At 41.1% G+C, this 501859-nt stretch overlaps 4 protein-coding genes and 1 long non-coding RNA gene across 7 annotated transcripts; 4 read left to right on the forward strand and 1 right to left on the reverse strand.

The window, feature by feature from the left end:
* Positions 1-40471: 40471 nt before the first annotated feature.
* On the reverse strand, positions 40472-44838 carry LOC123645882. Of its 2 annotated transcripts, none has more exons than XR_006737733.1 (3): positions 44797-44838; positions 44367-44445; positions 40472-40865 (listed from the first exon to the last, which is right to left on the reverse strand). It is a non-coding gene; the product is annotated as an uncharacterized LOC123645882 (long non-coding RNA). The 2 variants fall into 2 exon arrangements; XR_006737732.1 differs by lacking the exon at positions 44797-44838 and adding an exon at positions 44778-44792.
* An 83253-nt stretch (positions 44839-128091) lies between these two features.
* Positions 128092-393330, forward strand: PIP5K1B (phosphatidylinositol-4-phosphate 5-kinase type 1 beta). Of its 2 annotated transcripts, XM_045562400.1 has the most exons (15): positions 128092-128563; positions 235043-235127; positions 238697-238765; positions 277916-278046; positions 288142-288259; positions 296487-296639; positions 300910-301209; positions 322460-322671; positions 324049-324132; positions 324255-324303; positions 327200-327284; positions 332332-332487; positions 336944-337088; positions 380279-380396; positions 392549-393330. In XM_045562400.1, the coding sequence occupies exons 3-15, from the start codon at positions 238697-238699 to the stop codon at positions 392549-392551; spliced, it is 1623 nt and encodes a 540-aa protein (XP_045418356.1). In that variant the 5' UTR covers positions 128092-128563; positions 235043-235127; the 3' UTR covers positions 392552-393330. The 2 variants fall into 2 exon arrangements, with proteins under 2 accessions (XP_045418356.1, XP_045418357.1); XM_045562401.1 differs by lacking the exon at positions 277916-278046 and having other exon boundaries at positions 128446-128563.
* PABIR1 (PP2A Aalpha (PPP2R1A) and B55A (PPP2R2A) interacting phosphatase regulator 1) lies at positions 201086-202482 on the forward strand. Its single transcript, XM_045562402.1, has one exon. The coding sequence runs from the start codon at positions 201112-201114 to the stop codon at positions 202090-202092; it is 981 nt and encodes a 326-aa protein (XP_045418358.1). The 5' UTR covers positions 201086-201111; the 3' UTR covers positions 202093-202482.
* Positions 393331-414713: 21383 nt separating the features above from the next.
* Positions 414714-440848, forward strand: FXN (frataxin). Its single transcript, XM_045562403.1, has 5 exons — positions 414714-414886; positions 422956-423053; positions 427705-427825; positions 434761-434858; positions 438740-440848. Exons 1-5 carry the CDS (start codon positions 414719-414721, stop codon positions 438888-438890), a joined length of 636 nt encoding a protein of 211 aa, XP_045418359.1. The 5' UTR covers positions 414714-414718; the 3' UTR covers positions 438891-440848.
* A 25791-nt stretch (positions 440849-466639) lies between these two features.
* Positions 466640-490999, forward strand: LOC123645696. The gene is made up of 5 exons (XM_045562134.1): positions 466640-466690; positions 468984-469058; positions 469354-469591; positions 469708-469937; positions 490877-490999. Exons 1-5 carry the CDS (start codon positions 466640-466642, stop codon positions 490910-490912), a joined length of 630 nt encoding a protein of 209 aa, XP_045418090.1. The 3' UTR covers positions 490913-490999.
* Positions 491000-501859: the final 10860 nt, after the last annotated feature.

Genomic DNA, 501859 nt, shown 5'->3' on the forward strand with positions numbered 1-501859 from the left:
TGTTGCTATCCGACTCTCTCTGTTGCCCTCCTGGCTGGTGCCCTTTGAAGAAGGAGGCTGCTATACTGGGGCGGGGGGATGGGGCATGTGTCAAGGAACTGGGGGCAGGTTCTGGTCAACAGTCAGGGAAGAACTGAAGCCCTTAGTCCGTCAGCCCATAAGGAAACTGCATCCCACCAGTGACTGTGACCTTGGAATCAAATCCGTGCCTAGTTGAGCCTTGAACAACACCTTGAATGAGAGACCCTGAAGTGGAAGATCCAGTCAAGTCCTGCCCAGATTCCTGACCCACAGAAAGTGTGCTGTAAGAAATGCGCATTGCCTTAAGCTGCTAAATTTTGTGGCAATTTGTTAGGCAGCAATAGATAACTAAAACAGTTTTTCTAGGACTTGGAAATCAGAGGCGACCATCCATGTTAAGTGTTTATCACAGCACCTGGCACAGAGAGAGTGCCCTGTGAAAGCTAGTGGTAATCATTCTCTCCAATGTTGTTATTCCCGCAGTAATTCCAGGCAGCTGTGAAAGGCCCAGGATTCCGGGCTGAAAGGTCAGTACTAGGAGTTGGGTCCCAAGAACAGGTAGATGGTGGAGCCTCAGAGCCACCATTAAGAATCAGATTAAGGAGGGACAGCACCTTCAATGAGAACTGCCCATCCAGAGGGTTGGGCTTCTTTGTTTTAGACCAAACTTGGGGGATAAACTAGACTGGGGATTATGACAGATCAGGCCTCATTCCTGTGATCACATCGGCCTATGAGCAAATAAGTGTCTCTATGCTTTCCCTTCTCCATACCAATAAAGGACACTATAACCATTGCCTTATAGTTTGCAAGGCAGGTTCTTCCCCTCCAATACTCTTTGAGGAGACCCCTGTCATTCTGAAGTGGTGTTTTGTTGTTGGCATTGGTAATGCTGGTATTTTTGGAGGGGAGAAATTGGATAGGAAACAGCAAAATCCAGGAAATTGCAGAAGGATGGAAGAACACAATTCTTTTACATAAAATGTATATAAAATAAAAAACAAGTTCTTGGGATCAGGGTATTTGAGGGGCTTATCTGGGGCGAGATGTGGCATCAAGGGTAAAGGTACAGGAGAATCTGCAGTATATGAGGGAAGTAGATGGAAAAGGAAAAAAAAGTGGAAATATGAAGCATCACTGGGAGCCATATGTCTCCTCCATAATGGTTAAGAAATACTAGTGAAGTTGAGCTTGTTTTTGCAAGTTTGTGTTTATTGTTATTAAATCTGTGTTATTAAATAATTGTAATTTTTTAAAACCGTGACTCTGCTTCAGTTCTAAACCACATGAATCACTGCTCTATAAGTATTATTCCCCTTTGACGCCTCAAAAATGACCAAGGATCACTAAAATCAATGACTTGTAGTTTTAAAAAATTTTTATTACTTGTGATTTCCGTATTATTTGTGTTGTCATGTGTCCTCTTTTCCCACAATCGCTAGCAGTAAAAACATTTTTGGAAAAAAAAAAATGAAAGTGGACGTATGCTCGTTTCAATGATAGCCAAATATCACAAACATTGAGAGAAAGCATCTTGTTCTTCAGCCATCTTGAAGGGGTAGAAGAAACCCAAGCAGAAGAGCAGTTGTAATGACAGAAGAGAAAAGCAGGCTGCATTTTCAGGGCTAGAGAAAAATAAAAAGAACCCGATAAAGAAGCAAACACCAATAAGTTGCCTTAAAGAGTCATTTCAGGAGGTCTTTGGGCCCTCGGGCTGAGCTTTCCCTATCTTCTGGATCTGCCTTCTCTCCCAGGCCAACTTTCCTGCTCTTGCCCACCCTGCACTATTCAGCACTGATTAGGAGAGTAAGGGCCCATTCAAAGGTAGGGAAACTACGGGAGAGAGACTGATGATTCACCTAAGTTCAAACAGACATCATGGCACTGATGGGAAATTGACATCCAGAAAGGAATACAGCTCACCGTCTAAAAGAGAACAATGCTAGGATCCAGGGGATGCCAAGCCAAAGTCCTCCTATCGCTGTTCCCATCCCCTTCACGAGAGATCCATTGAGGAAATGATGCCTTACTTTCAAACCAGTCTATTAGTTTATTATTCTTCCTCCTAAGAATTTGCCAATTAGCAAAAGCGTCTGACTTGGCAGTAGGCAGTAACATATTATTTGGTTGACAGCCAACCTATCTTAAACCATAATCACTCTTTCAACACTCTGTTCCTTTGAGCCTGACAGACCCATGATGATTGCTCTGAACACCAAGTGCAGCTGAGTTGCAGGTACTGTTTTGCCTTCCCATTCACGTCAGAGCCCCCTGGAGCCTCACCCTTTTTTCATACTCTCCTGTGCAAGACGTTAATGCCTTGGAAACTCTCATAGTCCTATGTACTCCAGTTTCTGTTTACTGGGCACATGGGCCAGTACCCTTCTCTTGAAAACAGGAAAAGCGTATTGCTCTGAATGAGAAGTCAGTGGGACTTTGGAAAGAAGCTAATGGTGTGTGTAGAAGCTGTTGCATAGGAGGGGCACAGGGCCAAGAGCCAAGGCAGAGTGGCCAGACTTCAGAAGGTCACTTTGGTTCAGGAAGTGGAGCTTTGTGGGAGGTAGGGAGGGTGAGCATATGCGTAGCAAGAGATGTCACCCCTGTCTGATTTCATGGTGGTGATTACTGAGTGATTTCTGGATTAGCCTTTCACACTTGAGGGTTCATTGAGCACTGGCCACTTCCTCCTCCTCCTTCTTGTTTTCTTTGCTTTTGAAACCTTCTCCCACCTCCTCTTTTCCCTCACTCAGAGGAAGATTTGCATGAAGACATTTTTTAGGTTTGCAAAGGACAAATAGCTTCCCAGAAAACACACAGCACAGTCAGGTAAGTGGTATTAGAACAGCATGTGTGGCTCCTACTGACCCTGGGCTGAACCCAGTAAATCCCCAGGACAGGGGACTCAGTGCAAGACCAGAACTGGGTGGCCCACGGGATTCTCACCTGGCATGCAAAATTTGTTGGAGGGGAGGAAAAACTTAATAATCAAGACAAATCATATTTTCTAACAATGTTTGAAAACATCAAATTGGCAGGCTATGGCTCATAGACCGACTGCTTGTTTCTGTAAATAAAGTTTTGGTGAGGAAATTGGCTCGTGTCTGTGGGCCAAATAAGAAGACAAATTCTGTTCCAGAGAGTGCTCAGCTTCCAATTTAATCCACGAATAACCCAGAACAAATTTAATTTCTTTGGGGATCCTTGGAAAACTGAAAGAAGAACACACTTCTGTGGCCACTTTGGATCACAGTAGAAGTCTCAAGCGAGGCAGAATTTGACTACCTGAGTTTACACAAATCGGTGTGGTAGACGAGGACTTGTCAATACGAAGCAGGTTCTGTGCCTCTCTTCACAAAATTCTCTTAAGTATTTATCTTCCATTTCCCCCTTCCTGACTCCTAGCTTTTAATACTCTTGAATAGCTTAAATAATAGCAAAACTATGTGTTCCTCAAAGATTTAGTAGAACTCACTCATAAAACCACTGGGTCCAAGAACTTTTTTCCCTCACTCTTTTTTTTTTTTCTTGTAATTTTTTATTGAATGCCAAATACAGTGTGTAGGACAGCAGTTACTGAGATAAAGAGTATATATGCCAGACCCGGAAATGGGCACAACTCTTCTAGTGCTCACCTATCAGTGTTGGGGTTTGAGGGAATCTAATCAAGATTTGAGCTGAGTTTGGGTTTCGTTGTCATGATAGTTTTTTTCAGTGCACAACTGGCTTCAAATTCCTCTTGTGTTAACTGGTGCTTGGGGTGAGGGTTGGATTGCTGGAGGGTTTTTCTCGACGTTCCTTTTCTATGCTCAACTTTAGACCTTCAGTGAACACTTACACTTCACAAAGGGTCTTCACACTCTTGCCCATTCCGTCAGCAATAGACTGCCATTGCTTGTTAATTGGTGCTTGCAAGCTGGGTGGTAGGAGCAGGGGATTTCTGTCGTCTTGGTCCCCCTCAGCTTTAGGCAGGACGTCTGATCCTGGGTATTGGGGGTGGGGGCTTTCTTGGTGAGCCTACTCTTTTCCCAGCACTATTACCTCTAATGGTGATCTGACCTCAGAATGGTTTCCTAACCCTCCCCTACAAGCACTTTCCCCAGCTATGTGGGTTTTCACTTGTACCCTGGGAGAAAGGGGATTTACTGCCTCCCCACCCCAGCAGCTTAACAGAGTCCTGGGGGGCTTAGACACTTTCCTGCAGCACCTTGGTGGAAATTCATGGAGAAGAGCCTAGAAGTTGGTATAAACTCCCCTTGTGTCTACAGCTCCCAGAGGGTCTATACTTTCTCATTAGTTTACATTTGGCATCTAATAATTCAGTGAAAATTTCAGCTGAGTTCTTCTGGCCAGCTTATATGATATTCTTGTCTCTTCTTCCTGGGCCCTGCCATAGGTGAGCCAGAGTTTGTGTCCCACTTCACTTGAAGGCTCCTCTCTTTCCTTAGATTTCAGGCTATTCAGTTGCCCTGTAACTCCAGCTCTCTGATGGATTCAAGAAAAGTTATAATTTAGTAGATGACCAATAATTTTCTTGTTAGAATGAGACCAATGCTCTTTCTAGCTTTTTGTAGCCGAGCCAGAAGCAGAACATCCTTGGCACTATTTCTTTATGGGTAAACTTTTATTAGTTTCTCAAATTCTTCTAGGGATTTTAAAATTATCTCTTTTTCTTGAATCAATTTTTATAATTTACAATTTTTAAAAAATTCCATTTATTTACCTATTACCTATTAATTTTATTGATATATATGTGTAGCATTCACTTGTAATACTATATACAGTATTTACTTCTTTATTTTTAAGTCTCCTCTGACTCTCTGAGTATAGCACCTTTCCAATTCTTAACATTGCTTTTGTGTCTTTGCTCTGTTTTCCTTGATGAGACTAGCCAAAGCTATATCATTAGTTTTTTCAAAGTTCCTTGTTCATGTATTGATATTTTGCAAGAGTCAGCATTTGGTTTCATTATTAAGGTTTTTCTTTTTTTTTAAAAAAAGGACTTTATTTTGTAAGTTTACACTTTATAATTTTCTGCTTTTATCATTAGTAATTCCTTTGATCTAATTTGAAAGATTTTTTTGTCATTGTTGGTAGTATTTCCAGTAAATCAAGCCTTTGTTTTTTTTTGGTTCTATTAATTTTGTATTTCATCAATCTTTGCTTCTATCTTCAGTAAGTCCTTTAGTCTATCTACTTTTAATGATTGTTTTTGTCATGCATTTTGTAGTATATTCTGCAGAATGTCTTCATTTCTATTCAATCTTAGTTCCTAATAAATATAATTAGGGCTGCACATTTTCTTCTCTGTGTCAGTTTGATCCCAACCCCACAGTTTCTATATACCATGCTCTCACTGTCATTCATTCCAAATAAGTAATTTTACCTAATGTAAAAAGGAGCAAAATATATAAACATACAAGTGATTAAAGAAGAAATGAAAAAATGAAAAGATATTTAACCTTACTTATAATTAGGGAAACACTAAAATACAATTTCTCACCTATCAGGTTGGCAATCTCAAGTTTGACAACACACCTGCTTGGCAAGGCTACAGGGGAAAGGCACTTTTATATATTGCAGGTAGGAACACAACAGCTAGCAAAATTACATTTGCATTTTCTTTCTGACCCAGAAATCACACTTCTGGAAATACATTTTAAAGATACACCAGCAAAAATACAAAATTATAACTGGGCAGTTCTACTTATTATGGTAGCACTGTTTATAGTTACACAAGACTGGAAACCCTCAAATGGCCATGAATAACGGCCTAATTGAATAAACTAAGGTACATTCACATAACAGAATGCTATGCACTTGTAAAACAGAATGAGTAATATCTCTATGTTATTATAGGATGATCTCCAGGATATATTCAAAAGATACAGGAGAAAAGTCAATAACAGAGTTTATAGTGTAAAAAAGGAGGGGATACAAATGTATATGCATGTATGCCTACATTTCCAAAAAGAAACGATAAAAGTATCAAACAAAATTAATTTTTAAAATGACTACCCTTAGGAGGAGGGTGGGAATGGGTTAGGAGGGGTAAGGTTGGAACATAGACTTGTCTGAGTGTGCCTTTTAAAGATAGTTTTAACATTAAAACTATACACATGTTTTACATAATTAAAAACAAAATTAAATCAAACTAAAAAACAAAGCTATCCTTAAAATGTTTCTTTAAAAAGGGAAACAAATAAACTTCACCTCTTATCAGGTTGAGTAAATAAAATAATTATTCTAAGTAAAATTAAAATGCAGTATTTTTACTTAGTGGGGAAGACTCTAGTGTTAAATGAAACAAAAACAAAACCTACAAATAAGTCCTAATATGCATTCAGTAGTCTTATTGGTAGTAAGAATATAGGGTATTATTTTCAAATTTTGATATATATATATTATAGCATAAACCAAGTAGCTTAACATCAGTATGATTCAAGGTTTTCAGCATGAGAAAAAGGAGATGCAAATAAAAATCAAAGAAGTTAAGTAAAACCTGCATAATCTTAAATTTGAGCTTTAAAAACGCATTATGAATTCATGATTTATTTTGCTTTTCCTGAAAGATGCATACAATTTAGCATTAAAAAAGGCTTTTAGAAGCAATGGCAACCCCAGAGCAAGGAGCAACCATCGCACTCAGATTGTGGTCTCTATGTGCCATTTCCCTCCAAAAGAAACCACGCATCTTTGCAGAAATGGCTGATTCTAAGTCTCAGGCAGGAGACCTAGGAGATACACTGTTGAACCAGAAATCAAGGAAGCTAACAAAACCTCCAGGGGTTACGCCTAAGGGATATAGAAGCCAACCTGAAGAGGCCCCCTAGTTGCCCAGGGTTTCACAACCTCAGCACTATTGAAATTTTGAGTCATATAATCCTTTGTTTTGGGGGGCTTTTCTGTGCATTGCATGATGCTTAGTAGCAACCATGGCCTCTACCCACTAGATGCCCAGTTGTGGCAATCAAAAATGTCTGCAGACATTTTGCTAGGGATCAAAATTGCTAGGGAACCAAAAATTCTCTGGTTGAGAACCACTGCACTAGCCCAACATGGGACATCTAAGCACTAAAGTTTCCAAGACTGAAATGAATTGAAACAAATAAAATACATAAAATCTCAAGGGTTCGTATTTTTTCAGCGCTGAAAAGCAGTCATCTCTGGCTTTTTAAAATGTCTGTCATCTATTTTCTTTGTCCCCTTCCTTACAAACTCCTTAGTTTGATGTAGGAGCTTCTGAAATCTCTTTGCACTGTGTTCTAGAAGAGTTCAGCCCAACGTTACAGCTCATTAATTTAATATTCATCTGTGTCCATTTGGATATTCAGCCCAATTTTTAAGTGACAGTGATTGTATTTTCAATAATCCAGATGGCTGATTATTTCTTTACCATGGTTGCTTTCCTATTTTGTGGCTGTGATAGTCATCCTACTGAAGGAATATTCTGGTGATGGAAGCCAGTTTCCAGAGTGTGTAGGGTACAAGCATGTAGGTGTGTGGGTAGAACTTCTTGGTGTGGGGATTTCTTCTCCCTAACATAGGAGGTCTGGAACCTCTCATATCAGAAGTAGCTTTTGGTTTCTTTTTCTTCTAACCTCTTTTCACCCCAGAGCGATGAACATTCATAGCACTCAGACTGTGGTCTCTATATACCACTTCCCTCCAAAAGAAATTAAGTTGTTGTAGGTGTAGAGTTATTCACATTATGCTCTGCTTCTCTGTCCAGAGTCAGCCCTTCTGATAGGAGACTCCCCAGGGTCACTGTTTAAAGCAGTTACTGAGAGTTTAACACAGGAGTAAAAATCACTGTTGCCAGAACTTTAGCATATGAGGAAGATGCAAGGATCATGATTGGGCCAGCAGTTCATAATGCAATCTTTCAATCTATTGATCAGATAATTACCGACAAAGCCTCTTCCTACACTGTACTGGTTAACCCTAAGCTTGAAATTCCTCTAGAACATTGGTGCACAGAACAGCTCCTACTTTCACAGTAATCTCTTTCTGGCCTTTTTTGTCCCCCTGGTTTGATTGCTCTGTCAGTCCAATTCTATCTTTGGTCTGTATTCCTGGCAATCTTCAAAATGTCTTATCTTTGGTTGCCACTTTTCTTGTTTGGCATTTTAATGGAATTTGAGGAGAGAGGAAAAAGTAGACAGGTGTGCTCAGTCCGCCAATTAGATCCCCAATTTTTTTCTGAGTGTATGAGGATATGAGTGGGTATTGTTTACAAAATTAGGATCATGTTGTTTATGTAATTTTGTATTTTGCTTTTTCACTAAAAGAACATGTTTTTTGAAAACATTCTTTTTAATGGTTACATGTTTTGAATGAACCTTCATTGTTCATCATACTGGAGTATAATTACTAATTTCTTTTATTTCTTCCACATTAAATAATAAGCTTCTTGAGGGCAGAGATGTCAGCTTTGTAGATCCTTAAGAAAAAATGAAATGTCTGCCACGTAGTAGCTCTGTAAGTCTTCCTGATTCAATCTGATTCTTTTTTTTCAGTTGAACAAGTGAGAACCAAGGTAAAGACTTGGGGTGGAGGCAGAGAGGGGAAACGGAGCAAGGTTGATTTGGGAAGAGGAGAAGACTAAATGTGTTGAATTCTTGCTTGATTCAATTCCCTCTCTCCTAAATTTTTGCTGCCATTACAGAAGCAGAATGCTTAGTTGAATTGGAAATATGAATGTTGAGATTTTCCTTCCTCTTATTAGAGTCCTAGAAACAAGAACCTATCTTTTTTTTTTTTTTTTTTTGAGACAGAGTCTCACTTTGTTGCCCGGGCTAGAGTGAGTGCCATGGCATCAGCCTAGCTCACAGCAACCTCAGACACCTGGGCTTAAGCGATCCTACTGCCTCAGCCTCCCGAGTAGCTGGGACTACAGGCATGAGCCACCATGCCCGGCTAATTTTTTTGTATGTATATTTTTAGTTGGCCAGATAATTTCTTTCTATTTTTAGTAGAGACGGGGTCTCACTCTTGCTCAGGCTGATCTCGAACTCCTGACCTCGAGCGATCCACCCGCCTCGGCCTCCCAGAGCTAGGATTACAGGCGTGAGCCACCGCGCCCGGCCAAGAACCTATCTTTGAAACACAATGTTTTTTTCAACACATAGCACAATATGTATAAAATATTTCTGAGGGGATGTGCTTCTAAGTTAAAGGTGCATTAAGAAATATGAAGATGATGTTGATCTACCCCAGTTGCTATTTACTGCCTCAGAAGGATGAGTCATTCTCTGTTTATGTTGAGGGACTGAAGTTCCATCTCCTCACAGCCAGGAGAGTAATTATGTTGTGAATACACCATAACAGTAACTATAAACTACCCTGGGATTGTGACACTAGACTGTTAGAAACCTTTATTTAAATGTATTGGGATGAATAGCTCACTGCTCTTGAACAAGTGTTGGAAATCAAAATAAGAAGACAAAACACAACATTACACTCACATAGAAGATTTGTCATCAAGCCCATGAATTTTTTTAAAAATTATAAATATAATTGAGAGCCTCAAAAACAGATGATTCTCATTTTCTATCCACAAAAACAGAAAAATAAATCCTGGGTCTTATTTTATTTTTCTCGCTCTGTCTCTCTCTTTTCAATGTGTCTATTTAAAGTGAGTCACTGATGTCTAGCACAGGAAGAAATTAAATAATTCATTAAAAATATTTCTTTCTCTCAATGAGAAAATGAGATTTAGACATAAATTATTATCTCTTCATTATATATAAGGAGATATTTCATAGATTTTTTAAAAACATATATCAATAAGGGCCTAAATTTATTTTTTGAAAGATGAGCGAAAGAAGGAAGGAGGGGGGAAATTGCTGCTGCTCTATAGGAAAGAGTGGCAGTGAATACCTTGGTTTAAATCAAAACACGTGTGGTTTTTCATGTTTCTTACTTTTCATGAGGTCCTGTGTGAAAAATACATCTAAAACAATGGTAATAATAATTTATTGAGTATTACCGTGTGCCACGCAATTTTCATCTGCTATTTTTACTTTTATTTTTTTTTTATTTCAGCATATTACGGGGGTACAAATGTTTAGGTTACATATATTGCCTTTGTCCTACCCAAGTCAGAGCTTCAAGCGTGTCCATCCCCCAAACTGTGTGCATCGCACCCATTAGGTGTGAATATACCCATCCCCTCCTTCCCCTATTTTATATTCTTACAGTATTGTAAGGTAGATATTATAAGCTCCCATCAAGACTGGAGGATGCTGAGTCCTGAGAGGATCCTTAACCTCCCAAAGGCCATTTAGAGCCACTTTGCAAACCCACACCTAAATGGCTCTATATCCTACAGTCATCATATTATATCACAATGCCTCTCTGGACAGTTGAGTGTAAGGCTGGCAATTTTACTTAACGAATCTACAATGGATGATAAAATTATTAATTGCTGCTTCCTGTGGGTTTGTAAAAAAAAAAATACAGGCTCATAGTATTTATCTAACACCTATCATTTACAAATACATCAATTAGTATTGGCTAAGCTGGGCTTTGTAGTGAACAACCCCAGATCTCAGTGACTCTAAATGGACAAAAGTTTATTTTTTGTTCACTCACAGTGTCTGTCATAGGTCAGCTGAAATTCTGCCGTAAGTTGACATTGTCCTCACTGTAGGCTCTATCTGAGGGAGTAGCTAGTCTCCTGAACATTAATAGTCATGATAGCCAAGAGAAAAGATGACACCAAAGGGTCTTGCACTGGCAATTACAATTTTGGGGCAAAGTCACATGTCACTTTGTTATAACTCATTGGCAATAACTGGCCACATGGCCGGCCCCAACTAACCATAAGGGGCCAAGAAGTATAAACCTACTACAGGCCCAGAAGATTCAAAAAGCCAGAAATATTTGGTGAGCACCATGAACTCTACCTTACCATGCCTGCAGCTAAGTGCTGGGGGGGGAACACAAAGAATAAAACATGATCTTTGTCCTCTGAAAAGTTCCATGATTCGTGCAAACAAGCAACCCTAATGCAAAGCAGAATAAGTCTCAAACTGTAGTACAAGCAACATGTTAGAGGAACACAGAGGAAAGAATGATTAATTTTACATGGTGAGATTACAGAAGCCTTTGCAGAGAACGCTACACATGAGCTTTAAAGCTTGAGGTGTTTCAAAGCACTGAAGGGCATTTTAGGGAGAAATGTACTCAGACAAAGGGAACTGCGTAAAGGGGTTTGGTGTGTTCAAGGCAACAATGAGTAGACTGATGGGATGGGAGAGGCAGGTAAGTGAGACCAGAAATGAAGCGAGAGACTGGAAAAGTCATCTGGGGACAGACCATGGAAGTAGGAATGCCACATAAGGAAATGGTGCCTTTTATATTGAGGCGGTGACATTTTTATCAGAACTATATCAGAGATATTGTCTCAAATGAATTAGTGTTTCTATCTTGACATGTTTATGTTTCTTAGAAGAATATGTTCTCATGCCAATTAGAGTAAAATAACAAGATTGTCAGAACAGAATGCCTGACACACGACAGATAATCAACAAATACGAATGAATGAATAGCTACGAAGAAAGTCAAGGAAGGCATTATATGTTAATCCTTTCATCATTTATCAAGTTCTGAGTATGCATACTAATTGTTTTTAATAAATAAAGAACAAAAATTACTGAAGAGAACTGCTTGGGTGATGCTTCAGTAAAATGTCACCTGCTTCTACTAATTACTTCCCATTCTTCCTATCTTCAGCTTGAGATATATGAATTCTTCTAACATTTCCTCTTAGGTTTGCCCCCCACCCAATTATTTAATCAAATTCGTTCCTCTCTAAAATTTTTCTAGGCCCTCTGTATGTCTCTTAAAGTCTCAGAGCCTCAAACACTAGACAGAACTCATCAGGTGAGAGCTGACCCCAATACTTAACACTTTCTGGGCCCCGGGGGAGAGGGGTGCCTCTCAGTCCCCAGTGTGGAAGTTCTGGCCTGGAGTCTGTGGTCCTACGGACCGAGTAAAAGGGAGACTATACTCAGAAAATTGTTCCCTCCTATGAAAGGCCTTCCTTGGCTTCTGAATAAGATTAGGTCCTTCCAGAATAACGCACAGCACAATTGCAATTATTCATTTTCTCTAAGGTCTCTATTCCCTATGAGACTACAAGCTCCGTTGAGGCAAGGACTGCGTCTATCTCATGTCTTCACCTTGGTACTCACCACTCCAAGCCCAGGAATGGCACAACCATTCTTTCTTTAAGGAAGCTGTGTTAAAGACATTTCTTTAAATAATTATGGTGGCCAATTATGATTTTATATCTTTAAAAGGACACCTGATTGCCTGAAAGTGGACTATTGCCATTTGGAATATTCTGGGAGGTTTGGACCTATTCACCAGTCCAAATGACTGTCTTCCAGCTTACATGTCTAACAGAAGCATATATGTTCACTGGGAGTGTGATTTTGCCACGTATCTGACAGTTAATATCTTGGCAAATCAGATCCCTATGCTGGTTCATCCTTGATCTGACTTCTCTGTATCTCCATTAATTAGAATACTGAATAGGTGACTTAGTGACACCTAAATTAGCGAGATCCTTTCTTACACTTCTCTGTTATTTGTCTGTCTCTTCAGCTCCCGGGCCAATGCCAGGCCTACAGACAGACAGGGGACAGCAAGGCTGCTGGTTTCTGATAGCAGAGGCCTCACTTCTTTTATTTTCCATACCCTTTGGCACAGTGTACCTCAGTATGTCCCCAGGGCATAGACACTACAATGATCCCCTTGGCCTTGGCCTCTCTTTGAAGTTGAAAATTAAAATGAGTTTTCTCCAGTTGCTTTTAAGTAATATGGTTAAAGATTACAGTGTGGTTGACCCCTGCCTCCCCAGCCCCACCCTTTTGACGTGATTCTAACTTGTGCTGATCAGACAAACATGGGTGAGCTGCAGGAAAAGGCACATGTTACACTTTAATAAGAAAGCAGTTTCACATTCCCAAAAGAATTGTCTTGGAACAGGCGATGGAGGTGCACGTACTGCATCCTGCAGAAACGACAAAGGCCAAAGTTCACCCCGTGTCCGTCTTCCCTTCTGCACCAACCGCTGCAGCAGACAGTAGAAGTATGGGCTCCTTCTCGCCGCAGCGGGTCCTCTTTCCTAGCTAGGCTGGGTAGGTGTCAGAATGGGATGAAGTCGGCCTCCCTGCCATGAGCTGGGACTTCTGGCAGCATCTCTATCCCTTGTCACCCTAGCACGGCTCAACAGGGAGAGAGCAAAGACGTTTGGCTACTATCGCATGCCACTGACCAGATGCAGATGCAAAACACACTCTTTGCCCCCTTCAGCCGTGAGGCCTCTGCTGGTGGAGAAAGTTCAAGTTGCATTCAAATGAAGTCCCTGGCAGTGCTTCCCCTGCTCTGTCCATTCAAGCCTTTGGGTGCCAGAAAAGGCTGAGATGACGGCCGTGTCTTCTTGGCTTTGGGGAACGACACATGCGGAGGTTCATAGTAAAGCTTCAGGGCAGTCGTTATGCTCTTAAATGACCACTTTGCTCCTGAGTACTCTTTGCTTCACCTACATTTAATATTTCATACAAACTCCCCCGGTTATTTTCCCTTTCTCTCTACTTTGCCCCTACTTTTTCACCCTGATTCCTTTCCTCCCTCTTTCCAGTTAAATGTGCTTTGGTGAACTTAACATTGTTTCTATTCTTTATGTACTTCATGTATGACGGCAACGCTCTATCCATCAAAGTAGAGCAGGCTTGGCCTGGATCGGGTTCCCCGGCAGCAGGCTGCGGTGGAGTGCTGCGTGCGGGGTTTGTTGGGAGTGCACAAGGAGCTGCACCTGCAGGGAAGTGATGATGGCATAAAGGCGCAAGGGAAGTAGCTGAGTCACCATGGGGCTGCAACCCAGAGGCCTTAGCCAATCCTGCAGAGAGTTCTGGAGCTGGATGGTCCTCCAGAGGTGTTTCAAATGGAAGCTGGGGGCCAGGCCTTTGTTCCCCTGCATTGGCTGTCCCTTGGGAAGGGGCTTATTCTTGGACAAGGTCGTTGCCTTCAGTGGAGGGAAGTTCCTGTTGAAAATGTGGAGCTGGGATTCAGGTCTCTGGGGAGGAGGAGCCATCTGGCAGCTGCTGGTATTTTCAAAAGGACACGAAAAAGCTGGTTCTGGAAATGGGAAGGAAAGCAGGAAACTGAGGCCGGCTGTTGCCGCCAGGGAGAAAGAAATTGCTGGGTCATGCTGATGGGTCCAGCAAGCAAACAGGAAGGAGCAAGTCCCTTCTCTCCACCGCCTGCCATCCAGCCTCCTGCAGTGCCCACTCTTGGCAGAACCAAACAGGAAGGGCCCAGCACCGGGGAGCCAATGCAGTAGAGCCGGTAACAGCTTACAACCAGCCCATTGGCACTTCTGCAGCCGCGTTCCTGCATGGTGATACTTGGCAAGAGCAGCACATGAGCTGCCTTTTGAAAAAGGGACATGTGCCCTCAAGTTCACTCAGTCCCCACGCAGCTGCTCTCTCATTCACGGACCTACCCAGCCGGGTCCTTGTAGGCGTTTGTTTGCTAGCCCTGAACAAAAAATGGTTTCCCAGAAAAGAATCCAAATTCTTTTTAGGGGAGGGCTCCAGGAGTGAGTATAAGCATAGGATTTCATGTTCAAAACTAATCACAGCTAACACAACTTCGTGGTGTTGTTTCTACTGGGAGTAAATGACTCCTTGGGCAGCGTTCTTGAGCAATCCACAGGCACCGCACCCAGCCCCCTTGCTGAAGGAAGTCTGGGGCTTCCCATTTGGGATCTGGCCCTGCAGGGGCTGTTAGCCTGTCACTCAAGCTCCTGTGTTGTTTTCACCCTCATTACCTTTCCCCTGAGAGGCTGAGCTGCAAAAGCCAGGTCATTTTTCCACAGCATGCAGCTCGGCAAGTGCCTCTCTATTCCCTGGAGACAGACTAAAGCCCCAAGTACAACTATTTTCCCTTTGTATGGATTTGGGGTTTTTTTGGCTTTTTTTGTTTGTTTGTTTGTTTGAGTATTGATGTAGTCAGGGCTTGGCAAGAAAGTCACATTCTTCTGTTTTTCTAAGCAAGGCTACAAACATTTTAGCAAATTAGTAGATAACATTGAAGCCAATACTCATTTTGTAAATTACCATCCTGGGGCCCAGACCATGGAAGAAAATAGGGATTACAGGTCTCAAATGCCTTCCAACGTTCAGAGCCTGGAGCAGGCCGGTGCCGAAGGAGGCGATGGGAGGATCAGAGTGTGGCTGGAGGGGCCCAGGCCTGAAGGGAAGGCACGTGGGGCCTGGGGCTGGCTGCCCCTCACTGCTTATGGGCCACGGGCAGGGTCCTGCCACCCAGAGGCTCAGTGGCCTCCCTCATGCACTGAGAGGGACTGGGTTCTGTGGTCTCCCTTGTGTTCCTACAGTTGTAAGGTATTCAGATTTGAAGTCTCCCATGTCTTCTTGCCACCTGCCTACTCAGGACTCCCAGAAGATGCGCAGATTCTTTACATCAACAGTCCTGCAAGTATCTTTACCTTATCGCTGTTGTCACTGCTGAATGTGACTTGTCACCATCACCCCACCTCCACCACCTGTCCCTGCTCTGTCAGTCTTCTAGAATGAAACAAGAACATGTGAGAGTCCAGATATAAAACACAGGGCTGAGGTATCTGGCATAGCTTGTCTCTGCCTCCACAAAGTGATCCTTGATCATAATGACTTATTGAGTGCCATGCGCCCGGCTCCATGTAGATGTTACATCTAAACCTCTGAAGTTGTTCTCATTTTCAGATGGGAAACTAAAGTGAGGCTCAAGGCTGTGAGGTGACATACGGCAAGGAGGGAACAAAACCAGATTTGCAAACCAGATCACATAATAAGAAAATTTTTATGTTTAAAAATCTTTCATTTGTTATGACTGTATTAAGGAGAAAGTCTCACTCTGGTATTCATACATATTTTTGTTTTATTTTATTTTTGGATTCTTTGCTTTGTTCCATCTTTACATTTTGGTCTTGATATATTTTTAACACCCCGACAACACTCGCCTCTCTCTACTGCTTCCCTTCCTCTCAACAAAGAGGGAACAAATCTCAGACTTTAGCAGGCAAGAGAATCAAGCTGGAATTTAACATCATTGTTTTGCATTCCTCGTATCTACTTTCATAGCTACCCTCCTATTTAGGACAAGTGATACTGATTTTTCACCTACAGTAGAGACATGACATTTCCTTTTAAAATAAATGTAAGTTTAAAAAAAAAAAACTAAGTCAAGTTCAAAAAAAAAAAAAAAAAGGTACTTAATATCCAAGGTGGCACTTGACAAATATCATGAAGCTATGACCTTGCATAAGATTTCTAAACATCTCTGTGCCTCAATTTCCCCAGGATAAGGGCGGTACTTACCTCACAAGGTTGTTGTGAGGATTAAACATGTTGACCTATGACAAGGGCACAGAGCAGTAACAGGGACACAGTTCCCCCTGCATGAGTACTGGACAGTGTTGTTATTATGCAAATGCATGCCATTCAGTTCTTGCGTGGCCCCTGAGGAAAGGCAGGCTGGTAGAGCAACGACAGCCAGGGGCATTGAACTTATGAAGGTAGATTTATTAGTAAAGGCTATACCTAGTTTCATACTGTTCTGTAAAATTGCGGAGTTTGGGGGCAATTTTACTATGATTTATAGTTATTAACATACAATTTTTCTTTTTAAATAATCAAACTGTGTTTATTACTGTAAGGAACTTAAGGTCTTTGAAGCGGGCTATTTTAACCTGCCTCCCTGCCGCCTCCTCCTACACGCACACACAGGAAATCGAGAACAGTAGTCACATTGCGGAGACGGCTTCCATAATCATTTACTAAGTACAAAGCTTAATTTTTAAAAGTCCAAGGACTTTTAGATCATACATTTTACTCATCGGAATTATAATTATGGGGAGATAAAAGTTTGACGGAATTTCATGAAACACTTAAATGTCTGGAAATACAAAATGGAACCAATGTGTCCAAGTAAACCCTGAAAAGAGCTTGCAGGGTGTATTTTAGTGTGGTCGTGGGGTTCCCATGGGAATTACTTTTGAAACAGCCCACTGTGTAATTTTGGAGGGAAAAGCCTGGTATGGATGTTGATCATCAGAGACTGAAATGTCACTTTCCTGGGGTCTCAGGTATGAGCTATTTGGTGGTTAAGGCATCAGTAAAGTGCCCAGGATAGAAAGTAAAGGCATACACGCCCCGATGTGCAAGGTCCAAAAGGGCACGGAAGGAAAAGTATACAAAGTCGGTTGGGTCAGTGTGATTTATTTAGAGAACAATGGAAACAGTGCATGTATTAATATTTAGGACTCTGTAGTACCTTGACCAGCAGCGTCAGCATCACCTGGGAACTTATTAAAAAGGCAAATTCTCAGGCCCCATCCAGAACTACTGAGTCAGAAACTGTGGAAAGAGGGGCCCAGCCTTCTGTGTTTTTAACAAGCCTCCAGGGCATTCCATAATGTTGCAGGACCACCAGTTCAGGGGAAAGGCAGGCGCCACTTCACACTTTGCATCTCTCTAAAAATAATTCTGCCATATGATGATCACAGGCACGAGTAAATGAGAATGGTCATTAGCTCTTTGTCCCTTCTTCCCTTTGTATCCTGAAGAAAATAAATACAATAGCCTTCTAGGTCAAAGGAGGACAATTTCGCCCCTAGTGACTCCAACCACAGTTTCCTGGTGCCCAGGACTTCACTCACAGAGAGTAGACGCTAAGAACATTCTGATTCTTCTTTTTGCAACTCAAGACATAGACACTTAAGATGGAGGATCTGAGGCAGAGGGATGCCCTCTGACAAGACTGGTCATTTTATTGTGGTCCATGATAAAATGAATGTGGACGACTCAGAATGGGAAAGGGAAGGCACAGGTGGAAGATGAGCAAGGGGAGAGCGGGCCCCTTGCTTTGGCAAGGCTGCTGCAAAGAAGCTGGGCCGGGCGCCTCGTCAGCTTGGCCAGGGTTCTCGCTCTTCATGGCTCTGCAACCTATTCATGGGGTGACACTGGCTTCGTCTCTTCCCACCTCTGGGTCTTAATAAATTAAGAGAACAGATACCACAGTGATTATAGCCCACTCCCACACAGGCGAGGGGGCCTGCCTTTCTCCTTCACCATGTGTCTCAAGGGTTTAGCATATTGCCTGCTACATAGCTGATAAATGTTTGAAAAAGTTGGTCAGGCTGGTAGTAGAGTTTGTTCTCAAGATGAGAGGTAGGGCAGGGTTTCCTCTCTTAAGCAACCAGGAAGGAAAGAACCAGAGGCTGACATTCATCACAGAGTGCCTTGGTCAATCCATAGAAATCAGGATTAATTTGAAAGTCCAAAATAAAGTAGCAGGACTAAAAATTGGAGACAATCAGAAGTCAGGACTTGGGCAGAACTAAACTTATATGGAATCAAGCAAAGGAAATGAGGTAAGGGTAGCCCTGGTGTCCACAAAGTGCCTGGTGGATGAGTAGATTAAATTGGCTTAAAATTATGTTAACTAATACTTCACAAGTCCCTATTATGTGACAGGTATTCTAAGAGTCACTTGTGATTTTGCAGTAAATAAAACAAACAAAAATCTCTACAACCATGGAGTAGAGAGCAACTGGCCCCAAAGGGAATACTAATAATGGCTGTTTAACTACTTAACAGTAGTAATTAACAATTGCTTACCATGTGCCAGGCATTGTCGCCGTCTTACACAGACCTCACAATCAGCCAGTGAAGAAGTTCCGTGCTATGTCAGCTCTCACTTTTCCAAGGGCCATTCCGCTTCAGACCACCCCTGTGGGGTGCACAAACCTTAGGAGTATATAAGGTCAGAACTAATGGCCTGGGATGTTGCATTTCAGTTTGGTTACTAACATGTAGGCCACTTATCACTGGTAACTGAAAGATTGAATAACACTACTGCATTTAATAAAATAATATGAGGCTTTCAGTGGTGTGTTTATATGAATAATAAATAAAGAAAATGGTTTGAAAAGAATGAGCATCAAATGTCTCTATCTGAAATCCTTAGTGGCATGTTGTCAGAGGAACATTAATAATGAACTATTCCGTGAATCCTCTTGGTAATGCCTTCATAAAAAAATAATATCATTCAGCTGACATGAATTTGGTTAAAAATTCCAGCCAGATCATGATGACTTAAGAAAGAAAATCTTTATCGGTTAGACATGTATGCACACTCTTGAGTGTGTGTGAAAAATAGACACACACATAGAAACACCAGAGAGATATATAGAGATACATATTCCAGCCAAGAGTGCCTGTAGGACGACAGTACTCTTAAACATCAAATAAGTCCTTCAAAAATTTTCAACTTTAACAGGGAGTTTTCATTGTTTGTTCATGTACCTTATACACATACGGCTTGCTGTGTTACAAAGCCCTGCCTCACTACCTTCACTGATGTATTATTAACACCTTTCCATGTATTTCTGCGGCTGTCCCTGGTGAATGCTTCTGTGTGAAAGAGAATAAAACATTTGGTTAAGATCCCAGCCCGGGGGCCGGGCGCGGTGGCTCACGCCTGTAATCCTAGCCCTCTGGGAGTCCTAGGCGGGTGGATCGCTCAAGGTCAGGAGTTCGAGACCAGCCTGAGCGAGACCCCATCTCTACTAAAAATAGAAATAAAATTGTCTGGACAACTAAAAATATATATAGAAAAAAATTAGCCGGGCATGGTGGCACATGCCCGTAGTCCCAGCTACTCGGGAGGCTGAGGCAGTAGGATCACTTGAGCCCGGGAGTTTGAGGTTGCTGTGAGCTAGGCTGACGCCATGGCACTCACTCTAGCCGGGGCAACAAAGCGAGACTCTGTCTCAAAAAACAAACAAAAAAAAAAGATCCCAGCCCGGGGTGGCGAGCTGCCCGTGTTCAATTTCTGGCTCTGCCCCTTAACTGCTGTCTGACATTGAGCAATTTATTTAACTTCTCCATGCCCCATGTTTCCCATCTGTGAAAGAGAGTAATAATGGCGGGTCATATGGTGGTTAGGAGGTTTGATGTGCTCATAAGGTGCTTGGAATAGGCTCTGCCACATCGCAAGTGTTGCGTGAGCCACTGGTGTTACTCTGCATCTGCACACTTGCTCTCCCTTTGCCGCCTCAGTGGGCCTGGACTGCTGCTCTTCCCTCCTGAAGGCTGCCGGCATCCAGCCCCAGGTCACCTTCCTTCCAATGCCGCTAGTGTCCCTTACACCCATTCTCACTTCCCGTAACTCCCAGCAGCTCAGAAAAGCCGAGCTCCGCCGTGAGGCTTGGAGAGGAGGAGCAGAGACAGCACCAAAGGCAACTCCTCTCTCTGGCGCAGGCCCACGCCCTTAGGGTTCATTCCTGAGCTGGCTCCCGGCCTCTGCCACGTGACCAGAGACAGTTCTGCCCAACTCCAGGCCTCCCCATACGTCAAAATCAAGCTCCAGACAAAGGGCTATGTTTTCCCGTCACCCCAGCTGAGGCCCACACTGGAGGGCTTGTTTCCTGCCCCTGGACTGACCCCTTCCTAGGACGGCTTGGAATAAGAACACCCCTTCCCTTCAGTGGGACAGACCTAAGGCCCGACAAGACAATCCCATTAGGGTCTGACTTAGGGACTGCTGGGCAGTGCAGTCATACACATGGTGCTCAGCTCAGTTCGTACTCAACTCGCTTCTCCTTACCAAGGTTTCCAAAAATCTTAGAGTCCAGTCTCACTCAGGGTCACCCTGAGCCAGCGCAGCGGAGTTTGGGATTCTGAGAGTCCCAGGTGGTGTTCTAGAATTCAGAGTTCCCTGCTCTGTCAAGCACTATTTTAGCTATATCGGAGTTTAGAAAGAATTTGAGGGTCCCTATGGGAACTGAACTCTGTTTATAACATCGTTTCTATGGGAAAGAGTGTTCCAAGTGACAATCAGTTTAAAATGGAGTGCTTAGCGCACAGCCTTTTCATCGCTGGAGGATTGGGGATTGCTGGTGATCGTTTCTTCACATGTGGAGATTATATTGAGGGTGTTTTTTTTTAAAAATCTACTATAAACAAATAGAACAAGTTAAAAGTAGGTGTTGCTTCTTGCATTCTTAGGGGTAATTTTAAAAGTTGAGTGGTTTTTTTTTTTTTTTAAGAAAAGAGTTTATTTTAAAGGGTAACATTTATCGAGTACTTCCTGTTTACTAGCCACTAAATTAAAGGCCGTGTCTGTGTGATCTCATTTAAATCTCACAGCAACACTCTGAGCGGGTGTAATGAAGAATCTGCCTGCAGTTTTGCTGTTTAGCCACTGACAGCTTTCAAGCCCCACAACCGGGCAAGCTGATGAAAGAGCCCAGGTGGTCCCCCATTTGGTGCTGGTGGGAAGTTAAACCACGTAAACCCCAACTACAAGGGGGACCGCCCCCAGCACCATCCTGTCACTACCATAAAACCTGAAAGCCAGTCTCCTTTCTCCACACCCTTAAACAATTCTTGGACTTCTTGGGAGCCCATCTTACTGCCCCCAGAAAGCCTCACCATGTGAGTTATAAATCTCCTCACACCGTCTTGGCGTCTGAGTGGCATCATCAGTCTCAACACTCAAACTGCATTTGAGGGGAGGGGCTCATCTCTTCTCCATGAGGTGACCATAGCAGGTGGGTACGGTACTCTCTATTTTACAAATGAGGAAACTAAGGCTCAGAGAGGTTAAGTTGCTTGTCAGAGGTCACAGAGCTAGATCAATAGTATCATCGTGACCACTCTGCTCTTTCTCTACTTCAGGTCAGGTGAGTCTTGCCTTTTGAAAATCAGTGAACAAAGTTACATCGAGGGCTTATAGCTCGTGCTGATGCTTAGCGTGTATTGAACACCTACCCTGTTCCAAACCCTTTCCAGGCATTGACTCATGTTACCCTCTTAGCAACTGTATCAATCAAATACCATCGTTAGTCCCATTTTTATAGATGAGAAAACTGAGAAACAGCAGAGTTAAGTTTGTGCAGGGTCACCCTGCTAATAAAGCGCAGAACTGGGATTTGAAGATAGGCAGGCTGGCTCAGAACCCATACTCTTAGCCACGGGGCTATGATACTTCTTACATGGTATACAAATAAAAAAGCTATTAATTAACCCAGCTTATAAGGATTATATTTTTGCCACTACTTAACTGGACTGCAGTTAGATAAAGAAAGACCCTATATTGATGGCATGTTTACTGGTTTCATTATATTATATTATATGGCGTTCTTATGTTATTCATACAGATTTCACTCAATACAGTAAACTTTTATAAAGAAAAAGCAATGCTTTATTATCTTTGACATCTCTCCTCCCTCTGCCCAGTAAGTAGGAGATTGCTTTTTAGGCCATATGGGCTTAGCAAATGTCATTTGAGTAGTCTAAAATCAGTAGGTGCTGCAGAATGAAACCCCACAATTTTACCTTGGCCCTAGATGCTGCACTACACATCATCACAAATAGGCCAAGGCTCTCCAGCAATTGCCATGGAAACTCTCTAGAATTCTTATTCCCCATCTTGTTTCATCTGTTTGACTGAAGGTATAACAAGGAAAATAATAATCTATAATTTCTCATAGGAAGTACCCCAAATTCACAAGGACAGAATATGTTTTTTAACCATCTGCTTTCCCTTCAGGCTTTCCAGCAACTTCTGTGTAGCTCACAAATAAAACTGTGTAAAATTTATGATGGCTGGTTCATGATCCATGGTTCCTGGCTCTAGAAACGCAGTTACGTGGAAAGTTAGAATTAAGCAACATCAAAAACCCATGAATCAAATAAAATCTGCTTGAGTTACAGCACTAACAGTTGGAACAAATGCTGAAGCTAGTCTCCTCTTTCTGTCTGTGTACCAGAGGCAAGGCTTGCTGCTTTTAAATTTGGCCTTGACCTTGTCTATGTCAAAAGCCTTGGACAAATAGATTAAAATTTTGCCCATGAACGAAGTTAGCTTAATAATGGCTTCCATGCGGAGCTCTTTTATCTTTATCAGATGATAAAAGAGCCTACGATGGATTCTGAAAAATAAAACTTCATGGAATTTCACGTCAAATATGGCCATTCCTTTGAGGAAACAGATCAAAGCTAGAGGGTAAAGTGTTTGAGCGGGAAGGCATTTCCTTCAGCCCAGTGGTTTTCAATCTGTGTTTTGTGGATTCCTCGGAGTCCCTTGAATTTCCCTCTGCAGTGGCCAGAACTAAAAGTTTAGCACAGTGACCCTCAGGACTCACCAACCCAGCTTCCACAGAGCAACTCTGCATTGATTTGCTTTTCATCTAAAGAGTCTCATAAGATTGATCTTAACAAAGAACTCTACAGTTTAAAAATGTCTGATAAGCTTCTGATATGATCCAGCTCTCTCATTTTATAGGTGACGACATAGATCATGGGGTTTAAGTGACTCGCTAAGGTCTCAGAGATACTCAAAGGTGTAGCTGGGACTAGAAGGTTCCCCCACTTCCCAGTCTCTGATTCTCTCAGTGGTCTTTTGGTTGGAAATGTAATGCTAGCATACACCTGCCACTCAAGATAGAATTCTAAACAACCTCTTCTTCCCAAGCCTCTGAACTTCATTCTCTTGTTGATTAACTTCTTGCTTCTTTGATTTTATTTCCATCTAGCTGATGGGATTTGTTGCCTAGCATGGCTCTTCCCACAACAACCTGTTTGCTCCTTAGGTCAATAACTAGATAAATGTTTATTGCCTGAAAGTCCCCAGTGCAGTGTGTCCTGGAAGGAATAAAGACCGCAGAGGCATGGCAGCGAGGTTCTGGATCCTGATATCCCCAAGAAATGATACTACAAACGTGACCCACTTCAAAGAAAACAGGATTTTTATCTACGGAGTGGAAAAATCAGGAATGTAGCTCTTTGACAAAAGTTAAATAACTAACATTATTTAGTTATTAGTCATAACTTTCCATCACGGTTTCCCAGGAGAAAATAATAATACTAGTAACAGTAATATAAAGGAGAAAAGTTTATGTTGATTTTGTTAAATGGAACAGGTTCCAGATCACAGCATTGGAACTAGAAGGGACCATGGAGACCATTCCTCCTTCAAGAGAATTCGTGGTTTCCAATACTATCCAGTGCCTTCATCCTCAACACTGCTACCATTTCTCTTTCTTTCTTTCTTTCTTTCTTTCTTTGTTTCTTTCTTTCTTTCTTTCTTTCTTTCTTTCTTTCTTTCTTTCTTTCCTTTCCCTTTCTTTCTTTCTTTCTTTCTTTCCTTTCCTTCCTTCCTTCCTTCCTTCCTTCCTTCCTTCCTTCCTTCCTTTCTTTCTTTCTTTCTTTTCTTTCTTTCTTCCAGACAGAGTCTCACTCTGTTGCCCAGGCTAGAGTGCCGTGGCATCAGTCTAGCTCACAGCAACTCAGACTCCTGGGCTCAAGCGAGGCTCTTGCCTCAGCCTCCTGAGCAGCTGGGACTACAAGCATGTACCACCATGCCTGGCTAATTTTTTCTATCTTTAGTAGAGATGAGATCTTGCTATTTCTTAAGCTGGTCTTGAACTCCTGACCTCAAGTGATCCTCCTGCCTTGGCCTCCCAGTACTAGGATTACATGCATGAGCCACTGCACATAGCAAATTTCTTGAGCACTTACTACGCACTGGTGAGCTGTGCTAAGCTCTTTACAACCATTGCCATTTAATCCTCATAATCATTCTAGGCATTATTATTCTCCCCATTCTACAGACATGGAAACTGAGGTTCAGAAAGGTTAAATCAGTGCCATAACCTTGCCCAACCAGAGGGAGAATAACTTACTTTGTTTTCTACATAAATAGCACCTTATGGAGCACAATGTAGCATCCCTGGAATCACATCCAGGACTGTCTGAAGCCAAAAGCCATTCTAATCAGTATATAAGCAACTGCTTTAGAAATCCGTATGTGTGCTCAGACTCTGTGTGTCTTGTGTGGATAAAGATGAATCAAGAAGGAATTAGGTTAGCTGTTAAGACTAAACTCAAGACAAGTGCTCAAGGAGATTTTATTCATACTGGTTTTCTATTTTTTCAGATATCAAGTGTTAGTTTCATGGTATAATTTTTTAACTTTGGTTTTGAAATAATTTCAAACTTAGAGAAAAGTTGCACCAACAGTAAAGAACTCCCAAATACCTGTTACCCAGGTTTGACAATTATTAACATTTTGCTGCATTTGTGTGCGCTCTCTCTCTCTCTCTTTTTCTCTCTCTCTCTGCATGTGTGTACGTGTGTGTGTTCGGGAATCACATCCTGAATATGTACATACACACACACAGACACACACACATATATGGAAGTTTTAGTGATCCTTGAAGTGTGGTCCCTGGGAACAAGCACCACCTTGATACTTGTTAGAAATGCAAATTCCTGGGCCCCACCCCAGACCCACGGAATCAGAAACTTCGTGGGGGGTTGTTACCGAGCAATCTGTGTTTTAACACTCCTCCAGACGATTCTGATGCTCACCCGAGTTTGAGAAATCTCCTTTGGAAGAATACTTGCAGTAAAATTGTTCTAAGCACTTGCTATTTTTCTCATAAAAGGAGAGAAGTTGGGAAAAGTTGGGAAGTATAGCTGACTTTTTCTAGGGTTGACCATGACCTAAGAGAATCATTGTTAGATTTTTCACCATCCCTGAATGGATTCATATAAAGGGACTCTATAGGTTAAGGTAAGTTTTAGGGCTTAGTGTTCTAATTAAAGATTCAAATATGACTCTTTAAATTATTGCCAGGAATGAATTCATTTCTGTGAACTTAATCCCTCTGAAAGTGTTCTAAAGCTTACTGCTCACACGCAAACAAAAACATGTCACAGAAATACAAATACAGTCATTATAGAGAAGCTTAATGATTATATAAATTACCATGTTTACCAAAGTGGCTTAATATACTTCCCAGAGTACGAGAGCATGAACTAAATCTACCCTCTCAGGAAAGCAGTTTAACAAGGTTGTCAAACATTGAGGTAACTGATGAAATCATCAACCACGTAAAATTTCATCAGTCTTTACAATTGCAAAATCAGATTTCTCCCTTTAAATAAACGATTCAGGGTTTTACAACCTGCAAAGTGAAGACTCCCAGCTTCAAAGTGTGGGTGTGTGTATTTTCAAGTGGAGCCTGAGTCCCACAATACGTTGACATGGTTACCGATAATAGTTTATTTCTGTAGCCTGAGTCAGTTACCAGCCCTGTAACACAGGCTGATCACAATTGTGTATAGAGAGCAGGGAATAAACTTCTAAAGACAGAACACTGGAAAATATTTCTTTGGGCTATTAAAGTCTGGGTACCTCTCTGTGAAGTAGTCCTTTTTGGGAGGTTTCTTCTTAGTTATCATGACAATTAAGTCAAATTACAATAAATAAATGCTCCATTTATTTCAGACACAAGTCAAGTTTTTGGAAAATAAGAAGAAAGCAATTGGGAAAAGGGCAGTCCCTTGTAGCTTTTTGAAATGAAACTGACCTGTATTTAGACCTTGTGTGTGGGGAGAAGGGAAGGAGGTTTAACATTCATTTCCTGGGACCTAGAAGCTGTGGAATTTTGGCAGTCTTAATGTTTATTCTAAAATGTCAAAGAGCCCCGTCTCATAACATCTCAGACAACAAGGATGGGAGAACAAATGAACCAAGGACACAAGCTAATATATTCTGGGATTTTTATTCTCCCTACAGGCAACTCTATCTTTCGAAAACCACCTTTGATAATATCCTTGGTAATTTTTATACTATGTTTCTTCCTTCCATAGTCCTAGCCGTCATTTATATTTATAAGTCTTCAATTTCCTTCTCAGACTACTCCCTGCCCCACTTGGCTTTCTCTCTTTAGGGTTTATTTTTATATTTGTCAACTCTTTCTCCTCTCTCCCAACTGCAAGGCCAAGATCCAGCCTGTGAAGGAATGCTCCACATTGTATCACATTTCTGATAAATGAGCAATGAAAAATTTAACAATACAACTTGTATGACCATGTAACGGCAAGGGCCCTGAACTTGGAATCCAGAAACCCAAATTTGAGGTTGAGTTTGCTACTATTTAGTTTATAACTGTGGGTTTATTATCCTCATCTGTAAAATGAACTAATTAGACTAGAAGAAGTAGAAAATATCTTTGGCCACTCACCTTCTATGATACTTTTTTCACTTGATATTCAAAACCTGCAAATCTAAGTTTTAAAAAAGGAAATGAATAAGAATTGAAAAGGAAACCAACATTTCTGAAGCACAGTATACCACAAATGGTGCTGAGCATATGTCTATAGATCATCTTATGTAATCTTTACAACTGTGCAAGATGATTGGTTTTATCTCCATGGTATAGAGAAAAAATCTAATTTCTGAAAGGGAAATTAATTTCCTAAGATTACATGGTTAAAAAAATTCCAAATCTGCCATTTGAAGTAGCTAGGTTTTAGGTCAAAGAGTTCTGATTCTATAGTTATAATTTATTAACAGAAAAGGACTTGCACAAGTTACCTTGTGTGAATATTTTTTTTTGCATATTCTTGCCTATACACATATATTAGTACCTAAGGACAGCTTGGAAAGCAGGTTCAGGCATTTTTAGAGAGTGAGAAAGTTAACACAGAAAAAACAAGTAACTTGGCTAAGTATTAATTTTCTGCTAGTAGAATCAGGAAGAAAGGATTTTTCATAGGCTAGTCTGGAGTTTCAAAAGTCAAAGAATTCACAGTGGGTATTGCAGAAACTAGATAGCCATAACAGTATTCTGAGAAAAATGGCAAAATGTGTACTCCGAATTAAGCTTTTTAAAAATCAAGCAGTTATTTGATAAGCTGCAACTGTTTGGTGTCATGTGAGCTACCCACTGAGAGACGTACGGGTAGCATCCATTGCCTGAGAGCCTGTCAGCTGCAAGAGCCTTGCATATGCATTGGGATCATTTAAAGGAGAAAATCTTTTTCCTCAGAACAGCAGAAGTTGTGCAGATTCCACACCTGCCGACAGAAGGAGCCATCAAGAAAAGACAGTGTAGATGAAGATGCTCCTAATGGAAAAAGGCCAGCCAGGAAAACCCACCTCCCATTTCTCTTACACACTCCTCTTTGCTAGGAGGTGGAGGCTGCCAGCTGATCAATCAAGTATACAACTCCATGCAACTGAATCAACCAGTCAGTGTTCTATGCCTGTAGGTGAGAAGCATCCTGGATGAAATGCCCAAATCTAACGACTCATAGGTATTTAATATCTGATTATTGAATTATCACTTTTTTTAGAAATTTAAAAAATAATAGCTGCTAATGCCAATAGCTTTAGGGCTCTGCAGCAAACCCATGGAGGAGATATTTGGGGCATTTGGGACTTTTCTTTTTCAACTGTTCTCATGAGGGCTGATTCTATGTTAGTTCTACTGCCGGCATTCTGGAGGCTGTCTACATTAAATCACCAAGAAGTACCAAATAACATACTTTCAAAATTGATGTTCACTTTAGATTCTTTTAGTTCTTGTTTTTGGCATTAGCAGCAGGAAGAAACATCGTGTATTGAAAATGTTTCTTTTCTAATTGTGCTTTTATAGACAAAGTTGGACAAAATGTCTGGTTTCCTTTGAGAAAGAACCATCAACATAAACAAAGATGTTAAAACAGTTTCTTTCATTTTTGTCATTATTTCTGCTCATTGAAGAGAAAGGATAGTCGACATCAGAGGTTACATTCTGGTGGCCTGTGGTTAGAATTTAGACTGTAGATACATTTGTTTGGCCAGCACAATGTTAAAGCAAGCAAACAAACAAATGACGTTTAAAAACAAACTCTGATATTGAATGCCTTTTCAGGAGGCTTGACGCTCACCAGGCTTTTGTAATTTCTGTTACTTGCATGACTCTTGTAGGTATTTGATTACACGGCTCCTGGTCTGCTGAGAACAATGTACACACAGCCAATTGTTTTCCTCTCACAATGAAGAATACTGGCTGTGTGGTGGTAGCGGGTGGTTAAGGGGGTAATCAGAAACCTGCAGATAATCTACCTGAAATCGTGAGTTCCCACCCCCGACCACACTATTTTTGCAAAAGACTTTGGCTAGAGGGGGGCTCCAACCCCAACTACATGACAGGCTACCCCCAAGGAGGAGGAGCTCTCATAGGATGGGTCACTTGTAAGGACTTTAATTGGACCATGGTGCTAGGCGATGATGGATGGGGAGGAGCAAAGCTCTGAGCCCACACCAGCTATGTTTCTCTATGGACTCCTTGGCTGGTGCACCAAGTTGAGTCTGGGCAGGGCCTCCGAAAGGGTTGTTGCTGCAGGCTTCACCTAGCAGAGTTTGTTGGCAATGGGAAATATTCCCCAAGGTGCGGAAAATCAGTAGGGTAGGATGGACTCAAATGCTTGCAGCTTTCCTACCCACTTTGATATTTCTGAACATGTAGAAAATTTCTTTCTAGAAATCTACTAACACTTTTATCTCAAACTTTCCACATAAAAGATGGTTCTAATTCACCACTAGCCCATTGTTTCTACCACAGATGTTCACTGTTATCGCCTTTGAACCAGAGATTCTGTCATACATTTTTTAATCCCCGACCCCAGCCCACACACCACTCTCCCCAAAAGCAGAAAAAGGCACACCAACAAATGATTAATGGATTGAGTTCATTTTCAGTTCATTATTTCAGACTTACAGGTTGGGTTATAGAATCTCAGACTTCCTTTGGCACATTACTACTAGTGGTGAAAGCTCAGAAGTAATAATAGTCTGGATTAACTGTACATTTTCAAACCGTAGAAACAAGCCCAAGTTTGTGGTCAGGACTTCTATTTCTGCTTTCTTTAAAGGGTGTGACAAGAGTCAGATTGGTTCTTGTCTTAATCCTTTAAATCAATGTGCACCTGTCCACAGTGAGGACACATGAACCATAGAGACCCTCTGGATTCAAATATGGTGGAAAGGAAATGACCCAGATTCCCTTCTCAAACACCATGCACTGTAGCCTCTCACCCTTCCAGAGTTCCTTTGTCCTGTGCCCTCAACATTGGGAACATAGTTAAAAATAAGGAAGCACTATTTTGTTTTGTTTTCTTATTTGTTTTTAAGACCCTAAAACACAGAGATTTTGGTATTAATAACTTTACACCAAGATCTTATTTGGGGGTATAATTTTTATAACAATGTCTGCCCGATTGTCTAGACTGGACAACAGTGGAGCGATATGCAATCATCCCTCCGATTCACATGTATTTTTACTGCAATACCACCCACGTTGGGGGTCTTCTAACAGGTCTATAAGAAAGGAAAGTATCACTATTTGAACATAATCACTTCACTATAGGCAAGCTTACATATTTGAACTAAATAAACTTCACAAACGGAGGTCATTCTAGTTTTAGTCTTTACTGCTTCCCCTGGGATAGTGGGTAGTGATGTATCTCTCTGTTCATGGGTGACTAGGACAAAGCTGCCATCTTATTTTGAGTGTCAGGGTTTTCATTCGTACGTCCATACCTTCTCTTCACCATCATGCAAGAGATTTACTGCCATTAAAATTATTTTGTAGAATTTTTGCTGCTGATGTTTCTGCTTCTCACAGGCACATTCACGCTGATCTCTTCTTCCTCCCTCCCCCTTGTTGCATTCATGGTCACCTTCTCGAGTTGCCCTGTGTGTAGACTTCCAGGGCCCCATTCTCTCTTTGGTCATCTAATAATTGGTGCAGGCCTGGGGTCATCTTAGACCCCATCCTATCCATTTGTATGCTAGGTCCATAACCTTACTGGTGACGTCTTTCTCTCTCTTGGGTCACACTTGTCATGCACTGGTTATTCCATTTCTTTAGAAGGTCTGACTCCAGCAAGACTTACTCCTGCTGTCTCAGCCATGAGAAGGTCTGTTATTGCCTTAACCCCAGTGTGATGGTTAATTGTATGTGTCAGCATGACTGGGCTAAGGGATGCACAGATAGCTGGTAAAACATTATTTCTGAGTTTGTCTGTGAGGGTGCTTCTGGAAGAGATTAGCATTTGAATCAGTAGACTGAGCAGAAAAGAGCTACTTTCACCAGTGTGGGCAGCAGCATCCAAACTGTTGAGGGCCCGGATAGGACAAAAAGGTGCAGGAAGGGCAAATTTGCTCTCCTTTCTGAGGCTGGAACATCTATCATCTCCTGCCCTCGGGCATCAGAACTCCAGGTTCTCGGGCCTTCACACTCTGAGCCTTATAGCAGCAGTGCTTCAGGTTCCTGGGCCTTTGGACTCAGACTGAATTCCACCATGAGTGTGCCTGGTTCTCCAGTTTGCAGATGGAATATCATGGGACTCCCTGGATTCCATAATCACATTAGCCAATTCCCATAATAAATCTCCCCTTACATCTCTCTATATAGCCTACTGGGTCTGCTTTTATGCAGTATCCTAACACACCAGTATCCTGGATAAGGAAAATTTAGCTCTTTTAGCTCAGCAATTTTTTTTTTTTAACCATAGACTACTAGGTAATTGGGATGTAAACAAATGTAACATAAAACAAAAAAGATGCTCTGTGTGTTAGAATTAGATGTTTCTATATGGAGAACATTTGGGGGACCTTTACTTACTCATGTATTCACTTGTTTTTTTCTTTTTTTAACACATGTTTGATGGGAGCTCTAGAAGAAACCATTGATTCCCTTTCCAGATCCCGCATATCCCCTTGGTCCCACACCCAGCTTCTGTGCGCTTTGCTACCTACTCACTGCTCTGCCCTCCTTCCGAGCTTTGCCTGTGGCCACTGAAGCTGCTTGGTCCATTTAGAGAGTTGAAGTGCCAGGGGAGTTTACGACCCACCATCCCCTCACTGGCTTCTGCTACCAATGACAGACTGGTGTTGTGGAAGGGGACATTCAGAACACCAGCTTCCTTGCCTCAAGAAGAAACAAAGTCTACAGTGCAATTTATGCTTCAGCGCACACACAGGACCAGGCTGAGACTGCCACTGCGCTGCTGCTTGGCTTCTTCCTCTTCTCCACACTGCCTCCCCTCTCCCTTAGCAGTTTCTCCTGGAAGCACTTCCTTAATAAATCACACACACCCACATTTTTGGCTAAGGGCCTGCTTCTAAGAAAACCTCATCTAAGACAAGCACCTTCCACGTGCCAGGCACTGTGATTATGTTCTAGTGGAAGAGACCACGATGAACAAATTAACCAATATGATGACTACATTTTAAAATGCCATTAGGCATCATGGTTCTCTAATGATATAGATGGTTTGTCAATCAGGGTCTTGGAAGGAAATTGATGGCATGCTCAATGTGGATAAATCGAGTACAGTTTTATAAAAGGATTGTTTAGAAAGGCGTGGGCAGGATGTAGGGAAATCACAAGGAATGGTGCAATATCCCAGCGTTAGTACTAGTAGGTACCAGCATCCCTCCAGAGAGAGAAGTCTACAGACTGAAGTTGTGCCCTTTTGGTCAAGAGACAGAAATGGACCGATGTGACCTCACAGGGGTTCCAGGAAGAAGAGGGGCAGAGTGTGGGTCTGCAAAGGTTAGTAAGCTTTTTATCATATTCAGTATGTAATTGTCCAAAATTATTTGAATATAGAAAACCATCTTTATGGACCTGACAACTCATGGAGCACTGGTGTTTTTTGTGGGGTTCGGTTTGGGAAACACTGTTGGAGAGCACCTTTTGAAGATAACCCCCTTAAGAAACACAACATCTCTTTATCTATGGACATTTTCTGTTACAAATATCCCCCAGCCCACTGTCTCTGCCCAAATCATTGAGGTCATAAGGCCTATTACCATGCAACAAAACTAGCAGCACATTAAAATATGACCACTCTTGAGTCCACTTGTATGTGGGATCTAAAAAAGCCAAACTCATGGAAGCAGAGAGTAGAAGGGTGGTGGGCAGAGGTGAAGGTGGGTGAGGAGGGCAGATGGAAAGACGTTGGGGTACAAAGTTTCAGCAAGATACAAGGAACAAGTTGTGGAGCTCTACCATACAGCACAGCGACTGTAACTAATAACAGTACGTCGTATACTTGAAAATCGCTAAGAGAGTAGATTTTCAATGTTCTCACCACAAAAAAATAAGTGTGTGAAATAATGTATATGTTAATTAGCTTGATTTAATCATGCCACAATAGGCAGGTATACCAAAACATCGTGTCGTACACTCTAAATACATACAATTTTTTATTTGCCAAAAATAAATAAATAAATAAGGAGCTTATCAGGAAAGAAAAATAGGGACATTTTATCTAGCTGCTATCATCCACCGCCCTTGTCCTGGATCATCTTGCTTTTCCTCGCTGCAGTCTTTGTTCCCACCTTGACTCTGGCTCTGGTTCTCCTCCATTCGGGCTCCCTGGGCAAGATCCGCGTGTGGCCTTGTGCACCCCCACCTGCAGAACTGGTCTCTGAAACCGCAGTCCAGGCCTGTGCGTCACGCGGCTCTCCCCACCACTAGGGGGCAGCGCCTCCAGTCCACGGAGCAGAACCCATGCACCTACCCCCCCACCCAAGGAGGCAAGGATTAAATCAGCGCAGCTTCCAAAGCTCCCAGCTCACAAGACCAGCTGCCCACCCTCGAGAAAGTTGTTATAACAGCTTCATTCTTTCAGGTCTTTCCTGCTCCCTGGGTGTGGGTTCCCTAGGCACTAAAAGGCATACATGTAATTAGAGATTTGCAAAGAGGAGACGAGTTGTTTACTGGAGGCTAGTGAATCTGTTGATGAAGCTGAATTATAACAACCTGTGTTGCCTCACTTCTGATCCCACAGCAGGTTAGGAAGAAGGGAGGGGTGAGGAGACAGACAGCAAGGTAGCCAGGGAACAGGTGAAAATGGGAAAAGAAATGAGAACTCAGAAAAAACATTGCAGGCTGCAGGCAGTTCATATACAGGCCATCAGCTTTGTAGTGCAAGAAAGTAAGAGAACCATGCTCGGAGCTCAGCAGCTTCTCAGCACTTGGTTGTTCTTGTGTATGGGGCCCAGAGTTGATTTTTAAAAGGAAAAATCTGAGTCTTCCAAGACAATGGTTAATGTCAGTCGTTGTACTCTGTTTAGGAAGGCAGCAAAGAATGTGATGCATCTTTTTAAAATGTTTGTCTTCATGGTTAAATAGTAATAGTTAATATTTGCTGAGCGCAATGAGCTGAGCACTGTGCCAAACACACCTAATCGCCTTTAATCCTCACAATAACCTACAAGGCAGGAACTATGATGATCCTCATTCTATAGGACAAGAAGGCAAGGTTTGAGATGTTGAGTCAGGTGCCTGTCTGCCACACTTCTCGCATGTGACAGAACCATCTTTGGAACCAGGTATGGGGGGCAGAGCCCAAGCCTTGGTTCACTGTCTTTATCTGTAAAACCCAATAAACATTTTAGTGGTTCAAGGGTCACACCATCAGCTCTCGGGAGCTGTCCCTCCATCCACAGGCCATGTCTCACCAGTGAGGCGATACTGTACTTCTTAAACTAGCTAACTCTGAGAGGATGTTCCCACGTAACCTAATAAATAGAACAATAAGAAAAGGTATTTAATAATAAAAAAAAAAGACATACAATTCAATCATCCTAAAAGAATGAATGAGAATTGATTCGATTCTGCTTTTAGGAACTATTTGAGGGTGAAAAATAATCCACAGGTCCTGGTGGAGGTAATTCATGTTTAGCAACCCTTCAGGCAGGTCTCTGGTCTTTGCCAGTCTCCTGGCTTCCCTGCAGCCTGGCTGCCATCTCAGGAATGTAGAGGCCTCCACTCGCCCTCTGCAAGAAGGCACTGAAATTCCCGGGACAGGACCTAACCAGCCGTTGAGAGACCCGATTAAACATGTCATGGCCACTAGAGGGAGGCAGTGAGGTCCTTATGCTTCATTCTGTAGGATTCAAATTTGTTTGCTTACAAAGTCATCATTTTAAGGATGCTTCATCTAAGAGACATGCTTTATACTGCTTGGATGGTGCCAGTGAACAGCGTGCTCTGCAAACCGCAGGAGCACACTTCAGCTCAGCACTTCCGTCTCATCAGGGCTGGTCTGACGTCAGCAGTTAACTTTGTGGGATGCCTCACATGCAGCTTACCCGGTAAAAAAGGCATTTTCTTCTGCTCAGTCTACTCATAGGATTTTGGAGGATATATTAAACCCATTAAAGTTTGCTGTGTTTCAAGAGTGCATCTTGATCACAAACAACTGCTAAAGATCTGCTTCTTGTTATTTCTTTTTGAAGGACTTGGAGTTAATATAGAATAAATAGACAGACAACAAGAGGACCAAGTCCTGGTGGAAGTAGCCCACACACTCCCCTAACAAGTCATCCCTGTCCTGAAGGGACCATCTAACAGCACCACCTAAAGACTCTTCTGGAAGACTGCAGTACACTCTGCTCCATCAGTGTGCACTGAAGAGAGCTCTGTAGTTATTAACATAATGACAAGAATGATTACTCTGGGATTTATTTTTCAAGTACCCTCTTTTTGTGACTAAGAACATATCCCTTGAAGAGAAACACTTAATGTTTTTATGCAAACAGTAGTGGGGGATTGGAGAAGGCTCAAGATGTTCTTCAACATGGAATAATAAGCAGTCATTTAAAATGATGCTGAGGAGTATATTTATTGATGTGGAAGAATAGACACCATATATAAATTTTTTTAAAAATAGGTTCTACAGCAGTATGAGCCCATTTATGTCTTATATACTTATATGCGTACATTGAAAAGTCTGAAAGATGTATCCCCAAAATGGTTATTTCTGGATGGTAGAATTATAAGTGATATCTCTTTTTTTCTCCTTTTTGCTTATCTTCATTCTGACATTTTTCTGCCCAACCACATATTGCATGTGTAATTTTTTAAAAGTTTACTAAAATGTGCATTTTATATCTTTTGCATTTCAAGAGTTTGTTTAAGTAGAGCCTTCAGGTCCTTTGAAACAATATATTCCCCTAATGATACAATTTCTATCCATCTGTCCTTACCTTAGATCTACCAGGCTGAGTAAAGAACTGGCCAGGAAGAATTGCTGCTTTCACCTGATGTTGAACTTCTCTCCCTTGCTTTCAGCATGAAATGCCATGTCTCCAAACCGTCCCCATCTGGGCCCTGCCCACAACACCACTCTCATCACCTTATCTGTCCCATGTTACTCTATTTCCTATTCTTAACTCACCTAGATTTTCCCCCTCTCCAATCATCCTCTGCACCTGGCAGGCCCCAGGCCTCGACTCAGTTTACCCCACCACCTGGCATACCTTCTCCTTCTGGCCTGCCTGCCAACATCTTCTCCATCCTTTAAGGCCATTTCCAATGCTGCTTCACTCAGGGGGAGTAATGAAGCCAGAGGTGCCACTCGTGGTTCCCTGCTTTCCCCATGATGCCACTTGAGTCCTCCTCGGGAACGGCGACCACCTCTGCAAACCACCAGCAACCTCCACCCCTGCCCCACGGGTACAGTGAGCATTTCTAAGGCCAAGGGACATAGTTAAGGCATATATGTTCTCTCATGTTTTTGTATCTAAAACCATCGACGGTAGCTGACAGTCACTGTTGGCCGGGTGGCTGTCATGCTGCAGCCATGACAGCTGGACATTCTCCAACATCACAGGGCCCGGGAACAAACTTGCAGAACAGGTGTCAGAAGTGTGGGGGGCAATTCTGGAGACAATGGTGGAGACGCTTCTTACCCTCAGGAGCCAAATGGCTCTGAGGAAGGGGTGGGGGAGGTGGCGATGTTTAGCAACGTTCCAGAAGCAGGAACCTAATTCAAGGGCCCAGTGCCAATGGCTTTTCATTCTCTTATAGATTCTTTTTGGAAATGCTATATCACCAATACTCTAGTTGGATGGTGGATCGATCGTGTGGGAAAACATAGACATCAGAAAAGGATTTCAAGAAGTCAGATTGTAAATATGAAAAAGTTTGAGGAATACCTTAACTGATTTATGGTACTTATAATGTCATCTTTTATGTATGCACAAGAGTGATATGTGTTTTTAAAAAACTCTGTCAAACAGGTATAGAGTATCAAATTATAAGTGACAAGAAAGCATTTTGTCAGAGTTTAATTCTCAGCATTTTTTTGTCTTAGTGGCGCATAAAATACCGGTCTACATTATAAACTTAGGTAAATGGTGTCAAATTGTACCTGTATTTCTGTAAACCATGCTTGTTTACTCAATATTTCACTTCTGAGGTTTTTCAATGTGATACATCTAGGCCTGGTTTCCTTATCTTAACTACCATATATAATTCCGTTGTATAAATATATCAGTTTTATGTATCCATTCTCCTATCAATGGGCATTTAGATTGCTGCCAATTTTTTTTTTATTTCAAAGAGTGCAGTTATGAGCATCTTGTATGTAGGTCCTCGTGAATAGAGTTTCTGGATCACAGAGCACACACACATTCTTTCCTTTCCCAAGTTGTTCTCCAAAGGGTGTGTCTAATCTGCACTCCCACTTTCTGTGTATGGGAGGTCCCCACTGCAAGGGGCTCTTCCCTGGCCTCCCTACCTCCTCTCTCATGCCCTCCAACTCACTTTCTCATGTAGCCCAAGTGGCCACTAAAATGCAGAGCAGATAACTCGCATCTCAGCTTAAAACCCTCCAGAAGATTTCCATTGTGCTTTGTAACAAGCGTACCCGGTCCTCACTTAGTTCTAGAGCCTCAACTCTTGCTCTCCCGATGTCCTACCAGACTCACCCTCAACGTTACAATCCAACGTTATAAAATCTTCTCGGTTCCTTTAGTATGAGACATACTCCTCTCCCTGCAAATATGTATATGCCGTTTCCTCTCCTTGGAACGCTCTTTCCATTAAAACCACTCCTGCCCCACCCAATCCTAAATTTCCTTAACTAACTCTACTCATCATGTTTAAACTTAGTCATCCCTTCCCCCCAGGAACCTTCTGTGGCCCCCACTTTCCCCACCCCCACTGTCACCACTGGAGTAAGTGCCTCTCCCGTATACTACATAGCATATTTGACAAGCACTGTCCCATGGTAGTGGGGTGATTTCAGACAATGCTGAAATCACCTCTTTGCTTATTTGCTCTGTCACTAGTCTTTAAACTCCCCCAAATTGGGGAGGAGTGGAGCAGTGTTTTTCTTGTTCACTGTTCTATTCTCACCCAATATATAGTTTATGTGGCGCTCAATAAATACTGTGTTGGTGAATGAACAAGTGCATGAATTGAGTCTGCACTTGAACCCAGATCATTTGACTCCTGGTTCCTTGCATTTTCTACTACAGGTTCCCTCATCATTCAAAATAATTTCCCTTCTAATCTACAAATTACTAGTAGAGGGCCAGGTAGGGAAAATGCCACAGATGAAATTTGGAATTTAGATTTTATTGCAACTTCAAGCCTTTTAAGTGGACTCTTGGGTCTAAGCATGTCATATTTACAGCACAAAATCTGTACTGCATGAGAGAGAGGGAAGAAAGGAGTCAGCTGACATCATCTTGGGTAATGTCCAGCTTGGGTAATGGAATGATGGAAGGCACCTACAATGTCCAGCTTGGGTAATGGAACGATGGAAGGCACATCTGGAGATGTTTGAGAAACAATTAGCTATCCATAAACAGGATAGAAACAAAATGGAAGAGATTGATGTTAACATAGTGAGATTAAAAATAGTTTGGGATTGTTTTGAAAGGATGTGTTATAGTTTTTTGAGATACACACACACACACACACACACACACACACATATATATATATACTTAAGGTAAGAAATGAATTTTCCAGATCCTGACAGCCCTATCCTACATCAAGAAAAAGGAAAACATATTTTGCTTTTAAAATGCCTACCTCACCTGTGGTCTTTTAGCTGAATAAGAAAATCCTGAATTTAGGAACCCAACAACTTTCTTCTGAGTTAAACAGTATACACTGATATTCACTAAGTTAGTGGTTCTTAAACTCTAGCATGCATCGAATCTCCAAGAGGCTTATGAAAATACAAATTGCTGGGCTTCACCCACGTAGTTTCTTATTCACTAGGTTTAGGTGAGGAAGGAAATTTGCATTTCTGAGAAGTTAAAGAAATTAAGTACTAATACATGCTACAGCATGGATGAACCTCCAAAACATTATTCTAAGTGAAAGAAGCCAGACACAAAAGGTCATACATTGTATAATTCCATTTATTTGAAATATCTAAAATATGCAAATCTATAGAGGCAAAACGCAGACTAGTGGTTGCCAGAGCCTGGCGTGAGAGGAGAAGGGCAAGTGACTGCTTAATGAGTAGAAGTTTTCCTTTTGAAGTGATGAAAATGTTTGGAACTAAATAAAGGTAATAGTTGCATAATTTTGAGAAGGTACTAAATGCAAGTGGATTGTTCACTTTAATTTTATGTTATGTGGGTTTTACCTCAACTAAAAAAAAAAAAAAAATTCTAGATGATGCTGATATGGTCCAGAGACCACACGTTGAGAACCACTGACTTAAGTTACAGGCACAAAGAAGAGAAGAGACAGAAGGAAGCTGACTTCCAGAAAGGATGGAAGCTTCCATATGTAATCCACCAAGCTGGTGCATAGCTGAGAACTCAGGAAGTCTGAAACAGGTGGCTACATTGGAAATCTCTGTTCTCAGTTTGGGCTGAGGCCGACAGCTGGCAGCCACTTCCATATACCAAATGGAAGTCCTGGACCACCCAAGCAAAGGAAATGCAAATTAAAACTCTTTGAGGATACCATTTCCCCTAACTGATGGGCGAAAATCCAAATGTTTAGCAAAATATGCTATGGCAAGCCTATGGGGATACTGGCACTCTTATATATTGCTGGAGGAAAGGCAAAACATTACAAACATTATAGGAGTGATCTTGTAACATCTTGTGCATACCCCTTCACCCTTTGTCCTAGCAACCACACTTCTAGAAATCTATCCCCAAGTTGCCCTGCAAAAATACAAAGGCAAAAAACCGAGGCTTGTGTGTAAAAGTCTGTTCATTGCAGCTCTATTTAAACTGGCAAATAACTGGAAAGACCCAAATTCCAGGTAGAAGGAACTGGTTGATTAAGCTATGATATATACACACAATACAGTGTCATGCAGTTGTGAAAAAGAATAACAAATACCTCTCTATAATCTATGGTATCATCTCCAGGATATATTTTAGGTAAAATAAGCACGCGAGAGTAAAGTGAGTATAATAGCACTTAGCTTAGATAGGGATTAATGAATATACATTTGTATATATGTATATAATGTATAATTATTTATAGTTAATAAATATTAAAAGGATAAATAAAAAACTTTTCAGAAGAGGTTAACTATGGAGGTAGGAGAGAATAGAGTGGAAGAGACAGAGATAGAAGCTAGAATTCTCTATATGTACTTTTATATATATTAAACTTTGGAGCTCTATAAATATTTTATATATTAAAATAAACACTTAAATAAAAATAGGAAAAAAGCACTATAAGTCTAAGGCAAAATAAAACAAATGAACCTAACTATATATCAAGTAGGAGGCATAAATATATAAAAACAAATTATTTCAAGAGTTTTTAAACATGGTAGTTTGACTAAACATTCCTAGAATGAAAGACAAAAGAACTGGAAAAACAAACATTTTCAGTCATCATAGTTTCATTAATAATATAGATATCATTATTCTGGATCCATCAGAATTAGATCCTCTTTTTAATCAAGGACAATTTCAGGTGTCTTAGGCTAATGGTTCTGGGAACTTCTTGAAAGGCAAATTTGTTCTCTGCTTGAGCTGGGACATCCATCCCGTCCTGCATTTGGACGTCAGGGCTCCTGGCTCTCAGGCCTTCAGACACAGACTGAATTTACACTCCCATCTTTGCCAGTTCTCCAGCTTGCAAATGGCAGATCATAAGTCTTTTCAGCCTTCATAATTGTGTGAATCAATTCCTGTCATAAATAAATGCACACACACATACACACACTATTAGTTCTGTTTCTCTAGAGAATCCTAATATACCATTAAAGCATTAATATTAATTACCAGTGGAATGCTGTCATCTTAGAAATCCAAGTGGAATTTTATGAGAAAGTGGATGTGGGAGGTCTGCGTTTTGATGAATGAGTGCAAATAAGCAATGGGAGGCTGGCACATGGGGTGGCCGTATGACTGTCCCAGAGAGTGGGCTCTTAGAAGGAGAGTCTGAGTTGACTGGGGGACGCTTTAGAGCATGAGTCATTTGATAAGGCAGAGGAGGCTACTGATACAGGATAACGTAATCTGAAGGGGGAGGTAGGCAGCAAGAGAGGGGGCCTAATGTTTACCTTAATTGGACTGTTGTATAGTTTTACCTACCCCAGTGATTCTCAACCCTGGAGGTACGTTAGAATCAGCTGGGGAGCTTTTTAAACATATGTCTTTTAGCTGGGGACTCAGCGTCCAAACAAACTGTGGCATATCTACACAGTGGAATGTACACTCAATAATAAAAATAAATGAACTATTGACATACTGTATCAGCAAATTGATAAATCTCAAATGCATTATGCTAAGTGAAAAAGTCCAGATGAATAAAAAACTACATATTGCATGATTTCATTTATATAACATTCTGGAAAGGCAAAACTGTGGGAAGAGAAAACAGATCAATGGTTGCCAGGAGCCAGGGGTAGGGGGACAGGTTGACTACAAAGGGACATAGAAGAATTTGGAGAGGCATGAGCTGTTCTATATTGATTATAATAGTTACATGACTGTGTGCATGTGACAAAATTCACAAAACTACATACTAAAAAGGATGACTTTTATTGCATATACATTATATACTTTAATAAAAAATAAATATGATTCCCAAGGCCTTCTCCCAAATATTATAATTCATTTGGCCTTGGGTGGAGCCCAGAGATTATTTTTTAAAAGCTCCCCAGGTGGAAGATACCTGCTCTGGTGCAAGATAGAGTATGAGGGAGTAGATTTTCCCCCCACCTGAGACAAACAAAAAAAAACAAAAAAAAGAACCCCAAAATATATGAAACAATGGGTTTCAAGACACGAAACATCAGGCAACTAAGGATAGTGGGGCTTACAATTTGGAGGTGATGAATACGCTTATTATCTTAATTGCGGGGATGGTTTCATGGGTATATATATATGTTAAAACTTATCAAATTGTTCACTTTTGTATATGCAGTTTATTGTACATCAATTATGCCTCATTATATATTTTTTTTAAGTTCCTCGGGTGATTTCAAGTATGTAGCCAGAGTTGAGAACCATTAGCCCAAACATGACCTTACATGGCCCTGGGATGTAACATCGTAAGATTCTAATAATTTGAACTCCATGTAATATGATAGAAGCCCATAAAGTGCTAAAGTTTATTACAAGACATAACTTTATGTAAATGGAACTCATTTTGCAAAATAAGTCCTCACTTGCAGGAATAATACTTTTTAATAATGATTCTTCTAACAGCAATTGATAGATCACTGTAAAAAAAAAAGAGAGAGAGAGAGAGAAGCTAGACCTTATGTGAAGAATTTCTAAAGGTTAGTAAAAAACACATCAATAATGACTCCTAGGCAACTTGTAATGTATATGACAAGCCTTAAAATCGTTCACAACATTTAACCCAGAATTTAAACTAAGGAGGTAAGAAATGAGTGCAAGTGTGTGTGCCACTTCCCCAGTGCTGAAGAGCAAGAGCATGGGAATGCACTCAGTGTCCAAAAACAGGGAAGTGGTTGCACAAATCGTGGAATGAGTGTAAAATAAATAGTATAAGCCCATCTAGAAGAACGTTGCAGAAGGATATCTAATGACAAGAGAAATTTTGTTAGATAGGATGATTCTGGCGGCAAGTAACAGAAAATTTTAAACAACAGAAACAATAAAGCTATTTATGTTGTCACCTATCACGATGCCCAGTTTTGGAATGGTGGCAAGATTGGTTTATTCAGAAGCTTAACAAAGGAACAGTAGTCCTGGTTCTGACATTAGCTCATCCTCCCAAGCTGGCTCCTGCATCCCTCAAGTTTGCAAAATGGCTGCCATTGTTTCAGACACAGCCGACAACCATATCCAGACATTAAAAAGGGAACTTTCTTTCTGTAAGTCAGTTATTTTTTTTAAGAGCAAAGAAACTTTTCCCAGAAACTCCCTACAGACTTTCTTCATGTCTCTTTGCTTATTCCCAAAATAATGTCACATGCTTATTCCCGAGGTAATCACTGACAAGGCAAGAGGAATTATCAAGAATAGCCTAGACCAATGAAGTTTCATTCCCTCGGGCTGGAGAAGGTCCCAGCCTTCCCCACGGCACATGGCTGTCCTACATCTGAACAAAGTCAGGGTTGGCTGGCAAAGCAGAAGGGAGAGAAATGAATGTTAGCTGGCCAGTGTTGTGGGGAGACACAAACAGTAAATGCAATGTAATTCTGTTTTTACAAATAAAAGTGAATATAGACACATCTAGAAAAAAGAATGAGAGGCTATACATTTTTTAAAATGTTATTCAAGTTGGCGGGATTACAGGAAATATTTATTTTTCTTGTTTCTGCTTTTCTTTTTTTCTTAAATGTTCCAGAATGAATAGGTAATACATTTGAACTCCATCCTCCCGCCCCAAATAACCAAGAAAGATTATTTTAAAATAAAGCGTTTATAGTCCTCACTAGGGATTTTTTAAAAGTAAATAACAAGGAGCAATTATGTAAGAGCAAGCCCAGGGGATTCAGCGGAGGTTGGAATCTGTCTAATGCAGTCCCCAAAGACACGGAGCCTCCTGCACCTGCGGGAATCCCAGGACCCTGCGGCCTGCAGAGATTTCAGCAGCTCTCCCCGAGGGGCTCCTGCTGCCGCTGGGAAGATTGCGCCCCATCCGTTCCTCCCCCAAACCAGCCTGGACGGTACAGACCAGCTGCTAACCAGTCCTCCCTGACCCGGGCCAGGAAGATACCGCAGACCTGCTTGGGAAACAGGGTGATGCTGAGACCTTCGGCCCCACTGCAAGGAGGAAGACGAAGATGAGGAATGAAAAAGAAGACAATTAAAGAGCGGTGAGGTCACTCTCTGCCCCTAGCCCACGTGTCCAATAACTTGGCGCATAAGCACATACATTAGTTGCCAAGTCAGACTGGAATTCTAGCCTGTTGTATGCTAAGTGTCACCTACAGTCACTTCTCGCCCTGTACCTGGGATTCAAAAACATGAAGAAGACCAAGAATGAAGGAAGATATTCCTACAGCCAAAGCAGGGACAGTCCACGTTTGCTTACCAAATAAGCTCGAGCTTCCCTCAAACCTAGCCAAACCCAGCCCTCTGCACCAAACCGCAGTCTCCACCCGCACCCAGCCCAGTCTCCGTAGCACGGAGCAGACAGTGCCCTCGAGGAGAGGAGAGAAGCAGCCCAAGTGGAAAAGACTCGAGCTTTAGAGTAAGACAGACCGTACCTCCAATCCGATGTCCCCAACTCCTAGTTGTGCAAACTTGGGCAAGCCACTTCACCGCCCTGTGCCTCAGTTTCTTCACCTATAATATGGGAATAAGGGTGTTAAGGCATTACATGAGCTGGCTTATGCAAAGTGTGACAAATCGCAGCTCCACGTCACTGAGTGAAAAAGCTGCGAGAGTAGTCGTGGCCTGTAAATGCACCTCCAGCAGTTACCCAGGAACTCCCTTCCTCATCCCCACCTGGAGCTCTGAGCACAGAAATTATTAATAATCAAGAGCTCTGAGGCCAGGAGTCTGGGGCTGTCAGATTCACTTTTCTGAACTGAAGTTTTAATGGAGGTAGATCGCTGGGGCTTGCTCCTGCCAGAAAAATAAATGGCTCTTTGAAAATTACACCCAGCTAACTTCACCTGCTCACAGCCAGCCCACCTGGTGCTGGGGAAGTGAGCTCTGACTCCCGAGAAGAACAAATCATGCCTGAGGGGCCGAAAGGAAAAAGTAAGGTTAAGTCACGGGAACTGTGCGTCCCCGGTAACAGACTGAGTGGGTGGGGAGAGTGGAAAGAACAGAGCAGAAGCAAGAAAGAAAAAGCTGCAGGAGGCAGACACTGTCTGCAACTTTGATCTCTCTCTCTCTCTCTTTTTTTTCTTTTGGAAATGCTCTTTGCTGCTCCTTGTTTGGGGGTTTAGCACAACTAGGGAAGTGGCTCAGGGAGCTGGAGGTAAGGGGAGAATGAGTTCTCTCCACTGAAAAATCTCTGAACCATCAAAGTGCTTCATTAGTTCCACCCAAGATCTTTATACCTGCACTGGTTACTCAGGGGCCCCTTCAGCGGGAAGATCACTCCCTGGGGCTTATCTGGGTGCTGAGTTCTGGTAATAATGATTGAAACTGTCCCCAGGGGGAAAATGGGACATGTGAAAAATGAACTCAAGGTCATATTTACCCACAATGCCTAGAATGACAAGTGTATCTCACACAAAGCTTGCCTGGCTATTGAAACTGCTCTATTAAAAAAAAAAAAAAATGTGACCAATATGTCCGAGGCTTTGTATGTACTTCCTTTTTAGTAACCTAAAATTTTTGGTTCATTTTGGTATTTTATCTAAGAAAAAGAATATGCTTGTGAAAGTAGGGAGTAGTCTTTTAAAAGATATTTTATAAGTTTGCATTTTGATAATCGTGCATTGCTGCAATAGCGGATATAGTGCAATAGTGCAAATCGTGACAGCAGTGAGTTCAAGCCTTTTGCTTGCAGATGGAGAACCTGAGACCCAGACAGGTGAAAGAACTTACTCAAGGCCACAAAACTTGCCACTGGCTGACCCGGGACTGGAACCCAGGGCTCTGTGTAAATATTTATGGATTTAGATATGCATTTATTAATTTTTAAATAGTAACTAATCTTTATCTCAGAGTAATACATGTTCATCTTTTAAAGAGCCAAATAGCACTACATGGTTTATAACAGAAAACAATGGTCTCAAACCCTGAATGCAAACTCCTCAGAAGCAACTACTTTCAAATCTGTCACATGCCTCCTCTGGCATATGCCTCTGTATTTGTGAATAATCTGCTGAAACTAGATTTCCTATCTTACCAATTTCAGGCATTATCTATTGATTTCCTAATTTGAAAAACGAAGAGTTAGCAATTCCCTGACTTCACCTCCCCTGTTCTACCTATTTGGCAGTTCTTTTTAAATTTCTGATTAAACCAATAATTAGTAAATAAATTATTACAACCTTGTAAATAATCTTCTCTGCTGAGTCAAATAATATATTATGATTACATTTCCTGGAACTTTTTTTATTTTTTTTAATTTTTCTTGTTCCTGGAGTTGTGTAATTGCCATATATATATATATATATATATTTTTTTTTTTTTTTAGTTACCCATGTACTATCATTAATTCTTCTCAAATTTTCCAACAGAGTGTACTCTCCCTCTCAGCACTATTTTCCATACACATCAGGTTTCCTACCAGTTCCACATTGTCCCTGATCATGTCACCCTTGGAGCCCCATTCTCCTGCTTCAGACTGGCCAGTTGTTCAGTAGGTTCCACCCAGACATCAAGTTAGGAAAACTCTACACAGGAATTCCCTCTATCTTGGATTGGATTCTCCTGTTTCCTAGGCCACTTGTATCCTTCTTGGACAAATCATTCATTTGGTGAAGAACTACATGAGAAAAGGTGCACAGGATGAAAAATTGTCATGACAATGGCTACATTCTACCCTCATACTGAATCAGTTTGGCTTGTTATAGATTTTCCTACTTAATTGGTAGTTTAGCTGGTTAGGGACTTCTCCCTCAGCATTTCGAAGCCATTGCTCCTTGGACATCCAGCCTCTAATGTTGCATTTAGGAAGTCTGATGTCACTCTGACTCTTGATTTTTTAAAATATGGTTTGTTTCTAGCATGTTCTCTTTACCCCTTTGGAGGTGAAGGATAGTATTGAACATCTACTATGTATTAGATATATTCAAATCTTTATATGTACTTATCTTGATAGTCCTTACCAAAAAAACTGAAGTGGAAATTATTTTTTCTCTTTTCAGATGAGGGAATTGAAACTCAGGGAGGGTAAGAGATCCACCTGATACGTGGGGGCCTGTCACTGTAGGCTATGCTGCAGTGACAGCCTCAAAAGCTCACAAGGTCTTCTCACGCCTATTGCACGTGTTACGGGAATCGTCAGTGGGCTCGGCTTATCACAGTCACACAGGAACTCTAGCTCTGGAGGTTCCGACTCAACACGTGCTTCTGTGCTGAGTGCAGTGGGGGAGGGAACGTGGCAAATCTCATTCTGGTTGTCAAAGTTTCTGCCTGGACAGGTCACTCCTTTCCATGTCCAGTTGGCCAAAGTCTGTCACATCATCACGCCTCACTTTAAAGGCAGTGGTGGTATTTCCATAAGGGAATTCCTTCCTGGTAGTTTTCTGGAAATGTATATGTTTTTCCAAATCCCAAGTCCCAGTGAAATTTAGTCAACAAATTAGGAAAATTGGAAAAAGTATTATGATTCTTCCGTAAGAATTAAAGCCTAGGAATCAACATAGAGATACTGTTGGCTCAAAGGACTGACTCACTCATGTTAAGTCAAAAGCAAGACCAAGCAGCACTGGTTGCAGAATCAAAGGTTAAGGTCAACATTTCTAAGAACAGGGATAGGGAGGATGTACTAAAGAAGCGAGAGCCATCTAATCAGTCAGTCCTTCCTGTGGCTGTTGCTGTATTGTGTGTGTTCATGGCTTTGTCTGCTGCGTGAGTCATTTAGTAAGTCTGTACATGTAGTGTACTTCACACAAATTCTGTAAGTGAGGTTCTAAGAAACAAATTTTGGAAACAAAAGTTCTTACATTGGCAATTTCAACGTGTGATTCTATTTAGTGCTGTTAACTTTGCTAAAAGATCTGAATGTTATATCATTTGAATACAACCCGGTAATGTTCACTGATGTTTTCCAGTGTTTGAGTGTTCCTTCTACCCTACCGTTCTTTGTAAATATTTGAATAAAGAAATGCAAAGAGCAGATGACATGAATATTGTATAATATTCTGACAGGAAATCAGAGACTGACCAAAAATCTGAATTAGCAAAAGCAATATCAATTTCAATGGCAAAATCAACCAGATCTAGCAGCCAAGAAAAATAAATATTTTTATTTTCATTAAAAAAAGAAAGCACTTATATGAAGCAATAGGTACTCTAATGCTCAACTTGAAGATCCTTTTGAATGCCTTCCTAACAACTGAACAAATGTCAATGCAAAACAGGAAATTGGCTAGGCAAATAATGCTTTGTGTGTTCTAAATTTTCATTTTAATAATGGTAACTTATAAAAGTAGTTGTGATATATTTAATTTTTATAATTTCTACTTGGTATTTCTTATGTTATTGTCTCCATCTTTTAATATTTTCTAGTATCAAATGTCTACATAAGGAAGAGATTATTTTTACATGTTATTGAAATATATAATCTTGTCACAAACCAATTCACAATAATAATAAACCACACATTTATTATTATGTCATTTTTTTACAGAAAACCTCAGATAGTATAACCCTATCATAGAAAAATGATTCAGTGTTCGTTAGGGTTGCTCATTATTATATAAATATATATAAATAAAGTACCATGAAAAACAAACAATAATTTATGATTTCAAGATTCCTGAAAATTCCTGGGAATTCTGATTTCTTATTCCCAAATCTTGAAGACTGACGCCTCTTGGAAATTTGAAGACACTAAGTAGTGGGAAATATAGTACTACCAAATGCCTAAAATGACCACAGTCGGAAATATTTGGTGAATAGTGCTAAGTACAACCCAAATGATAGAGCCAGAATGCAAACCTAACTTCCTTATTCCAGAACTCATGTGCTGTCCTCTACCTCTATTGTCACTGATTGTGTATTAGTGTTTGTTCATTCATTCTTTCATTCATTGATTCATTCATTCATCCAACAAGGATCTAGTACACAGCACGTACGCAGGAATCACGTTAGTCCAGCACAGTGATGTTTGGTAAGTATTTATTGACTACCTAGCACTAAAGGGTACGCTAGCATGAAATCATCTTCCTAAAGGAATAAGTCACAGGATAGGCCACTTTTGATTGGGAATTGAAGGTAAACTCTAGAAAACAGTGGGGGCAATTTGGATCTAGACTGTTTTGGGTGGTTTCTGGAGTCACACCTAGCAATGCAAATATATTCATGGAAGGAAAGGAAGGAAGAGAAAAAATCCTAAAATGGAGGAGGTGGTCTTCTAAGGGAAAGATGAGAGAGTGCCAAGACACACCCTACACTGAGTAGGAACATAGGCTCTGACACCTATTAGTACTGCATTCAAATTTTGTGGTTTTAGTGAAGTTGCTGAAGCTCTCTGGGCCTTAGTTTTCTCATTTGCAAAATGTGAACAAAAATCCTTAACTTCAAAGCTTATTATGTGAGCTAAGGATATTTATATTTACGTATAATACAAATACAACTCTTAGTATAGTGCCTGGAAACATGATAAATGCACAGTAAGAAGTAGCTATTAATCATACTTTATCATTTTGCCTAAACCTCAATATTCTTGAGAATTTTCTAATATTTATACATACTGTGCCTTATAGATTCTTAAAAGTTTCTTCAATGAATCAAAAATTTTGGCCTAAGGAGAGACTATTTAAAATGTAGTTTGAATTTCTGGAGAAAAAAAAATAGCTGAGATTTCATATTTCCTTTTCCATTGAGAGATGGAAAAGGTTTTTCTTGGCAGGTTTGTCCTGAAACCATGAATATGGAATAAAAATAGATGAATTTGTTTTCTCTTGGATTTGGGATGCATGTGGTAATCATAAAGAGTAAACAAATATATTCAATATCTTTCCAATATCTCTTCTTTCAAGATACAGTATTACACATGTGGAACCCATTCTTCCCCCCGCCTGTTGCAGGGTCACGGTGCGCCCTCTGGTGGCCTGTCTTTTTAAATGGCTTCCCCTGCCCTGATAAGCAAACTGTTCGAGGTACTCACTTCTCTCTTCAACTAAGAAGAGGATCCACAGTTCAGGGGCAGCTTTCTGCAGTTAGAGCCCTGGAAACGACCAAGTCAAGGTTGCAACTAGGATTTCCTAAGGGGTGATTGCTTTGCATGTGCACATTGCCAAATGCATGTGCTTTTTCAAGAGCACATTTCAGACATATGTCACCCTGTGCCTGTCTTGATCTGTCTGGCCAGAAACGAGGCCAGTAAGGAAGAGGTGGTGTCATGATGGAAAACACTTCTGGGGAACTGGGCCAACTCTACGTTGTGGGGACCTCGTGTACCATGCTAGAGAGTTTAGACTAATCACCTTAACCAAATGGCCCTTAGAGCAATGGGGAGCTACCAAAGGGTTTAATGCAGGTGGGTTTGAGAGGACACGGTCAGATTTATGCTTTGGAGAGGTCACTCTGGCTGATGTGAAAAGAATGGATTGCAAGACAGAAAATCTTAGAGGCGGGAGGAGAGGCAAAAGGCTATTGCAGACCAGGTGAGAGATGATGATAGCCTGGACCAGGTGGTGGCGATAGAGACAGAGAGAAGGGGACAAATTCTCAGAGATGTTTGGAAGATCTCATCACACAGGACTTGGCTGCCGATTAGATGTGGAGTGTAAGGAAGAAGGAGTTGAGAGTGCTGCTCAGATTTTTGGCTTAAGAAACTGTGTAGATGGTGGTGAAATCATTGAAACAGGAACTCTGCAAGAGGCAAAGGTGTGAGGAGTTCGGCTTAGGACATGTTCATTTAGAGGAACCTGTGGAACCTCCGAGTGGAGGTGCCGGTTTATCAGCTCTCTGATGCTCAATCTGGGGCTCTCTCTGCTGCTCCACAGCTGCTCTGTCCCCCAGACATATCTTACACTTTGGGATGGTGGGGAGAAGGTGCTGTTGGGGACTTTGACTTGTAGCTGGTATACATGGGCCCACGTGGTTTGGCTGGGGTATCCCTTTTGGTGTTAGGGGAGAAATAATGTAGTGGGGGGCATTTGTAGGGAGGAAACCTCAATATTACAATATTCCCATTTCCAAAAGCATTTATCCACTCTAGTGACATCGTAATTGATTCAGGTAAGTGTCATCAATGGATGCTAAAGCCAGCCTGTTTGTTAACAAGCTATTAACCCAGTCTAAAAATATCTCTCCAAAGATTTGTATAACAAAGGATAGAAGTTTTAGAGTGAAGAAATCTGAGTGACACCACCAACATCTTCCCATAGACTATTTATTATGAAGTGAAAAGGTTCCCCTAAAGTGGAGGAATCATGTGGATACCACTTTAACCACATGATCAAGGTTAACTTCACCACTAATGGGGCAAAATGACATCAGGTGTCCCCTAATGTGATGCACTGAGAAGGATTCTGAGTGTGCATAATCTGCAGCTCATCTAAAGGAAACACCAGATGAGCCCAAATAAAGAGGCATGTTAGAAAATTACTTGCACTCTTCAAAAATATCAATGTCAGAAAAGACAAAGGTTGAGTGAATTTTTGGTTCTGAAATTAAAGAGACTCAAGAAACATGACAACTAAGTATACGTATGAAATCCTGGATTGGGAAAACATGTTATAAAAGATTGGCAAAATGATTATGCTCAGTAATCGATTCGTATCAGTGTGACATTTCCTGAATTTGATCACTGCTCTCTGTCTTTGTTTTTAGGAGACACCTGCTGATGTGTTTTAGGTGGGAAGGGTCATGATATCTGCAACTTACCTCAAATAGTTCCTAACAATAATAATATTAATAATATGTATATATTAATATATACAGAGAGATAAAGAAAATATGGTAAAATGTTAGTAATTGGTGAATGCAGGTAAGAGTATACACCTTAACTGTGTTCAATGTACTGCTTTTGTAACTTTTCTGGGGGTTATTTTTTTTTTCCAAATAAAAAGAAAAGAAATATATCTGTCTGACCCATACACAAGCAGAGGGGTTCTGAACACTGAAGACTTTAATCAGTGTTTCTTTTTTAAGGTCAAATATTTCAATATTATCTTTCCTAGCCACTAAATTCCATCTTGATGAAATGTCAAAATAGGAAACAGGTGAAGGAATAATCTCCTGCCATGCCAGGCTCTTACTATTTGCTGTCAATTTAAAACCTGCAGTGTTTAGAGAGGAATTTGTTTTCTTTTAAATCCAGGTACTAAAGTGGAAAGCTCCCAGTGTCTAAAGAGCACCTGGAACAAGAACTGCTGCCTGCAGGGCCTCCTGTCCCCCCAGCCACATGTCAGTGGGCGGCTCTGGAACTAGCCAGGCTGTGTGTGCACCGGCTGTTCCTGCGGTGGGGGTGGGAGCCATTTGGACGCTCCTGTTCGCAGGGCACCACCTGTGATCTTTCTCCCTGCCTAGGTGCGCACACAAGGAGCCAGGGAAGCAGAGCACTGAAATGGATCTTTTGAGGCACCCAGTCCAAGTCTCCCCGCCTTCCCATCTGTGGCTTTAGTCACCTCGACAACCTCCTAACCAACTGCTCCACCAACCTCTCCTTGAGCATAGCCACTGGCTAAAACTCCTAGGCAGCCCATTTTTGAACCTCTTAGATCATCTGAATATCCTTTCTCTTAAGTGTCGGAACAAAATGCCCACTTCCATTTTTTGAGGTACCTGGTAATTTTTTTGATGCAAAAATATCAAATCAGGTTAACTAAAAAGTGTGGAACACTTCAAATATTTCTAGTCAATAATTAAAAAGTCATGTATTTCAGACCCTTCAGCAGGGCATCTCTATATGATGTCATTCAGAAATCACAGAAATTTACATTTGAAGGGCCTTTCTTGTTCATCACCTACTGAGATATGTCCATTTTGTGACTGTATTTTTTAAAATGAACAAATGTGAAGCAAAATTACATGGACACACATAGTAGGCATATGTATATGTATGGATGGTGTATTTGCATGTGCATAGACAGGGCCATAGGAGGATAAATGTCAAGGGTATTTCTAGGGTGTGGGAGTGAGTAAGAGAAAACAGGAGGCATTTACTTTCCACTTATACATTTCATTATTGTTTGAATTTTCTTTTACAAACAGTTTGTGCTATTTTTATAATTTAAAATGTTTTTTCTCAAAAATTAAAAAAAAACAGAAAAAGAGAAATCATTTACATTGAGTCAAAATCTGATTGCCTGGAGTTTCCATTGGGTACTGCCCTCTGGACAACTTAAACCTACTCCTTCTTGCGTGTAGCACCGAGTCAGCTATCTGATGCCAGCCCTTGAGGCCCCCATGTTTCTCTTCTCCAAGCTAAATGTCCTCGTTTCCTTCAGCTGTCTCTCTGTTGGCAGGGTTTCAAGTCTCCTCGACTTCCTGTCACCCTCCACTGAACTGCAGCATATCAAGTGGGCTCAGAGAAAAACCCATTCGAAAATTCAGGTGGCAGCTGGTCATCTGTTGAGAATTAGCAGGTCAGTGGTTCTTTGTGTCCTTGCACTAACTTGGCCTAAATTCGGGGGGTCTCAGGTGCTCTATTAAAGGTGCTGTATTTCATGCATCAGTGATGGATGGAAGCAGGTCTGCAGGACACACAGACAGTTCCTATCAGGATACCACGGCGAGCTTTCCCAGCACTTATGAAAGCTGGCTGACTTACCGATGCCAACTCAGGACAAGAACAGCAAGGCAAATGTATAAAGGGAACAGCAGGAACATTTATTCCCCCAGTAATCAGGAGCATTAACAATGGTACAGCCAAGAGATGTTATATCAGCACATAACCAAAATGAAAGCACATGGCAAAGTGGTCAAGAGTATCAACTTCACATACTACCTGTGTGACTTGGGAAGATTTCTTAATAACTCTGTGCCTCAGTTTCTTCATCTGTAAAATGGGGACAATAATGGACCCTACCTCATACAGCTAAGAGGAGGCTTACATGAGTTATTATTTTAAAACAGTGCCTGGCACATAAGATGTGCTACATAAGTGTTTTATAAACAAAAAATGAATGAGGTAACTTGACCTTGATCCCATGGGTTCTGACTGCAGACGCTAGAGGAAAGAATATAAACAAGAGGTGTGTGAGTGGATCTGCTTGGCAAATTTGAGGATTGAACTGGGCTTTGTTTAGGAAACATAACCAGAGAACAGAGTTCTATCAGCTGAAAGCATGGAAATTGTCCTTTCAGAGATTAGTGCTCTGGACCCCTGCTTGCCTTCCATTTCTTCCTTGTTAATAAAGGCTAAAATGAACCAGTCTCATTAGCACCAGGAGGACATGAATAAATTAAATGGTGGCTACACCATTTACATTGTACATTGTTCAAATTACATTTGTACATTGTTCAAAAGTACAATGACTGAGAAGGAAATAATGACCATTCCTAGTTATTGATATTCTTTGTTTACATGAGGTCCCCAGTTGTTTATTTGGGGCACACAATTGGAGGACATTTCTCTATAGTTTTCTCTTACAATGTATCACCAATTTTTGTGCATGAGGCAGATTGGATGTTTGGAGGAACCAGAGTTCTTACTATACTGAACATACCAACAAAATACAAGTTATCCTTGAACTGAGAATTTTCTAATTCCAAGTTCTTCCTCCATTTTCTTTAGCTTTCCCTCTGATCTAATGCAAATCTCTGAGATGGTAATGACTTTCACCCAAAACTGTGTGGATCACTCAGAATGCTCAGTGTAGGATTTTGATCTTGACACAGTGAAAAGGACACTGGCTCTGCTAATTACTTGGGGGGAGATTCTGAAAAAACATCTTTCACTACTGAGTATGTTTCTTTATCAATCTTCGTAGCATTGATTAAAATCTACCATTTCTCCTATACACAGACATTATGAGCCTCAAATAATATTGGCAAAAGAACTTTCAAACATGCAACCTGGAGTTGCAAACTCAAATGCCTGCAGTGGCCAGGTAAGTAACATAGATGTGTGCTCGGAGGCAGGTGTACTGCAATAGAGAGTGGTAGTGACTGTGACAAAGTGGGAATTGTATATCCAGCCTAAAGACATTCAAATTCAAGGGTTTAAAAAAGTAGTACTGGGGTTTCGGGTCAGCTCCCAGTACTACTTTTTTAAACCCTCAAATTTGAATGTCTTTAGGCTGGATATGGGCACACTTATAGCTCTGACTCGGGCTGTGCAAAGGCAGTGTATGTAACCTAAATGTTTGTACCCCTGTAATGTTCTGAAAATTAAAAAAAAAGAAAAAAAGTAGTATTTGTTAAACAATATTGCCTCCTCCATGGGCTGGATTTGACCTACAAAACATCTACTGCAACCCTTGCAACTCTTAGAGATAAAAGGCAATATGGTATGGTAAAGTGGAAAAAAATAGATTTTGGAGTCAAACTGGCCAGTGTTTAAACTGGCTGTGTGACTTCAGGTAAATTTCTGAAGCTCTTTGAGGCTCAACTTCATTCACCTGTAAAAGGAAGATAATAGTACCTATCTCCAGGGTTGTTGTAAGGATTTTAGAACAATGAAAACCTATTACCAACAATTATTAATTAAGGAAGTTCAAACCTATCTTTACAAATAGTCTTCCCACTTTATCCTAGAGAGCTCACAGCGGCACTTCCCCCCCCCCCCCCCGCCCAGTTTATTCTTTTCCAGAGTGTGGAGGTGTCCAGGTGTGTGCTGAGTTATTACTAGAAAGGTAGATGAACCTGGGGGGAGACTGCCAGGATTCTGTGCTGCATTGGCTTCATCTTCATGTTATCTTGCACCCTGAAACCTGGCCCTCAGCCTTCCAGCCCAGCAGTGAACTTCATTACGACACTCAGGAATGAGAAGACACACAGTAATGAACTCACATGAAGTTCACGTGCAACTGATGCATGAAGCAGAATGTCTATGTATTTTTTTCTTAAGAGCAGGTGTCACTCTCCAGGTGGAACTATTTACACCCCTAAACCAAGGCAACCCACTCTCAATATTAGACCAAAACGCCGAGGACATCTCGCCGGACCTCCCTTGGACTGCCTATGGTTGATTATAGTTTTTACTTGCTTTAAAAAAATTTTTTTTAATGTGGTACTTTTATGAAGGCAAAAGTAACAATAAGAAAAAATAACTACTTTTTCTCTGAGTTTAGAACCAGACTTTAATTCCTGTTTCAGACTGTCATGACCACAAGGAAATGAGGAATGTCCTCCCATAAACAGCTTCCCTCATGATTTCTTTCAGATGCTTCAAAATGTTTAGAAGTTTTAAGAAGGTCTTTCTTTGGCTGAAGTCTGGTTTAGGTCATACATTTTCTCTGTGCCTGAGTCTGTGGTGGTGGAGGGAGAAGAAACAGTGATAGGAACCTAGTCCAACTGAGGTTGCCGGATTTAGCAGACAAAATTTGAATTTTAGATAAAAATGAATAAATTTTTAGTATAAGTATGCCCCATTCAAATCAGCAATATCTATAATTTATGGGACATACTTATACTAAAAAATTATTTGTTGTTTACCTGAAATTCAAATTTCACTCTTTTTATTTGGCTATCTTAATTCCAACCCACAAGGTATAAGTCCCTTGTCAGAGGCCCCCACAAATGCATAGGGAGAGAGAACCCTCTCTCTTGTTAGCGTCTGGGTGCGTGTAGGTTGAGGAGGGATATTTGACTGGGGACTGATTTCTGATAGGTAAAGCCTGAGTCTTGGGCCTTCCCCAGGGTTGGAGAAACATCCACTAGACCTCTATGTCCTTCCAGCCAGCTATCCTACCAGCATCTGGGATGGAGTTTTCAGAACAGGTACAAAGCGGTTGTAGAGATAAAATATAGTATTAATATATTGGGAAAATCAAAGAGACAGTGTCAAATGGGATATAGAAATGATTTATCTGGAAAATCAGAATTATGTGTGTAACCATTATACATGGATGGAAATGATTTGAGAGACAATCTCTCCTCCTCCTATCATTTGACAAAGGGGGAGACAGAGACTCACAGAAGTTTCCATTTTGGAATGAGATGGAAGGGGTGTGTGTACAGTAGTAATAGTACTAGTAGTAGTAGTGGGAGGAGGGGGGAACAAGAGGAGGAGGGGAACTGAGGCAAAAATACTGGAAATACAACTACCTTTCCACTACACCTATCTCACCACAAGATTGTGGGGTTCTAGAACTTTTCTTTTCTATAACTTTTCTAAAAGTTACATAAATAATACATATTCCTTGGTGAAATCTCAGGAATATATACAAACAAAAAGAAAAATCTCTTCCAGGAATCCAACTCACAGATATTATTACTGTTAACATTTTAGCGTGTGGAGAAAGTACTTTGGTATGGACAGCCAGTGTCTAGTCTGTCTTCTTCAAGGAGCCAAGCCCACAGTTTGCTCTGGGGACAGACCCTCAATTAATGGAAAATCTTTTCTGGTGGGACTGCCAATCCAGATGATTTCACATCCTCTGCTGGCAAAGCCGCAGGTAAGTGATCACGGAGTGATTTCAGTCTCCGGCTAAGTGAGCCTCAGGGACTAAGCGTTCTGGCATTTCTTCATCCTGAGAGTGGAAAATCCTTAATTAGATCGGCCATGAGCTCCCAGCACCCAGCCACTTGGAGCAGCTCCAGGGCCTGGGCCTTCTGAGAACTAATTCTCCAGATTTTCCTTCAATTTTAACATGGCAAAGTGATTGCATTGATGGTCCCAGTTAGTGGCCCCCACTTCCATGCTCTGTGCAAGAGGTGGCGTTCCATCAGGACCTGAGTCTGGTTCCCCACCTGTTGAATCCGGGATGCCTTGTGACTCGCTTTAACCAATAAAATGCAGGGGAAATCACGGTGTGTCGGCTCAGAGTTTCAGCTTCCAGAGAGCTGTGTGTTTCCGTTCTCTCTCCTGGAACTTTGACTCTGCTGTAAGAACAAGACTAGCTTAGGCTGCTGGAGGATGACAAACCATTTGGAGGACAGCCCAGGGACCTCAGCCAACTCTCAGAAGCAGAACCACCTGGTGGACACACAGCTGCCCTCAGACACATGAGGAAGACTAGCTTACATCATGGAGCTAAATAAAACGATTTTTTTTAAGCCACTAAGTTTGGAGTGGTTTGTTATGCAGCAATAACTAACTGACACTTCTATGAACTTCCATAGCCTTCCAATAAATTCCTTTTCTTGTGAATTTCTGTGGCTGCAAAGAAAGAACTTTGATCGACACTTTCTAACTAGTCTCTCATTCTTTTAACAGAATGTGATCATAGCATTCATCCTAATAAGTGACAATCTCCCAAATGCCATTTCTGAGCCTCTGCCCAAATCAGGTTCCATCATGACATTATGGTCAGTGGCCAAAATGCCTTTCTTATGTAGGCCTAGCGTAATCTGTTCTGTAAAGCAGGAAGCACCATTAGCCTGTTTCTCAAGAAGATTATTGGACAGAACAACACTTTTTCACAGCTTGATGACCAAGAGGACACAGTCATGCTTTAAAGGTGTTTGAGAATATTAACGTTTCCAGGTATTTCTTTCTCTTTGGAGAGAGAAGGCAATAATTTCATTCTGAATGTTCTTCTATTCTTTTCAAATGTATAAACATGTGGATGGAGAGGACAGAAAAAGAGATAGCTCTTCCCCATAATGATTTTATTTTCTGACCTAAAACTGAGTGACTGGAGTTCTCCACTCTCTTTTTTCCTGGTCATTCTATTTCTATCATCCCTTTTTTCCCCCTCAAAAATGGTGGCTTTAACTTGAGATATTATTTGTTTGGCACAGTAGGGAAAGGGGAGAGTGCAATGCTTGCCCAGTAACCCTAGTTTTTATGCTAATGCAAATACATTAATATTTTCCAAGAAAAATGACTATTTGTCAAAGGATCCCCTGCAAAAATCTGCCCATGTTTCTTTTGGGAGGAATTTTCTGAATGCATTATCTCCTTTGGTCCTTTCCAACAAGCTGCACAACTGGAAGTCTATTCTTATCTTTATTGCTTTTCCTTTGGATTTAATTTTTTGCTGATAATAATAATGTCTATGGCATTTATCGCATTTAATCCTCACAAAAACTCCATGAGGTTGGTATTGTTATTATTCCCCTTGGAATAAACTGAGGCTTAGAGAAGGCAATGGTGGAAGGTCCCATTTACTTTGCACAGAGCTGGTAAACTCTGTCAAACTCACAAACCTCAAAATGCTTTATGTTGGTGTTATAATGTCTCAATCTCTACAGAATATTAAATAAAATATAGACACCAAAAAAATTAAATCATGAAAGTATGGGTTAAATCCTTTTTTAAAGTGGGAAACAATAAGTGCTCTTAATGAATTTCCTTCCTGTCCTCAGAGGGTATGATGTTGAAATCCCTGTCTCCTTCCACCCTAAGCAATTTCCCCAGGCTTCCACACACGCCTGAAGGGGGCAGAAGAGCATGCAGTGTCTCGGTGAATTAGCCCACAGGGGACTCTGGTACAGAGCCTCATTCACAAAGTGGAGAAACATTAGCAATAGTACTGCAAGCAGTTGCCTGGGTACTTGACAGTGAGCAAGAATATGAGACATTTAGAACACACTGGCTCTCATTTTTAAAAAAGGATTTCAGCTGAAGGGGGTAAATACTCAAGAAAAACACAAAAGTATCTATAAGAAAACCAGAACTAAGAATTATAGTACATTCTATAGATCAGCACTGTCCAACAGAACTTTCTATAATTATGCAAATGTATTATATCTGTGCCATCCAATATATGGTATATCCAATATATTTTACAATATATGTGGCTGCCTGGCCACATATGGCTATGGAGTATTTGAAACGTGGCTAGTGCAATGGAGGAACTGATTTTTCAATTGTAATTAATCTTAATTAACTTAGTTAAATTTAGTTAACTGAAATTTAAATTTAAATAGCCACATGTGGCCCATTGGTTGTAGTACTGCACAGCACTACTCTAGACAACCACAGAAGTCTGGTGAAGGTGGTCAGGGAAGGTCTCATAAAAAAAAAATACATTTTCAGCAGCTTTTGAAATGGGGTAGGGAGGGAAGAGGATGAATTGGATTAAGAAAGAAAGGAGGAAAAAAAAAACCAGCTTTGTCCTAGTGGAAGGCCTGAGGTTATAGATTCAAATGCCTATGGCAAGGGCCACGAGGTACTGCAAACAAGGGAAATATGGTGGGGGCATGTGGTGGGGGCTTTGGAGAATTAGAGACCCTACGCCCATCTAAAGTGACAGTCACCAGTCAGCTTCTGTTATTCCCATACAGAAATGCAGACCCAATGTTGACTGTCTTCTTATTTTTTGAAAAAAGTCAGAAACTCAGATTGCTATGTTAATCAGTAGTTCCCAACCTTTTTGGCACCAGGGACCAGTTTCACAGAAGACAATTTTTCCACACAGTGGGTGGGGGGAGGGGAGGCGGAGCTCAGGTGGTGAGGTGAGCCATGGGGAGCGGCTGTAAATACAGATGAAGCTTTTCCATCGCCCACCGCTCACCTCCTGCTGTGCTGCCTGTTCCCGAACAGGCCACGGACAGGCCCAGGATTTGGGGACCGCAGTGTTAAGTCACCTAATTTTAAATCTTGGCAATGGTATTGGTCAGTGTGGACTAAATGTTTTCAGCAGACACCGTGGGTGCCTCAGATCCACTGGGCATTCAGTTCTGCAGGTGAAGCTGCCTACTGCGGCTGCCTTCCACTCTGCCAAAGACACTGCCCACAGGTGGACACACGCGGGGCAGGCCGGGAGTGCTGAAGAGTTAATGCCCTTGGAAGCAGCTCTCACCCAATGAGAGACATAGAGGTAGTAAATACACACCCTAGTCTCTCCACTCAGTCAGGGCGGCTCTGAGGTACACTCTGTATCGCCTCCCAAGTGCCTTGCATGGCCTGGTTCCTGCCACCCACAGCAGAAGTGGGTAGAAAGTGGTGCCATCCATTGGCTTCCCTCCCTTCCCCACTTACCTGCCTAATGCTATTTTCTGGGATGACCTCCAATCCATATCTCAGAACCTGGTTCTGGAGGAATGCAAACCAAGACACTGTTGTAGCAAACAAACTCAAAATCTCTGTGGTGAACACAATGATGTTCCAAGCTCACTCATGTCATGGTGCAACAAGGGTCATTGTGGAGACTTTGTTCCCTCACTCGGGGAGCCAGGCTCCCTTCATAGCGTGGCTCTGCATCCTCTAAGACGTGTTCCTTCTCTGCACTCAGTTGCAGATGGAGAAGGAGAACACAGAGGGTGGGAGGAGGATCTTTACTGGCAAGGCCTAGAGACAGTGACCAGCACCTCTGCCCAAACGCCATTGGCAGAGCTCTGCCCTGTGGTCCCTTCTACCTGCTGGGGGAGCTGGGAAGGTAGCACAGCTGTGCACCCGTTATAAAAGGAAATGTATTTGGTGAACACATCGCAGTTCCTGCCGCTGCAACTTATTTAGATTTTGGTAAAACACTGTCCAGGCCAAAGAAGCATGCCTGTGGACCAGAGTCAGTTTGTGGACCCCTAGTTTGGAACCTGTGGCCCAGATATTATTCTCCAGAACTGTGAAAAAAAATTGCTAGCAACTCAGCCAATGAGTTCTTAACTCTCACAGAAACAAGTGTGCCACATTTTACCCAATCGTGGCAAAATAAATGTATGGAAATTGAATCAGTTTTCCACTGAGTTTATAATTTCAGGGAGAACATAATAATTTCATTTCTGATAGGTTTTACATGAGCCATGGCTCCCTAACGAGATAGCCGTTACTCAGTTCATTCTCTGTGAAGTGACTATCTATTGGCAAATAAAGATTATGTAAATGTAGCCCCACTCCCACCTGCCTTCCACCTCTCTCCCCCACATTCCCTGCAGTCCAGCCATGCTGTTTGTTTCTCAAACTTGCCAAACTTCTTCCCACCTCAAGGTCTTTGCAAATGCCGTTCCCTATTCCAGGAATGTGTTCCCTCTCCTCTCTCCTCCTTGCCTCATTCTTTACCCACCTGGCCCCTGAGTATCTGTCAAGTCTTGCTAAAATGTTCTTTCCTCATAGAAGCTCCCACTGACCACCTAAAACCAAAGTGGCTTTCCTTCACACACCATTATTCTCGCTCCTTCCATCTGTTACAATTTGGAACCATGTGCAGGTTTCCCATCTGCCCAAGACTGATCACCACAGTACCAAGCACACAACACTCAGCTCAGTGTCTGGGATGTTGCAGGTGCTCAAAAGATATCTGTTGAGTAAATAAAGGAATACCAAGAAAAGTCCGTAGCTTTAAAGAAGTTTGTGGGGATACCTTTTATAATTAAAAGAACATCTCCCAATCTGTTTTGAAAGTTTAGTTAAACTTCATTGGAATTTAAGAAAGAGGAGTATTTATATATTGAATGCTACTTGAGGCAAAGAAATAAAATAAAAATCTTCTCTTTATCCCAGAAATCCCTGAATTTATTCTCTTCCAAAACGAACGTAGGTAAAACTCAATGTGATCATTTATGTTAACAAGGGTGAAGGGATGAAAGGTCTTTGAAAAAGTGAAAGTGATATTACAACGTAAAGTGTTCATTCCTAGAAGCATAATTGGCCTAAAAAATCTAACACGTTGCTCAGAGAGAAAAAAATAGGCGTCAACCTTGATTCTTCCCTTTTTCTCCACCCAGCCCCTCCAATCCGTCCTCCATCATTCTGAGTGGTACTCCCAGGTAGTGCACGTTCACCTCTTACCTGTTCCACTTTTGCCCAAGATGGTATCACTCCAAGCTGCTGGTGCATAATGAAGCTGTCTATCTAAGAAGCACAGTTACTTGTTTAGTTAGGGAAGTGATTTTTGGTTTTGGGGTTTTGTTTGGAAGGGATTTGTTGCCAACTGGTAGAATTTGAAAGTGTTTTCCCTGTGGGAGGCAGATTCGGAAATCTGGCCTGCTAAGACTCTTTTGGAAGCTGAAACTAATTAAAATATTTATTTTAGCCCCTGTAGCTAAGACGCGGCAGGGGAGAGAGCCCAGCATTCATTTTTATGAAGGTGTAATTATATCCACTAACCTCTTGTGTACCACGTTCAGCATCTGCCCCAAGGCTGCCACACCTGTTCAAGCACCTGCCCAGTATGTGAGTACTTGCTGGAACAGTATTTAATGCCTTACCTCAGAGCACGGAGGGTCACCCACCTTTACCTGAGGACAATAGAGCCTTGTTCCACTTTTCCTTACCTATAGACTCACCTCTGAGTGAAGTACTTTCCTAGTTTCACCTTTAATGAGATCTGCAAAGCTATGCAAAAGAGAAAAAAGAAGAGAGAGAAACTAAAAAGTAATTGAGAGTCATTTTTTTAATCACAGAGGTTGAGAAAGATACAAAAATATGTAAGAGTCCTGGGTACTTCCTGAGTGCTTACAAAATCCTTAAAGTGCAAAGCCACAATACAAGACAAAGCCAGTGTAAACATTCGCTGTTTTTGAATGGTGAAAACTAGTAATGATGCCCCTTCTGAATACCCACCATGACTAAGGATGGGCTAGGTGCCTTCCTCACATTGTCACATTACTTCTTGCTACCCTCCACCATAGAAGAGTGTATGAATATTTATGAATATTTTATTATATTTATTATTTAATATTTATTAAATATTTATGACTATTTTACAAATGGAAAAACTGGGGTTCCAAGAAGCTCAATGACTTGGGAAATAGTAATGAGCAGGCTAAGAGCAGACTTGGAGGTCACGAAGACATGGGCATGAGTCCCAGCTGTGCTACTGACCAGGAGGGAGGTTTTAGGCACATTACTTAATCTCTCTATGCCTTCGTGTGTCACCTATAAAAGGGAAGTGGTAATAGCTAATGAGCTACCTTACTTGTGAAGATGCAATGAGCCAACATGCACAAAATCACCTAGCAAACGAGACATGCTGAATCGGGGTTTGCCACCGTCCTCCTCAAAGACCACACACGGCTAGCAGGTGGTAGGGGCAGGCTGCCAACTCTGGCTGTTTTATTTTGCTCATAAAGCTTCTGTACATTCCATTTGCAAAAACTGAATTCAGAGGAAATAATTGGAAATAGAAAAGAATGACCCAGAGAGAACACAAGAACTGGAAAGAGACAGAGCCACCCCTCGGTCTCCAGAACCTACCCTATGTGGGTCCTTTGCCTCCCATCTCTGGCCCTGGAGGAAAATCTGTTGGGTGAACTCTGAAGTATTAAATATTTGGTTGTTTATCAAGAGAACAGAGCTTGTAAGCCTTCTAGGATTCCCAGCCTTGATTGTGAAAGAAATTACAATGTGTATATTGTTGCAGGCCGACTCCCCATTTTCCTCCCCCATGACTGCCTTTTCCCACATTGTCCCACTCTGACCCTCATTCTCGTCCTTCTCCACCTCTTGACATTGGCCTTGTTCTTCAACGGCCAGCTCAGACCCTACCACCTCCCCGTGCTTCTGGTCTCCCTGTTCTCTGGATGCTGAAACATTTATTTTTAGTTAAACATTTAATTGATTTCTCTGTTTCATATGGACTCCTATCTCCCCAAATAGACTATGTACTTCCTTTGTCTACTCCATAGGGATTGATTCTAAGTTGCAAACCTAGGAGGCTCTAAATAGATATGCGTTTTGTAAAAATTCTTGTTGAGAATTGGACTGATTGTAGCATTTGTGAAACACCCACCTGGTAGTGAGGACCCAACTAAGAACTTGGCACAGAAGTTTGAGGCTGGTCCCCACCCTCAAGGTGCTTTCCTCTCTAAGGAGAACAAAGCTCACAGCATTTATACCTGGGAGGCACTGTAGCAGAAGTTAGCATCATGGGCTCTAAAGCTAATCTCCCTTTATTTTCTTTCCTTTTCTTTTTTCTCCCCTAACTTTTCATTTTATAGATGATCCCTTGCTTTCCTTGACAGTATAATGATCTAACAGTGGTACCTACTTCATGGGGTCTTTGTCAGGTGTAAACGAGATAATGCAAGTAAATCTCAGTGCAGAGCCTGGCATCTAAGAGGACAAAGTTAGCTACAGGTAGATTTAGAAATGAGAAAAGCAATTGTTCAAATGCCAGGGTGGAACAACAAACATCTTAAACTTAAGAGGCTCACTTGGACACATACCAGGGACAGCTGAGCTGCTATCAAGCTATTTTTGACATTGGGCTCATTCTTATGAGGCATTTTATGCTAAATACATAGTTCACAGTAGAAATAGACACTTCTGCGCATGCCAGGTTCCATGCAGTGGGGCAGGGGAGAGGGCCTAAGAGCCGAAGAAAAGGAAAGGCACTCGCTTCTGGGCCTGGGAAGTTCCAGGTGGAAGGTGACTCTGAAAGTCACGGCCGTCTATTGCCCTCTCCTACCTGAATCACAGTAAATTGGAGACACATAAATTGGTAGAGTTCTAAGCAGTGAACCTGGAGGAGTTTTGTTGCTGTGTGTCCCGGGGTAAGGAGAGCGCAGGGCTGAGTATGCTGGCCTGCAGTGGAACCTCCCACAGAGGGCCCATTCCAACACAGGCAACATTCCCTTTCTCTGGGGCTGCTTGGAGGGCAACTAGCAAGCAGATTGGATATTACTAAGCCGAAATCCTTTGGCCTCAGAGGCATCTTGTGAGGCGGCAGTCTGGCTTAATGAGCAGTTGTGTTCAAGTTTGGCAAGGGGGGAGGGGATTAGCTCTTTGGGAAATGGCTTTGGTCCACGTAAACATGCTCTGCTAAAGAAGCTCAAGGAGTCCTTTGAACAGGTATTGACTTGGTTTCCAGCAGCTGCCGGTCCTGTTGGAAGTACCCATAACTTCCTGTTGGAAGTGCAGCTCCTCTGGCCACTGCGTTTAGAGGAAGGGTGCCACAAATAGCAACCAGGGGATCTGGTTCAAAGGCTCCTCTTCCAAATTTGGCCAGGTGTGGTGGCTTGTGCCTGTAATCCTAGCACTCTGGGAGGCTGAGGTGGGAGGATCACTTGAGCTCAGGAGTTCAAGACCAGCCTCAGCAAGAACAATACCGTCTCTACTAAAAATAGAAAAATTAGCCAGGCGTGGTGGCATGTGCCTGTAGTCCCAGCTACTTGGGAGGCTGAGGCAGGAGGATCAATCACTTGAACCCAGGAGTCTGAGGTTGCAGTGAGCTATGGTGACGACACTGCTCTCTACCCAGGGCAATTGAGTGAGACTCTGTCTCAAAAAAAAAAAAAAAAAAAAACTGTTCCAAATTCAACTAGTGTTTTTGGTGAACTTGGTTAAGGGTGGGGTTGACACCTGCCAAGAGGGTCTCAGGTTGGTCCTATTAATATGCATCCCTGCAACTGGGGAAGTTACAGTGCTAAGTTGCACTTGGTTGAACTATGCCTTTGAATGTGATCATCCTCCTCGCCTGAATGAACATAAAAGAGAAACACCTGCAATTACAGATTCAACAGAAGGATGTGTTGAAATACACTGAGGAAGCTTTGCAGGCTCAACAATGACGAGCTGAAACTCTATGAGGAAGGTGATAAGGTAGACATCCTAATAATAATAACTAGACAGTGAGCACTTCCTGCATACACACGTACTCTGTGCCAGGCACTGTACCCAAGCCCATAGCTGTATCACGTCCGAGTCCTTGCATCACTCTGTGAGATAGGCACTGTGATCTTCCTTTTACAGTCGAGGTGCCCGAGGCACTAAGAGGTCAGGTGCCTGCCTAGAGTCACACAACCAGAAAGTGCAGAGACAGGACTTGAACATAGATTGGCCTGGTTCCAACATTCTGGTTCTTTCTACCAAGCTGCCACTGTTAGTCATTAATGCAGGCTTCATTGACACAGGTAGAGCTGGGTGTAGGGAAATGTACAAAATCCCCAGGGGCACAGAAAGAAGTATAAAATGGACTGTGCTGGCAATATAGTTCCAAAAAAAATAAAAAACAATGAACCATTTGTGTGGTTACTAATTGAATTAGAATAAGGGCCATCTCCCAAAGAAAACAGTAATGCTTCTGAGGGTGGAGCCCACATCTGCTTTCCTATCCAGAGTGCTTTGCTCAAAGGCCTGTACCTAGAGGGCTCTGGACAAACGTCTCTTGATGGTGAAGGGAGTGACATGGTGTCATAGAACAATCAAACAAATTGGGTCTGAAGGCTGAAAGTCCCAAGTAATGGTCCCAGGCCTACTCCAAACTAGCTCAGTGCCTTTGGGAATTAACTCACCTCTTTGGCATTCAATTTCCTAGTATACAGAAAAGAAATAATAAAAATTAGGTTTAGTATGGCCTGGCCTACTTCCCAAGGTTCAGTGGAGATCAAATGAAGTAATAGTATAATAGCACTACAAAACACTGTAAAAAATTTCTTTAATGAGCTTTATTCTTCGGAAGTGCTGCAGAAAATCGGGGAAGTGGATGTCCCTGAGGGCTGAGTGCTTGGGGATGACTTCATGGATGAAGGGAAAAAGGAAGCAATAGAATCTCCTGGATTCCAGAGCCTTAAACTGGTTAATTTTCATTCTATTACAGATCATAATTATGTTTGAAAACCTGGGGCAGAGCATGAAGGATGAGATAGAGAATTCTCCCTAGCTTTGGGTTCAAGGGTCTCCTTTTCCAGTGAAAGTAGCATCCACTTTTCCTTCCTGTGAGCTTTGCTGTCTTCCTTCCCTTCTTGGCAATCCAGGCCTAAGAAGTGATGTTTCTTAGGAGCAAGGTAGCATAGCAGTGAAGAACAGCATCTGGATTGGGAGTCCTGTTATTGAGACAACTTTTCTTTTTTTGCTATTCTAAACCTCAATTTCCTCAGCAGAAAATAAGGCAATCATAAGAGTACCAGCCTTAGAGGGTTATTGTAATTTTTTACTTAAGATAATTCCTGTATGGAGCTTAGCCTAATGGCTGGAAAATATATGTAGGCCATTGTTAATTACATATATAGTTATAATTACTGTGTTGTTCCTGGTTTTCTTCTACCAACCTCATCCCCAGATACACTTCTTGTCAGTTAAAGTTCAATATCCTAGAAAGAGATTTTAAGGCCTTGGAACAGGTTAGTGAAATCAATAAACCAAAAGTTGCTAAAAAGTTATAAGGCAAGAAGCCAGAAGCATCACCCTCCCTGGATCCAGGTTTTTTTCCAATAATCTAAATTGAAAAACATAAATTAGGGCAGAGATAATATGCTTCATAAGATTATGAATAAATAACATGCAAAGGATTTTTAATTCTATAGCCCTGCTGAGAGCATTGGAGAAAGCACACCTTTTATGAGGCATTCACTATCATTTGCTCTTTTTTACCTTAAATTTCTAGCCTTGTGGAAGCTCAAAGTCAACCTCCAAGCATCCTTGGAGCCGAAGCACACTTTGAACAGTACAGTCTTCTAAACTTTCCTGATTCAAGCTGCAAAGGCCATGAATTTCTTCCAACAAAGAAGCTGAAGCAAAAGAAGAAGGAACTTTAACAAATGTGTCTATTTGTGTTATCTCTTTAAACACTTTCAGGGTTTATATTAATAGTTTCAGGGAAAGTTTTTCTTTTAGGGTAGAGTGGAAAGAAAGAAGATGGGAGGCTAAAAAGCATTCTTAGGTTTTCAGAAGCAGTGATGGAAAATCCCCACGCTAGGGGCTTCCTTTCCCTCTAGAAAAATAATGGTCCTGACGTTCCCAGGGAGAGCCCCGGCGGACGAGTGTCAATCATTCCACCCTCCATTTAGCTAGTCGAGTCACTGGAGCTTAAAGAAGGGGAAGTAAACTCAAGTACACATCCTGGTAACCTCTAGCCACAGGTCAAGTTCCACTAAAGTCAGTTAAAAATGACCAAAGATCTACTCCTTTGAAAAACCTCAGGGCAACCACTTTGTCCCAAGAAAACTGCCCAGATGCAATCTAAAGTAGTTCCAGATACCTCTTGATGTGTACGGCGTTTCCTTGAAACCAGCAACCCTCTGAAAAAGGTCACAGGACAGAAGAAAGTGGAGTATTCTGTGGTGAAGTTGAAGCAGACATCGCCTTTCTGTTCCACAAGAGACTCGCCCTCCGGCTGTACAGTGAAAGGTCGGAAATCCCAGGGCAGCAACTTGGAAGTCCCACCTGCCACGCATTTGCCTGAGCATTTTAAGGTCGTATAGGTACTTGTCCTTCTGAGTGTGTAGGTTAACCTTGTTCCCTTTTTGGGTGGCATTTCTTGTTTCATTTCTCTTGCTTATTTCCCTTTGTATTTCATAATTATTTTCATTCACTCTGTGACACTTTAAGAAGAGAAAACCTTTGACTAAGGGATGATGCTGGAATAACCTTCAAGCCACAAACACAGGATTTAATCTCACGTGGCAGGACACCTGCCTCCCTTCTCAGACTGCTTATTCTGAATTGATTTGTCTACCAGCATCTTTTCTGACGAGGCATGTAGCCCAGCATAGCTGTAAAGAATCTCGCAGCAGGCAGATCAAGCTTTCTTTTAATTTTTTAATGTTATTTTTAATTGACAAGTAATAATTTTATACACATATGTATGGGGTACACTGTGGTGTTTCAATACATATATACATTGTGGAATGATCAAATCAGGCTAATTAACATATCCATTACCTCACATACTTACTTCTTTGTGGGGAGAACTTTTAAATTAAATCTACTCATTTAGCTATTTTGAAATATAAATACATTACTGTTAATTATAGTCACTATGGTGTGTAATAGGTTACCATAACTTACCCCTCAGATAAAGCTTTGAATCCTATTGTTGCCACAGAATAGTGAGTGACCTCGGGCCAGTCACTTAACCCCTCAAACCTCAATTTCCACATCTCTAGAGTTGAGACTGTCATAGTATCCACCCCACAGGAATGCTGTGAGGATCACATGGTTCCATAAAGGCTCAGTAAATCCTAACTCCTACTATAGTATTTTATTGAGGGCTCATTGAACCAGACGCCTGAGAGAGAGAAGATGAAATGGAAGTGCTTAACATTTTATGACAACTTGAACATGATCTGCATATTTCCTAAAAATTATAACACTTGTGTGGCTTCAGTGTCCCCAAGATAATATATTTTGGAGAGGGTAAGATAAGAAATTATCATCCTGAAACACAATATCCTACCTTCTGGCCCCAAATTCTTAACTATCCTCCAGTTGTTACTTCAATCTCACCAGGGTGGCCCCATGGTCTCTGCTTTGGGTCCCATATTCTGTCACCTTCCGAGAAACGTGACATGTACCAGTTATCCCTTCTCTCCTCTCAACTAGGTCCATCATATCAGTAACTAAGCCCTAAGCCACTCCAGGCCTTTCCATATTAAAACATAATAAGAAAAGGGCCATTTCTCCTCTCCTGCTACTTCTCCACTGCCCTCTTTTCTTTCAGAGCCAGTCTCTTGACAAATTATGTACTCATTCATTGCTGCCATTTTTCCGCACCTGACTCACTCCTTAGCCCATTACGATCTGGTTTCTAGTCCAAAGATACTACCAGGAGCCCTCACTAAGATCTCCAGTGGTCTCCGTGTTGTTAAACCCAAAAGACTTTTTCAGTCTTCGTCTCACTGACCCCTCATCGACATCGAACTTGGTCCCTCTTGCTTGAACTCCCTTGGCTCTGGGATGTTACATCTTGGTTTCCCTGTCACCTCTCTGGCTTTTCTTCTTTTGTATCCATTTCTAGCTCTTTTTCTTCCTCCTTTCATTAAATAGTGGAGTTCCCCAAGTCTCAGTCCTAGACCCTCTTCTTACTCTGTGGACTCTCTCCAGGCAATCATTGTCAATCAGGATTTCAATTATGTGATACCAATTTATATCTCCAGCACAGACTGCTCCTCTGTGCTCCAGAGCCAGGTACCCAACTACTTGTTTACTACATCTCCATTTGGAGGGCATGGCTCTTCAACTTGTTCACAACCAACTTCATGATCCTCCTCAGCAACTTGGCCCCTTCCTTTATTCTCTGCCTCAATGAATGGCATCCGTATCATCCAGCCAGCAAGTATCATCCCAGATGCCTTCCTCTTCCTCCTTCCCCATCCTAATTCATCACCAAGGCATGCATATCTCTTACTTTTTAAATGTCTCTCAAAACAATCTTACTTCCAGTATTTCCATAGTCATCACCGTAATCTATGCTGCCATCACATCTTTTCTCTGTTCTTCTGGGCTTCCCAACCCCATTCCTTTCTCTGTATTGCAGCCGGTAATGTCCTGTCCTTCCCAAAACTTGCCAGTAGCTTCCTATTGATCACAGGAAAATGTCCAAAATCCTTAGTATGGTGTGACAAAGACTGCCTTTCCAAAATATCCATTTTCTCCTTCTTCCTCACAAAAAAAAAAAAAAAATCCCAAAAACTTCCATTATTGGGATGGCAATCTCTCTCACACACACAAAAAAAGACATTTTCTAACCCCTCTTACAGAGAGGGATAATCTATGAGATATAAGCAGAAATTATTAAACAGGGTAACTAGGAAAGTCCTTTCATCCTTGCCCTTTTAGTTCTTCATGCCTGGAATATGGATGTGATGACTGGATCTCCAGTCTCCATCTTGAGACCTTGAGGTTGGAGGCTGGAACTAGAGGTGGTAAGGCAGAAAGATGGAAGGATCCTAATGACTTGGGAGAACCACCATACACGACTTGATTTTTCTACTTCTGGGCTTCTTCTATGTGAAAGAACAAAATCCTTACACATTTAACCTCAGTACAGTTGGATTTCTGGCACTAGGAGTAGAACTCAGTTTCTAATTGACACACACACAATTTGCAAGGCCCTACATCGTGTGGTCTCTGCTCTACTTTCCAAGCTGTTTCTTACCTGACTCTCACCTGTATGTTCTTCAGTGTAGCAACGTTGGCCTGCTTTTAGTTGTTCAAATGCACCAGGCTGCCTTCCTGCACAGGGCTTTTCTGTCTGTAGGATTTTCCTGCCCAACCTACCTGACCATTACTCATCCGTCCGATTTCAGTTAGAGCAGTCCTCCTGGACTTCCTTCTTTTCCTCTTCACTCCTTCCTCCCTCCAATCTAGAATAGGTTCCTTTGTTATGTGCTGTCATGGAACTATATTCTTTTGCTTCATAATACTTTTCTTAGGTTTCGTAATTTGACATTCATTTATGTAATTACTTTATAAATATCTGCCTCCCCTATTAGATTTAAACTTCATGAAAGCAAGGGACATGTCTGGTTTTTTTCAACATTTTATTCCCAGCACCTGGCTGGGAATGGCAACTTGGTATATATTCTGTGTCTAATAAATAATAGTCAAGTGAATGAATGGAGACTTCCAGTCCCTTTTCTCATGATCTATATCAGGCCTTCTCATTCTCTCTTGCCAAAACTCTCAACAATCTTGCACTAACAAATTATCTCATTTTCTGTCTCTCCAACAGCTCTATAAGATATGTAAATAGTGACAATCTTTTTCAAACAAGAAGTTCAGCATTAAATTAGTCTCTACTAATCTGTTCAAATGGTCACTGGAATTTTTGACCTTACTCTCTCTCATTTAAATCTTGAGCCTCAGTAGTAAATTGCAATTTTGAGAATTATCCAACTGGTCTATGGTCATCCAAGATACATATTCAAACAAGCAAACCAAAAAGACCAGCTGTTGAAGACACTCTTAATGTTACCATTGCCTTCCAACATTGCTTTCTGTATCTAAATATTGCTTTCTGTATCCAATTCGATTCTCCTGATCTTAATCTCTCAGCAAAGTGGTTCTCACATTTAAGCATGCAGCAGAATCACCTGGAAGACTTGTTAAAGCACAGATTGCTGGTTGCAGGTTCAGGAGGTCTGGGGTAGGGCCCAAGGATTTGCATTTGTAACAAGATCCCAGGTTATGCCGATGATGTTGGTTCAGACACACTTTGAGAAACACTGTTTTAGTGGCTACTCAAGGAAAGAGGATCTATTTCTTTAAAGGAGCCCAGCAGTGGATAAATTTGCTTGTCTGCATTTTTAATAGCAGCCTGTAGAGCTTGTCAATTTAGGTAGAATCCCCAGTTCACCAAAGGCAAAACAGTAGAGTTATGACTATCCTGAGAACCTCAGAGCCATTGCATGTCACTCTGTGGGTAATGAGGAAGAGAAGCTGTCTAACACCAGTGTAAAGCGTTGAGTTGCTGTGTGGCTTGCTCAGACCTCTGAACCTGCCGTTCTCTTAAGCATTGAGTAGAGCAGAAGCAGCTGTGTGTGTTGATGGCAGCCGGCATTTCAGTTTCCATTCTAGCAGCTCAACTAGCCCAGGCCAGCAAGTGCTAGTCCTCAAAACACAAACAGCATGGAGAAAGCAGGATAGCATCTCTGACTTGACTTATACCTGCTGATGACTCATAAAGTGGGATCATTTGTTCTGTGATCCTAGCCATCCTCCTTGCTGTGATACCCTTGGCAATCTTAATATCTGCACATCTTACAGTTTTCTCCCAAGATGCTTGTGTTGTTTTACCTTTTCATCATCTATTTCCCTCCTAAAATGGTCTAGGGAAATTGGTTTGTTCCTAAAGTTTGGTTGTGTCTGCTTTCATACTTGATTTTAAAAACCTATTTTGAATGTAAGGTCCAGGTCCAAAATAACAACTGGTAAGATTTAATTATTCCTTTCATCCATTCAACAAATCTTTATTAAGTTCCAGGCTGTGGGAAGCATGAGGAAAGATGACAGAGACACAAAGAAAGAAAAAATGCCCTCATTGCTCTTAAGGAATCTTTCTGAAACTCAGTTTCCTCACCTCAAAAATGAGGGTAATAATAATAAGCCCTGTCTTTCACAGTTGTGGTAGTAGTTAAACAAGGTAATATGTGTTAAGCTTTTAGCAGAGTGTCTACTGCATTGTAAACAGTTAATACAAACAGGCTGTTATTAAGTTAGGTAGAAAGATGATAATACTAGTGTTTCAACTGATAGGCAAAAAGCATATTGTAGTTTTATCATGGTTTGAATAAAGAAGTTACAGAGGAAGGTGTAAAATTTTTTTACATCTTTCATTGCCAACATTACCATCCTAATACTTACATTATTGTCCTAGGCCTTTGCTTAATGTGGATTGCATATTGCCTATAAACCAGCGTAAGTCGTGTCTTTGCAGCATTACTGTCCACCACATGTTGGGTGGCTACTACTATTAATACCAAGCAATAATAACTACCGACACTTCTCCAGCCCTTACTACATACTATGTGCTATTATTCCTAAATGCTTTGCAAGCATGATCTCATTTAACCCTCAAGGCCACACTAAGAAATAAACACTATTTTTCATGGCCTTTTCACACATGAGGAAACTGATAGCCAGAGAGTTTTAAACAACACAGAAAACTTCCTATAGCTCTTACTATGAACATGAGTGTATACTTTTCAGTTACGTGCGCGTGTGTGCATCAGGCATGCGAGTGTTTCCAGGTCTTACACTGAAGAGGATTCTGGCCCTACCTGCCCCATTTCTTCTCCTCTTCCCATCTAAGGAAGGTCCCAGTTTGCCAGATGATCCACCATATCGAACTTTTGTGCTGCAAAATTGGTAAGAAAGATGGAGGGAGAAGAGAACAGAGAAACTTGACTCAGGGCGGTGGGAAGAGTTTGGGGAGTGTTGAGGAAAGAAGTGTGGGAGTTGCTGCTGTGTGTGTCCAACATGGATGAGGGATAGAAGAGGAAATTTTGAAAGGCATGTATTCTCATGTGTTCTCAAAAGACAAGCAAATATCTTGATTTACTTTTAAATGACTTTTTTGGCTGCCAGATTGGGTTTCTGTGATTGTGAGACTGCTTCTAAAGTGAACCATATGGATGGACAACTTTTCAATATTAAAGGTGCCTATTTAAACATTATGACTTATATCAAAATTCTTCCAATTTTATGTGTTTATTTGCAATATGATACACTCATGACAACAAATTTTGAAAAACTTTGCTCTGGGATGTTTCTTACATTTCTCATGGGTAAGAACACCTAGAAATGATAGTGTCCTTTGGAGAATGTCATGGAATATTGACATGTTTAATTCCCTTATAGAATAATTGTAACAAAGTTATCAGTGAGGTTTGAAAAAGATTAATGAAATCTAAGAGTAGAAAAATATCTTAAAGGTATGGAAACACTCAGGTTTGTAGAAAAGTTTACTTCTGAAAACAAAGAGCTTATTACAAAAACTCTGCAGGTTTCTGCATCTTCACATAGAAGATTATATACAAAATCCTTAACAAATCAAGTTTATGAGTTTTTCTGTTACTACATGTTTCCTACTAATTCATCCATTTTAAATAGTAGACGACAAGCAATTGTGGGTACACAAATGTTAGAAAAACATTATGCGGAAATTTTTTTCTCAGAATATTAAGGGGGTACGAACAATTTGGTTATATAAATTGCTTTTGTACCGTGCCCATCCCCCAGACAGTGTGCATTGTACCCGTTAGGTATGAATTTACCCATCCCTACCTCCGAAATTTTTTAAATTGAGAAAATTGATATTCATTAGCTAAGAGTTTTCTAAAAATCGGAGATAAGCTGCCATTAGTTTATATTAGTGGTAGAACATTGTGATTCTGATCACTGAAACTAGTGTTCTGTGGTAGCAAAATCTGAGAATCACTGTACTAAAAACAAAGGTAGTTACAGACAGATCAATTTGGGAGCTGTGTCTATTGCAGCCTGGTATTGATGTGCCATTAACAGTACAAGTGTATTGAGAGTGGACTTCTGATTGTGAAATGTAGTTAACCAACATTTTCACTCTCAAGAATCCCTTTAATTATTTTCCCCACAGGAATCATAATGCCTTATGGTGCTATCAACTGTCAGAATGACTGAGCCACATGCTGCACCAATATTTTTCCAATCAAAAGCTTGATGTTTTGACTAGTCCATATAGACTACTATGGATTTAGATTAGGTTTATAGAAAAAATGAAAACAGAGACTGGACTTCTGCATCTGGCAGTATGCCAAATTACATAGCCAGAAAACCTTTTTAATACAAGGAATATAGAAATTTCAGATTAACTACCAAAACATTCTTTTTAATGGATATTGCTTGCAAAAAAGAAAAAGCAAATAAATATAAACAAGAAAATTATCAATGGCCAGAAATGAAGAGGGAATTGACAACTAGAGTGATAAGCAAATTGGATCACCCTGTGGAAGCTTGGTGAGGGAGAGTCTCAGTCATTTAAGGTCTCGTGTTTTGATGACTTTGAACACCTGCGAAATAGAGAATTGAAAATAAAATCCCTGCACAAAGCTGAGACCCCTGAAATTTGCCTACCAGCACAGAGCAACAATCTAGACACTTCTTGGTTTCAATCTAGGTATTGGTTGGGGGAAAAATCTCTGCTAATAATTTGTAACCACAGGATTTGTGCTCACATAGGTTAGGGTTTCAAATTTACACAACTCACTTGACTTAGGAATTCCTGAGCTGGGAAATAAAAACCAAAGTGGCTTTGATAGGTCATACCCCATAGTGACTGGCAGATATATATATGCAAAGCCTCTCTAGAGGGACACATTGCAGGATGAGACCCCCAGAGTTTCAGATAATTGAATTTTCTGTTATAGAGTATAAATGCGTTTTCAAAATGAGTAAAACTTAGTGATAAATTATGTTAGCATGTATGACCAAGACCCAGAGCCAAACAGATCTACTGATACTCCCTGCCTACCCTCTATTTATAGAACTTGGAACCACATACTGGAGAGAAGCAGACACATATGCCCAGAATTGTTATCTTGCACTGGTCTAGGAGGTGGAAAGAAATCCAGTTGCCTGTGCTTAGAATTTTTGATGGTTTACATCAACCCAATCAAGAAATAAGGACCAATGGCTGCCATCTAACAATAGATACTCAAGTTCACCTTCATGAAGAGGATTAAAGAACGAAATCAGAATTATTTAGGGAAATTGAACCACAGGAGTGGGGAATAAGTTTTTCTCCCTATTACATACAATAGATATCAATGAAATCAAATATTTTGAGTTTAATAAAATAGAAACATTTTGGGGAAAATTGAAAAAAATTAAAGAGGAAAGAGAGCACAAGTAAATACATTAAGATGAAACAAGGAATATAAACAAGGATAAAACAGATATTAAAATAATAAAATAGGCCGGGCGCGGTGGCTCACACCTGTAATCCTAGCACTCTGGGAGGCCGAGGCGGGTGGATTGCTTGAGCTCAGGAGTTCGAGACCAGCCTGAGCAAGAGCAAGACCCCGTCTCTACTAAAAATAGAAAGAAATTATCTGGCCAACTAAAATACACATATAGAAAAAATTAGCCGAGCATAGTGGTGCATGCCTGTAGTCCCAGCTACTGGGAAGGCTGAGGCAGTAGGATCGCTTAAGCCCAGGAGTTTGAGGTTGCTGTGAGCTAGGCTGACGCCACGGCACTCACTCTAGCCTGGGCAACAAAGCGAGACTCTGTCTCAAAAAAAATAAAATAAAATAAAATAATAAAATAAAATAAAATAATAAAATAATAAAACAATAATGTGAACTTTATACAAATAAATGTGAAAATTTAAACAAAATGGACAATTTCTCAGGAGAATATAATTTTGCACAACTGAGTCAGGAATAAATAGAAAACCAAATGGGCCATAATCATTAAAGACATTGAATCTATAATTATCAAAAAAAATCTATCCTACCACCCCCAAAAAAAGAAAGAAGAAGAGAAAAAAAAAAAAGAAGTAGAAGATAAAGAACTACCACTAGGTCAAATGATGTTAGTGGTGAGTTCTACCAAATACTGGTATAGGTAAATCTAATCTTATGCAAATGCTTCTGGACAATTTAGACTACCCAAATTTTCCTCAAGAATGATTTGAATTTCTTCTCTGAGGAGGAAAAATTCTGTTGTTCCTTAATTTCTTGAATTGGCTTAGATAACTTTTACTTTATTTTCATAAAACATTCACAGGGAGGAGAATAGGCTGGAAAAATATTGTTCCTTCATTTAATAGAAGAATGACGAATACGAAATCTGAGTACACACACACACACACACACACACACACCCTCCATATTAAAAGGAGTAGTCAATATTGATCTTAAAAAAAAATAACTACTACACATCTAGAATGGCCAAAATCTAGACAGCACCAAGTGCTGACAAGGATGTGGAGCAGCAGGAATTCTCATTCATTGCTTGTGGGAATGTAAAATGATGCAGCCACATTGGAAGACAGTTTGGTAGCTTCTTACTAAACTAAACATATGATCTAGCAATTACATTCCTTGGTACTTACCCAAAGGATTGAAGACTTACATCCACACAAAATCCTGCACATGGATGTTTATAGTAGCTTTATTCATAATTGCTAAAACTTGAAACAACCAAGATGTCCTTCAGCAGGTGAATGGATAAATAAACTGTGGTATATCCAGACAGAGGAATATTATTCAGTGATAAAAAGGAATGAGCCATCAAGCCATGAAAAAACATGGAGGAAACTTAAACATGTTACTAAGTGTAAGAAGCCAATCTGCAAGGCTACATATTGTGTGATTTTAACCACATGATGTTCTGGAAAAGGCAAAGCTATGGAGTAATAACAACAGTGGTTGCCAGGGGCTGAGGGGAGGGAGGGATGAATGAGTGGCACACAGAGAACTTTTAGGGTGGTGAAATTACTCTGTATGATACGTGATGTTATACATTTGTCCAAACCCACAGAATGTACCACACCAAGAGTGACCCCCTAATGTAAACCATGGACTTTGGGTGATAATGATGTATGTGTCAATGTAGGTTTGTCAGTTGTAACCAATGTGCCACTCTGGTGGGTGTGTTGATAAGGAGAGGCTATACATGGCGGCAGGAAGGGAATGTGGGGGACTTCTCTGTACTTTCTATTCAATTTTGCTGTGAACCTAAAAGTGCTCTTAAAAATAAATATTAAATACTTTTTTTTGGAAAGGAAACAATGTACCCATAATTAAGGTCAATTTATTTGTGTACCTGCTTAAGGCAAGGTTCATGGGGGAAATGGGAAGAAAAGTTTGCTATCTCTTCAGCTGAGAAAAGCCAAGGAGTCCTAGTCTAAGCTCACTGCCATAAATGATACATTTTTGAAAGGAGAGAAGAAGATGATCTTTTACAGATGTTGTTCTCAATTGCCAGACTGTCTCCAGGTTTCTTTCTAGCCCCTACTATTGCCCAGAAATTTGCTGCTCTGATGGCCCTAAAGATTTCTAAAACAATGTCCATGGGCTTCTCTGCCCAGATCCATTCTATATACTATTGGCCTGATTTAGGGGTGTTGGAGTGTCATCGTGAATTCTCATCAGTGTCCGCTTCCCTTTAATTTCCCCAAGTCACGAACTATTGGGATAAAGGGTGGGTTGCAAGAAGTCACTGATCAAGGACAATGATCATGATCCTGTTCTTGGCTACCTGTTTTTTACTTCCATGTAGCATGTGGCCCATTCACCTCTGTGAGGTTGGCCAGCTGTCTAGGTTGCCCACTCTGGGCACCATCAAAGATGGGCTTTCTATGTGACTCTAAAGACCTCTTATCTATTCAATGGGATTTTTTACTGCTTTCTGTGTAGAATTCATCTTTGTAAAGAGTTCCATTTCTTTGGTTGAATGTCTCCTCCCCCATTAAATATCATCATTTCTGGGAGGAATAACACCAGAAGCCATATAGCCAAGAATGAGCTGAAGATGGTATAATATCTGCAAGGGGCAGAGGGCACTAAATCTTGTCTTGGACCAGTCACCTTCTCCTTCCCCACAAGGTCCTCAAACAAGATACATGCAAAGAGTAGGCAGAACTAGACAAAGTGATGCTTTTGATGAACTTCCTCAATAAGGAAGTGCAAGGCTGGGTGTCAAGGAAGGCTTCATCTGATACCCACCCAATATGTCTAAATATAAACCTCAGAATGTATCATTCCAATTAACAGCCACATACCTCCAAGGCCAGAGGGAAGAGAATTTAGGAATACTTAGAATTGTCTCCCTACTCCCCACCCTACCCTCTTCCCAACCCTCTCAGGCCTGGCTGCTGCAGTAGAAGAGAAAACATCTAAAGATTAAAAAAAAAAAAAAAAAGAAGTGGCTGATGCTGTCTCAAGCAGCCCCATGCGATTTTACCATTGCAGCCAGAAGGAAATCAGTGAAGAGAGACACACACCATTCCATGCACTGCCCTGAACCCCATCCAGGGCCCTGACCACCCCCTAAAATTTCACCCCATCATTACCAGGGAAGCTGATCAAAGCAGATTAGCACATCCTCTCCTTGGAGTGGAAAACAAGGATGGAGAGAAGAAGAGAATGAGAAGACTTTTTTCCCTAAGGGTCAAAATTTGCCTACTATGTCATGTGCACATTAATATAAATTAATCTATCACAAAAAGTTGGTAAAATAAGCATACACTGGATGAGAAGAAGGGGTCCACCCAGGCTGGAGAAAGGTGTGGAGGTTTTGCTGTGCTCACCTGCTCAAAGTCCCAAAGCTGGTAGGTGGCAGAGATTTCTATCAAGCCCCTCTAGATTTAAAGACAGCGCTCTTTATATCATCCTGTGTAGCAGAAAAGAGTGTCTGAGGAAGATCTGAATGTGTCTCTACTACCTAAGACATTATCACACTGAGAACTGCTTGAAAATAAATTTCTGTGTCTGGAGCTTGAGAATCAGCAGAAGAAAATGCATCGCTTTATTTGAAGTTAAAATAGACAGATTGGAAAATTTCTTGAGAGAGCTGTTTTCTAATCCTTCATGCATATTTTCTCTTAAAACACAGGATTAAAAGAGATGAAATGTATTATTACACATTACAATTTAGCACTGCATATTTCAAATGCCTCTTAACGATACAAGTTGTATTGTCGCCAGCTGAGAGATTTCCAATGGCTACACTGCCTTCTGAAGAAGTGGGTAACTGTTCTAGGTGTCTGTGAGTGTTTTTCTGAGCCTCTAAACAAGGCAAGCCACCACATTACCAAAAAAATGTTTCACTAGCTAGTATGTCATGTGATGCTGGCAGTGTGTAAGGATGCAATAAAATGGCACACTTTGTCACTTATTTGCAAGAGAAGGAAGGACTGGCATGGAGTTTATTGGAAGAGGCTCACCATGCTGCCCTATTGTCAACTGAGGAATATGTTCCCCAGAATCTGAATTAGAGTTGGCCAAGGGTGACATTGCCCAAGATTTGAGAGGTGAAAGTCAAGTGGCTGCCATTACTCTTTGAAGATCATTGCCAGCTAGAAGTGATGAAGGACGCCCTGAGAAGACCATATTTTAATCCCCTTGGAGACAAGTTTGCACCTCCTGTTCTGACAGGCACTCAAATTCCAAGAAGCCATTTCAAAGATAGGCATAGACTATTAGACATAATGCTGGTGTAAGACGCAAAAGCCTGTCCTGCTACAATTAATAACAATAACACATTTATCATTTTCTATGTGCCATTGTGCTCTGTGCTTTACATTAAGTATCTCATTTGGTCTTTGCAACAGCCCTATGAGGTAGGCACTGTAATTATCCTTATCTTACAGTTGAGGAAACTGATGTACTGAGAAGTTAAGCAACTTGTTCATGATTGTATAGTTTGTAAAGGGAAGTACCAGGATATTAAGTTTTACTACAACTAAATTTCTACTTGTGTGTTGGTCCCTTCAACACAATGAATCTCATTTTTCCCATCTGTCTAATGAAAGACTTGTCCTACATGGCCTCAAGTCCCCTCCAGGCCAGCTGTCCTATTATTCCACTTCCCTCATATTAGGGAATGATATTCTCCCCGGCAAGTATCTGATGCCACCCATTTAGAAGTCCTTCATCAAAAATTCCTTCTTAACTACCAGCCCAGAACTCATTCCAACTAAGTTAATCTTGCCTTCCCATCTGGCCTATGAGTACCCCAGGAAAGGGACTCTGCATTCATCTTCGTATCTTTACATATGGTACCAAATGCAATGGAAGTCAATGAGAAAGTGTAATTCTATATACAAGTGCTTGCTTATTTATATTTACACAGATCTTCTTAGAAAAGTACCCAAAGTGAGTGTCTGAATTGTCTTATGACCTTGGCATGTTATATTCTTCCACCTTCCAGCACGTAACAAAATTCATATATATCACCATTCCTTGTCACTTAGGACCTATTGTGTAACTTATTTTTAAAAGCCAAATGCTTCTAATATTCCTGATTTTCATTTTGTTGCAAAGAAGGAGTTGCAGAGCTGTGCTAAGAACAAGGAGATCAGCGGATATTGCACATCACCCTCAGAAATACTAACAAGGCACACAACTTGGGAAATATTTGGAGTCTTTCAAATTCGGCAGGTTTCACAACCCACTGTTTACATGGGCTCAAGGATGACAACTGCTGTAGTGAATGGTTTTCCACATCCTAACTGGTGAAGATCGTCAGGAGCCATTTGCTTTCAGCTGGCAGGCTCAGCAGTGCACCTTCACTGTCCACCTCCACTCTGTGAACGCTCCAGTCCTCTGTCAACATCCAGTATGGATTTTTTATTGCCTCTGCAATGCACAGAATATGACACCGATCTACTGCATTTATGATATCATGCTCTTTGGACCTGTGAAGTAGGAAGTAGCCATTACCCTACACAGCATGGCAAGACACCTTCATGCCAGAGAGTGGGATAAGGCTGGCCAAAGTTCGGAGCCTGCTACCTAGGTGAAATTTCCAGGAATCTAGTTGTCTGGTGCACATCAAGATACTCTTTCCAAAGTGAAGGACAAGTTGCTGTATCTGGGTTCCCCTACCACTAAGAAATAGGCATAATGGCTAGCAGGCCTCCTTGAATTTTGGAGGCTACATATACCTTTTTTGGAAGCACAACTTTAACCCATTTACCAGGTAATGCAAAGCCTGTCAGTTTTCACAGATGTCCAGGCTGCCATTCAAGCTTCTCTGCCACTTGGGCCATATGGCCCAGCAAAGCCACTGGTGTTTGAAATGTCTGTGGCAGATATGGGTGCTGGATGGAGCCTTTGGAAAGGCCCTCTTGGGGAGTCACAGTGCATACCTTCAGGATTTTGGAGCAAATCTATACCATGCTCTGTAAGCAACTATTCTCCATATGAGAAATAGTTGCTGGCTTGCAACTGAGCCCTAGTATAGACTGAACCTTTGATCATGAGCCACCAAGTTCACATGGGACATGAGTTACCCATCACTAATTGAGCACTGCCTGACCCATTATGTCATAAAATTAAGCATGCATAGTGGCATTTCATTGAGTGGAAGTGACTCAAGTACATCCTGAAGGCAGAAGTAAGTTGTCCAAATAAGTGGCTCAGAATAGCTCCTACTCTTGTTTCTTCTTTAGCAGCCTGCATCTGCATTCTCAAGGGGTGTTCCCTATGACTAAATGATCAAGAAAGAATTATTTAGGCCTGGTTTATAGATCATCAGGCCCAATACGCTAGCATCACCTGAAAGTGGACCACTAGCTAAGCACTACATCCTTTCACAAAGCCCTTAAGGGAAAGCCTCCCAGTGGCAGAACTTTGAGCAATGCATCTGGCTGTTTATTCTTTTCTGGAAGGGTTGATAATCAGTGATATGACTCATGATAACCAGTGGTATGACCTACTGATTCATAGCCAGTGGGTAAATGGCCAGAGACTTGAAGGGGCATGTTTGGAAAACTGGTGACAAAGAGGTCTAGAAAAGGGTTATATGAATAGACTTCTCTGAATGAACATAGTCTGAAAGCAGTTAAGTCCCCTGTGAATGTTCACCAAAGAGCAACCTCAGCAAAGGAAGACCTTAATAACCAGGTGAACAAGGCCACCTATTCTGTGTTATTTGGCTTTCTCCTCCAACTCCTATCTGCTCAATGGGCTCATCAGCAATGTGACCATGGTAGCAAGGATGGGCATTATTCATGTGCTCAGCAACATGGAGTTACACCCCCCAAAGCCAATACGGCCACAGCCAGTGCTGAGCACCAAACCTGCCAGCAGCAGAGACCAACACTGAGCCCTGATGCGGCACAATCCCCTGAGGGTCCAGCAATTCACCTGGTGGCAGGTGGATTACACCGGACTCTTTCCATCACAGAAGAGGTAGCACTTTTTCCTGCCTATGGATTTGCCTTCCCTATCCACGATTCTTCTGCCTCATTCATTGTCATAGTGCCCTGCACAGGATCGTCTCTGACCAAAGAACTCATTGTGCAGCAAATCAGGTGTGGTGATGGGACTGTGCTCACTGAAGTCACTTGTCTTACCAGGTTCCTAAAGCAGCTGGCTGGATAGAATGGTGAAATGGCCTTTTAAGACCCAGTTATCGTGTCAGCTACGTAACAACACTTTCCAGGGCCAGGGTAACATCCACCAGGATGAGATACGTACTCCAAATTACCAACCAGAGTACAGTTGTCTTTCTCCCATGGCCAGATCTTGTGTGTCCTGGAATCAAGGGATAAAAGTAGAAATGGCTCTTCTCTCTATTATCCCGAATGATCCATTTACCAAATTTTTGCTTTTTGTCTCCACAACTCTGGGCTCTGTTGGTTAAGAGGTCTTAAATCCCAAGGGAGAAATTGTTTCCACTGGGAGATAGAACAGTGGTTTTTTAAACTGAAATCTGAGCTGACCTGATCACTTCAGGCTTCTCACACCAAAAAATAAACAAACAAACAAACAAAAAAAGTTTCTGTACTTACTGGCTGGGGAGACTGATCCTGGCCGTCAAGGAGAAGTGGGGGCAGGGAGGAGTATGCCTGGAATGTGGGAGATCCTTTAGGCTACCTCCCAGCCCTCCTGTGTCCTGCGATAAAAGTTAATGGAAAACTACAACAATCCAGTACAGCCAGGATAGCGAATGGCCCAGACCCTTCCGAATGAAGGCTTAGGCCACCCCACCATGCAAGATTATGACCAGCTGCACTACTTGCTGAGAGAAAAGGAAATATGCAATGGCTGGTGAGAGAGAGAACTAATAAGTCCCAGCTGGGACCACATGACCAGTTATAGAAATGAGGATGGCAGTATTAATGACTGTTTGCTTTGATATGGACATATTTTTAACATATATTAACAAGTACATTTTTATTTTTCCATCTCCCTTTCTTCTACTGTCTAACAAAGGATGTGCTAACAGTGCTTAACCTTAAATCTCAGCACTTAGAGTGTAACTCAACTGGAAGAAGGTTGACTATCACCCAGTGATGGACAAGGTGGCACATGAACCTGTGCGTCTCCTCTTTTAGAGACAGGGTTTGCCTTTTTCCACTGTATGAGGGATAGCTGCAGCATGTTATATAGAGGCATTATGTTATTGTTGTCTTGATTTGAAAATTAAATGTAGTCTTTAATAAAAGAAAAAGACATGTATGGATGTCGGGGGGAAGAATGATGGATTGTGGTGGTTTGTGCTACACCAACTTGGTTACACTTGGAGCTACATTTCCCAGAATTACATTTCATGTATGGTTCCAGATTATAGTTGGCCAAAAGAGGGATTTTTATGAAATTTAGCAGGCAGAAGTGAGGCAGTGGCCATTCTTCTCTAACGGTGATTTTGTTCTGCAATATGGTGAAAGATGGATGTGGAGGTGTCCAGCAGGTTCCGCTGGAACGCTCTCTCCTCTGTGGCCTGTCCAGCTCTTCTTTCCAACTGACCAGCAGCAGCCACTGGGCCACTCTCAGACCCCTGGCTGATGACTCCAGAGGGACCAGCAGCTCCCTACAGACCTCTTCATAAGCTCCCCCTTCCAGCCCCCTGTCCACAGCTGGGTGCGCTTGGTTTTTCAAAATCACCAGTTGGTGATGCCTTCTCTGACCCTCCAGTTTTCCTCAGCTCCTCCCACACAGTATGAGGTCTATTTTTCCATAACAAACACTTTAAGCCATAATACTCATAATGACTCTGACTTTGAACTCATGCAACTTTATGGAAAGTATCTATAAAAAGAAAACTTTCCTTTCTTTACTCATTCCTTCTTCCTGCTGCCTGGAATGCAGAGGTGATGGCTGGGGCTCTAGCAGCAGCTCTTGGACCATGAGGGAATAGCAAGAGGAGGAGTCTAAGTTGATGATTCCCGAGCCATCCTATCACCCTGCTTATCTCTGGCTTTTGTTTACATAAAAAGAAATAAATTTTTGTTCAGGCTACTCTAATTTCAGGTTATGTATTTAGTCACAGACACTCTTTTAAAATTTGTATCACTCATACCCTAGTCTTAACTGAAACAATGCCTGAAGATCATCTTTGTTCTTTCTTATTTGCTGCACGGTATTCCACTGGGTTAATATGCCATACTTTAACCACTTCCCCATACATGGGTGCTAAGGTTTTCTCCAACTCTTTAACATTATAAATGATGATGCAGCAAACATCTTTGGGAATACATCTTTTGCTCTTCCTTGTTTACAAGTATTTGCCCCTACCAATTTGTAAAGCCCTTCAAGGAATTTTAGCCTCCTCATCTGTATATCCCTGGCACCTAGCTAAGTGCCTGGCACACTATGCACTCCAAGCATGCTTGTGCATGAATGGATGTGTGAAGGAGTGCTATGTGGCTTTAGTCGCAGCGTTGCATGCTCAACCAGCAACAAGACCTTCCCAACTGCTGGTTCTGCTGGCCAGTATCTTACCTAGGAAGCCACATCTGACAATCACTTCTAGCCCAGGGAATACATCAATATCTCCAAGATTCAAGCTAATTTTTGTCTTAATATCAAGTCCGTGCCTTTTATGCCTTCATTCATTCATTTCTTTAACAAACATTCATTGAGCCCATTCATGGAGTGAATGCTTCTCTGATTGCCCGCACCTGAACTTAACTTTCTTGACTCTTGTCCTTGATCCCTGGTGACTCGGAGATACCTACTGTGATGGTTCAGACTCCCAACATTACTTCTGCTGAGTGCTTCATGCTCCTCATCCTCACTCATGGCCTCGTCTCTCTCCCCAAGCTTGGACTTCAGTTTGTTTCCTTATTCAAAGCTCGAATTAGTTTCCCAGGGCTGCTGTAACAAAGTGCCGCAAATTGGGTGGCTTAAACAACAGAAATTTATTTTCGCACAGATCTGGAGGTTAGAAGTTCAAGATCAAATTGTCAGAAAGGTTTGTTCCTTCCAAGGGCTGCGAGGGGGAGTCTGTTCCCAGTCCTTCTCTCCCTGGTCTGTAGAGGGCCATCTTCCCTCCGTGTCTTCACATTGTCTTCCTTCTGTGTGTGTCTGTCTCCGTGTCTAAATTTCCTTTTTAGAAGGAAACAGGACACAGCTGTATTGGATTAAGGCCCCTCCTAATGACCTTATCTTAACTTGATCATCTAAAGTTTTGCACCCGTGGATTCAACTAACTGCAAATGGAAAATAATCAGGAAAAAAAGGATGGTTGTGTCTGTATTGAACATGTACAGATTTTTTTCCTTGTCATTATTTCCTAAACAATACAGCATAACAATTATTTGCATAGCATTTACATTGTATTAGGCATTGTAAGTAATCTAGAAATGATTTGAAGTATACAGGAGGATGCACGTAGGTAGGTTATATGCAAATACAGCCCCATTTTATATCAAGGACTTGAGCATCCATGGGTTTTGGTATCGGCAAGGAGTCCTGGAACCAATCCCCCATGGACACCAAGAGATGATCATATTTCTGAATGAAGTCATATTCAGAGGTCACAACATTTTGGGGGACACAATACAACCCCTAATAGAACCCAAGATCCCAGATCCTGTCTAAATATTCCTGCTCTGCTCCTACCTCCCCAATGTGACAATTACGAAAGCCACCACCAAGAAGTCCTGATGCTCATCCTTGGAATTTTTTTAAATTGCATTTTATCGTCAATGTCCCCATGTGGTTGCTGGCTTATTGCTTAATGGAATTGCCTCCTCTGTGGGCTTTAATTATAAAGCAGAAGAGTGAATAAAAGAGAATCCAATCTGAGGTGGGCAGCAAGGCCATTTCCATTTAACTTTCTGCTGATTGCCACTATGTGTTTCATTCTCATAAACCATGGAATTAAGCACATGAGCCCACCGGGCCAGGCCTTGCCACTCACTGCTGTCAGAATGAACATCTTGAGTAAATAAGGACAGCTGGATCAAACCCACAGGTGGGGCTGTGTTGAGCTGTGCAGCTGATACAATCTCAGCAAGGATATCTACTGCAGGCGGCTTGGGACAGGGCTCCCTTGAATATCTGCTCAGAGATTAGGCCTGAGAGTACAAGCAAGTTGTCCACTGCTTAAACAGCACAGGCTACCACAGCTGGAAAGATGTTAGTAAACCTATTCCAAAGGCTCTTAACCTGGGTGCATGGATGAGCTTCCTGGAATCTAAAGCAAATGGTGTTAATGCCCCAACAACATCCCCTCAGCCTACCCGGAGGTTACCTTCAGCTCTGGTGAGCAATTCTATAAACCTGGAAGCCTTCTTCTCAAGCACCTGTCTCCCTTCTGCCTTAAGGCTTTCTGTGGCTGCAGGGGCACATTTGCCCAAGGGCAGAGCAAGCTGGGACAGTCGGAGAGTTAACACCACAGCCCTCCACCAGTAACGGGCAGAGGTGATGGGTAAACACTTAGCTTCTTCACCACTTGGTGGGACAATTCTGAGGTATGTTCTGCACGTTGTCTCGGAGAGTCCCCAGAGAAACTGAGCCTCTATTGTCCACATCGGTACCCGTGGCCCAACACACCTTTCCTGGGTTTCCACCCTTCCCTGTCTTACTCCTCATCGTGGTCCCTGGGACTGCCTTTCATATAACTGACTTGCACCCAGATTTTCATCTCAGGGTCTGTTTTGAAGGAACTCAAATTAAATCAGGGTTTGTAAGCCCCTGAAACTATGTGCAAAAGTATGTGTGCTGTGCCGTTTTCTGAAAGAGGGCACAGGGCTTTCTTTAGATCCTCAGAAGTTCTTAGTCAAAATCAGAATAGCGTAAGAACCACTGCTCATTATTTCACAGTGAGAGCAGTTGTTTTTATTTATTTATTTATTTATTGTTTTTTCCAGGTCTAATTTACTCACTCTCAGCCTGGGAAGCCAAAAGGAATGGAGTGCACATTTCCAGTTGGTGACAAATGGGCACGATGGGAGCCGCTGGCAAAGAGAACAGCACTTGTCTGTGGGCATGCAGACCTGTACAGGCCTTTACATACAGCCCTTGGGTGCCGTTCCCAAGGCCGGCCGAGGTGAATGGCTAATCTGATGTGTGTGGGTATTTTTCGTCAGAGTAGAAGGCCAATCGCAAAAAGACAAACAACATTTGATTTCACTGACATAAGGTACCTAGAGTAGACCAATTCCTAAAGACAGAAAGCTGAGTGGTGGTTGTCAGGGACTGAGGGGAGGAGAACAGGAAGTTGTTTACTATCGTAGGTTCAGAGTTTTGGTTTTCCAAGACGAAAGAGTTCTGGAGATGGGTGGTGGTGAAGGTTGCACAACAGTGTCAATGTACTTAATGCCAACGAACTGCATACTTCAAAATGGTTAAAATGGTAAATTTTATGTCATGTTTACAATTGTAACACAAAGTGTTTACAAGCCACCGATGTCAATAAACAACAATAAAAATAAGTAGAAGGAACTGTGACCCACCACACTGGCACTCTTTTTTTTCAGGGACTGGTGCTCACACAGAGTGTAACAACCACTTCAGGGACCTGCCTACTACAGGAGGTGGGAGGGGTGGGCTTGATCCCCGGCCTGAGGAGTGAATTTAAGCAACTCCCTTGATGTCTTTGTGCCCACGTTTCTCTGCAGTTGAGGAAAACAGCTCCTGTTGTGAAGCCTCCCGGGTAAATGCCAAGAGAACCACCGCTCGTGAGGAAGAGGACTGCATTAGGCTGAGAAAGCTGCTCCCACAGAAAGCGCAGGAAGTGACTGAGAGAGAAGAGAAAAAGGTCAGTGTGTTTGTTGTGTGAAGAATAAGAGTTAGAGGTCAGCTCCAAGAAGCAGAAAAGCAACAAAATCTGGAGGTGGGAAATAGGAAGGAAATGAAAATATGTGAAGACCAGGCAGCAAATACCAGTGGCAAAAGCGTTTTTATAAACCCGCATAATATATTGTATATTTTGCATATGATAGCATTTGTGTATGCATAATTGCTAAGCAATTTCCTCAAGTTAGAGATTTTGGCTTCTGTTGACTTTTAGTGTCTGGGCACTGTTAGATACACATGCCCTAATGTCCAGTTGTCAGTAATGGTGCTGTGTCTGTCACTGTCCTCATATCAAAGTCCCGTGTGGTGATAATTTGCCACTGAAAAACCTTTTTCTAGAGTCATATTTTAGTCTCTCATGTTACTTAATAAACTGAGTCAGATCTGCCATCACGAAAATAACGGGAATTTGCAGGAACACACTGCTGTGACTGCTGCCAGTGGACGTAAAACCCGAGTGAGGTGCCGGAGCCCACAAAGCTCCAAAGGCATGGGACTCCTCTGCGTGAGCAAAGGTTTCACAGGAGTTTAAATATCCTGGGTTAAAGTCAAAGTAACTGTGATAGAAAGAAAACTTGACTGAAGATGAAATTTTTTTTTTAATTCTCTTTCTAACACGTATAGGATTGTGTCAACATTCTTAGCATTAACACTTTAATAAAACCAAAAATTTGTTTTTGACATCTGCAAGGGTGGAAAAAAATACCCAGATAGTATTTTCCTATAATGATACCACCAATAACTAAATTAGGAAAACACAGTACAGATTTGATAACTCAAACTAACAAAATTTAAGTGAATATCATTTTTCAAGAGTTTAAAAAGCAAGACAACATTAAAATTGCTTTTCAATTTTGGTTAAATATAAGGTATAATAACCTTAGATTACCACGCAAAACCTTATTGTTATTAATACTGCTTTATACAAAATACATTGTAAATAGACGTTATTCACATAGACGTTATTGAAATCAAAAAAACAAGAGCAGGATAAATGTAGATACAAACTTTTGAACTTTTCTTTTTAGTACGAAACCCCACATTAATAATTTAATTTCAGCCAAATACTTTCTATAACAATAACTTAATATGGTAAATAAGAAATTGATTTTTTTGTTTGTTTTAGTTTGCATTTAACTTACACTCTCCTCGCCCCTTTTCCTACTGTGCAAGGGCTATGAGCACAAGCAGAGTATACCTAGGCTTGCTTGCATTTAAATAACGTTACAATAGAAGTGCTTAAATGAACCCCAGGGGATCTATGAGAATTTGTTTTTTCAGAAGGGCTTTGCGCAACACTCAAGCTAGGGAAATATTGTCTTAGAAACTTGGAAAAAGACAATGTCAATGTAGCATGGATTATCAGTGTCAAGAGACCATTCTCCAGGGGACTCTCTTGTTTCTGCACATCTTGTGGGCAGAGGCACTGACTGCCTTGGCTCTGGGCTATCTTTTCAAGGATCTTTGTGTAGTGAGCACCTTGGGAGACAGAGATGATGTCTTCCTAGGAAGCAAAGCATAGGTTTGCCTATAGCATTAGAAGTTGGAGATAGTAAAAGGGGGGCATGGTTACTGTCCATTATAAAAGGTTCAGGTTCCCTAAGCTCTGTGTTCCTCTCCTCTAATGCAGCCTACTGTGTGTGCTGGTGTCACTTGGTCCTTTCCACATTAACCTGTGGGCATCGGAACTTGGTGTACCGGAACAAAAATGTGGATTCTCTAGCTACTACTATTGCTATGAGTTAAAAACTGTCCTTTATCTCTGACCCAGGAGTTTCATGCCTTCCACCAACATTCATGAAACTGTGACTGGCTAAATCGTTAGCTTGTCAGTAGGGTGAAATCTCTGTGAAATCTGAGACCCCCTCATAGTTCTTCTTTGTTTATTGGTTTGTTTGTTTTTTATTGATACATAATATTTGCATATAATTGTGGGATACATGTGGTATTTTGTTATGTGCATAGAATGTGTAATGATCAAGTCAGGGTATTTAGGATGTCCATCATCACAAGAATTTTTCATTTCTATGTACTGAGAAGTGATAAGTCCTTGCTTCTAGCTGTTTTGAAGTGTATAATACATTGTTGTCAACTATATCACCCTACTCTGCTATCAAACATTAGAACTTATTCCTTCTATCTAAATGTATGTTTATACCCATTAACAAATCTCCCACCCCCACACACACTTACATCCTTCCTAGCCCCTGATAACTATCATTCTACACTCTACCCACATGAAATCAATATTTTTAGTTTTTAGATATAAATGAGTACATGAGATATTTGTTTCTGTGTCTGCCTTATTTCACTTACCATAGTGTCCCCCAGTTCCATCCATATTGCTTCAAATGGCATGATTTCATTCTTTTTTGCGGCCAAATAGTATTCTATTATGTAAATATACCACACTTTCTTTATTTATTCATTCACTGATAGACACTTATGTTGATTCCATATCTTTGCTATTGTGAATAGTGCTGCAATAAATACGGGTGTGTGTGTAACCCTTTGATATACTGCTTTCTTTTCCTTTGAATAAATACCTAGTAGTAGGATCACTGGATCATATGGTAATTCTATTTTTAGTTTTTTGAGAAATCTCTATACTGTTTTCCATAATGGTTATACTAATTTACATTCCTACCAACGGTGTATGAGAGTTCCCTCTTCTCCACATCCTCACCAGCATCTGCTATTTTAGCCATGGAGTAAGTGACATTGGAGCTACAATCTGAGTATAATTTGGCTGGCTGGATGTGCAGCAGTGGTGAAGGGCATTCTAGCTGGGTGAATGTCACAAAGACCTGGAGGTAGAAATGGGCCGTGGTCCATGGTGGAGCAGTGAGTACATTAGCCTGACTAGAATAGAGAGTTTGGGCTGAGAAGTACCAAAGATTTCATTAGAAAATTAATTTAGGGCTAAATTTTCATGTGTTTAAATATCATATTGAAAGAAATCCTATATGTAATAGAAAACATTTGAAGGTTTCTAGCTCTTTTTCCCTGAAGTCATTGATTCATTTTCTTGTTTATTTATTTACTTAAATTTCTAAGCAGGGAGATGATTTATTAAATATTGAAGTACAATGTCATAGAAGAATGAAGTATGGTGTAATAAAAGATCACCAAGTTTCTTATCTTGACTCTGGTACTTACTAGCCGCATGACCTTGGACAAGTTACTTCTCTGAGGCCAGTGTCCTCATCTGTCTTGGAGAGGAGTAATAGTCATGTTAGCTAAGTGAGGTGTTGCAAACGTTATAGACTATATCTCTAAAATGCTTGGTGTAGTGCCCAGTACATAGGAGGTCAATAAATGGTGAGGGTTTTCTAGCCAGCTACATGCAGCGTGGATTGGTATAGAAGAGAGGGCATAGATCTCCTCTGTTTTGAAGATTACAGTTACATGGAGATAAGGCCAATAGGACCCAAGCTAAGATAGTGATGGTGGTAAGAAAAAAGACCCTAAATAAAAGAAAAATTACTAAAACTTAGAGACCAGTTGAACAAAATGATAGCTAACGTTTAAGTGCCTAGTGTGTACCAAGTGCTATTCTAAACACTTCAATACGTTAACCCAATTCTCCTAAAAGTGCTCCGAGGAGGTACTATTATTGCTGCCATCTCACAACTTAGGAAACTGAGGCTCAGTAAGATGAAATAATTTGCCTGAAGTCAAATAACTAAGAAACAGGGACTCAAACCCAGGCAGCACAGTACCAGAGCCCATGTGATAAGCTACCATGCAGCACTGTCCCGTACCATGGGAGGAGGCAAAGGAGCAATCAGTGAGGATTCTTGGGCCTTGGAACCCAGAAGGGTAGGAGGAGCAGATGCTGGGAAAATGACACTTTGGGAAAGGACTTGTGTCCTGACATGCTGAGCCTGAGCTGGAGAACATCAAAGTACAGGTGGCCTATAGGGAGTTTGAAGGTGGGCTTAGAGCTTGCCCATGTGAGAGACGGGTCTGAAGGCAGAGATGGGAGAGTCACCTGTTTACTGCACAGGAGATGGTGGAGCTGTTCCATCAGTGTTACCCTTCTAAGCGGTCAAAGGTGTAGTGACTCTGGGCAGAGACTGCCTGGTGTAGCTGACCAGGAATTGGAGAAGAGATAGACCCGGCACCTCTCAGACTGGGGTTTCAGGAACTTGTTGCTACGCTGGGCATTCTGTCTTCTCTGAAGGGTACTCAGGGGCCTGCTGCCCCTGATAACTGTTTCCCAAGAGCAAGAAGGCAAAGACCATGGCCTTTCCCTTTAACCCCATCATCGCTCTGTCTGCTCTGGTTGACTCTTCATTTCTTTATGACAGGCATCATGGTATAATGGAAAAAGCTCCAGAGTTGGAGTTAGACAGACCTGGGTTGAAATCACAACTCCATAACTCATTAGCTCAGTCACTTTATGTAAGTTAATTATACATCATTTCATCTTAAATGCATCTTTAAGCTGTAAGATGCAGATAATAATACTTTTCTCACAAGGTTGTGGTGAAGTAACCGTGAAAAGCCTTTTCGTATACGTTGGTTACCTGCCTCCAACTATTTCATCCTCTTTCCCCTTGGCTAGTGTGAAGCATGACCACAAATTCTTTGATTCTTTCTCTTTGAGAGCTGGAGTCTGTGTTCCCTCCTCTTGAATCTGAGCAGGCTCATGACTACTTCAACCAATAGATTAGGGCGAAGTGTCATCATGTGATTTCTGTAGTTAGATCATAAAAAATGGTGCAACTTTTACCTATTTGCTGAAACACTTACCCCTGGAGCCCTGAGCCTCCATGTAAGGAACTTGACCACCCTGAAGTGGGATAACTGCAGCTGAGCCCAGCCTTAGGGACACTCCCACCAAGGCACCAGGCCTAGAGTGAGGCTGAATTGGACCTTTAGGACCAGCCCATCTGCCAACTGAATGCCATCAAGTGGTCTCCATTGACACCACGTGGAACAGAAGGATCACCCAAACAAGCCCTATCCAAATGTCTAACCCACAAAATCATGAGATACAATAAAATGGTTGTTTTAAATCATTAAGTATAGGGGTAGTTTATGGCCCAGCAACATTCAAGTAGCACAACCCCTTTTATCACAATCCCTCCAACACCCCCATCCACCTGTCTCTTTACCTGAAATAGCCAATCCTGAGTGTATTCTGATTCAAATCCTGTTCTTATTTATATTCCATTATGTACAACATGATTTGGGGGCAATTCACCTTATCTCCCTGTGCCTCCTTCCTTCCTTCTCTTTTTTCTTCTTTCTTCTTTTCCTTCCTTGCTTCCTTCCATTCTTCTGTCCTTCCTTCAATAAGAACTTCCTGAGTGTCTTCCCTGTGTCAGATGCAGATTGGGTATGATCCTTTTTTTCTATATCAAGGATCAGCAAACTTGTTTAAAAGACCAGAAAGGACATAATTTAGATATGCAGACAAGTACCTAATCTGCTGCTGGAGCATGAAAGTAGTCATAGATGTAAACAAATAGGTGTGGTGATATTCCAATAAATATTAATTCATCCAAATGAATTTTATATTCACTTACAAAAATAGGCAGCAGGTTAAATCTGGCCTACAGGTCATAGCTTGCTGATCCGTGTTCTGGGTCCTTAAGAACTGGCTGGGAACATTAACTCTGCAGAAGTCTTCCCAGGCAATATCTGGCCACGCCAACTCAAAGAAGCCCTGGAATTTAAGCTAAGTCTCAGCTGACAGAGGAATGGATTTTCCCACTCAGAGATGGGGGTGCAAAGGCATGTAGTTGCAAAGCGCAAACAAGGGTGTCAAAGAGGCTCATTGATCTGGAGACGAGGATGGGCCTCAGAGAACAGTGAGAGATCAAGTGGAAATGCTAGGAGCCTCATTTTCTAAAATTGAAAGAATGCTTCTTCTGCTCATTCATTTTTCTCTCCAAGGAGTCATGAGAACAAATCAGATAAGGCAAAAATGACTGTGAGCTCTATAGATTCCCGCCAGGTATTATTGAGGCTATCATCTTTCCTTTTCAGAAAAATATCTCCTTAAAGTAAATGTCTTCAGAACATGTGTAAAACCTCTTTCTCTCCCTCCAACATAGCAAGCATTCGCTGGAGGGCACCAGAATAGCGTGTAACGTTCTAACAGCTCTTCCAGCAGTGAGACTAAATACACATAAACTAGTCTAAATTTGTATCTGCGGCGAACATGAACAATGACATAGTGTCATTCTGCTGTGAGGTTCATCTAGACAAATTATATGCAAAGAAGGACACACTCCATCACTTTCCTGACGTGTCCAACTTCAACATCAGACCTTCATGACCCAAAAATAGCTCTGGCTTCCGTTTTATTCCCCTTTAATTGATAGCACTGTCATGAAGATAATGAATCCAGATTGAGAAAGAAATAGAAAGTTTAGAGGAGATACAATGCAGGTTTTTCTGGCTATCTTAGCTTTGTATCTTCAAATCAGCTCAGTTTATCTCAGTGGAAGGGATTTATTGGCAGGTTACACACGGAAAGGTATCTCCTTGGAAGCTACAAAACCAGAGACTCTCATAAAGAACTAAGAAAGTGTCAGGGTATAGCAGTAGCTCTAACCCTGCATCCAAAGTCCTGAGAACCCAAGAGCAAGTGAGCTGTGTAGTTCTTCCATCCACCTGTCTCCTATCCTGACTCTTATCTCTGCTTCTTTTGCCTGGTGGGTTTGTCTTATTGTCTTCTTTCTTAGTGTCCTTTGGTTTCTGGCTCTACTGCCAACTGCTCACTCTCTCTTTCTATGTCTCTCATTTGAACTTCATATGAGAAAGGATGTGAGTAGGATAGTCAGTCCTATTAAGAGTAGAACACCCCTGTGAGAACAGTGCAGAACTACTGGGTGGCCTGTCAGTGATAGCTTAGGATCAGCTACTCATCCTTGGTTCCATCAGGTAAGGCTGGGGTGCAGGTCAAGACATATAAAGTCTGATGGTTTACACAGCTTCCTTCATAGACTCCTTGCCACCACACAGCTCAACACACTCAAGCCCCAGTGTCAAGCCATGGGCACCAAGAGGCAGTGGTCCGGGTCCTGCCTCTCCTTCCCCCACTCTCATCCTGTGCCCATCAGTTCCCTGACTCAGAACCCTCTCTTCATCATGATTCCATTCCTGGCCACTTGAGCATCTGCCTCTCTGGCTTATGACTCTGCAATACACATCAAAAGCTTTGACTCAAGCTTACTCTGCCCGCTCCGTCCATTTCACATTGCCTCTGAAGTAGATCCTGACCCAGTTACAGGATGAGCAAAAGACCTCAAAAGTACAGAGGCTTAAATAAACTTGAGCTCATATCCTTCCCAAGTAGCAGTCCAGAGGTAAGTGTTTTATGATTACCTGCTATAATTAATAGGGTTTCTCTCTCTGGGCCCAAAAGGGGGAATGAGAAAAATGGAGTGTACACTTTTAGAAAAGGGAAAACCCAGCAGTTGTGCATATTACCTCTACTCACATCTTACCGACAAAAATGTCTCAGTCACATGCCCTACCTAGCTTCTAAAGAGCCTGAGAAATGTAACCTCTAGATGAGCAGACATGCCCACCTAAAACTTGGAGTGGGGTGGGTGATTAGATCATTCAATGGATGAAGGAGAATAGATTCAAATAGATCCTATGAAGCAATGATTGGACTCTGCCACAAGACAAACTTTGGCTTAAGCCCAGGAGCCAATCAAGATTTGATGGGACCTAAAGTTTATGCAACTGTTGGGGGTCCTCCTTATGATACAGAATGCAAACTGATAACACAGAATTAGGAGTACAGGGCCTTTGAGGGGATCATGCCAGTGAGGGGCCAGAAAGCTTAAGCTCTAGAGGATGGATTTTGTCAAGTTTCAAGGTCAGTGCCAAATGTGGCAGCAATATTTTGCTAAAGAATAATAAAACAAAACAAAATAGATCTTAAATTTCTTCTTCCTGATGTTTTCACTGTAGTTCCTAACTATGCAATGGAGTTTGCTGGCGGGCTGTCCCTAGCAAGGGCTGAAAAATGCTCTGCCACTAATGGTGTAACTAGGTTATAGTCATAAAACCTGCTGCTGTGATTTCTCCTTGGGTGCAGCCTACTTCCCAGCCCCTGATTGGTGGTGAGACCTCCTTATTTATGGGCAATTGTTCTACACAGACAAGATACCACGAGGAGCCTGTTTGGCAGCTGTTCATGGAAACTCTTACTGCCTTCATTTTCATATCAGTAAGCACGCTGTAGGAGATGAAGAGCAGACTGAGGACTGTGGCATTATCCTGCATACAGTCAATCAAGACCAGGCTAATTAGATTTTCCAGGTGCTTAGACCCTGTGGGACTGCATATTACATAAATACGTAGATAAACATTCCTATCCACAAGGACCAAAGAATTGCTGCTGAAGGCTGCAAAATAAGTCTTTAAAAAAGGCTTTAATTCTCAGGCTTGTGCACTCACTCTCTCTCTTTTAGGAAACATAATGAACTTCAATACAATTGAAGTGCTTGGACTTGTGTATTATTAATGAGTCTCATGGGGTATAGTAGTGTTCCCCTAAAAATGAAAATCTGAAAATACACATGCCTGAGGTTAGATGAAATCAAATACATAAATACTAGCACATTTGGGAAAATATTTAAGAATAGTTTGCTGTGAGGGATAATGATTGCTATTCATATCTGCGCTCATGCCATTCCTCAACTACATTTAATTTCCCTGACCTTATTCAGAGATTTAACAATAAAATTATGTTCTCCATTCATTAAAGACATAGCCTGCTTGTGGCTACTGGGAACCCATTGGTCTATGGTGAGCATGTGGCTCCCATATAGGCGATTCTGCTTTCAGTGGCCTTAGCATAGCCCCTGAAGGCTAAGACCAATGGCCATGTATCTAGGAGCATTATGACTTCATGACTCTTTCTCTGTGAAGATGGGTACCTGGCACTTCACCAGCATTTCCTCTTGTGCCTTGCATGGCTATTGCTTGGGGGGCCCATCCTTAGTCCTTCCCCCTTTCTCTTTCATTTAACGTTCATATGTTGATAATGTCTCATACTTTATCTCCAACTCAGAACTCTTATTTTTCCCCCTCTATGAATTTTAAATAGATTCGATGGAATATCTCCACTAGCACACTAGCACTGCCATCTCAATCGTTTCCAAAAGTGAACTCAATTCCTCCCCACCCCTCTGGCCCTCTCATATTCCATATCTCTATGAATGGTTCTGTCATCCCACCAGTCTGGGAGCCATACTTAACTCTTCCTTCTTGTTTGTCCCACTTTCTATGTTCAGTCAGTCACTAGGCTGTGTGGATTCTAAGCTACTAATTTATCTCACATCCCCTAATTCTCATTCTCCACTGCAGATATCTTTGGCCAAAATTTTGTTATCTCTCACCTAGATTACTGAACAGCTGCCTTGTCTCTGCTTCTCACTGCCAGGGTGATTTCTAAAGACATATCAGTTATGTTAGTGTCTTGTCTAAAACCCTTCACAACTAGCCACAACTTTTAGGATGAACTCAAAGGTTCTTAGCACAGCAACAAAGACCTTCATCTTCTGTCTCTTGCTTACCTATTTGGCAAAATCAAGTTATATCAGAGTTCGGAAAAGTCAGTGGTTTCCTTGTTTTCTGGAATTGTAGGTGCATTGTCCTCCTGCAGTTGGAGGCACCAGCATGGCCAAGACTTCCTCTCACCCTACAACATAATCCATGGGTCTTCCTGTCCCATGGTTCCTGTCACAATGCATGGGTACTGCCTATTCTGATTTAAGTCCCCCACACTTAGACTAACCCCTAAACAGACTTGCTTTTATTAGAAATAGATGCTATGCCTTGTTCTTTGTGTTGCCCACATCTTAGCATGGTACTAATTCATAACAGGCACTCAAGAAATGTCTACTGAATGAGTGAATTTTGTAGAAGAGAATCACGTACAGATGCTCCTTGACTCATGATGGGGTTACAGCTCAGTAAACCCATCGTAAATTGAAAATACCATAAATTAAAAATGGGCACAATTTAGGATATTTTCAAATTATGATGAATTATCCAGATACAATCCCATCGTTAGTTGAGGAACGTATAGAATGCATATTGCTTTCATACCATTGTAAAACCAAAATATTTTAAGTAAAGGCATCACAAGTTGGTGACTGTCTGTATTAGATGGATGCTTAAACTTGAAGACTGGAAATTTCTAGAAATTATGCCTGTAAAATTCACTGGGAAGATCTTAGTCTACTGTTTAAGCTATCACTTTCCATACCCTCAGGTCCTAGTTCTTAACCCATAAACAATGTGTTTGATGAGCACCCTACAGCGAGTTGGGAACTAAACAGTATACCGAGAATGTCTAGGATGTAAAATTATCTATAGCATTCTCTATGCCCTCAAGAACCTCACAGTCCAGTTAGAGACACAGATAATAACAAAGAATTATATTACAATGAGACAAGAGCTATTTATATAGTACAGGTGACATGGGAAGCCAAAGAAGAAACACCTTATTTTTCAGAGAAGAAAATAAGGAGAAGGTGATATTTGAATATTGAAGGCTAGTCTGGTGTTCACCAAGATGATAAGGGGTTGGGGGCCCAGCTGGGGAGTGCATTACAAAGAGAAAAATCAACTCTCAGATTTGGAATATGACTCAAGTCCAGGACATGGGGGTTGGAGAGCTCAGCTGGGGCAAAATTCTGAAGGGCAATGCAGGGGGTGCCAGTAAGTGTGGACTTTGTCTTATAGGAGATGAGGAATCATTGAATGGCTTGAACACATTTAATCTAATCTGCATTACTGAGCAATTTTTTCAGTGGCTGGATGGAAGGTTTTAGAAGAAGAAATAAGAGGCAGCAAAAAGAGTGGGGAGACTGTTGGAATATTCCAGGCTACAGATTATAGAAGCCATGTAGCCTAGTGGTTACACATGTAGACTCCTGAATTTAAAACCACAGCTGTGTTGGTTAGTAGCTCGGACAAGTTACTCAGTTCCTCTGTGCCTCAATGTCCTCATCTGAAAACGAGGTTTACAATAATAACTGATGAGAGCGGCTGTGCAGGATTAAATGACAATTTATACAAAGTGCTTAGAAGAGTGCCACCTAAAAGTAAAAGTATTTACTCTTTTTATTCTATGAGGGGCTGAACCAAAGAAAAGGATGTAGCATGGTGGAGACAGGTTCAAGTAATATTTAGCAAATAAAATTGAAAGTATTTGGAGTATGATAGAATTTGGGAGTAAACAAGATGGATAAGTCCCAGATGATTCTCAGGGTAAGTGATGGGACCTTTCATGGGAAGAAGAGCAGGAATTTTCTTTAAAGATCAGGAGTTGTTAGTGAGTTTGATTTTGTAAGGGTTGAATCTGAGTTTTCTGTAGCACATTCAAAAGGACTTACTCAAAAGGCTTTGGGAGTAGAGATCTGTGGCTCTGAGGAGAGAGTCCCAGACAGAAGGAGATTTGAGTTCCGTCTGCATCCAGGTGCAGATGGAAGCCATGGAAGTGTGTGGCCAGATGGCTTAAGGAGACAGTGTGGACTGAGAAGGGGGCTGAGATCAGAGCTCTGAGGACACTAACACCAAAGCCGTAGCTGCAGGAAAAGGCCCCAAGAAGGAGGCTGAGCAACATAAATCAGGATCAAGAAGAGAATCACAGCAGAATAAATTAAAGAATGGTAAACACCACCTGTTGCTTAGCAATGGCATGAACAGTAGGTGCCTGATGTTATGCTATATCAGAGCAGTAGCTCTAAATTTCAAATTTTGTGAAAAATGCTTATTTGTCTGTAGTTTGTTTTGTTGAGTCCAGCCTCAACTCTTTCAGAGAGCAGATTTGTACTAATTTGCATGGATGGTTTGGATCCCAGAAGCAAAGCAAGTCTATGATATTGTAGCTGCAATACTTTAATTTTCCATTTCAGAAAGCAGGCTGTAGATAATTCAGTTGTTAACAAGTGCTCATTGTTTGTTAAATCAAGAGCTAAAACACCTACAAGGATTAAATCTTCCACAGTGCAATTGTACAAGTGATAGGGAAAGAGCCACGTGATCTTTGGTTTGACTTTTTGATAGTTCAGGAATTCAGAACAAATTCAGAACTAAAACCTAGTCTAACATATATGAAAAAATTATCGGTAGGCAATACTTGGTCACAAGGAAATCAGTGATCCCATAGAATTCTTATAATTAGAAATTACTCTACTTAGAGTCTAATAGAAGGCAGAATCAGAAATTCTCTGTATAGAAATGTATCCATCAAGAATTCTAAGATTTTCAGAAATCCCAATTCAATGTTGGAACATGCAGACTGAACCTATGTAATTTTGGCTCTCATTTACTCACCATATATGTATTGAACTACTACTTTTGCCAGGCACTACACAGAGTCCAGGGCAAATGGTGGCATTCAAGACAGATAACCCCATGCCTCCATGGAGTGCATACTGATGCAAGGACAACTCAAAAGAAATAGAAAATAAACAAAAAATTCTTTTAATTTGTAATAAAGGCTCTGATGGAAACAGGGGGATAAGCAAGGGGATTATAGAGAAAGCCTACTTTAGTTAGGATGGTCAAAATGGAGCCTCTCTCAGGAGGTGACATTCAAACATAAAGATAAAAAGGAGTTAACCCTGGAAAGAGTGAGGGGGAAAGATTCCAGGAAGTGGTAATAGCACATGCAAAAGCCTGCTTGGCAATTCAAGGAAGAGACCAATGTGGATGGAGTTTATCCAGTGGGGGTGTAGATAGGAGAAGACAGGTTGAGGAGGGGGCTTCAAGAAGGATCCTGGTATGGATTTGAATGTTTCCCTAAATGCACTGCAGAGCGTTGACATGGGGAAGGGCTATGGCTTAATGCTTAAGAGGTTTATAATTACCTCTCAGAGGAGAATGGTTGGAGGTAGGGCAGGAATGGAAGAAGGTAGGTCAATTAGGGGGCTACGGCAGGAGGCCAGGCAAGAGATCATGGTGGCCAAGAGTGAGGTGGTGACAGTGGGAATATAGAGAAGACTGTGGCTTAAATAGGTATGTTGGAGGTGGAATTGACAGGACTTGCTGCTGGAATAGATGTGGGGGATGGTGAAAGGGGAGAGTCAAGGAATGGAGAGGGACTCCCAGACTTCTGTCATGATTAATTAGGCAGATGGTGATGCCATTTACACAGACCACATGCCAAGAGACCCTCAGGGGCAACAGGTTGCTCAGGCTGTGTTTGTTGTGCCACGAGACAGCCGAGGGGAGGTGTGGAGAAGGCAGTTGGTGGCATGAATCTGGAGTTCACAGAGAAAGTAAATCTAGGGATGAGCATCCCAACTTATGTTTTTGGAAAAAATGAGTCTCTGATAAAAAAATTTTATTTTTAAATGTATTCTTTATGTGCCCCATTTGCAGAAGCAGTTTAGCTTTAAAAAGAACATTTCCCCTCAAAGTTTCAGAGCCACATGTAACCCCTTGGTTATGTTGACCATCTTGGGAAGGATGAGAGGTGTCACTCCATTACCAGAAACATGATGGCAGGCAGCTGTACATGGAGTCCAGGTGACGGTAACACTCTTTCTCTCAACACGTCACTCTGTCCACCTGCCCAGTGTGGACCCAGAGTAGGTGTCAGGACACCCTTTGCTCTCTCATCTAGTGCCACTTCCTTTCCCTCATCATCATCGCCTTTGCTTTTGTCTATCCCTCTCCTTGAACCTGGCCCCATCCTAGAGGCCCAAAGTTGGTTTCTTTAGGTGTCACGTAGGAGGGTCCTATGATGTCTTTCTACACCAGTGCCTGTCAACCTTCACCTGGGGGTTCTGTTAAAATGCAGATTCTGAGTCAGTAGGTCTGGGCTGGGGCCTGAGAGTCTACATTGCTAATAAACGCCCAGGTGGTGCTGAGGCTGCTGGTCCAGGGACTTCTACGAATAGCAGCCACCTCCTAGAGCATACTTTTCATGCCTTATGCTAACAAAGAGTTTGTTGCTTAGCTCTCGTGGGGGTGAGTAGGCGGATTAGGCTAGGAAAGAAGGAATTGAGAGGAGGGAGGAAAATCCCATGCTGACACCTATATTTAAGCCCCCTTTCTTTACATTTGGTCCTCAAAAAGGCATTAGAATGAAAAATAATCTTTTGAATCTGAACTCCAAAAGATCACATGCCCACTTAATAAATGTTTTTTATAACTTTAAAGGTTATTTGAGGCCGGGCATGGTGGCCCACACATGTAATCCTAGCACTCTGGGAGGCCGAGACAGGAGGATAGCTTGAGCTCAGGAGTTTGAGACCAGCCTGAGCAAGGGCGAGACCCTGTCTCTACTAAAAATAGAAAAATTAGCTGGGTGTTGTGGCATGTACCTGTAGTCCCAGCTACTCAGGAGGCTGAGGCAGGAGGATCACTTGAGCCCAGGAGTTTGAGGTTCTGTGAGCTAGGCTGACACCACTGTACTCTACCTGGGATAACAAAGCAAGACCCTATCTCAAAAAAAAAAAAAAAAAAAAAGCTATCTGAATGTGTCCCTGTGGGCCAGGACCTGGGTGAAATGTTACAGCTGTCCATACCCTGCAATGCATCGTGAGCCATAACAGCATGGCTGCCTTTAGAAGGGGCAAGATTCTTTCCTGGCATTTGCCCCCTGTTGGTGACAGGTGGTTACTAATCTAAATAGCAGCTAAGAGCACTAAGAACTCATTTGGAGCCGGGGAACATTTCATACCTTACATTGGTTAAACGGTTATGCCTGTTCTTGACTGGTTTGGGTGGCAGGCTTAACTGTGTGATGAGAACATCCCACACCTCTCTTGTGGACTGATGTTTAAGTCAGGGACGCTCAGCCTCCACCGACCCAATTAAGAGAGGCTCACATTCAAAAGTAGCTTTCATGAGCTGGAGTGGCTCTAGCAGTCTTATAAACAAAATTTTGAGAAAACAAATGGATTTTTAAAAGAATGTAGTTAGGGTTCTCTGCCATATCGTGACAAATATTGTTTTGTTTTCAGCATATAGTTCAATAGTAGGTGCTAGCTGGCTGGTTGGCTGAGTGAGCGAGTAAAGCTGGCATGAGTTTGGAGGCAGGCTGGTGTCACAGAAGGCAGCTGGACTTCAGAGGCAGACAGACCTTGCCACACTGGGACTCTGGGACCCTTTGCTTTTGCATGTGTAGTGCTGGAACAATGATACCTCCAGGAGGTTGTGATAAAGATTGGAGATAATGTATGGAAGCACCTGACTTACTAATGAGCATGGATAATATGGTTGCTATTTTTATTATAATCATCTAGGGCTCCTTACCTGGCTCCTTTGTCTCTCATCCATCTCCTAAATTACCCAGTTGGGGTTTCATCCTGCCCCCTCTTTTTGCCAGCTGGTTATTCATGTGCTGGGCTGGATAGTTTCACTCAACTCCACCAGTCCCTGCCCACCCTCCACCCCAGCCTGCAACCCCACTTCCATCCTTCAGATCTTCCGACTTCCCTGCCATTCTTCCAACTAAGCCAAATTGCCTGACAATTCCTTCCTGTCTAGAACCCTTTTTCTTTCTTTCTCTGTCTTTTTTTTTTCTTGAGACAAAGTCTTACCCAGTTGCCTGGGGCTAGAGTGCCATGGTGTCAGCCTAGCTCACTGCAACCTCAAACTCCTGGGCTCAAGCGATCCTCCTGCCTCAGCCTGCTGAGTAGCTGGGACTACAGGCACACACCATGATGCCTGGCTAATTTTTTCTATTTTTAGTAGAGACGGGGTGTCACTCTTGCTCAGGCTGGTCTCGAACTCCTGAGCTCAAGCGATCTTACCACCTTAACCTCCCAGAGTGCTAGGATGACAAGCATGAGCCACCATGCCCAGCCTTTCTCTGCCTTCTCATCTTTAAAGAGGGAATGATATTTTTAAGCCAGTAGTTTGAGGACCAACATCTGAGTCTTGGATGAAAACAAGGAACAAAACCCCAGCCTCATTTCCCATTCTATTTACCAAAGGTGGTGACTGGAGGTCTGTGGTTACCTAAGGTATTTTCATGCTTAGTACCTGCATGGAGTCTAACAGTTTGATTATTTTTCAGATCCTTCCTCATAAAGCCATGTTTCAGAGCCCAGAGTTACAGGGCAAAAATATTCTTCTGGGAAATATCAGGGTTTCCTAGTTCCTGTTGGGGAAATATGATTCTGTGAGTCTCCGCCTTGGTGAATCTGAGACACGCCAGGAGTACTTCGGTTTGGTGCATCACACCTGATCACAGCAAGCTTTAAGAACCTAAGAAATACACTCTAGTTAGGAAACAAGTGAAAAGCTTAGTCAAAGAAGAGACCCTGCCTTCGTCCGACTGTGTTGCTCTAGAGGAATATTTGAGGCTGGGAATGTTATAAAGAAAAGAGGTTTATTTGGCTCATAGTTTTGCAGACTGTCTAAGAAGCGCAGAGCCAGCATCTGCTTCTGGCGTGGCCTTCCGGCTGCTTCCACTCACCTGCGAGTGCAGAGATCACACAGTGACAGAGAGAGGGGATGGAGGAGGTGCCAGGCTCTTTTTAACAACCAGCCCTTGTGGGAACTGATAACAGCGTGAGAACTCACTCATCACCACGAGAGCACCAAGCCATTTATGAGGGATCCGCCCCCATGACCCAAAGGCCTCTCGCTCGGCCCCAGCTCCAACACTGGGGATCAAGTTGTAACATGAGGTTTGGAGGATCAAACATTCCAACTACAGCAGTGTCCTTACATCGGATCATTACGCTTACGGATAAATCCAGAGAGAGGGATCCAGGAACAGGGCCACGAGACAGCAGTGCGAGCAGGGAGTCCTCTTTCTTCTCTAAACATCCCTAGAGTTCTACAAAAATGGATCTATATGTTTTATCTCTTTTTGAAAAAGGATTTGTAACTCAATCAGTAAATAGTTTTTTAAAAATGGGAATGGGACCCACCCATGCCAATAACAGGGAAATTAAGTGACTGTAAGCATTTGGGATACTTAACAGAAACCTCGAGCCCTCTCCCCCCACTGGTCTTGCAGAACATCAATGTCCAGACATTCACCTGTAGGCAGGAGACTGTGAGCCTCTCCTGCGGGGGAAGAGGGGAATCTGGCCAGCCCAGAAGGAATGGCTCTAAGGAACTAGCATCAAAAGCACCCCAAAATCTCACCCAAGTCACCCTAGAGGGGTGCTCAGAGATAAGAAGTCCCACCTGAGCCCTCAGATTCCAATCCGCATTTTTGTTTCCCATTGTGAGCAGACAACCAAGATTATTTGACAATTTAGGAAAGCCTCCAAAAATCGAAACAAGCAAATCAAAACAGAACTAGGAAGAAACAGAGGCTACTCAGGGAGAAGAAAACGTCGGTATCTCCATGATAAACTATCAATATACACAGAGAAATTAGAAGACATTGCATGCAGGAAATCACAATAGCATGTTATTAAGAAAAATTTAGAGAACAAAAAGAGCTTTGGGAAATTATATGTATGATAGCAGAAATGAAAATAATTCAAAAAAGAGAAGTTAGAAGAGAAAGCTGAGAAAATCTCCCATACAGTGGAGCAAAGTGACAAAGAGAGAAAAAGATACGAAAACAGAGGAGCAGTCCAGAAACTTCAACATTTAAAGGATAAGATTTTGCTGATGAGAGAAGAGAAAAAACAGAGGGATAAAAATCACTGATGAAATAATTCAATAGAAATGTCCGGAACTGAAAGAGATGAGCTGCCGGACTCAAAGGACTCACAGCATAACGTGAGAATGGACTCATGCCAACGCACGTCGTAAGTTTCCCCAAACACTGGAGACTCATGAGATCCTAAAAGCATCCACAGAGGAGAAAAAAAGGTGAGTCACCCACAGAGGAGCAGTAATCAAAATAGGTTTCAACTTCTCAAAAGCAACACCGGAGTCAAGAAGACATGGAGCCCTACCTCCAAAATTCTGAAGAAAAATGATTTCACCCTGGAATTCTGTACTTGGCCAAACTGTCATTTGTGTATAAGGGTGGAATAAGGATGTTTTCTGGAATGGGGGGGTCTTAAGAAATGGATTTCTGGCCAGGTATGGTGGCTCACGCCTGTAATCCTAGCACTCTGGGAGGCCGAGGCAGGAGGATCGCTCAAGGTCAGGAGTTCGAGACCAGCCTGAGCAAGAGCGAGACCCTGTCTCTACTAAAAATAGAAAGAAATTAGCTGGACAGCTAAAAATATATATAGAAAAAATTAGCAGGCCATGGTGGCACATGCCTGTAGTCCCAGCTACTCGGGAGGCTGAGGCAGAAGGATTGCTTGAGGCCAGGAGTTTGAGGTTGCTGTGAGCTAGGCTGACGCCATGATACTCTAGCCTGGGCAACAGAGCTAGACTCTGTCACAAAAAAAAAAAGAAAGAAAAGAAAGAAATGGATTTCCCAGTCACGCCCCACCCAAAGGAGGGAGTACACCAAGAAAAAAGACGTAAGATACAGAAGACAGCAGGTCCAAGAGAGCACAGAGGGGAAAGTGTGGCAAAGGGGAGCTCGGGTGGCAACTTGCCATCAGATGTTCAGAACAGCCAGTCCAGACAGAGCAACGTGACAGAGGAGCTGTCACCATGACGCTTGCTGCCTCTGCCTTCCTCGTAACTAAAAGCAGCATGTCTGGGTGAAACCGGTCTAGAATCTTATCTGTCCTCTGGCTGCCCCACCCCCAAGCATGCCCTGCTCCCTGATCAGCAGGAATACCATGTCTCCCCAACAGATGTGACCCACTTTGCCCTATTTTTAAAAAATTTTCATAAAATACACAGAACATGAGATTTACCACTGTAATTATTTTGAAGTGTACAGTTCACTTACAGAGACATATGTGAGATCTTGTGTGAATGTGTCAAGCTCATTCACAGTGTTGTGCAAGCTCTAGAACTTTCTTCGTCTTTCAAAACAGAAACTCTATACCCGTTAAAAAAACAACTTCCCATTTCCCCCTTTCCCCAGCCCCTGGCAACTACCATTCTCCTTTCTGTCTATACGAATTTGTCTACTTTAGGTACCTCATATAAATGGAATCATACAGTACTTGTCTTTTTGTAACTGTAGTATTTAATTTAGCATAGTGTCCTCAGAATTCATCCATGATATAGCATGTGTCTGAATTTCCTTCCTCTATAAAGCTGAATAATATTCCTTTCTCTCTCTCTCTCTACACACACACACACACACACACACACACACATTTTGTTTCTCCATTCATCCATTGATGGACACTTGGGTTGCTTCCACCTTTTGACAATTGTGAATAATTCTGCTATGAACATGGGTATACAAGTATCTCTTTGAGACCTAGTTTTCAATTCTTTTAAGTATATACCGAGAAGTGGGATTGTTGAATCACATGATAATTCAATTTTAATTTTTTGAGGAATGCCACACTGTTTTTCCACAGCTCCTGCACCATTTTGTATTCCCACCAACAGTGCACGAGGGTTCCAATTGCTCCACAGCCTTGCCAACACTTGTTATTTCCCGGGGTTTCTTTGATAGCAGCCATCCTAATAGGTGTGAGGTTCTGTCTCATTGTGGTTTCCCCTATTGCTGAGAGATGGGGAATCCATGGTGACCCTGGAAGACATCGAGTGGAGAACGCCACTTCCTTAACCGCATTTCTGTTAGACAGCCAGTCTCCAGGCCATTCTACAGACACCCAGCTGTGGCTATCTGTACTGAGTTCACACGAAATGTCCATTTGTCAAGTGGGACTGTGTGAATCCTAGATCTTACTCAGCACCAAGCTTTGCTAATGATTCAAAGGATGCAGACAAGCACTGGGCACACACAGAACATTCCTTTCCTGGAGAGTCCCAAACAATAATCTTCCAAAAAGTATCTTTTTCTCCTGCATTAGGATACATTTTAGTGTCAGGTCAGCAGATGAGTTTTGAGCCATGTATGCGATTGCTCTCAAAGGAAGCTGTGTCTGTTTTGGAGCCTCTCAGTCGTTAATTATGCAGGTAGGAAATGCCTACCTCACTGCTCTGCCTCCCATCCTCCAGCCAGCTATGCTTTTTAATCCATAAATTTCATGGTTATTTACAGGGACCAATCCAAGCAGAGCAGGTTGAAAAGATTTTATAGGTAGACTCTCCCCGTATCTTTCTACTCCTAAATACCATTGCCTGGTTTACAGGAAGGTCTGGCCCAGGCATCTCCCAGCAAGGAAGGGGTGGCTTATAGGACTGTGCCAGCCCTTTTTCTTTCATTTCATTCTGATGATTTATTTATTACCTTGCCCACTGAATTCCTTAGAAAATTTCTTACACACTCCCAGGGAATCTGAATGCATACTTGGCTTGGGGACTCTGTTCAGCTTGTCTTTTCCTGGGAGTCTTTGTTTACTAGAGAGATCATCCCTTTCTTACATAGCTAGATTTGTGCTTGCTATTCAGTGTTTTAAAACCAGACATATTTTGTTTAGATACACATACACAGCCTTCTGTACCTGTGGATTCAACCCAACCACAGACAGAAAATATTCGGAAAAACAACAAAAATAACAATGCAATGATAGAAAATAATACAAGTGGGGTGTGGTGCCTCACACCTGTAACTCCAACATTTTGGGAGGCTGAGTGGGAGGATTGCTTGAGGCCAGGAGTTGGAGACCAGCCTGAGCAACATAACCTGTCTCTATAAAAATAAAAAAATTTTAAAAAATTAGTCAGGTGTGGTGGTGTGTGCCTGTCATCCTAGCTACTTGGGAGGCTGAGCCAGGAAGATCATTTGACCCCAGGAGTTCAAGGTCACAGTGAGCTAGGATGACACCATGGCATTCCAGCTTGGATGACAGAGTGAGACCCTGTCCCTAAAAATAATAATAATAATAATAATACAGACTTAAAAGCATAGTATAACAACTATTTATATATTATTTACATTGTATTAGATATTAGAAGTAACCTATAGATGAGTTAAAGCATGCAGGAGGATGTGGTAGGTTATATGCAAATACTATGCCATGTTATGTCAGGGACTTCAGCATCCGTGGACTTTGGTATCCATGGGGGACCTGGAACCAATCGCCTGTGGATACTGAAGGATGACTTTATAAGTAGGAAATCTGTAAAGAACAACAGGGGACTGATTAACCCAAAAGTAAGGAAAATGCTTACTTAGAGGTGGGAAGGAGAGGACGTGATTAGGGAGGGATACACAGGAAGCTTCTAAAGCAGTAGTCATGACCTACTTCTTAACCCAGATATTGTGACTGTTCTGAATGTATTATACATTTTAAAATTTAAAGTAATTGAATAAATTATAATATTCTGGTGATACTTTGTGGTTAGAATACATACAGGTGGATTACTGGAGAAGTGAGAGCATTGCCTTGACCTGCATATACTGTGGCATGTTCCCCCAAAGCAGCATGGGATAGGATAGCAAAGGACAAAACCTTAACCTAAGAAAAGGCAGGGCCCCTGGGATCATGAGGTCCTGCCCTATCACTCCCAGCTGCGCCTCATTGGACAAGTCACTGAGTCTTTCTGGTCATTAGTTTACTCATCTGTGAAATAGGATGCTAATACCTGTCCTTCCCATCTCCCAGGACTGTGGTGAGAAGCAAATCAGATCAAATATGTGTGCTTTTTAGTCTCTAAATCACTGCTCAGAGTCGTGTTCCCTTACACTGAGAATTTACTGAGCACAGAATGAATGTCCTGGGTCCTGGACCAGCACTGGGGATACAATGAGAAATAATGCTTGGCTGCCACCTTTGTGAAACTTAGAGATTAGTGGGACAAAAAAGCAAGTAAATACAGGCTCTACCGGGGCCAGGATGGGATGACAGAAGCAGGGAAAAGGGCTCTCTAAGACGGTACTGATGCACATACACCTACCTCCAGCCTCTCGCTGCCTCTCCAGGCTCTTCTTGCTCAGTGCACTCCCCGCACTCATGCCAAGTTCATCCTCACTCAGGGCCTTTGTACTTGCTCTTGACTCTTCCTGGAGTGCCCTTGCCTCAGTTGGCCCTTGTGACACAGGTCTCAGCTCAAATGTTGCTTCTGAGGAGAGGTCTTCAACAATCACTGTATCTAATGTCACTCTTTTTGTTGTCCTTTCTCCTATCTCCTCTGTCCTATCAACCTTGATTTATTTACTTATTTGTTGTCTCTCTCTCTCTCTCTCTCTCTCACCAGAATGTAAGTTCCATAAGGGCAGGGACCTTATGGTTACCTCTCCCTCTTCCCAACCCCTTCCCTCTCCCTCTCACTCTGTTTCTCTTTCTCTGCTGTATGTATCTCCAGTAGCTAGACTAGCGCCTGACACATAATAGATGCTCAATAAATTTATTGACTAAGTAAATTAGTGGACAGTTACTCTATAAGTATTTCTGTAATCGAAATGAGTAACTGCTTCCTGAAGAATTTTCCAATGAACAAAGTTGACTAAAGATTAGTATACAAAAATAGAACCTGGAACACAGCAGTTACTCAAATATTCATCAAAGGAATGAATATATAGAACATATATAGAACTCTTGCAAACCAATAAGAAAATACCATAAAGCAATACACAAATCAGCAAAGGAAAAACTTCCAGAACTAATGAATTTAGCAAGGTTGCAGGATTCAAAGTCAATATACAAAAATCAATTGTATTTCTATTAATTCTGCGAATGAACAACCGGAAAGCAATGCGTTTTAAAGTACCATTTAAATTTCACCCAAAAAAGAGAATACCTATGTATAAATCTAACAAAATATATGCAGGATCTGTACACTAAAAACCTGGAAAACACTGATAAAAAACAAAGAACTAAATACATGGAAAGACACATACTATGTGCATTCTTAAAATGCCAGTTTTTTTTCCAGATTGACCTACAGATTCAACACAATCCTAACCAAAATCTCAGTGGGGTTTTTTGGGAAGATATCAACAAGCCAATTCTACTATTGATATTCAAATGCAAATAAATTAGAATAGTCAATCACATTTAAAAAAGAGGGACAAATTTGAGGACTCATGCTATCTTACTAGAAGAATCACTGTCAAGCTACGGTAATCAAGACAGTGTGATATTGGCAAAAAGATAACATATAGATCAATAAAACAGAACAGAGAGCCCTGAAATTGACCCACACATATATAGTCACTTGATTTCTGACAAAGATGCAAAGGCAGTAGAGAAAAATAGTCTTTTCAACATATAATGCTGGAACAACTGAACATCCATCTGCAAAAAGTTAATTTTGATCTATATCCTATATTATTTACAAAAATTAACTAAAAATACACCATAGGGCTAAATGCAAGACTTAAAACTATAAAACTTTTAGAAGATAACATAGGAAAAAATCTTTGCAAAGATTTAAGCAAAGATTTCTTTGATATCTCACCAGAAACACGATTCATAAAAGAACAAACTGATAAATTTAGCTTTATAAAAATTAAAAACTTCTGCTCTGCAAAAGACACTTCAGAAAATGAAAAGACACACTGCAGACTGGCAGAAAATATTTTCAAATCACATATCCAACAAATGGCTTGTATCCATAATACATAAAGAACTCACAAAACTCAGTAATAAGAGAATCCAATTTTTTAAATGGTCAAAAGATTTGAAGAGACACTTTATCAAAGAGAATATATGTGTGGAAAATAAGCATATAAAAAGATGCTTCCCATCATTATTCATTAGGGGAATGTAAATTAAAACTATAATGAGATGCAATTTTGCAGCTACCAGATTGTAAACGTAAGTCTGGCAACTCTCCAAGTGTTATGGAAGATGTGGAGGAACTGGAACTCTCATGCACTACTGATAGCAGTGTAAATTAAAACAGTTTCCTTGTATGCAATTGGCACTATCTGGTTAGGATGAAGATTCACATATCCCAGACCCAGCAATTCCACTTATTCTTGCACATGTGCACAAAGAATGAATGTAAGAATGTTAGATACTGTATTTTGTGGCTATGGGGAAAAATGTAGAAAATATCCATCAACAGTAGAATAGATAAATTGTGGCTCATCCATACAATGGCATACTATATAGCAGGGGTTAGCAAATCATAGCCCTGTGAGTCAAATCCATCCTGGTGCTTATTTGTATAAATAAACCTTGCCTGAAACCCAGCCACACTCATTTGTTGACATATTGTCTATAACTGCTTTCATACAACAACATTGTTGAATAGTTGCAACAAAGACCACGTGGCCCACAGAACCTAAAATATTTACTGACTATCCCTTTGTATGAAAAGTTTGCCGACCCCTGCTACATAGCAATGCAAAAAGTGAATCAAAGACATACACATTGTATTCGTCAGAGTTTAACCAGAGAAACAGAACCAGTGAGAGATATATACCAAGAGGTTTATTGCAACAAATTGGTTTATGAGATTGTGGAGGCTGGCTGGGCATGTCTGAAATCCATGGGGCAGGCTGTCAGGAAGGGCAGGCTGGAACAGCCAGACATAAGCTGAAGCTCTTGTTCATAGGTGAAATTTCTTCTTCTCCAGGGAAGCCTTGGCTATTCCTTTCAACTGCCTTCCTAATGCCTTTGAACTGATTGAATCAGGTCCATTCAGATTATCTCAGATAATCCCCTTTATTTAAAACCAATTGATTACAGACTTTAATAATACCTACAAAATATCTTCACAGAAACACCTAGATTAGTGTTTAATTAAATAACTGGCATGGCCAAGTTGACACATAAAACTAACCATCGTACAAGATGTATGATGTATCTACAAAGGTAAATCTCATAAATATAATGCTGAACAACAAGTTGCAAAGTGATATGTGAGATATGGTTACATTTATATAAAGGTTTAAAATGGACAAAACAATGTAACATAAAGTTTCTGGAGACCTGGATATATAAAACCATGTAAAAGAATGATAAAGTTACTTTATGTCACTGGTTCCCACTGGGGAGGAAGGAAAGGAATGGAATTGGGAGTGGATAGACTGTATCTATATTATCTTGTTTGTTTGTTTTTTAAAAAGGCAGAAGACTCCAAAGCAAAGGAGGCATTGTAAAATCTTATAAAGCCTGGCTTTGGTATTGCAATTTCTTACTGTATTATTGTTAATACTTCTATGCATTTTTGCAATCTTTCACAATCATTATTTTTAAAAAATCATAATGATTGCCTCCGTTTGCACAAGGCTAAAAAAGGGTGTTTACACTGAGCAGTCAACTTCGAATCAGAACCACACTGGATAGGACCAGAGAGTTGAAGCTGCTGCTTCTTCCCACCCCACCCCCCACCCCAAACGCTAACGACCCCTTTGGTAGAGCTTTGGGTTTTCTTTCATAGACCAATGTTTCAGGGAATGAATCTCACCTCCTGGGAGTTGAGCCTGGAAAATCACAGCGTTCACCATGCTCCAGCCTGTGCCCAGTGGAAAGCACGGAGCAGGGTGTGAGTCATTCTTACTGGAGCCCTGACCTTGGCTGACCTCCACCGTGCCAAGGTCTGGAGCCAAACGGAACTCCTGACTTAAGGAGCTAGAGATAAAGAGGTGGGTGGCTGGTCATAGGGTAGTACACTGGCTACTGCTGATGGAATGTGACTTGTCAGACCCCCCCCCTCCCCGCCAGGGGGCTTTCACTGGGGCTTACATTTGTGTTCACACACCAAGGAACACAATGCTGACAGTTCTTCCTGAACAATGTCAGATGACTTCTGATTTAAGAAGTAGTGGTAAACAGATCCAAAGATTGCAATCTGCAGCATGCCTGCAAGAATTGATCAATTGACATTTCGTACAATCTGTTGACCTAAGTCTTTTTGTAAAAATTAAACTCTTCTATTATTAAAACGAACACATGATCTTTGTAAAAATTTGGAATATATAAAAAGCTAGAGAGAAGAAAAAAATTTTTCCAAGAAGCCCACTACTCAGAGTTTCCAGGGGGTATCTTTTGGTCTTCTTTTTTTCCTGTGTCATATTTTTTTTTTCTATAGTTAATTCATTCTTTCAACAATGGTTACTGCGCACCTACCAAGTGACAGGTTTTGTTCTAGGTGCTAGAGATATAAAAATACACAAAACACTCAAGGTCTCTGTACTTATGGAGCTAATAAGGAAGAAGGGGTGGACTAACGATTGAAAAGTCAATACATAAATATACAAGATAAATTTAGTAATAAATGATATAATGGAAAAATAATACCTAATAATACTGAAGACTTATGATGTGCTGTGCTAAGCCTTTCACCTCATATGTATTAATAAAGTGAGTAAAATTGGTGTTGTGTGTATGTCTTAGAGGGAAGGTTTGAACGGTAAATCTTTCAATATAATGATCAGGAAAGACCTCTTGGAGGAGATGACATAAGCCAAGGTTTACCTGCAGGGGACGAAGACCACCATGGAAGACCCAAGTCAAGAGCCTTCCTGGCAGAGGGAATAGCAAGTTTAAATGCACTGAGCATAAAATGGTTCAGCATGTTCATTAAACAGAAAGAAAAAAGAGAAGTATGGCTGGAAATTTAGGGAGTAAGGGGCAGAGTAGTCTGCAATGAAACTGAAGATTGTCATCCTTGGGGTCTCCAGGGAACTCCTGAGAGCAGCAAAAACAGATCATTTTTTTCCAGCTGTTTCATTCTTTTCTTAGCCCATCCCCTATTTTCACACTCTCATTTCTGTGCGTTTGTTGCAGCTGCTACTCATGGAACAATTGAGACCATGAACTGACACATCTCCTGTGCCTGACATGCCAACATCCTACAGACAGAATTGCAAGCTTGGGGCTCTCTTTGCTAAAATACTGCCCACCCTTGTGTCCATGCAAAGTTGAAGGCAGTTGCAGCTGACTTTCTTTTACCAATAGCTTTAGAGCTCACAGTATTGCTACAAAGCAGCAACGCCTCAGCACTTCCTCCTCACCTGAGAGCCTTCTCCCTACATAAAGGGTAATGATGCCAGATGTTTTTCTCCTCCCTTGCAGCCAGATCACCATGTCAGGGGAATGTGTTAGCCCTTAGATTTGCTCCCTAATGACCATGGGACGGCTGCCTCCGTTTCCTCACTAGAGTTTACTACACTCTGGATTTTACTGATTGAACCTTCGTGGTATAATTTAACACGACCCTCTGTTCTCTGTAATTCCTGTAAAATGGTAGTCATGAGCATCAATACATATAATCTGTACAGCAACTCAGTCAGGCAGAGCCCTTCATATCCCCACTTTGCAGAGTAATAAACTAAAGGCACAAAAAATTACATACTAGAGGTCATGTAGCTAGAAAGTTGAAGGGGCCAAGGTTTGAATCCACGCAGATGCTTCAAATCTCTATGCTGCACACAAAGAAACATATTAGAAAGACATTGTTAAAAATTATTTTTAATTGACACATAATAATTATACAAATTTATACAGTACAGTGTGATATTTTGATACCTGAATACAATGTAACGTAGAAAGATGTTTATACAACTCTCTTTGGTTGAACATTCTCCAGGAGCAGACGATTGGTTGGTTCCCAATCCTAGAGATCAATTAACTCAATTAGCAAATATTGAGTATCTACAATGTGTGCTGAGCTAAGCTGTGGGACACAGAGATGGGCTGAGAGCTCACTATGCACCAGGCCCTGTACCAGGTGCTATGGATATACTAGTGAGCATCATAGTCCAGGTAAATTTTATCATGGAACACTGTCTTGCAAGCAAGAAACAACCGTGCACCAAGTGCAATAATGGCACTGTTTAGAGCTGTGCAGTCCAATCCAGTAGTCACCAGCTACATGTGGCTATTTAAATTAATTAAAATTAAATACAATTTAAAAATCAGTCCATCAGTCACAGTAGCCACATTTCAAGTGCACACGTGGCTAGTGGCACTGGTTTAGAGTGTTTGAAAGCACAGAGGAGGTATTGATAGTTGAATACTAGATGAGATTACACCTCATCTAGACGTGGTGGTAAGGAAAGATGCCAGGAGAGGGATCCTGAACAAAGTAATATTTAAGGTGAGACCTGAAGAATGAGTAGTTTTAGTCCTGTATTTCTGGGAGATGTTTTATATCCCTATTGAATGCACAAGGAAATGGACTCCAAGAAGTTGAGAAACTTGCCTAAAGTCACAAGAAGCTTGTGAGAGGGAATATTTGCTCCCATATCCACCCATCTGTAGTACCATGCCGGAAACACTGCTACTGTAACTAAAGGAAGCTCGGGCAAAAGAGACTTCTTTTGAAAGAAACAGGTGGCAACGTCACAAATATTGCTTGAACACTTTGTGCTGTATTTTAAAGCACTCTGTTAAGCACTGATTTAATATGGATGGTTGACAAAATACCAGGGCCTCTTGCCACATGGAGTTTGCCATTTCGCTGAGCGATAAAGCAGGTGCCTGTGAAATGTTGGCAGAACAAGGGAGTGGATTCTAAGTGCTGTAGGAATTCCAAGAGGTGGCGATGTCTTCCTGTGAAGACTCCTTGGAAGGAGGAGGAGTTAAGGGGGTCTTGAAAAATATGTAGGATGTGAGGAGCAGGAGCATTCCAGGCAGGACAGACTTGAAGGAAGGCTTAGGGTGGGTGCTGCAATGCTGATGCTGAGAACGGGAATACCTCAGTCTTAGGTTGGTGATTTATTAAGATGAGATGACTCAGTCCTTTCTGCAAGCATGGACTTTCAATGCAAATTCTCCTTGAACAATATTTATGGGTATGTCTATAAACAGATTGCTTTAGGGGCAGGGTAAAGACATTACTGACCTTCCCCCTCATCTCAGGCAGTACCATCGATAGCATGTCAGAGTTTGCCTCTTCAACAGAAAAAAATCTTCAGGAACACACAGGAGAGATTCTCAGGGCAATGCTTCTTTGTTTTCAGAGTGTGTCAGATGGTTCTTTCCCTTTCTCTCACACCTCCCTTCAAACCCTCAAATGGATCTCAGTGCCAGGGAGTGCAGAATTAGTTCCGGGAATTTTAAATCAGTATACTATTATGCACTCAACTTCATGGGAAAATAATCCAATTAACATAAATGTGTTGATTTGTGAACAATGCAAATATGACATGTCAATACCGTACATGCTGTTTATATAGTTTGGTTCACTGTTTACATGTTATCTGTTGTGTTCCACTTTTTTGTCTTAACATTATCATACATACCTTTTTAGGCACATCATTATACTCCAAATAAGACTACTTTTGAGTAATAGTTTATAACAAAATCAGTCTTCAATTGTTGGCTGGTAGGTTTATTTCCTGTTAATATTAAAAAAAAATCAGTGCGATGAATAGTTTTGTACAATCAATTTTTTAAATTATGTGTTCTTATTTTTAGAGCATACTCCCCAAAATGGGATGACTGGGACATGGGTATTGCTAATTGTATACTTTGTGTTTGTTGTTCTCAAGAAAGATTATAGCAATATTTATCTAGTGTATCTGTCTCCCCAAAGCCCTGCCAACAGTGGGTTTTGAATTACTGCTTTGCTTTCGGTAATTTAAGGCATTTGGAGCCAAGGAGAATCTCAGCTCTTTCGAGTTTTGGACCTTACTGAACCTCTCTGCCTCAGTTGCTTCATCTGTGAATGTGATAATGACATTGGTTTTCAGGATTGAATGAGACAGTGGAGGCAAAGCACCTGGCATGGGACATGTCCATAGTATGCAGTACACAAGCAGCCAATGTCTACTCCCTCCGCCTGCAGGAGTACTGCACAGAAGTACCCTAGAGCTGTTTCTCTTTGGATTTCTCCCTTATTGCCACTGAGGTTAAGCATTTGCTTCAGGTTATTATTCCTGAAAAGCCTGGAGCATGTTTTAAAGCCTCTGTCAACTGCCACTCTTCTTCATCTCCTCTGCCCCACAGGATACCCCAATCCTGAACTACACTCTACCGTCTTCTATTCACCACCTGGTGTAAGATCCTTGCCATGGGAGCTAGACTCAAGGTACAGTGTTAACAGGACACAGCAGAGCATCCGCCTTACGCAGAGTTCCAGGGTCACAGACCCTCCAAGAGGAAAGGAAGCCCCCATTGTTGTCTGTCCAACTTTCCAGTGGGTACATGACAGTTTCCCATCAACAGAAGTGTTTTCTTCTTAAAATGTATTAATAACGCCTATTGAATAAATAGTATGAAGAACTTACACTAGAATCGGGCCTCTTAATTCTTGGCACCCAGGCAACTACAGTCCATGCTCAGATATCTGCACTATCACTCAGCCAAATTCTGAAACACCTTTGAGAAACACTGAATTAAGTCTTAAGGTCATAATTAAACAGAGTAGGCAGCAGTCTTCTGTCGATAGGACTCAGTATTTTATTTATTTGGACTTTTCCCATGTAGTTTATAGGTAGTTTATAGCCATGAAGCATCTAAAGTCTATTTTCTTCTAGATAATAGATGGTGTCTAAAATTGATAAATCAAGAAACTTGAGGATGCTATTTAAAATTACAGAAGTGAAAACTATTATAAAAATAAGAAAATGTGCACTATTCTGGTGATGGGCACACTAAAAGCCCTGACTTCAGCATTATACAATTCATCCACGTAACAAAAACACTTGTACCCCCTAATATTTTGAAATAAAAATTTTAAAAAAGGAACAAAAATCGGAAGGCAGAAAAGGGGAGATGATATGGGAAATAGTAAAACTGTGTCGACTGTCTTCTATTTCAGAGTAGAGTGTTAAAGAGAGTTTTTAAAATGATAGCTCAAGAGACATATAACTATATTATTTAATGTTAAAATGGGAACTACTAAGAGAAGAAGAAAACAGAAACTTCTAAAAGCGATCCTCTCTGGAGTCTAGAACTAGAGGTTGGAGGGTAGGTGAGAAGCAAAATCTTACATTTAATTTTAGACTCTTCTATAGGGTTTGCAATTTTTTGATCTGTGAACATTTTTTCCTTTTTAAAAAAATTGCTTTATTGAGATATAATTTACATACCATTTCAGTCACCTATTTACAATTTGATGGTGTTCAGTATATTCACAAAGTTGTGTATGCATCATTGTTATCAACTTTAGACCATTTTCATCACCCCTTGCAAATTCTGCACCCATGAGCAGTCCTCATTAAGCCTTCCTCTCCCCAGCTCCAGGAAACCACTTTCTGTCTCTATAGATTTGACTATTCTGGACATTTTACATAAATGGAATCAAATAATATATGATATTTTGTGTCTTGCTTATTTCAGTTAGCATAATCTTGTCCAGGTTCATTTGTGTTGTAGCACATACCAATACTTCTTCCCTTTTTATTGCTGAATAACATTGCATTGTGTGGATATACTACATTTTGTCTATCCATTCATCAGTTGATGGGCATTTGGGTTGTTTTTACTTTCTGGCTATTGTGAACAATGCTGCTATGAACATCTGTGCATAGGTTTTTGTGTGGATGTGTTTTTTCATTTCTCTTGAGTGTATATCTAGAAGTGAAATTGCTGATTCTAATGGTAACTCTATATTTAACCTTTTAAAGGACTATCAGACTGTTTTCAAAAGGGGTGGCACCCAGCACTTTGGGAGGCTGAGGCCAGAGGATCGCTTGAGGGTAGGAGTTTGATACCAGCCTGAGCAACATAGCAAGACCCTCATCTCTACAAAAAAATAATAAAAAAAAAAATTAGCCGGGTGTGGTGGCTCGTACCTGTAGTCCTAGCTGCTTTGCTCATCCCATCCTACTTTTCTTTTCTGCATTATAATTCTTATTCCTGAAATCACCTGTGCCATCAGGACAGGCTGACTGCAGGTAGAGCTACAACTTATGTTTCTTTTCATTTTTTTTTTCTTTCTCCCAAAGGCTCCAGAGTCTCCAGGGGAAGCAACTTCAAAAGCTGATTGCAGAGATTCCATTTTCTCCCATGGTGTGGAATTAATAGACTCTTCTCATGGCACGCACTCCAGAAGATACTTCCTTTTACACTAGCTTTAAGTGTTCAATTTTCTGTAATAATATAGGCTGTTGCATCTTTAAGTCATGCACATCCATAAACACTCCAAGACAGCAGTGCCATCCAAAACCACACACATACGATAGGCTGCTTCCTATCTAAAGATCCAGGGGAAAAACCAGGATACATGCACAGAGGAATAACTGACTACTGAAGACCTTCCTTCCTAAACTTAAGATAAATTGTTTGTCTTTAATTCAGTGCATGGGGCTGAGAATACAATGCTCTCCCATGCCCAGACTCTGCTCTTCTCCCAGGCACAGGGCTTGGACATAGTTTTCCAAACTCCTTGCAGGCAGGTGGGGCTGTGGGATTGAACTCTCACTAGTGGAATCTGAGTGGACATGATGTCTGCCACGTGCCCATCCCACATTCTAAATCTTTTGCTCTCTCTTCCATTCAGCAGGGATTTCAGAAGCCACTTGTTGAAGATAACGGTGCCACAAGACAGAAGGAAGCAGGGTCTCTGGTGGACTGTGTGAAGCCAGCCCCACCACCAAATCACCCTGCACAGTGACATGAATGAAAAACAAACCTTTTTTGTAAGAACCCACTGAGGCTCGAGTATTGTATGTTACAGTAGTTTGCGTACCCTGATTAACACAGTTCCTTTTGCCATCCACCCCCCCACAACCCCTGCTGAGAATTTTAGGTTGCTATGATGGCTTGTTGACAACATCCTTAAAGGGGTGTCAGAATAAGAAGCTCCATTTCACTAGCAAAGCATTCAAATTCAAATATTGCCAAGAGGAGAGAGGCTTTCTAGTGGGGCTCCACCTAAGTGGTTCCAAGTCTTGACAGTCACTACATTTTTTGAGAAATAAAAGCAAAAATCCATGTTGTCTTTTCAGTGTATTCACATGCCACAGTGTCACAGAGGGCTCAAGAAATCTGAATGGGGGCTTCCCTAGTTGGCTAACGTTAACAATCACTTCTGTTCAACAAGCATTTGTCTCATCAGCATCCTGCAAACCTCCCTTCAGAAACAAAGCTGAGAAAGTCCACGTCTTGGCCCTGGAAGCTGCTCCCCCATCCAGGGTGGGATGTGGCTTGCTCACTGTGAGCACCTGAGCCCTTCCTGAATTGGCTACTGGAAGCCATCAGCTACGTTTTGGATGGGCAGCTATTACCTCTACTTAGGAAGCTCGAGTGTCTTTGTCGAATTCATTACCCAGTTTCTTCTTTTTCAGCTACCCCGGTAGACTCCATTATTTCTTGGTATTCTTTCGAGACCCATCACTCTTTTATTCTGACCTACTTGATGTCAGATGTATTCACAATGGATGAGACTTTTAAAAGAATGTTTTAAGGAGGTAGTAAACAGATTATTTCACATGTTAGAACAGAGGAGGTTTGAGCATGAAAAGCTGTGCTTGAAACCTGGAGTCATGAAGACTCCAGGGCACATTCTGCTGATCACCTCCTGCTCTGGGGATAAAATGGCAGCCTGGACTTTGATTCCTGGTCCACAGCTGATTTTTATGACTTTAGGAAAATTGTTTCAACTCACTGCTCCTCAGGGTATAATGATTGCAATAGATTTTTTTAAGTGTCTTGAGGAACATTGCTGACTCATTCCTGCCTTCGTCTTCTACCTTAAGCTTTTCAACCAGCCTTTCCAGCCAAAAAGGGATTGCTTCTCCCTTAGCAAGGCCTTGAGTTTCAGGTTCCTGAAAAGTTCAGACTTGATACAGAAAATGTGAGTATACATTTTAAGCGCCTCTAAGATGTTCTGTAACATAGCTTGGCTCTCTGTGCTATCCTAGCAATTTCCTATTACTGTCCTTCTTTCTCTCCTCCGTTCTAATATTTTCATGCTTCTTGTTCATTCTTCAACCACCATTTGGTTTATGTTGTTTTTGTAACTTGTGGGCAAAGTGAAAATTCACCAAAAAAGGTCTACATGTGAGTCTGTAACAAGAAAAAAATGTTGAAAGGGAGTCACTGAATTCAATAGAAAATAGATTGTACAGACTAGTGGAAGTTAGCTTTGGAGTTTTAGTGACATACATGTTTTCCAAAATGTAAAAACAACATAACATCAATTTTTGTAAGCAATTTTAGAAGTCCCCACCCTTACATGAGAACTTTTTAGATTGTTCTCTTCCAGGTATTGTTCATGTGAGTATTTCTTCACATAATCATAATCCCCATGCATATAATTTTGTATTTTGGTATAAATTTGTTAGGGAAATCTTTCTGAGCTCTTGGTCATATTTCTTAGCTGAGTTACTCGGCATTTTGGAGAGCATTTTTAGTGGCAGACCGGTGTGCCTGCTAGCACTGGGCCTCTGGTTTTCTTATTGTCCCTGGCTAAAGAATGTAAACATCGGTGAGTTTTAAGGAGACTGGATAATACCAATCTCTGGGCACAGAACAGTAAGTTAAATAGGGCATAGAGCTAGTAGAGTTGCATGTTTTCTAGTTTAAAAAAAACTTAGGAAAATAAGTACTGAGAGTTATTGGAAATCACTCAAGCAGGATTAGGTACAGGTGCACCTCTTCTAAAGGATTGAGTCCTTAATATTCAAACCCCTCCAAGCCTTGGCACTGAACAGACTGCAGAAAGTGTCTAAGGACCACAGAATGTTAGGCATGCAAGGGACCTTTCAGAGCATCTCGTCTAACACCCTCATGAGACAGACCAGGAATGTGAAGCCAAGAGAGAATGCAGATTTCACTGTTGCAAGGACAGAGCTGGGGTGACAAAACAGGCCTTATGGCTCTCAATTCAATGCTCTTTTCAATCCCGAGTATTGGAAAGTAGACACAAACGGATAGCTATGATTAAAAAAGAGAAAACGGAGCAAAAAGAAAGAAAGAAAGCAAAGCTAGAAAAAAGGGAAGATGGTATGAGGGGAGAAAGAAGGGAAGGGAAGTGGGCATGAGGGTTTTAAGTCTTTACTAACCTTAAGAGCAAACTTGAAATTAGGTAATATAGGGTCCCCAGGGTAAACTGGCCCTCTGAAATTAGCACCCCAAGTTATATAAAGGCATCAGCTAGGCATTGAGCTTTTCTTGTCTGCTTAGAAATGAAATTTCTAGAAAGAGAAGGCAGTGTGGTAGAAGGATGGTCCCTCAGGAGTTGTGAAGAATGCAGGCTCTACTTTTCTATCTTTGACATCAATGGATGTAATGCATGCCTTTCATATGGATTTTTTTTTAATCTTTGGAGAATAAATGACAAATGAACAAGTGGAAATACCTGTAACTAACCAAATTCCCTCTTGTAGCTCCTTTCTGAATATTTATTGGACTTCAGTTGCTCTTGAGACATCACCAAAGAAAATGCTAAGTATGCATTAAGAACTTAGAGAAATGCAACCTCCTACATTTCATGGAAAGGCCCGGAAAGGATGTGTAACTAGCTAAGAAGAATGTATAGGTTATCTAATATGTAACAAAGCACTCGAACACTTAGGGGATGAAGTAGTCTCCCCCAAATGGCTGCCATCAAGCTCTTTTATTCCTATACATACAGGGCACCCCTAAAATCAGAAGGTAGAGTCTATTTCCCCTTCTCTTGAATCTGGTTGGTCTTGTGACTTGCTTTGACCAACAGAATGAAGCAAGGAGAAATAACATTCTAGAACTTCCAGGCTCAGGCCTTAAGATGACTGGAAGTTTCCATTTCTCCCTCTTAGAAACCAGATGCCATGGAAGATTTCTGACCACCCTGCTGGAAAGCAGCCAGCCACATGGAAGGAGAGAGGTTATGTGGAGGAGGACTGAGGTGCCTCAGTCCTGGTGTGTGAATGAAGGCTTCTTGGACCTTCCAGCTCAGCCCATCTGTCAGTGGCCAGCTGAGTGCGGTCAAGTGAGTGACATTAGCCAATGCTCAGCTGAGCTTAGTTGACCCATAGAGTCATGAGATACAGTAAATGCTTGATGTTTTTGGCTACTAAGTTTTGGGATGGTTTGTTATGCAGCAATTGATAAAGCAGTGGCTTAAAACAGCAACCATTTATATTTCCCATGAATCTGTGGGTTGAGTGGTTGGTTTTGGTGATCTAGACCAAGCTTGGCCAATCTGCTTTGGACGTGCTTATGCCTCTGCCACCAACTAAGGGCTGGCTGGCCATGGATGGCCCCAGCTGTGATGACTCAGCTCTGCCTCACAGGGTCTTCCATCTTCCAGCAGGCTCGTTCTCCTAGTGATGTCAGAATCCTGAGTGAAAGCAGAAAGGCATAAACATTTTACAAGCCTTCATTTACATCAAGTCTGCTATTATTCCATTGGCCAAAGTAAATCATATGGTTGAGCTCAGAGTGGAAGAGGACTACAAAGTTAGAGGCAAAGACCCTGGGTAAAGGGAGGTCATTTATTGGGGGCCATTAATACTATCAAATCTACTATAAGGAACCTATGCGTATTTCTCATAGGGAGGGGAGTATTAAATAGCATTATTAAGATTTTGGACTGAGATCTGAAATCAATTGGAAAAATTACATTTAAAGTTAAGTAAAATAATCAGATAAGCATTTTCTTATTTTTAAATAGGTTTCCAGATTTTCTGGCCAAGTCACTCTTGCTAGTGTTATTGATGTTGCTGTTTTATTTCCAATAGAGGATGACTTTCTTAAATTCCTGTTAATAGGGTTAGAGATAGAATTAGGAAGAAATATCAGGTCTCACACTGCATGGTCTCTCATTCCATTAATTAATTCACAGTAATGATGCAATCTTAAGGCTCTCAGTGGAGTTCCTTAGAATCCTGTTTCATAGAGTTAGCTCTCTAAATAGCTAGTGGGCAATCTGCTTGAGACTGCTCTCTGGAAACCTAATTCTGTTTGCATTTTTGATTTATGGAAGGGAGTTAATACTAGGCCCTTTAATGAGAAAAAAGAAAAAATACACATGTATTTGGGCATTTATATGTAAAGTGTATGACCACTTCTGATCCACTGTTATTTCACTGAAGTTTGGTTTTACCTATCCTCACCTCCCCTGCATCACTAGGAACTGACTTTGCATTTTCACTTACCACCACCTCGTTGGTGGGAAGCAAATTTATTTTCTGTTCTGGATTTCAGAGCTGAAGTCTGCGGAGCAGGAGAGACTGGGATGCCATTCCCAGGTCCCACACTTAACAGTGGTGTGATGCTGCCCCCTGTACAGTGATTCCCACCAGTCAGATGAATGATTCTTTGACTTGTTCCTCTGTCCTCCATCGCCCCCTCTATTGACCCCATCTAGAACTTTGTTAATACAGTGTTTCTTTTATTGTTCAGGAATCAGGAGTCAAGGAAACTGTGTTCTGATCCTTGGGTCACTCAGTGTCTTGTGCCCTTAGCTTTCTCATTTGTGAAGTGAGCGAGCTGGACTAGACATATGTTCCTGCTCCCAGCTTTGAAGATTCTAGGATGCCACAATAAAACCAGACACAGGTCACAGGGTCCTAAACACATGATGCCCTAAATCTCCCAGGAATGGGCAGACACATCTGGAGGAAGTAAGCTTGCAAAATAGCTGAAGAATAATAATTTGCCAATTATACCTCAGTAAAGTTGTAAAACAAGAATAATAGATATTTGCATTATAAAGGAATTATTGTACTTGATTCCAGGTTGATATTAAACCATAACAAACTCACCCAAAGCGGGTGTGGGGGTGGGGGTGGTGAGAGATACAAAAGGATTACAAAACTGAAAAGAGGTGTTCATTTGCAGAGAACTAAGGGAGTATCCTTTCAAACAGCAATTCACTTTGGCTCACCAAGCCAGGGATGTCTGAGGATAAGGATCGTGAACTGTTGGTCTTCCCCAGACACAGCGTATTCCACGTTTCCATCAGTGTTTTGTTAAAGAGGGGTAAGGTGGAAGGAAATGATGAGGCTGAGAAATACCACTTGCCTGGACTCAGCTGGGAGGGAGGGACCCGCTACATTTCGGTTCCCATTAAGTGAATTTAGCTTTAGCTTCCCTGACAGCGTTTCCCCAAAGGAGTCCTTCAGGTCTGGTCCCTACCCTCTTTGCAGCTAGACTGACATCCCTAGTGTCCCCGGCCCACCCAGCGCTATCAGTAGGGTTTGGCCCCCACCCCGATCACACTCCAGCCTTCTCTCTCCTAGGACCCCCTCATCAGCCTACCCCTACCTGTTGGGTAGGTGTTACTTCCAGGGAACACTTGCTGACCTTAGAAGGGGCAACCGTCGCCTTGGAATCCTGGCCTGTCCCTTCCTGGTTAACCCGGGGCGCTTAAGTGCGGGCTTCGCCGCAAGCAGAGTCCAGCGGGCAGGCGATCAGCGTAGCCAAGTTCAGTGGCCTGAGCAAGGGGACGCCCTATCCCAAACGCAGCCCTGTTTCGCGGGGCTTCAAGACGCTGTCAACAGCCGGGAACCCCCAGACTAGCCCCGCAGGAACCGGCCAATTCTAGGGGCCCGTCCCAACCCCGCTCTCTGTCCCTGGCGAGCGGCAGCGGGACAGCGCGCCCCGTCCCCACGCACCGATCGCGGGCTCCAGCCGCAGCTGCCGGTGCTGCAAACCGGTCTGGCTTCCCTGCAGGGCGTGCGGGGATGGAGCAAGGGGGTGGAGAGAAAAGGGGAAGAGCCTGGCGGCCGGCGGGCGGGGCCTGCAGCCTCCCCGAGCCGCGGCCGCAGCGGCGCAGCCCGCTCTCTCTGCGCCTCGCTCGGACTCCGAGGCGCACTGCCGAGCCCGGGGGGCGCCGCTGCTCCTCGGCCTCGGGTCCCCGGACGCGCCGCGGCCAGGCTGCGCCCGGCTGGGGCGCCGCTCCGAGTTGCGGGGGCTCGGGCTGCCGCTCGCCGCTCCGTCTGGCCGGAGGACTGCGGGGAAGGAAGGGGACAGCGGGGACACGCACACCCGCCGCGGCGCGCGCGCATTGCACACTCGCAGCCGCGCGCCCCCGCCGAGGCGCGTCCGGGGCGAGTTTGGCCCCGCGGCGCGGGCCCCGGCACCTGCCCGCCCCGGGGGCTGCCCCGCGGCCCCGGCCCCGCCCCGCCGCCCCTCCCGCCCCTCGCCTGCGCCGCTCTCGCATCGCCGGGGGGAAGCAACAACGTCCCGGTAACTTGCAGACTGTGGCGCAACTGGTCTCGACAGCGGTGGCACCCGAGTGCTGCCCGGGTGAGGTAAGTTTCCTGCGCGTCCCCGGCCCCTCCCCCCAGGCCCTCCGCAGGGGCTCGCGCTTGGGGGCTCTGTGCCTCTGATGAATCCTGGCAGTCCCTCTACCCTTCTACTTTGCGTGTCCGCGTTGTGCTAGGGTGGCGTGCAGGGGGCTCTCGTGGCTACCGAAGCGGGACCCTTCGTAGCGCTGTGCCACGGCTGCGCGCTCCCACCCGCTCATCACCCTGATTCCTCGGGCCGCAGTGACACTCGGAGATCACCCCGGCTTCACTTAAACGGGAGCCCCCTCCCCTTGTCAGGGGAACCTGCAGAGTTTGGCAGCAGAAGGGGAGGTCTCCCCACGGTGCTAAACAGCGGCGAACTTGTTAGGCGCCTCTGGGATCTCAAGAGGGGCTTGCGAGACGGTGTTCTGCTCCTTTCGGGCGCGGGAGCCGGGTTGAACAGGTGCGGTTCGGTTTCAGCCTAAACGCAGCAACAGACTTCGGCGTTTCCCAGGCTCTCTCCCCCCGCCCGGTCGACGTGACGCTTCAACATCTGGGGCGGGGGGTGGGAGTGTGGGGGCGTTGGGGAAGGAGAATGCCCAGGGTTGATTTGCCGTGCAGGTGCCAGCAGTCGCCAGAACAGAAAACAACAAATGTCTGCTTCTCTTTCATCTATGCAGATAAGCATGTTGTCGTTGCTTCTCCCCGCCCCCCCCACCTCTCTCGTCTCCGGTGCCCCGCATGGCTGGGTAGAAACCTGTTCCAGAGAAGTTGGTTGGGTAGGTTGATGAATTCTGTCATCTGATCTCCAGAAATCAGGACTCCGAACAAGGAAATGCTAGTTACTCTGATGCTTTTTAAAGGGAGTGTGTTGCAGACCAAAATAACACCCACCACCACTACTACTACCTCTCTATGACACCGTCAGGCTGCCGGAGCCCCTAGCTCCAAGGTGGATAACCCTTACAGGACCAGTGGCACGTCAGAATGTGTTAATCTGGTGCGAGGAAGAAGTGGTCTGTGCATGAGTACTTCTGAGTGTGGAACCCCTTTTGTCCCTCTGATGAAGCATCTACCCAGAGACTTCTCCCTTGTTTTGTGCAGAGGCTGAAGTGTTCTGCAGTTGTTGGAGTGGAGAAAAGCCAAAGGGTTGGTTTCATTAGGACTCTAATGTGATGAAATAGAATAGTGTTCATGGAAGCTTTTGCTAGAGCATTCCCAGCTGAAAGGAGACCCTGGAAAAAACCTTTCCCAGCCAAGTGCAAGCCAGCAGGAGGTGAAGTAAGCCTATGTATGATCTCTTAGCAGAGGGAGGTGGTGGGTTCCAGTACAGTACGGAGTGCAGGGACCTATGAGGGCTGATGGGAAAGGTGGTATGTCTGAGAATGTTGTATGATGACCTCGAGAAGGAAAACTGTAAAGCACTGAATGATACAATCACGTTACCTTTTTGTCCAAATTAAGATGACTAGAGAAATTTAATAATAATACCTTACATTTGCATCACTGTCTTGCAATCTGTAAATGTTTTTCAATATTCTGACTTAATTCCAACCATTTCTAAGGGAGGCAGGGAAAAATTATTTACCACATATTCACAGGAGGAACACGAGGCTCACAGATTCAGGGATTTAACAAGTGGCTGGTATTAGAGTCACAGCCAGGTTTTCTGTCATAACCCAGTGCCTGTTCTGTACTTGTATAATGTTTTTTTAAAAAAACTGCCAGAGTTCTTCTGCATTTATTGTGGTCTGCCCAGTCTCACCATGAATTACTGTTCACATTTTATGGATGAGGAAACTGAGGTTTAGACAAGTGATGAGAGTTTTCTATGGTATCACTTCTAGTTTAATGGTGTTTACAATACTAGAACTCAGATCTCCTGATGTCTAGTCCATTGCTTTGTGTATTCTACCATTGTTGCACTTCTGAGGGCATCGAGGACACATCAGGGATACTGCAATACACTAGGGACTGTCAAGCATGCGGACTGGCGATCTGGGTTCTAGTTCTGGCACTCCATTTGGCTAACTGACCTGGGCCAAATCATATCGCCTCCAAGTCTCAAGTCTCTTACATATCACACAAAAAGTTCATATTGAATTATGTTTCTTCTTTCCAGCTTTAGCATTCTACAATGCTTACGAATGTATTTGTAATCCAATGTTACCATTTCCTTTAGGGGAAGGAAAGCTTTTTACCCAATATCAACTAAGGGATTTAGCTAATTACCCACACGAACTTTAATTTACTCCTTCCCACTTTCACCACATATCACTTAATCAAGGGAAAGAAAATTACAAGTGCGCTTTAGCTTAGCATCTATAGTATATTGTTTAGTATTACTATTTGACTCGAAGATCTTGTGAGGGGCTGAAGTACTCTAAGGTATGATACATGTCAGGGTTTCTTTGAATATTCTGAAAGTAAACTTGGAACTTTTTTTTTTTTAGCTTTGTGGTTTGCATATAGTAAATACTCAATAAATAGCTGTTGAATTAATGAAGGAGGTGAATGAAATCATTCAGAAGGAAAACAGATGCTGTCAAACATAGTGTCTCACCATATAAATTCCCAACACATAAGATAATTTACCTATGGGGTGTACCTCCTGAAGCTGGCAGGTACAGGAGCCCATTGTCGCTCTCTTTCCTGAATGTGTCATATAAAGAAGAGTTTTTCTTTCTCCCTGTGGACAATAGTCTCATGTATGTCGTGCTCTTTTGCTCCCCACCCCCTTAGTTGTTAGTAAGTGTAGCTGGCTAAGAGATACATTCCTAGAAATTGACTTGTCCCGTTTTATGAAAGGGTATGTCTCACGATGGAGAAACCAACCACTCTTTTTTTTTTTTTAAATAGGTATTGAGTAAATTTCAGCAGATGCTAATACTGGCTCGTGGTTTCACAGGGGGAACCTAATTAACAAAACCAACCTAGTTTCTGTTCCCTTTAACAATATTCTTCTCTTTTCACCCCTCTTTCCTGTATACAGACAAGTAATGTTCTTATGTTTGAAAGAATGAAGACAAAGAATGCAATGGATCTTAACTATTATTAACAGATCTGCAATTTATATTGAGAATTGAGGTCTATTTCCTTCTGATAAAGAATTCAAATATTAACTCTAAACAGAGACTCACACCTTTTAAGGATAAGAAAACTGAAACTTAGAGAGGTGAGTTGATTTGCTTGTCATCACACAGATCATAGCAGAAGGACCAGGGTGAATGTGGAATTCTTAAGAAGGTTCATATTCAAGGAAGTACCAGGAGTTGAATGGTGAGGGTGCAGTTTTGACTTTTAGAAATGATAGAGGATTAATAGAAAACTTATGTTTACTATAATTATTATAGAGTCAGGACATTTTCAAATGGTTTAGTATTTATATTTTAAGATTTTCTTGTCCAAGCAGATACCATTAATGAGAAAATGTTTGACTGTTTTTATCTATTGACCATGATTGTCTGGGCTTATATACATCAGTAGACTCAGAATTAATACTTTGCTCCAACCAGTGCTTGGAGAGAGAAAACTATTTGAATAGAAACACCAATGTATGCTGGTTTTCTAAGCTTCTCTTCCTGGTAAATAAAACCAGAAGCCAAAGGTGGCCCTGCATACAACTGGTAAAGTCATAAACATGTATGCATTTAATTTGCATTTGTATTTTGCCTGTACGTCTGTTAAATAATGAGTCAGAACATTTAATATCCTGGAAAAATAATTTTTTTTCCTATGGTCAGAGAGCCTTCATTAGAGTTATTCTGTAAAACATCAAGTCCTAAATGTATTTGTTGTTGCAACATGTTCTCTTTGTATCAAGTGCATTAACTGAAGTTGGAAGGAATCCTTTTATTATTTTAGGAGCTGCCCAGTTAGAACTGTACATTATGTAGCTCCGTTGTTCATTTGTAGTCTTATCTATGGAGCAGGATGTGTTACTTTCTTCTGGATGCCAGGGAAATCAGGGAGGGAGGAAACCTAGACTTTTATTTAGTTTTTTATTTTCATTTTTAAAATTAATTTTAATCTATTGTTGAAATTTTTGAGGTACACTGTTGTAAACAATCAGCTACCATTGACAAAGAATTTGATTCAGTCAGGTTTCTTTCCATATCAAAGATTAGGCCAGGGAAAACAGGCTTGATTTAGTACATTGTATTCTCAATTGTATCTACTCCCATATAGCTTCAGCAAAGGTGTGTAAGGAAATGATCACACAGGAAAGCATAGGAATACTGCCTAAATTAGTTTACTCATGGGAAGATTTGAAACAGATAGTGATTGGGACAAGGCTGCATGTTCAGTCAGCTGACAGTACCTTGGTATAATCATTTTAAGTTAAAACAAACCTGCACTTGAATAAACAGCTGAATCAAGTGGGTGTTCTTGTAGCAAGTCTTCTGTATGTATTCTTTAGGGACTGAATGAACAATGGGTATGTATTTAATACTATGTTTTGGGTACTTTACATAATGGGTGAACAATAAGTTCTTGAGACTCTCTAATACTTTTAGAAAATCAGTTGTAATTGATTTATATACAATGAAAGTGCAATGAAATATAAAACATTGATTGGGTGTTCAGTATTGCTCCCAGTTTAAAAAATGCATGTATATGTCTTTCAGTGAAGGTTCAGGCAAGAGTTGGCGTTTTGCAGTGCTAAGGGCCTAGGGTGTATAATTGCCTTGAATTGGAACTAAAGTTCAGAGACAGGACTATAGAAAGCCCATTTATTTTATAAGAAGGAAAGTGATATTTAAAGTCTTCACTATCCGGTAATGCTGAGCAAGAGGTTTGGGGAGGAGGATAAAGTTATAGCTAGCCATAAAAATGTGTTTATTTGCTTCATAGACAGACTGGCCTAAGAAATGCAATGGATTCAACATGTTGTATAGTGGGTTTTTAACATACACAGTACACAATTCTTTTTCTTTTTCTTTTTTTAACCACGCCTACCATCATGCTCTCTGGATCCCTTGATCATACATTTGATAATAAAATAAGGAAACAACAATAGCAGCAGCAACTGAAAAGCAATACTATGAGCTCCTTGAGGAAACAGTGAGCACATCATAGGTGTTCAGCAAATATTTGTCAATGGAAAAGGTTAGGCATCACATTTTATTTATATTTGTATTCTTGGAACTTAGCACTGTGTCTGGCAAATGGTGAGGATTTAATAAATGTGTACTGAACAATTTATGCATCCAAATGAATATTACTCTTCAAAATCTTGGGATGTTCTATGATTATTCAAATGATTCTGTTATTTTCCAAACCATTTGTCTTTCAGGCAGGCTGGTAGACACTAATTTCAATAGTTCATAATGGTCCTTTTTTCTTAAATCATAAATGGTATTTGTTCACTAGACTCCAACCTTTTTTTTAACCAACACGCCTAGGAATAATTTTTTATTATTTCTCTTCTTTAGGAGAAAAATAAATATTAATTGTGTTCTATTTTTCTTTAAAAGTGTCCAATAAACATCTTTTTAAAGCTCCTACAGTGGCTTAATCGTTAGTTTGGCTCAGGGGACAGAGATAAGAATGGACTTTAAGCTTCTCTAAGTTAATGAGCTTAAATATCACCTCCTCCTGGGGCCTTGTGAGATCATCTAACCTAAAGGGGACCTTCCCATGTGCATTGTTCACTTATCACGATAGATACGTATACATTTATGTATTTCACTCTTCTGTCATCTATGCCCAAACTTGCACTCAACCCAAGATTATAAACTCCTTGAGGGCAGAAGTCATGTTTCTTTAAAAGTGTTTTTGTAGCATTTGGCACAAAGTAGGTGCCAGGCTTGATTTTGTACATTCTATATTTAAATGAATGTAAATATAGAAATGAATGAGTGAATCAGTAAGTCCTATCCATCCTGTCAAGATGAAATGGGCTACCATTGAGGTCACTCAAGCTAAATCAGTCCAGCTATGAAGATAGTGCTTACATGTTAGCTGTGACATCTCCATTAAAATGATGAAAAGCCCTTCAAGATGAGGAAACACTTGTTTAGCTGAGTAAATTCTGCCATGATTATGAATGAAGCATTGTCTTTATTTAAAGAGTGATTCCTTTTATTTAACTCAAAAGTCAATGGTAGCAAGCAAATTAGTGGAAATTATCAAGCACAAAATAAAATATTCCAAAATTGTTAAAATGGCCTCCCAAAGTACCTAAATCGTAAACATATTAATTCCTAATTAAGACACTGTCGTGTTAATAGACAAGGCAAATCCTATGATGCCTCACATAAAGTTTTCCAACCTCAGCTTGTTTTTCCTTAAACATTTGATATATCAATAGTCCAATGCCATGGAAGAAGCCAGGATAGTGGTTCTCAAAGTGTGATCTTTGGACCAATAGCATTACATGAGAATTTGTTAAAAATGCAAATTCTCATACTTCACCCTAGGCCAACTGAATTGAAAAAACTGTGGGGATGGAGTTTAGCAATCTGAGTGTCAATAGGCCTCCAGGTGATTCTAATCCACACTCAATACAGAGAATAAATGTTCCATCTGTTGATTGAAGTATAAGCCTCCTGAAGTGTTTAGTACTCCCAGATGAATCCAGGGGTGCATAGAGAAGGTGCCATCTGCCTGCTCCATCAGAAATATGAGGGGAGAAATGAAAAATTCTCCCTCGGCCAGTCTTGGCTTTTGTTAGAAACTGTGTAGATCACAAGAAAACAGATTCTTGCGACTGGATTGGGTATCTAGGATGTTACATAGAATATAAAAAAGCTTTTAATAGTTACAGGAAAGTGATGGGGACTCCCAGGACTGGGAGATGGTTTGGGGTTTGTGGGCAATGAGGGGTGTGATGGTAGCTCCACGCATGACTTCTGTTGGGTTTTGCTTCGACACCAGGTGGAAGAAAGATTCCAAGAGCTAGTGGTTGTCTAGGAAGAGGAACCAGTGGTTTTCTGACAATTCGCAGACTATTTCAAGTCAGTTCAGGGCACGAGATATTGATGGACCCCTTGGCCAAGGACAGTACCGCGTACTATGATGTATTAAAAAAAGTATAAACATGGTCCTAGCTGTCGAGGAGGCTGACTGTGCCAAGAACTTAGTCTATTCTAGTCCCTTCTCAAGTTCTGTTTCTTTTCATCACCATGTGTCTACAAGGTGGGCTGCAGCATCCTCGCTGTGAAAAAAGGAAGTGGGCCAGGCGCCACCCTGGTGGCTCACGCCTGTAATCCTAGCACTCTGGGAGGCCGAGGCAGGTGGATCGCTCGAGGTCAGGAGTTCAAGACCAGCCTGAGCAAGAGCGAGACCCTGTCTCTACTAAAAATAGAAAGAAATTATCTGGCCAACTAAAAATATATATACAAAAAATTAGCCGGGCATGGTGGCACATGCCTGTAGTCCCAGCTACTCGGGAGGCTGACACAAGAGGATCGCTTGAGCCCAGGAGTTTGAGGTTGCTGTGAGCTAGGCTGATGCCACGGCACTCACTCTAGCCGGGCAACACAGCAAGACTCTGTCTCAAAAAAAAAAAAGGAAGTGGAGACCTAGTCAGGTTAGTCGTAACTTGCCCATGGGCACAGAACGAGTAAGTGATGGTGTTAAGGTTCCAGCCCCTGCTTTTCTGATTTTAAAGCCCATACTCTATCTCTGTTTCACGCTGTAGCACCTCAGACTGTAATTTTGCAACAGGAGGTTTAGAAAGGAGAATCTAAAATTTATATTTCCAACCCAAGTCTCTCTCTGAACTCTAGATTGTATAATTAACATTGCACTTGGATATCGCAGAGCCACCTCAAATTCTACACATCCAAAAACTGAATCATGATCTGTTTTTTCTCCATACCTGATACTCTTGCAGGGTCCCCAGCTCTGTGGTGGACACTGCTAGCCATCAAGTAGCACAAGCAGAAACTTGGGAGCCATCCTTGGCTCCGTCCTTTCCACATACCGTATCTAATTCATCACCAGTGTCTATTGATTTTGCTCCCTGAATATGTCCCCCTTCCATCTCGTCCTCATCACTTCTGCTGATTCTATCCTAGCCCAGCTTATCTGGCTGCGGGACTGGTCTCCTTAGTCCACTCTGGCCCTCCTCTGATCCACTGCCCATACTGCAGCCAGAGTGCTTCAGAGGGCTGAGAGGATCGGAAACCCTCCTTGCTGGATCTTTCCTTTCTGCAACCCAGCCAAGCCCTCATGGAAGCAGACAAATTCTGGGCCCAGGGCTCTCCACCTCGGTGGTCCTTTGAGCTCCTGCAAACCTCTGAGGACTTGTTCTTCCAAGTAGCATTCTACTCTGATGCTTTGGCTCTCCTGGAGTACAGTCAGATCCAGATCATAACTATAGTTGACTGCCCTTAAAGGTACACGATGAAATCCCCAGAGTGGCTCTAGGGACTTGCTCAACCCCACCCCGAATACCAAGTTTTTACAGTGCTCCGGGAATCCCCGAGGTGCGCTCACTCATTCTAACACGGAACTCAAAACTGCCCCCCCACCACAATTACTTATACCCTGGGCCCGAGTGACCTCCCAACGTCACATCTGTAGCCACTGTAGTAGAGAAATGTTCCACCTGTGGGCTGGGGGGTAAAATTGAACCCTCTTTCGAAAGGTGCCTGTCTCTGACCCATGACTGTGGCTTATCCTGGAAGCTTTGGGGCAAGACCCAGGGGTTGCTTTGCATAACTGGGGTTATGAAGAAGCATGACTTGAAATCATTCTCTCTGTAGTTTCTTGTAACAGAAACCAGTTGAAATAGGTGGAGGAAAACTTCCTGACCTGGGGGTGAGAGTGGAGGGGTGCTGGAGAGAGAGAAACACAGGCATCGGCCTCAGTCTCTCCAGTGGCCCTTTGGGCCTGTGTCGCTGATGTGGCCCTGCACAGCCTGGGTGCTGCCTGCCCCTCCAGCCGCAGACCCGCCACTCTGCCCAGCCACCATAAGCACTGCCAGCTCCAGACCCTCTGTGCAGCACCCGTGTTGCTCCCTCTAGAGTGTTCTTCTCATCGACTGACCATGCTTCGGGTCAGCTCTAAGGTTACTTTTGAAAGGAGACCTTCAGCACCTACTACCCCTAGTCTAGGATAGAGCCAGCAGTTTGCTCTGCAGGGAGGGTTCAATGCTGTGATTATTTGATTCATTCCATCTTCCCCACCAGGCCCCAAGTATCAGGGCCCCCTGCATCCCCAGCAGTTAAATAGTGCTGGCACATGCAATATTTTCTTAAGTAAATAAGTATATGGATGTCAGTACCTTCACCTTTAAAAAAAAAATCCTTTTTGAAAATTTCCAGTGAAGAAAGGAAATGCACGGAGATGGTGAATGAACCACGTCCTGTGACTGATCCTGTCCGTGGACTTGCAGTGTTCTTTACCACTGCCTCCTTCCACAGCCGACACGATCAGCACTTCTGTAATGGTAGCTGCAGTTATTACCCAAGAAAGGTTTGTACCCCAAAATTATCATCTAAAATATTTCTGGAAGGATACCTGAGATACTGGTATCCTTGTTTGCTTCTGGGGAGGCAAATTGACTAGCTGGGAGGTGGGGATGGAAGGATTTTCATCACATGCCTTTTGTACTGCTGAATTTTGAACCAGATGTGTGGATTACTTATTTAAAAAATAAAAATGGTAAAAGTAAAAGGAGGGAAGGTATAAAAAGGGATGTGAAGGCATGGGAATGATCGTTTTTTTAGAGAAAAGAAGATGGAGGTGCAATTGAAGGGACTTTGTCCTAAAAAAAACTCTTGTCTTCAGGGATACAGCCAGTTCTCCTGAATTGCTGTGTACATCAACCGAGGATTATGTGGCTTCTACTTAAAAGGGATTCCATACAGTGTAACTTGAAGAAGTTTGCCTGACCTCTCTCATCACAAATTATTACATTTAATCCAAATATAAGGGCTAATATAGCTTAATTATTTAAGAGCAGAGGCCAGGCACAGTGGCTCACACCTGTAATCCCAGTGCTTTGGGAGGCTGAGGCAGGAGGATCACTGTAGGCCAGGAGTTTGAGACCAGCCTAGGCAATACAGTGAGACTCTGTCTCTACAAAAAATAAAAAATTAGCTGAGCATAGTGGTGTGTGCCTGTAGTGCCAGCTACTTGGAAGGCTGAGGCAGGAGGATTGCTTGAGCCCAAGAGTTCGAGGTTATAGTGAGCTGTGATTGCACCACTGCATTCCAGCTTGGTCAAAAGAGTGAGAGCAAGACCCTGTCTCTAAATAATAATAATAATAATAATAAAAGAGCAAAGCAGTTATTAAGGAAGGGGTTAGATAGAGGCTAAAGCATTCTCTTTGACAATCTAGATCTCTTTAGGATACAATAGGAGACAGGATGGTAGCATATAGAAACTGGTTAATATAAGTTGGACTAACTTAAGCTTGTATTTGATCTTTGCACATAGTTTTTTCAGTTAGTCACACCCGAACTATAAGTAAAAGAGAAATACCAACTTATCATAGTCAATTTAGGCTGCTATAACAAAATACCAAAGACTGGGTAGCTCATAAACAACAGAAATTTATTTCTCATAGTTCTGGGGGCCGGAAGTCTGAGATCAGGATGCCAGCATGGCCAGGTTCCGGTGAGAACCTGGTGAGGTTTCAGATGGCCAACTTGTCATTGTATTCTCATTACAGCTGAAAGGAGAAAGAGCCGTCTGGGGTCCCTTTTCTAAGGGCACTAATCCCATTCATGAGATCTCCAGCCCATGACCTAATCACCTCCTAAAAACCCCACCTCCTAATACCATCACCTTGGGAGTTAGAATTTCAACATGAATTTTTGGGGGAAAAAACATGTAGACCATTGCATATTTTATGGCCCAGTAAATGCCCTGTATGAAACACATTCTACACTGAAACCCAATATATACATAGACATATAAATAATAAATATAATGGAAACAAAGGTTTCATGAAACAATACTTAAACTATACTGTATGAAATGTGCTCTGTTATTTTCTATGTTCCTTCCCACCTCCAATCTCCACCGCACATTGGTCATGAGCCACAGACTTGATTTTCCTCCCCGTTAAAGGGCAGAAACCTGCAACTTAGAAAGCATGGATCTAATCTTCCATCCCCTCCAGTGCTGCCTGTGGTCTGTGCTCAACCCACAGGCCGAGGAGCTGCATGACTCCACATCCAGTGCTCTTCCCACTCCTATGGAACCACAGCGGGTTGTGAGTTAACAATGGCCTAAAGTCACCCTCTGCAAAGTTTTAATTTCTGTCAAGAAGACTGGGTGAAACTTGGAGGGTAGGCATGTGATAGAACTTGGAGTTGGAGAAAAGTGACTCATGCAGCTTCCTTGTCTATCATACAGGACAGATAAGCTTTAATAATAAAACATGGCCTTTAAACTGGGACATTTCTATATTTTTTCATATAGTGCTCACCCTAAAGTTCATACTGATTTATTTTAGCAAGAACCTAAATACTGTAAGGAAAAAAACCCTGACTTCACTGATCATCATCTAAGAGCACATTTGGTAATAACACTAATTGGGTGTTGGGCGAATGTGGGGGGGGAGGGGATGGGTGTATACCTACATAATGAGTGTGATGCGCACTGTCTGGGGGATGGACACGCTTGAAGCTCTGACTTCAGGAGGTGGGAAGGCAAGGGCAATATACATAACCTAAACTTTTGTACCCCTGTAATATGCTGGAAGAAAAAATATGTCAAGAACAACTTGGCAGTGTATTTTTTTTTTCTTCCTGAAAATTCATTCAGACCTCAAGCCTGCTCATTTTGATTGGCTGCTCAAGCACAAAATGAAAGGGGCTCAAAACAGGGAACTCTTGGCTACTCAGAACCTTTGGACAGGATGTTTTATCTCTAGAATAAATTTCCCGAATGCTTGCTCCTTTAAGTCTCAACATTTATTATGGCCAAGGTTTATATAGAAAAATTTCCCAAAGTTGTCAGATCTTTCCTTGATCCTATTAAAAATTATATAGAACAGAATGTATCTTTTATGCTGTAATAAAGTGATAGATTTAGGATTCATTCAAGGATGCAAGGCTCTTTACCTTTGCACCAACTAGCCCTGCTTTGCTATTTTCTAAAATCTTGTATGCTTTTTCTTGATTTTCTTTTTTTTTTAGGCCCTGTTTCTGTGGCTTTCAGCAGTGAGGCCTTTCACTCATTGTTTGCTACTGGGAATCTGCTGTGATCTTGGGAACCAGATAACCATATTGTCTGAATTGTGTTTCCCGAATAGACTCATATTATCCATGGAACTTAAATTTTTTTAAAAGGAAAAAAAAAGTAATTTTTGAGGGAGAACTTCAAGAGTTCTATTTATAAAGCAAGCAAGCTTTACTTCTTTCTTGTTCATTTAGTTCATAGGCCAATAAAGAGCATGTTTTTATTCCATCCTGTTTTGGGTTGTTCAAATAAAGTGCTATCTTTTTCAGACAGATAGGCATGGTTTCTTTTTCTTTATTTTTATAAATTATTTATAATGTGTTTACATTATGATCTACAGAAAGATATCATAGACTTTTTCATTTAACTTAAACATAGTGGTAATTTATGGGCATTTTGGAGACAGTTTCATTTGCAATGTTTTGCACCTTTAGAGGTTATAGATTACCAAAAGTATTTCTCTTTCCCTTGGAAAAATTGCATAGAAAATTTCCCAAATTTTCCTGATCTTCATCTTCCATTGGAAAGCAAACTTTAACACCTGCAATGAAACACATAAGGTGAATAATGAAAAATTAACCTAATTTTAAAGAATGATGTGAACCCAACTGTTCTTAGGGCTTGTGAATTCATTATATGGAAACAGAAAAACAATGGTGTCATTGCTTTGACAAGCTATATTTAAATGATGCCCTTTTGTTGTTTTTTCCCAAGACATGTCGTTTAGACAGAGCACTGACGATTATGGAAACTGGAACAAATGGGAAATAAGTCTCTCATTGCTAAAGGTTAAGAAAGAAACATGACTCTCGTTTATGTTTGTTTATAGAAGACAGAATGGAAATTTAGCTTTTAAGATTTTGTGTACAGTTGGGCTTCATTATTTAGTTTAGCAGTTTTGCAGAAACTCCCTCTCCTACGTGACAATTTATAATGTAAACATGATGCATCATTTCATTTTGTGCAAACTTTATACAAGGAATAGTCATTTCCACATATGTCAAAAGACTTCTGGAAGCATTTTAGAACTGAATCTTAAGTATCCTACACGTGCGCCTGGAAGCTTTCGAGGTAGACGATCAACCCATCTTGACATTACATTTTTATTTGTTTCTTCGTTTGTCTGCTTCCTCCCAGAAATGTAAAGTTTCACAAGGGCAAGAACTTTGTTCTGTTTACTCCCACATCCACAGCACCTAGAACAGTGCCCAGCACGAAGACAGCCTGCGATGACCATTTGTTGAATGGATGAATGAGTTCATTCTTAAGCTATATAAATGAATTTTTAAGCTGTAATTGTTTTTTCTTCAACTTCCTAGCTCCTCCTTCCTTTAAAAAGTTTCTACAGTCTAGCTTCTAGCCTTACCACTGCTTCAAGTTCCTTTCCCAAGGAGGAGCCTTGTTTGTTGTCAGATTTTAGTCTTCTTTCATTCTCTTGCTTTTTTGGCCTGTTCCATTTAGGACAATTTAATAACATCATGCCTCTCTGTCTATCAGCCACCCATCTGCCCTTGTGACACCAAACCCTTACCTCTGTGAAAAATACCTCTAGTGCAAAATCTATACTTGCAGCGGTGCTAGCACCTATTTAAAAGTGCAATCTCTCTCCCTTCCCAAATTCTAAGTTTTCATCGAAGATACCCTCATTCTTTTTACCTACCTTTGAAATTTTAGCAATCTTTTTACTTTGCTCATCTCTATGTCTGTGCAGCTCCCAGTTTTAAAAATATGTTCTCCTCTGTTCTCACCTCTGTTTCCTATATTGATGCCTCCTACCTGTTGTAGCAGTTTCCCAAATGGCTTCCATACTTCCCTTTCTGCCCCCTTTCATCAATTATAATAGCTGCTTTCAGACATTATAATTTTTTCACTGCCATGCTCAGACATCCTTAGAAGCTTCACTGTGTCTGAAATCTAAATGCTTTGGTTTGGTCCATAGGACCATTCACAGTCTGATCCTAGTTGCCATTGATCATCGTCATCATCATCATCATTGTCATCGTCATAGTTTTAGTAGTATAGCAGTGATAGCAGCTACCTTTTCTTAAACTCTTACTCTGTTGCAGGCACAGCACGTGAGAAGGCATGAACTCATAAAGCTTCCTAGGGTGTTTTGGAGCTGTATAATGCGATAATGGGCAGGGTGGGTGTGGGTGGAAGGGGATGGGGCTGGAGACGTGTGTTGGGGCCGGACCATGGACATCTTGTCAGCTGTGCTAAGGAGTTTGAACTTTTCTTCTATAGGCAATGAGGAAACAACTAGAAGAGTTTCATGGACAAGTGATGAGCTCGTATTTTATTTCATATCAGCAACATGAGCTGTAGTTTGGGAGATGCCTTAGAAGGGTAAGAGACTGGAGACAGGGAGACTAATTACCGGAGAGATGATGAGGGTCTGAATTAAGGTAGGGAGGACAGGGAAGAGTGAGCAGATTTGACATTTAGGAGGGAGAGTTTCTAGAACTTGGTGACCACCTAGATATGAATTTGGGGGAATAGTAGAAGAAGATGATTTTCTAGCTTTTGGCTTGAGTGGCTAGAGAGATTGGGGAGTAGTGCTCAGCAGAAGGAATACCAAGAAGAGGCAGCATCTGTGTGGTGGCAGAGACAGGGGACTGTGATGATGAGTCCTGTTTCGGACATGCATTTGAGATATCTGTGGGGTCTCTAGGCAGAGTGTGGCTATAAGGAGAGCAGTCCGCGATGGAGACACTGGCTGTGTTACGGTCATATGCTCTGGGCAGTGGTTCAAGCCATGGGAGTGGATGAGATTGAGACACCTGCAGGACACCCAGGTGGAGAGCCTAGAAGGAAGCTGTATGTGAGTGTGGATAGAGAAGAGAGGCCACGTTGCAGACACAGTACAATGAGCACTTGCTAGTGACTAGAGCCATGGGATCAAATGACGCTTCCCTGAAAGGGTTTGTATAAGAAGAGAGAACATCATCCCCAGATCTTCATTTGCAATTTTGTTTTTCCACACCTTGGCTTGTTCCCTTGTTTTCTTACTGAATCTTCATCCCTTTTTTTTCTCTGTTTAAGGAAATGGCATCAGATTTTCATGATAGCACATACATCCCACTGTTCTGGAGGGCCTCTCTGACCCCACTGATCCCCACAGCTGCTTCCCCAGAAGTGGTTTTTCCAGCACACGTTCTCTTTGGTGCCCTTGCTCTTGTGACTCTTTGGGAGTGCTCCCTCGAGGCTCATGTTTCGTTTGTTCTCAGCTTATCTCTCCAAGCAGACTCAGTCCCGCCAGCAGGGACCACCACTTGGTCTGCCTCATCTTCCCCGCCCCAGCCTAACGACTCCTTCTACGCACCAGCTGCTCCTATGACAGTGTTTTTTCTTTTGTCCTCTTTGGAGGTTCATTTTCTGACCATATTATGGTTATTTTTATTTCATTCATTTATTTATTTTATGTTATATAAAAGTTGTATATATGTTTGGGGTACATGTGGTATTTTGATGTCTGTATGCAATGTGTAATGATCAAATCAGGGTAATTGGGTTATCCATCACCTCAGACATTTTTCTTTGTGTTGGGAACATTACAGTTCTTCTCTTCTAGCTATTCTGAAACATACAATAAATTGTTAAATAAATAATTTCCCTACTGTACTATCAAATAATATTAATAGAACGTATTCCTTCTAACTGTATTTTTTTACCCCTTAACCAACTTCTATTCATCCCCTCCCACCTTGTTCCTTTCCCAGCCTCTGGTGACCACCACTCCACTCTCTACCTCCATGAAATCCACTTTTTAAGTTTCCATATGAGTGAGAACATGCAGTATTTGTCTTTCTGTACCTGACTTATTTCACTTAGCATAACGACCTCCAGTTCCATCTATGTTGCTGCAAATGACAAGATTTCATTCTTTTTTATGGCTGGATAGTATTCTATTGTACATATATGCCACATTTTCTTTCTCCACTTATCTGTTGATGGACACTTAGGTTGCTTCCCTATCTTGGCTGTTGTGAATAGTGCTGCAGTAAACATGGAGCACAGATATCTCTTTGATATACTGATTTCCTTTCTTTTGGATATATGTCCAGCAGTGGGATTGCTGGATCAAATGGTAGTTCTATGTTTAGTTTTGTTAGTAACTTCCATACTGTTTTCCATAATGGCTATACTACTTTACATTCCCAACAGCAGTGTACAGGGGTTCCCCTTTCTCTGCATTCTTGCCAGCATTTGTTTTTTTTTTTTTTTTTTTTGATAGTAGTCATTCTAACTGGGGTGAGATGATACCTCATTGTGGTTTTGATTTGCATTTTCTTGGCTAATAATGTTGACCATTTTTTCATGTACCTATTGGCCGTCTGTATGTCTTCATTTGAGAAATGGCTATTCAGGTCTTTTGCCCATTTTTTAATCAAATTATTTGGTTTTTTACTATTGAGTTCCTTGTATATTCTGACTATCACTTCCTTGTCAAATGGAGAGTTTGCAAATATTTTCTCCCATTCTGTAGGTTGTCTTTTCACTTTCTTGGTTGTTTCCGTTGCTGTGAAGAAGCTTTTTAGCTTGGTGCAATCCCATTTGTCTGTTTTTACTTTTGTTCGCTATGCTTTGGGTCTTACTCAAAAAGTCTTTACCCAGACCAAAGTCCTATAACATTTTCCCAATGTTTTCTTTTTATGTAGTTTCACAGTTTCAGGTCTTACATTAAGTCTTTAGTGAATTTTGAGTTGGTTTTTATATATGGTGAAAGATGGGGATCTAGTTTCATTCTGCACATGATTACCCATTTTTCCCAGCACCATTTATTAAAGAGACTGTCCTTTCCCCGGTGTATATTGTTGGCACCTTTGCCAAAAATGAGTTGGCTGCAAGGGCATGGATTTCTTTCTGGGTCCTCTGTTCTGTTCCATTTGACTATATGTCTATTTTTATGCCAATACCATATGCTGTTTTGATTACTATGGCTTTCTAGTATAATTTGAGGTCAGGTAGTGTGATGTCTCCTGCTTTGTTCTTTTTGCTTAAGATTGCTTTAGCTATTCAAGGTCTTTTGTGGTTTCATACAAATTTTGATGTTTTTATTTTTTTATTTTTTGTTTTTTTCTATTTCTGTGAAGAATGTCATTGATATTGTGATAGCAATTGCATTTAATCAATAGATTTCTTTAGGTAGTAAAGACATTCTAACAATAATAATTTTTCCAGTCCATGAGCATGGGATATCTTTCCATTTTTTTGTGTGTCCGCTTCAATTTTTTTCATCAGTGTTGTATAGCTTTCCTTATAGATATTTCACTTTGTTGTTTAAATTTATTCCTAGGTATTTATTTTTTGTAGCTATTGTAAATGGGATTGCTTTCTTGATTTCTTTTTCAGATTCATTGCTGTTGGCTTATAGAAAAACTATGGATTTTTGTATGTTGATTTTGTATACTGCAACTTTATTGAATTTATTTATTATTTCTAAGAGTTTTTTAGTGGATTCTAAGTTTTTCTAAATATAGGATTGTGTCATATGCAAACAAAGATAATTTGACTTCTTCCTTTCCAATTTAGATACCCGTTATTTCTTTCCATTGCCTAATTGCTGTGGCAAGGACTTCCAGTACTATGTTGAATAGAAGTGGTGAAAGTGGACCTCCTATCTTATTCCAGGTCTGAGTGGAAAGGCTTTTGACTTTTCCCCTGCTCCTTTTTATTGATTATTTTTATTTTCCTTTGGAAGTATGAAGAAACAAGGTGAACAACTCAAAGTTCTATAAGGGCTTATATCAATTGATGTACCTCAAATTAAATTAAAAATGCTTGTTTAAAATGTGTTTGTAGCTGGATGTTCTATTTCTCACTTAAAAAAATTAAATTAGCAAAAAAGCACATGAAACTCAGTGCAGAATTTTGGTCACTTGTCATTCTCACTATTTTTAAACTCTAAAGGAAGAAAATATATCTTTTGGCAGTTCCCCTATACCTACTATAGCTTCTGCAAGCAGTTTATCTCCTGGTTTCATTGGGTCAAACTTCCTGTGTTTTTAAGTAACATATTGCATACATTTGTTCAAGTTGAATTTGCGTGCAGTGAGAGCCTGGTTCGAGAAGCAGGGATTCTGACTCACCCCGCCTCTCTGATAACACTTTGGTGACCTCTGGTCAAATAGATTGACCCCTTTTGTGCCTTTTTTCTTTCCCTCATCTGTGAAATGAGAATCTATACATTGGCTCCTGACCTAGTTCAAAGGCACATTGTGAGGCCAAATGGAATGATGGCCTTTCAGGTCCTTAGAACAAAAGCATCACGCACATTAGAGAATTTATTTCATAGGAATTGCAGAAAGGGGTCAGGCTCAGGGCAGCTACCTTTATAGCCCATGAGTAAGCAGATCTGAGTCAAGGGTTCACCATAAAGAAGAATTCCCTTCTGTCCCTGAGGCCAAAGACATGTGTGGGACACTTTGCTAAAGTCTAATGAGAGTTACAGAATTTAAAGACACCCTCAACATGGATGAGAAGAGCAGCATGTTTTTATCTTTAAAAAGAGATGAATCCTGGATGTGGATGTTTATGGAAGAAAGCAAAACTCATGCTTACTTGTCAGAGAAAAAGAATGCTGGTGAACAGCAAATAATTCATATGATAGGGTCCAAACTAGGACGTGATGCTCCAGGTGTTAAATAAGTTCGTTGCTTATTCCATCTAGTCTGTATGGTATGCGGTTGTGAACTTATCACGTCCTCCTGAGTGCCTAATGCTCTATCTTGCATACAAAGATGATTAGTGCTTTATTTAGTGCTGCCTATTTAGATATGAGCAGCTCCTGGAAGTTATCTAGAAAGTGCTTTTAACACCTGTGGAATCTTTAAGTTTGTTTGAACTTAATTGGACATTCCTCAAATGCTAATGAAAACTTCAGTTACTAATAGAAATATTTTTAGTCTGATGACCTATACCAAGTGGCAGAGGGATCTGACTGGAGTCACTGACATGGCTAATACCTGATCAAAAATGAGGGAAACTCATAGATCTGCACAGCACTGGCATACCTGTCACAACATTAGATCTGCAGTCATGACGTTGGATTCATAGTAAGAGACTGAAATCTTAATGCTTCACTTAGCCTGGCAGTGAGCATAGTAGCATATCGTAACCATATAGATGCTGTTTTTGTTTTATTCCCTTAGAATCAGACTGTGGACTAAGCATGGCAGACTTGGTTATGATTGCAGGCTATATTGCAAATGTTGGCAGCTTTACCAAAGTAAAAGTGTAGTTGGCAGGAGCTGGGACGTGGAATCAGAGGAGAGGGTGAAGTGCTAATATTCTCGTCTCCTAAAATGGGGAAGTAAAATATAATCGTTAAAAGCTGGTGGCATTCCAGAATTGTTGTGCCATCTTGCATTCTCATCAGTGGCATATGAGAGTTCTAGTTGCTCCACATCTTTGTGAACAGTTGGTATGATCAGTCTTTTTCAATTTACACATTCTAATAGGTGGTCATGGTGACTCCCTGTAGTCTTAAATTGCATTTCTCAGATGGCTAATCATGTTGAGCATCCTTTTATGTGCCAATTTGCTGGCCTTATGTGCTTTTTGGTGAGGTGCTAAACTCTTGTGTTAATTCTAATAAGTTTTTTGTAGCATGTATGGAATTTTTTTTTACATAGACAATCATATTGTCTGTGAATAAAGACAGTCTTACTTCAGAACAGAAGTTGGCAAAAACACAAATGAAGACTTGAGTACTTAAAATTACAAAGGTGTTGAACAGAATGATTTATCAAACTTTGGGAGGAGGCCAGGGCAGTGTGAGAAGAGTCCTGGATATGAATCAAGACCTAGAGATTTAAGCATGTTATCAAGAGTTATGAAGATAACCATCAAGAGACCAAAACCGAAAATTTTAAGAACAGTTGTCATGGAAGTGGTGGCGGGGATAGGAACAGCAAGAGTTGGTTGCTCTTGTGAAGTCTTCTGTATCATTTGATATATTGCCTTGTACATGCATTTCCTTGATAAAAATAAATTATTGGTATATTGGTAATTAGAACATAAAGATAAAAGTGACATGAAGTGACTAACATGAGTAGAGGATAAGAAGTGAATATTATAAAATAAGAAATATTGGGGAAATAGTCAATGATTGGAGAGTTGTATAAAGGAAGGAAGGGCCCTAAAATGACAGTGCTGATGAGTCCCTAGCACTGAGTGGGCTCTTACTACATTCTGGATACTTTCTAAACCATAAACATGAATAACGTTTTTAATAATCACATCAACCCATGGGGTAGGTGTTATTATCACCATTTTATAAATGAGGAAACCAAGGAGCTGACATATTCGTGTTACTTGAGGTCACACAGTTGGTTATTATAGCCAGCTGGCCTGGCTCCAGAGCCATCTTTCTACCTTTGACACTATGTTGTGTCTCATGGAAGGACGATGGGTGTGACACTCTACAGTGCAAACTTGGGTGCTTCTTGATCCCAAGATGACTTGGCTTGTTCTCTGAGGCCATCTCCTAAAGAGGTACTTAACCTCAGTTCATTCATGATTCAACAGGTATTTGAGTGCCTATTAGCACAGTTCTAGGTCCTAGGATTATTCCTGTCTAGTGGGGGAGGCTAATGATAAAGGAAAATATTAACAAATATTTGACACAAGATGCGATGGGGACAGATAAAGCAGGATAAGGAATACAGTGACCATAGTGGTGGTGGGGTGTTATTTTAGAAAGGGAGGTGAGGGAAGTCCTCTCTGAAGAGGTGGCGCATGAACATTGTCTTGCTATAACAAAATACCATAGAGTGTGTGGCTTAGACAACAAACATTTATTTCTCACTGTTCTGAAGACTGGGAAGTGCAAGATCAAGGTGCTGAAAGATCCAGTGTTGAGTAAGGGCCCTCTTTATGGTTTGCAGAGAGTCATGGTCTTGTATCCTCACATGGCAGAGAGCAGAGAGAAAGGAAGCAAACTCTGTATGTCTCTTGTATGAGGGTAAGATTAGTAAATCTTATTCATGAGGGCTCCACCCTCATAACCTAATGACCTCCCAAAAATCCCACCTCTTAATACCATCACATTGGGGTAAGGATTCCAACATATGTATTTTGGGGAGGATACAAACATTCAGTTCATAACAAAAAAAAAAGACCTACATAAAGTAGAGCAGCAAACTGTGAAGATATGAGGAAAAGCATTTCTGGCAGAAGGAATAGTAAGTGCAAAGTCCTGAGGCAGAGCTCGTGTGGCCTATTTGAGGTACTGGGAGGAAGCCAGCATGGCCAAAGCTGGGGAAGGTGAGGGAGGGGGAGTGCTTGGCACCAAGGCAGGTAGAGCTTTATAAACCAGACGGTGACTGGATTTTATTCTTAATGTGATGAGAAGCCATTAGAGGGTTGAGTGAAGGGTAAGGATATCCAACAAGAACTTCCTGCCCCGTATCTCATGAAGGCACAGTATTTGAAGAAGAGTCTTAAAGCTGTCAGCTATTTTGCTAATCAGTGAAGGTTTGAATAAATGAACTGCTAGGGAAGTCAAGTCGTCTGTGAACAAGTGAAAGTGTTTGCCTCCATTGTACTAATATGTACTTTCCCAAAATGTGACTTATTGGCTGGGAATAAGTAGTTGAATTGTACTAGTTGAAATGAAGCAATTCATAGGATTGCTTCCTGTGTTTAATGATGTGATTATGTTCAACCATCATTTAAAAGTTGCCTTTCTCAGTTATAAGATAATAATCGCAAGAATACATTAGGGTACTGGTATATGGGGGGGGGCGGTGCATAAGGAGAGAGAAAGGAATTTTGAAGAAAGGGTTAACTTGAATTTAAAATATTTGGATAAATGGAGATACTAAATATCCAAATGTATTCATGTTCTTAGAATATTTTTCTTATAAGAACTTTTTTGACTCACGTATTTGAAGCATGTATTTTTTAAATCAATGATTATTGAAGGGTAAGAGTAAATTTTTAATTTTTGTTATCTAGGACAAAACATATCTTGGTTTATTTCTAGGAGATATAAAAAAATCTCTAGTCTAATTTACTTATCCAAAATATAAAAGGAAAATGATTTCTTAACATGTAAAACTGTATTAAAATTTATATTAGAATAAATATAACTAAGATTTTTAAAAATGTAATGAAATAGGGAACATATCTATATCTATACACACATAAAAGGTAGTATCCAGAATACATAAGGCACATACATAATTATATAACAACTAATCTTTATGTGGAGAAATGGCCAAAGGTTGGGTACTCTCATTTTTTTATGCATAAAAAGGGCCAACACATGCAAAAGTAATCATCCATAGTAATGGTAAAAGAAATGCAACCTGAAGTAGCTGAGGTTAAAGAAATAAATGAAAATGATGAATTACAATGTTGGTATCGCTGTGTAGAGCTGGATATTTGCAAATGATTGTTAGCATTTTAATTTGTGTATACTTCCTACCAACAATATTTGACAAAAGCCATTTCACTGAACGTACCCTTTGATCCAGTAGTTTTCTTAGGGGAAAAAAAATCTTGTTAGAACAATGTTAATTATAATAATGAAAGGCTAAAAATAACTCCAATATCTAACATTTGGAGAAATGATTAAGCAAACTATAATAGCTCATGACAATAGAATATCATTTGCAGATAAAATGCCGTGGAGTAGTCTATTTAAAATTAAATGAAAAAAAAAACATAGACACAATATTGTGAAAGATTTCCAATCAAGATAACGATGAGAAAGCATAGAGTGCCTAAGTATAATTTGTTTTGATGATTTTGTTTACCTTTTTATTATATATTTGGTTATATATGAATATGATATGAACAATATAAGAGAATATAATTAATTCATTTAAAGAAAGGATATCGAAAATAATACACAAGGTCAATAAGATTTGGATCACTTGATACCAACAGCCAGGAACTAGAGTGCCAGTGAGGCTCCATTCTATGTTTCCAGTAAAGGTGAGAATAAGGCAATTGAAGAAATATTCCTCAAAACTAATGGAAACTAACATAGAGTCTCCAAAAGTAAGCCATAGCAGCTGATGAGATTTATTTTTGGATTGAAAAAATTACTTTAAAGGAAGTTTTAGATCTGTTATCACAGCCTCCTATCCAATGACATTTTAAAAAATTTTCTATATAGGAACAAATTTCTGAATTCTTAACAGATATCACACTTTAGTATCGTATACAACTAAATTCCAGAGAAGCAGAGAATTTCAGTAAGCCCACAGGAGTGATTGTAATGGAATTTGACCTGGACTATGTTAAGAAATAAAACCCTTGAGCTTGTCACGCCAGGTTGTATTGTATCAGGACAATAAATTCCAAAGAATTCATTCAGTCTTTGAAATGGGTGGGTAGCCTTTAGGTAAATGCTAGGTACAAATACAAATCAACTAGTATGGAAACAGGGAAAGAATTAATGGATTTCACGATCATTTTGAACTTAGAATTTTGAATATAGTAGTCCAATATAACTCCTCTTTTCATGAGAAAGAATTACTCTGAAATGGGGCCAGACAGGTCACTGGTTTTCTCGAAGTCTTAGTTGAAATCTGCTCCTCCTTACGAATCTTTCAATCATTAACAAGTAAACAGATAGGACTTCCATAATCACCACTGTCCAGGACAGTTATGGATCCTTTTCAACATATGTGATAATTTGGTTTCGAAGGTCATGTGTCATGTTTGAGTGCTACTTTAAAATCTTAGAGGTTGTTCTAGAACTCTTGATGTCTAAAAGTTGCCGTATTTCACTTTAACATCGGTTTATGCATATCTCTTGCACAGTATGATTTCTGATCTCCCTGATGACTGGATAGGATGTGTATGTTTTGGGGGGAAAAATGAGAAGAGGTGAAGCTGACATTGCATTGTGTACACTGGAGAGGATCAAAGATGATCCAATCCCTTTGTCTTCCCAGCAGAGAGCAGCCTCTAAAATGAGGCTAATGTTGACCACTTCAGTGGATTATTGAGAGGGTTAACTGAGGAAAAGGAATGTGGTAGAAGGAGCTAAGTAAATGCTACTTCCTTTCATTTTTTATGTGCAAAGCATTTTTTAAGGTGGCAAGGGCAAAGGGGATAACATTTAGAGTAAGGGGGTGGGTGGGGAAGCAATTGCAAAAACAAATGCCTGGTTTTTGCCCTCAAGGACTTTGCAATAGACTGGAAAAGTCAGGCAAACACATTTAATTAGGGGAAGATAATGCAATTAAAAGAAAGGTGGCAAAAATGCTGAATGTGGCTGGAGTTAAGAGTAAAAGACAGCCTTAAGGTTCCAAATTAAGCCTCTGAGGTTGGAGAATGTGATGGTATCCAAATTTGAAGGCAGGTTAATGCACAGGGCAACTGCACGCTGTGAAATTACTCTGAGAGAGAGAGTTATACTTTAAAAGGGGATAAAATGTTAGAATTATGCTCTTTGTTTTTGAAAATTGCCTCTCGTTCACTGTATTTCAGGAAGTATTTCGTAACAAGCACACTGCAACCGTTTTTACAATGTGGGTGGAAGGAGGCGTAGAAAGGGATGGAGATGCTTCCAGCTCCTTCCGGCTGGTCTCTGTCTTCCAGGGAATCTTGGGCTCCTCGGCAACGCCTTTGGTGGGGCCACTGTGAAGTAGTCCCAAGCCAGACTTGCTTGCTAGCAGCTCCTGAAGTCCTTCCTGCGATGCTGGAATAAATAGGGACATGGAGGAGATAAGCCTTTTATTTATACCTCTTCTACTGGACTTATCACCTTTAATGTGTATTTTCAGTTAATTGCAGGCGTGTCTTATCTTCCCTGTTGGATTGTAAATTCTTTGAGGAAGGAAGGGCCTCCTGTTTATTTTTAGTAAATAAAACTTTGTCAAAAGAAATTCCCTTTACTCCAAAGTCTTGCTGACTTTGAATTACATGGATAGATTTTTTTTTGTTTCATTGTGCTGTTTGAGAGTAACTGAAACCATATACAGTATTCATTTGGGTTTTGGCATAGTTGGGATTCAAAGGAAATTCATTCCCTTACCATTCCTAACTTATACTCTGCCAGCATTAGGGATCAGCGACAGTGTACTTTAGAGTCTTCATCCATATCTCTTTGGAAACTCAGAACTATGACCACCTACTCTTTGTGAAAAGGAGGAGGCTCTGGTCTCATGTCTGATAGCTAAACCAGACACCTGGGTCTGGTAAATGGAAGATAGTGGGATGGGAAAGAAAACAAATTGATACATCTAACAGAAGTAGGAAGGCCAGTGTTTGTCTTGGGCATGGCTTTCTGGGAGAACTCAGAGTTAAGTAGCAGTTGGCGTGAGAGAAATGGCAAGAACACAGCAGAGTGGAAAGGTCTACCTGCTTGTTAGGCAAAGCCGGGTAATTCTTGGCTGGATAGAATGGGCATTACAAGTGATTACTGGCACCATGGTAGGCATCGTTTAACACATTAACTACCACACTAGAAAAAAGAGGTTTTTTTCCCTGGGACCACGTGTGTTTTATTATGAAAATAGAATAAAAACTTTGAAAACAAAATAGTCCTTTCTAATTTAATGAAAAATTTGTTATTTTTTATTGTTTTCTGTGCATGAGTTATATGCAACTTGAAAAATAGTTCTTGTGGGCTCCAAGGTGAAGAGACGTGTGAGTTACATATGCTTCACGAGGCCCCGGGCTCAAAACTGGTGTGAGTTAAACACAACTCACGTGGCAGTTATTGTGTTAAAAGCTCAACGTGTGGTAGTGGTGGTGTGTGGGGGGGGGTAGTGATGATGATGATGGTGACCACGTGGTGGGTGGATGGAGCCTGTACCAATTTTGATGCTTCACACCTTCTTCCTCATAATAGAAGAAAAAGTTATTTAGGTGTGGGCCACAGGGTGATTGTAAATACTTATGTGCTGTGTAATCAAATCAGTGGTAACTTATTTTTAGAAATTCTCTAAGAAGCAGACCATCCAACCACAAAATTTCCAGTGGGAGTTGAGGGCTGGAGGGAAGCGTGCTGCTTGCATGTACACATGCAGTATGGCGCCGGGTGCTGGTTACTCCTCCAGTGTGTTGGCTTATCTCTGCCCAGCTATTAATACATCAAAGCGTGTGAGCCAGCCTGGTGTTGTGATCCAAACTGTACCATCTTGCATATTCTGTTTTTCTCTGTTTGTTCATTCTGTGTCCACCAGTCCTCCTAACTGGTTGATGTGTGAAGCAGTGTGAAGAAAAATGGCTAACCACAGTGCTTCCTGCAGATTTTTTCAAATTGCTGTCTTCCTTGAGTCCTGTTGTCTATAACTGTACACAAACTCTGTGTGACTTTTAGGTTTGAGGGGGAACAATTGAATAAAAACTTTCTCATTCAGTTTGGGGTGACAGACCAAAGGTTTTTCACTTTCCTTCTGAGATCACCATTTATTGAAATACTTAGACTCTTTAAGAGATCATTTAACTCATAAGTAGTTATTAGGAAGCAGTGGAATGTACTGTTGTAATTAAGAGCTTGAATTTGGGTTCAAATTCTGGCTCTGCAACTTCCATGTAACCCCAGGAAAGTCACTTTATTCTTCAAAATTTTTGGCTGTAAAATGGGGGTAATTACGTTCCTACTTCGTTGCGTTGTTGTAAAATAAATACTCCATGGTAAGCACTCAAATATTTGCTAATGTTTATTGGACAACTTGATTGACCAAGTCACAAAGTATATACAGAAAAGTAGATGAAGTCCATCAAGGAGTTTACAGTGTAGTTGAGGAGATAGGCTCATGAGACACAACCAGCTTGGGTGCTGGGAATGCAAAGTGAGCGAGATGGGGTTTATTAGAGTTCAGAGAAGGGACAGGTCGTGCCTATGTGGGAGGCACACAGAATTAATGCATCTGGGAGAAACAACGTAAAGGGCAAGATGTATTTCAATGAGAGAGAAGGACACTAAAAACAAAGACTCAAAGCTACATCCAACCTATCTCTACTTTTTGGTTAAGTACTTGGCTAATGAGGACTGCTGGTACAGGCAGATGAGTCCAGAATATGTAAAATGGACTGGACATAGAAGGTCTTGCTCCTTTTCCTCTATACTTTTTTCCCCTTTGATGTGGTGACTGATACCTGCTCCCATGGCTTCCTGCTCAAATGGTCCTGAGACTCACAGGGATGAGGATGTCCCTCCAGTCTATGAAAGAGAAGGAGAGAACAGGATTGACAAAAAGGGAAGCACATGCCTATCTGTAAATCCACAGTCTAAAAAAAGAACTCTTCTGCAGAACATTTGGAGAGGTTAAAAGGAAAAAAAAAAAAAACAGTCCATCAGTTTGATTGTTGTGGGAACCTTCTGTCAGCCAAACAGATGGAAGCGAAGGCTGATGCCTTCTTGATACTGTACAGACTGCAGAACTGAAAAAGGCAATAGGAGGTGACCGTCTCCGCTTCTGCTGGCTGGGTAATCTGGCCCAAAATATCAATACCTTTTGACCTACTTTTGCCGCTTCTCAGAATACAACAAAGAAGTTGCTGTATTGGATTTAACGCTAACCATTAAAGAAGAATGACCCCATGATGTGGAAGATGGAAGAGGCAGTGGTCATGATCTCTTGGAACTTTTTTAACAAAATTTTTGAGAACATCTTTAGATGTAGAGAACTATTGAGGATGTCATACAGAGAGAACTCTTCTATACCTTATACCCCATTTCCCCTATCTTGATCTTACATCGGTATGGTACATTTGACCCAATTCATGAACTGATACTGATACATTATTGTTAATTAAAGTCCACACTTTGTTTAGATTTACTGTTTTCCCCTAATGTCCTTTTGTTTTTGTTGTAGGATCGTATCTGGAATACCACAGAAACTGGTTGTGACAGTTTCTCAGATATTTCTTGGTTTTGATGACCTTGACAATTTGGGGAGTTACTGTTAGGTGTTCTGTGGAAGGTACATCACTTGGGATTTGTTTGATATTTTTCTCATCATTAGGCTAGATTAATGTAGACTGGAGTGTTTGGGGGAGGTAAATGTCATCCTCATCACATCATAAATAGGGGAATACTATTAATTTGACTTATCATGGTTGATACTGATCTTGATTGCGTGGCTGAAGTAATGTTTGTCAGGTTCCTCTACTGTAAAGTTCTTTTTATTTCCTTCCCTTTCCATACTATAGTCTTTGGAAGGAAGTCACTATTTGCAGCCCACAGTTAAGGAGTGGGGAGTTAGTTCTCTTTCAGGGTGGAGTATCTATAAAAATTATGTGGAATCCTTCTGCAAGAAATTTGTCTGGTTTTTGTTTTTGTTTTTTTTTTGAGACAAAGTCTCCCTCTGTCGCCCTGGTTAGGTGCAGTGGTATCATCATAGTTCACTACAGCCTCAGACTCCTGGGCTCAAGGATCCTCCTGCCTCAGCTTTCTGAGTAGCTGGGTCTACAGGCGCATGCCACCACACCCAGCTAATTTTTTCTGTTTTTGGTAGAGACAGGGTCTTGCTCTTGCTCAGGCTGGTCTCAAACTCCTGACCTCAAGCGATCCTCCTGCCTTGGCTTCCCAGAGTGCTAGGATTACAGGCGTGAGCCATCATACCCGGCCAGAAATTTGTCCAGTCTCCCCAATTCATTTATTTATGCAATCGCTTGTTTATATTACTATGGACTCTTTTATTTTATACTTTAGTTATAATCCAATATTGCTTTATTTTCTTGCTCAGAGTGTTCCAGTTTTATTAATAACTCCTTTTTGGCTTCTTCGGTTGGCTCCTGTAGCCCTTGACATACCCTCGTCATTTTGGGGGTTTGTTTGTTTGCTTTTTTTTTTAGCAACTTCTTACTTTCTGGCACTACGAGGTACTCTTGGCTCATTTGATATAGTTCCTGTCTCAGATTTGTTGAAATTTGTAACTATGAAGAAAAAATTCTGGTCCTAAGACATGTTACCAGAGCTTTAAGAGTGCAGTTTTAAAAACATTTCAATGAAAATAAATCAGATCTCATAGCTTTTAAGGGATATGTGACCCAGAAGGGATGAGAGTTTCTGAAAAATGAATCCTGATTACACAAATGTGATGAAACTTCTCGAGAGAGATGGGGAGACAGAATCTAAAGGAACCCATGTGGCTTCAGATGACACTTTATGATTAATTTGGATTTTAAAAAGGCATGCACAGAAGATGAAGAAAGGATTTACCATCAAACTATCTAAAAATATCATCTTCCAAAGTTACTTAGCGACTGGTTTGTTAAAACAATTTCATTATTCTGCTAAATAATGTTATTTGGTTCACCTATAAACCAGATGTATTAAAATGAGCGTTCTTTTCGTTTCTCTAAAATCATCTCTGATCTTCATTCATTTACTCAACAAATTTTTGTTTGCCCACTATGTGAATTTTAATTCCCACTATGTGAATTCATTTAGGCTCTGAGGATGCATCAATGAACAAAGCTGCCAAGAATCTGTGCTCTGATGGAGTTTATATTCTAATTGAGGAAGATGGATAAAAAATAGATATTTTGAATATGACAGATACATGCTATCGAGAGAAGTCAAGCAGGGTAAGGGAGATGGGGAATTCTGGGGTAGGGTGATTGAATTGTTATTTATATAAGGGGATTGAAGGAAGCTCCAATGATAAGGTGACATTTGAGCAGAGACCAGAAGGAAGCAAGGGAATGAGCCGTGCATGTACCTCTAGAAAGAGTAGTATTCAAGCAGAGGAAACAGAGGATACTAAAAGCCAGAAGCAGGAGTGAGCTTGAAACATTTAAGGAATAGCAAATTGGTCAGTGGGGCTGGAGGAGGGTTAGCAAGGTAGAGAGGTGAGGTGAGCGAGGACAAACATGCACGCGTGGGCAGGTGGTATACTGCACACTTACAGGATGCCATTCATTTGAAGCACATATGTGTGGCTGTCCCTGGAGCTATGCACTGTGTGCACCTGGGCTATGTAGAGCTTGTCAGAACTTGGACTTTTTCTTTGAGGAGAAAGGAGCCGTTGGAGACTTTTGAGCAGAGGAATAAGGCAATCTGATTTTACATTTGAAAAGGACCACTCTGGCCACAGTGAATGTTGCAGAAACAGAGGGACCAGTTAAGAGGTCTTTTAATCTATTATTATATTTAAATCTTAATCTATTAATCTTGATTTACTTGTATGTTACATGGTAGTAATTGTGTACATACAATTTTGTCATCTGCATATTTTAACATTTTTCTTCTGTTGCAGTATAATCCTCAGGTTGATAATGTTTAGTGTCTACATAATTGTGCATGAGTTTCCTATGCTGCTGTAAAACATACCACAAATTTAGTGGCTTATAAGTATACAAATTTATTGTCCTATAGTTCTGGAGGTCAGAAATCCTAAAATCAAGATGTTGGCAGGGCTGTATTTCTTCTGGAAGCTCTAGGAGAGAATCCATATTCTTGCTGTTTCTAGCTCCTAGAGGCCACCCTCCTTCCGGGACTCATGGCCCCTTTCCCCATCTTTAAAGCCAGGAGGATCTTCAAATCTCACCCCCCTTCCCAGCTCAGCTTCTGTCATCGTATCTCCTCCTCTTACTCTGACCCTCCTGTTTCCTTATGCAGATCCCTGTGATTACATTGGGCTTACTTGGGCCCTGGGATAACTCAGGATAATCTCCCCATCTTGAGATCTTTAATTTAATCACATCTACAAAATTCCTTTTACCATGTAAAGTAGTATATTGACAGGTTCTGGGGATTAGGATGGTGGACATCTTTGGGGGGAACCATTAATCAGCCTACTACAGTTGGTATTTTACAGTTTAACCATTTCCATTGTGGGATATGTAGACTGCATCCAGTCTGGGACTACTATGATATTCCTGTACTTCCTATATTTGTATACTTTGACCTCCTTTTCTTTTAGAATGTGTCTCTTAAGATATATATTCAGGTGTAAGGTTCCTGGAACAGAGAACATGAACATCTTAAATGTATTTGTTTTCTGAATACATATTAATAGTTACACTATGGGCATATATATGAGTATGTCCATTTTCCTATGACCTCCCCAGCATGGCTTACTCTCACTTAAAGGTATGTTTCCGCAGTTTGTTATAAAATGATATTTCCTTTTTGTGTTCATTTAATTTCCTTAGTGGGTAGGTTGAACTTTTTGGAGTGTGAGTAATATTTGTGTTTTTAAGGACTTTTGTGTTTATTTTGCTGTTTAGTTGTATCTGGAGCTAGAAGAATGGAGGCAGACTGTTGCTTAAGAAAGCGGGTAAGGCTGGCATGAATAGATGACGTATACAGAACTATATTGCTTTTAATTCTCTATCAAAGAGAATGATCTTCAGAATGAAAAGGGTGCTATTAAAAGGGATTCAGACAACAGTGAAAGAGCATGCAGGTAATTTGAATGAGTTCACATCTCTAGGGCACATTAGATCGTATCTGAGGATGTTGACGGAGTTAGCAGATACCATCTCTGAGCCACTGCCAGTGATGGTTGAGTGAACGTGGAGAGCAGCAGAGGTTCCAGAAGACGAGAGACATACAAATGTTGTTCTGTATAGATGCTGAAAAAGTGGAATTCCTAAAACTTTCAATGTACGAAATATACCCTTGCAGTATTTCTAAATTATCATCATAGAAGTGACTAAGCAGTCCAGAGAAGAGATTGCATTGATCCCTAGGCACCAGCATACATTCACTAATGTGTAGGGACCAATTTGCCACATTTCCTTTTTTGCTAGGGGTTTCTGTATTGGAAGAGTCTGTCATAGACACCTAAGCATTTGACAAAAATCTCTCACAGGTCTCCTTACGCACACAACAGAGAGACACTGGAGGATGACAGAATAATTAAATAAATTCATAGCTGATTCTATTCATATGCCATGGCAGGGGTCATGACTGAGTATCAGCCTGGAAAGAAGTTTCCAGAGGTGGGTATGTAGGTTTTTTTCTTGGCCACAGCTTAAGAAATATCTTTAGGACTTGGACAGAAGTATTTAAAAATTCATATTTACGTGGCTGATGACACAAAGTTCAATAGGTTAGCTAAACCTGTGGAATAAATACCACAATATGAACTATGAAAATTGTTCTGTGAAAATAGGTCAACACCAACTACATAAATTTGACAGAATGAGAATTTTTTAAATTGTGGTTGTATGGAGAATTGAAACAGCAGTTGATTTTCCTTCTTTTGGGGGGCTTTCTTGAATTTCACCAATAAAAAGGAAAAGCAATAGTACTTATATAGTGAAAACAATTATCTTAAGGTTAATTCACGCATGAGTCCACCTACATATGGTTCATACCAGAACATGATATATTATAAAAATTACTGGACTGAGAGGAGAAGATCTGACTTAGCTCTGCCATAAGCTAGTTGTCCTCTTGAGCCAGCAGCTGGCGTCACCTTTCTGGCTGTGAGTATTCTTATCTACAAGCTGGGGATGGCGCGGGTGGGGTACAATTAATCACCTTGCTCCATTCCCGCTCTCATGTGCTATCAGTCAGTACAAGTTCATTCTCCTGTTCCTCAATGGGTTCGGCCAAATTTCTAGACTAAACGGATACTTCCAGATATTTCTAGATTAAACAAACCCTTTCAGGCCCTCTCTGAGAAGAGGGTCCCTTTTCTTTTAATCCTTCAGATCACCCTTCTTTGGGGTCATATTAAACCATCTGTATTTTCTACCCTTCAATCCAATCCAAGGCATAAGTACTGCACTTGAGTCCCCTTCGATCTCAGGAAGACCAACATTTTTTTCTTATTTAGGACTCACGTCCACCCCTTGGGATTTCTGGATGAGGCTAGAGCCTCTCCTTCACCAGCCCACAATGTTCTCCAAGGTTTTACCCAAGGGGACTGCCCTTCAGCATCCCCAGGGGCCATCAGCCCACCCTGGCCCATCCTGGCTACCCTTGGCCATCACTGACTGCTCCCCTGGCTTTCTCCCTAGCACCTCTGTTTTGATTTAGTTGTAATCACTGTGAACATTTAATCTGGAATTTTCAAACTTCATATTTTATTTTCCCACTTTGTATCTTCATTTTGTCATTTCTAAAGGAGTTAAAAATATTTCGTATGCCTTAATTTACTCTTGCTTAGTCTGACTTTTCCCCTGATGTCGGTCATCAAATAGGATCTCAAGTGTTTTTATTTTTGCTCTTATGGAACACACCTTTTGTATGTCTTCATAGAATCTAGCCTTTTGCATCTTTTATCTGACGTACTTAGATTAAGTGCTCCGAGTGGGAGGTCTCTGATGGAGGGGAACATTGGTATGGTTCTTGTTCCATTTTAGGTGCCTTTGTTTTGACCAACAAAATAAAGACAAGAGGTCACTTTAGCATGTTATATTCTTTCCTGAAAACATTAAAATATGTAAGAATTCAGCATTTATATTTCATCATATAAATTCCAGCCTCCTTCTGAGGACTTCCCTTAATACCAGCATAATTTTAGTTGGGGGAATATTTTGCAACCTGTGATATCCCCGACGGCAATGCTTTTCAGCCTGCTCTTTCCTACATTCCTCCTTTAGCTTCTTCTACTGTGAATTCTTCCCAGTCAGCATTTTCACACTTTGAATGTTCATTTCAGGACTGTCTGCTCTGCTGTGCCTATGCATGCTCCAGGCTTTGCCCTAAGTTCATGTGACGTGTGCAACTAATTTCAGGTTCTCAGTCTAGGTTTATTACTGCTGAATCCAGGAGACTGACGTATTGCTCAGACTTGTGCATGCTCTCTGCCTGCCACAAGTATATCTTGGGGTCATGTATTATGTTTCTGATTAGCACGTTGGGCAGGAAACAAGCTACCCATTGTGGCTGTGACCAGGCGTAGAGTCTCTTTGCTTATCTGAAAAGCAGTTCTTTGACTTCGCCACCTGTGGCCAGTCCTTCTCTGGCACTGTGTCCTTGGAGGCCAGCTCCCCACTCCTTACCTAGAAAGCTTTCCTGACCCCAGCCATCAGGATAAGTGGAGCAAATCAGGAAGCCACTTCTGTGTGGCCCACAGCTCCTCTGTCCATGTGTTTGCAGCGAATGTCTGAATTTTCTCCCTAAAGAAATGGAAGATCGTGGAACTGATCTTTTTGTCAGATTTAGATGTTACGTGTCTCCTAACGAGGCTTTATATTTATAAATCAGAAGTACTCACAGCCTTTAGGACATAGATGCTTTCAGAAAGGGTTTTTAGTCTGTCTGATTTCTAGACATGTTTTAGACTGACTAAATGTTTAGTTCTAACACAGTGTGACACAATGGAATGGAAGTTAAGTGGCTGCTATATGTGTAGTTGACAACAGTAGGAGATAGAAATAACCCATTTCTTCTCTATGGTCACAGAAATGCCTAGCGTGAGGACAAAGGTGCCTTTCGATATATTTTCATCATGAAGGTCTCTGAAAGTGGGTTTCTACGCAATGCAGGAGTACAAACTTTTTAACTAGGAGTCTGGTTCAGTAGCTCTGATGAAGTCACCAGAGCTCCTTTAGCAACCAAGTTGTTTGCATGTCATAAAACTATGATATGACTCTAGGCAAATATTTATCTAGTGAGAAATGTAGCTGTACACAGGAAGGCTTGCTCCTTCCTCATGGAGTATTTCCTTATGAAGTTTATTAGTCCCATACTCTGGGACAGTGTGGTATTCCGGGAGGGGCACAGACCATAAATGTCACAAGATGTGAGTTCAAGCCATGGTGTGGCTAGTTATCCACTTCAGGCTCAGAAGTCCCTTGATGGGCCAGCCGTGTTTTATCTACAAAACTGAGAGGGGTTGGGGCAGTGTTAGATCAGGTCATTTCTAAGGACTCTTTTAGCTTTAAAACCCCTAATTAGTGTTTCTCAGTGCTATTGTACTGAGCCTACTGACCTCCTGCCCACATCAGAAGTCCTCCATCCTACACCCCTCCTCGGAGGGGAACTTGGTGATCAACGCCCTCTTTGACATTCCTCTCCCCTCCCCGCCCACTCCCACCCCAGTTATCTCTCTCTTCTCCATGGGCCTGTTGCATTTTGCTCATGCTGCTGATAGACTTCTTATCGCATGTTAGTAACTGGAAGATTTGGATGGCAGTTGCTGGGGTGGAGGAGGGGCAGGGGAGGTTATTGTGGCCTGACCCATAACAAATTTATGTCTCCTCACCTCCACATCACTGAGTTTCAGAGTTGGAAGATAATCTTAGCGAAGGTTAGAAGAACATGTGAAGCTGAAATATTATTGAACATTTAAAAATTGCTTTCCACTGCTATTTTTTGTTTGCTTGCATGTGGTTTCAGTGACATTATGGGTTATATTGGTGTTGATGGGCTGGCTTGGAATTTAAACACCAGAGAGCCTACATGTAGGGGGAAGTTCTACTGCATCACTAGATGCATCATAAGGTCACTAGTAATTCTAAAATTCTATGCTTTATAGCATTGTTTCTATGGCAAAACGCATTCCAAATTCCAAATAGCTGAGGCTGACTTTTGGATCCCAACTCCTTTAAGCGTTGTAGACTACTCATACATTAAATCATCTTGAAATATGCAGGTAGGTGTATGTAATTTGCTTTCTGTGTAGATAACAGTAATAAAACTGCTATTTGAGCACTTATTATGTGTCAGGTATTATAATGAGAGCTTTCATACACGCACGTGTTCTCCTCTTCACAATAATTCTTTGAGGTAGGCTTTATTATCTCCATTTTACAGATGAGGAAGCTGATGCCCAGCAGAGCCAAGATGTGACTGCAGACCTGTCCAACCCCCAGTCTTGTGACCTTCCTTCTTTGAAGGCTTATGCCTCCCAAGCTCGTGCAGGCAAGCCTTTTCTCTTTCTGCTTTGCCCCCAGAGGTCCTGCCATGAGAGAGGTGAAAGTTAATTCTTTTAAAAGTAGCTATTTTAAAGCAGTAGTATTATTCCCTTCCAGGGACCTGAAATGACAATTCCCTTTGATGGGGTCAAATACCATTATGGATCTTTACTGTTTCTCAGTGACATGAACGGGGAGTTGACATGGCCCGTAGTAGAAAGAATAGCCTTGGAGGAACCTTTTACATAAAATAACACTACAGTATAGTTATAAGTTCAAATAAACATGCTAAAAACGGTCTGGAGAGAATGGAGGAGTAGTAGTCAACAATGATGGAGAGCAGGCCTTTTTAAAAAACATATTTAATTATAGTGTTCACATAAATCTAATTTAAAATGTGAGCCAGAATGTTTATTTATTCACTCACTCATCAGCTATCAGAGTTTTAATGAACGCTTTTAGATACAGGTTCTGTGCTGGGCCCCAGAGGATACAAAAGTAGATTAGACACAGTCCCTGCCTTCAAGGAGCTCAAAACCTAGTGGATGGCAGGCCCAGAAACCTTCCGATCCTCTACTTTGTATTTTTAAAACAGCCCAAATGCCAAAATGTCTTTTAAAATTATCTCACCGCTCTCATGGAGCAGTGCATATGTGTGAGGAGAAATCCCTTCCACATGGTATGGATTTGGTAAGCAAGATTTGCAATGGCACACAGACCCAGCCAGTGTGTGTGGATTTGCTAAAACCCACCGGCATATGATGCTGCGGAGACTGTTGACTTTGGCACATTTGCTTGACCTTAGTGCCAGCTTACTGAAGATGAGTTCCATTTCACGTTTCGCTGCCCTGTACTTTTAAGACTTGCTTTTCATGACGCATAAGACAAGGGGAGAATGCATGGGTGGCACTACAGAGACCCCCATCCTGTGACTGATACTTCTTGGGTTTACTACAGAGTATGGATTGATGCTCTGAGCTTCTCAGCTGGGTCCCAGATGAAAGTGCCAGGAATCCTGTTCTGGGTGACATCTGAGAAGGAGACTCACAAGGCTTGAAGTTGGGAACTCAGTCGAGCCCCTTTCAGGAGGACCAGAGCTGAGCTTGGCGGTGGTTCCTGGTGACAAGGATCCATCCCTTCCTGAGCCGTTTGTCTTCTGGAAGAGGAAGAGGGTGAGATAGGCAGGAGATCAGTAGCCTCAGCTGCTTCTGCTGCAGAAGGCTCTGCATGGGCTGGCGAAGGATGGACAGTGTTACAAGTGAACCTGGAAACCATAGTGATCTTAGTGTTCAAGCTGGGACACGCTGGATCTCATTTTTGGAAAGTACATTTTCCATGAGGGGTGCTGCCACAAAGAGGGCCTATGTGTAATCTGCCTCGGAAAAACAGATTTCCTGGGATGCCATCAAAAAACAACTTTAGTGGGGGAGTCTCCCACTCTGCCCTTAAAATTTATTCAGTGGAAAGCATTTCCCCTGTTTTTGGATGAAAACATATCACATGGCTATTCTGATTCCTCTTATGCAATAAAAAACCCAACTTTAATTTTCCAGATACTTAAAATGTCTAGTATCATAGAATAGTCAAAGCTTCCAACCTCATTCATATTTATAACTGCTCCCTTTCCTCTAGCTAGGGCCTGTTGCAAGGAGAAGGGGCGGTGGTTGGAGGCTTTCTCTCCCGCTTACTCAGTAGCTATTACTTCTGGGTTGGGGTTAGGGGATGAGGAAGGAGCAGGAAGGGCCACAGGAAAGGCAGCAGTATCAGAGGAGTGTTGTCTTTGTGTTGTGGATGTTTACAGTCGATTCTTTCTCTTGTGGGGCCCTTTTATGCCTTTTTCAGAGATACCCCTCACCCTGTCTCTGGGGTTCTCTTACTTCCAGTTTCCTTGGTGTGGCTGCTGCATTCTCTTCAGCCTCGTTGCAAACTCCCTTGTCAGGCTCTCGAAAGTTAGCGGGTCCATTTGTACTCCTGTCTGCTGGGTTCCATTGCTGCCCAGGTGGACCTTGTTGGGAAGAGCCTAACACAGCCCTGTACACATGCTCGCCGTGTAGTCTATGGGCATACACATCCTTTGCTTCCACAAACTGGGAGAGTGCAGGCTGCTCCCAGTGCAGCTGTGGTTTCCTCTGGCTCGTCCTCCAGCATCCAGCCAGCCCACTCCAGTCCTTCAGATTGCTCAGACAGAGGTCCCCAACAAGGGCACAGTGCCCTCCTACTGTAAGCCTCTCATGTTAATGTCCGGTTGCAATCCGCCCCCCAGGCTGGAAGTGGGAGGGGCAGGCAGGGGAAGGTTCTCTCCCTTAGCCTTTAGGTAGGACCAGACTACAGCCTACTTGCTTCAAACATTCTCTTCTCTTAGCCACCAACAGCCTGACCCATTTGCGAGCTCCCTGTGGGGTAAGAGGTTGAAGACTGGTGAAAAGGGTTTGGGGCTATGTCCTTTGAAATACTGCATCTAGGCCCTGCACCTCACCTTGGAATCTGGTATCTAGTCCATCTTAGTGGCTTGGTTGACATGTCCCATTTGAACATTCGTGAGACTTTTTTGGGAAGTGAGTGGTGCTTAATCACATCCTTCACTTCTGGAGATCTGTGAGTCACGCAGCGCAGAAAAGGCTCCCCGGCCTCCTGCTCATTTTGCTCCAGCCTCTCCCCTTCCTGCCACCCTTCCCACTCCGGGGCCTGGGTCTCCCGCCAGGAACACCCCCTCTCTCTGCCAAGTCCCCCCTTGCCTTGCTGGCTCCTTCTGTTCCTTCAGGATTCTTCAATGTTCCCTCCCCAGAAAAGACTTCTTTGCTTCCCTTACCCCAGTAGATCTCCCTCTAATTTTCTGTCACGGTATTCTCTTTACTTCCTGCACAGTTCATCTTACAGATGACAATGCTTCCAAATAAATGATACAGGCTATTTAGCATCTTTCCTTCCTATCAAATGGTAACCCTCATGAAGGAAAAGTCCATGTCTGTTTTGTTCGGGAACATATATGCCTAACCAGTGCTCACTACACATTTGTTGAATGAATGAATGAAAGCATGAGTAAAAAAGTTACCTTTCTTTAAGCCATTTCTTTCACAAATGTATCTCTTCTTTTGTGCTGACTTTTTTTTTTTTCTTTTTTTTTTTGAGACAGAGTCTCACTCTGTTGCCCGGGCTAGAGTGCCATGGCATCAGCCTAGCTCACAGCAACCTCAAACTCCTGGGATCAAGCGATCCTTCTGCCTCAGCCTCCCAGGTAGCTGGGACTACAGGCATGCGCCATCATGCCCGGCTAATTTTTCTATATATATTTTTTAGCTGTCCATATGATTTCTCTCTATTTTTTCAGTAGAGACAGGGTCTCGCTCTTGCTCGGGCTGGTCTTGAACTCCTGAGCTCAAACGATCTGCCCGCCTCAGCCTCCCGGAGTGCTAGGATTACAGGCGTGAGCCACTGCACCCGGCCTTGGGTTGACTCTTAACATCTGGAGTCTTGGTGATGTGGGATATACAGAAGTTAGGAAGTGCTGATAGAAGACTTAGCTATTGGTGTATTTTTCTGTTTATCATCACATCCCCCACCTTCCCTTCTCTCTTGGTCTCACTTTCCATCTCTCTGGCTCTGTCTCTATCTGTCTGTCTTTCTCACTCATTCACACTCTCTTCTAACAAGAAATTTGTTGGAGGCCAGTGGGGCAGAGCTGCAGCCCATTTTACAGATAACCACACCAAGGAAAAGTTAGGTGTGAGATCCCTTACAGGGCTAATGGCGCCATCTCTCTTCTGATCTTGTTCTCAATCCACCTCTGTTGCTGTCCCTCTTGTCCAGCTGTCCTCTGGCTTTGCAGTAAGGCCATGGCCTGGTTTACCGCTTTCAAATCACACCAAGGTGGCAGCAGCTTGACCTGGTCTAGAATGGAAAGACTAGTTCCCAGCCCAGAATCCATCTTGCATGGTGCAGACAGAGCAAGAGAATGTCTCTTCAAGATTCAGCCCCATAAAAGCAACACATTTACAGGTGGCAAATCCCATCAGTTTTCATACACCCCCCCCCCGCCCCGCATTATGTACCCGCCTGCTCTCGGCCCACACAGTTGTGGGTTCATGGGCCAAGGGAAGGTCTTCCTCCCTAGGGAAAAGCAAAAGCTGGATTCTGAAGGAAGGTGCTGGACTTGAACTAGGCTTGGCGATTGCCTCACCTCTCACTTGCTCCCTCTTGCTCAACAGACTGCCCTGACCCTGGCCATAAGTCAGAGAACTTCACATTTTTTCTTGGATAAGTTTTACTCCACATAAGGCCCCTTGGGGCAGTCTAGACTCCCGGGGGTGACAACCTGGGCAATTCCTTGCTTCAGGAGGACAAGGCTTATCTCGTATGTGCACATTCTACTGGTGTGTCCTATCTGGTTATTATCAAATCGAAACTGCAGCAGTTGACGTTTCTTGCTTAATTACTGCCTGTTGATTGTAAAATAACAGACTACCAATTTCGCTGGTTAGCTATTACCGCCATTTCATCTTCAAGCGTGTACTGTAACGTGGCAGTGTTTTACTTTGTGCTGTCTCTTTGATGAGTATTGTTATTTACACTAATAATAATGCCTTGCATTTGAAAGGTGCCTCAGAGTTAACGTAACACTTTCGTTTTATTATCTCATCTGGCTCTGTTATAAGAAAGTGCAAGTAGGCAACTAATTTTAGGAGAGTGGGAGGTAACGTTTTTATTCTAGGTATTACTCTACTACAAATTTTGGCACACTATAACTTTTTTCAGCAAGTATTTATTACCTTAGTTACAAAAATTAAAAGTGAATATTAAAATTGTATGATTTTCTGCTCTTTAAGCCTTTTGTCAAGATCCAAAAGGTAGAGTACTTAGAAGACATATTCCATCCAGGGTCATATAAAATAAATCATAATATCTTGGCTAGGAGCCACTACTCTAGAATTTGATCCAGAATATGTTTTAATACTAGATTGTAAAGAAATGAGTTGTCTACCCCAGAGTTTGCTTAGCATAGTGACCTCATTTATTTATTTACTTATGTGTATTGAGGTGAAATTCACAGATCGTAAAATTAACCATTAAAATGAGTACAGTGAAAAATAGAGGTAACCACCACCTCTATCTAGTTCCGAGACATTTTCACCACTCTAAAATAAAACCCCACAGTCACTAAACAGTCAGTCCCCATTCCCTACTCTCTGTGGCCCTAGGTAATCACTATCTGCTTTTGGTTTATGTTCATTTAACCATTCTGGATATTTCATATAAATGGAATCACACAATATGGGTCCTTTTGTGTCTGACTTCTTTCATGTCGCATAATGTTTTTGAGGCTCATCCACACTGTAGCATGTATCAGAACTTCATTCCTTTTTATGGCTGAAAATTCAATATTTTTAATGTCAAAACATTTGTGGAGTTATGAAAAATCCTTCATTCACCCACACATAGGTCCACTATACTCTTACCTCCACTGGCAATAACTTCCTGTCCACAGCAAGCATGGGATTTCCATCCATAGTAAAGTACAAATGCTAAATAAAGGAGCACATGCAGGCGAAGCTGCAATTTGTTGCATATTACTTATGACTCAGGGAAGAAGCCTGTAGGCACGTCTATGCAAGGACTGCAGGTGATTCTTTGTATAATAATAGGCATCTTCTAGGAGACAAGGAATGTTCACTAAATGATGTAAAGAAAATAACAAATTCACAAAAATATTGTTGAGACCCTTGCATCATAGGAGTTTGTGTTACGATTTTTACAGACAGTGCTTGGAACACATGCAGATTTGTAGTTCCCTTGCAGCAGGCCCTATTTGGCAGTTGGGTTTAATATCTTTTCTTCAGCCTTTGTAGGTGGCATGGTATTAAAAAAGAGAATGAGCTTCAGAGATGGACAGAACTAGGTTCACATCCTGCCTCCACCTCTTGTTAGCCATGTGTCCTTGGGCACATGACTTTAAGTTCCCTCATGGGTAAAATGGGAATAATAATCTCTACCTGTGGTCTCCAAAAGATATCCATGTCCTAATTCCTGGAACCTGTAAATGTTACCTTATTTGGAAAAAGGGTTTCTGTAGATGTGACTAAATTAAGGATTTTGAGATGAGGTGATTATCCTGGGTTATTCAGGTGGGCCCCAGATGGCATCATAAGCATCCTACTAAGACAGAGGCACAGACTGAAGTGACGTGGCCCCAAGCCAAGGAGTGCCAATGCTGGCAGCCATCAGAACCTGGGAGAGGTGAAGGACAGATTCTCCCCTAGAGCCCTGGAGAGAGCACAGTCCTGCCAACACCTTGATTTCTGTCCAGTGATACTGGTTTTGGACTCCTGGCCTCCAAAACTGTTAGAGAATAAATGTTTATAGTTTTAAGCCACCAAATTTACTGTGATTTGTTACAGCAGCTTCAGGAAACTAATACACTTCTTTTATTAGGTAGCATGACTACCTATAACTGGCATGTTAGTTTGTTTTCTTCCTTTTTGTCCTTGTGTCAAAGCTGGTGTTTCTCAGACTTTGAGTATAGTGGTCAAGAGTTTTACCTCTAGAGCAGGGTTTCTCAACCTTGGCACTAGTGACGTTTGGGGCCAGATAATTCTTTGCTGTGGGGCTGTTCCCTGCATTGTAGGATGTTTAGCACCATTCCTACCCTCTAGATGCCAATTGTACCTTCCCCCCAAGTTGGGACAACCAAAATGTCTTCGAACATTGCCAGTATCAACTGGGGGATAAAACTGCTCCTGTTGAGAACCACTAACCTAGAGTACAACTCCTGGACATGAGCCCAGCTCCATCACTAAGTAGCTGTGTGGTCATGGGCAGGTTAGACAACCTCTCTGAGCCTCAGTTTCCTTCTCTATAAAATAGTAATAGTACCTACATCACAGAGTTGTTGTAAGGATATTCAAATGATGTAATATACATAAAGGCCTCAGAACAGTGCCTGGTCCCTAGTAAAGTGTTTAATAAATGAACACTTATGAACCCATGCCCTGCCATGTTAGTTTGTCATGCTATTTTTTATAGTTTTCATTATAGAATTAATGGGCATTTAAAACATTTTCCAAATAGTAAACTCCCAGTATAAAGTTCAACATATGTTTTGAAGTTCAACATCCTTCCTCCATTGCCCTGTCCTCCCCCCAACCCCACAGCTTCCTGACGCTGAAAGTCATTAAGATACCATGACTGGATTTGTATACCTGGATCACCAGTCAGTCATGGAAACTCACTGAATTCTTTATATAATTCCTGGATAAGCTGTCACAACAAGAAAAACCCCTTCCATCTGTCAGGGATATTTCTATTATTCCATAATTACAGCTTTGTCCCCAGTGACGTAGCTCCTGAATTCACTTATAGATGCGGCAGTGTCTCCATCCAAATGTGCGAAATATTTAGCAGCATTTAGTGAAATGTTAGAAAGTGATTTGAATAGATACCATCGTGTACTTTTGTAAGGAAGAGGAATGCGCTCCAACTGTGGTCCAGGCCATTGTATTTCTAAACACTGGGGACACAGAAGTGAATAAAACAAAGATCCCTGTTCTCAATAAGCTTGTATTCTAGCACACTATAATAATGATAGGTACAATAAATTAGTAAATGTTATAGTGTGTTAGTGATAAGACTATGGGAAAACAAGCAGTCTAGGGTGAGGGGGTTGGGAGTGCTGAAGGTGGCACCAGGTGTGCTATTAAATTGGGTGGGAAATTTTTGAATATTTTCATAGGGATAAATGAAAATACCTTTGACGTGGATTGAAACCAGTGTTTGCTAATGCACCTCTGCTTATGACTAATGGTTGGAATCCCTGAGTCTTTCAAAGGTGGTAAACCTTTTGCCCCTTCTCCACAGTGCTGCCTGGGAATGCCTTTCAGATTTAAGCCATGTGGCTTTGGCTTATTCCACCTGTCGTGGGAATTCTTTATAGAAGTGGTTCAGGGATCAGTATTGGCAATGTGGTCTCAGGGAAGGAGTATGCTTAGCAGATAAAAAGAAGAGAGTTTTTTGGTCAAACAGACCTTATAATTCTGGTTCTCCACTTATAAAATGGATGACTTTAGGCAAGTCACTTACCCTCTCCAAGCCTTAGTATTGCTATAACCATTAAAAGGATTAAATGAAATAACATATTGAAAGCACACAGAGTTGTGTCAAAGGCATAATAAATCCTCAGAAAATGTTGGTAGTTGTAATTTTATGATTAGCATAAAAGAATATTTCTATGGTAATGTGTAAGTATTCATCAATCACCATCTCTTTGTAAAGCATACCTGTAATTACTAATTTCAAATATGCAAACATTTCTTGAATAAACCCTGCCTGCCAAAGAGGGGTCTACATAGAGAACCTATGAATTGATCTCTTGTGAGTTTGGGCCTTGGACACACTTTGAGTACTTTGTGCAGTTTCACAAAGGGAAATTGAGAGAGTAGAGGCAGTGATCAATTCAGGTAATAAAAGTCTAGTGATGAAAAATGTAATTTTGTAGTTAGCTCTCGAGAATGATTCCATAGATTGACTTTTCTAGGTAATTGTATGGCTCTTCACTTTGTTGATAGAGATTTACAGAGATGATTGTTAAATGATTCTGGAATAGGATGAGTTTCCCAGTTCTGCTGAATGAATTGAGAAATTCCTCCAAGAGTCATAGGCTTCATTGGGAAGTAGTCAAGATCAAGGTTGGAGCACACCTTGGAATGCACTGTTGTACTGCAAGGACAGCTTGGGAACTAGTGGAAGTAGTGGTTGCACAACTTTGTGGACATACTAAATGTTCACTTTAAAATGTTTAGTTTTCTGTTATGTGAATTTCACCTTCGTAATTTTTTTTTTTAAAGAATTTCTGACAGTGCTGGAACTGAAACCCAAATCCCACATTTTCCTATCTAATCTTTAAAAGAGTTATTAAAGAATATGATAGTCCTTTACATATTATATATATATGGAATAACTTTTTTAACTTTATAAATATATTTAAAGTTTAATATTTCAATATATCCAACACTCTCTGCCTATGTGCTCATTTATGAAATTTAATTCTTACAGCTCTAAAATTGTATGGTACTACCTTGGTTACACAAATAGAGGCCATAGCTATATCCCCACAGCACCTATCATGGCATCTTACCCATAGCAGGTACCCAATTAGTGTTCACTGAATTGAATATATGTTGTTTTCTGAGTTGCCCATAACTTTATAATGTAATACATTAATGGAAGTGTAGTTGAACTGCACTGTTAGAGAGCTGTCAAGTTTAACTTGCTTTAAAATGAGCAACCAAGGCCCAGAGAGATTAGGTCACCTATATAATTAGTGCAAGGGCAGGATATTGCTTTTTGACTTAACATTTATAAAAATGTACATAGGTAACTCATTCAGCTATAGCCATTCATTGGAATATTGTTTGGTTTCCATTTTTCTTTTTCTTCCTTCCTTCCTTCCTTCCTCCCTTCCTTTTTCTTTCTTTCCTTCCCTCTCTCCCTCCTTCTCGTCCTTCTTTTTTTTGTTTCTTCTTTTCTTTTTTTTTCAGATGCAGGCAATCTGGTACTGCAGAAAAGTCATGTTTCTAGGAATCACAAGACCCAGATTTCATCTCCTCTTCTCCCACTAGTTACCAATGTGTGTTTTAGCCACTTCTTCTCTGGGTTTCTCCTGCCTCATCCATCAGATGGGAAGGATAGAGCATTTCCTGCCAGGCCCCAGACCAGATGTTTTTTTGAGGCTCCTTTTGACTCCACATCCCAATTCAGTGATTACTTGGAGAGTTTGTTTTCAGCTGACTTAAAGGTGAGGGGTTATTGCCGGTTCTGTTTATAAATCTTAACTATTTTTTATTTGTTTTCATGACAGTGGTTGAGAAGGGATAGAGGAAGAATGGATATTGCTGTGAAAGGGTGGGAAAGGGTCATATTGGGAATGCAGACAAGGATTCTGTTGTATTGTAAATTGAGTGTAATAGAGTGTAGTTGAGACTAGAAAGTTGGAAGGGGGATTTTAAGAGGCAGGATCATTAGCAGTGGAACATAAAAATGAGAGTGACAACTGTGTCTGAAACAAACAAGGTAGGTTTTTTTTTTTTAAGTGAAAATAAAGGAGGAAATAGACATTTTAAAAAAGACAAATCATCCAGGGAGAGCAGAAAGAAGGAGAAAATATAGAAAAGGAAAAGGACAGTAAATATTTAGGAAAAATAAAGTACAGTACCTGATCTTACTGGCTAATTCTGCATGAATTCTGAAATCTGCTAGTTCCATTTCATCTCTTCATAAATCTTCCCCAGGAAAATCTGCTGCAAATCTACTCGGCCTAAAAATTATGTATTTATCAGCATGACATGAATACATTGCTCATTGTAGAAAATTTAGAAAATATGTGTGATAAAGATATTTCTAAAAATCTTTCATAACCCCCAAACTGACAATAATTAATTTTGATAATTTTGGTGTATATTTTTCAATCTTTTCTATTTATATTCACTTGCGGATTTTCCTAAAAACAGACTCATAGAGGACATACTCTTTTGGAATCTGCTTTTTATTGGGAGGCTAAGGCTGGAGGATTGCTTGAGGCCAAGAGTTTGAGACTACCCTGGGCAATATAGTGAGACCCCATCTCTAAAAAAAAAAAAAAATTAGCTGGGCATGGTGGCACATGCTTGTAGTCCTGGCTACTTGGGAGGCTGAGGTGGTAGGATTGGATCACTTGAGCCCAGGAGTTAGTTGGAGGTTATAGTAAGCTATGATCAGGCCACTGCACTCCATCCTGGGTAACAAAAATCTGGTTTTTAAAACCTAAGGTAGCATGAATTTTTGTGTCCCTAAATAGTCTTCTATAATATTTCAATGGTTGCATTTTTTAAACAATTAGTATAATTAAAAAAAATAATTAGTGTTAGAAATCTATTTTTAATCATTAAATATTATAAAGTTGCTTTAAACATCATGGTCATTTTCTTAGAATAAATTTCTGAAAATATAATTTTTGTATAGATCGGCAGAGTTGTAAATGTTGGAGTATTTGATGTGCATTGCCAAATTTCTCTCTAGAAAAAGAATGTAGATAGATAGATAGATAGATAGATAAATGGATAGATATGGATTTAGACCAGCTGTGGGACATTTATATGATTTCTTTTTGTAAACTGCCTCATGCCACTTGCCTGTATTTTCAATGGAGTGCTTTGTTCTTGAAGTTAATTCACAAAAACTTTTTATTGGTTAAAGTTATTAACTCCCTTTCTGTCGTATGTTGCAGATATTTCCTTCAATTTGCCTGCCTTTCAGTTTTGTGTTGGGTAGTTTTGTTTTTCTTAGAGATTTACATTTTTATGCTGTTAAATCTAATATTTTTCTGTATGATTTGGTCTATTGGCATGCTTAGACAGGTCTTTTCTATCACATTATTATATATACTATATTAATTTTCCTGTGCTACTTGTGTGGTTTCATTTTTCACATTTAAATCTTATTGCATCTGAAATTTTTTGTGTAAGGTGAGAGATGGGGATCTAACTTCATCTTTTCTGAAATGAATAGCCAGTTAACCAAACTTATTTAATAATCTATCCTTTTTGCATTAATTTGAAATGCCATATTAACTGTATACTGAATTCTAGACTGTTCTTTAACATTTTCTGGTAACAACAGGATAGGTTTCTATTCTTATAGCTTTATAGCACATTTTGATAATACATTTTGATATTCAGTTGTGCAGGCCCTATCTACTTATCCATTTTCCCCCCAATTTTCTTGAGTATTCTTGACGATGATTCTTCTAGAGGAACTTGAGTAACTTTGTCAAGTTCTAAAGAAAACTTCTAATGGGATATTAATGGTAACTCCATTGCATTTCTGAATTCATTTGGGGGTAAATTATCATCTTTATAATTAAGCTTTAACATTCAGCACAATGGTATAGCGTTTTATTAATGTGAATTGTCTTTTATTCTTTTCTCCAAATAATATATTTTTAATAACGTGTTATTTACATGTGAACTTCTTGACATATAGCACTTCAACTCTGTGAAAATGGCAACTATATTTACCTGGAGCTCTATGGCTACAAGGTAACACATCGATCTAATAAATAATACCTTTTATTATGCCTCTCTGTTTACCTGGCTGAACTTTGAAAGATCCATAAAAAGTAATTTGAAATATATCATACTCAAGTTAGAAAAGTAGACCAAAAATTTATATAATGCAAAGCCTTAATTTTTCATGCAGAATTATCAAGACCTTAGATATACAGAGTAATTGAATGGTTGATGTTTACACTCATATTTCAGAAAAGAAGTAAATTTTCATTTTAGTGTATTCTGTTCTGGAGACTATTTTCCTAAGGAATCCATTTTTGTTTTTAATACTGATCCTATTTATTGGATCTGTACCATGGCACTTTAAAAGCACATTTATGAATATACCTCTGCTTACTGATATCACAAGCTGTTTACAAAATGTATTACATGCCAATGTCAAAGAAGGATGCTAATTCAAAATATATCCATGTACTTTCATAAATATGGACCTTTTTTGTTTCTTAATGCTCCCCCATACAAAAAAATGGCGAGTTGTTTTGTACAAGTAATAAATACATGATACTTCCCCCTTAAAATGTGGGAAATATTAAAAGTATAAGGAATATAATCCTCTCACTAGAGATAACAACTCTGGGCCTTTACAGCTGTATTTCCTGTGTCTGAGTAATTGCTATCACACTGCATACAGTTTTGCATACCCTGTCCTTTTATGTAAATGTTATAATTACATGTGTTTCTCCTAGATGGTGAAGCATTTATAAGAAAGAAAACTAGACTGTCAGGCTGTGGGAACCTTGAGTAATAGGTGATCTCTGCAACCTTAGAAGTGGCTGGAGCCCAGAGGATGAATCCCAAGGTGAACTCAGCATAGTTCACCCACAGTCCTCAAACAATCACTGACCCAGGAGTTGTCCTCAGAAAGCCTGAAAAGCAAAACTGAGATTATCCTGCCTGACCTCTTGGAGGCTTAAGGTCACCTGAACAAAATACTCCTTTTCTCTCAGCAATTGGGTGGCCTCTGAAAGCTGGCCTCACTCTCTGAGCTGCAGTATAGACTTCACTTTGACATCTTCGATCAGTCCTTTGATACTGATTACAGTCTATTAAAGTTTAGACTCATTCCTGTTGTGCACAAAGAATAGCAAGACTAAGGAGGTTGGGCAAATTGTCTTGCTTTTAAGACCAAATTCCAGGGATTTTTTTAGGGCCTTTGGCCATGTGGTATTTCATGTTAATATTTTTTAAGACCCCATTTGACAGATCAGTATGTCTCCCTCCATCCTGTAATATTAGTTCTAGAAACTTATGGCTGATCCATTTCCATTTACCAAAGCCAAAAAAGGGAGAGCTTGAATTAGAATTTAATGCGAAGAGTTTGTAAATTGCTTATATTCTTATTTTGTCAGCTTGACACATTTGTGGAAAAAAATAGATGTCTAAAAATGTATGGTAGCTGCTATGCAGTCTGCAGTCTTTGTAGTCATTCTAAGTTTACCGTTTTTGTTTTATAAGGTCGTTTGTAAATTAAGAGCTGACCAACAAACAAGGAAGGTATAGAAAAGAGTAATTTTTAACATCTTTTTGTCCTAATCATCTTTGCATTCCAAGTGATTAAAAATAAAGACAATTAGAAAATAATTTTTTCACCTAGTTACACAATATGAAGATTCTGGTAATGTATACATATATTATTCTTCTGTCTACACGTTCCCTCTATAATTTCTTCTTTGAAACAAACAAATAACATATATTTTTATCTGTGTTTTCACTTTCTAGAAATCCAGGCAGAAATACACATGTATATTTCAATTTATTCCTTTAAAACAGCACTGTCTGATAGAAAGAAATATAATGAGAACCACATAGGTAATTTTAAATTTCATGGTATCCGTACTTAAAAAGCAAAGAGAAATAGGTAAAACTAATCTTGACATATTTTATTTAACCTAATATATCAAAGATATTATCATTTCAACATTTAATCAAGAAAAATAATAATGTATTTCATATTTTGAATTCAGACTAAATTTTCCAAATCCAGTGTATATTTTATATGTATAGCACATATCAATTTAGGCACTAAATTTTCATCAGAGATACTTGGTCTGGATTTAGATTTCATAACCTTTATAGTTGAAAAAATAGACACACATTCCCAAGTTGTTCCAACATACTTAAAAGTTTCCCAAGAACAGAAACAAGCATCCATTTCTTAAAACTTTTAATTATAATGAAATAAAATTAATAATTCACCTTGTCGGTTACAGACTTATTAAGTGCCAAATAGCCACATGTAGCTAGTAGCTAGTGGCTGTGGTATTTGGCAGCACATCTCTAGAATTTTGACTTCCCATCTAAAAAGACAAGATTAGAATTTCAACAAAAACATCACATTTGTGACATGGAAGGACAAGAGAAAGAGGTTGGCACTATTAGCCAAAGTAGCAAAACTCAGAAACGAGAAACTTTAGAGCTTCAGCTTCAGTAAATCCAGCTCTGGTTTATCCTGACTGAAGAGAACTAGGGAGCTTCATTATATAAAACAGGCCTTGAAACGTGAGTTTCTTCCCCTTTCTTTCTGAGAGAATCAGTAGTGGAGGATGGTTGTTCTAGACCTAGGGTTATACTCCTGCCCCCTCTTATATTAATAAATTCTTCAGTATGACGTTCTGCAACTGCTCTGTCCAGTGGAGTAACCTACATCCATGTGTGGCTACTAAGCCCTGTAAAGGGTAGCTGAATAAGTGATTATTAAGTTATTTTTAATTTAAATTTTAAAACTGGTACTCAGTTATTGAAAACATATAAGTGTGTTTGGAGCAACTGGGTACATGAGTCTACTTTTTCAACTGTGTATTTTATGAAATCTAAATATAGTAAAGAGATCTCAGTTCCACAGAAGATGAAGTATGCGTCCCTCACCTTGACCCTCCCACTGAATGCAGCTGTAAAACCTGGACAGAATGCATGCAGCAGCTATTTGAGGACCTTGAAAAGTAAATAGTGGCAGGAAGGTTAGGAGAAATGACCAGAATTTGAAGTTCCACCAAACTAGTAAAGGAAGGGTAAATCTGTTCCCTGTCACTTCATTGTAGCTAGAAGTGGAAGTCTCTACAAGACTTTGAAGACTGAACTGACATTGGAAACATAATTCACAGAAAGGAGTTTAGAACTCAAAGCCTGAATCTAACCAGGACAATTGCCTGCTAAAATAAAAATAGCAATCAGGATTTAAATAAGACCCAGAGTCTTGTAATATAGTGTTCCAAATGTCTAGAATACAACCCCAGATTACTTGGTTTATGAAGGACCATGAGAACTGTCAGTCTGTATGGGTAGAGACAATCAACAGAGGCCCACACTGAGAAGGCACAGATGTTGGAATTATATGACAGACTTTAAAGCAACTGTTATAAAAATGCTCAACAAGTAAAGGCAAATACTTCTGAAACAGATTGAAAGATAGAAGTCCTCAGCAAATGAATATAGGATATAAAGGAGAACCAGATTAAAATTTTAGAACTCAAAAATGCAATAGCCAGAGTTTTAAAACTCACTAAATAAGCTCGACTGCAGAATAAAGATGAAAGAGGGTTAAGTCAGTGAACTTAGAGATAGATTAACAGAAATTGTACAATCTGAACAACAGAGAGAGAAAAAATTGAGAAATAAAAAGGGGCAGAGCTTCACAGACATGTAGCATAATAGTGAAAGATCTCATGTTCATGGCACCAGAGTCCCAGCAGAAGAGAGAAAAGAGTATGGGACTGGAACAATATTTGAGTATATAATAACTGAAAAATCCCCAAATTTGGCATAAACCTAAAGAGTCAAGAAGTTCATAAAGCCCCAAACATAAACCCAAAGAAATCTGCATCCAGGCACATCATCATTATCAAATTACTGAAAACCAAAGACAAGAAAAAATCTTGAAAACAGAGGAAAATAATACATTACCTAGCGGAACAATGATTTGAATGACTGTGTTTTTTCTCATCGTAGAGGTCAAAAGCAAGTGACACAACATTTTAAGGTACTGAGAGAAACTAATTATCAACCCAGAGTTCTATATTCAGCAGAAATATCCTTTACGAATTTTCAGACATTCTCAGATGAAGGAAAACTAAAAGAATTCATTGCCAATAGTAGATCTGGTTTAGGAAAATTGCTAAAGAAAATTCTTCACATAAAAGGAAAATGGTGTTATAAAAGTACTTGGAACATTTGGAATAAAAGCAGAAAAATAGAAATGGTGAATACAATAGACTAATCTTCTTCCTCTTCAGAGGTAAATACAGTAGACTAATCTTTAGTTCTTTATATATGCAGTGGTTGAAAGAAAACAATAAAATATTGTCCAATGAAGTTTTCAGTGTATGCAGATGTAATATATGACAACTATAGCATAAAGCACAGAGAATAAAGGGAACTATATTGTGCTAAGATTTTTACATTCTAATTAAAGTGGTAAGATACTCTAAGTAGACTGTTAAAAGTTCAGTATGTATATTGTAATCTCTAGAGGAACCACTTAGAAAACTATACAAAGAAATATATGGTCAAAAAACCACAATAGATAAAAATGGAATACTAAAAAATGTACAAATAACCCAAAAGAGGGCAAGAAAGGGGAATCAGAGGAATGAAAAACAGAAGGAACAAATAGAAAAAAAATAATAAAGTGGTATCCTTAAATCCAAACATGTCAACAATTACACTAGATATAAATGTTCTAAACACACCAATTAAAAAACATTGTCAGAATGGATAAATACAATCAATATTTTTAATGAAAATTTAGCATCTAAAATGAGATGTACGTTAAGTACAAACTGTACACCGAATTTTGAAAACTTAATAGAAAAAATGTGAAATTTCTCATTAGTTTTTATGTTGACTACATTCTAAAATGATATTTTTAGATAATGAGTTTAAAATATATTATTAAAATTTCACCTATTTCTTTTTACTTTTAAAGACCTGACTACCAGAAAATTTAAAATTACTTCTGTGGCTTGCACTAAAATTTTTATTAGACAACAATATGTGATAAAAGGTATAGCTTTTGTAAAAAATGAAAAGGAGTATTTCAAGCAGCAAACAGAGTTGTTTAGAAGCTGCATTTTGTATTGTCTTAGTTAAGACATTAGGAGATCTGGAAGTCCTTTAAGAATTTGACTCTTTGGACTGGGACTAACTGTAGAAATATATAAAATAATTTTGGTGTGCAGAATTTCTATGGCTAACTACATTCTCAGCTCCATAGCACATGTATGCAGTGCCTTTTTGGGATGGGTCATCCATCCATTGCTTTACTTAGTATTTCTCCCAAATCATTAAAAATTACTTCTAGTTAATCAGGGCTAAAAATGTTATTGCCAAACTACTTTTTCTCTGAAAAGGCAACTTTAACCATATATTCTAGCTTGGAGTAAGTAAACAGAAGTCCTCAAAACAAAACAAAACAAAACAGCACCATCACAATGAAAGCAGTGGAGAAGACAGTGAAAGGTGGGAGCTAAGTTATCTATGACCAGCATCCAGTGGTGTTTCTCTTTAGCTGCTAAGGTTGGAGCTCTGTGAAAAGAATTCATACTCACATTTCTTGGAAAGGGTTGTTGGCTTATCTAGTTGGTAGGACTTTGGGATAATCCATGAGCCAGAGACAAATGGTAAAGGTCAGCTCACTCTGTTGGACTCTTCCTTTCAGTTGTAGTTTAACATATAGCTAACAAAGACCCCATTTGCTTATCTCTATGTCCTTACCTTGAAACTTGTAAGCTCCTTGAGCCCAAAAAGCCATAACTATTTTGTTTAAAGCTTTCCCCCTAGTGTTAGCATAATGCTTAGCACATAGGAGCTCATAAATATGCTAAAAATAAATGAACATATGCCAAAGTCTCATCTTAGCCAAGCCTTGCTGGCAGGAGGTGTAAAGGAATTTTTGGCTTCATGTAAACCATTCTAAAGTGTTCTATCCTAAAATTTTCTTACCTTTTACCTCATAGAAACACATACATGTTTCCCAACTCCAAGGTTTAATCCAGCAGATAATGATCATTTTAGATTTAGTACAGCATTTAATCCTAGTTACTAGTAGTATAAGGAATTAGAAGAGATTTGGGGGGAGTGGAGAGAGATCGAGATGGCTCTGCAATGAACTAGCTGTGAGAAGACCTAGAGTATGACACTACCCAAGGCCTTCCGGTACAGATGTTTTCGTATGTAAATTAATTACAGGAAGTGGACCAGATGTTCTTCTCTGAGGTCTCTCTGGCTCTCATAAAATGTTATGAATCTTGTATGCATGAAACCTCAAAATTCTACACCAATTTGAATGTATTTCAGACCATTTCTGTCAAATTGCTGTGAAGTGTCATGGTAGAGAAGGGAATAGCCATATCAGATATGGTAGTTGGCAGGAGCTCTTGGCTGTCCTTTGGGGGAATAAATATGGATGTGCTTTAGAGATTATAGAAATGATTTATTTCTTCTATGAGGTAAAATGGTCTGTATTCATTTCCTATTGCTGCTGTAACAAATTCCCACAGACTTAGTGGCTTAAAACAATACACATTTATTATCCTATAATTCTGGAAGTCAGAAGCCCAAAACTGATCTTACTGGACTAAAATTAAGATGTCTACAAGGTGGCCTTCGTTCTGGAGGCTTTGGGGAAGAATCCTTCTTGCCTTTTCCAGGTTCTAGAATCCTGCTACATTCCTTGGCTCATGGCCCCCTCCCATCTGCAAAGCCTCAATAGCTAGTTGAGTCCTTCCATATCATACCACTTGTACACCGATTCTTCTACCCCCCTCTTTCATTTGAAGGACCCCTGTGATAACCCTGGGCTCACCACATAATCCAGGATAATCTTATTTTAAGGTCATCTGATTAGCAATTTTAATTCCACCTGAAACCTTAATTACTTGCCATGTAATATCACATGTTCCAGGGATAAGAACGTGGTCATCTTTGGGGTCCATTATTCTGTCTGTCACATTGCCATGTCTCTGAGTTTTACAGTTTTAACCAATAATTTCAGGGCTAGCAATTTTTATTCCTCTGCCACCTTTTCCCACTCTGAGTTAGTTAACGCATGGCAGGAGTCAATCACTAAGTGATGTCCTAGAATAACTAAAGGGTGTCTCTTCAGTGCAGCCTGCCTCAATCTTTAGCTATTTCTTATAGCTGGTTATGTGTAGAAGGTTCTTTTACCAAGGAACATGTTCCTATCCATGGAAAGACAGAAACTGTGTCCTTCTAAAGGAAACAGGAATGTATTGTCTGACTTTAATTTTTTTTTATCTCTAATCAAAGATATCACAAATGTTTGCCAAAGTTCAGTGTGTAATTTTTTTCTCCCTGCTGAGCAGGTGGTTGAAAGTAGTGGAATGTTGTTTTTCTTAGTATAGAATCATGATGTCCTTGGGAACAGGCTCCTTAAAATAGAAAAATTGGACTATATTAATTTGCATTTCAGTCCACTCTTGGGTAGATTTTTATATCTGGTTCTCACTATAATTATTTGCATCTCTGGTGGAAATGCCATATCCATTTGCAGATTAATTATGCCATTATCAAAGGCTTAGAGGGAAATCTTCAAAATTCATTGTTAACATTTAAAGAAAATACACAGGAAGCTGATGTAGAAGAGATAAAGCAGAGATTGTTCTGAGTGTACTAATAGGGGGCAACAAAACTAGCACCTATCTTTAGGTTAGCGGTATTATTTAGACTTTCCTTTATGGAGTGTTGCTTTGGAGTGTAATAAATTGGTTGAGAGGGTTCAGTGGTTAAGCTCCATGTCACATTTATTGTGATCTCTGTCTCAGCACTCAGTCAGTTAGAAATGTTTATGAGTGCATACTGTGTGCTACGTCCTTTGGAAGGCAATGAGGATACTGTCCTTAGAGCTGCCATTCTGTGCAACTCTAGGAGTTGCCATGTACCTCGCGCTGTAGTCTATATGAATGGTGCCCTTTGGAGTTGTGCAGTTAAAGAATACGAGGCCTTATGCAGGGACCCTGGAATTCCCTATGAGAGGTTGCAGCCCAGCAGGGAACAGATTCACAAACAGACTCTTAATGATTCTCATGTTAAGTGGGAGTGGGTACCTACAGTAACAGCACAGAAGAAGGAGCATCTCACTTTTCTTAGGATGAACTGAGATATCTTGAAAGGTTCTTCAGAGGAAGCCCTGCCTAAACTGAGTCTCGAAGGATCAGTAGGAAATGGTCAGACAAGAAAAAGTTGAGTGGTTTTCTGGGCCAAGCCAATAGTCTGTGCAGAGGAATAGAGGTGTGTGAAAGCATGCTGCATTTGCAAGATTTGCAAATATTTCAGTATGACTGAAGTGTGAGATTCATGTGAGAATGAGATGAGGCAAAGCATTCGGCCTTTCTGTGCCTAGTTCTCCACTTAGTAAAACAAAGAAAACAACACTATTGACCTAGGACAGGGTGTGTCTGTGAGTTTTAAATGAGATATCATAAATAAAATGCTTAGGATACGGCCTGACATATAAAAGGCACTTAACAAATGTCAGCCACTATTGTTGACAATGATAACAGTCATATTACATGAGGTCAAAAAAGTAGGCAGAATCTGCATAACCTATGCTGAGGGGTTTTGACATAATACTGTTAGCTGGGGAAATGGCTGAAGGATTTTTTTAAAAAAATGTGATTTGCAGTTTTATAGATTTATAAACTCTGTGTCATTATTTTGCAAGACTGATTAGACCCCATGAATTGATGCATACTACTCAACATCATCCGAGAGACTGATGAAGAAAAATGCCATTTTATCAATTTACACTCAAAATAGAAACCACTCAACATGCTGTGATAATTATGGCAATGAGGTGGTGTATTTTCTTCCCATAAATTGGTAAACCTCTTTGAGCTCCTGTGTTAACATCAAATGGTTTCTTAAGTGAGGATGAGGAGGGTCAGAGCAAATGCAGATGGATGCTTTGAAGGGCTAGTTTCATTGGGTGTTGCTAACGCGGTGGGTCAGCCTTGCTCACTTATTAAATGTCTGCCAGACAGATCAGAATTCTCACAGCACCTGCTTCAAGGCACCATCTTCTCTGGAGCTGCTGGTGACACTCTGATTTTCTCCTGTCTGTCCTTTCACAGATATCTCTTTTTTTGACCCACTCTACCACCACTTAAAAAAAAAAATCATCCACGTTTTCAGGAGATGCCACGGTTTTCCAATTTATCTTGATTTTCTTTAAGGCTGGCTGCTCCTTGATGATATTTTGGGATTTATATTAATCTCAACAATAAATGGTCTCCATAGTATTAATTTATTCATTGCTTTCAGAATCTAAATAGTGGGTTATTTCTGGGAATATTTAGTCAGTTAAGCCCATCTACTGTGGGTGAATTGACAGTACTATTGATGATATAGAATGGTCTTTCCATTTTTAAATGTCATCTTATTTTTCTAACCTTTAATCATCTCTTACACTGGATTTTGAAATCCATCATGTTTGGGGACCTGTAGTTCAATGAATCAGTTGGGAGGATAAGATTTGTCTCATAAAGTTGCTATATTCGTATAATAATAAACATCTTTTATCAAGGTAGTACTGTAGGCCTTTAGAATTAGGTATCTTTCTACTGAATGTTCTGGGAATACAAACATTTATTTTACTGGATTTCATGCTACTGTTTAATGCTATAATGTTACCTTGTACATTCTACCAAGCATTGCAAGGTCAGACACATGAGGCAATAATTTACCAAAAAAAAAAAATAATAATGCTAGCAAAAACAAAGAGTTTATTCTAGTTATAGGTGATAAAGTAAATCTTTTCTTGTCCTCACCTTTATTCTGTGATCTCTTAACCATAAATGTCAATGTAGCCAAAAAATTTGATTTTATGTTTGAAATCATTACTACCTTGATTTCTTTAAGGACAGTTGTTTAAAACACTGAAGCATTTTATGCATGTTTGACGCCTGCATTTTTAAATAAAACTAGAGTTTAAAAAAAGTGGAGAAGGCTCATATGAATTCATTGCCTTTTGGAACATGCATTCTGAATATTGTTTTTAAGCATTTCAACAGAAATGCTTTGATGGAATACTACAATCACTACAATACTACAATCACTGCTCATTATCTTGAATTCACTTGCAGGTCATTTGTTCTTAACTGTTTTAAAAAAAAAGTGAGTGTTCACCATGTTTTTGCTCCAAAGGAAATCAGTTGCAATTGTTCATAATGGGTGCTTATTTAAAAATGAAAGCTCTGAGAAAAACTGCGCTTCTAATTTTTAATACTTGAAACATTACAGATGTTGGCATTGTGATAAAACAGAGCTTGCCTCTAATATCATTTTAATGGCCTGTTCCATAGAATAGTTCCATAGAGCAGTTATAATGAAATATTTATTAAAATGCCTATGCTGTACTGAAAATTTGGGTGTGTACCTATGCTATACTGAATTCTGTGCTCTAACAGGATATTTTATAATGATGCTTGGTACATATTTTTACTAATATAACATGAGAGTAAATAGTTATTCTCCCTTATCTGAGTTGGAATAAACTTAAAGCAAAATTACAAGCAAGAGCACCAGACCTATTTTTAAATGTACAAGGCATTTTTTCTTTTCTTAAAAAAAAAAATTCTCTAGCAAAACTGGACCTAAGATTTTAAGAAACAAATATAATTTATTGTGGCTATTTTATGTATAGATAAATACTAATAGATTACATAAAGTGATTTGCTAACTTATTGGGAAAGGCTAAAAAGCACATAAAAATATCAAACTTGGTAATAACTTTTAAAAATGCAAATTTAAACAAAAAAGTGCCACTTTTTGTTATCTAAGTTTAAGGAGAATGATTATACCAAGGTTAAAGTAGAGGTGGAGAACAAGCACTCTTGGATCTGCTGGGAATGTCGATTGATGTAGACTTTCTAAAGGGTGATGTGTTTATAAGAAGCCTTGAAGTACATATCCTCTGATCTAGCAGTTCTACCACTGGAAATTTAGCCTAAGGAAACAACTGGACAAGGGGGCAAAAAATAAAGACAGTGATATTCATTACAGCATTTATAATGTCAAATATTAGAAACAACCTTAAATTTCTATTAGTAGATAATCAAATTATGGCTCTTTTATCCATTGAATACTGTAGCTATATAGATGCAGGAAAAGATGGCATAATATGGTAGGTAAGTGACAAACTAGTATGCATAATATGGTCTCGTTTATGGTTAAAACAAGAGTGTGCACTAAGACTTGATGGATATCCATAATAAAACAGAGGCTATCACTGGATAATGGATTGCAAGAAATCTCTGCTTCTTTATATAAGAAATATGGACATTTCTTAAAAGCAAAAAAAAAACTTTAAAATATATCTATCTTTGAGCAGTTCTACTTTCAGTAATCTGTCCTACAAGATGAACATTCAAAAGTGTTAAATAACATTCAATGCAGCATTGTGAAAAATAGTTAAAAAAAAAAATTAACCTACCTACCTATCCCCTGTTGTCAGGTCAGGAATATAAGTAAGAAGGTCATGGTATAGTCATGCCTCACAGCCATTGAAATTGAAATCTGTATTTACTGATATGGAGAAAGTGCTCGCAACATGTAATGTGGAAAGGGCAAGTTAATAAACCTTGTGTACATGTAGATAGGTAGGTATGTAGAGAGATAAAAATGTGGAATATTTTTCATAATAGTGTCAGAAGTAATTATTTCTGGGTGATGGGATTATAGGTAATTTTCAACTTTTTCTATGTGTCTATGTTTTTAAAAATTTTGTAGAATGAATAAGCATCTCCTTTATTACCAAGAACAGAAAAATCAATAACAGATATCAATAAAGAGAAATAACCAAAAAATATTGTGAGGTACCACGTGAAACGCTATGGAGACAGATGAAGTGGGTGGTGGTATTTCCAGGAAAGTTTCCTTTCTCAGTGTGGCCCCCAGAAGAAACAGCCTAAATCAGTAACCATGAAAGAAATAAAAAAGTTATCAAAAGATGCTCTCTAAATTCAAAGTGCAAGCCCCAGATGGCCTCAGTAAATTCTTTGAACATTTGGGAATACTGATACTGTTAAATAGGGTAACCATATAACTTATTGAAACGAGTTTTAATTGAGAGAATCAGTATAAACCAGAATTTTCTCATGTAAACCTGACAAATGGGCACATTACTATTTCAACTTTTTCTAAGTATAGCGCAAAAGACAGACTTCCAAGGTTTTTTAAGATGATAAAATGATCTTAGAATGAAAACTTCACAAAGACAGTGTGCATGCATCCATACATACACACACTGCAAATCAGTCTTGCTTATGAATATTGACGCAAAACCTTTCAGTAAAGTATCATCAAATAAAATGCAGCATTGCATTAAATAAATACCATGATCACATAGGGTACATTGCAACAATGTAAGTTTGGTTCAATATTGTAGAACCTAGTCTGGCTATTAGATAGATCAAAAAAGAAAAATCTATATGGTCATCTTAATAGGTACCAAAAATGCTTTGCTAAAATTCAACATTCAGTGATACATTGATTGTGGCAATGATTACATGAAGATGTAAATTTGTCAAAACTCACTGAACTGTATTCTTTAAAAGAGTGAATTTTATTGCATGTAAATTATATGTCAATAAAATTAGTTTATGATAACAGAAAAAAAATCTGACACATTCCTGAATAAAAAGGAAAAAATTAAAACTTAGTAAAATAAGAATATATAGAATTTGTTACTTTAGTTTAAATATATAGTCTCATGCCAAACTAGCATATTTCATGAAACATGAGAAGCATTCCTATTTAAATCAAATACATGGTAAGAATGCAGACTTTCACTGAAATTATAAACTTTCCACAGAAAATACACATCAAGAGATAAGAGGAAGAAATAATAGAAATATTGGAGAGGAAATTGCAAACATATCATTATTCACAGATATTTAATTACATATCTAGAAAGTAGAGAATCAACTGAAAAATTATTCGAAAAGAAAAGAGAAGTCAGTAAGATGGGTGGGTAGTTATAACTAGTGCTTATGGGGATGGAGGTGGGAAGAAAAGGAAAAAAATAGATGCATATTTAATCCATTAGGAGAAGTTTCAAAGGCATCACCCACCAGCATGTGACATACTGCAGGCCCTATACCAGGCACTGCTGTAAGACATGGCTACTGCCCTCTCTTACAGAGTGCATGGGCAGAGAGAGGTGTTGGATATCAATAAAAATGACAGACCAGGTGCAGTGTCTCGCACCTGTAATCCCAGCACTTTGGGAGGCTGAGGTGGGAGGATCACTTCAGCCTAGGAGTTTGAGGTTGCAGTGAGCTATGATCACACCACTGCACTCCAGCCTGGGCAACAGAGTGAGATCCTGTCTCTAAAACAAAAAAAAAAAAAAAGAAGAAAGAAAAAGAAAAAATGGGTTTTCAGAGATCACGGCTTGTTTTGATTAGGTTATAATCATGTTAGCTTTTTAATTTATGTTTTAGTTTAACATATACAAGTTGTGAGAGTCCACATTTTTACAAATCTGGATTATTAACCTCTATTAAAAAATTAGGGGCGGGGGAAGGTGGAAAAAAAATTAGAAGCTTGAGCAAATATGACACCCTTTTCTGCCAGGGCAACAGTTGGCTAGAATTAGGCAGTGGTTGTCAGCCACCGTTAGGTGCCCCAGGCCTCTCCAGTCTGCAAAGTGCAAATGCTCTTTCAGCACTGTGGCCCCTTATCTGTCAGTCAGCCCTTGGAGGCATTTCAGTGGGGACCCCTGGTGTTGATAACAAAGTAGAGATACTGGGAAAACCTGCTGGGCTCTTACTCATAAAGCATTGCCTTTAGAAATTGGTTAGTCACCCTGTTGGGAAAAGTCATGGGAGCATTTGAACAAATTAGGAAATATTTGCTTTACTGAATGTACAGCTTGTTCATGCCTAATAATACATCCCCCATGTTATTTTTTAAATAGAAAAATTATCTTAAAAATTAAAAGAGAAAATTGAAGGGCCATCTTTTCTGGGAACTGGGTATTGTTTACATCTTCCTGAGTGCATTCTCCCCGTCTAAATTCTGCAGCATGTGCAGAACGCTTTTTAGCCAAGAGAAATCTTTCTGGTTTTTGAGACATCATTAAGACTAATTGAGCCTTTAGATTTTATATTTTCCAAAAGCAAATTAAGTAGGAAAAATGGGACAGGTTTTCACTGTTGTGCTTTTTTCTAGCTAATATTTTCTCTCTCACAGCCAGATCTGCTAGGTATTTTGGAAGCGATAGCATGATAATCACATTTTCTCTTCATTTTTGTTGAAAAAAGATGGAAGTTATGTTGTCAATGACAGAGCAGATTAAATATAAGCTGAAATATACTCTGAAAGTATAACTGTTATTCATGAAGAAAAGAACAATGTAATTTCTCCAGATTTGGCTAATCTAAAGCTAGGGTTTATTTTACGGACTTTAAATAAATACATATAACCTATTCCTTGTGCCCTCAGTTCCTTCTCAATTCATTCTAGGGCTTTTGGTCCCAATTGTCTTTTCTTTTGTACCACCACTATTTGTTTCACCACTAGTTACTTTTCAGGAAAGAAAATAAGTTTAGGAAAATCCGGTACTGAAGAACCCTTCCAAGACCTATCATGGTGACATTGCATCGTTTGCTTTTCTTCTCAGAAATGCCTAGCAGAGTGCCTGGCACCCAGTTGGAACTTGAAAATTTTTTTTCTCAGTTTGACTTAGCCCAATATTTGACAGCATAGCCTATTGTCACTGCCTCGGGTTTCCTACCATCTACTTACGGTGTAGCTCCTCCCATCTGGTTTTTCCACACCTTCTCTTCTCTTCTTTTCCTCTATTAGAGTTCTCTCTCAAGATCACCACTTCCTGCCCACATCCCCCCAAATCACAATTCTTATTTCTTCAGCATTTCTGCCACATGTGACAAGTGACCTCTGTCCCATAATTAAGAAGCAGCACTCATGGAATGCAATCAGAAATCCTCTTTATTTTTTCCTCTCCCGGGAAATTTATTCACTGGGGAAAGGTCTTCCCCTGCTTCTGAATGAAAACTCAGGCAGCTTTCTTTCTGCTCACTCTTAGGCAATGAAATGTCCTATCACGTCAAATCATTGTTTAAGCCGGTACCTCTAGTGACCAGTGCCATGCAACTGGCAAAATCTCCAACTTCGTTACAGCTGCTCTTCTCCCTCAGGAAGGCCCTGTGTAGGCAGAAAGTCTCGGGCCCCAAGAAAAGGCGTGGGGTCTCCCTCCTATCTGTTGTTCCTGCCTTTGCCACCAGTCCTCCTGAGCTTGCTGAGGTCTGACCTCTCAGGGTCAAGATAAGGATGAAGGAGAGAAAGGATCTAGACTAATTTGAGTTTTGACTTGGTTTTCTGGAGAGACTGTTGTGCATTTCATCCTCAAGAAGTACTCTAGTAGGTTTGGGGTAGGGGTACTGAGTTCATCCATAGATAAGTTTGGGGAATGTATGGAACATACAGTGGAAATGTGTGGTAGGTAACTACATGTGACAGTGTAGAGGTAAGTCAGGACTGTCTGGAGATAGGCATTTGAGAGCTGTCAGCATATTGATCATAGTTAAAACCACGGAAATGGTTGCTGTTACATGGAGAAAGAGTTTAAAGTGAAGAGGGCTCCAGGATGAGACATGGGGACACAATCCTGATGGCCTTCACAGAGCATCCTAGCTCTGTCCTGGATGCCCTTTTGACTTTGCAGCAATTATTGGCTCTCTCAGAACTTCAGTTTACCTGCTGATAAAGGTTAGTACAGGGGATTTCTAAAGTCCTTTTCAACTACGACATTCTGTAGTTCTATTCCTTTGTGTTAGTTTTCACAACTGCTTTGAGACAGATAGGGCATTTATTAATTGCTTAATTTTATAACCTCGCTAGTATCTGTAAGCCCATATGATTACCTGGATCCCTCATCTGTCTTTCCGATGAGCAGAATGATTTTCCTGTACAATCAACTCCATGAACATTCTTTGAAGAAAACCCGGAGCACCAATGACAATGGCAGGTTTGAAGAACACAAGTATATTTCACAAGATGCAATAGGGACTGGTGATTAAGAGCTCAGCCTCTGAAGCCAGAGCCCTGGACTCAAATTCCTCTTCTGCTAACTTGTTATGTTGCCCCAGGAAACTTAGTTAACCTCTCTGTATCTCATTTCCCTCATCTATAAAAGGAAGATATTAAAACTAGAGATGGTGTAGGGATTCAATGAGTTAATATACACAAAATACTAAGAAGGGTACCTGGCACATACCCCCTCACTAGATGTCAACTACCCTTATGTTATAATAATAACGAGACAGTATTTGGGTGAAAAATGTCTCAATTGTAAGAGCTGAAGAAATATATACCATCTTAGACTTTTGGTTTTTGAAAGGGGAGTATAGAAGAAAAATCTGTACCACTTCCTAATAAGTGGGAACTTTCAGATGGCTGAACTCTATGGGTGATAAACATTCATTTCCTACTAACAAATTGAGCTGCAGGTTTAAAAAAAAAAGTCATGTGGATACTGAAATATAGTTGTATTCTGTTTATAAATTAGTATGAGAGAGGAGGAATTAGAATGTCTCTGCCCTTAATATTTTTCCTTTTTGTTGCATTTATTCATCACATTCAGCTCAAAGTAAAGAAGAAATTGTGAACTGCCCTCTTTCTCAGTAATAGGCCTTGCTCTCTTAAATTGTCTTAGAGGTTAGGTTGTACAGTTGTTACTCTCTGAAGCCAAAAAATTTGCCTAAGGCATGTTGCATATGAATCTTCAGGTTTGAGGCAGCAGCTTCAAACTTCTTTGGAACATTTGCCCTGTTCCTCAAAACATACCTCCAGGTGTCAGTTACGTGGAGGGCAGGGCACACCTTAAGCCACTATTGAGACTTCTTGAATCTTTTTCCACTTTCTTCCCCTGTACTCCTCTTATTTTGTCTGAGAGAGGTTGGGTTGAACCTGGTTTTCAGACACAGCCAAATACGTGTCCCTGTGCAGTTTATTGTATGCCAAGAAGGACAGTGACATGACAGCAGGAATTCAAAACGGGGTTTCAAATGAATAAATAAGAATAAGCCTCTGGGATTAGTCCCAATTGAAAAGTTCAGCGCCACCAGGGAGGAGAGCTGCCGCTGTTGGGGATTAGCAGATGGCTTGCTGCGGGGAATGGCATTCACTGATCCCGCCGCATTGCGGTTATTGGTGGCCTCTAGCCCCGGGGGCGTCCGTCTCTTCTCAGACACACACGCTCAGATGGTAAAGATCTTAGAGATGTGGTTTTCCCCATTTACCCTTCTCAGAAACTCTCTACCCAATTGTACATGAACTTTTCAGTTCTTACCTCTTAAACCACAGAAAATGTGTGGCTCTAAAATTACTATAGTCTTAGGGAAAGGGATGAAGAATTTCCTTCCACAGAATCAAACTGAAAATAAGAAAACAGAGGAAGCCCTCTGGGGAGGGTAGTGGAACAGTGGGCAGGACCCTTTTGCGATTATGGCACTGAGTATGTGAACGGAGAAACCTGTTTGCTTAGGGCCTTTGCTGTTTGCAAAGCCTGCAATTATGGACATCATATTATCTGGTCTTTACAACAAAGAAGTTATGTCTCCACTTCGTAAGCGAGAAAAGTGAAGCCTAGAGAGGTTGACAGACTTGCCCAAAGTCACAATGCTGGAAGTAGGATAGTCTGACTCCAGCTTTGGTACTTTCTTTGCTATAGTCCTGCTGTGCACTAAGCTCTTATAGAGGTTTCCCAAACACCCATCCAGCTTGGGAATATAAATCCAACTAGATTTGCAGCCTTGGCATGTTTTCAAGTCAACTTTATTCATTATCCATACAGCTATCAGTTCTTTTATTTTCCTTCTTGGTAAATGGATTAATGTTTCAAGGGAAAGATAGCAGACAAGCAGAGAAAAGCATTTAGCCATAGAAAGGGATATCCATTGTAATCCTGGATTATGACCTAGGAGGATTTCAGTGTCAAAGAGAAGGCACCAAAAGATGAACACTGCCTAAAATGTTTGAAATCAGTGAGGAAGAAGGAGAGATATCAACCCTGTTTTCTATTCTATTAATAAGACTTAAGGGAGTAGAGACTGGGGGCTGGATGACTATTTTGATATTTTAATTTAATATCTTTCTTGATATTCCCTCTTGAAAAAAATTGAACAAAGTAACTACAATTGACATTTACTTGTTTCCTTGAATTCTGCTGAGGGCCTAGGCTGTAAACTTCTTCCATCGAGTCTTTAAGGCCCCTTTCTATCCTTTCACTTCCTATGTGTGAAGGATGTGTGTATGGCTTTTCACCATTATCAAAAATGAAAGTTGAGAGGAATCAGTATCCCCTTTGTAAAGTTCTGCCTTGATTTTCTACTCCTTGCTGTGGCTTTAAAGTTTTAAGAATTAGCTTAACCAACTTGAAGGTAAATACCATGGAGGATGTGTATATTTCATGGGCCCTCAATAATTATTTGTAGAGTAATTGATGAGTTTCTGAAATCATCTACTATTTTTCTTTCATCAGGATAATAAAATAAGTTCTCAGTGGCCAGAATTGTGTTTAAAAACAGCTGTGTTCTAACAGCCCCTTGCTGATTTCTTTTGATGCTACTTTAATTCTGTTCCATTTCATGAGTTATGCTAGGAGGATACCACTGAGAAGGCAACAGAGCCAACTTTGCTTGAACAGAATACACGAAGATGGCAGTTGAGAAAATAAAAGGCAATAAAATGGACTTCATGTTGTCCTTCATGCCTTCGTAGAAGTAGCTAATTTTGAGGGCACTATGGGAACAGGGCCAAGAAAAGCTAATGGTTTTCTTGGGAATCTGTAACTGGCCTCAGAGAAGTCTTCATGGTTTAGGTCCCTGGAGTCTTTTGGTATTTAGGGCTACAATGAAATGCAACTTGAGGGATGTGTGTGTTTCCATTTCCTTTCTCTCCACTGTCAAGGCCAGCTAGCTGCTCTTCCACTGATACAGCTATGTGTCAGAGATTTGGAAGCACAGCATTCCAGTTTAAACTCATGGGTAGTATTAGAACAAAATATCTTCCTTCCAGTTGAAGTGCATTCTTATTCTATGCTGTCTTTCTCCATTTATATTGCAAGTTCACATGCTGTTTTTCTCCATATCAATAACATTTTGAGGTCTAACCTTGCATGTAGCAAAGTGTATACATTTCAAATACTTAGTTTGATAATTTTTTTACATATGCATACACCCATGTAAATCAGGATACAGAACACTTTCTTGTGCCCACTCTCAGTCAGTCCTAAGGATAACCACTAGAGTAGTCCCCCTTTATCTGAAGGGAATATATTCTAAGACACCCAGTGGATATCTGAAACCACAGAAACCAAACCCTATATATGCATTGCCACAAAGTACTAGGGTTGATCTGTCTGTCCTTCCATGTTTTATGCCCTGGTGCCTTCTTAGCACTTTTATGAATGTAGGTTCTACTGGACATCTTCCAGAAGAGTCTGGTTTCATTGCAAATGAAGACTTGCTTTGGGAGGTATCCTTTCTCCTTAATCAACTTCTTCACCTCTGCTGGACATGTGGTAGTAGCTTCTTCATCAACAGATGCAACCCCTCCAGTAATTTTTATATTTGTCAGTCCAAACCTATTTCTGAATCTATGTAACCATCTTTTACTTGCAGTAAATGGCTTGGTGTCACTCATTTCAGGGGATCCCTTGCTAAAGTCTTCATATAGGCTCGATGCTTTCTGATGCAACACGTTGCTGTCAATAAGAACACATTTTCTGTTCATGTCTTCCACCCAATGTTTCTTCCATCTTAACTAAGCACTTATCACGCACTGTGGCCATATCTTTTGCAGTTTGAGATGTGACAGCATACCTAGCACTTATTGCTTTTTCCTTCTTCACCATTTCACTGGTAGAAGATTTGTTCTTACTGTAGATTTTAGCAACCTGGGCATACGATTTTTTTTTTCACCTTTTCACTTAAAGGAAGACTTTTATGGCTTCTCTTTGGCATGTCCAAATTGCCAGCAGCACTACTTTTGCACTTTGGGGCCATTATTAAGTAAAATAAGGGTTATTCGAACACAGTGCTGCAGATACCGTGACAGTGAAATGGATAACCAAGATGGGTACTAGGTGACTAATGGGCAGGGAGCATCTGCAGTGTGGATACGCTGGACAAAGGGGTGATCCACGTCCTGGGTGGGACAGAGCCAGACAGCCCGAGATTTCATTATGCTACTCAGAATGGCGTGCAATTTAAAACTTATGGATTGTTTATTTCTGGAATTTAACTTTTAATGTTTTCAGACTGAGCTTGATCATGGGTAAGTGAAACCAAGGAAAGTGAAATGGTGAGTAATTATATTTTGACTTCTACCTCCATAAATTGATTTTAGCTGTTCTTAAACTTCATAAAAATGAAATCATAGCATATGTACTCTTTTGTGTTTGATTTCTTTCATTCAAAATTATACTGTAACTTATATATGTCATTGAGTAAAGAATTTCACCCATTCAACTGGTTTATGGATATTTGGGCTGTTTCTCACTGGAGGCTGTTATAAATAATAATGCAAGGAACAATCTTGTGCATGTCTTTTAGTAGACACAAGTCCTCATTTCTCTTGGGTATGTACCCAGGCATGGGATTGCTTAGTCATAGGCTATTCATATATTTTCTTTTAATAAGTACTGCCAAACATTTTTCCTAAATGGTTGTACAAGTTAACACTCCTAAGTTCCTATGCTTTCAAGAGTACAATATTCCTCTGTAATATTTTTATTTTAGGTTGGTGATGCTAGATAATGTGAAATGTTGAGATATATGCCAGCCCACCTCTGATTATACATATACACCTTTATATTTTACATTCATTCAATATGGATTCAGAGGTGGAAATTTGCCTTGTCATATGCTTGGAGGTTTAATACTGAAAAATTGCCCTTAGGAATTAGAAAGAAACTGCTTGTTTTTAAAAATACAATATTAAGCACACTAAAGTTTAACTATTGAATAGATATCTGGTTTTATAGCTTAGGAGTGAGCATGAATCTCAACTAAGTATGGTATTTAATTCATAGAGTGAAACCAGAAGGGGGAATTGACTCAGGGAAGGTCCCTTGGATCCTGCCTTTGGCATCATTCATTTGCAACAAGCTGAATTGCATTTTATGGTTGCTATTTCCTCTTATACCTCCTTGATTCCTTTGAGAGGAAGTAGTAAGTCAATATATTAAATATTAAACACTGCTTAGAACCCTGAGCACTGAGCATTTTAATTGCATCAAGTGTTGATCAGCATATGGTCAAAAAAGAATGGAAACTTAGAGCTTCAGTTTCTTAGTTCACATAATAGTTCAAATAATCTATGCATGGGCTGGAGGGCAGTATAAGTATTAATAATAATAATATTCCTGATATAAGAAAAAGAACTGTCAAAGTGTAAGGATCTCTTAGAATCAGTCTAGAAAAGCCTGTTAGTCTGGATTTTCAAATAACAGAGTTCTCCTTTTGTACAAAGCTATATTGATCCATTCATTCATTCTTTATCATTCATTTGCACAATGATTCAACAAGTACTTATTGAGTACCATGTGCCAGGCCCTGTTCTAAATAACTAAGCATACAGCAGGGAACAAAGTAAGGGCCTTATTCTTATGAAGCTTACCTTCTCAGGAAGGAAAAAGGCAAGAAAATATATACATATGTCGTGTGGTACTCTGGAGGAAAATAAAAACGGAGCAAGGGGCAAGGGAATGTAGGCTTGGTGTTGGGAACTGCTATTGCTTTTTGTAAGGGAAGGTTAGGGAAAGCCCCTCAGTCAGTAATATTTGTGCAGGGACCTGAAGGGACTGAGTAGGGTGGATATCCACTGGAAGAAGAGCAATCCCACGTGGAGGGAGGTGCATGCCTGGTGGGCTGAAGGGAAGTAAGGAGGTCTCTGCAGTTGGAGGAGAGGTAGCGAGTAGGAGAGTAGCTAGAGGTTAAGTCAGAGGGATGGCAGGGTCTCAGATCAGATAGGGCTCTGTAGGCCATTGTAATGACCTGGGCTTTTTCTCTGAGTGGGAATCTACTGAAGGATTTTGAACAGAGAATTGATACAAATATTTTTTATGGATTATCTTAAATATTGGTTAGCTAATTTACTTGTATGGACAAGGGTAGAAACAAGGAAACCAGCTAAGATCTCTAATAGGTGTGTTCAGGCAAGAACCAAATAGCTTAGACATTTTATTTTGTGGACTTATCACCATCACTGTGCTTTATCAGTAAGAGTAATAACTGTGTTTATTCAGATGTGGATAAACAATGTCTGGCACATTTGAGCCACATTATTAATAATTTAGCAATATGCAAGTTAATATGTTATGGATGTTATAAAATAAGTTCTTTATTTAATGCTCTTTTCTATTTATCTAATATTAATGTTTTCTGGACACTCTTCCTCTTCTCTCCCCTGTTTTTATTTAGTAATTTGTGCCATTCTTTCAGCCAGTCACTCTTGAACATTAGTCATATGTGACCCCTCTTCATCCTGTGCACATCCAGTCAGGTTCTGTTGTTGCCTTGCTGTCTCCCAAATTCATCTCTTACTTCTGTCATTCCCAGCTTCTGTTTTAGACCCTCCTTTCATCCCAGAGGGAGCTGTCAAATTCTTCTTCTCTAATCCATGTGAAAATCAGCAAATAGAATATAGGCTTTTGAAGTGAGACCTTAATTATGTTTGGTTCAGATCTTTGTTCTTCTGTATGCTGGCTATAGGGCCTTTTGCAATTTTTGAACCTCAGTTGTCTCTCTATAAAATTAACCATAACAATATCTAATTTATAAGATTTCAGTGAGGATTACGTGGGACTATGGATTGTTTAAAGTGTCTGGCTGCAAGTTGGCACTTAGAAAATGTTGGTTCTTTCCACTTGCTGTTATTCTACTTCGGGCACTCTTAATTTCCATACTTCTAAATGTGCTCCTTCCCTATCTCAGTAAATGATACTTCATCCACCCAGTTTAAATAAAAAAATCTATGAGTCCTCTTTGAATAATCTATTTCCCTCATCATCTAAATTTAATCTATCTGCAAATCCTGTTGGTTCCACTTCTAAAACATATCCTGAATCCATATACTTCTCCCCATTGCAACTGCTACAACCATAGTCCAAGAATCTCTTGTCTGTACTGTTGCCACAGGTTTCTAATCCATCTTTCTGCCTCCACTCTTGTCCTCTTTCTGCCTATTTTCCACAGAGCCTAAGTGGTATTTAAAATATAAACCAGATAATTTCAGTCCCCTGCTTAAAACCCCCCAGTGGCTTTTCATCATACTCAGAATGAGATCCAAACATTTTTACTCCCTCAGAACACTCTCCCCTTTTTTTTTACTTCAGCTGCACTGCCTTTTTTTCTTTTCCTGCTAACTCATCAAACTCATAGCTACCTTGGGCCTTAGCACATGCTATTCTCTCTGCTTGGAATACTCATTCCCCAGATGTCCACATGACTTGCTTCTTCTTGTCACTTACATCTCAGCTCTAATTGCCTCCTGCCTTCTGTCAGTAGTGCTCCATCACACCATCCTATTTTATTTTTTCTAAGGCTTACCAAGATCTGAAAATAGCCCATTTATTTATTTCTTTTCCCCTAGTAAATATTAAACACCCTCATGTAGGGTCCATTTCCCAGCACGGTGTCTGACACACAGTAGGTATGCAGAAAAAAAAAAACCTTGAGTGACTGAATAAATATAAACCACTTTTAATGAGCTATCAAAGTTTTATATTAATTACATAAGCCAAGAATGGGGTTTTATTTTTAAAATGTAAGAACTTTATTGGTTTTCCTTTAATCCCTCACACCTCACACATATGCTTGTGCTGGAAATATGACTGTAAATAAAACAATAGTAATACAGTCTCAGGTTTTGGTTTTTTCCCCTAACCTTCTAAATAGTTCTCAAATTTACTCTTCTCTCCATCTCCTCTTCCACACTACCACTTTAGTGCAAATGACCATCCTCTCTGGCCTTTTTGCTGTAGGTTTTAATCTCCCAGTGCTCTCTACAGACAGCAGGCCAGTGAGCTTTTCAGTTGCTAATATACCCATGCTTGAAACCCTTTGTAGTTTTCATTGTTCTCAAGGTAAAGACCAGAATCTTCTCTGGTCCACCACCTCATGTCACGTCAGCCCTCACTCTCCACTTCAGGCCACACTTCCTCCTTCCCTCCTGGTTCCCGCCTGCCACCTCGCTGGGTAGCCCTAGCTTCCCGCTTCCTGCAAGGTATTACACCGCACCCATTTGCCCTGCTTCCTCGGATTTCAGTGTCTCTTCCTCGGGGAAGCCCTCCCTGATTAGCCCACACCCCACTGCCAATCATACAGCCCACTTCACCAAGGGGCTCTATTTTGGGGCTTGTATTTGTTTTATAATTACATACTCATCATTTAACTGCGTCGATGCGAACTTAGGCTGAAAAGCTATTTGCGGAAGGAATGTGTTGACTAGCGGCCCCACCACTCCTCGCCCCTCCCCGTAAGGCTCCGGCGCAGCTATTACGCCTTAAGCAGGCGCCGCGAGCGCAGACGTCGCAGGCGCCTGCGCGAAGGGGCACGCATGCGCAGAGAGGTGAACTCGCTGACAGATTCTAGGTGGCGGCGGAGGCCCTGGACTGCGGGGCATGGGAGTCCTAGGGCCCTGACTGAGCACCGCCCCCGCCTCCCTGTCCCCGACATGGCTCAGGAGAAGATGGAGCTGGACCTGGAGCTGCCTCCGGGTACGGGCGGGAGCTCGGCGGAGGGCAGCAGCGCTGGCGGCGGCGGGGGCCTTAGGAGGTCTAACAGCGCCCCCCTGATTCACGGCCTCAGTGACACTTCGCCGGTGTTCCAGGCCGAGGCGCCGAGCGCCAGGCGGAACAGCACAACGTTCCCGAGCCGCCACGGCCTGCTGCTACCGGCCTCCCCCGTCCGCATGCACAGCAGCCGCTTGCACCAGATCAAGCAGGAGGAGGGCATGGACTTGATCAACAGGGAGACGGTCCACGAGCGGGAGGTGCAGACCGCAATGCAGATAAGCCACTCCTGGGAGGAAAGTTTCAGCCTGAGTGACAACGATGTCGAGAAATCCGCCTCCCCGAAGCGCATCGACTTCATTCCTGTGTCACCAGCACCGTCACCCACTCGGGGAATTGGGAAGCAGTGTTTTTCACCATCCTTGCAAAGTTTTGTGAGTAGCAATGGATTGCCTCCAAGCCCTATTCCCAGCCCAACGACGCGATTTACCACCCGGAGAAGCCAGAGTCCCATCAATTGCATTAGACCAAGTGTTCTTGGACCATTAAAAAGAAAATGTGAAATGGAAACTGATTACCAGCCAAAGAGATTTTTCCAGGGCATCACCAACATGCTTTCTTCTGACGTTGCGCAGCTGTCAGATCCCGGTGTGTGTGTATCTTCGGATACCCTTGATGGAAACAGCAGCAGTGCCGGATCTTCTTGTAACTCACCAGCGAAAGTCAGCACTACCACCGACTCTCCTGTGTCACCTGCCCAAGCGGCCTCTCCATTTATTCCACTAGATGAACTTTCATCTAAGTGATACACCCATCTTGAGACTGTTTTTTTGCAATGGAGAGAGAGAATAATCAAGTTGGAGCAAGCACTGAACTTTGTCGATTAATTTGAGGCTATTTCCTATTTGACCCTTTTACTTTTTTGGAATTTCCTGATATGTTGTTATTCTAGAGAACTTATATGTCAGGTTCCTGCGGATACCCTTGAATTCAGTGTAGTAATATTTTCAGACGTTTTCCCAATAAGTGTGTTGAAGCATACATCTTTACGCTGCTAATATGTCTAAATACATATGTTATCCCTTGATTTTTTTAAATAATTGAGAGCTCTATTTATTTATGGGATTATTAAGTTCTGATGAAAATATAAATGTTGAATTAATCAGCATAGTAAACTGATGTTTTAAAATTCCATACTTCATGCCCACACTAATTTTTAATGTTATTTTCCAGTAATTGCTAATTTCCATTTGATGAAGAACAATAACTTACCTACTTACAGCTTTTTTAAAAAAATATGTTAGTTATAACATATCAATCCAGTGGTTGTCTGTTTTACCCAGGAATTCTTGAGTATTTAATTTTCTGGGTACCGAAGTGTATGGAGGGGGAATGATAAAAGAACAAATTATAAAAGTTTGCAACAAATCTTTTAAGTATATAAAAGTAAACGTATTTAAGAAAAACGTTTTTTAATGAAATTTTAATAGTAATTCTAGTAAATCATACAAATATAACCTATACAGGAAATGAATTTTTCTTTTTTTCTTTTGTTTAACCAGAAAGTGCATTCTCTTGGGTGTAATCCTAAAGTGAAATGGGACAGTGCCTTGCAGTCTTAGCCCACTGTTCATAGGCTCAGGCTCGGCTCTTTGTACCATTGCAAACTTAAAACTTTTTCAAATGCAGAAAATGTGTGGGAAGCCTGTTGAACTTCAGCAGAGCTCCCAGGCAGACAATATTCTCAATCACTGATATACTTTAAAATATTCAGTCGTGCCTCAGTTCTGAAAATTGTTGCCAACCAGGAGCCAGAGCAATTTTTGGCTGCTTTTCTGCTCTGCCCATCTGTCACCTTCCTGGTTTTCCCTTGCTCAGGAAGGAAGCAGCTGTTTCCTTGCCAACAGGTCCTTCCTCTTCATCTCCTACCAAACTAGGGCACCATCTATTAGACAAAAGTACAGTGTGACTCGGATTTTTAACAGTGAGCAACAACAGGACTGTGAATTGTTAATAACCTCTGTGGTTAGAGCTACAGCTTGAGTTGACTGCCTTTGTGATGTCAGTTAATTGAGGGTCGATGATTTGCAAGAGAAAATCAATGAAGAGTCACATAGGTAAATCATTATTTAACTTAGATTTTGTTAAAAGTAGAATTGTGGAATGTTCTTTTCTTTGCCTTTTACAATTAAGACAAAATAATAAGAATAGCAAATGTTTTTGATATTATACTTCCTTATACCTCATATATCTTCCTTAACTAGATAGATATGTAGATAGTTACATAGGCAGACAAAAAGGGAAGGGGAAAGAAAATAAAAGACTCAAAGAGAGACCAAGACAAAAGCCCTGACTGACTTTTTAAAGTTATTGTCTATAGAGACTTTTAACAATTATGTGAACTTTTTACAACTATGAGAATAAATGGAACTGGTCGACTCTTGACAGTTGCCTCAAGATTCAGTGAAATTATATCAAGGGTAAGAATGTATCCACAGGTTTGAAATTCTGTATTCTGGGTAATAGTGTTCATGTGCTCCAATTCTAACCTTGTTCCTCAAATTTAAACCTGTCTATCCATCTTCCTGGTGGGTACTTTGACCGCTTCCAGAGGTACTTTAACTTCAGCATCTTCAAAACAAACTGTATTATCTTCTCATTTAACCTGTTGTTGCGTTAACTACATTAATGTCATCAGTATCTAATTTCCTAAACTGGAAACCATGGAAGCATCTTTGACTTTCCCTTTTCCGTATCTGTCATCCCACTCAATCACCAAGTCCTGTCAACTTTACTTCTGAAGTGAATCTCAAATCTCTCCCCTTTTCTGTCTCTATTGCCCCTGATTTAGCTTAAGTTCTTGCCTAAGTGGTCTCCTAATCTTTTTACTGCCCTTTGGTCCAATCTTCACACCCTTTCTAGAGTGATCTTTCTAAAATATAAACTTGATTTTTTTCACTCTTCTGCTTGAAAACTTTATGTGCTTCCTTATTTCCTCCTGTTCGGGGAATAATTTCCTTAGCCTGATATAGAAGGTCCTTCATGATCTGGCCATATTCTAAAATAGCTTCAATCTTTCCTCCTCTCCATCCAACGCACATCCTTCCTGCTTACTCTGCAAGCACTAGACCGCTTGATACTCTTTAAACATGCCATGTGCTTTCACATGTCCATGCTTTTGGATAAGTTGTTCCTTCTCCCTAAAATGCCATTCTATCCTTTTCAAGCCAGGCAAATGCTTTTTCCTTTTTATTGTGTGTGAATTTAACTATGAAAGCAATGTATACCTGCTGATTTTAAAGTATTTAAACAATCTAGATGTTTATATAGTAAAGAAAAAAAAAAATGAAAGTCTGCCTCTTTGTAAAATTCATCTTTCCTTACCATGGGTAACTTCTGTTAACAGTTTGGTATATATTGTACAAGATGTGTTACTCCACATTTCCATGTATATATGTATATAAATGCAGGAAACCAACATGTCATTGATACCTCTCTTCCATTTTTTCCCCCACAGCTAATCATTCATCAAGGCTTATTGATTTTATCTTTTAGAATTTATCTCCTTATTTCCACCTCTACTGCCACCTTGATCTAGGCTACCATTTCCCTCTTAGGCTTCTGAAGCAGCCTCTTACCTCCCACTCGTGCCCTTTCACATGCATTCTGCTGATCTACCCATTCATTCTCCATACAGCGACTAGAGTCATCCTTTTAAACCTGTAGATCTGATCCTTCCATCTCCCAGCTTAAAGCTTTTCATTTGCTTCCTATTCTTAGGAGTATACTAAAATGTATCAATCCTGGCCTAGGAGGCCCTGAGGGATCTGGCCCTTCCTTGCCTCTTCTGTTATTTTCTGTGCTTCACCCTCACTGGCTTGCTTTCTTCTACTTAAATATATCATGTTCTCTCCTTTCTAAGGTGCTTTTACCAGATATTTTTTGCCTGTAGGTATGGAAACATTTATTTCTGTAAGCTTATTCTTCTGTATAAATGATAAGTTTTAAATCAGATAGGGCTCTAAGAGTTTATGTGGACAATTTACATTATCATGGTATTGGTCATAACTTCAGTCATTACTCTGTAGAATGTAAAGGCTTAGCTCATGTAAGAATTATCCTTCAAAAAACATTTACAAGGTTATTAGCATTGCTAATCTATAAACTGTGCAAGAAGTCCTAAAGCAAATATCCACATTTATTTAAAGTACAGTTCGTCATATATAATAAACCTCTGTGCTGTATTTTCCTTTATTATATTTGTTAAAAACATAGTATAAATGGAAGAAATAATTAATAGTCACTAAGTCCAAGGCTGCTGATGGAGGAACCTTTAAGTAGACTTAAAAAGATTGTAATCAAGAATCACCTGTATCAGGCTGCCTTCCAGTGATTCACATTTATTAGTTCAGCCGGTTACAGACCGACAGCAAGAGACTACTTTATTTGGCAGTAAAATGAAGAAAGAGTCAGGACTTAGGATGAAAACAGGTCTGAGAATTGTTTTCTGGGTACGTCTCTAGATTAGTAGAAAAAGTTTGAAGTTCGAAGAGAGGTGGGTGATGCGAATGGCTGCCAGACAACGAACCAAGAAGATGCTGCACATTTCCTGGGTAGCATCCGAGGACAGAAGAAAGAGTTGACCTTGGAAAGGAAGTCTGGAAACTGTTTTTCTTCTGAAAAAGGCGAAAAGGCTGGGCAAAAACATCAGTAAATGTTGAACTGATTTGCTGTTGCAGGGGTTTAGGGGTATGGAGGAATGTGTATGGAAAGCAGGAAGAATTTGTATCTGATTGCCTGTATTTTTCAATTATTGAGGAGTCTAGGATATTTGAGAGTAGGAACAGGAGTAGATTTGGAAGCCTGAGTGAAATAAAGGTTTATTATTGCCTCTATGAGAATCTAAGGAGCGACATAGGGTAACTAGAAGATTTATTAGGCCACACTGGATGCCAGGTTGCAGTTCGATGGCAGGTACAAAAGAAGTGGGTTGGATTGGCTAGGTTTGGGGATTGGTTAAGTGGGTACTAGGTAAAATCCAGTTAAGGGTTCTGCTGAAAGTGTAGTTTGAATGATTGGCGGAAACACTGAGAGTAGTAAGAGAAGTCAGCAGAGGGTGATGAGCTAGGCCACTCTACTTTTTTTCCAGGTTTTACCTTATAATCAGCCATGACAAAGTGTACAGAGTCTGGTGTCACTGTAGGGCTCTCACTGTAGTACTTTTGCCAATGGCTAATTTTGGTTTAGAGAATCAACCCTAAAGGCAAGCCTTGAGTTCCACTTATTTGATAAAAATTTGTGTCAGATTGCTCACTGTAGCCAAGACAGAGTTCTTTGTGCCTTCCCTAACTTGCCATCCAAGTAAAAAATTTTCTTAAAAGTTGAAATGACCTTTTTATAAAAAGTAATAAAATACTTGCTAAGTGCCAGACACTGTTCTAGGTGCCAAACAAATGTATCAATACATTTAATCTATCATCTGAGGTAAGTGCTTTTGTTATTCTCATTTTATAAATGAGGAAATGGAGGCACAGAGAGGTTAAGTAACTTGCCCAGGATTTTAGAGCTGGGAGGTAGGCAGCATACTGAAGTGGTTAAGAGTACAGACTGCGGAGCCAGGTGACTGTGGTGAGGACTGAATGGGTCAGTATATGCAAAGTGATTACAACAATGCTGGGCAATTTCTGTCTCTGTGTCAACTGTCATCATTATTGTGGTGGTGGTGGTGATTGTCATTATTGTTGTTGCCTAACTTGGACTTGTTAAGGAACCTTTTCCTTACCATCCTTTACTGATGAAACTCCCAGTTTCATACTCAGTACGCTCTCTACCCTTCAAGACAGCCTATCCTTTTATAAGGTGAGTGGTTTTGATGTAGAGAGTCTTTCTTATACTGAACAGACATTTCTCTCTGTAACTTCCACCATTTAATTCAAGTCCAGCTCTCTGGAAAATGCAAAATAAGGCTTATTCCTCTTTTTTTAGGTGATACGCCTCTGTTCACAAATCGGAAATACTGATCCCTTTCTAATAACTGCTTCTTGCTTCCAGATTTTAGAAATCTTGAGGTATTTATTTCTTCAGTGTACTCTCTCTCTCTCTCTCTCTCTCTGAAATAAGGCTGTCATTGCTTGGCAGCCAAGATTTTAACAAGACTGTGATTCCTTCAAGACTGTGTTTACCCTCCAAGGTGGGAAGTGAGACATGACATAATAGCACAAGTTTTTGCCAATAATAATGACAATAGTCAGTACTAATATTTCTTGAGCATTCCATATGAGCCTAGACACTAGTGCTTTACATGGATGAGTTTATTTAATCCTCATGACAACCTTGTGAAGCAGGTGCTATCAAGATTCCCATCAAAGAGATGAGAAGACCAAGTACATTTTCTCAAGTCCCTATTACTTTCTATTTTTTTCCTTTTCAATGTAGGTCCTTTCATTTTTTTCTTATAAACAGAATTTTTTTATTTGAGAGAAAGCCTATTTTCCAGCTAACTTTGGCAATTTTATTTTGCTAGTGCTGCTACTTCTATTTTGAATCAAATGATATGTTTATTAAAAATGATGCCTTTAAACATTATTATCACATTAGGGGAGATGTCTGGATTTTCTTTAGTAATAGGTAAAAATTAAAGTGTATAGAAGAAAATCATGGTTCCACAGCTTTATATATTTTTAAACTGATTTGGTATTTGAAATTATAAGGAATGCCAATCCCACAAATTTTAGATTTTTTTTATTGTTTTCTTTAGATATATGCATACATATATACATGTATAAACTGTGTTATATTTAATTTATACAGTATCCTTGTTGTTCTTAGATTATCATTCTTAGGGAAACAAGGCACGAACCAGTTTGACCCTTTCTTCCCTTCCCCTTCCCCCCCAAAAAACACTGTAAGTTAAAAATGTGTCATTTTTTTAAAGGAAGAAAGTAACAGCAGGATTCAAGGAATGATCAAGCTTAGCTATTCTTTCTCTATGGGAAGCTTTCCCCAGAGGTAGAGATTTAAATTCACAAGAATGGAGCAATCCTCGAGAAATTTTACCTTCTTAAAAAAATTTTACTGCATAGAAAATCACTTCACTGTTGAATAAAAGGACCCCCCCAAAAGGAAACCTTCCCTTTGAATATTTTCTATTATACAAGTTGTGCTTAGACTTCATTTCACACTGTCACGTTTCTGCATTAGACATTTTGAAACAAACCATCAAAAGCCACAATTTGTTCCAAAAGGTTAGTATCATTTTTAGAAGTTCAATAAATATTTAAAAATCACTTCAAAAATGACTTTTAGTTCTATATATAGCTTGTTTGTGAAAATAATTTTAGAACAAGGTTAGGAAGATAACATCAAATACTTGAGTCTTATGCATGTACACCCACATGTGTGCATCCACACACCACACACACACACACACACACACACACACACACACACACACACACACACACACAAACATTGACCTACCTTATGGACCTTTTTCTGTTGCTTGGAGCCATATTTAGCCTTCCTCCCATTTTAGATTTCCTCCCAATTCCCCCTTAGTTTTCTTAAATAGGTAGGTTAGGTTAGACTTTGTAAATTATGTCAAACCATGTATATACCTATATAGGTACTATTGACTCAAATATAAAGCGTTTTGCGTTTTGATTTTGTATCAACTGTCCAAATTTCAAGTGCTGCCCAAAAAGAGAAATAAGTATTTGGTACTCAAACCTAGGACCCCATTGTGCCTGATTTCTATTTCTCCTTTTGAACTTCTAGAAGAAATACTTGGGGAGATGTGAAAAATCACTCATTTGTAAATTCTAAGGCAACCTGACTGAAACTAGAGAACAGAGTTTTATTTACCTGCAAAAGTTCAGTTCTGTATCAATGCCAGGTATAATTTTGGTTGTTTTCCAATTGCCTACAGTGGTCCACAAAACCAAACTAACCTCTAAGGCTTGGCTAGCAAGGCATATTGTGAAAGAAGACAATTGAGAAAGATAATTTGTGTCCTAGCAAAGTAAAATGGTTGTGTGAGATAATCACTCCTGGGATTCAGGCAATTTTCCCCCCTGCTTTAAGGACAAAGAAAGATTTTAATGTTGCCATGCCAAGAGGATTACCGGAACTCCAGAGTCACAAGTAGCTATTGAGTGCTGGTGTCTTTTGGAAAGAAAAACATGAGATGGGAGTGAGGGGGATGATGGATGGATTGGGTATTTCTTTTGGCATCATAAATGTTCTCTTGGACTATAATTGTGAGCTCCCTGCTGAGTAAAGAGTGACATTGAGAGTGGTTTTCTTCATTGTTTCACTTTGTTTCACTTCATTTAGGTTTTGGAGTTGAATAAGGAAGCGTTTAAGAATTTCTTTGAGCCTCTTTCCCTAATGTTCTCTTCTTTTGAGTCCTTTGGAAAAAATGGTCAATAATAATAATGGTAATAATAATTGTCAGGTTACTTTGAGTCAATAATTAAAATTATTGGAGCACTTTACCAATGTATACTGCATTTCTAAATCTGAATGAAAATTCCATACCTATTTATATAGTCTTTCTCAAGGACCCATGTACCACACTACTTGCTATAAAATATTTCTAAAATCCAAATTTGAGTATGTAATTGTAATGACTACCCCTTAACTTCAAGATTAAATCAAATTATGCTGTGTGAGTGAAAGAAGACCTCTCTACCTCCACATGTCATCTGAATTCCAGTATTTGAGCCACCCTGAGCTGCCTATAGTTCACGCTCCCCAATACTATCTGTGCTTTCAGACAAGCTGTGTCCTCTGCTTAGAATGGCTCTTTGTCCCTACCAAACCTCTTTCCTTAATTAACTTCTTAAAAACTTAACTCAAGGGACATATCCTTCCTGATGGCTCCTACCTCTCCAGCCCTGGTCAGGTGCTTTCTTCTGTAATCCTGTTGTACCCAGGGCTTCCCTCTATAAAGGCAATTAACAAGCTTAGAGAGATGGTCAAGGGTGAGGATTGTATTTGTATGGTTTCTTACCTCTTTGCCCCATGCAAAAATAAGGACTATGCCTTTTACTTCTGTCCCAAATACCTATGCATAGCACATTATAGTTACCTAAATTTATATTGAGTAGATGAATTAATTGATGGATAAATGGGTGAACAAATGGTACACACTGTTCTTGTTTTGTTGTTTCGATTTTGCAGTATTTGTGGTGAGATTTTTTTTTTCCACTGACAATGACAGTGCCATTTTGAAAATCATTCAACAAACATTAAGCATTTGCTGTAGCACATGCTGTTTTTAAGAGAAAGGAATGTAGTAAGATTCTTAGTGGAACAAGTCCAGTCACATGGCTGAGCTCTTTATAGTTTGCTAAGACACTAAAAATTCATTAAGCAATTTTGATTTAAGCACTGATTATGTGCCTCACACTAGCTAGTCTCTTAGGATTCATCGGTTTACTGAACAAAGACTCCTGCCCTATAGAACATATATTTTGCATACATTCTAACGGGCAGAAGGAGGGGCAATAATAAACATAACGAATAAGTAAATTACCATATATATACACATACATATATAGTGTGTGTATATATATATGTATATATACAGTGTGAGGAACAGTGAGGAGTTCTGAAACAGAGTTATTCAAGGGAAAAATAGTTGGAGGAGGGTTAGAGAGGTGGGCAGGGGTAAGGATTGCTGCAAACACAGATGGCATAGGATCTTGTGTAAAGCACATTGGCTTTGATTGTGAGTGAGATGAGACCCCATTGCAGAGGTTTGAATATAGGAGTGGCATGATCTGTCTTAGATGTTAAAAGGAGCACTCTTGCTGTGTTCAGAATAGACTCTGAGGGCAGGGTTGAGGCAGGGGGGCCAATTAGGAGGCCATCCAGCAATCCAGGTAAGAGATGACTCTGGCTTGGATGAGGCTGATAGCAGTAGAGGTGGGAGAAGTAGTTAAATTCTAGATATATTGAACATAGGGCCAGCAGGTTTTGCTGGTAGATTTAAGATGGATAAGAGAAAGAGAGAGAGAGAAAGAGATTAAGGATAATTGCAAGGTTTGGGGCCTAAGCAACTGGAAGGATTGGAATTGCCATCAACTGAGATATGGAAATCTGTAGGTGGAGATTTTTATTTTTATTTTTTTGGCTGAGGCCATGGGGGTGAGGGCCATTAGTAGGTGAGTTTTGGATATGTCAAGTAAGCAGTCTTAGACATTCAAGTGGAGATATCAAGTAAGCAGTTAGATATCTGAGTCTGGAGTTCAGGAAAGACATCGTCACTGAAATACACACCTGGAAGTCATCTGCCTGTGGATGGTAAAGTCTGGCGAGCAGAGGAGATCACTGAAGAGTAAGTGTCAGTAAAGAGAGAATAGGAACTGAAACCGGGGACACTCTATGACATTAACAGGTCAGGAAAAGGAAACTGAGAATGAGCAACCAGAGAGGTAGGAAACCAAAACTGTGGTGCCCTTTAACCATGTGAAGAAAACGTGAAAGAGGATGGAGTGATCACGTGTGTCAACTGCAGCTGTTCTGATAAGTAAGATGAGCACTAATCATTGAGCATTGGATTTAGTAACGTGCAAGTTGCAGGCCACCGTGATAAGAGTCATTTCAGGGGAGTGGTGGGATTGGAAGCCTGATTAAAGTGAGGTGAAGAGAGGATAGGATGAGCAGAATTGCAGACATCCAGATGGTAAAAAATAAGACTTGGGATTCTAGATTCTTGAAGGTAAAGAGTAACGAAAACAAAAGGTTACTTTTTTACTGGTAAATTGTTATCACTCACAAGAATTATTCCTTTATATATTATATATATGATTATAGTTTAAGGAAAAAATCAAGAAAAAAATGACGGTTTTCTTTCCTTCCTTTTTTTGGGGGGGGCATTATTGTGAGGGGGGAAAATATATATAAGTAAGTGTTTTTACTCTAAACGTGAATAAACTGTTCAAGCTAAAGACTTACTGATTGACTTCCTTCATGGATTTGTCTGGTTCATTTTATTCCCTTGTCACTTATTTTTCTTGATGGCTTTTTTCCACTTATAAATTGGAATTTAGTTCCACACCCATGACACAATTATTTCTGTAAGTTTGGCCCAGTTTCTTAACCCAGAGACATTTTCCTCTTCAGTGAGTTCTGTGAATTTTCTTTTAATAGTTCATTGTCCTCTTAGGTTTTATTTAGGAAGAGATTTTTTTTTTCCCTTATTGCTTTTCAAAATTATTGCTAAGCAGTGGGAGAGGAGAGGACCGGCAATGATAGGAAAGAAAGAATGTTTTCCTCACTTTGAATCGCTAAGATTTCATTCTAATCATAAAATATTGTCAGGTTCCTTCTTGTGGGTTGGGCAGTCGGTCCCGATCCTTTATAGAAGAGGACTCAGGGACATCCAAGTCATATTTGTAACCAGCAGGGGAAAAATGTGGAACTACTTATCTTTCCTGATACTACATTTCTGTCTTTCAAGACGCCAATCCAGTACTGTTCACTCCATGGAGCGACCTCTGATTCTTCTGGCTCTAGGTAGAGTTGATTTTCTCTGAATTCCTGTACTGCCTTCTGCCTGTACCCCTTTCTTTATTGTTTTGTCTATGTGCGTGTGTGTATTGCAGTGTAATGGTTAAAAGAGCTCAGCCTCTGCAGACTGGTAGAACTGCATTCCAGACCTAGCCTTCCCACTTCCAGGCTTCTTGATTTTAGGCAAATTGCTTAATCTTTATGTGCCTTGGTCTTCTCACCTGTTAAATACCAGTTCCTACCTCGAAAGGTTGTAAGGATTAGAAGAGAATTCTCTATAAAATCATAAAATTATTTATTCAGAAAACTAGTAACTTGAATAATGGAAGCCTGAAGAATATATATTATATATGGAACCATTCCCTGTCTTTATGGCAGATTCCTGAAGGAAAGGGACAATGATTTCTTTATCTTTCCTAATACCAATTCTCATCTATAGGAAGAATTCGGTAAGGGTTTTAAATGATGATAAATAATGCTTGGGAAATGTGGAACGTTTGTTCACGGAACACTGTGATATGCATGTCATAATGTATTTTGCACATTAGCAAATGTTTTAGGCTTTAGGAAATCTTCCAGACTAAAACTCTTGTGATGCTCTGTCTAGGGAAGTGATGCTGCAACTTTGATGATGTGTAAAGACAATGAGCTTTCCTTTTAGTTTTCCCAACACTCATGAAAATTGCTGCCCTCCCCCCACTCTCATTCATGTTTACACAGCCCAAAATTCAAAAATCTGTTTTAATTTTAGCACAATCTATCAACTTTTGTATAATTAGGAGAGGAGCTTAAATGACATTTACTTTTAAGCAAACTTCCATAAGCCAAGTATTTTAATAATGTGGAAAAAAATTAGAAGGAAAGAACCAAATAGACTAACACAAATAGGCAAATTATACTTTCTAATGATAAAATCAGTGCAGGTTCATTTTAGAAATTTTAGAAAACTCTGATAAGCAAAAAGAGGTACACTTTAATGAGATCCCACTGTTTGCATTCCCATGTCTACTGTTATAGGCTTTTTCTATGATTAAATATGTATATGTGAGTTTTTCACACAAAGCATCCTACTGTATGTTCGGCTCCATAAACTGCCTTTCTTCCCATGTAATCTACACTGAATGTTTTAAATATATTTCTGCATCATTTTAATTGTTGTATGATATTTTATTCTATGGCTATACATACCATGGTTAACAAACTGTTACTCTTTAGGATAGTTTCAACTTTTTTCTCAATTACAAGCAATGTTCTGATGTACATCTGAACAAACTTTAAAAATTTAAAGACCACAAACCTTTCTTGGACTTGCCAATACAAAATAGCTGATATATTCATTTCAATTCAATTTCATCTATGCTTAAAGCATTTCTTTCTGAGTCAGTTTTGAGTGATTTATTTAATGGCCATGTTTGGAGCTCTTGCATGTGACTGAAAAAAAAAGAGGTGTAGTTCTCAGAAAATAATCTGTATTTCAGATTTTTTTCAGGAATCTAAGACAATCCTTTTCTTATTTGATCCAAACTAGAGAGTTTTGATAATGTCGTTGGGAAAATGTTGCTCCGAGGTCTTCATCTCCTCAACCTGACCAATCTGTGATTCAGGGTTAATGAGGTTGCCGGGAGGTCAGTGATCATTACCCTGTGTCATTTCAGTGAACGAAAGGCTGGTGTGTAGGGTGGGGGACAGGGCTGGGATTAGAAGGAGGCGACCAGAGTTAGATATCTGTCCCACAGATTTAAGGTCACCACCATTTACGTCCTTCAGAGTTATGACAACTTGAGATCCCACATTTTCTATGTTAGTTAAGATATCGAATATTGCTTCCAGCTGTACATTGAAATAGCTCAGAAATTCTAGTATTTTGACATTAAAACTAGCATATTTCTATTTCATGCACCTAAAATGATGCAAAAATCCTTTATGATATCATGTTTGTCAGTTTGGGTTTATAAAATATGGTCATCATATTTAAAGATCTTAGAAGGAATAAAGGAGGTGATTTAATCATTCATTTTTTTTTCAATAAATATTTGGTGAATACTTAACAATATACCTGGCACTGTGCTAGGGTCTAGGATTACAAAGAGAGGTAGACAAGTCCTTAAGTTGCTCTTTGTAGAGTACACACATACACAAATTTTAAAATCTACAATGTTTTATAATACTTTATTGCCATTTTTAATAGATATATTTTCAAAATGCTGCAGGAACGCAGAGGAAGGAAATGCAAAAGTGTTACAAAGGAAGCAACTCTTTAGCAGATCAATAAGTGAATAGCAATCTCCAGGGAAACAGGGGTACATGAAGAGTTTTATGTAACATGTTCAAAGAACACAGTATATTCTAGGAATTTCCAGCAAACAAGAATTACAATGTTCATTTAAAACATAAGGATTAATTCTTGGGTTAAGTTTGTTGTCATTTTTTACTAATTTAATGTTTTAATTTTTCTATATTTCTGATTTTTAAAAACACCAAATTGTTTATTCCTTTTTAGGAAATTATTAAGCCATTTGAACCTGAAAGATTAGATGAAACAGACATGGCTTAATAAGGTGTTCTTGTAACTGCTTTCTGTCTCAATGACATAATTTTTGGTTTTTGCTGCCTTGGATTTAATTGCTTAGAAATTATGGCTACAGATTCACAAAGAGATTGAAAGATAGAAGAGACAAAGAAGATGTAGTTCAAATTATCTACTAAATTTTTTGTGTTCTTACTAAGACTCCAAAAAATGATGAAGATCACTGTGTGCATCTGTTTGTCTTAGAACTGGAAAAGCCTTGGGCTGTACATTCTGAAATTTCAAAATAGATTTATAGTGGAAAGGAAGCAGAGGTTTAGACTAAACAGATATGCTGTAAGAGAGCCATAATGATCATATTTAAATATTTTCCACATTAAGGCATGTGGTACTGTTATGCTACTGCCATGATTTTTTTTAAATAAATGAATTTGCATCCATGATAGTTTTTTTAAATTCCCATGGATTTCCACATAATGGCCAATGTGAATATGTGAACAAAACAATCTATTGGAGCCCAGGTTTAAATTAAACTTCCTCAAAGTATAATGAATCCTTTATTAATTTTGAGCTTGTTTTACAGGGAACAATTTTTAAGTTTAAGAAGCCTAATTAACAAAAATCTGGAGAGTAACAATTGAGGTGAATTTCTAATATGGTTATAAGATTGTTCACTTGGTAAATATTTCTTGGGCCAGACATTGAGCTTAATTAACAACTTTAGTTCCTAGCAGACACATGAAGCCCCTGGCTTCATGGAGTTTACATTATAGTGAGGACAAACAGACAAAAACCAAAAAGGCAGATAATAAAATCATTGCCCATTACAATAAATGTTAGGAAGGGAATGAACAAGGGGCTGAGAACCTGAAACACAGAGAAGCACCTGCTCTGGGTCAGGTGGTCGGGGAGCAGCATCACAGGCAAGGGGCGAGCACACGCATGCGTCTGAGGGGTTGAAACAAGCTGGTGAGTAAGAGACTCGCTTGAGAGGCGAGTGGCAGGCCACACAAGGTCTTGGAGGCCAAGCTCGGGAGTTTGGGTCTTATTCTAAATGCAATGGGAAGACATTAACAGGGTTTTTTTTTTTACACCAGGCCTAACCTGAACTGATTTCCTAATTTTTAAGATCATTCTTGCCTTGAAGGGAATGGAAGCAGGGAGACCAAGCAGGAGGCTGTTGTATTAGTCCAGGCAAGAGATGCTGGTGACTGGGCTGAGGGGTAGCAGTAAGGACGGAGAGGAAAAGGTGGTTTTGAGAAATCAGCAGAACTTGGCAGAGGGTATGCTAAAGGGGTGGGTTGTGGGGGAAATCAAGAATGACTTGATTCTGGTAAGAGAAGTTCACTGACTTGAGGCAAAAGGGGAATGAAGTGACTTGAATGAGATGGAAATGTCAGCAGGGGCAGAGGTAGAGAGGGGTTTGAGTTTTGTTCAGGACATATGTGTAATACACTCAGGAGGACTCTAAAAGGAAATGTCAGTTGGACATACAAGTCTAAAGCTAAGGAAAGGTCTGAATCTAGCTATAATTGTATTTGAGATAACCATACTGCCCATGAGTATGTTGGCTTTAATTTAAATAACATTTGGAGGATAACTGTTAATACCGAACCTCTCTCTCTCTCTGTAGTACAACTCCTCCATTCATTAGTGACTCAATTTAAGGTACATGCTAGTTGTGCAAATGAATGAAGTCTTCCTCAGTGCAATTCCTATCAAAATCCCAAGGGCATTTTTTTTATAGAAATAGAAAAAACAATCCTAAAAATTCATATGGAACCACAAAGGACCCCCAAATAGCCAAAGCAATCTTGAGAAAGAAAAACAAAGCTGAAGGCGTCATACTTCCTGATTTCAAAATATTTTATAAAGTGACAGTAATCAAATGCATGGCACTGGCATAAAAATAAACATATAGACCAATGGAGTCAAATAGAAAGCCCAGAAGTAAGCCCATGCATATACAGTCAACGGATCTTGGATAAGGATGCCAAGAATACTCAATGGGGAAAGATAGTCTCTTCAACAAATGGTGCTGGGAAAACTGGATATCCACATGCAAAAGAATGAAACTGGACACTTATCTTTTACCATGCACAAAATCAACTCAAAATGGATTAAAAACTTAAACATAATACCTGAAACTATAAAATTCTCAGAAGAAAAACTAGGGGAAAAGTTTCATGACATCGGTCTTAATGATTTATTAGATATGACACCAAAAACACAGGCAACAAAAGCAAAACTAGACAAGTAGGACAACATCAAACTATTAATAAGAAGCTTCTGTACAGCAAAGGAAATGATCGACAGAATAAAAAGGCAACTTAAGGAATGGGAGAAAATATTTGCGAACTATATATCTGATACAAAAGGGTTAATATGAAAATGCATAGAGAATTCCTACAACTCCATAGCAAAAGAAAAAATAACCTGATTAAAAAATGGGCAAAGGACTTAAATAGATACTTCTTCAAAGAAGACATACGAAAGCCTGGCCTTCCCACATCAGGTTCCTTTGAGGAACTGAAAATAGCAATGCAGAAGGGGCTGGAGATATTTGTGAGCAGCAGGTGCCCAGTTTAGGCCAGTGAGCGAGGAAGAAGCTCACAGTGTGTGGTATGTGGGCCTTCATTTATTCTATTGCTGGGCCGTGCAAATGTTGGGGATAGGCCTTTCCTCTAGACTGCTAGTCCTTGAGATTTGCACCACGCCTTTCACCCAGCATCTAGCACAGGGCCAGCACATGTACAAATGTTTGTTAGATGAAGGAATAATCCAGTATTCCTCAGTTTTTATGGCCTGGGGATGAATAAGGGATAGCTTGAACTGCCTTGAGTTCTATAGACCCCACCACTCACTTCTTACTGATTTAACGCTGGCCTTAAAGACCCATCCCACTCGACCATCCATGGATGGAGTCCACGTCAAGAGGATGTAGGGCCGCTATGTACGGTTTTATAGTGTGTGCACTGCACAAAGGTGCCCTGCTGACTTCCAACCCACCCTCAGCTGCCCAGCTCTGCACCTGCTGGTGAAAGGGGACTTCTTTGCAAGGTTAAATCTGCCCAGAGGAGGTATCTTTTTCTCATTTTTTACAAGAGGATGAGCTTCTGCTGAGTCAGAAGAGGTGCTGTTTTGTCATTCACACAAGGATGTCCTAGGCTTCCCAAGGTCATGTGAGGGTAGGATATTTGTGTACCCCCACTCCAAATTCTCCATGACTGTTAAGTTTTTGAGGAGTCGAGCTGTAAACATTCCAAGTATCAGAATATTTTAAACAGTTGTCTCCCAGTACTTGCATCTCCTTATTCCCCCACTACAAAAGTCCCAGATAGGAAAAGTGTTGATCCAAGTCGCAGGTTCCCAGTGCTCCCAGGCGTCTCTGAGTCAGCACCTGCTGCTACCACATAGGTATGTTGGCCCACAGATATTTTAAGTCCTTGCTCTGTCTCCAGACTCCTCTGCCTGCCTTCTGATAAAGTGAATTGAAATTCCGTGTGTCGGGGGGTGGGAGGTGCTGGGTGCTCTGCTTGAGCCAGGACATAGTCCTGTAGATTCTAATGAAAAATCTCAGAGCAAGGCTATCCAGGGGGAAACAACAAGCCTCAGCACGAGAGAACTTAGAATTCCAAGGGGACTTAGCAGTATTAGCATTAGGGAAAGGGCAGATATTTTTTCCTCTTGGATTGCTAATAATCACAGCAATGCTAGATCCTTCTGGATTTGTTTCAGTTGGGCTGAATTCAAGAATTATAGGTTTATCCTGTTCCTTGATGTCGAAAAAAGAGGGTGTGTGTAATACTGGGACATCAGCACAGTGGTGAGTGTGGCTGCAGCCTGCCAGGGGGGTGAGATTTCAAACATATTCTGAGACTGAAGATTTGGGATTTTTTCCCTACTTTCAAAATCATAGGAATAAACATGATTTAATAATAAGATTACGGAGTTACTCCTGTGAATATAATATGCCATTTGAAGAAGTGCATTTGGTCAGGGTGGACCGAATCTCATCAAACAGATAAGAGAAAATCCAGAATTAATATTTCAAGGAGGAATAAGTTTGCTTTGAAACTGCAATACCATAGATACACCGGAGTATGGTTTGAAGCCAAAGAACAGCATTCTCTAAAATAAGCCCGATCTCAGGCTGAAAAGTCTACACTATTTAGAGCAGCTACTATACCAGGTCTGCATATTGTGTTCTGTGACTAATGTTATATTGAATTCTCATGGAATGAATGATGTAGCTTTGCCCTAAGGTGTCAACAGCCTATTTCAGCCTCGTGGTCCAGTCTGGAAACTGGAAATGGAGAGGAAAGTCAGTGTGCGGGCATCACAGAAAACAGACTAGAAGAAGATACCACAGAGGATGAACTATGAGCATCTCTGGATGAGGAGATTACTGGCTGCTTTTATTTTCTTTGTGATTTTCTGTGTTTTTCCAATATTTCTACAGTAGACGTGAGTTGCATTAATAATCAGATTTTTAAATTTATTACAAGAGATAATGTATTCAAAGAAACTGCAACTTGTGTGAAATGAACCTGAAACAGCCAAAAAAAAAAAGAAAAAAGAAAAATCTCTTGTGGAAGCATTTGGGATACTAAATTGATATACCTATCATAGTTTTCCATCTTATCTTAATACTCTAAAAATCAAATATTCATTCATTTACTATTTAATGCTAAATGGAGGAAGGAAGAAAACATTAAGCATCGACTTAATGTATAAGGACTGGAAATAAGCCATACTTCCTGTATTCTTATCTCATCTAAGAACAACAGAAATACTCATATATGCATTCATTAAACTTTCACCTTCGGAGTGTGCCCGTGTGCCGGCCACTGTGATTGATACATAGATAGATAAGGGGGGAGGGGAACTGCCCTCAAGGGACTGACAGCTTAGTGGAAAGGAAACAAATTTAAACTGGTGATTATAATATAGTCAGTAAGTATCACAACAGAGGTAGGCCCAGAGCACCCAGGAGCACAGGGGAGAGGCACTGAACCCGCCTTGGGAGAGGGCAGGAGTGGGTTCATAGAAGGAAGTGATGCCTGAGCTGCATCTTGAAGGACAAAGATCACCTAGCCGGGGAGAGGGGGCGATGTGGCATGTCAGGCATCGGAGTGTGTCCAAAGGCAGAGGGCCGAGAGCGCGATGCATTCTGGGAGCCGCTAGTCATCCCATGTGGCCGCAACTGTGTTGGTGGCGGCCCGAGGAGAGAGGACAGTCAGAGAGGTCATATGCTATGCTAGACACTCTGAGATCTGCCCTGAAGCCGTGAGAAGCCATTGCAGGATTCTCCAGGAGAGTGAAATAGACAGATTTGCATATAGAAGAGCCCCTTTGGCAATGTTGTGCCCCAGCGAGGCAGAATAATTAGGAAGCCGAGGCAGCAATGTGTGTAAGAAATGATGAAATCTCAGTTAAGTTAGTAGCAGAGAAAAATGCAGAAAAAGAATCAGAGTCAAAGATTATCAAGGAGATTGGTTGGAAAGAACTTGATTGGCTGGGGGTAGGGGGCGGTTCTGAGGAGGAGCTGGGATGTCACCCTGATTTCCAGCTTGGGCAACGGGGTGGCGAGTGGCAGCATTCTCTGAGCAGGGTGGGATGCAATAAGCTGCTGTTGGAACACACGACATTTTTAGTGCCTTAACACACGAGGGGAACCCTGCAAGCACCTGGGAATGTAAATCTTGAGCTCAGGAGAGGGGTCTGGGCTCCAGAGTTATTTGGAAGTCATCACAAGTAGGTTGCAGTCGAACACCGTGGTAATGGAAGAGATTATTCGGAGGTAGAAGAAAAGCATACAGAAGACCACGCGGAACATGAATATTTAAGAGACAGCCGAAGAAGGAGCTTGCCAAAGAGCCTAAGCAAGACTGTTCAGAGAGATGCGGGAAAGCCAGGCACGTATGCAGTCCTTGCTCACACGCTCTCTCAAGCCCGCCGTCCCTGGAAGAAAGGGCAAAGAGCAAATGACAAGGGGCAGAAATGCCCATGCCAACCATTTGCCTCTCTAACAAGTCTCGCCGGACATAAACGTCGGCCAACACCTCCTTGCCAGAACGTCTGGGAATACATACAAGTTTCTTGTTTGTTTACCTGGGCACGTTGCCTCCCTAAACAAAACCAGAGTTCTATTAATAAAGAACATGAGGAAAAGGGAGTTGGGGTAGGCAGTGACAGTGCCGGCCATGCCAGGTGGCCAAGGGAAGAGGGACTGTCATGAAGGAGGACTGGTCATTCATCAGTTCCACACAGATTTGGGAGTTACTGTGTGCAGGGGCCTGTCGGTGTCAATGCTTCAGAGAAGTGGCGGAGGACAGCGAGTGAAGAGACTGCTTGGGTGAAGTCACAGGGAGCGCATTTGTGAACTTGGGGTGGTTTGGGGGGGAGGCAGGATTGCTGTGTCTCCGTAAGTGGATGGGGAGGGGGGAAAGTTAAGGTGGGGACGTGCACTAGTGTTCTGAGCAGTTTCACCGTGAGCATAGAGGGAATGAGACAAGGCTACAGCCAGAAGCGAGTGTGAGGATGAAGAAGAGGTTTCCGGAGCCAGTGGGAAGCATGGTCTCGGGATGGAGAGCCAGGTGCGAGAAGGGGGTTGAAGATCCAGGAAAGAGACCTGTTAATACAGAGAGGGCTCCAGACAGGTGTGTGCTGGGGGGACACAGATCACCCCTTAGTGGTGTGTCAGGGAGGAAGTAAGGATGAGCACGGGTGCTCTCGAGTTCACAGGTGGGGAAGGCAGGACGTGAAAGGACCGTCATTGCTGTGTGAGGCAGGGGGCAGGATGCAGAGATTGTCAGGCAGGGGACTTAAAAAAATAAGTGAAGTCTTGGGAGTGACGGTATTAGCAGAGTGGTTACGAGTGCCGCTTTGGAACAGGACAGCCTGCGCGTTCCCATCCTGGTTCTAACCATGCGACCTTGGGCAAGTTATTTAACCTCTTTCTTGGTTGCCTCTGTTTTCTCTGCAACCAGGTGATGAGGATAATCACAGAAGCCTATCACTTGGAGTTGTTGGGAGAATTAAATGAGTTAATTCCAGTAGTCCTTGAAGAGTGCCTGGCACAAAGGAGTGCTTCATATGTATTAGCCATAATAACAGGACTGAGGGCAAATGCAGCCCGTGTCACCTAAACACACAGCTGCGCCGAGATGTAGGTGTGGAGCTATGTTGACCGAGGGCTGTGGCGGCACGGCAAAGGAAGCACTGCCCTACAGTCCTCAAGGAGGCCTCGGAGAGACATTTGAGGTGGACACGCAGGTTCACGGGGAGGCTGGTTCCAGTAGAACAAACACTGTGGGCACAGGCAAGAGGCCGCCCGACAACCTGCCGTGTTTGCAGAGGAGCGAGCCCTAAAGGGGGAGTGTGTGGGGCACAGGGAGCCGGACACCTTTGTCCTCCTCGCCCCGTCACCTCCAGTGGGGCAGGAATGCGAAGGGAGCGCCGGGGCAGAGTGGTGGACACCACACTTTGCAGGGCTATGAATGCCTGGAGTGTCTTCTGTAGCCACAAGAACTGTGGAAGCAGGGCAGTGACGGGATCCGCTCTGTCCTGCAGTGTTCCTTCTGGTGAGAGTAGCTAAAAACAATAGTAACAGCAATGCAAAATGTATAGAGTGTGTACTGTGTTCCCTGTGAAAGAGGTGCTATTATGCTCCCTAGTTCCCAGATGAGGAAACTGAGGCACACAGAGATTAAGCTACTTGAGGAGACCATGCAGCTGGAGGGCAGTGTGACTCCCGAGCCTCTTCCCGTGACCACCACGCTGTCATCACCCATCCCATTAGGATGCAGCTCAGCAAAGGGCTAGTGACAGGTGGAAGTTGGGACGATGACCTTAGCCAGGCTCATGGCGGCAAACTGATAGCATATTTTCCATCTTAGCCAAAGAGAGCTTGGCTGTAAGGATCAGAAGCTCCTGCAAAGACCTCAAGCGAATGGTGACTGTGTCATGCAGATACGGGGGCCCTCCCAGACCCAGCTCGTAGCTAGAGAGGATGACTAGACATCACCCAGCTGGAAAGTTGTCAGGCTATCATAGTATCTCTGTCTGTCTGGAAACACAGGGCCTTCTCTGTGCATCTTTCTACAGTCTGATTAAATTGCAACGGTCTTAGTCTCACTCTCCCATGACTTTGGCCCGCCTGGCTCGACCTGACCTGACCAGTTCCAGGGCCAACACTGCTTGACCCACTGAGTCCCTGTGGTGTAGAGAGACTTCGTGCTGTGGATGCTCTGCTGGTGTAGCCTGAGTGGAGCACCCCTGCTCGGTTCATCCTGCAACTGGAATGGAGGTGACGCGGGTTATCCCCAGGCAGGGAGAAGGCTTCTCTGAGAACTCCCACGGTCTTCGGTAGTTAGTGATGCTTGAAAACCTCGTCATCTGGACTTCACCTGTGCTCCTCAGTCCCAGGCAGTGCCCGGGTTCTGACTGTGTTTTTGCTGTAATCACCACGTGGAGCTCCTTCCGTTCAGCCTCCAGCGCTGCCCTGGTCTTGTAGGTTTTCATCCCCATAACTACTGCAGCAGTTTCCAGAGTCACCCTTTAAATCTGGTCTTCTTTTCCCATTTTTTTTCTTGCCTGCTCTTAAGCAATATTATTTTTAAAAATTTTATTGGCTGCCTCCTCCTCAAAAGCCTTCAGCAGATGTTCCCTAATTTGTCATATTCATGGCTGGCTCCCAAGTCCATGTAGCCTGTGACTGATCATTCTCTCCACCTTGATTTCCACTGTACTAGGGCAGGATAATCTTGCTGTGTTACCAGACATGCCATGGCCATTCCTGTGTGCACTCCTGTGCCTTCCCTCCCTCTGCTGGCCCGTCCCTCCTGCCCTGACATCTCACCCAGCCCTTAAGACGGCTGACTCTAGGGCTGCCTCCAGACAGCTGTCACCTCCCTCTCCTCTGGATTCCTCCTTTTCCATCTTGATTCTCCAGTGAAATGGTTGGTTTGTTGAAAGTAGCAGCTTGCCAAGTATGTCTTAAACCTGCACATAGCCAAGCACACATCAAACACTTGGAAAATTTAATATTCAGTGATTAATAGCTGATTTATGCTCTCTTTTTTGGTCTTGGTATTTTTTTTCTTTTTAATTTTTTATTGCATTTTTCAGAACATTCCATATAAGCCCTCTGACTGTGACGATTGAATACTTGTTAGAGGCAAAGCCAAGTAAAGTATTAACTCCTAATCCTGTTAAAGACTCTCCTGCTATTACATGTACTTGAGTTTTGGCTTCTCTTTTATGTGCCTTGACAACAGGAACCATCTTATTCACTGCTGTATTCCCCAAGTACTTCACAGAAAGAAGTCCTGGAATGCATGTTTGAGTAATGAATACCCTTCTGGTCGAGGAATATGTCATAAGTGGCCATTTTATTACTGTTTTTCCTCTTTTAGACATTTATATTTGGGCCTGGTTTGAAACCACTTTTATTATTTATTGCTAATTAAGCTTATTTGCCCAAATTATAGAAAGCTTTTTTTAAAAAAAATTTGGTTGGACACAATTTCTCTCCTGCTCACTATTTTTTTTGTGGTTAGCAGCATCTTCCATTGCCTCCAACAATTGCATTTCTTTTTACAGCCCTTCCTACCCCCCTTCTATGGTCCTTCAGACTTACCCACAGGCACAGAGCCTCCAGACACCTGGTTCAGAGGAAGCTCTTTGGGGTAAACCACCAGCTGTTCTTTGTATTCGGGGCATATAGGAGATCTGTGTTGCTTTGGCTTTCTCAATAGAAGATGAAACTGACCCAGAAATACTTTGCAGATTGCTGCAGGAACAAAGCCAAATAGAGTCAGTTATTTATTTCTGAGACCAAACAGTTTTCCACCAGTCATAACTGGTTTTATTTGCATGTAATGTGTAATAAATTATTATAATCATGGAATAATTTCTGAGGCATCTACTCTTAGGAAACAAAAGGAAAACAGCTTAGAAATTAAGTGCGGACAGGAAGCATAATCTGGTGAATGAAAAATGAGAAACTTTGCCATGTAGTAAAGATACAGTATTGTGAAGTCTACCCCATATCAACTGTCTAGTAAAAACTGGGGAAGAAAAAATTTAAGTATTTAAAGTCCAACTATGTGAGATTCTTCATGATTATCTCAGACGTGACTAGAAAGAGACAGAAAAGTAACAATGTTAGTTAAAACTCCATGGATCCTTTTCCTGCATGCCAAATATCATGATTATATATGTACTTACTCTCCCGACTTCAGCTTTTCACCCCCACTCTCTGACACTGTCACCAAACACACGTGGACTCATACCGTGTCTTTGTGTATGTGAAATGAAAAAATCAGCGCAGGAGAAGATCATGCATAATGGTGTTTTCATGAGAGGCTGTGAGTTAGATTGGTCTGAGAGCAACATCTCCCTCATGGTGGTTTTCACTGGTGACTTTCTTCTGTCTAATGTTTGCAGTGAAGGCTTGGCTTGAAAAGGCTCATGAATTCTTTTAGCACAACCTTTGTTGGGAAAATGAATTACGAGTGGTTCATTTGATGCTGAGCCTTTTGTCATTGCCATTTATAGCTATTCTGTTTATTCACTTTGTGAGAGCCATTCTGAGAATTGATGAATGTGTTTTATGAGAGAATATAAGAGCCCTGCAATTTGTTTTGATTGGTCTCCATTTGGATTCATAGCAAGCAGGTGCCATCATTCGGAGTTGGTTTTGGCAGTGGTTTGGTCATATAAATATTAGATACATGAAGTGAAACCTCATTTAAATTATTTTCATCAGTAAGAATAAGAGAGCTTTACGTTGAATATAAGACACTGTGGTTCTATTTTTATAGCTTCTGAGCATACAAATGTGTAGCATACCATATGTCTGAACATATGTATGTATATGTGGCCTCCATTGTGCAAATATTTAACATACAGATTTTTTGCATTTCTTTGAGAGTTTATGCAAATATTCTTTTAAAAAATCTGAGTCTATGATTTCTTAATATAAGAGAAATTTTTTCTGGTCTGAAAAATATAGGTATTTCTACTTTGGAAACTATGTCAAGAATTACTTTCAGTTTGGTGTATTTTTGTTGTTTATAGTAAACCTTGGAAAATAACCCAACACATTTTTAAGCCTTTGATTTTTCCTGCTTTTTTTTGTTACAGTTGTTTTTTGCCAAACACATTGAAAGAATACCATACCTCTTCTTAAGAGCACTTGAAGAAGAGCTGTAATACTTCCTACATTCCCAGAAAAACTACTTACAAGGCTGGTATTTTCCTAAGAATAGCTCTCTAGCTTTTCCTGAATCCATGTTTTCACATACTTGTTTTTATTCAGGCAAAAGATTTAACAAGGACTTATGGTCATAGGCAGAAGGAGAAATCAGGAAGTCTGTAACCCATTAAGTAACATCCTTCTTGGTAAATTCTCAAAATGCAAGACTCATGATCTTAGGTACACTCATGAAAATTTAAATATTATCCTTCATGCTGCTGGGTCTTTCTCTACGGAAGCCAACGAGGTAGCTGGTGAGTTTCCCACCTTCTATCTCTCAGTCTGTGTCCCCAGCAAACTGCTCTTCATCCAGTTTCAGTGTTCTTCGCTCATGAAGCTTTCCATGGTCCCCACAGGCTGACTTATGCAGTTCCTCCTCCAAAAACCCAGAGTAAAGTATATGTCATGTTGTCCTGCAGCTATTCACATGTCTGTCTCTCCTGTTGATATTAGTTCTTTGAGAACCAGGACCTGTCATTGTCATTATGGCCCCAGGGCCAAGCTCACTGCCTGACACGTAATGGTCCATAAATGCTTATTGAATGAATGAAGGAGTGAATTTATTTGGTGTCAGATAATGAAAATGAACTCAGAATAGCATAATTAAAACAAAAATGATTAACATGCAGTTATGACCAACACCCAAATTATCTTTTATTATAATTGCCTTCTCTTTGGGGAAATGTACTAGGAAATGCTGCCGGACACAGCTTGAATGGCATAAAAACACTTGAATATGGCTATCTGTGGAAGCTCAACTCCCATAGGACAAGTTGCACTCATAATGATTAAATAATTAATGAGTCCCCTCCCCATTCCAAAGAGGATTTGAGGTGAGGCTTCACCTAGGAAACTTGGCAATGGTACCAAGCCAGAAACACTAATGGAGTCAGCACCATTCGTGGTGGAAGAGAAGTGGACAGAAACAGAGATGGACATAAAACCCAAACCTTCAGAAGCCTATTCCAATGTTCCTCCAATTAGTCCCTGTTGCTTTGCTTTATTGGTGTTTAATGAAGTGTTCATTTTTATGGCAAGAGCATTAAGGACTAGTGGCTAGTGTCCTTCACATCCTGCATCTACAGGTTGGCCTACTTAGTTGTGTAATTAGGTATTAATAATTAGCCATTTCTCCCCTCATTCGGCCTTGCATGAGGAGCAAGATCATCTGTGGTGAATTAACAATACTGAGTTGTCGGGCCTTAGCTGGGGAATTAGAGGGAATTAGAAAGGGCTGTGGCTAAGTAGCTCAAATATGGCCCCAGGTGCAATATATCTGAAACTTTCCATAACTGTAGAGTAACTTTCAGTAACTAAAGAGCTCCTGACCACCTTGTAAATTAAGATGTGCCCTCTAGGTTGAGATTCTCAGATGTAGAACAAGTTTTACAGGAAATAATTATGTAAATTAATATTGTTGGCTAACCTTTAGTTTGCATTTACAAATTGAAAAATGCAGCACAATATTGATTAGACAATCTTGTTTTCAAGTAAGAGAGAGAGCACAGTACGGTGGAAAGAGTGGAAAGAGCATTAGATTTGAAGTCAGAAAGCTCCGGATCAAATCTCAGGCCTACCACTTGTCTTGACCCCAGGCAAATGGTCTCAAGTTACGGTCTCACTCCTCCCTTCCCTCCTAGACTTAATGAAGGGGCTGCAGTAGACCCTAGCTACTTGGTAGTGATCTATTTAAGCTCTTAACAAATTCCCAGAGTCATAAAAATAGAAATGTTTGTACCAGCTCCTAGCCTACCTCCCCATCCACATTTCCATTGAGAATCATGTTTCTCACCCTGTACCTGCTTTGCCACATTCATTACAATTTCTGTTTTATTTTATAGCACATTATTGACCTGTGTATCCTCAGAGCCATTTCTCAGTCTTCTCCTGTTCTGTATCACAGGGCACTCATTCCATATAGGATGCACTTCTCAGGCTTCCAGTGGGGTAGTTTTCAGCGGGTTGGCCCCTGGGAGCCATAGACAGGGATTGGCAGGTGCAAGATGGAAGTGAAAAGCCAGGTGTTCTCCCCCCAACCCCCTGTGCTTTGAGTGGTGTCTCCAATTAGTGACTGTGTCTTCTCCCTGCCTCCAAACATACCCTTCTTCCTGTGGGTCCAACTTCTGCCAGTCAACCCTCACCATTGTGTTCTGACCCCAACAGGCACCTCTGGCTTTTGGGGTCTGTTACCACCTCCTCTTGTTGTGCCTGAAGGCCTAAAAGCAGCAGTGGCCTCCTGTTGATGTTAATCTGTGTTTTATCACTAGCTCTTGCTTAACTTTTCTGCTCACTCATTATTTTTATAACCAATTCTATGTATTAAATTCCCTCTCTTCAACATACCCAAAATAGTTTGTGTTTTCCCTACTAGACCCTGAATACTCTTCTGAAGTGGTAAAATATCTTTATTGCCTTTACTAGTCTGAGTACCTTAAATGATCCCAGGCTTGTGAAGCATGCTGAAAATACTGCTTCCCTAGACCCATAATGCAGAGGTAACGATTCACTTGATTCTTGTGGCCCAAGAATCTGAATTTTCACAACGTTCCCCAGGTGTTCTGATGCCCAGGACTGGAGTAGAGAATAGCAGAGCCAGGCTGAGACAGAGGTGCTTAAGGTGGGGGGTGAATGGTCACTAGGTCCATTTTTACAAACCACTTTCACAGCAAGAGAGCACACCTCAGCAAAATTAAAAATGACTACATCCCATGGGCTTTATAGGACAGCCAATTACAAGTGTCAAAATAGCATATGCTAAATTGGGGAAAACCAAGGGATTATTTGCAAGATTCAATGAGAATCATGTATATGACAGCATTCCACATATCAAAGTTGCTCAATAAATGATAGTGTCTTTCTTTCCCTTAAACTGAGTGAAAACATAGAAATGTAGAAAGGTACAAAGCAGTATAAATTATGTATTCTTTAAGATAACAGAATTCAGATACTAAGTACCAGGAAGGATAGATAAGCAATCAAATAGTCAAAAACAAAATTCATTGCCTGGCCTGTGTCATTGTTAGCTGGTGTCTCAACAATCCAACCACAAGACACCATAAGTTGGCTCTGTTTAATATCAAAAGTCATTTGAAAAAATAAGTTCTAACTGGGAGTCTTGTGTCAGATCACATATCAACATATTTCCTAAGGAGACCTGAAACTTTTGAGTGTGTCCTTACTTGGCAATTTCTGCATTCTGGGCTCTTGCCAGAGACTATAACTTTTGAGTGTTCCACTGTCCAATTCTAATAAAAAGTTGGTTAGTATTCGTGGAGGACTGCCTGAAAGCTACACTGTCTGTTCGCTGCTCATTAAGATAACCTAAATTTTATTCATGGTTTAAGTCAGACCATCATACAGCTGCCTATTTGGATCTCCATGTATTTGCTGCTTATCAGTTTCCCTCTACTGGGGAGAATAGATGAAAAAAAAAGGCACATCTATCATTATGAAATTTTTGAACTGTGTTAAAAGAGAAAACTCTGTCACAGGTTTCTAGACAGAGAAAACCAGTAAGGTTCCAAAACAGGAGCATCAGACTAATATCAAACTCCTCATCTAAAAACTGGGAAGTAAGAAGATAGCAATGTGGTATTTATAGAGAGATGACAAAAAAGAACCGTGAGCTAAGAATCCTGCACTGACCAAGAGATCTGTTCAAATACAAGGACAAAAGAAAGACATATCTGGACAGGGAGTGACTCAGAGTGGACCATCCATGTGCCACTTCTGAGAAAACTACTTCAGAAGTGTTCCAACCAAATGAGAACTGAGTCAGAACAAAGGTGTCAGGATAGGGAAGATGAAGAGCCAAAGAAACAGCAAAGAGCAATGAACCCTGCAAAACTTACAGGCCAGTCTAAATAAATGATGATAATGTGACTATGAACTATAAATTGTTAATTAAGATTTCTAGAAGCAGAAGAGATATAGTGACTAGGAGGACATATTTAGTAGTTTGGAGTAGAACAGGAGGTGAGAGAGTAAAAATATCCCAAATATCTCCCCCTGTGGCTGAGGCAGAAAAAAGAGAAGTCATGAGTTGGGTTCTCTGGAAACTGGTACTGGGAAAGAGTTTAAGTTGCAAAATGTTTATTAGGAATTAATGCCAGTGTATCATATTTCCCAAAAAGATATGTTGAAGTCCTAACCCCCAATATCTGTGCATGTGATCTTATTTGGAAATAGAATCTTTCCAGATGTAATCAATTTAAGGTGAGTTCATGAGGGTGAGCTCTGATCCATTATGACATGGTATTCTTATAAAAAGAGGAAAATACCATGTGAAGACAGACACCTGGGGAGAATGCTGCATGGTGACAGAGGCCAAGACTGAAGTGATGCAGCTGCAAGCCAGGGAACACCAAAGACAACAGCCCCCGCCAGAAGCTAGGAAGGGGCATGGAGGAATTCTATCCAGAGTCTCAGAGGGAGCATGGCCTTGCCAATACCTTTGTTTTGGACTTCTAGCCTCCAGATCTGTGAGAAAATACATTTCTTTTATGTAAAGCCACTGGTGTATTGTACTTTGTGTTAGGGCAGCTCTAGGAATACAACCTGTGAAAGGAGGAGAGAGGAACACTGGCAAAACAAAATGAAGACAACCTAAGGAAGTTGAAGATAAAGAAATGGACAAGGAGATGCCAAGAAAATACAAATAAAAGGAAAGCAGAGTGGGTATGCTAGCATCAATTAAGATGGAACTCAAGACAAAAATTATTAAATGAGAAAAAAAAGATATTTTTAGAGATAAAAAGTACAGTTCACAAGGACACTATTATAGGCATTTACTGACCAACATAGTTATGGAATATATAAGGCAAAAAACACACAAAAGGTAGAAATACAAGAAAGCATGATAAAACTATAATCATATTAGGGAATGATATAGGCCATTTATACCCTATAAACAGAGAATGTGCATTTTTCTCTTATATCTATGAAATAGTTACCAAAAAATCTATTTCTGTAGCCAAAGGAAAAGACTTAATGAATTGGGGGGGGGAGGCATGGGTATTTTACTCATTCCATTTTTTTATCCCACTGTAATAAAACAAGAAAGTGGCAATGAAAATAGTAAATTAAATGTAAATGCTTGAAATTAAGAAATCTTCTTATAAATGATTCCTGGATCAAATTAAAAATCAAATACAAAGTGACAGATTATCTGGAAATTAATTAAAGAGAACACTTCACATACAAACTTATGGGAAAATTGTTAATATATTCAGGAATACTTTATAGCCTTAATGCTTTTCGTACTATTTTTTTAAAAAGAATGAAAAATAAACTACGTATTGCATCTAAGAAAATGTTTAAAAAGAATGGTAAAGGCTAAACTTAGTGTAAATGGCCACAAAGCAATTAAAAAGGGAAAATATGAAAAAATATATATTTAATTTAATATATAATGAAAAAATATATATAATATGAAGAATATATATACACGTAAATACATACATTAGGAATAAGGAAAAAGACATTACCCAGGTTCCAGAAGGATTAAAAAAATTTAGTTAGGGACTATTATGTTCAACTTTATGGCAATAAATTTAACAATCTGAAGGAAAGTGATGATTTTCTAAAAAAAATTATAAATTACCAAAATTACCAAAGGGAGGTTATAAATCCCAAGAGATGAATAATTATAGAAAAAAAAACTAAGTGTGTATAAAAAGAGAAAGCCTTCCAATTTTATGAAAAGTGTCAATTCCTTGATACTAAAACCTGATAAAAATGGGACCACAACAATCATTCAGTATCACTCGTGAAAATATCCTCTGCAAAAGGTTAGCAAATCAAATCAAAGTTAAGATTTATTCTAGAAGTATAAGGATGATTTTGCACTATGAAATCTCTCAACATTATACATTGACACAGCAGAATAAAGGATAAGAATTGTACAATTATATCAACTGAGGTGGAAGGACATTTGATATAATTCAATAGACCTTCCTAATAAAAACCAAAAGTAAACTTAGGCATAGCAAAAAGAATCTACCACGTTACCAACCAACAAAAGCATCATGGTATGTGGTGACTACTGAAGGATTATGTTATAAATGCCTGGTACTACTGCTGTTACTCAACTGCTATGACTCAACATTGTTTTAGAAGTTCAGGGAATGCAATAAGAAAAGAAACTGAAGTAACCTGTATAAAGATTGCAGGTGATATGACTGAGATTCTACCTAAAATCTTTTAGAATTCTATAAAAGGATTTGGTAAAATGACTGCACAAAAGATAATAAGTTAAACCCAATTGTTTTTCTTTATATGAATTAATAACTGGTTAGAAATGTAAATTTAAAAATTCCTATTGCAAGGAGTGATAAATGAAAATATCTAGGAGTGAATCTAATAAGGCATAAGACAAATACAAAAAAATATAAGAATATAGTAAAAGACATAAACTAACATTTGGAAGAAACAGAGAGCTATAGTATCTTTTTGAATGAGAAAACTTAAAATTCTAAAGATAACAATTCTTCTTAAATTAGTAAATATAATCCCATTCAGAATCCCAACTTGGTGGGTGAAGGTGTTGTCAGATCAATCAACATGATTTTAAAGTCCATATAAAAATATAAATGCAAGAAAATTGCCAAACTTAAAAGAAAAATAGTCAGAAGGGGGAACTTGCACCAGCAGATGTCAAAGCATACTGTCATGTTACTGCATTTAAAACAATGTATAAGCTCAGATATACACAATGAAGTATTTGGAACAGAGTAGAGTACATGGATAGATTGAGGTATATAGGAAAACTTAATGTATGCTAAAGGTGACACGTCTTTTCAGTAAGGAAAAGCTGGATTATAAATTAAATGATTTGGGGACAATTAGCTGTCCATCTGGGGAAAGATTCCATTTGGGTTAGATTCAATTTGGAGTAAAGATCTAATGTTAAAAATGGAACCATAGGTATTAGAAGAAAATGTGGGAGAATACGTGTATGGGGAAACTGTCTTTCATGGTCCATAATCCATAAAGGAAGAATTGCAAGACAGTAAATTCATAATCCATAAAGAATAATTGTCAGATTTCACTATATAAAAATTTTAAAATGTTTATATGACAAGACACCATAAACAAAGACAAAAGAAGAACGATACCTTGCAACCCATATGACAGAGGTAACGTTTAATATACTAAGAAGTCTTACAAATTGATTATAAAAGAAAAAAGATAAACAACCCAGTATAAAAATAGGTAAAGGGCATGAACTGGAAATGCAAGTCACCAGTACACCCGTGAAAAGGATCAGCCGATTAGTAATGAGAGAAGGTAAATTAAAACAACTGAGATGCCATTATCTGCCCATCAGGTTAGCGAGCAGTTTTAAAGATGGAGAACTTCCAGCGCTGATAAACGTGCCAATAAGCAGCCACTCAGCACTGTTGAGCTGATTGTTTCAACCTTTTTATGGAAAGAAAATGTAGCAATAGTCATTCAAATAGTTCAATGTGCTTATCAAATTTGGCCCTACAATTCCACTTCTAGGATTCTTTCCCACAGAAATAAAAGTACTAGAACATTAAGATGTTTGAATAAGGCTGTTTATTCCTGCTCTAGTTATGGTTGTCAAACTTGGAAACAGTCTGAATGTTCATCCACGAGGGAGTGGTTGGTTAAAAAATGATACATCCATCTTGTGGAATATTATGAAATTATTTTAAAATGAGGTAGATATATAAATTTGAAAAAAATATCTAATATATACTGATAAGAATGAGTAGCAGAAATGTGTGTGTGTATGTAAATAACCACAGGGAAGATTTTGAAAGGCTATTCAACAAACTGTTAACATTGGTTATCTCATGGGGGAGGTAAGAGTGGGACCTAACTCATTTTTACTTTATATCTCTCTGCATTTTTCAATTGATTACAATACGTAAGTATCTCTTCTGTATAAAACATAATGACAGCAAAAGAGCTTCATTGAACTCTTCTTTGAAGTTGTGCCATCTAATTAACCCTTAAGAAAATCACAGTTGATTTATCATAGGGATAATACTGAAAAACTGTCTACATGTCACATGGAGTCTCCTCTATGAAGACCTATGGGAGAAATTTCCACTACAACCTCAATCCCCAGATACCTATGGTTCATTTGAGTAACTGATTTGCTTTTATCTCTTGCACACTGGGCATCTGGTAACTTATCATGTCTTCTTTTGCTGTGGCAACAGGAATCTCAGAGTCAAGTTGGAGACTGTACAGTTTATTGAATGGCTGTATTAGGTCACATGGCTTCTGTTCTATGCTTAGCCTTTACTGCTGGAATCATCTTGTGCCCAACCTTTATTTTTCCCTCTCACACATTCCTTCCTTTAGTTTTGTTTCTAACTGATTACATTGCATGTATCTCTATAGCCGTCTCCAGTCCTTTTTGGGAGATTAGGTAGGGATGTGAATAAATAATGACCAGAGATTTCTATTTTAACAGGAACCTGGGAAAGAAAACAATCTCAACAATGAATAGGCCACCCATCACTACCAACTACAGATGACTTGTCATTTCATTTACAAAGGTAAGGATAGTCTATATTTTTATTTAATTCTGACTGACTCATATAGAGCCCTTACCTTTTTTATTATATATTTATTTTCAGATATTCTAAAATATGTATCTAGTTTATAACCTTTAACTTTGACATTATCAAATGTAAAACAAACATAAAACAAACAGAAACAGGAAATTTTGTGAATGTCAGCATGCCTGAAGCGCAGACCAACCCAGGAGATGTGGTCCCTGCTATTAATTAACGTGTATGGTTAAATTTTTTAATAATATTCGTATTTTCCTTATTTTTAAATGTAGTGGTGCTCACTGAAGACTACTTGGAGAATATTGCAAAATCTAAAAATGAAAACCTAAAGCATTCGTAATCCCATCATCCATAGATAATCACCAGTACTTCTAAGAATATCTTTCCTCCTTTTATGCATATATAGAAACATATATGATTGTAGTGCTTTTAGAAACAATGTTTTTAACTCTTACTTACCTTGACTTCCATAGTTACAAATGATGTACCTTAAGTGGTGCAGAAGTATAACAAGTCTGAGGACAAGTAGTAATCACCACGGTGACCATTCTAACAGTCCTTTGCAACTTACAAGTACATCCACATCTTATTGGCCTCTGCTACTGGGAAGTCCCTGGTTAATAGGTCTGGGTGACCTTTGGCCTTCCTTTATCATCATTATCTGTTTTGTGCTGCTTAAAAGGAAGTGATTTTTTAAAAAGAAAAGTTTATCCATTTCTCTCCTTCTCTTCCCTACTATCAAGTCAGGAGTGATTCACAAAGTAAGAAAAAACATTTTAAGACCATTTCATCATCCATCCTTCATTCGTGCCAATTAGTCAACCTCTCATTAAGACTGTTTTTTCAAACACACTTCAGAGTTGCTCTTGCAGTGTTTCAGTTTTAAAAGCTGCAAAGTCTTAGAAGTGAAATTACTAGAATGGCATTCTTTAGGGAGGTCTTCACTCTGTTGACTCTATTAAATAGTTGAAGGTTTGTTTTCTAACTTGAGCCTGATATTACAAAGCCTTTCAGGAATTTTAATTCCTCTGGTATTTTCTTCAGATCTCACCCAAATATTATTATAAGGAAACTAGAAAAATAAATTATTCCTTAAATGAATTAAGCAGTTACAATGTGAGAAACAGTACTTTTTGAAACATCTGCCTTTGAAGACTCTATTCTATATGGACAGATTTAATGGATACAAATAGAATTGAAAAATTATGTAGGAAGGTGGTTTGATTGGTGGACAGTAATAAATCTGGTGAAGTTGGCTCACCATGGTCCATCCTTTCATATTCTTGGATGGTTTTTAATCACATTGACACAGGAAAGTAGCTCCCAATGCTGGGAGCCACTTGAAGTCCAAGAGAGTCTTTGGCTTTGCACAAGACAGAATTCAGGAGTGAGCCAACAAAATAAAGTGAAAGCAAGATTTATTCAGAAACTATAGAAAGTTAGTACTCCACAGACAGAGCAGAGGCAGATTCTCCCTGCAAAAGAGAACTGATCCCTGCAGAAATTCTAGAAAGTCTACTCCACAGACAGAGTAGAGGCTGGCCCTCCCTGCAGAAGAGAACTGGCCCCTTGCAGATGGAGGACCAACCCCCTGGTTCTTGTTGCCTTTCTATTTAAGCAATGGGCTAAACAAGGGCAGGAATATTCATGGATAGGGTGGTGTGTCTCCACCATCTTGGTTCTAACTGTTTGGGACTTGCCCTGCCTTCGTTCTGTTTTGATCGGGGCAATTCGGAACTTTTTTGGAGGCTTCTTGACTCAGTTAGGCAATGCCTGCAGCAATGCCCAAAGCGATGCTTAAGGCATTGCCTACAGCAGTGCTGTACCCAAAGCAGTACCTGCCAGTTCCCCGTCTCAACAACAAGCTCATGGCAGTGTGTGTAAACTCAGTCATTTAGTTCCAATGCAGAGAAATGGCTGGTGAATTCTTAGGTTTATGATACGTTGTGTTTATTAAAAGCCCAGGATTTAAAACATGCTTCAAAGGCTCATGAGAAAGTCAGAAGTTTTACCCATCCCTGGTGTATTAAATGTTCTTCATGCGATGTAAGATAAGACCCTCAAATATTGTGGTTCCCTAATTATGCCGTTACCCTGAGTACCACAGATGTAACTGGCTTTAAAAATTCAGGTGGATTAGAGGTTAAATGTGAAAATCTTGTCATTAAAAAGAAAGAGAAACATGTGTTCAAACATATTATATCTCCCGATGAGAAAAAATATTTTGTCTAAAAGCATGGGAAGAAATCATAAAGACAGTCAATAGTTTCGAGTATGGAAAAATATAAATCTTCTCTACATCATAAAAGAAATGAAAAGGCACACAGCAACATGGAAAAATATTAAAAATGTGCTTGGCAACAGATTAATAACCTTAAAACATAAAGGTCAATAAGGAAATCATTAATATTAATAATCATAATAGGTAAAAATTAGTAACTAAAACACTGAAATCCCTGTAGACAAATGGACAAAACAATGGAAAATTCAAGAGAAGAAATTCAAAGAACTAAACAAGATGTGAAAACAATGTTAACTTTCACTAGTAATTTTCAGAGATGCAAATTAAAATCAGATGCTTTCTTTTGCCTATCAGATTAGCAAAGATGTTTAAGAAGATAATAGTCATTGCTAAGTTTTTAATGAAATAAGCTCCCACTCACTGCTGGTAGTAGTGTGAGTGTATTCTTCTGAAAAGAAGTTTACCAATATGTAGTAAGAGCTTTAAATTTTTTTTAATACCCTGTTATGCCCTAGTAATTCCAGGAATCTAGTCCAAGAAAACATTGAAATTAGATGAAGATATAAGTACAAAATAATTATTGTTGTACTATTTGCAGGAGCAAAACCCTTGAACTGCTTCAACTATTCTCCAATATTAGCATTAACTAAAGCATTAACACACAGTGATATTCATACAGAGGTATATCTTGCAATTAGAAAAAATTATTAGTCTTGCAATGAGATTTTTTGTAATCAAATGGGAAAATGCTTATTACATAAATGTTTAGTAAAAAATACTGGTAAGATGGTATTATATTTTTCATATGAAAATACATAGAACAAAAGGTAGGAACAAATATGCCAAATTTGAATATTTGAACATATATGCCAATATATGAATATTGGAGTTGCCCAAAGGCAGTGGATTTGAGAGTAATTGTTTTGTTCTGATTCATAGTTTTCGGTACTTTCCAGATATCTTTATAGTAAGCGTTTGTAACCAGAAGGGAAGGTTTTAAAAAGGCTTTGCAGAAAGAAACTTATACATATGAAATGGGCTTGGACTTCCATAGCATCTTTCTCACAGGATATGAAGTAAAGCCTACTGCCAAAATAATTTACAAGTAAAGATTTACTTTGGAAAGATTGGGAACACAGATTTTTTTTTTTTTAGTATTCTGAGAACTTCTTTCTTCTTTTCTTAGAAACAACAGTAATAACAACAAAAACATAGTTAACCAAAATAGATCCTTTAGTTAACAATATCATTAACGTATTGTATTTCAGAGTAGAGTTTAAATTCAAATGGGAATGTTTTTCTCTTGTAGATGTCGTCTGCTGCTGAAAATGGAGATGCAGCACCTGGGAAACAAAATGAAGAAAAAACCTATAAAAAGGTACGTGTTTTGTTTTCTTTCTTCAACTCAGAAAGAGGAACACTGTTGTATTATTTGGCTTGTTAATATTGGCATAGGCCTTTTCTTTTTCCAAAGCAGTTATAAGTTACTGTCTCAGTTTTTCCTGTTGCTGCTATAACTAATTACTACAAACTTAGTGCCCTAAACAACGCAAATGACAAATGTACCATGGTATAGTTCTGTAGGTCAGAAGTCTGGCACGGGTCCCACTGGGCCAAGATCCAGGTGTCTACAGTGCTGCATTCCTTTTTTGGAGGCTCTAGGGGAGAGTCCATTTCCTTGTCTTTTTCAGCTTCTAGAGACTACCTGCAATCCCAGTATCATGCTTCCTTCCATCCTCAAAACCAGAATGGCTGGTTGAGTATTTCTCAGGCCGTATCACCCTGACACTTTAAAGGGACTGTGTGATTACATTGAGCCCTCCTGAGTAATTCAGGACAATTTCTATTATTAATATATTAGCAACATTAATTTCCTCTGCAACCTATCCTTGTTGCCAGGTAACAACATATTCACAGGTCCCAAGGATTAGGGCATGGGCATCTTTGGGGCCATTTTTCCACCTATTACAGTTACTTCAATATGGAATATTGAGGGCAGGTCATTATTTGAAGACCCTTATTATTCCTAAGAAGAAGGCTCTTAAAGGTGTGCAGTGTTCTTTGTATAGTATATGAATCCTTTACTTGATTCACTACTTTCTACCAAAATTTTAAATATTTTACCTTTGTATTTTAAAAAATTTTAAGTGTGAAATGCTCCTCATCTCTCCTCCTTCTGTAAGCCTCTCAGATTTCATGTCTTCAGCCCATTTCCCCAAAATCTCTTTTCCAGACTTCCCAATGTATCTTTCCTTACCATCCTTTGACTTTGATAAATTCTTATCTCCTGACAACTAAGCTACTGTTCAGAAATATTACTGGGTAAAATATATTCCCAAGCACTGCTACTCCTGATTATAAATTGACTGTACATTTTAGCTTTTAAAAGTTCTTGCTTTTCTCCCCTCTTGAGAGTAGGAGGTTTATGTATTGCAGCTTTATTATATTTTAACTTTTCCTTTAATAGATAGCTAGCAAGCAGTTCAGTTGTTAAGTACATGAACTATCTGATCTGACCCACATATTCAGGCCATGGAACTAGTATGATGTATTTCCTGTTCCCTTTTCTTGTGGGAGAATATGCCCTTTTTCCTGGTATATCTTTTTTATCTGACTTTTTCACTCAGCCAATTCTTGAAATACAAACAGGGAGGTTGTCATCTGAGGTGATGGTATGGCTGGGGAAAGTAGGGTGAAGATTCAAGAGCTCAGAAGTGTCAGCTTAGATCTTATAAAATCTGTGCATCGGGCCAAAGGCAACAATATGCTATTATTTATTTTTAGACACAGGTAGAAAACCAAATCCCATCTCATTTACCCAAGACTCCATGCAAATTTAGTCGAGCACAAGACCAACATAGAGATGATTCAGTTGCCAGCCTGTTGTTACTGCAGATCAGTTTCAGGCAGCATCCTCAATCAGCACCAAGATGCACTGCAACTTTTGACTGAATTCTGACCTACAGGAGCTCCTTCATTATGCAAAAGTTATAGAAAAAAATGTGACCATGACATCTTGGAGTTTGCTAAGTGTGCCCTGCCCAAGAATTTAGTAAAGCGGGTTGTCAATAATATTATAGGTATGAGTCTATGATTAATATCTCTAACAGGATATTTGACATAGCAATGTTGGGAAGGTTATAAAATCGAGAAATCAGATTCCATGATAGCAAATAATGCTGATAAATAAGAGAAGATGCAGGAAACTTAAAGGGACCAAAAAAAAAAAAAAACCACTGACAATTTTTTTAAATGTGAGTTAGTAGAGGGATCTTTTTAATGATCTCTGATTTTAAAAGGAATATAAGCAATAGAGGGGGCGGTATGAAACCTATCTAAAGAAAGCATCAAAAAACCCCAGCTCAGCACCTAGAACTGTAGCCCTCAATAAACATGGTGTTGATATGCACAGCAAGAAAAAGGGATCACTTAGAGAAAGTATTACTTTACTAACAGATAAAAGCTCAATGGAATTATTCAATTTAATTCTTCTCCATTAAGCAGACTGATCTTCAAACAGGAGAAGGTGTTAATGGCAGAGTTAGGAAAGCTGATAATAAGAGTCATATTTGCTATTTCAAATGTGTTTATCTCTAGGCCCAGATAAACCATTTCCCAGATGAAAGAACTTGAAGCTAGGGGTACCACTAAATGTGAGCTTTGAACACGTTTGAGAATGAGAAAATTGCCAAAAAAGCAAGAGATAAACAATTAATGGTCCTATTATCAAAAATGAAGAAGAGGCACATTCTAGAAACCAGAATGTAAGTGAGACATGGTTCCCTAGCATAATTTGAGCATTATAATTATATATATGGTTTATACACATTTAGAGAAGAAACATGTCTTTTTATAAACCTGGAGAAATTCATAAGGATGTAATTTATGTCAAACTAACCACATTTCCTATTCTGAAAGAATCATTAAGTTATTCATAGAGAAGGAGAATGTTCAAATTTAATGAATCTTGATTTGAAAGCATCTGGAAGGATTTGCAGTATCCTTTCAGACAAGGTGGGATAGTATTGATTAAATATTATGTTTAGTATGCTTGTACCTGATTGGACTAATGGTCTCAAAGACTGGCAGTGTTGCTCCCTATCCACTTAGTGTCCACACACAATGCATGTGTTGCCCTGTGTAGCTTAACATTTTCACCCATGACCTTAATGAAAGCATAAAAGCTGTGCTTTGTAAATGCACAAATGACAAACTGGAAATGGTAGCAAACAGACTAGATGAATGTCATCAAGGCCATCATGCATTTCATTAACTGTATCCCTTTTACAAATAAATATCTTTCCTAGTCCTGAGGCCCTGACCGTATATGCACCTGTTTAAGAAGCTTTGATGACCCATTGTGTTTTTCCCTGTAACTGGAGCCCATCCGTGTGTCCCAGGTTAAGGATCCCCTGATCTACTGCCCTAAGAATGAGAAAGATACCAAGGGAGTTTATAAGCAACTTACAATTGGGTGGGGGAGGCAAGATATGAATGCAATTTTAGAAAACTGTGGACTATAACAAGATTTGTTCAAAAGAGGAGAAACTAATATCGGTTAGAGTTAAGCAGCAGGCTTGGGCTTTCTGTATTAAGCCCCAGATTTATTGGGCAGCTGCCAGCAACACTCATCATCATGAGTGCTATGATTTCCACGTGCTTTTAGGGAACACTCACTGTTCATGGAACAATTTTATACTCTCTCCATCTCAATTATTCTCATGTGATTGTTTAGGCTGACTGCTTTTTGTTCTTGCAGTTAACTGTTTCCCTAATCCATTATCAGTTCTTGGCAAGCCTGGGAAGACATAGCTAAAATTGGTCCTTGAGGTTAATGTCTTCAGCTAATAGCTAAAATAGGAAGTTTGATTTTAGCTGCTTAAAACAAACATGCTGCCCATTAAGACAGGCCTTAAAGGCTGCCTGGCTGTATTTAGAGTATAGTATTTCCATTCTCAGTTGATTTATTGAGTGTCTTCCACGAGCGTTATAAACGCAGAAGCCTTCCGGGGCCAGGCAGGTAACAAGAGCGAAATAACTAAGGAGCCACGGTAACCAGGAGATACACGCCTCCTTTAAGGGGGGCACTGACACTTAGTTCCAGATGACAGAGCTATGCAGGAAGGCTCACCCAGGGTTAATAGATACTCTGATTTTTTTTTTCAAGAAACCAGAAATAAGAATTTTGATGTGAAATCCAATTTTTAAATATCAGCAACTAACTCCAAAGTCTTTAAAAATACACTCTGGACAAAACAACATACCTATGAACCATATCTGGCCCATTAGGCAGTGGCCAGTTTGCAACCTTTGACTCCCCTGTTGGTTTAAACAAGTGAGATAGCAAAGAGGAGGACACAGAAGAAATGCATGTAGCAGCTTGTCTCTACCTCCTGTGACCTCACAATTTATTTGGGAGAAAAATACATGAAAAAATTATATAATGACCCAAATCGGTATTAAGTGCCAAGACAAGTGGTATTTCATTTAATCATCTTGCAAGTCTTGACGAGCTTGAGGCTCATTACAGTGTTCTGGGGAAGGGAACACAAGTTCCCAGGCTTGTTAGTTAGCAGAGCATTTTGCTGGGGTAAAAATTTCATAGATGTCTCATTGCTTTTTGCTGTGACAGATAACCCCACTTTCTTAGTGACTGTGCCTTCAGATCTACCTTCTCATTTGTCTCGATGATGGGGAGTCCGAGGAACACGGGCACAGAACCGGGCTGAGCGTGATTGTTGGAGGTACAGGAGAGGCTGGCCTGAACAAAGCTAGGTGTCAGTGTTTGGGAAAAGTAGCAGGCAACTTTGGAAGTGTGGGCTGGCTCTAAATGACAGCTAGCCTGGGTGCTGGTTTGAGGAGTTTAAATTTTATAGTTCCAGGTCAGTGTTATCCAGTGGAACTTCCTACAATGATGGAAATGTGCTGTAATCTGCACTAATGCTGTAGCCACAAGGTACGTGCGGCTGTTGGGCATTTGAAATGTGGCCAGTGTGTCCCAGGACCTGAATTTCTCATCTTAATTTTAGTCAAATTTAAACTTCAATAAGCACACATGGCTGATCCAGGTTGGACAGTGGTTGTAGGCAGTGAGGTGCCGTGACATTAGGGTAGTGACAGGATGCAATGACTGTGCAAGCCTAGTGGCAGAGCGCATGTTGCACGGGGTCAGGGGAGATGATGGAAGGAGGCTTTTGTGTTAGTTGAGCAACAAAGTTGGGTGTAAAAAGTTGCATAGGAAAAGATGTGGGGAATATTTTTGAAAAGAAAATCACGATGAAGACTGACCTGAAAGTTTCCAATCAGGCTGACTACCAGCATTTTTCCGCCAGTGATGGAACTAGAGAAGTCTGGGAAAGAGTTTTGTGTTGTTTTGGGTTTTGGTGGTTTGTTTAACAAGATGAGAGACACAGAAAGAAAACAGGAGGCAGGGCATGAGCTGACTTGGAGGAGGATTATTTAAACTCAAGTGAAATGCTGATGTCAGAGACCCAAGTGTTCTCTATTTTATATGTGAAGAAATAGCCCAGCCCACCCCTGCCTTTCCAAAATGAACAGATGTCATGGTGGTTGGATGACATACGCCAGGTCACCTAGCAGTCAAGGAGATGGTTAGAATCTCCAGCCAAATGTCCTCATTTTGTGATGTGTCCATTGGAATAGACCAGAGTTTCCCAACCACCTGGGCAGGGACAGACGTGGAAATGTTTACAGCCATTCGCCTTCTCCCTGTCTCCCCCCTGCACTCTAAGGCTGTCATTCCAGGCTCTCGCCCTTCCCTCTTCTGCTTCTTTCTCCTTCCTGTGCCTGCCCCTAACAAGCCTCCACTGGGAGAGTCTGGTTTTGATGACCACAGGCCACTGTGGGGACAGAGGTCACCTGCCTGCCCAGCACCCTGACTGTAGTGCGCTGCGTCTCTCTAGCGGATTTCCGCCACGGCAGGTGCACATGCTGACAGCTCTCAGAAGGCTCCAGCAGGAAACCAACCAGACTAGGGCACCTACGGGGTCCTTGGCCCGAGTGCCCCAGGTTTTTTCCATTTTGTTTTGTTTTATATTTTAAGACCTTGGTTGTCACTTCATTCCAGTGTCTGAGACAGTTTTTTTTATCAGTGGAAGCAGGGAGCGATGAGGGATGAAGGAATTATACCTGGCCCTGACCACATTACAAGGAGAGGGGCCTTTTATTGCTTTTTAAACATGAGTAAGGTAATGGCTCAGAGACACTTTGATGTAAAAAGGGAGCATTTATTTAAATACAAGCTCTTTTATAAAATGTCTCTGGGAAGACAGGCAACCGGTAATATTGGCTGCCTCTGGGGAGAATTGGATAGTGAGATCTTGAGTTGGGGAGTTCTTCTCTGCATAGGCCTTTTTATGCATATTTAATTTTGAACCATGTGAACGTATAACCTATTCAACAATTGAATAAATAACATTTCAGAATTTTGGAGCGGAGTGGGGACGGCATGTGTTCTATGCCCTGACCACTATTCTTTTCCTTCAGATTCTAGGAAGCCACCACATCCGTAAAACAAGCAAACTTGTTTATGCTGAGCAGCAATTGTCATGAATAGCAATTGTCATCATGATAATGAATGACCCTTTGACATTCTAAGTGTTCTTCCTGATTCACTTTATCCAAACAACCCTAACCCAGTGGTTCTCAACCAGGGAACATTTGGCAATGTCTAAGACATTTTTGATTGTCACAACATGGGGGCTGGTGATATTGATTCCTAGGATGATACATCTTTTTTTTTTTTTAAGAGATAGGGTCTCACTCTGTTGCCCAGGCTAGAGTGCAGTGGCACCATCATAGCTCACTGTAGCCTCAAACTCCTGGGCTGAAGCAATCCTCCTGCCTCAGGCTCCTGAGTTGCTGGGACTACAAGTGCACACCATTACATCCAGCTAATTTATTTTATTTTATTTTTTGTAGAGACGAGGTTTTGCTATGTTCTGCAGGCTGGTCTTGAACTCCTGGGCTCAAGCAGTCCTCCCACCTTAGCCTCCCAAAGTGCTGGGAGGCCAGGCGTGAACCACTGTGCCTGGCTGGGATGCTGCATCTTATAATACATAGGACACATCCCCAAAGCAAAGAATTATCTAAATGTTGTTAGTGCCAAGACTGGAAAACCTTGCCCAAACCAAACTACCTTTTTAAGAGAAAGGTGGATGTGAGTCCAGCTCTTCTGGATACTAGTTTACAGGCATTTTTCCTAACTGGTCTGAATCTTGAAATGTTTCTCATTGATAAAATGTAGTTAATACTTAACAACCTGCCTGGCTTATAGTACTGTGAGAATCAAACAATTTAACAGATGTGAGCAAATACTGGCAAAAGGAGAATACTAATGAGTGAAGTCACTGTATTGATTAGCAAGAGCACACTGTCAACCTTTGATTTCCAGATAGTTCTGTGAGGATGGAGCTCTGGGCTGCTGGCGAGAAGGGTTACTTGGCCTCCTGGTGCTACCGTGGTCAGGCCCGGGGCCCAGGAGGCGGACTGTGAGTGCCGGGGCAGGATGCTGGGTCCTTCCCAATAGCAGTGGCATCTAAAAATCAGAGAAAAAGATGTGTTCCTGCTGGTAGACTGCTGCTGTGTTATAAAAATTAAGTGGCAAGGAGGTGAGCTGCATTATTTAGACAAGAGACATTTTTAAATAATTCCATTAGATTCAGAAGCATAGGTAATCATATACCATTACCACACACACCCCCCTGTGCAGATGAGCCCTCCAAACACCTCAGCTTCTGCATAGTGTCACCTGAACTTCTGTCTTCCTCCTCGCTAAGTACCAGAGCAAGTGATCTCAAATCTGCCTTTATGACTCTTAAGCAAGACATTACTGATAATTAAGTAAAGACAGTTGACAGCTTCAGATTAAAACCACTGAGCAAGCCAGCTCTCTTATCAGTCTGTTGTTCTGAGTGGTTCATTTTGAAGTGACGTCTTTCAACATTCCCTTTGGAGGGGGCGTCTGTATGTGAAGCTACCCAGGTTTGCTACCCTTCTGCCTTCTGATCAATGTGGGCACTCCATCTTTCGGTTCCTAATTCCAATACATATCACTTCGGTGTCCCTAAAACACTAACTATAGGGAGATAATATTCTAAACCCAAACCTTATTGCATGGCTTCCTTCAGGGGCAACAAAAACCCAGTGTTGTTGAGTTTGGTGTGCGTGGCTGGCTAGGAGGCTGGGCGTTCGGTGTTTCTGCAGCTAGTTGGGCCATCTGAGCTGTGGTTCCTGTTCTCAGGGCACAACGATGATTTTGTTTTCTAATTAAAAGGCTTAATGTAAGCAGGTGATCTGCATGGCTCCCTGCACAGCTTGGCCAACAGAGGTCTGGTCCGGCCAGCATGCCCCTCGCCCACCTTTATCACTGCCTCCCCATCCTTTGCCTGAGCACTTAACAGAGATTTTAAAAGGTGGCTCTTAACCAGTTGGATAAGAACATAAAAATTTTAAATTCTGAAATTTTCTATTCCAGATTTGGGAAAAGAAGACCAGCAATGTAAATTAGGTTTTAGTCTTAAATCTACTTTAACGCTCACAGGGAATATACCATGTGTTTATTCAATATGTTTGCTGTTTATGGAGTGAGAATCATTGGCTGTTGAAAGAAACTTATTTATCAAATTCGTTGAGTTTGTTCTAAGCAGAAACCTATTCAATGAATTAGATAATAATTATTACCAATCAGAAGCAATTTTGAAAGCTATGCTAATCATAAGAGCTAGCATCTATCAAGTGTTTGGTGTATACCAGCTACTATTCTAAGCACTTTAGAATTATCAATTCATTTAATCTTCATAACAACCCTATGAGGTGATATGATCATTCCCATTTTAAAGGTGGGAAAACTGAGGTACAGAGAGGTTAAGTAACCTACTTCAGGGCAGTAAGTGGCAGGATAAGTCTGGGATTTTAACCTGGAGTCTCTCTCTCCAGACCCTGTCTACTGCAGTATTGTCGGAGCACGGTGGTGTCCAGAGGGCAGTGCTGCCCATGACATTAAAATGGTGATTCTCAACCATCCGCTGTAACAGTGAGGGCCAGTGACGCAGATGAACCCAGCCATTTTAGAATGGGAAAAAAATTCATAGAATTGAACAATTTAAAAACATATTTTCCCTAATGCAATGGCTCAAAAGCCAACCTTCCTCGTCCAAAATGTGTCTCACATCTGAATACAGAATCTGAACTGTAGCCTCAGGAATACCTTTATCTAGAAAGAACGTAGTAATTTCAAAATGAAAAACAAATAGATCCCTTGGGCACTGTGCAGAACACTGGAAATAAGAAGATGACTAAAGCAATCATTTCAAAAATTATTCCAGAGTGCAGAACTCAAAATTGACGGTAAGGGATGAGATCCGCTTGGCAGGGGTGACATATTTTGAATTGTCAAATTAGGAGAACAGCCTTTAAAACCTACCTGTGTGACAGTTCTGTAGACTGTCATGGAAGGTGTAATAACTCACTAATAATCTGCTCAATAGCAAAACACAATCTGGTAAAGAAAGTATTGGGGAGGAGGGTGACTATTTTGAAAGTTATTTTCCCCTGCAAGAATCAAGTTCTCCCCAATCATACACCTATATTTTCTGGCAAGTTCAGTTCACTGTCGGTCCTGTGTTGGTGACTTTTATTACAGCAGAGAAAGGACACTGAGGCAGCTCAGTCCTCTGCGTGGAAGCTACTGCCCTTCAGATGTCATTGAGGAGGGAATGAAAAGAAGGCGGTTTGTGGTCTTGGTGGGGGCTGTAAAATTAAGATTCTCAGTCTTCCTTTGTCTGTTTTGCACAACTTCTGACATGCATGTACATGCAGACACCCAGGGGCACAAATTGGGTTCAATAACAAGGAAAATTTTAAACTATTCACTGGGTCTTGCTGTACTTTTTTCCCAGTAGAGATTATGAGCCACTTTTTCTGTCATGCCAGTGATTTCCACTCATCCGAGATGTGCTACCATCTGCTTTACATTGTGGATCAGGGAGCATTTATTTGGTTATTGGGCACGGAGCTAAAATATAGGCTGTCTGGGGAACATTCTAATTCTCCGGAGCTAAGCTTTCATATTGTGACCTTGTCGTTTTTTTATGGGCGTGGTTAGTGCCCGGAATATAAGACACGCATTTGATTTATGTCCTTGTACTCATTCATTTCTTCAGTTGACAAATATTTATTTAGCTTGGCACTGTGCTAGGCCTTGAGGGTAGACGAGAGGCCAGGATGTACATAGTCCCTGCCTTAATAATGCTTTCATTGTTGTGATACAGACAGACCAGAAAAAGTAAATGTAATTGACCAAGTTTAAAAGTGCTGTGATGAAAACGAAGACAGGCAGAGGCGCTGCCTTTAAGATCAGGTATTCAGCAGGCCCTCTCCACTGGGATTGTAAGTGTGAGCCGGCAGGCAGGAGAGGAGTGGAAGAAAGAGAGAGAGAACGCCTTTGCCAAGCTCTGGAGGCAGGACGAAGCTTGGTGGGTTTGAGGGACTGAAGGGGAGGCCCTGTGACGGAGGGCTCTGAGCAAGGGAGAGCGGGCAAGTAGACTGAGAGCCGTGGTTCCCAACTGGGGCCGGTTTTGTCCCCCAGGGGACATTAGGCAATGCTGTCACAACTGAGAGAGGGGTGCTACTGGCATCTGGTGGGAGGCCAGGGACTCTGCTACACATCTCACAATGCACAGGACAGCCCCCCACAACAAGGACTCATTGGCCCCAAATGTCAATGCTGCTAAGTTGAGAAACCCTGGGTTAGAAAACGAGGCAGTGGCCTAGGCTGTGGACTCAGGAGGAGAAAGAAGAAAACAAGTTTGAGATACATTTCAGAGTCGATATTGACTGGACGGGGCTGTGGTTGGATGTGGGGGTGAGGCGTGGTAGGGATGATTGATGATCTAGGATTCTAACACGAGAACCCACGTGGATGATGCAGCCTTTTTTAGCGTTGGAGAGTGATGGGGAGGGAAAATCAAGTCTTCCAATTTGGACATGTTAGTCTGGCAATGTCGGTCAGCCATTGAAGGGGAAAATGAAGTAGGTGCTTAGAAATGTGGATTCAGAACTCAAGGGAGAGGTCTGGGGTTCAGTTTCAACTTGTCAAGCTGTAGATCCACAGGAACTGGTGAGATGGATGGAGAAGAGAGGCCCCAGTGTGGGGGTGGGGACTCACAGGGAGCTCACAATGCAGGTGAAGACAGATTTTTCACACAAAGATTAGGATATAAAGATGTAAAAAGTTTATTTTGCTTTCTTAGAAAGAAAGAGATGGGAGGAGGGAGAGAGAGAGAGAGAGAGAGTAGGAGAGGAAAGGAGGGAGTGGCCACAGTTCATGAAGGAAGAAATGGAAGAGCCAGGCAGCTGGGGAGAAGTGGCTTGGTGTTTTTAAAGGCTAAAAATGGCTTTTTTTCCTTTGCTGTAGACTGATAATAGAAGCGGCTGTGGAGTGGCTGTGTTTGCTTTTTCATTTTTTTTCTCTTTTCTCAGTGAGGCTGACTTTCCCTGCATTAGAGTCTTTGGAATCTGGGTCTGGAGAGAGCTGGGGGGAGTTCCCACCCCTGTTGTCCACTTAGGGCTCTTGAGCCCTGTGAGAATGAAACTCTCAAATAAAATAATTTTAATCTTATAGACAATGGATCAAGTCCCAGGTGGCTGATCAAACAAAAGAGCAGTTGTTTTATGAGTTTTCTCTTCAAAGGGGCAATTAATGTGTTGTGAGTTTATTTCTCTTTCTGTTTGATAGTTTTTCTCTGCTAGCTAGTTTAGCAAGGCCACCTCCACCCAGGCATGGGAACATCCATATTTTGATATTTACCCCCTAAGACCTCTTTCCACAGAGTTATACCCCTAAAATAAGTAAAGCTGGCCAAGTCATTGCCTCCTCATCTTCCACTGGCTTCCATTACCCACAAGGAACAATCCACACCCCCTGCACAGCATGTGAGTCCTTCACAGCCCGTCCCTAGTGTCAGCATCTTGGCCCATCTGCTCCCATTATCTTGGGCACACACCTAACTCTGGCCACCCTGAATGCGTCACCATTCTCCTTTCTACCCCTATTCTTTTCTGTGCAAGCTGATTGCTCTGCGATGTCTTCATTCCAGACAAAGCTCTGTCATTGCCTTCCCTCCCAAGCACTGACTGTCAGCCACCCTTCCCAGGCCTCCTCAGCACCCTGCACTTACCTCTGTTACATCACAGGTGACTTTGTTTTGTAATAATCATTGGCAGATATGTCCTGCCCACAGCACCATGAGCAGCTGGAGAGCAGGGGCCTTGACCAATCACCTTGACATTCATAGGGTCCCACACGGTGCCTGGCATGCAGCGTTCAAGAGATGTATCATTTTTTTCTCCTTAATTCTAAAATTTTTATAGACTTTCCAAAGAGACATGTTCTTGAGCCTACAGTTCCAGTTCTGCAATTAGAGGTGAGACGTGGGGACAATGGGGTAGCATTCATACTTTGGATATTTGGATCCCAGAAAGCACCCTTTGAAAGAGCTCAGTCCCATTCCCTTGGCTTTTTCTGTTTCAAAGATGATAGTGATTATCTATGTCATGGGTTACCATATGGGCATTTGAAAGTTGGCTATCAGTGATGTGGCATCGTTAGTCCCCTTGTCTATACGCTACAGATAGCTTACGATCAGCCATTTCTGATCAGAATGAATTTTAAAAGGCAGTCCTTTCCCCAACCCTGTCACTTAAAGGTTCTTTTCAGACGTTGGCCCAATCAAAGGCTGCCCCTAGATACAGGACAGTAATCGTCAGAGAGGTCGGGCTTTGGGATTGGCTGGCAGCCCGTTTCTCTAGCCCAGGAGCATAGTAAACACCCTTTTCTTTGTAACAGAGAAGAAACAGGATCAATGATCATCCAGGTTTGCTATTTCAAAGAGGGTGAGAGGGACCAATAACCTAGCAGTTTTAAAAGCAAGTATCTCCCTCACAAAATTGTAGAAGAGTATAGACTTTAAAGGGTCACTTGGGACCCAAAAGCAGGCAGTGATGAGAGCAGACAGGACACGGGCCCTTACACCCTTCCTTCCTTCCTCACCAGCAGTGGCCTGAGAGGGGCGTCTGTGGCCAGGCCCTCAGGCCGGCTGTGCCACTGATGAGCTCAACCTTGGGTAAGACACTGAACGTCTGAACGTAGCGATACTATGGTGTGGCTTGAGTATCAAATCTAATGTTGTATGAGAAGGCACTAGGAAGATGGTAATTGGCTGCACAAATAACAAATTGCTATTATTGTTGCTGGATTCCCCCCCCAACACATACACTTTCACACACACACACACACACACATGGGAATTCAAGCCCTGTGAGAATAGGGACTTGGCAGACTGAGTAGAACTCAATACTTAGTGAAGGCACCAATATTATTGCCACCTTCTCCATACTGGGACACTGCTCAAAGTTTGGAATTGCAAATGGTTTGGGACCTCGTTCTCCCTCCAGGGAATTCTCTAGTATTGAGTATTCCAGGTGGCAGGTTGTTTTCAAAAGGAAGTGAAATTCTATGGGAACAGGAAATCTAACTTTTATGCATTAAAGACCCCTTTAAAAAAAAAATCTCATGCCTAAAAAGGAAAAATACTTTCTTAGCTTTCCATCATATTAAATAAAACTTACAAATTTTCTATCATAGCTTTACCACCTCTCAGTGCTGATTAGTTCAAGGAAACTATATTGGGCTTCAAGAACCCCTCCTCCCTGCCTGTCTCTGCCTTTAGACCTTCTAGCTGCTCTTCCTGGGCCAATGGAGTTCTCCTGGGGGAGAATGAAATGTCATCTCCTCTAAGCACACAGAGTGCAATAGAATGGGATGAGGGCATGTGTCTCGAAGACAGCAAGATGGGTGAGGGTGGAGGTGGTCAGGCCACATCCAGCTTTGCATTGCATTCTAAAGAAAATCACAGAAAAACCTTGTTTTGCAAGGAAGTATTCAATGTAATAAAAATGTCAAAAGCTTCCATTTCCTTTTGGAATTTGGGGTATGCCAACTCTACTTGCATTGATGTTCACCTCTGTACTTTTTATTCACTCATTCATTCATTTCTGAGCAATTTTTGCATATTGGATACTTCCATTAAAAATTATTGTTAATTTTTAAATGTGTACCTTTTTGGATTATGGAGGCCCTGGATTGTTTTAAGTGAGTTTACAGATGGGTGGGAAGAAACTACGTAGTCTGATAAAGATCCTGGATTAATCTAGCCAGGGAGAGGTTATCTTACCAGAAGCCAGGTGGCCGCCCAGAGCAGATGCAGCATGTCTCAGTGTGGCACCCCTTGGCCCTCAGAATTCCTAACGGGGACGCAGAGTGGCTGGTACACAAGGCAGAATCTGGCCGAATTGGGGGAACCAGGCCACATGGCCCTTTAACCTCAGGCTTCCATGCCCTGAAGGAAGAATTTAAATCAGCAGTCTACTCCTGTGATAGGAAACTTTACACACATCCATGCCTTTCCTACTTACTGACCCAAATTCAGCCTCAGCAAGGTCATCTGGTGCACAAGCATTCGGAACCCAGACAGCCCAGAGCAGTATCTTTGTTTTCAACTGTCCCAGCCACAGAATGCCTGTTTCTCCACATGTTCTCCCTCAGTAAATAAATCTGGGCACCTGGCTTGGGTTTCACAGGGTGTGTCACAGCAGTGAACACAGGGACTTGGCCTATGGCCTCATGAAACCAAGTTAAGGGGTCTGAGCATTTTAGCACTATTAATACATTAACTTTCAAAATGGTTATTCCATCTTAGACTCCCCCTAGCTAATTAGGGGAGTGCCTGTTTTCCCCAAGTCCTCACTAACACTGAGCACTACTCCTTTTAAAACTTTTTGCCAGCTGGATAGGTGAAAATGCCTTAATTTTCATGTTAATCTGCATTCAGCTTTATTCTTGTAAGTTTGACTTTTTTCAGATGATTTTTATTGATTTATGTGTATTCTTTTGAGAATTATTTCCAAATACCCTTTGCTGTCTTATTTGTAAGTGCTACTTATATATTAAGGACCTTGCATTTTTGTTGCAAATGTTTTTCTGGTCTTAAATTAGACTTTTCATTTTGCTTCCTTTTTTTTTTTTACCCCAAGCTTTTAGAAAGTCAAATTTGTTAATGTTTCCCTTAAGGCTTTTTTCTTTGCTCTTATTTTTTAATTTTGTGCTAGTACTGCCTTGTTTTAAATATAATAATTTGTAATGTGGGACTTCCCATGGTGTTCTTAATTTTCAAAATTTTATGGTGATTATGTTTACATTTATTCCTCTAATTGAACTTTAGAGTTATAAGGTCATTACCTCTAAAAAGGTTTCTATTGTGATTTTTGTTGAAATTGTATTAAATTTATTAATGAATTTAGGAAGAAATAGCATCTTTAAACTATTGCATCTTCCCTTCCAAGGATTAAATGTCCATATGTTTATTGTCTTTCATGTTCGTCAGTAAGTTTTTATTTTCTTCATAGATTTTGCACCTATTTTTAGTTAAATATATTCCTGTCTAACTTATGTGGAGTTTTTGTTGTTGTTGTTAATGTTTTGAGAGGATTTTTTTGCCCTATTGTGAATGGAATTTTTTTTTTTCCATTACATTTTCTGACTGGGGATACATAAAAGACCTTGATTAATGTGAGTTCACTTTGTAAACTACTAACTTTATGTGTTTTTAAACTATTCCACTAGGTTCATGATTGATCCTTGGGTATTCTAGGTAGCAATCATATTATCTATCTGTAAATTGTAATTTTTCTCCTTCTAACCAGTATTTTGTAATTGGTTTATTGTCTTGGTTTATTGTCTTAATTTATTAGCCTGATCTTCAAAAACAGTACCAAAGAATCTTTGTGGTATAAGGAAAGCATTGTCTTGTTCATGATTTTTAAGGACAAGTGGCTCTTATACTGTTTCCTAGAATATATCCTGTGCTCATTGCAGGTTATTAATAGATAGGTAAATAAAAATTTCTTAATCAAATACATTTGGAACGTGTCACTCTAGTGCCTCCATTAGTTTACTGTTGTCTTTCAGCTTGAAAAATTGTTTTCCATATTAAGAAAGTTTCTTTCTGACTTTAGTTTTACTAAAAATTTTTTAAACTCTTAACTGAATATTGACTTTTTTTATAGAATTGATTTAAGCTGACCATGAGAAGGTAATCATTATAAACACAGTTAGCTTTTTGAGATACTCCAAGTACTGGCAAATAATAAAATCATGTTTCTCTTAAAATATTACTTAATTTAGGTTTTACTTCAGTCCAGATGAATGGAGTAATTGACTTATTTCCTTATAGTTTGGGGAAATTTTAAAAATTTCTTCCTATAGGCCTATTGATTGTCCCCTACCATACCAGAGTACTCTACATATAAATTATCCTAATATTTAATACTTTTCACAAGCTATTTTGTGGTGGGCAAGTTGTTGAAATCATTTTTCCTGAGAAATTTTATTTTGAGCAAGGAAAAAAAAGGACTTTTGTGGGTTTTTTTTTTCTCTGAAATTCTGTGCTTACTTATCTCAGTTTCCCTTTTGTTGAGATTTTTAATATTATTTCATGTTTTATTTGTTCTTCTGTTTCTTCATTTGTAAAATTTGGGGTATAGATAAGCGCTAAATGTCCTTTAAGTTTCTTGGTTTCTTGATGGTCATTGTATTGTGTTTTGATTCTATGATCATCACTTGCCACAACTGCTTTTATGAAGGCCTTTCAAGATGCCTGGGAGAGGGGAAAGAGAAGGAGGTAAAGAGTAGGGAGGAGGCTACATTTATTTCTCATCTGTTTTTTAGAGAACCTGAGTTGGCTTTTCTCTGGTGCAAAGGCAATAATATCTTGCATATTTTCCCACCCTTCTTTAAACCGCCTGTGGATTAGAAACTCAGATGACTCTATGGATTTAAAAAGATTAATCCTCTGTGGGAAAAAGTGGAGATTTTCTCCCCTTTGCTATGGCCTAGGGAAAATGAACACACCAGAAAATTATCAAAGTCTGTCAAGAGAATTTCAACTTTGTAGGAAAATAAACTGGAGTATGCATATAGGACGGCATTGTGCCACCATCCCACCAGCTCTTGAAGCCTAGGAAAGTCCTGACATAACCAGCACCTAAGACATTGAAGTGTCTCACTGAAAGAAAAAGGAAAAAGGCCAGGGTATTTTCTGTTGGGTCCAAACTTCATCATCACCAATCCAGAGAGGTCCTGTCAAGACCATCTTCTATCCACAAGACCAAGTGTATACTCTTCCGTGTTATAAACTCATCACCTATCTGTTCATTCTTTCAGCAAATGGTCAAGTAGGGCTTGCTTGGTGTCATACACTGGGACCACAGAGATGCAAGGCAATCTCTTTAATTTTAGCCCAGTGCATATTAGCAGTGACTTTTGGGGCTCAGGGAAATGGGGGCAAAGAAAGAAAAGGGATGCCTCAAGTAGACAAGAACTAAAAGTATTAAAAGTATTGTAAAATTGATATCTGTGTTAGTTTGCTATTGCTGCTATAACAAATTACCACAAATTTAGTGGCTTAAAACAACACAGATTCATTATTTTCTCCTTCTATAGGCAAGACACTCAGTATGCATCTTGGTGGGCTGCAATCAAGGTGTCAACACTGCTGGGTTCCTCCCTGGAAGCTCTGGAAGAGAACACTTTTCCATTTTCTGGGGTTTGCCTTTTCCAGCTTCTAGGGGCCACGGACATTCCTTGGTTCATGGCCCATCTTCCATCTTCAAAGCCAACAATGGCAGATTAAGTCCTTTTCACATGGTATCTCATTCTCCCTCTCTTTTGTCTCTTTTTTTCCTCATGCTTAACAACCTATATTATTGTATTTGGCCCACCTAGACAATTCAGGGCTCTCTCCCTATCTCAAGGTCAGCTGATTAGCAACCTTAATTGCATTTGCCACCTTGTAATATATTTTGCCTTTTAGGGTAATGTATCTGCTGGTTCTAGAGGTTAGGACGTGAACAACTTTGGAGGCCATTGTTCTGTCTGCCGTGGTATGATTTACCAGTGTCCTCCTCCTCTACGCACCTATAGTTCTTTGTTATCCCTTTATCACATTGCTGTCAGTCTGACTGGGACTCTCAGAAGACACCGACTGAGGTCCTGAGGTATAGACATTGCCTCATGTCTGTATTTCTTTCTCCTCCTCTCTTTCTCTTCCCTCTTCTACTTGCCTCCCTCCATAATATCGATATGCTCACTAAATGCAGCTCCGGTACCTAAATCTCCCTGTTATAAACTTATATACATAAGAGATCATTTTACAGCGTATACGCATGAAACGGGGCTTCTAATGCAACTCCCTGTGATTGAAAAGCAAATATGGCTCATGTTACTACTGTTAACATGAAGCAATTAATGTTTGAACAGAATTTTCAAAATGAAATTTTGAGCTCGCTGCTAGAGATAGCTCAGTCTCCTTCATTTCCTGAATTATTATGCATCTCCCATGGTACCGTCTGCCATATTATTTCTTTGGTGTTTACAGAAGCAGGTCATGTTTATGAAGCATATCCAGAAGAAGGAAATGATATATGGAAAATCTCTACATGGGGTGTAGAGTCAAGTGATCCCTAGGTTGGAACCAAGGGCTATAAATAGGACAGTGACTTCATATGTACCATGGGACTAGTATTTTCCATCTTTCAGCACACAGTTTGAAGAAACTTGGATGGGTTTTTTTAATAGTTCTTTTTGAAAATGGAACATTAGCTATCCATAGAGATTTAATCTTGGACAAAAAATAGGAATAAAAGTCATCACTTCTGGTGACAAGCTTAGTCCTCTTTTCTTGAAAGTAATTGAACATCCTGTGAGTTTTTTTGCAGTTTCTGTAGAATTGAGAATAGTGACCATCATTTGAGGTGGAAATAGCGGAAATGATTAATTTAGAAAGGAGAAGGATTGTGGGGTGGGTGGATGTGACATTTTCTGCATTGTATTCTTAGAAACTTAGACTGTTAGAGTTGGAAGTGCCTCTGATAAAACTGTTCATTAGCATATGAGAAAACAGAGGCCCAAATACTTTAAGTCCCTGGGCCAAGAGTGTGCTATGTGCAAAAAACCACGCTGGAGCTCAAGTCCAAGGCTCTGGACCCTCAGACTTTCTCAGCCCACTGCATTCATCTCCAGGACCTCTGGTGGTCTCACTAGGGTGACCCACTATGCCAGCTGCTCCAGAGATGCCCTTCATGTTGACTTCCACTTGGGCATTTCTGGTGCTCAGATGGCTAAAATACTCTCTGTACAGTTTACCCTGGAGAACTGAACTTCCATCTGCTGTAGAACACAGTAGCCTCTGTATCTGTGCATACGTGTGCATGTATCTATGGAGGTGGGGAGGGTGGACAGGCATGTTTGTACACACACTATGCCAGCAGCATTTGTAAGGGCCAGGATCATGACACTGGTGATAGGAAATGCACTTTCCTTTCCCACTTCTTCATTGTTCTTTCCACAAAATAATAATATCATCTCAGTACTTATGTTTTACACTTGGTGAAACAAAATGTGAGTTAAAACTGTAAAATTTTAAAATTGAAATTGTTCTTGACACACATATACTGCAAGGCATCCCATTGATGTGGACAGCACATATGTAGACAACAGGAAAAGCACTGATGTGGTACCTTCCCCTACAGATAGAAGCGTGATGTGTCTCAGCGTACATTATGGGAGTTCTCCACTTAGATTAAGTCGTGGTTCTCAATCAGAACAAATTTTGTGCATGTGCACACACACAAACACACACACACACACACACACACCCAGAGAGCATTTAACAATGTCTGCAGGCATTCTTGGTTGTCATCTCTGGGGGAAGTGGTGCTACTGGCATCTATTGGGTAAGGGCCATGGATGCTGCTGAACCTCCTACAATGCACAGGACAGTCCCCTGCCACAGAGAATTATCCAGTCCAAAGTGTCAGTAGTGCCAAGGTTGAGAGACCCTGGCCTACAGGAATTTATGACTTATCTGATGCTTGGATTTAGAAGGCTACACAGAGGGTTGATTCATTTAGAAATAGCTTGGCTTATGAAATAAACCTACCCAGTATAGTATATGGCTTGGGGAAATTTTTGTAATCTAGTTGGGTAGGGACATAAGCTTGCCCAAGAGGAGCAGAGCAGCTCACTCTGTGAAGTGAAGTGAGCCAAAGCAGACCCGGCCCTGCCCCTGTGCTCGCTCTCTCGGGCCTCTATTCTCAGTGACTAGAGTCGCAAATCAGCCTCCTGCTGGTCTCCATATCTGTGGATTCTGTGGTTGAGGGTTTAGATGTATTGTTTTTGTTTGGGGTCATGATATAGTTTGGATAACAAAACGTAGAATTTTAAAAGATGACTAAGGATATAAAAGACTAAGGAATGTCTTACCCTGATTCCCTCTTTACACAAACAGCCCCAGTCAGGGAACCCTATGCCCCATGAGGAATCAGGCCTCAGCATGGCCAAGTCTAGGCAAAGACCACTGTGGCAGCAATAGTTGAAAAAGGAGAGGGGTCTGAGGAGAGAGGAAATGGTTAGGAGGCTGCTAGAGCCTTCTCTGAGTGCTACGTTCTACTTAGGGACCAAGTCAGGTAAGACTGATTTGTGTTTCCTTGTTTGTTTTTGAATCTTTGAAATAAAATTTCCATACTGTTTGGGTTTTTTCCCCATTGCCAGGTGGTTACATTCCAAACAAATTAAATCATGGAATAGAGACACCAGTATTTCCAATCATGCTCATTTTGTGGGACTGATGGTAACGTGATTCCCTTCCATGACAACACCCTTGCCCATGCAAACCCATAAGGGTCAGCAGCTGGAGTGCCTGGCACCAGGAGGACCACCTGTGCCCTTCGCCTGGCATTGCTGATTGATGTCAGTGGATGGAAGAGACTGAGACTGTTTTCACTTCCTTCAGTCTACACAGTGAGCCAGTCTCCCCATCTTGGGAAACCTATTCCTTTACCAAGCTGGATGGTAGAAAATTCCCTGCAGCTATATACTGTGCCAGGTATGTTTATTTCACAAGCCAAGCCAACCTGTTTCTAAGCAGCCCTCCTAGTAGCCTTCTGAAGCCCAGTGTCAGATACCAGTGCTGGAAGAAAGATGAAAGGATTCTGCACAGGTACAGGTCCTATCAACATGGGCCTGAAAGTGAGGGAGCTGGAGGTGTGGTTCAGAAGACAGGTAGAGGCTGTTAGAGGAAGCACAGACAATCAGAGGTGAAGACAGGTTTGGGAATCAGCCAGGCCTTTTGTACAGCAGACTCATGACGATGTAAGAGAACATAATAGAAATTTTTAGACTGATAACCCCTTGCTTGTGTTGAAAGTTGACTGCTGCAGGGTCCAAACGAGGGAGAACTCCTACAGTGGAGGTTATGTATCCATAGCCTCATAGAATGTTAGTGTTGAGATCTTCATCCATCTAGTGTCATCTACTCAGTCATTCAGCCAACAGTGAGTGGAGCTCTGAGCAAAGCACTACAGTTAGATGGCAGATAGGTTACCTAGTTGGAGGATGTGAGGTCAGAGGTCTGGGCTGCAGAAACCCTGCACGGTTTCCTCTGACTCTTACCAGGGCAGGGGAAGGAAGCAACCCTCTGTTGAGCAATTGGCTATGGGTCAGGCACTTCCACTTGTGCTGTAGTGGCAGGCCATTCATCCGTCAGCTGTGGCCACCAGTGATCCAGTTTGGACTGGGCCACTGGAAGACTGGTTTGTTGGGATCAAGTCAAGTGGTCCTAGGAAACCGGCCGAAAACAGTCACATCCCCTTACAGTCCAGAAAAGTGTCAGAGCCTGGTAGCCAGCTCCAGCGGGGAGAATCCTGAACTAGGTGTTTGTTGGTAGCTCGGACGCCAACTTTTATGACGTTAGGCAACATCAAGAACAACTTAATAATGCTCTCTCCAGAGTTCATGAGAAAAGGACTAAGCAGAAATAAACAGCACCCCAGCCCCTACCCAGCGGGTACTTCTGGAAATTACATGTGGGTGAAGCAAGGCTGCTTCCTCCTGCTCCGCTTGTGAGAAATGACTGCCTGTTCTCCTTTCTCGGTATCGGTCTTACTTTAAGAGTTACAATACAAAGAAGGCAAACTGCAGGTACTTTCTGTTGGTGTTTTCACTGGAGCAACTGTAAATGGAAAAAGAAAAGGCATAGAGAAAATGGTGGAATGAAATGTTAAACCTTATAAAACAAGTGGCTTCTGGTTGCTAACTAGATATACTGAAAAACAAATGAAATCAGAAAGCAGACTTACAGAATTTTAGATATGGAAGAAACCTGGCAATCATCTAGACAACTGCCTTCATTTTATAGAGGAGGAAACAGCCCCCGGTGACATCGTGTAACTTCCTCAGAGTCTCACAGCCCCCTGGTGGCAGAAGTGGCCTGAAACTCAGATCTTTCTACCTATTGATGACTCCAAACATCTGTCCGTGTTTGCAAGTTAATATGGTGGGGCTTATGAAGTGAGGGCACTTGTCATTATCTGTGAACACTTCTCTTTTTCTGCCCTTGGTCACCAGGCTGGCTGGGATAAGGGCTGGGAGCCCAGACCCAGGGCCGTGGTGCCTCTGGCCCTTCCCTGCCATCCCTGACTGCAGCCTGAGTTCCCAGTGGGGTTTTGAGGGTGCTTCTCTCCTGAAGTCCTCAGGTGCCTTGCAGAGGGCTGATCCTCGCCTCTGGGATGAGGGGGAAACAAAGTAATGTGAAAGGCCATGAGGAATGGAGGACGAGGATCCAGGAGGACAGGGAGGAAAAGACGGCAGATTTAGGGCAAGGGAGCGGCAGACAGGCACGAGGGCCCCGAGGGCCTAACGTGGCTGTTTTGTTTAAATGCACAGGGCTCAGAAATAGAGGATTTTTGAAACTACGTTCCACTGTTGTAAAAGGGAAAGTGTATGGGGGAAAGTCACAGCTCAGCTACAGTGTAATCCTAGATCTTGAAGTATAGAGGTTACGTGGGCAAAGAATGAATAATCCAAGTTTGAAAGTATGCATAATGTTTAAAATTATCCCCCAACTTCAATGCTTTTTCCTGGTTATGGAGAGTCTTGAAAAACATGTAAATGAATTCTGATCTATCAGTCTATGGACACTCTTCAGAAAAGTGCCATTTAATAGTGTTTTTTGTGAAAAATGATCTAGGATTTGTCTTTCAGATGTGCAATCTTTCTGAACTTCAGTTTCCTTATCTGCGGAGGGAATAAGGTTATGGTGAGAAATAAATATCACAAACATCTTGACCTTATACATAATAAACCCTTAAAACAATTACAATATAATTTAAGGGAATAGTATGTAAATATATAAGTCTGTGAAATATCTCACAAAAGAAATGATTGCATTAGAGCCTTTAAAGACTTAAAACTAAGCTTCCTCTACTCAGGAAACACTTAAATTCTAAATTTTAAAGTCCCTTTAGATAAAATCTCATATTAATGTTTCAGATCTTTTTGTTTAAAATTCTCTTGAGTGTTGTTCTTCTGTGGCTTTCCAGAAATACGGCCAGAGCTACAAGATAGGTAATAATAATACCATTAACAATTTCTATGACATCCATTTAAAATAATTTAAGTAGACAGGAGGGATGTCTTCACTCCCCATTCTTTTAGGAAAACAGCTTGGCCATAGGGATGTAGAGAGAAGCCATGTTTCTCATCCCTCATCAACATCATTCCTTAGTCCTTATGGAACAGTGATCCGAGATTGGTAAACAGCACATCACTAGCAAGTGTGCTTCTTGTTGTCAGTCTATAAAATCACTGTATTGTCAGTTTGTAAAATTATTTTTGCTTTATGTGTGATTCTATCTCATTTAGCAGCCAAGAAAGCTGCCTCTTTCTTTCTTCTAAATTTTGGATCCCCAAGCTTTGCCTTTCTATTCCATAAATGTTATTTGTCCCTATAACATATATGCAATATATGTTATAACATATATGCAATATATGTTATATATTATTACATATATAATACATAGATATATATAATTCCCTCTCATCCACTTGTAGAGTTTATCATGAAAATTAAAGTAAGAGGGGGGAAATTTAAACTGGGAGAGATTTAAAAGGAAAAGCAAAGCTATTTTTATTTCTTCTAGGCCTGCTTCTGCACCATTTATTATTTTCCTCATTATATCTATTTTTTATAGATCAAGAAGCTTAATTATAAAAAAGTTAAGTGACTAATACAAATTGAGGCACAAACGGGGAGGAAAAAAAATCTAGTGGTCCCTGCCCCAGTAAGAAGCTTCATTTCTGTTTTTGTTCTGCTTGGGTAAATGGATGGCAATGAAGCCCTCCTGTCTTGTGAAGTTGGAGAACTTACCTCCTGAGTTGATTGGCTGCAGAAGAGTGACCAATGCCCTGCCAACACCATCAGCACACTGGGAGATGCTGGGTTGTTTCCCCTCCTTAACTAAATACATTCTTCTTTTTAAATCTGAAGAGGTCAGATGGTGGAATGAAAAGGAAAGGTTTGAGGTCCCTTAGGGCAGGCAATAAAAGATATAACAACAAGATCTTGTATGCTACTGGTATTTCTGGAAGTGTATTAAGTTTCCATGCAAGTCTTAGCCTCCTTGAGGGACTTGTGATCATCACTTCCCATTCCCTAAATCAGCAACAGCAGCTGTGTGTGTGTGTGTGTGTGTGTGTGTGTGTGTGTGTGTGTGTGTGTGTGTGTGTGAAAGAGAGAGAAAGAGAGAGAGAGACAGACAGAGACTGCATATGCAGCAAAAGCTGGGGGGCCAGGGCACGTAGGGCAGAGCTAGGGGTTAACATCCTCTCGAAGTAGATGGGGGTAACATAAGGCCAGAAAGGAAGGATGAGAGCACAGAGGTTGCTGAGGGTTCTTTGGCAGGGGAGGGGGATTGGTTGGTTGTCCTATACTTGACTGACATAAAGCTGGTAATCAGCCTGGATTCTAATTCCTTTCCTAAAGATTCTAAAATGACAATGTTACAGTGAAACCTTTCTACTTTGGCCCCATCTAGGATACCTTTTAAACCAGTGCCCATGTCACACTGTGTGCCTGCATTGGCAGAAAGCCATGAAAGTGCCTCCTGGAGAACTGTGTGGGACTGCGGCTTAGCTTTTGCCCTGACCCACCTCCACACCCATGAGCAAAGAGAGTTAACCATGGACTTGCCCGTCAAAAGGAGAATGCACATAAAAAGAGTAGAAGCTGGCTTGGCATTGCCTGGAAACAGGCCCACACAGCCAAGAAACAAGCAGTTGGACTAGCAACAGACTTAAATGGGCCTGTGCTAAATTGAAACGCAAAATTGGCAAACTGGTATCTCTGTATGTCTATGTCTGCTGATGATGTCGGGTGTGGACTTAGGGTTAACAGATCTAGGTTCAAGGGCCAGCTTTGCCACCTCCTTGCTGTGTGGCCTTGGATAAGCTGCTTTGTCTTTCTGGACCAGTTTCACCTTAGCTAAATCAAGAGTAAATAATTTAGCACAATGCTTTGATCATAATAAGCACTCGGAAAAGGCCAGTCAGCTGGCACAATGGTGAAAAGGGCTCAACGTGCTCCCTTCATTTCCTCCCCCCAAAAGAGTGAAGCGGAGGTATAGCAAGAAAGGTGCTACTACCATAATGTCAAAAAATTCCAGCTAAAGATACTGGATCATTTCTCTCTACAGAAAAGCCCATCATAAAGGTTCTTTCTAACCCTACCATGTAAGGCTATAAAGAAATAGGTAGGCAGGCTTGTTTATAGTTTCTGTGTGTGTGTGTGTGTGTGTGTGTGTGTGTGTGTGTGTGTGTTTCTGAACCCCATCTCACCCACAGGCTGCTGTTATCTGCTCCTGCAAAAGAATCCACTATCCCAGTGAGCCAATTATAGAGTACATTTCTTATCTGTTGTTGCAAAAATATATACTTAATTGTGAATATGAGTATAAATTCTTCTAAAGGACTGTTTCAACTTTTAAAAATCTAGAGCTGTGTAAAATTAGAGTAAAAAGGAATAAAGAAGAACTTTATGTGGTAGATGATAAAGAATAGCTAGTTTCTGCCCTGTGAGAGCATACAATTTCAATAACTTAAACTCCCAAGAGAAAGCATGGAATCTTACTGTTTTAGAGCTTCCGTGGGGACTAGTTTGCAAATGCAGTTTAATTTCATTTGGTATAAAATAATTGAGCATGGTTATTAGTGTGCACCCATAAAAATGAAAATTATAAAGTTAAAAGCAAATAATACAATAAACTCACAAAGAAAATCTCCCTCACTAGTGATCAGGAAAATGGGAACTAAAACAGCAAGATTGGTTTGACTGCACCTACCTGCAAGAGAACCAGGCAAAATACCCAATTAAAATTTCTCAACCTCCACACTGTTAACATTTGGGCTGGGTAATTCTGTTTTGCAAAGGGCTGTTCTGTGCATTGTATATCCCCAGCTTCTATCCAATAGATGCCAATAGCACTCCCCAGTTATGATAACCAAAATTGTGTCCACACACTGCCAAATGTCCCCTGCGGGGCATAGTCAACCCTCATTGAGAGCAACTGCTAAATGAGAGGGGAGAATAGATGCTAGAGACAACTTGCAACATCTGCCGTAAGCCTTGTGTTATTTCCCCAAAACAGTGCTTAGCACCGAGGTAATATCTTACCTTTAAAGGTGACAACTCCTTTGCCAGGAGACTAACACTCTAAGATTATGTGCAGCTTGATTTGGGTTAATTCAATAAGGATGAAAAGTCATTCCTTTCTTACGTGTATCTACTAAATCTAAATTTGTATTTATAGCAAATAAAGATAATTTTTATTTGAATATGCAACCAAATGAAATATTCTTTCATTCTAGTGTGTAGGAATGGTGCTAAGGGTATTACACTGTGCCACATTGATGATGAATGTCTTTACTCTAAACTGTAATATTTCTGAAAGGCTACATGACAGCATTCATAATGTTGCTCTGTCCTAAATCAAAAATTTCATCTGTAGTTGATGGCATATCTCTTTTAAGGGCAATTAAGTATGCATAATTTGCCACTGCTGGATTATAAATACCTTAAGCGTATAGTACTTTCCGTTAATGAGAGTGTTCGCTTAATATGCTTTTCCTTCCCAATGAGAGGATGTGCTTCACTGCCAACCATATTAAGATGGAGATAATTTATAAGAAACCATGAAGCCTCTTTCCTTTGTTCTGCCTTTTCTATCAAATTTTGAGAGGCAACTCTTCCGTCAAACAAGCGGATACACTGGTATCTTGTTAGAAGGCTGCTTAGTGAAAAGGGAAAATTAAATACAAAGTGCATCTGTCTTGGGCTTCTTCCACGGCTGTTTAGTGCCTAGTATGTCACAGTGACCTTGTTACAAGGCAGTTTCACCACATGGAGTGTCTGTGTGGGCATGGAGTCGGGGGGCACCATTATAACGGGACCTCCAGGGTTCTTATTTTGGAAAATGTAGATAGCTGCAGAAATTACATCAGCAAAGTAGTTGCCGGCCATGTAAGTAACAGAATACCATAAAAATCAAGTATAAAACGACTCACCCCGGGAGAGGAATCGTTTTTATCTGCTGTAATGAACAGAGACTGTACGAAGGGACACGTGCTAGAGCTGGACCTGGGGGAGTAGGCAGGATACCAGAAAGGGAATGGAGGGCAACACTGAAGGCCTGGAGGTCAGTGGATGCAGAGACCAGGAATCAGAAGGCAACTTTAAATAGAACGGTTGGGCTACAGTTGTGGATTTGCATAGAGGCAGGAGGATCTCTGGTTTGTGGCCCAAACAGCAAACTGTCCACCAGAATCTGTGTTCTCCTCCAAAGCACAGCTGCATCTGGAAAACGGCTGCAAAGCCAGCCCTCCGTGCATCTGGGTGGGGCTGTGCGGCTCGTCCTTGCTGGCGTGCTACGAATGGGTCTTCATCTGGAGGGCAGTGAGCAGACAGCACGCTCAAATTGGGTAATTTGAAGGGAATTTAAGAAAGGCACTGTTTGCAAAGATGTGGGAGAAATGCAGGGAAACCACAAGGGATGGTACAGTATCTTCAGGCCAGAACGTATCTTGTTACCTCCCTGAGGCATGAAAAAGTAAGAGAATGGTACCGTTTCTTTTTTTTTATTGTAAATATTTTAAAATTCAAGTAGATTTAGGGAGTACAAGTGGGTTTTTTTGTTACACGGTTGAATTACATTGTGGAGAAGTCTAGGCTTCTACCCATCACCTGACCTAATGCAGGTTGTACTCAATAGGTAATTTTTCATCCTGCACCTTCCTCTAATGTTCCTCCTCCTGAGTCTCCAGTGTCCATTAAGGCACTCTGTATGACCAGGCATACCCACTGCTTAGCTCCCACTTGTGAGAACATGTGGTATTTGGGTCTTTGTTCCTCTGTTACTTAGAATAATGACCTCCAAGTCCATCCAAAGTTGCTGCAGAAGATGTTATTTCATTCTTTTTGATGACTGAGTAGTATTTCATGGTCTCGTGTGTGTGTGTGTGTGTGTGTGTGTGTGTGTGTGTGTGTGTGTGTGTATTCTTTAGTTATCGGTTGGTGAACACTTAGATTGTTTCCATAGCTTTGCAATTGTGAATTGTGCAGCAATAAACATATGGGTGTAGGTGTCTTTTTTATAAAATGACTTCTTTTCCTTTGAGTAAATACCTAGTAGTGGGATTGCTGGATCGAATGGTAGGTCTACTTTTAGTTCTTTGAGAAATCTCCATACTGTTTTTGATACAGGTTGTACTCATTTACATTCCCACCAATAGTGTATACGCGTTCCCATTTTACCACATCCATGCCAGCATATATTGCTTTTTGACTTTTTAATAATGGCCATTCTGACAGGGGTAAAGTGGTATCTTGTGGTTTTAATTTGCATTTCACTAATGATTAGTGATAGATTGAGCATTTTTTATACATTTGCTGGCTATTTGTTTCTCTTCTTTTGAAGAATATTCATGTCTTTTGCCCACTTTTTAATGAGGTCATTTGGTTTTTTTCTTGCTGATTTATTTGAGTTCCTTGATTCTGAATATTAGACTTTTGTCAGATGGGTCGCTTGCAAATATTTTCTCCCATTCCATAGGTTGTCTATTTATTCTGCTGATTATATATTTTGCTGTGCAGAAGCTTTTTAATTAGGTCCCATTTATTTTTATTTTTATTGTATTTGCTTTTGGGGTCTATAAATTCTTTACATAGGTCAATGTCAAGGATAGTTTTTTCCTACATTTTCTCTCCTAGAATTTTTATGGTGTCAGGTCTTACATTTAAGTTTTTAATTCATCTTGTGTTAATTTTTGTAGTTGGTGGGAGATAGGGATCCAGTTTCAAGTCTTCCACATGAGGCTATACAATTTTCCCAGCACTGAGCGTGGTACAGTTTCTAGAACCCAAAATAAGACTCATCTGGAAGGACCAACAAGAAAGGAGCTATAACCTTCAGAAGGACACAGCCAGCCTGAGTCAAACCTGCAGGGAAGGAGAGATGGAAGTAAATACCTTGAACTCACCCTCAAACCTCCCTGCAGTCTTCTGCCAGGGTGTCCCATTGGCCAAACCCAGCCAGAAGCCAGAGGGCAAGGGAGCCTTTGATGTTGACATATAGGTAAGTGCCCCGGGGCACAGAGCAGGGTGGAGAAAGGTCAAGGAACAGACCTAGGGTAGGTATCCTGCACTGTCACTCCCTGTCAAAGACAGTAGGGAGTGGACTTTCCTTCTGTGGTCCCAGTTCCCCTGTCAGCCAGCTGGATTTGGAGGCCTTTGAGACCTAGGGATATCAGAGCACAAGATGCAAGAGACAGGCTCCCTTGTACCACCTGACAGAGGAAAGGGGACAACCATTCAGGAACATGAGCTGTGGACTCTGCCTGGTTAAGAAAAACTTCTCTTGAATCAAGACAGTAAATTTCAGGGGGTGTGTTTTTTATAGAAGTTTGCATTTGAGGATTTATTTATTATAGCATTTAGCATTAACAGGAATTAGATTGTAGAAAGTTTTAAAGGCCAAGCAAGGAATTTGTATTCTTTTCTATAGGTGGTCAAAAACCAGTGAAGGTTGTTATGCTGGGAGGTGGTATTAGAAAGTAAAAGGCCTTGGAATGATGAGCCTGGCAATCATGTGGCAGGTGGCCTGGAACCCAGTGAGCAATCGAGTGATGCAGCTGCCCCAAGCCCATGTCATCAGCAGGACCTGGGAGTCAGTCCAGGATAGTATACGCGGAAAGGGTGGAAGCATGTTAATCACATTCCAAGGTGGGGAAGGGGTGGTCTAAGGCCAGTCTAATGATCACCCCAGTCTATGAAAGGGCTTGGCTGGTCCACTGTGAGACGTGGAAGAAGAACTTTGGAGACAGCTGTAAATATAAGTAGCTCGCACAAGAGAGAAGGTTCGGAGAGGGTCTGCCCCCCATCTTCGGTCTGGGGCAGGGGGCTTCAGTGAGACCGCTGAAAAGCATGATGTGTATTCCCTGGAGCCTGGGAGATGCAGTAGTTACAGTATTTTTCTGGAAAATTGAAAGAACATGAGCATCATTGGTCAGCTGCTCTATGATAGCCAAAGAGGCTTCCTGGGGAGGGTGGGGAGACTGCTTGTCAACTCTCAGAGTTTCAGGACAAATGACATGCAACTAGTGTGGGGGGTCACCCCGATCCTGTCCACATGAGGACCTGGGGAACAGCAAGAGACTAGCAGTCAGAGAGATGTGTTCTTCCCCTAAATATGAGAATGCAACAGCCATTTGGAGGGGAGAACTGCAGACCCTACAAAAGGACCCCACAAGAAAAAGAGATGTATACACATGGCAAGCCTTTTGAGTGCCTGGGACATCTTGCAATTGTACTCCTCAAAAGAGCCTTTTCCTGCCCCTTTCCTCCTCCCTCCAGTAACCAGTCAGAAAAGAGAAGAGAAGCCCCCTTTTCTCTCCTCCTGCTGGAGGTGGCTTGGGCCAGGCAAGCTGGGGGAAAGGCGAGACAGCTACTAAAAGTATATCCAAGCTTTTTATTATTACTAAGCTGGACTAGACATACCAAGTGTCTACATGAGGTCATTTTTATGGATCTGTGACAAGAAATGAACAGAGGATCTTCTTTTTATTCTAGGAGTCACCAGAAGGGTCATAGATCTGCCCTAAATTTCATGCTGGAGTAGGGACAGATCTAAGCCCAGAATACATTTAGGGGAATAGTGGGAGACAAAAATGAAGCTGTTTACGATGATACTTCATAAGAGCATAACAGTCACATGGGTTCGTAGTATCAAGGCCTTGACCTAAAAGAAAAAAACAAAAAGATTAGCAAATCCCAAGCATGTATTTGTCATCCCTCAAAACGTATTTACAAACATGGTAACAATACCTTCGTCGGAGGACATTTCCTTTCCTATATATAACAAAACACTTAGAAAATCCGGGAAGTAGAAAACTTAAAACCAAAACTTACCTAATGTCCCATTATCCAGAAATGTACATTTTGATAAATGTCCTTCCTGTTTTATTTTCCTCCGTGGATGTGTATACATGCACTTGTGGGTTTTTCCTGTTCAAATTTGATTATCTGTATTTTGCATCCTGCTTTTTTAACTTAACATTTTATTTTTCTAAGTTGTAGAACATTTTTAAAAATATGGTTTAAATGATGGCATCATTGGACTGGAGTTCATCAAATAATTTTGCCAAATATTCTAGATCCAGATATAGACTTACATATGAATCAATGAAATGAATGAGAAAAGAATAGAGAATTTAACCCACAGCCTTAGATGTCCCACCAAGTTGTAGCATTCATATTATCAAACGAAAGAGCCACTTGTGCAGAGTGTTGTCACTCCTTTCTTTAAACTCTCTTTTCTTATTTTCTTTGGAGCCATTTATTTTCTTCCCACTGGTGCAGTGACTCCCAAGTCTCCTCTGAAGGTCCTCCTTCTTCCGTCCAGTCCCTAAATGTCGCTGTGGCTTAGGGGTCTCCTCAGACACCCCCTCTCTTCCTGGGCTGCCTCATCCAGCCCCTCAGTTTTCAACAGCATTCATATGCTAATAACTCTCAAATTCAAACAATAGCCCAAACCCCTGTTCTAAGCTCCAGACCTGCATGGTCACATCTCCAGCTGGATGTCTCACTGGCATCGCAGATGGAACTCTTGATCTTTGCCCCAAAATATGTTCCTTCTTCAATCTCCCCAACTTGGTAAAGCAACCTCAGTTCCTCCGTTGCTAAAGGAAAATGCCAGGAGACATTGCTGCTACTTTTCTGTCCCTCATTTCCAGCTCATAGCAAGTCCTGCCCATCTCCCTCTACAATACATCTCAAACTCAACTCTTCTGTCCATCTTCTCGTTGGTCACCCTTCTTTACGCCATCAGCATCTCCATAAGAACCACTGCAACTGCCACTTAATCACTTTCCCTCCTGTAATCCCTGCAATGTGTCCTCCAGAGCCATCCTCTTTCTATTAGAATGCCGCTCCCTTACTCAAACACAGCCAGCCCTTGGGATGGCCCAAAGATGCAGATCCCAATCCATCCAGTCTTTCCAGTTTCCAGTTCCCCAGTTTCTGTTTCCTGCGCTCTGCCTGTTGCCCCCTGATTTACTCACAGTGGTTTGCTTCAGGTCCCTGAAGCCTGTTGCTTCTCTGTCCCTGGAAAGTGACCCCTCTAATCTCCTAGTGTGCTCTCTCTCTTTCCCCACCACACACACGAGTCCAGAATGTCAATTCCTTGAAGGCAGGGACCCTGCTCAGGTCATGTATATGTCCGTGGTGGGCCAGTCTTTGCTGATGTGGCCTCCTGACTGGCCCATCCTCACCTTTCCAGTCCCAGCCCATAGATCAGTCCTCAGACTGACCACTGCAGACCCCACCGTTCTTAAGTGGGCCCAGCCCTTCTGGCCTCAATCACTTCACCCTGTGCATTCTGTCACTGACTCCAATTTGACATTATGTCTGTGTATGTTTCTTTGTTTAATGTCTCTATCTCCCACTAGACTAGAAACTCCCGTGAGAGCAGGAACCATGTGCTTTGTGAGGCTCACACTTTCCCAAGTGCCTGCCATCATGCCGGGCTCGTAGAAAGTGCTCAGCTCTTTGTTAAGTGAATGAGCCGCACTCGACTGGATGGAGTTCTGAGGGGAGCTCCTCTCTCTGCAGGGGGCAACACTGGAAAAATTGCCAGGCTCAGTCCCACAACAGAGGAGTGCAGTCCCCAGAATAATGGGGCCCCAAAGAGGTCCATGTCCCAATCCCTGGAACCTGTGAGTACATTACCTCACATGGCAAAAGGGACTCAGCAGATGAGATTAATTTAAAGATTTTGAGACTGGGAGATTGTCCTAGATTATCCAGGTGGGTCCTTATAAAAGAGAAGCAGAAAGATCAGAGTCAGAGAAGGAGCTATGATGAGAGAACCAGAAGTCGGGGGAGGGGGATTTAAGAATTCTGCTGGCATTAAGGATGGAGGAAGGGCCACAAGTCCAGAAATGCGGGTGGACTCTAGAAGCGTGGAAAGGCAAGGAAACAGATTCTCCCCTCGCACCTCCAAAAGGATCGCAGCCCTGCTGACACCTTGATTTTAGGACTTCTGACCTCCAGAACTGTAAGATAGTAAGTCTGTGTTGTTTTAAGCCATTGCATTTGTATTAATTTGTCATGGCAGCAATGGGAAACTGATACAAGGCGAGACTGAAGAAATGATTAAAAAACCCAGAGGCAAAAAGTGATCCCACCTTCCCTTAGAGGGGAGTAGGCTTGCCTGCCCACAGGCTATGCATTTCCGTAGTCCTACCACCTGTGTCATGCACTCTGTCCCTGTTTCTCTTCCCTTAATTCTCTCACAGGGACAAATAAGCAGCCCATGTCTTGTTGCTTGAGTGTAGGTTTAGAGACAGGAGGGAGGACCTGGGGCTGGGCGTGAGCTGCGGAAATGAGGGCGCAGTCAGCATCTGCCTGCCCAGACAGGCGTTGCCTCCGCGCCGTTGCAGGGTGTTACTGAACCATTCTTTACAGTCTAGGCTGCGGCACTTCGTCAGTGAATATCTCTCATTTAGAATTAGACTCTAGATCTTGTGGTTTGGCAAAAATAGACCTTCTGAGAAAAAAGAGAAAGCTCTGGACCCCATCCCTGGGAAAAATGCACTCAAGCAGAAATTTTCCTATGCAATTGTTAGGGGTTCATAAGGTCAGCTTGCTCAGAGCATAAAGTATGTGTTTATTGCAGGATCTTTTTCTTACATTGAGTGTAAGAGGCAGGGAGGCGGTAAGACAGTATAAGATGGGCTTCCAGTGTCAAGCTAAGGGGTTTGGACTTAATCCTACAGGGAGGGTGCTGAGGACTCATTAGAGGGTTTCAAGCAGGGCAGTGACATGATCAGATTTGTACTTTTGAAAACAATCACTCTGGCAATATGTATATTGGCTACAACCCTCTAATTAGTTTATCATATCACCTTAAGGGAAAAAATGCTATTGACACGAAAAGTTTTAATACTTCCTTTGAAAGCCAGTGATATCAGATGGCATATTAAGTGATCTAATTTCATGGACATTGTGCTGTAGAAAGCAGTTTCCTGTAAGGTCATTGAAATCTTATTGTCGTCAGGATCATTGCTCCCCATTAGTGGATTTGCTTAGGCATTTAGTCCTGTTACTATCATGATTATTATGTCATTGTTCAAGTGCTTCTCAGCTTCTATCAGATCCATCTCCAGCAGAGAAAACCCAGGTAAGTAAAGCAAAGTGGTAGAACACTGAACTGGGAGTCTTCTAGAAGCCCGGAGTATTATTCCTGGCTGTAGCACCACACTAGCTAAGGGATTTAGACCAAGTTAACCTCCCAGAACCACAGTTTATCTATGCAATGAGCATTATAAGGCCTACCTAGCTAGGTGCCATTTGTGACAATTGAATGCAATCATCAAAAGATAGTGCTTTGAAAACCATAACGTATTACCCAAATACAAGCTGACATTCATTTTCCTGTTAGTATTACCATATCATACCGGAGCAAGTTTGGGTTAGTAAAGAGAACTGTGAAAGTGAAGATTCGTGGTTTGCCTTTGAGATATTATATGCTTCTGTCTTTCTCCAAGTGTCAAACACTTTAGAGGTTTTTCTGGTATCCAGGCAACGTATTGTCTCCACTTAGCCCTTGCAAAGTCCTGAATTAAAAATAGACTTTGTTTTGCTGTGCTCTGAAATTTAAACCTATATGTTTTAAAGGAGTCAAAGGCCCTCCCTTGACTCCAGAAGGAGAAATGGTCACGTTCCAACACTTTCAGAGCATATGCAAAGCCCTGTGGAGGAAATCGGAGGAGCTCAGAGGGGCTCGGTGGGTGCACGCAGCCATAGACCTCCTAGTCTCACTGGTCTGTTGGTGGGATCCTAGAGCAAGGAAGGGAGCTCTGGCAGCTGAGTTGTAGGGAAAGAACTGTTGGTTCTAGAAGCACAGTCACCAGTGCTTCACACAGAAGGCTCTTTGTCATCATCATGACTACTAATCTGCAAATCTGAGACTCTAGGTAGCGCTTCTGTGTTTTTTTCACAGCTTTAAAGCACATCTGGCTCATTACTAGGCCAGACCTGATGTCCAGTGGGCAAATTTCAGGTGATGACATTTCCCTGTTTACTGCCCATGGCTTAAGAAACCATATGCCATAGTGAATATCATCAGACATTTCTATGAAGCAGACAAGATGTACTTTTTTCTATTTTACTTTTTTAATTGACAAATAAAAAATTATATGTATTGTGTACAACATGATGTTTTGAAATATGTCTACATTGTGGAACGGCTCAATTGAGCTAGTTAACTTGAGTTAAGTGTGCATTACCTCTCCTAGTTACATTTTGTGGTGAGAACACTCAAGATCTACTCTCTTAGTGGTTTTTAAAATACAATACATTGTTATTAACTAGAGTCACTATGTAGTACAATAGATCTCTTGAATTTATTCCTCCTATCTAACTGACATCTCCCCAACCCCCAACTAGCCCCGAGTAACCAGCATTCTACTCTCTACTTCTATGAGTTTAGCTTTTTTAGATTACATATATAAGATGCATTTTAATTATGCCCAAATGCATCAGTGTTAAAGCATTTGGGGACATGGGGAGGGGGAAACTTTGAGGTGTCCGCAAAATACCTCCTTTTGTTAATAACCCCATGTTACCAGTAGTGACATTAACAATGGTGTTGATACTGGTTTACCAAGAAGTTTACAAGTTTTTCTTTTGCTTACCTGTGGTTTGGTATGATTAGAAACAAATAAAGTATGTTATCCCTGTTCCATCAAAAGGAATGGCTCTCTTAGAGCCTCTTACTTTGTTGAGATCAAACATCCAGACTTAAAATAGAACTTCCAACTTTGATTCTAGGTTTGATTTGAAACAACAGTTGAGGAAGCAGCCTGGGCTCAGCAGTCGGACTCTGCCACACGCTAAGAGTGACTTGGGCAAGTCACTTCACCTTGCTGAGTATTAAATCCCCACTTGTAAAAGGGGAATAATTGTCTCTGTGTTCCAGGGTCCTTGAGAGGGTTAAATGAGTTAAGAGATTCTGACGCTAGAGGCAACAGAGTATGCTTGTTTATAACTTGGACTCCGAGCCAGCCTCCCTGGGGCTGAGTCCCAGCTTCACCTCTTCTCTAGCTGTGTCACCTTGTGAAAGTTGCTAAACTTTCCCGAGTCAGTAAAACAGAGATAATAATAGTGCCCACCTCATAGAGTCGTGAGGATGCAAGAGTTCATATAACCAGAAAGCACTTAGGACAGTGCCTGCCGTTTCGTAAACACTATTTAAGTCTGTGCTATGATTATGATAGATTATGATTATAATTGCTTTTATCCATATGTCAAGTGCCTGGCACAAATTAGTTGTTCAAAAAAGATTAATAACTACTTTTATTATTTCTCCCATCAGAGCACTTGAATTTTAAATACTCTGAAAGGAAAGTAATATTATAAGTTGGGTTTTTTTGGTTTTTTTCATTCCTTCAGGGACTGAAAACTTAATTGTATGCCATACAAGAAAGATTTTTTTCAGTGCTCCTTAGAACAAGAGCAAATTATTGGGCCCTACCCCAGGTCTTCTGGATCAGAAATTCTGGGGACGTGACCCATTGCCTGGATAAGCAAGTTCCCAGTGAGTCTCATGTTCCCTAAAGTTTGGGAACAAGTATAGACCAGTCAAAACCTTGACTGCCTTCTACTACCTGGGTGGGACAACACAGAATGGGATACTCCGTTTGACAGGTTGTTCTAGCCCAAGAAGTGTTAAAACGGCTGTTAGCATGGTGATTCCTTGAATTAAGCAGAAGTACACGTAGTTGCGGGGAGCAGAGTCAGGGAGGGAAGCAGGGAGGACAAAGCACTTTGAGAGCATGTGCGTCTGTGGAATGTTTGGGGGTGTTGGGATCCTCTGGAAAGTGCTGATGTCACATCTTGTGTCATACCACTGAATGATGGATGGGATAAGAGATGCCTTTGGAATTTTTATGCCAGGTTAAAATGAGGAAAATCCATTTCAGTCTTTCGAAGTCAGAGCTACTGGTACAAAAGGTCACTGATGCCAATTGGTGGCATTGCAGAGCTCAGAGAGGGAATATTAAAATAGCAAACATTTTTTAAAGCACTAGATGCACTATGGGCTTAAGTCTCAATATTTTGCCATCTTGCTGCCCTGGGATCTTAAATAAATGGCATGCAAAAAAGGAAAAATACCAAGACATTTTTCTGCCTCCTGAAGGATCGAGGATGTAGATTGTTGTCCTCACACTAAAGATAACATAATTTTTACAGTGGAATAAGCAAAGCAATTAAATGATGCCTCTATTGGGAAAATAATTGTCACCAGTTGTATGTGGAGGTGACTGATCAGTTTTGATTGAGCATGGTCATTTCAGGTGAAGTCAACAAGTATTTGTTGGAGACCTAGCCCTGTTCTAGATGTGGTCTGCTTGAGGTTCAAGTGTAGGTGACTGAAGATTACGGTGCCTGGGGAGAGAAAGCCAGTCTTGGAGGTGAGGTGGAGAGGCTGTAAGATACTAGTTTAGTTCTGTATGTACTGCGTTTGTGTTGACAGAGCAGCATCCAAATAGATTGAAGGGATCTGAGAGTCATATGCTTAGAAACAGTGTTCGGACTGATTACCTAGGTAACTAAGCAGATCTGAAGATAAAGGACCAAACTTTTAGGGACACTACAATTATAGCAAATAGACTATGAGAAGTCAGTGAAGAAATAACAGGAGAGACCACCAGAAAAGCTGGAGGTGGTCCCAGGACCACGTTCTATCATAGAAACCAAGAGGAGAGATTTCTTCAAGAAGAGAGAGGTGTTCTTTCGTGTTAAAAGTGTGAAGAAATAAAAAAGAATAAAGCATGGGGGAAGGTGGGGCCAGGTCTTGGATTTGCTAAGTGAAAATATTAATTCAAAAAGAAAGTATCTTTTCTATAAAATGGGTGATCTTTACTACATTCATTCAAGTCAGGGTTTTTTAACCTCAGCGATATTGACATTTTGGGCTGGAGAATTCTTCGTGGTGGGGGCTGTTCTGTGCAATGTAGATGTTGGGCAGTGTTCCTGGCCTCTCAGCTCAGCACATGCAACCCCACCACCACCAGGTGTGATTACCAAAAAATCTGTTTAGACATTGCCACATGTCCCTGGTTAAGACCCACTGATTTAAGTATTTATTTAGCTCCACTGTGTATGCGGCACTACATTAGGTACTGCAATACATCAAAAGCAGGACACACTTTCACCATTAAGAAGAATACATTCTAATTTTCCTTGAGTTATTCTGTTATTTCTCTTATTGTGTTGGTTAAAAGTGTGTATATGTATACACATACATATATACACACATGTATATGTACATATACACATATACATGGCAGTTATCCTCCAGGTTGACATTATATCGATTTAATTATAGAATGATATTAGAAAAATAGTAAATTGAAAATATTGTTTCCCAATGCTATATGTTTTAGCACAGATCAATGTTGGAAATTTTGATTATGGATCTATGGCAAGACTAGTAAGCAATTTCCAAATTAAATTCTTTGTGGATGCCAAAGATTCAAATTAGTTTTTGCTCTTTCATTTCTTATGAAGATAAAATACTCTTACTAATTCATAGGTATATTATAGAAATTCTCAGATTTTTTTTAAGTGACTGTACCATTTATCTTTGGGTAGAAATTAAAATACTATAGATTAAAAATGTTCTACCAAGTTTCTAAGTTATTAATAAAACAAAGATTGTCATGTTGGACTTTAATTTGACCTTAGCAACATTTGTAAGAAAGACAATCACAAGAAAGTAATTTCATGAAAAGGAGGATCCTTAATATTTGGGATAGATTCTCCATCAAAAGAAGTAAACTTTCATCCTCTCAAACCTCAGTTCCTTCATTGTTTAAGAACGAGAAAGAAAATCTAACCTCACTCTCCTGTTTTTGTTGCATGTAAACGTGAACAAGGCCTTAACGTTGAGACCCTTGGTTTTTTTTTTTGTTTGTTTTTTGTTGTTTTTTTTTTTGCAGACTGCATCATCTGCTATTAAAGGTGCTATTCAGCTGGGAATAGGATACACAGTGGGCAATCTCACTTCCAAGCCAGAACGAGATGTTCTCATGCAAGACTTTTATGTGGTGGAAAGTGTGTTCCTACCCAGGTACGAACATTTTTATTTGTGATCATTTTCATGCTAAGGAACCTTTTTTGTGACAACCCCCTGTTGAAGGACTTTCCTACCATGGCCGTGTTTATATGTACTAATTTATATGTTGGACCTCTGGGGGGCCAAAAGCAGTTCAAATGCTTGTTCCTGCCTGATGCATCAGATGCATTGCAGTTTTTATATGGAGATGAGAGGTGGGCCTCACCTATGGGCTAGTTGTAATTAGTTGTGACGAATGTCTGGAAGACCATACGGAGAAAGAGTTTGAGATGTAGTGGGAAAGAGTGCAGTAACCCCAGATTAATGTCTGCCATGGATTTAGAAAAAGAGGGCTTCCACAGAGCAGCCACTGGTGCCAGGTTTTGGATCCCTAATGTAAAAAATCAGGCCCGTGGGCCCATAATTGGGCCTCACTTCTGAATTCAGTCTTCTAGCTCCTCCTTCTTCATCCTTTGTGATGACTTTAACTTAACTTTCCTCCAGAAAACGTGCGAGAATTCTGCTGTGTTGACACCACATTTGCAAAAACAACAAGGTCACCCATATATGTTGCCTTGAGCTTTTATCATTTGTTTGGGGGGGATCAATTATTTAAAAACAAATACATCAGGAGATGGATGGTAGTGATGGGTGCACAACAATGTGAATGCACTTAAAGCCCCAGAACCGTATACTTAAAAGTGGTTAAGATGGCAAGTTTTATGTTGTGTGTGCTTTACCACAATAAAATAAATAAATAAATAAATTTAAAAGTCTACAACTACCTTAGTTTAGGAAAAGAAGAAGTTATTATTATTAAATTGGAAATATTACCACAACTGACAGGATTTTTCAGAGAAAATGGTCTAGAAAATAAAAATAAAGATATTTAATTTGGGGACTTGGGGATAATTGTTTTGTCTTTGGGGCTGTGAGGATTGACTTTTCAGACAGATTTATATTTAATATTTAAAATAAATATTTCTCTTCAAAATTTTGTTATTTATTCCTGGGCTTGGGTGAGTGGCTGAGGTGACAATTTTACCACCAGTGTTTTCAGTACATTATTTAAAAAAAAAAAATCTTCAGAAGAATGCTGTTTACACATTTATCTCTGTGTCCAGGTGTCAGCTGCCTAGAAATAAAACCTTTAGGTGAATGTGCAGTAACTTCCCACATAGTCACCAAGCAGCCCATAAATTTTTAAAAATCAGCTATGAACCCAGACAGCCTAGTTTTGCTTTAAGTGCTCTTAGCTGAAGAACAAAGTTGGTCTACTGGAAGTCTTGACGTTGCTTCTCCAAGGCCCACTAATAGCCATGAGAACTAGATTCCTGATAGAAAATGGACGACCCCAAGGCCTGAGAGATAATCCCTGCTCATGACACTTCTTTCTATAGTTGGAAATTTTCTCTGTGTTTGTCTTTAACAGTCTGTTTATTGTTTTAAAAAAAAAAAAAGTGTGTATTCTTTTCCCTTGAAAACCAGGAGGTCATGAGTTTATCATGATCTTTTGGTAAGATTTCTTAGGCTCATGACTCCTATAAATGTATTTGCAGAATGTTCAAGCTCTCATGCTCTTCTAGGGCCTCTACCCAGACGTTTTGACCTTATTTTTTTCTTTGGCTACAAAGAACAAGAGGAATGGAGGACGTCTGTGGGAGGGTGGTGACAATGGGTTCAGGGAGCTGAGAGCAGTTACAGGTGAAGGTGGATGTGTAAAGCCCCAATCAACATATAGCCAGCCATCGTGGGGACTTGGGGGAACAGTGGCCCAAGCAGAAGGTCCCCAGGCCCACAGCATCAGCATCACCTGGAACTTATTTGACATGGAGATTCCTGGGCTCCATCCTAGACCAGCTGAATCAGAAACTCTGTGGGTGGGACCCAGGAATCTGTTTTAACAAGTCCTCCAGGGGATTCTAAGCACATAAAAGTTTGAGAACCACTAGCCCAGCACTTCCCATTTTAGAGTGATAATCCTTCTAGTAGAGAGCAAATTTTGTTCTTGAAGTTATTACATGACTTGTATAACTAATAAAGCTCCCAATTATTTTAAATTAGTATCTTATATATCAGAATGTATCTATTAGCAACTAAATTGTACATGGCACTGTATGAGATGCTTTACAACAAGAAGTACCATAAACATTAGGTCCTCATCCACTAGGTATTTAAAGGCACTTTCTGAGTACACTCTTTTGTTCATGGACGATTTATCATAAGCTTACTGCATCTTTTTGATTAAGAGAAAATAATATTTTTCACCTTTTCCTCAGGAATAGGAAGCCCAAGTGTAAACACCTGGACTTTGTGGCTTTGGCCTTCACTTTGTCATCCACGGTAGTAGCAGCAGACGTGCCACCGGTGAAGGAGTAGCTGGGGGGCTTGCCCTTATTTAGAGGCACCCACAGTCTCATTTACAATATATCATTTTAAAGAATTTTCAGCTTTCAAGTGTCAATACAATATTAAATATTCCATTCAGACCAAGAATTTCTTTCAGCAAATACTGTATTGTTTGTTTCACTAACATACACACTCCAGCTGTATTTACATGAACACAGAAGAAACTTATGTTGGTCTAGCCTCAGTTTCCTCATCTGGACCCAGTTTCTTCATGGGTTTAGCAAAGGGCTTGGGCCCAGAAATCTCAGTGGAGGTGCTATTGACAGTTTTGGATGAGACAACTCTTCGTTCAAGATTGCTTATTTCGGGAGATATGTCCCCCCCCCAGGCCCTGCCAGTAATATCTCTTAGTTACTGTAGCAACCAAAAGCCCCTGCAAAGTGATGGATAAATTTAGTATCTTTATTGGGGCCATGGTTTCACAGGTGTATACACATGTGAAAATTTAACAAATTGTATACTTTGTTATATATCAATTATAACTCAATAAATCTGCCAAATAATGCTCCCCTGGCCCATATTTCTAGGCCCATCTGGGGATGAGGGTAGGGGAAGCTGGGCAGGACAGGCCCTGGCTGTAAGCACCTGAAACATGCAAGGTCTCCAGTGGCTCTAAAATTCAATGAATCTGTCTTTGTCATAGAACTAATTGCTTGAGATACTTTAATGTTTTATTAATAGTTTACTATTGCTCTGAAGCTGCAGGATCTGTTTCCCCTAGCAACCAAATACATTGTGTTATTTTTTTATTTATTTCGAAGTTGTTCAGTTATTTTTAGATATTATGTACATATTTGTTCTATGGATTATTTCATTTTGTAGATGGAAAAAGCCCTGGACCTGTTTAAGATTTGAAAGAGGATAGAAAAATCCCTTTTAACCATCTGGTTCCATAATCTTCCCTAGTCACAAAGGAGATGAGTAAGAGAAACATGACCGCATCTTAATATTTTGACCCCAAATTCTGTGCTGTGATCAGCAGCTCCAGGATGTCAATAAGTTTTTATGTATTGATAGGATAAAGAAGAGAGAAGATAGTTGATAAGGTTTGCACCATGTGAACATGAGCCCGGGCTTGCAAAGGGAGGCAAAGTTTTTAAGAACCAACTATGAACCAAGCATGGTTTCATTCATATGTTATTTATATAATAAATATTAACTTTTATTACCCTTCATCTTTACCTAAAAAACCCCATTTGACATATGAAATAATTAAGGCCCTAAGATATTAAGTCACTTCACCCAAGGCTACACAGCCAATAAATGACAAAGCCAAGTTTTGAACTCAAGGGTGACTGGCCCCAAAATTTTGTTTTTCTTTAAACTGTGGTGATAAAACCCAGGAATGGCATTTCTGCTTTATTTGATCAGGATAAATGTCCAGATTTTGTCTTAGAATTATGGACCTAGATCTGCCTCTTTGGCCTCCTAAAAGCCAACTGTAGTCTCTTCTCTTCTCAGGAGACACTATCACTACCTTCTCTGGGCTGGCAAAAATGGTTTAAAAGCTGGCTGTAAAAGTTGAAATATCTTTCCATGTTCCAGAATAATTAGCCAACCAAAGAATTTCTTAAAGGTCCTTACATTTTAATCTCCTCACTTATAAAATAGGAGTTTCGCTTGATCTGAGGATCATTGTGGAAAACAGATTGTGCTTGGGTTTGATTGACACGCTCTTCAGGGTTTATTTGGATAGCTAAGGAATACCCTCATTGGAGGAGAGAATTCCGCAGAACTACTGCAAGGGTAAAACATTATCTTAAATGACAAGCAAACATATATTAAAGGTTCATATATGTGTTTCCAAATATCATTGCTTGACATTACAGTTTTGACAAACTAGCCAACTACTTGCATGTCAGGGCATGCTGATGTAAACTCATCCAAGAGTCTGTCTATACCACGGATCAGCACACTACAGCCCAGGGGACGAATCTGGCTCACTGCTCGTCCTTGTGAATAAAATCTAATTGGAACACAGCCATGTGCATTCATTTCTGAATTGTTTGTGGCTGCTTTTCTACAACAGGAGCAGAGTTGAGTAATTGCCACACAGAGTATGACCCACATATTTGCTATTATATCTGGCCCTTTATAGAAAAAGATTGCCAACCCCTGGTCTATACCGACATTCTGCACCAGGTTTTATGTATGTGCAGCCTAAGCAGCCAGCATAGCCTTTGCAGGATTAAACAGGAGGTGTGGCTGTTGCTGGGCAAGCCATTAATATGATGCCCTTTCAAGTCAAGACTCTTTAAATATTTGTTCAACGTGTATTTGGTGGGAATGGGGAGAAACTAATTTCCTATTAATAAAAGTTACATACCTCTTCCTTTGGTTCAAAATAAAGGATTAATTACATACACTGAATATTATATAACACTTTACCTTATTTGACATGGCCTTCCAAACAATTTTCCAGTATAGTAATAATTTCTTAGGAGGTTTGACCTTTAGATAATCAATGATGTCACATGTTCCCAGTAAATGACACCCCAGAATGCATTACTGTATTTGGTTTTGGAATTGAAGCAGTCTTCAGATACTGACTTTTAAAAAGACTGGCTGTCAGCTGGTTGGCCTCAGAAGATGGTGCAGCTTCCTATTATACAACGCAGCTCACGTGTACCCATCACAGAAGTGCTCAGCAGAGGAAGGTTGGCACCAGCAAGGAGTGTGTCTTTTGTTTTGCTTGGTTTTGTGTTTCCATTCAAGAGTGCTATCTAATTTGGCAAGAGAGAGCATCAATTTATATTTCACTAGTTACATAAAGAGTTGTGTGTGGAAACTAAGCCACCTTGCCTGAATTGGCAGAGGCAATTAATAATACCTAAGGCTGCTTCTATAGATCCTTTCTGACAAAGGTCCAGCTTGAAGACTGGGTGTCACCAGTAGTTTGTTACTGGACTATAGTGTCACTTGTCCAACAGTATTGCCACTTAAATTTTTCTGTCTGAAGTCTGCACATTAGGACAAAGCACCCTTCATTTATCCTCCCACACAGGGGGTATGGTCATGCTTGTTGAACAAAAGTGAGGACGAGGAGTGGAGGGGATAGGTATACACACATGTAATGGGTGCGGTGTGCACCGTCTGGGGGATGGACACACTTGAAGCTCTGACTCGGGTGAGGAAAGGGCAATATATGTAACCTAAACATCTGTACCCCCATAATATGCTGAAATAAAAAATAATAATAAAGGGCATTTAGCATCCTTTAGTGAAACCACTGCTAGCACCCAGGAGTTGTTGACCTGCTAGTTTTGTCAAAAGTCCCCAAGCCCACTCCTGATGATTACAATGTGAAACAAACGAAACTCACCAAATAGAAAATGCTGCCCTGCAAACAACAAAACTCTGGGTTTCAGCTCCAAAACTGGACCCCTTAGGTGTCTTTGAGATGTTAAATTAGTTTTACTCCATTAATGGCTCATTACCAAATCTCTCAGTCCAGTGCCACCAAAAGCAGTACTTGGTTATCAGATTCTAAAACCACATAAACAAAGCTGTGACACTCATAGTACATACAGATGAAAACGCCACCTATGTAGCTAATCAAAGCTTCTATAAGTGAAATTCTCCCCACCTGACCCTGTGGTGCAGGGTCTCCAGGAGAAGTTATAGGCCTATTTGAGCAGGGAGCACCCTGAAACCTATAACTGAATCCTGAAAAGGAAGACTGACAGGGGAGTGTCAAGTCTAAGTTAAGGTGTATCTATCTGCTTGCGACTTTTCCACTGTTCCCGTATGAGTCTAATCTCCCAATTTTATTTGTTCTTCGCCAGTTTGGGCCATTACTGCCCCTCCCTGGACTTTGATTTTTTTTACCTGCTAAATGGAGAATTCCAGAGGGTGGCTAATGCTTCCTTAAGCTTCAACATTGTGTAATTCTAAACACAAATCGCCATTGATATATATATATTTTCACCAAGCAGTAGCTGTAGCCTTAAAAATGAACTCTACTCAGAAAAGACAAGTTGTCAGAATACCAGAGCTGGCCCATGATCAAACTTTAACTGCTTTTTGGTGAAATAAAGGGGGAAAGAACAAGATAGAGAAAACTGTTCTTTATTCGGAATTTCATCCTCCTTTTTTGGAATTGACATATTATTTGATGACATGATAGGGGTCGTACTGTGTGTTTGCTTAATTGTTTAGGTTCTTGCCAAAATAAAGTTGGAAAATCCAATAGTGGCTTCCAAATTTCTGTTGTTGAAATTGTACTGGCCCATGGGATTCAAACATCTAAAACCACTGCTCAGAACCCCACAGCTGAAATTTTCTAAGCCTCAATTGATGCCAAGACAAGAAAGTAGGTTTTTTTTTCCCCCACACACTACATAAATGCATTGAAGAAACATAAGGTAAACCTTAAACTGTGAAGAAGTCTGTTCCTCTTCAGACTTCATTTTCACTAAATCTGGATGCTGGGCACAGTTACGTGGCAGGTAATTCCAGGCAAGGAAAGCCTGCAGAAACTTTAGCAGACTAACGTGGATCGCAGTCACTGTGTTTAGCTGCCGGCAGTCCTGCCATGGTTGGAAGTTGCCAAGCTCTGGGTACCTGTGCCTGGGAGACTGTGGGCTGCCACCCACGTCCACACACAGGAAGCCGGCAGCCTGCAGCCTCAGGAAACTGAGGCTGGTGTCTGCTGCCTGCTCCTTGCTGGACTTGCTGTTTGATTCCGCTCTTGTGCACTGCAGCTCCCGACAGATATCAAGGCCCAACAGGGACCAGCAATCTCATTAATTTGCATTTCCTCCACTAGAGCTTCATTCATGTCAAACTGGTGTTTGTTAATTAATCACTGGAGCAGCTTAAATAGACAGAGGTAAACAGACCTGCTGTGGGGCTGAGCGTAGAGAGCTCCAGAGGGCAGGGGGATAAACGTATGGCTTTTAACCTCTAACTTTTAAAACATTATTTAATTTTGTGAATGATAATACATTCACAAAACAGAGTTTGTCCTGTTTTTAAAAGAAATAGTGTAAAAAGTGTTCCTTTTGTCCTTACGCTTTTTTTACCCAACGTCCAACTCAAATTATCAGTTACTAGTGGCTTGTTTTTCCTTTAAGGATTTTTTTAGGCATACACATATCAAAAGTACAGTTTTTATTTTTTTATACAAGTGGTGACATGCCATACCCAGCATTTTACGTCATGCGTCACTTAATTTATCTTAGAGATCTTGCCATGTCGGTATATAATAAGCATCCTCATTCTTTTTGTAATAACCTAATATTCCATTGTGTAGCTGAATCATAATTACTTTGACCAATCCTCTTCCAAGGGATATCTAGGTTGCTGTAATGAATAACTGTGTATACATGTGTTGTTTGTACATAGGCTAGTTTATCTGTAGGATAACACAAAGGCATGCATTTGCCGGATCAAAGAGTTAGATACGTTCGTAATTTTGATAGACGTTATGAAAATGTCCTCCATGGGAAAAGTATCAATTTACATTCCCACTAATAATGTTTCAAGGTGCCAGTTTCCCTTGAGCTACATCAAAGTTTTAGATTTTAACCAATCTTATGATCTCTCAGTGACATTTATTTTATTACGAATGAGGTTGTGCATCTTTTCATATGTGTGAGTCATATATATTTCCATTTCTGTGAAGTGCCTGATCATGTCCTTGGCTATTCTTTAAAATTAATTTCTTGGTCTTTGATGTAGTATATCGGAGCTTTTTATACCGGGAGATTAGCCCTTTGTCTATGATATGAGTTGCACATATTTTCCCATCTTGACATTTTATTTTTCCTCTTTTTTTTTTTTTTAAACCACATGATCAACTCATTCTTCTTGTGAAATGTTTACCTCCGGGCTGTTTCCCATCATCATACAGCCTCAGTCATCCAAATGTATTGAGCACTTCCTGCATGCCAGGTGTCCCCATTCGCATTTCTGCTCACTTAGCTATTCTATTTGAAGAGGCTCAGTAATGTGCCTAGTGAAACTCAACTTGTAAGTAGCAGGGATGGAGCTTGAACCCAGGTCTCCCTGGACTGTAAGGTCTCCCTATAGCTAACTGCGTATCGCCTCCTAAATCCTGAGAAAATATTTGGATACAATGCTGAGGCATCATACATACATGATGAATATGCAACTATACTTGCTTAGGGAAAACAGCCACCATTTAAATGAGCAGTTGATTTGGGGGCCATTCCATACCATGAGCCTGACACAGAGATATGACTGCTTTTCTCTCCATCAGTCTTGGTTCCTGAGTCACTCTCCTAGTGTGTATGCCTTGCGGCTGCCCGAGTATAATCCTAGCCTTTAAGGATAGCCATTTATTATATGATGATGTGCCCTAACAACACAAGCCAGCTTCCTCTGTACTCACCAAAGAAACAGTCATCTGTAACCACGCAGGAGGAAAAACTGGCTGCACTGGATATATTGAATAGGTATTCTAAATAATTTTCAAGGGTGATTTTTTTTACTCTGCTGAATTTTTGCCTTATGTATTGATTTTTGAACATAATTGCCATATAAGAATCAGCTCTACTGTAGTAATATTATCTTGAAAACTCATTCTTTCATTCAGCAAACACTTATTGTGTCTCTGCAATGTGCCAGGGAATGATGCAAAAATCTGACCTCAACAAACTTAGATTGCAATAGATTCCAAGTATGTGATTTGTTGTGTGCTTACTTTTTTTATTGGCACAGTCTTATTTGTGTGTTATCCATGAAGAACAGACCGTGATAAATTTGTACGAGCCCTCGATGTCCCACCTAGAATGTAGTACAAAGAGATCTTGACCCTTTCCATAAAATTCTATTGCACTGTTCTGATTTTCACACTGAAACATTTAAGTATGAGTAGGTGTTTTGTCTGAGGTCATGCAAAAATATAACATAGTATGGAGTCAAAGAATAAAAAGGATGAGATTGATAAATAAATATCAATATTCAGGCCAGTGGGTATCTCTAAATATGATCAGTAAAAAGTACAGAAGGGAATTCAACTATATGGATAATGTGTTATTTTTTTAAGCAGCATTTTGGGTTCGTGGGTATTCGTTGGTTTATTTATTTATTTTATATATCATACATATTGTATAAAATTTATTCAAAATGAACCCAGAAAGGGGGGAAAAAAGATAATGATATATTTGGCAATGGAAATCAAGTTTTAAAATTTTTTAAATAGTTAAGGTTTCTTTTTTGGAAAATATAAATATAAGAAAGAGTTCAGATTGAGGTCCTACCCAGTGATGGTTCTCTCTATTGGTAGGATATTTTAAGAATTATTTTCCTTATTCCTGGTTAAAAATGTTCATCAAATATCCAAAGTTCAGGGTCAAAAACAAAATGCATTTTGAACTTGCTCCGCACACGAAGCCCTGGGTCTTATTACCTAAAACATTACAATGTGGTTTCTCTGGGGAAGACAGAGTGGATTTTCCCAGGATAGAGGCAAAGGGGGATGAAGAATTTGCAGACTGGAGACTGTGACTGGCAGGGACCGCCCACATGGAGTGATCCTCCCCAAGTCAGCCTCTGTTTTCACCCGATGACCATTGGCCTTTGTGACATGAGCTTTGAGAGACCCACTATCAGGGAGTGATTTTTCTAGAGGGAAAAATTGGCCCAGGACTACTAACGCCAGAATTCGAAATCAAAATTATCTTTGCTAATGTTTTCTCTCTTTCTTTCTCTCTCTTTTCGATATTTTAACTTCAGCGAAGGGAGCAATCTGACCCCAGCACATCACTACCCAGACTTCAGATTTAAGACATATGCTCCGTTAGCATTCCGATACTTCAGAGAACTTTTTGGTATCAAGCCTGATGATTACTTGGTAAGAACCTATAATTTTCCTTCCTCCTACAGAAATGTGTGATGTAAACATTTGTCTCATAGCAACAGTGACAAGTGGCTTGTGTCTCTTATTTTATAAAGCTCTGGGGCATAGTAAAAGTTCCAAGTTTTAGGATGATTATAAGTTTAGCTTCAGGAAATTTGATTTGATTCTGCAGCTTTTAACTGATAGCTATAAAATCTGCTATGGTAATTGATATTTAAATAACTATGATATCGGTTGCTACTTCAGATAATTATTCTAACAGATATATTATAATTAGTTCTAAATACTCCTGTGAATTTTGCTGATTAGATTCTATTTGAAAGTCTCCCTATTTTAATTACCTTATTTTACCATTCATCTCAAAACTGCCTTGGCCCACAACCATTTCACCTTGACCTACAAATTTGAATAACATTCTAAAGAAGCTGGATCATTTTGTTCTCAACATCTCTTCATGCAAGCTCTTTTTAAACATATTTTTATTTGGTACAAGGGCATATTTTATCCTCAGATTTGTCTTTTCTCTCCGTCTTCCTTCTGGCACATAGGAGGTACAAACACAACAGTCTTTTTGTGAGGTAGTCTGATGTGACCTCAGAGTTTTACCTTATTCCTATTGAAAGAGCCAGGAACTTCCTTTCTGTTGCAAGCAAAAAAATGGTTTATTTCATATTCTGATCACCGTTAACACCCTTGGGCTTTTCAAAATTGGTTTTCAAGAAACCATAGAAAGGATGCCATTAAATATTTATTGTTCATCCCATTCTGAATGATCTTAATCAGACTTTCGCCAGACCCTGGGATAACGCTTTTCAGAGGAACCATAGCAACACTTGTCACTGGTAACAAAGAGTATTTAAAATGCATCTTATAATTTGTATAAGATGTAAATAATTAAGTTCAAATCTGATTCTGTTCTATACTGATGAAAATCCACGAACTATCCTATACTTTAATTGGTCCCTAAGAAAATCATATGACTTCTGCTCGATGAGATAAAATTGGTTCCCCAAGGCACATGAATAACTCTCCATAGAGCGGTGTGGATCAAGTAGAAAGTCCCTGGGCCTCTTGCTGCTCTTAAATATACATGTCCATATTGCTCACGCATGTGCTCGTGCTCTTTGTCTCTCTCTCTCTCTCTCTCATCTCTCCCCACTCCCTCTTTAATTGAAATGCCAGGTGCCTCTACCCATCTCTACCAACTCAAGAACACAAGCACGCACATTTGTTGTGTGTGTGTGTTTGTGTGTGAGAGAAGATCCTTTGGTTTCTGGCCCTTCTATAATTAGTGAGGGTCACCATCATTTAGGAAATGTGTTTGGGGAACCCAGTGGGGTTTTGATATTATATTATGGAAAACAAGGTTGATCTCTCATTTTCTGGTGCACATTAGAATTTAATGTATGCACCTTCTGAATTTCCTTGAACTTCTTACCAGCGAAGAGATGAAATAGACTTGCATCTCAGGACATGATCCAATCACTGTGACAACGTGGGTGTCTGTCTTTAGCCCTCCCATGTCCCATTGCCCCACATGCTGGAAGTCCATTCTTTCACTTGTTCTGGCCTCACAAAATTGCTTTCTTTGGAGAAGACCCTTTTCCAAACAACTTCTCACCCATCTTATGCAAGTTTCCTAATGATTCTTTAAGCTGGAAAAATCGTTTTTATAATGGGATTGGAGTAGTCACAAAGGAGTATGGGAGACTAAGATGCTGGCTCCTCACAGCAAAAGTCTTGGTCCCTGTACCTACCAAAATGGAAATTAATCAATCACTGAGTACTTTCAACACCTGTTGTATCTAAAAAATTTGCTAATAGCTATAGGGAGATTCAAAAAAACTGCAAGTCATGACATTCAGAGAACTTAGAATCAAATTGGAATAACAATTTGTTTATGTAGAAATACAACACTACCAAGCAATAAATAAAAAAAACTGGGCAAAACATGAAATGCTCTAGAATTTCAGAGGGAGGAAGGGTCTTTACCTCTGTTGAGGTGATGATTAGGAGGTCTTCTTATGAGCAGCATGTGGTTTTAGCTGTGCCTTAGAAATTACGAAGGATTTTAATTGGTAGAAAAGAAGGGACAGATGCTGGGGGTGGAGGTGATGTTGCCGACTGTGGGACCAGAAATGTCAATACATTAGATGCGCAGAAGGACTTTGAGTGGACCAGTATGTCTGGAAAGGAAGGTTTTGATCAGGAACATTCATAGATAGGGCCTATTAAACATTAATAGGACAATTCAAATAAATAGGCTCCTAAATTAGAGGAAATTAAGGAAATATAAAGATCAACTATGTATTTGATGGTGTTAAGAAATTACTTTTTGGTGGGCCCGGAGCACTCCCGTCTCTGCCTGGGCAACAGGCTATTGATTCTTTCCTTCACTACCATGTGCCCAGGTATTGAAAAATCCAGTGCAATTTGTATGAGCCCTTTCAGGCTCACCTGCACCAATAAGAAAAAGAGCAGAGTGAATATTTTATACAGGGCAGGGAGGGGAGCCCGGGGAGAAACAGCAGGTAAAATTATCTCCACCACAGGGCGCAAGTTTACATTGTTCATTTGCGTCAGCAGGGCCCAGCTGGGGTGTGTTTTGCTTTCTTTGCAGTGGGTATAGCAGGGAGGCCCTGCAGGAAATAGAAGCGAGAAAATGAATGCATTTGAACAGCTTGCACATATGACAAGTGCCTGGAATGTGCATAAAACCCAGGAGCGCACACGGGGGCTTGTGGATCATGACTAATTAAAATGTTCCCATCTTTGCTTTTAAAAGGCAGAATTTCAAAGAAGGTTGCTTAGAAGAGAACGTGGTAACCGAGTTGCAGAGTGAGAAGCGGTAGAATTCTAGAGAGTAACGGTGACGTTCCTGTTCAGTGTTACCATCACAGTTTATGAACATTGATGCTGTGCTTAGTAGCCCCCAGTAGGGTATTAAAGTGACTCAAAACAATTTTTATTCCATTTGTATTAATTTATAAATTACATAATAAAGGAGTATTTGATAATTTAGTAACCGATGAAATAGTCTCTGTATTATGTCACTTCTTATAGAAGAATTTGAGACTTTAATTGGGAGCAGATGTTCAGGTCCGAATCCATTTTTTCTAGACAGCTTTTCCTGGATCATGCCCTAATTTCTCTATTTGCAGCCTCTAATTTCTGCATCCTTTGTTATTTTTGTACTTTCACAACAATTACTCCTCCCTATAAGAAAGTTCTGTATCAGAAATTCAAATGCCATTGAACAAATAATCAGAATTTTTAAAGAGTCTGGGGTCTGCCTTCACTTTTTATTAAGTTTGGGATCCACACCTTTATTTTCCAGGGTCTCAAATTCATTATTACGTGACAGACCCAACTTTTTTCTTGCTTCACTGAGAATGTCTTAGTGTCTGTTTGGGCGACCCTGTTGTCACGGGCACTAGGCTGAAAACCTCAGTGCGTCCTAGGACGGTGCCAGCTCTTCCTTACTTGCCCGTGGAATGGGTATATTGCAGCCTGTGTGCCTCTCTCACCGGCATTTGATCATGGATTATAAAAATAACTACAGAAATAATAAATGGCCACTCTTTGCCAGGGCTTTCAAAAACATTCACTTTAAAAACTTTTAGCTACTTTCAAGTAGATATTATTACCTTCATTTCAGAGATGAGGCTTCTAAGACTCCAAGATACTAAACTTACTCAGGGTCATATAACTAGCAACTGGCACAAATCTCATGCCCTTTCCATAAATGACCCTTCCATGTGGACACATTGTCTGCACACGTGGCTGGGCAAGAGCTCTCTGCTTCCTCTCAGTTTTTATGGCATCCTGTCTGTAGTCTGATAGCAATTTTTGTTTCCCTGACTTATCCTTAGCTCATGCATAAGGGCTTGGGCTCTAATGATGCTTAGCAAGACAGCCTCAAGAAGAGAGGCTAGCAGAAAGAAGAGGAGGTAAAAGATAGAACTTGCCAGCAAACACTTGTTGCTTTCTTTTCTTGGAAAACTTTGTTTCCTTTATCCACAATTCTTCTAAAAGCAAGATAATATAACAGGTGGCATCTAGAAACTGTCTTTTAATCATATTCCTCCTAGTTTCTCTCTCGCTCCTCTCCCTCTCCTCTTACTCGCCCTCCTTTCAGATTTTTTTATGACTTAAATATTCACAAGCCTAGAACAAATGGTTTGGAAGGTTTTCAACCTTAGTGTTTTCAGATGCCTACGTCCTCAAGACATAGTTCTTTATTTTACAAAGCTATAGTAATCAAAACAGCATGGTACTGCAATAAAAGCAGACACATTGACAACCAATGGAATAAGATAGAGAGCACAGAAATAAACCCACCCATTTATCATCCATTGATTTTCAACAAAGGTGCCAAGAACACACAGTGGGGAAAGGACAGTTTCTTCAGTAAATGGTGCTGGGAAACCTGGCTACCCACATGCAGAAGAAGAAAACTGGACCCTCATCTCACATCATATACAAGAATCAACTCAAAACGGATTAAAGACTTAAATGTAAGGCCAGAACCTGTAAAACTACTAGAAGAAAACATAGGGGGAAAGTTGTATGAGGTTGATCTGAGCAATGAGTTCTTGGATATGACCTCAAAAGCACAGGCAACAAAAACAAGAATAGACAAATGATATGGCATCAAACTAAAAAGGTTCTGCACAGCAAAGCAAACAATTAACAGGGTGAGGAAACAACCCACAGATTGGGAGAAAATAATTGCAAATTATACATCAGATGAGAGGTTAATATCTAAAATATATAAGAAACTCAAACTACTCAATAACAACCAATAACCCTATTAAAAAATGGACAAACGAACTGAATAGACATTTCTCAAAAGAAGACATACAAATAGTCAATGACAAATGAAAAAAATGCTTAATATCACTAATCATCAGGGAAATGCAAATTAAAGCCACAAGGAGCTATCACCTCACACCTGTTAGAATGGCTATTATCAAAAAGTTGAAAGATAGCAAGTGTTGGTGAGGAAGTGGAGAAAGGGCAACCTTCTTACATTTTTGGTGGGAATGTAAATTAGTACAACCATTTTGGAAAACAGTATGGAGGTTCCTCAGAAAACTAAAAATAGAGCTACCACATGATCCAGCAATCCCACTACTGGGTATACATCCAAAGGAGTTGAAATCAGTATGTCAAAGAGATAGGTGCATTCCCATGTTTATTGCATTAATTATTCACGATAATAAAGATGGAAACAACCTAAGTGCTCATCAACAGATAAATAGATTTTTTTTTAATGTGGTACAGTACACAATGGAATATTATTCAGCCTTAAGAAAGAAAGAAATCCTGTCATTTGTGATAACGTGGATGAATCTCAAAGACATGTTAAGTGAAATAAGCCAGGCGCAGAAAGACCAATACAGCATGATCTCACTTACGTGGAATCGGAAGGCGTCAAGCTCACAGAAGTAGCAAGTGGCACAGTGACTACCAGAGGCTGAGCGGGGAGCGGGTGGGCAAGGAAAGGTGAAATGTTGGTGAAAGGATACGAAGTCTGTTAGATAGGGGCAGGGGGGAATAAGTTCTGGCGATCTATTGCAAAGCCAGGTGACTATAGTTAATAATAATGTATACTTCTAAATTGCTAAAAAGAATGGATTTTAAATATTCTTACTACAAAGAAATGTGTGTGAGGTGATGATATTTAATTAGCCAGACTTGATCATTCCACAGTGTGTACATTACTGAAACATCACATCGTACCCCATAAATGTATACAGTTATTATTTGTCAATTAAAAATTTAAAAATAGAAAAATAAAAAATGAAAAAAGATAGGGTTCTTTACACCCCTGCTTTTGCCAGGCTGGTCCTGACCTCACACCTGCATTAATTTCCTTATCTTTTCTTCTGCCCCCCACTTTTTCTGTAGTCAATCATGTGAGTTATTGTTTATAAACACTGACCTTAACAACCAAAAATTGACCTCTCTGCTGGTTTTTAGCATTTTTGGTGAGATTACGGCCCTTTGGTTGTTGGTGGATTTCAGCCATTTATCTGACAAAAATTCATCGAGCGCTTGCTATGTCTGTGCAAGGCACAGGTCCCGGGACTGTATCAGAGTATAAATGCTCATAGTTTCTCCCCACACAGAGTTTGCAGTTTAGAAGGAACTCGGGAAAAGGCAATAGGCAGTCGCAGGATTTTGTGGTGACTCCTGTGATGAGAAGATCCAGGGCCAGAAAGCAATTGATCTAGACCCACGGAGCCAGGAGGAGTTTCCCAGAGCAAGTGCTGTCCCTGCAGACACAAGGCTAACGCTGTTGTGACAGCCTCTGAATTATGCTCCTTGCATCCTCCTCTTGTCCGCCTACACTGGGTTGTGTCCCCAACAGACAGAGTGATGTCCACTCCAGACCCTCCAGTGGCTTTCTAGCTCCCTTAGAGAAAAGGCCAAAGTCCTTGCGCTGGCCTGCAGTACCTGCGTGGTCTGCCCGCCTGACCCTTCCAGCCTCACCCCTCTCAGTGCTCCCCACCCCCTTCTCCAGCGCCTGGCCTCCTTGCTGCATCTTGAACCCCCAGGGCTCAGGCCTTTGCATTTGCCCTTCCCCCTGCCTGAAATGCCCCTTCCCCTAGACAGCCACATGGCGTGCTGCCTGTCTCCTCAGCCTCTGCGCCCATGCGCCTTCCCAGCCAGCACAGACTTCAGCAACCGCCCTCGCTCCCTGCCTCTCTCTCAGCCATTCATTTTTCTCCACAGCACTCACCACAGTCTGACGGATCATTTGTTTACTTGTTTACTGTCCATTTCCTCCTACCGGGATGTAAGCTTCACGCGTGCCTGGGCCACAGCAGATGCCCAGGAGCTAGCATTTAAATGTTGATTGAGTACAGGAAGGTGTGGTCGTCAAACAGGTGAAAGTAGAATGCAGATTGTTTCAGGCAGAGGAAAATGCAAAAGCCCAGGACTCGAGAGTGTGTGGCATGTCGAGAACATGGGAAGTCACTCTGTGTGGCCAGAGCTAAAGTTTATAGAGCGAAGCGATGAGAGAGACGGCTGCGGAGGAGGCCAGGTCACTCACGGCCTTGAAAGCTGTGTTAAGAGCCACTGAGAGATGAGAAGGCACAGAAGGGCCTGATCAGATTTGCATTTTAGAAAGGTCCCTGGCTTCCTGGTGATGTACTGGAGGGGACGAGAGTGGACAGTTGAGACCAGGAGCTTACTGTAATAATCCAAGCGTGAAATGATGAAACCATTGAGCTTAGGGTATTGGCAGAAGGGGTGGCATGAAAGGGGGGCAGGCAGAATCAATCAACAGTCTGGATGGGAAAGGTGAGGAAATGTGAGGAGTCAAGGATGATGCCCAGGATTCTGGTATGGGGAACAAGATGAATAATATTTCCATTCTTTAAGATAGGAAAAAGTGGAGGAAGGCAGAGGAGAGGAACAGATGATCTAGAGTCACCATGTACAGTTGTGCAGGGTGTGCACTGCCCAAGCATTACTACCTGGCTGAGGGGAAGGAGTGGAGACTAGAATGCAGCCCTTCCTCCATTCACCAACCTTGTATGTTGCCCCAGAGCTGCATCTGCCAGGATAAAGGGATGCATCTAATTACGACAAAGGGTTACCACATGGGCTAACCATAGCCCTTGATTGTGAACTTGTTGCATGTGAAATGTTTGTTGTATAACCAAGTAAAAATGTCTATTAAAATGTTTGGTGAACAGGTCTGGAGCCCTAGAGAGAGATCTGGACTGGAGATACAGATGTTAGAGTCATCTGTATTACTGAAACCATGAGTGGATGACATCTCCTGGGAAAATAAATAGTGAAAAGAGAATAGGGGTTGGTGTTGAATTGGTAGATACATAGTGCGGATCACATCTTCAATTGTTATTTTTATGAGCACTTACTGGAAACAAAGCACCTTAGTCAACATTACTGTTTGAATTATCTCATTGAACAGATGGGATTGTTTATGATTCAATCCCATGATACTGGAAGTGGGGAGGGCATGTCTGTTTTCCATCATGGAATTATTAAGACAAACAGACCAATTAAGTCTTTAGAAATCTCACAAAGAGTCTTCTTAGTACACTTAGAGCCTCCTTTGAAAGCTCATAGAGAGGACTTCCTGCTTCAAAATGGCCAAGACATGTAATACTGGGATTGCCCTCCTTGGAAGCATCCTATACATCAAGTATATTTTTACATGTTTATTTATTTACTCTTTTAGTATTCCATCTGCAGTGAACCTCTAATAGAGCTGTCCAACCCTGGAGCCAGTGGATCTTTGTTTTTTGTGACCAGTGATGACGAATTTATCATCAAAACAGTTCAGCATAAAGAAGCTGAGTTCCTCCAGAAGCTACTGCCAGGCTATTACATGGTAAGGAACTGCACATCATTAAAACTAATACTGTAGGTTTAATTACTTTCCTCAACAGTTCTTTTTTCTATGTTTTTTCTGATGCCTCTTTGGCATGTTCCTTTCTGTTTGGTGAACTTTATTTTGCATTTAGATGATGCTATGACATTCATTAAATAGATTTTAAAAGGGCAACTAGAACTGAATGGTAGAGCATAGTTGTTGAATCACACAATCCTGGGCCCAAATCCCAGCTCAGCCATCAACTAACTATGTGACCTGTATAAGCAACATAACTGCTGAGCCTTAGTTCCCTCAGCCTTGAAAAGCTGGGAAATACCTACTTGTTGTGACAAAGGAAAGATACATGACATAGAATAAGGGAAGAGGAAAGGAAGTGATGCGTTGCAAAGGTCTTTGCACTCAGTACCTGGTAATAATATGCACAGTTAACCATCACTGATTGCTTACTATGTGTTAGGCATGATCTTGAGTATTACATTCATTAACTCATTCAATCCTCACAGCAACCTTGGATACTACAGTCATCACCATTTTATAGATGAGATAATTTAAGCAAGGAAAAATTGAGTAATTTGCCAAGTGTTATTCAGCTAGACAGCTGCAGAGCTGGGGCTGCACAGAGGTAGGGTTGCAGAGGCTGCATTTTCAACCCCGGCACTAATGCATACATGTATTCGGTGTTAGCTATTCTTAGCTAGCACACTTCAGAATTTAGGATTTCATAGGTTAAATATGATAACATGAAAATAATCACCTTTTGTGTAATGTTTTCAAGAAATAGTAACTTAACCCAGATGGATTTACTACACATTTAGGCCAAATTTTTAAAGAAATTAACGCTTTTCCTAAGTAGTCCTATCATTTTCATACCTCTGGTTTCATTGTGCTTTCATAACGGTGAATAATTTTCTGTGATTGGAATGGCTACGTGAAGCTGTTGGATTTCCGAAGCTCCAGTTCTGCCATTCACTTGCTATAAGAGGTGATAACTGTCATCTTTGTTTCAAAAAAATAAAATTGATGAGATATCACACAACTCATTTGTATGTAAAGATATTATTTTAATTTCAAAATCTGTAGAGATAGCATTAAATACTGTAAATTAATCTCACATACAAGTATAGCAATTAAAATCTAAGTAAAAATCTTAGTGGTCAGCAGGCAGATTTTGAAAGATTTTGATCTTGAACAAGTTATTTTCTTTTCCTTTAGAGAAAATGGAAAATATAGAAAAGCAAAAGAAGGCGGGGCGAGTTGGCTCATGCATGTAATCTTATCACCTTGGGAGGCTGAGGCAGGAGGATTGCTTGAGGCCAGGACCAGCCTGAGCAAGAGCAAGACCCCATCTGTACAAAAAAAAAAAAAAAAATAGCAAAATTAGCCAGGCATGGCAGTGCACGCCTGTAGTCCTAGCTACTTGGGAGGCTGAGGCAAGAGGATCACTTGAGCTCAGGAATTTGAAGTTACAGTGAGCTATGATGATGCCACTGTACTCTAGCCCAGGTGACAGAGTGAGACCCTGTCTCAGGAAACAAAAAAAAGAAAAGCAAAAGAGAAAAATGTAACCAACTATAATTTCTTTCCCAGAGAGATACATATTACTAAAATTTGGTATATATGCTTTTAGATATATTCTGTTCATACTTACATTTTAAAATAATCTAAAATTGGGATCAAATTGACATCATGCTCTTTGATAACCTGCATGAATGAATCTTAAGCTTTATAATTCTAAGCTTACATATATTCTTTATTATAGAACTGTATTGTCTAATCTGGTAACCATTAGCCATATGTGGCTATTTAAATATAATTAAAATTAACTAACATTTTAAAATTTAGCTGAACAAGTAGTTTTATCCCTCTCATGTAAGCTAGTATAACAAACAATATAATTCATCCTATTAACAAGAAAAAATGTGAAAATCATGTGGTTTTCCAAACAGATATTGAGGAGAAACTAAGGCCCTTAAAATCCAACATCTTCACCTGATTAAAATTCTAAAAATTGGCAGGGAAGTTTTTTAACACAATAAGTAAATAAATGAACACACACATATTGTACATTCATCAGTCTCCAAGAGTTCACATAATATCTCATGGAGAAAAACAAGAGCCTTTTCCCTGGAAATATAGGAAGAGACAAGGGTCCCTCCATCGATGGCACTTGTCAGTGCCTTTGCTAGAAATTCTGGCAATGACTTTTGAATACAAAGGGAAACAGAAGAAAAGTATAAGCAGTATTCTCTGTAAATGACACAATTGAAAATGAATAAAACTTCAAGAAAATAAACAAGTAAGTTCTAGAGGTAACATGAGTCCAGGAGATTTGCAGAATATGAGATAAATCTACAAAGTCCATTGTGTTCCATTACATAGAAGATATAGAGCTGGAGAATATAAAGGAAAGAAAGAGGTCCTATTCATGATGACAATAATTTATAATAAACATTATTAGAAAAATAACAATATAAATAAATTATATATGAGTACTATAATTCTGATTGGGAAAACAAATTATAGTAAGTGTAACATATGAACAATAATTCAGAAATAATTTTTGTAATGGCAAGAAAAACTCTAAAATACTGGAGTCTATAAAAACAAATGTTACAAGACCAATATGAAGGAAACTACAAAATGTCATTGAAAGACATAGAACAAATCTGAAATGATGAAGAGATATGGATTGTTCCTGAACTCAGTAAAGATTTCAATTACCCCCAAATCAACTGATAAATCCAGTCTAATTCCAGTCAAAGATTTTTCTCAGGACTTGACAAAGCTGATTCATTTGGGCAAAAAAGCAAGTTTCATTTAAGAATGTTTTTAAAAATAAACACTCAAACAGAAAGGTTGTAAGAATGGACAAAATATTTTTGAAAGAGAGGAAAAACGGTGGACCTGCTATAACAAATACCAAAAATCCATAAGGCTATGACTAATGTTAAAGACATGGTATTAGTACAGTTCCGGACAAATGGATCAATGGAGTCAAATAAAGTGTCCAGAAATAGACCTGTTTGTATTTGTCAACTTGTATTGACATAGGGGAAACTTACACTCAACTGGGAAAAGTCAGACTATTCAATAAATGGCCATCCGTTTAAGAGAAAACTAAATTCCCTATTTCAGATATTTCACACATAAAAAAAATTAACTCCATATGGAGTAAAGACCAAATGTGATGACCAAAACTATTAAAAAATTTGGAAGAAAATAGAAGTTTATAACTATGGGGTATAAAAAACTTTGTTAAACCAAAAGCAAAAAAACCCAGAAGAAACAAGTTCATAAATGTGACTACATCAAAAGACAAAATATATAACAAAAAATACCAGACACAAAATTAATATAAGCACATAGAATATTTCTGGAATGATATAAAGAACATGAGAACAGTAGTTTCCTCAAATGTTGGGAATTGGGGGAAGATTCAGGGATAGCAGAGAAAATTTCATCATACATATACTCTTTAGTAAGTTAATTTCTTACCTACTTTTAAAGTGGAACAAAAATAGGTATGTATTCCTTATTTTTATAATAATAAAAAAGACAACATACTGGGAAAAATATTTAGCCCCTACAGAAGAAGGAAATGATAAATATTGAATTCCAGACTATATCAAGAATACCAACAATGACAAAAACATATAGAAAAATGAGTGAAGGATCGTAACACAAAATTGTCTTTGCAGTGGCTAAAAATACATGAAAAGTATTAAGTTTCTATAATAATCAGTGGTATTCAAATTTTTAAAAACAAGTTTTCATTTTTTACCAATCATGCCTACAAAGATTTTAAGGTTTGCTAATATTCAGGATGGGTAAGAATAATGGGAAATGTGTAATCTTACACCGTGTGGTTGTAAATTAATCTACCATTTTGGAAGACAGTTTGCAGGAGCTATTAAAATTTTAAAATGTTCATCCCTTCTACTCCAGCAATCAATTTTCTCTTTAGCTACGTAGAGGAATAGTCACTCATGGCACCCGTCAATTCTTTGCCTGTTTTTCATTGGAGCTAATTTGGAGCACTGTGTCCATTTTCAATCCAGTCACTTTTACTGCTCTGAGTTTAGAATGGTAAAGTTTTTGTTGCAGTAAGCAGACTTAGAGTTGCTGTTCCATTAAGCAGAAACAGCAAGAATTTGAGTAATGGACATTAATAAAGATAATCACATCCCATTTTTAATTACCATACAAGCATGAAAACTTATCTTTTGTGGAGCATTATGTTATAAATATCTTGTTTGTTTGTTTCTAGAATTTAAACCAGAATCCAAGGACTCTTTTGCCAAAATTTTACGGACTGTATTGCATGCAGTCAGGGGGCATTAATATCAGGATTGTGGTGATGAACAACGTTTTGCCACGCTTCATGAAAATGCACTTTACTTATGACTTGAAAGGCTCGACGTATAAGCGAAGAGCATCCCGAAAAGAGAGAGAGAAATCCAACCCCACGTTTAAGGACTTAGATTTCCTGCAAGACATGCACGAAGGGTTGTATTTTGATACAGAAACGTACAACGCACTTATGAAAACACTTCAGAGAGACTGCCGGGTAAGGATGTGTCATTGCTGCGATTTCCTTTGAAATGTCATCTGTGATCATGTGTGCTTTGCTGACCCTTATCGAAAGCATAGAAATAAGAAATGTCCAAAATGGACATGTGGAATCTCATCTTTCCCAATCCTGGTGCTAAGCCGTGCTTCCTTGATAGTGAAGGTGGATGATATGGGAATTATCTAGAGTCTCTTAACTTATGTCTCTGTTGATTTTATTAATAAGCTAAGTCATCTGGCTTTGATAAAATGAAGCAAGAAATCTTTGTCTTTCTTTTCCTGCTTTCCTGTGAAAAAGATCGTTCAGCTAGAAAGAAACAGAATTTAGGTTTAACGCTGTGATTAGCAAGAGAAGCCATATATAAATCTTCGAAGAAGTAAGATTCCAATTGGGGAGACAAGTTTAGAGAAAATGTACTTGAGATTCATAAATGGCTTCCTGGAGGTCCATGATGTCAACAGCACATTTGTTGAAATTGTTTTGTATGATCTGAGTAAGAGGCAATCAGGAATGAGACTTGCCACAGTTAGAACAAAGACCAATCCATGCAAAACTTAGCTGGAATGACTGTTAAAAGTAAGGATGAATTCCCCCAGCCTAGAATGCTTTTAAACAAACAAGCAATCAAGGCTAAAACCCAGGGTAGATTTTTCTGACATAGTGAAAGTATCTTTTTTTAGAGAAAAAGATAAAAATGCAATTCTAATAGCTTCTGAAGGATAATGGTAACTTGATTAACAAATCTTCAGGAATATCATTTTCTGGCCCAGATGAACTTGGGAGAAGTGTCCAGGCTACTCGGCAAAGTTGGCTTAGTGAAGGGGGGGCACAAAGCAGCTTGGCACAGGGTTGGGCCCAGGCCTGGCCAGGGCTTTCTGGGGACTCACAGGGCCTGGTGACTGGGATGTGCCTTCTAGGCTGTGGTTTTCTGGGCCTTCCATGGGCCTGGACAGATGACCCACATTGTTGCAGGCGAGGGGGACATTTCTCTGCCAGACCCGAACTCACGTGAAGGTAAGGAAGACAGTCTAACCATCTCCTCTAATGTATAAAGTAAGGAAGCCTCACTGAGGAACACAGTCTTTCTGTTTTGGGCTTCTTTTGTTTTCTTTCTACCTGTTATAACATGTATGATCATGCATGAAAATGTGTCCCTGGACTTGCTTTCTGCATTGACAGAGATGTCATTCCACAGCTCCTCTTCCTTAGCTACCATCTATCGAATGCTTACAGTGCACCGGGCTAGTCTAAGATTTGTTAATGCATCATTTCATTTCATTCTCTCAGCAACCCTTTGAAATCAGACCTATTCATCCTCTCATTTTAATTGCTGAAGAATTGGGTTCTTTAAGAGGTTCAGAAACTTGTCTAGCATTTCTTAGCGAATCAATGACAGAGCCCACATCTGTTTGGGTACAAAGCATGTGATCTGAAACAGTGAAATTTAAAGATTCACTCTGAGGATTTTTTTTAATTGTCTTTTCAGAAGTCAAGGAAGGAACAGTGGGAACCAAGCTAAAAAAATATCCGGCAGAGCTATTCAGATATCAGGGTGGATTTGAGTGATTCATGTTTTTCTTAAAAAAAAAAGAAAGAAAGAAAAAAAAAACAAAACACACAACATTTTAGTAGAAACGTTTTTCCTGTGTTTTTTCTACCCTTACAGGATGTGGGTGAAAAGTGCCTCTCAGTTCCCCAGAGTTTGGTATGAGCCCGTCTACTTTTAGATTTGCTTTCTCTTTGTGCGTGAGGTTCTTGCCTCTTTAATATGGAAAGCCTTTTCTGCTGCCGTACTACACCATGTGATTCTGGGCCAGGAAGAAAAAAAAAGGTCAAATGTAAAAAAGCTATTACACAGGATTTGTCTGTTTATTACCATTTCCTGCGCCCAAGACTGAGAGAACAAGGTCAAAAATGACTTTTCATCAGGAATGAGGCCCTGGAGATTTGCCTTTGTATTTTTTATTTTTTGGCAGGTTTGTTGCTGTAAGAATCATGAAGGTCAGTGTAGAGGTATCCTGAGGCTACCTCCTCACTCTTTGCACTTGATGTTATGCAAGACACAGATCATGGAACTTCTTTCAATTTCACACATTTGCCTTCAGAAAGGATTTTCTAGGGGTGGTTTGGGAGCATGTAAATGCCGAGTTATGCAGGAACCCAACTCCCTTCTCTGTTCTGTCTTGACCATGACCAAGTCCTCTGTGATATGGAGTCGACAGCTGGTTGTCTGGGCAGAGATGCCTCGAGCAAGGCATGTGTCTGAACTTGCTTAATATTTAATAGTCATGGGCCTCTTTGCAAACCTGATGAATGCTGTGAACTGTCCTCCTAGCAAAATGACCATCCACGCAATGGTTCATGAATCCCTTAGAGCCCGTCCTCCCTCCCCATTCCCCTCCTGCCAGGCTGAGAACCCCCTTCCTGGGGTCACCTCTCTCTTTCTTCACGACATCCTCTGAGGGGCCAACTTCCTGGATAGCTGGAATAGGGTGTGGGGTTGGCATTGCCCTGATATCTCCCTCGCTTTGCAGAGCTGAGCTTCAGTGCTGGCTGAGGGGCTGTAGGGATCCGGGGTTGCTACAAGGTCACCCCAGGCTGGTGGCAGCACCAACCAGGAATCTCTGCTGTTAAAATTCCTCTAAGAGAGGTGGTACTGCTAAGGCTCTAGAAACAAACAGGGTATGCATTACCGTGGCAGCACCCCAGCCAGAGAAAGGTGAACTAGACCTATCTCAGGATATATCCTTTCATTCAGCTATCAGACACATACAAGCCCACTACGTGCCAAGCATGACCTCCATTTTTGATCAATTGTCATACAGTGTGTTATGTGCAATGGTAAGAGTATATTGTGAGGGTCAGAGTAGGTGACATCATAGCTTGAAGAGTAATCCTATTAAGTGTCCCTTTGTAAGGTAAGTTCTCCGGGTAGGCAAAGCAATAGAAGAATATTTCCAGGAAAGAGAGCAACAAAAGCCAGGTGTGAAACAGCATGACGTGTTCCAGGAACTCAAGCAGTTTTGTGTTCCAGCAGTTAATAGGAAGGGAGAGCATGTGAGGTAGGAGAGGAAAGTAGCCAAGCAATGTCAGAAGACCCTTTCTGGTGGTGCCAGGAGCCTCTTAAAGGCTTAGAAGTAGCAAATCCAGGAATCCCAGACCTTTGGACCCCAGCTTTTCTGTCGTTCACAGACAGAAACAATAAACCTCCTAAACTCTCACCAACCTCCCTTGCTTCTTGCCCACCCCTCCCGATCTCTTCTTTCATATTTTGGCTTGACACCTCAGACCCCAGGATTCCATGTCCCTTAGGGTGAGTACCAGCCAGCAGATTGCTGCACAACACGGTGAGCCGGCCTGGCCACACTGCTCCCTGCTCCCCGTGGACTGTTCCCAGTCACAGCTCTGCTTCTGCACTCTGCACCTGAACAGCCTTGTCCTACCATGAGTCCTCTTGACAAACACCATCTTCTCCCGACGTCCCTGTGGCAGCACGCAAGTCCCTTCGCCTGGCTTCCCCAGCCCAGCCTTGGGCCCCTGTGGATAAGGCTGCCCCTCGGGGTGGTTCATCCCCACCCCTGACCAACTCCTCCATGTAGCACATTGGCCACTCAGAACTATTCTAAAAAACTGACCTTGTTTTGTGCTTCCACCCTGCTGAGCCCAGTTCCCCCAGAGGATTGAAACAAAGGGCTCTTTCCAAAAGCAGGGATCCGGACCTTGGGTTCTCCCCCAGCCCTGTGCTGCTGTTCCCTGTTGGCTGTGCATGGGAAGTGGATATGGAAATAATCGGTCTCTTTTCTTGAAGCATTTCCTGTCCGTTGGCCTCAGCCTCTGTGTGCCTGCCGTGACAGCTGTCCTCATCCACAAGGGAACTTGGCCCAGGGAAACAGTGGGCACTACAAAAACATCACAGGTCACTTGCTATCAAAAACAGAAAGTAGGATTTATTCAAACCATGCCTTCTGGCCCCCATATGACAGACAAGCTGGGGTGCACGTCCTGTTTGAGAACGGCTCGTCCCTGATACCCTGTCATCATCCCCAAGCCTGTCCCTCTACCTGTCTTCCCTGAGCCAGGGAACATGAGCGTTGTGCAGCCAATTGCCCACATCAGTGCCTTAACCTACCCTTTCTTCCTTCGTCTCCCTCTTTCCTGGCATGTACTAAATCACCATGTCCCCTCCGGTCTGTTTCCCAAATAACTCGTGTGTCTGCCCCCTCCTCTGTAGGCACAGCCTCTGCCTTATTGGGACCCTACTTACTCATCACCTGGAGTTTTGCAGTAGCCTCTTTGCTAGTTTGCAGTATCATTGTCTCTCATCATGTCCCAAAACTGCTGCCAGACTGGTCCTCTGATCAGAAGACTTTCGATCCTCTGGCTAAAGCCAATGCTTCCTAGCTTGGAACATTAAGATCCTTTCTGATCTGGTCTTTGGCGACATCTCCAGATGCCTCCTTCAGCTTCTCTCTCCAACCTTCTCTCTCCCGTCCCCTGGAGCAACCCCCGTTCTCCAGCTATTCTGATCTACTGGACATGTTCTCTAAAGGTTTTGGTCCTTTTATGAATGCCTCTCTCTGCTGGACTCTTCCTCCCCTGTCTCCTTCACCCTGCCCTCCCCTGCTCTTCCCAGGACTACTCATTCCCCCAAGCCCACCATGCCGTGGTTCGCCATACACCCTGTGTTCACCTCTCTCATGAGACTTAATATACTATGTTGTTTTTCCACGTGTGGATTCTGGAACCTGAGGATCAAGCCTTAATCTATCTTTATATCTATATGCCTGGTTCTTAGTAGGTACTTAGTAAATGTTTATTAGAATATGTACCTGAATAAAGGAATAATAAAACTGATGATAAGAAGAGAAACGTTTAGGTATACCTCCAAGGAATCTGTCTTTGGTGACCTTTGTGTATTTAGTGGTTTTTTAAAGTTCTGCATTATTTTGGAGGAAGTATCCAGTTTCATCGCAAAGGCTGCCAAATATGGCATTGAGGATTTAATAAAGCAGATGATCTCTGTTTTGAGTTACTTGGGATTATTTGAAAAACTGTACTGGTTGTCCTCATATTAAGATTCATTTGTGTAACAAAAGTATATTTATATTTCAGTGAGTTTTCCCATGGAAGCAATGTTGTCAATGGTCATTAGACTTTAGTTTGTTAGTACTGACCCCGGTCTCCTTTAGGGGTGTGCACCATCTCCCCAGCTAGGCTTTAAATGTCTCAAAGGCCAAAGCTCACTCCTTATACCTTTCTGCAACTGCAACACCTGGCTTACTGTATATACTCAGTACATGTTACAAGTTTGTGATAAAAACTCACTTGAATTCAAAATGTATGTATTAATTTTGAAAGAACTATTAGGAATTATTTTTGTATTCATTTTTAATTTACTATGAATATTCTCTGATATAATTTATCTATGAAAAATCTAGAGTCCCATCTCATTTAATTAATTTGATAAATTATTATGTCCTACAGTATTTATTGATAACTCTGGGAAATGACATTGAGATAAAGTATGTTAGTGAGAACTTGTGTTTGCAACCCAAATGTTTTTCAGTCCTTTGAGTGGGAGTTGTATCAGAGACAGTCTTTATAATTAATTACCTAAATGACTTATTTTACATTTATTATCATTTTTATTAAGCAGCAAAGTTATTAATTTATAGCAAATGTGGAACCAATTTTCTTTTTTCACACAAATGACTATTACCATAAATATTAATAGGTTCTCAGAAGTTAATGAAACCAGTCTTAAGACCATCAAAACTCTTTGATGTGGAAAGTGGGATCTTTGTATGTATGGCAAGCCCTAAATTTATAGATCAGATTCTTATCAGCAAAGGGCATGGGTTACAATGTGGGCTATTTTTCTATAATACTTAATTTAACATCATGGCTAGTGCTTACCATTCAGCTATAATTTTGTTTGGTATTAAATTTTTTGCATTTTATTCAGTTTAATTTCTCCTTTCATACTAATTGCCTTCCTAGTTATCAGGGAGGAAAAGGTGCTTCAGACCTAATAGAAAAGACATGTACATCTCTTAATGGTGTCAATGTTTGAATTTAATGCTTTTTAATCAATAATTGGATTTTCTTTCTAGATCTTAACCAAAACATTAAAAGAGTGCAGAGGCATCAAGTCCACACCCCTAAGATTACTTACAAAAGAAATACAGATAAATTCATTATCTTTCCAAGTATGTTTTACAAACACTGTAATCCCATAATATATTTCATTTGCTCCATTGTTTTACATTATGAGCTTTGCTATCTATAATGTTAATTATTTTGATACCATAGCAATATAAGGGTAAAGCAAAGTTAAAGTTGGTGAACAAATAAATAAAACTAACTCATAGAATCAAAGGTTGTTTGAGCTGGAAGGCATCCTAAGAGTTCTGGGAAATAGTAGAACAATGTCTCGCAGTCTCTAGTCTGAGAAAAAATAATTTTGGACTTACCTAGCCAAGCTAGGTTTTCTTGTGAGAACAAAAATAAACACATTATCATATATGCAAGGACTTTTTTAATTTTTCTACCTGTAAATCCTTTTTATTATTTTTTATTTTGAGATAACTGTAGATTCACATGTACTTGGAAGCTAACACAGAGAGAGCTCATATACCCTTCACTCAGTTTCCCCCAATGGTAACATCTTACATGGCCTTAGTACAATATCTCAACCAGGAAATGAATATTGGTACAATCTACCAATATTTTTCAGATATTTCAGATTTTACCAGTTTTATATATATGCACATGTATGTATGTGTCAGGGGGAGGGTTCTGTGCAATTTTATACATACGTAGATTTATATTAATGACCACAGTCAAGTACAGAACAGCTGCTTCTCAAAGATGCCTAATGCTACCCTGGTAGCCACAGTACCTTCATCCCTAAGACCCCTCCCTAGTCCTGTGCAACCACCAATCTGTTTTTCACCACTACAATTGTCATTTGTCATTTCAAGAATACTGTATAAATGGAATCAGACAGTATATACCCCTTGATATTGGCTTTTTTTCACTCAGCATAATGTCTTTGAGATCCATCCAAGTTATTGCCTGTGACAACAGTTTGCTCCCTATATTGCTGAGTGATATTTCTTGATATGGATGTACCACAGTTTACCATTCACCCACTGAAGAACATGTGGGTGTTTTCCTGATTTTTCAGTGTTACAAATAAAGCTGAAGTTGCTATGAACATCTGTATATTGGTTTTTATGGGAGCATAAGTTTTCATTTCTCTGAGATAAATGCCTGAATGCAATTTCTGTGTCATATGGTAAGTGCATGTTTAGTTTTGTAAGAAACTACCATACTCTTTTCCAGAGTGGTTACATGATTTTATATTCCCACCTGCAGTGTATGAGTAATCCATTTCTCCTCATCCTTGCCAGCACTTTCTGTTGAGACTTTTTTTTTTTATTTTAGCCATTCTGATAGGTGTGTATTTCAGTCTTTTGCTAAAAAATTACTTAAGTGTAAACTCCAGAAAAGCAAAGGATAAATCCAATAAAGAAGCAGTTTTGGGATATAGGAAAGAATGGTAAAAAAAGAAACAGAAGATCTCACAGTTAAGTCTGGTGGCTAATAATATGTCTGTTAGACTTAATGCAATTGACAAGGATTCCTGAGAAGAGGCCTAAGGTACAGGAGTTTAGCATGTATGTTTCTAATATACATTTTTATGAGACTTTAAATTCTCAAAGCACTTCATCTAAATCTATTCTGTAGCCACTGGTATTGCTTCATCATATTGTAATTACTTGATCACATGTTGAATGTTTCCTGCTGAAATCTGCTCCCTGTGAGAACAGGAGCCATGGGGCTTTATTTCCCGCTCTTCAGCCCCCTTGACAGTTCTCACAAGCAGATCTCTCGCTATGGGTCTTCCGATGAAGCCTAGGCAATAACAACAAACATGTTTGAAATGGTGAAACTTACCTAATCAATAAACATAATAAAAGCAGGTTTTAGTAAAAACGTACACATGGTTTGTCGTGAAATAGAGAACCAAAATAAATCATGTTAACGTTGTGAATTTGTGGGTAATTGTTTGAAGTGAATTTATATTGCTCATTTGTCCAATGTCTGTTAATGGCCAGTAAACTAGTAAGTTGCAACTATGTTGACCTCTCCATCCCCTCAGCTGTTTATTTAGGTGGTGACTGGTGTCCCACATAAGACTGTGGATACACTGCAACCGTTCATTGGTCTCGGGAGGGGGCTGACATTTGTCCAGGCTTTTGCTACTTGCTGCAGTTTAGCTCTGCTGCAGGTGGGTGATAGAAAGGAGCCCTCCTGCTGGCAGTAACTGAAGGGACACAATGGCAGTGCCAGATAGTGGCAGGGCAGCTATGAAAATCAAAATCCTCTGTGTTGTTGTTTATGCCTGACTTGCTACTAAGTAAGGGATAGCTCAATTTGAGCCAGACAAGTAATTCCCAATATTTTGCAGAACCATCTATTCCAGGTTTTGGCAGAGAGAAGGTTCTATCTTTGATGTAACCTACAAATACCAAAATAGCTTAACACTTAAAACACATCGTATGTAATCACCAAATACATATACACAATACAATATATAATACTTGATTTCATGGACAGTAAGGACACATTTCCAAGGCTCAGTTCATCTGTGGGTTAGTTTACGTAACATTTATTGTGGGCTTGCTTTGAGCCAGGTGATCTATTACAGGTAGAGTCTCCCACCGATCCTCACAGCAGCCCTGTGAAGTGAGGAGCATGATTCTCTTTTGACAGATGAAGTGAATCCTCAGGAGTTCAGCTTCCTGAGGTCCACAGAGCTGACAGTGCTGGGTCTACGGTACACACCCAGGTCTCTCTGACTCCAAACCCATGTTCTCTCACTGCTACACTCTCCTTAAGGAGTTTGCAGATGTAATGGGGGGAGGTCTACTGATGTGAAAATGTTAAGTAGTAGCGTAGACAGATAAGGACAGCATGGGCTAGAAGTGCTTGATGACAGGTCCTCTAGCTCTGACAGGGAGATATTAGAGCAGGTGCTGTAGGAGTTAAGAAAAGGCCCTATCAGAGTAAAGAACTTGGTTTGGACAGGAAAATGAGTTAATGAAATCTTGCAGCCTATTTTAAGGAGGGAAGAGAGAGGAACACAGTGCCAAGTGACTAAGGAACATAAAGTTAAATAAATAATCCAAACATTTAATTTTCAAAGTTTAATGAAAAGCATAATCAAGCCCATTGACACTTATCAACTGTTACCAACATGTGTGCATGTGAAATCCTATTAACTTACAAGCAGGACTTCCTTCTAAGCATGCAGTGGTTACAGTGGGGTCAATTGTTTTTGAAATCCTGTGCAAAAGGAGACCAGGGACCAGATGGATGATGTTAAATCCTGTGTGAGCAGCTTTTGAGAATTCTCATTCACTTCTAAAACTGAAGGATTATCAAGTCAGCAGTTATTTTTTTAATGCTTACTTCATACCAAACAAAGTATTATAAACTTTACTACAGAAAGAATAGAAATGGGAGACCAAGTAACTTCCTCAGCCCTAAGAAGCAAATTCCTTTTCCTTTTCTTCCTAAAAGAAATATTACCTAAAGATTAGAGAATCAAAGCATTCCCTGAGTTGTTGTGATGTGTGTAGCTAGTTTTCATTTTAAGTAACTTGTTGCACCGAAATTTAAATATACAATAATTCAAGTCAGTAGAAGCTCAGGTCTTTGGGGCTTATGAAATAGAATGATGCTATGTCTAGTATATTAGGGTTTTCTACTTTTGTGTGGAAAGAACCGACCTGTCTTTGGCTTTGTAGATGGCTGTAAGTGCAGAGGTGAGGTCCGTGTGGGTCCCAAATGAAAGAACCCACAAAGTATCTGAGGGTCGGGAGCAAAGGGAAGGAAATGCCCCCAGGACCACATCCTCCTCCCTACGGAGAACCCTGCCAGTGCGGCAGGAGGGCAGGAAGGGGAAGTGGCCACAGGGGGCCTGATGGTAACAACTCCGGCTTTGAAGATATATCAGGAATGGCTTTGAGGCTGGCCGCTGTCGACCTTGTCGTGGATGCTGATGTGAGCCAGTCACACGCATCATAGTGTGAAACAAAGCGGGTTGTCAGTACCCAAAGCAAAGCAGACAGAGCGGGGCACAAACCCTAGTGATTTACAAAATGGAGCTGAGCCTCCATATTTTCGGAGGAATTTCCGGAATCTGCTGAGGGACTGAATGACAGAGATTTAAGGCATATTTGGGAGTTTATGGGGTCTGGGAAAACATTACAAAGTTTAGAAAATCGTTCCAAAATATGCCTTGTGAGACATTACGCAGCTCAGCGTGTACCTGTCAAACATGACCTTGTCTTCCTCCCAGAAGCTTGCAACTTAGGCTACTGGGAATACTTTCAAAGAGTAAAAGCAGTTCTGTTTTATAGCGCTTTATTTCATCCATCCAACATCCAGTGTACGTTTATGAAGCACCCACGGTGCTATAAGAACAGGGCCTGCATGACTCCCTTGTGAAAAGCCAGGTACTTCTCTGGCCATACGGTTCTAAACCTTTCAGAAAAGATCACCACATACTGGCTTCTGAGAGGCTTTGGCCCACACATGTGGCTTTTTATCCCCGTCAGAGTCGGTCAACACTTTGTATATACTCTCCTCTCCTCCAAGTGACTGTCCCTTTGATATCACCAGTGTTCTTCCTTCAAAGAAATTTTTAAACTTAGTTATTTTGATCAAGCAAGTATAACTCTTCTCTCCTCATTTTTGTCCCTCAAAATACTGTACTTCCTATATGGTGAGGTAGAAAATCTCTGTGCGGAATTTCTGCCTCCTCCGTAAGAATGAAATGGTCGAGGAGAATCTGTTATGAATGCATTTATATTTTAAACTTCAACTTTTTATGAAAAGGATACATGTGTGAACTTTTCCATTTGTACACATCAAAAAGGTATTTCATAAGGGATGCACAGTCTGCTGGACATATCAGTTGTCAATAGCTATTAGGGATGCACAGAAGTTAAAATCTAATGTTTATTTAAAATATCCTCATCCAACCTGGATGTGAACCTGGCTGGAGTGAGTCCACAGCTCTTTAACTTCCTCTCTTCCTTTATCCACTCTAAGGCCTCATTTGTACACTTTGCCTGTACTCAGATAGCGCCAGCTGTTCCAAAGACAAACCGTCATAACCACCAGCTCGGGTTTGCTGCATTTTCATCAGCACCTGGTCATCTGTCGGCAGTTGACGACGAGGAGTTGTTTAGAAGTGGAGATTCTCCATCCTTGGATATTCCTCCTCTTTCTGAAAGAGATACCCAACTTTTTTCTAGATTATTAGCAATTTCAGAAAAATGTCAACAAGTTAACTTTCAAGGAACAGAGAAAGCAGGGATTTTAGGTTGCAAATTTACTTTCCCTACACTCAGATATGATGGGAAAATGTAGTTAATTATCATGACTACTCTTCCTCACTGGCATCTATTAATGCTTCCCCAAACTTAAACTTACCAGTTAATAGTATTGCAGTCTCTTCTGGTTTAGACAGTGACCTCTCAGTTTAAACATTCTCCTTATTCAAAGGCAAACTCCCTCTCAGGGCTGGCGTAAATTGTCCCTTTTTTATCACTCCATCTTTTTAGGTAATCATAATTGGAAACTAGGGTCTTTATCACATGTTGTCACACAGTGAGACGACATTGCCACAGGCCCCTCCACTTAACCGTATTCTAGTTCCACCTTGAACTGTCACCCTCGTGCTAAGTGTGGCTTTGTGCTATATGGCATTGAGCCACCCTCTGTGCGTTTTTTACTTTGACCATGTACATATTATTCAAAAACTAAAATACTTCAAAACTCCAAAGAATCCATTTGTAGTGACACCTCGAAGAACCTGAGTTTTCTGTCATTTCTTAAAACTCATCCTATAGGTACTTGCTTCTCAAATTATATGCTTCTCAACCAATGATGACTTTCCCAGGCCTCCGAGTCTTCCTGCCCCATGGAAGCTTTGATGATTCTCAGAGCATGTAAGGGCCTGGTTTCTCTGGCCTTAAACCACCACAAGAATCTCAGTTGGCAAATCCTGCTTTACATTCCTGCCAAATTAATTACATGTCATTCCTCAAATAGGTCTTGAATTCTCTCTGCATAAGACTCTGTGCTGAGACCCATGGGAGGTATGAAAATGAGTAGGATATGGTCCTTCCTCTAAGAAGCCTAGTTTAAAGTTTAAGTCTAAACCATAAAGGTCTTATTTTCATCAACAGATTTTTCCATTTTTCTCTTTCCTTGTTCATAGGAGTAATGCTAGAGGGGAGGGCTAAGTCCTTTTTCCTCTTTCCCAAGAAAGGCAGTTCACCGGAGGGGGTAGACTGTAGGAGACAGTGGTCCTCCAGAGGACCCCGGAATGTCACCTCATGTGTGCAAGGGCAGCTGGCCAGCACCGGGCTCCTGCTGTCCTGCCAGGTTAGCTGCAGTGTAGCGAATCATTCATGGTGAAGCCAACTAGGAGGTATAACATATAATCAGAAGGACTTAGCATTTTAACATAGATGTTACTTTTTAAATATGTTTACAAAGTAATTTAAGAAATCTTTATTTGTAGAAACAAAGTATCTATAAAGAAAAAATTCCAGAATTCATCCAATATAGAAAGCTGATGAATATAGATATATATAAAATCTTTAAAAATGATGTACAACTATTTCTAATGCATATAAGATATACTTCTATTACTTAAAGCTTTTCAAGTGAGAGGAAAAAAAAAAAAAACCCTGGTACAAGTTAATCCAGCACAGCCCAGAATTCTAAATCACTGCATTAGACACAGTGTAAAACACATTGTTGCCAGAACTAACTAGGCTAAGGATTTAATATTTATTTCATTCTGCTTTACTAGCCAAAATGATGTGGCCACAACCTATATTTTCCCATTATTACATTAGCAGAGAACACTGAGCTTTATTAAAGAAATTGAATTAAATTAAAAAGGCAGCATTCAACTCTAACTAGACTGCCACATACAAGTAATTTTGGAGCTATACTCTGAGGGGCCTATTTAGGAGGAATGGCAGACCCTTCAGCCCATTTTCTCTAAACCAGTATTTCCGAGAAGGTCTATTCGCATAAAATCTCCAGAATATTATTTTGAATTTTCTTATATTACTGAATTAACACAAATGATTTTGCCAGTCATTAACTCCTTATTCAGGGACTAGACTGCAGGCCAGCTGGGAACATTACTCAGGGCTGTTGGTACATCTGCCTGTCAGCTCCACCTTTTGTTAATTTGGTTATTCTTTAGATCTTCCATCAAAGAGTGATCAGGTAAGATAGGACACAGCAAGTCTTCTGCTTTAACCACTTTAGTTAAGATCCCAAATTATTAATTTCTATATTCATCTATGCCATCTTTATCCCATCATCAACAGAGTAAGTTAATGCTAACCAAGTATAGAAATGCATTTATCTAAGCATTTCAAAGTAGCATATTAAACTTTATTTTTGAAGAGTTCAAACATATACAGAAGTGGACAGAATATTGTAGTGAATCCACATATACTCTGTACCTAATTTTCACTGCCTCCTTCCCCATATAATCCGAAGCACATCCCAGGCATCACAACATTTCATTCATACATATTTTAGTAAGAATCCCTAAAAGCTAAGGGCTTCTTTTTTATTTTTTTTTTTTGAGACAGAGTCTCACTTTGTTGCCCAGGCTAGAGTGAGTGGCGTCGGCCTAGCTCACAGCAACCTCAAACTCCTGGGCTTAAGCGATCCTACTGCCTCAGCTTCCCGAGTAGCTGGGACTACAGGCATGCGCCACCATGCCCGGCTAATTTTTTCTATATATACTTTTAGTTGTCCAGATAATTTATTTCTATTTTTAGTAGAGACAGGGTCTCGCTCAGGCTGGTCTCGAACTCCTGACCTCGAGCGATCCACCTGCCTCGGCCTCCCAGAGGGCTAGGATTACAGGCGTGAGCCACCACGTCCGGCCATGGGCTTCTTTAAAAAAAAAAAAAAAAAAAAAAAACTTGCAAAACCCTTACCATACATTAAAAATATTAGTAATTCTTACTAATCAAATGTTACTGTTCAAGTTTCTAGTTGTTTCAGAAATACCTTTTTTGTGGTTTGGATCAGGATTTCAATAGCATCTACTTGCCAAGTGCTCTGTCACTCTTAGTTTTTTTCATTTTGAAGTCATTTGTTGAAGAAATTGGGTTGTTTATCCCAGAGTCTGGATCTTGCTGATTACATCCCATGGTTTATTTAACAGGCTTCTTTCTCATCTGTTTTTTTCTGGAAATTGGTTTTTGGATCTAGAGGTTTGGTCAGATTTAGGTCTGACTTTATATGTGGTGTCTCCTCCAGTCAGGAGACACATAATGTCAGAATGCCTTTCTCTCTGTGATGTTAGCAGCTTTTGATGACCCTGGACTAGACCCATTCATTCATTAGGAGAGTAAAATGGAGATATTTTAATTTTATTATATATTAGCTGGAATGCTCAAAGGATTTTTGTAATAAATAAGAGAGTACCTGGCACATAGTAGGCGCTCAATACAGTATGTATTGAAGGGGTTAATTTCCATGTCCCCTGTGACACGGGAAATCATTAGAAACCTTGCTTGCTTAAGATCCAATTAATAAAGCATCTCTTTTCCTCCTAGAATTATTATCCTTCTCTGTTTTGCAATCCACATCTCTAACAGATTACTTGAGTTGCATTACATTTACCACTTGTAATATCTTCTGGTGCTTGCTACCAATTTTTAAATGCAGCTGTTTTCAAACATATTTTGGATTTATCTAGTGATTGTCTTTTCTCAGTCTTGTCCTAACTTAACTTGACATTCTTAACAGATTGGAAGAGCAGAGGCACTAGAGGACAGGAAAGCTAAGGAGGCCCTGAGCTATGTTCCAGCTAAGGGTCAGCACCAAGCATTCTCGGATGATTAAAGTTCTCAGATGATTAGACAGTCTTTGCAGTTGACTGAGCCTGTGACATGCTGTCCTTGCAAAGGCTTCCTGAAGAGAAATGTCATAATCTTAACTAGACTCAAAGCTCAGGCTAGTTTGTATCAAAACAACCTTGCCTTTCATCTGCCATTTTGTTGCATGCCTACTAAACAGTAAATTAAAAGTCTCTGTAAATACCAGCTTGATTTTTGCCCTTGACACAGTGTATATAAAATACCTAGGCGTGGGTAGATTTGAAAACACTGTAGACTTTTATCTTTGTTTTTCTGACAATACAGAGCACATCATTACAGTAAATGTTTTCAGTGCTAAAAATTTTTCACAGGCATTGTAATCATGACGCACAGTATCCAGTTCTTATATTTAAGATATAAGGTGTGATATCATATGCTCTTTTACTGCTGAATGTTTTGGTTTTTACTGACACACATGGAAAGCAACATAACAAACATGCATTCCTACTACGTTCAGAGCACACAGTGCGAAGCACAAAGTAAAACAAGCCTTTGGTGAGCTTGTCTTGTGTGTATGATAGGAGGAATGTAGCTGTAACCTCAGATAGATCTGGTGCTGGGTACCAAGTTTGAAATGCGGCTGTTTTCAAATGTGTTTTGGATCTATCTACAGAGGAAGACTAATACTGTACTTGGGCTTTCAGAAGGGAGGCTTCTTCCCAACAGTTTATTGAAATCATTAGTCAGTTTTCGTGGAGGTAACAATTGAGAAAGGCTTGGAAAAATCAATAGGATTTGAAAAGATAGTAAGAATGTTCTAGAAGAAGCAGCATGAACAAAAAGATATCAGGGCTTACATCTTCAGAGCACATTTAGACGTAATTAAGGAATTCCAGTTTGGCAAGCCTAGGAGGTGTCTTTAGGCAGGTATTAAATAACAAAAAGATGCTGGCTGGGGCCTAATGATGAAGACCTTCAATGTCAAATTGAGGCATTGGCACCAAGCAATGGAGAGAGATTGAAGGCTTTGAGCAGGGGCATGAGGTGACCTGGTCAAGCACCAGTGTCTGAGATGGATCCAAGAAGGAAGAAAGGGAAACTGAAATCAAATCATTAACATTGGAGAAAAGGAACATTTTGATAATAGAAACTGTAGGACTGGGCAACTCAATGAAAGCAAAAGGGGCCATGGAGTATTAAATCTACATTAGAATGATTTCAAATAAAAGAGGGAAGTGAGGAGAAAGAACTTCTTTGGGGTGAGATAAGAATTTAGGGTTGCAGCATGACCGTGTATGGAAGTTTAGAGATGTCCGGAAGGAAACATATTGGGCTGCAGCTTAGAAATGAGATCAGGATAAAGATAACAATTTAGGGATTGTCTGTAGAAAGATGGTAGTTGGAATCTATCTCTAAAAGATTCTTAAATCTGACCACTTCTCTGTCAAACTCCCCTGCTGCCTCCAGCCCTAGGTCAGGTATATCATGTCTGACTCGGCCTGTTGAAATTCTCCCCAGTCAAAAGCTGGTACTCCTTGTGGGGTCCCCTGCAGCACCTCGATTTTCCCCCCGTATTACAATCTGTAGTTCAGGCTTGTTTAATATTGAGGATGGTATAATTGTCTGTTTAATTTATTCCTGAAGATCCAACAATTTCCACAGTGCCTGGCACAAGATAGACACTTAAACATTCCCCCTCCCCCAGCAAAAGAGTCAATGAATGTAACTACTAAAAAGTAGAGAAAGAAAAGAGTTGGGGAGAGAACTTCGTTGAACACCTTTAGGGCACAGAAGAAAGAGTGGGAAAGACAAAGACCCAAGAGAAGGCAGGCACGAGTCTGAGGCAGAGGGGAGACTCCAGGTGGGTGGTCCTAGGGATTGACCCTGCAGGTGAGGAGGAACAACAAGAATAGGTGACATTAATTGGGTGCTTCCTGTATGCCTAAGACCTGACACAGATCGACTCAGTCAATCTTCAAAATAATTCTGTTGGTAGGAATTCTTACATAGAGATAATACAGGTGAGGGTAGATACCGGAAATGTTAGGTACTTTGTCCAAGGACAAACAGTGGCAGAGCTACGAGTCAAACCAGGCCACCTGGCTCCAGGGCAGAGTTTTAACTGCCTTGCAGCCACTCCAGCTCCTGCTAGCAGCGGGGCAGCGTCAGTTTGCAGTGGGCTAAGGAGTGTGTTGTTAAAGATGTAAAATGAAAAGGAGGACCAACCACTCTTTATGAACTTGGCCATGATGAAAGGACAGCAGTGCCTACCATTCTGAGTTAGGATATCTCCACATTAGGCCCCCAAACCCACAGAAGCTATAAGAGCACTCCTCATGCATCATCGCTGGCTGTGAGAACCCAGGGAATATGCTCTTATTTCAGGAACAGATAGTTTTGGTCACGTCTTCAGGGTACTCTACCAGCTGCTTTGACATTGACTTGTTTACTACATTCCAATGTTATTATTGACTTAAAATAGTCCTTGAGAGAGAAGAAAAAGAAAATCTGACTTTGGCAATAAACAGCATTGCATTATTCCAATTCGCTTTCAGTTTTAAATAGTTCTCTAAATCATTCCTGTTTCCTTTATTTATTTATTTATTTATTTTTTTACAACTGGGGAAGTAAAGTCCTGCCCAGACTAGATGGAAAGGCACCTGTGTTTGCATTGTAACCTGTGTTTTGAATAGCAAATGCACAGGTACAGAGCACCAGCAACAGTGAGGTCAGGCAGACATTCCAGAAACAAGCGTGCACCTGAGTGACAAACTAGGCCAACTGGTGTCATGTAGCAGAATGTTGCTCACTCTTAAAGCTCACGTGTGTCAAGGTTTTGGCAGATTTATCAATTTCTTTAATTAAAGGACTGGGATGATATGAATCACAGAACTACTTTTTTTCCTAATTGATCCAAATCTTAAAAACATGACTAAAATCTGTTCCCAGAATTTTACATTGCAGAAGTTTTAAAATTTGATTTAAAATATATGCATATGTATATATTTATCTTTTTGTTCCTTCACATGTTTTAATGGGTGGTGATTTTGCCTAGCCCATACTCTAACTATACTGATCAACTTTCACAGTAGGGATAGAGTTTCTATTTTTTTAAGCCTTTCACTCTGAGAATAGGAGCCTTGGCCTCCTGAGGACGACTCAGTACCCTTCTGGGATGCTGCCAATCCAATTTAAGAGTACAGAGGAAATGAGTAACTTTTCAAAAAATTTCATCACTTTTTCTTAATGAATTCTCTCTTGAAGCTTATTCTTTTAAAAAAAAAAAATTAAACCAGGACAAATATTTGACCACTTACAGCATCAGAATAGTTTCTTACCTTATCCAATAAACTTGGACCACAACCTGACTTCACATCACCTGTAAGATCCACAGGTTCCCTTTGGCCTGTTCGTGGCCAGGAAAAGAGACTGCATGTGCCAACCAAACCATTCACGTTGAACATTGCACGAAAAATATAAGAAATATTATTTTATAAAAAATAGCTTTTTAACAAGTGGAATTAATTTATGGATGCTTTGCAGAAGACAATGCTTTGCAAAGGAAAAACATGGTGTCAGGAATGCCCTTGGATCTTTACCACTCCCAACTCGAGTAAATGATTCTGGATGCCTACTGGGAATATCCACAATGTTGTCGCAGAGTCTGATTAGAACTTGCTTTTGAAGTCAATTCACTGCTTTGGAGGAAACATTTATAAATGGGTACTTTGGGCTGTGCAGGACACAGACTGTATTTTTTGCCAGTTGAAAATGGGACCATTCCCCATATAGATTATAAGGCAGTCATTTTAATAGCTCATTGACCAGAATTGCCATGTTGTCAGGCATCCTTTTTCTGTTGAACATCCAGGCAATACCACTGGGTACCCACAAACCCAGAGCTTTTAAAGGAACTGGAACTTGTCAAAATGACACTGGTAAGCAGGCTAGAAATGCAGTTGTATTTTGTTGGCTTTTACTGACATTTGTTTTCTCAAGTGTAACGTTAGAAGTATTTATTTCAGGCTGACACCTGTAGTCTCTTGAACTAGTTTGAGGAATGATTCACCATGAATTACAGTTATAGTGATAATAGCTAGCAATTAGTTGAGCATGTACTTTATGCTAAGGAGTTTTCTACATTGCCTGCATTGCCATATTTAATTTTCACAAGCACCCTATACAGTGGGTAATATCATTGCCACCATTTTACAGATGAGGAAACTGAGGCATAGGGAGGTAATGTAACCCACCTAAAGTCACAGAGTCCCATGCTCTTTAATCCCCATGTCCTTACCCACTGGACTCTAAGAAAGGAAGCACCAGCATGGACAAATTTGAGTTGGAAAATTAGCATCTGCAGATAGTGATCATTGTGAAGTGTTTATGAAGCTGTCTGGGTGGGTACCATTCCCCAGCCATCATTTCAGTACGGTTGAGAATTAGAAAGGCTAAGACCCTTCTACCACTTGTTTCTGTCTGAAGAAAGCATCTAATATCCATTAGTATTTTCTTTTAAGAGGTTGGTTTCTTGGCACCCCTGACACAAAACAGTCTTGTTTTCTTCCACAGTCTGTGCTACTTTGTGGCAGCGTGAGGCATTGATACACCTCCATGGAGAACCAACCAATGGGTCCCATGTTCAAGTGCTGGGTCAGTGGCAAGAAGCATTTCCCATCACCCCTACCTTCCTCCTCCAATCTTGACCTCACTCCTCCTGTAGTTAGGAGGGCTGGTTCCACGTTGCTATCAGGCCCCTCTCAGATCTCCTTGGTTAGGAAACGCCATGCCCTACACCCTTAAATAATATGATTCTACTCTCAGCTCTTGCCTGCCTCCTTTCTGAAAGTACTCGACTTAGTGTATTGAAAGATGAAGGGTGAACGACGTGGGATAATTGATACCCACTTGCAGCCCACTCAGTTGTTTCATTGATGGTAAAGCTACCTATGAGGCTGGATAACCATATTTTTTGAAACGCACGTGTGCCATAGTTTACAAAGCCTTTTGCCAAATGGCATCCATGAAGTGGCAACCACAGGTATTTGAATCCTCAGGCCTGACCCCCTCGTTAGTAAATCATAAATATCCAAAAACAGTCGGGCTGAGGGACAGTGAGAAGCATAAGAAATTCTGGCTTAAGCAATTATTATAGCCTATGCTCTTCCAAGGTAGTTCCTGACTCAGGTATAGAAACAGCTTATCGTGTTGGTTCAGAGATAGCTATTCTGACAACCAGGATTGTCTTATTTTCTGGGCTGTTTTGATTTCCTGAGCAGCTTTGTGTGAGAAATGACAGATATTAAAAGTCCATTGTAGGGGAGAATCATATACAACCTAGTAGAAAAAGAACTTTATCTTGGAGGAAAACATCCAGTTTTCAGGCACTCTTCCTGAGCACTGCTCCTCCATCTAGGAAGGTCCTGAGTGTCAGGGCCCCACGACATACGCTCTGAAGCCATCTCCATGGACTCTCACCTAGACCTTGACTCCTGTCCTTTCCTTTCAGAGCATTGCAATCTCCTCCGTCTGGCTGCATCCAACTATTTTTAAATTCCTGAGCTTCCCCACTGTCTGCTGAGTGGATAATTAAACATTAAGTCCTGTCTGTTCTTTGTTGAGATCATATATTTTTAAAAGACTTGCCATAGGGAACTGAATGGCAACTCTGAAAGACAGGCTTTGAAAAGGAGACCACTAACCTCCAGCAAGTTTACAATTTTGAAAATAGAATATAAGCAAAAACACATTCCAGCTGAGTCTTCATGCTGGGGAGGCCAAAAGCTCATAGACACTACTGTTTGTTGATTTCTCTGGCCTAGTTCTTAAGAATGTGGATGCCAGGGTTGAGTGCTTGGGTCTCTGCCACTTACATGCTGTGTGATATTGAGCAAATTACTTTATCTCTCTGTGCCTCAACGTTTTCATGTGTAAGATAGAGATAATAATAGTACCTAGCTCATAAGGTTGTCATGAAGATTGAATCCAAGTGAACCACCTAGCAACCGGCACATGGAAAGTGTTCAATAAACGCTATTAGTGAAACATTCATAGAGGGTTAAGAAAAGATGTGCTTGCTTTAGATTTGCCTGAAATTCCCATCTTGGAGCCACAGTGATGATCCTTTCTGCATGTGGCCTAATAACAACCACAGGTGTTTTTATTTTGATTTTTCTTCTGTCATCCACCCACTAGCAGGGATGTGGGAGCTGTGTGTCTCCCTTCTAGAGCTCTGATTCTGTGCAGATGAGACTTACAGGTCATTTGGGTTGACTGGCCTCCTGGTCCTTTTTCTCACTCAGGTGCTAGAAAGCTTCAAGATTATGGACTATAGCCTTTTGCTGGGGATCCACATCTTGGACCATTCCCTCAAAGAGAAAGAAGAGGAGACCTCACAAAATGTGCCTGATGCTAAGAGGTCTGGGGTGCAGAAGGTCCTCTACTCAACAGCCATGGAATCTATCCAGGGTCCAGGGAAATCTGCAGATGGGATCATCACGGAAAACCCAGACACGTAAGTGTAGCCACACACCTGCCCACCCTCCTGATTGTGGCAGCCCACATCCCTGGGTAATTACATCCAACTACATTCCCCTTACAGTGGCACTCTGTGAATGGAGTCCTACTCAGCCCTGAAATGGATGAAGCCACCTTCATTTCTGTTCATCTATGGATAACTAGATGAGTGGCAGTTTCCTGAGTTATTATTCTTTCAACCACATGATTTCTTTTTTCAAATGGCTCCATTTTTTAACAATGGCTGAAAATGTTTTTACCCCCATTTACTACGTATGCAAAACATCCACTGCAAAAGGGGAGAATAAACTTTGAATTTGAATAAACATGTATTTAAGCAAATACACGATAGGAATGATGTTTGCAATTCAGAGCTTTTTATCTACGTAAGGGGATTCTGTTGATCTAGTCCTGCACCCTGGCAGATGTGGTCTTTCGCCTCAGCCAGATGTGATAATAACTGCAAGATTGATTTGCATGTATAAAGTGCAATCTGATATTGACTATCAGGAACAATTACAACCAAAGAATATTATTCAAATGGTTAACTGCATCAGGTGTATGTACTAGCTGAGCAAGGAGACTGAAAGAAAGAAATTATTTTCCATAGTCATAAGTACCTACCTTCTAGGATTCTCCAACAATGACTAAACCGTGGGTGTATTTCACTTTTATAAAGGAAATTAATGCATATTTTTAAATCCTTGTTTGCAAATCCAGCTAAATGTCCAATACTCAGTTAAACAAATTATTCTATATCGGTATGTTGAAATACTACACAGCTATTAAAAATCACATTAGCATTGAATATGAGGAAAAGTTCATGTAGTAAGTGAAAAATTCAGGTTATAAAGCATGATAAATTAAATAATCCCCTTTGTGGATTAATAAATATACACACATATACTGGAAAGGGATACAAAAGTTCGTAGTTGTACCCTAGGAGTGGTTTTTTTAAATGTATTTTTTGTGCATTTCTGTATTTTATTTTAAAAACTCACAGTAAATATATATGACTCTTTTGAGCAGGAAAAAAGTCTTACATTTTTAAAAGCAATATCTTATAATGCCCTAAAAATTCTCATTCATGGTTTTAAAATAGGAATGATTTTTGAATTGGATTCTTTACATCCAACTCTTTAGGGTTGACAACTATGATATTTTTCTTTTTTGTGGGGAAGTACATCATTTTGGCTTCCCAAGAAGACTTTAGCTGATGCAAGAAAAAAAAAAAAGAAGAAGAAAGATGAATATGGGGAGATAGCCCAGAATTCTTAAAGATTGTCCACTTTTATTTTCAGTTTATTTATTAGAAGTGATTTTTAACTTCCTATTCTTATATGAAAAAATATTTTCTCTTTTGCTGTATCAACAGAATGGGAGGCATTCCAGCTAAAAGCCATAAGGGAGAAAAACTACTTTTATTTATGGGCATTATTGACATTCTTCAATCATACAGGTAAGAATTTTTGAGAAGTGGTCTTTTGTTATTTCAAAATTAATCAAGAAAAGGTTCTGAAAATTCACCAAATGGGAGTGATTTTACATCCTCATTTTTATTTTTCTGTTTACATTTAAAAGGTTAATGAAGAAGTTAGAACATTCCTGGAAAGCTCTTGTTTATGATGGCGTAAGTGACTTATATCCCTTGTCAAACTGTGTGTATTTTTGTTTTCTCAGAGACTTCAGAATGTGTCCAGGAAACCATGTCACTAGACTTTAAGAGGAGAGGTAACAAAGGTCTTTATAAACTCAGAATCCTAGGCTAGCAGATTGACTCAAATCTGAGAACAAAGACAACATAAATAGGCATCTCTTTATAATAGATGACATCCAGCCTAGTAGCTAGGTAGAGGTCTGATAAACAAAATGACATCTGTTTCTATGTGACATCTAAAGGACTCAATTATGACATAATGATGAGAAAAAAGAGGAAACTTTTTTCACAGGCACTGGGAAGATCAGTAGGGCAGTTGAAATGAAGTTCTCATAAGACCGTGCTACAGAGGGGTTTGAGCCCTGACTTTGATTGTAGGCAGCTGGATCTGAACTCTGCCTTCACCGCTGGCCTACCCACATCACCCAGGCACATTGGTTGTTATTTGGCTTCTCTCTCTCAGCCTGATTTCTCATCTGTACCAAGGGGATGGTAATAGTACCTGCCTGATGTGAAGATGAAATAGATTAATGTATACTAGTGTTCAACATGATGCCTAACACATAGTGAGGACATGAAATGTGAAAACTCTGAAGTTGGTATGGGTTTTTACATAGACATTTATATAGGCTAACTCATATGAGTATGTCTTAATTGACATAGTTGAAAAAGTCAATTATCAAAGGAGCAGTTACCTCCTCTTTTTTCTCTCCCCACCTCCCTCTTTCTGTCTCTCTCTCTCTCTCTCTCTCTCTCTCTCACACACACACACACACACACACACACACACACACACACACACACACACACACACTCACACATACACATACCCACACAGTCCCATCTAGATGTTAGATTTCAACTTCCTGCTACTGACAGAAGCTTTATTTGTCTAAGCCTCCCTAAGTTAATAACTGGAAGTGGCACTTCCAAAGCATATATTGGTTAAAGATTTGGTCACACCTTTCCCTTTACGATGTTAGCAGACTCTTTCCTTTGAAAAAGGATAAATTATAGATGTTATTCTCCTTTCTCGGAAAAGAACACGCCCATTCTCAGTTCTGTGGAAGACTGTTAATAACCTTTCAGCATGAAAGATCTGAGTTTTATCCACAGGCTATAGACTGACCTTTGTCGGAATGCACTTTTAAACAACAGGTTCACAAATTTGTTTCTAAGAATTAACCTCAGTCTTACTCAGATCAAAGATTCCTCCTAGGAAAAGGTCAAGACCGTAGGTTAATTTTATTTTTCCTTCCAGCTGAGAAAGGTAGGGACTACATAGCACCTTAAAACGGAAGGGAGAGAGAGTAAACACCCCTGTTTCGTTGCCCTTCTGTTTTCTGAGACAACTTAAATTCCCTGTTAGCAGACAGTCCTATATAGGCTAAATGCTTCTAAGGGCCTCCACCTTTGTCTATTTAAAACATATCTTCTGTTTTTAGTTTGGTATTTTTGCTTAAATAAAAATCTCTGTGCTGCTTATGTATCATAAAATTATTTTTGTTTGTTTACAAACATGGCTCTATTCTAAACAATGTGTTATTCATACCAAAGAGAAGAACAATGTAACTTCTCTTTAAAGGCAAGGGCTGAATCTTAATCATCTATGGATACCCCTCAGGCTCTTGCGTCCTACTGATATTTCTAAATTACTGTACTTGTTGGGAAAATGGATCCACTTAACACAGAAGCTGCCAGGATACTGGGAAGAGTACATGTTAAACCAGTGTTAAGTTTCTCAACACATGTACAGCCTCAGTGATAGTCGGAGGACTATTATAATGTGGCTGAAAAGGGACCCTGTGACTGTGTCCTTCATCACTTGCTGACTATAGAATCATAGTTTGTCCCAGCTACAGTATGCCCCCTGTAACACCCTATTTCACAGACTAAGAACCTAAAGCCCTGAGGCTCTGGCTTTTCTCCAGATGACATAACCTTTTAAAATTAGGACTAACACCAGAACCGGGTCTCCTGACTTCTGGTCCAATGTTATTTTTTCCTCCAGCCCCACTGCAGATACTTTCTAGTATCTACTTAAATTTTTAGAAATTTCCATATTGGAATCCATAAACCTAGGTTCAAAATGGAGCATTATGTAAGCAAATTTACTGTGTCTAGAAATGTACAGCTTGGAGACATGATTAGGATAAATGACTACTAAACAAACAGAGAATTAGCTCCTTCCTCCATCTTTCCTGGATTTGTAATAAAATGACCCTTTAGTCCTAAAGAATCTTGCTAAGAATGAGAGAAGAATTGAGTTAACAATTTAATTCAATTCAACCCTACGTAATACGTAGGTAATTCAGTGTGAGGGAAGTTATCTGTTAGCCTTGTCTCCTAGAAATCCTCCTACTGTCTACTCATCTTATTACTTGGAGATGAGACCAGAACACTTTTTTAACTTAAATGTCACTGTTACATTAGGGTGGTTTTGTTTGTTTATGTCCCCAATTTTTGTTCATGACTAAGAGTGTCACCCTTCATTCCAGATGACACTTGGTGCACCCTGGATGTTAAAAAAAAAAAAAGAAAAGAAAAAAAAGACTTAAAAGCCCCTCCTGGGACACAACGTTGTAAATAAGGACAGCTGTTTCAATGTATACAGCAGAGTCTTTTTGCTGTCTCTCCCCTGCTGGGTTTCACCTTCAGTGTCTGGAATCCTTGTTTCAATTGAGCCTGTGACATCCTCCTCCAGCCCCAGACTCCCAGGCCCAGAGGACATGGGCATTGCTCTTTCTAGCTCTTGACCATTTTTGGTCCAGGATGTTGGCTAACAGAGAACCAATTGCATAGATCTTTCTTCTGACTTGAGATAAACTCTCTGAGAGGTAACCCTATGATGCTTGATTTGTCCTTGCAGGACACTGTTTCCGTTCATAGACCAAGCTTTTATGCAGACAGATTTCTTAAGTTCATGAATTCCAGAGTTTTCAAGAAAATTCAAGGTAAGATCCTTATGAAAGGTTTTTACTTTTGGTCACTGGCTTCACTATGTATCTTTGCAAGATTTTTATTGCAAGAGTTGGAGCTATTGCTTTCCTTACAGTGGCAATCACTTAAGAGTTATGATTAAGTATCTTGGTCAGGTATTTATTGATACATAATCATTAGAGTCCTATTTTGTGGTGAAAAAATTAGAAGCTGTCTCAATGTCCAATCATATAACGATTAGATATATTATGAAATAGCTAAATAATAGAATCATATGCAAACAATAAAAATGATGTATTTTTTCAAATAAAATTAAGATAAATAAATAAAAATCATGTATTAGACATACATTTAACCCTTTAAATATAGATTTATTCACATATATGTAAGTTATCAATCTGTAGACATTAAATGCACAGCAGAATTCTAATGGGATATATAAAACTATTAACAGTAGTTATTCTCATGGAACATTCTCCAGGATGGACCATATGTTAGGTCATAAAACAAATCTCAATAAATTTAAAAAGATTGAAATCATACAAAGTATCTTTTCCTGATCACAATGGAATCAATCAATAAAGAACGAAAATTGGAAACTTCACAAATACGTGAAAATTAAACAACACACTTGTGAACTACCAATGAGTTAAAGAAGAAATCACAGGAAAATTAGAAAAACCTCAGAGATGAATGAAAATGAAAACACATACCAAAAATTATGGCATGCTGCTAAGGCAGTGCTCAGAGGGAAGTTTATAGCTATAAACTCTTACATTAAAAAAGAAGAAAAATTTCAAATCCGTACCCTACCTTTAAACTTTGAGTAACTAGAAAAAGAAGAGCAAACTAAACCCAAAGCTAATAATGGTCATTCTGAATCAGGGAATTATGTGGGATCTAATTTTTCTTTATATTGGTGTTTATTAAATTTTCTACAATGGATATGTGATCCTCTGTAGTTGCTTTTAAACTGTGTGAAAAGGAGAAAAAACTTTATATTATATATGTTGTTATTTTATCATTTAGCTATTCTGGGTTCAATTTAATGACCCAAAACATGATTATTTAGTCACACACAAAAAACTGAAAAAGAAGAATATTAATGTTTTATATTTAAATAAGATGAATTTTTCTTATAATATTTATTGGAGTTTTTTGTTAATAAAAGTCAAACACTTTCAATGTAAAAATTTTGGAAAATACAAGAAGATAAAAAGAAAACATGAACATTATTTGAAATCCCACAACCTATACATCTCTACTACTAATATTTTGATGTACTTTCTACTGATCTTTATTTCTGTACTTTGTGTATTTACATAAAAATGGTAGCATAATGGTCTACAATTTTAGGAATATGTCCTCTATTTTTTATATAATATTATAACTCAACTAGTTTCCCATATCATTATATAATCTATGGAGATAGCATTTAAACTTGCAATATAATATTAAAATTATATGGGTATGCCATATTCTATTTAAGCGTTCTTTCAGTATTAGGCATTTGCATTGTTTCTTTTTTTTCTATTTCCAACTAATAGTTTCATGAACATCATTTCACATAAATGATGTGTCCAAATTTAGGATTATTTCTTTGGGATAGATTCCAAGAAGGGCTCCTGGGATAATAAAATTCACGTAACTACACAGAGATATTGTGCCACTGTAGGCTCCCACAAGAGTCTGAATTCTACCAACCCTTAGCCAGCATTATGCTTTTTAAATTATGTTACTCTGATAAGTAAAAAATGTTATCTGATTATTTTCTTTTGCATTTCTTGACTACTGGTAAAGTTCAACCATTATTCATGTTTATTAGCCACTTGTAATTCCTTTGAGAATTGAGCTATGTAACATTTGACCATTTATGGTGGGTATTTTTTATTTTGCAAATGATATATGTGAATTCTACATATTAAAAATATTAACGCTTTTTCTACCATATTTCATCCTAAGAAAAACTTTTTTTTTACATTTGACGATCTCAGTGGTATCTTAAAATTGCTATCAAATTGAGACCACTATAAAGTAAATTCTCTGCCCAGAGTTTTTTTGACCTAGGATGGACCATAAGACAGTGTTTATGGAGACTGCAAACCTATGCAAATACCAACTTGTGATTCAAATTTTTGAGGAAGATTTTTCCACCTCCCTTAACCCTGTGCAATAATTTAAATCTGTTTTGAGTCAGGGATTAGAACATGTAACAGATTTATAATGTAATGAAGCAATTGCTAATAGAGTTTTTGCATACACTACTGTGGGTACACCAAGAGAAATAAGACCAATTCTTCCAAAAGAAAGCTTCACAGAGAAAAGGATATTAAATTAAGTCCTGAAAACATAAGCCAGAATTCATTAAGAAGAGAGGCAGAAAGGCTATCTTGAGGAGAAGAAACAGCATGTACAAAGGCCTAGAGGTAGAAATGAATGTGGTAGGTTCTGGAAGGGCAGGAAGGTGAGCTGAAAAGTGGTGACATGCAGAGGTAGTTGAGTGGAGCAGAGAAGACCAGAAAACAAACCTCTGCCAAGACCACATAACTCCTAAAGAAAGAGTTCAATTTGTCTTAAATGGTGAGTTCCTTAAACGGATGATCTGAGCCTCACTCAGCAGATCAGGACTTGGATTTTGCAGAAATTGAATGTCTTGGGGATTTCATTTGACAGGGAACTCTAGAAAGATGGTTTGGGTTGCTGGTTACTTTCTTTTGTGTGACAGAAATTCCTGGATTTGCCTTTGGCTAAACCTTGTCTGGTATATAGGTATCCCGTGCCCACTTCCAGACTTCTGTTGGCCCTCACTGCGTTAAAAGCCACATGTACAGTTCTCCTGAGTGTCTTCCCCTCATTAACTGGCCCCAACCTCAATTATGTTTCCTTGGTGCCACCGACATCCTTTTGAGCAAAGCTGTTTCTCAGTTTAGAGAAATAACAAGACCTAAGAACTATGATGTAGGAAAGCAATTCTCAAACCTTTTGGTCTCAGGGCCATTTCACACTCTTAAAAATTATTGAGGACCCCGAAGAGTTTTTATTTATGTGGGTTATAGTTATCTATATTTCACGCAATAGAAATTAGAATTGAGAACATTTTTAAATATTTATTAATTTTTACCAGGTAACAATTACAAAACCATTGTGTGTTACCATAAGTCAGTTGTAACAAAAAATAAACATTTTAACATTAAAAAGTAATTCCAAAAAAATTATATTTTCCAAAGCAAATAATTTGTGGAGGAAAGTGGTATTATTTTATAGTTTTTCCAAATCTCTAATGTCTTGCTTAGTAGAAAACAAATTGGAATCTCACATCCGCTTCTGAATTTAATCTGTGGTGATATCACAGGTCATGTAATGTCTAGAAAACTCCAAACACATGACAGAATGAAAGTGAAAAAGGCAAATAATGTCTTGATATTGTTATGAAAATAATTTTAACATTGCAGATCTTTTGAGACCACACTAGTGGTTTCCAGACCACATCTGAGATCCTCTGCCACAGAAGTCTTAAAATACAATATTGAAAGACAGGAGTTTACAAAAATGTATAAAAGGTTTATAAAAGTTAGCAGATAGAATATTAAGGCAGAAGCAGGTATATTGATAATGACTTCAGACCTGTGTAACAAGTGTGACCACTGTTTGAGAAAATGGGGAATTAAGGAAAACATGATTTACTTGGTCCACTTAGTTATCATTAAAATCAATTTTCATCAGTTGGTAAACATCCAAAATCTCCTCCCCGTAAAGAAAAACAAACTTGAGTTTTATCTTCCACACCCCACCCCCCGACTTTAACCAAAAAATAGACTGTGAAAGAGCTAGAAAACAAACCACCGATTAGGCAACTTAGGAAAAAAGACAGACACCTGTGGTTCATGCTTTCTACCCTTGTGACCTTGAGCAAGTCACAACTTTTCTATTCTCAGTTTCTGGAACTATAAAAGGTCCGTCCTCCCCCTTAGACACGTGGATAATTTAAGATATACAATGTGCATGTTAGTTTCCAAATGCTAAAGCCCTCTACAAACGTTATTTATTAGGATGATGATATTATTATGATTGTAAGGCTGCTTGAGGGAGAGATAAACCTTCCCCCTCTTTAAGTGGAGAGATTGCCCTCTATTCTTCCCTCCTTTGTGTATCCAAAGTCCTCCTACAATTAAGTTCTTGCAAAGCTGCCTCTGGGAAGGCCCCACATGAGCAGTGTAATCTGAGCGCTGAGATTCTCAAGGCTAAACACAATTACTCTAATACGTTTGCTGTCAGATTACTCCTTAACGCACTTCCAAAGGAGAGACACTGCCAAACACAAGTTCAGGAGAAAGTATAAACACAGCTTCCCTCTGCCCCAGCCTCCAAGGAAATTCTCTAACAATATTCAGCCAAGAAGAATTATTGCAGCAAAGAGTGCAGCTTCCATGGACGTGTGCTCCGTGAAGTCACAGGCTTCAGCAAGCATGATTGATGCTGAAGTACATTTTCATTAGTTCAGGTTCCCAACACACTTCTGAAGTTGTAGAATGCTGTTTAGACAAAGATCAGGAGTGAATTGTACATGTGACATAATCATGACCTGGAAAAGACCCAATGGGTAGGAAATTTTAGTGGAAAGTCACAAAAAGAAAAAAGCAACCAGAAGTAACTTGGCTAAATTGGGCAACATGAGCGTAAGATTAAACCTTGGCATGTTTAGAAAATTCCCAGTCCCAAGTCAATAAAACTAGGGTCATGAGAATTCTCCCTACTTCACCATCTGTGTTTATCAACCCACCCGGCTTCCTCCCAGCCCTAAAAAACATTGTTGGGGGGGGGGCGGAAATAATTCTTTGGCAATAAAACATTAAAATTTCACCTCAAATAAAACTTTATTTCAAAATCTGGGGAGAAATTTCAACTCTAAGTTATTCTAGGATATTCTGATCTTGCTTTCTACCTAAATAATGACTGCAATGTTAATAAATAAGAAATAGAATATTACCTTTATAAATAAAATATTAATGTGGTTTTACAATAAGTGTCTCTATTTGTCTGTCCTTTTTCCTTTCTGTCTAGCCTTGAAGGCCTCCCCTTCTAAGAAACGGTGTAATTCCATCGCCGCCTTAAAGGCAACCTCGCAGGAGATCGTGTCCTCAGTTAGCCAGGAATGGAAGGATGAGAAGCGGGATTTGCTGACCGAAGGACAAAGTTTTAGCAGCCTTGATGAAGAAGGTAAAGATATGTAATGTTAAAAAAGAGAAAAGAAAAATTTCTTATAATCTATTTACACAGGTAATGTATATTCACAGTAGAAAAATTAGAAAATACCTGCTCTCAGAAATACACCCTACGAATTAAATTTTTAAAAGGATATTTGCAGATATAGTATGGTATAGTTCCTATAAATTTTTTTTTTTTTTTTTTTTTTTTTTGAGACAAAGTCTGGCTCTTTTGCCCCGGCTACAGTGCCATGGCGTCAGCCTAGCTCACAGCAACCTCAAACTCCTGGGCTTAAGCGATCCTCCTGCCTCAGCCTCCCGAGTAGCTGGGGCTACAGGCATGCGCCACCATGCCCGGCTAATTTTTTCTATATATTTTTAGTTGTCCAGATAGTTTCTTTCTATTTTTTTTTTTTACTAGAGATGAGGGTCTCACTCTTGCTCAGGCTGGTCTCGAACTCCTGACCTCGAGTGATCCACCTGCCTCAGCCGCCCAGAGTGCTAGGATTACAGGCGTGAGCCACCACGCCCGGCCTTATAAATTTTAAATACAACGTAAGCAATACAATTTATGGCTTATGGTAAAAAAAATTAGAAAATACTAAAATATTCAAAAAGAAATAAATCTATAATCCCACAACCTGATAAGGACAAATATTATTAACCTTTTGTTGTTTTTACTTCTAGACCTTATTCTATGTGTGCACATACACACACACACACACAAAATGAAATAATAATAAGTTGTCTCTTCATTTATATAGGTCTTCTGTAATGAATTTAAATAAAATTTTGTAATATTCTCATTGTGTGGCATATATGCATATCTTTTGTTAGATTTATTCCTTGCATAGATATAGAGATATTGATGTAGATATATTTTTTTTCTGTCTTTTAAAATAGTATCCTTTTTAAGAATTGGGTTTTCTGGCTATTTGTTTCTACTTCATCGACCTCACGTCTCTTTTTTTTCTTTCTTTTTTATTTGTTGGCTAGGACTTCTGGTATAATGAGGAATAGAAGCGGTGCTTACAGGCAGCCTTGCCCTGTCCTGATTTTAAAGGGAATGCTTCTAATGTTTCTTTGTTGAAAAAGAAGTTTGCTGTATCTGATACCCATAATCCAATCGAGGAAGTTCTTTTTTTATTCCTAGCTTGATAAAAGTTTTTTTAAATCAAGAATGAGTATTGAATTTTATCAAATACTTTTCTCTATCTACTAAATTGATCATTTGTTTTTTTCTCTTCTAATACAATAAAGGGAAGTGACATTTTAGATTCTCCTATCAGTATATTCTTTTGAGAATCCCAACATTTCCTGAAAATGTCTTCCACTTTCTGTAGAAGATAAGACCTCTTCTAGGGGTTTCCTTTGCCTCAAAGTCTTTAGAATAGGTTGTTATTTCTATCCCTTCTTTTGCAGTACTTATTTATATATGATATGTTGGATTTCTTTCTTTCTCGTCCTCCCATAAACCAACTTTTACTCAGATTCAGTGAATTGCTGGCTCCCATTCCCCTAAGCTAGCCTGCACTGGTGTTTCCCCCACCAGACTACCTGGCTTTCTGAGAGAACACATAAAACTACAGGTGTCTGCAGCCTGGGAAATACAATAAACTTATTTTTAAACTGTGTTAGTTAAGTTTTCAAATAATATGCCCAATATGACCTCTGAAGTTAAAGCAGTGGATCCAGTTATTAGTCTGAAAAATAAAAAAATACTGTACAGTAAATACACTACCTAGTATCCAGAAAGTCTGGAAACATGGGAAGTAGTGCACATATTGTATTTTTTTTTTTCCGGATGAACCACTGCACCTGTGATTTCAAATTTAGAGATGCTATTCCTGAAAAGGCCTCTGAAGGTCAAAGAAAAACCTATGGAGCATATTCTTTGAAAATTATGAAATGAGTTTATCTTCATGATTCTCTTCATGTACAATGTCCGGCCTCTTCCTAATGCTCTGTACTTGGGGACTCCCCTTTCATAGTGCACCCAGTCGGCACCAGTTTTTCTCTAGTTCTTAACCATTTGTTTTCTGGCATTCTCAGTATTTTCAGGTTATATCATCTTCTATTGCCATGTAACACATTGCCCCACAAACTTAGCAGCTTAAAATAATACCCATTTAGTAGCTGACAGTTCTGTAAGTCAGAAGACTGGTTACAGCTCACCTGGGTTCTCTGCTCAGGGTCTCAAAAGCTGAAATCAAGGCATCAGCTAAGCCGAGTTCTTCTCTGGAGATGCCAGAGGAGAATCCTCTTCCAAGCTCATTCATGTTGTTGGCAGAATTCAGCTCCTTGATGTTGTTGGGCTGAGGTCCCCACTTCTTTGCCATCTGACAGCCAAGGGCCATGCTCAGCCTGATGACCATCCACATTCCTCACCATGTCACCTCTCCATCTCTAAACAGAGAGTTTCTTGCAAGGCAGTCCCCCAACACTCGAATCTCTGACTTCCTCTGTCTCTGACCTCTAGACTCAGTTTTAGAGGGTCATGTGATTAGGTCAGCCTCCCCTAGATGACCTCCCCTTTGACTAACTCAAAGTGACCTTAGTTGCATCTGCAAAATCTCTTTTGCAGGTCACATAAAAAATAATCACAGGAGTAACAGTTCATCCTATTCACAGGTCTACCGCAATCAAAGGGAGATTACACAAGGGTGCAAGTCACTGGGGATGATCTTAGAATTGTGCCCACTACACTGGTTTTAGAAAAACACTGAAGGATATAGGAGCACAAGAAGACAATTCTCTCCTTCAATGAGCTGCTTCTCAGGGGTTTGAGGAATCAGCTACCCAATGTTTGGATGATGTATAACCTGGGACTGACTCACCGGACAAATGACATTTTTCTATATTATATCACTCAGGTTGTGTATGGTTTATGAAATAAAACTGGTATGCCCCAAACCTAAGTCTTCCTTGGGGGTTCAAAGTCCAGCTCCATCTGCCTTATAATTAGTGGCAATTTATTGGAACCTGATGTCAGATTATTTTTCAGACCCAGTTTTCAGTGTTTTGGAGAGTTTTCATATTTTCTCTGTATTTAATGAGAAGTTGAGATCAAGTATATTAAAGATTACAAGCCAAGTGTCATATTAAATTGAAGCTTTCTCATTTTTGAATGTTGAGCACTTTGGTTATTCATGATTTTATGTGATATCCGTCACTGCAGTTCTTTCTTTTGACTTGTATCAGAGACAGAGCTCCACCATCCCAATGTGTTGTTCAGCTTCCCAGACCAGAGTCCAGCCCTTCCTGTGCTTGCCTCAGTTTCCCTCCATTCCTCTCCCCACCCCACCAAGTATACCCTTCAAATCCAAAATCTAAAACTTCATACTCACATAATAATGTCTATAGGGTCATATTCCCTTTACACATAGAAAATACCTAATTTTGAATTGTTATGTCCATAAAGGAATGCCAGAAACAATTTAGGTTTATGTTGTATTTATTGTAATCTGTTTTAGTTCAATTTGGGGGGAAGACAAAAAAGAATCCTTACAGGCTCCAGAGAGATGGGCATGGGTCTTAAACATTCCTCTTTCCTGACAAAGATGGGCTCTTGCAAAAGTATTTTTATGGGCCCCTAAATTTTAAAGAAGAAGAGTTTTCTCATTTTTAAAAAGGCAGCCTTGCTGTTAAAATATGTCAAGAAGAGCCCGGGATAATGTTCAAAAATATGTAGCACTCTGGGAGGCCCAGGCGGGAGGATCTCTTGAGGTCAAGAGTTCAAGACTAGTCTGAGCAAGAACAAGACCCTGTCTCTACAAAAAAATAGAAAAAATTAGCCTGGCATAGTGGTGCATGCCTATAGTCCCAGATACTTAGGAGGCTGAGGCAGGAGGATCCCTTGAGCCCAGAAGTTTGAGGCAAGAATGTGATGATGCCACTGTGCTCTAGCCCAGGTGACAGACCAAGACTGTGTCTCAAAAAAAATAAAAATAAGAAAAAAAATGTATGGGCTCAAATAGGGTTAAGGAATAGCTGGCTGTTAGTCTCCTGAAGTATTTGTTTCCTGATTCTTGAAAAGTCTGAGTTCTTAGATCTAAACTGAGAATCATAGCTATGTGCATATCACAGGCAGGGCAAAGCAGGTTCATTCTTTGTTTATCCATTTGCCAGTCATCCTTTTAATCTCTGTCGAATTATCTCCTTAAATTCCTAGGAGTTTTTTATGCCATCTTTTGAAACAGTAAATCACTTTATTTTGTTTTTAAAAGAACATTCATAATGCCATTTCCATAAGCCATTTTGTAAATTAATGCAATTTCCTTTTTCCTTAACCTGTTTGCAAGGAGCTATTTTACATTTCTGCTGTAGTTCAAAAGACTGCAATTAATTCATAATTTAATTTGCAGCATGATATGTAAAATAATGCGTTTGACTCATTTAAATGATGATAGATACCAAAGCTGCATTTATTACTGAGATTCATGAGGGTATGTATCGCTTTCATTCCCCAGCCCTGGGATCCCGACACAGGCCAGACTTGGTGCCCAGCACCCCATCGCTGTTTGAAGCTGCTTCCTTGGCGACCACAATTTCATCTTCTTCCTTGTATGTCAATGAACATTATCCACACGACAGGACTACACTTTATTCAAACAGGTAATACTTAGAGTGATCAAATTACCAATCAGGCTGTTACCACATCACCATCTGGCCTAGACCAGTATCTCTGAATGAGAACATGTTGTCTCTAACAACCGGGATGTGCCTGTCACCTGCCTGGTGAGTAGGAGAGAGAGAGAACATGCTTGATCTCTACTGTGGCAAAAGTGCATTTGAGGAAAAAAAAAAAAAAAAAACCTCATGTTTTTTTTTCTTTACAGTTAATCATTATGTCATGTAGAAATTATATACTTGCCTCTATGGAAGGAAGACAAATCTTTCATCGTTTTTAGTTTAGGAATTTCTTAGGAAGGGATTTTTTTAAAGCAAGTACTCTTGGTTAATATTAAACAGATAGCTACAAAGATATTTTAATGTTCTTTTTTGATAGATATGTTTGACCTTAGTGACTATGATAAACAGAATAATGGCCCCCCCCCAAACCCCGAAAGTTGTCCAGTCCTATTTCCTGGAACCTGTGAATATGTTACCTTATATGGCAAAGAGATTTGGCAGATGTGCTTAAATGAAGTATACTGAGGTGGGAAGAGTATCCTGAATTATCCAGATCGGTCCAATGTAATCAGAGTCCTGATAAGAGAAAGACAGAAGGGTCAAAGTCAGAAAAGATATGCCACCGGAAGCAGAGGTCAGAGGGGCAGAAGAATTTGGAGATACTACTCTGCTGGCTTTGAAATTGGAGGAAGGGGCCATGAACCAAGGAATTCAGGCAGCTTCTAGAGGCTGAACAGGCAAGAAAATGTGTTTCCCCTAGAGCCTCCACAAAGCAACACAGTCCTGCCCACAGCTTGATTTAGGACTTCTCACCTCCAGAGCTGTAAGAAAATAAATCTGTATTGTTTTAAGCCACCAAGCTGGTAATTTGTTACAGCAACAATAGGAAGCTAATACAGTGACTCTCAAAGTTTTAATGTGGGTTTAAATATTGGGGTAATTTACTGAGATTTCCCAGGTAAAACAGTAATTTTTTACTTGAGAATATTTAAACAAAATATTCTTGAACATTGGTTCTAGCGACAGAAAATGACATCTTTACAAAGAGATCACAACATTGTCTATGGAATTCACTGTTTTATTTCTGTTTTTTTTATAACTAACTTTAATTCCAAGAGAGGGACCAATCAGTATAGGCTCTCAATAATTAACTGTTAAATGTTAAACTAGTTCTTGTTGAAATCCAGCTGTCAAGGATCAAGATCAGATTTATGCAGGTGAAGTGTTTCTCATACTGTAAGTCATTTTCCACCTTCGGACTAAAGGCTTGGTTTACTTCCAGTAAGAGGAGTCAATATTGTAGATTTATTTTTAACATATGCACATCTATAGAGGTGAGCTTGGTCTTTTGGCAGGCTAAAGTTTAGTCGTTGAACCTGCTATAGTAACTCTTTCTTATTGCTGTTCCCTCCTTTCTCAGCTAGATAAAAGATTAGGCAGCCACTCTAGGTCCAGGAAAGTGGAACAAGTTGCAAGGTGAGCTACAGATCTTGGCTGGGCCTGAGTTTGGATTGTTTGGCTATAAGGACCAAAAAATAAGGCTACATTATAAATCAATTAACTCACCTGAACTCTATAAGTCATTTGATTTGATTAGCTTCCTTGGACCAGAGAAATTTAAAGTGATTTAAATTACTATGTAATACCTAATATTAATATGCACCTTGAATGTTTAAATTTGATATGTGAATTAGTCAAGCCAGTCTTTCCTATCTGTGTAGTGCAGCTGAACACATGGGTCCATATCAAGTTCTTTTGCTCTCAAATATAAATGGAAGCTCAAAAGATAGATGGAAAATCATAGGAAGTTCTTAGCAAGGTCAAGAACAATTCTCATGCAAAGCCATGGTGGTTTCTTACAGTTTGCTACTGCGGTTATTATTAGGGGCGTATAATTGGATGTGCTCATAAAACATTTACTGAAATTTTCAGCACAGAAATAAAAGTAATTTTTGTTTTTTGGTGGCAGTAGTAGTTGTTGTCAAGTATCCAGTCTCTTGGCCAGAGTTATTAAAACCTCGGGTACTCATAAGGTTTCCTCGGGGTCTGGCACTGCCTCTTCCTGACTCCCAGTCCTTCCCCGCCAGCCCGGAAGCTCCCTCTGCATGCTCCCGGAGCTGTGCTGTCATTCTTGGTACCTTTATTCATGCTGATACTGGGTGGCATATAGATTTGGAGGGGAGAAATAAAAAATGAATCTACCTATATTTTTCCCTTTCTTTGAAATATTTATTTAAAACAAGTGAGTTATTTTAAATAAATCTTCGGCACTGTACCTCCAAGTTGCAATTTGATGTATTTGGCTATGAGTCAGGGTTCAGTTGCAAGAACCAGAAACTACGTCATCTTAAGCAGAAAGGGATTTAGTCTAGGGCACTGGGTTCACAGAGTCTGTGGAAAGGCAGGGGGAGTGGGCCCTGGGCTGGCACCGGGAAATCCCTCCTGGAACACACCTCGACACTGGCCCACCAGGCAGCGCCACAGAGGGGGCCACAGTCAAGCCAGTGCCTGCTAAGGGGATACGACCCAGAGAAAATCATTTCGGTGGGCCCAGAATGTTTTTAAAATGAGCCAATATTTAAAAACCAAGTAACTTCTCTAAAGTACCAAGGTTATTTTGAAAAAAATCAGTCGCTTTGGCACCAATGGGCTCTATGCCCTCCTGGCATCCATCAGCTGCAGGGAGAATCCCAGACCCTCCAGGTCACCACCCTCTGCATCATCCATCTGTGCTGTCACCTGCTGCCTCGGGCAAGCATTTCTGCTTTTAGCCTTGATGTATAGAGAAGCCAAAACACAGACCTCAGATCTTAATCGCTGACTTAAGGGAATCCATCATAAGGAAAAAGAGGCAGTGGAAAGTGCTAGAGAGAAATAATGGCATGAGAACTCCTCGGAGTTAGTATCCCTTCTTCCCACGAGCCACCGCGTACAGCCCTGATTATTCAATTGGGAAACCTCACCAGCAAACTGAAAAAAAAAAACTGTCATATTTTTCTTTCTATCATTTTTTTTTCCTTTAAAGCCCCCCTAGCCCTACCTGGTGTTTCTTGAGGCAACAAATAGACACTATTCTAAATCTCATCTGACCTACTGAGTTTTAAAACCTAATTCAGATAGCCTAGAAAGAAAAGGCATTAAAAAGAAGAAGAAAATGTGTTGACTATTGATGTGATATTTTACATGCGAGATTTTTCTCTTTCTTTATCTATGAGTCATTTTTCTGTTCAGGCCAAGTGGTATGTTTTCCCGTTTTGACATTATGCTGTACATATCTGTTCTGAACTAAGCTATAAATACGTCAACTAGCAGTTGTCATTCTGTCAGTCTTTTTAGAATCCTTAACTTTGCAAGGTATTGATTAGCACCTGGACCTCCCCACACCTCAATTATATACTGCAGTGAGAAACTGCTATCTCTTAGAATTAGCCCTCTTTTGTAAGGATTATTCTTTGTAACTTCAAAAACTCCAGTAGCGATCTATTCTCTTTTTTAAAGTGTACTAAAAGCTTGACTAAGAAGCAAAGAAAAAAATAGTATCATCTTAAAAGTATATATTTAACCTGCTGATTGAGAGTACATATTTTCGAGTTCCACTGTAGAGTCTTGTGTTAGAGCAGACAGATCATAGGAATAACAAGAAACTGTCATGGGCACTTGCTTCCCAGTCAAATAGTGGGATTTAAGTTCTGAATTTTTGATATTTGAGTTTTTTTCCTAGTAAAAATCTGCTCTTTTAAAAGAGATATGAATTAAGTGCACTTTTTTTTTTGGCTACTTAATAACTAAAGCATTTCTAGTAGTCAAAATATTAGGCTTATGTTAATGTCTTCCTATGGTGTTTGTTCTGCAAGTCATTGGCAAATTTTGCTTATTAAAAATCACACTGCAATGGCAACTTTTCTATCATAGTATTGAGTCATACTTCAATCATCAGTAATAATCTAATAATATTAATAACAACAATTATAATAGTAGCTAATTATTGGACCTTATTAAGGGCCATGTTAAGCCCTTTACTTGTATCGAGACATTTAATTCTCACAGCAACTCTGTATGGTTATTGTAATTATTATCTCCAGTCTACAGATGAGGAAATTGACGTTTAGCAACATTAGGTAACTTTCCCAAGCCCACATGGCTAAAATGTAGAGCCATGCTTTCACCCACAGTACTGATAGACAATATATTTTTAGATGATGCTTTTAATGGAAATTTGATGACATCCATACAAGTTCTCTTCTTCCTCATCTGTTTTGCCTTTTCTTTTCCCATGTGATTTGGAGCGAGGATTTTCATCTTCAAAGATGTCAGAGACAGAATGTTCAAACACTTTAAAAATGTAACATTAAACTTATAAGAAGCCTAAAATAGCTGTTTCCTCAAATGGTTACTTTCAGCTCTCCAGGTAGACTCAAAATCACTACATAATCCCTGAGAAGAGACTTTTGTTAGATATGTTTCTGCTGGATTTAGAAATCCATGTATTTTTTGTTGACATAGCAAGGTTAACAGGAACCATTATTCCTTACAAAACGAAGGGAAAAGAACGTTGGTTGCAAGACTTCCTAGTGATTCCAGTTTTCTAACCCTACTACCCTCAAGGGAGGGACAGAGCACACCTGTAGTGTCTGCTGGGGACAGCACAGCTACCTGCTGTACATAGACACAGTCCAGGGCTCTACAGCCCCTCGTAGGATGATGCTCTTGTTGATGCTGAATGTTGTATCTGACCTCTTCAGACTGTACTTTTCTGCTTCCTAATCTGGACACTGCTGCTTTGCAGACAGACCTTCTTACCCCACCACCTCAGGTGTTTCTCGTGCTCTTTCATCCTTCTAAATCATCACTTAGCACACTAACCCCCGAACTGCCACTTCTCGCCATCTAACGTTGGGCAAGTGACTTGACCTTTATATACTTCAGTTTCCTCATTTGTAAAATGTGAATTTTTATAGTACTGCCCCCAAAGTGTTGTTATAAAGATTAAATGAAATAGCAATTGGATAGCACTTATAATAATACCTCCTGGCACGTAGCACCATCAAAGCATTTGTTAAAATAAAATAATCAAGTGCTTTGAGATACCTTGCGGCTTCCCCTAAGTCCCACTGCAAGGGGCAAGATACATGTTTTGGGCAAAGAGCCATTGTGGAGTATTCTGTTAGACAGAGTCCATTCAAGAAAATGGAAAATGCACTTGGAATTTCAAAGGGCCTTGGTTACAGAGTGTGAGGAGCCTGCAAGAGTGAAGGGGGGAGTTGCAGGAACCCAGGTAAATAACCATAGGAGGCAGCTTCCAGCATGTTACCAGAACTTAGACTCCCAAAGAAGGGCTCCCGCCTGGGGACCTGCTGCTGCTTTAGGAGAAGGGACAGTGGAGGGAAATGCCACCTAAAGAGCCGGGCTAGTGGCAGGAACACAGCTGCCTCCAACACACTGCCCAAAGGTGAAAGAGAGAAAAATGGGAAAGAAGAGGGCCAGAGGCTTCTGTCCTGTCCCCACCTTCGCATCCATCTCCTGCAGTGTCTCCCCTGGCAGGGCCTAGGAGCCTGTGGGATGTAGTTTGCGACTCTCAGCCCCAGCATTGCAAAGTGGAATTGAGGCAGGATTAAATAACAGCCACAATACATGGAGCAAAAACTAGATAGCTGTCAGATCTTAAAAAAATAATAATAGTACTAATGACAAAGATCAAAGCTTTACAAAGATAAAGTGTGCGTGCAAGGACAGGAATCAATTCAGACTCACGAAAGGAATTATAGAACCAATTTATTAACATGCCAGTGTAACATAGTACTATGTAAAGTAGCCATAATTTTTTTTTAATGATCTGTGCAATTAGAGACTCCAGTGTTTACCAACAAATCTGTCTGACAGTCAATAACACATTCCCTAGTACTGTGCTGGTTGTAAAGCTCATTCCAGACACGTGGGATAGATAAAAAAGGTTTTTTAGCTCAAGAATTCCTCAAAGAGCTTTGTAAGCCTGAGGAACCCAGGTGAAATGCCCTCTGATAAGGCAGAGGACACAGTTTGGGAGCAGCGTGGCCATCAACCGTGTCCTCGGAAAACACTTGTACTTTGTTACCGAAACCTAATTTGTGAACCCACCACCCTGTCCTCTCTCACTGGCTGAATCTAATTCAGTTTGGACCAAACACACATAGTGGGGGGAAAATAGGGTGTCACGTCCAATCTTCTTAGTGAAGAGAAGGATTTAGTCATCTTTCCCCAGTGTCAGGAGACTAAATCATCAAGCAAATGATGGCACGTGTTCAGAGGAGAATAACCCTCCCCAGGATCCTGAAGGGAAGACCTCCTTTATTTCCCAGCCTCTCAAAAGAAGGACATCTTGTTTTAGGAATTAGGACTGTTGTAGGCATCTGGCATTACAGTGAACCCAAGAGTGGTGCCACCTCTCCCTCGGGCTGTGACTGGGGCACGTGCAGAGAAAATTGGAACCTGAGAGAAGTTTCATAATATGCCTGTTAGTTTAGTTCCCCCACCCCACCCCCAGAAAGAAAAAGAAGAAGAAAAACATGTTCTTCTAAAAACATTTTAGAAGAACATGTTTCTTCTAAAACATTTAGTTTTAGAAGAAAAACTAAATCATATTAGTCTGCACCTGGATTTTACTGGCTCCTTTTCTTTTTTCTTTTTTTGACAAATTATAGAATTACTTCAGAAGTAATTAGCTGCTCAAATGATCCCTCATATATTTCTACATGGGCAGGAAATTGAAGTGAATTTTTCAGATATCTGGCATTTTATGAAGAATAATTTAGGGTTCAGCATTAATTCAAAGAGCACTCACAGTTTTTGAGGAACTGGTACATGGTAATATTTCTTGGTGCTTTTTGTGTATTCTTAAGGTGGATCTAATTTATGGATAAATCATATTGCCAAAAAAAGGTGGGAAACTATTGCCCAGCCTTTGGTTATCCTAATTTGCAATGTATCCATTCTCTGCCTCTCAGTTCTGGTACCAAAACACTGCGTATGTATTTCCCTTGACTTCAAGCACGAGCACTACATCTGTGGAGGAATGGCTCCCTGGTGGTGGGTGTATCTCTGCAGACCCTCCCCAGTTCTCTGCCCTCCTCCACTGACCCTTTGGAGAAATGCTTTACAGTGTGGTTAGTTCCTGCATCAAGGTACCTGCGTCTAGAAATAGGGCCCTGAAATCTGCATTTTAGCAAGTATCTCAAGGAATGCTGATGCACACGAGGGTGTGTGGGAAAAGTTCTTTGGAAATACACTCCTCTCTCTGTCTATCCTTGAGTAGTGAAACAATGCCTTGTGGTTCAGCTGAGACACTGTGGGGCTCTTTCGAGTAATTAAGAGGACATAACATGTAATGCCAAAAATACAAGACCATAGCAAAGTGGGCATGTTTTCAGATTATATAGTTGAGGAGAACAGGACCTGAGTTCCTTTCTCATACCTCAGATGTGCCTGGACAGGCCCTAAGCAAAAATACCCTCGCCTTCAAAGTATCTGAGGTTAGCAACACCTCTAGAAAATGTTCCAACCGGCCCCAAACCTGCTTCCCAGCCCAGTTCCTCTGACCTGAGGCCAAACTACATTTCCGCTCAGCAGCTATTCTCGACCTCCCTGCGTCTACAGAGAGCCTTGATTCTGCAGCCAAGCAGAGTCACCTCCAGATGCCCTGGGCCTCACTGACTTTCCTTCTCTGCTTACAGGTCAGTTTGGTCCTTCTGGGGCCTGAGATGCCCCCCTCTCAATCCTGAGCATTTTACTCTGTCCGTTTGGTGTGGCCACCCTTTGGTTGAGCAGCCAAATGCAAGTCAGCTTCTCACCCTAGACGGCTCCTGGCCGAGTGGCCTCACACAGGGCAGCACCCTTCCCATGGCTTGTCTGCATCGATTCAGCTGCCGTCCCCACCTCGGCCTCTCTTTGGGACGGTCCCTTTTGGCCCAGCATTTTCACCTTCTGCGCTGTTGCCTTTAGTCTAGCTCTTGTGTCACACACAAAGTAGCGGTGACTGCCAGGCCCTGAGATCTGTAATGGGTGAACTTCCAGGCTCACGTTACCAGCTCCAGCCAGTTCTCCTCCATCCAGGGGCCCTCTTGTTGAGGGCTCTGCCAGAATCCCAAGTTTCATTTTGTTTCTCTGCTATGTCTGAAATATACAGGAAGAGTCACAAACACAGTTTCTTCCAAGGCAAGTAGAAAGTCGATCCTCGACATCCTCTGTTTAATCCTTCTGTTATCTTTGGAATTATCTCCACAGTAGCCAGCTTTATCTCCTGTAAATTAGATGATTTGTTGATCTTTGGGGGAAAGAATTTCACCAGGGAAGTCCACACACGTAAGCTGTTGCTGAGGACTCATTATCTTCAGAGAATGAACTGGCCCCGCTGCCCCACAGGCAGCCCAAAGCCTCTGCCACGGCCAACTTTCCTCTTTAGCTCATGATGCTGATGGGTGTCAGGAGACTTAGGTAGGTGTAATGAGGGTGTTAGGAGGCAATGATAAATTCCCAATTCAGAATAATAGTAATCCAAATGTAATTATTTAATAGCCTGTTTTCAAGGATAAAGTAATAAAGATGAAATATATAATGATATAAAGGATCTCATTAGTTTTCTGGCCAGCTATAATAAAAATTAGCGTTTGCAAGGTCACAAAAGAACTTAAAAATGACCAGACTTGTTTTTTCAACAAAGGATTTGGCTAAAATGCAAATGTCATCCTACTGATGGCCTCTTGGGAAAAAAAAAATGAGAGAGTTTCTCTGTTTTTTCTTTTATTGTTTCTTGTCACACTGGAAGAATGCCTCTGAGTATGTAAGCACTTCATCTGGGGAAACGTGTTTTTATCTTCTATTTATGTGTGAGTGCATCTGGTTTGCCCTAATAATTCCAACTGCCCTCACCTGCAACTTTCTGTGTGGTCACCGAGTTGTGACAGAGGAGAGGCCAGGCATTCCAAGGCCAGGTCAAAGCTCAGTTAGGAAACAGGTCAAGTGTTTCCTTCTTTGCCTTTCACCTACCCACCCTCCTGCTTTTCCAATCCCAGTAGCAAAACTTGCTCAAAAAGAATCATGAAGCTTTGGCAATGGAAGAGGCCTTTAGCTGTCATGTCATCCAGCCCTTTTATTTATTAGAAAATTTAATTTATTTATAAAGTATAAATAAATTGTTTTTATATCAAAACTATATCACAGAGATTAACAGTCAAATAGTTGTATAAAATGTGTCAGGAAAAGAGCAGGTCCCTTACCACCTCCCCCTCCACTTTATTGTCCCCATATGTAATTTCTACTCTTTGAGCTAATTCCTTTGGCAATTATTATAATTCCATTTCTCTAAATGATAGGCTTCCATTGCTATTTCCTGATCTTTCAGGTTCAGGCATTAGCTAACAACTGCCCAGTATAGAAGATGAAAGTTTAGCTATCTTTTCCCCAGCCCACACCTACCGCAGACACACACTCATCCGACCCTCAGCCCCTGCACCCTTGCCATCTCCCAGGAGAGTCACATGTGATTGTGCTCGGATCAATATTGAGTATGTTATTATGGCTGTGTTACTGTTACGATATACTATCCTGGTTTTCCTTTCCTATGCAACTTTTTGTTTCCCTTGTAATAAACAGTTGCCTTATTCTTTTGTTTGCTTAGTTTTCTATATATTGTTCTTTAATGGAAGCCTAAGCTCTCCACTAATTGTCTTCATTGCTTCTCAGATCACTTAGATACATTAGGTTCTGTTCATTTCATTGTCTTGCAAAAGTTTCCCCCAGAGCTTTCCTACCTGCTCCAGTCTGGATTGGCTGCCTTCTAGGGCCTGATGCACAAAGGTTGCTTTGGGGTCTCTCTGCTCCATCATGTCAGGGATCCCAGTCACCTCCTGTCTGTACTGGTTCCCTTGTTTGTCATATCCTGTATCTTTCTCTTTCTTGATTTACACCCTCATGTCTTCCAGAAGAATCTCTAGCATCCTCCAGTGTGAAAAGGATTCATAGAAGACAAAATATTTGAGGTCTTGCATGTCTAAGACTTTTTTCTAACCCTACCACTTGATCAATAGGTTAGCTGGTATAGAATTCCAGGTTTTGTAAATCTTGTTTTTCTCAAAATTGTGGAGGTTCTGCTTCATTGTCTTCTAGTTTCCAGTTAGCATTGAGAAATCCAGTCCTGCTCTGATTCCCGATCTTCTGTATATGGCTGTATTTTCTTTCCAGAAACTTGTAGTCTCTTCAGTTTTCAACCAGCGTCCCAATATTTCATGATGACTTGATACCTTCATGTGGGTCTATTTCCAGCCAAGGTGTTGAGCACTCAGAGGGCATTTTCAGTCTGCAAACTCGTGTTTGGACTTGGAGGAATTTTTCTTAACTATTTTTTTATTTCCTCCTGTCTGTTTTCTTTCTTCTTTCTGTAATTCCTTTCATGCATGTGGAATCTCCCGGATTTGTCCTCCAATTTTCTCTACTTTTCTCTCTTCATTTCCATCTATTTGTCTTTCTGTTCTATTTCCTGAGACATTTCCTCAACGTTATCTTCTAATCCTTCCACGGGGTTTTTAATTTCCGTTACTGTATTTTCTAAGAATTCCTTTTTGTTGTTTGCTGAGATTACGTTTTTTAGCAATCTTTTCTTATTTCATGGCTATAATTTCTTCTCTTTTCTTTCTGAGGATATTAGGATCGTGTTATTTGCTTGCTCTGATTTTTATCACTTCTCCCTTTTTGGTCTCAATTTTCATTCAGGTTACCTGTTTATTTTAGTCTGCGTCTTTCATACCGGAGATTTTCTTCAGATTTTTGGAAATCCTTGTTTGGTCGAGGTTTGACTGGGAGATTCAAAAGCTGACTGGAAAGGTAAGGCACTTGAGCAAGGCTTGTTGATGAGCAAGGCTTGTTGATGAACAAGCTGTTGAGCGGATCAGATTCCGTGTATAAGATGCTTCCAGTTTCTTGTTTGGAGGGGAAAGGCCTGGCTGTCAGCTTTCTGGAACCACTGGCAGTAAAGAGAGCTGGGTGTCTCGCTCTCCAGTATACATGTGTTCACTTCATCTCTTTTCCCTCAGCTACTTCTGGTGTCCCTGGGTCCACATATCCTATTTTCCTCAAAGGAAAAAAAAAAAAAATGAAACCTTCCAATCTTCTCTTGGAATGGATCAGGGTATTGCCTGCCTATATAGTTCTTTGCTTTCCCAGTAGTATCTTAGGATTGACCTCTCTTTAGTTTGCAGGAAGTTGCTCATGTGCCTTCAAGATTCCAAAATTTTGCTTCTGTTAGCCCCTTCCCATCTTCCACCTTTTTATAGGTCTATGTCCTTTTTAAACCTTTCATTATAGTTTTAGAGGGTTGGATTTGTCAGTAAAATTAGATGGTATGTGTGCCATTTGCCTTGGTTTCTTTGTCTATAAACTGAGAGAGGTCAAGAGGGTTGCTGCATGAAGATTTCCAAGGTTTACATCATAACTTAATAGTAGAATTGGAGCTAAGACCTATACTTCCTGACTCCTTGTTCAGGGCAGTCTCATTCAAAATAGACAAAATAATCCATAATGGGTTAATCCATAATCAGTATGTTTCTGATTGGGTGTGAATGAGTTTAAAAGGCTATTTTGCAAAGAGTTCTCTGATTGGTATCTCATCACAAGGCAGTAAATCAGGAAGCATCTGAGGCCCTACCTAATGCCATCATGCAGACAAGCCCCACATAGGAGAAAGACTAGTGAAAAATGTTGGTAGGACCAGTAGTGGCTATGCCAAGTTATAGTTCTCCATGTCACTGGAGTTGTACCAAGGGCTACCCTCCATGTGGGAAGAAATGGGATTACAGTCAAATACCCAAATTTCTCTAGCACTTGCCCCATCTGCTGTGGTGGATGCCAAGTCTCCTGTCAAGTACTTTCCAAGTACACCTGTAAGCCCCAGAGGTATCTCCTTGGTGCTCACAAACGAGTGCAGTCCCATTGACAGCCTCTATGTCTGTTCATCCCCTGCAGTCTCCCGCCAGGCATGGTTCCTGCCCACCTCCTGCTAGGCCTCTTGCCCCATACTGTAATTCCATATCCCCAAACATTTGGGGAGGGCCTTGTAGGCACAAGATATGGTATTACATAAAATGCTAGAGAGGATGGAAAAGGTGGGAAATCCTGGCTCTTGAGAAACTACAAAACTATAATATTTGCATAAGTAGATACAATAGAAAGCAGGTGGTGTTCGGTTCGATGAAAGACCTACACAAAGTGAGTTGGGAAGACAGAGTTAGGAAAGATGACTTGCCTGGAGCCGTCTAGGATGCCCGCCACAAGGCAAGAGTGCTTCTGCTTGATCAGACTAAGAGGGATTCCAAAAGTGACAATATCATTTTATAAAGAGTTTAATTCCAGGAAGATGTGTATTGATCACTTGCTTCTGTCAATTTTTGTAACGTAATAACTATGTCTGACTTTTCAAGTGCAAGCAGATGCATGAACCCCTCAACCCAGGGGCTGTGAGAGAGAGTAGAGCTCCCCAGTTTGTTCCTGGTTGTCATTCATCCCATGTGTCATTCTGTGGTGAAGACAGATTTAAAATTCCATTTCCTTTGCCTCAGTGACATAGAAACAGTTCTTTTTAAACCAGGGGCTCCCATATAAAGCCCTTTTGCTGTGATCTCTGGAAAACTAGGGAACTGGATATTTTTGTTGAAGAATACACAGTTCTCAGATGTAACCTGAGCATGGCACTTCTTTGCCAAAACAGGATGGTAGGTCACCTGAGAGCTGGCCTCAGACTGAAATAATTATATGAATTCTGGGAAGTAGTGAGACTTTTGTAGTTTTATAGCACTTACCTAATAATGCTTACAAATGCTTTTAGACATCAACATGAAAGATAATAATTGTTTAAAACTGTTGAGTTATGACTACCATTAATTAATGTACGAAGTTTTACATTTTTGTTTATGGTAAGCCTAAGAACCATTCATTGAATGTGTACACTATACCATGCAGTCTGCCAAGAACTTCACAGGTATTATTTTATTTAATACACCCATCAAACCTGTAAGGTAAAAGCACTGCTGGAGTTAATAAAAGAGACTTTCCTAGAAACATAAATGATAGGATCATAGAAAAATCAATTATTGCCAAGGGTATTGTGTGCCCAAACCTAAGACCATATAAAAAACACAATAACTTGACCCCCAAAATGAACTTCTAGATAAAATGAAACTTTTTTCTCTAAAATTTGTAATACTTTAATCATTATGACTACACTCTAAAATGCATCATTTGAAAACATTCCTATATTTGAGACTCATAAAATGTGACCATAGTCAATCAGAAAGCGGCCCCATAACTGATAAAAAAAGAACATAAGGGCCGGGCGCGGTGGCTCACGCCTGTAATCCTAGCACTCTGGGAGGCCGAGGCGGGTGGATCTTCTGAGCTCAGGAGTTCGAGACCTGCCTGAGCAAGAGCGGGACCCCATCTTTACTAAAAAATAGAAAGAAATTTTCTGGCCAACTAAAATATATATACAAAAAAATTAGCCGGGCATGGTGGCGCATGCCTGTAGTCCCAGCTACTCGGGAGGCTGAGGCAGTAGGATCGCTTAAGCCCAGGAGTTTGAGGTTGCTGTGAGCTAGGCTGATGCCACGGCACTCACTCTAGCCCAGGCAACAAAGCGAGACTCTGTCTCAAAAAAAAAAAAAAAAGAACATAAGTAAAATAGCACATAGTTCAGTAAGTGAAATCATACAATATGATTTAGGCTTGGATCAATGTTGCATATTTATATGTTGCTAGAGAATGTATAAAGTATCTTATAAATCTTGTCACTTTGCATTAACAAGCAGAAGTGAGCCCAAGTTTCAGTAAGAAATGCTTTCAGCCAAGTAACTGGTAAGGATGGCTTGAACTAGAACTTTCCAACCGTTATGATGTGGCCCACAGGTAAGCCACAGACAGATGAGCAGAGACACTTATCTTCTCAGTCTTCAGGGTGGTGAGGGGTCCTAGGGTAGCCCCCCAGGGTAATTCACCTCAGGTACCAGCAGTCACCTCCTCATTCCCCAGAGGGCAATACAATTGTTATCATATGCTATGAATGTCATGACACTACAGAAGGTGGAGAGGCACTGGCTTAAAATAGAATAAAGAATATTTGTCATTTATTTGACATAAAGTGCAAGGATATACAGTCCAGGGTGGGTACAGCTACCCAGTGACACTCTCAAGGATCCAAGGTCTTTCCATCTGTCTGCTTTGCCATCCTTTACTTTTCGGTTTTGGCTTCTCTCATTTGTTTTCCCATGGTTACAAGATGGCTGCCATGGCTTCAGACATCATGTCCTCACTCCAGGGACTACTGTAGGAAGGAAACAGAAAAAGCAAAGAAAAAAAAGGGTGGGAAAGGGAAATTTCATGTTGCAGGCTCTGTTCTTTTATTGGGGTTTGCCCAGTTGTGGCCCCATCCTCATCCTCTTAACAGTTCATGCCAGAAGTGTATCCCATGACCACCTCTAGCTGCAAAGGAGGCTGGGAAGAGACCTCCCTTCTCTGAGACTACTATAGGAGGGGAAAAGATTTATTCTCCTTACTCATCACTAGGTTCATGGCTGAGGCCCCTGTAACCAAAGACAGGTTAACAAGAGAAAAGCATATAAAGTTATTTAATATAAGTTTTACAGCCGAGCATGGTGGCTCACACCTATAATCCTAGCACTCTGGGAAGCCAAAGTGGGAGGATCGCTTGAGCTCAGGAGTTCAAGACCAGCCTGAGCAAGAGCGAGACCCCATCTCTACTAAAAATAGAAAAAATTAGCTGGGTGTCATGGTGTGCGCCTGTAGTCCCAGCTACTCAGGAGGCTGAGGCAGGAGGATTGCTTGAGCCCAGGAGTTTGAGGTTACTGTGAGCTAGGCTGACGCCACAGCACTCTAGCCAGGGCGATGGAGTGAGATCTGTCTCAAAAAAAAAAAGTTTTGCATGACATAGGAGCCTTCAGAAATGACCCAAAGAAACACGTAAACCTGTGTATTTTTTATGATAGGTTTGATTGAGAAGGGGCTATTCATGGAAAAGTATGGTTGGACAAAGAGGGTATGATCTAATGGTAATAAGTTGGGGGGAAATAAACAAGGCTTGTTTGTTCAGATTCTTTGCCGTGTCTCTGTGTCTTCAGAGATAAGAACGTTCCTTTCCTCTAGGTATAGGGAAGGGCACCTGTGGAATGAGGGTCTTATGACCCTTCAGAGAAAGGTCAGAGAAGTCTTCTATGGCCTGCTTCAGGGAAGAAGGTCAGAGAGTTACCTTCCTAGGTTTTGTGATCTGTTTTCTCAAATGCCAACATGCCATGTTTTGGGGTAGCATGTCCTGAACTCCATCACTCTGATCTACATCTACTACCCAGACTCAAAACTTGGGGTTCTATTAGCAAAGGCAGGGCACTATGGCCGCTATGTAGGCAGTAGTGATAATGCCTAACAGAGCATAAGGACAATGCCAGGATTTTTTTTTTTTTTTAACAAAACAGACTTTCTGCTTCTTAAGTGATTCTTTCAGCTAAAATGCCACCCACTGGGCCATTTTCCCCGCAAACTAAAAGCCTACCCTGTGGAAATGGGCTTGAAACAGAGCAAGAGAAAGGTTTGTGCAAATTTTAGAGAAATTTTAAGTTTTCTCAGTATTCATTCTCGTTCAGACATCAAAGCAGCATTTATGATTTTGTAGCTTTGTAGTTGCAGAACTAAATATGATTTTTTGCCTTTTTTCTCCTATTCAATAGTATACTGAGGCATTAATATTGTTAATTATTTTTAATAATTATATGGGCTCTTTGGAAAGTTGTGTGAGATGTCTCAAGAATCAGAGCACAGAGCTGGTTTTGTTTCATTTCTTGAACATTAATATAAAAGTCATAATGCAAATGTCTCACACCACAAATTTTATTTTTTTTTTTATTTCAATCCTTAGAAATGTGTTGTGATATGCTTTAAAGTGTAATATTTGGTCAATTTTATTAAGTATTCCATTTGCACTTTTTTTCTTTTTTCTTTTTTTCATTTGTATAAATGGATGGGGTACAAGTATAATTTTGTTTTGATATATTGCATAGTGGTGAAGTACGGGTTTTTAGTGAATCCATCACTGAATGTACATTGTACCCAGTAAGTGATTTCTCATCATCCATTTTCCTCCCATTCCCTCACCCTTCCAAGTCTCCACTGTCTCTCATTACACACTCTACTTCCGTGTGTACACGTTATTTAGCTCCCACTTGGAAGTGAGAACATGTGTATCTGTATTTCTGAGATGTTTCACTTAAGATAATGGCCTCCAGTTCTATACATGTTGCTGCAAAAGACATGATTTCACTATTTTTTATGCCTGAATAGTATCCCATTGTATATATAAATCCACACTTTATTTATTTATATCTGTAGTTACAATGGATATTCACACCACAAATTTTAAATAGTTAACTTTTGGGGGGTTAAGCAGTATTAACTGTGGATACTTAGAGATATTTTTTCTCATTTCGTCAGAATTGATGACAGAGCAAAGTATTATTTTTATGGTGTTGCACAGTCTGTATCAGAAATCCATGGTACTCAGGAGAAACTAAATGTAATAATTACCTTGGATTAATTAATCATTTTTAGGAAGATGGTTCATCGTATTCCCAACATTGATTCGGAAGAAAAAAAGAATAAGAAAGAACACACCAGCCATCCAGGATCTTTTCTTGATAACTTGGGAAATCTTAAACTTGAGTGATAGCAATAATTATAAGCCAATTTTTAGTCTATAATAAAGAATAAACTTTCTCTGCTTTGTGAATTCACTTCCTGATTATGAAAATTATATAAGAACTTTATAATATGGGGAATTAGAAAAAGAAAGCAATTATTCTTCCTCCTACCCCCTCAATACAATTACTGATGCTTTTATAAACACCAGTTGGGCTCTTTTCAGATATGTATGGTTCATGATGTGATTAGAATCATAGCGCAAATGCCACTTTCTATCACACGTATTTCTAAGGCACTAAACATTAATTCTGTATTCTTGTCATTCTTCTTTTCATGTTTTCCTAGATTTTATTTTTATCACAGATATGCTTTTGCAAGTCAAAACCACCAACCCATCCACTCCCACCCCCATTTCCTGGCCACCAAAGGCAATCACCTTTTTTATCTGATTTATTTGCTTATTTCTCTCCATCTCCCTAAACAAAAATGCATAGAATTCCTACTTCCTGGGTTTTTTGTTCTCACTTTGAAAGAGGATGATGTAGTTCCCTTTTATCACCCTGCCTTCACACTAGCCTTCCTCATCCCCTCTGTCCTCTAGTGGACCTGCATCATAATTTTGCTTAGATTATTTACTTTATTATGTCATAAACACTATTCACAACTGTGCCCTGTTGTAAAGGCTCATTACTTTTCCTTATATTTTTCCCCAAAATGAATGATGTTCTGTTCTGTTTTGTTTTGTTTCCTTGGTTGTCTACATACTTATTACTAGTTGAATCTCAAGCTCTTCACCACATCGCATTAGCTCAGAAGCATCAGATGCTGCATCAGAGTTGTGCACCTGACTCGTCTGTCCCCGGAGCCTCTGACCTGGCCTGGTCTGCTGTCCATGCCTGGGGCACAGCTGTTATCCTGGGAACTTCCTTCACCTTTGTCCTGGGGACTCACTTTGTCTCTGACGTTTGCTCCCCTACTTCATCATTTTCATATTTTCCTTTTCTCGGTATATTCCCTTGTTTTTGTGAAGTACCTCCTCCAGTGTCTTTTTGAGAAAAAGATCATGGGAAGTAAATTTTTTGAGATCTTACATGTCTGAAAATGTCTTTATGCTAAGCTCACTCATAAGTAATAGTTTAGTAGGATACAACATTTTATTTTGGAAATAGTTTTCCTTTAGGTTTTCAAAGACGTTATTCCATGGTCTTCAGGCTTCCCAACTGTCGTTGAGAAATTCAGAGTTACCTGTTCCCCGATCCTTTGCATGTGATCTATTTTTCTCCCGTCTCTGAAAGCTTAAAGATCTTATCTTTTTTCTAATTAAGCACCTTGGGTGGCTCTTATTTTCATCCATCACAAAGTATAGTCAGTGGGCCTTTTCATTCTGCACATTCAGGTCCTTCAGATCTAGGAAATTTTCTTTCTTTTTTTTTTTTTTGGTTTTTGGTTTTTGCTTTTTTTTTTTTTTTTGGAGATCTAGGAAATTTTCTTAATTTCTTTGCCTCTGTTTTTTCTTTTCTCTCTTTCTTTATTTCTTCATTTGAAAATTGGAGCTACTACTGGACTGGCGTATGATTCTGTTTTTTTTTTTTTCTCTGTCTCCCATCTCTGTGTTTTTGATCTATTTTTTGTGAGATTTCCTCAAATTTTCATACTACCTTGCTAATGAATCAGTTCTACTAATATTATGTTTTGACTTTCCCAATCTCTTTCTCATCCTTATTATTTCTTTTTGTAGTATCCCATTTTTTTACTTTGTAGTTACACTAACTTATCCAAGGATATAAATGATACTGTAGGTATCAGGCATGACCTGAATTTCTTCTGATTAGCTTTTTCTATATTTGCTTTCTCTTTTACAGCAGCGGCCTTTCTCAGATTTCTGGTAATTCTTGGTTGTCCACTTATACTTAAAAGTGTGTCACTATAAATCTTTAGAGACAGAAAGTAAATTAGCAGTTACCTAGTGCTGGGGGATTTGGGGAAATGGAGTAACTATTAATGAATGAGTATAATTTTCTTTTCTGGGTGATGAAATTACTCCACAATTGGTTATGGTGATAGTTGCACAACTCTGAATATACTAAAAGCCATTGAATTATATACTGTAAATGGACCAGTTATATGGTATATGTATATGTATTTTTCTCATTTGCCACAGAAAAATTAGAGGTATAATACTAGCTTTACCTATTCTTCTCATATGGTTCTTTGATTTGAAGGCAGTCATGTAGTCCCTCTAGACCAGTGGTCCCCAGCCTTTTTGGCACCAGGGACCAGTTTCATGGAAGAAAATTTTTCCACAGATGGTGGAGGGGGGAGTTTTGGGATGATTCAGTCACATTATATTTATTGTGTAGTCAAACCTCTCTGCTAATGATAATCTGTATTTGCAGCTGCTTCCCAGCACTAGCATCACCTCAGCTCCACCTCAGATCATCAGGCATTAGATTCTTATAAGGAGCCACAACCTAGATGCTCATATGTGCAATTTACAGTAGGGTTCCTATTCCCATGAGAACTTAATACTCCCGCTGATCTGACAGGACGTGGAGTTTATGCAGTGATGTGAGCAATTGGGAGCAGCTGTAAATACAGATGAAGCTTTGCCTGCTTGCCCGCCGCTCACCTCCTGCTGTGCCACCCAGTTCCTCACAGGCCATGGACCAGTACCAGTCCTCCGCCCCGGGGTTGGGGACCACAGCTCTAGACTGAGTCAGGAGCTCAGAGTATTAAAATCATGGGGAGTGGGGATACAGTGGCCAAGCTCACCATCCTCTGTGATACTTGATCTTGCAGCTGACTTAATTCCTGTTTTCATTTCTGCTACCTAGAATTACACCTGATATTAACTTAACATTTCTTAAATGTTTATCAGGTAAATAACTAAGAGAATCATTTGTAGTTAACAGCACAATTGTATCATGTATACATACATATACGTACAACTTCAAGGCAATTCTAAATTGTCTCCTCCTCCAACTAAAACATTTCAATATAAACAAACCTTGGTCCAAAGTCTGCTTGTTAATAACCATGATGTCTAAGATCTCCAGTCTCTAAAACCTTATAAATCTGTTTCTCAACCTAAAATGCCACCCTTCTTTTACTTTTGAAAAGAACCTTTATCTCTTTGCATCAGTGAAAGAAACTTATATTTGATTTACATTATTATGTATAACAACTTGACCTTTCCAAAGCAAAGCAACCATTCAGAACCGGCTACATAATTTGCATGATCTCATGCAAATTAAAAATGTGGGGACTCTTGTTCAAAAATTATTATCAACTTCTAGATGACAACAGCAGAGCATTAAACTAAGCAAGGGACCATTTTAAGCACAGGAACCCATATAATTGCACAGGTCACACACCCATGAAGTCAGCCCTGAGACTATTTCTGGAAGGAAGACGCTTTTGATGTTCCTGCCAATAATAGTTTGCTTTGGTTCAGTTATTACAATGACTAACACTTCCCCTGCTCAGGGACCTTTACTATGGGAGCAGTGGGGGGCGTTCATTATACGGTCATTGCCTAAAACTCCACATTTCAGCTAGTTTCATTGACGGCAATTGCGTGCTTCACCACTGTGGTTGTTCAGTATTAGCTGGGGGGATTTCAGGTGCTTTCTTTCTGCTCTGACAGTAACTTTCAGTGGGTCAAATTCTTCAAGCCAAATTAAATTAAAACTCAAGATCTGATCCCCAAGACAAAAAGAACTTGAATAAATATATATCTCCTATTTCTAAGGTCTTGGCAGTTTGTAGAGCTACTTATTTCCCCCCCTCCCTTGTTTTCAGCTCAATGCATCTGAGCACCTGCTATTCATATCAGAACGAAATGAAATCAATAGCATTTTTCTTCCCCAGTGGCAGTCTTTAAACTTCCTTCTCTTTTGCCAGTAAGTCATCATTCTTCTTCAAGAGTGCTTTTATATTCAGGCATGTCCAAGATTTCCTTGACTTATTTGTTCTGAACTTTGAATCTGATAGACACTTGGAAATTCACGTGGTTCCACCCTCACCCAGAGAGGCACTTTACACAAACACAGTGGACTGAAATGTCTCTTAAGGGTTTATAAAAGGATGATTATGATGCCATTAAGAGAAGTAAAGCCCTAAGGGAAGTAAAGGGCTAATATTTATTCATCATGAGTAAACATCCTGTCTTAGCTATCTCAGAACGGGAGCATGTATTAATACATTGAACTTTGAATACATTGGCATCTCAGTTCTGTGGTCGCCTTGCTGTGAAGGGTCCTCCCTTGGGTCTGCCACAAAGTAAGCAGTACCTGACCCCGGGCTAACCTGATTCCCTGTGCAGCCCAGGAAGCTGATGAGGCTGGCACGTGGACACAGACTGAGAATTCTTCCTAAGGAGGAAGAGTCAAAACCCATGCATGAAAGTCACAAAGAAATGATTGTTCTATATAAGGAAGAGTTTAATAGTGTGGTTGAAGAAGAAATAGGCTACTTCTGAAAATGCTAAGCCTCTCGCTGGAGCTGAACAACTGTCTGGGAAGATTGCCATGGAGGGGAGAGAAACAGCACTTGGCTTTTTTTTCTAACTAGAATGCCTTTGGGTTTCCTTGTAACCCTTCGATTCTGGGATTGTCTTAAAATAACTCACAAGAGGGGATTGCTTGATCACAGTAAGTACAGAGCCTCATGGAGGGAAAAAACAGTCTGTTACACATGTATAATCCCTCTCTCCCCTTCCTTATGAACAGAGCGAAATCAAACCAGCAAACCTGTGGCTTCACACAAGCCTGAGGCCTTAAGCTGTCCACACCTGGCACAATGTGCTTCCTTTGAGGAAATTGTAACATTACACAGCCATGATTTTCAGTCTGGACAGGTAACCTAGAATAGAGGCTTTTGAATTAGAATTCTGCTCTGCCATTGATCAGCTATGTTACCTTACCTCCCTGAGCCTCAAACTCCTCATCTACAACAAAAGAATAATAAGATTGTTGTGAGGATGAGATGAGAAAATGTGTATGACCATCTAGTACAGTGACTAGAATATATTAACATATAGAATATATATTCTGTGATTTGACTTATTCTGTGATTTAATTTGAAAGTCTAACGTGAAGATGGGGTCAGAGGGTATCCCTGGAAAGGCTAATGTTCTAGGAGAGTGTACTTCACCATTGCCACCTCTGAGACAGAGCCCACTTCTGCAAGACCAGACCTTTCAGCCTGAACTAATACTGGTTATAGACTAGGAATGGCTTAAGGAATCTAAATTTTATTCCATAAATGAATGATGAAGTAAATGAGGTCAATCTGAAACTTGTAACTGTAAAGTAATCCCAGAGCTTTGTGTTTACCAAGGATGAGAAGGTTCAGCATGGTCTACGGCCATACCACTGTGAACACGCCGGATCTCATCTGATCTTGGAAGCTAAGCAGGGTCAGTCCTGGTTAGTACTTGGATGGGAGAAGGTTCAGCCTGGTTCCTCAGTATTTCCATACTTAAGCCATCCAAAAATACAGGTACCTATCCTTCTCTATTAAAAAGAGAGAGAGAGAGAGACAATTGGTATTCAAAAAGCAAAACAGTGATGGTATGTCAGAGGGCATAGGAGCCAACTTAAAGAGCTATCAATGGCTAAAGCTGGGATAACTTGAGCAATAAAATAACATAGTATTGAATTATAACCCAAAGAAGAAATAGCCAAGAGTCCATACTGATATGAATATTATATATGATTGAATAAATAAATAAATGGAGAAAAAGAGACAAAACTCCCATGCAGAAGAATTCCACATACTTTATGCAGATATTCCACTCTCAAGAAGTGGAATATAACACCCATCTGCATTTAATGGCTTGCTTCCAAAAGGTACAGTATAAAAAGGGAAGTAGGAGTCACTTTACAGCAGAGAAGCCTGACAAACCCCACCCTGGCCAGGTAATCAAGGTTAACATCATCGTGATAAGTCATGCTGATAGTACATGCTCTTGACATGATGTGATGAGGTCGGTACCTTACCTCTGTGATTTTACCTCCAAAAGCTTATAAATATAGTCTAACCATGAGAAGCACATCATTTAAACCCAAATTTTGAGGCATTCTACAAAATACCTGATGAGTACTCTTCAAAAGTGTCAAAGTCATCAAAAACAAGGAAAGTCTAAGATACCACCACAGTCTATAAGAACTCAAGGAGATGTAACAACTAACTGTAATGTGATATCCCAAATGGGACTCTGGAACAGAAAAACGACATTCGGGAAAACTAACAAAATCTGAATATAGTATAGAGTGTAGTTTTATACAAAAAGGAGTCGGTGCCTCCTCTCTCAAAGTGATATCCCAGAAACCTGTAGCACAGTCATGTGTTAGAATAACACTTTGTTATATTGTGAGTGTTGGAGGATCATGTTTTAAAACTGTCTCTTGAGGCTTTACCCGAAACGATGGGAAACTCAATTTAACAGCAGTGCACAGAGAGGACAAACAGGTAATCTGTCAAATACTATAAGTCTTTTTTGCAGCTGGGTTTAACTGTGATTAATGTATTATGCAAATCATATTTTAACCTGCCATAGACTCCCAATCCACATAAGGCTGAATATGCATAACTTTGAGTCTTACAGCTCAAACATCCCCATTCCCAGAATTTGGGGTTGGATCAAAGAAGTTTTCATACATAGGTGCCAAGGATAAGGAAAAGTTTCTTCTTCTATCTAGCCATCCCTATTGGACATACAGGCAGATGTGATTTCTTTATGTCCCAAACATGGATAACTAACCTATCCATCTCCTGAGAGCAAGGTATATGTTGTCAGACCACGTCCCAGCTGCTGCAGGCTTAGGAAACTTTACTCAGAAAGCAGCCTGTTGACTTGGCAGCTTTTGTTACTTGTCATTAATCTCATGTGCTCTTTTTACGTCATTCTAGCATTTTCCACCCTGAGAGATGAAAGCCAAAATAAGAAGGCATATGTTTTCTCTGAAACTGGTTTTGTGTACACAGTATTGATTTTTTTTTTTTTGTCTTAATACCTTTCCTCGGAAACAATCAGTGCATTTCTTTCTGAAAAAAATGTTAACATTTCCTGTGAACCCATATGTTGTTTGCATTGGTTTGATTTGCGTGACTATCCTGGGATAACCATGTGGAAGCTGGGCCAACCTATAGATGAATCACATGTAGTGTGGGAATAAACTGCTTCCCCACATATTGCAGGTGGGCTTTTTTATGGGGACTTTTTCATGCCGCTTAATAAAAGATCTCTCCTAAGAGGTTATATAGTTCCTTGATGCTCTAATTGAGTTTTCTCTTTTTTTTTTAATTTCAGCATATTACAGGGCTACAAATGTTTAGGTTACATATATTGCCCTTGCCCCACCCAAGTCAGAGCTTCAGTCATGTCCATCCCCCCAATTGAGGAGTTTTCTGTCAGCTCCTTGCTTGCATTAGAATAATAGGTCAAGTGCATTGCTATGGGAAAACAGAGCTCCATAAGGCTGGTCCCTCAAATATTATGGCACGTGTAACAGTTTTGTGGAAATAATAGGTATCAGAGTTCTTTGCTTATAAGCAAGAGAAACTGAAGTTGCAAAGAAAATCACTGGGAAGATAACAATTCACATAATCTAAAGAAAAATCTAAACTACCAAGACAAGGAAAGAATATGAATTGAAACACGGCAGGTCAGAGGGTTCATTCACTGAGCAGGATTTACTGAGCCTCTACCACGTCCCAGGCACCATGCTACTTGGTCAGAGAGCAGTTTGAGGAAATCTACCATGCTTTCATCCTGCTGGCTTCTAGACAATCTCAGACTCAAGGACATGCTGCCAGTGTTCCTGCTCGGCCCCTACCACTCTCCATCCATCATTCATTGCACCGCCGAAGACTCAGCTTTCTCAGTGAGCCTGATGAGCCTGTGTTGGATCAAAGGCGCACCCTCATGGGGTGAGGCGCTGCGATGTGCATTCCCAACAGGACCACACGGAACAAGGGAAGGATTGTTCCCCTAAGGCCCAGTGAGCTGCTCTCACCAACATAAGAAAGGAGTGCTGGAGGGGCAAGATGAGAAATCTGCTATATTTAATGTAGGAATATGTGAAGACAGGAAAGGGAAGACTCAGACCTGGCTTAGAATTCTGGCGAAAGCCACTTATGTACGTATAACCCTGGGTGTGTTTCCACAACCTCTCTAAAAGTCCCTTTCCTCATCTCTTATAAAGTGAGAATCAGAATCCCTATCTCAAAGAATTGTTTTGACATTTAAATCAGGATCAAATGAAGTAGCTATTTGAGAATGCATTCTAATAATTGCTTACTAAAAGTCACACAGGTGTGACATAGCATCTGCAGATTATTTTTCATGCTTTCTAACGAAGCAGATTCTTCCCTATCTGCTCGTATATTTTTTATCTTACCATGAAAATACTTACTGGGGTGGACAATGTGTTAGGATCATTTTGTTTTGTTTTGTTTTTGGTATCTGTTGACTATAAAGCTCTGCTCACAGGAGTATCACATCGGCCACTTAAAAAGGAACATCCTGTCTGAGCTCCCAACTGTGTCTCATGAGAGACTTTAAGAGTGACATCTCCAAGCACTGAACTGAATCTCCCCAAACTGTTCCCCTGCTCTCCTTCCCATTCAGAACCAAGATAGGCATCAGTCTCACCCGTGTCATGCTGGGGGATTATTTATAGAGGGAGGCAGCGTAAGGGAGGTTGTGCACTTACTAGCAGGCCAAACCTGGGTTACAGACCTGTGTCTTTGGGCATGGCGCTTAGTGTCTCAGGGCCTCATTTGCTTCCTACGTGCAACTGTGATGCTAATGCCTACCCTGATGGGCTGTTAAAATTGTAAATGAGATAATGTATGTAAAGTGACAGGCTTAGTGCCTCAATAAGAGGAAGCTATTACTGTTATTAGGGGTGTTGATTATTGCGATGTCAGATCTCAGGCACAGTATGCTTAGAATTGTAAAATGTTTTATTGAATAGTGCTGGGGGGAAAGAAGACCATCGACTCAGAATTTTAAAACAAGACTTGGCCATTTATAAGAAATTGCTAGATGGTAGAAGAACCCTCACCAGCCGAGGGGCTGGGACCACCACACCCTGTTTTCTTAACAGGTCAACATTACAAGACATCTTTTGTACCTGAGCATATCCTACACCTCCCAGCTCAGTCCCTTCCGGGAATTGCTTTATGATCTACTGGAAAAGAGAGCCTTGTTCTCATAAGTAAACAGACTTCAATAGGGAACACTGATAAGAAACATTTGAAAGAAGGTCACATATACACTTGGAAACAAGAGGAATCAATGTTTGTTCAGAAGAACAAAGGGGAGTGTGACATTGAAATCTGTAAAAGGGTCTTAATTGCAGTTCAAGGAAGTAACATTGAGGACATATTTGTTGCGTTTCCAACTTACAGGACATGAAATTCTTTTGTTTGTGGAGGTTGATTTTCTCATTTAAAAAAAAAACAGCAATTATTTAGCCCAACACTTTTACTTTAAAAATTAGGAATCTGAGGTGCACAGAGGTGGCATTACTTATTTAACGTCACACAGATAGGTAGTAGCAGAATCGAGACCCGAATCGAGTCCTTCAACTCTGAATCCAGTGACCTTTCCATTGATCTGTTCTTATATATTATAAGGGATGATGGCAACATTCCAAAATCAGTGACTGATGAAGTCTAAAATTGCTTAAATGAACATTTGTTTTTCCTTAAATTGTTTTTCACTGAATTACACTGTTCCATGTAGAATTATAGCTAGGGTTAATTACACGTTGTCAAGGCCAGGCACTATGCCAAGTCTTGTAGATCCTTATTCATTATGTACTTGTAGCGGGACTGGCCTAAGCTTTGATGATTACCGCAGGGGTTTGCTTGTTCCTGGCAATTAGTAGGAAATTGTCCTCTACAGAAGCAATATTGCATAGAGCGGAATCATCTGAGATAATCTTTCCCACAATGGGAAGAAAAGTGTGGGTAAGACAAACTGGATCATTAATACCAAGATAGATGAACCTTTTTATCCAAACATTGTGAACTTTAGTCCCTCAACATATTAATATATTATATTCCACACACAAAGGTGTGTATGCTTTTTCAGTTTTCAACTTTTAAAACTGAAAAAAGTGGACTGTGACTTTTAAAAGTCAAGATGTTAGTTTAATTGTGTTTTTAACATCTATTGATTTAAGAAATTACATCTGAAAGTGTGGATTTGAGTGTCCCTTTCAATCATTCTGGAGTCCCCACCAGGACTCCCTGACCGATAGCCACTGTGGCAACATTTGCCTGCAGCCGTAACGATTCTAATGGAAGCAGCAACTTCAATAGATTATAAAATTGAGTCCTAATGTTTTCCTCTCACCTACATCCAGTGGTGTGCTGGAACCAGCTCCTTCTGGCTTGTTAGAGTCAACCATCAAATTTTGCAAGCCAGTTGCTGAGCACAGCTGTTATTAACAATCAAATTACATAAACTTGCAATTAAATGAATTATATTTTTTAAAAGGTAATACTCAAAGTTGACCTCTTCCGAAGTACTCTACTACATACCTACTATTATCTATGCTGTTCAGATTATTTGTATATATTTATCTGCATCGTGGAAATACTATAAAATGGTGAGCTACTAGGCAGTTCTTCCCAGCATTCAGTGGGATACCACCTTGATAGGTTAAAGTAGAAGTATTTATTCCATAGCAATTGACAACTACTATGTAAGTCAGAGCTAGATTTATTGTTTTGTTGATTATTTTTTAAACTTAAAAGTGCATTGTACCTATAGCCATCACATTGTCAATAGAACATACATTTCTTTCCGGAAATAATTAACAAACGCATTCTATGATAAACAATTGGTTATATGGAATTTACTTTAAAAATTATTGTTCATTTTGTTATCTGTAAATTGAGTGTTATACATTCTTTGCTAGTAAAATTTGTTTTTAAAAATCTTTACATACACATATATATGTATGAGGGTTTTTTTCCCCTGTAGAATGCTGGTTGTTAAATGTTTACCAGTATGCCATTCCTTTTGAGCCACTCAAGTCTATAAAATGTCTGTTTCTTTATATAACTCTCCTCAGCGATAATACTCATAACAGCTAAAATGTACTGAACAAAAGTGACAGCCTTTATAAGAGTCAACCTCACTGAACCCTCACAAATATTCTTATATTGTCAGAGACAAGGAGACAATAAGGAGGGTCAATTTAGGTACCTCCAGCACGAGTAGAGGACGTTTACTGGGTGCCTCCCAAGGACAAGGAGCGTGGTAGATATTTGCACATGTGATTATTTCCATCAACCCTGTGGTAAATAAGAAAGGTGATTTTTATCACCATTATATGGATGAAGAAAAATTCAGAGAGATGCAGTAACTGCCCAAGTCCCTGCTAGGTAACATTGGTTAGAAGGGGAAACCACAAGGTGAGAACCAAAGCTTTGCAGTGCCTACTCCTAAATCAGCTCAGACGTCATATAGCAACTTCATCTAAGGAAGTGCGGTAGAGGAACCTAAATGGTAAACATTTTGAGAGTATTTCTATAAATAGCCATTAAGAAATTTCATGCACATAGGATTTAGACACACATATGAATATAAACATTCTCCAGAATAACTAGAGCTTAAATCAGACTCTGAGAATGGATAATTTAGACTTTTTGGGAGTAGGTAGAATACACAGGAAAAGGGTATAATTTCAATGACAGCTTTTAAACATTACTGTTTGTATTTACAGATTGCTCAGCACATTAACACATAATAAGAAATAAGGAATATGAACAATGTAAAATAATAGGCAGCATGTTTATGTTTCTTAACAAAGCGCCTGATTGTTTGTTAGTTTACTGATGTGTGCTTTCTGGAAGATAGAATTTATTGAGTGTGATGTGGCAGATGGCTCCACGTCTGACCTCAGTGGTACTCGGAGCCCCCTACTGAGCTGGAATGACAACCGTTACAGACACTCTGAACACCAGCTCTGGAGCACCGTCAGCACTGAACTTGGAGGCATGGGCAGGGCCTTCAGCAGTGCCCTTGACCAACATCTTCCTCCTCATTCTTTGCCAGACTTGTGAATATGCATCATTCTGGTCCTTGGTCATTCGCAGAAGCAAACCACACCACTTCTGGACTGCCCATCCCACTGCCTTACCATTTCGCTGCGCCAGTGTTTCTTAAACTGTAGGTTGTAGAACCACCTGCTTCAGAAACAAGTTGTTAAAAATGCAGCTGTCTGGGCCTGTTGTCCATTCTAATGCACATTAAAGCTTGAGAATCACTGTTTAAGCAAGTGGAGCGTACCGATCTTTGATTCTAACACGACCAGCTTTGATCCTTAACATACTAGAAGGGTTTTGGTGTATAAAAGGGCCACTGCCTGAGACCACTAAAACTGAACCATGATTTAGAAGCAAGAGTAAGTGTCAGCTCTCCTCCAAGGCCCCCAAACCATAGACCTCCCAGATCATCTCAGCCATAGAGGTACCCAGGCAGCTGCCTCCCTTTCCTTGCTCACTGGGGCCCTGTCCAATTTATCTATCCCTGACCTGCTTGTGTTCCTAATGACTCGGGACAGGGTGTTGATCTGTGTAGCAGACACCAGTAGTTTCTGTGACATTTTCTGAGTATTCAAGCCAGAGCTCATAATCAGCTTGGTGTTGGCCTAGCCACGTATGAGAAACCCTCCTGGCATTCCGTACGTCTTTGAAGCTAGCAAGCACACTAAAAATCAATTCTGCTTATGATTTTCCAATAGCTCTGAACGGTTATAATTACAGTGTACATCTGTGGAAGCAAAGCTGCTTTTTCTAATCTGTTTTCTTATTATTTTTTCCAGCAGCTTCTGCAGACTTATTGGTAATTTGGATTTCAACTAAATGACACCACTTAGATGCTGAGGGTGGTCACTTCAACCCTGTGCACTTTTAGCACATTGATATGGTGAGAACCTGAGTGAAGTCTGAAAGCTAAGGCACAAACGCTATGTAAAGATGCCTGGCCAGTGATAAAGGCTCAACAAATGTTTGTTGAATTTTATTAAAGAAGAGCCTCACTTTTTAAAGACAGAAACTGTAGTGTTTAGCAAAACATAGGAATTATGCTTTTTTGCAGGTTCCTAAAAAAATGTGTGTGTGTGTGTATATATATATATAAATTTCCTGAAGTTTTAAGATTTTTTTTAATTTATGAATGCATGCTAGTGAGACATTCTTTTGCCCCAAAGTGGTGTTTTGCAGGGGAAGTTAGTGAATCAGCCTGTTTGCCAAGGCCAGGTTGTCCTTCAAGCATCTATACCACCAGTATTAGTTTGCTAGGCTGCCATTGTAAAGTACCGCAAACTACACGGCTTAAACAACAGAAATTTGCCTCACAGTTCTAGAGGCCAGAAGTCCCAGATCAAGGTGTTGGCAGGGTTGGTTCCTTCTGAGGGCTGTGAGGGAGAATCTGTGCCATGCCTCTCTCCTGGGTTCTGGGGGTGTGCTGGCAATCTTTGGCATTTCTTAGCTTGTAGATCGCGGCCTTTTTCTTCACATGGAGTTCTCCTTGCGTTCGTGTCTCTCTCTGTGTCCAAATTTCCCCTTTTTATAAGAGCACCAGTCATGTTAAAGCAGGGCCCACCCTATTCCAGTATGATTTCATCTTAACTAATGACGTCTGCAACAACCTCCTTCCCAAATAAGGTCACACCCTGAGGTTAGAACTTCAATGTATGAATTTTAGGAGGAACCAATTCAACCCATAACACCATCACTCTGAATAAAGCTTTGTTTTTCTAGCTCATTTTTGTTTGTTTTCAATCCCAATCACAGCAAATATAGAGATTGCAGAGTATCTGACTGCAGTGCATGGAATTATGTCATTGAGGTGCAGCATAGAGGGATAAGGGTGCATGGACTGGGAATTATTTCCTGTTCACTGTATCTTCAGTCCTTATTGGTTCCATTAGCTTGCACAGCAAAAGGCATTTCCAATTCAGCATACAGTATTTCTGATATGCCATTCTGATCTCAAGCTTTGGTTGAGAGAGGACCAACTAAGGCCAAGAATCAAAACTTTTGAAAGCTGGAAAGACCTCATCAAATCCAGACACCTGATTTTCACAGAGGAGGGACCTGGGCTACAGGAAGATGAAATGTCTCACCCAAATACAGCACACAGCTACCTGGTGCCAAATTGGTGCCAAATCCCAGCTACCCTGCCTCTCATTCTAGCTCATCCTTCTGCATATCATACTGTTCCTCCGAGTCATGGAGGCCATGGGTCCCCTGTGGGTTAAAGGTCCCAATTCCTATTGGCTCTGTGGTGCTTTTCTCTAGCTGGCAAGCGCAATCTGCCCTGTCTTCAGTGCATCCCGTCTGTCTGGGCATGTTGTGTGGACTGCCCATCCTGCAATTTTTTTAATCCCCCTGAGACTCATGTCTGGGATCTAATTAAATATATTATCTCTCAACTTCCATGGATGTGAGCTCTGGGAAGGGAACTAATTCTGATGTGAGACTTTGCAAAATATGAACAGTAAAACACATTTTCCAAGACAGCAGAAGCCATTCAGTATTGTGAAGCCCAAAAGAAATTACTAGGTTTCTATCTTGGTTTATTGTTGTTTTGGTGGGGTATTTTTTTGCATTTATATATTTTATAATAATCATATATGCAGTGATTTGCTTCTTTTTAACATTTATTATCTGTCTCCAAAACTTTTTTGGGTTTTTAGGGGGTTTGTCCAGCTTTATTAAGGTACACTTGACAAATAAAAATTATATATATTTAAGGTGATGTTTGACATATGTATACATTGTGAAATGATTACTACAATCAAGTGAATTAACATATCCATCACTTCACTTAGTCACGGTATTTTTTTGTGCAGTGAGAACATTTAATATCAACTCTCTTAGCAAATTTCAAGTGTGCAACACATTATTCTTAACTCTAGTCACTGTGCTGTATGTTATATCCCCAGAACTTACTCATCTGGCATAACTGAACCTTTGTATCCTTTGACCCACATCTCCTCATAGCCCCTTCCCCTCCAGCACCTAGTAACCACCATTCTAGTCTCTGCTTTTAAGAGTTTGACTTTTTCAGATTTTACACATAAGTTAGCGCATGTAGTATTTATCCTTCTGTATCTGACTTACTTCATTGAGCATAATGTCCTCCGGGTTCATCCATGTTGTTGCAAATGAATTTCCTTCTATTTTAAGGCTGAATAATATTCCATTCACACACACACATTGTGTATGTGTATATATATATATATGTACACACATACCACATTTGTTTAAATTTTGTTTATTCACCCAATAACGGACACTTAGGTTGCTGCCCCACCTTTTTTGAAAGCTTCCAAAGTTAATGACCTGACCACGTCTGAACTGTTTACTAACTTACCTTTTGCTTTCAGCACAGCACTTGAAATGAAGTCAGCACACAGTATACATTTGAATGAGTGATTGAGAGTTTTATAGGTAGAAAAGCAGATACTGCTTATTATGCCGACAGCTCATTATTGAAGTATAATTTATATGTAGTAAAATGTGGAAATCTTAAGTGCATAGCTCCATAAAGTTTGACAAATGTGTCCTTAAGAACCTACCACCCAGATCAAGACAAAGAACATTCTCTTATCCCACCAGAAAGTTCCCTTCACCGTTTCCTAGACATGACCCCAAGGTCATGGAGACGTTCTTCTTTGTTTTTTCTGGAAGCCTTGTAGGTTTAACTTTCACATTTTGAGCTCCATTTCAAATTAACTTTTGTGCATGGTATGAGATGGGGTGTCAAAGGTTCTTTTGTTCTTTAATGTCTATTTCTGCGCTTTTTGATTAAGTCAAATAATCAACTTGTCCATAGTAACAGATTTGTGATTCGGGAATGGATCTGTATCTTTTTCTGTTTAATATTTGTACCGTCATCACTGGGGATATCTTAGAAACAGGAAAGTGCTAATTCTCCGCAGTGGTTGGAAGGCTTGAGGCAATCTGTGTAGGACACGGTATTGCTGCAGAATCAGGCCTGGGTTCAAATCCAGTCACCACCTGTGGTTAGAAAAGTTAGTCTTAATGCTCAAATGTATAACATAAATATCAAGAGACCCAGCCTAACAAGGTTATCTTTAATGATTAAATGAAATAATGTGTGTAATACAATCATCACAGCATAAACATCACAGTCAATGATGACTGCTAGCTTTTTTTTTTTTTTTTTTACTTTTCCTTTTTTAGAAACAGGATGTCGCTCTGTCGCCCAGGCTGTAACCTCAAACTCCTGGGCTCATGTGATTCTCCCACCTCAGCCTCCCAAGTAGCTGGGATTACAAGCATACACTACCACATTCGGCTAATTTTTTTTATCTTTTGTAGAGACAGGATCTCTGTTCCCCATGCTGTTCTTGAACTCCTGGCCTCAGATGATCCTCTTGCCTTGGCCTCCAGAAGTGCTGGGATTACAGGCATGAGCCACTGTGTGCCCAGCGATGACTACTTGCTTTAAACCTGTGTGTATGTGTGTATGTTGGGGTATGGTGTTGGAAAGAAAAATAAATCTCATAGACATATGTGATGGAAAAGGTCCCTGAATGTGGATGAGGATTCCGTTTTGAAAAGGTTTCTCCTTCCAGCCACCACCCGCACATATACATTCACTCCCCTCAAAGCCTTCTGCTTGCCTGTGAGGCTGCTGGTTTAGGAGCTCTCTGAGCCACCGTGGCTTCCGATGCCCAGAACTAATATAGCTGGAAACACACGGTTCTCTTTTTGCCCGTGGGTTCAAAGTGTTGCTCTCTGTGCTGTGCTGCAGAAGGCTTCATACCTCAGGCGTTCACTGAAGGGGTGGGGGACTGGGGTGGGGGGAGGCAGCCATCAGTCGATTCCAAAGGGAGAGCCTGCTGCTCTGCTTGCCTGCATTAGAAACAGCAGTCTCCTCGCCTAAAAATAGCGAAAGTGGGAGAGCAAGGAAGAGCAACATCCATGCTCAGGGCTGAACAGGAGAAAAGGCAGAAAAAAGCAGATCTCTCAGAAAGCCTCCTGTTTGGCAGTGGGGGCTAGGTAGTGTGGGTGCAGTGACTGTGGTCAAGGACTTTTCATTCGTCTGGGTCCATGCTGGGGAGTCTTGTAGACCCGCCCACACACTCAGCCAAGGAGCTCAGCATGAAGAGGGTGCTCTGTCATGGCAGGGCTGTGAGCTGGCTGCATGCTCACACTATCCAGGCTGCAAATAGGAACTCCCGTGCCAGTGCTTGGGAGTTTCCACACCCTGTAGCACCCTCCACCCACCACCCACCCCAACCAAAGGTGAGCTTTTTCTAGCAGGGCACAAGGTATCTGTTTGCCCATCTCATCAGAAGCACCTCTGTAACGCCGGAATGGGCTTGCCCAGAAGCAGAAGGTGGCTCTAAGACTAAACGCATCTTTTCAGCCATTAAGTGAGACCAGGCTGCATTTATTGAGTTTTCTCTGCAAGTAGAGCTTTCCTGTCTCCATTTGTTATCAGTTAATGTTCTGGTAACTAAACTTAGAATAGCAGAAAAGGAATTCTTTGCAAGGTCTGTGATAAATCTGTGCAAGCAGACCTCGTCAAAGCCCCCTGGGAACAGAGTCACAGTGATACTCCTGTTCGTTTATGCAGGAGAGCTTTACCTCCGTTGGCCTTTCATACTCTCGCAGTTTCCAGCTTGATCCTGTTGATGGCCCTGTGAGATGGGCTGCCCAGGAGGTATCTTTCCCATTTCCAGGCAAGGCAGGAGCTCATGACTTGCCCAGCGTTATAACTAATAATCAGAGAAGCAGGGCTTGTATCTGGCCTTCCGCCCTCACCTGGATGTTCTCTGGGGACTTTTCCCCACATGGCAATCGGTCAATTTCTAAAGGGCAAAAACCTCCTAACATGAAGCAGCCTAAAATGTGGCGTGAATTTAAGCAAAAGTGGGGAAAAAAATAAAAAAGACTCCATTTAACCTTGATGTTGGGAACATTTGTCTTCGCTTGACCCAGTGAAGACATGACTTTGAACCCATGAGAAGGAAAAATAACCCTAACTAGTCAGTAATCAATATTTTCATAGTCATAATATAAACCATGTGTATCGATTTTCTAATTTTAGAGCCAATCTGTGGACAAAGCAGGAAAAATTTTGTTGTAATTGCAAGGTAGAATATAAATCTTAACAGCCATGACAAGGTAGAGATAAAAGTGTGGTTTTTTTTTAAGTGTGTCTAATACAAAGACAGAGGGGAAAGCAGGAACAAAAATGAAATAATGTGAGAAATTAAAGGATATCTGGTATGTGGTTGATGAAATAAAAAAAGGTTATTAAGCATGTTATTCACAGTTACAAAATAAATTAAGTAGAAATGGCAAATGTTGGCAGAGTAGAAGCGGGTAAATGTCTTTCATAGCGAATCAACAGACACTTTCCTTGGTTGCAAATGTCTTTTATTCCCTGATTCATTAAAAGCTGTGAAGGGAATCACCAGAAGAGAAATCGTGAAAGGAGCTGCTTCTGAGGGGGCAGCTGAGGGCGGCAAACGGGGGCAGGAGGTTGTTGCTTTTCCATCAGAAGTCATCTGTGTCATGTGATATATTTAGATGTTATTACTTCGATTAGAACAAATTGAGGCAGTGAGAGGATGACTTTTAAAAGACAAAAACTGTGGCTAGTACCATATGTTCCCTGAACAAATAGTCTCATGAGAATTAGCTGTAAAACACTCATTAGGTCTACAGACAGAAATCAGAGTGTTCCAGGCTATAAAATTATCGACGACTGTGTTCAGCAGTTTGGCCAGGCTAATGCTCTCCAGTGAAGCCAAACTAATGTTGCTGGTAACAGAAAGAAGCATTTTTGTAAATGACAGAGACGTCCGCATGGCATCAGAGCCTCATGAACATCCCCTCCCAGAGGGAAAGCTGGGCCACCTGTGCTGTTCTTATCTACGAGAAGTTTGTGACTTGTGCAGAGACAGAAGCACAGAGCAGAGGAAGAGTATTAGCAGTTCCCGTGCTTTTTACAAGGGAAGAACAAAACTGAGTGGGTTAACAGTTTCTTGTGTAGCTTGTTGCAAATTAGGCAAAATTAGCCGTAAGTCAGTCTGAATCAAGCGAATTGTGGCAAAACCTGATGGTGTAGAACCTAGGGAAGCAGCCAGACTCTTAAACCCAGTCACGTAAATTTGCTTCCAGAAATGGATCCTCCCTAGCTGAGAGTCCGAGGAACAGCGTGCGCTCTGACCCCACCACTGCATTCTGAAGACGTTCCTCTCAAGAGAGAGCCTCGCTTATAAGTGACCCCTAAAACAGAAGCTCAGCCAGAGAAATTAGAAACTGATTCTAAATACGTTTGTGCCCAAGAAATCAACAGTACAATAAAAAAAATCAGGGCAATAGCAAGAATATTCCCCAATGCCAGAACTGAAGAGAAATGAATATTAAATTGATCAGTAGCACAGACATTTAAATGAAAATCCTTTTTAGACCATATCTTACCTTTACTACATCTTCAAGGGAGGAGGAATTTGCTGTAGACTATGGATGCATTTATTTGGGTGAAAAGGTTTATTCTTGCATTATCTCTTTACTCTTTTAATAATTACATTTCATTATTTTTTAAGCAGCAATGGACATACATATTCATGCATACAGTATATAGGTTCTCAAGCCCAGATAATACTTTACGTCCTACGTGAAGCATTTCTTGTTTAGGAAAGATATACCTTTATCTGCAATAATGTGTATAACTTTTACTAATCTCTTTGCTAAAAATAAAGTAACTATGTTAAAGGAAAATATTTTCAGTGTCTATATCAGCTGAGGCCCAAATTAAAAGTGTGAGACTGTAGCACTTGCAAAAAAAGTGAGTGGTCAAAAACCAGTTCTGTGGCCCTTAGCTACCTGCCCACCTCCAGCCTTAAAACGAGGTTGGTAAGACCAAGAAAAGAGTTGGCAGGTGGAATGGGATCTTTAGAGAGAACTGTTGGTGATCAGAGATGTCTGTCCCAGCCCAGCAAAATGGGCTTCAATGGAGCACTTTGGAGAGCTTGCTGTGTGTGCTGTGGAGGGTCTGACTCATGCCTGAGACCCTGGGAGGGCAGAGCAAGGACAGTTTGCTGTTTGGAGTTGGCCCATGCCACTCACTCACTTCCCATCTCCTTTCTGTGCTTTTTTTTTTTTTCTCCTTAGCACTTTTGATCAACATAATGTATATATGAAGTATTTATCTCATTGTCTGTTCCTCAATACTAAGTTCCGTGAAGCACAGACTTTTGTTGGTTTTGATCTCTGCTATAGCCTAGACCTAGAATACAATGTGCAAATGGATGCTTAGTAAATGTTTGCATTATACATTCATTGACACTGATCACCCCAACCCTACTGGTTTGGTATTATTATTCTCATTTTACATATGGGAAACTGGAGCTCAGGGGGGTTACAAAACTTGACCAATATCACACGCAACTAAATAGAAGAGCCAGAATGCGGAGTCAAATTCATCCGATTCCAAATCTCATGCTCAGCCTGTTGATGCTTTATCAGCTCAGGTGTCTGTTTCTTAAAAATATATTCTCATCCCTTTTGGGGTGGTAGATAGTATCTAATCTAAGAGTTTTAGGGAAGTAACCTGCCAGTTCTGTACTTTGATCTCACTTGGTAGATACTGCATAATGAGGATAACAAATATAAAGATTAATTTATTGGTTATGTAGCTTTCGCTCAATGCCAAGACAATAAGTCAGATTATTCAGAGCATATTTGATGGTACTTTACTATATATATGTCTGATTATTTATACAGGGCTGTATATTTTACTAAATTCCTTCATATGTCTAATTTTATTTAAATAGTAAACCGTTGGAAGCTTAAATAGCTTTGTTGTTTTTATTAAATATTGATATCCATTTCTCAATGTTGCTTTTGAAAGCATATTTTGCCTACTTACTTTTCCTCAAAACTTTCTGTTCACTGTTACTCTTCCCAAAAGAACAAAGATTTCCACAGTTTACATCAAACATCAAATACCATATTTGGTTTTACTGGTATAATGTGATTATTTTGCGAGTTTCTAGGCACATTTGCCTGAGCTACCTTGGTCTCTGCAATGGCCAATTTCTAAAATTCCAGCAGAGATGACTGTAAAACAAGGTAATTAAATGGAAAACAGAGTTCAGGTCCTAACTTTATTCAGCTACCTACCGGGTAACCATGGGCAGGTCACTGCTCCTCCCTGGGCCCATCTTGGAAGCAGAGATGCTGGGCTGACAGACACACGGAGAGCTGAGGCCAGCGAGTGGAACAGGCTGAGTGTGACGCAGACGAGCCTGGTGGGGACCCTGCAGTCCTGCACAGGACGTGCCCAACTTGGGGGAGGCAGCCACAATCTCATTGCTACTCAGAAATGTGGGCTCAGAGTTGGCAGCTTTTCTGGTTTCTCTAAAGAAGCTGCAGAAAAACTGGATTTTTGTGGGAATTTCCTGTTTCTTTTTTTTTTTTTTTTTTTTTTTTGAGACAGAGTCTCACTTTGTTGCCCAGGCTAGAGTGAGTGCCGTGGCGTCAGCCCAGCTCACAGCAACCTCAAACTCCTGGGCTTAAGCGATCCTCCTGCCTCAGCGTCCTGAGTAGCTGGGACTACAGGCATGCGCCACCATGCCCAGCTAATTTTTTCTATATATATTTTAGTTATCCAGATAATTTATTTCTATTTTTAGTAGAGACAGGGTCTCGCTGTGGCTTAGGCTGGTCTCGAACTCCTGACCTCGAGCGATCCACCCGCCTCGGCCTCCCAGAGTGCTAGGATTACAGGCGTGAGCCACCAAGCCCGGCCCTGTTTCTTAATTTGGCAATAATTCAAACTAAAAAAAAAAAAAATCTCTTTTTCAAAACACACTTCTTACAACAGACTGGGTTTGTGGGCCAGCAGTGTGCAGCCCCTGGGCTGGACATGAGTGAAGATGAAGGTCCTCCAGCCCGTGCCCTGGTGACACCAGCACTGGCCCCGGGATGTGGTAGGAGGTTCCCCAGGCCTCACGGACGGACCTGCCCTCATGGTCTCTCCACCTCGGGGCTCAAAATCTCAGAACCCAACTCTTTTATGTTGTCAGGCCAGATAGAATTATTTTCCTCTATTATGAAAAAGAAATTGTTTTTGAATGACTAGTGAGTAAGTCAGAGATTTATTCAAATAATTCTAAAATGCATGTGACTTAAAATAATATTGCATGAAATTTCCTGATAATTCCAGTACTGTGTACTGAGAGATCAAGTTTAGAACTATGACCCTTAGATGCCTCATGAGCCTGGCTTTTGTTTTAAATATACCATAAAATCATCCATTTAAAGTGTACAGTCCAGTGGGTTTTTGTATGTTCACAGAATTGTGTAACTATCACTAGAATTTAATTTTAGAATATTTTCATCACCCCAAAGAGGAATCCCCCCACCCCTTCCCCTGGCAATCATTAATCTGTTTTCTGTCTCTCTAGATTATCTATTCTGGACACTTTGCGTAAATGAAATCATACCATAATGGTGCTCTGTGACTGGCTTCTCTCACTTGGCAAAACGTTTTTAAGGTTTTCATATGTTACTGCATCTATCAGTATTTCATTCTTTTTACTGCCGAATAATATTCCATTTTGTGAATTATTTATTCAATTGGTGACATTTGAGTTATTTCTACTTTTTAGCTATTAGGAATAATGCTACTACAAACATTCATCTACAAGCTTTTGTGTGGACACACCTTGTTATTTTTCCTGGATATATACCTAGGAGTGAAATTCCTGGGTCATATGGTTTTAAGGACCCACCAAACAGTTTTCCAAAGCAGCTGCACCATTTTTGTTCCCATCAGCAATATATGAGGACTCCAGTTGCTCCACCTCCCCTCCAATGATTGTTGTGTCTTTTCTATCATAATCGTCCTAGTGGTTATGAAGTGGTATCTCATTGTAGTTCTGATTTGCATTTTCCTTATGGATAGTGATGTTGAGCATCTTGTCTTATGTTTTTTGGCCATTGGTGTATCTTTGGAGAAATGTCTGTCCAGATCCTTTGCTCATTTTTGAATGGGGTTATTTGCTTTTTATTTGTTGAGTTATAAGAGTCTTTTTTGTATAATCTGGGCCAGTCTGAATGAATCTCAATTTTTTTCACCCAAATTTAATCATGCTAAGTTATTCTACTTACTGAGATAGTAATCTATTCTAATATGTGTGAAAAACAGTATAAACAACAAGCTTTTTTTAAAAAAATGACTGGTTTTATCAAATTTTGACCATATGATACTGAAGAAATGTGATTTTTTTTCTGTAATCATACTTTATTTTAGCTAAAATAATTGATAAATGTACCTATTGAATCCCCAAAAAATACTCTAATTTTTTCCCTAAATTGCATTATCTATGCTGGTGGCTTACTCTTGGTTTCCAAAAATAAATATCAGATTGAAAAATACTTCCAAAATGGGTTTGCCTCTACAGATGAGAACTCTAGATCACAGGAGGACAGGAGAAAGAGGAAGATTCCTTTCTGCTGTATTTTATACTATATGCATGTAGTGTCATTTTAAAAAATAAAATTTTTGGCAAAATTTGAATATGGACTACAGATTAGATCATAATATTATATCAGTCTAAGTATCCTGATTTTGTTAATTGTACTGTATTTTATAGAAGGATGTTCTTATTCTTAAATAAATTCACACTGATGGGTTTAGCAATCAAGGGGTGCCTTGTACATAACTTACACTCCTCAAATGGTTCAGAAAAAAATACTAATGTGTATTTATAGAGAAATAATGACAAAGCAAATGTGGTCAAATGATATTAATTGGTGAATCTGAGTGAAGGGTACCCCAGAATCCTTTCCAGTACTTCTGCCTTTTTTCTGTGAGTTTAAAATTATTTCAAAATAAAAAGTTACTAAAGAAAGAAAATTTTAAAAAGAAAAACACTTCCAAAATATATATATATAATTTAATCTTGGGAAAGAAAGAAATGAAAATGATAAGTAAAAACTCAGACAAGGAGAAAACTTAGTTTTTGCAAGTCATCAAATAAATTATGTCTACAAAATAACCCAAAAGCCATTAGAGATCTTTTTAATTATATAAAATGTGAACCAAAAAAAATAGGAATAACAATTGAAAGTCATACCACAATTACATATTTTCTGACTACTTTGTTTCTTGCTTTGGGGTTTAATTAGGTAAAGAATTTACCTTTCTCACAAGGTTTAACCAGGTAAAATCATTTTTAAACCCACAAGAGGAGTGAATGACATCTTCCCAGTTGAAAGGCAAAAGCCAGCTAAAGCCAATACTGCACCCTTGTTTCTGATCCAAAAAAGAACCTGAGCAATGTTTGTTGCCACCCAATGCCTTTTAAAGCAGCAGCCCTTGAGACCCAATGGTTTACTTAACCCAAGAAATCTGAGGGTTTACAATATAAAGCCAACAGCTCTAAGAAAAGAAGCCACATTCCCCTGCTCTGTAAGGTCCATCGGAACAGACTATTCCCCATAGTGTGTAACCCATATTAGGTTTTTGAAAAGCAAGAGGACTCTCTTACTATGTCTGGAATTTGAGAGAAAATGTATCAAACCAAAAGTGAGGTGGCTGCAATCCCTTAATTTCCACGTTCCCAAATATCACCAAATGGAAGACTCATGGAAGATCTTCCCAACCCTGGCTTTCCTCCTCCTCCTCGTCTATATTTTTACAATCTTCTTATGTCTTTTATCATCAGGAAAAATACAAATGAACCTTATTAATTTGGGAAGGTAGGATTTCTAAATATTTCTGTTATCTTCAATTAATAGGTAAATATGTACAATGATAGAATTACATGCAGTTGCCAGACTAAGGAAGGACAGAGAATTATAATGTCCTTAGTGGCCTCCCGTCCAGCTGGGAGGCTTAGACAAGAACTCAGAGGATGACTGTAGATGGGACATTCTCAGAAGAGGTGAGCACTGATCTATGCCCCACAGGGGTCGAGTGCAGGACATGGTAATGAGAAAGGAGAGAAAGAAGCCACCTGCCCCAGCCCTGCCCCAGCTCTACCACCCAGGGAAGACCACAGGCTGCTGTTGTGTCCCTTCCATGCAGCCGATGGCCAGCCCCTCTGCCAGCTCTCCAGGACCAGTGTCACCCCCTTCCCCCATTTTGTTAAAATATTTAGTTCCTGCAAAACCTTCCCATGGCAAGTTTCCATCAGTTAAAAACATAACTAACTTTTATTTCGAGGAAAAAAGTTGTGCATCCCCAAGCCCCTAAATGAATACCAAATTTAAATGCTATGAAAATGAACCAATGACTTCTACAATTAACATTGGTTATCTATCACAACCAAACAAGGTGCTTTCTCTTCAAATGACCCTGTAGTATACTGTCCACCTGCATTCCTTTGGCTTTCGTTGTAGTCATAGTAACTAAGCATATACTTCGGCTGTCCTCACAGAGCACATCATACGATGCTCTGTGTTTAAGCAACTCACTGTTACTCCAAGTATGCTCCTTGGACCTGCAGCATGAATGTCACCTGGGAACTTGTCAGAAATGCAACTCCATAGCTCCATGCCAGACCCACTGAATCAGAAACTCTGGGGGAAGGGCCCAAGAAATTGCATTCTAACCAGCCCTCCAGGGGATTCTGATGCACATTTGTTAGTTTGAAAACCACTGATGTCATTGAAACTTTCATGCCAAAAAGAAAAAATTTAAAAACAATGGGGGAAAAAAAAAAGAAAGGAATCATTAATGCTAATGGTGCACAGGTTATCTTCCTGTAAACTAGCAAAGAACGAATACTGTGAGAGGAGAACCAACATGGGCCTCCAGATTCACAGCATCCTGCCACTCACAAGGTGTGGGACCCACAAATCCCCTCTCAAAAATGCAATGAGGCTGGGCACAGAAGCTCGTGCCTATAATCCCAACACTTTGGGAAGCTGAGGTGGAAGGATCGCTTGAGGCCAACAGTTCAAGACCAGACTGAGCAATATAACAAGACCTCGTCTCTACAAAAAATTTAAAAATTAGCCAGGCGTGGTGCTGCCTACCTGTAGTCCCAGCTACTCAGAAGGCTGAGGTGAGAGGATCACTTGAGCCTTGGAGTTCAAGGCTATAGTGAGCTATGATGAAGTCACTGCACTTCAGCCTGGGTGACAGAGTGAATCCCTGTCAAAAAAAAAAAAAAAAATGTGATGAAATATCTCATGTGCTGAAATAGAAAGAAAAATGCACTACTAGTACAATCAAATTCTTCAAACTCAGGTGACCATATCTCTAGGTATGGCCATATTCCCTTTCCCGCAAATTCTCGAAAAAAATTTTCATCCCCAAAAGCTGCCCACCTCAGCCTCTTTAGCCACAACTTTGGAGGTGTCTTTAGATTTTGTTCTGGAGGCCGCATGTTCATTGTTTGCCTTTATTTTTCCAGTAAAGGGTTACCTTCCAGTTCAACACTTACCTTGGAAGAGGGGACCATCTACTTGACCGCTGAGCCGAGCGCTCTGGAAATACAGGATGACAATGTCTCTGTGCTCGACGTCTATTTAGTAAGTAGCGTTTCCGTTTCCTCCCTCCCCTTCTGGTTTGTGAATGGATCCAGGCCGTGGCTTGCACAAGAACAAGTTCCATAAAACCAGGCCTGCTTGGCTTTTAAAAGAAATAACGGCACCCTGTCCCTTCTACAAATGGTGGGTCTTTTCACAAGCTGTGTTTTCCCGCAGTTTGTGGAGAACATTACACAAAAGAATATCTAGGTTAATACTAAATCACCACGTGTAACAACAGAACAAACCGAATGGCAAGGCAAAGTGGGGCTCCTTGTTGTCACTCCCAACCCAGTAATGTCTTCCTTTGACTCAGCCATGTTCCCTTACGTTTGAATCTTCTGCATTTTGGTGTTGCTCCCTTCATAATAGGCTAAGGGGCACAGAACTGGGTCGTGGGGAGAGCTCAAATTCGGCACCAGAGAACCTTGGCTGACTCCCTCCTTGGTTGCCACCAACCAGCTGTGTGATTTGGGCAGGGAGCTCTCTGACTGCATGTCCTCATTTGCCAAAAGGGGAAAATAATGCCTGCCCTGCCTACCTCACAAGGCTGCTTTGAGGATCATGAGTGATTACGTGTGTGAACACCCTTTAGTGCCCATCACATTGCTGTATCGGCTTAATTAGATTGTTAGACAATGCCCAGAAAGATGGGCTAGACTATATATATTTGTTTGGTTCATTGGTTGGTTGGTTGGGTTTTTTTTAGAGATGGAGTCTCACTCTGTCACCCAGGCTGGGGTGCAGTGGCACAGTCATAGCTCACTGCAACCTCCAACTCCTGGGCTCAAGTGATCCTCCTGCCTCAGCCTCCCAAAGTGCTGGCATTATAGGCATGAGCCACCGCCCCCAGCCAAGCGAGACTATAAAAGAGTATTTTGTATGTCAAATACATCTCATACATGTACTCTGTGTCCTAGTACATGTGCATAAAATCACACAACACAGGAAGTATTGATTTGGAATTTTCTGATTTTTTTTTTAAGTTTTGCTAAACCTTAAGAGACAATACTCTGTATCACTCTTGTCATACAAGTGCGACTTCAGGAATCAGCACCGTGTGCCACGTGCCTCACAGAAACGTGCCTCCGTGCCCTCCAGGCTCCTGGAGGCTGACTTTTATGTTTCTCCGTACACCCCCTACCACCACCACCTAACACCGTAATTCCTCAAGAGTGCTCTGCAGGACATCAGTCACCTAAAATGTCACTTCTCAGCGTGCAGCCCTCTAGTGTCTTCCCAGCTCTCTGGCAGTAAAATCCAATGTCCTCAGGCCCTGCATGGTCTGGTTTCCCCTGCCTCTTGGACACACCCCCTCCCTGGGCCTCTATTTTCCTTGCTGATCCTGTTCCAGACACACTGGCCTCCTTGGTGTTCCTCCCACAAACCAAGCACATTTCTGCCCAGGACCTTTGCATTTTCTGTTCCTGTCTGTACACTCTTTCCCAGCCATCCCATGCTTATTCCCTTACTTCCCCAGTTCTCAGCTCAAGCATCTACTCAAACACGGTTTCCTTGACCATCCTCTATAAGATAGCAAGTCCCCCACCAACCGCTGTGAATGGTTTCCTCTATAACCCCTGAGTATTCTGATTGTTGCATAAACAGAATTGTTTCCACCGAGTGATCCTCTTCCCCACTTTAAAAAAGTAAGTCATAGCATATCACAAAATCTTTACAGAAAAGTTAGTTGGTTTTCCCCCAGCCAAGAAAATAGGGAATTAAATACAAAAAAATTAATGGTTTTTTTTTTTTTTTTTTTGGTCCCATGATAACTTGGGTTCATCTGGAAGTAGAAATCAGGAAAACCTTTCAGGAAGAGGCCAAGTAAACTCTCATCTCCATGAGCTGAGGGTTCATGCCACTTTCACGTGTCTTTACAAAACCAGATCCATGCTAACCAGGAGGTTGATACTCCTGAGTGAGCCAAAATTCAAAGCCAGCTTTGTACACTGTCCTGCCTAAACTTGAACCTACAAAGCACTCTGTGATTGCTGTCATTACCACCCGTTGAGGCCTCAGCCCCATCTCCTCGGAACCATGCTGCTTACAAAAGTGCGACATGAATCCAGAAAGGACGCAGTAGGGAGGTTTTTTGGTGAGAATTATTTTTTTTTGTAAAATTTCACTTTCACTGTTTCCTTTCTGGTTATTTTCTAATGTTCTAGTGTAGCAGTTCTCAAACCTTTTGATCTTAGGACCCATTTAAACTCTTAAAAATTATTGAGAATTCTGAAGAGTTTATATATATATAGGTTATGTCTATCAATATTTTGTATTTTCAAAATTAAAACAGAAAAGAATTTAATATTAAGTCATTTAAAATAAATTTATTATATGTTAAATAAAATTTTTATGACTATAACTATATTTTTCAAAACAGAAATAAATTTATTGAGAAGGGGGACATTATTTTACATTTTTGCAGATCTCTAATGTCTGGCTTAATAAAAGAAACTGGATTCTTGCATCCGTTTCTGCATAAGTCTTTGTGATATACAAGACATCATTTCACTTTTGGAAAACTCCGCTGTATCTATGAGAGGGAATGAGACTGAAAAGGCAGACCACGTCATAGTAATATTAGGAAAATAGTTTGACCTCATGTACTCCCAGAAATGGCCCCACACACAGTTTTTCTGGTATTTTGACTTAGTCACTTTACCTGTTGCAAAACCAAATGAGACATAAATTAATTAGAAATAGGTACCGGGGCCGGGCGTGGTGGCTCACGCCTGTAATCCTAGCACTCTGGGAGGCTGAGGCGGGTGGATCGCTCGAGGTCAGGAGTTCAAGACCAGCCTGAGCAAGAGCGAGACCCCGTCTCTAGTAAAAATAGAAAGAAATTAGCGGAACAACTAAAAATATATAGAAAAAATTAGCTGGGCATGGTGGCGCATGCCTGTAGTTCCAGCTACTCGGGAGGCTGAGGCAGAAGGATTGCTTGAGCCCTGGAGTTTGAGGTTGCTGTGAGCTAGGCTGATGCCACGGCACTCACTCTAGCCCAGGCAACAGAGTGACACTCTGTCTCAAAAAAAAAAAGAAAGAAAGAAAAAGAAATAAGTACCTGTAGTCTATGCCTGTCTCTGCTTCTCATTAATCATTGACCTTGACTTAATCACCCTCTTTGGGCCTCAGTTTTCTCATCCATAAAATGGATTATTAAATCATCTCTGAGACCCTTTCCAGCTCTGCCAGGCTGTGACTCATTCTAAATTACAAGGAGTTGCAGAAATAAGATTTTCCAAAGTAGCTACAGTTTTCTCCAAATTTTGCTGTTTCATCACCTCTTCTACCATAGACCTTCACAGTATTTAAAATCTTAGGGCAATACATCTAGAAAGTTCTGCACCATTAACTTGTAATTCCAGGGTGTATTTTCATGCTGGAGATTTTTATTTTTTGTTTTGTATACTCTTCCAGATCTGAAAGGTTACAGCTCATTGCTCTCACTTCAATATTTTCATTTGCCTCTACATTATGAAACAGTCACTGGACAAGAAAAGCACAAGGAAGGAAAAACCAATCTTGCCTTTGCATTTGTCTCTCCTTTCCTTTTGACCTAATTTGATCCTCTGAATCATAGCCATCTTTATTGAAGGGCAGTTGGCAAGCTTCTCTGGTGACCTTCTGTTCAATGTTGTCACCAAATGTAGTCAGACTTGTCTTGTAATATTTCTCCCCCTTTAAGGTACAGCATTTCTCTATCAGTAGTTGTAACCCACTCCCCTACTGCTTTTATTTGTAGCCTAATCTATAATACTGTTTATATCTCTTAAAAAATATATAGATTTAAACCCAAATGATTTGAGCCCACCAGATAGCACATATGAAATGTCCTTTTAAGGACTCAAATACACATTATGTGCATGTAAATTATGCCAGCTCTCCTGCTTTTTCCTGTGATGTGACAGGAACTTAAAAAGGATCAGTAACCTTAGAAGAAAGCTAATTGCTCCCTCACCTTTATTAAAGCATTTAGCTCAAGTTTTATGTACCCAGTTATCCTGCACTGCCTGTAAAAGCCCATTTACTTTCACATTGTAGAGTTCCAGGCTATCTGATTCATTTGCAAGTATTCAAATCAAGGGAGGTGTTTTCTAAGATGATTTTATCCAGTGACCAAGGATGTGTTTTCCATTGAATTTTGAGTTGATGACATACATTAAGGTATTTAAACGAATACAGCAGAGATGAGCAGGCTGTATTGATTTTCGAATGGGCAATCATGGAGTCTTCACAATAAAGCAAGATTCCACTTTGTGAATAGTCCCAGATATTCTAAAGCACTGATGCTGTTATTTCAGTTTCTAAGGCAGCTTCTTTGCCTGATGTAGAATGCAATTTGATGTTAATAGGAAGAGGAACAAACAACAAAAAAAAAAACCCATGCCTGCTGAAGCACATAGTGTGAGAGAGTACCCTTTTAGGACTAGCTGGGAAGAGCTAGGTAAGTGGGAGCCAATGGGATCGCTGCTTTAATAACCTAGAAGCTTGAAAGATGGCTGCCACAAAACAGTGACTTTCTTGCTTCTATTATTCAGTCTTGAGGTTATGCCCTTTTCTTTTTACAATTTCCATATTAACATCCTCTCAATAACATGTGCGTTTACCTAGATTTGCTTCTCTGCAAAATGGCTTTTTGAAGCACAAAAATAGCTGTGGATGAAGGAGAAGAAACAGTTAAGCCATTTTTTAGCCACAGCAGCATTGGAGATTAGTGCTCTGAGGGGCGGCTGTTGGACAGCCTGATTATTTAATGCGTTATTAGAGTGGTTAATAATACTCTTTGATCATGGGACGAAGGGTGGCAGAGAAGTGAAAATGATTGAATTAACAGCTTAGCGTACTATTATGCATGGGAAAAGCCTGAGAAAAAGAAGAAAAACACTTTAAATGAGGTCACGGGGGTCTTAGAAAATTCAGCGGAACGTTTTTGGCAAGAGAAACCACATTTCTGGATTTGAATCCCTTGGTATTGAGGTTAATGACATATTGGGTCTCTTTAATCATTCCTTGTTGGAGCCAGTGTTGGCTGCTGCATGGGGTGTTTATTTGAAACAGTGGCGATTCTGTTGCTTCTCAAGAGGGAACTTGATTCCCCAACCACCAAAGATGCCACTCAGGTTTTTGGTAGATTTTAGTGAGCACAGAGCAGGAAAGAGAAAAGGCGCACACTGCCTTTGGTTTTGAAGGCTGTTTCCTTCCGCCATGTAACCGCACTGTTGAGAAATGAGGAGATTTCAGAAAGAGTAAAATAGGGCCCTTTGTTTCTTTCCAGAAATGCTTGGCCCCTTAAGTTATTGACCAAATAATAATTCTAAGATGTGTGGAAGAGCTGAAAAAAATGGATCCCACTGCCTGAGTCTCACAGCACCTACGAGTTATTCCTCTTCTTGAAATAAGAGTGACGCAAGCTTCCAATTAATGAGGCAACCTGTCAGTCCGGATTAGGAGGTCACCCACAGGATTTCTTTTAAACAAACAGCATTAAACTGATGTCTAAGGATTAGCTTGGGGAATTGGAGCTGGAGTTACAAAGGCATACTGACTTTCCACATAAATTAAGTCCAGAGTTAGCAATTGAATGACAGTCTGCAGGGCTGTGGTAACTTTTTTTTTTTCTGTTATGTCCTAACTTTACAGTGACTCTTGCCCCCAGGCCAGCTTCCTTTCCATCTTCCTCCAAGCCAGTTCTGCTCTTCAGTTTGCCTGAGTCCCCTACTACACCCAGGCCCGCCAGGGGTTACCCATCATTTTTCATTCTTTGCCCCGAAAGACCGGCCTCTCTTCCGTTCCCTAATCTCTCTAGACTCTTCCTATTGCTTCTCTTTCTGGTTTCTATTTCTGTCTTCTTCTTTGTCATAGAAAGCCAGTGTTTACTAGTCTCTGGAGACTTTCCAACTCTTGGGAAAAGCGTGTTTGAGGAAGAACAGTCTCTAAGGGTGTGGACTTGCGATCTGTGAGGCCCTGAGCCTGCTGGAAACAAATAGAAGAGTTAAGATAAGAACAAATGAGAGCTTTGGGGAAACAAGTTTAAATCACACCCACGGACCTGGTAAACAGGACGGTCCTCATTCGTACCCATTCCTCTGCTGGGCTGTGAGGAGGAATGGGAAGATGCTTAAGGACTGTTCTCTTTATAGTTTGGAATGCGAACATGCTTAAGGACTGTTCTCTTTATACAAACTAAAGCATCTGAGTGTGTCGACAGCATTAGTAGGACTCCGGAGTGGGGAGCTGGGGCCTGGCTTCCCCTCAGTCCGCCCCTGCCTGTGGGCGTTTCCTAGGGCCGCCATACCAAATTACCAGAAACTGGGTGGCTTAACCAACAGAAATGTATTGTCTCCTGTTCTAGAAGCCAGACATCTGAAATCAGTGGATCAACAGTGCCATGCTCCCTCTGGAGGCTCTAGGGGCAGGTCCTTCCCTGCCTCTTCAGCTACTGGTGACACCGTGTGTTCCCTGGCCCTTTGACCTGTATCATTCTAATCTCTGCCTTCTGCCTGTGACTCCCTGTGTGTCTTCTTCTTCTTATAAGGACAGCAGTCACTGAATTTAGGGCTCACCCTAATCTGGTATGACCTCATCCTAACTAATGAGATCTGCAAAGACCCTATTTCCAAATAAGGCCCCATTCTGAGATTCCAGGTGGGTAAGAATTTTCAGGGGACACTATTCAACCCGCTCCACTGCCTTACTCAGGGCCCTGTAAACTGCTCCTTAACACACATGGCCCCATGTTCTCACTCACTTCCCTCATCCCTGGCCAAGTTGCTGTGAGGTTGGGTGGATGTTTCCAAATTATTTTGGATTCCTCCCCAAAAAGGCGTCAGGTAAATGAATGTATGAACCGACTCAGTCACTTGTTGGAACATAATATGTGTTAGAAATAAAAATCGCTGGGGGTGGGCCAAGGCATTGGTGTTTTTGAAAGCTGCCCACATGTTCAGGGCTGAGATCCACTGGGCTTGTGGACAGGGCCCTTCAGCTCTGAGCATCCTGTGCTTGTTCTATGCCATTGTAGGGGAGAACTGTGGCACTCCCCTAGGTTTCCGCTCCGAAGACAGCTGGCCTGTTGGAATCAAGTGCGTTTTTCCTCTGATGCAGAAGCAAAGCTAAGGTGAACGCTAGGAGGCTCCTACCATCCTACCTTGAGTTCCTGCCCGCAGCGAGCCCTCTACTGCCACCTACTGGTAGAAAGGCAGCTCTGACCAAGGGGGACGAAGTGATTGAGCGTGAATTGAAACCTAATGAAGAGCGAGTGCGCCGCTCCCCAGACTGTTTCCACTCCACTGGGGACTGTATCGCAGCCTTTCGGGGCTGGGCGTGCAAGTTCAGGGCACACGTCCTTCAGGCGCCGAAGGCAGCTCACTCTGACAGGCATCCACCACCTTTCAAGCTGGACCGGAGGCTGCAATTACCGTGGGGCGCAAAAAAACGGAGGTGCTAATCTTCCCTCAGAGCTGAGCGTCCCTGCTCATCCATCGAGGCCAATCCCGCTGGAGCCTCTTTGAAAGGGCCCCTTGGCAATTTGCGGATTCAACACAGAAAATGCTTCTTTCTGCTGCTTAAGCCCCAATTTTAGCTAAGAACCAACAAATACGGAGTGGGAAAAAGTCTTTTCTTCACTTTCAGTCTTTGACAGGTGCTCACAGACAGCCACTGAACTCCCAGGCGAGTGGCTTTTGAACCCCCAATAGAGAATAGGATTAAACACACTAAAATGCAAATATGAAGTCTTATTTTACAAAAAGAAAAGACTTTCTATATCCAGGTGATAGCTACTATATTAGTTTCCTAGGGCTGTCATAACAAAGAACCACAGATTGGGTGGCTTAAACAACAGAAAGTTCTTTCCTTGCTGCTCTGGAGGCTTGAAGTTCACGATCAAGGTGCTGGCAGGGCTGGTCCCTTCTGAGGGCTATGAGGGAAGGATCTGTTCCAGGCCCCTCTCCTAGGCTTGTAGATGGCTGTCTTCTCCCTGTACATCTTCCCTCTGTACGTGTTTGTGTCCAGAATTCTTATTTGTATAAGGACACCAGTCAGATTGAATTGGGGCCCAACCTGTGACCTCATTTTAATTTGATTACTTTCACAAAGACCCTGTCTCCAAATAAGGTCACATTCTAAGGTACTGGCAGTGAGGACTTCAACATAGAAACTTTAAGAGGACACAATTTAACTTATAATAGCTACTGTGTGCTTTTGTAAAGAAAAATGCTACCAAGGAAAGTGCTGAGAGGAGAAAGGCTGGTGGGGGCTGTAGCTTCCAGTTTCCCCTCCCCGACTGGGCCTTGGAGGGAGCCCCTGGTATCTGGTGCTTTCCTACCGTGCAGGTGGCAGAAAAGGCAGTAGCCTCATCCTAAGGCAATGCTCTTTTTCAAATGAAACCAGTACCACGTCCCTCCCCCTACATTTTCCAAATGCAGCAGAAGCAGGAGTCAGAGTGAATTCTGTTGCAGTCCCAGAACTATATGATATATTAGATGATAAGGTAACCACTTGGTTTTACAATTAGCAGGAGTCACTCGAGTGCCAGAAAGTCCGCTGTAGAATTGTCAGCCCGTATAAATCACTGATGCTCTTGGGCTTCTCTTGGGTCTTTAGAAAACAAATGAATCAGGCAGGAAACAGTGTCAAAATATTACTGCTGCACTAACAGTTTTGAAATGAGAGGCCAGAATCCTAAATCCATCCCAGGACACAGCAGAAACAAGTGCCAGCTTTGTCTTAGGTCTGCCATCATCTTATCAGTCATCTGCCTGCTGACTGGTATGGGACACTCCTACGGGGCACTTGGGTTGGCAGGGGGCCTGGTGCTCCATGTGCTGCCAACACCCCAGAATTCAACCAATGTTCTACCAGACTGGGCACAGAATGGCTGTCTTCATCTTGGTTGTACATGTCTTTCAAGGATGGTGAACATCCCGCCTTCTGCCTCAATTCTTCCCTGTTGAAACCCTGCAGTCCCTGGTCCTTGGGAAAGAATGATTTCACCTCTGATTCTGAATCCACCCATTTTTTTCAAGTATGAATGTAGGACCCAAGCTTCTCTAAGTTTCCTTCCAGCTATGAAGTTCCACAGCAGTGTGGTTTTACTTTGCTGCCACACCCTGATTTCCACAGCACTAGTGAATGTATTCATCCCCACTCCTGAGAAAATGGTGAACTTTCAGGCTCCTGCTACAATCGGAATCCCATACAAAGAGAAATCCCCCACCCCATTCCATCTGTAAGCGACTGTGTTTTGTGAACTAACCCCCAATATGGGGGTAGATATGAATATAATCTAATATCTACTAAATGTAAACATAGATTCTTACTAAAAAAAAAACTGTGGACATCCTAGAGCCCAAAGGTGAAAACTTTGTGTTTGAAATTCAGGGATCTCTGAGAAAGCAATCAGGTGAACCCAGAGATGAAGGGGGCCCCAGAGTGAAGGAGGTAACGTTGGGTGAGGCATCGTGAAGCCTGAACATGGGCTTGTGGTGATGCGGTGAGTCTGGACCAACATGGGCAGGTGGGACGGGACAAGTCCATGTGTTCTCATGGTAACGGAAGGAACATCAGCCAACAGAATAAGAACAATAGAAAACAGAAAGGAAACAGGAGGGCTGGGAAGAAACAGAATTCAGGAATTGCTGATGGAAACAGGGGCTTGGCATAGGAAGAAGAAATAAGGGACTTCATGCCTACAATAGCCAGGGGAAAAGTTGATGCTTTCCTCAGAGGTATTTTGGCAAAGAATTTCAACTTGAAACCAAAATAAGGATTTCGTGGACATCAGACAGGGAAAGACCCTGCTTCCATGGGGCCCCGGAACTAAAGCCAGGGGTAATTATAGTTAAAGAAGAACATCACCCCTAAGGGTTAAGAGCTCATGGGACTAGTCAGCGCTGTTCATCTTGGCGGGTCTGGCCGTGGTGATGTTCTACCTTTCATTTCAGCTCTGCCCTAAAACTCCCTCCCACCACACTCCAGAGCTTAAGAAATTCTGGATGTATTTTTAAGATAATGAGGTGGGGGGGAGAGTTGAGGGAAGGGGAAGGGTTGAAAAGGGGAAGGGGGGATGAATCTAGGAAAGAGACCTTGGAGAAGAAACCTCTCACCTTCCAATGCCCTGCCCTGCCCATGGCTCTGAAAAGTGAACCGCGACCACCGAGTTGGGAAGCCCGCCTCAGAGTGTTCCACACTGGGGCTCCCCCTGGGGGGGGTGTCTGCCTTCACCTCAGTGCAGTCTGCCCTCACAAAGGTTTCTTAATCAGCAGACAGAATGCTTTTGATTTGCTATTTTCCCTTATTTCTCTGTGTTTGTGTTTTAAATAATTTTAACATTGAGAAAACTTTGCAAACTTTGACCACATGTGTGTGTATTATTGTGTAGTTTCTTTTTTTTTTTCTTTTTTTTTTTGAGACAGAGTCTCACTCTGTTGCCCAGGCTAGAGTGCCATGGTGTCAGCCTAGCTCACAGCAACCTCAAACTCCTGGGCTCAAGTGATCCTCCTGCCTTGGCCTCCCAGAGTGCTAGGATTACAGGCATGAGCCACCGCACCCGGCCCTAATCCTAGGACCTCATCATTTTGTGTGGGGGGTTTCGGAAGTCACTGGTTTTAAGAGCAAAGATCTGCACTACAATCAAAGTTATCAGACTGAGGCTCAATGAAGCTGGCCGACATCCGTCCTGAGGAAGCGGGCAACTTCTCATTACCCTCTGCTGTAGTTTACAACACCAGACACTCATCTGCTCCTGAAAGATCATTTCTGAGTATCAGTTTGAGCATGTTATGCATAAAGCAAACCTTTCTAACTTAGACTAGTAAGAGGGAGTGGCTGGGCATGGTGGCTCATGCCTGTAATCCTAGCACTCTAGGAGGCCAAGGCAGGAGGATCGCTTCAGGTCAGGAGTTCGAGACCAGCCTGAGTGAGAGTAAGACCCCCATCTCTACTAAAAATAGAAAAATCATCTGGGCATCATGGTACCCACTTGTAGTCCCAGCTACTCGGGAGGCTGAGGCAGGAGGATCGTTTGAGCCCAGGAGTTTGAAGTTGCAGTGAGCTACAATGACACCAATGCGCTTTACCCAGAGCAACAGAGGGAGACTTTGTCTCAAAAGAAAGAACAAGAGGGAGTGATCAAACTGTTTAATATAAAACAAAACGGTAAGTTAATAAAAATTACAGTAGGCTCAAGTTACATGATAAAATACTGATTGTTAAGCCAGAATTTTCTTTATTTGACGTAGTTTCTTTCCTAATAATTTCCAGAGGCATTTCAAACTTTGTATTCAAGTTTTCTCTGCCTTAAAGTGAAGGTGTTGAGCTGCACAATCTCTGTGATTCCCACATCCCACCTTCACCACAATTTTAGGGGCACTAGCATATGCCAGGCACTGTACTAAATTTTATATAGATATATATGTAATTTGTGTATATATTGTATGTGTACATACTTTATTTTTCCTATAGAAAAATTTATCCCTCACAATTACCCTGTAAAGTAGGGTTTGTTACCTCCATTTTATGGATGAAACAAATAAGGTGCGAAGAAGGTTAAGTGACTTACTTAATGTCACATGGATACAATAATTAGGAAATCAATATATTTGACCAAATGCATCTGTCTCTAAAGACTGAACATAGTACCATATTCTCACATGTATCGTGGTACAGCTTTCACAGGTTGAGTTACCTGGCTGTGATTTTAAATGATTACCATTTTAGGGTAAATACTTGCTAAACATATTTTTACTGTTCAGGCACAGGGATATTGTTTGGAAATAAATGTTCATGCATTCAAGACTGTGTTCAAATTGTTCTTTTTGACTTTAGGTCTAATATGCCACAGCACGTCCCCTAAGCCCTGTGCACTTGGAGGTCAGGAGTGTGTCTTAGTGTGCAGTGCTGTGAGGTAGTTGGGACTTAATCTTGAGAAACAGTTTAAATAACTTGTTGCGGGTCCACCAGAGAAGCATATGCTATGCTAATCCTTGCAGAAGATTCCCAAACTTAATGCACCCCATTTCTACCTGCACATTTTCCAGGCACAAGTTGTTGGGAGAAGTAATGAGCCTGTGTTCCCACACGTGGGGAGAAGATACAAATTGATGCCAAAACCTAGTGTCACAGCCGCTTTCTTTCTTTTGTTTCCCCAGTAAGAGAAAATGGTGACCACCTAAACACATGGATGAGACACGAACCTAAACACGTGGATGAGACACGAACACGGTTACGGGAGAGAAGTTTCTCCACTGCAGAATTATCCACAGGAACTTGGCTGAGCCCCACTACACACAGAGAAATGATCAGTTTGATTTAGGAGAGTTTGCAAGATGTCAGGAGAGTCTTGATCCATAGGCTGATCGGTAGATGGGATGTGAAAACTACCACACTATTCTGTCATTTGCTGTTGCTTGCTCAACTGTGAAGAACTGCATGAACTATATTTAAGCTGCTTTCTCTACCATTGCCAATCATCTTTTTTGACTTGGAAGTGCTATTTTCCTATGGACTCTTGCATTATTTCATTTTGCATGCATCCGGTGATTATACATAAGCAACATATGTAATCTGCTTATATATTTTTTAAAAATCCATCCGTGCAAAATGGTAAATAAAGTATAAATTCTGCTTTTTTTGCAAAATTATAATCATAGCCCATGTCATGAAAGTTTAAATTGGTTTCATTTAAAGATCAATGTACTAGGTCTGCCTTTACTTTATAGAAAACTAGCTTCTATAAAGAGTTTTTCACTGTTTACTAGTGAAATGAGAAAAGCAAAGCTATTTATAAAAGGCCTTATGTCGTGTACATACATTGTCTTTGAAATACTTGTGATTTAGTTTATTGCTTGTAAAAGAGAAATTATATAATTTATTTAGTAAATACAACTGTAAACTATAGTTTTATTGAGAGAAATAAAATATTTTGTTCTCAGTTGTGGTGGTACCTTGATTCCAAGGATTTCTGGTCTTTACATTTTTTTTCTTTTATTAAGTAAAAAGAAATAACCCAGATAGTCCTCATTTTTATTATTTGGGAATCTTAAATAAACTTAATTCTGTGATGGATGAAAGTGGAAAAATAAAATTATCAGCCCTAAGAAAAGACTCGATAACAGCTTCTGCTCAACTCACCCAAGAGACTTTCCCCAATGTCTTGGTGTATTAATCAGCTTTGACTATGTTATGCTGCGGTAACAAACAATCCCAAATCATAGTAACTTTCACCACCAACACAGTTTTTTCTCACTCACATGTAAGGGCAGCTGCAGCTCTGCTGTAAGAGTCTTCTTCATTCTGGGGTCCAGTGCAGCCCCTACATGAGACATGCCACTTTAATGGCAGTAGAAAAAGAGCTATGGTGGAACCAAGCAATGGGAACTCATAAAGCTCTGCTTCAGTGCAGCCTGCAGCACTTCTACTCACATTCCATCAGCCAGAGCGAGTGACACTGGCAATTCTGAAGTCAATAGGATGGGAAACATATTTCCCTTATAGGAATGGACTCTGCAGAGAGGGACAATAACTATTTTCAACAATTAATGCAGTTTACACCACCCGGTGAGTGTTCCCAGCAGCAAAAACTTAAGCAGCTGGGAGAAAAATCATTAGACAGCAAAGTGATCAAAGCTGGAGAAGGACATTCCTGATGAGGAAGATGCTCAGTGTGAAATACTTCAAGTTAAAGCAAGCTGATTCTTGTAAACAAACATGGCATAAACTTTTAAAATATAGCCTGGAGCCACAGTTGCTCAGCATAAGTAGCAATTTTAACTACAGAGTCAGTGCTTGGGATCTATCCTGGGTTAGGATGACAACAGGGAATTCTGTTGACCTGGACGACTGAGGATTCTTTGCCTCCCTCTCTAGTATGCCTAGCAGATATCCTCACTGCATGGGTTTACATAACTGGAATCTCACTCTTCCTCCCCCCATTTGTAAATCTACCCATTTACCTAAACAGAGGTCCTTAGTCCAGACTTCTAGCACCCAGGCTGGGCATGGAAGACTTTACTCTGAGAAATATCACTCCCAGGAAGTAGGTTATCATCCTCTATCTTGCCTGGGATAGTCTGAATTTATGCTTGACACTCAAAGCATAATAACAGTATGCCCTTTCACGCTCAACAGTGTTCCAGTTTTGGACCATAAATTATATAGCTACCCTACCAAGGGGAAAGTTTACAGATAATATAATAATATCAAAAATTTCCCGACCAGCCTGAGCAAGAGTGAGACCCCATCTCTACTAAAAATAGAAAGAAATTATATGGACAACTAAAAATATATATATATATAAAATTAGCCAGGCATGGTGGTGCATGCCTGTAGTCCCAGCTACTCGGGAGGCTGAGGCAGAAGGATTGCTTGAGCTCAGGAGTTTGAGGTTGCTGTGAGCTAGGCTGATGCCACGGCACTCTAGCCCAGGCAGCAGAGTGAGACTCTGTCTCAAAAAAAAAAAAAAAAAAATTCCCAACAATTGACCCAGCCAAGGCATCCTACAGTGAGATTCAGCCACAAGCCCTGCCTATGTACTCACAGCATTTAGTCCCCACTCAATGAGCAGACAACCAAGAATCAAAAGACATCTAAGGAAATCCTCTAAAATGAAACTTAAATATGTGAGCAGAAAAAAACAGCTTGGAGGAACTAGGGACTATGCATGTAGAAGTAAACTTCAAAATGAATGAAAATTACTATTACATCTTCAGAGATAATAGGCTATATGGCATCCATAAAACAAGACCAGGATGCTATTTCAAAAATGAACATTCAGCAAACATAAAACAGCTTTTAGAAATTAAAAACATGATGGCAAAAATTAGTAAGAGAGAGAGTGATTGGAAGATGAAGTTGAGAAAATTCCCAAAGAGATTAAGTATAGGAAAAAATGGATAAGAAAATTTGAAGACCATTCCAGTAGATCCAATATCCAACTACTATAACTTCCAGAGAGAGAAAAATGACAATGAGTCGAGAAAACCATGAAACAAATAAAAAAAAAAAAAAAATCTCCCAGAACTAAAAAACATGAGTTTCCAGATTGAGAGGGACTCTGAGTACCCAGTACAAAGGATAAAAATGAACCTAGATCATGCAATTTCAGAACAGTGGGGGTGATGGGAAGACTCTACAAGCTTCCAGAGAGTAAAAATTAATTTTTTATAAAGGTTCAAGAGTCACAATTGTATGAAATTTCTTAATAGCATCACTAGAAACTAGAAACCAATGGAGCAATGCCCTCAAAATTCTGAGACATTTATTTCTAACTTATAATCCTATACAATGTGTATTAGAGTTCTTCTAAGAAGCAGAATAGGAGAGATATAGGCAGAAATATAGATAGATTATACAGATATAAATATCTGTATTAAGGGACTCAATATAGATTGAGAGACTTATTTAACTGCTCATGCAATTGTAGGAGGAAGGCAAGTCCAAAATCCACAGGGCAGGTCAGCAGGCTGGGAATTCAGGCAGGAGTTGATGGTGCAGACTGGAAGCAGAATTTCTTCTTTTCCAAGAAACCTCATATCTGCTCTTGAGGACTTCCACCTGATGGGTGAGGCCCACTCACATTACCAAGCATAATCTCCTTTACTTAAAACCAACTGACTGTTACCAACTGGTAGCAATTAGTGCCAACAAGGTTTTAAGTAACAACCATCTACTTATTCTTACTTAAAACCTTAACCACATCTACAAAATACTCTGACAGCAACACCTAGATTAGTGTCTGACCAAATAACTGGGCACTCAAGCCTAAGCCAAGTTGATACATAAAATTATCCATCACACCTGGAAAATTAATAAAATATGAATGTTCAATAAAGTTATCCATGTAAAAATCATTTTCCGTCTTCCAAAAAGATGCGCTTTATCAAAATGAGATCGTAAACCAAGAAAGAGGAACCCGTAGGCTCCAGAAAACAGGAGCTCCAACCCAAGAGGGAGGTGAAGAGAATGCCCAGAGTGATGGTAAAGGGAGATCGATCCCAAGAGGCAACTGTGGACAAGGCCTAGAGAACAGCCCAGAATGGAGCAGGGCGGAGGCTCTTGCCATAACTTCAAGAAGATGACAATACCCAAGGTATATACACAACAAGCGGAGAAAATTTTAAGTCTTCAGTATCCTGGATTTGATCCTGGAAGAGAAAAAAAAAGGACGTTAGCAGAAAAACTGGTGAAATCTGAATTAAGTATGGAATTTAGTAAGAGTGCTGTACAAAGGTTAATCTCTTAGTTTTGAGAAACAGTGCACTTATAGAAAATGTTAGCATTAAGAGAAACTGGGTGAAAAGTATACAGGAACTCGTCCATCCTTGCAAATTTTCTGTAAATCTAAAATCATACCCAATAGTTCGTTAAAATTGAAAAATGGGGAAAAGATTTAAACAGACATTTCGTCAAAGAAGTATACGGGTGAGAAATAACCACAAGAGAAGATGCTCAACATCATTAGTCATTAAGGAAATGCAAATTAGAACCAAAGTGAGATACCGCTACACTCTTATTAAAATGGCTAATTTTTTTTTAACTGACAACACCAAGTCCTCATGAAAATGTAAAGCTATTGGATCTCTCATACCTTGCTGATGGGATGCAAAATTGTACAGCCACTCTAAAATAATTTGGCAGTTTCTTTTTCTTTTTTTTTTTTAAATATAAAGGGGAGAGTGAACAAGGTGATTCAATGTCCTTTTTTTTTTTTTTTTTTTTAATTGAGACAGAGTCTCACTCTGTCACCTTGGGTAGAGTGCAGTAGCATCAGCTTAGCTAACAGCAACCTCAAAGTCCTGGACTCAAGCGATCCTCCTGCTTCAGCCTCCCGAGTAGCTGGGACAACAGGTGGGCGCCATGGTGCCTGGCTAATTTTTCTATTTTTAGTAGAGATGCAGTCTCACTCTCGCTTAGGCTGATCTCAAACTCTGAGCTCAAGTGATTCTCCTGCCTTAGCTTCCCAGAGTGCTAGGGTCACAGGCGTGAGCCACCACACCGGGCCTAATTTAGCAGTTTCTTATAAAATTAAACTTATCATATGACCCAGGAATTCCACCCGTGGTATCTACCCTAGTAAATTGAAACTTATATTCGCACAAAAGCTTATACATGAATGCTGCTAGCAGCTTTATTGATAATCACCAAACTGAAAACAGCCCAAATATCCCATGTTAGGTAAATGAATAAACTGTGGTCCATTCTACAATGGAATGATGCACAGCAATGAAAGGAAAGAACTACCGGTGCACTCAACAATATGCATGAAACAAGGCACTGTCCTGAGTGAAACAAAGCCAGATTCACTCAAGGGGACTTAGGGTATGAATCCATTTCTATGACTTTCTGAAAGAGGCGTAACTGTAGTGCTAGAGAACAGGTCAGCGATGGCCAGGGGCTGGCGAGCTTGACTCCAAAGGGGCAGCCTGGGGGAATTTGGGAGGCCATGGGACTGTTCTGTATCCCGACTGTGTGGTTGCAATCTGGTGGTGGTCTACGTTTGTGTTAAAACTCACAGAACTGTACACCAAAAGAAAAGAAATTCAATTTTATTGTATGCAAATTTTTAAAAATTTTTAAGTAGTTAAGTTTAAAACATTTATATTCCTTCCTTCTATTTACTTTGGGCTTAATGTGCTCTTCTTTTCCTTAAGGTGGAAACTAAGGTTATTGATTTAAAATCTGTTTTCTTTTCTATTACAATCACTTGATGCTGTAAGTTTCCTCCTAGGTACTGTTTGAGCAACATCCTGCAAATGTTGATATGTTGTATGTTCCTCTTCATCCAGTTCAGAATATCCTCTAAGCTTCCTTTTGATCTCTTTTTTGATCCATGAACTATTTAAAAGTATATTATTTCATTTTCAAATATTGGGGATCTTCCAAGAATTTTCCTTTTGTTGATTTCTTATTTAATTCTACTATGATCAGAGAATATACTCTGTACAACTTAAGGTCTTCTAAATTTATTGGGACTTGTTTTATGGCCCAGAATATGTTCTATCTTGGCAGATGTTCCACGTGTGCTTGAGAAGAAGGTGTATTCCACTGCTGTTGGGTAGAGTGTTCTATAAATGTCACTAGGTCATGTTGGCTGATAGTGTTGTTCAAGTCTTCTATACCCTTATCGACTTTCTTTCACTTAGTCTATCAATATTAAAAACAAACCATAGAAGTTTATGAGAAGTCAAATGTGTCAGTGACAGCCCTCCACCACTTCCTCAGGCCACTGTGCCAGCCCCATGACACCCACGTGGAGAGGAGGGTCAGCATGTGCTTAGCCACAGGGGGTGGGGGGGTGAATTCTGAGCTGCCCTCCCCAGTTGATTCTGTACAATAGATTCTGTCCAACTTCACAAACATGTCGCTGCAGACACATCCATTTATCCTTTCTTCTCTTCCTCTTGCCCGTTAAGCTTGACAGTCAGTTCTGCCTATCTATGTATCATTCTGATGACCCACCCTGGCTGCGTCACCTTTAGCTGTTGCATGTAAACACAACGCCCTTTCACTCAGCCCTGCAGGCTGTACCAAATAAAATGGACAGGAATTCCTGATTACTTGACTCCAAGTAGGGTTCTACTGTAACTGTGAATTATTGTCACTCAGTTCAGCAGATGTTGCTCAAGCAAGTGTCTACTGTGTGCAAGTCCTGGTTCTGGGTTTATGGTTTAATCTTGGGCCAATAATTGGGTATTGAGTGTATATTCAGAGAGAGGAAGAGGAGGATGGGGAAAGACCTGCTGTTGATGGCCAGAGGAGCCCAGCTTCCACAAAAGGGAAGCCCACATTCCCTCACCAAGAACACAGCAGAGGGATCAATTGCCCCTCTGTGCTTTGGGTCAAGGCAATTCTCCAGCAGGTGGGAATTTTAAGTCTCCCCCATAATCTCAGAGATCCCCTCTTTGTTTTTATCACAGTAGATCAGCTAAAATTCTGCCCATTTCTGACTTACCTCCAGATTATTCAGTGGGAATTGGTACACAAATTGGTACACAATTACTGCCAAGCCATCCCATTAGTCCCAGGCCTGGGAAGTGGGACAATTTGTTTATAAGCAGGCTGTGCTGTTCCATGACAAGTTCTTCCAGCATTACTCTCCGAAGTTCAATTAGGAAAGCACAGGGGCCTAGAGTGATGCTAGTCTGCATCCTATAAATGTCTCCATGCTTTGTTTACAGATCAGAACATAAGTATTTAGCTGTCCCAGAACCAGCAGCAGAATAATTACACTCGTTATTTCTCTCCGTTTTCCATTCTGCTTTTCTTCATGACCTGGAGGGATCAGGGGAGTCCTTAGCATGCCAAGGAAAATAGGGATCCCTCTGCATTCAGATAAACCCTTTCACATGAACAGAAAAGATTAGAGCAGCAGGGTACAAAGTGTCCACAATGTCCTGCTTGGAGCTTGCCTATGGGGCCAGTTGAAGAGGTGAGAGCCAGCCCGGCTTCCCATACACCCAGTGCAAAGCAATCAAGGTAATTCTTCTACCCAAAAATTGCTCACTGGCAGTCACACCGGCTGATTCTCTTCTTTACTATTTGCATAGCAGTTCCTAAATGGCTAATCGTAGAAAAAACTGTAAATCTCTGTCTCCCTGGGAATTATTTATGTAATACTGCATGTTCTGGTCCAGGGATACTTATCATACCTGGATTTTAACAAGCCAGCTTCTAGTTTATTTTCTCCTTATTAGCAGAACAGTGTAAAGCCGTGGTCCCCACCTTTTTGGCAGCAGGGACCAGTTTCATGGAAGACAATTTTTCCATGGGGGGGTGGGGGTAAGCTGAGCTTAAGCAGTGATGCAAAGATGGGGAGTGGCTGTAAATACAGATGAAGCTTCACTCGCTCACCTCCTACTCTGCAGGCCCCCAAGGGCCCCTCCCCTTCCTAAGTTTCATTGAAGACAATTTTTCCATGGACAGCAGGGATGGAGGAGGTGGAGCTCAGGTGATGATGCAAGGCCCGGTGCCTAACAGGCCACAGACCTGTACCAGGCCACAGCCTGGGGTTTGGGGACCGCAGGTGTAAAGGACATTTTTGAACACAAAGTTTCAAATGTCAGATTTATCAGCAGCAAGGATATCTATAAAATGTTGATTTAAAAATTGATATAGCCTCTGTTATATGAAAGATGAAAAATACATTATAGGAGTCAGGAAGTTTAGAGGATGATGAAAGAGTTTAATGATAGTAATTTATAATGTACTAGATTTCTTAACAAAAATTTTGGTGATCACAAGAATGGAAAAATAAACATCACATGTACTCACCATTAAACTGGAACTAATTGATCACAAGAATGGAAAAACAAAGACCACATGTGCTCACCATTAAACTGGAACTAATTGATCAACACTTATGTGCACATATGGAAATAACATTCACTGGAAATCAAGCAGGTGGGAGGGAGGAGGAGGGGATGGGTAAATTCACAGCTAATGGGTACAGTGCACACTATCTGGGGGGTGGGCACACTTATAACTTTGACTCAAATGGTACAAAAGTAATTTATGTAACCAAAACTTTTGTACTCCTGTAATATTCTGGAAAAAAAATTTTTTGGTGATCATCTATCCATTGGTACCACTGATTTTGCTGTAATATTTATAGAAACAGATTGACACATATGATAATGAGCATTGTAATGTTGGGATACAGAAAGGAAGCAGTTCTAGAAATAGCCTGCCTTGTCTACCTAAAAATATTTCTTCTGATACATAAGAAACTGTTAACAGCGGTTACCTCTAGGGAATATCACTAGGTGTTTAGAGAAGTGTGGATTAGAGGAGGGAAATTCTTAATTTACACTTATAAACTTCTGAACGGTTCAAATTAATTTTGACAATGAATTACTTTGCTTATTAAAATAGAACGAAGCTGGGTGTCGTGGCATGCACCTATAGTCCCAGTTACTCAGAAGGCTGAGGCAGGAGAATCACTTGAGGCCAGGAGTTTGAGGTTGCTGTGAGCTAGGCACTTCTACTCTAGCCCCAGCAACAGAGTGAGACTCTGTCTCAAAAAAAAAAAAAAGAGAGATAAGAATTCACAGCACAGATTTCAAAGGTATGAGAATGCTAGAGAGATGACAGAGTCAAGGATGGTTCTGTGGAAATGCCACCATGTGAGGGTGGGGGTAGGAATATCAGGCACTGCTGTTTGCCCACGGTTGTGTCTGGTGAGGACTGTCACCTTCTAAGACCTTGAAGAAATGGGCGTTGTCACATGGTTACAATGTGACTACCCATATATGATGCCTAGTCATTATTGTGTGACACACAGTGTAGCCAGGTGGCTGAATGAGAAATTGTCCCTAGAACAAGATGTTAGATAGCGTGGACTATGAAAGCAGCTTTTGCACCCACATAAAGTAAAACAACATGTGCGTTCCTTGGTGACCTCTTCTGCCGTCACCATAGCAACCCGCATTTCATGCTGAGTTGGGGCCCTCCAGAAACAGAACAGGAGAGCACTTGATGTTTTCCTGTGGAGGCCCCACGCGGGGCACTTGGCACCCGGTGATACAGCACACCTGCCAATCAACACTAGAGAAGGCCCCCGCTAGAGCAGAGCTTTCGCAACATCCTCCTGCCAAAATATGCCTATAAATCAAACGTCACACACTGACGTTCATCAAGCCCAGTGCTTCTTAACCTCAACCGCACACTGGAATCACCCGGGACACTGAAAAATGCTGATGACTAGGCGTGGCCTGCCTCCAGAGACTGACGGAATTGGCAGGTGTACGACTTGCCAGCGGGAGTTTTAAAGTCTCCCCAGGTGATTCTAATGTGCGGCCAAGGCTTAGAACCACTGAATGAGCCCATGAACACAGTTCGTTTGACCTGATTATAGTGGCCTGTACGGTATATTTTACATTTTAAGATTTTCCAAATTTAAAAATCAATCGGTGTCATATACCCCCAAATCATCCAGATTTCGGTCTTCTGTTGAAATGTCTGTGCACAGTGGGCCCGCATTCCCACAGACCACTGCTCCCCTGTGCTGAGTTGCAGCTGCACCGCACGTAAGCATTTTCTCTGCACTTCGCCCCACTCCCCGACCCTCCCCACCGTCACCCAGCACAGACCTAAGGACAGTTGCATGTCGTCCTGTTTGCACTGTGGGTTTTCTTACATCAGTGCTAAGAGAAAAGTAAAATAGCTCTTACGCCGTGTCTCCAACAGAGCAGGAAAGAGAAAGGCGGCCCAGGAAGGCACGTGTTGTTGGACCTTCCACTGGTTTTCCAGCACCCACCTGGATCTTGCAGCAAGTGGGTGTGCCGTTGAGTTAAATCGATTGTTGTTTCCCAGCAAGAGCACCAAAATGCCTTATAGCCTACAGGGCAAAGTGCTGAGAAGTGAGGAGTCCCAACTCAATTATCAGAATAATTAGATAGCTCTTAAAGACAAAAGAAAGCTATATAAATACAGCAAGAAAGAGGGGCACCCGATGGCACCAGAAGGCCAATTCCAGAATTCAGGAAATGCAGGAAGTTTGAGAAGTTTGTATCCATGACAAGGGACATAGAAGGAGGGAGCCAAACCTGTGAGGTATTGAAATGCCTAACCTAGAATTAATTTAAAAAAAAAAAAAGGAAGACTGCAACCCTAAGAGCTAATTGCAGGCCTTGCTCCCAGGAGCTGGGGCCCAACACAGCCAAGCTTGATTCTATCTGAGAATCTCCGTTTTTAAGCCCCCCTGACACTGGTACTAGAGGACTAGAGGAGGACACCCAGCCTCCGGGTCCACACATAACGTCCCCTCTGCCTGCTAATCTCTTTCCTCCCAGCCCTCCCTTGCCCGGCCAACTCCTCGTCTCTCTGCTCTCAAGGACTTGTGCTCTCACCACCCCCAAGCTGAGACTGGACCACTCCTATGTGCTCCAGTAGCACCTATAATTACCCCATCATACACTTATGTGGCTTTGTAAATGCTTTTAAATTATCTACCTCCTGCACAAGACTGTAGCTCTATGAGAACATGTTGCTTATCAGTCTTGTTCACCACTAGATTAGCAACCACAGTGCCTGGGTTGGTAGATGTTCAATAAATAATGATGAACGGATAGATGGGTGGGTTGATGAATAGGTGGGTGGGTGGGTGGATGGGGCCAGCATGGGAAACAGAAGAAAGAACATGAGATGGGAAAACTAGAGATTGTAACCAGATCCTGGAGTTGAAGATACCTGAGGAAGAACAATGTAAAATGACAGTAAAGTGCAGAGTATAGATATGGGTATCAGCTGGGATCCAGTCTGAAAAACAAAACCTAGGCCAGGCAATTTGTAGGGAAAATCTAATACAGGAAATTGGTCACAAAAGTGATAGAAGGGCAGAAAGAACTACCAGGGGCAATGAGACAAACACAAGATTAAGAAATGCACAGCCACTAGCCGGGCGCGGTGGCTCACGCCTGTAATCCTAGCACCCTGGGAGGCCCAGGCGGGCAGATCCTTTGAGCTCAGGAGTTCAAGACCAACCTGAGCAAGAATGAGACCCCTCCTCTACTAAAAAAATAGAAAGAAATTAGCTGGACAACTAAAAATATACACAAAAAATTAGCCAGGCATGGTGGCGCACGCCTGTAGTCTCAGCTACTCGGGAGACTGAGGTAGAAGGATTGCTTGAGCCCAGGAGTTTGAGGTTGCTGTGAGCTAGGCTGACGCCATGGCACTCTAGCCAGGGCCACAGAGTGAGACTCTGTCTCAAAAAAAAAAACAAATGCACGGCCAGGCATGGTGGCTCATGCCTGTAGTCCCAGCTACTAGGGAGACTGAGGTGGGAGGATCACTTGAGCCCAGGAGTTGGAGTCCAGCCTGGGCAATATAGCAAGACCTCATCTTTAAAAAATAAAGGTAATTTAAAAAAAAAGAAAGAAATGCATTACCACAACTACACATAGAGGGACAGGAGGAGAAGGGTGTTAGTAGAGCCCAGAAGTAGAGGCCAAAGCCACAGTGGCCTGCCCAGCAAGAGGTGGAACCACAGAGGAAACCCAATCAGTACTAGAGACCCCACCTGAAGGGGATGGGGGCGGAGGGGCAAAGGATAGAAATACCTGCCTTCTCTCTTCCACCCCCGCCCCAGTCTCTTCCAAGTGCCTCTCGTTGGCTGAACCTATCTTGAAGCTAATTGGCAGGGGAGTTTGGGAAAGTTAACTTGCAAACATTCCTCTCCTACAAAACAAAAACAGGCCAAGAGCAGAGCATGGATCTAAGAGCAAATAGGCAAATAAGCAGCCCAACATGAGAATGGCTTGCTGAAGTTACATGAGCAGAGCTGTGGAAAGAGGATTCCAGGAACTGTGAAACAGAGTGTGGGATAGATGACACCTGTGCACATTGAAGCCACCACTGGACACCCCTGAGGGAGGGAGGACTGTAACTGGGGGCCAAGGAACTCCATGAATATCAGTGTTCAGAAATGACTTGGGGAGCAAGAGATAACATGAAGAAGGGAAAAGGGTGTTAGTATTATGTGCCAAGCCTGCTGGGAAAGAGTAAAGGAGAGATAGAATATCATGAGAGCTGAAAGGCCTGGGTTTGAGTCCCAGCTCAGGCACTTGCCAGCTGGAGAACTGGGGCAGGTGAATTATTAGCCTCTAAGGCTTGGTCTGGAAAATGGAAATAACAGGACCCTCAGTAAGGCTACGAGGGGAACTACGGTAAATGACAGAGTATGCTTAAAGTGCTGACACAGTGTCTGGCGATGGCAGTCACAGCAGAGAGCACATTTCAGTTTATGTTCTCAATTCTGGAACATAAAATAAAGGCTTTCTCCAAGGCTCAGGCTCAGGGTCCCTCATGAGGCTGCAGGCAGTCTTCTGGGGCGAGAGGATCGTTTCCAGCTCACTGCCTTGCTGGCTTGGGGCTGGGTGCCTGAGCCCCTCCCTCACCACAGGGGTCTCTCCATAGACCCTCACAGCATGGCAGCCGGAGTGAGTGATCACAGGGAGAGAGCTGGACTCTTCTATACCCTAATCTCATACATGACAGACCATCACGTCTGCCGTCTTCTGTTGGTCACATAGACTAGCCCTCGTACAATGTGGGAAGGCAACACACAAAGGTGTGAATACCACTGGCGTGGCACGTGCCTGTAGTCCCGCCTACTTGACAGGCTGAGTCTGAAGGACCCCTTGAGCTTGTGTAGGAGTTTGAGGCCAGCTTGGACAACACAGCAAGACCCCATCTTAAGAAAAAGAATGTGAATACCAAGGGGTGGGGTCCTCGTGGGGCCATTTGGAAGCTAGCTACTACACTTCTCCCTTTTCCTTGTTTCATTTTTCTCTAAACCACAAATAACAAACTAACACAATCTTTAATGTATTTTGTATTGTCAGTCTCCCTGAAATAGGACATAAGAAGAAAAAGATTTTTGCCTGTTTTCTTCATTGTTGTACCATCAGCACCTAGAACAGTGCCTGGCACACAGTAGGGCTTCCTTAAATATTTGTTAAATGGTGAGTAATGTGCCACCATAAGAAATTAACCTGAGTTCCCACCCAGAATATCATAGCTCATAAGTCCTGCCCCTCACTTTTAAAAAGATTTTTGTACTTGATTCTCACAATCTATAAGGAAAACAGGACAATTCTGGTCTTGAGGAAACTGCAGTCCAGAGAGATCACGGGTCTTCTTGCCCAGGGTCGGACAGTGGTGTGGTGGCTCTGGGACCAGTTGCCCCGTCCTTTCTATGCCATCCCCACACCCACCCCCACCCCACCAGGGCCTCCCCACTGCCTGGCAGCATTTACCGGCAAGTCACAGTGAGTGACTTCGTTCGTAGAGCTTTCACTCAGCTAAGCAGGCACCGCCAGGATAAAAGGGGGAGCCGAGAAGCCTGGAGAGAAGGCAGCCGTGAACGCTCTGCCGGATTGCCCTCTTCCTGTGAGCAGTGACATTTCCGCTCTGCAACTGCGTCCAGGCCAGAGCCTCAAGCCCAGTCTGCCTCTGCTGGTGTTCTATCAGCAGAGAACGGGGAGCGAGTGTCCCTCACAGACAGGAGAGGGCTGAGCCCATTTAAGCTGAAAACCCAAAATAACCCCTTTCTGAGTCCCAGGAGCCCGGACATGGGCGCCCCCTGCTGGACAATGCAGTCCCGTGGAGGGGTCTAGGCTGATCTTAAAGTGGTTTCCTAGGTAATCCTGTTGTCTGTCTCCTCCTTCAGGAGGAGCCTGGGGGGCCACCAAAGCGCCTTGTCCCTCAACTCCACCAAGGCATAAACTATTTTAACAATACACGTGTAAATCAATGCAGTTCATCAACAAGCTCACCTCTGAACAGCAGAAGTAGAAGGACAGCAACAAAGACGCCAGTTGTATTAAATACGTTCATGTGGAATTCCTGACCCCCTATTCTGGTACCATACTGCCTACGGCAGAGACAAAATGAGAGGCCCTCCTCCAGCGACGGGCTTGTCAGGGACCTGAGTGCTGGAAGAAAGCAGTGCCAGGTTGATAATTGCATCAGGGGTCGAGGAGAGGAGAGAGCTGTCATGCAGTGACAGCTAAGGGTAAAGAATGGATGACCACCACCCCTGCTGTCCTCCCCTAACTCTTGTCCAGGCCACCCACTCTGTCCTGCCTGCAGTGAGGCGAGGCACCCAGTTCAGCTGCAGGGACCAGGCTTCTCAGCAATTGCAGCACCCTGTAGTCCCCTGAAAACCCAGATCCGGATGTCTGTGCTTGGCCAGCCAAAGAGGTCCCAAGGGTGCTGTCTGTCCTCTGCAGCCACAGGTATGTAAATATGCCTGTTACACCACAACCCTGTAGTCCTAGCTACTCGGGAGGCTAGGATGGGAAGGTCGATTGAGCCCAGGAGTTCAAGACTAGCCTGGGCAACATAGTGAGACCCCATCTCTTAAGACAAACAAGACAAAACAAAACAAGGCAGTGGCTCACACCTATAATACTAGCACTTTGGGAGGCCAAGGTGAGAGGATTGCTTGAGGCCAGGAGTTCAAGCACAGCCTCAGCAACATGGTGAGACTCCATCTCTACAAAAAAATAGAAAAATTAGCTAGGCATGGTGGTACATACCTATAGTCCCAGCAACTCGGCAGGCTGAGGCAGGAGGATCAGTTGAGCCCAGGGGCTAGGGGCTGCAGCGAGCTATGATGCTGCCACCGCACTGTAGCCTGGGCAACAGAGTGAAACCCCGTCTCCAAAAAAAAACAACAAAAGACACCACGGCCGCCATGAAGCCAAGCATGACTAGTGTTTGCTGATTTCTGTGTTTTGCACATACTAATTCATCTAATCTTCATGAAAATCTCTGAGGTAAAAGGCATTAGCTCTAATTTACAGATAAAGAAACTGAAACTCACAGAGATTGAAAATCGATCACGGACACACAGGTAGTGAGGTGCAGAGCAGGGATCTGAACACGTTTGTGAAAATTATCTAAAACTTGGAAGCCAGGCAAAAAGATTGTTTTGGGGTCTTTAATTCAAAGTTATACTAGAATAGTGGTTCTCAACTAGGGGCAATTTTACCCCCCAGGGGACCCTTTGGCAACGTCTGCAGACATTTTTGATTATCACAACTGAATGGGGAGAAGATACTACTGCCATCTAGTGGATGGAGACTAGAAATGCTGCTAAACACCTTAGGATGTATGGGACAACCCTCAACAGAATTAGTCAGGTGTCGCTTAACAAAGGGGATACGTGCTGAGAAATGCATCGTTAGGCGATTTCATCATTGTGGGAACATCATAGAGTGTACTCATACTATAGGCAATTGTAACACAATGTCAAGTATTTGTGTATCTAAACATAGAGATGGTACAGCAAAATATGGTATTATAATTCTATATGATGGGCCATAATTTTATTTATAATTTATATATGGCCCATCCTTGACTGAAATGTCATGCTGTGCATGCCTGTACTCAGGCCAAAATGCCAATAGTGATGCCATTAAGAAACTCTTATCTAGGACAATATGACTAGGTTTGACTTATTATTTGCTATTAGATCTCAAGACAGGCAACCGTAGCAAACTGATAATATGCAAATGCCTATTGTCTAAGAAGACAACCCCAAAGGTCATAGTTTTATAGACCTGAAAAGCATGGACTAGTTGTGTGTCTAATTTAGCAATCTTACTCCAGAATGCTCTTTTTAGCACTAACTATATAGATCAGTTTCTTCTATCCTCCTTTAAACCAATTTTGCCTCCAGGCTGGTTCCCTCCTATATTGTTTTGCTAGGATGTCATAACAAAATAACATAGACTGGGTGGCTTAAACAAGAGTAATTTATTTTCTCACAGTTCTGGAGGATGGAAGTCCAAGATCAAGTTGCTGGCAGTTAGTTTCCTCTGAGACCTCTCTTCTTGGCTTGCAGAGACAAGAGGCTGCCCTCTTGCTGCCTCTTCCTTACCGTGGTCTTTCCTCCGTGCACGTATGCCTCTGGTATCTCTTCCTCTTCTTGTAAGGACACCAGTATATTACATTAGGCCCCCACCCTAATGCCCTCATTTAATCTTAGTTACTTTTTTAAAAGGCCCATTTCCAAGTATAGTCACATTTTGAATGTCCTGGTGGTTAGAAATTCAACATGTGAATTTGGAGGGAACACAGTTCAGTCCATAACGCTGCTCTAATTAATTCATCTTTGACACATGCTCACTACATATTTGCATGAGAATTACGTTTTTAACTTTTTGAAAATTATACTTTGCAAATACATCTGTCTGAGCTCACAAGCCTACATGTTTCCACTATACCAGGCTGCTTCCTTGAGGGCTGTTAGGTATATTAGTGCAAGTTCCTTAATCAACACGAAGAATGACTCTGTACAGGTGATATTTAAGATACATCACATGCTTCTATCCTTTTGTCCCCTCAGCCTCCAAGAAGAGGAGGTTTTTTTGGTACAAGTGAGATGCCTCTGCCTAAAGATCTCAATCTGTCAAATCAAGGATCAAAAGCTACCATACATGGCCCAAGAGACCCTGCAGGGAGCCACTCTCAGCAAAATAAACCCAACCCTCCTTTTTTCTGGCCACGGAAAATTCCAATAATTAGCACATTATTTAAATTATTCACATATTTAATATTTATTGTCAAAAACATTTTGGAACTACTGATCAACTTACTGAATATCTTATGAATTTAATCTATATTAAGCTCAAGTCAATACATCAAATTGCATTCCAGAGTTTGGATTCAGGCTCTAGTGCCATAACCAGTCTCCTGGGACGTACTGCTATTTCTCATCCCTGATTATAGAAAAATTTGCCCCTAGCAAATGTCAGAGAAGAATATCCTCTTCTCAATCTCTCTTATCAATCCAAGCACAGGCAATGGACTTGCTTCTCCCCAGAGGGGAAGTCACCTGGTAGGAAGTCAAGTCTTTAGGCTCTGAGAGCACTGAGCTAAGGCCCACGGCCAAGCAGGAATGAGTGAGAATTTGGAGACTTAAGGTTTTATTATCTGTAATGAACTAGGGGAGCTCTCGTTTTTTTGGCGGGACACTGTCCCATCCTTCTTCACAGAGCAATATGTCCTGCCCCCTGAACTAGCCAATCATGTTACCCCAACTTCTTGCAACAGTGATTGCTTCTGAAGAAATAGGAGGCCAACAAAGAATATGATTCATTCATTCATTCATTCATCAACAGAGTATCTATTATGTGTCAGAGATATTAGATAACTAAGAAAACTACCAATTACACTGCAGGCTGTGGAAACACATGGGGAGGTGCCTGAGACACACTTATTGGGAAATGGAAGTTTGGTTTTAAGAAAGGATTCTGGAAGAGGTCACGTCTGACAACTGAGTTGAGTCCTAGAGGATAAGGAGGAGGAAGCCTCATGTTACAGTTACTATGGCCGTGTAACAAATTACCCACCAGGGCAGGGGTGGGGAACCTGCAGCCCTGGGGCCACATGTGGCCTTCTGGATCCTTAAGTTCGGCCTTTTGACTAAATCCAAATTTTACAGAACAAATCCTTTTAATAAAAGGATTTGTTCTGTTAAGTTTGGATTTGGTTGAGGGGCCGCATTTGGGGATTTGGAGGGCTACATGTGGCCTTGAAGCCACAAGTTCCCCACCTGAGTGGCTTAAACCTATGACAACATCTTTTATGTTCAGAAATTCTGTGGGTCTGGAATTCAGACAGAATATGTAAGCCACACCTTGTCTGTGCTCCATGATTTCTGGGCCTCAGCTGCAAGACTGGAAGGCTGGGGGCTGGAGTCATCTGAAGACTAATTCACCCACATGTCTACTGGTTGATGCTGGCTGTTGGCTGGGGGCCTCAGTTCCTCTCTACGTGGTCTCTCTGCTTGGACTACTTTGGGTTTCCTCAAAATATGATGGCTGGTCCCCAGTGTTAGCATCCCAAAAAGAGGGAGTTAGGAGGAAGCCACATCCTTTTCATGACCTAGACTTGGAAGTCAGGTGTCATTACTTCTGCCATACCCTATCGGTTGGAATGGTCACAGCCCCTACCCAGATTCAAAGGGAGGAGAACAGATCCCATCCCTGGATGAGAGGACTGTCCAAATCCCAACGAGCATGTGAGATGGGATAAATATTGGTGTGGCCCTCTTTGGAAAATCCAGTTTTCCATACCAACCAAAGAGACAGAAGACCAGGGATCAACATGAGAGAGAACCAAAGGAGAGGAAAAGCATCACTGGTTCTGAGAACTACAAATAGTTTAGAGAGGCAAAGATGTCTAGATGCCTGCCAACATCCATTCTCCCCTTCATTAATAACAGGATTTCCGAATGTTAATTGGACATGATGGCTGCTCAGCTAAATGACTATGTTTCCCAGCCTGTCTTGCAGCTAGGTATCATCTCATGATTAAGTTCCAGCCAATGAGATACAAGTGAAAATATTAGGTAGAAATCCCAGAATGTGTCTTTTAAAAGGAGAAGGTGCCCTTTCCCCTACCCCGTTGCCTAGAAGACAAATGTGATTGCTGGATTCTAGAAACTATTTTGGACCATGAGGACCAGGGCCACACCCCAGATAGTAGAGCAGGGAACTGGAAAGAGCCTGGGTCCCTGATAACTTAATTGAGCCACTCCAAGAACCCTGGACTGCCAATTTCCCGACATCTTTGTATGTGAAAGAGAAAGGAACTTGAAATTGTTTAAAACATTTTCTGGTTCTCTGGTATGTTCAGCAACACCTAATTGTAATTAACTCACTCAGATTAGCTGTAGAGTCAGGTGCACAGAAGGGAGTGGTAAGAGCACTGAGAGAGCTAAAGTAGGCAAGAAAGCTTCCTTTGTCATGCTAAGAAAGCTGGAATTTGTCCTGATGGTCATGAAAGGGAACTGAAAGGGAGGGCTATGTTTAACTTCACATTGTAGATTAAATTTTTAGATTTAGAAAGATCACCCTGGTGCCACTGGCTTAAGCCATAATTTTACCCAAGACCTACCCTACTGCAGTGGTTCTGAAACCTTAGAGCACATCAGAATGCCTGGAAGTCTTGTTAACATACCGATTACTGGCCCCCAAGCCCAGAGAGTCTGATTCAGTAGGTCTGGATAGGGTCTGAGAATCTGCATTTCTAACCAGCTCCCAGGTGATACTGCTGCTGCTTGTCCAGGGACCATATTTTGAGAATCACTGCCCTAAAATAAGTCCTATCAAAGTACCCTAAGGGCAGGGAGTGTGGGTTCTGGGGAAATCCTTCCCCCCTCCCAACATGATGGGAATTAAGATCTGCCCACAGACCACAGCCTAGCACTTGCCTTGCAGCTGAAAGCAACCAAAATGGAGGAAAAGGCACTATGTGTGCTAAAACGTCCTTCAACATCTTTGTCTGCACAAGCCATAACGCCCCAGCTTCTTACCAAGCGCATCCAAGTCTCCGAACCACCTCCAAGAAACTGAAGAAGGACACTTTCTTGTGAAGTTTTAATCTTCTCTGGTCTGCTACTCTGGACCTATTTCCTTGGCCGAAAAGATAAGGCAGTGATATCAACTTTGCCCCTGGCTGGGGCATGTGCCAGGGCCCTTTCTATGCCAGAACTTGCTAAGCATGCTGGTTAATAACAAGGCAACTGTCTAATTATATAGTGAAGTTCTGAGGACGTGAAGAAGGGCCTCACTGTTAGTGTGGCACGGACCAGGGGACCACACTCCCCTTTGACGCCTATAGGTTGTTCCTGTGTGGCTTCAGGGAGGGCTTCGCAACCTTGGCAGTGGATTGGATAATTTTAGACTGGATAATTCTTCATTGTGGAGAGGACCGTCCTGTGTATCTTAAGATGTTGAGCAGCATCCCTGGCTTCTTCCTACTAGAGCCCAGTAGCACACACACCCATCCCACAGTTTGTGACAATCAAAAGTATCTCCAGAGACTCTGTAGGATGAAAATGATTTTTCGAGGCCTGGCATACAGACAACAGTGCTTAATAAATGGCTGCTTAGAATTAAGATGTCTTTCGAGGCCGGGCGCGGTGGCTCACGCCTGTAATCCTAGCCCTCTGGGAGGCCGAGGTGGGTGGATCGCTCGACGTCAGGAGTTCGAGACCAGCCTGAGTGAGACCCCATCTCTACTAAAAATAGAAAGAAATTATCTGGACAACTAAAAAATATATATATAAAAAAAAATTAGCTGAGCGTGGTGGCGCATGCCTGTAGTCCCAGCTACTGGGGAGGCTGAGGCAGTAGGATTGCTTAAGCCCAGGAGTTTGAGGTTGCTGTGAGCTAGGCTGACTCCACGGCACTCACTCTAGCCCGGGCAACAAAGTGAGACTCTGTCTCAAAAAAAAAAAAAAAAAAAAAAAGAATTAAGATGTCTTTCATAGAAGAACGCCTCAGACCACCTAATAGCCAAGCAGATCCCACCTCCCCTGCCCTATTTTTCAAGACCCTGTGCAAACACCACTTCCTAGCTTCTTCCCACCCTAGTTGTATATAATCTCCTATTCCACACTAATATCTGTTAGTTTGTATTCCTCCTTGACACTTGTCATTTAGTGTCCTAAGTATTTAACCACATGTCTCCTCTACATTATTCACAAATTGAATTCACTATTTACCAAGGTGACTTTGGAAGAACTTTAGCACCTTCCTGTCTTCTCTTCCATGAAAAGTATACACATTTGACATTTTTGTTGTTATTTTGTTTGTTTGTTTGTTGAGACAAGGTCTTGCTCTGTCACCCAGGCTGGAGTGCAGTGGCACGATCATAGCTCACTGTAACCTCCAAGTCCTAAGCTCAACTGATCCTCCTGCCTCAGCTTCCAGAGTGAGTAGCTGGGACTACAGGCACGCAGAACTGTGCCCGGCTCACATCTGACATTTTCTTTTTTTTGATACAGAGTCTCACTCTGTTGCCCGGGCTAGAGTGCCATGGTGTCAGCGTAGCTCACAGCAACCTCATACTCCTGGGCTCAAGACATCCTCCTGCCTCAGCCTCCCAAGCAGCTAGGACTACAGGCATGTGCCACCATGCCCAGCTAATTTTTATATATATATACATATTTTTTTTTTTAGTTGGCCCGCTAATTTCTTTCTATTTTTAGTGGAGATGCGGCAAGCTCTTGCACATTCAGGCAAGAGCTCCTGACCTTGAGCGATCCTCTGGCCTTGGCCTCCCAGAGTGCTAGGATTACAGGCGTGAGCCACCGTGCCCGGCCTCTTCTGACATTTTCTAAAGCATATGTAAAATGAGGAGAAAACTTTCCCAATCTTTATTCCTTTGCAATAATATATAACCTAAGTAAAATTTTCTCTAAAATCTATTACTAACATTTATTGTGAACTTAACAGGAACCGGGCCCCATTCAAAACACTTTACAGGGATTAACTCATTTTATCCTTCAACAGTCCTATGAAGTAGAAACTTTTATAAACCCCATTTTATAGACGAGGCACGAAGAGGTTAATTAACTTATCCACTGGTCACACAGCTGGGAAGTAGGGAGAGTCTGGATTTAAACAAGGCAGACTCTCCCGGCCGCAGAGGCCTGACGCAGTAACCAATACTGGCGGCCGAGCGGCTTCGGCGCCTGCACACACCCACTTTCCAGCAAGACAGCGGCTCCCAAATCCCTCCTGCATGGCATTTGTGAAGCGGCGGGCGACCAGGCTGAAGTGTCCCTGAGGTGAGGAGCCTTGGTTACACTCCGAGCTTTGCACAAAGCAGGCTCTCCGTTTCTGTTATATGCATGGATAGCGCGATGCTGGGAAGTTCTTCCCGAGGTCTATCTAACCTCCCGCTGTTTCCCCATAGAAGAGCGGAGGAGCCGAGACGGGGTGCCTGCGACCTAAGGCCACCAGGTGTCGCCGTCGCGTCCCTGCGCTGGAAGGCGGAGCGGGCCGCAGACCGGGAGCAGCATGTGGACGCTCTGGCGCCGCGCGGCCGCCGGTCTCCCGCCCCGGTCGGCGCTCCCGAGCCCGGCCCAGGCCTTCACCCCGGCCCCGGGGCCCGCGGAGTTCGCCCGGATCTGCAGCCGCCGGGGCCTGCGCGCCGGCACGGCCGCCGCCAGCGCGCCCCGCCACCCCGTGAGTACCGCGCCGGGCCGCGCGCAGCACGCCGGCCGGGGGGGCGCCGCGCACGCCGGGGACGCTGCGGGCGGGACGCGCGGGACGCGCGGGACGCGGGGGGCGGGCTGCGGACGCGCTGTGCTGCCGGGCCTGGCGGCGCTGGCCTGAGCGCGCGACCCGGGGGCCCCCTTCCTCCAGTTCTGGTTGCGTCTGCGCTGGCTGCTGCTTCCTGGTGAAAAGGGACATTTTACCCTGCAGTACGACTGCGGGGGGACGGCAGGGCAGCGGGACGGGGTCACTTCCGAGGGATCTGTGGCTGGCTCCATGCTTGCCACTTTGCAAGAACTTAAGTTATTAATATACGTTGTGTACTATTGTAGACTACACCTATGTTGCGTTGTGTGTGTTCATATAGTGTGTGTATATGCAACACATGCATGTTATGTGTGTGTGAACACACAATATTTCCAAGCCTGGGTTTTTGTGGACGAACTGCTCTCATGCAGTGAAGTGAGACTGTCCGGGCTGCGGAGTAGCTAGAGCAGCAAGGGCACCTCCGGCTTTTAGAAAATGACCCGATCTTTGTGGCAAATAACGCCTTGGTGACCTCGAGTGAGCCCCCAACCTCTCTGAGGCGGGGCTTTTCTGTGAAGAGGAGATTAAAGGGTCACACCCATTTTTCCGGGCCTGGTTGTGAGGATTAAATTGGATTAGCATATATAAAGTCTTCTGCACTTCAGATTAGGCCCCCTTTCTTTCCTTGGGGATGCAGAGAAATATCTGACCCAGTTACTCCAGGACCTAAAAGGAGGAAGCCCAAACAATGGCTGTGGGGCTGGGCTGGACTTCGCAGGGGGAGGGACGTGGTATTTAATTAGCATCTTAAAGATGTCGAGAGAGATTGGTGCAGGCACGCCAGGAAAGTGCAGCAGGGCAAAGGCGGAGTGGTGGGGGGCGGTATGGTGGAGGGCGAGGTTTGCGGGGGGCGGGAGGGGGTCAGTTCTGAGAGGCTGGTACTCGGAGTGTATTGGAAACAGGTGAAGTCACATGCAAATGGTGTGTTCGGCTCTGGAGTTTGTACTTTAGGCTTAAACTTCCCCTTGACTCGTGTTATTTGGCCCACACCGTGTTTAAAGAAACTTTGGGATTGGTTGCCAGTGCTCAAAAGTTGAAGCCTAGAAAATGGATTTCTCAGCTTCTGTGGAAAAAATAATAATGCAGGTTTGGCCACGGTGACCCTGAGCTCACCTGTGGGAAAGCAAGCACACGGTCATTACTGGGCCCCTTCTGTGCCATTCATCCACCCCTGGCCCGTGGGGGCATCATGAATTGTCAACAAGAGTTTTTAATTTAGGATAGTGACAAGAAATCCTTTTTTGGTTGGTACCTCCTGGCTGTTAAGGGCTGTTGACTCAGCAGCACACCCAACTTGGTGCTGGCACCCAGGAGGTGACCACCAGCTCACGCTGGGTTTGCCGACTGTTAAGAGGTTGGGCCTCTTTTTTGCATGTTCAATTAATCACATTTGTTTAACCTGCCTATTGTGCAGTTCCCTTGCACATCTTGGGTACTTGTGGAGTTGGGTGGGTGGCAGTGGCCACTGGGACCACCATTCTGTTTAATTATTTTAAAGCCTTGACTGTGTCCTTGAGTTGATCCCAAAGGTCCCCTTGGTCTCAAATTCATCAGGATCTGAGTTCACTTAGAGACCCCTTTTCCATCCTTATTTTCTCTACCCCCTAATTCTACTTGTAGAGCAGTGTTCCCACAGAAATAGAATGGGAGCTGTATACGTAATTCTAAATTTTCTAGTAGCTACATTGAAGAAGTACAAAGAAACAAGTGAAATAAATTTTACCACTGTACATCCAAAATATCATTCTAACATGTAATCAATATTTTTTTAAAACATTAAATGAGATATCTTGCATTCTTTTTCATACTTACACACTTCCAGCACATCTCAATTCAGATGTTAAGTTTCCATGGAAATACTAGATTTGTATTTAGATTTTATTGAAAATGAAGATTCACACAGTTGAGTTGTTCCAAACATACTTAAAAGTCCTCCAGGAACTTTATTATCATTTTTAATTAATTAAAATTAAAGTTTAAAAGGAAGTTCTTACATCCCACTAGCCACACTTCCAGTGCTCAGTAGCCACAGGTGGCTGGTGGCTGCCACACTAGACAGCTCTCCAGTGCGTCTGATCAGTCACAGCGCTGGCTGCTCATCAGAACCCAGAAGCCACAGAGCACAGCTCTTCAGCCTTACTCTCCCAGAGGCTGGGGGGGACTCTGGTTCCAGGAGGCAACCTCTGGTCTAGACGGAAGGATGGGACAGGGGCTGCATCTTTAATGTTTCACTTTTCATGCCAGAGACAGCTTCAAAGAGATAACTGATGTCACTGTGTCTTAGTCCATGTTCTGGTACTTAGAACACCTGAAACTGGATAATTTATAAAGAAAAGGAATTAATTTCTTACAGTTTTGGAGGCTGGGAAGTCCAAGGTCAAGGAGGCCAGATCTGGTGAGGGTCTTCTGAGGGTATTCTTACCGGAGGGGACTCTGCAGAGTCCTGAGGTAGCGCAGGGCATCACACGGCAAGGGCGCTGGGCGTGCCAGCTCCGGGCTCTCTTCCTCTTCTTATAAAGCGCCCAGTCCCACTCCCATGATGACCCATTAATCCATTAACTTTGGAATGGATTAATCCATTCATGAGGGCAGAGCCTCTTAAAGGCCCCGCCTTTCAACTCTGCCACATTGGGGATTAAGTTTCAACAGGAGTTTTTGGACGGGATAAATATTCAAACCACAGCATGCTGCCTCTTAAATGACTTCATAATGTTAATGAAAAAAACCCAAACTCTGTAAATTAATTTAAAGAGATTTATTCTGAGTTGAGTGTGTGTGATTGAGGTCCGGAGCACGTTTTCAAGAGGTTCTGAGAAAAAGTGCCCTCGGTAGCTGGGTCAGTTTAGTTTTATGCATTCATGGAGACAGGAATCACATGTAAGATCATAGGTCAGTATGTGGAAGGTGTACATTGGTTTGGCCCAAAAAGGCAGGACATGTGGGGGCAGGGAAGTTACAGGTTATAGGTGGGTTTAAAGATTCTTTGATTTGTAATTGGTTAAAGAAATGAAGCTAAAAGCTTGGAATGTTTTATGTTAAGGATGTCTGTTATAAAACTCCAGTGATCTGTTAAGTAAATTGATGGCCTGCAGATATGGTTTAAGCTTTGTCTTGCATGACCTTAGGCCTGATAATGATTTAGTATCTTATTGTTACAAAGAGTAAGGGGCATAAGGGGGCATGTCTGACCTCCCTTCTCCTCCTGGCTGGCAACTCAGCTTTAAGGGTTTTCTGGGGTCCCCTTGGCCAAGAGGCGGGGTCCATTCAGTCGGCTGAGGGGCTTAAGATTTTATTATAGTTCACAACAAGCTCCTGCTGCAGCCACTTCTGCATACCTTGGATGGCTCTTAGACATCCATCCATTTTCCTAGAAGGACAAGACCATCACCTATGACCCCATGACCTTTTTTTTGGCTTTATCCCTGACAAGCAGGTTATGCCCTAATTCACCTTAAATTTGTTTTTATTTATCTTCCACAGATAATCTACATGAGTTTATATGCATGAAAGGATATATAAAATATCTGTATTGCTTAAAGATTTTTTTTTTTTTTGAGACAGAGTGTCACTTTGTTGCCCTGGCTAGAGTGAGTGCCGTGGCGTCACCCTAGCTCACAGCAACCTCAAACTCCTGGGCTTAAGCGATCCTACTGCCTCAGCCTCCCGAGTAGCTGGGACTACAGGCATGCGCCACCATGCCCGGCTAATTTTTTCTATAGATATTTTAGTTGGCCAGATAATTTCTTTCTATATTTAGTAGAGACGGGGTCTCGCTCTAGTTCAGGCTGGTGTCGAACTCCTGACCTCGAGTGATCCACCCGCCTCGGCCTCCCAGAGTACTAGGATTACAGGCGTGAGCCACCGCGCCTGGCCTGTATTGCTTAAAGATTAATAATAAATGTGTTGGTCTGAATGTTTGTGTCCTCTCAAAATTCATATTGAAACCTGATCATCAAAGTGACGGTATTAGGAGGTGGCACCTTTGGAGGGTGATTAGGTCTTGAGAGTGGAGCCCTCATGACTGGGATTAGTGCCCTTATAAAATAGCCCAGGGGAGCTTGTTCACCCCTTCCACAGCCACAAGGCACCATCTGTGAATGAGGAAACAGGCCCTCACCGGACCTATCAGTGCCTTGATATTGGACTTCCCAGCCTCCTGAACTGTGAGAAATAAATTTCTGTTGGTTATAAGCCACCAGCATCTGGGATTGTGTGATAGCTGCCTGAAGAGGCTAGGACAATAGACAGTCGTCTGTATTCCCAGCACCAGGTTAAGAGAGAATTCATTTGTCCGCACTCACCCCTTCATAATTGCCCTCCCGCCTGGGTTCTGTTAATCATCCCTCCTGTTCTTAGAGTTTTACCCGCTGTGTATATCTCCCTAAACCATGAATTGTTTACATGAAAAGCATTCTGCTGTATTCATTCTGCTGTGACTTGCCCCTTGTGTTCAGCATTCTTTTTGAACAGCATCAGCATTCGTGCATGCAGTTGTCATTTATTCGTCTTCACTGCTGGATACTGTCCTGTTGGGTGAATATATCACACTTTATCCAGTCTCCTTTTGGAGACATTTGGTTGATTGCAGTGTTCTGTTAACATGATTGATGCTGCTATGAGCCTTCAAAAGATCCTTTCTGGTGAATTCCTTAGAATGGAATTGCTGGGCAAAAGGGCCAGCCAGTAATTAACTCATTTGGGGCCAAAAGTGGTTATACCAGTTCATCCTCCCCAGCAGGGGACAAGTTCTGATTCACTCTGAAAGTGCTGTGGTTTGACAGGGCCCAGGGTGACCAGTGGATACCTTGGGATGAATGCTGGCCACTCAGGCCAGGCCTCTCTAGGGGGTGGGCCATAATTGGGTCATGTGGTTCCTGACCCTGAGAGTTTAGGCCCAGAAGCTGTCTGGTGCTTCCTCCATCCATCCCATGAGCCAGCCCTGTGCTGAGCACACAGATCTAAAGCAAGGCAAGCCCACTACAATAGATAGTCCAAGGGCTCCTGGGTGACCTGGAATCAGAAGGGGGCGTATGCTGGGTGGCTTCATGGGGCGCACTCATCATATGACCCTCACCACCGGGCATTCCGTCTGCCTCCCTTGGGCAGAGCAGAGCAGGTTCTCCCTTGGGTGGGGGCTGAAGTTTGCCTCTGACCTCCTGGGACATAGTTTTGTTGACGTATTTCAAAACAGAAATTTACTGAACACCCTTAGGCTGTGTGTTTGGGGTATCCCTGTTCTCCTGTTGAGTTCTCATAACCAGTCTGCAAGAAGGGTGTGGTGATCCTGCCTTCAGAGGAGGAAACTGAGGTTCCCAAAGGTTTAGCAGTTGCCCAAGGAATGTTAAACTATCAAAAAAAAAAAAAAATGGGTAAGATACAAGGCAAGAAGTATTTGGCAGTGGTTCTTTTTTATGATTAAAAACAGCTAAGTAAAGACTTACACTTCTGGCTGTGAATGAGTAGCTTGCATTTGACCAAAGCTCCCACCAAAAACAACCATCAAAGCTCTTCAAAATTAAAAAACAAAAAAACAGCTGTGTGAAGGTATCAGCTAGACTAAGAAGGCTAGGATTCCAGGGACCAGGATCCTGGAGAGAAGGGGAATCCCTTGGGGTGAGCTTGACATTCTTACACACTCGTCCCTTGATGTTTTGATTCCTGTTCTGATTACCAGGTATGTGGTTCTTTCCTTTGTGGCACAGACTGTAGTAGGTTCAACTCTAGCTCCGCCACTTTGTGTGTGTGTGTGTCTGTAACTTGGGACACATCACCCTTTGGTGCCTCGGTTTCCTCATCTGTAAAATACAGCTATAGTTGATCCTCATTATTCACAGATTCTATACTTGTGAATTTGCCTGCTTGCTAAAATGTGTTACCCCAAAATCGGTACTCCTGGCACTTTTGCATTCGTTTTGCACGCTTATGCAGAGCAGCTATCAATAAAAATGTGAGCCCCCTATGTGCATGTTCCCAGAAATTGTCAAGCAAGGCATTACTCTGCCTTCTTGTTTCTGCTCTCATAGTATATACACAAGTGTCCTTTTCACAGTCTGTTTAGTGCCACATTTTCCACATTTTTAGGCTTTTTTTTTTTATTTTTTTTTTTGAGACAGAGTCTCACTCTGTTCCCCGGGCTAGAGTGAGTGCCGTGGCATCAGCCTAGCTCACAGCAACCTCAAACTCCTGGGCTTAAGCGATCCTCCTGCCTCAGCTTCCCGAGTAGCTGGGACTACAGGCATGTGCCACCATGCCCGGCTAATTTTTTCTATATATATTTTAGTTGGCCAGATAATTTCTTTCTATTTTTAGTAGAGACGGGGTCTCGCTCTTGCTCAGGCTGGTCTCGAACTCCTGACCTCGAGCGATCCACCCGCCTCGGCCTCCCAGAGTGCTAGGATTACAGGTGTGAGCCACCGCACCCAGCCATTTTTAGACTTTTTCATGGTGATTTCGCTGTTTGAAATGGTCCCCAAGCATAGTGCTAAAGTAAGCGTGAGGAGGCTGTGATGTGCCTTACAGAAAAAATACCTGTGTTAGGTAAGCTTCGCCCAGCCATGAGTTACAGTGCTGTTGTTCTGAGAGCAATGTTAGTGGATCAACAACACATATCACATAAGGTGTCTTTAAGCAGAAATACACGTAAAACAAAGTTATGTATTGATCAGTTGGTGAAAATGTGACCAGAGGCTTGCAGGAACCTAACCCCATATTTCCGCTAGGAATGATTCGCTCATCGAGTGTCCGTGGCAATTTATAGAACATAACTGTGGAGAATGACTGCAATAATAGTACTTCCCTCAATAATAGCACAGGATTGTAAGGAGGACTGAATGAGTCCATTTAGGCAAAGGCTGGGGGCAGTGCCGAGCAGAGAACACTCTGGACTGTGCGCCGGCTGTGACAGTGGTCTGACAGCCACCTTCTCCCTTCAGAGCCACGCGTTTTTAAGCACACTGTCAGTGCTCTGCCCCCATCCGCTCCTTCCCCGTCACTTCCCAGCCCTGTGCCCTCTGCTTCTCCTTTCTGAGCTCGCCCAGGGCACTGCCAGCCCAAGAGCGATAACTAGCAGTCTCTCCCCTCCTCTCCATGGCAACCAGAGTGACCTTTGGAGAAGAAAATCTTATCACCAACCTCTTAAAGCCCCCTGGTGCCTTCCCCGGATAAAGTCCAGCTGAGTCTCTGCTCGAGGCCACCCTGCCTGCCCGCTTCCTCTCCATCACCTCCCCCGCCTGCCATCCCCACTCTGCCTGTGCCATTTCTCTCTCGCGCTCAGCCAGCTCTTGTCCGGTTATTATCTGTCTCTCCAGCTGCTCAGCAGGGTCGCACGGCACAGCAGGCACTAATCAACTTGAACCTCACCTCCAGGATGCCCAGCAGTTAGGGACTGAAAAAAATCAACAGGTCACAGTCTGTCCTGCAGATCATTGCTAATAAGATCTGTCAGACAGCAGTCTGCAGTCAGAGCCAATCATCTGGACTTCAGCAGACTCTGCCTCTTGCTGTTTCCTGTTGCTTCTCTTAGTGACATTCTAGGAGCTTCCCTGCCTCCTGCTAAGCACCTGCTAACCTGAATAGCCCACAGCAGCGATGCCCAGTAGAACTTCCTGCCGTGATGGAAATGCTGTGTCTGTCCCACTAGCCAGTGGCCCCAGGACACTTGAAATGTGGCTGGTGCAGCTGAGGAATGGACTTCATTTTATTTTAGCTCAATATATTTAAGTTTAAATAGCTACCTGTGGCTCATGACTACCCTATTGGACCAGCACAAGGTTAGAGACTGGGACAACTCACTGTAATGCATTAAAAAGAAGGTGAAAAAAAATCCCTAAGAAAATTTCTGAACAACTTAACGTGGTTATCTTGAATATAGAAGTGGCGATGTATAAACCATGCATTAATGGATTATAATATACTATAAAATTGGTAATGTTCTTCTTAACTTTGGCTTTTAGAGTTTGAACCTCCACTGCCTCAACCAGATTCTGAATGTCAAAAGGCAGAGTGTCTGTTTGATGAGTTTGAGGAAATCAGGAACTTTGGGTGACCCACGGTAAGATAAAACACCTTCCACAGCAGGGATCCCTTCCTCCCTTTTTCCTCCCTCCCTTCCTCTTCCATATAGAGCCTTTTCTCCCTGAACAACGACACTCGGCATCTTTCCATGTCACTAAGTGTCTACTACATTATTTTTAATAAAATAATATTAAATTATGTGGATGCACCATCATTTATTTAACCCATCCCCTCTTATTGGACACTGAGGTTGTCTCCAGAGTTCTGTTATTACTTTCTTCAATATCCTAGTGGTTAGGGTAAGCCATGCTGTTGTAACAAATACACTCAAAAATATTAATGGCTCAAACCAAGAATATCTGTGTCCCCCTCTCTAGGCAGCCCAGGTGTTCCTCTGTGAAATACATCTGGGAGCCAGGCTCCTTCCACTTCCAGTTTGGTCCTCACCAATCAGTGCCTTACTGCCCTCTGCATTGTTGAGGCTGGGTCACCTTATACCAGTCCCATTTGGCAGAAAGGTCTGGAAGCACGGAAGGGCTGGAAGTGGCACTTGTCCCTCCCTCCTAGTCCAGTAGGAAGAACTTAGTTGCATGGCCCTAATTGACTGCGAGGGAGCCTGGGAAATGTAGTCTAGTGAGTGCCCTGGAAGAAGCAGTGCATTCCCCATGGAAAGCTGCCAGGCACTGCTGCAGTTACCCCCTGCCAACCCATGTCTGCATGGACCCTCCTTCCACACTCAGATGCATCTACCCGCAGCCCCAAGGGAGCCAATCAAAGGCCATGTGGTCACTGCATCCACCTTAAAGTCCAAGATTTCCTAGTGACATACAGTCCTTTCTCTCAGGTCTGGGAGTGGCTTCTGACCTGCTCTGACACAGTGATGAAGAGGGTTAGGGTGACCGCAGCTGTAACTCCCATTCAGAACAGAGGAGGTCCCTGGGCCATGGCAGGGGTGGAGTCCTGCTGGCCAGCACTGGGGCAGCCTCTCCCCTCCCTGAATCCCTGGTTCAGCCTTCTGGGAGGTCCCTCCTTGTCTCTTATTCCCCTTGGCCACAGGGGAGGTAGCGGGAAGTGTGACCTTCAGGGCGACAGCTTTCATAGCCCACTTCCTGCTGATAACAATCTGGAGTTTCACAGGCTGTTTTAAGGCTCCAGTAGGCTATCTTAGGCCAGATTCATTTTTCTTTATAATAGGATTTTCCCAAAAAGTAGGCTCCTGATCTATTCACTTTTGGTCAGTCCCGTGTGCCAGGAACCACATCTAAATTTCTTGCCCAGCTGGGAATCTCAGGCTGCCTCGTGTCTCTGTATGCCCCATGCCCTGCCCCCTCAACCAAAGGGCAGGTGCCTTGAAGTCATATAAAACAGTAAGATTGTTTTAAGATTGGGGACCAGCAATAGCCTCAACCTGGGTTTTGCAACAGGGTTGGGTCCCTTGCTTTGACTTACTGGGAGAGGCCTTTGTTGTTCAAAGCCTTAGCCTCTCCCTTTGACTTTTCCATCTTTGTGCAGCCTTTCATCCCAACATGCTCCATTTCATTCCATCTGCTTGCACAGGGGCCAGTTCTCCCTGGCTCACTGATCTCTTGTTGCATCTGATAATAGCAACAAGAAGCCACCCATGCACAGGACCATTCTGTCCCCAGAGCTATGTGCTCAGGAGGCATATGTCGGCCTTCCAGGTTTATCTCAGGTACCAGCCTTACAGAGAGCTTCACATGGCCCACAAGGCCGGAGAAGCTTTCCAAGCCTCCCAAACTGCAGTCTCTGTTCACAGACCCCTGCCACAAAGTCTCTAAGGGGCGCAGCACGCTGCATGTTTAGGTTTCTGCTTTGGTGACACCTATTTCCAGCCCCTGCTCTGGCATTCCCCAGCCCTGACTCTCTGCTGCTGTCCCCTCACCCCTCCAGGCAGTCTTGTGAGGCTGGATAGGGCACTTGCAGGATGCCCCAAGCCCGGCTGCCTTCCCAGGGTCTAGTTCTGCCCTCTGGGAAGCACATCTTTGTCTTGCCTTGTCCGACTTCTGCTGTGGCCCAACTCTCCATAGTCAGATAGCACCTGCCAGCCTCTTTTTTTTTTTTCTTTTTTTTTTTTGACAGGGTCTCATCCTGTCTCCCAGGCTAGAGTGCAGTGGTGCCATCATACTTCACTGCAATCTCAAATTCCTGGGCTCAAGCAATCCTCCTGGCTCAGCCTCCCAAGTAGCTGGAACTATAGGCTTGGGCCACCACGCCTGGCTAATATTTTCTTGTTTTTTGTAGAGACAGGGTCTCACTGTATTGCTCATGCTAGTCTCAAACTCCTGACCTCAATTGATCCTCCAACCTCGGCCTCCCAAAGAGCTGGGATTACAGGCATGAGCCACTGTGCCCAGCCTGCCAAGCTCTTGACACATGAGTCAGGTGTGTCTTTTTGTTCCCCAAATTCTTTAAGGATGCATATCAACCAACCTCTCTGCCCCATTCTCTCCAGCGCACTCTCAAAATACATGCTACCAGGCCAACCAATCTCTTTAAAGAACAGCCCCTTACCAACCTGAAGTGGGTGATGGGCTGGGTGGCGGAGGGGGCCATATGGCAAGTCTGTGTGTCTAGCAGCCACTGGTGTCTCACTTTAGGCCCCTTGGAAACTCATAGATAATGGAGTTGCCTGGTATACATCTTATAACCTACAGATATATTCTCACAGGGGCACAAAAACACTTATAAGGACATTTATATTTTTATTGTTATATTTTTATTATAACAATAAATATTTTTATTATGTTATAATTCATAAGCCATAAAATTCATCAGTTTAAAACATACGATCCAGGAGGGTTTAGTATATTCACAAAGTTGTGCAGCTATCACCACTATCTAATTCCAGAACATTTTCATTACTCCAAAAATACACCTCGTACCCATTAGCAGTCACTTCCCATTCCTCCCTCCCCCAAACCCCTGGCAACTGCTAATCTACTTTCTGTCTCTGTAGATTTATAGCAATTTTTTAAAATTGAAAAATAGTATCTCTAAGGAAATGTATCTGTATCCAAATCATAAGTATATAGCTTGATAAATTTTTAAAACTGAAAATATGAATGTAACCAGCATCTAGCTCAAGAATTATAATAGAATGTCACCAGCCCACTACAAGCAAGCCGCCTGCTCACTGCTGGTCCTTAACCCTCCCTCTCTGGTCATTCATCCCCTCAGAGTAACTACCATTCTGATTGCCAATAGCATAGATTAGTTTTGCCTATTTTTTTTTACTTTATATAAACTATATCATTAAGTATAAATATGTTTGTAGTTTCTTTCCATCACAGTTGTTTATGAGATTTATCCATATTGTTCTTACAGTTAGAGACAATTCTATTTTGCTGTGTAATATTCCATTGTATGAATATACTGCAGTTTATTATCTATTGTATTACTTTTAGGTACTTGGGAAGTTTCCAGTTTGGGTCTACAGGATAGTTCTACTATGAACATTCTAGTATAGTGCATGTCTTTTGGTGAACCTGGGTATACATTTCTGCTGGCTATACCCCCCGAGAGTGGAATTGATGGGTCGTAGCATGGAAGTGTGTTCAACTTTAGTCGGTACTGCCCAACAGTTTTCCAGAGTGATTGTCCAATTTAGTCACCTCTCTGCAAGCTCTGGTTGCTTCTCTTCTTAGCCAATTCTTGATATTATCTCTTTTATTTTAACTATTCTGGTGGCATCTCATTGTGAGTTTTTAATTTGCATTTTCCTGAAGATTCACAAAGTTGAGTGGGGCATGGTGGCACATGCCTGTATGTGGTCCCAGCTACTCAGGAGGCTGAGGCAGGAGGGTCACTTGACCCTGGAAGTTCAAGTCCAGCATAGTAAGAGTCCAACATAGTAAGACCCTGTCTCAAAAACCAAATAAAAATAAAAAGTTGAGCACCTTTTCATGTATTCATTGGCTATTTGGATATCTTTTTTTATGAAATCTGTTTAAGAGTTTTTACCCATTCCTTTTTTGGGTTTTCTTTTTCTTATTGATTTGTAGGAGTTCTTTATACATTCTGGATGAGTCCTTTTTCAGATATATGTAATGCACATATTTTCTCCCACTTTGTGTCTTGTGCAACATAAATTTTAATAACAAAAGCAATGGAAATAACCTCAATGTCCAGCTGAAGGGGACTGGTTAAATAAATAAAATATTTTAAAATCCATATGTACTAATATGGAACAATTTCTTTTTTTTATTTTTTTTATTTCAGCTTATTATGGGGGTACAAAAGTTCAGGTTATATATATTGCCCATGTCTCGCCCATCCCCCCGAGTCAGAGCTTCAAGCATGTCCATTCCCCAGACAGTGTGCATCGCACTTATCATGTAGCTATACCCCCATTATATGGAACAATTTCTAAGACATGTTAAATAAAAATGCAAAATGCTTCATTTGTGTATTTAAAAGAATATACAGAAAGGATACAGAAAAGACTGTTAATCATTTTGCCTCTGGGGATGGGGGCTGCCTATTTGAAAGAAAGGCTTACTTCTCTCTGTAATCCCTTCTGTGCTGTTTAAATTTTACTTTGTACATGTTAGATATTTTCCATCAATTTTAAAAATTTAAATGAAAAATAAAAATGTGTGAATTTGATATTAATAAAATGGAACATAATCTTATGTTTTTCGTTGTTTTTTTTCCCCCACCCCCTGCAGTTCTCTAGATGAGACCACCTATGAGAGACTAGCAGAGGAAACACTGGACTCGTTAGCAGAGTTTTTCGAAGACCTTGCAGACAAGCCTTACACATTTGAGGACTATGATGTCTCCTTTGGGGTACTTCTTGGCTTATTTTAATTTCTGTTTCCTCTCTAAGAATTTTAGCGCACTGAAATGAAGAATTCTCCAGCAGAATGAAACATCAAATTCCATGGGCTTGTGGCTGGCACCAAAAGACCCAACCCAGCTCCACCAGGCTTGTGACCCTGGGCAAGTCACTCAGCCTTTCTGAGCCTCATTTTTTGGTTAAAAATACAGATTCTCATGCTTCACTCAATACCTGTGATGGTAAATCAGGGAGGGACCTGGGCATGTGTTTGTCAAACAAGCAAGCATGGGGAACACTAAACTAGACTGATTAGTTCTTCGGCAGGGTAAGATAACTTTCCAAGAGTTACTCAGATTCAAAGACTCAGGCCTCACTCCTGAGAGATTCTGATGTAGCAGGTAGATCAGGGTGCATTCCTGGGAAGCGTATGTTTGAAAAGTTCACATCCAGGATTCTAACGTGCATCCCTAGGTCTCACTCTTGGAGATTATGGTTGAATTGGCCTGGGGTGTGACCTGGGCAGGGCACTGGGATTTTTAAAGCTCCCCGGGTGATTCTAATGTGCAGCTGGTGTGAGAACTTCAGAGTTTGATGAAACATTAGCCCCAAATCCTGGAAGTCTGGGAAGTGCTGGACTTTATTGATGGCCACCAGGTGGCAGACTTGAGCAAGGGCTCCGCCTTTGGATTTGGAATTATTGCTTAGGCCTTGGAGTAGTTCCTTTTTGCCAGTGGGGAAGAAATCCCCTGCAGCTGTTAATCCTCTTCACAGCAATTAATTACTGCCAGGAAATGTCATGAAGTGTGCCTTTTGGATTAAATCATGGAATGATTGAAGACAACCAGCTGTCACCCTAAAATGATAGAAATGGTGTTGGATATTGCTGTGGGAGCACTGGATAGAGAAGGAACCCCATATGATAGGGCAGGAAGCAAAGTCAAGGAGAAAGAGTCAAGCCTGGTTGTAAGGACAGTGAGGGACTTCGCAGTAATTGTTGGTTAAAAAAAAAAATAGGAGCAATGGGGTTGGGAAGGATCAGATGCCTTCCAGGTATATTCAGTGGTTCCTGTCAGCAGTGGAAAATGCAGCAGTGTCGGGGCAGGCCTTTAAAAGTGCTTGCACAGACAGCCCTGGAGGGCCAAGCTGCTTGGGAACCCTTACAAACTGGCCTGCCAGCTTGACCATCCATGCGCTGATGAGAGGTAGGGAAGTTACAGGCCTCCGGTCCCCCCGCCTCCCTACCAGGGAGGGTAACTACAGGGAAACCGAGTCTCAGACTACACTCTGCCCACATATGTAAACCCACAAAAACAGTCCTGCAACCTGCTCTTACAGGATTAGTGAAGCCCCAACCTGACCATACTTTGCGTGAATGTTTCATTAGAAGCAAATGTGCCAATATTCTAGCAGCTGTATTCAGTTTACATCATTGAATCAGTTTAAATCAGACAATAAAAACAGCTCAGTGGTGGGCCACAGAACCTTCCCGAATCCTACCCCTAGAGTGTCTCTCTGAAGAGCATTAGGCTGATGGGCTTTCCAGATTCTACAACCCATTCCTGCAAAGGAAGAAGTGCCTATATTTTTCTAGCCATTCCACATACCTTGAGTATCCTCTACTCCTCAGAGCAAAATTGTTGCTAACAAATTATTTACTGAGTAGCAAATTCTTCAGTGTAGATTTAAAAAGCTAAAGGTATATAGTGGCTGCCTCTATAGTTTAGACTTGTATTAAGTACAGTGAAATGCTATCTACCCTGGGGTATGAATTCCTGATTAGAGTCCTCAGGTGCTAACTAATTTATGTATTTCACATTTGATAAGTCAGTTGAAAATACATTATAGAAAATAGAACACCTATAATACCATGACTTGGGCTTTGTTGGAGGGCAGTCTTTTCCTGGCCTCAGGGTTGGAAGTTGCCTCCCGTGTGAAGCCCTGGGAGATGCTCTAAGCAGACGCTGCCCTTCCTCCCTCCCTTGCTGAGCACTCTGAGGATGACTCCGGGGCGCTAATCACCGTGTTATAATTGTCTATTTATATATCAGGCCCATGGCTAGACTGAGCTGCTTGGCAGCAGGGACACTGTCCATTCTTTGATCCCAGTGCCTGGAACTCTGCCAAATGCATAGTAGGGACTTAATAAATGTTGATTTGCCATGTAAATGAAATGGGACCCACATCCTTTTCCAAAACATGCTTTCGTTGATGCCATTCATCATTCATGGATCTTTTACCAACTTGCTAGTAGCCAAGTAGACAAATGAAAGCAATAATCCAGATACGCTCAAGAAAGCATTTGTTCTGTTTTCTCCCTGTCGAGTGGGAGACTTGGGTGGCTTCTTAGCTGCTGTGACATCTGATCGAGTGGTCCGCGTAATGGGTGGATGTCAGTGTCTAGGTCCAGACCTCACCCCTTATTGGCACTGGTTGTTAGAGGGGACATCCCACAAGAGCTGACAGCCCTGCCTGTCACCAGGCAACTACCGAGTCTCCTGCACTTGACCTAGCAAAATCTGACTGCAGACTGTTAGAATCACGCGCTATTTGAAGTTACCTGTGAGCTGCCTTCCTTTTCTTCTAGGCAGAGCCCCGGCCTCTTAGATGTTTTAATGAGGATTTGCTGGTTGACATGTTCTTCATTCACTAAGTTGTCAGCATAATACTGCATTAGAGCAGAAGTTTCTTAACCTTTTTTGGGTCAGGACCCCCTATAAGAATCTGATGACTGCTGTGGACTCTCTCCGGAGAAAAACTCCCGTACTCGGCTAGGGGTCCAATTTCAGCTTCAATGCGGAAGCTGTTTGCAGCCTCGTGAAAACACCCCTGAGTCCTGAGGTGAGGACCTCTGCTCCCAGGTCGCATCTTACTGGACATGGACACAGAGGATCTGGCGTGGCACGCTGGACTTGAATTTTCCTTCTAGGGGTCCTTGCATGCATTAACTAACTTCTGTGAACCTCAGCTTCCTCAGCTGTGCAGTGAGTGACATTAACCTCCACTTCCCCAGGTTTACATTAGGATTAATTAAAACAACATAGGTCAAAGTGCTTCACGCTCTCTATTCTTATTCTCTAAGGGGAAGTCAGAATCTACTTGAGGAATGTGGGAAGTCGCGTGTATGTGAAGTTTCCCTACTCAACATGCCGTCCCATATGTGTCTCTTTCTACGGTGGAGCTGGTGACAACAGTAACTGCTATATTTGCGCCCACCTGTGCAGCGCTGGCCTTGACTAGCAGGCGTCAGTAAGCCTCACCAGCTGTGGCCTCCGCCTGCTCTGATTGCTTCGTGCCTGTGTCTCAGCAACTGCTAAATATCTTGACTGCCCCCCTCCCCCACTTAAGTGTGCCCACACTCCCAAAATAGATTCGGATTGCCTAAGGCATAGTCAGAATAATAAATAGAAAGCCCTCTTCATCGGTCTACTTGCAGTCAGTTGTGAAAGCTTTAAGAACTTCTGCTGCACCAACCTGGCAACTAGTTTCTTCCCTCTTGCCACTTTCCTTTGGAAACACCTTTCAGCTCCATGGGAAAAAAATCTAATTCTAGTGAACAGGCTGTGTGGAGGTGCTGACCTGCAGGTGCTAGCATGCAGAGACAAGTCTGATGGCAAGGTGCTTGCCGTAGTGGGCAGCAGGGACAAGCAGACACACTAGCAGCTCTGAATGCAGGGAGGAAGTGCCCACGGTGGCCGTGGGGACACACGCAGGACATCAGGGTGATCTTCCCCAGGCTCCTCGACTGGGACCTGGAGCAGAGGAGCTGCCTGTCCTGTGGAGAGGGTGCACTGTGGAGAAGGTGCCACGTGGCATAAACAGTTTGACAGCGGTGGAGCTAGAAGGCCTCTCACATTTGTTTTATTAATATGCCCTTTGTGGAGAAGTGGCCTGTTTCCTGGAGTCACTCAAAAGATTTCCGGTCGGAAGGTCGATTTTGGTTTCAGTGGTTGTACGCACCATCCTGCTGGTAATGGTAGATCGGAGCAAGGAAGCGGCCTTGAGGGCACATCAGTCGGCCCTTCCATCCTCGCACGGAGTCCCTCAGTGAGGCAGGACAGATAGGACGGTAGTTGTCGTGAGGACACAGGCGCGGTTGATGTGACTGGCCCGAGGCCTGTGGCCGGTCAGTGATGAGACTGGACCTGGAATCTGCATCCTTATAATCTGCCCTCTGCCCTTTCCGCTGGACCGTGGCCTCCCCAGTCTAGGGTGCAATGCACAATGGGGGCATTTAAGGGCCACACATAGGTCAAATGAGAGCAATTCTGTGTTGATTCCGTGAGCCCTGTTTTCTCATGGAAAAATAATTTACAAAACTACGTATGGGATGAGGAGAATGGGGATGACTACTGATGGGTGCAGGGTTTCTTTTGGGGGCAATGGAAATAGTCTGGAGTTAGATAGCAGTGATGTTTGCACACTTTGTGAAATGCTAAAAACTACTAAATTGTATAGTTCTAAGAAGTTTTTAAATACATGAAATGTAGTCCTACCAAAACAATAAAGATGGATTTCAGAAAAAAAAATGTTTTTAAAACAAACATGTACAGTATAATCCCAGTCCTTTAAAAAAATGTATTTAGAAACTGGAAGACAAATCACAAAAGGACAAATACTGTATAATTCCACTCATAGGAAGTAGTCAAAAGTAGTCAAAATCATATTTAGAAACAACACTGTAAATATATAATTTTTATTTGTCAGTTAAAAAAGAAATGAGTCAAAATCATAGAAACAAAGTAGAAAGGTATTTATCAAGTGCTGGGGACGGGGAATTAGTGTCTGATTGGTACAGAGTTCCAGTGTTACAAGATGAAAAAGTTCTAGAGATCTGGTTGTACAGCAATATGAATATAGTGAACATTACTGAACTGTACACTTAAAAATGGTTAATATGGTAAATTTAATATTATGTGGTTTTTACCATAATAAATTTTTTTTTTTAAACCTGGCATCTGAGACCTAAGAGTGAGTATCTTTCATCACTGGTTAATGAGATTGAGAATACACTCTGTGTTATGGAAAGAACAGTGTCTTTGGACCCAAACAGACCTGGATTTAAGATTAGCTCTGCCAATTACTAAGTGTTCTTTAGTACTCTCAACCTCTGTTTTCCTTGTCTGTAAAATTGGGATAATGATTCCTACCTCCAACAGTTATGGTCAGTTTGGAAAGAATTTATACACAGTACCAAACACATAGCCTGGCACAGAGTAGGGACTCAGCTAATAGTAATTAACTTCTTTTTTTTTTCTTTTTTTTTTTCTGAGACAGAGTCTCGCTCTGTTGTCCAGGCTAGAGTGAGTGCCGTGGCATCAGCCTAGCTCACAGCAACCTCAGACTCCTGGGCTTAAGCAATCCTACTGCCTCAGCCTCCCGAGTAGCAGGGACTACAGGCATGTGCCACCATGCCCGGCTAATTTTTTTTTTCTCTATATATTTTAGTTGGCCAGATAATTTCTTTCTATTTTTAGTAGAGACAGGGTCTCGCTCTTGCTCAGGCTGGTCTCGAACTCCTGACCTCGAGCGATCCTCCCATCTCGGCCTCCCAGAGTGCTAGGATTACAGGTGTGAGCCACCGCGCCTGGCCAACTTCATTTTTTTTTTTTTAAGGGACAGAGTCTTGCTCTGTCACCCAGGCTGGCGTGCAGTGATGTCATCATAGCTCACTGCAACCTCAAACTCCTGGGCTCAAGTGATCGTCCTGCCTCAGCCCTCCTGAGTAGCTGGGACTACAGGCACATGCTACCAATGCTTGGCTGAGTTTTTAATATTTTGTTGCCTAGGCTGGTCCCAAAGTAACTAATATTACTATTTTTACCAATGTTTTCATTTTTCTTATGTTATCTGTATTCTCAATGTCTCAATCATTTCTATACATTTCTTTGTGAATCAGAAAATAATGTTATTAAAAAATAACCCAATAGTGCCCTCCCCCTCCCATTCCTACCAGTTATGTTGTTACTGTTTCTACCCTCCGGCATTAAATAGCTCTTTGTGTTTGCAAGTGTGTTGTAAGAATCATTCGGGGCCCCTGGATTGGCTGGAGCCTCTAGAATGCACAGAAAAGCTGCCGTGTGTCCCTGCAAGTCACGCGCAGGATGGGGAATGGCGGGCCTCCTTCCTGCTTGCCACTTCCAACACGGGGAACTCAGCCCTGTCACTGTTCCTTTCATGTCCTGTCCATGCTAAAGAGACTGCAGGCCTTGGGAGTAAAGGACTCCTTTGTGGAAAGGGTGTTTTCAAATTTAAATGAGCATTTATTGGTCAAAGATGGACTAACCAGTCTTTTGAAGAATTCAAGGCTCTTTAGAGGAGCATGAAACGTCGGAGAAGCGTCTGAGAAGCTTATTAGATGCGTGGGAAGGGTCTGGAAATAAAAAACCTAGTCTGGAGTTTCTGCCTTCTCCCAACAAAGCTGAAGCTATTGCTCTTCTAAGACAAGCGAAACAGCTGGTTCGAGCACTTCTTTCTTTCCTTTTTTCTTTTTTTTTTTTTTTTTTGTAATAGACTAGCATCTGATGTTTGGGCTGGCATGGTACTCTAACAGAGTTGGAGTCTGCATTTTTTAACGTCCTCTAGTATGTTCTGGTTGGCAGTTGAGGGCAACAAGCCAGCAGTCCCAAATGCCAGCTCAAAGACCTTAGACAAGTCACTTAGCACTAGGAGCTTCATTGCCATATTCACCTTGCGACCTCACGGAGAATAGGGAAAAGTGCTATGAGATAGATTAATCCTATTCCGATTCTGAAAGCAAGGCTCTTTCTACACAATCTCCAATCTGTAAATAGTAAATTAAGGATATTCCTTTATGGTGTAAATTGTGTACTTATATAAATGGAAAGTGTTAAGATGTTAAGATGTAACAAAACACGAAGCGATGATGACAAAATCCTAACTTTTGTCTTATTTTTTCCCTGCTTTTTTCCACCTTTTCCCCTAGAGTGGTGTTTTAACAGTTAAACTGGGTGGAGATCTAGGAACCTACGTGATCAACAAGCAGACTCCAAACAAGCAAATCTGGTTATCTTCTCCATCCAGGTATGTTCCCAAGTCAAAATCTGTAATCATTAAACTCACCTGAAATGTGACGTGGGCCATTTCAGAAGTGTCACCCTCATACGCTAGTCTCTGTGTAAGTGAACCTTTCGTGGTGTTTTATAAGCTATCGCATTCTCAATAGGCAAGTTTACCCTGGTCATATAACCTCCCCCTGGGAATAATTTGGCTACCATAATCAGGGGGATGAGAGCAAGATCTGAAATGAAACGTTTATAACTTTTCAGAATCTGGCTTTTCTCTATTAAATCATTGCCCTGCCTTTAGAAACCCTACTTTTGCTATTGCAGCATCTGAACAAGTGGCACTTTGTCTTAAAAAGCAAGTAAAAGTTTCACCTCTGTTTGATTTGAGCATCACAACTAAAGGATTAAATTCCCTCTGTAGAATTGGGTCCTATACCCTGTGGAGGTGGGATTTTAAGTTGCTACTCCAGGGCATTTAATTCCTCCTGCCTTTTCCATTGCTGTGCTTTCAATCTAGAGAAATAAAAGATTGTCTGGCAGACACAGCGTGGCTTGCGCAGCATCTGAAAGCCTGAGAACAGGCAGGGAGAGATGCCCGCCATCCCTCATCAGACTGGCTGCTGTGGAAGTAGTTGTAAAAGTAAAAGAGAAACCCCACAAAAAGCTCTCAGACCAGCCTTCCTGGGTCATTCATTCACACATCCCAAGAGAACACCTTGACTGTGAATTGAGAAAAACTCGAATATAACAAGCTTGGAATTCTTTGAAAGCCTAATGGTATTTACATTTAAAAAAATTATAACCTTACCCCACCCCATATCATTGACCTCATTTGTAGGCAGTTAATATTATACCATTTGTCAAGGTGTGATGTGTAATTCTTTGTTCAGAATAAAGTGTTCTGCCTCCTTCACCCCAATCTCGTCCAGGAAGTGTGGTATAGTTCAAAAAAAACAACAGTAGAAATCGCTGTCCTTTCTAGTGAGACCCTAACTCACACATTGCATTGCTTTTTTAGACCCAGTTAGTTTACTGGAAATTGGAGGGTTTTAACCTTCATGGGCCCATTAGCCTCTTTGGCCTGGAATAGTCTTCCTAACCGTGGCCAAGCGTGAGGTCTGTCATTCTTATTCTTCCCCAGAGGAACTGGTACAAGAAACTGGGTGGATCAGCTCAAATCCTGCAGTCACTTTTGGGGATCAGTGGCTTTGTAAATCCCAGGCAGGGCACCAATATCAGCTGTGATGGTTCCACTAAAAGAATTTTCTCCCTCTCTGGAGACTGAAAAAGTCCATATCATACTTGGACACACCAACTAGCAAGAGGATCCTACCCCAGCTGTGTTCAGAAGAATATATAATACTACTGGGTGATAATAACTTCCTAGGAATTCCAAGTGTACTTTTTTTAAATCTGCGATTCATATGGGAATTTAGGAAGAAAATCTGCCAAGTAGGCATTTACTGTTGCAGATGCTATGTTCCTCAAAACAAATTTTTGTTTCTTCCTTCTCAGCTTTTTACATTGGTCCAAAATATCTTTCATAGGGCTGCATTTCTGATTGTTTTTTTTTTAATTGATAACTTTTCAGGTCCTGTGGAATAAGCATTCTTTCCTAGCCACCTTGCCCACCTGAGGAGGTTGTGGGATGGAATAAAGGAGAGGTCTGGGGACATCGGGCTTCAGTGCCTGGCTCAGAGCCTAGGGCAGTGTGGAGGGGCCTGGAGGTTACTCACGCCCTGCCTGGCAGCCTGGTAGCAGCCTCTGAGTACAGGCCAAGGGAATGTTCTCTGGGTTTAGTCTGGGTTAGTAGTCCTTTTTATATGGCCCAGATGGTTTGGTTTGCTCTTTTTTTTTTTTTTGAGACAGAGTCTCGCTCTGTTGCCCAGGCTAGAGTGAGTGCCATGGCATCAGCCTAGCTCACAGCAACCTCAGACTCCTGGGCTTAAGCGATCCTACTGCCTCAGCCTCCCGAGTAGCTGGGACTACAGGCATGCGCCACCATGCCCGGCTAATTTTTTGTATATATATTTTTAGTTGTCCAGATAATTTATTTCTATTTTTAGTAGAGACGGGGTCTCACTCTTGCTCAGGCTGGTCTCGAACTCCTGACCTCGAGCGATCCACCAGCCTCGGCCTCCCAGAGTGCTAGGATTACAGGCGTGAGCCACCGCGCCCAGCCGGTTTGCTCTTTTTAATCTCCATTATTGGGATATATTCAATCCCCAGCGTTTGGTTGATAATATAAAAATCCTTGGTGATGTTTCTCTTCCAAGCTTCCCTCCCTGGCAAGCTCTTCCTAGCCTCCATCTTTGGAAAAGCTCTCCCTGCGTGCACCAGGTTGACTCAGGTGCCCCTTTGCAGGGGCTCCCCATGTGCTCTGCTCTTACCCCAACAGAGCACCATCATGAGCCACTGTCATCTGATGCTATGTCCACTCCTAGCCACGAGGCCATGAGGAGTTAGAATTTGGTGTATGTGTTCTGTACATCTGATATAACAAGACATGGCAAGAACCAGCTACAAATTTGTCCACACAAATACAGCATTCCCAAAGCGATGTGCATGTGCCATTGGCATCGTTCACTACATGAGCTTGAGGTGGATGAACTGGCTCATCAGGCTCACAGTTTCATGGATTTAACATGAATAATACTAAATGCCACAGAACTGTTCATTTTTAAATGGTTAATTTCATGTTATGTGAATTTCACCTCACATTAAGAATTAAGAAACATATTCTTTACACAAGAATGGAAAAACAAACACCACATGTACTCGCCATTAAATTGGAATTAATTGGTCAACACTTATGTGCACATATGGAAATAACATTCACTGGAAACCAAGCAGGTGGGGGGGGGGGAAGGACAGGTAAATGCACACCTAACGGGTATAATGCACACTATCTGGGTGATGGGCACACTTACAACTTTGACTCAAATGGTACAAAAGCAATTTATGTAACCAAAACGTTTGTACCCCTCTAATATTCTGAAATAAAATTTTAGAAAAAGAAGAATACTTTTAAAATAATAGTGTAGGTAGTTGCTAAAGGGCTGGGAGAGGAGGAAATGGGGAATAACTGCTTAATGGGTACCATCTGCCCTCTGTATCTGACGGTTCCACATCTGTGGACTCAACCAACAACAGATCAAAAATATTTGGGAAAAAATAACAATACAGTAATTAAAAATATAAATAAACAGCATAAGAACTATTTATAGAGCATTTACATTCCATTAGGTATTATGGGTAATCTGGAGATAATTTAAAGTATACAGGAGGATGTGTAAAGGTTATATGAAATACTATGTCATTTTACATTAGGGGCTTGAGCATCCACAGATTTTGGTATTCGTGGGGGTACTGGAGCCTATCCCTGTGGATATTGAGGAACAACTCTACTGGGTCTCCTTTTGGGGTGATACAGATGTTTTGGGACTAGATAGAGGTAGCAGTTGTACAACATTGTGAATAATACTAAATGCCACAGAACTGTTCATTTTTAAATGGTTAATTTCATGTTATGTGAATTTCATCTTATTGGTTAATAAAAGTTTATTAGGTAAGGCACAAATCATCTCAGTGGCACAAAAATGACCAATTTTAAAAACAGTGTTATAACGTAGCAGGTGTCGTGTGTGAGGTAGGAAAAGCGAGGGATCAGAATGTGATATGTGGATACTCATCCATAAGGGTCACATGTTTGCAGGTCTTGCGGATCATTCCAGAGGATAAATTGTGTGACTATTCTTAAATGGAAAGACCCAAAGACAAGAAATCAAATATATACTGAACCTCTCTAGCGTCCGTTTCTTGGTGGCAGCTTTGGTGGCATCAGTGATCCAAAGGGCTGTCCTCGTGGACTTACCGTGTATTTGTTTTGTCTTCCAGTGGGCCCAAGCGCTACGATTGGACTGGGAAGAACTGGGTGTACTCGCACGACGGCGTGTGCCTCCACGAGCTGCTGGCCACCGAGCTGACTGCAGCCTTAAAAACCAAACTGGACTTATCTTCCTTGGCCCACTCTGGAAAAGGCACTTGATACCCAGCCCAGTTTTAAAGACATTAAAAGCTATCAGGCCAAGACCCAGCTTTGCTCTGCGGCCGAGTGTCTGTGTCTTCCCATTCCTGCTTTTGAGGACAGTTGCTTGTGCATAACAGCTCTGTGAAAAGAGTGTGTTGCCTTCCACCCTGCCCCCAAGTTCTGATCTTTAATTTTTATAGAGATTTTTTTTGCATTTATTGTCTGATTTCCTCCTTCACATGCGGATTGTACCCCTTTTATAGTGTCTTCTACCTATACCTTAATATAATAACCTCACAAAAAGAAAAATAAGAAGAAAAAATTCCAGGAGAAGTGAATTGTCTTCACTCTTGATTCTTTGAAGGATTTACTGCAAAAACTACATGAAGAGAGCTGGTCCTTCTGTCTCAAAATGAGACTATTAAAGAGTAGCCTATAAATGTTCCCAGGCCTCTTTCAAAGTGTAAGCACTTCTGAGCTCTTTAGCACTGAAGTGTCAAACGCAGCTCAGATGGGAAGACCACCCCCCATCCATGCTTTGTGCCTACCAAGGTGTGGCCTACCCTGGGTTATCCAGGGAGACCTGCTGCTGTTTCTTGCACATACTCATACATATGTGTGCACGCACACACACGTGTATGTGTGTATATGCATTTTTTTTTTTAATTTAAAGGTCAGTACAGAATCAGCTGCTGGAATACGAGTTGGAGAATGCAAAAAAGTCTACTAAGGACAGGAAGTGGGGGAAAAGCCATTTCCAAGAGCTGAGTGATACAGGATAATAAACAAAGTCCTAGAGCTGAGGAGTACCTTGTAAATGTGAAGGGTCATAGGAATGAGAGAGATACTTGAATTGATAAAAAGAACCCTGGTCGTAGATATGGCTCAGCCGCAAAGTAGTTGTGTATCTGTGGACAAGTTTCATAGACTTCCTGGCCCTCTGCTTTCCTGTCTGTTAAGTGAGAGGATGGAGCATAGTTGATTCCCAACAGTGAGTGGGCCTGTTGGGCAACCGAACAGGCTGGCGTTAATTCCCACTGGGTAGATGAGGGGATGACAGGGAACAATTTTTAAAGCCATATTGTAACACAGGGAATGGCCCGAAAAAGGGTAAAAGTGTTTCACAAGCTGTCACTTTAAAACCTCCCCCACTCTTTTGGGGAATTAAAACCTGCATCCCTGCCAGGCCAGTGACCAGAGGGACAGGGGAATGTCCTTTTTCTTGTACCACAGGAAATGACTCAAGGGAATTGTCCAGGCAGAGGTTATGAGATTGTCTTCCCTGGAGATGGGTCGAGATGGGATATATCAGCATCATGAACTTTGGTTAAACAGCAAGAGCCCCAAGCTGAAACCTCCCCTTTAAAAACTCTGTTTCTGCTTATAGATAGGATGTTGGTACTTTAAGACAGGAGTTTGTCAGCCTGCTCATTTGCCAGCAAATGAATAAACCTCCCTTTCCTTCTCAAACCACTGTCCTCATGCTTCTGATGTGACCTTGGGGACAAGTGCCAAACTTCTGGTAACAATATAGTAAATGTATTGCTACAGATGTTGCTCTTTTGGGATTTCAGCTAAATTCACGCTAAAATAATAGCATCCTTTATTGTGCCCTTACTAGGTTATTACCTGTTACACCACATTACCTCATTTTAATTTTTACTGACCTGCACTTTATACATGAAGCCACAAGCATCCAGGACATTAAAACTCATCCAAAGTTATATTATTTTCTTACTAAAGATTCATTACTGACAGGTCTATGTGAATGTGTAGCAAAGGCTTTTGCAATGAGTGAACAAAAACGCATTCTATTATAGACATGGGAGAACAATAGAACAGTATAAATAAATACTAAATGGGTGTTTAAAATATTTTTTTCTTCAGAAATAAAACTATTTTTTGACTCTGGTGGAAATTTTTAAGTTGAGTAGGTCAGTGCCAGTGAGAAAAATAAATAAAATTCTGTGTGTGTGTGTGTGTGTGTGTGTATTTATGTCTTGCTTCTAATGAAAGTCTCGTTGCACCTCTCTTGCTTGGAGCTCAGTGACGTGGTGCACTCATCTATCCGGAACACAATGCAAACTTAAGAAGTATGCAGTGGGGCTGCTGTAACATGAAAATGGAAGTTAAGAAATCTGCGCTCCTTGTGGGCCAGCCCTTCGGGCCTATTTACTTTTACTTCACATATAATTCTAACTAGTTTAATTATCTAGTTTCTAAGACAGTGGGAGATCCCTATTTAAGGAAGGAAAAGGACTTTCAAGCACATAGACAGCAGCTGGGGGAAGAACCATTCTCTGGGCTGGGTACATGGCTTATGCCTGTAATTCTAGCACCCTGGGAGGCTGAGGGGGAAGCATTGCTTGAGGCCAGGAGTTTGAGATCCCCGTCTCCACAAAAAAAGTTAAAAAATTACCTGGGCATAGTGGCATGCCCCTGTAGCCCTAGCTACTCAGGAAGGTGAGGCAGGAGGATCACTTGAGCCCAGGGGTTCGAGGTTACGGGAGCTATGATTGTGCCACTGCATTCCAGCCTGGGCAACAGAGTGAAACCCTGTCTCTAAAGGAAAAAAAAACAAAATGAGCAAAATCGTGCTCTGACAAGCAAACTGGAAGAGTATCACAATGTGGGCCAACAGCACCCCCCACCTCAGACCCTGGGTGGGCCGCCTCAGTCACCCATGTTAAGGATGAGTTCTCAGGAAAAGGTTGTAAAATAGTCACTATAACATGTTGAAGGAGGCGAGGAAATGCATAATAAAATTTCAGAAAGCTTTTTCTCTTATATTTACCTTCCTATGTAGACCCTCAGCCATATAGAAAATAAAATTTTCAGGATGACTCTTTATCTCTCTTTGAATTACAGAGAAGCACTGAGGTGTATAAAACAACCTGAGTTTTTTAATCACAAGTTTTAAAATGTAAACTCTGCCTCCTGCTTGCTTGTAGACACCAGCCTCAGTATTTTTATCTGTAAAATGGAGATATCCAATATGTTGAGCCTGAGCCCACAGACTTCAATTCATGACAAGTATTGTTTTCACATACATAGCAGAATTTCATATTTAAATTAGGGGTTCTCCCCCAAAATATTATTTATGACATCCTAATCAACCTTGAACTTAGTCAAAATGCTCATTTTACTTAACTTGGTGACGGATTCTGATTCTCCAGAACAATCTAAGACAATTTCTCTTGTGCCCTACCATGCTTATGTCTTATTACTCCATCTTCCGTTTACCTTCTAAAAATATTTCAGCCAATTTTAAGTTTGATAGTTTGTATTAAATAATAGGTTTACAACATGGTTTCTCCAGCTATTCCTGCCCCAAATTCTGATACACCCCTTTGTCACCTCTAAAGAAAGACCCACGTTCATAAAGATGGAGTTTGTGTGAATTGACTGTACAAGGTTGCCAAGGAAAACTAGCGTCTCACTTGCAAGGTACACATTAAGATTAAAGTAACTTTAGTCCATGTCCAGTTGAATTCTTGGCATGTATTTATCTTCTGCAAACTAACATAGCTATGTGCCAGAAAGGGAGAAAGGGGAGGGAAGGACAAAGTTAATGAAATTTTATATGACATTATGCTGCTGTTCAAAACTATAACTTGATAACTGTCTTTCTGTGTATAGAGTAAGAAATGCTTTCAAATCCTTGGCTTGAATTAATTAACCATGACCCTTGGAGTACACCCCAAGGTTCTGATAAGTAGCCCCTTTGGAATGTGTAAAACTGAGCTCACATCCCAACATCCGTTACAGAGACAGATCCAAGCTCATCTGTTCTGTCTTCTCTGGCTGTATAGTTTAAGAAATAGAATGCACCAGAACAGATTTATTGAAATGTTTATGAGCTGAAGATTTATTTAAACTGTTGAGGAAAACACCTGCACCCAGCAGTAAAATTGGCTCCCAAAGATTTTCTTCTACTGTGAAAAGAAAAGTCAGGCCTCTGAGGCCCCATCCAGGTATAAATGCCACTACAAAACAGGCCTGTGCTATCCTTTTGTGTTTCTGTGATCTGTGGGAACATTGGTAATGTCACATCTTGATCTCAAAGTTTTTAGTTTCCATTTCTGCCCTCTTACGTGGAAAAGTGACTAAATTATACATAAAAATAAGACAGTGTCATTCTCCAATTACCATTCCTTTCCTACCCCCCTCTACAATGCTAGTTACAATTTTTCCAAAATAAAGTGACTTAAATAAAACCCTAAGAGAAAGAAAAACTTTTAAATCTCCAGGATTCAAAAGTAATAGAAACAGATGAGTTTACAGTCAGGATTGCTGTGTAAGGCTGCCCAGGTTGGGCACTGCACAACTCCAGATGTTGCAAAATTGCAGTCACTACAACATCATGTGAATGGTGCCACTGCAAACTGTCCAGACTATATCTACCTGATCCTGCTGGAATTCATCTTGCTAATCCATCAGCAAGTCCCTTCAAACATTTCAATGAACATCTGTTAAATCTGCCCCCTCCTGCCCATCCTCAATTGAGGTCTTTATCACTTTTCACCTATATTATTGCAGAAGCCTTTTTGCTTCCCCCTACCTCCCTTTCTCTCACCCCATCATCCACACTGTCTCCAAAGTAAGCTTTCAAAAAGGCAAACAATACCTCTCACCTATAAAACCTTAGCAGGACCAGGTAAGACAGGACCAAGTCCAAGTTTCGTGGCATGAGCAATGAACTTTTCTAACCTAACTACGCTGACACTGCAGCTTAATTATGCCTTTCTCTCCCTCACATGCAACACTTCGGATCCAACAATTCCAAATCCCCTGATCCCTAAACGTGCTCTGAGATTTGCCCCATGTTGTTTCCATTTTTGTCTTTATTCCCCCCGTCTCTGCCTAGGGGGTGTATTTTCCCCTCAAAAATGTTATTGGCACAGCCTTGCAGACCCCTCTTCCACTCAGCCTCTCTACCTGGACACCCTTGATTGTTCTGCATTCTCAGGACCTCGAGCTTGGCGCTTCCCAGTGCTGATCACAAAGGAATTAACTAGGCTACCATGTGTCACCCCTGCTGGGCTGCACCCTCCATGAGGACAGAACTGTGTCTTCCTTGCTTACTGTTGTTGCCACAGCATCCCACACGGTTCCTTGCCACATGGAGAACTCCATGAATGTCAAATGAATGGGTTGTAATTACATGTGTACCAGTGTTGTTCAAATAAACTCCAAATAACCTCAACTCCAAGAGTGTTAGCAAGGAAAATAAATTTTACAGAAGGATGGTTTGAGCAGGAAGGGTGTCAGTGGAGGGAGTTAGCTCACACACGCACAAAAAAGCTTTAACCTCCTAATGACGACCATATTCTCTTTTTCCTATTTTCTCTCCTGGCTTCCTGTTGCCTGGTCTCATTTCTCTCTTCTCCACCATGCCACCTCCTCAAAAATTCCTTTATTCCTTTACGGTTTGCTCTCAAACTTACGGTAGATGTCCCGCTCTGAAAAACAAAGGTCTGGTAATCAGCCAACTGCCCCTTGCTGGGCATGTGGAGGGCAAGGTCTCAGACTCCATGTCAAGGCAACAGCCACCATTAGATGGAAAGCTTCTGGGGACAAGTTTTCTATCTTTTCACCTTTGGTTCCCAGGGCCTACTAGAGTTCTTGGTATAATGTAGGCACTCAAATATCTCCTGAGTTGAATTCTCCATCTCTTAGTATAGTTTATTGGCCAGCCTCCTTTTTCACATTGTTGTTTTTTTTTGTTTGTTTGTTTGTTTGTTTTTTGAGACAAGGTCTTGCTCTGTCTCCCAGGCTAGAGGGCAGTGGCGTTATCATAGCTCGCTCCAACCTCAAACTCCTGGGCTCAAGCCATCCTCCTGCCTCAGCCTCCCAAAGTGCTGGAATTACAGGTGTGAGCCACTGTACCTGGCCCTCAAAGGTAACATTATTGATCAAAGCCTTTAAAATTCTGATTGAAGCAGTTCAGGACACACCACCACCTCATGATATGCCACTGTGGCGTATTGATTATTACGAATGGAAAGCATTTGAGAAACAGTAAATACTGTTACAAGTAGGGCTTTCTGACCTCCTCTCCTCTACCTAAAAACAGGCCATAAAATTTCCTATGAGAAAGGTGCCCTCCCTGTACCAGAAAGGAAAAAACCTCCTTATCACCAGAGAAAGGAAATCATGCCAAAATGGATCTATACAAACACACTTGTTAATTTAACCAATGATCTTCCATTAATTTTCCCCAAACTCCTTTGTCTTGTTATTTCTTCACAAACTTACCATTTCTTTATCTAAAATGTATATAAGCTGGTCCCTTCTTTGGGTCTACATGTTCTTGTGAGGACTCTCAAGTACATGTAAAATTTTAATAAAACTTGTATGCTTTTCTCCTGTTAATCTGTCATATATCAGTTTAATTCTTAGGTCTAGCGAGAAACTAAGAGGGTGGAGGGAGAAATTTTTCCTCCCCTATATGGCAAAGGGATATTCTATAATAAAACTAGCCTCAACACTTAAAAAATAGGATGTCATAAAAAATAAAAGAAAACAAAACAGAAAGGCAATTAATAACACCAGGGAACACAAACAGTTCTCCCTTTTCCAGCTACATATCTGTGTAAGACTGGGCTTTCTTCATATACTCCAACCAAAACAACATATTGCAACAGATGGAATGAAGAGCCAGGTACAAGAATCCAGTTATTACTATTAAGCCAAACATTAGTGTTTTATAAAACTCTAGAATAATGTCATTCTTCTTACCAAATATTTTGTTATGGAAATATAGTTATTTATAATAAAATGTCATTCATATTAACAAATAATGGCTTTATGATTGCTATTTCCAAATTTATGAACTAATAAACATTTTCAGAATTTCTCAGTTTTAATTTGAAATATGGTAAAAATGCATAGATATAACGCACACAAACAAAAGCTCTTTGGAGTCCCCTATAATGCTTAAGAGTGTAAGGGCTCCTGAGACTTTTTTAAGAGTTTGAGAACCACTGCACTCTCCTATCCTGCTAGCTCTCAGTCTACCCTGGTTCTCGCCCCTGGCAGGAGAGTCCTGGTCGACACTACAGCGTCCCCTAGCTGTCATCTGAGGAACCTCTCTCTATTTGGGCTTTCCATTTTTTCTTCCCCTTTTAAGAGCCCCTTTGTCTTTCATCCAATTTTGTGCAACACTCACAGGGTCCTGCTTCTTCCAGATCTGCTAGTGGGGTCCTTGAAACCCATAGGGACCCTCTTCTGTGTGGCACAGGGGATGGAGGAAAGAGGGATGGATGAAAGAGAGATGGGCCTTTTCATTCGTCTGCTGGATGTGCTGTCCGTGGCATATTGTGGCCTTTCCTAGGAGCTGACTCCTTTATCCAAGCCATGTGTGTGCCCAACCCTGGAAGGAAGACTAGGGAGCAGGAAGTCCACCCTGCCTCCTGCTCTGTATTAGCAGCGTCTGGATGGGTAGGGGGACCACCCTGCTATCTGCTCCTGTGAACTAAAATAAAATCTAAAGCCCCCCAGCAGACTGAATAGTCTCCCTTTTGGTGAAGGAGACCCTAGAAATGCCCTAAAGCTGAGCTGCTGGCCATGAGAAGGGGGGTCAGACATGCCTCTTCATGTCTCCCTCCCTTCTTGGAGATATCCTTTGTAACTCAAGAACAGGCCTAAGGTTATGCAAGACAAAGCTTAAGCCTGTCAGTCCTCAATTTACTTCACAGATCACTGGAGTCTGAGTCTATGTCTGGTGGCTTGTCTCTAACAGACTTCCTTATCTTAAAACATTGCAAGCCTTTAGACAAAGCTTCGTTTCTTTAGCCAATTACAAATCAAAGAATCTTTAAACCCACCTATAACCTGTAATTCCCTGGTTTGAGATGTCTTGCCCTTTCTGGTCAAACCAACGTATGCCTTACATGTATTGGTTTATGATTTTATGTGTAATTCCTACCCAACCACGGCAGGACCACTTGCTCAAGATTTCTTCAGAGTGGTTCTCCAGGCCAAAGTTGCACATATTCGGGTCAGAATAAACCTCTTTAAATTATTTTACAGAGTTTGCTTTCTTTTCCGTTGACACTCCCAAGGAGAGTTTCCAGCCTCACTACGCTCAGGGTTCTACAAGCAAGAACAGCCCCAGTGGAGTCTTCCAGGGGGGTTAGAAAAGAATTCTCAAGGGGAAAGTTAAAGGATTGCAGGGTGCCATAAAAGCATCCTAGTAAACACTTTTCCAGATACTCACTGGAAGGGAAGCGGCACTCAGCCTCCACCCCTTCACGCCAGCCCCATCTTCATGCTTTGCTATCACTACACCATTCAGGAGAAACCCCCAGCTTCTGGTCTCTGCTCTTCTCTCCCTTAAACATTTTCACCAGATTAAGAAAGTTTTGTCGGGACCACTCCATGCCCAGGGTAAAAAGTGCAAACGGTACTAGGTAGAAAGTTATCAGACTCCATCCTAAGGAGTGTCATTTAACCGTGCAAACCCCAGGACTAACTCCAGGCTCAAAGGAAATACCTGCATCTTGGACCAGCTCACAGAGGGATTCTTATGTAAACCAAAATCTGAGACCCACTGCAGGAGAGAAATCAAGAGCCTTAGAGATGCTAAAAGGGGTTGGTTATTTGGAAAACCAAAGAGTAGGTTGAGATTCCCCTCCATTTCAGGGGAGACTGAAGACCTCGCTTTTCCTACTGCTCAGGGAGAAGGCTGATATGGCAATTATTTCCGGGAGCCAGTGGCCACCACAGTGGGAAGGAAGTGGCGGAACTAGGCGTTCCCAGTGTCCCCAGTCCCGCCCTCACTCCTTCCTCCCACCTTCCTCCCGTCCCGAGAGTGACTCCAGGACTTAAGAAACTGGAAAGGAGGGAGGCTGGGCAGGCAGACACTTCCCAGACACCCAGCTCTAGGGGTGTGTTAGTGACCAGGAGATGTGAAAAGAGAAGGAATCCCAAGGGCAGCTGGAAAAGGAGGGAGATCCCCAGGGTCTCTGGGAAGCGAGGTTAATACAGGCAAGACTGGAGACTCCCAGTAGATAGTGTTGAGGGCTGCATTTGGCAGCAATCCTATAAACACATTCCTCTCTAAGATCGGATGTAAGCATTTAGAAGACTGGCTATTAGAAAATAAACAGTATTAATAACATTAATAATCAGGAGTGTCAGTGGTGTTGAAATTTTTCTGGAATCCTTTCCCGGGTTGCCTAACGCCCAGAGAAGGACAATAACAGTGTTTAGTAGACATAAATTACAGGATTAGTGCAAGTAGCTATCGAGGTGATGAGCCGGGGCTTGTAAATTGGTTTTGTTTTGGTCTTCCTAATTAGGGGTGTGTGTAGTTAATTTCATGACTTTTTTGCCTCTGGCACTTCCTAACTAAAAAAAAAAACAACTTAAAAATGGTAGGAAGAGACACACACCTTTGATGGATCTGTGTTTATGTTAAAGAATTGGCTTAGTAAATTTAACCAAGACAAGGAAACTGTTAAGGACTGTATTTTTACCTTTATTTAATAACTCACCCACTTTTATTGATTGCCTATTTCGACCCAAGCCACGTGCCAGGACACAAAAGTGAACAAACACACCCCCTCCCCTCAGGGAATTGGTGGTCTAGTGGAAGAATAGAAAAGTCAATAAATAAAATGCACCGTGAAAAAGTTATGATCACAGTGTGTACTATAAGCACATAATAAGTGTACAGACACTGCCTTTAAACAAACATGCATAAGACCACTTTTTAAATTATAAAAGGTAAGTATATTGTACAAATTGGAGCCTTGGGTTTTGTTTTTTATTTTATTTCTTACTGTACAATGTACCCTGGAGAACATTCCACCTAGCTGCTGAACATTTTAAACAGATCCTCTGGCTACAAGCAAGCAGTATGTAGGACGAGATGGGACAGTGGCGAATGAATTAGAGATTTAGGGAGGGAGTTGCTGTCAGCGCGTCTTCATGCCTTGGTGCCAGGTTGGGAGAGGAAGGCCTGCAGGCTGGTGCTGAAACTAGTGGAGGTTCACTCACCCTATTGAATTTTTCTTTAGTTTCTCTGGTGGAATAGAAAGGTGTCGTTGCTGCTGCTTAGGGCACAACCTAGAAACTCCTTTATTTAGGAGCTTCTTAGCCGCAGATATGACAGGCCAAGTGCCATGCTAACGGTCAGTAAGTCGCTGCTGATTCTCAGTTAATTACTGTGTCAGGTACCATCGATTATAAGGAACTTCTAAAACTTCAATCTGTTTTAAATCTTTTACCAGATATGTTTGTAATTGAAGCCCTAAGTAAATAATAAATAAATAGAGTTTTTACCAGCTGTCCTCTGACTCAGTTAAAAACTGCTATGTTAGAATTATTTCTGAGTGATGAGAATTGAGGTACATTTTTATTTTCTTTACTTGTATTTTCCTGTATTGCTTGGGTTTTTTTGAAGGATCATGTCATTTTTAAATTTTGGTAATTAGTAATGAATGGATCCAGATTCGCAGAGAAATGAAGAGAATGAGGTTATTTTATTTGCACTGAGGCTGATCCCTGGGAGCCGAGAGGCTGGACGGGACATGACAGGACATGTGCAGAAACAAGGTGGGGCGCAGACAGGAAGCCACAGCGAGGCCCAGTGCAGGCAGGGAAAGGAAGCTCTGAAAGAGAACTGAGAGTCTCCACTCCAGCATCCCCGCTTAAGTCACACTGGTTCGTGGGAACAAAAGAATTCTGTGGTCAGGTAAATCTGGGACACACAGCACTCCCTCTCTGCCTCTTGGCGAGTTATACTGCACACGCCTGAGAAGTCCTGGAGTGTAGACACCTGCCCAGCCCAGGATCTCCCCGACTTCTCTGGATTCAGAACCTTTTTAGGGAAGCACCTATCACACCTGTGAGAACTAGTGTTTTACTTTGCTCTAGCCTAACTCCCCATTTCACAGATAAGAAAATTGAGGCACAGAGAAGCAAATGAAAGTCACACAACTAGTTAGAGGCAAAGCTGGCATGCAAACCCAGGCCTCCTGGTGTCCTAGTCATTGATTTCCCACCACGCCTGCTGTTTTCCTGCAGTTCCTGCTGCTCAGGGTTGGTGTGGCTCAGTCAGGAATATCAGGGAAGAGACAGAGGAGTAGGACATCCCTGAGGATTCAGAAAGGCAGGTGTTAAGCCATAGTTAGAGCAGTAGAAGTATATTTGTTTGGAACAATTGTTGGCTTTTTTTGTACCTATGATATTTCTCAAGTAACATAAACTTTTTTCTTTTTTAATTGATACATAGCATTTTACATTTTTATGGGGTACATGTGATATTTTGTTGCATGCATAGAATGTGTAATGATCGAGTCAGGGTACTTGGGGTATTCATCACCTTGAATAGTTATCATTTCTATGTGTTCTCTTCTAGCTACCTTGAAATATACAATACATTGTTGCTGACTATAGTGACCCTATTCTGCTGTCAAACATTAGAACTTAGGCCTTCTATCTGTATATTTGTACCCATTGACCAACCTCTCTTCATCCCTCCCCTTCCCAGCCCGTGGTGTCAGTCATTTTACTCTGTACTGCCATGAGATAGACCTCTTTTAGCTCCCGCATATGAGACAGAACATGCAAAATTTGTCTGTGTCTGGCTCATTTCACTTAACATAATGACCTCCAGGTCCCTCCATGTTGCTACAGATAACAGGATTTCATTCTTTTTATGGCCAAATGTATATGCCACATTTTCTTTATCTACTCATCCATTGATGGGCACAGGTTTATTCCATATCTTTGCTATTGGGAATAATGCTGCAATAAACATGCAAGTGCAGGTATCCCCTTGATATACTCATTTCTTTTCCTTTGGATAAATACCCAGTCCTGGGAATTGCTCGACCTTATGGTAGTTCTATTTTTAAACTTTTTGAGAAATCTCCATACTGTTTTCCATAGTGTCTGTACTAATTTACATTCCCATCAATAGTATATATGAGTTATGAATTCCCTTTTTTCTGCATCCTTTTTTTGTTCATTTGTTTTTTAGAGATAGGGTCTCGCTCTGTTGCCGAGGCTGGAGTGCAGTGGTGCCATCATACCTCACTGTAGCCTCAAACTCCTGTGTTCAAGTGATACTCTCACCGCAGGCTCCCAAGTATCTAGGACTACAGGCATGTGCCACTACATCTGGCTAAGTTTTTTTTTTTTTTTTTTTGTAGAGGCAAGGTCTCTCTATGTTGCCTAGGCTGGTCTTGAACTCCTGGGCTCGAGCAATTCTCCTGCCTCAGCCTCCCAAAGTGCTGGGATTAGAGGCATAAGCCATTGTGCCCAGCTTTAGTAGCCATTCTAACAAATTTTTTAAAAAGTTTATTCCCTTGGTTGTCCCTTCGTAATGTGGAAATCAGCCAAGTTTTGGATATGAGAAATTGTAGCTTGCACATTCAGTCTCCTCTTTATCTCCATCTAATCTTCCCCCATCCCCTAATAGAACTCTCCAATGAGACATAGATGTTTGTGGCAGCGTGGACAGGACACTAGAGTTTCCTGTGGGTCAACACTGATTTCTTTCTCCATGGTGACTCAAAACCAAACACTGATAAAGCTCTGCCTCCCCTAGTTTCAGGAGCCTCTTATCAGAAGCCCTCTTTGTCCTGTGTTGACACGCAGTAAGCACCTGCCCTGCCTACTCCCTTGCAAGTTCCACCTGGCCTAGCGTCTAAGGCCCAGGCAGGTGAACACAGGCACGGCCGTCTCTCCCCTGTGCCAGTGGGCAGCTGCCATGAAGTCACACCTGGCACCCTCATGTTCTGGCACAGGCACAGCCATGAACACCCACACCTGGAACTGAGAGACACTAGTCTTGATGGAGTGTCTAGACGTGGACAGTGCACATTTCCTGGTGGCACGCATGACAAGAATTCAATTCCGACAAACTCCTTCACACTGCCAAGTTCCTCCTCTGGAAGGTTACAGTCTGGTGGGGAAGAGAGGAAGAGGTATAAATGACTTTGATCTAAAACCCAAAATAGTGCTCTGAGAAAGGCTTAAAATAAAATACTACATGAGCTCAAGACAATTAGCAGTTGATTTTAATTTAGGGGAAGATTGGAGGAGAAGGGTTAGAACTGGGCTTTGAAGGGTGAGTACAATTGTGGCAGGTGAAGAGGGGAGGAGGGTAAAGACAGTCTATATAGAAGGGTCAGCTGTTGGGGGCGTGGGGTGTTCTGGATACAGGAGAGAGTTGAGCAAAGGTGAGCGGGAGAGAACATGGATCTTGATAAAGTAAGTAGCAAAATCTCCAGCTGGAGTGTAGGACACATGAGCAGAGATGGAATGGAAGAGAGAGGTAGGAGCTAGATTGCAGAGGCCATGAGTCAGGAAATGAGGAAGTGGATGACTCTCCTGTATCCCTGCCCCATGCAGTGATTTGGGCGGAGGGAGAGAAATGCTTATAAAATACATGGCTTTATTAATTATTGTATGAAACTGCAATAGTCAAAGAAGTTAAACTGCAAATAGTCAAAGATGTCGTGCTATCTATTAAATTTGGACTTCCTACCATAGTTAGTAAAAGGCCACAAATGGTTTGGGAGGAATTTTTATTATCAATGGTGTCGATTTGCTTATGATTCAGTCCTTATTGATTCTTATGTGAGACCTTGGCATGCAGAGAAATTAGTGTATTTCTCAGAGCCGATGTTACGTAGCATTCTGTGGTTAGCACTTACTATTTCTTCTTCTCTTTTTAAAAATAGTGCTTGGCTTTTTTTCTAAACATGGAGAATTTGGGGGCATGGGAATAATAAGAATGAAAGCAGATGTATGTTTTAAAAAGATAACCCAGATAACCTTGGGTCAGTGTTTAAGATGGATCAGATTAGAGGGAGAGAAACTGGAGATGGGAATATTAGTTTCAGACTTTGCTTTCTTACTTTTATTCATTTGGAAAATCCTTAGGAGTATCTACAAAGTGCCAGGCACTGTTCTGGGAATCGCCAATATGATTGAACCAAACAAATGAAGCACCTGTTCTCCCAGCTCGCTTTCCACTGGGTGGGTACAGACAGTGGACGTGCAATCTACAATACTGGTAAGTGCTGTGAAGAAATACGAAGCAGGTGAGATGGAGCACGCTGAGCAGGCCCTGGAAGCAGTTAAGACTATCGCGATAGCACAGGTGAGAGGTCTACAATACAGTTTGGTGTTGCTTGAAATAGAAAGAACAAACTTGGGAAGTCAGGTTCCTCCCAGACTAGGAGAGGATTTTTCATACCTGTCCTGGAATCCTACATCAAAGTGCATGTGGTGGCTGGGCATGGTGGTTCATGCCTGTAATCCAAGCACTCTGGGAGGCCAAGGGGAGAGGATTGCTTGAGGCCAGGAGTTCAAGACCAGCTCTGGGCAAGAGTGAGACCCCTGTCTCCACAAAAAGTAGAAAACTTAGCTGGGTGTGGTGGCGCAAGCCTGTAGTCCCAGCTACTCAGGCGGTTGAGGCAGGAGGATCACTTGAGCCCAGGAGTTTGAGGTTGCTGTGAGCTTTGATGATGCCGCTACGGTCTAGCTGGGGCAAAAGAGTGAGATTCTGTCTCAAAAAAAAAAAAAAAAGTGCATGTGGTGATTGCGAACACAAATTCCCGAGGCTGTGAACCCCACTGAGTTTTCTTTTTGAGTTGTAGGACTTTCTTCCATCAAATATGAGCAAGGAGTCATGAATATCCCTTGGAATGTCCTTTAGCCTCTTAGTACGTGTTTTGCCTGTGACAGGAGCAATTAGTCATACATTATTGAGTACATTCCATATTTCTGGGTACAAAGGGCAACAGAGAAATGCCTATATCTCCTCTATTTGGTCAACAGAAATACCTTTAGACTTTAATCTATTCATCCAATCTAATAATTTTGCCATCCATGAAATCTTAAGTGTTCTGCATTCTACACCTGCACTCAATTCCTGATCAATGAAAGATCCAGATCATGATTTCCGACTTATCTGGATATTTGAAAGATTAACTTTCCGTGGTAATATTTTACAAGAGTCACAAAACCAAGCCCTACCCTGTCACAGCCACCTAAAGAAAAGCAGGCAATACCCAAAAGAGATTGAGTATGTTATCTTTCTTTCAGTTACTCTTCTAATTTGCTTACCATGAAAACTGCGGAGAAACTTGAGCATGTTTGCTCTAGGTGGATGCTTGTTTTCTTAATGATATGAAAAGCAGTAGGAGGAAATGGAGTTTCTTTGCTGTAAAGAGGGGCAGCCATTGTAAATATAGGCAGACCAGGGCAAATCCATAGTGTTAGAATTTGGAGGGGTGTATAAGGACTTTGCAAATTTTCCTTTTCTTTTCTTTTCTTCCTTCCTTCCTTTCTCTCTCTCTCTCTCTCTCTCTTTTTCTTTCTTTCTTTCTTTCTTTCTTCTTTTGTCTTCACTGTGCCTCCTCCTCATGGGCAAAGTTTTCTACAAGGTTTATACAGCACTCAATTAGGATTAGGATTAGATATACTGTAATGTATTCTGGGGGAGGGAAACCAGAGCTTCTCCATTTTATAAAAGTGCTACAACTGCAGTTTGGCATGCTGGATAACTATTCGATAACTGCATTTCTCCCTGAGGTTTAGTTTTACAGGTCCACAACCCTTTATCTGAAACCCTTGGGCTGTGTGTTACGGAATTTAGAATTTTTCAGAAATATGGTGCATATGCTGTATATTATTAGAACACACCTCCAGAAAAGAGTGAAGTGACACTCTAAAATCAAACACATGGATATATCCCTAGTGAAATATGACTATTTACACTAAGTAAAAAAAATAAGGATCATAAATTGACTTACATCAGTTCAGGTCATATTTTGTTACCACATTAGTTTGGGCATCAAACTTTTGGTTTCAGAGACAAAACTCTGAAATTTCAGAATTGCAGCTAAGGCAGTGATCACCAACTTTTTTGGTACCAGGGACTGGTTTCATGGAAGACAATTCTTCCATGGACTGGGGGTGGGGGGGCCAGTAGGACAGGGGGATGGTTTTGGGATGATTCAAGCACATTACATTTATTGTGCAGTCAAACCTCTCTGCTAATGATAATCTGTATTTGAAGCTGCTCCCCAGCGCTAGCCTCACAGCCTCAGCTCCACCTCAGATCATCAGGCATTAGATTCTCATAAGGAGCCTCAACCTAGATTCCTCGCATGCATGCGCAGTTCACAGTAGGGTTCCTGCTCCTCTGAGAATCTAATGCTGCCGCTGATCTGACAGGAGGCGGAGCTTATGCCATGATGTGTGTGATGGGGATCGCCTGTAAATACAGACGAAGCTTCACTCACTTGGTCACCCGCTGCTTACCTCTTGCTGTGTGGCCCAGTTCCTAACAGGCCACAGACCAGTACTGGTCCTTGGCCCAGGGGTTGGGGACAGCAGGGCTAAGGGATTGTGGGCCTATATAACCTTCTCCTGTGTAATTCCAAAAAGCAAGCAATTGCATGAAGCAATGTCATGTATAGCTGTGATTGTATGAATCAAGCATCTGTATGTAGGAATGATTGCTGACATGACCCAGGTAGAACAGAGGCCTTTTTGCATGTTATACACCTGCAGAATAGTTGTCAGCAATTAATGAAGACAATGAATGTGCTCTTAATGTCCATCACTTTCAATTCCCAGTGACTTTGCATCTGGGTCTTGGCTACCTAAGGAAAGAGGTCTCCAATAGGTGAACACAGAGATAGAGAGATACTTTCTTCCTGTCTCCTCCCAGGCCAGTCCTCTCTGGCACGTGAGCTCGATATCACATCCTTCCGCACACAGGGGATGTGCCTATAATAGGAGGTCCTTCACTGGGAGTTTTTAAGGTATATCAGTGGGACCTGAAAACACACAAGTAGAAAGTAATACACCTTTGCCGGGTGCTTTACCTGGCTCTCCAGGAGACAGAAACTCTACGAATCTTATCCAGCTGGGCAGTTGCAGGCGACAGACGGCCAATATGTCCCAAGTGAGTTTCAAAGGATCTTGTTACCCAGGATCCCAAGGGGGTTGTAGCCTTGGGAACCATAGGTAAGGGTAATTACTCAGCTCCCCATTGTAGCGACTCTTCAGTTCTAGATACAATTTATCGCAGGCATGGCTGCCTAACAGTCTCCAAACCCACACTCCAGACACACTCCTTCTTCTGGAAGGTTAATGTGGCACCTGTGGCTGCTCCATCCCTGAGCGAGAGTGAAGACCATGCTCTCCAAACAGGCCACGTGCCGGACCACCTCTGGTTTCTGTTTTCTGGGACTCCAACTAGCAAGTGCAGTGCAAAGCGACCCAGACAGTGTGGTTGTGGTCCCTAGGATGGTTTGGGAGCCAGGTGAGTTGCTTTTTGTTTTTTCCTCACTGTGGGTATTTATCAGTAAAGGAGCATATATAGAGCATTCTTGACAGGAACATTTAGTCATATCAAGTCAAGAAATTACTATGTTACTTTTGACATTATTCATATAAGAAATCATACCTTGGTGAGGAGACAATTCAATTTTTCAGTTCAACAGATCTTATTTAGTAAACACATACTATACGTTACTTTGCTCTATCTGCAAAGATTTTGGGGGCTGGTGTATGTGTGTGGGAGGTACATGTGAGTGTGCTTAACAAAGGGGGCTTCTGGGGCAGAAGAGGAAGACAAGACTCAGGGGGGACCCTGTAGGCAGAATATACAACAGGCCAGCGAAGACGCAAACCATGGGTACAGTAGAGACAATCAGAGGATGGAAAGAGGGGTCACGCCTCGTTGGTAAGATCAGGAGAGACTTCAATAAATTGAGTGGATTTAGAGATGGGCCTTTAAGGATGGGCAAGATTTTAAAGGGTCGATTAGGGGGAAGGGGGCGCCTTAGGAAAACTATCCCTGTGAGAAAGCGTGAGCCCTTTTGAGAGAAAGGTCCGGGTTGGCAAAAGTGTACTCTGTAGATTACCATGAGTAGGAAAATGCATTGAGCTGTTATGTCCCCTGAGTGCCAGGCTGAGGGGTTTCACCTTCTTCCAGGACGGCAGAAAGAGATACAACCTGGAGAAGTCTTACAAAGGAACTTAAGCTAGAAGGTGACCTGAGTTCACTCTGGGGTCAAAATGGCTAGCAGGCTGCTGGTGCAGCATCAGGCCGATGGCTAGATGGTGTTTGGAAATGATGTTCCAATGCTGCAGGATTCAATAAAGTGGGGTCAAGGCAAGATGATATGATATACGAGGATGAAGCTGTAAAAGAAGCCATGAGAAGGGCTCCTGAGAACCTTTATACTGATAGGATGTTTCACATGAAGAGACCACTGGAGCCGATCATGAGGCAGCAGATCTTGCCTAAAGAGCAGTGGACAAAATATGAGGAGGATGAATTAATTCTACCTTGAACCACGTCCGAAAGAGATTACTTGGGAAAGAAAAGAGAGGAGCAGGCAAAGAGGTAATTGTGTAGTTGAAATCTGTGGATGCAGCTGTCCTCAAAATATGTTTATAAACATGGTTAAACCTGAAGCATACAATTTAAGAATTATTTGGTCTGCAGATGTATTACTTCAAATAAGTATCTATTGTAATCATAAACAAAAAATAAAAGAAAAGAAGGTAGAATGGCCAAAGCCAAAGAGCTGTGTGTGGATGAGCTTGAAGTTGAGAAGCTGTCAAGAGTCTCTTAAAATCAGCCGGACGAGATCCAACATGAAGGCAGGAGAATGGAGAAGTTCACAGACATGAGGTCACTGCAGAACATTTACACTTAGCCACTGACTGCATATGAGTCCAGACTGTGTCAGATTGGACACCTTTGCCTGCTAAGACCAGAAAATAAACTGGTTTAAACATTGAGGGCATTGATTGGTTCATGAAAATGCATGTCAAGAGAGAAGGAGGCTTCTCGTCAACTTTCTCTGAGGTGTCCAGCTCTGTCCACCTGCAGTTCCCTCAGCTCTGCCACCATCTGCATTCTCAGGCAGTTTCCATCATGACAAAATGGTTAAAATGCTGGTAGAATTGCTGGCTTCACCTCTGCACAACAGCTCGTCCAGGAAAGGAAAGAGACTATCTTTTTGAATGGCTTGCTCTCTTTTAAATATACATCCTTTCTTATTTTTTTAATAGTTTCTAAATTGTGAAATGTGACACACAAATGGAAAAGTACATAGAACACAGATTTAATTACAGCTCAGTTAGTTTTTGTAAAGTGAATACCCATGGAACCACCACCCAGGTGAAGAAACAGAACATTGCCAGCATCCCAGAAGCCGCCTGTATGTGCAACGCTTTCTTAAGAGTGAGGAAACTTGCCAACCAGAAGGCCAAGGCTAACTTCCCCCAGAGTCTCATCCATAGGAATCAGATTCTCAGGTTCACCTGGGACCCAATTACCACCAAGGGAGGGTCACTGCTGAAGAATGAGTGCTTGAGCCAATTATTAGTCAGAGGGAGGACTCCACTTAGAGTGGCCCTAACCCTGAAGCTGGGAGTAGGGTCACATTTCCCTGAGACATTGGGCTGCAGAGAGCAGGGTAGGTATATGAGAAAAAAGCCAGAGCTCTGCTAGGAAAGGGCCCAAGAAGAAGGAAGGCTGGGCCGGCTCACAATGTCCAATGCAGGGAGAGTACACATATGCGCTACTCTAAGACTTCAAGGGTGGGTAACTAGTTGACAGACCTGAACTAAGTCAACAATGATATCATACGAGAGCCCAGTGGTTTTCAGTGAGGGAAAGGATTGTCTCATCAACTCTTGTGTAACTTATAAAACCTATGCAATGCTTTCCTCCTGCTTAGCCTCCAGATTCAAGGATATTTGAAAAAACATTAAAACATCCACAATCCTTCCAACATCCACGTTCTGCTATCTTTCTAACATAATCACAATTTTGTTTGGAAGACAGTTAAGCCCAGTGTATGCATGGTAAGCAGGAAAGCTTGCAGAAAAGCTTACAGGTGGGTTCAGCCAGCATGGGCTTTTGCCTACACTCTGCACCAGATGCCTGGAAGTAGAAAAACCATCTGGGACACATGAGGGTCAAAACCACAGGCAAAGATGGCAGAGCAGAAAGACTGGAAAAGCCTTATTCTCTGTTGTCCTCTTTGAGTTGCTGTATCAAAACTGGACTGTCTGCCTCCAAATATTTTGTAACGTGAAAAAAATAAAGGCCTATTTTTGTCCTAGTTTAGTGGCCTACAGTTTGGCCACTCTTGTTGAGAGTCTGTTATCTGTAAGTGATTAATATCCTGATACAATATTCTTCTAAGGTTCTTCCTATGCATATATAGATATATAATTTTCAACTAACAAGTGTATGAGGCAAGTAATATTTATTATCCTCATTTTTATTTATTCTCTTTTATTTATTTTTGTTTTTAAAATCATGTTTATTACTCTGATCAAAAGTTACTCATATAATATGGTGGTCTTCAATGTTTATTTTTGCATGGTTAAACAGTCTGAATGACTAGCTTATAATTGAGAGCAGTTTTATAAGTTTTGCTCTTCAAAATGGTGTTCCTGTTGTATAGGAAGTAGTTCTCACTGACAAAGAAATTATGCTAATGAAAACAAAATCAAGAATGACCTGCTAGTACCACAGATTACCGAGCAGCTCTCAGGGCAGTTCCCCCACCTCTTGCAGCAAAGGGGATCAAGATCTAAAAATACCCTAGAAAAATCTAATGTCATCTGCACTGCTCTTACACAAAGGCCAAGCTTGTAAGCTATTCATCTGTGCTGCTCAAACGTGAGAGAGTTAAATATAAGGCTAAAACATGGTGAATCTTCTCGCTTCTTTGTGGAATATAATTTTCTTCAAGTGGGACCAGGACAATCCCTTAACACCCTTTTACATCCTGGGTCAGAGGGTGTTTTAAAATATTCTGTCTAATCACATCAATGTCTTGAATCAAGGGCTCTGTTATGCTTTTAGCAGTTGGTTGTGGTGCATAAAAATCCACCAGGAGTTGTGCGTTTGGGCAGCTTCTGATACGTGCAAGGATGCCCTTCCCGTGACAGCACAGGTCCATGAAAGACCGCCCTCTACTCTGCCCATGACTGTGAGTGGAGATCTTGCAAGGAAGTGCTCCTTTGCCCAGATTTTCCAAGTTCTTCAGTTTTACTCATCTGTCCAGCAGGGCTTCTATCTTAGGGTAAAGCGTTGGAACCAGCTGGAACTTTCCATGCATCCTATCCCACCCTGGGCAACAAGGGGGTCTATCCTCATTTTTAAAAGGGAAAACAGGTTTAGGAAGGTCCAGTGAATGTATGTCAGTCATGCAACTAGAAAGTGACAACACTGGGACTCAGGCCCAGATCTGCGGGACCCCAAGGCACATGCTTTCTCCTACCACATGCCTCTCTCTAGGGTTCTTGAACTGGCAGATGAAGAGACTCAGATTCTAAGTTTCTTTTAAAATTATTATTTTACATTATTACAAGACCTTGAACCAACAACATTAGCATGTATTTGTTAAAGGAAAATGAATTCTTTCAGGTCCTGCTACTTTTTATAATATTTTTCCTTTTTGCACAACTGAATTCTTTCTATTTTTCTTTAAGAGACCTGTCTCACCATCACCCAAGCTAGTCTCCAGCTCCAAGGCTTAAGGAGTTGGCCTGCCTCAGCCTCCCGAGTACCTGGGATTATAGACTCGAGCCACCACACCCGACCCTTTTTGCACAATTAATTTCAATCCCTGTTCATCTGAGTGCAGACTTGCAGCAATTCTGTACATACTACTTGATATTCTGTTTTTTTTTTCTTTTAGAACTACTGTCTGAAGAAAGTTATTCTGGTTTTTAATCTAACAATATTATTTCTTGATGTCTCTGTACATTTCATATCATTTTAAATTTAAACAAAAACATTTACTGTAAAAAACATTGACTGTAAGTTGTAAAATGATAAAAAATAGTATAAAATAGATGAATAATCATCAGTACTATCATTGCCCCAAATAAATACAAATACAGTTTGTACTAGGCCTTATTTTGTTCCTGTCCTTTTGCCTATACATTTTCTCTTTGCATAGTAGTAATTACAGTACATGAATTTTGTATTCTGTCATTTCTACTGAATGTTACATTATAATTGTTATCTACAGGCTCCATGTGGACAAAACCTTCTCCATTTTCATCACTGTGCTTAGCATGGTATAGTAAATGTTACTACATGCTCTTCCTAATTAACATATACATATCCATGTAATATTCTTTTTAGCTAGCGTGCATTAATTCACTTAACTTTTCCCTAATTATTAAATATTTCAGTTGTTTCCAATTTTTTGCTTTTATAATGTGTTGAAAAGTTTTGTGCATAAAGTTTTCTCTGGATTCGGACTATTGTTTTAAGATAGGGTGAAATTATGGGGTCTAATGATTTGGACAGTTTTATAAGTCTTGATGCATTTTATGAAAATGCTTTTTAAAATGGCTGGAACAGTTTACAATAGCAAAAGCAATGTACCAGTTTCATGACACCCTCACCTGCCCTGGTTTTTGTTGTGTTTTTAAATTGTTGTTATTGATTGAAGCAGAAGACATTATGAATCAATTAGCACACTTACATAACCACAGTTTAGTGTCACAGAGACATTGTGCCAAATAAGTACTCATTAAAAGGTGAGTCTATTATTTTGGTCATGTTGCCAACGTCTCCACTATTACCCAACACATGATAAGCACAGGGGCAACTTAACTGTTCTCTATAATTTCCATCATTGGCCTATACATATAAATACCAGTTGTAATTATTACAAACTATTATATCACTGTTCACAGCCTTTTGAACATCATAATGAGCAAGTTGATTTTTACATTAGGCATTGTCAGTAATAATTCCTTCATTTTCTACAAAGACATCCAATGAACCTAAAACATATCTGTATCTATATCTCTCTATAATCCCTGTCTTTCTCAGTGGAAATTCGTAGGTAATCCCAGCTCCAGAGAAACTGTGCTTTTCTATGTCAATTTAAAATGAGTAATATTCACCAGAGGCTTAACTAAAACTACAGTGATCTTTGGACTGTTCACAAATGACCAACACAAAGTATTTCTGTATGAGTTATTTGCCAAAGTCCAAATAACTAACCCTGAATTCCGTAAAGCAGGCAGTGTGGCACTTACTTGAACTGATATTTTCTTAGAAAAGCTTTTCAAAGCTTTGGCCATAGAAGCAATGAATCCAGAAGTAATCCATGGGCTTTAAACTACTGCACGGAGAGTTATAAACTGTATGATTTACGACGTCAGGCCAAAGGAGAGTGGACTCCAAAGTGTGTTAAAGGGGATCAAAGTAATCTTTAACCCAGTGGCTGCTGAGCACGGAGAAGGGACTGTCACTGGCTATTCCTTTTCCCTTTCTTCTCAACATTTGACTAGTAGCCACAGGTTGGGTGTTAACCTGCGCCATTTATGCCACTGCTCAGAGAGAGGAGGACCTGCTGCCTGCTGAGGTTCCAGCGGGGAGGGCATGCAGGACTTCTCCAGGCTCAGGCTCGGCCAACTAAAATATATATGGAAAAAATTAGCCGAGCATGGTGGCGCATGCCTGTAGTCCCAGCTACTCGGGAGGCTGAGGCAGTAGGATCGCTTAAGCCCAGGAGTTTGAGGTTGCTGTGAGCTAGGCTGACGCCACGGCACTCACTCCAGCCAGGGCAACAAAGTGACACTCTGTCTCAAAAAAAAAAAAAAAAAAAAGCAAATTCAAACAGTATATTGTTTAGGAAGATGTATATATTTGGCAAAACTGTTTTTTTTTTAAATGAATACATAATTTAGGATGGTGATTACCTTGAAATGAATGGAGAAGAGGGGTTTAGGATTTGAAAGGTCCATGGTGGCTTCAAAAGCAATGGCAATGCTCTAGCCATAAATTGTTTGGTGGGTTCATGTGTTCATTTTAGTATATGCTCCTAAGATTACATAGATGTTATTTATATTATTTTATATGCATCAAATTGTATATAATAAAATTTTATAAGTGGAAAAAATGCTAGTTTTCTAAAACAGAAAAATAAAATATGTAAAGTTAAAGCCTAAAGAAGAACTAGGGTTTTAGATTTATAACTTTAACTAATTGAATATCCATTTTGGAACCAAAGCAAACCTCTGGATAGTTAACACAGAAAAATATATTTAACACATTGTACAGTGTATGATGTTTACTCAGCCATTTTTCGGTGGGCATTTAATTTTAATTTTATGATATTTCAGACACATAGGAATAAGCATTTTTGAACCTATCTCTTGCAATACTAGGGTGAGCATTGTTTTTTGAGACAGATACCTAGGAATGGAGTTGCTCAGTCACAGGGTGAGGAGACTGAAGTTGAGATTTAGGAAAGTTAAGTGCATAACTCAGATCACACAGGCTGCAGGTAGGTAGCAAAGTCAACAGGGTTTTTTCCAGGGCTCTGTGGTATCCCCATTCCCAGTAAAGAAAACACTGGTCCTGTCAAGGCAGCTGCCCCACTTTGCACTGTGATTTGACTCTTTCCCTTTCTTGTTTGTCCAGCCTGCAGGTGAAGCTCAGTACTGATTTCAGAACCTCAGGACACTGAACACAAGAGCTCCCTGTCATGAGAGGCAGCAGAATAGAGCTTTGTCTCCCAGAAAGGCACGATGGCTTCTGTGGGACTGCCTTGGTGCCAGGGGCAGGGAGGGAGGCCCTGCTGAGCAACAGAGTCAGAACTGAGCTGTTGTCCCATTTTTCCTAGTACTGCCTCTGACATCCAAGGAGGCATCACATTTTATTTTTCTGAGCAGATTTTGAAATGTTTAGCTGTCAGAGTGGAAATGTTTAGTAGCTACTGAAAAATGCTGTTTTGCTGATAACAGGAAAGCACAGACAAAAGGAATACATAGAGTACGTACCCACAAAGAGAAGAGTGGGTGAGAAAACCAAAGATAATGTCAATTACCACCTATGTCGGCCAGAGTCCATTTCTTTCTACCTGAACACATTCCAAAAAAATCCGAGTCTTCTTAGAAATGTTCATTTCATTTCAAATACAGAAAGAAATTAAATGAGTGTTCTATTTTGTGTATATGCCACTCAAACACATGTAGTAGCACCATCAGCTCCATAGACTAAATTAAATCACCCAGGCTGAGCAACATAGCAAGACCCCGTCTCTACAAAAAATATTAAAAATTAACTCTGGGAGGCCAGTGCGGGTGGATTGCTTGAGCTCAGGAGTTTGAGACCAGCCTGAGCAAGAGCGAGACTCTGTCTCTACTAAAAAAATAGAAAGAAATTAGCTGGACAACTAAAAATATATAGAAAAAATTAGCTGGGCATGGTGGCACATGCCTGTAGTCCCAGCTACTCGGGAGGCTGAGGCAGGAGGATCACTTAAGCCCAGGAGTTTGAGGTTGCTGTGAGCTAGGCTGACGCCACGGCACTCTGGCTTGGGCAACAGAGTGAGACTCTGTATCTATCTATCTATATATTAAAAATTAGCTGGGTGTGGTGACACACACCTGTAGTACTAGGTAGTCAGGAGGTTGAGGTGGGAGGATCACTTGAGCCCAGGGGTTCGAGGTTGCAGTGAGCTACGATCGTGTCATTGCACACCAATCTCAGTGACAGAGTGAGACCCTGTCTCTAAAAAAAATAAATTAATTAATCAATGGCATGTGAATAAAACATTTAAACATTTTTTCCTAAATTTTTACTAACTTAGAGAATATTCTCCAAACATTTCAAAAATTTTTTAGTGATTGGTTTGTTTGAACCAGAATCCAAACAAGATTTACACGTGACATTTCATCGATATCTCTTAAGTATTTAATCTGTAGGTTTCACCTCCATCTTTTTTTAAATGCCTTTCTATTAATACTTGTTAAAAGAAATTGGGTGATCTGTCTTTTAGAGTTTCTTTCTTTTTTTTTTTTTTTTTTGAGACAGAGTGTCGCTTTGTTGCCCTGGCTAGAGTGAGTGCCGTGGCATCAGCCTAGCTCACAGCAACCTCAAACTCCTGGGCTTAAGCGATCCTACTGCCTCAGCCTCCCGAGTAGCTGGGACTACAGGCATGCACCACCATGCCTGGCTAATTTTTTCTATATATATATTTTAGTTGGCCAGATAATTTCTTTCTATTTTTAGTAGAGATGGGGTCTCTTTCTTGCTCAAGCTGGTCTCGAACTCCTGACCTCAAGCAATCCACCCGCCTCGGCCTCCCAGAGTGCTAGAATTACAGGCGTGAGCCACCGTGCCTGGCCCTAGAGTTTCTTATATTTTGGATTTTGTTGATCCTACCCTGCAGCAGTATTGTTTAACACATTCCTCTATTCCAGTAGTTTTTCTAAACTGGTAGTTGGATCTAGATGCTGAGTTAGACCCAGGTTTGCTCTTTTTGGCAAGAATGTGCCATTTGAGTTTGTATATTTCCATCATATAATGCCTGGTGATCTCCTTTTCTGTGATGTTAGTGCCCATTTCTTGATGATCATTGTTTCCATCCATTATTTTATTAGGGTTCTGCAAAATGCTGGTATTCCGATTTTGCATTCATTATTTATTGTCTAGAATAAGTTCCTCATCAACTATTTAGGTATAATGAGATACAGTTTGTATATACATATCTGAACTTGGGCCTCCCAAGAAGCAGAGCCTGGAGACAAAGGCTTTACGGGGGAGTGTGGGCCTGGGGAAAGGATTGAGGGATGGGAAGCGGGAGAGCCAATGCAAGGGAGCCCTCAGCATAGGCTGCTGCACCAGGCATCTGATTGGTTGGCCCTGTGGGACCACCTCAGAAGCTGTATAGAATGAGTCTCAGGATAGCTCATCTTGAGGGAAAAGGGAGGAATGTGTATCTAGGAATGCATATCTCTCATTTTTCATTCCTCACTGGTCAAAGGTTAGACTATGAAACCTTAACTCACCCACACTTCAGAGTGGTAAGTGCCTGGGCATCTAGATAGTTTCCAGGGGTCCCCACACTGCTGTTAACAGAGTGCCCCTGGGGTGGGAGGAAAGAGGTAAGGTTTTTTCAGGTTGCCCTTGCGTGAAGCTGGTCACAGCCCACCTAGAACTTGTTGCTGCAGCAGTGGCTGGTATAAGAAAACAGGTGAGGTTAAGCTGATCTGAAATGGTACATGGAAGGTTAGATACAATCCAGAAAAGGCAAGTAAAATGTGCGATTCTTTACCTTTGTTTACCACTTACCAGCTTTCAGAAGAATGAATTAGTTCTATTGCATTTCCAAAGTTGAACAATTAAGTTTTGTTTTTTTTCGGTGTGTGTTTTTTTTAAGCATCAGTAGGGTTGGGCTCAGTGGCTCACACCTGTAATCCTAGCACTTTTGGGAGGCTGAGGCAGAAGGATTGCTTGAGGCCAGGAGTTCAAGACCAATCTGGGCAACATAGCAAGACCCCATCTCTACAAAAAATTTTTAAAAAGACAGCCAGGCATGGTGACACATGCCTATAGTCTAGCTACTGGGGAGGCTGAGGCAAAAGGAGCCCAGGAGTTTGAGATTACAGTGAGCTGATTGTGCCACTGCACACTAGCCTGGGTGACAGAGCAAGACCCTGTCTCAAAAAAAAAGGTATCATTATGACTAACAAATATATACATATTTGACATGTTTCAATTCATTTTAGTTGCTTTTCTTATTGATGCTCAAATTTATCTCACTTTGGCCAGTGGGAACTTCTACAGATTGGTTCTAGATTACATTTGAAGTGAAACTATTCATTTCTGAGAACTTCCTGGCTTTCTGAATTGACAAGATATTCCAGGCTTGTCTTGTATACTTCTTACCCTAGGCCTAAAATCAACCACTGATCCAAGAATGCCTAGATCCTGTTATGGGAAAATGACATTTAGAGAACACAGTGTGGGATCTAGGGGTGCATGTTCCTACCAGGTTTGTCATTGTTTGGTAGCGCTTTCAGTGAGTAGACCTTGGATTATTATTATTTTTTTTTGAGACAAGGCTTTGCTCTGTTGTCCAGAATAGAGTGTAGTGGTGTGATCATAGCTCACTGCAACCTCATACACCTGGGCTCAAGCGATCCTCCTGCCTCAGCCTCCCGAGTAGCTGGGACTACAGACGCATGCCACCGTGCCTGGCTAATTTTTATATTTTTTGTAGAGATGGGGGTCTCGCTCTTCCTCAGGCTGGTCTCGAACTCCTGAGCTCAAGCAATCCTCCCGTCTTGGCCTCCCAGAGTGCTAGAATTACGGGTGTAAGCCGTCACACCTGGCCTGGAAATTTTTTTTTATGAAAAGTATATTGAAGGCAATCAAAATATTTTGCCCCAGAATATATTTCTTTGACATATTTTGAAATGGCTGTCGGAGAGCCAGCAAACAGAAATAGCCCTGCTGAGCTGTCTTTTTGGGGGAAATTTACAGCTGTAGAGAATCTGCATCCATGCAGCCAGGCCTTCCCTTGTCCAGATCTCTACCACCTACTCTCTCTGAGGGCTGCTACCTGGGAGGTTTCATACACTAAGGAGACCACTTCTGTTAGCCAAGTCTCCTTTTCTCTCCCTCGCATAAACTGTCTTGCCACTATAACCTGTTTTACAACCATAACCTGTTTTGGCCATGCTCCAAGCCCCATTCTTTCTGTAATTTCAAGATGGTACATTAGCTTCTTTACTCCATTGGGGGTGGGGGGACAATCACTCTGTGGTTCTCCCTGTGCATGCATGTTAATAAAATTGTATGCCTTTTCTCTTACTAAGCTGACTTTTGTGAGTTGATTTTTCAGTGAACCTTTTGAGGCAAAGGGGAAGTTTTCCCCTGGCCCCTACAATATCATGAATTCTAAATGATAATTCCAATTCAAAATTTAATGCTCCTCAACTTCTTTGATTTTACATTTATCTCTTCTATATTCTAAAATCTTAATTTCTAAGGATAACATAATTACTTACTGCTAACACTATGATTACCGAAAAATAGTTCATATATGTATTTTTCTCTTTGTCCTTAGGTATATCCATAAGAGATATAGAGTCAAATAACTATGTTTTAAAGTCACCTGATATAATTTCCCTTTATATGCTTAAGCCACCAACCTTATACCTGCATTCATTTGTTGCATTTTGCTTTTTTTTAAACTTCAATTTAATTTTGCTTCATAATTATGTAAAACATTTGTATCATTTCAAAGTCAAATTTACAAAACAAGATATATTCAGAGAAGTCTGGCTTCTATCCTTGTTCCTTCCATTCTGTTCCCTCCCTCCCTCCCTCATAGGTTACCATTGTTTTGGGGATGGGGTGGCTGTGTCTCACTACGTTGCCCAGGCTGGACTGCAGTGGTGTGATCATAGCTCACTGTAACCTCCAAGTCCTGGGCTCAAGGGATCCTGTCTCAGCCTCCTGAGTTCAGGCAGGTGCCACCATGTCCAGCTAATTTTTTTAAAAATTAAAAAAATATATTTTTGTAGTGACAAGATCTTGCTATATAGCACAGGAGGGTCCCGACCTTCTGGTCTCAAGTGATCCTCCTGCCTCAGCCTCCCCAAGTGCTAGGATTACAAGTTCAGGCCACCCCACCCAGCCAGTTCCCATTTTATTTAGTAATTCATCCCTCCATTTAAAAAAAATAAGCAAATGCATTTATGTGTGTTCCTGCTTTTTTAGTGGCATGCTATATACACTTCTTTTCACCTTGCTAACACTGTAGTTTTTGACAAACTACTGTTCACCTATCTTAAAATTGTACTGTCTTTTAGGCTTGATCTTCCCTTTTCTTGAAATAACTTGTTAATAGGTATCCCAAGAAGTCTAACCGGAATGAACCTGAATTTTATAAAAAGTATTGTTATTCATGCCACTACTTCTGGCAAAGGCTTGCCTGGGGAGGAAGAAAGGGGAGTTTGGCAGTCCTAAGCAAAGTTATCTTGAATGAATGACCACATCCTTTCCAGAATTTTTTTTTTTATTGTGGTAAAATATACACAACATGAAATTTACCATTTTAACCATGTTTAAGTGTACAATTTAATGGCATTCAGTACATTCAAACATCCCCACTATCCATCTCAGAAATTTTTGTTATCCCAAATTGAAACTCAGTACGGATTAAACACTTAGCCCCCATTATCTTCCCAGGACCTTTAGCAAGACCACGTTTAAGGGAAGGAGCACCTGCTTGCCAGGTGCAGGCCTGGCACTAAGATTCTGCCTGCCCGACTGAACAGGGATTCCGGAGGCGACTTAAGCAGGTTCCCGGGGTAGCGCTCCCGCCCTCACCTATTGTGCCAGCGGAGGAACCGGTATTTCCGGATTGGGGCCTCAGACCAGTGATCCCAGCAAAGGGTGAGGTTAGTGGGGGAGGGGACGGAAGCTGATCATTAAAGTTAACTTCTCACCAAAATCACTGACCTGTTTGCCACCCCACCCCCAGCAAAACAACAACCCTGCCACCGCCAAACACCCACAGTGGCCCACAGCCATCTCTCCCGTGGTCTTTGAAGGGGGGCTGAGCGGACCTCTTCCTCGCCCACACCCCTGCAGAGGATCAGAAAGCAGACCCGGGCGAGAATAAAGAAGCCCGGCGAATTCCTCTAGCACGAGTGCGGCAAGGAAGCTCAGCAGCAGTTTTGCTTAGGAGGCACGAGGCAGGAAGGTGGGCGCGCGGGCCCCGGGACAAGGCCGCCCTCGCGGCCGCAGCCCCTGCCCCACCGCTGGGTGGCGCGTGCGAGGCCCCCTCCCTGCCCTTCCCGACACCCCAAAGTAGCGCTGCAAGAAGCTGCATCTCCTTCCCGGGGTTGGCGCGCCCAGCACCCTCCTGGTCTCAAGGAAGCAGGTGACAGCCGCCGCCCACCGTCTTCCCCTCCCAGCCGCTGCTCCCTGGCTCGCCACCGCCCAACTCCCCCAGCCCCCACCTTGGATATTATTTTTTTCTCTCAAACCTCTAAACAGGAAATAGCTTGAGTCACAATAATACACAGGAGCTGCCGCGGAGGCCACTCGCGCCCTCCCGTTCCCGGACAGCCTCTCGCACTCCGGCTCCGGTGAGGCGCCGCCAGCGACGCGCGCGGGCAGCGCAGGGGACACCGGCCCAGCAGCTGGCGCCGCGTCGCCAAGCGCCTCGGAGAGCAGCCCTCGCCCTGCGCCTGGTTTCGCCGGCTGCAGCCGCCACCCTTCTCCAGGCGAGTACCCTCCGCTCCCTCCCTGGCCCCTGGAGGGCCGGCGGGGCGCCCGGGTGCCGCCTGCCGCGCGACCTGGGAAAGCCACCCGCGGCGCGGCAGCCTGCGCTCGGGCGTCGCCAGGATGGCTTCCCTCTTGTCCCAACTTTTGCCAGGGAGGGATTTGCGGGGTGTGAATTTGCGCTGGCGCCCTGGATCGTTTGTGCCGGCGGGGACAAGGGGCAGCGCGAGTAAATGCGAGTTGCTGTCCGCCAGATCTCCCTGCGGAGTTCGGGGTGTAATTTATTGGGCGTTTATTTTTTCCTCTCTGGGTTTTGCGTCCCCATACCTCCGGGGGGTGGCAGCGCGTCACCAGGTTTCTCTTGGAGAATCATCAGGAAGTGAGCCTGAGCACGTACCTGGGGCAGCGAGAGGTGCCTGCAAGCCACCTTCTTTTACCCTACCTGGCCTGGCACCTTCTCCCCCAAGGGATGGAAACCGTTTCACTTTCTGCTGAGCTTCTCTTTTACCCGATTAAAAAGGGCCTTTGAGTTTCTGTTGGCGCAGCCTACCGTATCTGGAGGGGCCGGGAGCTGGTGCCTTGGATTGCGGCGGGGGGAGGGAGGCGCTGGGTCGTCGGAAGCTGGCGGGGTTGGCGGGGCTGCCCGCCGCGGGGCTGGAACCTTGTGCGCGCCACAGCCCGACGGGGCTCGCCCGCCCGCGCAGCCCGCAAACCGGGATCTCTGCCCCCAACGCGGCACAGCCTTGAAAAACATTGAGAAAAAATAATATATATATTTGCACTTTCCGACTTATTTGTAACGGAGGGGCTGAGCTTATCAACATGCTGGGGCGTTGTCAGTTTTCCAGGATCTTCTATAGGGAACTCTCAGTCAAAACCGAGTTAGAGATCTTTATGTTGGATAAAGGCCACTGAATACCAGGCATTCTTCAAGCTTGAGAAGGGTGTTTTCAAGATTGTTTTGAAGTTTGCAAGAGAGCTTTCCGCGCAACTGAGCCTCTCTCGACCATCCTCGTTGTCTGTGGCAGCTTCCCAGTCCCGGAGGTGGGAGGGTCGGACCTTCTCTCCAAGTTGCTCAAGCATTTAAACAAATGGCGGTTGGTAGATAAGTCCTTAGCCAATTCACTTGAAGGATACTATCTGTTCTCTGCGTTTCCTGGTGAGGAGACCTGGATTCTAGATGGTTAGACTGATAGGCTGATATTCTGTTTCCTTTCCCGTGTTGCGGGGGCCATGGCACTTTAACTGAGGTCCACAGTCCAGCAGGGGGATGTTACCTGGGGACCTTTTGAAATGCAGGATCTCAGGCCCCACCCAGACCTGCTGAATCAAGATCCCCAGGGGTCTGTTTGCACAGAAACACATTAAGTTTGGGAAGCACTGGCTGAGGGTATTTTGGGGTGAAGTTTCCGTCCAGAGTAAAAGAGTGATTTACAATACATTCCATCCAGTCCTATATTTGAGTCTTCATTTCACCCACCAGGACAAACACGCTAAAGCCACGTAGGTCACACCCCCTCCACCCCAGGCTGATAGGTTCCTTAGCAAGATTTGGAGACTTAACAGACTGGTCTGCAGTTTTTTGTTTCCGGCTACTTATTATTATGGTAAAATATACATAACATAAAATTTGCCATTTTAACCACTTTCAAATGTACACTTAATTGAGTGGCATTAAGTACATTTATAATGTTCTGCACCCATCACCTCTATGCATTTGCTGAACTTTTTCATCATCCCAAACAGAATTCCTGCACCCATCGGACAATACTCCATTGCCCTTTTCCCCAGTCCCAGGGCTTTAAAATACTTTTAATTATATTTTTTGTAGGGAACAGAAATAGCTGAATAAGAATATATAGTAAAAGTAGAATCATGTTGGCAGAATATGAACAAACATTTGGGAATTCCTGGGTGGACAAGGCCCTATAGCTCCAGGTTCTTAGAGTGCATGTACTTTCTTTTAATAGGGACAACCATAAACCCACAAGGGTTTGCTTTTTGTTTAGGCGGGGATGGAATGGAGTTAGTTGCCCAGCACTCAACTTGCACTAATTAACAAGCACAGAAGTCTGTTCATCTCTAACTCTGTGCTTCTTTTAACTGGCTTTATTTTAGGTGTCCTGTTGATATTGGGTTTAGTTTTTTAAAACCTACTCAAACCCGTTTTTGAAAGTAGTTGGAATGAACCTTTAAAAAAAGTTGTTGCTTGACAAATATTGGAAGGAGTCACAGCAAGACTTTAGAAAAAAGATTTGAAATAATTTTCCAAAATACCCCAAACCGCTTTGTTTCTGCCTTAATGTTAAATGAGTCTAAACGGTCCAACGACATCATTTCTAGTTGTAAAAATGTTTGTGTAACTTAGACGAGCCTTGTAATAATGCAAGTCATCTGTTTACGGCTGCATAAAAGTGTCCAGCTTGTGGTTTGAGGACTCATTTTTCAGTGAGAACATAAATGTCAACTGGTGAACTAATATAAAGTTTCATTCATCATCTAAGAAAAATCATTGTTATAGATCAAAAATGTGGTTAGGAATACATGAGTGGTCAGGGATGTTGGGAAAATTTAATAAAAGCTGAAGAGTGGGAGATCCTTCATATTCTTTCAAGATTATTTTTTCTCTTTCTTAAGACCCTTTATTTTTCTTGTGTTATGACTTTCACCAGAATGAGTTTATCAACTTGTAGTAAGGAATTTACAGCTTCCTTGGATTGAAAAGTCCCTTTGAAATGGTAAATAAAGACAACTCAAATGAGCAAGATTTGGCAGAAAATTCTCCGTCTTTAGAAGATTCCTGTATTCACAGAATTTCAGAATATTATTTCCTATTAATTCCAGTAAGGCAAATGAGAAAAGGTTTCCTCTCCTACAATATGTTCTCTTCTGAAATAACAATATGGGCCAGTGTTTTATTTGGTGACCAAATACTATTTTGCAGTCCACATGTGATTAGGGATTTCTTAGAAAATGTCCAGTGAATGGTTTTATCACTGATTCAGTGATGTCTGGGGAATCTTCTCAGAGTTAGTAAAAATGGAAACTATCCAACTATTCCAGAATTAGTCAATCATAGTCTTTACATTAGAAGCTGTAGGTTTAATAGCACTTTGGTTGATTCTGATACATAATTAGGTTTGGGAATCACTAGGATAAACACATATACACACACACTTAAACATGCATGCAAACTAAGATATTGCCAAATTTATCTGAAGTTACAAGAAACATAATTTTATACTTAACATGAAATAAAATTAACAGTAGGTTCTTCCTTAAAATTAGGTAGTCAGTTAAAGTTTGGCAAATCTAATCAATACCTTTTTTTCCTTCTTTTTGTAATCAACACCTTTTGATGTTGAACACAACATCAGAATCCTGACTGTCTAGAAGACCTACTGTTTTCCATAGGAGAGATCAAGGTATTGGACTAGCATTTGATTTAGCGTCAATGAACATTTGTTATGTGCTTAACTGTAAATCAGGGATTTTCAAATACATTGTCATTAAATGTTGACATCAATTTTGAAAGTGGCATTTCTTTTTTTTTTCTCATTTTACAGTAGAGAAAACTGAGGCCACTCTGGGTCTTCTTGCTTGAAATCATGGTTCTTTCCATGGTTCATGTATAATAATGAATCCTGCCTACTTATTTCCCTCCACCTCCAAGAAGCTGTGTACAGTATTCATTAATTTTTCATTCAAATCTCTTGGAACATCAGGTCCTGCACTAGGTCCTGAGGCAAATAAAAAGATGAGCCAAACTGAAATAAATTCCAAAAGAGTAAAGGGTTCTTTCCATGGTACCCTAAGAACTCTGATGGGTTAGATTATATTTGACTTGAATGTGGTCTTAGTGTAGCTGGTCCAGCTCCCAGGAAGATAAGATCATGGGCATTTTCCTTGTTGAGATGGGTCAGAAGTGTCACCTTTGGATATGGACCTGACAGTATTTACCTGGCACCTTGAGATGCTACACTGTATAAGAAAGGGCACGGAATTTAGGCGTGTAACTGACTACTTCTAGCAGGTAAAGGAACCCCAGTAAGTCTCATAAACTCAGAGCTGCCACATACTGGTATATAAAATTATGGGAATAATTATCTTCCTCCAGGATTATAGTGAGGTCTCAAAAAGACCTTATTTGTAAAACTGCTTGTAAATTGTAAAATGATAATAATAGCTGCCTCTTACCTCCATTTGGGAGAAACATGTAATTCAAAGGAGATAGAAAAAGCCACACATTTACATAGCATTTTTTTTAGTTTACTAACACTTTTTGGTTAACTGAGTCTGTTTATAATTCTCTTCTAACTTTAGGCCATTTTTGTTTTAAACAGTTATACTGAGGTGAAATTTACATACCATACAATTTATATATTTAAAGTACAATTCAATGTCTTTTAGTATGCTCACAGAGTTGTTTGACCATCGCCACAACCAATTTTAAGACATTTTCATTGCCCACACGAGAATACCCCCCAATAAATCCCCTGCACCCCTTAGGTGGCACCCCCTAATATCCCCGCACCCCCCAGGCTACCACTAATCTACTTTCTGTCTTCATAGATTTGCCTATTTTGAACATTTCATATAAATGGAGTCATACAATAACATGAGATCCTTCCTCCCTGGCTTCTTTCACTTAGTATAATGTTTTTGAGGTTTGTCTACATTGTAGCATGTATCAGTACTTTTTTTTATTGCTGAATAATCATTCACTGTATGGATATATCACATTTTGTTTATACATTCCTCCATTGATGGGCATTTGGGTTGTTTCTCCTTTTTGGCTGTTATGAATAATGTTGCTATGAACATTCACGTACAAGTTTTTATGTGGACATATGTTTTCATTTCTCTTGGGTACATACCTAGAAGTGGAAGACATATGGTAGCTCTATATTTAGTATTTTCAGGAACTGCCAGACTGTTTTCCAGCGTGGCTGCACCATTCCATAATCTCACTAGCAATGTATGTGGGTTCCAATTTCTACACATCCTTATCCACACACATTATTATTGTCTGGCTTTTTTATTTTAACCATCCTAATTGGTGTGGAGTGGTTTTGATTTGCACTTCTCTGATGGCTAATGACGTTGAATATCTTTTCATCTGCTTATTAGACCATTCTTTCTTGACTTTTTCATGATACCTTGCTAAGGGAAAACTAGATAGGGAAAGAGGAAAGTCAGTTTTGAATAGATTCCCTAGTTTCAGTGGTGTAGAAAAATACTGAAAATGTCACTTGAGCCCTTTGCTCTTTTAGAATTTATTTTGGTTTGGGCTTATCTTTTTATTTGCTTCAGGGCCTAGTCATGTAATACCTGATGTTTCAAAAGACTTGAATGAAGGATTAATGAATACATAGCTTCCTGGGGGTGAGGGGAAGTAGGTAGGCAGGGACTTATTATTCTACCTGCTCATTTAATACCCACAAAAAAAAATCATACACCATTCAGATGTTAATAACACACAAAAATGCATTGGTGGAGGTGATGGACATCTTAAATACTTTAACTGAAATATTTATTAACATGTCAATTCTACTTGTTAAAATATACAAACTATACTTTAAAAATCATATTAATACATTGTTTCTATATTTTATTAGGGTACTCTTTCATGTTATTCTCAAGTACTCCTAAAAGAAGAGTACACTGATAGACACTTTTCATGAGTTAGTACATTTTTGTTCTTTCTTTCCCAAGCTGCGTGGCAGTTTTTTTTTAATCTGTAGCCACATGGAAAATTATCTTCATACTCTACAGTTACAAGTCAATATTGAATTCTTAAGTATCTGTTGTGTTTTCGAGGCTCACTATATTATAGACCTCAGGTTGTACTGTTTTGATCTTGTATTATGGGGAAATGGTGGTAGCATTGAGAGAATGAGGAAAGTCAGCTGGATTTAGAAAAAGAAAATTACTCCCATTTGAGGATTGTTTGAGACTGGTGGGACGGCCAAGTGGAAGTGGGTAGTGCAGTGATTCTCAAACATGAGCGTGCATCTGAACCACGTGGAGGGCTTGTTGAAACAGATCACTGGACCCCACTCCTGGAGTTTCCAGTTGATTAGGTCTCGGGTGGGTGCCCAAGAATTTGCATCTATAAAAGGTGCCAACCCAGGTGATGCTGATGCCGCTGGTCTGGGAGCCCCAAAGGTTTGGAGGCCCTTGGAAGTGTAGGAGTGGAACCAGGCTAGAGGTTGACTGGGGCATCCAGGTGTTTAGTGGAGCTGTGAAAGTGGGGAGCCAAAGGGCAAGGCATAGAGGAGTGGTGAGGATTACATATAGGGATGTGGTGGGGAGGGGTGGCTGGGGGGAAAACAGCCTCTAAGAGCTAGAGAAGGAGTGGGCAGAGGGTTACAAGGAGACCTAGGCCAGTGGGCCCACAAACTCCTGTGTAAACATTCAGGAAAGCAAGGACATGTCCAGTATTGGTTTCAGGGGAGGGACTTAGTGGTCTCCCTGATGGTAGGTGTTGTAGCTGAGCAGGCTTGGCCTTTCCACCACCCTTTCTGTAAGGCCAGCATTACCAGGTGGTAGGATGTACTGCTTGGGGCCACAGGGACAAGCGTGGCCTTCCCTTCATAAGATAAGGGGACCCCTTCAGGCCGTAGTCCCAGGGGGCATACTGACTCTTCTGCTTCTTACTGCCTGTCACTGCTAATCAACCTGAAACCAAGGGGAGTTTTGCCAACTGGAAGTAAGATTCCTTTGTGTAAGTGGTGACTGTTGTCTCCAAAACTGCCGTTTGCCTCCTTTTGTGCATTTGCCTGCTCAGCTTAATAGCTTTAAAGATTTTCGCTACCATGCAGCTAGTCTTCTTAGCATAACTTGATATAAGCCGATTCTGAGAGTGGGTGCTGACACCTGGAAGCGTTTTGACAATCCACGATGTGAAGGTCAGAAGGTTTGCTAAGGAAAAGAAGTCCAGGAAGAGTGGCTGCCCCCTCCAGCCAGGCCCTCTGAAAGTGACCTGTGTTCTACCCTTTCTGCTGGTGTCACAAAGTCGAGACAAACATCCCCTCATTTTATTGTACATTTTATAGTAAAGGAATCCTCTTTGTGTCTGAGGATGTAAAACATTTCTCTTAGGTTTCAGAAAGAGGCCGAAGTCTGCCCCTAGGTGTTTTCTGTTATCATTTGGGGCACCTACTGTTAGCAGAGAGAGAAGTGATTTAATATTAATGGTTGAAAATCAACTGCCAGGGTCTGCCTGTGACTCGATGTGTGGTCGGGAGCTGAGTTGCAGCTGCCTCCATTAGACTTTCCACTTTGCTCTCCATCCCGCTCAGCTCTTTGCACACATCGACATTCCTGCTGGCCCCTCTAGGCTGTGGGTGTGAGATTCCTCTGGTTAATGGATAGGACTGTTGAGGAAGTATTTCACAAGCCTCCCTGCATCTGTGGAGAGGCAGTTGTCTTGGAATCCCCAAGACCACCCCCAAGTTCAATGATTTGCTAGGAGGACTCACGAGATTCAGCATACAGTTAGTTGTACTTGTGGCTGTGATTTATTACAGCACAAGGATGCAAAAGAAAATCAGCAAAGGGAAAAAGTGCATGTGTGTCAGAAGGCATGAATTTTGTAATCACACTGACCTGGGACTACTAATTACCCATGTGGCCTCGGGCAAGTTACTCAGTCACTTGGTGCCTAAGTTTCTTTACCTAAAAAGAGGGAGAATTTATAGCCACCTCTTAAGGCTGTTGTGAGAATTAAACAAGGCTGGCCTCCTGCCAGCCCTGGGCCCATGGGTGCACACCCACCTGCATTTCTGTCACCTTGCTCTGCTTACTGGTCCCAGAACTCTCTTTCCTGTTGCAGTGTTCTGGCTCTTGAGGGTACTTTTCTCTCTGCCTTGCATGTCCAGATTTTGTGTTAGTCGAAGGAATGTCTACTCATATTAATAAGACCCAATTCAAAGACTTTGTCTGTGAAGACTTTCCCAAGCCAAGCCCCTCAGACAGGTTGTCCACTCTCTCCTTTGTCCCATCCCAGGTTCATCGTCACTCACTTCCATATCACAGCATGCTGGTTGCAGTTACTTGGTGCTCCAATAGACTGGGATGGTTTGGTGTTATTTGAATGTCCAGTGTCAATCGGAGTGTTCAATGGGGAGCAGCTCAGGGGAGGTGGAGGGAGTGAATGAATGGACGAGTGTCAGGTTGGACTAGAAAACCCAATATGAAATGGATACGATGTCAGCAGAACAGGTCCCTGGCCTCAGAGCAGAGCTCCCAGTCTAGAGGAGGAGACAGATAGTGAACAGGTAAACACAAGCATACAACTAGAGACTGAGAAGTGACACAAGGAAAACGGAGTCTGGTCCAGCAGCTGGTGCAAGGGAGCTAGAAGTGGGAGAAATTGGAGGTCCGAATGTTGATGCCCTGGGCAGTGCGGGTTGTGGTCTGGAGTGTGGGTGGTGGGGGAGGCCTGCAGAGCTGGTCAGCCAGGCACCACACCACGAGAGCCAGGAGTCCTCCAGATGAAGGTGGACGGTGGAGCAGAGGTTACCAGCACCTTAGCTGCTGAGGGGCAGGACTGCGGGGAGATCTAAGCAGACACTTGGAAGGTTGCGAGCCAGGCAGACTTGGGTCACGGAACCCAGGGTGGATTGAGGAAGTTACTACCAGGGGAGCTGGAAGACTGAGCTGGATCTAGGTAGGCCCTGTGTCTTAGCTTGGGCTGCTGTAACAAAGTACCTCTGACTTGGTGGGTTGAAAAACAGACATTTATTTCCAGAGTTCTGGAGGCTAGAAGTCTGATACCTTTCCCTGTGAGCGCATGGTCTTTCCTTGGTGTGTGAGTGTGGAAAGAAAGAGAGAGAGAGAGAGAGAGAGAGAGAGAGAGAGAGGGAGAGAGAGGTCACACCAGGGAGCCCGCAGTCTCTCCTTTTCCCTCTTCTTGTACGGACGGGAACCCCATCCTGAGGTTCCTGCCCTCATGACCTCATCTAAACCTAATTACCTCCCCAAAGCCCACCTCCAAATACATCACATTGGGGGTTAGAGCTTCAATATATGAATTTTGAAGGGGAAACAAACATTCAGTCCTTAAAAACCCAGGCCAATAAATATTTGCTGAGTAACTAATAATCATGACAAGCACTTTGATAGCACTTTGGATGGGCCAAGACCTAAGTGTTCTGCATATATTCATTAATCTTACGAGGCAGGTGCTATTATTATTTCCTGTTTACAGATGAGGAAACCCAGGCCCTGGGGGGTTAAATGATTTGCCCAAGGTCACACATCTAATTAAGTGTGAAGCTTGGATTCAAACCCAGGCAGTCTGGTTCTAGGGTATAAGGTCTTAACCTTGTGGCCTCTTAATTTGGAAGTAAACTCTAATATTACTGGGCATCTATCATATGCTAGTTCCTGAGCAAGAAGAGGTGTTAGAGATACAAGGAGCACTGTGACATCATGCCTACCTTTGAGGTCACCTCAGAATGCTCAAGGAGACATCATTTTGGGATGTCCATTAAAATTTATTGAGACCACCAAGAAGCTTTCTCCTTTCTCTTGTAACTGTGGTCCATAGAACCATTGGCAGAGGGAAGTGTTTTGCTATTTCAAATGTGTCTGGTGGCTGAACTGCTCACCAAAAAATATGTTTTTTAGGGATAGTGGGCTGATGCATCTAATTAAAATGTACTATTTATTTTTGGTAGAGTGTGTAATATAACGAGGATAACTTCAATGGTGGTAACAGGTGTCCTAAAGTTGATAATGTTATCATAATACAATCTGAGAACATATAAAACCATTTATGTAAAAAAGAGTTTTTTTTAAACTAAAAATAAGCATAGATACTTTGGAAATATTTTGTAGGAAAATTTAAAACAAAATGGCTTAAAGATCTTATGGTGTTTCAGGATCTTGAAAGGGGGTCCTGTGGAAACTCAGTTAACCCAGAAAGTAACTTCCATTTCTGGGATGGGGGTGTCCAGGGCAAACCCAGCCCATGAGCGGGAGGATGAGGAGGACAGTGACCCCTTGGTGGGAGGCTGGCTTGGTGATGGTGGGGTGTGTCAGCAGGAGCAACAGGGATAATGTGTGTGTCCAGCTGACTCTCAGCACTTCTCCCCCAGTGTCATCCCGACCAAGTTCCCAGTTCTGATGTGAGGAAGAATCTGCTCCTTTCTCTCCTTTCCCAAAATTGCAGAGCAGAGGTGACGGACAACCCCCCATCCAATGAACGGCCAAGCCCTGCTTTACTTAAACCAGCTCCTGCCAACGTCGTGAGTTCTGTGCGATGCCTCACTGCCCATGTGCTCCCGGGCAAGAGAACTGCCAGGATCCTACCACTCTAGGCTCCAGCAGAAACAGCATAAGCACAGTTTCTCCCAACAGTAATAGGAGCAGTTTCTCCTCACATAAGAAGTTGAAAGTGTTTTATTTCTTAGAAATGGGAGTACTTGAGGAATCCATGAATTATTATATAGGCAAGTTATTTGGGAGGGGCAGTCAATTAAGTGGTTTTTGTTTTTGTTTTTTGTTTTTGTTGCGAGACCAGATCTTGCTATATTGTCCAGGCTAGAGTGCAGTGGCTATTCACAGGCACGATCATAGCGCACTGCAGCCTTGAACTCTTGGCCTCCAGTGATCTTCCTGCCTCAGCCTCCCAAGTAGTGGGGACTACAGACATGGGCCACCGCCCCTGGCTCAATTAAATGATTTTAATTATTCAGTAGCAGAGGGTAAAAATCTGGGAGGGAAGGAAAGAAGTGAAGGAGGGAGGGAGGATATCTGCTGAATGCATATATATTATGACAGTATTTAAAATGACACCTGCGTTGTGTGTGGTCTTAGTCCAGTTCTATGGATGTTGAAACAGGTTTAGAAAGGTCATGTAACTTGTTCAAGATCACCAGGTGTTACACAGTAGAGGGGGGTTCGAATCAAGTCTTGTCCTTTAAGCACAGCTCTTTTTCCCGAGTCATGGGGTTGGTGTGACTGGGGACCCAGAGGAATGGGTGAGGATGTCTTCAAGGTCTCGTGGCAGGCCAACCAGGATGTGGATGCACAGAAGCAGGAAAAGGCAAGAGGCGCTGCAGCTAGGGGCGGGGCAGAGGAGCTGTTTCCAATGCGTATCGCGTTGGGTGGGAGGACAGGATTGCAATTACACATTTGGTGACATCCAACTGAAGGTAATAGTTTAAACTCAGTAGTGAGTATGTTCTGAGGATGACTCTGAAGAGCAAAGGCTAGTTTGGGCTAAGTGGGGGTGAGTCTAGAAGAGCCATAGCTAATCTTTTTTTAACTCACTGGTAATTCTTTTACTCATGTAGTCTGTTTTTCTTAGTGCTGCAATCCCCAACCCCTGGGCCACGGACCACTACTGATCCGTGGTCTATTAGGAACCAGGCTGCACAGCAGGAGGTGAGCAGCGGGCAAGCAAGCTTCGTCTGTATTTACAACCGCTCCCCATTGCTTGCATCACCGCCCGAGCTCCGCCTCCTGTCAGATCAGTAGCAGCATTAGATTCTCATAGGAGCACAAACCCTACTGTAAACTGTGCATGCGAGAGATCTAGGTTGCACACTCCTTATGAGAATTTGTCCGAAACTATCCCCATCCTCCCCACACCCCATCCATAGAAAAATTGTCTTCCATGAAACCAGTCCCTGGTGCCAAAAAGGTTGGGGACTGCTGTTTTAGTGGGTCATCTGAGTAATAAGTGTGTTAACATATATACATGGAAATACAAAGGAGGGGAGAAATGAAATGCTTACAGAACTCAAATGCTTTGTTTGTAGTAGAGCTAAAAAAGCAAGCAAAAAATAGCTGTTTCCTGGACTCTTTTAGTTAAGGCTTTTTCCAGCTCTCTGAAAAGCAGACCACACCCTATGAAATAGCCAGTGTAGGGCATTAGTTCATTTCCATTTTTATACTTCTAAAGCACAGTAACAGTTAAAATACCCGCTAAAGGGGATGTCCACTGTTTTCCTCCAGAAGAAATAAAGTAGAAATAATTAGTTCAAAGGAAATGTCAGTTTGATCTGTGGATTTTTATGTTCAATTTTAATCATCCGTAAAGAGAACTTGATTGAACATCTTGACTTAAAAGCTTTTTTTTGGATCATCTATTTTTTAAAAAAGTTTTTAAATAGATAAGTGATTTTTAATCGATAGTTGTCATTGTAAAGAATTTCTAGAACTCTAAGGGAATTAACCAAATAAATGCATACTTCTAAAGAATTTCTACCATTATAAAGAAAATGTCATATAAGTACATATCTAGAAAGAGTATTTTAGCTAGATTTATTTTTTTCTGGGTTGTTGTCCTTATATACCATTATGAGGGAGTCCACACAAAGATGACAGTTTTTAAAAATGAATAAATAAATTAGCCAAACAATCTCATATATGAAAGAAAAGCAAATTCTTTCTAATGTTTTCTAAGTCAGAATTATTTTCCTAATGAAAGACTCCATTTTAATTTTTGTATGAGATCATCCTAGATAAGAATCACTTTGTAAGAGTGTATGTTAAATGCATCAAAAATTCCAATATAAAATGAAATTTAGAACATGCCCTTTATAAAATATCATGTCACTTTCACTGCAGTACAACAACTTCCAATGGGTAACAAGTTTAACTTGGTTTTTTGTTGTTAGCTCAAGCTTTGTTTTTTATTTGAGAGGGTTACTGTATAGTAATTTTTATCCCACATCATTAGAAATACAATTCGTTGGAACAAAGACTGTTGTGTAAGAGTAATTACATCTTCCTGTCTGATTAAATGAGGGCTGTATTGGACCTTTTCTTAGAGGTGGCAGCTGTAGCCAACCAAGTTCAGCCTGTAAAAGAATTCCTGGAACTAACTGGTACTAATTGTTTGTAGAACAACCAGTGGGAGTAGTACTCATGAACACTATGGAAATGAAATATTCCAAGGCCAAATGTTTTTATCCCTTGTTTTTCACCACTTCATTGTGGTCAGATTATATTAATCACATAGTCAAGCCAAGTGAAGTGGGAGCTCTTAGTCTTGTTGTAAGAAAACTTAACTTTTATCTATTTAGTCCTCTCATGTTATAAATGGGGAAATTGAAGCTTAGGGAGTAGTTGAAGGTTTATTTAAGTCACTGAACATCAAACATTTTTGCTCACATATCCCTATCAGATTTTTAAGCACATCCTACTATATATGTGACTATATTAATTTATCAATGTTATACCTTAATACAATATAAAATATGTTAGGGCTCAAGGTAAATATTATGAATATATAATATAAAAATATGAACGCTCAAAAAAATTCTTTTTGAGACAGGGTCTCATTCTGTTGCCTGGCCTGGAATGCAGTGGTATCATCATAGCTCACTGCAGCCTCCAGCTCCTGGGCTCAAGCAATCCTCCTACCTCAGCCTCCCCAATAATTGGAGCTACATGTGTGTACCACCACACCCACTAATTTTTTTTGTTTTTTGAGACAGAGTTTCACTCTGTTGCCTGTGCCTGGGCTAGAGTGCAATGGCGTCATCATAGCTCACTATAACCTCAAACTCCTGGGCTCAAGCAATCTTCCTGCCTCAGCCTCCCGAGTAGCTGGGACCACAGGTGTGTACCACCACGCCCAGCTAATTTTTCTATTTTTTGTACAGACAGGGTCTTGTTCTTGCTTAGGCTGGTTTTGAATTCCTGGCTTCAACTGATCCTCCCACCTCTGCCTCCCAAAGTGCTAGGATTATAGGTGTGAGCCACTGTGCCCAGCCAACACTCACAGTTTTAAAGGATGAAAGAAAAAGGGGAAATAGATGGCTTAATACTTTCTTCCCTCATCCCAAAGATTGTCAGCATGTGCCACCCACTTTGGGGACCACTGATTTAGGTCTTTGAAGTAAAAAGAAAAGAAATGAAACTTGCTATTGAAGAAAAAGAGAATCTGTAGCAGGTTCAAGATTTGGGGGAATGGGAAAGGGTTTGGGGCACTTATTCACTGTGGACATCTAGGTTAATCAGAATTACTACATAATTATTCCTTCTTCTATTTTACTTCCCCTTTATATATGAGTTTGTTCAGACAGAGCAGCATAACTCCTATATGTTGCCATAGTATATCAAATAAAAAAATAATAGCTTGAAGAAGTTGGTGAGGAAGGAGGTGTATAAGTCAGAACTCTTTCAGAGGGACAGAAAGTCAACTACAATTAAATTTCACAAAAGTCAATTTATTAGCTTTAATAAAAGTATAACTGAGGTCTTCTAGGATGACAGTGGCCTCTGGCATAGCTGGATCCAGAAGCTTGAGTGATGTCACGACATTTCTTTTGGTTCTGTTTTTCTCAACTACTCATGAAGGAAGAGCCGTCTCCACATGGCAGGGCTCAAGACTGCTGACAACCCTCTTGCTATCCACCCTGGTTAATGACTCCAAAGGAAAGAGAGCATTTCTGTCCTAAGGTCGTATTTTCATTCTTGGGAAGACAGGTTGACCCAGTCTGGATTGGGTATACCATGGCCCATCAGGGGGGCCACTGTGCTGGGTGGTCCACATTTACCACCTGGACAGAGGGAAGGAAGCTTCTCAAAGCCACGGGGAGACTCTTACAAAAAAGGGAGAAGAGGTAGATTCTGAACATTTCCAAGCAATGTATTTTCCATGTTCCTTAATTAATTAATTAATCTTTGCTTTGCTGTTGACCCAGGCAAGAAGTTTACAGCATTTAGAAATGCATTGCTATAAAATGACAACTGGAATTCCTTCCTCATTTGTCAAAGCACAGTCTTTTAGAGAGAGAGATTTGTAGAAAGAGCAAATCTGCTTCTGATTTTAGTTCATCCAGAGGCAAGCAGGCTTTTTGAACCAATTATTACCAGACCTTGAGATAAATCACCTCATGCGCCATTAGTTCTTGAAGGATTAGCGGCCTCAAAGATTTATGCGCGGATTAATTGGAGAGCGTACGTTAGATCGCTGTGTTTAAAACCGCCGTCATTCCTGCAAATCATTTTCATTAGTGCTTCATTCAGAATTCGTTAGCCTTACATAATACTGACATTGCAGGGAAATCCGAAAGACCTTTTCTTTATTTGTTCGTGGGTTGGCCTCTCCCCTGCCCCACCGTGGTGTTTAATAGGTCTAGCTAGGGATACACGGAGCATCTAAAGGAACAGCAGCTTCCAGCAGAGCAAAGAATAGTTCATCTGCTTCAGCTGAACAGTGACCGAAATTTACAAGACCTTGTACTGAGAGAGACAAGATGAGGTACAAGAAATATATGGCTATTCTGGAAGCAGCAGTTGGTATCACCCCACTTAACAAAAGAGAACTTCTACCTGAGAGCCGAAGACACGTGAACCTTTGGCAACACCCTGGGTAAGCAGAGGAGGGTGGAAGCTTCTCGCTCTAAATGGAAATTACTTTTTGGCTGTTTTGGGGGCCCAGGTAGAGAAAAAGGTCAACTCTCCCATCGGGATAATAGATGCTGAGTTCTTCATTGAGAACTTGTTTCTTGGTGGATATGGCAGTCTCAAACTGATTTAAAAATAGTAAAGGAATTCTTGGATAATATTCTCACACCCAAGAATAGGAAGTAATGGGTGTGTCTAGAGCACATTTTTCCAATCGAGATATTTAACTTTCTGATTTTGAAAGAAGTTTTTGCATGGTCTACAGTTGTAGCAATTCTTAAGAATGAAGAAAATGTGCCTTAATATTTTTTCAACGATGCAAATGTTTTTCTGGTTAAAGTGTGTGTGCAGACTATGCTTCCAGGAATATTTCCTGAAACAGCAGTTTTCACTTCACATCTCTTTCTGAAGCCCCACTGATTCACCACATTGAAGAAGGGTTTTGAAGTTTTTTCCGCATGGCTATAGACTTCAATTCTAAAGTTCTCTGCAGTGCTTCTTTTGTGTTTTTTCCACATTGATGAGAAGTTAAATTTAAAGTGCCTATATGGTAGATGGTATTTTTAGGGTCTGAATTTAATTTTTAAACTGAATGAGCCGCACAGTGGCACTTACTGATCAACTTATATCTGTGCAGCAAATGATATTTCTTTTTGATAATTAGAAAGTTCCTAGCTTATTTTTTATCATATAAACAATACACATTGACTATAGAAGATTAAGAAAATACAGAAAAATAAGGGAGGAAAATCACCCTTAGTGACCCTAAGTTACTAGTTCTCAGTGGAACGAGGGGTGTGGAATTCTGCCCCCCAAGGGACATTTGTCGATGTCTAGGGACATTTTTGGTTGTTACAACACGAGGGTTGCTTCTGGCATCTAGTGGGTAGGGGTCGGGGATACTGCCCAACATCCTCTAATGCACAGAACAACTTCCCACAGCAAAGAATTATCCAACCCCAAATGTCAATGTGCTACTGGTGAGACATTTGATTTAGATAAATTTTCTTCCCATCTGTAAAAAGTACTTTTTATTAAAAAAAAATTAGCTATTTCTTTGGGAAGGTTTTGCGATGCCTTAGAATGGAATTCTAAGGCAACATTATTATTGTGTTAATATTATTATTTTACTGGTGTTCTCCTGAAAGTAAAAGGAAGTGTGTATATGTATGGAGGAGGGAAGGGGGATATAGTCTGTAAGAGTTCGTGTGGGTTAATGTTGTTTAGCCAGGATATGGAAAACATGTTGTAATGACTGAATTGTGATTCTCCAAGGAGCCTCTAGAGATTGGACATACCGTAGCCTGGACCTTGGTCTCAGAATGACAAAAGTTTAGAGCTGGGAGGACCTTTCCTCAGGGATGGCAAACAGGTTTCATAGGACGTGCAGGTGCCAGTTGATGGCTAGGCTGGTTGGCGTATCCAGCAAGGAGGACCCTGAGGCCAAGCCTGGGTTTAGTGGGAAAGGAATATTGCAATTGATGAGGGATGTTTTTTCTGAACATATAATTAGGGAATTGGGGAGCTGCAATGCATGGCCTTATATATTTACCATTCCTGAATTCTAGGTTAGTCTTTGCATTTTACCAGTGGGGAAGTCAGCCTCATTTGAATCATCATGATCCAGGGCTTGGCCCTCAGACAGTAACTGGATGTTCTTAGTTTCTGGCTCAGGATCTTTCATGAAGGGTTTCACCCTACACAAGCTCACATGGTTCAGATGTGTAAATTGATTGCCAGATCACTAATTTCTGTTTGGAGATAACCTTTTCTAGCAATTGGAATGAGTAAGTATCCCAAGTAGAACCATCTCTGCCTCTCATTTCCCCAAATCAAGCCAAACAGAAGTCAAATTATTCATTACAAAGTCATCCTTAGTAAGAGAATTTGAATGTGCCTTTTTTTTTTTTTTGAGAGAACATTTTTTTAAGCCTGATAAAATAGCACTGCATCAGAGGACAGAAAAGATCTTCCTGGTGTCTGTAATACTTTGAGTTCTTTGAATACACACAGACAAAACATTGCTTTGCTGATCTCCAGTTTTTGTTCGCTGACCCCCTTGACACTTGACCCAGCCTTCCTTTGGACATATTTATATCCCTCACTAAGCTTATAGAAACTCTCCTTTATAAGTGACTTAGGAGGGTTTATCTCCTTTGGAGATGTATTAATTTCTTTTCTTTTCTTTTTTTTTGAGACAGAGTCTCACTCTGTTGCCCGGGCTAGAGTGCCGTGGCGTCAGCCTAGCTCACAGCAACCTCAAACTCCCGGGCTCAAGCAATCCTCCTGCCTCAGCCTCCCGAGTAGCTGAGACTACAGGCATGCACCACCATGCCCAGCTAATTTTTTCTGTATATATTTTTAGTTGTCCATATAATTTCTTTTTATTTTTAGTAGAGATGGAGTCTCGCTCTTGCTCAGGCTGGTCTTGAATGCCTGAGCTCAAATGATCCACCTGCCTCGACCTCCCAGAGTGCTAGGATTACAGGCGTGAGCCACTGCATCTGGCTGAGATGTATTAATTTCATTAATCAGTTCTGCATCTTTTAGAGACACCTTGATATCTTATTTCTCAAACTTTAACGTGCATATGAATCAGTCTGTTAAAATGCACATTCTGATTCTGCATTTCTGACTAGCTCCCAGGTAAAGCTGTTGGCCCAGGTGGTGCTGATGGTTCAGTCCTTGAACCACACGCTGAGGAACAAGCACCCAGAGAAGCACTTTCCATCACAGCCTACTTACTGTCTCTTAACCTTGTACTTTCTGACCGGGTGTGGTAACTCATACCTATAATCCCAGTACTTTGGGAGGCCAGGGTGGGAGGATCACTTGAGGTCAGAAGTTCAAGACCAGCCTGAACAACATAGTGAGACCCCATCTCTACAAAAAAATACAAAAATTAGCTGGGTGGGGTAGTGTGTACATGTAGGCCCAGCTACTTGGAAGGCTGAGAGAGGAGGATCACTTGAGCCCATAAGTTTGAGGTTGCAGTGAGCTACGGTGATGCCAGTGCAGTCTAGCCAGGGTGACAGAGTTAGACCTTATCTCAAACAAAAAACCAAAAACAAAAACCCACACGCACAAAAAAACACAAGCTTGCACTTTCTGATCTTCCCAATGGCTTTTAGTTCCAATACCTCCCCTCTTGGCAATTGTTAAAGATAACGTTGTCTAGACTTGGTACAGTGGCTCACGCCTGTAGTCCCAGCAAGGGAGATCACTCGAGGCCAGGAGTTTGAGACCAGCCTGGGCAACATAGGGAGAGTCTGTCTCAACAAAAAATTTAAAAATTAGCCAGGCCTCGGGAAGCATACCTGTAGTCCCACCTGCTCGGGAGGCTGAGGCAGGAGGCAGGAGGATCACTTGAGCCCGTGAATTCACGGTTGCAGTGAGCTATGATTGTCCCACTGCACTCTAGCCTGGATTATTAAAACATAATTGGAAGTCAGGTGATAATCCAGTATTTAAAACCTCAAGGAATTTATTCATTCCACTTCTCTCCATCTTTAGTACTTTTTCTTACTGTCTGCAAGCAGAGATGTGCTTGTGCTTCTAGCCTGCAAACTGTACAGTCACATGATTGGCTGAAACAAACAGCTACCAACCAACAATTTGAGTGTTGCAAGTTCACTGAAGCAGAGATTGGATGACTTATACATGTGCATATTTACCTCCTCGCCCAGCACAGGGTAGGTGCTCAGCAAGTATTTGCCAATGCTTACTCAGTTTCAGTATAGCCACAAATAAAGAAAGGAAAAACAGAATTGACACCCAAACACAAAAATACTGAGCCACTATGGATTTTCCTTTTAAAATTTGTAAAGTTTTTCAGTTCTAACTCTTGTTACCTGACAATAATTTTACATATCTGTCAATACTATTGAAAACCAAGAAGATATTTTACTTCCTTCTGCCAAGTTTTTTCTTAATTTAGAGGCCCTAGTCAATAATAGTGTATTTTAGAAACAACTGTTTGTTCCTGGGGGTTTCTATACATGTCAAAAACCCCTGGAATATTACAAAGAAAGTTAAAGCCATGATGTCTTAGAAATGCAGAAAACTAATTGAATTAGAAAGCAAGCTACTTCAATAAAAGACACATGCTCTCTTTGGAACTGATACCTGTAGAAAAATTTTGTATTAAGGCCAAAAGCACATCTTGATTTGCAAGCCATTTATTTATCTTTGGAAGTAATAATAGAAACCATGTATGGGCTGGGCTCTAATCCTGTTGCTTGCTTTGTAGGATGTCCAGATGGCCTAGCTTTATTAGCCTTTGCCTACATTTCCTGCTGATCCTTGGAGAAGGGAAATGTGCGTCCTGCCTGTACAAATAAAATCCACACCATCTTTTATTTCTATTTCACTGTGTAGGGAGTAGAGTGTTTTGCACAGATGCCACAATATCACTTTGTCTAGCAAACAGAAGAGTATGTCCAGAGTTGGTAAGAAGCCACATTCTTCCTCCCACTGAAAGTTTTCCGTGTGACTGCTGGAAAAAAAGTTTTCTCTGTGAAGTTGCCTGAGCCCAGGCACCACCCAGACATGAGCTTGCCTCCTTGTGGTGTTTGAAAGACACTTGCAGGATTCACACAAATTTTCAGAAGGGGTTATTTCTTGAGTTTTCTTGGATTAAGCAGTAAAGAGAGAAAGCATTTGCCATCTATTCTGAAGGCGGCCAACCCACAAATATATAAATATAAACATGAGCCAGTATTGTAAAAGCTATGAAAAATAAATGCTCTTTTAGTTTAAAATGTTTTTTCTACTGTATACTTTAAAATGGTAAGTTTTAGGTTATGTGTATTTTCCCACAATAAAAAATTGTTTTCTCACCTGCTGAGTATTTTTTATGCCTACAAGGGGAATTCTTATAAGATCTTCCTCCTCAGGGTGACCCTCAGGTAGACTGATGATACCAAACTTTAGGTGGCAACTCATTTTCTCCATGTTTTGAAGATGGAAAACATTAGAGGCAGCAATTCTGTTATATGTGAGAGAAATGAAAACATATGTCCACATAAACACTTGTGCACAAGTGTTCATAGTAGTCAAAGACTAGAAACAATCCAAACATCCATCAGCCGAAGAGTAGATAAATAAAATGTGGTATATCCACACAATGGAATATTATTTGGCCATAGAAAGGAATGAAGTTCTGATATGTGATACAACATGGATGAACCTTGAAAACGTTATGCTAAGTAAAGGAAAGCAGTCACAAAGGGTCGTATATTGTATGAATCCGTTTATATGAAATATTCAGAATAGGTACATCTATAGAGACAAAAATGATTAATAGATTGGTGGTTGCCTAGGGTCAGGGGGCATGGAGGGAACTGAGGGGTTGGGGAGTGATGGCTAAGCAGTATGGTGTTTCAGTTTTGGGGTAATGAAAATGTTCCAAAATGGATTGTGGTGATGGTCGTACAACTGTGAATATACTAAAAGCCATGCTGTAAATGGGCGAATTGAATGGTATGTGAACTTCAGTGCATTTTCCAAGATCTCACCATGTGGGGAATGACCATGTTGGATTTTTAACAACACTGTCTCTTTCCAGAGTGCGGAGTACCACATTATTATCATCTCCCTGTGAGTGGGACTGGCACCCCGGCTGTAGCTCCAGGCAGAAGTACTCCACGAAGCACAGACCTGTGCTGGCAGACAGCACAGGTATTTACCAGGTATTTGCTTATTTGCCTTTCATGAACCTTGTTACCGGTCTTCTCCATCAAAAGTTTGATGTATAAATTATTTCACATCCTAGAGGCAATTAAGGTCCCCATTTTTGATGTTGTTGATACATAAATTTTCATAGAAAATTTAATGGTAATGTCCTTTATACTAAAGAACAGAAACATCTCACCTGCATTTATGGTGCAACTTTGCCATGGTTGGGTAAATGCTGACTGAGGACCTTCCTGGCATATAAGTACAGCTTCTGTGGTTCAGAATAAATGCCTAGCTGGTGAGATCAGCACTGGGTGCTGCTGGTGTCTGGGGGTTGGAGGGCATTTTGATAGGTCATGTTTTTTCATTATCATTGAGATAGTAAAATTATATAACAGTGGTAAGCACTTTGCTGAAAATATAAAAGACATCATCAGTCACACTGGCTTCTAAAGATTAATTATGTATAAGCTTTTAGTGAAAGAGCTAAGAGCAAGTATTATCCATGTGCTGATTCACTTTTAAGTATGAATTAAATGAGATTTACAAGGTATTAAATTTTATTTTGACAGATGCTGGGATGTATTTGTTCTTAGTTACATTTTGACCTCTGATTATAGGCCAGGCCATGGCTGGCTGGAATGGGGTTGGAATTTTTTTCATGTGCTTCTTTTGTAATTCCTGTCTGTTTAAGCTGGCAGCCCCTGCCTGGGTAGATTGCAGCTACATGGGAGAACTCCGGTGCAGTGCAGTGTGAATAGCACACTCTAGAATAGCAGATAGTTGTTCAAACCCCAGTGCTCCTGCCTCCTAATTGTGTGATATTGGGCACGTGTCTTAATGCTTCTGAGCCTCAGAACCTTCATCTGTAAAAAGGAAGTGTCAACATGAAACTAGATGAATTAATATATAGCGAGTACCTGGCACATGCCAAGGCCTTTCTCGGTGTCTAGTTGTCCCAATGGGGACACTTGAGTGGGGAAGTCCTCAGTTTCCACAGAATCGACAAGGCTGCAGGTGGGTTTTGTTTACTGAAGTGTTCTCTATGGAGCTCTTAGATGTCCCAAACACAAGAAGACAGATGCTTGCCCAGACTCCAGAAGTGGTTTTCCTAAAACTAGATTTCTAGGTAGCATTTATTGATTTAATCAAATGAATTGGAGGGACAGCATGGAGTATGGCAAAGAGGGATTGGAGTTGGCATCGTCTGTTGGAGGGTAGACTCTTTCTGACACAAGCAAGGCCCTCCTGATAAATACTTCCCTGTTCTGGCTCCCTGTGCTCCTGCCCACATGCCTTCCCAACATCAGTTTGTTTTCCCAAGTCAGTGCCTTGCTCCAGAGCTCTTCTAGGTATAAGCACCTAAGCTGGACTTTCTGGGATGAATTAGCCTTAGGCAAGCTTGGGTGGTGAGGACTTCCCCAGGCGTCCCACCTCGCCCTAGCTTCAGATCCAGCAAACATTGGTTAAGAGCCTTTCATTTGCGAGGCACAGGGCAAGGTGCTTTCACTCATATTGTTTCTCCTCACAACTACCTGCCAGGAAGGTGCTACCAGCTCCCTTTTGCAAACAAAGAAACTTAGATTCAAAGATTTTAAATCATTTCCCCAAGGTAGCACAGCCCCTGACTCCCACATTCAGTGAGAGTTCTATAATAACAGCTGATTTCTATAGTAATTCTACAGAGGTTGAAGGCTTAACTCCTTAAACTCAGACTAGTACTTGCAGTCTGGACAGGTGAGGCCAAAAAGAAAAAAACAAAACAAAAATCAAAACACCTCGGACTAGTAAACAGGTTTTTGTCAAAGGCCAGATCTGATCAATAGCTAGCGGCTGCCTGGAGTTAGGGATTGCCAGGTGCTGCCCGAGTGTGTTGAGCAAGATGTTGTGATCCCCTGGCAATGTCCGGTGTGGGTGGAGCAGAAGTCTTTCAAGCTGTGCTGGACCTGAGGTTTCTAAGCATCAGCCTCTGCCCATTCTGCCCTCCTCCATCCTGGAGTCTCTTCTGATGAGCACTGTTTGCTTGGGACTGGTTTCTTGCTACTTTAAGGGGCTCTGATTATTATCTTTCTGACTTGGCAAAATCATCTTTGCCTTCAGAAAGGATGCTAGGAGTCTGGGCAGAGCCTTACTTCCTAGATTTGCCTCAATTCCTAAATGTGGAATCTCACTGTTAGGCAATTTATTATTTATATATTTTGAGACAGAGTCTCGCTCTGTCACCTGGGCTAGAGTGCCGTGCCTAGCTCACACCAACCTCCTGGGCTTAAGCAATCCTCCTGCCTCAGCCTCCCGAGTAGCTGGGACTACAGGCATGCGCCACCACATCTGGCTAATCTTTGTATTTTTAGTAGAGACGGGGGTCTCCCTCTTGCTCAGGCTGGTCTCAGACTCCTGGCCTTAAGCAATCCTCCCATCTTGGCCTCCCAGAGTGCTAGGATTACAGGCTCGAGCCACCATACCCGGCCACTGTTAGGCAATTTAGATGCCTTAAAGTTATCACTGACTCGTCCCATCATATCTTCAAAGTGAGTTGAAGGTGAAAGCTTGCAACTTACTTCATGCACCTGGGAGCCCCTCAGTTTGTAGGCATTCTCAGGGAGCTCACACCAGCGGCCAGCTCTCATCCTGAATTGGTCAGACCCAGAGCAGTGGTTCTCAAACTTTAGCCACATCAGAAGTACCTGGACAGCTTGTGAAAATAGATTCCTGGACTCCAGCCCCAGAGATTTTGCTTCAGGCAATGTGGGGCAAGGCCCAGGAATGTGTGTTCCTAACACGTTCCAAACAGGTCTATACTTCTGGTTTCTGGAATGTACTTTGAGAACCACTAATCTAGACAGTACTTTTAATAGCCAGTTTAGAGCGTGGGCTTGTTTGTAGATGGTGTGTGTACGGCCAGTTTCCCTACCTGTAGTTAAGGAATTCTTTCCTCAAATATTATACTTAATGAGCATCTCAGCCCTGCTGAGGGAAATTTAGAGGAAGATAAAGGCTCATCCCTGGGGGACTTTGAAATCTAACTGGAACCAGTAATTGCATTCCTGTGTGGAAAGTACTGCGCACAGTGGATGTGGCAGAAGGCCTGAAGCAGTGACTAAGTCAGGGAGGCCTCCTGGGGGAGGTGGCATTTGAGAGGAAACCTGAGGATGAAAAGTAGTTGACCAGGTGTACAAAGGAGATATAAGAAACTCCGGGAGCAGAGACTGTATGTCAGAGGGTCTAGAGATGCTGCACTAGGCTAGAAAAAAAGGTCTGTTTGTTCTGAGAATTTCATTGATTCCAATATGAAATGATTCATTAATAACATATTACATATATAATAATAATGATGAAATTTGGGTGCTTATTCTGTAGTTGGTACTGTGCTAAACATTTTACTTGCATTGTCTCATTTAATTCTCCTACCCATCCTACGAGGTGTAGGTCCAATTATAATCCCCGCTTGTGTTAGATTGTTGGAGCTGCAGTGGCAAAGTACTATAAACGTGGTGGCTTAACCAACAGAAATTGTCTCACACAGTTCTGGAGGCTGGAAGTCCGAAATCAAAGTATTGGCAAGGTTGGTCTCTTCTGAGGGCTGTGAGGGAAGGATCTGTCCAAGGCCTCTTTCTTGGCTTGGAGATGGCCGTCTTTTCTCTCTGCATGTCTCTATGTCCAAATTTTCCCTTTTTATTAGCACATCAGTCATTTTGGATTAGGGCCCACCCTAAAGACCTCGCTTTAACTTAATTAACCTCTGTAAAGAGCCTGTGTTCAAATAAGGTCATATTAGGGGTGAGGACTTTGACATATGAATTTTGAAGGGACACAGTTCAACGCATCACACCAGTTAACAGGTGAAGACGCGGAAGCTTAGAGAGAGTGTAGCCAAGGTGCCTGTGTCACACGGTCCTTAGGCCAAACCACAGAAACGCGCTGTTTTGTAGGTCAAAAACAGTTGAATGTTGGCAATGTCATAAGGTTAAACCTAAGAAGCAGCAAACCTGGGGCTTGCTGGAACCCAGGTCTGTCTGACTTCCATAGCTGTGCTCTTTCACCCAGTACTCTGCTGGCTTCTAGAATTTTCTTTGTTTTCTGCCACGTTTCCTTTTGGTTCACCAGGCAGAGCAGTGCTGTGGAGATCAGGGTACCATGCTGCTAGTCTGTTAGCTTTGGGTTCTTGAGTTTCTGGATAAGATACTCTTATATTTCAGTTTCCTATTTTATCTGTTATGCAGGGACTACTGGGAAATTATCAGAGTGTATGAAGCATTTAAACTTCATGAAAGAAAGGGGCTATATTTTTCTGGCCGGGTGCGGTGGCTCACGCCTGTAATCCTAGCACTCTGGGAGGCCGAGGCGGGTGGATCGCTCGAGGTCAGGAGTTCGAGACCAGCCTGAGCAAGAGCGAGACGCTGTCTCTACTAAAAATAGAAAGAAATTATCTGGCCAACTAAAAAATATATATAGAAAAAATTAGCCGGGCATGGTGGCACATGCCTGTAGTCCCAGCTACTCGGGAGGCTGAGGCAGTAGGATCGCTTAAGCCCAGGAGTTTGAGGTTGCTGTGAGCTAGGCTGATGTCACGGCACTCACTCTAGCCCGGGCAACAGAGCGAGACTCTGTCTCAAGAAAAAAAAAAAAAGAAAGGGGCTATATTTTTCAAGATGATGCTTTCTTTGCTATTAAAATGTTAAACACTTATAAATACATGGGTTATCTGAGTACAGCTGGCCCTCCATAGTCTGTAGGTTCCACACATTCATATTCAATCAATTGTGGATAGAAAATATTTGGAAAAAAATCCCAAAACAACAATAAAAAAAATACACATTTAAAAAAATCAATATAACAACTATTTACATAGCATTTACACTGCATTAGGTATTATAAGTAATCTAGAGATGATTTAAAGTATATGGGAGGATATGCATAGGTTATCTGTAAAGGCTATGCCATTTTCTATCGGTGACTTGAGCATCTGTGGATTTTGGTATCTGAGGGGGTCCTGGAATCAATCCCCCAAGGCAGCAGTCCCTGGCCTTTTTGGCACTAGGGACCACTTTGATGGAAGACAGTTTTCCACGGACTTGTTGGCGGGGAGTGGTTTCAGGATGATTCAAGTGCATTACATTTATTGTGCACTTTATTTCTATTATTATTACATTGTAATATGTAATGAAATAATTATACAACTCACTATAGGTTGGGGACCCCTGCCCTAAGGATACTGAGTGACTACTATATAGATACTGTATTCTTTTTTTTTTTTTTTGAGACAGAATCTCACTCTGTTGCCCTGGGCTAGAGTGCCATGGCATCAGCCTCGCTCACAGCAACCTCAAATTCCTGGGCTCAAGTAATCCTTCTGCCTCAGCCTCCCTAGTAGCTGGGATTACAGGCATGCGCCACCATGCCCGGCTAATTTTTTCTACGTATTTTTAGTTGTCTAGCTAATTTCTTTCTATTTTTTTTTAGTAGAGATGGGGTCTCGCTCTTGCTCAGGCTGGAGATGTCCTATTCTTAATTTCCTTCCCAAACCAGCCTAAATGCTTGTAAGCATGTTAGCCTAACGAGGTGTTAGCTCTTAGACTTGTATTTACTTGGAATTACTTGTATATTTACTTGGAATTGTTTCAGCATACAGGGATTCAAGCAATTTAACAATTGTCCAGCCATAGAGATTTCAGACAAATAATTTTGTCAGTATCCATTCAATAATTCCACATTTTTCTCTCTAAGTCTTTAAAAAGGAAAGAGCATTGCTCCAAATCCCTATCTACAGAGTTTGTCAGTTTAGCAATTCAAACATGTTTTTATCATGAGAAATTGGTGTACCATTTAAGTGGGAGAAAAAAACAAGAGAGGTTTATCCTTACCTACATTCTAATGTCTTAGAGTCAAACATGTTTTCCAAACAAAAATTAGAGTGTGTGCTTTACTTATGAAATCAACAAGACAGAGCCTTGGTCATCTGGCTTATCCCTGGAAATCTGCGATGTCTGGACATCTTAAGTATAGCACCTAGATGAGTAACATTCAAGCCAGGTTCTGCCACATAATTTAATTATACTCCTGCATGTTTAAAAGAATACAGAACCTAAGAATTAAAAGATGACCCGGAGCCCTAGTTCTCTTACTTTGCACAGCCAGAGTGCTCGAAAGGATTCTTTGTGCTTCTTCCCCCTTTTCCTCGCATAACCTGCCCTTCTCTCCGGCTCTACCCGGGCCAGCCAGTTAGAGGTGCAGTAACTGGTTTCAGGTAGCCCTTGGACTAGGCACAGCTCCGCCTGAGGAAATTTAGATGGATAAAGGCTCTTCCCTTAGGGGAAACTGCAGTCTAAATGGCACCTGGCAGTCTCACTGCTGCTCCTCTGGGGCCCCTGGGACTATGGCTGTGTGGGGGAGCCTAGGAAGCTTATTTTATGATTCTTATTTATCCTAATAAAGTTGAGATGAAGAATCTGCATCTAGTTTCTGATGTGAGGGGGGGATCATTACTGGAACTCTGATTTTGGTACTTCACTCACATCAGTTGAATCGTTGGTAACAGTAGTTTTCAGTTCAGCCAAAATGTTAATTCATTTAGAGGTAATCTGATTGTGCAGTGAGATTAGGCAAAACATCCTGGGCAGGATACACCCCCCCCCCCCACATCAAAATTAGTTGATATTTGAAAAAATTGAATTTTGAAAAGACATACCTAATTATTTGATTATAATTATTACTGCTATTTGAGATTGATATTTGAAATACAATTGTTGATATTCAAAAAATCAAATAATTATACATACATAAAATTATTTTACTTTAGATCTTAAGACTGGTTACCAAAATAACTCTGTCAACATATTTTGAAAGTGGCTTCGTAATATGTTAAAGTTATATTTGTCTGTTCTGATGGTGTTAGCTCAGCAGAATAAAATATGGCAAGAAAGAGGGATGCTTTCCCAAGACTTAGAACCAGAAGCAAAATACTTTAGCAACTGGAGGATGGTTCCAGCAGAGGGAGAACTAGATCAGCAAGAGATAAGATATGTAAAAAATAAAGTGTTGGGAGTAATAGCTAGGATTGTCTCTGAAAAAAAAAAATAATAGAAAAACACTCTGCTTATGTGACTTAGTGTTTAGAATGCAAATCTCAAAGAGGGAATAAACTTGAATTGATTTATTTAAGAATTTAGACCATGACTTTGGAGGCAGGAAAAGCTGAAAGTCCCATACATTCCTGAAACTGAATGAAAGATTTCACTCTTGTGCCTAACCTGGCCTTCACATCCCAGATAAGCAAAGGATCTGATGTACCTTCTGTAATATAAACCCAGTTTTATTCATTATGACTCCTTACTCTGCTTGCTTCTTTCCACTATTCCAGCAGTCCTAGCCTCCAAGAACACTGACAGAATAAGCTCTCCCAGAGATCATGGGGTAGAAAGGCTCAGAGACCAAAATCAGGTGTTCCAATCACACAGTTTATTCAACTCAAAAACACTGGGTGAGAAGGAAGGGGAAAGTGATAGGGCCTGTTAACATCATTAGGTTAGGATATCAATAGGATGAAAGATCCACATTAAGGGAACCCTATGCTTATAGCATGTCTCCCTGTGGGCCAGCTTTCCCTGCTGATGGTGTGGTCACAAAGACCAGAGCTGAGGTTGAACAAGGGGGCTCAGCACATAGAAAGTGTCTGAAACCAGCATACACTTGCTCTGTGGGAGGGATGCGGGGCAATATGCCTGGCCAACAGCTGCAGCTCACCAGTGATCTGTGTTCTGTCTGCATTTTGGGCAGAGTATATGTGGGGCCAGACTGAACATGATGGGTGTCTCCAATGGGTAATCAATTTAGGGAAGACACAGCTGTCAATCTGGAGGTAGCATAAGCTGGGATTTATTATATATTATTAATATTTATGAAATATTTATTATTAACAATATAAATCATAAACTAGAAAAACACTTCATATTATGTTATATAATTATATAATGAACACAATTACAAATTAAATATTTATTAAATGTTATAAAATTCAAGATTTACTTTGTCCTTTTTTCCCTTTCTGTTTATGTGAAACTCTCATTTGTTTCTTTTTTAATGTATTCTTTAACACAAAAATATTCCATTTATTCTGTTTATCTTCAACATATCTTACCAGTAACTATCTACCCTTAGTATATCTTATGAATTCTGCCTGAGTCTTACAAGCTACTTGTTTCCTCATTTTCTATGCTAAACAAATCTCAGGAGTTTCAGTCACCTGATTTTTCCTTATCCTCTATACCAGTTTTAAAAAGAACCTTAAATAAAAGTATTTATTCAGTCAAGTACAGTATATTCACATAAATGGAATGTTATGCAGCTAGAAAAATGATATAGGTCTATATTTCATGAAAAAGTAGTCAAGCAATAGTCTTACATAGAAATAGGTTGCAAAAGAGCATATCCGGTGTATGCCAAGTGTATACCCCTGGTGTATAAAGTTGTATACAGTATCTACATGCTTATCTGTGCAGAGACACACCTGGAAGGGTGCTTATACAATTATTAACAGTAGTTGGCTCTGGATGGTGATATTTTAGTTGAATTTTACTACTTTTTTGTGATCTATGGTATAGTTTAAGTTAACAATTATCATTTATATAAAAAGAATTGAAATTGGCTGGGCACAGTGGCTCAGGCCTGTAATCCTAACATTTTTGAAGACTGAGGAGGGAGGACTGCTTGAGGCCAGGAGTTCGAGACCAGCCTGAGCAAGAGTGATACCCTATCTCTACAAAAAACAGAAAAATTAGCTGGGTGTGGTGGTGCACACCTGTAGTCTCAGCCACTTGGGAGACTAAGGCAGGAGGATCACTTGAGCCCAGGAGTTTGGGGTTGCAGTGAGCTACGATGATGCCACTGCACTCTAGCCCAGGAGACAGAGCAAGACCCTGTCTCAAAAAAGAAAAAATAATAAAATTGAAATCCCAATGTACATGTGTGTATACAAACATATATGTAAATAAACATAAAAAGATTTGTAAGACCAGACCCTGTCTTTTGTAAACCAAAGACAACATTTTTCAAAGTTATTTTGTAACCTTTAAAATGTGTTACCTGTCTGCAAAATTGTAATCTTCCTGTCTTGTGTCAGAGAACTGCAATAATGTCCTTTTGGCAGAATTTCCTAAACCTCCCCATGTGGAGAACCACGTGAGGATGCATGCTAACCTATCCATTCCCCAGCCCCTTCTCCGACCTGCTGAACCAGAATATTCAGGGAGGGACCTGGGATACTGGTTTAATTTTAACAAGTGCCCTCAGGTGATTCCCATCATCAGAGAAATTTGGGACACTGTCCTATAGAACATAAGTGTTAGGAGGCACATTTTCAATTTTTATTGAACATCTCCTGGAAGTGCCTTTCCTAGGCGCAGCAGCTTCCTTTGTTTGAAGAGGCCCATGCTAATTTGCATGACTGCCCTGGAAAGCCATTTGTTTGCAGCTTTTTTTTTTTATGGAGACAGAGTCTTGCTGTGTGGCCCGGGCTACAGTGCAGTGAAATCATCATAGTCACGGCAACCTCAAACTCCCAGGCTCAAGCAATCCTCCTGCCTCAGCCTCTGGAGTAGCTGGGACTACAGGCGTGCACCACCGTGACACTGGGCTAATTTTTCTATTCTTGGTAGTGGTGGTGGTGGGAGGTCTCTTGGTCTCTTACTCAGGCCCAGGCTGGTCTTGAACTCCTGACCTGAAGTGATCCTCCTGCCTCGGCCTCCCAGAGTGCCAGGATTACAGATTTGAGCCACCACAACCAGCTATTTGCAGATTTTTTCTAAGGCCACTTTCAGGCCTGAAAATTCTTTGAGACTCTTCAACAACTTTAATCTGTGTTCATCAAGGATACTAAATTCTTAGAGCTAGTGGATTCTGGTGATAGTATAAAAAAATCAATGCAGGTGTTGCAGGGGCCCCTCCAGTTTCCCTGGAGGACTTATGTATCTAATGGGGACAGTTCCCTGGGCCTCTCTCACCTTAGCTTCCCTCCCTTGCCTGGGAGAGGAGGGACTTTTTAGTGACCTTTTTTGCTTACTAAAGTGTTTTTCTTAAAGTATTTTTTGGGGAAAGAAAGCTCTGAAATTCATTTAAACACTAGAATGGCATTTGAATCAAGGACTCTAATGAACTAGCTCACCTGGGGGGAGACAAATCACATTTGTGGCATTTACCCTTTTAGTATTTTGTAGGAAGAATTTCACAAACTTGATTCTCCAACATTATTTGGCTAAAACTCACTTCAGGTGCTGTGTCAGCAGAAACCTACTTGAATTCTGTTAACAGGAGCTAAAAGGAAAACAACCATAACCACAAAAACCACACCTCTCCTCCCACCCCATGCAAGTGTCTTATTGGGTGGGAGCAATGCACACGGGGCCTCGAAAGCAGTGAAGAGAATCGGTTTCAATCTGACAGGCCTGGGTTTGGAGTCTGTATCTACCATCTACTTGGGGATGACCTTGGGTTTTCTCTGAAGCTCAGTTTCTTCATCTGTATATAAAGCAGGGGCAATAATACCAAGGGGTCACGCCTGTAATCCTAGCACTCTGGGAGGCCAAGGCGGGAGGATCACTTGAGCTCAGGAGTCGAGACCAGCCTGAGTAAGAGCAAGACCCTGTCTCTACTGAAAATAGAAAAATTAGCCGGGTGCGGCAGTGCACACCTGTAGTTCTAGCTACTCAGGAGGCTGAGGCAGGATGATCACTTGAGCCCAGGAGTTTGAGGTTGCAGTCAGCTATGATGATTTCACTGCACTGTAGCTCGGGCACAGGCAACAGAGTGAGACTCTGTCTCAGAAACAAACAAAAACCCAAGTATACCGAGTCACTATGAGCCTTTACATTAAATGAGTTAA

Source organism: Lemur catta, chromosome 10 (genome assembly GCF_020740605.2).
Source record: "Lemur catta isolate mLemCat1 chromosome 10, mLemCat1.pri, whole genome shotgun sequence".
NCBI lineage: Eukaryota > Metazoa > Chordata > Mammalia > Primates > Lemuridae > Lemur > Lemur catta.

Coding starts and splice junctions, on each gene's coding strand:
- PABIR1 (XM_045562402.1), top strand. CDS start 201,112: ATGCGCAGAGAGGTGAACTCGCTGACAGATTCTAGGTGGCGGCGGAGG.
- PIP5K1B (XM_045562400.1), top strand. CDS start 238,697: ATGTCGTCTGCTGCTGAAAATGGAGATGCAGCACCTGGGAAACAAAAT. Junction 322,672..324,048: donor ATCACGGAAAACCCAGACAC/GTAAGTGTAGCC, acceptor CTGTATCAACAG/AATGGGAGGCATTCCAGCTA. Junction 327,285..332,331: donor AGTTTTCAAGAAAATTCAAG/GTAAGATCCTTA, acceptor CTTTCTGTCTAG/CCTTGAAGGCCTCCCCTTCT.
- FXN (XM_045562403.1), top strand. CDS start 414,719: ATGTGGACGCTCTGGCGCCGCGCGGCCGCCGGTCTCCCGCCCCGGTCG. Junction 414,887..422,955: donor CCAGCGCGCCCCGCCACCCC/GTGAGTACCGCG, acceptor TTTGGCTTTTAG/AGTTTGAACCTCCACTGCCT. Junction 434,859..438,739: donor TGGTTATCTTCTCCATCCAG/GTATGTTCCCAA, acceptor TTTGTCTTCCAG/TGGGCCCAAGCGCTACGATT.
- LOC123645696 (XM_045562134.1), top strand. CDS start 466,640: ATGACATTTAGAGAACACAGTGTGGGATCTAGGGGTGCATGTTCCTAC. Junction 469,059..469,353: donor TTGTGCCAGCGGAGGAACCG/GTATTTCCGGAT, acceptor GAATTCCTCTAG/CACGAGTGCGGCAAGGAAGC. Junction 469,592..469,707: donor TCCTGGTCTCAAGGAAGCAG/GTGACAGCCGCC, acceptor ACCTCTAAACAG/GAAATAGCTTGAGTCACAAT.